Genomic DNA, 576,716 nt, shown 5'->3' with positions numbered 1-576,716 from the left:
TTAGCGATATACTGGTTTGTAAAAAAATAAAAAATTACAAGTTCTGCTTTTTTTTGTTTTTACTTAATGAACCTGAAAACCCAGAGAAATGTAAAGACCCAAAGTAACGCTTCAGTCATAATGCCACACTGGTTTGTTTCAAAATATGCCACATACACTTTATAAAAAATAAAAAAATAAAAAATGTATCCATGTTGTAGCATTATCAGTGAAGAGTGCTGCCTCCATCTGCCCAGTAGCATGCTTGCTGCAAGTCCCCACAGTGGCAGTAAGGGTGCTGAACAGTATCAGGCTTCTCAGCTACAGAGCATATGTAGCACTAAGCAAATGTCTGGGGGTGTGTGTCTGCTGCTTGAGGTTTTACCTGGGCCTCCCAGATTGGGGTTTGTGTAGTCCCAAGTGTCCTGGTCATTCTTGAACACATTCAAACGAGTGGGCTGGAATAAAATGAAAAAAAAAAATATTATATGAATAAACAAATCCGACTTTTAACCTGTCAAATGAAAATAAATTTTAACTGACTGGACCGGGGTTCTAAACCGGTGGCTCTTTCCCTCCAATCTACTGTGGCTTTGGCTAAAAAACTATCTAGAATCAGTTCTACTTATAACTAGCTTTCATTACATGTCATTAACTCAGAAACATTCACTTTCTAACAAAGAATTTTATTTGCAGGTGTTACCTTTGCATACTCGATCTTCAGGGTGCAGCAGCCAGAGTAGATATCTGCTCCATTGAGTGACGCCTTGGCCCTCTGGGCACTTTGAACGGAGTCAAACGTGATGGCATGGTTAAGGGCACAAGGTGTGTATTTGGACTTTTTAAATGCCACTAAAGAATGAAAAAGAAGACAGGAGACAAGAAAAAACAAAACAAAAAAACCCCCACATGCTGTTAGGCACTGTGGGTAAATTTTAAGCAACTGTAAAAACTTTTCTGATCTCCACCCTGTTTCTTATATGTTTATAAAGATACCAGCTTTCCTTTGTTTCTCACAGTTAACAAATAAGATAGCAGCCAGTGAGCACTTGAAAGGATATTCAACCATTGCCTGGACGCCGTTTTTCCTGAAGATAACGATTCTCTGGACCGGCCCACAGTTGTTGCAGATAGTGTAGAGGACGTCCTGAGAACATGAAACAAAACACGAGTTTTATGATTAGATTTGTTATTCAAAACAATCTTAATGCAAGTTTTGACCCCCCCTAAAAGTTTCATACAATTTATTTATTTTTATTTTTTTAAATAATCAGTTTTCTTGAAACTCCCAGATTCCCCCCCAATCAGAGCACCACCTTCTGTACAGTCTGAGAATCTGAGTTACAAAATTCTAACTGTGCAATTACCCAAAAACAGCATTAAAGTGCAACCAGCAGGTGTGAAGTCAATTCCTGAGTGTACTCCCATTCAAAAGGGTTACAACTGTAATCATAAGCTAGGTGGAGTGCAGCGATTCCCAAATGGTGGCGTTCAGAACTTACTGATGCTGTTGGTGTGTCATTAACTATATAAAAGATCCATGTTAAATTTTAAAAAATTGATTAAATATGTCAATCTGAGGATGTGAACTTCTTCAGTAGGGTGCACCATATAAAGTGGATTAACATAGCGCTACTCATTATTGTGTATTAGGGCTGGGCGATATGGCCTAAAATCCATATCACGGTATAATTTGAAGCATGTGCGGTAACGATATATATCGCGATATATTCTTTTCTTCTGTATAACGTATTTTCCACACTATAAGGCACACTTAAAATCCTTTAATTTTCTCAAAAATCAACAGTGTGCCTTATGTATGAGTTCTGGTTGTGCTTACGGACCTCAAACAGGTTTTATGTGGTACACGGCGCGCAAAAATCTGTAAAAAATGTTTTAGTATGACTTTGGTAAGCTATGAAAGCGCACAGCTTCATGGACTGTCAGAGCATTACGGCCGCCGTAGTCAGGAGCCTCGCGGAGTAATCTGGGTCCAAAACTCCGTCTTATTCAGGTCCCAAAGTCAAACAAACACTGCAGCATCACTGAGAGTTAAAAACTGTCTAAATTCTTTCATCTTTAATTAAATCATCAGGGTTGCTGCTTTACCAGGTGTAACAGTTAAGTTTAACATCCAGGCATCCATGAAAACAGAATTTATTAAATTCAACGGAGTTAGGAGTTAGCAGGAAGTTAGCTCGCTAGTTTCCACCTAAACATGATATAGCATGTTCTGACTGAGATATCTGACAAAATTAAAACGTACAGCTCTGCTATCACTTCCAACATAAATGAAGACAGAAAACTAAGCAGTGACGTTTGTAGGGTTACTGAAGTTGGACTAGCTGGTATACAATGATGTCCTACCTGATCGCTAGCAAAACAGCTACGTTAGCATAACATTAGCACAGTGAAGCTGAAGGATGAACGCTAACTTTTTCCACTCGATAAAAGTTAACGTGAGGGTTTCTGGTGTTTGGGGACAAATGCAAGTGCATGGCAGGATGCTATAAACGGACCAAACTTCAGTCAGGAGAACAACTGAGATAATCCATCCACAATACGAGGTTAGTCATTAATATACTGCAACTACATGGGAATAGAGCAGCTGCGAGAGAATTTGGCATTAATGAATCAAAGGTAGGGAAGTGGAGGAAGCGCAGTTTTTGGCTTTCCCCATATTCCAAAAGTGCTTCGTCTCTTTGCTATTACTGTCGCCCGGCATAATTCGCAGAGGTTGTTTGCAGCCGCTGCAATGCTTTCGACCAAAACAGGCGCAGCTTGATGTCACCATCAACATGCGCTATCGCGGTAGAGTCAAAATCTCTACCGTTGGCCAAATTTATATGGTTTCTACCATATACCATTTATACCGCCCACCCCTATTGTGTATGTGTATACACTTTCACTGACAGGACGTTTACAGGCTGGTACAAGCCTGGGGCTGTATGGTGTCCATGAATGATCTAAGCAGGGATGTCTTTCTACCGTTACATTGCCAGTACAGCACCGCCACTCAATTTTCAGAGAAAAGCAGCACATTCCAACAAATGGCAAAGACACTCTGTATTTGTATGGGTTGTAGCATTTGTGGTCTCTGCTTCCCTTTTATTTCAGCCACCGACACATAACTGACATTGTTCCAAACTACCAGAGCGGCAGCCAACTTTAAACTTTTCCTGCAGTGCATAACTACTAACAACCGTTTGTGGTAAAACAACAGCACTGACATTTAAGGACACCTGTCAGCTGGTACACAAAACAGTCCCAGGCAAAGTAATGACACAAATCTTTGCACTCACCGTTGTAATAGGGTAGATGGGGTTCATGATAGTGAACAGAAGAACATTGTTAACGGTTCTCGAGTCATCAGAGTCTCCGGGCCTGGATATCTTCTGGCTGGTGGAGTAGTTGATGAACGCTGGGTGGCCGGCGATGTATACCTGGTTGTCTGCAGCATAAGTCACAGCTGTGGATGATCCGTTCATGTCCTCGTACTCCACCAGCGCCTGACGCTTATTGGGCATCACCACCACATAGCTAAGACAAACAGAACACATTAGCTGGGAGTTGATAACTTTATTTATATCGCACCTTTAAAAAAAAATCTTCAAAGAATGCCAAACTAAGACAATACACAAACTAAAAGCTGATAAATGAAATACATGTAAAAACCATCCTGTTGGATCTGACGAAGTAATCTGAAGGAAGTCATGAAGCTTCGAGCCTTGGTGAGGTTGTTCCAAAGTCTTCAGATATAAGCACTGACTTAAGGACCCTACCTGAGGGTCTAAAGGGATCAGCATTTCTCTATGTAGTTGAAGGCCAGAGTTGGGTTTGGTTTATAAGCAATCATTAAAAGTCACTCAGCTGCTGCTTGTGGAAAACTTTATTCCAAGTTTTTACCTGATTGCTCCAAATTCTTGCAAGGCTTCCACGAGGTCAGCTTCTGTAACACCATCCACCAGCCCCCGGACATGGACCACCACGGATGGAAGGGTCTTGTGCGGATCTTCGTATCCCTATTAAAAACACAATTAAAAAAAAACAAAAACAAAAAAAAAAAAAAACAACTAACTGTAGACTTCTTCTTTATGAAGGTTTTTTTCCTGGCTCATAACGAGCATCCGTACAGTGAGAGACTTTGTAATTATGCAACTGTATAAGGACCACAAAACAATCGAGATGCGATTCTATTCAGACTTTTAGCTTTAATTCAGGATTTCAGCAACTGTTAAATTGAACTATATTTATACAGCGCCAAATCACAACAGCAGTTACCTTGAAGAAGAAAGACAAGAAATTAACTGGATTATTCTGCATTTAAAAGAATGAAATACAATACTGGGAATTTTCCTTTTATTGGGCACCAAAATATTTGACAATCAGTGAAGGAAACTCGAAACATGTCCAGTTACTTGTGCAACCTGCGGACATCGGGTCATCTATTTAAGGATTCTGACACGCTTAACGAATTTATCCTGCAGAAATAATTGCGAGTGGAAGGTAAATTCCCTAATGTGCATTTTTGCGGGGGTTTTTTTTTTTTTGTTAAACCGTCCCACAAAAGATAAAATATATTTTAATACTGTAACACGCTCTCTTCCACATGGTCTAATAAAATTACACCTAGCTACACCAACAAGCTACTCAGTGAGACACTCAGGATTTCCAGTTTGTTGCACTTCTGTGCGTCCTGCTCGGACTGAGTACTGGTCACTATCCCGTTTGAGTTTTGGGCAGTTGGGGGGGGGAAGGGGTGCTAATCAGGCCCACGGTTCTAATAACGTGCTTTCAATTGCATAGTTATACAGTTCTGTATAAACGTAAAAAAAAATAATAATAATTGACTTGCTCAAAGTATGCACTAATGGTCAATGATCTCTACAATAAAAAGCGGGTTATTTCGTGGGGGGACTAATAGCTAGCAAGTTGCTAACGTTACCGGCACTAGAACAAAGCCGAGCTACGGCAAGGCCGAGGCGGAGAAACCGCCCTCCGACAGCTCCATTCAGAGGGCAAGGCACGGGCACAATACTATTTACGCCCAGAGACACATCCCGAGCAGCTGCAATCTAAACTACACAGCGTTTAAATGGAAAAACATTGTAAAACGCCCAGTTTTGTTGGACAACTATCTTCCCGGGCATGGATTTAATAACCTGCGGCGCGTCGTGACACATTTTTTTCCAGCTCACATCTGAATGAATCAAACTGCACCGAGAAATGCGTTACCGAGCTGCGTATATTCACACTGTACGCTAAATTAATTCCCATTCTTCCTGAGACCAACGTACCGTGGCCATTCCGTCGGTTTTCTGTCTTTTCGTTGCCCTGCCGTCTTCGCTGTAGTAACGGTTAGCTGCAGTAGCCATGTTGTCCCGGTTAAAAAGGATGGTGGTAGTGACGACGAAGTGAAATGGACGGAAAAGTCAAGAAAAACGAGGCTTGCGTATCCACGCCCACTTTCAATACATAACGCGATATGATAGGCCCAGGCAGCTGTCAATCAGCTTGTAACTTGAGTAAGAACCAATCGGAAAAAAGAAGCGTTTAAGTCGTTATTTTGAAGTTAAACGCAGCATATACCAATACAAGGCTGGTTATTTTTAAGTGACCTCAGATTATGTACTTTTACCGAACAGGCGCAATATTATTCAGGTTTAGCATTTACAATAAAACCGTATTACTATTGATCGGATCTGACCTGAGGAGCTTCAGGTGCTACCATCTTTATGTGGTCTGAAATCATCGTTGGCTGAGTGTTACTGGTCAAAATAATGACAACTCAAAGTTTCAGAACAGAGCAACATTTTAAAGAAGCCATCCCTGTCTGTGAGGTTAGTGTTGCAGGTAATTGGTGCATACCAGGGAGTAGTTTTTTGTAGCCTTTGACCCGGTTCTTGTTTTCATAAACAGGAAACATGTTTATATAACATGTGTCAATACATTTGCACTTTGGGTCTCTGCCGGACAGCGAACAAACAAAACTAGTCTGGTTTTAATATCGTACACGTGGAAGGATTACTGAGATAAGTGGAGCCAAATACTTAGCATCGACCCATACTAATGCTGGCACAGAGTTGGTGTAAACCTTTGCTGAAACATCTTTACTTTAGACACATTTCACTCTTTATTAGTATTAGTCAAATGTATGAAAATAAACAGGACACTGATGTTTGTCGAAGAGATTTATTGAAAAATAAAACTGCCACTGTCACCATATAAGCCAGGAAGAGCAGAAACTGTTGAAGGAGCCCTGTCAGAAATCCACCTGAACAACTGCATTTGTTTTAAAATCAAGTGATGGGGACAAACCAGAGGAGGAAACTCCCGCTGCACAGTGATGCTGATCTGATTTTATCACAAAGGATGTGCAACAAAAAACAAAAAATAAAAAAAATAAAAAGCAAAAACAACAGGAATGTTGCATCATATTTAAAGGCATGCAAGCTGGCAATTATCTCCCTCTGCCATCATAATCAGGAACTAAACAGATCAACCCAGGCATCAAACAACAACATTTACAAATTTTCAATGGGGAACCTTTTTTTTTTTTTTCCCCTTTCCCAAGAAAAAAAATGGCTTCTTGGTTCTAAGAAATTCATCCATTTACTCCACGGAGATCCTCAAATTACTGCTAAAAGTAATCTTCAACATTACCTTCTTACAAATCAGTGTTGGGGGGGAAAAAAGGAAAAGAAATATGGCCTACACAGCAACAGCAACATTTAAAACAATCTGTATCTAGTGGAAAATTTGTTTTTATCTGCTGTACTGATTACATCTCAAACAAGGATGCACATAGACTACAGCCCTGGGGAGAAAAACCGCACGAAACCGGGACAAGACAGACAAATTCAAAAACAACAAGAAAAAAAAGAAGTTGCTGCCAGGGTGTAAAAGCAGAGAGGGTGCAGGGGTTAAGGGTTTGTCTTAGGGACAGTGGTGGAGGGAAAGGGGGGGGGTCAAATAGTCGCCTTCGCTCAGTCGTCTGCTGGAGTAGGGCTTCGGTTTGGAGTTGCCGAACGGGAACGACTGAAACAGAAAGGAAGAGGAATTAGCCCGCCGCAGGGGAGGGGTGGAAGAAAGTTCGGACAGGTGTTAACATTCTTAACAACAACCCTTGACCTCTCAGGTACACTTCATGTCATCTGCCTCTAATCTTTTCAGAAATAGCTATCTATGTTCAAAAGTTAAATTCATAATTGAACCCCCAGAGCAAACGCTCATTGAAATAAATGGCAGGTCTTTGATTGACACTGTCTCATGTTTTGCTTCTAGAGCTGCTGGTTAGCAGCATTTGTGCTCTAAGAAATGCAGAACTCAATCCTCCCCTTACCTACAAACACAGACAAGTTGCTTCAAATGGTAACGATGAGGCAACAAGTGAGACACAGTGAGAAAAACGTATCAGACACATCATCCCACTAATATTCATGGTGCCTGTTTGTCTTTCACTCACTCGCCCAAGCGCTCTCACATGCAGACACACACTTACGTACTATGAGCATGCTTGTTAAAAAGGATCAACTTTAACTTCTACAAAACACCATTTTTTTTCAGACTACATCAAGCCTGCAAATGTTTCTTTTCACCATCAACATGAGCTTGTCAGGGGGTTTGATTTTTGGTTACCTTTGGAGACAGTGGCAGAAACAACAAGTACAGAGAAGCGAAGGATGAAAGGACTGAAGGACGGATGACTACAACTTGGAGATACACTGCGCTGGGAGGCTCTTGAAGACTGATCTCTCGTCAGCTCTCTCACTTTCAGAAGCTAAGACAGAGGCGAAGAACTCTGGTAGGTAGGTAGGGGGGTCTGGTAGGTAGGTAATGGATTTAAAAATGCCGAACTGTGATCTGTGTGGGTCAGCCCTCTGGTACATCTGAAGGCTGGCTGGCTGGGTGACTCTAGTTGAGCAACTGTATGTGTGCACGGGCTGATCTCGTCTGAGCGTGTGCGTCGGTTGGAACAGACACCCATTCACTGTGGGGAGGGTTCGGTCGGTAGGTCGACCTCTTTCTCGCTGTCTAACACCAGATGCAGGCGAAGGCTGATCTCAGGTCAGCGCTTAGTCAACCTCCCGCAGGACGTACACACCGCCAGCTGGCAGACCCTGGGCCTGGGATCAGCTGCGGTGTCAGTGCAGTGCTCAGCTCCCACCACACGCTTTAAAGAAAATATGAAAAATAAACAAACTGTGCTGCAAAGATGCTTACCGCAAGTCACACCTACGGCGTCGCTTTGTCTGATCTCTGCTAGTAGCTGTTTTTACTTTTTTCCTCTTTTGATAGAGCCAGATTCAGTAAAATTTTAAGAAAGAATAAAAACATTAAATTCTTTGTTTAACACTTGTCAATCCAGTAAATTTTTAAAAAGTAATAATTCTGTCAGCTTAAGATAAATTTAGACCAAGGTACATCAGTGAGGAAAATATCAAAGGAAGGCAAGAGCAGAGGTAGTCTTTCATGTGCTTTCTTTTCAGGGTAAATGCCTGATTAAGAGCCAAGCTGCAAAGCGCTGACAATACAGAGCCATCAAGAGCTGAAAAAGAGAGCACAGGAAAGAGATCCAGTCATTCCTCTAGGTATACCTCCCTAGACCAGACAGAGGGCCGGGATCCCTGTCCTAAACCCCACCCACTCCACTGCTGGCAGCGGAGGCAGAAGATCTCTCTGTGCTGAAGAGGCTGACGGATCTCGGAGGTCGTCCATCTCGTCATCCCGCCATCCCGTGGTGGTCGGCTGACAGCAGCATGCCGCTTCCAGTTGGAAGGAGGGTCTATTTAATTCCCTGCCTTACTCTGGCTAAGGTGGAAAAACTTAACTGACCCTCAGCAGGAACGCAAGATATCTAAAATCTGTTATTCTTGATCTAAAACTTAGATTATGTTTTGGTTTAAAGAAAAAAAAAAGACTAAGCATCAGAAACTCAAACTGTCTACACCCTGTCCAAGTGAGAGAGAACATCTAGACCGAGGGCTTACCTGTTCCTCTTGTGGTTAGCAGACTGAGAACGTGACCGGGATCTGGACACAGAGCGCCCTCTGGGAGCAGAACCGGACCGAGAACGAGACCTGGAACGACTGATTCAAGACAGAAAATATTTTAGACACCTTCAGATGATAAAGACGATCTTACATCTGCAGACACATGTAAATGTGACTGCAGAGCTGCATTTCCCTGCTCAGCTGAGTTCTGTTAAACACTTCAAGAAGTTCAACTCATCTTGCAAGCCTGTTATAATTAAGGATAGGCATCTGTCAAACCAGAATACTATTCGATCCTCACTCTAAACCATTCCTCTAGTCTTTGAAGATCGCTCCCACCTAACGGCCATTAAATTTCTGCCCAGTCGTGGCACACCCGCGACATGCTCCCTTTACCTGGCAGAGTTTGTACTGAGCCTCACCTTCGTTTCTCTCACACACACACACACACACACACACACACACCTTTGAAGGTTTTTCCTGCTGCATGCCATTCTTAATTGCTCCTTGGGTCTTTCTGATTCTGATCTAAACTCACCACCTGTTACACACCTGTGCTGCAGTCGATTAGTTCTTAGGAAAGTTGGTAATTGAGAGAAGTGACCCTGAAGTATGTGCAGCCAAAACACCAGAGTGTCAAGTTCTCTAAATACTAAGGAAGGATGGCGGATGCTTGAAGACTTGTCCACTGTCATTTATTTATTTAGATATTACAGCCGCATTACTGCCACCTTTTGGCAGTAGTAGTGTGTTCCACTGTAACAGTAGCCAGTAAGCATCGACCAAGTCAACCATTTTTTAAATAATGTATTACTGAAGTGGCCATCGCCATTAATAATGCTTGTTCATCATCACTACACCATCCATATATTAACATGAAAAGCACAGCGAGTCCATGTTACCACTTGAAAAAAGTGATTTACAGGGAAGAACCGAGTGATATACAAATGTAATTTCTCACGTAGCAGTGCAGCGGTCAGAGCACAGCATCAGAGGAACAAACAAATTCACTGCGTCGCTCTAACAGTGAGTTTGGGATAAGAATAGCTGTGGACAACTCACCTTCTGGCTGGAGTCCTGGACTTTGAGCGGGCAGGGGATCCAGACCTGATGTCACAAAACAAAAAGCAGCGATTTCAATAAAACTTTAGAGAACAGCAGGAACACCCAGTAATTACTCTCCAACTTGTTTCTTAAAGAGGTTTCAGTATCACAGACAAATGTCCATATGCTACAATAACCACACTTTTTAACCAGTTTTAACGACACGCCCGTCATCAGTGTTTGATGTAAGATGGTCATAAAACTTTGTGTTTAACACTTTTAGAAGTGTTTTTAAATTTCCTCAGGTTTAAAATGTTTGAGAAACAAACAGCCAAAACATAACAGGATGTTAAGCACGATTACAGAAGACCTTTGGCTCAACTCTCTGTGGACTACCTGTGTTTTGTGCACGGTGACCAAGGAAACCTTGTAATGTGATCTGCTTTCAGTGATGCACACCACTCGCCCTACAACTGTGCAGGTCTCCTGAGGCTGCTGCCTGCGGCTCTCCTCACTGCGGCACTTTTTTCCTGCAGCAGAGGCAGACCCAGGCTACTCGGGTCTAACACCTAGTTCATGCTGGCTGCTGCCGTTTTGTCTCTTGCAAAGGGTGTTGTGTTTTGGTGTCGTTTTGCTTGCTTATGCAATGCTCATGATCTTTGTAACCTGGTGCATGAGGCGTGGCCAGGTTGATGACATGAATGTCACCTCCATTTCAATATCAGTCCAAGGGCTCAGATCAGCAAATTATACAAAATGTGAGCTGGAAAAGTTGAGACTTTCTAGAGAAAACTGATGCTCAATCAGAGAGTGAAGAAAACTTTGTCATTTCAAATAATTTACTCCTATACCAGCTCCGATTCTGAGTTGTTTAGGATGTTTTCCTTATTTGAGTACCAACAGCTACAGGAGACCTCAAGTGCCAGTATCTACAGCGACACGGCTACAGTCCTGTTACAGTTGGTGCATGCCCGTAAAACCAGCTTGTCCCGCCCCACACGTCTTTTTAATTGTTTTTATTGAGTCTTTACCTTTACATTTAAAGATTAAGTAAATGCCATGCTAAAAGACTTGTTTAGAAATGTAAGAAATACATGATGTTTAAGTTTTTTAAGTTGGGCTAAAATATTAAGATTTCAATAATGACCAAAATAGTTTTATTTTAAATAATTGAAGGCTTAACAGTTTGACACAACTTTAGTTGCATAGTAGGCATATGTTGTTATAGACCAACTTTAAGTCAGTTTCAGCCTCTGAGAAACTGAATTAGCAGCAGCTACTCATCTTCACTCATCATAGGAAACTATTCTTACCTGCTCCTGCGTCTGGAATAGGATGGCGATCTGCGTCGGCTCCTAAAAAACATAAATAAATAAAAGTTTGCACAACAGAGTTGGCAGAATAAACACCAGAAAAATTACACAGCTTAAGAGATTGCAATGACCACACGCCGACACAGTGATGAGCACATTTAGACGTTGGCCTTTCCAAATCTACCACAACCAGATTTTCTTGTTGACATATCACAAGGTGTGTCTGTGCGTCAGTGTCGGCATACCTGCTGCGGCTGCGGGAGCGGGAGCGAGAGCGGTAGCGGCGCCCGCGGGACCTTGATCTGGAGCGGGATCGCGATCGAGAGCGAGACCTGCAATGAAAAATAAGAAACGAGTCCATCCGCATTAGTCATCCATAACATGGCACTGGTTTTATAATGGTACAAAATGGCAAACGAGCTACATGAGCCTTCAAATGAAACATGCTTTCACTTCACCTGCTGCGACGGCCTCGCTTGCTAAAGCGGTAGCAGTCATAGGCGTAGTGACCCCTGTCCCCGCACTGGTAACACCGATCGTTGGGGTCGAACTGGCGACGGCTTGGCCGCCCACGGCCCTTTCTGGAGAGGCCTGTTGACATCTCCACACGAACACGGGAACCACAGAGGATCCTGAGCAGAACAAATCAGTTTTTCACTGTTAAGCACAGAATAATTCAAGGAAAAAAGAAAGAAAAGAAACACCCTGTACGTGAGACACACGAGACCAGTCCAAGGAAAACATTTACTCACTTTCCGTCCATGCCTTTGACAGCATCTTCTGCATCTCTGGGATCCTCAAACTCCACAAAGGCAAACCCAGGAGGGTTCCTGGCCACCCACACACTTCTCAGTGGGCCGTAATAACTGAAGGCTCGCTCCAGCTCCCCCTTTGCAGCGCCATTGCCCAGGTCACCGACGTACACTTTACAGTCAGTGGCCCGAGACGAGCTACGGGAGGATGAGTAGTAGGACATTTTTTCTCACCTGCAGGGAGATGGTAAATATATTTAAGACGGGGATCATAGTGAGAAGAATACATTTTTATAAAAAACGTCACTTTACATTTGGGAAATAAGATTAAATGGAGTAAACTGTTGTGTCCCATCTAATTTAACTTTTTAAAAATTTTATATAGGAAAGGTTGAAATTTCTAGAATATGCTTGTTTTCTGCCAGATGTTACAATTAGTGCATGACTGCTGCGTGGAAGTGTGTCAGAATCGTTCTCTCTTTTAAACTTCAGGTTACTGAGAGCAGCCGGAGCACAATAGCTCAACTTTTCATTGACAAATTGTATGTAATTTTTATAGTATTTTTTCTCTCTCTTATTTTCTTTTCTAAATGTACTTGTATATTGTTCACATGTTGAAATAAATTACCAATCAATCAATCAAAGTCAATGAAATTGAAGGACTTAATGGCAGATTTTCAACAACCGTATTCATGTGAGTGACACAAGGTGAAATATCCCTTTGTGTTTCATGTGAATGCATCATTAAATCCTCAGGTGTGGTCCTCCTGCCCTTTCCAAAAATTTACACTTAAATCTAAAGGTGAGCTTTTACCACTGGCTTTATAATTACCTACATGTAGAGATCAGGTTTCCTGAATTAGCGACTGTGTTTTGTGTCTCCTACTATCTGGGTTGTACCTAATGCTCATCTAGTTTGGTTAATATTGCATACATAAAGACAGTTGGAAAAGTGATTATAAACCCAGGACCCTTACAGCGAGGGGGACCTGGTAGCTCTGGTATATTTTGCTGGCATGGTTTGGAACTATAGAAAGGGTCCCCGCAGATACTTGAATCAACCAGCTGTATATAAACTGGGGGGGGGGGGACTATATTGCAGTGCGATATGACCAAAATCTCATATCCCGATATAAGACATCTATCGTCCCGATAACGATATATAAATCACAAAAATTTTACATTTTCTGTACATTCTGAGAATCGCGGGCAGCTCGACTTGCGTAAAGTGTTTCCAGCTGGGCGTCGTGCACCTGGAGTCGACCGAAGCATGAAACTACACATTTTTAGACATAAGTTGTAACAGCCGCCGTTTTCTTTGTGAGTATTTATTACACGGCGTGCTGCGGGGCAAGGCCTGTTCTAACGTTTGAGTCTAAGGTCTATTTTTTAGCACCTGGCGGCTCTTTTTTTGCTTCTCATTCGTAAACACTCTGCATACTCTTTTATGTGATTAGGTGTATTTTGAAAGGTCTCAACAGGATCTTGAGCTTTATTGTGAAAGGTTTATGTAGAAGATAAACAAGCGGACAAGCGATGGTTTTACCGTCGTTGTTGCTAACGACAACGCATAAAAACAGTCGCTTGTCCGTCTGTAGTGTGGCTATATTAAATATAAGAGAAAGAGAGAACTTTAAGAAATGAATATAGCCACTACAGTGACCATCAAAACGATGAAAAAAAATATTGCTGTAAACAGTTTATTTTGCGACACCACGAAACAAACGATAGCGTAAAATGAAACGATAGACGTTTTTATATCGTTATCCGATATATATTGTTATATCGAACAGCCCTACAAAGATCAATCACCTCCTTTTAATTTTAAAGTCAAATTCAGCCATTTCTGATTCAAACATATTCCCGGTGTATCCTGTAACCCTGGCAACTGACCACATGTGTGAAATTAAACTTGTCATCAAGCTCTGCAGAAGTACTTCCCACATCACCATTTTTAAAAATGTTTAATGCAGTAGGACCTCATGTGGTTGGCCTGACACTGTCCCACCTATTTTAAGCATGCCATTGTTCCACCCTGGCTGAAAACAAATGTAGCCAGGACCAATCTTTACTGCCTTATTTCCCACAGATTTTAGAAAAGATTAGAGCTGAGCAGGATTTCCCTTTTCTGGAAAGGCAGAAAAAGTCAGTGACACTTTGATGGGCTCAGGAGCAAATTATACAAGTTTTGATACTGTACAAGTAGGTAATATCAAGTGGTCGGTGTGTTCAATTGGTGTCCTGCAGACAGTTATCTTGTCACCATTTCTTGGAGAAAAGGCTGCCTTATCCTGTGGCGATCCAGAAGGATCTACACCTCTTGGACAGATAATTGCTCATTTTAAAAACATTTGCCATCTATATCCAGTGACATGCATCTGTCCTGTTCTTGCTGACCTAAGGAGCTCTCCACACTTGGTTAAACGCCAATTTCCTAAAGTTAAATTCTAACAAAACAGAAACTCTTATCACTGCTCCAGATATTTCCATCCCAAGAATCGTAGCCTTGGTTTCCAGGTGCTTGTGTTCTAATCTACAACTACTACTCGTTAAGATGTGTTATTTTTAAGATGGAAATGATGCAAACTGTTAATGCTTTTACATTTTTTGTAAATTTTAAAGCTTTGAAAAGCAAAGCACCCAGTATATTAATGCCTCTTACTCGTTTAAAAACGCAGAGATAAGAAATTTGGCATACTGGCTACATAAAGGCTTTCTTTTATTGATTCCGAGGTGGGTTAAAAACCGCTTTAAAAAAATCCTATTCACACAGCCATTGGGGTGATTGTGTGTCCGACTTGGGTTGATCATGTCCGTTTCATTGTTTCGTTTCGTCTTCTTTTGTATCAGGTACTTAAAAGATAACCTTTATCCATCAATGCTTTTACAAAGGTCATCTTTCACACGCAGGTACGACGCTAGTCATTTATTAACCGGACCAGTAGCTTTTTGAAGTTCACTACATCTATATATCTGATAACGACCAGGCCCCGAGGCCCTCCGATCTGGTTGGATTAAACTATATTCGCTGATCGATCTGTGTAATTCACCGGCGTCTTATACAATACGATCGTTTGTCTCCCGCGTATTTTTAAGCGAACACCGCTGGGTATCCGTTCAGGAAACCGGCGCTAACCTCCGTGTGCGTCTCACAGACGGAAGGCCACGCCACTTCCAGTTCAACACCACACTTTTAAACACCAACTTTATGCACGCAAATTAAGCTAATCGGCTACAAGTAAAACAGAAAAAGCAGCTCTTGTTGAGTTTGCTGCATACGTGCGAGCAGTTATTTTCGGAATTACTCGAGGCCTTGGTCCGCGCTTGCCTATAAACAATGGCGGTAGCACGCGTTAGCCCGATCTTACCTTCGTCCGATGATTTCTGATTCCGCTCCTAAGACGAACTTCAGCCGCGTCAAACTGAAGCCAGACGTCGTATCGTCACAGTTCAATTTGATTTCTGCGATTTAAACTCTTTAAAAAGCCGAACAGACGATCATCAGGGGCGCTTCCACATGGCTCTGCCGCAAGATGAGCGGCTACAAAAGCAAAAGAAACCAACCACCACTGCAAAGCGACTACCGCAGCTGCGCACTGTGACTTCAACAGCGAAGCCGGAAACGTCCGGTGAATATTTCCAAAATAAGACGACCAAAATGAAGAATTACCACAGCAAGAACGTCCCAACTTAAGTCCCAAAGCAGAAAAGCTGATGTACTTATAACTACATTTCTTAATGACTACAACAATTGGCTCCACATTAGCTAAGCGCGTGTATGGTTTCACAAGTAGTCAGTATATCTCTAATATGATCTTGTAGTTTTGCTTGCACTTCCTTGATTTAGTTTAATTTTAACCCTGAATTTTCCAAAAAGCCCGCTGATGCAAACCTCTGGACTCACAGATCGTTTGTCTACTTTAAACAAACACACAAACAAAAATTTTAAAATGTACTGCTGATATAATATGAGGATATGCCATATCCTTATTTATACTCAGATGATACAGCCATCATTGGATGTGTATCAGACGAGAATGATCAGGAATACAGGGGGGTCATCAGTGACTTTGTTGGCTGGTGTGAGACCAACGTACTCCAAATCAACGCCGGCAAGATAAAGGAGATGATCATAGACTTCAGGAGGAAGTCACCCCCTACAACACCGGTGAACATCCAAGGGAAAGACATTGAGATAGTGGACTCTTATAAGTACCTGGGTGTTCACCTCAACAATAAACTGGACTGGATTACAAATACAGACGTCCTGTATAAGAAGGGCCAGAGTCGACTCCACCTGCTGAGGAGACTGAGGTCCTTCGGAGTCTGCAGGACTCTGTTAAGGACATTCTATGACACTGTGGTAGCATCTGGCCTTTTCTATGCAGTGGCCTGCTGGGGGAGTGGATGCACGGACAGGGACAGGAGCAGGATTGACAAACTGGTGCGGAGGTCTAGCTCCGTGCTGGGATGTCCCCTGGAGTCTGTGGAGGTGGTTGGTGAGGGGAGGATGTTAATAAAGCTGACATCCATCATGAACAACCCACATCACCCACTGCATGAGTATGTGAGTGGGCTGAGCAGCTCCTTTAGTCAGAGACTGAAACACCCTCGCTGCAGGAAGGAGCGCTTTCGCAGATCATTCATCCCAACAGCAGTTAGACTCTATAACTCCTCAATCACGATGTCATAAGTCACTGGACACTGTGAACATCCACGGTCACCACTTCATGCATAATGGACCTTCCATGACCTTCCAAGCTATATATAGTTTATGTCTTCCATATTTCCAACTATATCCATAATCACATACTGTGTATGCTACCATTGTATATAGTGTATTATCTTACTTTTTTTCATTGATTGTACTTAATTGTATTTTTGTATTTCCTTCATATATCTGTACCTGAGCTGAGGTGACGCAAAAATTTCCCCGTTGTGGGATCAATAAAGTCTTATCTTATCTTATACCTACTGTCAAATTTTTGGAAACAAATTGTTTTAAAGATTATGAATAATAACATTGACAGTAACTAAATCTCTCCATATTAAATTTAACTCAGTTAATCTTAATGGTAGAGCACGACACTAAAAACAGTAGGCTCATCAAAAGCATGATAAAGCTTTCTTTTTGAAATTTAAACATAAAACCTCCTGTTGAGACAAACAGTTTTTATTAACAAACAAACAAAAGCAATGTTGTAAATTGATGTTTGTTTTTTAATGTCCCCTTGTGCTGATGTAACAGATCAACTTTAATAGACAAGCTGTGCAGATACTGTCTTTATTCTATAAGTAAATGCATCCCTGATATAAAAGACATGTTCATTTCCTAACCATGTGGTGGAAACTCAAGAGATTTCAAACTTATTTTACATTGTGGGCCATTTACAGCCAATGTTGGTCTTAAGTAAGCTGGACCATTGAAACTAGCCTGTGACTCAGAAGCTTAACTGCACATTCAATCTTCAGGATATCTTCATATAAGAAAAAAAAAAGTGCAATTTCCACACTGTGCTCATTTTTTCTGCATGATGAAGAAATGCTGGTGCAGTTATTGAAAATCATTCAGCAACTCTTTGGTCTTAAATTGTCAGAAATAAATGTATAAATTATATTATTCTGGTAGCTCACTGACCAAACTCACTGAATTAAATTAAGCTCCTAGGACCTGGCATCCACATTTGGGCACATCACATTTTGGGTTGTCTAGACAACAATACAAAATTTTGCTCTTTCAAATGGCTTTCAAATAAGCCATATTGCTCAAAGGGGCACAATTGTTTTTATACTCAGGAAAAAATGTTGCTGTGTTCAGACACCAAATAAAGAGTTTTGCACATCATTACTCAATTGTGGCTTTATAGCGTTCGATAGAACCCTATAAAGCCAAACAGCAAAGAGAAATTAAAATTGCATGTCATGAAACAGTTTAGGCCATAGGATTTTAAATAAGCGTTACTTTTTCCTACTCCGTTTTCAACACGTTATTTTACGTTATTTATTAATAATAATGGATTGCATTTATATAGCGCTTTTTGGGGCCCTCAAAGCACTTTACAATTCCACTATTCATTCACTCTCACATTCACACACTGGTGGAGGCAGCTACAGCTACAGTTGTAGCCACAGCTGCCCTGGGGCAGACTGACAGAAGCGAGGCTGCCATATCGCGCCATCGGCCCCTCTGGCCATCACCAGTAGGCGGCAGGTGAAGTGTCTTGCCCAAGGACACAACGACTGAGACTGTCTGAGCCGGGGCTCGAACCGGCAACGTTCCGGTTACAAGACGAACTGCCAACTCTCTGAGCCACGATCGCCCCTGTGACTATGATTATGATTATTCTGTTTATAATGTGAGTCATCACAAGAGCCAAGGTGTTAAAGGTGCGAGTCATTTTTAATCCTGGGGTCAACAGGTGAAACACAGCCTCAGATAGCTTCAATAGCTATCTGAGGTAAGGTGTGAATGGGGGTTGAAGTGCCTGGGAAGGATTGAGAGGACTGCCTTGTAGGTGGCTGATAGCTGGTGTTGTAAACCACCCGCCCTCAGTTCAATGATGGTCGTTCACTTTTCTCTCGAACGGCCTGTCTTCTTTGTATAGCTGAGTCTTGTCCTATCGAAGTGGCTCTTCTATGTTGTGTTTTACGTTTATGAAGTGACTGCTTTGTTTCTCCAATTTAGAACTCAGGACTCCTCGCTGCACTGCACAGCAGTTTTGTTGGGAGTTTTGTCCATGGCATGAATCAGTTTTTGTGCAAGTGTGTGGCTAGGGTCTGTGGTGCACTGGGATGTCATGCTTGGTGAAAATTCTCCTGAATTTCTCTGAAAAACCTGCTACATAAGGGATGAGAAAATTGTTCCACCTGTTACTGTGTTTCTACCTAGTTGGTGTCTGACCTTTTTTCCTGTGCAGCTTCCCAAATTTGATGAAGGCCCAGTTGGGATAACCACATTTTAAGAGCTTTCTTTCTGTGTGTGTTCCTTTACTTTACCTTTTGCCTTTTGTAACGTCTCCTGCCGGTCGATAATATCAAACAGTTCGTCCAGTGCCCATGTGGTTTCAGCGGGGGTGGGGGGAGATAATATATCTGCAATCACACCTCGCTGGCTTAAAAGCCTGGATTTTGAGTTAACATTGTTGTTGTTGTTGTTATGTTGAGCTGGCAGCGGGACAGCTGCAGCTGTGTGTGTCCAGCAACTGTCATTGAAGAAGTAAAAATTATCACAATGCCACTGGGTCTGTCGTGCATGTTTACAACGTCTAACAGGATACTGATTGGAGGTAAAGCTAGTCCTGTCGTGTGAGGAGTTGACTCCCTCTAATCGTTTTCGGACTGCATCTGCACTGGCTCAATTGTAGGCTTACAACTGTGAGATGATATCAAAGGATGCTATGGTTTCATGTAGAGTAAGCTTACACACCTTATTGGTGAAGTCTGAGTCTTTGATGTGGGGCATGTGTAGTCAAGATGGTGACGAGGTGTTTAGTGGTTTTTATTATTAAAAGTAGGACTCCTCCTTTGTGGATCAGTGCACTCAGATATATGGACTTTGAGTATCTCCAGAATAAAGGCGGTGGTATGTTGGGTGGTAAAGGGCTTATTTGCTTAGAGGTTGTTAATGACTTTTGCAATGAATTACTTTGTAGCTGCTTGTGAGGTCTCCCTTAAGACCTCATAAATGTTGCTGGGACTGAGGAATTATGCACCTTTCCAGTCAGCTGGTAGCACGTCGATGTTTTGGCCTTTACTCAGGGATGTGATGGGCTTTTCTTTAATGTTGAGGTTGGACAAAGGAATTCTTGCACTGTAGAGGGCCTCTTTAACAGTTTTCCCAATTTGCTTTGCTTCAGATAGTGTTCATTTATTAATCTTTTTTACCGTTTCTGTAGCGGTGTTGAGATAAACTATGGAAGGCTGCTGTGGAGATATGAGAAACATGAGTCTTCTGAGTAGCACATCCTTTTCCGGTTTTCTGTTTGAGGTCCCCATCTAATAAGTTCATCGCCTACTTATTCTGGCTGGCTTTAGTTAGCCATCCTCCTGTTCTTTTCCAGATGGTCTGGATATTGACTTGAAGTGTTACGTTTGTGTTTTTGGTTTCCAAAGTTGTCTTTCTTTGTTTTTCATGACTTGTGCCAACTGTGTCTTGTCCACAAACTTTTAAGATGGAGAAATGTAAGAGTGCTGCGAGTTCCTGCAGGGTCTGGTTTACTCTCGCTTTATAGCAAGAGTAAACCACCTATATTGAAATTAACCCATCTTATCCCTTCACTCATGAACTGTTTCTGTGCTTCCCATAAGACGTCTCTTGACTGTAAACCCAAGTCTGGATTGTCTGCATCTCAGACCATGTCCACGCTAATCCATTTTTGTTTGTAAACGCATCTTTTTCTCTCCATTTTGGCCTTCCGTCCACACTGAGACGGCATTTTTAGTCAAGGAAAATTGAGCTTTTTGAAAACGCTCTCGAAAGTGGATACATTTGAAATCACTGTTTTTGTGTCACAGTGTGGACTGTGAAAACGGAGGCTTTCGAAAACGATGTCATACGATGCAGTTATGTGACCAATTCAACTAAGATGGCGGACTGAATTGTACAGCAGTTGTTTTGTTTGCTCTCAATTTTGACAGCCCTATTAAAGATTCATATCAGTTTGTACATGCTCCAGATAAAACTTGGCACTTTTCCTCAACATTTTGCAGCAACTTTTCAAAGAGCCGGAAAGTAAATAAACGGCAGATGGAAATGACGCAGCTCAATCATATTACTTTTCACGCATGCACAGTACAGGAATGTAGCGTTTTCAGTGTGGATGCGGAGCGTTTGTAGACGAAAACACAGTTTTCCAATTTATCCGGGTTAGTGTAGACGTAGTCTCAGGTTAAAGCAGAGGTGGTTCTGATACGTTTCCTAGAGGATAACAGAGTTCACAATGTCGAATAAACTTTTTGCTACTCCACTACTAACCGCCTGCTAACAACTAGAAATCTCACTCAATCCTAGTCTATGTGCATCGTTCTGCATATTCTGCACAAAAATAAACTAAAACAAACCATTTTTATGCCAACATCAGGCTTTTTAACCAGCTACAAACACAGTTTCATCAACAAATGTTTAGCAAACACAAACCAGTCCGCAAAGTATGGCTACTTACTCACATTACCAATAAATGGCTAACAGAGGATTTAGGTTTTTCCAAAACAAATGATAGAACTTTGACAATGACTGCAACCTAGTGTTTGTAACCAGCAACAACAACAACAGGGACAAAACCCCATTTCGTCAAATGTGGCTCCAGCTTACAGCAAAGAGTCCTATTGAGCATTAATTTGTTTATAAAATAAAAAATAAAAAGTTTCTCAGTTTATAGTGCGTGCTTGGACTTTATATATCGAATCCAAGCACACATTAAAGCTTTCTTTTTAAATTAAAAGTTTAACTGCAGACAATACCTGTCAAAAAAACAAATAACTAAACCTTTTATGTGCTTAGCTATCAGCAAGGTGTTTAATTTAACCGGTCAGGTCAAGTTCTCTGTTCAGATGCATATTTTGATGTTGCCTTACTTCTGTAGCTTTACTGCAGATTTTCTTCTGTGTAACACAATTGGCGCTGGATGAAGCAGCTAAAAAAAGTTCACTTTTCTTAATGTTGGATTTTGTTGATCAGGTGCTTTGATGAAAGACGCCTGCTAGTTTCTTCCCAGTAATGGTTTTACTGGTGATTATTGGAACAGCGCTGCTGTTTTGGACGCCAGAAAAGTGGTCTTTTACTCAACTGACTTCACCGTCCCAGTAACAGCTCCATCTCTTTGCAGCGACTCCAGCTCCAAGTTAAAGTGGGCCACTAACACAACAGTCACTGCTGCTGTTGTGTTATCAGTGTTTTGGTTTAAAACTGGGCCCTGTGTTTGCTTAATGTTGTCAAACATTTTATTCACATGCTGCTCCTTAATATGTTTGTATTGCAGGTCAGTTTCTAGTCGCAAATGTGTGTGAAATGCTTGCATTTACATCATTTAACACATTGGCAGGCTACAGAGCCGGGCACTGAAAGAAGCATCGAAGCAAATACTGTTATAATCGAATCATCAACGTACTCGATGAATTGCTGCAGTCCTAATTTAAAACTACAATATGATTTTTTTTCCAGATCGGCAAGTCCTCCGTGAAATACAGTGATTCCTCACAACACTGAATTTTTGTGGTTTCATTCCCATTGAAAACAGTCACAGATGTACCAGGTCACACAGTTCTCACAGTTCTAAGTTAGCCCAAGCATCTTTCTGTTGTGTGTCTAGTAAAGCTGCACACTTAAGTTGGCAAACTTAAAGCTTCTTCTTATGGTAATTTTCATTCAACACGTTGGCGTGATAACTTCCGCTCATGTGGTTCGGCACATGAGCCACATGAAGCTCAAGTTGAAATCCTGAGACTTAATGAATACCATAAACCTGACTGCCTGGGTATGTATTTTTGTCTGTTTTCTTTGAACATGTGATCAGGGGAGAGCGCGAACGCAGTCCCCCAATACCAGAAATTATGCAGTCAAGATTTCCATTTTGCAGTCGAGATCTACGGTAGTGCAAAGTCTACGCTGACTGTAGACGGTTACGTCGTTTTCATTGGCCCGGAGTCTACGGTGAGCGTAGACACTGTAGACTCGGGCCAATGGGAGCACCGAATCCCACTGTAGACGACCAATCGTCTGCTCGACGGAAGTTGCGTCACCAAAACAACAACAACAACACGAAGCGGAAGGGCGAAGAAGCCGGCAAGTCCGCTATTTTTTAATGGGGTCAGCACAACCGGAGTGCAATGGCTGAGCCTCGCCCTGGGTGAACCAATTCAATTTCAATTTTCAGGATTTTTACAGGATTTTATTGTTCGAAAAAAAAAAATTACATCAATTCACTCATAAATAAACCATCAAGATACAAAGGGGCCCAAATGGGGAAACCCACAAAGGGAAAAACAGAACAGAGGGGAAAAAAATACTTTAGTTCTACATACAGATACTCAAATATTTTCTTGGCACTTTCCATATCTTTCTCTTGTTCTCTTCACTTTCTCCAAATAGATTTCTTATAATATAATCTTTTAACAGACAAACCATACAATTGATCACAACTCTTTCGGGTATTTCATATCTTTTAAACACACAAATATTTCTCGCCCTCCATAATGCATCTTTGACACAGTTCACCATTATCCACCAACACTCCCCTCCCCCCTCCCCCAATTCACTTTCAGAAACCCATACATTATGCTTTCGTATGTCAACTCTTCTTTACACAAATCATTCAACCAATGACCTAATAAACTCCATACATTTTTAGCGAAGGGGCATTCCCAAAACAAATGTCGAATAACGCTCATATTCCCCCACACCAGCATTCTTGGAGCACTGCGCAATCCCGCGGGCACCTCCGTTTTTTTTTTTTCAAAAATGCTCTCTATCATAGCTCTTGTGATTTCATCTAGCATTATATCTTCATCCAACACTGTTCTGTCATCTGAATCTAATCTTCGTTAACTTGGAGATAAAGGATTCCACAATCACTTCATCAATACTTTGCTCTTTGTACAAATTGGCGTAAAAGGAGTGTGTTGCCTCTAGAATTTCTTGGGTGCTTTCCACTTCTTTCCCTCCCCCATTAATCAGGCAGTCCATAACGGGTTTAGATTTGTACAATTTCCTAAAATAATATCTCGTGCAATTTTCATTTTCTTCCATATGTTTAACCCTACTCCTTACTAATACTCCTTTGCTTTTCTCATTTAACACTACCATCATTTTCTTTTTCAGGTTCATAATCTCCTCACTTACATCAAAACCTAGATTAAGGAGGTTGTAATACCTTTGTAATTTTCCCTGCTTTCTTAATAGCCATTGTCTCCTCGTCTTTGCCCGCTTTGTTCCTTCTAAACTGAAAAATACTGGAGTCCTAGTCTTTATACTCTCCCACCACTCACCTACCGAATCGTATAGCGGTTGTAAAGAGGCCCATTGTTGTAATTTGAGTTTATATCTTCCCACCACCTTCCATTAATAAATTCAGGTTTAATTTCCATGGCCCCGGACACGGTTGAAAGGGAGTTTGAATGCTAAATCTACACGTTACCTTATGGTGATCGGAAAAGGGTACTGGTTCCACCTTACATGACAGAGGCGTTAAGCCTTTGCTGGCAAACAAAAAATCCGTGAAGCGGTCTTCTTATTGGACCAGGTGTGTCCTGGTTCTGTAGGGTTAAGAGATCTAAACACATCTTTCAGATTACCATCATTGATCAAATTTTCTAATGCACAAGTACTTGAGTCTTTCTTAACTGTTGAACTCGCCCCCTGGCTTGCACTCGTTTCCGGTGTACAGTTAAAATCCCCGCCCATTACTATCTGTCGTCTATTACAAAGAAAGGGTTGTAATGTTTGAAATAATGCAGTCCGTTCTTTCATATCTGTATGTCCATAAACATTAATAATCCTAAATTTACTCCCGTTTTTCTCTACGTCAATAAGTAAAGCTCTCCCATCCACCACAACTTCCACATTTTCTATGTTGATGGTTTTATTATTAAACAAAAACCCCACACCAGACATTCGATTTTGGTTATCCCCTGACCAAAAGGATTGTCCATATGTCCATCGTTTTGCGAACTTCGCGTAATTGTCCATAAAGGGTAGGGCACATTCTTGAAGAAGTCAAATGTCCCCACCCGTTTCATGTAATACACTAAAAACAGATTGGCATTTCACTGCATCATTCAACCCTCTTGTATTAATCGTAGATCCGTGAAAGGTATTTATGTTGGTTCTAAAGGGGGGTGGTCATTGTACTCTGAAAAACTTTATTATTGAGAGTTCTACTATAGCTTGACCTTCTTTTTCTTCTTCCGTGGAAGCCACACCGAAGTCGGTGCTCTCTCATCGTTGCTTTCCTCCTGTTTTCCTGAGCAGCTCCCTGGGTAGGTGTCGGGACTTGTTCTTCAAGTGGGGGTATTGGCGAGGGGTCTGTATAGCCCTGAATTTCCAAATCAAGGTTTCCAGTAGAAGACTCTGTTGAGGTATTTATCTGTCGTTTATGTGAGGTCGGCGCTGCATAAAGGCCTACTTGTAGCGACAATTCAGAGGGGGTAGTTGTGTTATCTTCGATGTCACAAGGAGGTAACGAAAAACTTCCCTCTTCTAGGGTGATAATGTGTTTGGACTGAACCGTTGAAAGATCAGGGAACATGAGATCAAGCAGGTCTCTGCACTCTTTGGATGTTGACGGCCGCGTAAGAATTTGGGTGCCTGAGAGAGATGCCATCCCCTCCTGAATCGCCTACTGTATCTTGGTTTCCATTTCTAATTGAGATACATGCACGTCAAGATTAGTCGTAGGCACTCTTTGCGTCTTTAATAGTTGTTCATTCCCGTCCGTTAACCCTGTGGTCTCCCCTGTCACCACTGTCGTTGAATCCTCGTGTGTAGTTACTTGAGAGGGCTGGTCATCTACTCGTTCCCCACCCCAGCTGTAGGTCGTTTGGCCCTCAACCACTTCCTGCTGGAGCTCGTTGGCTTGGTCGTTACTTACATCTTCATCAGCTTGCGGACCTCCTCCAGTTAGCATTGGTATCTCCTCTAATTGCTGCAGCTGTGGTCTTTTCACCCTGTTTGCATAGGATTGGGGACATGCCCTAAAGGTATGTCCTTCTCCCCCGCAAAGGTTACATTTCCTTGGGAAGGGGCATTCCCTTGCAATGTGCTCGTCACTGTTACAGTTTTTACAAACCACACTGTCGCACTCTGCGGCTAGATGGTCGTTGCTGCCACATTTACGACATGTCTTGGGTTGCCCGGGGTAGAAAACATATCCTCTGATTGCCCCTAATTGGATAATTGGGGGAAGTGAGTTCTCATCTCTATGCAGGTGAACATAGAAACGATATGCTCCGGTTCGGATACCATCTTCGTCTTTTAAGTCCAAACCTCTCGTCACCGCACATTTAAAGGACAACCAGGTCTTAATATCTTCCACTCTCACATATTCCGAATGCATGATCACTGTCACAGCTTTGGGTTCTCTGCCTGATAACGTTGTCATCTTAATATTCTCCAGCTGAGGTCTTGATTGTTTAAGTCTATTAAATTTGTCAATACATGATTCAAAGAACGTATTGGTGGCAAAAATCACCTCATAACTTTTCTTTCAAGGCAAGCCGAAAATGTAGTTGATCTGCGTTGGAGAAAATCCCAATTCCTTCTGGATGACAATCCTGCTGAACTGCATCTCAAAACGCACAGCATTCCTCCTGGAACCTGTCATTATTAGCAGTCATTGTCGCCATGGTGGGTCTGGGTGAACCACCGTCGTGATCATGGTATCTCCCCTGCCAGGTAAGTATACTGTAAGTAAGCTTTCAGAGACTTGATAAACACCAAGACACTATTATATCTGTTTCTTCTATTTCCTTTGAACATGTGATCAGGGGAGAGCGCGAACGCAGTCCCCCACTACCAGAAATTATGCAGTCGAGATTCCCACATTTGGGGAATTCGCAGGGGTCAGCACAACCGGAGTGCAATGGCTGAGCCTCGCCCTGGGTGAACCACCTTCTTGATCATGGTATCTCCCCTGCCAGGTAAGTATGAGTTGTTCACCTCACACATGGGGGACTCTTTCACACACAAACCCTGCACACTCACGGTGCTCACAATCTCACAATCAACACAAACACAGCCTGCAGGAGGCTGGGAATACACACTATTTATATACACAGGAAGGAACTTCCAACAGAGCCACATCAGGTTATTTCGTCTGTGAAGGTTCTCAGTCATCCAGGTCATCGTAGTCAACTCCTTTGATCAGGTTATTTCGTTTTAATAAAATACGGAGAGTCTTTCCCATCATGCATTGCTGCATCTGCACAACAAAAGCTAACTGAAAGATCACCTTTTTTCATCCATTTAACCTCCTTAAATCCACCAACAAACCAACAGGAAGTTCAAGTAACTCCAAGTTAAATCAAACTGCAGCTGAAAACTGTTTGATTCACGTCTGATGTTTAGAAAAAAGGAAAAAACGCATAAAGCACACACGTTTTCTGCTAACAGCACAACCACTTCCTGTTCCTTTGCTCTCTGCTGCTGAACAGTTCACTCTCCTCCTGCTGCTGCCCCCTACTGTCCCGGAGTAGGAACAACACTGTTTATTGCACGCACATATTCTAAGAGCTTCCTTGTGTGTAAAAAAAACAGCAAAGAAGGAATAAGATGAGTTTCTGTCATAATCAGACTGAACATCCACTCTATCATCACATTTCAGCTGCCTGCAAAGCTCATTTCAGCCTTGTAGAAACATCTGCACAGATTAGAGGATGGTGGCATGTTAGGCTACCAGTGGCATGAAGTCGTATATGAGGGACAAGCCCACAAAGTGTGAATACAAACGGTTTGTTCGAGCTGATTGGGCACCGGGTCACACGTGACAGTTTTTTGTGTACACAGGAAAGAGTGAGGTCAACATAAGTTATGGTCTGAGCTGCTCGTCTGTCATAGATCTTTAAACCATTTTCTTTGCTCGGTGGTGGCTACACTTTGGCTAACTGTTCTACCAGCCCTGCCCTCTTCCACAATCTGCATAACACACATGCTGGCTGCTGTGGAACCATTAGAGGAAAGAAAAGGGAAAAAACAGGCCGTCTTTCTGCACATGGACAAAAATGACTTTCCTAACACGACTGAGAGGGACGAGCTGCCCTGGATTAGAAAAGAAGCTGCTGTTTGTTAAGTGGATGAACACTCGGGAGGTGACAGTGTGCTCCACAGTGCACAAAGGACTTCAGTGAAAAGACTGTGCAGCACAAAGCTTTCACTAACATCTTCCTCAAATAACACAACAACGGAGACTTCTTAGCCTTAATAAACAGCAGGACACTGCCTCAGTATCTGCTTCCTCTGTTTCCTTTGCACATGTGATCAGGGGAGAGCGCGAACGCAGTCCCCCACTACCAGAAATTATGCAGTCGAGATTCCCACATTTGGGGAATTCGCAGGGGTCAGCACAACCGGAGTGCAATGGCTGAGCCTCGCCCTGAGTGAACCACCTTCTTGATCATGGTATCTCCCCTGCCAGGTAAGTATGAGTTGTTCACCTCACACATGGGGGACTCTTTCACACACAAACCCTGCACACTCACGGTGCTCACAATCTCACAATCAACACAAACACAGCCTGCAGGAGGCTGGGACTACACACTATTTATATACACAGGAAGGAGCTTCCAACAGAGCCACATCAGGTTATTTAGTCTGTGAAGGTTCTCAGTCATCCAGGTCATCGTAGTCAAGCTCCTTTGATCAGGTTATTTCGTTTTAATAAAATATGGAGAGTCTTTCCCATCATGCATTGCTGCATCTGCACAACAAAAGCTAACTGAAAGATCAACATTTTTCATCCATTTAACCTCCTTAAATCCACCAACAAACCAACAGGAAGTTCAAGTAACTCCAAGTTGAATCAAACTGCAGCTGAAAACTGTTTGATTCACGTCTGATGTTTAGAAAAAAGGAAAAAAAAACGCATAAAGCACACACGTTTTCTGCTAACAGCACAACCACTTCCTGTTCCTTTGTTCTCTGCTGCTGAACAGTTCACTCTCCTCCTGCTGCTGCCCCCTACTGTCCCGGAGGAACACTCACTTTAATAATGATTTCAAACTACATTCTGCAGCTTCAGACTCCTCTCAATATTTGACTCTCATTGTTTGACTCAACAGGTCAAACAAAAGTATTTGAACCTGTCACTGCTTTTATTGGAGATTCATTCACATCTGTCTGCATTCAGTTTCTAATTGCTCTTGGCTGACGCTCGCTCTTGCCATCTGATTACTCAATGCGATTCCATTTTTAAAAGTCTGCAGCCAGTCACATACTTTGGGCATTTCCTCTCTGGGTTGTAAGTTTGCCGTACCCTGAATGTTCACCTTGACCAGTGATAACAGTGAGAAAGACAAGATCGACTGACCTATCAGAAAACACAGATTAAGGACGAGTCCACCGCATGAGCTCCCTGCAGCTCACAGGGACCAAGAACAAATGCTGCAGCTGGAGTTGAGTTTAGGCCCTTCTGCACATAACAAAGCCTGGACTGCCATGACTGCAGAAGTATGCGTCTCCTTCTTAGAGAGGACATCCCAGCCAGTGGAAGAGAAGTATGTGGTACACCTGAACTAACAAATATAAATGTCATGCTTGGTGAAATACACGACAGCTGCAGAGAAAAACAAATGGCACCAAATGGTCAAGATGAGATGCTGCTATCAGCCAGATATCTGGAACTACATCGGACATTCTGCAGAGCAGCATTCCTGTCCACTTTTGCAGTGACAGGAAACAAGACGATGAGGGGGTGATAGCTGGATCAATATTTCCTACTATTCTCCCTCGTCTCACAGGCGACCCTCAGTAACTGTCCAGATCCAAAATCAAATACAAAACCTATTACAGAAGAGCCGAAGCCTTTTCTTACTTTAAATGTTACTTCAATGCATGCATTTTGCAAGAATTACACTTCTTACAGCGATATAGGGCTGCAGCGATTCATCAAGTATTTTGAAAAATTGGATTATAAACAATCCTCAACACAGTCTTTGCTTCGCTGCTTCATTTAATGCCCGGCTCTGTAGCCTGCCGATGTGTTCAAGGATGTAAACGCATGCATTTCACCTGCATTTGCGACTAAAAGCAGACCTGCGATACAAAGGGATTTAGGAGCAGCGTGTGAATAAAAAGTCTGACAATATTAAGCAAACACAGGGCCCAGTTTTGAAAAGAAGCACTGACATCACCACAGCAACAGTGACGTTACGTTGGACACTAAATTATTATTAATATTAATTAATGTCTACACCATCATAACATCTTGTTTGCAGCAGCATAAAAACTTTGCATCAAAGGCAAACTTCAGACTGCTGATATACTCGCATCGCTGCATTGCAGGCACCACATTCTCCTTTAAAGGCTTACAGACAGAAATTCACATCTCAAAGCCTTCCACGAAGACAGTAAAGATTCATTTTTTATATCTTATTTTAGTTTGCATATTTATCTTACTTTATTTGGCTTTGACTTTACTTGAGCGCATTTATATATTTTGGCAGTTAAGAAAATATTTTCTTTAAAAAATTAAAACTTCAGATGTCACCTAAATACAAAAGGTTTGGGGGTCTTTTTAGAAAAATGAAACAATTGATGGGTAAAAAAACCCATCAATAGATCAATCTATTACCAAAATAACCCAATAGATGCAGCTGATATAGTCATAGTCAGATTTACCAAGGAATGAGCCGATTCTAAGAGAAAAGCGCTTCGGATAATAAACATATACATAAAGACCAAACCCACAGCCCACAGAGAGCTGCTGGGTGACACAGCCACTTATTTCATGAACAACAGAACAGTTTTCATAGCAAGAGATTGTTATACGTCACTGGACACAGGCAGACACGTACTAGGGTTTAACATTTTCTCTCTCAGGCACATTCAGTGAAACACATAAAGACGACCCAGGTTCTACTTGAGAAAATAATAGTAAGACTGTAAATAAGACATTTAGTCTCACTGGAACTAGCTGTATAAATGAAGGTTAAATAAAATAAAAATATTTACTGCAAGCAAAATAAAAATATTACCCACCAGCACTGCACCCTTTTCTTCTCTAATCAGAATACTTTAATAATCCTTAAGGAAATTGTGTGGGTTACAGTTGCTCCAAGAGGATAACAGTAACAGACTGAACTAATTAAATAATATATTACAAAGCCTACAAAATATGAGAAATAGCTCTAAATCACAAGCTGCTTTCTGTTTCTACTGAAATAAATGTGCCAATATATAGAAAAGGATATTGGAAAATGATCAATAGAAGACTTAAAGACAATAAATGTAGATGTGGTTTTGTTTCCCACTGTAGATGGAAGAGTGTGCGTGTGTGCTGCTTTGTCTGCAGCAACTATGTGTTTGCATTGTTGGTGTGTTGCAACTTAATATAATAATAAGCTAATATTCCAAATTGGTGATCAGCCACAAGAAACTGTGAGGGGTCTCAGTTACTCTGGTGCTGTGACCACCTAGTCAAACTTTCACTGTTTTTCCACATGTTTAGGGGGGTGCACCGTTCCTGGAGATACTGCAATACCAGGTCGATGCGTGGAGTGGACGGAGCAAGCCCCTATTCCATCTCCCTGTTCCAAAAATCAATTTAATATATGGTCCCCGGGTAGGGGACGTATCAGATATTAAACTGATAAGAACAGATACTACACTTGATCTTAGCCAAAAGGCCGAGAAGCGATACCGGGAATACGTCGGAGCAGACGGAGTCACTCCCCGCACCCTCTCCCTCACTCACGGTTCGGAAACGTGGTACTCTTCCGTCCAATAGGAAGCAGAAAAGCAAAAAACAAGTAGTACACTTAATTTAACAATATTAATGTTATAAAACTCACGCCCATTACGTTAAATACAAGTGCTATTTTCACTAACGAAACAGAGGTTTACTTTAGCAGAAAGAGTTAATGTTTTTACGTTTCTAGTTAAGAAAAAACGAACTTCACTAGCGGTCTCTGGTGGCGCGGAGGGCTAACTGCACTCTTTAAGTTACACTCTAGGGTATTTACAACAGTCAACTCCATGAACAAATTGTAAATATTAACGAAAATCCTTTTTTTCTGGCTCGAGTTTTCCTTGCAGAACACCCTCTACATGACAGCAGCAGATACCAGTCAAAGTCTGACAACATCCTACCGCTAACATGCGACAAAGTAAAGTTAGCGCATACTTTGAGTCAACAAACTTCATAAAAGTCTCCCGTAAATCCATCTGTCTGAGAACTAAACACGCTATAAATAGTCTGCAGGCTGTGATAAACACGCGCTTGGTGTGAGGAAAAAGCCATTATCGCCAAAATGACGACTGCAGTTGAGACCTAAACAGCACAAATCCACGAAGAGCCGCGAGTCAGTCAACCTGCTTTTTAAAAATACCCGAAAAACTGGAAGAGCTTTTTTCATCGACACAGTAGTCTAAACATGAACTGATAATTATAAATTATAAAGTTATTAGGTAGAAACTGACTTACTAAACGTCTCCGTCAACCTGCTAATTGATGCTCAGGTGGCGTCGAACTAGATCTGAGCATGCGCAGTGGTGGTGAGTTTGACCCACTAACTCGAACCCTCTATTAAGTACCAACAGTTTTATTGTTACTCCGTGAAATAGTTTGCCATCATATAAATGTTTTTTTTATCGGAAGCTTAATGTAGCCTTTTCACAAATAATTATGTTGGAGTTTTTATACAAATATAGCATTTATTTTGTATTTATTTATTTTTATTTAACTTTTATTTTCATTTTTAAGACTTTCACTAAGGACTCACTACTGATGGACTGTGCCACTTAACAAAATTTAATAAAAACAAATCTCCTTTTTTGTATTTTATTTTTATTTTTTTACAAACATCCTCCCCCTGCTTGAATTAGCCTATGATCTTTGGTTTAGGTTTGAAATACCAGGATGAACAAGGTAGAGGCAACTGCTACAGACCCTGGATAGCTTAGATGGTAGAGTATCAAACCGTTAACCCAAGGGTACAGTGTTGAAGTCCCTATTCAAGTGAAATGAAAGTCTCTCAAGTGCTTGTATTAAAGTTTAAAGTGGTGGATTTTGGGCTTAACGTTTCTGTAGCGAGCCTGGAGAGGTGAAGTTATGCTCAAGAGAGAAATCAGTAGAAACAAAGACAGAATACATGTGTGTGAATGAGAGGGCAACAGGTAGAAAAGTAAAGATGCAAGGAGTAGAGAGGGTGAAGGTTTATGATTTTAAATACCTGTGGTCAGCCATCCAAAACAACACGCAGTGAAGAAGAGTACAGGTGGGGTTGAGTGGGAGGAGATGAGTGTCGGTGGTGATTTGTGATAGAAGGATAACAACAAGAGTGAAAGAGGAGCTTGACAAGCTGGTAATGACACCTGCTGTCATGTATGTTTGGAGACGGTAGCACTGGCAGAAAGGCAGGTGGCAGAGTTGAAGATGCTAAGCTTTTTGTTGGGAGTGAGCAGGATGGACAAAGTTAGAAATGAGTACATCAGAAGGACAGCTCAGTTTGAGCTAGTGTCAGGCTTCAAACTTTCCTTTTTGATAGAGCATATAGGGTTGGATCAGTTGACCCTGCATCGTCCCTTAATTTTGCTGCTTAGATTTGGTGCTATATTAAATACAACTGAATTGAAATAAAATTCAACTGCTGCATGGCTGCAGTGTGAGTTCAGTGTAACTATTTAGTTCACAGCAGTTTAGTGCTTCAGCAGCAATCCTGCTAACCAGCGTGACAGTAGAGGACACTGAGCAGATAAGACTGCACACACCAGACACTGAAGTACCTTTCATGTGTCTTTGAAACTTAAAAAGAGGTCACACATGTGTGCTTGTGCAGCTAGTTTGAAAGCATGACATGCCCATCAAGTTCAAATAGTCTGTAGGCGGTGTTGAGTTGAGCAGTTTGGAGAAAAAGTGGGAGAGGGTTGAGATGGTTTGGACATGTGCAGAGGAGGGTGATTCTTAGTTGAGGTAAAAAGAAAAAGAAAAAGAAAGAAAAAGTTAAACTAACCAAGTAGTCAAAAACTAAGAAACACTCAGATTAAGCTGAGAACCATTAGATAGATAGACCCTTTTAAAACCAAAAATTAACACTTAAAGAAGCTATGGTTGCTATATTTTTAGTGCCAATTGTGATAGCTGTCTCACTGAACTGTGATGACTGACAATGATGCCATTATTTATCCTTGTTCTAGTGTAATATGTGTTAATTACCGCGTGGTTGTGTTCACTGATAGAATTTGTGGTATGTTTTTTTTTGTTCCAGGGACAAACATATTGATCCCTCCAGTTTTTCCACTTCTTTGTGCATTCCCACATGTCCATTCCTTTAGTTTCAGCGATCTTCCTCCAATAATTTACTGATATTTCTAAGTCCTTGTATTATTATTATTATTATTCCTTGTATTTAGATGAAGATTGTTATTTTGTTATTGATAAATTCAAAAACTGGGGCAAAAAGGAAATACCGTAACCTGGAAATGCACAGGAGGACTAGAACAGAAGCAGAGCAGGTCAATCAGGAGTTGTGGGCAGCACCGACGTGACAGGTACTTACGTTATAGGGAGCTGTGTGTCTCCACAGCTGTTCTCAAACTAACGAAGCCGCTTGGACAGGAGACGAAACCTGATGTCCTCCTTCACTTTCAACATTTCTTTCAACTTTATACTAAGCGTGTCAGTGAAAAGCTATGAAATGGAAGTTCAGCCCTCGAATCAATCCCAGTTGTTTATCCGCTTTTATTGTGATAATGAGGGAACGGGCCTCACATGGCCAAGAAAGTGCATATGGTACTTTTGAGTCTTTTAAAATATATTAAAATAAAAAATCCTCAGCTAATGCAACCCCCTTGAATTAAAGCTTTAAGTTTAAAGAAATTCAATCATGTCTTCAGCGTTTGAGTTAAAATCCACTGTGACACTGTACAGCGATACAAAAACTGTATTACTGCCCCCCCCCCCCCAAAAAAAACCCAAACAAACCTTTGCCTTTATAGCTAAGAATTAAATTAATTACATTTGTTTTTACCTGGTGACCGGTCTGTCGAAACAGAGACACAGGCATCCATTCATTAAGCTAATTTAGCGTCACCAGTTAACCTAACATGCATAAAGGATACTCGTGTGGGTACACATGGGAAAGCCCCCAGCCCACCGATTCAAATCCAGGACCCTCTTACTGTGAGGTGACCACCACTACTTATTAATCTGCAAAACATTTCACTGTATTTATGAGTCGAGACATGAAAAATGTCCTTTAAGTTTCAGATTACAGCAAGTGTTTGATAGCTGGATGACTCTACGAATCACTGACTTTGATTGTTATCTTGGTTCAGTTATAAAAAAAGACTCAGACACGTTGAACCTTGAAAATAAATAAACTATATTTAAATAAGGTCAACTTCACTTGATTAAAGACCTTCGTTTTCTTTCAGGAACACGTTACACCTCATGCCATGATTCAAAACCGAGTTTTTTTTCTAAGATTTTTTTTGTTGCATTTCATAAAAAAACTTAAATATCATCTTTAGTTAATTTATTACAGTATCGAATAAATGTTTATGTCTATCACATGACATCGTAATAATTTCAGTCATTATTTCCCTACAAAGATTCAGGCAGAGAGAAATTTTCATCATCACAGGAAACGACTTCACAGAGAGACACACTGAAGAGAGCAAGACCCGGGAGGGGAGGAGAGGAGGCTGAACACGAACACAGACACTGAAATATCATACAGCAACAAACAAAAAGATGACCTGGGATGTAGCCTGGACCCAGCACAGCAGGATCTCTTTTCACAGCTTCTACAGAAACAGGTGAGGAGGAGACTCTGACTCCAGGAATGGCGCTTGTTTGTGTTTCTGTTCAGTCTGTCTGAACCGAGCAGTGGTTGTGCGTGTCACACTTGCTCACTTTATTTCACAAGGGGAATCGATCTGACAGAATGACCGACAGGCATCCATCACAGTAGACCATGCTGCTATAACGCACGTACACCGGGCTTCTTCGTCATGCATGTGCAGGGGAACACAGGAGGGGATGTAAACATGGATGCACACTGGGGAGGGGCAGGTAAGGAGGGGAGGCTGATAAGAGCCGGGGGTGGGGGCATTACATCTAGCTACAGAACAGCGAAGACCAAAGGCCGACAGTTAGTACAGAAGTTTGTGGAAACATGGAACATTGTCCGGACATTGTAGACAGTTCTGTTTTTGGCTCCTGGGCCACACCGAGGTCACAAATGCACACATTGTGGAGGTGATTCGCTCTGTTCCTGCTGGTGCTGGTCATTACACAAGAGTTCAGCAGACCTCTGCATGTGTGCGTGTGTGTGTTTCATATCTAATGTTGGTCCCACCTGGTGGTTTGAGTGAGTACTGTTCAGGGGATTGTTTGAACCTCACACACAACAAACCTGCCTCACAGCCACAGCTAATATCTACAAAACTTTAGCTCACAACAGCCTGAGACTGACAATTATACTGGCAATGTTCCACACTGTTTCTTTATGTAAACATGCTACTTACACTCAAAGTTCCTCCGTCACAAGGACAACATGAAGAAGTGTACACTGGCGGAGGGTTACAACAAACACTGCGGCAGGAAAAAAAGACACGGACCGAGCTCGAACAAAGTAAGCTGCAGCTGAACCTTTTCTCGTATTGCACATTGAAACCTAATTCCATGAATAAACTCCAAACTGTTCTCCTCAAGGACCTGCAGCACATCTTATGCTTAGAGAAATAATCTTCTATAAATAAATAAATAAATATATAAATGATCTACTATACATGAAAAACAAAGACACGAATGAGTTAGCGGACCGTGTATTTCAGTAAATTAGATGCTTTAAAGTTTGGTTATGATGCACTACTACACCGTTAAAGGGGAGGTTCCTCTCTGTGGAAAATATATCAAAGTCTAATCCACTAAATTCAGACACCATGTAGTCTACATACCAGCTTTATACACTGAAACTATCCTAAATGTCGTTTAGAAATACAAAAAAATCTACCTTGGCTACATCTGCAAGGAAAAAGATACAAAACTGGATTTTAGAAAGTTTACAAAGTTAGTCAGGGTTAACCAATCGAATCCTTTTCAAATTGTCATGTTTAACAACAATAATGAAGAGTTCCACTTGTATAGCACTTATCATCTGTGGGTGAGAGGTTTATAATGCAATGTCCTCAAAGAAATATATTTAATAGGACTGAAATTAGGCAGTTACAATACTAATAATAATAATAATTGAAGCTTTTAGTCATTATTATTATTATAAGACAATCTTACTGCTGTTTGTTGTGACATTTTTCACACGCTGGCTTTCCTGCTTCATGCATCTCAGTGCTGAACATAGTAGCCCTGAAATGCCAGCGTGGAAATGTCGAAACAAATCAGAGCGTGTTCGCACACCATCCAGTGTTTTATGGTGTATTTAGCAGCCAATTTCTTCAGTAGCTTGTGAACATTTGTTCCAAGTCTGCCATGCAATACTGAGCAACACATGCATGCCTTGCAGAGCCGTGTTTCCTAATGCATTTCCCATAGAAACCAGTCTCTGCTGTGGCACTATGCCACTCCCGTGTAGACATCCTCGTTTGAAGTAGACCCTCTGGTGAATGAGAGGCGATGAATTACATTGCACGGGACAACATGATGGGTCCACCTGGATCTGGTGTTAGCCGAACCAGTGGAAACTCGAGACAGTTCTCCCTTCGTATATTGCACAGTAACCACTTATAGAATGATGGAGGAAAAGATAAGCACAACACTGTGTTTTAGTTATGTTAAATAAAGTGCAGCCTGGGCAGTTTGTACAGCAGAAATCTTGAATACTAGATTTTTTTACTTGAGCTTCCCTTAAGGCATTCTTTGTTTGCTATCTTAAAGCATCAGTGTGCTGTAGACTACAGTCCTGCAGCCTAATTAATGTGTAGATTATTAGCTTTTTCCTAACAAATGCTGCAGACCGGATGTTGATGATCGCAGTCAGCAACTTTAGAGACTTTATTTTTGAGAGTAAACTAACACTGTTGAGTCCTGTTGTCTGCCCATGCTGCTGCTGCTTACGATAAAGGAATGGACGAGTCTGCCACTAACAGTAACACAGTGATGGCTGACTGCAGCTCATCAGCCCATCTGACTGCCTCAGACAAAGTTTTTAAATGACACTGCACACATCGGGAGTGTGAGAGCGCATATTTGGTCCTTCAGGAGATGAAAATGTCCTTTTTGTTCCTCCTGGACCAAACGGCTTCTTCTGTTTTATACAGGAAGATTTAACATCAAGGACTAGCTGACAGTTTCTGTTCACCGAGTCGACACAAAAACACAGGGATGTAATTTACAGGTGGATAATCAGGCTGGTTATTCCCTTTTTCATAGCATGTACATGACATATAATGTGAAGATGCTCTGTACATGGCTATACATGCAAAAAATAATCCTTCAGCTTTATATGCAAGCCCCTGTCAGAGGGGCTGTGGTCTGGTAAAGCGATTGGTACATGGATGTTCTTTTAGTCAGTGTTACACTTATGCAGCTTCCTATTTGCTTGTTTTGGTTGCTAAAACTTTTATTTTCCACTTAGCATGTCGCTAAAACTAAAACCGCTGACATTTGTAATCTTTGCAACTACCAGTGTTCCAGTCTGTGCATGAATTCGAAAATCATCTAAGCTTTGCTGACAACGACAGTAGAAACCTGCGTTTCTGCCTCAGCATCCTTTTGTGTGGCAGCCTGCCCTGTGAAATTACTGCACTCTATATTTGTACTATTTACAGCGCGTGTGGAGAGACACCTTCAGCTATACTGTGTATTAGACAAGCATCACCACCATATAAGAATCTCTTGTAGTAAACAAATGTAATGTTGTTGTAAACATTTGACTCCTTATTTGATGCAGTGCTCCTCCACTTCCTCAGTGAAGAAACATGAAGCTGCAGAGTTGGTGGACTGAATGAGAGACTAAAGGAAAACAAAAGTATTTTTCCTTCTATGCTCACAGGATTGTGATCCATCTCAGTGGTCTGATCCTGCAAGTGAGCTCCTCAACTCAAAAAAAATAAATAAAAAATACACACCTGGCTTTAACGTGAATAAAGCATCCTCTGACTGACCTGACCTTCTTTTTACCTCTGAATCTCCCGTCACAGTCATTCTCTGTCACTCTCCGTCTGCTCCCCGTTAACTATCTGCAGTAACCTTTCGTTTTCACGCTCTCACCCTCCAAAAATACTTCCTCTTAACCCTCATCTTTCAAGTAACAACGAGTGTGTTTGAAACGCGCTGTTTACACATGCTTAAATGTAGTGTTTGTGTGTTTGTGAACATGTATCTGAAGCCCTATTAACCAGATGAATCTTACACTTGTTTCGTGTTAAACCGTGGACCGAATGGACTGACAGTCAAAGATTTTGTGTGTGCTGCTGTGCAAAATTCTTCTGGAACATTCTTCATCTCCTCTTTAAAAGCCGTTGATGTGACAGTAGGCCTCCAGGCTGGAGAAGAGGATGTAGAGGAACCACAGACCCAGGAACAGGAGGGTGGTCAGGAGGCGGGACCCCTTCGGGCCGCCGAGCTCTCCGCCGATGGAGGGCCGGCGTCTGAACAATAGCACGGACATGCAGATGAACGCGAAGATGGTGAAGAGCGTGACGGAGAACGCCAGTGATCCAGGATCCACCTGGAACTCCTTTCCTTTGATTCTCCAGTACACGGCAGCCACTGACCACGCCACTCCGATCCCCAGGAACACGTTAACTGCGTTGCTGCCAGTGACATTTCCAACCGATGCGTCCGCATGCTGGTCCTGTATGGCAGCCACTTTGCTAGCAAAGGTGTCTGGGGGAGGAAAAAGTGGAAAATGTGGGTCATGCACCTTCAAGCACACACAAACAAACACACAGACAGAAAGACAATCGCCCTCCCAGAAAATGTTTTTTATCCATCCATCTATTCGCTTCTGCTTATCCTTTTCAGGGTCACGGGGGGCGCTGGAGCCTATCCCAGCTGTCATAGGGCGAGAGGCAGGGTACACCCTGGACAGGTCACACAGAGACAGACAACCATTCGCACTCAGCTTCACTCCCGCATTCACACCTGTGGACAATTTAGATTAAACAATTAACCTATCCACACAAACTGCATGTCTTTGGACTGTGGGAGGAAGCCGGAGTAATGTTTTTAATAGAAAGCAATTAGATGATTCCAAAGAGACAAACAATGACCAAAAAGATACAAAAAAAACAACCGCAAAGGTACAAAATGATTGACAGGAACTCAAAGCAACTACAGAGAGATCCAAAATTACTTTAATGAGGCTCAAAGCTTGTGTCCAATAAGATATAAAATAATTTAGAGACACAAAAATGACAAAAAAGCGACTAAAAACAACTAAAAAGATGCAAACTGACAAATAGACACAAAATGGCCAGAAAGAGAAACAAATCACCACTATTCTTATTGTATATATTGTATATCATATTCCTCTGTTCCCTGTCTCTCTTGCTGCATCGAGCATGTGTATGACAAAAGAATTTACCTCGGGATAAATAAAGTTCTTCTTATCTTATCTTACAAAACAAAAGATACAAATAAATGATTATAAACAGATGCAAAAAAGCAAAATGGCTGAAAGACACAAAACAACTACAAAGAGTTACAAGTTACAAAGTGACACTACATGCACTCATAAATCTGGGTATTCTCCCATAATCCATCAAAAACTCCTTTCTGCCTTTTCTTTCTCTCACACAGTGAAACGGGACATTTACTCACCTGGAATGGAAGTTCCCAGCGCCACAAACACCACGGCGGTCACGGTGTCCCGCAGCCCCACAGTGCAGCCGAAATGTGATGCCAAATCCCCGATGATGGCGGTGAGGAGGCCGATGACGCTGATGGACACGAAGAAGCAGGCCCAACCGTTCCAGTACTCTGTTGGCGGGACGCAGGCGAACAGAACCTTCCAGAAGACAGTGAGGAAATGCATGACGTAGTCATAACAAGATGGAAGGCGCTCCTCACGACCTTCCTCCTCGTCATCATCGCCATCACCTGGAAGAGCCAAACACACAGTGATATTTTCTACAGGTTACGAACAGCATGGAGATCATACTACTCAGAGTACTCAGGGGGTTTGGACCCAGTACGTGACCTGGGTTTACGCTGTCACGAGGAAGGTCTTTTTGATTCTGTAGGTGATGTGTGGGATTCATGTCCTGCCAGTTTCATGGCGTGGCAGGATATTAATCCCATAAATGTGCTGTTGCAGTCGTAGCTCTCTAACCCTGAAGTGACCAAACTATCTTAGCACCTTAAAGGACAGAGCGGCCTTTGACTTTTGTACAAAAACACTTTAAAAAATCTTTATCATACTTTTACTGGGTCCTTTATCTATTATATATTTCTTAAATGTTGAAATGTTAAAGAAATAAGCTTATTTGAACAGTCATCATCTCTTACTTCATACAAACCAGATTGTCCTTGTTTTTTGAAAAAAAAAAATCTTATATTTAACATAACAAAATACAATGAAAACAAAACTCATCACTCATTTTTCATTATCCACTCCATAACAGGGGCTAATTCCTGTAAAAAGCTATGAAAAGTTGTAGAATTAGACAAATTAATTATATAGGAAACATTTTTATAATAGAAACATCACAGCTACACATAGAAATATGCTTCAAGGAATACAGTTAACTGACTGTCTGCAGAGATCTGTTACTTCCACTAGATGGTGGCCTTCACTTACAAATCTGACCTCCACCGACCCTTCATGCCTGAAAAAGGCAGCTATTTAAAATATTAGACTTATTATTTTTCTTACACTACAGACTAGAAGCTTGCTAATATATTTTACTGATTAGAGGAGCAGTTTACAGCAACATTTGGTGCTTTGTTTTTAGGGATTGAATTATGTCTAATTCAAGCATCTTTTTCTCATTTAGCATAATTTACCTGCGATGTTGTTACGGTTTTACATTTCAGTTAAATCACACTGTCACACAGAATTCAATGACAGACAGAGAGATTGGTGTTTCCATAAGAACAGATGACTCTATTTTCTTCAATGTGTTTTTTCTGTACAACATTTACAGATCAATGCCTTTGGAAGTGACACAATAAAACAACAACATTACAAGCTAGCATGTTTTTGTACATGTGACATGCTGGAGATGCTGTCTGAATCCAAGAAGAGGAAACAGCACACACTGGGCTACAGGGACATGTAGAGGTGGGTGTAGGACTAGACAATAATGATGATTAAACACGTCAGCGACCCTGGGTAAGGTGTTCCCACAGCTCTGCTGCTACCCTGCTCTCTCTGGCTAAGGACAACGTCTCTGTGATGAATCAGCTGTTTATGTGCTTGAGAAGAGGAATGAATCTTTTCTTTTTTATCTGACTAATTTTTGGGGCGAAGATACAATGTAACAAATGCACGCCGAGTACATACTGAGTGTAAAAATAGATGTAGCAACCAGGTCTGGAAAATAAAGCCTTTCTTTTACATGAAATTCTTTTAAATCACCAGAAAGGTGGGAACTCGAGGTTGAAGAAAGGAGACTTGTACATGAGCTCCCTCACCTTCCTGATGCGTTTATGCTCTTAATTGGTAATTTTAGATGACAACAAAAAGAACATGAAGGTCATTTTGTAGCATTTGAGGATAGAGGATAAAGCAGGGTATGCTTCATCAAGGGATTTACAAGTCACTCACGTATGAAGACGCAGTGTCACTTTGATTCCAACTCCGATCCACCCCTCCCTTAGCTGATGATGCCACAACGCTAATCAATTGGTGACGTCACAGTATATCTTTTACATACAGTCTGTGATCCTGGTATAAGGCCCCGCCTTGGTAAAATCCCCCTTTTACCCACAACATTTGATCAGTCTTCTCCTTCAGTGAAATTCATCTGGCAGCTTTTAAACAGCCAATGTCAGTAGTCTTCTAAAGCAAAGCTGGGAAAACTCTGCATCTCATTATTAAAACAAAACACAAAGAGGGCAGACTTCATGTTGCCTGAGTGATTTTGAGTTCACTGTTTTGAGCACATTAAAAGGTGATTGGACATTTTTTTAACATGAGTTCTGGCTTAATGTGGAGATAGTTAACTTGCCAGTGAACAGAGACAGGAAGCTGTATTACAGCTGATGGTGCTCAAGTCTGAACAGCTGTTGAACTATAGCTGCGTTAAACATCCCTGTAAGCGGGAGCCCAGGGAGGGAACTTCCCCTCCTATCTATCTTTATTAAATCTTACTATTACCGACCAGGCTGGTAACCATTGAGCATCTTAACTGGGAGGAGTGATTTTCTGTGTATCCTACCAAGAGACTGTAACTTGGCTAAATTCTAGTCTAGACATCAAATGAAAACTTGTGCATACAAATCTGAGTTACCGAAACTGTCTTCCTGAAGAATCTTTAATAATAAAAAAAAAAAAAAGACGATGCAAACAATCAGGTGTCGGCAGCTAACAAGGCTTTGTTCGGGCTGGCGTAACATCAATACCAGTCTGCTGGCTGGGTGAAAGCTCACTCATTCAGCAGCCTCCTTCTATCCTAATCCTGTGCTGTCTTATAGCGATACACACATTAGGCCAGACAGTCTACATGAATTACACCAGCATGAAGCAACATTACAGTAGCACTCCTATCTCTACTTGAACCTAGTAGTAGTGGACTAATTGGGTAATGACACGGTTTTGTAATTGTGTCTCTGCACACCTAATGGTGGATTTTAAAACATATAATCAAGATGTGACTGAAGTGCAAATGTTGGGGCTTTAGTGTAAAAAAAGGGATCAACAGCTTTTCTTTTAGTTTCATTAGTTTACAAAATGCTAAAACGTCAATTTAATTCATTATGAATCAAATCGATGTGTCACAGCAGTCTGCGTGAGGGTGTGGATCAATTTTTAAAGCACAGTAGGCTCTTTAATGGCACTTTTACAGATGGCCAAAATCAAAATCATTGTTACGTGTCTGCAGGCTGCATGTTTTCTTTCCCTCTCCTTTTGTTTGCCATTTACTCAGGTACACAGACTGCAGGCTGGTGTCAATTTGGGGATTTCCAGCTAATTAGAGGAAGGAGGCTTTGATTGGACAAACCAGGAGTGCACACCTTGATAAGGAGACTCACCTGTGGCTGGGGGCAGATCTCTCTTCCTTGCTTAGAATTGTTTGGCACATGTGTAGAGTGCCGCTGGTGTATTTCATTTGTTTGAAGGTTGTGGTTTGAGTCAAGAGGAGTAGCTAAGTCTGGGGACCCCATACACCTACTCACATGGAGTCCTTTCTGTTAGAAACACTAGATAAGTAGGTTGGTGTCATCCATGTTTTTTTTTTGGCCCAACCTAACTGTCCCTTTCTCCCCCATATTTGTTGTATGAATTTTGGTTATTGTTTTTGTGAGAAAGCTGCCATTAAACTTGTTTCTGTTTATAAAACTTGTACCGAGTATCTGGAGTTGTTGTGTTACCCCCTCCTGCCCTCGAGGAGGCGTAACAATCCTAAACTTCAGATGATCCTCGGTCACACTCACAGCTTCTGCTTAGACTGGCTGACTGTGTCGTTAAAGGGGGGAGAGCGTCCATGTGACAGCTGTTTGTTCACTCTAGTAATGCGTCCACTGACAGACTCTCACAAACAGAGCTCACCTGCACTGACAGTGACCGCCTCCACAAACTGTTCCCTCCAGGAGTGTGTGCCGATAACCAGCGCCAAGTTGGTCTTCTTAATGAGCTTGTCAACAGTGCTCTGCCAATCACAAGCACAACACACTGCATTAGCAAGCAATTAAATCCAAGGATAGGTGACAAGAGTCACTCAGGTGAGATAGAGCTTGTTAGTCATGCTTTGTGCAGCTGAAGGGAAGAGGAGAAAAGTTTAGGGGGCCTTCAAAAACTCACACATATGAGTTTACCTGTCAGGAGGACGGTTTTGGCTTAAAAGTGCAGCCGGCAGGTGGGACGGCTCTAATAAAAGATGCTCCTGCACTGCGTTATAGGAAGTGTTAGGAGGAAGACTATTTCTGGGCATTTGATTCAGTTTTGACAGTTACAGTGTATGAAAAAAGGATTTGCCCGCTCGTTTGTATTTCAGATCATCAAACACAATGTAACATTATAAAGCTAGGCAAAGGAAACCTGAGTAAATGCAAAATGCAGTTTCATTTCATTTATTAAGGGGAAAAGCTCTGCACTCTGATTTTCATACTAACAGTGCTGACCATAAGGACAACCAACCAGATCCAGCTGATGGTTTACCTGCAAACTCTCACAGAAGCTGAACAGATGCATCATAAAGACGAGCTTTGTTTGTCTTTGTGATTTCTTACTTGCAAAGAATCACAACAGCAGATGCGGCACAGATTTCTTCATCCGATATAATCCCTGACACAACCCTCTCCCCAGGGTTTGTGTCTCCACCTGGTTTTGATCTCGGGACCTTTTGCATATTAGGTGATCGTGTTAACCACGACCACCTAAATTAAATGACACTGTATTTAGTTACGAGTTGCGTAAGCTTTCATGACATCTGTCATATATGAAGAGAGGCCGACAAAGACACCACATCAGATATTTCACTCACTGCTGCACGTGTTACACATTTTTTTCTTTTTCCTTTTCAGATTATTTAATTTTCCATATAACGACACACCCATCATCAGTTCAATTCAGTTAGAGGAGCTGTGTGTAGACCTCGAAGCCAAAACGTCAACATCTGGGCATCGATGATAAAATCGTCTCTGTATGATTGAAGTACGTGCAGTTTGTCTGCAGCTGCACAAACACATGAGGTAAAAGCTCAGTGTGCTCGGTCGAGTTTGGAGCTGTGAAACTCACTTCAGCAATTTTAACCAGCAAATACAAGAAGGAGCAGATGATACAGTGCAAACATGCACACCTCTCCCACTGTTTTACATACTTCACAGTGACTGCGTTATTCCTCAAGGTCACTCACACTATCCACTAATGATGAGCGACAAGTACAATTTTATTTGATCACAAGGGGTTGGTTTAATCAAGCGGAGGATGACGATCTGGTGTCTCAGTGGACGGTGTTTGATGTGATGATGGAATGACGGCTCTCCTCCGTCGGCTTTGTTGATGTTTGTTCAGCGCTCGTTCCTCGTGTAATTAATCCTCAAACAAATCCAAGCTTCTGCTCGCGTTTAATTGGCTTAGAGTGAGACTGGTGTTTGAGTTGTTCGTGTCTTTCGTTGAGCTGACCTCATCTGCTTTGACACATTTTGTGTTAATTAGATTCCAGATCATTCAGAGGAAAGCATAAAAGCAAACAAGGTGTATTTCAGCGACTGCTTATTGTGACAGCACTTGTGTTATTCACTGCATTTAAGAAGGATTTTCATGTTTTAAAACCTGTGAAACACCCACTGCTTACATAAGAGCTGATGATAACAGGAATTAAGAGAACTTGTTGATGGTTAAATTATTTAATTTTGTGTATTTCACACAGACTCAGACCTGTAATACAATAAAAACCTCCTAGCAAAACAGAAAATGGTCCTTTCACATGAGTGACCTGATACGATTCCTTAATTAAACGTTCGTGAAGTGTAATTAAAAATGACGGATTATCATCCATCCAAATGGTCCTTCTGCATGTTTGTCACCAGTAAACTAATCTAATGTTATTGCTTGGAGCATGCAGGAGGCAGAGGGCTTATGTGGAGGTGGTGGCTGCTTTTATTTGCTTAAAATACAACCTGAGCTCAGCCCAAAGCACCATGCAAATATCTGGACAGCTTGCAGAGGAAAGAAGCACACGGAGGATGCTTTGCAAACCCCAAGAGAGTCTGCATCCTCCGTGTGCCTCGACAGAGCTGCTATATTGAGGGCAACTCATGCATTTTCAATAATTTAAACCCACTTTAGACCGGCACACTGAGAGAGGGTTAAGACCGAGGTTTAACAATGTGAGAAAGAGCGTAAAGGTGGATTGCATAACTCTGCCAGGAGAGCACAGTTCCTTCTATTTAGCATTTGTTTTTGCCCTCAGAAATCAGTAAATTAACCTCTGTCTGCAGTGCAATGGAAATATCATGAGGTCAAAGAAAGATGTGAGGGAAAAGAGAGTCTCAGTGCACAGAAAATGCAACCTCTCTACTCTAAAGGCTTCTTCGTGATGTGACCGTAGATGCCTGCTGGGTTGATAACACCCTGAAGATTGTGACTCATGCGTGCCTGCTCTCCCTGTGTCTGCATGTCCTCCAGCTTCCTTCCACAGATGAATAACGTGAATATTGGGTGATTGTAAATTGGCCGTAGGCATGAATGGTTGTGTCTCTCTCTCTCTGTGTTAGTGCAGCAGTAGACTGACAACTTCCATAGTGTACCCTGCTACTGGGCCTACAACAGCAGTGACGAGCTCCAGCACCCGAGAGACTCTGAACTGGTAAGAACTGGTTAAGAAAATGAATGAATGGATCACCATAATTAACATTTACATGGTGGGATAGAATTATCTCCGTTTCTTTCATAAATAAAAGGTCCAGCAGATGCTAAAGGTGGTAATAGAAAAGCACTGAGCCACCTGTCCTTATAAATAAACGATTATTACAGTTGCCATGCTTATATGGAATATGTGCATGGCATGAGGTGTGTGTATAAAAAAGTGAAATTCATCAAAGTAACAAAATACAGAAATATTAGTTCACTTGAAATTAAAATAGCACAAAATAAAATGTTATTTACTCGCTGGCTCTGGACCTGTGGTGGCTCTGACTCAGACCTAAACCAATTCTTAGTCCTAAGCCACTAAACACATCCCAGTCAGAGGAGCTGTAGGGCGAGCTGTAAGTTTGTAGCGTTCCCTTTGAGGCTTTTCAAAGTTAAAACCATGCAAAGGGTCATACATACACTCACTACATACGCTGGCACGGCTGGCAGCCTTAACCCAATTTCCCTCGGGATGAATAAAGTATGATCAAACGATCACTGCCCTCATTTAGGAACTACAACCCAACTGCTATGAAAGACTGTTGGAGTTTGTATTGAGGCCACAGGAGGAAAAGCCCTTTCTTGGAAACACTGAGGTGTGCATTTAAACTTGTTGCAAGTCAGCTTAGGTTTGTTGCGTTTCTTCTAATAACACTACAAATCTAGTGTTACAAAACAAGCCCACATCCTATCACACTCTGTCCTCTGCAGCTCCCTCAAACAACGTGCTGAGCTCTGCTTTATCCCAAATGGAGTTTCTATGCTGCTTCTTCTCCTTTCATTGTTTTTAACTGCAATAAATAAATCAAGTGGAGTGATAAACGTTAAAGCTGCTGTGGGGCAATAATCAATAAGTCATCAATGTATTAAATTTTAACACATTCAATAACTTCAATAAAAAAACACATGCAGCAATAAATTTATTTTTACTGCACAGAGAGGACAACGGTGTGACAGAGGAAGAAGAGAAGATGAATCATCACCTTGAACTCATACGACTCTTCAATGACCACCTCCAGACGGCTGTGCTCTCCCAGGATGGGCTTCCCCATCTCTGCTATCCTCCGAGCCTCCTCCTCCTCAGTAGTCATCTGCCCCTCTGTCCCCTCTGTGGAAGATGGATGTGAAGGAAAGAGAAGGGACAGCACAGTGAGACTGGCCTGAAACTAAGAAACTTGTAATGGTACTTCCACAATGAAGTGTTTTATTTTAAGGAGCACCAAAAGATTTCACAAGATTTCACTTTTGTCAGTTTTAGTTTCATTATTATCATAATCAAAATGATCATCTTCACCATCATAGATGTGGTGATTTAAGCTGCAGTGTTTCCAATTTTACTTACAATAAATAAACAACCTGGTTAACTCAAATTTTCTACCAGCATTAAAACCAGACCAACTGGGGCATAAATGTTTTTCAAACAGGTTAGGGTATTTTTCGGGTGGGGCTTGTACGGCTTAAAGTCAGTAATTCAAGTCAGTTTTAAAATGTTGATACCACAAACAGGTTGACTTGGTTTAAGTGGCAGGCAATAAACAGAATGGAACACACTGAAATGTGTTGAAATCACTGATTTGTTAGTGAATCCATTTCCGTCCTGGAGGAGTTTACTGTACATTTTTTCTTATGAAATTTAAGTTAATGACACTCTTTGTGGAAAACACTGTTGCTTATGTAAACTATATTTCTGAAAAAATAAAATTGACCCATGAAACCCACATATTGAAACTTAAACCAACAGTTTTGGATTCAAAGATTTATTTTCCTGTGACCCAGAGCAAAAAAAATTATAAAATTTTGCATAATAAATGACTTAAACAAATAAAATTTATAACTGCACAAATCGACTCACTGCGCCTTTGTTATTAAAAAAAATAAATCAGTGTTAACAAATGGAAAATTAGTTATGTGAGGCCTTCCTCTTAACCAAGCAACATTGTTGCTTATGACTTATGAGGGGAGGAGCTAAAGCAGCTTGTTTGAGACTGTGGATAAGCCGAGGCTGCAGTATAGCCCTTCAGTTTAAGGATCATCATGAACTTTGACTCATGAAAAGCTTCTCCAGTGGAGTCTGATAATAAAACTAAGCAGCTGAAAATGAGCATAAACAGTCAACTTTAAGCCAAAACAACTCTAACATTTTTCTATGGCATAAATTCAGCTGGCTGAAACAATGCAAAATGCTAATAAGCTAAACCGTGTGCTTTATATACACACCTGCTTCAATCTGAGAGAGAAAACACTAAAGAGCTTGCAGAAAGAGTTCATTTACGCTGACATATGGCTCAGTTTGCTTTACTGATCAACTGCCAACAGAGTGGCAACAGCAGCTACACCAACCAGAGTTCATCTTGGAGAAATAACCGAGAGCCAATCAGGGTTTGTATTACAGCCAACAATATTTTCCTTACACTAGAGACAGGTAGTAGTTGTCTGGGGGTTCACAGAGAGCTTGAGTTTAAGGCTCATTGTGTTTCGAGCGGGATTTACTCGCATGGCCTTTCTGCTCGGAGAAAAGAAGAAAGGAAAGAGACGAGGATTAGACCTCCCCTCTCCACTTTATGGTGTATACATCTAATTCCAAAAAGGCTGAGAGCGCAAAGCAGCATATGGCAGTATTCACTGGCACTATTTCAAGCTGTCATAAACACCGACGCACACACACACGCTCGGCCTGTGTGACTTCTCTTAGCTTTAAGGTGCTTCCTCTGAGCACAAACATATTTACCTCAGGGAAGGAGCTCTGCCTCCCCCTCTGTGACAGTCGATGGAGTTGAATGAGAAATTACCTTCAGGTCAACAAGTGTCATTGTAAACCACTTCTACTGGAGAGCTTCCTGCACTCAGGGCACTGTTCCTCAGTCTATGAGCATCTCATTCATGCTTTTTCTGCCTCTAATGGTCGGTCATTTGAGGTTAAAGCTGCTCAGTTGCTTTGATAGCAAGTTTGACAGGAAGTATACTCTAAACTCTGGAAGGTTTAGTTAATGGAAAAATGTTATGGCTGCCTGTTTGCTTACTGCTGGCAGAGCTGAGCATTGATTTTGATTTTTAACTGTCTGTGTTGATCATAAACTTAAAAGAGCTCCTGAAATGAAAATGTGGGAGGACTGCGATTTTGATTTGACATATATTTAATTAAATGTGATCTGACATTTATTGGTAACTGGGTAAGCTCTTTTTGTGGAGCTATTTCTTTTAATAAAACGCTTATATCGATTTTTACTTACTGAGCTACGTGATTTTATGTTGCTTTATTTTTTTGTACTTGTTAGACTGTTTTCTTTTTACGTTATTGAGCTTTTTGAGCTGTTCTATGTTATTATACTTCCCAAGATGGGATTTAACAAAAGTATATCTCACCTCATCTTCTTTCCTTTCCTTTAGCATTATGGATATCATGTAAGACAGCATTTTATTTTAATATAAACAGTTTTGCTTTTTTAAGCTTTCCACACGTGAAACTCCAGAACAATAAGCTGTGTATATAATATAGTATTAATATTCATAATATTCTTGACTTAGAAAGGCCACAAACACTCTGACAAATCTGTACAAACCACCAAGTGTTGATTTTTTTGTGAGGCTTTATTCACAAACTGCTCACAGCTCTGCTGTGGTCCAGATGCAAACAGGGGGCTATAACAACTTTGCTGTATCTAGAATATAAAAATCATCTGGAATAATTATTGCATCTATGAGTGATTAAAATTGTTAAATAAAAAAATCGGAAACTCTTTAAATTAAAATTTCAGATGGGATCATGGGTTTGAAGCTGGAAATCAAAGGGCTGATGTTGGGTGGATATGCCAAACTGTGGAGTGGAAGTGAATGTCCTCAGGGCGAGAGAGTGGTGACTGGAGCAGAATGGACATGTAGGTGAATTGAACTGAAGTGATGAAGAGGTGTTGGGTAGATGTTGGGTAGCAGGTAGATGTTGTAAGGAGAGAAGTGTGGAAGAACAGATATATGGTTGCCACCAGGACGAAAGGACTGTGGTAAACACAGACTTCAAGAAGAGGCAGGAGCGCAGGGTGGCATAATGGCGGAGAAGGTGCACATAGGTGGATGCAAGCTGGTGTCAGAGGAGAATGCAGCTAGGCAGTCTGTAGGATGACTTTGGAAATTAAGGAGATGAGGAATGGTGGAAGCTGAAGAAGGAAGAATGTTGCACAGAGTTCAGGGAGGAGTTGAGGCAGACCGAGTGGTAGGAAGAGTCAGTAGATAACTGAGAAAGCACAGCTGTAGGAAAAGTCCCAAGATTTGGTATTTGGTTTATCCTTTGGATAAAGGAAAGAGGGTAGGAAGACTTGGTGGAGAAACAAGGAAGTATAGGACAACATTCAAAGGAAGAAGTTGGATAGTCGGAGAAAATAGACAGGAGTACCGAGGGGCCTAGCTGGCAAAGAAAAAGACTTACAGTGAGTTATATGTAAGGCTAAGGAAGGAGAAAGGGACTTGTATTGATTAGCCAGGCAGAGAGGTTAAGCTGGAAAGGATGTGCAGCTGGTTGGGGAGGTTAAGGAAAGAGATGGAAATGTAGTAATGAGTGACGAGTGTGGAAGGAGTACTCTGAGTAGCTGATAAGTAAAGAAAATGAGAGAGAGAAGGACGGATGAAGAACAGTTAGTGGATCAGGAAGTGTAGAGGATTAGCACGCAGGAAGTGAGAGCAGCTATGGAGAGGATGTGGAAGTGTGCAATGAGCACTGGTTAAGGTGACATACCTTTAGAGGTATGGAGATGTCTAGGTGAGAGAGCAGTGGACTTAACCAGATCGTTTAACACAATCTTGGAGAGTGACATGCCTGCAGAATGGAGAACAAGTGTTGGAGAAGAGGTGGAGTAACTACAGAGGGATAATGGTGATAAGCATGAAGCTATGGCAAAGAGCCGTTGAAGCTAGGTTAAGAAGAAAGGTGGAGATCGGTGAGCAGAATGGCTTGATACTGAGAAAGAGATCTACAGAGGCAATATTTGGTTGGAGAGAGCGGATGGAGAAGTATAGAGAAGGTCAGAAGGAGCTTCACTGTGTCTTTGTGGATCTACAGAATGCCTATGATAGGGTGCTGAGAGAGAAACTGTGGTACTCTGGCTCCGAGCTCCTTCTTGTCTGCAGTGGTAAAGAACATGGTGACTGACGAGAGTCTCTGTGGATTATGATGGTTGGAAACGACATTGTGATCTGTAGGGAGAGCAGGAAGCATGTGGAAGCGAGCCTGGAGATGTGGAGGTATGCTCTGGAGAGAAGGGGAATAAAAATCAGCAGAAGCAAAACAAGATATATGTGTTCGAATAAGAGGGAGGCAGATGGAAAATTAAACATGCAAGGAGCAGTGCCAGTGAAGGGAGATGGGCTTAAATACCTGGAGTCAACCATACAAAGCAAGAGAGGTGAAGAAGAGAATGGAGACAGGATGAAGAGTGTGGAGACGAGTGTCCAGGGGGCAAGGATAGTAGTAAGTGTGTAAGGAAATGATGTATGGTTGACGGTGGACAGGAGGTGGAGGTGGCACAGACGAAGACCATAAGGTTTTGATTGGGAGTGAGCAGAATGGACAAGATCAGAAAAGTTAGCAAAGTTGGAGAGGAAGGGCTGAGATGATTTGGACATGTGCAGAGGAGTAACGAAACGTTTCTCCCACTGAAAACGCTACGACCAGATGAACAGAATCAACTTTTGGGGACAGTGGATATATTGGGCAAAGGATGTTAAAGATGGAGCTGCCGAGCAGGAGGAAAAGAAGAAGACGACAAAGAAGATTCATGCAGAGGCTTGGTGTGACAGAGGAGCATGCTAGGGATAGAGTGAGATGATCCTCTGTGGCGACCCTAAAAGGGGGTAGCTGAAAGAAGAAGACAGCATATGCAGCCTTTATCCCTTTATCTCCTGCTTGAGTGCTGCTTAACCTTCCTCTGTTGGTTTCGAGGACATGTCTACAATCATCAGTTAAGTTGTGTTTCCTCCGAGGTAGAAGTCAAAAATCCATGTTAGTGATTTCAGTTAGCAGAAGTGAGACTTAGCAGACAGCAAAGTGATGCTTGTCAGGGTGGCCAGCCCCATAACTCCAGTGTCCAGACTACTCTACAAATCCTCTGGCTCTGCTCTGTGGATATATAGAAATTCAGTGATGTTTTCAAACTTTACTGATTAAAAACTTCAGAAACAGTGTCACAAACAGTCTATGTGTCAACATGGATGAGTTTTATATGTGCATGTTAAGCAGCTGACTGCAGCGCAGAAGTGAGGCATTTGATATTAGGTTATTTTTCTCCTTCCTCCTTGAGGCAGAATCAGCAGGAAGCCAGAAGAGCAAACAGAATGATGGAGCGCTGAGTCAGACCGAATTTATTATCGTCTCCCTCCAAATATGTTCATGCCTCGGTGTGGGTTAAAATACCATTTTTAAATGTCAACCTTTGCTGGAGAGCTGACGTAAAAGTGAATCATCAGTGACTCTGATAATTGAATACCTTTACCAGTTGTTATTAAAAGATCAATGTTCTTTCTCTTTTTTCCCCATTAAAAAACCTTTAAAAGGCTTTAGAAAAATTATATATATCTATAATTGCTTCACTTAATTTCATTCATTATTCCACAAAATAATGAACATATTGACTGAGCATGAAAAACTGTGGCTCGACTCAGACGTCCTGACAGTTTGAAGCAGAGGAACTAATCAGATGGTCTTACCTTGGTTGAGCAGCAGAGCTGTGAAGAAAACAGAGAGGAGGGCGTGTGGACAAGAAAAGAAGAGCAGTAAGTACCAGCGAACATTCAGGAGGGAAAGCACAATCAAAGCAAAACAAAACCTGATCTCACAAATGAGTCAATATTAACAGTTCAGTAAAACCTTTTTGTCTTTACAGTAAAACTTGAGTGCCTTCAGCAACGATCTCTTTTCTTACTCGTCTGTCTTTCAGCTGTTAGTGTTTTGTCCAAGTTAATAACACAAAGGACAGTCTGAAAAATCATCTGAAGTTTAAAGGAAATGTCCCGTCTCCACGTTACACAGAGAAAAGCAGGGTTTGTGTGTCGATGGATGAAAGATGAATGGCTGTCTCCCTGAAGACGTGTGTCTCTGTGTTCCTAAGATAAGATGAAATTTTATCGATCCTTGTGAGGAGAGTGGGTCAAACAAAACAAACAAACAAGTAAAACACAAGAAAAAAAAGAAAAGAAAAGGCAACAAAATATACACAAATAATGTGCCGCTGTCCACCTGTTCATCTGGGACAAATAAAGCCCAGCTGCAGTCTGAGCTGCTGTAAAGCCTCTTCTGTGAATTTACTGAAGAGGTGTAACTTAGTTTTGTGACTGAAAGGCTGAAAGCTTTGAAATGCAAGAAAACATAACAGCTGTTTTAAAGTCATGGTCATCTTTGAGATCATATTGAGACTCCTTCATTCATTCAGCTCAGTAGCTGCTATTTACCACGCTCCCTTCAGACCATGCACACTGTGCGCTCTGTCATTTCATCACACACCTCAACCTTAGACAGAAAGCAAACATTCAATTCTGTTTTTGCGCCTCCGCATTAGAGCACTTTTCTGCAGATTTCACAAGAAGAGTCCAGTTTGTGATCCTGGTGACAGGAAGACCAGGAGCCTGCTCGTCATTTTTGACAATCAGAGCGTTGTGAACCATGAATTCATCCCCCAGGGTGAGACTGTCAACATGAACATCCTGTGGCATTTGTGTGACAGCGTTCAGCAGAAAACCTGAGTGGCTCAGAGTGCGCTAAAATAAATAAATAAATAAATAAATAATATATATATATATATATATACACATTTTGCAATACCAACATGCAACACCTCCCAAAAATGGAACAAAATAGAAAAGGTTGATGGATGATCTCTTTGACACTCATAGAAGACTCTGCCTAAAAGAATATGTACAAGTGGACCTGGTGAGACTTCTAAGGAGAGATCTAAAAATAGCAGCTATGCTGAAAACTGTAAGAAGGTATGGATAAGAGTATGGAGACTCATCATCGCTGCAGAACAGACCCAACAATAAAATCCTCTGTTTCAGGGTGCTGCATATTTTTTTAAAATCTGAATGTAAAAATGTATACATTTCATTTTTATACAAGCTTGTTTAAGGCAAACTCTTAAACAAGCTTCATGAATGCAAAGCTGTGAAACTGCTTTAAATGTTTAAAGTCAGAAGAGAAATTCAGAAGTTAAAAAATAGTAATGTCAAAGTATTTTACTGTGTATTTTACAGTTGTGTACTGTTTTTCTAGAATATCATTACATTTACATAAGTAAACTGTGATCTGACACGTCAAATGTAAAATAACATAACATCACTTTAAATGTAATGAAACACAATTTACTTGTTTGTTAAATATATTTTGTTGTACATATGCATATTTAGATCGTAAAAATACGTCCAGAAATGTCTCCCATCATTCCCTGGGTACATGTGCTGCTGTTTAGATGTTCTTGTTTCATTGTTTATGGTTACTTTTAACTGATATCTTGAATGTTGTGTTTACGCCGTGGTGCAGTGTCACTGACAGTTGTTGTTTTGTAGAGAGAGTGCTGTACCATGAGTGACTTCTGTTGTGCTGTTGTTGAACATTGAGGCACATTGTAGCACCGGCAAGCATTTTAATGAAGAGCTCCCCTACCAGCTTGGGGTTGAATAACAAGCTCAATCTCTCTCTGTGAGCTTCCTTGTTTAGATCTCTCTGCATGCCACAATGTAAAGCGTTGCATGCGCGGACACGCTGTGCTAATTAGATATTTTGAAAAAGAAATATAGAGGTAGGAGTTGCAATAAATATAAATAACATGTCGCTAAGCATCGGCCAATGAATGTGAACTAACAACAACAAGGTCGCGGGTATGGCTGCGAGCGTAGGAAAAAACCCAAATATGAAGGTATTTTACTGCATTTTACAGTAATGTTCTGTTCTTCTAGAATATCATTAAAGTTACGTAAATAGACTTTGACTTCACATTTTGAATGTAAATTAACGTTAAATCACTGTAATGTAACACAACATAATTGTCATGATTATTAACTGTATCTGTCTGTACATGTGCATATTTAGATTGTTAAAATACATTCACAAATGTATCATGATTTCACAAATATCTGTTCGTTATTTGAAAGATTGAACTGTTGAATTCAAATGTAATGCTATGGAAAAGTATATAACATGATCCCTATAAGCTTGTGTTACATCACATAAGTATTATTATCGCTGCTAGTTAGGCCGTTCGTGGCTCAAGAGTTGGCAGTTCGCCTTGTGATCCGAAGATTGCCGGTTCGCGCCCCGGCTCGGACACTCTCCGTCGTTGTGTCCGTGGTCAAGACCGCCTACTAGTGATAGCCAAAGGGGCCGATGGTGCGATATGGCAGCCTCGCCTCTGTCAGTCTGTCCCAGGGCACGCAATCAATTATTATTTAAACCAACTGTTAACTGTATATTTCTGTACATTTACGTATTATGATTGTTGTTTATAGGTAATTTCATTGTTTGATCACGTAAAAATGTTCCTAATTTAATGTCTAAAAGCACTTGGAAAAGGCAGAATCCCATGTCAAATTAGCGCAACTAATTGTATTTTCATTACTGGAAAATGACCGTATTTTTGTGGGACAGTTATTTTCTGTTATTTCACGGTCGTATTTTGGCGCCCCAGCAGCCGGAATATTACCGTTGTTTTAGGATGTTTTTTTTAACAGTGCAGCTTTGTGAAAGCAAACATTTGCAGTACTTTGATACCTCTGCAGCTGCGTTTTAACGAGTACCAAACACGCCAAGGTTCAGTACTCAGCCCCGTCTATGATGTCTTGTAAATACAAAGCAAACATTTCTACACTGAATAACCGTCAACTAGCGCTTCTTTCAAATGTCACGGTTAAAAAAACAATTCTAGAAAGAAAGTTGAGTCTCAAAACACATGACTCACGTTCAAACTTGTGCATCACGGAGCAACTAATGAGACAAAATTTAGACGTAAATATTATTTGCATATAAAAAGACCTTCTGATAATACGAGTCTGTGTATGTGGAGCATATTCTCTTTGAATTTCATTTATACTTCTCACTTTGTAACCGACAGTCGAGCAGGGAGATGACGTCAGGGTTTGAAGCATGTTCGCTGGTGACGGTCGATCAAAAGGTTAAAGTAAATCCATCAAACAAAGGGAAACATGTTACAGTCACGTACCTGAGATTCCTCTCTTCAGCCAGCGCGGCTCCTCCAGCACGATGAAGAAGTTTTCATGTTTTTCATATTCTTCATCATCAATTATCCTCACCTGGAGAGTCTGACTGCACACACGCACGCACACACACACACACACACACACACACACACACACACACACAGAAAACTGTCAGTTGCAAACACATAATGAAGTTAAGCACTTCATCAATAGGTGATTTTAGCACTCGGGGCGCCTTCACCACAGGTCGTCCTTGTTAACGACGTGTTGCCATTGCAAATCTCAAGGCCTGTGAACTAACACACACACACACACACACACACACTGCAGAGGTCTGTCCTGCTGTGTCTGTTCAGGACCTGCTGCTGTGTAAATCAGAGCAGGAGGAAACCAAATGCATAGAAAGGACACAAGTTCAATAAGTGAGTTAAAGGTGGGAGCTAGGGGAGAAAACTGCAAGACAGATTAAAAAGACTCACAGAGGGAAACTATTAGTAGAGTCAGAGAAATATAATGAATAAGGATTGATGTCATGGATGATTATGCAATTATCAATTTCTAAAATACCGCATTTTAAATATTAAAGACTGCATTAATGTTAAATAATGGGACTCTCACTTGGAGTGTATCTGCTCACATAGCATATGGAGATTTCAGCTGAATATTTATGACTTCTCCAACATGGCCGACTGGTTTTCAGAATCCATACCAAGAGAAATTAACTTTGCACTGAGGAGAAAAGAAGCCAGACACTAAGAATAGGAAAGAATCAAGCAATAGTGAGGCAGAGCAGCTTTAACACCATAATGACGGTGAGCGTTTGAGCGGTATTAGAAATGATGGGTTTATTTTAGAAGAGAAGAAGTGAAGGTGAAGTGATGATGACAAGCCCCGTTAAGGTCTCTGAGGACTGCCGGACTGAAATGTCACCACAGAGAGCGACCTACTGAAGGTAGAAGAAAATCTACTGGGACAACACAGAGGAAGAGATGGAGGAGGAGAGAATGAAACTGAAGGAAGACAGGAAAGGTGTGGAAACAAGAGCGAAAAGGAGAGGGAAGAAAGATGAACAATCAAAGTGTTTAGTGTAAGGAGATCGAGATATGAGCACGAATGGATGGAATACAAAAGTATGTATTCATTAAAGAAGGAGCCATGAAAAGAGAACAAAGCACTCCCTCATTCACAAGGGGTCACCGCCACGTGTAGCGCCACATGTTTGATTTTGCAGCTTTTTACACCGGCTTCAAAAACCCCAAAGAGCTTTGTGAGAGACAAAGAGGGAGAAAAAAAGGAAAGGAACTGGGCCGATGCAATCAATAGTCAAGTCATCCTGACAGGTAAGCAATGTGGCGTGAAAATGACAGAATGAAGGAGCGAGGCGATTAGATGAGGTGATGATGAGCAGAAAGAACGATCATAAAACAGTCCAGCAGGAGAGCTACGGCGCCGCTGACGCCGCTGACAGCTCGAAACTTCCTTCCTATCTCACTCATAAATCAACGTGACTTATTAACTTCTTCTAAATATCCAACTGCTAACAGTTGTTAGTAGTTATTTACTCTTAGTTTTGATTTAGTAGTCATTAAATAGTCATATAATAATTACAGGTTAACAAATGTAGATTTACTAGCAAAATGCAGCTTTGACACTCATTCCCTCCAAGAATAACTAATAAAACCAGACCAGCTACTTCACCTGTAGGGGGCGACACTGACGTGTCTTCACCCCGATGTTGCTGTTACTTTATTTTACTGCAGATTGTCAACTTTGGCATTTTAACCTGACAGCTGCGAGTCTGCAGAAAGTCTTCTCACTTCCTAAAAATCATTTTACATCAAAAAATAGAGGGCACAAAAAACAAAACAAAAGCTAAAATAATTACTTTAATCTGCTTCCATTCAAAACGTCAAACAGTATTTTACTACCCCTAAAGCCCAGTAAAACCTTTAAATATTGAAGTATACCTATTCACTCAACCCCTCCTCTTGACAACTTTGTGATATTTGCTATTTATTTTATTTATTTTGGATTTCACACTCATAATGAGCAAATTTCTGTAAACAACAAAATAGGTATGGCCACTCTAATTTGCACACAAGTCAAACAATGTTCAGACATTTCTTTATTAATTAAACAGACCCACTAAAGGTTCCTTTTCAGTAATTTTAAGCATGCAATGATTTGTTCAAATTCTGTTTTCAGATGTGCAAACAGTGCCAGCTGTGGTCAAGCAGTAGCAGTCAGCACACGCTAGAGCCAGAGCAGTGTGGAGCTGCAAAAAAGCCTAAAAAGATGTGAAACACCAAGTCCTGATTTTAGCAGAAAGCTGGTGACATGTTATGTCCAAGAACAAAACTACACCCTTGAGAGCTGGAGTCCTCTCACAGAAATGAAACGACTGCAGAGGCATGAATAACTCTGGAGCTGCACTCAGAGAATTGTTGCCCCCTCTAGGAACTGCATCGTCGGTCATCATGCAACTAAATGTAGCCACACAGAAACTTAATAAGGTCACAAGGGGCACAAAAGGCACAAGGTGGGCGCTTTGAGTGAAAGCTGACGTGTTCAGACACGCTGACTGGGCCATGATTAACCAGTGGAACAGCAAACAGGAATAAATCCCTCCTCAGGAGCAGAGCCAAAGTGCTGCTTCACAGAAACATGCTGAGATCTCCCATCACCAGACCTGTCTCACTAAATTCACTGTCCTGCCAGTCAGTGAACCTGTTTACATCAATGTGGAGCTCCTGGAATCAATATCACACAAGCACGAGTCGTTCAAACTTGTCATAAGTGCTACACAGTTCTGAAAAGGAGAAAGGCTCCGGTGTCAAAAACGTTGCCTGTGAGGTTTGTTACTGTAGACAGTTAGAGCTGGACGTGAAGACGCATCCTATCGGAAGCTCAAAGCACCCCCGCCGGCTCTAAGGAGACCCCGACACGCTGCACAGTGCCATCTGGTGGTGCGACCCGGCTACACAAAAAAGAGCTGCTACACTTATAAATACAACCAAATATGACCTGACGTTACTCGTTAGGTTCTGGTCGATTCACTCCAACACTACCGTGCAGTATAATGTGACACAAACTCAGAAAAGATCCAGCATGAGCATGCTGAGCCTGCCGTCAGGTCAGCTGTGATGAATAATGGATAGGACTGTCGTCTGGCAGGCACAAAGGTGAACCAAAGACAGTGTGGGGAGCGCTGAAAGAGGTGAAGAGAGAATAATGGTAAGAGAAGACATGCGAATAAACAAGAGGAAAGAGGAGGAAGTGAAACAAGTAGAGGATGGAGACGAGCAAACATCACCACGAAGCACGCAGCAGCTGAAACCTCCCTCTGCCCATTCCTCTTACTGTTATAGAAAAGTTCAATAAAATATACATTTAGCTGGAGTGAAGAGGTGAAAGCATAAATTTCTAATCAATAACAACTTATTTTGAAAATCATACACTCTCTTTACTCCATCCCCTGAATTATTCACCATTCAAAGATCCTTATCCTCTTTTGTGGGCATAAACATGCAGAGCAGCAAAGTCTGAAAGTGAAAGATTATTTGTTTTAATGCATTTTCACTAATTAACTGCAGCAGGAGGCCAGAGGGCTCTGAAATACTCAGCATTTCAAATGAACAGGACATACATCACCCGACCCAATACCATCCTAAATGAATGTAATTGGTCAGATTTTAAATCTTCTTTCTTTCTTTGCTTGCTGACATTAACGCAAAAAAGATCTTCGATTGGAACAAAAGCTTCAGGTCCCAGAATGAGCAGATTTATTTGATAAAATCTGCAGTAGCACATTTTATCAGCCCAGATACGATCTTTTCATACAATTGTTATTGTTGGTATGTTAGCACAGTTTCATACAGGTCTGTGTTCTTGTTGACATGCAATCCTACTGGACATATTTACATCTTTGTTTACAGACGTTTCTGTTCTTATTAACTACAGGAGGAAGAAAAAGAAGCAAAAAACAGAAAGAACTAGAAAGAAGCGATGTGCATCTATCCACATCAACTGTCACAGATTTGGCATGAAGTGTAATTGTTGTAATGCTTTCTTGTTAATGACACTGGTCTTTGAGTACCCAGTTTCACAGGTACTCATCAGTCACTGCTCTGAAATATTGCTAATCATTAACAGCATCAATACCGTCATCAGTGAGCGCTACTTGGTGTGTCTTCCTGTTTGTTCTGAAATCAATTTCCTTTGTTTTTGTGGGTCTCTAACTGAAGAAACCTACCCTGACACTAAATCATTGTAGTTTTAAAAAAATATGTTTCATCTTCAGCAAATTCCACTTTAAAACATTAGCTGAGGTTTACTCAGCCCTTTAGTTTGGAGATGAATTATCTGACTTTCAGTAGGACCACCTGCCACCACCAGTCCCCATCGAGGCCTTCCCAAACCACAGCTCAATTCTTGATTAAGCCATTCGCCTTTATCGCCTAACAAATGCTGTCAAACCTAAAATGGGGACGTGGGCCCAGCTAGTGAAATAAAATGTAAATGAACCAGGACAGAGGTAACACAATATTCTGTGTCATGTTCTATAGAAACTTAGTTTCCACCACATATTCTAATTCTGATTGGGATGTTAGTGGTACTGGGGATGGATGGGTGCATGCAGTCACATGGATAAAGGGACAAACAATGAACAATACAGCGTTTAAGATTTTCATCTGCATCTTCATTGACGAGGAGGTTGTGGAAAGTTAATGACAGCAGCCTAATCAGCTGCTGGTTTAGTATGTTTCTTGTAGCCTGGATGAACTTCTGGAGCTGGTAGTCCTTGTTCTGCTCTGCGTAGCGCCACATGAAGCGGTTCCTCACCTGCTTCTTGTGTGGTCAGAGCTGCCCTGCAGCAGGAGCAGGACAAGGACTATCATTACCAGCTGGAGTCCAAGATGATGACATTAGAGTCTAAAAGATGACGGTCGAAAGCTGCTGAGTGACACTGAAGATCAGCACAACAGTGTCCTGGTCAGAGTCTTGGTCACAAGATGGTTGATTTTCAAAATAAAAGCATAAGAGTTTCATTGGTCGTGTTAGATGTGTCCACTCAAATGTTCCTATACAAGTTGTGAAAAGCTTTCTCCTCCCTATTACTTACATGTCAAGAAGCAGAACAAGAGCAGCATGATGTCATCCTGACTCACCTGGTCTGGTCGTTGGTGAACTCCAGCTCTCCTCGGGCTTCCTCGAAGTCTTCTCCAGCCTTGGCGGTGCCTGACTCGGTGTGGTACGGCAGGATGACTGTGCCACGGGCGCCTGAGTTGCGCACCACCGTCAACTCCATTGTGCCCACGCTCTCACTCACGCGTACCATTCGTTCGCTAAACGTGAAGATGCCAGCATGGTCGTCATCCAGGATAGTCACCGTGGCCACCAGGGGCTCAACTAAGCGAGCTTTGGGTGCGGCACCCACTTCGTCGCTTTCAAACATCCCCTCTGCATCACCAACACGCAAATTCAACAGGCGGACAAAGAAGTGCTCGTCCTCTTCAAATATGTCATCATCGATTATGCCAATCTAGAAACAGAAGATACCAGAGAACAGCCTGAAACTTTAGCTCCAAACAGGTGAGTGTGAGTGAGATTCCTGTAGTGATTAATAATTCCTGGTCAGTTTTTGTGTTTTGGATTTTAGAGCAAAGCTCAGTGAGACCAGAAGACAGAATACAAGAAACGTCTCTGTTCAGTGTCCTTCATGTGTAATTATTAAGTATTCAAATTTTGACATAACATGTGATTCCTGAGCAGAATCCTATTAGTGAATAATAAGAAGCTTTGGAGAGCTCTGAGGTGGAATTATATGGTCAAAGAGTGAAAATGTCTCTATCCCAGAAGGCCACTTCAACAACAATCCCAGTATTATGTGGAATGCAGTCATGCTACATGCGCTGAATTTAAACTGAACCCTGCTCAGGGTGCTTAAGCGCAGTGTTGTTGTATCTGGATGGCTGAGGTGAATATCAAGAGCCAGTCTTTTCCCTCAGCTGCTGGTTCTGTAGTCAACTCTATCCAATCATGTCACTGCACATTAGCAGGTGGCAGGTGGGGATTCCCAAATCAGATCAGGTCTGCGTGTCCAGCCAAGCCTGCCACAGATGGAAGTGTATGAATGTGACTTTTTCTTGCAAGAGAAATAAACACTTAAAAAATACGAAATATCCGGGAGACGTGGAGCTTCACTATAACCCATAAAGAGTTCTGTTTATATTATTATATCCCCTCTCTGTCAGCACTGCTTTTGCAAAAATGTAGATAAAAAAATCCCTATTAAATTTGATTCATGCCACTGTTTAGACAAAATACAAAAAACTAGCGCTGTCAGCGTTAATTTCGCTAAAATCAGGTTAACGCCATGACCGCATTAACGCGGCAAATCTCCGTTGGCGAGTTAACGCAGATTGCCCCTGTGCGTGGTGCTGTACGACGCTAACGTGTTAACGAGCTAACTGCACTAACGCGTTGGCGTCGTGCAGCCCCACGCGCGGGGCGATCCGCGTTAACTCGCCAACGGAGATTTGCCGCGTTAATGCGGTCATGGCGTTAACGTGATTTTAATGAGACAGCACAAGTTCAAACGAATGCACATGAAGGCAAATACAGAAGTCACTGAAAAAATGATCATTTGCATTAATTTGTAAAGCTCATCACAAAGACACAGACACCTTTTAATTAGTGCTACTCTCCAAAGTCGAAGCAGAGATTTCTTTGATGGACTCTTTCTCACAGCACGGCTTATTATTTGTTACATCATTCTTCCGAAACTTATTTCAGAGCACTTATTAATTAATTATCAATTAATAATCATGGAATCATGCTGTGTAGGTACACCTTTTATGTTTTTTTTTTTTTTTTTTTAAATCTGTTGCTTTTATTTTTTACTCTAGTTACTCATGTTGTGTGTGGTTCTCCAGCTGCACCACAGCACAGAGAAAGGCACTGCAGAGGGTCATCAATATGGCCGGTACACACCCAGGACACCGGGTGTTTAGGCTGCTGCCATCTGGCAGGAGGTTCAGGCTGCTGAGGTCCCGAACAAACAGACTCAAGGACAGTTTTACAACAGGGTGATAGCCCTGATCAATGCAAATAGCTGACCTGACTGGCTGCCTCCCTGGACTTTTTTTGGGGGGGTTAACAACGGTAAAAACAGTACTAATAATAATATTTATATTTATAACAAGGTGCAACAATAATTAATGTGCAATAATAACAGTGTGCAATACAAATACACTTATTCTTCTTTTTTATTACTAAGTTATTATACTGTGTTGTGTTGTTTGTGTTGCGTTGCGATGTGTCGCATCGTGTCGTGTTGTGTTACATGTAGTGACGACGTAGGACAGTTTTCCAATTTCATTGTACTATTGTACTATGTATGACTGTGCAATGACAATAAAGAGTTATCTTATCTTTTATTGCACTCTGTCATACGGCATCACTCATGATTTGTTGTTTTTACATCCCATAGTGCACACAATAAGGAGACAAGGGAGAGAGAGAGAGAGTCACGTCTGATGACAATTTAGTGCCTGAAGAAAGAGTTACTTCAACAAGCTCCAACAAAGCGCAGTACTTTTCAAATTATGCATTTCTTCCTGCTAAAGCTGGAAACTACAAAGGTGTTTCACCACTTGAAGCAAAAACACACCACTGAGTAGAACGAGGAGGAGATACAAGCAGCAAAAGTAAAAAGCAGTTTAAGTAACTTAAACTCCTCCGTAGGTAGAAAGTATCTTTCAATTGTATTATGTGACAGAACTGTGCAGTGTTGTTTAGTTCATTAGAAAATAAGGATGTATAATTCATTTACTGATGCCTGGAAGCGTCAATAAAATATCAGCAATGTTGACACCGTCAATTTTCTTGAAATATTGTATAAATTTTGGGGTCTACTGCCCAACCAGCAAAGTCCGTTTGTTTCTATAACCCATTAAAACACAATAAATCTTGGCCAACGTACTGTACAACCAGTAAAACCATCAAGCAGTGGGGGAAAATGGCACTGTGAATTAAAGCTAGTCTGAAAGTGAAGAGGTCTGTGAGAAGAGGTGAAGTTGGTGAGTTAATTGACCTAATCTGACGTGGGAGGCTATTGCAGAGTTCTGGAGCATTAACTGAGAACAACCATTCGGCTGTAAGAGCCAACTGGGAATTAAGAATAGCTGAAAACTGCTGATCAATGGACCCGAGAGAGAAGCATGGATCTGATAGGTAACGTGGATTAAACCCCTGCAAGTACTTGTATGAGAAATAATGTTTTTATAATTGATCCTATACATCACCGTCATACATCAGCAAATTCAACTATTTAAGAATAGTTGAAATATGATCATGCTATTAGTTTTGCTCAGTCCAAAATATAACAAACTGCAGAATTATGTTTTTAAGCTCATTAATAGAAAGAAATGGTTGAAATTTACTTAAAAGTCTAAATTTAAGACAAGAATCAAAAACATACAAATCAAATTCTTTACCTGAGGTTTGAAACATGATGTCAGAGACCCAAGAACCATGTTGGGGTCTTCTCTGTTTTCTTTATATTATTGTAGGGTCTTTACTTCACAATATAAAGCACCATCAGGCAGCTGTTGTGGTTTTTTTGATGCTATATAAATAAAACTGAATTGCATTAAAGTAATAAGAATTCAATTAGTCTGATTTTAAATGGATTTCTCTTTGTTGTGACAGTTGTTTTTATACTGTTCCCTCGTAGCGCCAACAGTACAACCACTACACCTTTTATGTGCTGACAAATTACATAATAAACTGTAAATCTGTAGAACGTGGACTTACAAAAACATTGTTTTTAAGGCATTTGTTAAACTAGTCTTCAACTTAAATAATCTTTTCATGTTGTTTTTAGACAGTTTGGACAAAATTAAATATTTGAAGACATCAGCTTCAGGGAGTTTTACACACTGATTCATTAAATGAATATCAGAATCAGAATACCTTATTGATACCAAAGGAAATTATGGGTTACAGCAGGCTGCATGCTGGTTGGACCCCTTCCGTTTAACTCTAAAATGATAAAAGTAGCAAAACCTCATCAGGCTGGCTCTGATAACAATGTAACCAGTCTGTCAAACACTAAAACTAAACACACATTTTTATCTGATTTTAGTTAGTTTAGAGAACAAACAATATATTTTTTTAAAGATTTATTTGGGCTTTTATTATTTTCATTACAGAACAGCAGAGCAGACAGGAAAGGAGGATGGAGAGCGGGTGAATGGTCTGGGGTGGAGTTAAACCCTGCTCTATATCGCTCAGCACTCTTACAATATTTTTTGATGTTTCAGTTTTGGTTTAGATTTAGTTTCCTAGAATAACCATCGCTTATAGCACAGGCATTGCTGTCTCTTGTCTTGAGTGTTTCCTGTGCTAACTGCTAAAACACCAGAAAACCAAAGTTCTTGAAAATCGTATTTATTACCAACAAAAGTGCAAAGAAATGATGACGATCATTATCATTAAACTACAACTCAGTCACCAATGAAAGACTACCCAGAGTGTTTCTTGGATTCAGACAACAGTAACTCTCCTGTGTCGTTTCTAATACAAAGCTGTGTTTTATAATTGAATGTCTCATCTCTGTTACTAATGGGGCTGATTTGCCTACTTCAGATACAGCACAGACCTTCATTCAATCAGCAAATATGAAGTGACAGTTAATTTAATCTTCATTATGCTGAAGAAGGAAACTTTGTGCGTGGCTCTGTGTGAGGCCACAAGCATAACGCCTGGTCTGCAAATAATGCAGATAAAAAATTGATCAAATGAAATTTTGTGCCTTAAGTAATCAGACAAAGTAATGATCAGCTGCATTTATTTGACTGGAATAAACTGTGCTGAGAAGAGGAGACACGTTTTCAGAACTGCTAATTGTCTCCTTTTTTTTTGACACAACAATTATGACTCTTCATTACAACAAAGAGTGCTGACAATGAGACCTGTTATTGGCTCTGTCAGATTGATCTCTCTCGTATAGTCAGAGCCCGTGAAGGCTGCGGTGACCGTCACACAGTGGAACTAATGCGACAGAGAAAGTGGAGCTCTGGCAGAGAGCTGAAGTATTCAAGTTTAATTGGTTTCCCTGCTGCTCGTTTCTAACTGGAACGGCGTTCGATGAAATCGGTGCTGGTGAAAAGGATGACACCGACCTTTGTAATATAGTTACTCCACATCTGGCCATCCGCTCACTCGTGGTGGAGGGGCCAATTTATGCTTCCAGTTTTTCAGATGTCCACACTTCTTCTTATTTAATGTGGCTCTTTAGGCTATTGTACCACCCCTCCACTCATCCCCACTTCCTTCTGATCTCCCATCCAAGCACGGATTAGCCGGCTTACCATGTCTCCTTTTAATGCAGACAGCATGCAGCACTTTAGAGATAATATTCTTGGTTTCACATTAAGAAAAACATCTTTATTGTGTTATTTGATCCCAAATTCAAAGTTTTTGATATTTGTAGTAAAAGATGGGGAACTCTGAAGCACTTCACTTCACTGATCATCGAAAACTAAACTAAAAACAGTTTTTTACAGTAATAGTGCTGAATTATTGGAAGCAGCAGGCAGTTTTTGAAGGTTGAGAAGTACAAACACGTTCACTTAATCACAAAGGTACTGGAATCTTAAAATAAAACGCAGATCTTTAATGAAAAAGTAATGAGTTAGAAAAACACAAAAACCAAGCTGGAAAAAGGGTTTCATCTCTAAACGTGAGTAAAAGCAAGAAGCAGCAAGCTCTGTAAGTTATTTTGAGCCCTTGATTAAATGAACAGGAAGAGACTGACTGACATTTTAATTTCAGTGGTTACCAAGATACAGAAACTGTGTCTGACATCTGCTTGTCGACTTTTCTTCAGAAGTTTTAAAGGTTGGGCTGAAAATGGTGATCCAGCGTAGAAGCACCAAAATCCCACAGTTCCTCCTCACTTAAGTGTGACGTTTTTTTACACATAACTCAAACATCTGGATTTTTTAAAGCTTTAGGTTAGGGGGACATGAGTGCTCAGACCGACACAGGCAGTATCAGCTCATTACTGCCTGCTTGGCTTCACTTCCACTAATTTGAGGGGCTGAATTGGACGTCTCCATCGTGTTTGTGCTCTTTGTGCATCGGTGAAATGTGCTAACAAATAATATGCCGTGCAGTGAGAAAGAGTCAATCAGAGAAGTCTCTGTATCGGGTTCTGAGAGTCAAAGTATTTTATTTAGATTAGCACTAATTAAAAGGCATCTGTGTCTTTGTGATGGAGCTTTAAAATGTCCAGAAGCAGCTTGTTAAACAAACTTGCTAGTCTTAGTTAATAGATAACTTAGCAGTGAACCAACACGGCTGGTTTACGTGAGAGGTGAGTGATAACTGCCATCTTTGGGATTACAGAATTGCCACAGGTTTCAATATCATCTCTCTTTTTTCTAATACTTTAATTTTATGTTCATAATTTCAGCTGCTCATAGATTCTCAGCAAACCCGTGACTTTCTGCTTTACATTCATGTTAGTGGGAACAAACATAACCCACATGTAGAAGCAGCAGAATGAGCAGTAGTAGTCTGACTGGAAGCAACAGTATTTTTCCCTCCCAGCCGCGAACCCGAGCTTCTGTTTTTCCAGAGCCTTTGTCTGTCTCTCCTCCCGGGACTCTCATTATGTATCTCCTCATCCCTCTCCCACCTCTTTCTCCTCACTTTGATCTCCTTGGAAATCTTCCCAGATTTCACAGTCACTGTGGAGGAAGCCCGCAGAGTGTTTGTGCATTTTTATAAAGTAAAACTCTCAGTCCAGAGCTCCTCCTGCACCAAAGCTGGTGACTTACCGTGTGTAGGTCCTAATTAGAAAATCAGCTGAATTAGAAATCTCTTCACCAACTTGGAGCTCAAAGCTTTTGGGATGAACTGACAGGTATATTTCATAATTCATATAATCAGCTATACAGTTTCCCACAGGGATCATTAAAGATTCAACTTGTCTCCAAAAAAAACCTTCAATAAATCTTTAACACTGAAGTTCCCTTATTGTCAAACTCATCTTCCATCTGCCACGATGAAGGAAGAGAGTACTCTTAAACTGTGTCTGTGTCGTGGTCACTGCTGTGTCCTCACTTCTCTTTTTGTTCCTCCTTTGTGCTTCTAACACTTTTCACTGTTTCTTCTGTGCATCAGTGTCTGAGCCTCCCTCTGTCTGTGTTCACTCGCTCTTTTTACTTCCTGTTTTATTATGAAGTTTTTGCTTTGTCCCTTTCAGAGTTTAAGACTTATAAGACTGCTTCCACGTTCAAGCTTCAGCTGTGTCTTGTTTCCCTGTACTTGTATTTCTGCCTCTAAGAAAGCAAAACTCTTGAGCGTCTTGGATCCAAATGGCCAACATTAACATACCAAAACCTGTACAGGGAGAACATGCAAACTCCACATGGAAATGCTCAGCCTGACTTCAAACCCAGCGACACTAATGCTGCGAGCAACACTGATAACCGCTGAAAGGCCTGCTACAGTTTCTGCATCCATAAGATCCATGCCAGGGTCAGCTGGGGTCTGAGTGATGTAACTTTTAACATCAGATGGTGAGGACAAGACTCCCTGTAGTATTTTGTGATTGTGTAAACTGGCCCGAGCTTATATAAAAGGAACAGCTACTCATCCGTACTGTCAGCAGCTGTCCACGTCCCCGACAAAGTATACGCCCCACCTGAGTCACTGTTGTTGTGTTCCTGTGATTTTTTGTATACGGTTAACCTTGTGTTTCTTTGTTTTTAATAAAAGGATGTTTTTTAAATGGCAGGTTATCTTCTCTTCTCAGTCTTCCCTGAACTCACCTTGATCTCTTTGCAAGTCTCTCCAGGCTTGAACACCAGCGTTCCTTCGGTGTATTCGTAATCTGATCCAGCGTTGGCTGAACCATCTTCTGTTCTGTAGTCCACATAGAAAGTGTTCTCTCCCAGACCACCTAAACAACAGAAATAAAACACAGTTACACTGGATATATTACACAATATTATTTCTGTGAGCTGTATCTATCTGTACTGTGATGTTCACACTCTTACAAAACCTATATAGGAAGACAAGCTGACTCTCAGTTACTTTTGCATTTATGTTGCTCGTGTTTTTCACCAGCAGATTTTGTTTTCCTTATGATTTCAGAACTGAAGCCAAAGCGCTTTGAGGCAACTGTTGTTGAGATTTGGAGCAATATAAATAAATAAATACATATGAATAAAACTGAACTGAATTTAACTGAAATACATTTATTCACCATATCTAAAGAGGGACTCTATTTTAAATTTGGATGAATTTAGACTTCCTTTTACATGCTAGTGATTGTCTTGGAGTGTCTAAATCTATTCATGACTAAAACTGGAGGTGGAAACCAGGGCCCGTATCCCTAAAGAATCTTTGTGCAAAAAGTGGCTCCTAGCGGCCAAATTCTAAGAAAATTCTCAGAGTCATGACGTTTTCTTAGAATTTCCCCTAAAAGTGACACGACAATCCCAGTTAATATAAAAGCTATTCCTCAAGATTCCTAGTGCTTAAAAGGGCTCCTAAGGCGAGATCTGCTAAGAGCAGGGAAGAGGACTTTTAGTGGCTTAGGAGTTCCCCTAAGCAGCTGCACAAAATGACCAACAGAAGAGGCAGGAGAGATGTCCTGCAAACACTGGATGACAGGGAATTATTGAGACGCTACAGATTGGATCGTGCAGGAATCATGTTTGTGGTGGATCTCCTTAGAGATGCAATTACTTCCCCAACTCGACGCCACAACGCTATTACACTGGAGACGAAAGTAATCACAACCCTGAGGTATTTGGCAACCGGGAAAATGCAACAATGCAGCAGTGATGACTTGGATCTGTCCCAATCCTCTGTCAGCAGAGTCATCACCCAAACACTGACAGCTTTGTCACAACCTAATATTGTGACACATTTTGTTTCATTCCCGCTGGATGCCCGCACTTTACACACACACGTGTGTGTGAGTTGCAATCTGCTCTCCTGCAGGGATGCTGACGGAGCAGGTGCTGCGGATGGGAATGGTGTTTGATCCGCCGGGCTATCCTGATATTGTGTCCCAGGCGCGCCTCTTGCCTTGGCTAGTGACAGTTGGGCCAAATTTTCCTCGTAACATACCTTTATGTTCGTTCACCAACTGGGCCAGCAACAACCCTTGCTCCTCAGTCCAGTTCGGCTTGCGAGTCCTTTTTTTTCCCTCCATTTTCTGTGTTTGTAGGATATTTGTTAACAAGCCTTTATAAATAGACCAGCCAGCAATCACAGACATTGATAAAAGCTGAGCCGTGTTACCCTCGTTAAGACCACACTGGACTTGTAACGTTGTGATTTCTACTTCATTAAGGACAGCCCCTTGAGATAGGCCATCTTGTTTTCAACGGGGTCCATATGGGAGTGAAAGTACAAAATATGCCAGCTAGGATATTAATATGAGCAAATAAGACACGAATCATTATTTGAACAGGGTGTAATGAGTTTAAGTTTTCACATATTTTAGATTCTAATGTTAGGCTATAACCCCTACAGCTTACTATTCATTTTCCAGATATTTTCTTGAATGTGAAATATTATTTACAATTACAGTCAGCATAAGATTAGAGTGTATAATTATGTTTATTGATTTGAGGGTACATCCTTTGCTCGTTATCACCAAAAGCTCATTTCCATCAAACTTGTAGGATCAACCAATCACGGCTTTTGAAATGATGACTCATACCTAGCAACGGGGTCAACCACACCTCCTCACTAAGATAGGATTTCCCATCCATTCCTTGCTCAGAGTTCACTGAAAATGTTCTGGAATCACTTCTAAGCTAAGCTAAGGTTAAGTTAAGAGCTCTCTGAGAGGATTCTCAGAATCTTTAGGGATACGGGCCCAGACCTTTGTACATAAGGTGCACAAAGGTCTAATGAGTGAGATTTTTAAAAAGGAAACATGAACAAACAAATTTAAGAATTTGAAGGAAATAGCCATGAATCTACAGGCTGAAATTTATGCATCTGGATTTTTGACACCTGAATGTGTGTGTGTGTGTGTGTGTGTGTGTGTGTGTGTGTGGGAGGGGGGGAATCCTATTCAGCTGTATTATGTATAGCTGTCCATCAATCAGTGCCTCCCATCTAGGCGCCTTAGAATCAGGCATATATATCAGAAACTCTGACATACTTAATAAAGCTGTGTGAAAAAATTCCTTTCATACTGTGACCACATGGATGGGTGAAAATGTGGTAGCTGGTCATTGACAATTACTCCAAAAAACCCCAAAAACCTTTTCTTGGGATTCCTCAAAACAAGCTATGTGAAATTTTTCCAAACTGCTGTGTTAAAAAAAGAAATTCTGTTTAAGCACGGGTTACTGCAGGCTCTCTTTAAAGTGCTTCTTTTATAAGTACTTTTACAAGTAATTAAATGTCTTCCTTTAGGTTCAGTGGAGGAAACTGACCACGGGTCGGATCAAAGACAGAAAAAGTTTAGATCAAATGTTGCACTGATTTGAAGAACAGAAAGATTTTATGCTTTATTACCACAGCAGCTCTCAGCCTCTTGTCTTATTTATGTGGACTCATTATAAGCTTATGCGTAATTCATTTCGCTACCTTGACACGCCACAGCCAGCATCAGGACGCCGCAGTTCTCCATGCACTGACTGTGAGGACTCTCAAATGAGATGCGGCTGCACACAGCCACGTCGCCGTCTTCTGGGGCCTCCTCGTCAGCTACGGCTGTGCGCCGCGCGTGGTCCGCTGCATGCTTCTTCAGGACGTTTCCAGCTCCGATCATCATACGAGTCGCCTTCAGGGAGAGGAAGAGGAGGATGAGGGGTTAAAGGAAACAAAGAGTACAGAATCATTTTTAGAAGCCCTTGAACTACTTTATGCGTTCCCACAGTTCTGGACAACCTTGTGTGTTTACCTCAGGGCCTAAGAGAGAGAGACAGTGTGTGTGTGTGTGTGTGTTACCTGAATGCGGTAAAAAGCTCGGCTCTTCTGCTGGTGCAGCAAGGCGTAGTAGTTGGCCAGCTCCACCAGCTGGTCCAGCTCTTTATCAGGATATTTCTGCTTCAACTCCTTCAAGATACGAATCACCTGGAGGAAAGATGAGAGGACACAAATATGCTTAAGATGGAATCGACACGACAGAAGAGCGAGACATTCTCATCACGTACAGTTTCTGCAGACACGTTTCCACTCACGTAAAAGAAAAGAATTTCTCACTGCCTCCAAGACTAAATCTTTTATATGTTTTCAGGCTTTTTTTTAAATTACACGTCTCAGATATATGCACAGCTTTTTTAGGACTTTGATTGGATCAATGCAACACTTTGATACTTTTCTTTTTCAGCCATTCTGTTGCAGGTTTGCTGCTGTGACAGATGGTTGTGACTTCAGAGTACTTTGCTATGCAGAGGAGTTTCTGGTCGACTCCGGGTCCTGTGGCTGCCCAAATCATCACTCCTCCACCCTGTGTAATAGTTGGTATGCAACTGGTATGAACTGCTGTGCATCGTGACCAAACATTGGTCTCGTCTGTTTGAAGGACATCGTTCCAGAAATCTTGGGCTTTGCTCAGACATAATTTTGCAAACTTAAGCTGTTCTGTCTTTTTTAGAATTCCTGGGAAGACTGAGGAATTGTGTTAACACACAACTAATGCTCCAGACCAGCAAACTGTCAAAACTTCTGCTTTCACAGAGCTCATCACACTTGTTGAAGATCAACTAATCAAGTGCAGTTTGTTAGCAGTGTCTGGCTGCTCTTTACTCTCTCCCCCCCCCTTTGGATACAGTACAGGTACACTTAGTTTTTTACAAGATTGCATCAAGTCTTAGAGATATAAAATACAAAAAAGGCTAACGCAGAAATGTCTTATATACTTTTTCAGTTTCATAACAACTGAATAACTGCATCTTTTCTCTAAAAGCTCGAGCTATCAAAAGGATGACATTTTGAAATAATAACCCCCAACAACTTTCAAGCATTAAAAGAGAAAATGTCATCAGTTAAAGGAATAAATTACCCCTTTGCTGTCCAAAGACAGTCACACAAAGAGGCCTGATGTCTAATTACATTTGATCACATGAATTGGTGCAGAAAACATCCCACATTTGTGCTACTTGAAATGGTCAGTAAACAAATCAAAACTAAACAAAACTAACATAACGCCTTTTCTCCATAACGATATCCAGTCAGGTGATGTTTCACTTCCACCAGATACAATATGATTTACAGTTTTAATCAGCAGTTATTATCCTGCTTCCTACTAATCGCCTTCACAATATAACCACATACTGTATTAGAATAGGTGAAGCTGATCTGGTGTTAGGATATATTTTTGCATGTCACTTTGAAAAAGATATAACATAACCCACTCTCAGTCTCCACCAGGTACTCTGCAGATTTACAAATAGACCATTAAGCAAACACAAATATGGTAATACTTAAAACATTTCTTTCATTTTCTCTACACAACATGAAACACAGGTTGTTTCTGGCATTTTAACGGGAGCTGTGAACCTGCTCTTAAAATATGTAAAAATGTGCAGGTCTGACTCCCCTGATGGGCTGTTCTTTGTCTTGTCTTGTTTACAAGGACTGAAAGAGACAAAAACATTGATGCTGGGTATGGGAAATAAGTCTGTCTGTCCAACATTATTAGACAAACAAGACTAAGTCAGTCTTGCAGATTTTGATAAGCACCTTTGGCCTGTGCTACCGGGTGTAGAGAGAGGATCCAAATGCCTATCAGGAATCTCAAAGAGATGCAAAGAGGAACTTTATTTGTTTTCTAAATAAAAAAGAGAACAAAATGCTGTGCACAACACCGGCGAGAGAACCTGGAAGGAAGTAATGAAACTGAGTCACAAAAACAGACCTTGTAGACAAACAAATGGGACAGTGTGAGACGTAATTTCAATTCCTTTGTATGGCAAGTACATTTGAAGAAATTGACAAATAAAGTTTTCTATTCTATTCTATTCTATTCTAAACAAGAGTGAACAGCGTGTTTCCTTGTTAATGTGTTATTTTTTCAGTTATGGATGTATTTGCAAGACTCGGTGTGGCGTGATTAACTTTTAGAATTTCTTTGGATCTGAATCCAGAACTTTTGTGAAGGATTCTTTGTAATGTGGATTAAAATAGTCCTGCTGGATCCAGGGACTCGGGCCATATGTGGTCTGCTTTGGTCTGTCTTCCCTCTAAGAGCGACTGTTAGCAAAGAAAGAAATAACCCTTTTCAGTGTAACCTGTATGTGCTGCATATGCATGGAGCCAGGTTTCACAGTAAGTATCAATAAAGGAGTGAGTGGTCCTGAAGGGGTCACCTCAGTGAGAGGAAGTGAAGCCCACAGCCTGAGGCTGCGTTCTGCCTCTGCACACATTTACATCAAGTTTCTGCCCACACAGCGAACTCAAATAGCAAAACTGCAGGGGTGGAGTGCACTCGACACTTTCAGCTGGCTTTCAGGGTGCGAACCTACCTAAAAGGCCATTTAGCGCAATATTATCAGCAGAATAGCGTTTAACCCTCAACTTTAAGGCTACTTTTTCTCTGGTACTAAATACAGTACTGTACATTTCAGTACAGCTTGTGATATCTGAGCATGAACCGCACATACAGCCGAATTAGGAGTAAAAAAGCAAAATGTAATTACATTTCTAAAACTCCAATTATGTCAGTATGGGCAGCGTCTTCAAACTTGTCACCCAAGTCCAAGGTAAACTGTGAAAGTACCTGTGAAAGGCAACTTTAAAAAAGTCCACTTTGGAGCATATTTTAGCTTAAAATATCAGAATGATATTTTAAAGCCTGGTTTAATTGGGCCAGAAAAATGATGTGGATGAGGACCTGTTTGTCTCTCAGTTCTTACTGTCTGTCTAGCTTTTATTTTAATAAAGTTTCTTCCCAAGAGTCTCATTTCTCTGCTTTTCTCATTTTCCACCCTCATTTCTAAATCAAGTAAATTATATTTATAGAGCCAAGTATTACAAGGTCTCCTCAAGGGGTTTTATGATTTGTACTGTTGATAGATTTTCAGTTCAGATAAGAAAAAAGTTCGTTCTACTCCTCAAAAGTAAGAGCCGCTAATCTTTTCACAGCAGATGTAAATGGGCTTATTGTCATCTGCATTCCAGACAGGTGCAAAGCAGCGATTGTTAACAAAATGAGATTATAAAGTGCAGAACAAAGCATGCATGCTTCACTCGAGGAAATTTAAACTGGAGACACATTTATCTGCATTTGAGGCGCTTAACAAATTTATCAGACGAGATTTCATAAAAACAAGAAAACACAAGTACTTTAGAAATCTGTTAAAAACTTGTTCAAAAAACTAAAAGTTATGTTTTTATTTATGAGGCAAAATAACAAACTTTTTACATGTGTTCTGAGCCAGAAGCCAGAAAATAATGAAGCACATATTCAAATACTTAAATTAAATCTTCTGTTCTGCTTTTTTGTAACACAGTAGATTTGTAAATTTAATAATTATATTTTAGTATGAAAAATATAATTTAGACTAAGGAGCGTGGGCCTGTGGCAGAAACCTTACACTGGGTGGTGTTTGAAATGTACTGAGCACTTTATCTTTCTGTCTCCTGCTGAGAAATAATCCATTATTTTCCTGCAATTCTGTCGTCTTGATGCACTCTCCATCATCCAGGTAAGTAAATCTCCAAAAGTTGATTGTGTTCATCTGGACGTAGCGTTTTGTGAGAGAAACGTTTCCTCACTCATCCAGGTGACTTCTTCAGTCTCAGCTGACTGCAGGTATCCCCAATCTTATAAACAGTACATTTGCATAATGACTGAAACCAGCCCACTGAAGGAACAATGGGCTGGGAGGTCAGTTCCTTAATCACAGTTATGTAAATTCTCATGGTCATTGATCAACAACCACTGATCAAAGACCACTGATCAATAACCATGAGTACCATTCACAGAGAGTTGGGGAATGGCTGCAATCACAGCATTGTAAGATGGTGACAGATGTACCCTTAGGCCCCCTCCTCGATTCAGAGATGGTCTTTCCCTTTTCACGCAAATGGCCTTCTTGACTCCGCCCTCAAACCAGCGTTCCTCCCTGTCCAGGATGTTACATCCTCGTCATTGAAAGAGTGTCCACTGGCCTGTAGGTGTAAATAGACTGCAGAGTGCTGACGAGGTAGCTCTTCTGTGTTGTGCCATCTGCTTCGCCAGAGGTTGTTTGGTTTCCCGATGTATAAATCCTGGCAATCCTCCTGCACTTAACAGCGTACACTGTGTTACTCTGTTTGTGTCGGGGGACCCGATCCTTGGGGTGGACCAATTTTTGGCGCAGCGTGTTTTGGGGTTTAAAAGCCGCAGAGACCCGGTGTTTAGAAAAAATGTGTCTCAACTGCTCCGATACTCCTGACATGTATGGGATCACTACAGGTTTTCGCTTGGGCAGCGGTTGTCCTTCTCTCGTGGATCGGCTGGAGCTTTCTTTAGGAGCCTTCCCAGCTTTGACAAAAGTCCAGCTGGGATAACCACATTTACTCAGGGCCTTCTTGATGTGCTGTTCTTCTGCCTCTCTGGCCGCTGTGTCTGTGGGGATGGTGTTCGCTCTGTGTTGTAGCGTCCTGATGACACCCAGTGCTCCAGTGGATGATGAGAGTCAAACCTTAAATACTGATCTGTATGTGTAGGTTTACGGGACACGTCAGCTTTTAGATGTCCCCCATTACTGATGGAAATCTCACAGTCTAAGAAGGCTAACTTGACACTTTTCATATCCTCCCTGGTGAATTTGATGTGTCGGTCCACCGAGTTTATGTGATCCGTGAATTGTGGTACGTCCTGAGATTTGATTTTCACCCAGGTGTCATCCACATATCTGAACCAATGGCTTGGTGTTGTTCCAGGGTAGGATAGCAAAGCCCTCTTTTCCACTTCTTCCATGTACAAATTGGCCACGATGGGTGAAACTGGGGAGCCACTGGCACACCCATGTTTCTGCCTGTAGAACTGACCCTTGTATGTGAAGTAGGTGGAATGAAGACACAGTTCAAACACACTTGGTTGATGCTGAGAGTGGTCCTGTTGCTGAGGTTGGTGTCATCCTGTAATCTCTTACGAACTACCTCCAACGCTTCTGTGACTGGGATGCAAGTGAAGAGAGATGTAACGTCGTACGAGACCATGGTTTCATCTGCCTCCATAATGACATCTCTCACCTTCTCAACAAAATCCAGGGTGTTCTGGATGTGGTGTTCAGAGCTGCCCACCAGCGGGTTCAGGATGGAAGCCAGAAACTTGGAGATGTTATAGGTGACAGAGTTGATCATACAGACAATCGGTCTTAAAGGTGCACCCTGTTTATGTATCTTCGGTAAACCATACAGACTTGGTGTAGATTCCCCTGGGTATAGCTTCACTGGGCTGGTTTCAGTCATTATGCAAATGTACTGTTTATAAGATTTGGGGAAACCTGCAGTCAGCTGAGACTGAAGAAGTCACCTGGATGAGTGACGAAACGTTTCTCCCACAAAACGCTACGTCCAGATGAACAGAATCAACTTCTGGAGAACTACAATTCTGTCCTAAAACAGCAGAAAGTGCAAGTTTAGATTTTTCACCAACATAAAAATGTGGGAAATGCAATTATGAAATGAATATATGGTAAGCCACATATGCAATGACCCCAGAGTCCAAATGGATTTACATTCTAAAGATTACATGAAAATGAAACACTTGTTTCTTCATTTCCTCACTTTGAACACAGATTTTCCACACATAGCACTAAGATGTTCTGCACAAACCAGAAATGCATCTGAGAAATAGAAAGAAAAACTTTGTTTGCATAGTGACAGTGTTAAAATGTGCAGTAACGAGTGCTCCATAGGTTTTTGTTGTTTTTCTGTCTGTCTTCAGAAATATTTTTATTTATGTTTTGACTCTCTGGTTTGCTGATCTGATGGTTGAAGTTCGCCTGTTTTATAGGAAGACCTTTCAGACAGTTTTATGTAACACATCATCTGGCGTGTAACTGAATCTCTCAAACTAACAGTCTAATGTTTGATTCTGATGTTGTGCTTGTGATCAGATGCTCTCCTATGCTGCTCTCTGAAGATTCTTCCCGTCTCTGTCTCACCTCCTTGCGGCTCTCATCCAGCTCCTTGCTGCTTTCCACATTGACTGTAGCGCTGGTGGAGTGGGGCAGATTGGCTCCCCCTCCTGTTCCCACGGCTCCTGCTGCCGCTCCAATGTTGTTGGCTGTGGCGCCTGTGGTCCCGTCCTGAGTGCCGCCCCCACAGTTTTCAGCAGGAACCACAGCGCCCCCTCGCGCTGGGAACTTGCCATCTATGATCATCTCCATGCCGCCTTTGTTGGGTGTCAAATCCCCTTCAGTCTCGACAACGATGCCATGGCGCTTGTCGGCTCGGTAACGCTTGCCCATGTATTTGTAGAAGAGCAGGCGCCGATCAGCGATCCAAGCCAGGATGACGCAGACAGGGAAGAAGAGCAGGGTGACCAGGGCCTCCCACACCTGAAACACACATGGAGATTATAAAGTTAGAATGATTATAGTCGCTAAAGATCAGTCATCCATCCATCCATCCATCTTCTTAACAGCTGAAGTAACTCTGAAGGAGGAGCTCTGAACCCGGGATCTGCTTGCTGTGAGGCGACCTGGCCCATAAGGAAACAACAGTATGTGGTCACATTTGGATTCACAAGTTAACATCACTACTTGTGTGGTAAAAAAGAATAAGAGATATCTTTGCTTAGAAGTTTGTCCATCAGCAAGCAGTGTATGAGGCTAGGAAGAAGACGATATTAACCTGTCTCCCTCCACATATTCCCCAACCTCTAAAACAAATAAAAGACAAAAACTGCTCCGTGTCAAAACTATTTCCTGATCACTTCGCTTCACGTCTTCATGTTAGAGGGTTCATTTGAGAACTTACCAATTTACCAAAAAGATGAATAAATATCTGGTATGTTGCCACTGCACCTCTGAGCTCACTGATTCTTTCATCCTCTCACACTGAGTCTGCCTCACCTCCACGACGCCCGGCGATATGATAGACAGGATAAGGTAGAGCCAGATGTAGGCGAAGATGCTCCAGAACGCGGTGATGAAGAACACCCGCAGATGTTTGATCTTCCGGCTCTGGCCGTTGGGGATCACCCACACGCAGATCCCGATGATCACAAACATGTTGAAGGCAGCACTGCCGACGATGGTTCCTGGACCCAACTGGCCAGCCTTGAATTCGTGACCACACACCTGCAAAAAGTTTGTAACAGGGAGAGGAAAGACAAGTCTACTTACCATCTGCATCTCAATAAACGATACACAGAGTTACTGTGTGTGTGTGTGTGTGTGTGTGTGTGTGTGTGTGTGTACCTCTATAACAGAGAGCAGTATCTCTGGAGCGCTGGAGCCCAGAGCCATGAGCGTCAGATTGGACACTGTTTCATTCCAGATTCGAACCGTCATCACTGATGTTTCCCCGTTAGGCATAGTGATGGTCACCTCCTTCTCCTGTTGGCCCAAACACACAATTTGTGTTACCGTGCTTGATGTAAATAATCGGGACTACGTAGGAGGATGAAGATGTAACCTGCCCCACCCTAGGCTGAACAGAGAGTTAGGAAGATGCCAGTCCACGGTCTGTGTAAACCTCCACATCCTTATCAGATTATTTCTTCTTCTTCATCCACCAAGTAGTCATAGATACACTGTTCATACCCCAAAAGAAGCGGCTCGTTCATGCACTGTTTGCTTCTATTCAGATTTTTTAAATTTGACTTTGAATGGAGAGACTCGTTCTCTTTTCTGCTGTCACTCCTCTTCCTTTAGGCACATTTTCACGGTACCTTTTACAGTTTTTCAGTTTTGGTCAAAACTGTCCAGAGAAATCTCTCAAATCTCTCCCCGTTCATGTACACTGGGAAGCTAAAGTGAGGTTAGAGTGAGACATGCATAAAATCTCGTCTGAAATTTTGGTGTTTAATCTGCCGCTGTGACCACAATTTTCACCCTACAGCCATCATTTTACCTGCAAAATGTAGCTACACATGTTTGCTTTTCAAAAAGCCATGCCTCAAAGCCCACACATGCATACTTTTTGAACTACAGCCATTTGTTTCAGAGGAATGCCATCATGTGCTTTCATTCATGAGTTTCCAACCAGTCATGGAGAGAAAGAAAAAATCTTTTTTTAACTTGCTCTCCTTGTCACAGTCTGCTCAGGCAAACTGCATGGAGTGCGAAGAGTGGACCCAGGTCTGGACATACTAAAACTCAAACATAACTGATGATGAGCGGTTTATTTAGGCAGACAAAACAGTACAAAATAAAAGGACGAAAACAACATATAACTAAACAATGACCTACACTGGGTAAACTAGAAAAGAAACAAGAACCAAGAAAAATCTTGGGGAACAGAAAACAAACAAGAAAAACTCTAAACATAGCAAAGTGATATGGAAATCTGAAAGCACGACATGGCATGGGGAAAACGCAGATGATCCGGCAAGGAGTGACTGAAAACACATGGACTAAATACACACAGGAGGATAATGAGGGAAGTGGGAACACATGGGGAAACGGCTGACACACATGAACATAACGACATAATGTCTACTAATTCAGTTTGCATGTTGAAGTATTTCTGGTCAAGATATATAAGATTGTTAGTATGTTAGGCAAGGTCCTTAAAGGAACAGAATAGTTGTTTAAATGTGTTATTGGAATCTAAGTACCAGCCAGTCCACACCTCCCTGTTGTTTCAAGAATGAAAAACCAAGAAGGATTTTTTTGCTAATACGTTTTCCATGGTGATCTGTATGAGCCTCTGGACAGTAAAAAGTCACTGTTCTCACATGCTGGGGCTGCAGATAATGCAGTGGGGCTGTATCCCAATTCAGGGTCTGCAGCCTTAAAGGCCGCATTTTATGGCCGATTACGTCACAGCGACGCGACGAAGGCTGTCCCAATTCAAAGGCTGCTCGAAATGCGGCCCTCAAATGCGTCCTTCATTTCCCTGAATTTTAAGGACGTGGCGGTGTAGACTTCGTGGCCCAACATATCCCAGAATGCATAGCGCGGCAGTGGGTGTGGATAATTTTGCCGAAAAAAAACGGCGGAAGAGTAAACTTTTAAAAGTAAGTACTTAATATTATGTCACTTATTTATGTGCAAATGTTTAATAATGAAGAACATTAAAATATTACTGTCAGCAAAGTTATGTGACATTAGTGACGTTTGTACTAACTTGGTTTTAAAGCCTTTACTTTAAAATACACGCCGTTCAATAGCTGAGCTTAATCTTACAGAGAATGATCAAAGCTCATGTAGAAACAAACAAACAAATGAACAAAAGATTTTCTCCTTCATTTCTGTCAAACAAAGCTGAAAAGTTTCCAGCTGTTAGTATCATGGTTGCTAGGCAACCTGGGCAGCGCGAAGGAGGCTAAACCGTCCCATTTCACAAGCCTCGCACTTCCGGCCTTAGCGGTCTTTGAGTACGCGGCCCTTGTGGACCGTTAAGGCTGCGTACTTTAAGGCTGCAGACCCTGAATTGGGATACCGCCTGGGTAGTACCGCTACCTCACAACGACAGTGGTCCTTTCAGTTTGCATCCCAACTTAGATGAAGGGGGACAATTTTTCTTCTTGTTAACAAGAAGAAGTTCAATATCTCTACCTGCTGAGAATTTGCAGTGAGAACAAATCTTCCATGTTCTCATCCAGTCCTGTGTTTTAAAAACGACCTTCCCATTCCACTAAACAGCATTTTTAATTACATCTCAGGAAAGCAGTTTTGCAGTTTTAATACCTTACATTTAACAAGATAGGCAGTGTCATCCAGCCAAGTAGAGTTTGACTTCCAGCTACTCACTCACTTATTTTCAGATTAGATTTTCTTTCAAATGTAATTTTCACACTCCGTGTTGTTGTGTTGTAGGCACCAAAACTATCAGGCTAAGTTTTCATTGAGGGAAAGGCTTGGATTCAAATACAAATGTTCATAATGTTAACCACATTAGAGGCTTGAGCTCCATTTTCTGCAGCATAAGCCTGAAAACATTAACAGAACTAAAAAAAATTAAATAAAAAACTAAAAGTCAAATATTTTCACAGTTTAAACATTTGGATCCGTGAACATGACTTACACTATTTTTCATTAACTTCTCCCAAAACGGTTAAGTTAACAAAAAAAAAGTTAAAAACTCAGTTAAAAACCTGAAGGTTGAAAATGTGCTTCCTGTCTAAAGTCAACATTTATTACTGGCTTTGAAAGGTAATTTTTATATATGCAGCCAGCAAGTTTGCTTTTACTCCCGTTCCTCATTTCTTTCTTGATCACGCGTACAGTCTATGACCACAAAGAAAGAAAATAAACAGAAAAGCCACGTTGATAATAAAGGTGTCTGTTGAAAAAAGAATCCACGAAAAAAACAAAACACATTTCCCTCTAAATCAGAATTCAGTTTATGTGAGTGGGAATTTTTCTGAGTCGTGGCTCTCTTGTCGTATTTATCTACAGAGAGACAAAGAGACAGATTTATCTCTCTGCTTCTGCTGTATTCATCACCATTAGCAGTTTATTCGCTGACATAGTCGTTACTACATTTACTCTGTTTCCTTTGCATTCATAAATCCTCATAACAGGAGCTCACACAGGATGTGAAGTGTAGAACAGCGGTCTCCAACCTTTTTTGCGCCACGGACCGGTTTATGCCCGACAATATTTTCACAGACCGGCCTTTAAGGTGTCGCGGATAAATACAACTAAATAAAACTAGTACCGGTACTGAAAAGTTATTCATAACACACGTGAAAAGACCCAGGAAAACCGAGTTAACGATAAAAACGATAACAAAATAACGCTGAAAACCGATAAAAACCCTGAAAACCAGACATTTCACATCTGGGCCTCAACTCTCGCGGCCCGGTACCAAACGACTCACGGACCGGTACCGGTCCGAGGCCCGGGGGTTGGGGACCGCTGGTGTAGAACATGTAGGGTCAGCACTCCCACATACTCCTGCAGTGTACAGACACACCAGCACACAGACTGACTGGAGCCCTGACCGGTAGATGGTGCAGAGGTGGTGCTGTGCCTGCCACGGTGATGGATTGTGGGGTACACACTCAGATATCCATGTACACTGACCGTGAAGGGGATGGATGAGCTAATGTTTCCTGTGGCTTCTACCACCATGCCTATTACTTTGTTGTCTTTCCCGTTATAGAGCCCCTTATCTGACAGATTTCTCATTACATTCAATCTCAGTGTAATTCCTCTGGATCCCTGTATATGTATCTGTTAGGCTCAGGGAATGACCTGAATGGAGTTGGACAGCTCCTGTGGAAAGATGAGTTGCGGTCAAGAGGCTCCACTAAAAATGATTTACTAAGCTGTCACCGGAACCAAATTAACCTGGACTGCATTTGACCGTGTGATTGGTACTTTAAACTAGATGGTAGTTGTTTGCCTCCACAGCTGTTTTCAGGCTGGATGCCTGCTTAAATTTTCCAGAGTAAATAAATGCACTTGCTTATTTTCAAAAGTGATTATTTACTTAGTTACTTTTTAAAAACACGATTTACAACATGAATAGGTAATAAAGCGATAGATCTTTCAGCCCAATTCTACTGTTTTGCATAATCCATCATATAAAATGTAATCAAATAGATATGTCTCTTTCTGAAACTTGTTTTGTTAGTTTTAATCTTTTAACTTTATGCATCAAGCAAACATTAAATGATATGCAACATTCTCTGACTGGAAGAAATTAGTTGAACATTTAAACCTATTTTCTGCACATTCCAGCACATAAAATAAAATAGTTGTTTGTGTTTACACTCAGTCTTTCTAATAGATGTGAGTAAAACACAGCAGAAAATAAATAAAATCAAAGACTCAGCGGTCCTGTTGCTCTATTTTCACCTGTTTAGAAGGAGTGGGGCAGGCGGAGGTTTACCCTGGTGCAGGTGTGTTGTAGCGGTCAGTGGAAGGATCTGGGAGTTTCACATTCCCGTGGCAGCGTACTATCGGTGCTTGCTCAGAAGTTTAGGGGTTTTTTCGCTGTAAAAAGAAGTTTTCTTCCCACGCAGTGAACAGCGGACTAAATGTTTTTGTCACTTTTTATGGAAGCAAACTCAAAGTAAGGTCAGTACTTCCACGCTTTAAACGCTGCACGCTCATACTCTCTCCTGCACTCGATATGTGATCCATTGTTGATCTGCACACAGCTGTTGCCACGAATGTCGCACTCGCTTACGTCACTGTCATGAGACACTCGTCAAAAAATCACGGTTTTAGTAACGCAGTAACACAGCGTGCTTACGGGAAAGTAACAGTAATCTAATTACCTTTTTTGCAGTAGTAATCCCTTACTTTACTGGTTACTTGAAAAAAGTAATCGGATTACAGTAATGCGTTACTTGTAACGCGTTATTGCCCATCTCTGCTGAGGAGCATAGCTATCCATGGTTGTTTCAATGAATAACTTTTAATAAATGTTTCCAAGTGTTTAACACTTCTGCAGTGGCAAGCACAAAGACTGTTAATATATGCCTTCAACATCTTAATGCGATATGCTGTGGTGGTTACTTGTGGATATGGTTTCTAGTGCTTGTGCGGCAGAGAAAAGTGTAAAGGTGTAAAAGGAGTCAGACTCCTGCATTAAAATGCAAAAACAGGTCTCAACTAAAGTCCAAAATAAACAACCTCTACAAAGTAAAGACATGCAAAAAAAAAATTGAAACAAACATAAATCCAGAGACACAAGAGGCCTAGCAGAACACAGGAGGTCACTGGGAAATAACTCTGAGCTTGCCACGCAGAAAATGCACAAAAGGCAAAGAGAAGGTAAGACTATAAATACACCGGGAACGGATCGGGGAATGAGAAACGGGATGGGGACCAGACGCAGGTGAAACTGTGTCCAAATCTGGAGGCTGCATGTTTCGAAGGACGTGGCCTACATAGGGCACACCTTCACAGGCCACAAAAACTTCAGAGACCGGAAGTGTAGCCTATCAGCGCTGCCTCTGTTGCCTAGCAACCATGAAACTGGCAGCTAGAGAGGTGTTGGAGAGAGATGGAGGACAAAATCCCTAATGCCATGTAACTTGTATGAAGCCAAATTCAATGTTATAGAGCGATATACATTTAAATGCAGTGACTGCTTCCCTCAGACTGTCAGTCTGACCTCCGAATGCAACCTTCAAAGGATGCAGCCCCTGAATTTGGAAACACTTAATCAGCCAGTCAAGGGAAGACAAGAAAATAAAATTATCACATGACATGAAAGAAAATTAAGCTTCAAAGCAAAACATGGTGGAACCAGAAGAACCAGAAAGAACATCGGAGAACAAAGTTAGAAACACACAGATGAAGGAAGAGAAACACTGACATCAATAACAAACCCAAAATATAAGAAATAATAATAATAATCGAGGAACTGATAACTGAACATGTGAAATCGAACTTAAATGATAAAACTAAAGTATAGTATTAGCAGAATGGTAAAGTCATCACAGCCAAAACCCCCAAAAAACATATAAAAACAAAAGTTCAAAACTTTAACCTCAGAATGACACGTGGTCACTATTCATGTTCAGGGATGTTTGGAAAATATAAATAAAATAATAATAAAGCCTGTAAGAGTGCGGTGTATGGGGCACAGAAATGTGACAAAATCTTTTAACTAACATTAAGTCTTAACTTTCTGAATGAAGTAAGCAATCTATAATAACAAAATCTGGGTTGATTCATTATAAAATGTAGATTAATCAAAATCATGTAACATACCCTCTTTAAGTGCTGCACACTCAAAATAAAGAAGCTAACTCCTGTTTCTTATTGACCTCTAAGCCTCTGGTAATAAAGGTATCCTTGCCCTACTTGCCTCTCTCTGCAGAATACAAGCAGTCATTGGCCATCTGTCTATATGCAGCTTACATGATAGAAGTGAGGAGACCGACTCTTTCCTGCTGCTGCAACCGGAGAAATGAAATGTGTGGGTGGAGTGTAATTGCATCTCCAAGGAGTTGAGCTAACACTGATGTTATAAGTCCTGTCAGACAACTCCAGCACTGAGCAACATTTTACTCTGAATGTGTAAAATTACTCCTTGGGAGCCGAAATAAACTCAGAAATGTTCTGTACTCAAACTTTAATACTTTGTTTTTTTTGCTGTTCTACCCACAACAGAAAAGGAATCATATGGAGAGTATCGTGTAAGACAAAATCTTATACTCTGTAGATGTTAGCATCTTTTTCTTAAACCAGAAAACAGCTTTGATACTGGGAACAGCGTCTCAATGTCCTCGTTTCTCACTCCAGCTGACCTTCATGTCTCCTCATCCTCCTTTCAAACTGGACCTCAGGGTCCACTGAAGCCTCAAAACTCAGGCGCAATCGTCTTTTGTTAAAAAACACTGCATACACTGCATAACCTCAAGACCCGATCCATTAAAAGCCACCTGGGACACAAACACACACACCCTGTGAGCTGTACTCCTGCAAAAACATCACGACAACTTTGACAAATAACAACTCTGTCTGCTGACTCTGAAAACAGCTGAGGGTCATTTGCACTGTTACAGTTTGCAGTGGAAATGGAGAGAGGAGGGGAATCTATGAAATTCCCATTAAAGGAACTGCTTTACAGGAAGGAGACGACTGAATGATGAAGCGCACAAATTCACTTCACAGGTTCCAGCAAATCATTTATGGCTTCATTGAAGACGGGAACACAACTTTATTAATGCATTAACATGAAGTAGGTCTATTTTGAAGTGTTTGGTGCACGGTCAGCAAACAGTCTGCACTATAGCTGAGTGAAAACACTCGACAGGTGGAAGCTTTATCTTTCCTTTCCTTTTGGATAAAGCTTGTAGTAAGAGCTGGATCAGGTGACGCTGAACCATCCTTATAGACTCAGGCTGCTGGGGGACTTCCCATCATGCACAGAGCACTCCTCCTTCACTCCCCTCTTTTCACTTTTCCACCACCACGTGTCATTACATTTAACTTTCCTCTCTCCTGTAGTTTGCATTTTTCCTGTTTGTTGCTCATGTTCTGTCTTTCTTTCCTTTTTTATTCTCCTTTTTTTCCTCAGGGAGGGGCAGCCATCTGCAGATACTGGCCCCTGTGAGCAGCACTCGGAAACAGTGCTGCTCACAGGGGATAGTCATGTTGGTTTTCTCTAATAATGGCGTTTTTAACCTTACAAAGCACATTGGAACACCTATTGTAAATACATTCTGTGAAAATGAAGGTTAATCAAAAAAACTTTTCCATCAAAGATGTATGAACAGCAATTTTCACTGCAGCTTCATGAAATGGTCCCAAATTATTCCGGCACACGGTCTGATGGTAGCGCATCGTGGTCGGTGTAATAGTTCATGTTCATGTTCATGTACCTCCAGGCTAAAAGAGCAACAAAGGCCAAATTAGGAAGTGGAAGATCATAACTTTCTGATACACTACCGTTTGAATCCCACACCTTGCTTCAGATTACTTGCAGCTCCATAGTGTAGTGGTTCACACATTTGCCTAACAAGCAGAGGCTCCCCAGGAGAAGACACAAATCCTTTGGGGGTTGCATGAGGAAGGACATCCGGTGTAAAATCGTCCAAATCAAATACACAAAGCTATCCGCTGTGGAGACAGCCTCGTTAATTTCTTTGTTATTACAACTCAAAATAAATAAAGGGAAGGCCGCTTGTAACTTGGATTGATCGATATCTTTGTGCACTTTTTTTTAAAACTATTGTAGGTTCAGCTGTTGTTGATGTTCAGCTTCACTTGCTGCTAAAGCATTCTTACTACATTAATGAACATTTCATGGTTCTGTTTAAAATATGTTCACCTGGTAACTGAAAACTGATTTATTAGGTTGCCTGTCGTGTAAAGACACACGACGCCAGCATTACTTTTAAACCTGCGCTGAGCGACACAAAGAAAATGAGGGCAATCCTGTGTTTGTAAAGAAACAGATCATATTCATCACTATTTCCTGATTGGCCATGAGACTGCACTGATGTGAAAGGTGTGCTTGAGTTGTTATTCCATGTTTCTGGGTAGTACATCCTTTTTCCAGATCTCTGTGGTGGTCACCTGACAAAAGTTTAAATAACTCGTAGAGTAATTTGGCCTGGAAGATGGTCGACACCCTGCTAGATTTGTACAATCTATGAGTTTGTAATTCCTACATCATTGGTTCCAAAATGGTGTGCTGAGGCAAATCCAGGTATGCTGACATTTATGACCACCATGTGTTTTGTTTTTGGAGCATACCACAACTTATCCTCACTGCAGTCTATCTGTAACCTGAAGAAATAAAAGATGAAAGACTAGCAGCTCTCAAAGTTGAGAAGTTTGCAAAAACGACCCGTCTGAAAGCTTCAGCGGTGAGGTCAACAGGCCTTGGAAGCTAAACATCCCCCCTCATGCAAACTGAGATCCAAACAAAAACCATTTATATCAACTATACCACCTGTGGATTGAGTGCATTTGCCTGACTCAAGGTATATGTCATGTTCAAGCTTGTAAGATGTAATTTTTGCTTTTATAAATAATTAAATGATGTTTGTCATCCTACCTGAGATGTGATGACCTCTATGGATGCCATGAAGCGGTCAGCAATGATGGACACTCCCAGGAACATGTACATGAGTGACAGGAAGTAGACCACAGCTCTGGCCACCTGGTAACCGACTCCAGGGTTTTCGGGGTACCAGACAGGTAACAGGATGCCCGGCTTGCACACGGTCACCTCATCACACTTATCCCCAATGCTGGGTGATGTACTATTATCATTAGATAAGGAAGGCAGGACGGAGGAGGAGGGAAATATGGAGGGCAAGGCTGTTCTTGGGTCAGGGTTCATGCTGGGGTCACTGCGCTGGGACTCTGGCTGGCAGGGTGGCAGTGGAAGGAGGAAGAGGAAGAAGAGGAGGAAGGGGGCAGGAGAGGCGGAGAGAGACATCACGACGTTTGATTCCCACGAGAAGCAGGAAAGACGAGGCAGAAGATGATGGGAATAGGCAGAGGAAGAAGAAGACGGGAACGGGAGATGCTGGGTACAGCCGAGGGTGCTGCGACTAGCTCACCTGCAGAGGGGGGAGAGAGAACGAGAAGGAAAATCAGGATTAGTTCATGAATAAAGAGAAGAAAAGGTTTTAAAAGCTGTACCGAAGACCAAACAAAGAGTGCATTTGAAGCTTATGCAACATTAAGCAAACACTAAAAGAAGTGTCTTCTATGCTGTCAGACACTTTTTAATGAAAACACTGAGGGAAGAATAGAAAGGAGAGAAGAGTTCTGGCTACGCTAGGTTTTAAAAATCACACAAACTTCTTACAGTTGCATCTGTGGTTTTACCAAAGTTACACAAATTTACACCCTTCCCAGAAAAATGTGTCAGTGCTGGTGTGAAGCCAGTTCTGTGGTGGAGCCTTGAGAACCAGCCAACATTTCGACAGGTTTCAGAAACGATTCTTACACAGCTTTTGTAGGAAAAGGTGTGAAACCCTTCAGAGGATAATAACACAGAGGTCGTCATCTGCATCATCTCTACACCTTCAATGCAATAGTGAAAATCTCACTGTAGCCCCTCCCATAGTCACCACCCGTCTTTGATATTATAAAGGTATGGAACCACTAAGCACTGATCTATACATGCATCCACCCACCCAAAGGAATTAATGAGCATAGATACAATATTCATTAACTGGCACTCCATTGGTGGAAACTGGGTACCACTCAATATCCACACTGCTGTCTAGTTCCAGCAAGAAAATGCAGCTCGGAGAATAATGATGATGCAGTTATATCTGGCTCTGTAATCTTACTGTTTCAGCCCAGCAGCGCTGTGATAGACTTACAACCTGTCCAGGGTGTACCTCAACTCTCCACATCACAGCTGACGTAGGCTCTATTTCCCCGCGACCTTAAACTGGATCATCAGTTAAGAAAACGAATGGATGGATGTTTTAACTAAGAAGTTTACAACATGTTCCTCATTACACACTCAGTGGCAGCAATAGCAGTTGCTTTCCCAAATTTATTTCATCAAATTAAAATTCCAGCCCTGCACTTGGCTTGCTCTGCACCCAAGAAATACTTCTTTGAATATTTGTAGATAGATATACTGCAGTATATCTATCTATCTTTCTTTTTTCTTTTTAAAGAGTTTCACCAGAAACAGTTTTGCCTTATTTATACGATGATGAAGTCATCACCCTTTAGATGATGACTTCACTGACCCTTATCTTTTGAGGAAAATGTCAAATTTGTCACAAAATCACACCTCTTGACTTTAGCTTTCATTTTTCATTTTCACCGTGCTGCATCTCTCACCCATGCGTTCGTTGCCTTCTCCCTGTAATGGCATTTAATCTAGAATGCCTAGCAAAGTCCTGGATAGGCGACAGGATGTCCAAAACTCTACTGCCAGGCTTTGCTGGCAGGACATAATGCCTACTCTCAGCCACCTACACTAGTGTTTTAAATAAGATTCTCCTCCTAAAAAGTCCCTTCACAGTGTTCATTGCAGTATTCATTCCCCCTCTGATACAGGAGAGCTGTTCATCCCCTCTCTACATTGCTGATCCTGTGGCACAGAGCTGTTTGTGATGGGGCTTCGGTGCTTTGGAGTTCTCTCCCGCTCCTCATTCAAGGAATAGAAACTCCAGAGCAATTTAGGGAAAATCAACCTTTTCACACTGGCTTTTGTTCCCACTCAAAGTAACCTTACTTTGTTGCCCCCTTGATATTATTTTGCAGTGCGTTTTATGTACGATGTTTTTGACCTTGCATTCATACTGTAGCTCTTGTTTTTCATATGAAAGCAGAAAATAACTGGATTGTGAATTATGTAAAGATTTCCCCGTAAATATAGACAAAGGAAGTTGTAAGTGAACGCTGGCAGGTATAAAAGGGTGGATGATGTAGTTCACTCTTGAATGAAACACTGAGGTGAGTCACCAGAACACAGAAAAATGATAATATAGAGATAAAATAATTAAGGCTCAATAGAAAAAGCTGGAGCAGAAGGCTAAGTGGAAGAAAGGATGACAAATGCAGACAGAAAAGAATGAATAATGGATGAATATAGTAGTGTGCGACTTTTAGTTCGGTTTAGTGTTACCTCGTGTCGCATAAAAGTCTTAAAAGCAGCATTTTCTCTATTGTTTACCTTGAACTTCCGATGGAAGGAAAAACAAGTGAGGCAGAAACCCGGAGCGAGGGTGAGAACAAACGGAAAAAGGACAAACAAATGCAAAAAACTCTGAGCGAAAACATGAGAGACAGGAGAAGAGAGGGATGGGAGGAAGAGAGTCAAAAGATAGAAAGACGGTACAAAGAAGCCGAGACAGCAGGGAGGACGAGTCGCCGTGATGGCCTCCAGAAAAAGAGGCTTGTTTTTGTTTGAGTCATGCAAACCCAGAACTGCTCACCAAATGTCTTTCTGCTCTTTCCCTTTTAATTTGAGACACCAACACACTAACAATGCTAACGCTTGTCTGAGGTAAGTTTGTGTGTGCGTGAGCATGCAACGTCACTTCTGCCAACTGGTGAAATTTAGACCTCAGCGTGAAACCAAAGGATGGACAGATGGACCGAACAGTGTTTCCTGCAGTTTGTGCAGCAGTGCCTAATCTTCCACCTCGCTCGCCCTCTCACGCTTCATCTCTCTCCATCCGTCCATGAGTGAGGAGGGAAGCACCTGCTAACACCTTCTGTTTTACAACATTACACACCTAACCTGCTCTCATATTAATTTGGTTGATGAAAATATGAAAATTATGCTCATATTAAAAAAAAAAAGACAACTTCTATAATCCTGCTGTTTATCTTTCTTTTGTTTTTTTGTTTTTTAGTTATTCCATCAGAAGCAGGACTTCTGAAGCCATCAGATCACTGAAAAAGACGACCAGAGCTCTTTTTAGGCCAGGATCCAGTTTTACATTTACACAACAGCAAAGAAAGAATCACACTTCACACAAAGGTCAGCCAATTCAAATATTAGATGCCACCTTTACAAACATCATGCACGATTAGTTAGACGATTAGATTCTGTGTGGTTTCAGCTTGTGTTTGTATAAGAAGACATGTTTAGTCTCCATATTTGCTCCTGTGTATCTACTGCAGCCTGAGCCCAACAGGACAAAAGCAACAGTGTGTCAAAAACTGCTCTTCTGTCTGCAGTCGCTCGCGTAGCTGGTACACACAAGTTGTCCTTTGGCAGTGCTTTGGCGGCATCATGCTGCACCAAAGTTTTTAAGCCATGAATCATCAGTCTGATTGCTGTAAACATATAAATACTTTGGTAGCACAGCTCCATAATGCTGCATGATGGATGCACTGGCACGGCTGTGTGAAAGAAGCAGCCGTTGATTAGTAGGTTCGTTTCTATGCACCAGCACTCATGAGGTGCTTTGTATTTACGAGCCATTCAGAGGGCAGAATCTGAAGCCGATTCATGTGTGCACACTTCCACAAGGACTGCGGTTCATAAAGGAAACACCGGCTGCGAGTAAGGTTTTATAAACCAGATTACAGTATGGATCCTACATACTGTTTTATAAACGAGGCTGAAGGACTGCAGAACACAAAATCAGGCTGTCGGGATAAAAATGTGCTTTCCATTGTCTGCCTAGGAAAGTGTGCTTGTTCTCAAAAGAAAACAAAATAAATTTATATGAGTAGCTCCAGGCTGTCCTTTTGGACTGTTTCATATTAGACTTCAGTTATCAGCTGAGAAGCTTAACAGAGGCTGCCGCGAACCGGCTCTTAAGAAATATAACCGAAACTAAAAAGTGATTTTAGTGAAGATTTTTAGAAAAGAATACGGCACTTTTGATGTAAAGTCTGTAAAGACTAATATTTAATGATCATGGTAATAACAAAGTTTGTATGAATAATATTTACAGTCATTAATGGGTTAATTTTCTGGATTCCAGATGCATCTGGACGGTCTCATTTTGCCTGACTTTAAAACAGTCAACTGATATTATACTTTATGTTAATAATGTTATACTTTATGTTAATAGAAGATCTGACTAGAAGACATGTGTACGTGTATGTGGAAACCATCAGGCTGAACACTTCCAAACCTCGGTGCAGTTTTTGCTGTCGGACAGAAATCACTGCTGACTAGAGACTTTCAAAAGTGATAAAAATGACTGACTTACTTTGATTGTGGTGTTGATTAAACTGCTCATAAGACACAAACATTTCCAGGATGTCTGACCAGAAATAAATGTAGAAAATTAGACGTTGAGGCTCATGAGAATCATTTTGTTGTTGGGTTGAAACATTTAGACTCAGAAAGAGCCATAACCCAGCCCCTGTAACCCGGTGACTAAAACGCAGGTAAGAGAGAGGAAGGAGAGACTGAGGATTAAAATGTGCTCTGATGTATGCATGCCTTTCAGTATAATGAACACTTTAATATAAATATTACTGCTGAGCAGTGTTGGTCAAGTTACTTGAAAAAAGTAATCAGTAACTAATTACTGATTACTTCCCCAAAAAAGTAATCCCGTTACTTTACTGATTACTTATTTTCAAAAGTAATTAATTACTTAGTTACTTAGTTACTTTTTAAAAACACGATTTACAACCTGAATAGGTGATAAAGCGATAGATCTTTCAGCCCAATTCTACTTTTTCTGCATAATCCATCATACAAAATGTAATCAAATGGAAAAGTCTCTTTTTTAACTTGTTTTATTAGTTTTAATCTTTTAACTTTATGCATCAAGCAAAAATTTAATTATATGCAACATTCTCTGACTTGAATAAATTAGTTTAACATTTAAACCTATTTTCTGCACATTCCAGCACATAAAATAAAATATTTTTTTTTGTGTTTACACTCACTCTTTCAAATAGAAGCAAGTAAAACACAGCAGAAAATAAATAAAGTCAAAGACTCAGCGGCCCTGTTGCTCTATTTTCACCTGTAAAGCAGGACTAGGGGTAGGCGGAGGTTTACCCTGGTGCAGGTGTGCCGCGGTCAGTTGAAGAATCCGTGAGTTTCTCTGTGAGTTTCCCATTACGTCGTAGCTACTCTGTGCTTGTTTGGAAGTTTAGGGGTTTTTTTTGCTGTAAAAAGAAGTTTTCTTCCCACGCACGATGGACGCTAATGTTTTTGTCACTTTTTATGGAATCAAACTCAAAGTAAGGTCAGTGCTTCCACGCTTTAAACGCTGCACGCTCATACTCTCTCCCACAATCGATATGTGATCCATTGTTGATCTGCACACAGCTGTTGTCACCAACAGCGCACTCGCTTACGTCACTGTCGTGAGACATTCTCGCAAAAAAATCACGGTTTTAGTAACGCAGTAACGCAGCGTTCCTACGGGAAAGTAACGGTAATCTAATTACCGATTTTGCAATAGTAATCCCTTACTTTACTCGTTACTTGAAAAAAGTAATCAGATTACAGTAACGCGTTGCTGCTGAGGTTATTTTTTTACTGAGCCTTTCACAACAATGAGCAGAAATTAGTTTTTTATTGTGCATATCAGCCATAAAACCACTCAGTGCATTTCTAAAGACAATTCTGTGTTTTTAAATGTGCTTATGTGGGTAAACTAATGATAATAATTACAATGAGGTATTTCATTAATCAGCTTATGCGAGCACCTCCAGATTGAAATGAGAGCGATGATTACCAGACTCCACTGATTCAGCAGAATTAGATTAGCTTCAGTATCTTTTGACTGACTCACCTAGACCGCTGCAGCATTTACTCCCTGCTTAAAAATGCAATTTGAAGGAGTTTAAAGAAGAAAATGATCTACAGAAGATTTTATGGTTTATTGTAAAAACACAAATGAGCAACGTCTACAGAATAAGCCAAAACACCAAAGAGCATGAGTCAGTATTTATGCACAGACAGACAGGTTGTTTAGAGAAAAGTTGATAATATAAAGATGGATGAAGGTCATTTATTGAGAACTGGAAAAAGTGAGAGATGGGTGGGAAAAGAGAAGGATGTGCCCATGAATAAAAGAAAGAGGAGAAGAGTTGTGTGAAACCCAAATGGGAAATTAGAGATAAAAAAAATGGGGCCAGCAGGAAAGGAGGAGTTAAAGACAGGAGATGAAGAGAGATCAAAGAGGGAGGGAAAGAGTGAGGAGGATGGATTTAAAGGAGGAATGAAGAAGCAAAAATTAACAGACTGATGCGAAGTACAGATGAGGAGTGACAGAGGGGCGAATCAGAGATAAAAAGCCAATAAGTTGAGGAAGGAAGAGTACAACATGAGTGATGGGAGGTGCATAAGGACAGTGGGCAGTGAATAAACAGAGGAAGGAATCAGTAGTAGTCGCATCACAGTAATACCCAGGACTCTTTGGTAAACAATCAAACATATCATGCATCTCTTTGTATATCTAAAACGGTACTCCATTTGTGTCCATTTGAGCAATTATTGGGTGACACAAAGGATTTTGGGTATGCAGCCAATGCAGACATGTTGCTAACAGCAAAACAACAATATGTAGCTTGGTGTTGATGATGCTGTGAAGAGGTAGAGTTTTAAAAAAGCAGCATGAAAAGCACAGAACCTGGCTGTAGCACACACATTTAACTTCAAGAAGTCTACTCTGACGATTGTCTTCTCTGCAGGAGTTAAACTAAAAAGCTGAACACAGCACAGACATGAACAGAGTAGCTCACAAACTGGTTCTCTATGACGCTCCCCTCTGCTGAGAGTAAACAGCTACATAGGAACCTGTAGGGACCTCAGGAACAACCTCATGAATGACCCGTTTCCTCTCAGGATTACTTATTTTGCATGTGGTCACCACCATGGTCTCTGTTAGGCTCTTCCTGCATGGACAGCCCTCTACAAAGGGAATGCTGGGGAATGATCAAAGATGAGGAAACCACAGGTGGAGGGTAGGAAAAAGAGGAATAAAGATATGAGAGGTAATAAAAAGCACCAAATAAAAATAATGCTCAGGAGGAAGGGAGGCAGAGGGAGGAGAGGATGAAAAATAAAGATGCAAGACTGATGTGAGTTCAGGTCCTCAATATGTATATGGTTTGTAATCAGAGTACAGTTGAATGTGTGTTACCATAGCAACTGGGGGGAGAGTTTTAATGGGGCAATCGATCTCTGAGGGGTGGGGTTGGTTAAGGCGAGAGAGACTGAGCGAGAGGCTAGAAAGTGAGAGAGTATTCATTCATCAGGAGATGAGACTGAGCTGGCTCAGCAGAGAGGCCGAGGCAACATCAAACAAAGAAACACACACACACACACACACACACACACACACACACACACACACACACACACACACACTGTTTGAAACATTCGGATACTTAAGCACGAGAGAAACCCTGTAAAGATTGTGTTCAAGAGACAGCCTTTGCTGTAAGTCACTTTAAATAGTTTATACTCAAGTAACTGACAGCAAATCGAAATTCCATGATTATTTATTTTTGTGATAACCATACCTGTCATGTTTGCTGTTTTTATGTGTAGCCAGGATGTAGTCTGACTGTCGTCCAGTGACATGCAACTGGGGGGCTCCATTCCCCCTGAAATCTTGAATCGGATAAGTGCTGATGAAAACCGATGGATCATCAATTATATGATGACTGTGGAAGAATTTCTCATTCAGTCAAAACAAATCAGGCAGTAACAATCAGGGAACCCATCAATTAATCTGCTGCCCTAATCTCTGGGTACAATGGCCAATTTTTGAGGCTACTAGCAACTTGTATTGTTTATGAATGCTGACTGTTTATGCAATGAAACCCAGACTGCAAAGAAAAGCCAGAAACACACCTGCGCTAAAAGTCTTCCCAACTATTTACATGCAGGCCTTTGTTTCTAGGGATCAGGTCAGTAACAGCTACACAAATGAGAGGCCAAAGTGAACAAACATCCATTCTACGACAAATAAAGTTCCGGTGTCCTCAACACCAGGAGTGCACTGGTGACAGTTTTCCTTTTGCTAAATCAAAACAGCAAGTGACAGGAGACATAAAAGCCTTGCAGCAATGAGTCAGTAGACTCCAAATAGACACAAGAATATTTATGCAGAGATTTTCTAGACAACCGTGAAAGTCATCTTCAGCTGTTCATACACACCTTCATGCAGGATTTTATCCGTCACACACACTGACTGATGCACTTTTTTTGCTAATTTGACTTCCCCAAGGAGCCAGAGTCAAAACCACTCCCAATCCTCAACCTCCTGCTCCAAAACTTTTGACTACAACGTCACCAAATCTGATGAAACAGAAATAAACAGTGCTCCATCGACTGGGTGGAAGTGTGCCACCTGTCACTGCCGCTGTTTTCTGCTGATTTCTGTTGGTTTTATTTAGCCCGTGCTGTTTGCCATGTCTTCTACATTTCCCTGTCTGCTCTTTCTATTTCTATTTAACTCTCTTATTTTTCTACTTCCAGTTTTACTTTTAAGGTTAGTCTTCTTATCCGTCTCACTGGCTGCATTTCCGTTCTTTCCCCATTGTCTACCTTGCATTAATTGTTCATCCCTATCTTGTTTCCCAATCTGTCAAAGGGCTGCGGAGGCAGATCTGATGTTATTTAAACTGACCCAGAAGCAGACAACACGAGGAGAAACGAACTTGGTTAAACAAAAGACGAGCCGTTTATTCATGCTGAAACATGAAGATACAAAAACAGGGAAACAAAACCAAGGGCTAAACCTAAACAGGGAAAGAACTAAACAAAAGAGCGAAGCACTGGGGCTGTGGAAAAACTAGGAACCGAGAACACGGGGTGACGAACAATGAAGTGGAAAGACACCGGAACACAGCTGAATTAGACACAAATAAGACCAGCGAAACTAAACACACTGAACATGGAACGCAAGACTTTCACAATAAAACAGACAGGCGCACAAGCTTCACACAGGAGTGGAGGAAAGGCAGACGAGAGGGAGCACGAGAGAGACATGATGGGCTGGGGAAACATAGAATGACACACAAGAAGGAGGACTCACACAAACACACATCAACACAGACACACTGAGAGGGACACAAAGGACAAAGACACAAGGGGAACCTAAAAGGGAAAGAAACCAAACTGGGGATATAAAGAACTTAAAACAGACTAACTTAAGACTGCTATGATACGTAAAACATAAACCACCATAGGAATTAACACCAAAACACAGGAACTCAAAAGCACTGGGTCAAAATGATGTCTGTGTCCCCTATTCCTGTCTCCTTGGCTTGTTTTTAGTTTGAACTTTCTTGACATTTTCTAAAGACTGTATCAGCTTTGTCTTTTTAAAAATAAACCTCATGTTTTCTTCCTCTCACTGAGTTCTTTGTTCACATTGCAGGTCCACAGTGATGGGAAACACGCAACAGCTGCTTCCAGAAAAATTCTTCATAACATTTAGAAATGATTAAGAAATATAATCTTGCATAATGGCTCACAAACCCTGTGAGTATTATGATTATCCAAAGAGATGCTGCAGTTCAGAGCAGAGTCATCCTACACTAGATTAGCAATCTGCATCTGCAATATTACACTACATTACACTGTCTTTAGTCATGCTTGCACACACACACACAATTAGGACATCTGATGATGCACACACGCCTCTGCTTCCACTGTTTCAGTCCAGCGTTCTCATTTCTCCTTTTGCTCACTCTGCGTATCTAAACAGCCGTCTCCCATCATGCATGTTATGGTAAGTACTGTCATTAGCCTCCGACTGTAATCTTCTACTCATGAAATAGCCATTTACAACAAATGATGATTAACCATGATTGCTGGGTTGCACAGCAGTCCACATGTTTGACCCCAATGTGTGCAACATGAAAAACAATGTGGAAACCGCAGAAACAACCAGAATCTGATCTCACAGACATGAATGACAGGCTGCTTATTACTATTAAATATGTTACTTTAGATTAAATGATCAGAAAAAGAGCTCAGCGCTCGGTCTCACCATTAATTAGCTTTCTGTTGTGTTGCCACTAAATGATTTCTTTGAATATGTTCATTAGAGTGACATCAGTCATGTGACCAAAATGTGACCAATCATTAAATGAAACCACTGGTCATAGAAGTGAGAAACCCAACACATAAGAAGAGGAAGAGGAAAAGTAAAATCTTTCCCAAAATTCACAACTTTAATCATCGTAAAGTGGTCGTACAGAGCGAAACCAAACCCTGGCAGCAAAAGGCAAAGCCAAAAAACAGCCTGAAAAGGGAAAGTAAATCAATTGAAAGCACAAGCAACACATAATAATAATGGATTGCATTTATATAGCACTTTTCGGGACCTCTCAAAGCACTTTACAATACCACTATTCATTCACTCTCACATTCACACACTGGTGGAGGCAGCTGTCCTGGGGCAGACTGACAGAAGCGAGGCTGCCATATCACGCTATCAGCCCCTCTGGCCATCACCAGCAGGCGGTAGGTGAAGTGTCTTGCCCAAGGACACAACGACCGAGACTGTCCAAGCCGGGGCTCGAACCGGCAACCTTCCGATTACAAGACGAACTGCCAACTCTTGAGCCACGATCGTAACTGACAAGAGAGAACAGGGGATAATATATAATGAAGACTGGATGTAGGTGAATCTGAATCTGGTTGGCGCAAACAATAAAAAACAGAGAAAACTGTCAAAGACAGGAAGTGAAACTGACAGGAGTGCAAAGACACCAGGAAATACAAATTAAAATTGGACATGTAAGTGGGCTAAACAATAACATGTTCAAATTGAAAAGTTTTAGAGCACTTTATGATGCATATAATTTTAGTAACACCAGTTGGATCTAGTAAGATAAGCATTGTCTCATCATTGTATCACTTCTTTGAACAGCTTGATGCAACTGTCATCTACTGATAAGCTGCTTGACTTGCATCTGCAGTTATGGTCAATGAAACATCAAACAGGAGTAAGATTGATGTGTTTTCTGTCTGCACTGATTAGACACATGCAGCTTCCTCTTTAAATTAATCACAGCTACACTGATAGTCTGACACTGCGCTATTAATTACCCACTAAGAATCAACACAGGAGTGAAGTGGCTGCTCCTGCGGTTTCTGTGGTTGCACATTAAGCATCCGGAGACAGAGTAATCTACACTGAATCGTTCTGCAGCAGCTGTTCGCTGCCTGTCTTCACCACAAATTACCTTTCCATCGAAGAATCACAGAACCATGGGTACGTGGCTCAAAATGATATGAAAGTATAAAGGACTGAATAAGTTAGAGTTTTTGTGAAGATTCTGATAAACTTTAAATTTCATATATCTCAGTTTTTAAAAGTTGCTAATAACTTAGACATCAGTATATTTATCACATTTAGACCCTGCTATTAAAGACTAACATTGGATATTACAACAGACAAGAAAACCATACTTGATCTTCCCAAAACCATGGATTATTTCCACACGTTATATTCATTGTGTATCATTTTATCATTCTTTCATTCATATTTTATTTCAGGACTATTGACTCACTCAAGTGGCCGTTTCCACACTGGTTTTTCAGCTTGACAGGCTGCTGCTTGATGGAAATCAAGAATATGTCCCTTCCTTCCCTTGGTGGTTCTTGGTGTCCGGGGATGGGCGTCCAGGTACACACCAGCTCACTCCTGGTGGCTGCTTGTCGGGGCCTGGAGCCTGGGGCTCGCTTGGGCCACTTCGGGGGTGGGGTGCCCCCGACCTCTCGGCCTGGGGCTCGGTCACTCAGGCACGGCTGGCTGCCGGTGGAGCTCACGGGCACGTCACTGCAACCCCCCCTGGCTTCTGCTCCGCGGCTGCTGAGTGAGCCCTCATCTGGGACTCTCCTCAGCTCTTTCTGGGACAGTGGCGCGGCTGCCCCTCTGTTGGTCTTCCTTGGTCTCTTGTGTTCTGAGGGCCTCTGGATGTCTGGAGTTTTGATCTCCTCCATACCTGCTTCATGCCCTGGAGGACGGGGCTGTGGCCCCCCCCCACACTCCCTTTAGCAGATCATTACATGAAGGAACCTTTTAAATACAAGCGCGTCCATGCTCACAGGTGCACACACGGGTGCTCACACACACAAACTACACCCTTTTTGGCTCCTACCTCAAAGCACACTGTGCGCTGTCGATCTTACGTGCTGCACAATAATGTTTAATATTTAGTATTTACTGTTATATTCGCCTAGATCATCGTGATGACGTTGTTTATTATATTGCTCTCTTTTTTTGCTTGTTTTCTCTTTTTTCTTTCTCAACAGGTGATCCAGGTGATTGATGTATGTATTTTTTGTCTGTTTGTTTTGTTGGTTTTTGTTTTTGACCGTCCCTCTTCCCCGCTGTTTTTCTTTCCCCCAGTCATGTCTGTCCCGTGTGCAGCAAGTGAAAATAAAATAAAATAAACAATAAAAACAAAGGTGAATCAAATAGACCATTACGGCAAGGCTGGGATGGTCCATTTGGTAAAGTAAATACGTTGGGCATCTTTCTTCGCCTTTAGACAATAATTCTGATGAAAAAGAGCCAAACGGGACAGGCGGGAAAAAAAAAAAAAAAGAATATGTCAGCAACTCAAAAACTGCATGCTGCATAAAGAAATGTCAGCACAGGCCAAAGCATTGTGTGCATTTCGGTTCATTAACCCTCTCAAGGCAGGCGTTGCAGATTTGCAACAGTTAAAAGCTAACAACCTGATTACCCCACATACATCTTCTATGAGGTTTTTTTTACTCAGAAGTACCACTGCAGGTATTCTTTTGTGCATTAGCAACAAAAACTTAATTTGAGCCTGAGAGGGCTAATAAATATCAGGAATCTAGCTCATGTGTTTCCAGACATGTAACACGAGTAAAACACAAACTGTTGTAGAGTTTAGACGGCTGGATTAATTACAGCCTGAACGTCTGCTCCAGCAGACGAATGTGAGACTGACGAATGAAAACCTTCGTCTCCTGGATGATGTATGAAACCCTGCTGGCAAGCTTTTTCTATCTTTTAAAGGCGACTCAGTCCTCTCTCCCTCTCTTGCTCTATTCTCCCCTGAGCAAATAACAGCAGTAAATGACAAATCAATGTTTCATATCAATAAGTAATTTGTGCTGAAAATGACAGGGCAGGATGAGGATTTTATTTCAGCCATAGAGATTTCACAGCAACAAACACTATGTGAGTTTTCAGGAGAAAGCACACACGAGGACATTAAACAAAAAACAAACAAACAAACAAACAAACAAACAAAAAAGCTGATTTATCTTATTTTGTATTTTGTACACCATTTTTCCCGTTTAGTTTTGGAGCAGCTGCCAGATTTTCCAAGTAAATCAACCTTGAAACTACTTAAACTGACAAAAGCTGCACAGATTTTACTGTGGCAGCAGCCAGTGAACCAGTGTGGTGAAGAAACATGACCATGACTCTAACTTCATATGGCTTCTGAAAAGCAAACAGTTCATGTAAAAAGGGTCCTTTGACTTTTTTTTTTCGGGTTATCCAGGTGAAACAGGGTGAGAGGCAGCCTGTCACACCACATGCTGCTGCTCAAAGAACAAAACCTGGGCATTTTTTAACTACAGTGGAAATAACACCAGTGCATTCAACCATGCCTCCATCTTTCCACTACTTCAAAGTTTTGCGCTCCCAAATTGTCACTTTGGGGCTTTTGTGTTTGTTAGTTGAGCCTCAGGAACAAAATAAATGTAGACAGGATCATCCCGAATTGCTCTTTTTAGAGACGCTTCAAAGCCAGGTCTCTTTTTGAACTGTTTCATCGTGTAGTTCTATAGAGATAATAATTCAACAATTTATCACGATATTCTCAGTTTAATTATAATTGTTTTTAATGTGAAGCACAGAAACAAGAATAACAGTCCTTATTATGGTCACCAAACTGAGAGGCCTCACATAGAGTGTGTGCAAACGCACACAGACAAAAACTGCACAATCTGACAAAACATAATAAGGCACAGATGAACTAAATAACAGAGTCTGTCTCTCTAGATTCTCTATCATACAGATCAATGCAATCTTGAGTGCTTCAAGCACTCGATTCCTCTCCTTGAAACCTCTCTGTGCTTCTCAGTTCCTGCCACCAAATGTGACAGGAGGAGGTGAGGAAGCGGCACAAGCCGAGAGGCATTTAACAAAAAAGTGAGACATCCTCCAAGAAGCCTCATTTTAAAGCAATTTCGATTAAATATAAGGTGTGGCAGAAGTGCATCATAAAGCTTGTATTACGACTGCTGTTGTGTTTTATGATGACAGATTTTATGATCACAGATTTATATTTAAGGCTACTTTACTTACATTTACAAGCTAATGTATCATCAACAGAACATAAACAGTAAAGTGTAGAAGTTTCTTCACAAAGTCAATCATCTTAAATAGCTCAAACATTTCATGAAAACAAAGAAATTGTTGTTTAAGGACTCGTCCTTCTGCCATCCACCCACCTATCCATTCATCCATCAACCCTCGTTTGTACACCTCCTTTTTACACCGAAGGTAAAAACACTTCTGCAAAGGATACACCTGTGCATCCTCAATTAAAAGTGAATCCTTCAGCACAGCGTACTGAGATTAATTTCCTGTTTACAGACAGGAGGAAGGGGGACAGAGCAGACGATGAAGCACACATTAGAGAAAAGAAAAGCCTTCTAACAAAGGTCTGAGGAGCTTGGAAAGAAAATCTCCAAAAGCTGATTCTGTTCATCTGGACGTAGCGTTTTGTGGGAGAAATGTTTCGTCACTCATCCAGGTGACTTCTTCAGTCTCAGCTGACTGCAGGTTTCAATCTTATAAACAGTACATTTGCATAATGACTGAAACCAGCCCAGTGAAGGAACAATGGGCTGGGAGGTCAGTTCCTTAATCTTAATTATGCAAATTCTCATGACCATTGATCAAAGACCACTGATCAATGGCCATGAGTACCATTCACAGAGAGTTGGGGAATGGCTGCAATCACAGCATTGTAAGATGGTGACAGATGTACCCTTAGGCCCCTCCTCGATTCAGAGATGGTCTTTCCCTTTTCACGTAAATGTCCTCCTTGACTCCGCCCTCAAACCAGCGTTCCTCCCTGTCCAGGATGTTACATCCTCATCCTTGAAAGAGTGTCCACTGGCCTGTAGGTGTGAATAGACTGCAGAGTCCTGGCCTGACGAGGTGGCTCTTCTGTGTTGTGCCATCCGCTTCGCCAGAGGTTGTTTGGTTTCCCCGATGTATAAATCCTGGCAATCCTCCTGCACTTAACAGCGTACACTATGTTACTCTGTTTGTGTCGGGGGGACCTGATCCTTGGGGTTTAAAAGCCGCAGAGACCCAGTGTTTAGAAAAAATGCGTCTCAACTGCTCCGATGCTCCTGACACGTACGGGATCACTGCAGGTTTTCGCTTGGGCAGCGGTTGTCCTTCTCTCCTGGATCGGCTGGAGCTTTCTTTTGGCGCCTTCCCAGCTTTGACAAAAGATGTTTTATCTTCATGCTGCTGGATAAAATCGACTGGTGGTTGCTTTCCTTACACTAGCGAGCATAGACAGTGAAGCTGAGTTTGAAGCGTGTTTGAAGCATGTTTGAAGCATGTTACCGTGCACACCACGTGGGTATTCATAATGCACATGAAGAAATGTAGATACGTGTGGAAGTATGCAATCTGACATGCAACAATGTAACCCTCACATAGACAGAGGAAGACACAGACATAGAAACTGCTGTCTGCTAAGAAAAACGGGTTGCTAATAAACCCACGTATAGGAATTCAACCATATATTTGGATGGCTGGCAGGAAATAAGCAGGACTCAAAGTTATTTTATTTTGAGCTTTTTTTCAACAAAATGTGAGTCTTCAAACGGTGCATTTTCTTTTAACACAATGTAAGCTTGCAACAGTGTGTTTAACACCAAAAACCAGATGACGTGGAACACCTGCAGGTCTGCTGGGTTAAAGCCACGTTAAAAGCTAAAATTTCTGAGACATTTGGTAAAGGCTTAGAGAGCGCTAACTCAAGGACAGATGCCACTCCTGGGTACTTTGAAAATAGCCAGCAGTCTAACAGACTTGTCTCTGGTCTTTTAAAGCAGACTGTATTAGCTGTCGCAGCAACACTTCCAGAGGGGAGAGGCTTTATGGTCCCTGGTGCTTTTCTCCATCTATTTCTACCCTCTCTCTGCCTCTCAGCCCATCGCTTTCTCTCTCAGCTCTGTCTTTCTCTCTCAATGTTCATTTTCTGGTACACAAACACAGTCATTTTTCAGAGTAACTGTCCTTTAGATGGCTGGCTGTTATTTTACTGTCACCACAGAAATCCTCATCCAAACTTTGAATGGTGAGTGGATGACGAAAAGACGGAGATGGCGAGACGCAGCAGGATACAATCCATGTTTGACTTTGATGTTTTTTTATTGCATGTTGTTGGCATAATTTATTCTTCATTCAGTTCATTCTTGTGGCGGAGGTGTGGTCCCTGGCTCAGCTGCAGGGGAGGGGTGGTGCGGTGAGATCAAAGGGGCGGTGCCGGGGAGGCAGTCTAGTGTATGCTGTATTCAATGTTGCTTCCCTTGACTTGTTTTTCCTGATTAGTTTCAGCTGTGTATCCCGGTGTTTCCCATTTTCCTAATTACCTTTTGTGTATTTAAAGCTTTTGTATTCCCTCAGTTTTCACTTTTGTTGTTCTGTCATTTGTGGAGTGTGTTGATTTCTGCACACATATGCTGACTTGTAAGTTAATTAATAAAAACAAGGCATTATTTCTTTTGTAGCTGAAGTCCATCAGGTGACAGAAACCCTGATGGTTTCCTTACATATATGGCGTCTTTTGGTGATGGTGCTGTGGCAGTATTAGTTAGCAGGAAATAAGAAAACTAAAGGGTAAGGAGTTTGGAGTTTATATGCCAGGTGACAATTTTTCTCTACAGACTTGGACCGTTGTGTTTAAGTTTTTATCGTTTCCACTCACCCATTAGTTAAAATCTTTGGTCTCTTTTGAGTTTGTTAACTTGTTGATCAAATGTTAGGTTTAATCCAGAGGCTTGTCATTTTGACACAAAGACATTAAACACAATCTTGAGGCTGTTCAACAGTGACATGCTACAAAGACTGGAGCATGTCAGTATAAATATATGATATCTGTACTGATGTCAGCACAGCTGTTCCACACTGTGCTTTCAAAAGCATGATTAAATGATAAAATGATACTTAATTTACACCTTTTGGCTTGGGAAGGACAATTAAGTCATCTTCATAGTAATTAACTAATGATTAGCTTTCATTAAATGTATCTGTTTTGTATTTGGGTCCGCCCTCATGTGCTCGGTCACCTCACTTGGCTCTAAATTCTAAAGCTGGATAAATGGCCTGGTAATATCTAACATATCATGATGACTTGCACTAATGGACGTGTGAAACACTAACATTTGTGTGTGAATCCACACAAACTCTAAAATGCCCAACTTTATAGCACAAATAAACAAACAACTGGGTACAAATACAGTTTTAGGCTCTGTGACTTCCCTTCATAACGCTAAGTGGGTAATTTATTTAAAACTCCAATCTCATTGACAGATGCTGTGAAACAGCTGTCTGCTAGCCCTCGTAGACACGGATCAGAGCCACTGAACTGAACCTGAATTAGACTGTTTCTTCCTTTGGTTCAATTTCCATTTGAATTATGAGACTGATGGCCTGCATGATATGTGTGTTGTTGGATTGGACCTGTACAGTTATAATAACCTTTGTACTTTATAACATAAAATTAGACCCACGTAAACAATTTAAACCAACTGAAAATATTTTGTAAACTTGAAAAATTAACTAAAATAAATAAAATACAGAGAAAATATTATCTAATTTTTTAATGTTTATTAATTCTTTTTAAATCAAAATTTATCTTAAGAGGCATTGATAGATGTGCATATTGAGATGTTGGATGTCTACAAGACTGTGAGTCAACCGCTGTGAAAAAGTGTATTTCTATGGTAGTACCTGTACTGATTTCCCCAAATCTTGCCTCTGAGATATTCCATTCATACATAAATAATTGATTAATTATTACACTCACATTCACAGCTATGTGCAATTTAGAGTTTCCAGTGAACCCATCACCACTAACTGCATGTCTTCGGACTGTGGGAGGACGCCGGAGTACCCAAAGAGAACCCACGCAAACATGGGGAGAACACGCAAACTCCACACAGAAAGACCCCGGCCTGATGGTGGAATTGAACTCAGGACCTTGCTGTGAGCCAACAGTGCTAACCACCACCACCCCTCCAAAAATAAAACCCAAACCTAACCTGAATCAAGCAAACTCACCCACTGAAAAACAAGAAGTCAAAACTAAATAAAACCTAATTATTGTTTATTCCAGCAGACCTCACACCGCTGATCCTTAAAGAAAAGGTACGCATTAATCTTTGTTGCATGATGTGGGCTTTGCTTACTAAACATCAATAGGTTTTGAACACTATTACTATAAAATGTTAGTATGACACCATCAGGACAGAAATCAAATTCCTCTTAATTTCTTCCCAGCTACTACACTAGCTGGAGCCTTTCCCAGCATGCACCAGAGGGCTAATTAATCAAAGCACAGCTCACAGGGAGACAACCAGCACACAGTGCTGTCACACCTTCAGAACAAACAACACGGCGTCTGTGGGTCCCCTGGTCCCCACGCAGTCATGCATAGTGATTATCCTCAAACTGTCACTGAAATCTGAAGAGATTCGGTTTTGTTTCAGTTTCAGGTTGAAGATTTTTTTTACCTTTCTTTGTGTCACTGAAACTGAGTGATGAAAAAACTGCCCAGGGCACAAGTAGATCAATTTACTCGATTTTCTTTCACATGCCACGTCCTCCTTCTGTGCCACTTTTTCATCCCATTTACCAAGTCAAAGGAAATTTGATGAGTGATTTCCCTTTGTCAGGTTACTCCGAAATATCAGCCGGAGCCAGCTGGCTGAGGCTCACAGAAAACATTTTGCTGCTGTAAATTTTGGTGACACTAATTTTTTAGGAAGGAATGATTATAAAGTGTTCCTCTGAAGAAAATCAGCAGCAAAACCTGCAGCCAGGCATGTTTACTAATGGTTCAGCCGGAATGTGCAAACGGAGAAAAACATTATTTTGTGTGTCTGCGTGTGTGTTAGCACTATCACTACCTCATCAAAGGAGGAACATCAGAAAGATATGAAGCACAGTGAATGTCTTCTATCAACTGTGAAAGCCGAAGGCTTAGCTGTCAGTTTTTTTTAAATGTTAACATCATGTACGCATATTTCTTATTTTTGGATTAAATGAAGAGTAGATTTGCTTCATTCACAGTTAATAAGTATTCGTTATGTTACAGAGGAGTTTGTCCACGTTCTGTTTGACAAGACATGTTTTAGCTTCTCTGCCTTCAAGACAACTTTATTCTGATTGGTTGCCCTTCACAAACAGAAGGTCTGAACAGCTGATAGCGTCTGGTAGTGCATTTAAGCTCAGTAAGACATCCACTCACTCAAAGAAATATGAGTTTATGACATAAGAAGAAGAATACTAGATCTTCATTACAATGCATTACACTGGGCTGACTGAATGATGCAGACACTTTTTAATTTGTATGTGAAGCCCCATATATAAAGGAACTGCACACATATTGAACACTTCTGCAGTTCATGGTTTGCATGCTGTGCCATTTTTATTGCTGCCACTGCAGAATAAAAGGTGTCCTCTAAGAAATGAAGTGGAAAGTAAATGTGTGAAGGCTGGAAATCTGGAGGGACGCTAGCTGTAAAAGTCTTTCCATAACCTTAACCATGCTGTATGTACTGACAAGAAGGATAATGGGAATTTTAAAACACTGACATTCAGAATTGATCTTTCTACCACAAATTTGCCTATTGTTGGCAGTGTTATCTTTCCTGTGTGTGGGTGTGGCTCCTTTTTCGGGAGGTGATGTCATCAGTGACTGGCAAAAGCACAAATTGAGACATCTGTGAACCAGCAGGACCTGAGGACACACAAGTGTACCCACACATTTCTACTTTTCATCAGGTTCTCACCCTCCCTCTCCTTCTCTTGTCTGAGAAAAGGAACAGAGCATTTCTAATGTGTTAAGCAGCAAAAGTAATAAACCACTAAAAGCAGGGAAACTGTGAGCTCTTTTGATATTCATCCACCAAACATGCGCATGTTTCATGAGTGGGCAATCCGTACACAGCTACACACAGATATTGTGCCCGATTTGTCACACGTGATCTATAAATCCATTTTTTCATTACACATATGCACACACAACACTGTGAATCCATTTTATGTCCCAGCCTTCAATCACCAATAAATAGTGTTTTTAGCCTGTATCTGAACAATGACCAGAATGAGACAATCAGCACTGTGATTAATGACCTGACTGGAGAAGAAGGGGATGAACGCATTACTCGTGCATGTACATCAAACTTTTCTCTCTCTTCTTGTCTCATTCCTCTTATCTCATCGCTCTCTCAGTTTTATCAGTTACAACAATGTACTGCATTTCCCTCTAGACACTATCCCTCAGAGGATCATGGGATTGCTGGGAAACCTCAGCTGATGAATGTGTGCGTGTGTTTCAGTGTTTCACCTGCAGATTTTCTGAATCATTTTTCTGTCTAATCATTTAAAAATTTCCAAAATTTGGGGGTTTATATGATTGCTTGATATACATGTTTCTCATAGAGCTGGAGTTAGTGAAGGGCACAGAAAAGGAGATGCACCCACACTTTAAAAAAAAAGAAAGAAACACAAAACATATCTGCCTCCCCAGTAAGTTCCCCATCCTGTGGATGAACTCCAGCTGGTCTTGGACTGATCCTTGTTTTGCTCTGCAGCCTTCGTGAGCTCAGCATAAAGCTGCCAGCTCTCCACCAGCTGTGGAACAAACAAGAACGCTGTTGCCAGATGCAGAACAAGACGTTTGACTTGGAGTTTGACCAAGTGGGGAATGAAAGGGCAGAATTAATCGATTGACACGCAGAACGGAAGAGTGGGGAGACTGCAAGTAAAAGTAAAAAATATAAATAAATTGCAAAATATACTCAGGCAGCCAAGTGTTGTAGGGAACAATGAAGGGAACCACCAGTGTAATGCTGAGTGTTTCCACAGAGGACCTCTGAGGGGATGCTTGGTTTGCAACAATATCGAGGTGGGTGATATGTTGCGAAAAAACATCTACATGACCTTCGTTAAGATTTAACACAGCACCATATTGTTGAATATTTTAACACTGAAGAGAAAACTACAGTAATAAGCAATATTAACAGGCTCCAGAAAATCGTAAACCCTAATGGAGCCTTGTGTGAACCCCCCCCCCATCACAGCAAAAGTAAGGAAGTAAGAAGCAGAAGGGCTTTAGGAATGCACTGCAAGGTCTTCTGGAAAAATAAAAAATGTTATACACAGATTTTTCAGCTTCCCAAAGAAACATCATCCTGCTGAAACGTTGCTGTTCACACTGCGTTCACCCTCAGTTTTCCATCTCACGTCTGGGCACCTGATATGCCTTTAAACACATTAATCTGCTACTCCGGCTGGATTCTTGGATGGTGTTTCCTTGCCTCCCTGGTTCCTAAAAGCACTTCCCCACCAATGCGGCCTCATGCTTTATTTCAATGCTGGGCTGCTTTCAGTGAGAAAACTCTGCAATCAATCAGCGGTAGAGTGGCTTTGTGCCGGCATGAGTCATTGCTGTAGTAGAAGAGAGAATAGATGCAGCAGTGCACCCGGTGGCCCTTCTGCCAAACGGATTTTAGACCTCACAGGTGTTTGGAAAAGTTACTAAGCTAAATTTGGAGTTGCTCGTTTTTGGCATTTCAGTCCAGTCAATTAGATGTGAGTTGATATCTCCCCAAATACACCAGATATCTATGTTCTAACCTAAAAGGCTTATTTTTGTAGACCTGGTGTTGCATTCCTGTTAGTAAAGTGACCTACGTGAACATTTTACTGCACTCTTTGCTTTGTACTGGGCCCCACTTTATACTGCAGAGTTCTCATTTATTACTTCAATGCAGTTTTTCACCTCACATGTGTAAAATGTTCTTGGACCTTTTCAAACTCAGAAATCTGCTACTTCAATGTCAAACTTCCTCTGTGGCCTGCAGTCTTACTGTAATCACATTACCTTTCTGTATACATTAATAATGTAACACATAACTATTCCGAGACTGTTACAAGTCACACAATTAAGTTCTTGTCTGTTTTACTTCTATAAATTATTTGTTTGATGAAAAATAATCACCATATAATAAATAATTAATCTTATGTTTCCATGTAACTTATGTACATTACATGAAAGTTATTGTTATTGCAGCAAACACAGCCTCAAAGACAGACAAAGCTTTATTTATAATAAATAATGAAAGAGATATGCACAGTCAAGCATATAACCTGATATATCTCCATCTGTTTCTACAGTGGAATGACGGTCCCCAAACTCGCTGTCTCTTGTGGGAATTTTTAGTGAGTAGACGACAAACAGCACTTTGAAAAGCAAGACTTAGCAACACTCAGTAGCTGTGTGCACAGACACACACACACACACACTGAATGGTGCATGAATAGCGCAACCAACCAGCCATTAGGCCGGGAAGAGCACTGGGAACTAAATAAAAATCTAAGAGAAATGCTTTTTCACAGCGATTCAGTCTTTTACAAGTTCAAACTAAATACAAGGCCTGCATTAAACTTTATTTGTTTCAGTCATTCATGAAAAGGTTTTCACAGAATTTCAGCTAAGTGCACCAATCAACTACAGTCAGCGAAAAATTGCAGATGACCTCCATTACAGTCAGTCAATAAACTGGAGGAGGATTAAACAACAGGTACAAGGCTGTTCCTGAACTTGGACAAAGCTTTTCAATGTCTGTGAATTATTTAGTGCAAAGAGAGAGTGTGTAGTCGGTGGATTTAAGAGTCAAGCACTTTCTTTGTAAAAGCTGACAGAATTCAATCTTTCTAGTTTTTATTTTTCTGTTGAATCTGCTAAGCGCGTCTCTTTTTTCTTAAGTATTTCCTGTTTTGTGTTTTCATTCGCTGCTTCCATTTAACAAAATGAGAAGAATCCTATTGCAATCCCGTGACTTGAGAACAGCTTGAAGTTTTCAAAGTAATATGAGTCAACAGAGCTAACATATTCAGCATTTCTGTGGGAAATCTAATTCTCCACAGCTCAGAATATTCCCATGTCAACTAAATAAAACTGGTACAGAGGGAGCTGCCCCAAAATAAATAAAGCTAAAGGAAGCTGTTCTTCTCATTTTCAGCTCCATGTTTTCTTTTTCTTGGACTTCACTAAAGAAGTATATTCAGAATTTATCTGGTACTGGGCGTCGGTGAAGCCCCTTATTTCACCTGCAGTCTCAGACAAACAGTTTTAGCTCTGTTCCCCTTGAAGGCAGCTCTCTCTCCTTTCTTGTCTGTGTAAAACTGAACACTTACACCAGTCTAAGGCAGTCCCATGGCAGGGATTACTTGCAGAGATACACTGTTCTCATTACTTAAAACCTCAGCCACTTTGTCATTATAGTTCCCCTTCAGCTTAAATTATGTGCTACATTCAATAAGCTATAGAAAACATGTCTGTCTGTGCAGTAAAGCTTTAAATGAAATTTCCCCTTGTGGGACTAATAAAGGTATATCAAATCAAATCAAAAATTCCTTCAAAAATCCTGCTAATAATCCTCAGTTTTACTACAACAGCTCTCAGATTAGTAACTTTCTCAGCTTCTGCTGTTTGTGTCTGGATGTGTGACTGCGGTTGGCAGCTCATATTAGCGGTTCTGTCTCATCCAGCTCCTCTAAAGATGTCTGGAAGATTCTAAAATTACTGTTATTTTGTTTGGTAAACACATAGTTAGGGATTGAAAGCACACCGAAAGTCCTTCCTCTGCTGCAAATGCATTTCATTTTCTGTGGCGTCTCCTCAATAAAAGCCATTCTGCTGCCAGTGTGAGGCTTTCAGTGCAAAGCAGAAGAAAGAAATGCATTAGCAGAGGGAGAGAGAGAGGTACCTGTGAACGTCTTTTCTGTGTGAAGGGACTTTAAATGTTGTAACAAATAATAAAAATAATATAATGGTTTAGGTCAGCGGTCCCCAACCTTTTTTGCGCCACGGACCGGTTTATGCCCGACAATATTTTCACGGACCGGCCTTTAAGGTGTCGCGGACAAATACAACAAAATAAAACTAGTACAGGTACAGAAAAAAATAAGATTTATTCATAACACACGTGAAAAGACCCAGGAAAACAGAGTTAACGATAAAAACGATAACAAAATAACGCTGAAAACTGATAAAAACCCTGAAAAACATACATTTCAGACCTGAGCCTCAACTCTCGCGGCCCGGTACCAAACAACTCACGGACCGGTACTGGTCCGAGGCCCGGGGGTTGGGGACCGCTGGTTTAGGTGCAAAGCCATCACCACTATATCTATGAGGTGACCCCTGGCTGGGGGACTTTTGTTGATATCACAGCCCTCTCTAGAGTGTGAATGTGGTGACGAACAACCATGAAGCAGCTTCAAATAATCCCTCAGGCCACTGATCCATGTTAAAGTAAAAGTGCAGACTTGAGCTATTATGTCACAGAAACTTTTTCACTTTAAAGTACAGGTTCTGAAATGTACTCAAAGTAAAAAGAAGCTCTTTGGTGGATGTTTCCACCCACAGGCCATTTCTTCCAAAGCTAACTGAATATCATTATTAAAACAATAATAGATTAATTTAAAATGGCAGAGAAACTACTGAAGTGACTGAAGTGAACATAACTAGTGTAGTTCTAGATAATAGGAATGAGGACATTCCATGTGAGCTTTAAATTTGCAGATTTTAGGTTTTATTGATGAAGCCCTACCTTTAAAACAACCCTTTCTTTCTCACATCTTTCTCTGTCTCTGAGTGAAGTTATCCGTTAGTCTTTTCAGTGCCTTTAGCTGACAGACACACTGTGTGACTAACAGAAATGAAACAGTATGTGTTTGATTATATTTGTTGATCTGTTAAATGTTACTCCCCTTATACTTCAGCTCGGTGGACAATTTATGGACATCTGGACCAAATATGCAGTTCCAGGTTGAGTCTAATGCTCTAACTGATGCATAAATGATACGTTTTCATGTCTCAGTGATGGATATGCCAGCAGGACAGTTTTTTAAGTATTGTTGTTTTCTCCATTTAGTCTCAAATTGGTTTGGCATCTGGAAGACAAGAATAACAGGAAATATTAACTCCCGTCAATCATTAAACCTGAAGTGATGTAGGAGTAGAAAGTGGGAATATCTGTAAAACTGTAGGGAATAAAAGTAGAAAAATATATGTATGGTAGGTACTGGATACTTCAAAATTCAGCTACAAAATATGTATACTTCATTACTGGGACAGGGAATACTGGAGTTACTGGTGGGAAGTAATAAAGTATGTATTTGTTAAGATTCCTACCATCAGGTTTTACTGATCACACAGGACAAGATTAACTAAATAAAAGGGAGAAAATGATTTGAGTGCAAATAGTGCTGAAGGTTGTGGTTAGTTTCACGGGTGATTTACAAAAGTTCATTTTAATTTTGCCAACAGCTGCACAACTTACAGCAGGGTCGCAAAAGAGAAGTCATTCAGCTGCAGGAAATTTACTGAGTGGGCAGGCACAGCCCGTTAACTGTGATCAGAAAAGGATACAAGTACACTTATACATTTATACAATTTTATTTATCTACATTTAACCCACATTTACACAACTAAATGTAGACGTACGGTGGCAGCCTGACTTTAGTTAGAACAACACGGCTGAGATCGCCGTGGCAACCTTGTGCACTGTCCATGGTCCTGAAATGACATCCGTTTAATGAATTTAATATTTTCCAGTTTGCTTCACCACAAAGAAACTTTATAAAGTGAAAATATGTTTTAACATTTATTAGCATAAATCCATTGATCAGACTGAAATCCATCCAAGGTCAGATTAGTTTCACTGGTTTTGGTTCCAGGTCATCTGTGAGATCAGATTTTGAATTAGGCGGCTTGGTAATCTGCGAGCATTTGTCACGGTGTTGTCCATTATGCCAAATATAGACATGGCACACCACATGCCACTGCCATTCTTGTTCATAGCCTTGTTACTTCTCGGATTGACTAGTGCAATTCACGCTTCTTTGGTCTTACTCAAAAATCTATCCATAAGCTTCAACGTGTCCAGAACTCCACTGCCCGTATTATAACCAGGACCCCTTCTATTCACCATATCACCCCTGTCCTGTAGCAGCTTCATTGGTTTCCAGTCAAATATTGCATTAATTTTAAAATACTTTTGTATACATTTAAGGCAGTTCATCTCCTCTCCCCTCCATATCTCTCTGAATTGGTTCAGATCACCGCAAAAATCTTCGAGTTCACTACAAGTATCTGGTCAGTACTTTTACGCCAAAACCCAGTTTGCACAATCCGACCCGTAGAGAGCTGAGTAGAGAAGTTAAAAACAATCTGCAGGACTGCAGTGCCCATCAAACTGGAAATTCAATATTTGGACCAAAACTTTTTCTTTTTAGTCTGCAATCAGTGCAGAAACACCAGCTGTCTCTTCATCTCTGCCTCCATCCTTTGTGACTCATCCTCTATTATTTGGATTGTTTTTTGGAAAGTGCCCAAGTTCAAATAAATATACCCGACCATCAAACTGAAATGCCTTTTTTTCCTCCATATTAGTCCTTTGGGTGATTCACCACTGCATGCAACTGCAAAGTTTCCTGAAAGTCAGCGTCTATAAAATAAGCAGCATGAGCAGCGATTAGTTTAGCTACCAACAAGTGTCCTCAGTGGAGAATCATGATGTGTGCCGGGCAGATCGTTTGTTTCTACGTTCAGTCACACAACAATCTGAGCAAGAACTGTGACACACTGCTCAGTCCACTGCAGCCATTTCACAGTTTGTAGCAATCATTCTTAAAAATGGATATTTCTGTTTGCATTTATAATTTAAACCCCCAAAGAGGGGAAATATGGCTCAGGTGAAAAGTACCACTGTGCATTGAGCTGTTAAAAATGCGCAGTGTCCAGTATCCACACTCTTCCTCTCATTCTTCACCTGCTGCTGGCCCAGACAGTATGCGAGATATTAGCCTTGATGGGGTTAAGTGTTCATTAATCTAGTGCTCCAGAAAAAAGAGCCAGTGACACTTCTGGGTAATAACGCTGAGGGTTGCATCGATTTAAACAAATGAGGCCGTTTGTTTAAAACTGAACCGCAACCTGATCTTTCTCAGGTAATTTGCTTGTAAGTCAACACACATATTCAGTCTAGGTGTTTGGTAAAAGTCACAGAAGCATGAAGCTTTTGAGTTTGTTTAAGTCTCGCCACATGTCTACTTGTAATTAAATTCAGTCTAAACACACAGAGGTATTGACCTGCAGCACTTCATGAGCTTATCTTCACATCGTTTCTTGCCACCTTATTACTGCGCAGCTCCGTCCCTCTCTGTTCATCGCGAGCAGCTCGTTTACAGATGATAAATGTGACGTGCATGCGGATGATAGTCATTGCTTTTGCATTTGATATGATTGGATTTTAGCCTCATTAGGATCAGACACGACCAACTGCTTGGTGGTGTTTCTACTTTTAATAATTAGATTTCTTTATAGAAAATTTGATAGTATAACTATGACTACTTTGATGGCAGTGTTTTGGTGCCCAGAGACGGCATCTGTGACCAGAATGGAAAAATATCTTTTATAAACTCTTGACATTTTTTAGCTTTTATGAAGGACCTGTGCCCAGTACTGAAGAAGAAAGCAATATTCACCATTGTTAGAAACAAATCTTTAGTTATGCTTCAGTGTCTCACTCAGTTACATTTTGAAGCACGCTGACATAATGAAGACATTAATCTTTAAAATATCTCACTATAATAAATTAATTTTCCTTATTAAAATAAAATAAAATAAAAGTTATTAAAATAATGGGACACTGCAGTCAAACGTTCCTCGAGGATTCAGAAGAGTTCATTGCATTTGCGATCTGTCTCTGCACACCAGCAGGGTCTAGTCAACCCTATAAAACTTCCATAAAGACAAAATAGATGTTTTCTTGGTCTCCTTGTTTTTTGTTTAAACGATATTTGTGATGTTACTGAACACAAAAACTCAGCAGAAAAGTGTAAACACTGCAATGTCCCCAGGTGTAATGCAGGAAAATATTTTCATATTTTTCCTCCCTCATGTGCAGCACATGGCAGGATATCCTCTACATCAAATGCATCTGTGCAACTGGAACTATTCTGTGAGCTTGAGCTGAATGGGCTGCCTGGATGGGGCATGCACCAAACACCACGCCCACTCGCTAGCTGTGAATCCAAAGGACACATGCTAACATCACACAGACTTCATAATAATGGCAGGTTGGAAATGCAGGTTCACACACATTTCAGGTGTGAAATTGGCTTCCGAGATGCAAATCTGATTCTGACCCCGATTCTGCTTCAGTTTTGTAGCTGCTAATTCAGTCAAACTTACACTGAAGGAAAAAACATTGTCTCACCTTAGATTCAGATTGTTGTACAGCCGTTTGCATGAATCAGGAGTGATTCTACAGCACGAGCACTTCGCTGTCGCTATAAAATCTGACCCATTGTCCTCTGGGACAGAGCAACACACAGTGAGGGACAAATAACAAAGAGAGCCTCACAAACGTGCTCTCTTTTCCAATCTCTCCCTCTTCTTCACACACAGAAACTCTCATTAGCTGCGACTGAGGCTGAATAACACAGCAAATTGGTCTCTCAACAATCATTTTCTCTATGTCTGCTGAGGCTTGTTGGCTAGAAGGAGACAATCAGTGTCATCTCACATTACAGAGATACACAAAAGGTGAATGTCATCAAATCCAAAGCTCCCCCCTTAAAAAAAACACAGACTTTAAAATGCAAAAAAAAAGTGTTTGTGGCTCTAAAACAGCTTCAAGACTTTGGCGAGAGCGTGACTGAAAATCCCAATAAAGAAATGTTTGATAGGCCAAAGCTTCAGAATCCACTGACAGCACACAGAGGAAAAAACAGCTCTATAAAGACGGGAGCCCGAAATTTGTCATGTTTACTTGGACTACTTTAAAGTCTTTCTGTTGCTCACGTGTCGCGTCAGTGCTCTTATAATAAAAATAGATACATCCCAATCATATATCGCTCTTTATCTTTGCTATTTTTGGTGCTTCAGTGTTCAGTTTTTTATCTCCTGTTTCTTTTTATATTAATGTCTTGTTACTGTGTAAAACACTCTGTTGTGCATTTACACTGTATTTAGTTCTAAGATGTAAAAAAAAAAAAGTGTGGAAAACCACAGTTTCCCCGAGCAGTTCAAAAGCCACAGATGAGGACAATGTGGAGATACATTAGTGAGTATGGAATGGGTAACTAACTCTGAAGGCTCTATTAATACTGAATATTTAAAGGTTCTGGAGTAACATACACTGCTAACAAGGCATTTATTATTTTGGCAAGATAATGCCAAACCACATTTTGTACATAACCCACGAGCTTGTCTCCACAGTGAGAATCCAAGTGCTGCACTTCAGTCATCAGTTTGACATTAAATACGTTATAAAACAAAAATATGGTCGAAGAAAGCCAGAATTATTCATCAGCAAAAATCTGGTATTAATCAGGAACACCGCAGAAAACGTGTCCTTCTACAGCAAACACAGTTCCCAAACACTGTTAATAAAAGCAGAGGTAAGACACCACAGTTGGAGACAAATGTAAGTTTACGTAAGAAAAAACAGTAACACTCTTGGACACCATAATTTGTTTCAAATCACTGCACTTTCCCTTTTGTTTACATTGTGATCTCATCGTGAAAGTGTCGTACAAAGTGAAGGTTTCCCATGCAGAATGCAGTAAAACACAACAGACTGATTTTCACCTCCAGCAGCATCTGAGGTCCATCTGTCTGTCAAACCTGAAGTACTGAATTTTTTAAAAGGGGGATATGCACGTCCGGCTCTTCATTATGTCCTTTGTGAGATAATTATTTACTGTTTTAACTGTTTACTTTGTTTCCAGCATCACAGAAATTAAGCTCACCGTTTGTAACACTGATAAAATCGATCATTTAGTTCTTCAGCCCATGATTTGTTCAGTTCTCCTCAAAAGCTTCGAACTAAGACAGCAAGCCATCTGCTTGAGATGTATAAACTCATTTTCAGTGCACAGCAGGTCATTCAAAACAAGAGCAGCAGCTGCATGAATACAGTGTAAAAGCAGATCAGAGGATAAACTGAGGCCTGAAAATAAAATCAGAATTAAAAACAGTGAAAGAAGAGCAGAAAAAATGCTGCTTGGTGTGCGTGTCTGCTCACAGGATTATACTTTATTGTATTTAAAAGACAGTTTTAGTCCTGAGGGTGTGGACAAGCAGCTCCACAGTCGGAGGATTACAACTGTGAGTGTGTGTGTGTGTGTGTTGATTGTGAGTACATTTGTTTCTCTGTGTGCAGCTGCAGGGTTATACTGTAGTTGGCGGCTACAGAGCATAAAGCTTTCCATTCCTCTTTCTCTGCTCCTTTTATGTCTCACATTTCCCAAGTTTCCAGCTCAACTCCTTATTTGCTTTCCAGGTAGTTGTGCACATGTGCCAGTTCAGAATATATGCCACGTTAGAAACTATAGAGAATAAAAGATTTATGACCATTTAAATGTCAAAGCTGTTCTTTTTAAAAATGTACTGCAGGCAGCCATTTGCAGTGAAACGTGCTCCAGCTCCACTGAGCTGCTGCAGCTGACAGTTTCTGAGAGCAGTTTCTGTTATAATCCTGCCTTAAATGGTCACTGAGCACAAAGCCTGCAGCAACACGGTATGAATGGAGTTCAGTCCACAGAGAAAAATCTTCCCCCCAAAAAACGCCCCAATAAAACAACAACAATGACAAAAAGACAGTAAATATGGATTTGAGGCTACATCTGTTCTACTGCCCCAGATTAAAGTATCCTGCCTGACAGGACGCTCAGAGGCTCTTCAGTTTTCTGCACAGGCAGAAAGATTTCAGTTCATGTGAAGGAGGAGGAAAATGGTGGAGCAGCAGGGCGGTACAGCTTTAAACATTACTTTTATTTTTATTGCTGAAAAAAACAAGAGCGTGATGATAAAGTGCAACTGCATGCAGCACAGAAACACTGCTAACACAACTCCAGCTCTTTGTGAGCATCTGCACAGACAGCATGCTAACACAAAACTAGCCAACAACCCAGAGTGATGATGAAGAGCGATGAGTCAGCGCTGACCACAGCTCAGCAGAGCCTGAACTTCAACAGCTAACAAACTGATGAGCAGTCAGGCAGAAGTCTCTACATCTACCTGCTCATGTTTCTGCTCAGAATCACAGAGGCGATCACTTTGAAGTGTCTTTGAACTGGTTTCCAACTTTAGTTTGTTCATTAATAGCCAAAAACAGAAGATCGTATGTGTGTCCCCATTAGGACAGAGATCTGCGTTGGTGTGTGGGACTGTAGCTTAAGGTTCATATTGTTAACTACTAATTATGAGACAATGTGTATTAGTCAAGTTGTTGCTTCATCATGTCTAAGTCAGCTTTGTTGTAACTCAGGCCCACAGTAAATATGTTGGTCTCTCAGTTATTGTGCAGGACATATGAAACGCAGGGCTTCTTTACATATATATGCAACATTTTAACCATAGTGATTTCGATAAAATGTGACAATCATTCTGCAAGACTAAAAGACAATTTACGTGACAGCAGCACATGTGGTGAGCTGATGATTTCTCTCCAGATGACTTATTTTTTATTCTGGTGTGCTGCCCAAATCACTGTTTTCCTCTGGCAAAAAAGCAAAAAAGTAATTTAACACAATGCTGATTAAAGAAGGGACAGAAGAGGCAGCTCTCCTGTGATGGAAAAAAAGGGTATCCCTCTAGATTTAAATTACAATAGGGCCACGAGGTTCACAGAGAAATGGAGGCTAATTGTGAGTGTAATTAGTCTTGTGATGAGGGTGAATAATGACCCACATGCACTCACTAGATTGCATTTAAATCACTGACCAGCACAGGTAATGTTAATCCTCCGATTTCCTTTCAGAAATAAATCCACAGTCTAAAAGGGTTTAAGAAATCTCTGCTGCTCCTCAATAAAGCTGATTCAAAATGAACAGCTGAACTCTTCAAGAATTAAATGCATAGCGATTACAGCAGGTAGCAGAGGCAAACAGCAGGTTAACAGTCTGGTTTGGTGTCACAATGTGAGCAGCTGATCTGATCTGATGCGTTTTTAAAAAAAAGCAAAGCACAGTTAAAAAGTTTGTGACCTTCCTGAAGAGCTGGAGGTGTTCAGCCTGCAGCTCTTTATCTAAAAGTTCATAGGAACTGCAAAAGATGAAAAAATGTTAGAGTGCTGAAAAATCCTCGGCATTAGTTGCTTTTCTAATAACAGACTGCAGCTGGCTCCACGCACTGTTACAAACTCTTGCTTTACATTAAAAGCCACCTTACTTTTTCTAGCTGAGCACTTGAATGTGAAGAAGCAGTCTGATAAACTGTTTGCTTCAACGGCCACTTAACCTCCCGAGACCCTCCGATGCTGTGTGAACATAGTCCACAGTGATAAAAGACTAACTGGCATCAATGAGATGAAAATTTCAGCACATAATTTCCCTGTGATTCATCCACTCTGACAGGCTATCTGGTTCCACTGCAGGGATAATAATAAGACCAGTACACTGAAAACTGTTTAGTGACACAAAATGTCAAAATTGGGGTTTATTGGACGAAAACTAAAAGTTTTGAAAAAGCCCTAAAAGTAATATAACATTCTGGGGTTGCGACTGATTTGTTGCCCAGCCTGCCGATCACAAACCAAAGAGCTATAATTATACCTGTGAACATGACTGATGGAGACTTACCAGCAGAGCGGCAGAGGCCAAACAGCTGCAGCTCCTCAGCTCTAAAAGATGCCTGCTGGTCACAATAATAGAGACGTGAGAAGCATCTAAATATCGATCCTCTCTTCTTTTAAACTCGTCTCTTTCTTGTCTCTAGAGGCATCCTGTCCATATAACGTGTGTCTGTTCGTGCTGACTAAAGCCCACAGGTCAAATTAATCACAGACCTCAATTTACACCCGGATTCACCTCAGCAGCTGTTTATTGTGCCTGCGAACCTCTATGTGAGTCAATTCCACCTTGGCTTTCATCAGAACCATTTCATTCGTCTCAGCAGTCTCGACCTAGACCCAGAAGCTCAAAGTCCAAGCTTTGGATTTACGTCCATCAGATATTTTCAGACATCTAACGCTTATAGCACTATGCATTTTTCACTGAACATGTCCCGAGAACTGTGTGAATGCGCAGTAAAAGTATCGTTCTGAAATAAAGTTTGTTAACAGATAAGCACTCATATCAGTCTCACTCTGGGTTCTGACAGTTGTGTGTGAGCATCTTGTCTGCTGTTGTTGCTGTTCTTGTTTTTTGGAACCAGAGGTGTATTTAGACCAGAGGGTTGAATGCTAAATCATCAGTTAGAAAACTGGCTGCAAAGCTGGACTCTAACAGTGCAGTACCTATATCATTATCTGCTAATTATTGCTACTGAGCAGAAAAAACCCACCCAAAAATGACTCCACCCAGCTCACAGGAGACACACGCACGCACGCACTTCCAAATTCAAGTGTTATAAAATAATTTCACACCCTGCACAGTTTTATGAACAATGAATTGAAATTTAAAACTTATTTTCTTTGATCATAGGTGGTGTGTATCATTAAAATCTGCCAGAGGAATTTAGTTCTTACTGTCGATTTCTTTCAGCGATGTTGAATCTGTCCACTTTGCTCACTTTTTACTAACAGAATCACACGAGATCAGAAAGGGATTAATTATACCAACAGAAAGGCACAACCCCACACACACCCTCCCCATGGTGCCCTGCATTGTTCAGACTGTATGAAGAAGCTTCACCTCATAAATTATTTTACAACCAAAATGGTAGAAGGAGGGAATCCCGATACAATATAACAGCTTTGCAGTCTGAAAAATAATTCTGCATCGCATCCAGAGAGACGTTTTGTTTTGAGTCTTAACACCTGTACAAGCAAAGCCGCATGAATAATTTAGATACGCAACTCTACTGGATAGACTCCACAGTTAATACCAGCTAAAGGGAATAATGACGTTTCCAGAATTTTAATGTGCAGTTGTTCCTGACGACTAACAAGAGATGACAGGAGAAGGAAGGAAATCGTTTTTATTTTATTCCACTGTACATGCTTTTGTTGAGGTCCTTGATTATCACATTTCTGAGTTCTTGAACTCTATGAATTCTTTTGTTTCCATTTGTTATGGTAACATTATCAAAGATGATTAACTTTCAAAAGAGACAAAATTTTAACCAATTCTTTTGACTCTGGTGTTTCTATGTCCTTAAGCAGTAAGAGCTCAGGTTGGAATAAGACATAATTCTCGTGAGAGAAAGGGAAGTAATGTCTTCTCTTCTATAGGAATATGGAATATGTTTCACTGCTTTGGCTTTTGTTTCATTTTCCATGCACATGGCTGACTTTATTAGGGTTTCTGATGAGAACTGTTAAGCTGACACAGATGATCATAAAAATTATTATTAAAACACATATTGGAGCCATATTTCAGATTGTAGTTGCTCAGCCTAAAGTATAAATGTGCTAGGGATAACCAGTAGCTGTGCATACAGATGTAAAGTGTAGAAGCAAGTTATGTACCCATGTATGTATTTGATATTTATATGTATCTGAATGTCTGAATGTTTACACATGCACTTTCAAAGCAGTAATAAGTATGTGTTGAATCTACCTAGTTGGTTTTCCTGCATTTATCTGAGTGTAGGATTTCCTGGCTTCTGAGTGGCCAGTGAAGTATCACGAGGGCTGTACACAGGAAGGTGTGCAGAGAGTAAGTTATGCATCTCCATCTTGCTGTTTCTAATAGTTCTGTGAGATTCAGAACCACACAACGAACCCTCACGTTACACTCATACAATCTATGTTGTTTTTGTTTACATTTATTTCATTTCATTTATATTTAATCGCTCATTTTGGATACAATTGTTCAGTTTTATTGTTCAGTCTGAACAATAAGCACTGCACTTTAAACTCACCTGCAGGAAAAGTGCTGCACGATAAATGTGGACTGATTAAATTACCACTGCTTTAAAAAAAACAGTTACTCATTTTTAATGTCACAATAAAGTATGTTGTAGGTGATAAGCTGCTATGGCAACGCTGCTGTTTATGGCCACAAATATGATGCAGATGTTCCAGCATCTGTTTATGCAGCATGTTATCTGGTGTAATTATGTAACAATACATTTTAGTGGATAATCTGTGCACAGCTCCAGTGTTTGTAACTTGTGCTGTCCAAGCATGTCTGAAACTGAAAGTCTTTGAATTTGAACATTGCATAACCTGAATTCAACATCGGAATGAAGATATTCAATCGAGCAACTCATATACACACGCACACAAATAAATAATGTATAAGGATACTCTTTAACTTGACAGGGGTAAATAAAGAGACATGACGAGTCTGGGTGGCAGAAAAGATGAAGAAATGAGAGGGGGAAGTAGAGAAACAAAAGATGAGAGCAGAAGGATGAACAGAGACATTAAAGAGTGAGACAGGGAGAGGAGTGCACTATCTAATATGGCAATAATGGAAAAAAATGATACGTATATTGGCAGAGTCAGGGTTACCATGGTGTGTGGGTGTGTGTCTGTGGGTGTGTGCGCACGCGCTCAGGGTGGTGGTTCATTTGGACACCTTAATTGAGTGTTCTGCAGTTTCCCTCTGGGTTCCTGTCACCTTGACCTGAGCTCAGAGCTCCATCAGCAAATTCTGAACGAGATGATCTCCATTAATACAGACATGCAGTAAATGTGTGTGGCAGATATTTCAATTACACCCAACACCCACGCACATACAAAGAGCAGAGTAAAAGATTGTCTTACACACAAACACACACACACACACACACACACACACACCACAAGAGCAATGTGATCCAAAGACACACACATGCATACAAGCACAGTAATGACCCCCACACAGCACCCATTCATCACTTGGTTGGGTCGCTGCGGGATACAACTAATGAGGCATCATAGTGGCTGTTACCCAGAATGCATTGCGTTAGCCCTTCAAGGCTTCACGCTATTTGGCCATTCATTGACACGCGTGGAACTGAGTGCTTTTGTGCAAAAAGTGCAGCAAGTCACTCACTGCTGTTTGTGTTTGGTGTGTGTGCGTTTTCTATACAATGAATGGTAAAATTTAAACAGAGTATAAACCAATAAAAAAAAATGTAAGTGTGGAGTCACTGAATATCTCACAGAGCTGCAGATTTTTATGCGTCTTTTGTGTCTCATGGCTGATTTCTGCTTGAGCCGTTGCCAGCGTTCATCTCTGTGCTTTACATTATGGTTGTGTCCTGGTGTTTTACATGCAGATTACTTCCGTCCCTCAAGCTTGCTCTTTCTTTCGCACCCATTCCAATAGGTTTTGCAATTTTCCTGTAGGGATTTGTTGACATCTGCGAGTCCTCATTTTGAGGCTTTGATAATTATTTTTTACACTGAGGCGATATTTATTATTTGCTTATCGATCTATTCAAAAACTGAGGGGAAAACGTAGACACATATTTTCAACCTTCAATTTTCACTTCTAAAGTCTGTGAGTGGAAATATCTGGAGTTTGCTACACCGAGTTGAAATGGTAACAAACACAACCAGTTAGTATGAAAACCGGTTAAACTGGAACATGCAAATGCAAAGGCAGAATCAATGGTACTGAACAGGACATTCACAACAGATGTGCAGTTAACAGAGAGGTGTGTGTTAGGCTACATCATACAGTTTGTGATAAACTATTAAAATTATTAGAATAAGATCCAGTCTCACAGCAAAATATATAAGAGCTAAGTTAGTTCTAAGTTAGAAGAACAAGCAAACTGATCTGGAAAAGCTGCCGTTAGAAGCTGAAAGCTCCACTGCTGCTCCCATCCCTTTGTAGCCGACAGTGGATCGCTATAGTGGTCAATCCAGGCTTGTTTTGCTTGTAATCACTGCAAGTCTATGAGATTTCATTGAGATGGTCAGTTATCAGCACAATCCTGCTAAAGCCTTCCTGTGTATACCCTGCTTAAGCCTCTGGGGGTAAAAGCCACTGTTCTGGAGCCTTTAGTGCATATAGATAACTGATAATTGTCCTCTTATAATCTAACTATGAATGCAGATTTAAAAAAACAATAACAAGGACTTGCAGTTACTCAGACTACAAACAACAACTGGTGAAAAAACTCTTGACCTTTGCCTACAGATTACTGTAACCACCACCGACTTGCAAGAAAAAAGAATGAATTAAGACCAACATCGTTATTGTAGATCTGGTCTAACCTTATGTGTGGTGCATCAGACTATTATTCACAAGGCAATAAAGCAAACGGTCTCAACAATGTCTTGAAAACAGCGAGTATTTCTCAACCATAAAACTCTGTAACTCTGCGACATGGTATAGATGAGGTGGACCAGCATCAAATGTCTGTCCCCATCACTGCAATTCCCAGGAGAAAGGGGAAGAAAAGGTGGGAAGGAGAGCAAACTCACCACTAGTCTCAGGTGGTCCTGGCAGGCTGCAGAGAACGAGAGAGAAAGAAAAGCAGATGAGTTTGCGTTCACTTTTGATGTTTTCGTGAACATTTTGCAGCAAAGACCTAAACATCGATGGCTAAAAGCATCTTAACAACTCTGCACACTCCCACAGGCGCGCACCAAAAACACAAAAGCATGAATACGGAGTGCAGCATCCCACATCAGCTCAAGGACAGGAGGAGGGAGAGGGATTTACCACGAGAGACAGATGGAGGGAAAAATAAAGGGGGCATAGAGAGTGTTTAAGAAATAGGCAAGTAGTAATATAGGTCAGTCATGACATCTCATGTGTATAGGTGTCAGTTAATTAGGTGCATTATCATCTTCATGGATTATGAGCATAAACTTTAATACGCACACACTTCTGTGTGTGGTATGTGTGTGCAGTGTTTTTCTGCCACAGCAGCAGATGTTACAGGAGCAGAGGGACCAATGAAGAGAAGCAGGGTGAGACAGATGTATCCCTGAACTGATATATTAGGTTGATTTTTCATATATTTTCAGTTTTGGTAAACCTGAGTCCTCCACTGCAGATTAAAAAAGAGATTGCTTGCTGACTGGGGTGAAGAAATCATTTTTAACTTGTGATAACATTCTGGTTTTAAGAGAGTTTTACTGTCCCACAGTGGCAAACAAACAGGTGTCTCCACCCTTAAGTTATGGTTGGATTTTCCTCATGCTGGTAAGATAGGATAGGACTCATGCTCAACAGTGTGAGTTTTACCAGGAAAAACATAGTCTAACCTTTTAAATCACCAAGTCACTCATAAAAGTGTTGCCATGGTTACAACAAAAAGTCCTTAAAATGTCATGCAGATAATCTCTCCTTATCTATCCATCCATCTTCTGTCACTTCCTGTTTGCAGAGGCAGCCTTCTAAGCAGAGAAGCTCAAATCTCCTTCACCCCAGCCACCTCCTCGACGGGAACACTGAGTGATTCCTAGTCCAGCTGAGAGACAGATCCTTACAGCGAGTCCTGGGTCTGCCTCCCTGTAGGACACATACCTCACCCAGGAGACATTCAGGAGGAATCCTAGTCAGATGCCCGAACCTCCTCAACTGACTCCCTTTGATGTGGAGGAGTCACGGCTCTACTGTGGTTTCCTCCTTTATGGCTGAATCACTACAGGAGAGCCCAGACACCTTTTAGAGGAAACTAATTTCTGTCGCACTAATTCTAATTCCCACATTTCACACTGAGCTGTGAACCACTTCAGTGGGAGCTGAAGGTTACCAGCTGATAAAGTCAGCAGAAGCACATCCTCTACTGAAAGCAGAGGGGTGACCTTGCATACTTGGCTATGCATAGAAATTCTATCCACAAAAATCTGGAATGTGTCTGACGTGATGATGGGATGAAGGACCAGGTCTCACTATAACTGTGCAGGGACCGAATGGCTCATGACAACAGACCCCTGTAGCACTCCCGGTGGATCCCCAGAGGGTCCAAAACCATAAACCCTGGTTTGGCTGACACATTTTCCAATAGATAAATTCTAGAATCGCATTTCATAATAACAGATTTAATACATGGCTAAATGTATAAAATATATAAATGGATAAATAAATGGATATATGGATTAAGTAGCCTGACCACAGTTCCATTAAAATTCTGCTGGTGAAAATTCTGATGCTATAGATTATATTCACATTATTATTTTGCCTTTCTGAATAAAATTAAACACAGTTTCAAACCACAATGAATTATACCATGTAAACCCTTTAAAACTGGATTGGCAGTGTTTACTCAGAAACACTAGTTTCTTTTGTCTTTCAGACATCTGTTAAGTCTGTTTTTATCTTCTTCTAATCTACTATCATGTCTCTTCGTGGCAGTCACCCCCACCTGTACCTCCTTACACCTGCTGCATCACCCTTTGCTCACCTGATTCCACTGAAACCTCTCACCACTCCCTCTTTGCCAGGCTGACTTTGTGCTTTTAGTTCTCTCAGACTCTTTCTGCCTGCTCTGTTTGTTTGCCTCTACGGTTCTGGTAACTTTATACTCTAAGTAAAGCTTGTTTTTGTATCAAGATTGTGGGCTTTCTGAATTAAATTTGATTTCTTTTGTAGACATGCATATTTAAAACAAAATGTGCTGCATCCTTTTTCCACTGAGAGGGAATAAAAAATCTTTAATATTTGCTTCTCATAGTGTTTTTTTAAACCTAAATTCAAATTCTCTGTACTTATATCATGTATCAACTTAACACTGCATAACTGACTGATGACGAGAGGATAAAATATAACACACCGAGGTTCTTATTGATCAAATATCTTAATATTTGAGAAAAAAGATCTTTTTAGGCTTTTTTTGTTGTAGCCGGTCTAAAAATCTGAGGATCTGTCTGATTTGGGACACAATTAAAGACAGAGAGATTAAGCCCCACATCTTTCCTCCCACAGTCTTATCCTGTATTAAGAGGCAGATGGAGCTTTTTCTTTACTCTATCAATAGCTGTCTATCTGCTGAGAGGGGCGGCCGGTCTGAGATGGAAAGAAGGAGACGACTAACTGCTCTGCAAGTCAACACATGTGATGTAACTCAGCAGACTGAGAGGACAGACTACACGCTGAAAATCACACCTCTTTCCTGCGTTTGACCAGGTCTGAATGTACAATCAAAACACTTGATTGTGCTTGAAAACTAATTTAAACTTCATATTACATGACACAAACAAGACATCACGCAAACCAACCACCAAAGCAAAACCGGAAGGGAAGAAACAACCAATAACTAACAGGGAACAGGAAAGAAGAAAAGCCAGAGAGATGATTCATGGAGGGAGTTAGTGTGACAGATGACAATGATTCAAACAATAGGGTGAGATAGTGGCAGATGATCTGTGGTGGCGATATCTAAAGGGAGCAGACAAAAGAAGAAAAAGATCTGAATCCAAAACTTAAAACCAACCCTTGGACCATGACATGTTTACATGGCGGATATAAAATGGTTTGTACAACCTGTAAAGGTGTTGAAGTTGTGGCTTTGATAAAGCTAAGCTCTCCACAGTCCTCAGGTGTGTTTTGTAGGTGTAATAAAGGAGCGGTAACCTTGCATGTGACACTCATAAAAATTAGATTTTCTCCTCGCTCTCTGCTCAGAGAACAGCTGATGTAAAGGTCTCAGCTAAAGGTTGACTGCCAACACTTTCGTTACTGATGCATTTCATCGGGAGGAAAGATGCCATAGTTCACCACTCCAAAAGATCTTCGGAGCTGTCTCTCTAATCACAGTGCTCTTTAAACCAGCATGGCTCTCTTTTTCCCCTGTTACATGAGGTAAAGTGCAGTTATGCAGCACATCACCGCTCTTAGCTACTGACCCATCTGACAGCATTTCTAAAGGTTGAGTCAAACATGTTGAAAATGAAAAAGCCTTTAAAGTGTACAGAACAATTCATTTTCTCCAGTCAGGTTTTTCCACAATGGGGATAATAAGGCCAGTCCGTACCTATTTGACTGTCATGGCAATGAGAACCCTTTGTTTCAGGGTGTCCCTTAATAAAGTGACGATAGGCTGAAGCAGCTTCAAACAGACTCAAGTGTTTTGTTTTTGTGTTACTGCAGAGAGCATGACACAGGGGATGAGGAGTATCAGAAAAAATAAAGTAATTTTCTCAAGTATTTTCACAAAGGTCTCCCCCGTTTTAATGTGCCACAATTCAACTGTGAGCAATCTCCTCACAAAAAAGTTTTAAAAATGGACAGATGTCTTGGTCAGACCCTTAATTTTGGTGAAAGTCCAGCCAGTAAAACTGCGGTTTACTCACTGCTCACACTGTCTCAGAGATAAAAGGTGCAGGCATTTCCTTAATTGTGGCTGCTTTAAATACTGGAGCTTCAGACTTTCCAAACCAGCAGAGAGACTGTTCTCTATAAAATGGGATATAACATCCCCGGACCAACACTTTGAGTTTTGATGGCCATGTATATAAACATATCCACTTAGCCTTGACCTGCCTAAGTGGATACACTTTTTATCCCTCTGACGTAAAAGGCCGTGAGGCGGGCAGGCAGCTTGGAAACCCAAGTTTGTGAATATGATAACTCAAGAACCAGGCGACGCAGGAGGTTCAAATTGATACCAAAGGTGTACGAAAGATTTTGGACGAATTTGAATCCAAGACAATGACCTTTAAGGTCAGAGGTCAGGTTTTCTGACAATCTTGTGAATATTAGAACGTGAGAATAATGTGATGTAGGTCCCAAATGGTTGATTCTGTTCATCTGGTTGTAGCGTTTTCAATGGGAGAACGCTACATCCAGATAAACAGAATCAACCTTTTGGGGTTTACTTACCTGGATGATTGAGCATGCATCAAGCCAAGGTGATGCAGGATTTCTAAATTGATACCATAGGTTTATCTACTAGAAGGCTGAGGGGTAGCACTGGTAGCCATTAGTATTTTTTAGTGTCTCACAGTCTCCAGTCTTTGCATCTGTAATATCAGCTTAACAAACAGCAGAGATATCATGAATGTGCTGTGCAAACATGAGGAACATGTATGACATGTATGCATTATGAATGCAGATTTAATGAAGGGAAAGAAAGTAAGCTTCATATTTCATGTATTTAAAGGTAAAGATCAACATTTCTGAACTGTTTTGACTTACTTTGTTTCAAATGCAGTTTGATATTTAACGTATTTATTGCCATCAGCGTGCCAAAGTTGATGCCATTGGGCACAAACTCTATTATGCATCAGTAAAGAACATTGCAAGATGAGAATTAACTTTGTTAAGTCTTTATTACATAGTACACCATCTAAGAAAGGCTGTGAGTGGACAGTATAAATGCAAACTTAGTCCTCTGAAGTAGTCGTCAACATTTGGATTAATTGCTCCACCAGGTCGGTTATATTGAGACCTAGCTTGGCATATTTTTTAACCAAATTTTAAACTCTGGAGTCTCTCAGTGAGGGTTAGCAACAATGCTAACTGGGAAAACTACTTAGCATATTTCAGTCTAGCAGCTCTGAAGCTCAGCAATCCTTATATCTTTTTTTTTTTTCATAAATGGAAATGTAAAAAATAAATGCTGACGTTTTACAAGAGGCAGTGTGGACCTGTGTTTGATATAGCTGTCAGGCACTAATAGAGTCATAATTTACACTCACGACTGTACTTTTGAAAAGCGCCAGGCTAGCTGCTTCCTCATCGTTTCATTCCCAATGCCAAGCTTGGTTAGCCAACTGCTGGCAGCAGCAGCATCAATCTTCTAATCCAATTCTCCACAAGAGAGTCAAAAAGTGCATCAATCCCAAAAAACTTTTCTTAGCGGAAACATTCAGCTTTATAACCGAAACACAATTATTACATGAACTGTTTAAAAAAATTAAATCATGCTGCTCTTGCATGCAGTCATAATTGTTAACCTTCATCTATATTAGCAAGCAAGAAACCATCAAACCTTAATGAGAATTCACTTTATTCTCTAAATATGCTATTTATCTTTCTATATAAATGTCCGCCTTTCACCTAAACGTTTTATTGCCACAATCTAAGAAGTTGGAAAAAACAGTCTCCTGAATAAAATCTCCAGGGGAGGAAGCCAGAGCTCTCATCAGCACATTTACAGGGAGCCAGGTCACTGATTTACTGATTAGAAACAGCTGCAGTCTCTGTAGTTTTGAGGAGAGATGATCCGCTTTCACATTTATGAAACGTTGGCAGCTGAATAAAGAACATTAAGTCTTCCAGTGAGGGGTAATCCATCAATATGCTAGTACTGTGGCATGGCTGAAGCCTCCGAAACTATAATGACAGTGCAAAACTGAAAGCGTACAGAGACCTGCTGAGTCTTCAAAGATATTTTTGGTTCTAAGTAATTTGAATGAAATTTAAATAAGTGAATTAAAAAAGACCCCAGAGAATAAATACAGTTGTTTACTTGGGGGAGATATAAAAAATTAATGAGAAATAAAACTTGAAGAGAGGAAAAATATCCAATACAAATGTAAAATCTGCAAAAGCTTTGTTTCATTTGTTCTTTCCTGTATTCAAGAGGATAGAGAACAGCTTTAGAAGCACAGATATCTCCTTTCAGTTCTAAAATGGTATGTCCAGGTGACGCGTCAATGAGAACGAATCAAACATTTCCTGCATCCTGCTCCAACTTTTAAATTGGTGCCTTCATTTAAATGCAAATAGTTGCAACAAAGACGTAGATGGATGTATAAAAGCGTTATGCACACCTGTTAAAGAGCTTAAAGAATTTCAGCTCATGGCAGGATATGTATGCATACATACTGTAAATTGTCATAATGCAGCCGTTAAATGGATAAAGTATCTCCGTGAAAGCACCAAAGAGCTCTTGACACAATTCATTTGAAAACCTTCAGGCTGCAGGGTAAAGCACGGAGCGCTGCAGAGAAATGAAGGCTGCTCTCGCTGTTATGGTCCTGCACAGACGACGCAGCGCTGCAGCTCTGAGGCTTCTCATTTCTTCTATTCTGACAAGTCCATTGGCTGAGTCTCTTTATGAATTTGCTCGCCCTGCATCAGTCACAATGACCCCGGTTTGGCCCGTGGGTGCTAAATGTCAACAGCAATGACTCTGGTTGACACGAAGTGCTGAGAGTGAGTTCAAAGTGAGTGGAAGCCTTCAGAGATGAGTTCAGATACACTTTTGGTCCATCAATCACCAGCAGAGCAAAACATATCAGAAAAACGCCAAAACAAAACTCCAGGGACAGTGAGCAGCCACGAATAAAGACAAACTTACCAAAGCTCAAAAGGCAAACCCACAGAGGAACAAACTGCACATCTGAGTGAGAGTTACACATTCAGAGCGTGGATATTCTCCACCAGTCTGGTGAATCAAGCTGGCAGCTTTCTGCTCTATACTGAAAGACTTACCACAGTTAAGCAGTCCAGATGGTCATGCATAAACAACAGATCCTGATTTTAACAAAATCAGGATCTGTTGTGATTATGGACAGAATTACAAGTGTTGTCTTGCTGATGAGGTGGGACGACAGTGAGGGAGAAAAATTCTCTCATTGTGTGCAGAAAAAACCTGCAGGAAACTAAACATCCAGATCCACCAGGATTTATCCTGTCAAAACCAGTCCATTCAACACAAGGAATCGCCACGGTCAGTGAACACATTTAAAGAGTGCAGATTTTCCTGTAATGATGGAAACGCTACAGAGCCTGAGAACTGCATTCAGTAAAAACAAAAAATTATTTAAATCACCAACTTTATTAGAATTCCTCCCAAGACGGCCACAAATGTCTCTTAAAATAAAATAAAAAAACACTCTTTCTTCCTGGTAAAAGGTTTTTTTCCTTCTCACTGTCAGCAAACTGCTTGGTCACTGAGGGTCATCTGATTGTTGGGGTTTCCTCTGTATTATTGTAAGGTCTTTACCTTACAGTATTAAGCTGATTTGGCACTATATAAATAAAATCAAACCGAATTGAGTTAAATTAATTTGGACCACGTTCATCCATGTAGATTTTGAGATACTTCCAGGGAAAAAAAAGAAAACTTGTCCTTGTAGTTGTGAAAAGTTAGGAGATCACTAAGGATATAAGGTAATACCCCAAAGTATGAGACCATGAAGCTTGAATTTCGAGTTCCAATTTGTACCAGAGTTCCTGTAATAGCTGCTGAGATATTTAAGTCTGGACCAAAGTGGTAGAAAGACAGAGTGACCTGACATTGCTATCCTTAGAGAAATGCTGCCACTGGTGCTGAAAATAAGCTGCACCCATTTAAAGACCCATTTAAAATCCTTGACACCAGATTCTGAAGAAGGATCTTTATAATTCTTGAATTGCCAACACGAGTGAAACACCAGCAGAAGAAAAGAGTGTCTTAAATATTTGATTTTCCCCCAAATTCAACAATGAAAGAAATTACTGAAAAAGACTGGAGCTTTGTTGTTACCCTGCACTCTCTGCTCTTGCTCTTGACGAAGGCGGTCGCACTTTTCTCCTCCTCCTCTCCTCCTCTCCCTTAGCTTCCCTGCTTAGCCTCTTATGTCCTTGTCTAGTCTCGTGTTTTTTGTATTACTTTTCCCTGGAACATTCTCTCACAGTCTGTTCTCTAAAACCTAAAAGAGGAATTATGGATTTGATCAACTGGTCCCTAAATGCAATTGACACCCCTTTTTCAACGAGAAGTTTGGGCTCGGGTGAGCCTGAGTGCTGAAGATATCTACCTATTCGGAACCATGGTAACAGGGTTCTGGCTGATCGGAGCTGGCTTGGCCCTGACTTATTGAAGAATTAAGGAAGCGGAACCGGCTGTTCAAACCCCCACAAGGATGCCCGCTGGGATTGAAACAATGGGACGAGGTGTGAGTTTCTCAAAATGGGCTCATTGAGTGCAGCCCAGATAAGATCTTGGAGAGGCTACGGCTGCGGTGAATATTCAGAATAAGATCTCTGAGTGCAGACTGGATTACATCTTGGAAGGGCTCGCTCGGAATAACATCTCTCAGCGCAAATTGGATGACATCTCGGGGAGGCACACTGTTGTGAGTTCTCAGAATCGGCTCTTTGAGCACAAGAATGACAACATCACAGAACGCAAGTATGGCAAAGCTCGCGGCTCGCCAACGGGAGATTGAGAGACCAGTGTTGGACTTTGAAATTCATATGAGCTGTTCGCACTAAAGTAAAAAGCACCATCACTTCATGCGGATACCCTTTTGGCGCCAGCTGTGGTCGCAATGCTGGAGCCGAACAACAACACCCTGATAACGACTGTGTTTAGACTGTTCTTCCCACTCCATGCAAGGCCACCTGGGTTGGCTGGAAGACTGTTTGCTGTCCTCCCAGGAGCCCAGCATGAGTAGAGGTCTCTTTTTTTTTTCCTCTTGTACTTTCCCATTGTAGTGTACATTTCAGTGTTTTTTTTTCTGTAACGCTGCCGATCTCCGACCTGTATCCCCATGTGATGTCTGTGTTGTGTGTGTAAGGTCGGTGGGAGTCCTATTTCACTGCAGGGCAACCTGCACGTGGCGAATAAAGCCTTGATTGATTGATTGTTTGATTTGAATGTTTTAAGTCGGAAAATTTTGCTCCTCTGACTTTACCACAGCTTAAGTGCAACAGAGCTCTTTTTAAAACCCCACTGCTCATCATTCATTCAGAGAATACTTGAACTTCTTTACACTAAAAAAGAGGAAACTTGGGATGTTTTTAATGGGTGTGCTTACTGCTGCACTTGTGGACTATAGGGAATCCAACAGCTGTAGAACATGCCCAACGTTGTGGTATTTAATATAGTGATATGCAACAGGTGTTTGGTACAGCTGCTATGAAACACATCTGGAGAGGATTTAAACTTTTCATTTTACTAATTTGGCTTCAGCAAAAACCTCTTTGCAGTAAAAAAAAAAAAGATCTGAACCACATCGAGACTGATAGCTGTCATCTGATAGTGATACTGATAGTGGAGATGACAAATCTTCAGCGGTGACATCATCATCAATCAGGTCAACAGGAGCAAAATCTCACAGGAATGTTTCCAAGATTTTGTTAATGACACAGAGACCTGAGGCTGCGTATTTAGCATTGCTGTTCCTAATAATCAAGTTTGGAAGTTTCAGAGTGCAACAGCCTGGTGTGTAAGCCTCAGACCTAATTTACAACTTTCTACAATTTAAGAAGCTCTCTGGTCTCTCATAATGGGATAATAATACGTTATTTGTTCTTCCTTGAGCTGAATATGTTGCCCAGCACTTCAGGAGTCTCTCATGCGTCCCTCCTCTCAGCCTCCACCAGATTTTCCAGTAAGTCTCAAAAGTGTCCATCAGCCATCTGCCTCCTCTGTTGCACCAACGCCAGCATCTGCACTCCTTGCATTCGCTTACTATCTCCTACCTTCATCTGAGACTCAGCTCTCGATGTTGCCACTTTCTGTGTCCAACCATCAGTAAAAACTAATTTCGCATTTTCACATTAAAAACAACAACAACTCTCTTCTGCCAAATTCTCTCTCCTCATTTCACAAACTGGCTCAAAGCCCCATGTCTGCTAACGTTCCCCAGTGAAGAATGACTGATAAGTGCTTCTGTCAAATGCAATCCAACATTATTATTGGATGTGAAACAGAAAAGCCCTTCAGTGTCCAAAAACCTCCGTAACCTCTGCAGTTGTACTGCACTACACTTTAGGACGGCCGTCTGTAAGAAGCCGATTAGAAATGACACAAACTTCAACTCCCATTAGTCTTATCTACGCACCACACAAACACTTACATCAACATACAACATGCACAGTGCAAACCGGAAGCATTCCAACAATGCATGGAAAATGGAGCTTTAAAAAAAGGGAAAGAGTTCTTCCTTTCAAAATAAAATAAGGTAGGCAATAGTTTTTGGATTTTTAAAAAAAATAATACTCCAACTAAACTTTTTGGTTTCAAAAAACTTGGTTCCTGTCTGCATCCTTCTTGGGACTACAAAAAAGCCTCTCTTTCATCTCTAAGAGCTCTAATTTCCTGTTAAGCAGGAAGCCAATTTTCCAAATCAGTGCCTCTGTAGACACTAAACGAACAAACTTGTAACAAAAACTGTTCGTTGGAGTGAAAGAGGTGAGGGCACAGACTATATCAGCACAGCTTTTCTGTGCTTTAAAAATCAGTAAGTGGAGAGGTACAAATAATACAGAACCTCTTTATGGACTTTAAAGCAGTTTCAGTCTATTTGTGTGCGAGCAGATTGACATAGAGATCTTGCCTGATTGAAGGAGCTTAAGCAGCCAATGCTCTGAAGAGGTGATGGCAGCTCTCACCTATGGGAGATTTTATAGTAATGTGACAGACTTGGAGAATGCATAGAAACGAGCACTGAAATGGATAAGGGCAGAAGTGAAGAGAAATAACACAAGGACGAGTTTTGATGCATCGTAAACACTTCTTTCACACGCTGAAGTAAAATAAGAAGTAAAACCATGGAAACTAATGGAGACAGGGGTAGAGAGTAGGCACGGGAAATTAAGGAAACTGCAAAGACAAAAATACCACGACTATGAGAACGACTAAGAGGGTGGAAAGAAATTACACAACATGGTTTTTTGTTTGTGTACATTTTATGTATATTCTATCTGTAGACATGCACTTGACATTAAAGCTTAGAGTTTATTTTATGTTATTTTGCAGATCACTTAAGTTACAGCTTTTGGACCCCAGGAGGTCCCAAAACCACCCTTTGAGAACCACTTTTCTAAACATCCCAGTGTTAGTCGAGTCAGCGTGCTCACTTCACTGACTTTAAGTTACTATGTGCTCTCACGCTTCATGTTCTCACACTCACATCCTCTCCATCTTTAACTGATGTAACTGAAACATGAGGAGTAGGAAAAACAAGCCCTGATGTAAACTTTGACTTTAGCAAACACAAAACATAAAGAGTGGAACAGCTTTCAGCCCCTTAATGTGACTAATGTCACATAATCTGCAGAGTAAATGCTAACAGCATTATTAGAGTTAGAGGAAAACACACTTTTTAAGCCTTTAAGGAGGTCGTCTGAAACTACTGCAAACATTTGAATATCATTGTAGCTGTTTGCTTTTTTTATGCAACATCGTCATATAACAATGCAAAGCTGCTCACTCCTCAGCTGTCTACAATAATTCCTCCCAATCTTAAATTATACAATTTAATCTTCACGTCCTTCTCCTTCACTATGCAGGAATTACTGCGTGCTAAATCACTCGTTAGTCGTGACGTTGAGGAGTGAAGAGCTGGAGGCAAACGTCGCGCTACGATGAATTCACTCAGGGCGGGATGAGAGCGTAAACCCACATTTTTGATTCCAAGCAACGAGCAAGAACCTTTCTGCTCTGGAGACTAATTTCTTCCTTTTCACATTATTGCATCCAAACACTCCCACACTCTTCCTCTCCCTCATTTCCTCCTTATTGTGCTCAGCTTTAATCAGCCTCTTTCATGCTCTCGTCTAATTATTTGGTGTTTATGTATTCATACGATGTGTTTGCTTTTTACGCTCTCTGTTTTGACATCATAGTTGGAGACACAATGACCTCCTGTCCCTCTGTCCTGATTATGGTCCAGTTATTTATTATTTTTGCTTGACCTCTCTGTTGCCCATAATTACACGCTGCGGGTGTGACTTTGTACTGATGCTTTCTTCTTCTTTCACTGTTCAGCTCGAAACTACTCAAACTCTTGTCCCTTGATCTTCTTAGTTTGTTCTCTTCCTCTAATTTGTGTTGTTTCTAAAAGTTTGCATCCCTTCATTAAGCACGATAAATTTACTGTAGTAAAAAGATCAGTGGATTATGAAAGGTTCAGCTGGGAAGCATCAAATTCTTCATTTCTGCTACTTTAATCAAAACTTTAATAAACCCTCGAAATGAACTGGGAAAAATATTCGATCAGTCCTGTCCAGGAAGACTTTTACATTCAGATTTCTTCAGGGATTCCTTTTGATGTCATTTCCACAGGTTTATTGGCCTCCCTCTGAAACATTTTACTTTACTTCTGGCAGTAAATTGTAACATTAGGAGGTGTGTTAGACATTAGGAGGAAGAAACAGAGAAAAATATGATAAAAAGAACCAAAAACAATAAAATAACTTATTTTTTCTTTTACAAACTAATCAAGTTGGTGAAATACGAAGTCTTTACGAAGTATAGACTCTAATTGGACTGTTTGGTATATCACTGTGCAACTTCAGGACCTTCTTGGTTAAATCTAATTCAGATGACTCACAGCAGGTGAAAGTAGACGGAGTTACAGTAGTCCAGTCTGGGTGTGATGAATGCCACACATTAGTCACATTAGTGACACATTAGCATTAAATCTGATGAATCGCTATTCTTATTGAAAAACTGAAAGAAGCACAAGTTAGGTGATAATGGTTATGGACAGAGGTTTGCTGATCTGATGCAGTCTCATTGATGGAATAATGAATGAACACATAAAGTGATGCACCAATAGGTAGGTGGACGCAAATGGCAAATCGTGTATAAAAAAAAAAACTATTATTGCTGAAAAGTTCATGCAATAGTTTTGTTCGACCCCACCGACACTCTGGGGTTTTGTCAGCTGTTTTAGATTTAATAATTTGTGGTGGCACACAGAGCCAATATTAAGAAAATGCATCAACAGCCAAACATTTCTGGATCAAAACAAATTAGAGGTGTGCGGAACAAAGTATGAACCGACACGGGTAATGAACAAATAAATTATTTGAAATGTTGAGATCCTGCACGTCGAGCTGCCCTTATTATTCCTCTTATGTTTCCAAAGGAAACGCAGAAGTAGTGTAGCTGGTGTATCTGCCTTCAGCCTGTCTTTCCTTTCTTCATCTAAACACACAAACACTCTCCTGAATAATTCACACCCACTACCTCCTCTCCCACACTAATCTGTCGCCTCCTCCGCGTCTCTGTGGCCCGTGTCTACATGATTTGTGGATGTATGTGTTTGTGAGTTAAACTGCATCAGTGTGAGCGTGGTGTGTAGGTCTGTGTGGGCATGTATTCTGTGTGCTCTGTGGTTTTGTTTACGGGTTTGTGCAGCAGCAGGCGAGCAAGCGCACACAAACACAGACACACACAGACACACACAGACAACAGCGTTTTAACTTACAAGTAGCTCAGCTCTGTAGAAAGCCACCCACTTCTGCTCAGGACTCAAACCACAGCAGCGTGATGAACAACACCGAGTTGTTGGAGTGAAGGAAAGTGAAGGAAAACTCTCCCCGAGTCCTGCTGGGCACAGCGGCTTTTCTTACACTGGCGACTGCAGCATGAGCTGCTGTAATATTTTCACATAAATGAGTGTCCAATCTGAGCCACAGAAAATTCATCTCCACTTTGATTAATCACTAAAGTTCAGTTGCAAAACTGGAAAACATTTGCCAGCTCCATTTGTTTAAAGATTCAAGTCATAATAACTAATAAACCAAGAAATGTCTGTTTATCCATCCTTTGTGTACGTGTTGTAAACCTAGAAGTCATGAATGATAACTGAGGTGGCCAAAGTTTGGGTTCCTGCCTGCTTCACCTCATCTGTGCCGTTTGACAGTGTTTGTGCAGTTGGTACCTTCTGTAACATTTTAATGCAATTATCTAACAACTAATATGGCCGACTGTGCAGTTAACTGTCGAAAAAGTCTGTGGCAGCTTTTACTTGCATTTATTAGCAGGTATCTGCACCTGTACCAAACACATATATGGACTGTCTATGTATGCATCTTGCTAACAAACTTGCTAGTCTTAGCTAAAATGGTAACCCTTGACTATAAAGGGCCCAGAACCGATCACAGCGGACTGATATCTGTATCTCTTATGCATGATCTAGGACTCTGCCTCCTGAGCGTCTGGATCCTTTGACCTGCAATCGATGAACCAACTCTGTGTGACTCTGCAATGTTGACAACCACCACAAACAAAAGCTGTAAAACAATCATGGCTTTAAGTTTTACAGCCTACACGTAACAGGAAGACATAGCAGAACTCTTGCATTTGACTGCTTTAGCCTTGGTAGGGTGTATGCATTAACAGTCAGGCATTACTGTAACAGTGAAGTCTTCAACGCCACTAAAAAGTGAAGCACAAACTATTCAAAGAAGTCTTTCTTAATATCTGAAAGATAATTTAGAAAACTATAATTTGCGTGCAGGACGTGGGGCTTTTTAGTGCTTCAGTCAGGGCCCGTGGTCATGACTGAGAGGAGAAAATGTCTCATTTAAAAGGGATTAGACACAAACGAGATGGAGGATGAGTTTTTATTGGCTGTCTGAGCGTCTTAATGGTGGGTACAATGATGACCCACGGCGACACAGCCCAGAGGCAGATGGAAGAAAAATGTACCGAGTACTGCAAATAACTTTGTGGGTTTTTTAAATGCTGCAAAAGTCTTTGTTTGAATCAAAGAAGTGGGATCGGTTGACGGGATGACAGAAAACTCAGCAGAGCTGCATAATGTGCCACACTGATGTGAAAGTAGCTGGTTAAAGTGAGAAGCTGTTAAGACTCACTGCTCCTCCTCCTGCTTTATGTTAATGATTTAATATACTGGAAGTAGTGCGGTGTGCACGGAAAAGTGACAGGCCGTGACAGTTTAGGCAGATTAATAGACGTAATTCCTCCTGTGACAGCAGAACGTGAGATTCGAGTCACACCTTGTAAAAAAAACAGTCAAAAATGTTAACTTCAACACTTCCAGCTGACAATTCTGACACTGACGTCATTAGGTGCACAAATCAAACACACCCCAGAATAAGCAACAGCAACAAATTCTCTAGTTGTACATACTAAAATGATGGAGGTCGCTTTTGAGTTTGAAATGTGAAGCCAGTGCAAAAGTGGGTTTATTTTAAATGGCCAAGTGGACGACAATCAAGTGGACCAGTATGTTAGTAACGAAAATAAATCTTTTCTGCATTTTTTTGGCCTTCAGACAATAATTTTTGGCAAATATTGAGTCTGCAAATCTCTGTCAGACTGTTTATTCCTCCAAAGGAGTGTTTCAGACCCAACAGCACTATGACACTATTTCAGTTGTTTTCTGTGTATTATACATTGTATCTCGTTGCTCTATTGTGGAAGGAAAAACTTCTGGCAGAAGGAAAAATGATCAGCTGATTAGAGCATCTGTGTGTGATTAAATGGAATTAAAAAGCTTTAAGTTAACAAACAATCATTACACAAATTTAGAAAAAAAAAACTGTTTTAAAGGAAGTTGTTGCAGTACAAAGAAAAAAGAAACATGGTGTGACCGGGTAACCTACAATTTGATTTAAAAGACGAGTTAGTAAATAAACTTTGCGTTCATTAATGATCTCCGATGAGACTACGAGATTCGTTTTTTGCTAGAGGTGATAAAAGGAAGTGACAGCTTGGGAAATCTGAAGGAAAGCTGCTGAGGATGTGGAAAGATCAGGATTGTTATGGAAGAGAGAAAAGGGATTTAGCAGGAGCTGGTTTGCTGGGCAGATTTGTTACATCAGCACTTTCATTCTCACCAGGAAAAGCAGAGGAAAACATCGTAAAACTGGGAGTGCTGAAACAAGAGTGGAAGATGAAAAGGGCTGATGATTCGCTGCAGTTTATATTCTCAGATTAAAATCCCTAAAATACCACTGTTGTGTAGTACAATCATTATAAATGCTACTAGCAGCAGAAACAGAGATGGAAAAAAGACAAACTGAATAAAACCACACATCTGTCCCTTATCACGTTATAATTCACGTTAAATTTTTTTTTGCCTTTTGCAAAATGCTCATGGAATTCAATAAAGTTCAAGATGAAGTGACTTTATGGCTACTGAAATAATACTGAATGATGGAATTAGGATATTTATGCAAAGTAGCTTGTTTCGCTTGTTTAATATATTCCTGTTGACAGCAATTTTACCGAGGAAACCAAACGGTGGCTCTCACATTAGGCAATCAGAACGCAGGGATTATGTAAAACAAAAAGGTTAAATGTTAAAAAGGCGAGGAAAGGCTCAGAATAAGTACAGCTTTGAGCCAGATCAGTACAGTATGACAACAGTTTGGATTATGAAAGAACAAAAAGCTCCTTGAGCTCTGATCCTGTAATCCATCGCTTCTCTCGCTCGCTCAACAAAATATCACATCTCGCCCTTCTTCTCAACAGAAACATGTTAAGTCTCCTGATTTATGCTAATGTGAATGTGCTGTTTTTGGATAGACCTCAAGGAGAATGTTAGACTGGCTCTAACAGGTGACTGCATGGATTCATTGTTGGTAAAGTGTACATTAATAAAATGTGATTTTCTTGTGTTTACAAAGTGGTATACAGATGCAGCAACAGCATCTCAGGCTGACCTAATAACAGACTTCCTGCAGTCCCTCTGAGGTGAGATGGAAGCTACTGGAATCAGTAGAAATGCATCACTGTTTTGTATCTTTAGTTTCTACATCACCATATAAAGTTATCCCTGATCTAATCAGAGGGATTTATTGTTCCCTAAATGTTTTTGTGCACAACAAATACTCTCCATTACTTTTACAATTAAAGTCCCATTTCTGTTCTCAGTTAGCAGCAGTGGGTCGTAGTTTAAAGCTCACAGTCTGCACTGGGAGGAGGCTGGTGTGGTGGTGGTGTAAATCAAATCTTGCACTTTTATCCAGGAGACTGAGGTGATTTTAAAACCACTTGATGAATCACCCAAACTGATTCAAGACGAAAATACATTCACCTTAAAGTGTTTTTGGAATGGAGTTTGGATATATGGGGGTAGCCTGATATTTATGTCATGTGTCACAAATACAATAAACCACGGTCATGACTTCTGGCATAAATAAAAGAACATGCACGGTAATGTTATTTTAATAAAAGAGGTCTGATATTGTGCTGTGCATAAATGTCCTTGTTAAATTTTGTCACTGCTTGTACAACTGAACGAGTCTGTATTGCAGGCTCTCGAACTCCAGTCCTCGAGGGTCGGTGTCCTGAAACTTTTCCATGTGTCCCTGTTGCAACACACCTGAATAAAATTAGTAGGTCATTAGCAAGGCTCTGCAGAACTTGACTGCATGCTGAGATGACAACACCTAACCCTACTCAAGTAACTTTAGGTAAATCTAAGTGTTTGGAAAAATACTTCTAAAAGTACTTTTATTGCACCATGTTCATTCACTCATGAGCTGCTGTAACATGAATCAAATGGCTGAATTGCCACCTCAGCATGCAGTCAAATCTATAGAACCTTGCTAATGACCTACTAATTGTATTAAGGTGTGTTGCAACAGGGGCGCATTAAAAAGGACTGGAGTTCGATACCCCTGCTGTATTGTATTACCGGATCTATTTTAAACTTGCATACGAATAGTTACACTTGTACTGTACACTCAACTCATCTACATCAGACATTTTTCTTCTGTCATCTTTACATGTATCCCCTCTGATTAACAATCACTTCAATCACACCAGGTGGTATTTTTAGAATGAAAAGAATTATTTCTAGATGTATTTTCAGAACAGAGCCTCACACATACAAACAGGACTCTGGGCTCAGTCCTGTGAAAAACTAAGTAAACCTCGTGATTCAGTAGCTTGTAGAACCACCTTTAGCTCCAATAACCTGAAAGTTATACCAAATCCTAACCTTTCCACTCCCATGTTGGACAGTTAGTGTAAAGTGTTTGTGTATGCTGTTTTTGATTTTCACCAAATGCGGTGTTGTGCACTGCCCAACATCCCCGCCCGGGTCTTGTCTGTCCAGAAGCCTTGTTGTTTGTTTTAATGCAGCTTTGCAAACCTGCTGCCATGTTCTTTGTAGAGAGAAGAGACTTTCTCCTGGAAATCCTTTCGAATGAGACACATTTTTTCTAATTGTACTGTTATGAAGTTTAACATTTAACAAAACTGGGGCCTGGAGAGTCTTAGATGCAGCTCTTGGGGTTTCTTGCATTTTCTCTGAGCACTGCACAGTTTGACTCTGGGGTAAATGTGCTGGGACTGTAACTGCACTTGCTCATGTGTTTCTGACAGGAACAATACCAGCTGAACTGAGGCGTAAAGCCACAGCAGTGACTTACCTGATGTACCAAAGAAATTGCAAAAACCATTTAGAAAGCATACTGAACCATATCAGAATGAGTCTCATCTCATCCTGCAGATTTCATGCCAATATCTTATTCAGACAAGATTTACTCGTCACACAGCGAAGCAGGTTTTTCAAATTACCCTCCCACATTTCTCTAATCACGGCACTTTCACTATAAAACAGGAACAAGAAGCAGCCAAGCAAGAGAAAAGAAAATTGCAATAATTAACATTATTCATCTGCATGACTTAAACTGTGTTCTCATTATTGATCTGTGCGGTCTTTGGGGTAATTTCCTCTGCTGTTCATTCTTAATCTGAAAGGCATACATGTACATTACTTGTGGAATGTTTTGACCTCATGATAGTGCACACTGATGTAATAATAAAACAACATTAGCACTTAAAGCATGCCATGACATAGATCATTCGTCATTCTACTACTGTTACACGCCTGAATATATGTGCAACAACTGACATTTACAAGACATATGAGCTGATTCTGTCCCTGTTATGCAAGGCATGTTCATACAACAAGGACCATCAGTCTGTGTCAACAGATCTGGGAGGAGCCAACCTTCATGCCGAGAATGACTGCTGGTGAGAGAGTTGGCCAAAAAGCATTGTTCAGCAGTCAGAACCATGGCTGGGACCATGCTGGTCTTTTTCTTTGTCCTTCAAGAGGCTGAGAGTCTTTCCCAGAGTCTCGCTGTCAATGTAAACTTCAACCATAACATCCTCAAAGCATTTAAGGAAGAAAAGAGCAATCCAGTGGCACAATGGGTGCTCCATCACAACGTGTCTGCTTGTTGAAAACCATTGGTACCCTTTATCTGTCCTATTTGCCAGATATGTCTGTGTTTGACTTCATTTTCTTTCCGAAAAGTCAATTCAAGATGACGAAAAGATGATGAAAAGATGATGAAAAGATGCCTTTTTGGCACAGTGGAGGAGTTCGAATGATTTTAAAATGGTCAATGGTCCTTGATGTTCTTAAAGAACAGGACGCCTAAGGTGTGGGAGTGGGAGTGGGAGAGGTCGATTTCTGCACAGGGAGTCTACTTTGAGGAGATACTAATCAAATTTAATTCAAGTACATTTTCAAAGGCAGAGTCCTTTTCATCACACCTCAAACAGATAATGTATAATAAATGACAGAAAGCTGCTGAATAGAAGATAATATAACCCTGAGGCCAAACATTCATAAGGAGCAATAAATGCTTTTTGTTGGAGAAGTCGTGACCTGTGGGAGTTTGGGCTTCTGTCACTTAGTGCCTAATTTGGTAATTCTTGGTGTTCTTGCATCCTGGTTGATTTTACGTCCGCCCTCCCCTTTGTTCTTTTTCCTGCTGTTATCTGCACTGCCTGTTCCTAATTACTCTCTTACAACAATACCGATAATCCTGTTTTTCTCCATTTCACTTGCCATGTTGTTGTGTTTGTCCAAGTTGTCGGTAGTTTCTTGTGCTCCTGTTATTTCTCGACTTTGTGGTATTGTAACATTTTTCTTGTGTTTTTCATCGTGTATGACTTTTGCATTGTCTAAGTTTTTACCCATTGTCTGCTTCACTTCTAAATTCATGGCCACATGACTGAACACTCATGTATGACATCAGCCATTGAAGTTTCGAATCTTGGATTGTTATTTGAGTCTATTATTTGGGTTGTCTGCTCACTTGAGTTATTACAGAATGTGTGTGTGACAGACCAATCTTACTTGGAATATGGAATTAAGGTAATACTTTCAGTTTATAGTGGTATCACTTAAAAAAGAAAAGATGGTGTTATGGGTGAAAGATTCCTGCAGAGAAATCTGCTTGTGGTATAAGACAGCGGTCCCCAAGCCCTGGGCCACGGACCAGTACCGGTCCGTGAGTCGTTTGGTACTGGGCCGCGAGAGTTGAGGCTCGGGCATGAAATTCATGGTTTTTAGGGTTTTTATCGGTTTATTTATTTTTTTATCGTTTTTATCATTAACTCTGTTTCCCTGGGTCTTTTCCCATGTGTTATGAATAAATCTTCTTTTTTTGGTACCGGTACTGGTTTTATTTTGTTGTATTTATCTGTGACACCTTAAAGGCTGGTCCGTGAAAATATTGTCGGGCATAAACTGGTCCGAGACGCGAAAAAGGTTGGGGACCACTATAAGACACACATTGTACTACATTTCCCAAGTAACTTGAATCATAATGTGTGATAAAACAAATTCTACTGAACCATTTTCTCTCATCACTTCCTGGAAAAGATTTCCAGTACTATGAACATGGATTAGGATGACAACGCTGAGTGGGAACCTTATACTGCATATTCTGTTGGGAATATGACGTACAGTAAAACCAACTTTACTGGAAATCCCTTTGAAAACATGCTGGTGGGAAAGAAAATGTGTTCCCAGCAACATATAGGTTTGTGACCATGTCAGTTCATTTCACATGAACTCCATATGAACACACACTGCATTAGGTGAAAACCACATAGGCTGCTGTGGTGCAGGAGAACGGGAGGTGTAATAATGCCCGGCTGGTCCCTCGACTACTGAGCTACATCCCACCAAAGGATTTCATTTCATATCTCGCTAACAGCTATAATCAGAGAAAATGAAGTGTTTCCTATTGAATGTTCAAGTATCATCGTGTAAGCCCCATCCTGTTACAGGGAACAAGACTTGAATTTCCAGTAGGTGTAAAAATAAAAGGCAATTCAGGAAATGATTCAGGCCATTGATCAGGGTGTAGGTGGGTGAGCATTTAATACTCAATTTCTCTATTTCCAAAAGAAAAAAAAATATTTGCTGCATTTTTTGTGAAAGGATCATTTTTCTGCTGTGGCTCTTCCATGTTTTTACACGCAACATGCATCTCTAAGAAGGCTCCTTCACATTTAAGGTCACAAAATTAAACGAAACTACAGAATGTAAAGTCAGAAATGTTATGTTGTTTACTGTGGACAAAACTCCAAAACACAAACTGAACAACGTAGTGTTTGCTGTACAGTGTAGCGAGGAATGCTCAGGCCTCTGCATCGGAGAGACCAAACAGCCACTTCATAAATGCATGGCACAACATAGAAGAGCCACTTCCACAGGACAAGACTCGGCTGTTCCTCTGCAACTAAAGGACAAAGGTCACTCTTTCGAGGAAGCCAATGTTCACATGTTGGACAGAGAAGAGCTCACCCAAAACCTTGGCTGATTGTGACCTACACCTACACACCTTGGCTTGTGTGATTAGGTAGAGGATCAATAGGGGGTCCATTGTCCCTCTTGGGGAGAATGTTTTATTTCACCCTGAAGTCAAGTAAGAAACTGGAGATTTGAGAAGAAAGGTTTTTTCTGATCAGTTTCAATCTTTTTTTAAGGGTTCGATATTGATTTTTCTTGTTTTGTGGGATTGATCTTTGCACTTATACTTCTGTAGATGTATTTTGAGAAATCAAGTGATTACAAGGAGACAGAGCAGGAGGCTTGTGGTAAGCAGGCTTCATTAGCAAAAAGGATACACTCCCTTACCTTATAGGATTTATTAACTGAATATGTTGCACTCAGTCTAGAGACTGCAGTGAGCAGCTGCTTGCAAATACTGGGTGGATCTCTTGTCAACACAAACTGGGCAAATTATTACGAGACATTTACTTTCACACCATACGTGCCCAAAGTGATCTTTAACTCACTGACTTGATTTATGGTACTGAGAGTCCACGTGCAGGTATACGGGGCAGCATTTATGCTCTAAAAGTATCCATACTGAAGTTGCACTTACAAGTAGTATAGGTCATTCATTACTCTATGCAATACTATTATAGGCCTGCAAATAAAGGTCACGTTTTGCGCAAACAGCCATTAATCTTTAATTTCCTCAAGAGATTTATAACTACGAAAGCGAGAAAGCAAAATGTTATAACACATGACTTTGACTTCACTTACAAACCTTAGGTTTTATGTTGTGTTGCATTACAGGTCATGGATGTGCCTTACTAACGAAGCTAAAGGGCATTAGCTGATTAGTCAACACTCCACCCTCTTGTCTAAATATGCTCATGTCTGGCTTTAAAACACAAACATGGCAGCAGCCAAAGCACTAACATCTTAAAAGAATTCTGGATCCAAATTCTAAAACCAGTGAATGAAATGAAGTCACAATTTCATATCCAAGCTGTTGTGCAAGCATGCAGCACATATGCAAACCATGATAGACAGGACTACAAAAATATTTACAGACATACAGACCAACACACCTCTGCATGCTCATTATTGCACAGCTCACAAGTCCCCTGCAGCTAATCAAGCTTTAATTAGCAGCTTACACGGCTGCAAACACAAAGCCTATCTGAGCAACCTGTAACATTAAGGTAGAGTTGCTAAAGAACTGCATGGATGCAGAAACAGTGTGAGATTCTTCTTAGCTGCAGGGAGAAACATGGAGTCGACTGGCTCAGCGAGCAGCAGCAGCTGACCGGCACAGCTGCTGGGCATTTCCTAATCAAATTTCCCTTTCTTATGCGTTCGTCTGCTGAGAGCCTACAAACACTGACATAGCGCACTGGCATCTGAGATTAAAAAAAGGGAGATAAAACAGGCACATCTTTAAAACACTGAATCTTTGACTCCCTGATTTAAAATGCCATTTATGTAATGAGTTCTTATGGACTCATTCTTATATGGCGCTTTTCTACTCTACTTGAGTAGAAGAAGAGAGCAACTTGGGGTCGAGTTTCTAGCCCAAGGTTATCTCGTGGCATGGAGTAGCCAGGGATCGAACCACAACTACAGCCACTCCACAATGTGCGGATGAAAAGCCAAAATGTTGGGGGAAATGACAATTACCAAACTACCTGCGTGCATGTGGACAGAATCTTAATGTCAACCCAACAGAGTCGAGCAAAGTTGATTCATTTAACCAAAATAAAATTAGCTTCATTTAATATTTTTCTACCTGCTCTTTCGTGTCACATTTGCTGTGACTTCCTGCATTTTGATAATCATCCTGTTAATGTGTGTCTGTGTGGTGTTAACAGCAAGCTGTTCAGCTGTATTCACGGGAACACGAGTTTCCTGCTTCACATAGCTGGAATATGTGAATATGTAACACTTGAACATCAGGTTGTATTAAAAATGTTATAAAAGACAAATTTAAAGTGACAATCATCCTTCTCAGTTGCTTCGGAGCACACTGAGATTATCCAAAGGTGTAGAGGGCCCTGCAACAGACCTGAGACCTGCCCAGGGTTCAAAGTGATCTACCTGAATCACTGTTACTAGTCAATGAATCAGTGGCTTTTTTCAGTAAGGCTCGTTTATACCTGGAATGATATCCAATTAATTTAAAATCTCTTTTGCTTTGCTTTTCTTTCCCTTCAGCTCCTCCTCTTGTATCTTGTGTTCAGTAAAATTTTCTTACAACTGTAAACATGAAATCAACTCCAGAGAAAAATATAGGACAAAACTAAAAATAACACTTTTACTTACACGCCCAGAGCGTCCCCTCCCTCTGTGTGCTCACATCTTTCCAGCTCTTCTGCAGCTTTGATAACACAACCAAGAAACATTTTGCCCCACAGCTTCTATCAACACCTTCATTTTCTGGCACCACTTTCTGTTATAGCTCAGAACTAATGTGGTGATGAAGGTAACAATGAAGAAACAGCATGTAATTACCACTTGATTACCACAGTAAAATGTAAGTAATATCTTTTAATGATTTTGTATCAACAATAATTAATAATTAGGAACAGTGCAGTAATATTTGGGTTGAAAATGATAACCTGTTAACAATAAAATGATAATATCTGTGCATCAAAGTTATAATACACTGAATTATTGTAGGAACTTCATAATAATAGGAAAATATCAGTTGAGTGTAATTGGTGTATTATAATGGTGTAATTAATGTTATAATGTAATAACCAGGACGAGGGCTGCAAAATGCAAATTACACATCTTACATTACTATTTCCTAAAACTGAAAATCTGGGACCAGAAAACTATTTAAATATTAAATAATATAGGTCGACTGCTGTGCTACTTGCATGTACAAGATCTCGTAGATAGGTAAACAAACTCTGATGCACACAAGACCTATGAAGGGAAATAAAAATTTGGATTTTGCAGGAGTGATTGCATTCTTGTTTCCATATTATCTGTTACCACATTTGTTTTAACAGTGGAAGCCATGACGTGCCACATGTACTTTAATTTTCTAAGGGAGGCCATTTGTATTGTATACAATGCAAAGCTTAACAAATATGAAAGGAATTTATTAACATTTACACTGAAAAATACTCAAAGGAAAAAAACAAAATCACACAAAGCTCTGTGATTAAATAATAATCGAGTTTGTTTACTGATGTTTGTTAAGCTACAGTGTCGGAATAAGTACGCATTTGCTTTTCTCAGTGACTGTAAACAGATAAATGTTTGCTTCAAACATAAACCAGCGGGAAAACGTGAGGAAGCGTTCATGCTGAAACAGAAGGTGACCGTGCTGAGGTTTATAACTAAAATCAGGGCAGCAGTTAAGCTCAGCCAGTTTTATAGGCGCTAATATGATGAATTAAATGTTTCTTGAGGGGTTTTACAATGTATAAACATTACAGTTGAATAAACGGAAAGAAATATTTTTTTAATTGGAAAACAAATGGAAGGAACCTGGAGGGATCCGTCCTCAAGTTCATGTTTATGTGCATCTCGGTAATTTGCTGCAGTTATCACTGTTTGACTTTTAATGACCTGCCATTGTTTAACACGTATTATTAACTTTATTAAGGGAACACACTTTGAGTGTGGCAGATAGACTGAAACACAGTGACTGGGCCATCAAACCTCAGTACACGACGGATTAGCTGCCGGATGATTTGATGGCAATGAGATTCAAGGACAAACATCTGACTTCAACTTCAGTGTGTTCACAGCGACTGCACAGAGCAAACACATGGAAGCGGTTTAAAAATAGACTTTTTGAGCATATTAAAAACAGTCATCGACACGCTCCAGCTGTGTAGCCCAAACAGATGCTTCACTTTCACTGATTTCCCCGCAGATTTCACAAGAACACAGTTGAGTTGAGTAAGCATTGTTGTCAGAGATGAAATCATGTGTCATTATTTTTTTTTATAACTCTTTTGTTGTTGTCATTTAGTCAACCGTGAGTTTCATCCAAAGGTATGGCAGTACTGTTTGGAAAGCCTGATTTTCAGAGACATTAATCGTCCTTTTAACTGCTACTCAGCAGAAAAACCCAGCTGACACTGAACAGAAGGCAGGACCCTGGACAGGAAGCTGTTCTAATCACACTGTGATTTCTGATGTGTTTCCAGAATGAGTTGGGAACATAATTATATGTATAAAATGCTAGTGTTCATTCCCTGTAGAGACACTTAGTACAGGAACCTGGATTGAACAGTTTCTGCATCATTGCCTTCCCTCAACAACAACACAACACATATACCAGTGGAGATGCTGTGGTTTTCATGGTCTCCTCAGAGTTACAAGATTCCTGGTTGGACTCTTCCAGTTGAAACCTTTGTGTGTGAAGTTTGCATGTTGTTCCTGCAGCTCCGGTACCCCCCAAAGACATGATTGTTAGGTTGGTTAGCAACCTTACTTTTAAATGGGAATATAACCACAATGCAACCAGCTGAGTTGAGTCCCCGGCTGCAGAATAACTCATGTTAATTGCTAAGTGTTTGTGTCTGTCTTTAAAAATAATTTTAGAGATGGACTGGACAATGCCCAGAGGGTGAGGTAAGTAGTTGTGGTCCCACAACTACTTACCATTGTCAAAAACAATTAAGTGCAGTCATATCCTTCTGAGTGGCAAGGGGCCTGCTATCCCATTTTCACGCCAGTGTGACTGAGCCACAGGGAAATGGATGGATGACATAGTGTAACATTTGTAGCTAAAAGCTGGTTTGCACATGTAGTTCCTGGGCAGACGGCCCTTAGAGAAACAATGATGGAGAAACTGTAACAAAAGATAACAATCAACTGGAAAAATTTAGCATCTCATATAAAAAAAACCCACCTTACCAATAATAATAATAATAAAAAAGAAAATTTCATCAACAAACCTAAAATCATACAGAAAAATATTCTTGGGAGCAAAGAATTTGGAACCATGTGAACCAAAGCTACACCGTCGTCTTCATACTCCTCACATTTACTGTGACTCTTTAAATTTTCAAACTAATGTCTCAGAGTACTCTGATGTTTTCTGGTATAAAATTATAATTCCCTGCTGCCCAGCCAAAGTGTTCTGAAATTTAACAAACATATCTCCTCTATTTGAAGCTCTTGTGAACCTCAAGTCAACAAAAACTATTAATGATGGCCATAAAGAGCACTTTCAGATCTCCCTTATTAATCAATTCATCTTCAGCAGGTTGATGAGCTTTCTGTCTCTTTGCATCATTCTGTGAATACTGAAAGCAAAGAGAAGGAAAAGCAGAATTTACCCAATGACTCTGACCCCATACATTTGAATCCCTGCAGGGCCGAATGGTTTTACTGTTGACATGCCACTTGTTGTTTTTACCATCACTTGCCGTGTGTCGTCCAAAACCGATAATAAAATCTTTGCTGCTGTCTGCCTCGGGTGGGCTGAGCAAACTGCATCATGCATGAAAACACACGGGACCCTCATAAGGTGAAATGGTTTCTAATATGAATCCAAGAAGCTTGACTGTAATCAACCATCTGTATCCCCTGGGGAGATAATGCATCCTTTTAAAATAGCTTGACTTCTTCTTTTTTAGGTTCCATGTGTCTCTACCCCTGATGGTGGGGTGATGAGCTGTAAAATCAGTTTATTTTATAACTTCCATGTCCATGGTGAAGCAGCAGCTGGAGTAGATATTTTATGTGGTTATGTTGCACTTTAAAGACGTCACGCAAAAAATTCTTCATGCAAACATAAGGAATGCACCTGGGTTATTTTAAGAAAAATGGCCTCTTTTTACCTACTTTTTGATACCAGTGTTATCATCAAGCTTCTGTGTCTTTCTAATCATATTAGTGGTCATTTATTTTATATTTATTTTAATTCATTCAATCATTCTGCATTTCAACTATTGAGTGTTTGAGGTTGATCTTTTTATTCTTTCGCTCATGACTCATAGTTTATACTTTTATTGCTCTTAATTTGATTGGTAAAATAATATTTTGATATACATTGCATTTCAGTTTAATTAAAGTTTCAAGTCAAGTTTTTCAAGTTTTTATTGTTATGTGTTCTCTGTGGGAATATAATTTACGTTGATTTGAATTGAATTGATTCAGTGTCTGCTGATAAACCAGTGGCGGTGTTCTTATGTCTCTTTTTAAGGAAAGGGAACTCCTTGTACAGTACAGCAGATGGCTAGGATGAGCAATACAAGGCTTTTGATTGGGAAGTGCTGTTCTTGTGTTGCAAAGCGCACAAAAACCACAATATTGTCTTCAGGTTAGGTGATAAAACCCTCGACAGCAGACCGAGAGCTGACCTAAAGAGAGGCATAAAGGAGGCAAAGAGGGCCTACAAAAGCAGGATTGAAGACCACCTCACACATGAGGGTTAGGCAGGGGCACAGGATATAACCACCTATAAAGGGTGGAGTATAAAGTGTGGTATACAGGGCGGAGCCAAATAACTTCTCTGCTTGCTTTGAGGCTAATAGATGCTCCAATTTCATGACTTGGCTGCCTCCAAGACATTAACACACACAAACAGACAGACACACTGCAGGAACATCACATGTGATGTGTATGCTAAGGTCAGTCAAATCCTAGCAAAGGCCCCTGACATGCGCTAACCAGCCATTGTAATCCCTGTTCACCAAAAGCCACAATCTGTGGACTTAATTGATTATAGACCCATTGTACTTGTGCCAGTGATCATGAAGTACTCTGAGGAAATAGTCCTGCATCACATTAAAACCAACCACTGTCCCACATTTGACCCACATAGTGTGGTTACAGAGCTAACCGACCCACAGAAGATGCTACTGCTATAGTAATCCATGGCACACTAAACCACCTAGAACACAAAGCTATGTGAGTATAGGACTGGAATTAGTATCATAATCATAATCTGTATCATGATCAGTGACATCTTAGACCCCTCCATGTGCCCCTGGATCAAAGACTTCTTCACTAACCGCCCATTGAGAGTCATAAAAAGACCCCACCTCTCCTCCTCCATCATACTAAGCACTAGTGGACCCCATGGCTGTGTGCTGAGTCCAGCCCTCTATTTCTTGTACATTCATGACTGCATACCGGTCCAATTAAATTGGCTGACAATACAACTGTCATTGGGTTGATCACAGGAGGAGATGAGTCAGCCCAGAGGGATGGGATTAAAAAGACTGTCAGTGTCAGTACTGGACATTAGGAGGAAATGAGTCACTGTTCTGGCCCTTTTCTCCACGGGGAGATGTGTGGAGAGGGTGCAGGCATTCAAGGTCTCGGGGGTTGTCGTGTCTGAGGACCTCTCGTGGTCAGCCAGCACTACTCGAATTATCAATAGCACGCTCAGTTCCTGAGTATGCCCAGGAGACGCAACACAGAGAGGGAAAGCTTCTGGTGGCCTTCTGCTGGGTGGCCATTAGCTAACATGCTAACAGGGCTACTAGCATGTCTGCGTGGTATGCAGGCTGCTCGGCTGCGGATAAGGAAGACTGTGCAGAAAATCACTGACTGCCCACAACATCCTCTGGAGTTGACTGTCATCTCATGCTGCCAACATCATTAAGGACTTCACCCACCCTAGCCATCATCTCTTTGAACTGTTAAACCTCTGGCAGATGTTGCAGTTCAACCAGAGTACACACATCCAGATTAAGTAACAGTTGCTTCCCCCATGCAATAAACATGCTAAATAAGAAAAAACATTAAATTGCCACCCATCTTCCTGCCATGCTCCTGTACTTTGTTAACATACATACAGGGTTTTCACATCTTTATCTATCATAGATTCTATTGTATGCCTTAGTTATCCATGTTCCAATCAACATCATGTGTCTTCAGTTGCACTGTAGAGAAGCATTTTGATTTCATTTTATGTATTAACAATGACAATGAAGGCAATTCAGGTCAATCTAGAATGGACGCCTGTATATTAAAAATGATGATTTTATTTATAGGGCCCTTCTCTGCGACTCTTTTACGACTGTGACGTCTGTGTAGCTGTGCATACCCAACCTCATTAAACTGACTCTCAGCTTGAGGTGTGACCATTTTTAAGGGTATTAACATATCAGCTATTATTTTGTAGAGCTGAGAAGGAATATTCTCATTTTTTAATATGTGAACCAATAAACACTACACACAGCCTAGCTCTGAGGCATATTTATACATATATTTATACATATAGCAGTAATATAACACATCAGACACATTATGTGAATTGAAATAGTAGGAATCAGAAAATGAAGAAAAATATTCAGACAGAAGAAACACGGTTAATTTAAAGATGGGCTTTGGGAACAAAATAATGCCAAATAAATTAATAACAAGGGACAAAAAAAGCTCTCCCAAAACACACTCCTAGCTGTTCATGGTTAAAATGGAGAATTTACTGTTAATAATATATAACTTGAGATTTTTTATTTTGTAGGCCTAGAACTTAAAGTATTAAGTAAAATAGTATCAATGCAGCGAGTTCCAACTTGAAGCAAACAGCTTTAATATATTAAAAAAATGTGCTTCTAAAATTATTTCACAAAGATATTGTAATTCATGTTTGTCACACTGTGTTCTATTATATTATTATTAGCTTTCTATAGAGCAACAATATCTACCAGTGACAGGATGGGTGCAGAGGACATGCTGTAATTTGATACTTGGTTTGTCATAAGATCTACAGAAATACAAAACATTCTGTGATGCTCCAATTGTAATGCTGTATTAGAGATGAGTGGCCATTTCTGCACGTCTTTGCCGAAGACAACCAAGTAAGTAAGTTGTATCTCACAAATATGAGAGTAATATGAGAGTCGCAGAGTTAACGTCTACTGCAGACATGCTTCAGAAATGATTAAGACCATTTTTTGCCTACACTAGGATAAAAAAGATCAGATATTTGCTTCTCCAGATATTTTTTGATGTACCACTTTTTTTCACACCTTTGTCTGCAGCTGAAAATGCAAAGGGATGTTCTTCCTCTCCGCCAGCTCTGCTGCCAGGTAACTCCCTCCGCCATGCGGTGGATGACTTATGAGTCAAAGTATAAAGACTTTTAACGTTGGTGCACCAGGCTGAGACCATTCCATCATCTTCCTGCTGTCGACATTCAGCAACTTTCTGTTCTGACCAGTGTTGGTCAAGTTACTTGAAAAAAGTAATCAGTAACTAATTACTGATTACTTCCCCAAAAAAGTAATCCCGTTACTTTACTGATTACTTATTTTCAAAAGTAATTAATTACTTAGTTACTTAGTTACTTTTTAAAAAACACGATTTACAACCTGAATAGGTGATAAAGTGATAGATCTTTCAGCCCAATTCTACTTTTTCTGCATAATCCATCATACAAAATGTAATCAAATGGAAAAGTCTCTTTTTTTAACTTGTTTATCAGTTTTAATCTTTTAACTTTATGCATCAAGCAAAAATTTAATTATATGCAACATTCTCTGACTCGAATAAATTAGTTTAACATTTAAACCTATTTTCTGCACATTCCAGCACATAAAATAAAATATTTTTTGTGTTTACACTCAGTCTTTCAAATAGATGCAAGTAAAACACAGCAGAAAATAAATAAAGTCAGACTCAGCGGTCCTGTTGCTCTATTTTCACCTGTAAAGCAGGACTGAGGTAGGCGGAGGGTTACCCTGGTGCAGGTGTGCCGCGGTCAGTGGAAGAATCCGCGAGTTTCTCTGTGAGTTTCCCATTACGTCGTAGCTACTCGGTGCTTGCTTGGAAGTTTAGGGTTTTTTTTCGCTGTAAAAAGAAGTTTTCTTCCCACGCACAACGGACTCTAATGTTTTTGTCACTTTTTATGGAATCAAACTCAAAGTAAGGTCAGTACTTCCACGCTTTAAACGCTGCAAATGTTCATATTAAAGCAGGACACAATTTCAGAGAATCGGCCCAGTGTAATGAGCCAAAGGCTCAGCCTTCAGACTGTTTCAAACACTCGGTTTCACGTAGTATTTTCTACTCTTGGCTCTCACTAATTTCAGCAGGAGAGGATGTTCCTAATATAGTCATCTTTGGCTGTGAGCACAGAAGTGCTATCAACCTGCTCAAACTTTCTGTTGATGAGAGACAGATAATCAAAGGAAAGCTGGATTAAAACTGCATCTTGAAGATTTCACAGTATTAGATTGTAATTTTTTTTAACTGTAAAATATACAAAGCTGTCCTACTCCAAGATTACAGTCCAAGAATAATATAAAGCTAGAAATGAGCTTCACAGATCCCCTGTAACAGCACAGAGCTGTTAAAACCATAAAAGCACTATATTTCAGTCGTCTTAGTCTTTTCTAAAGATTCGTGCTGTTCTATGAGAAAAAGAAACATTTTCTGTTTCTCTTTTGTTCAGACAGATGAGCTTATTCGGGCACCATGTGATCACTGGGCAATTTGTAAAGACTGAATTTTACATCAGTTCGCTTAACTCACATTAACAGCTTAACTACAAAGTGGGATCAAATCCCAAAAGAATCGTTGACAATCATATTTGTTGTAATTTATTTAATTCGCTCAGCCTCAAAACAGCAGCTGGCACATCAGACCTTAGTGACAGAAAGGAAATGAGCTGCGTGACTGCACAGTGTGCCTAACCAGAAACATAAAGCATGCTCTTTACTCTGTCATTGTACCGATACGCTGAAAAAAGATAAGAAAATCTCACTCATGCATACAATAAATGAATATGGTGGATACTGAGGGAAAAAAGAGCAAAGTTCCCTCCCTCTCCTCATCCTTTTTATTCTCGCGACGCTGCCTCTCTCGCGCTTTTTCTCTTAACAAAGTTCATTGTGTGTTTGTGTGTCTCACTGAGAGCCATCCATCTCCCGTCCCTGGCCGCTCTATAATTACAGTGGCTCTGCCTTCCCTCCATGCCAGCTAATGCTCTCCTCATTACATTGTGTATGTGTTTGTGTGTGTTCGCTTATCAAATACCAAAATACCACCACCTCCGCTCCTTGGTAATCGCAGTCTACATCAGCTGTCACCTTTTCAGATCTGAAACAAGAAGCTCGGGACGTGCACACACAAACAGAGACACACATGAATCAGGCTAAACAGGTTTTTTGCTTCACTGAATGAATTGTACTGGGGTGCCTGGCTTGAGCACCAAAGTCAGCCTTCATTTGGTGATTACCAAGGTAATCTGACATAAGAGCTAAGAATTAACATCCTAATTCTTGAAATACACTTGGTGTGTGCCTGTGACGTCTGTTTGTTCCGTACTTCACATGGCTTCAAATCACACTGGGAGCACTTCAGAAGCAGAGCCTTCAGCCTGCACGGGGTCTTTTATTTTGAGAATTGACAGCATCCCCTATGCTGTTCCTGTCTGCCTTCCTGCCTTCCTGCCTTCCTCACACACTCTGTGCAGCTGTGATGGACACGCAGCAGAGAGACACTTCTAGGACACTTGTGAAATGTGCTGCGGCTCATTGGTTGGCAGCACTGCAACGACAAAAGCCACATATGTGGTAAATTTATTTTCCCCATTGAATGAGCAGCCTGTTTTTTCCTTAAATGAGTTCATGAAATCAGCAATTACACAAAGTGAAGAAAACATGAAGAATCAGTCACATTTTCCTACAGCTTGAGGAAGAGCAACACAGATTGTTTCAGTTTATCAGCAGCTCAAACTTCAAATGCATACAATTTATGAGCATCCATCTATGTTTTTAAATGCATATCCAAGAGTCCCCAGCCTGCCACAGGGCTAACAGAAGCTAACATTTATGCTCACTTTCACATCTGCAGCCAATTTAGAAACAACAAGTAACCTAATGAGCCCGTGTTTGTACTGCAGGAGGAAGCTGAAATAGCCAGAGAACCCATGAAAGCACCAGGTAAGCACAGGTAAACCTTTATGTGAACAGAAGAATAGACGGATACCTAAATTTACATGACTATATATTTAATAGGACTATGACTGCCCCATATCATATTGTTCACAATAACACCGGACAGTATAATAAAATTGTTATAACAAAATTATTAAAATGTCAAATCACCATATCATTTCCATAGCAACGCCGTGTGTATGTTTTCTAGTGCGTGCAGAAGGCCTGGGCATGTCTGAGAGAAAGAGCTGTGTATCAGCCTCCAGTGATGAGTCCGTTAAATGTGGAAACAAGAAACGTGTTTCACCTCTCGAGGCAAAAATAAACCAATATGCAAACAAAGGACTTGTTTGCACTGAGCACTCACTGGCTTTACTTCATGACAGGAAGAGCAAAAGGTGAATGAAGGTGTCGAGTCTTCATGTTGTACTTTTACAGGGAAAAATACTACCTGGGCTACTTCTGTGCTTACATGTGATTTATGCTTTGACAGTACTATTGGACCATAAAGCTATAATTCATAGTAGGAAGTGTGTCATCAGTGACAGTAGCTCAGAAAACAAGGATGGAAAAATGTCCTTCGTTTATTTACAGTTATAAACGCTGCTGCGTCATAATTTTTCTTGACAAATCACGATACAGTTTTGAGAATATTTTTCAGTTTAATTACACACGTAAATATATGTGTGTTAGTGTCCAGCACATAGGGCTCACATGAGGTTTTGACACAGGGGGAATGTTGCTGTTGGCAAATATCACATTTGTCTTATTGACATGTTGTCGAAGCTTCATGGGAGCAGTTTTTTGTGCTAAACATTAATCATGCTCATTTCCTGTGTTTTTCTTTTATAACAAAGTAGGTTCATTCTCAGAAAGGCATATCAGTCTGGAGCTCAACCTGATTTTTTTATTGACACTGGTTTACATCATCTTTACAATGACTGATTAATACCCACCAGCATCATTAGGACTGTGCAGCTGGAGTGATGAACGGATGGAAGAGGATGAGGAAAAGATTTTGGGTGTGGGCTGATGAAGCTGCTCTGCAGAGGAGGGTGTAGTTTGGAGAGAAGAGTGAAATCATAAGCTGCAAGAACAAGAAAAAAAAACAGGAGGAGGAGGAAGTGATGGTCACCAAACAGAGTGAAGGAAGGAGGAATAGAGGAATATGTGAAATGAGGGGGGAGAGGAGAAAAGTTTGATATCAGGCCTGTGGCAGAAAAACTGAGGAAATAAAAGGGACAACAAGGAGGAATTATCAGGCAACCTGATGATGCACTAAGACCTCTGAATAAATGTGCCCTTATCATCTATGAAATGATGCTATAATCTGGTGACTGCTGTAAAAGAAGGCACTGAGTCCCAAACACTGTTTTTTCTTGAGCCCTAAACATGTTCATTTTTGTCTAAGCAAAGATTTCCAAGGCTTCCTCAATGACAGCTGTCACTGTGAATCTGTTAAGTAAATAATAAATCTGTCAATCAAGCCGTGTGAAAGGATGGTGTGAAGACTCCAATTAGGCTGCAGAACACATGAAATCATGAACCCCACTGTGCTCCACAGAGTGCTTTTTAAAAATCGTGTGTGATCACGAGTGAACAAGAAAGAAAGAGAGAGCCTGAGATGTTCAGGAAAAGTAAAAATAAGAGCATTGGAGTCAAACATGGGGAAACAGTTACAAACAGAAGGCTTCTGGTGGCTGGAAAGTTAAACGCAGCATGAATGCAGACCAGCAGGTGACTGAGGTGTGGGTGTGATTGTGTATCAAATGATAAGAGCTATTCAGTGGGCTGAAAAGTCTGGAACAGTTGGAAATATGATGGTGAGGAAAGAAAGCAATTTATCATGAAGTGAAAGATAGAAGGGAAATATAACAGAATGAAAAACAAACAGAATGTATTATTTTACCTTGAAGATCATAATTTCATCCAATTACCACCTTCAAGCTTACAAGCAACACACCACTCAGTGTGTGTTGGTGCCTCAGACCAAGTAAACCAAATGAACCAAAGGAGTTCATTCAGGTAAACATAGAACATAGTGGGTGAGACGGGACACAGGACTGGAGGGTGACATGGACATTACTAAACAAACACACGTGCAGACGAAGTCCTTTTAAAGTCATCAGCATTTATATACTTGTAATGCATCACTGTCTCTCCAACACGCACACGCCGGGATCTTCAACTCCCCTTTGGTCCACTTATATAAAGCCAATTATTATTCACCACCTTCCACCCACCCACACACTCCTCCCCTCTGCCTTAGCATCCACCCACCGCTGTATCCAGGCAGAAGCCATTAGAGACCACACACAGCAGGAACACTGAACCATTTATGGACACAGGACTATTCATGTCACACACACTGTGTGTTGGCTCAGCATGGTGGGAAACACATGCTGGTATCTGCTGCTCGACTGTTATATTCGCTTGGAATGTGACAGGAAGTTGGTCAAACTGAGCGCTAATAAAGTTTAAATAATCTGCAACGATGCACAAAAAAGTCATTCTGCAGTCGACTGAGTGACAGAATGAAAGTGTCAGCTGGAAACGATTTAAAAAAAATCACACAAAGAATCGGCCCTGGCTTTAAAAATGACTAATCAAACAGAACTGACCTACACATTAATCAAAAAGCAATGTTTACAGAAGAAAGGCAAGATACAGTAACTACTACAGAAATATCGCTTTACCGGTGCCCACAGCTCTGACATACGCGTCACTTTCAGTCAGAGTGAGACTGCAAATACATTTATAGTTGAATTTCCTTAAAGGCATTTAAAACGATCGACTACTGTAGCTACAGACATACTTTTCATTTATCATCTAATCACATCGTGAAGCCTCTAAACTCGCTTTTCTGTGGTCTGCTCACATGTGCAGAATGCAGAGGTATGCAGTATGAGCGACATCTTCTCTCAACACATACATGCACTAAATTGCATAAGAGAATTCCTGTGCATACATGACTGGAGTGCTATGTACAGTATGTAGAGCTTTTTTACTCTGAGCACATTTAATACAATATCTGTCCCCTGTTCTCTTTCATAATATAAAATAGCAAGATTAAAGGTGGGGAAGGATTTCCTCTCACTGTGGGATCAGTAAGCTCCACATTCAGATTGTTTTGGTCTCTTCTTATCACTTCCCTGGGAGACATATTCCCCAAACTATTAAAGTATGGCCAAATTGATGCTGGTAGGAGGAGAGGTTTTGGCATTAGAGTAAAATAAAATTGTCTGTCCTGGTAAAAGACATAAAATGGAAAATATGTCTCGACTGCAGTAACTTCCAGAGAGCCAACCGACTGTGCTCATGTGAGGCTCCAGTTCAAGTCTATTCGTAACATTTGTGCTTGTTTGGGAACGACCAAAGAGATGTTTTTGTGCCTCTGCTACAGAAAAATACTCACTTCTTTGCTTCGAGCAATGTTTACACGAGGAGCAGGAGAAAAATTGCTGTCCGTTTATCTTTTCATTCCATGCACGCTCTTTCTAATGCATGCAACACCATTAAATATACCTCATTATTATAAAAAAATCAAATATAAAAATAACCCTGTGCCTCAAAACAAATCGCTGCTGTATACATAACATGGTTCACTAGAAAACCAAATTATTCTTCAACAAATCATCAAAATGGTCTTTAAAATATTACAGCTATTGCATTAAATTTTTTATATGACTTGGCAAATGACTCTTTTGTCACACTGCTGTACTGTTAATAAATACTAAAATAGTTGGTTTCACAGGTTACATTATTTTAATCTTATTTACTTTTCACATTTTTAATGGGACGAATTGGAGGATTTTGCCAAGGCTGAATCCAAACAAAGACCTGTGACCAACATGCCACAAATCTAGCCTTATTGATTTTGTGTCTTTTTCACACATAGAGGGGGTGTCAGCCTTTCTAATAAAATATTGATTATGCTTCAATCATCTTCACCCAGCATCCCGAAGCTACTGGTGTGCAACAGTCTGTGTTGTTCAGTGAAAGTAATGGATTGGATTGTCGGGTAATAACATTCAGGCTCAGAGGCAGGATTTAGTCCCTGGAGGTAACAAGGTTACAGGTTCAAATCCCGCGGGTGCTGCCATTTACATTCTGCAGACAGGAAGCCAATGGAAATATGAAACCTCTGGCAAACAATGTGTACGTGATTAAAGGAAGCTGCATGTGGGGGGTGGCTGATGCAGGGACACCGAAGGACAATCTTAGAATGCATCTTAATCATTTTGTAGAGGAAAGCAGTCAGTGGAGATTCAAGGCTCACAATATAATGGCAGCCTTTGAGGTACGAGTTTACAAGGAGCCCCCAAAAAAAGCAGAAGTCATGATGGATCAGGTTTCATGTTGCATAGTTAATAAAAACCTTGTTAATGTGGGCGTGTGTTTGATTAAAACAAACATTTTGTGACAGTCTCAGCCATTCCCAGGATTTTGTCAGTGAGCGGCACATTCAAACTTAAAGTAGGGGGCACTCGGCAAAACAGAACAACTGCTTAGATAGAAATCCAGTGTAGGAACGAAAAGTACGATTTTCAGGCGAAGCCTCGATACAGATGTATTACTGTAACCTGCTTAAACAAGAGCCTAAAATGGTTTCGTGTTCAATAAATGTTTTACAAAGAAATGCAAGCAGTATTCAGTCTCTTTACCCCTATAGTACTTCAGTATTATGCAGGAACACATAAATTAATATTATACAACCGGGTCATAATTATTTATTTATGTGTATCTCTCTTTAATGTTGCAGCTGGAGATGATGTTAAGTACTTGTATAGTGCTGGGTAGTTTTATCTTTAATAATAGTGCAGCTTGCATGAGTAAATCCAAATGTTAAAATCTGCAACAGAAGAAGAAACCAAGCTTTAAACTATGTGGCCTTACATGCAGGAAGGTGGTAGAGTAGAAGAAATAAAAATACCTGGAGTATAATAACATTTAAGCGAGCTTCAGTTGAGTAAATGCATTAAGTTACATATCCACATGCTCATGCAGTGGTGCTTTGTGCTGTGAAATGAATATTGTTGTAGTCCAAAGATATTGGTGTAGGTGGGACACATATTAGTGCTGCTGATGCTGTTGCTCTAGAGCCAGTCTCAAAGTCACGCTCCACGCTCACTGGGATGTATTGAATCAGTAATCAGATCATATTTTTTTAAAAACACTTTCCATTTTTAAAAAGTAAAAATCGTCTGTGTTAAACCTTTTGCTGATGTTACTTTATAATATACAGATTTCTAATGTCATTTGCACTTCTACTTGTTAGAATTCCATATTACACAGTTGGACCTTATTATTTTTTGTTATTTAATTTGGTCTTGTTCTTATTCTTTCCATCTCACCCTATCACTGGCATCACACCAACCATCTGCATGTCCTCCTTCACTGCATCCATGAATCTTCTCTGAGGCCTTCATCTTTTCCTCCTGCCAGCACCGTCTTTGACATCCATGGTTCAATATATCCATTATCCCTCATCAGCACATGCTCAGTCTCATATATAAAAATTATTAGGCCTTCACTTAGGCCATATAGTACTTCTACTTATAAAAAAGTTATTTTTATTGTAAATTATACCGTTTGTATTGTTCTGCTACTGCTGCAAGAGTAATTTCCCCTATGGTATCAAGTACAAAGTGGTATAAAGTATCCAAACATTCTACAACCTACTGCAAAACAGGGAGAAGGACAGAAACCACACTTTTAACTCAAAGAGACTTCATCTATTTTACCTTTATGGGGTTAATGAAGTGATAGTCACAGATAAATTTAATTTATATTTCAAACAGACCTCTCACACAGGGCACAAGCTTGGACGCAAACACCCAGAGCAGACATATCGACTGAAGGAAGAAATGTTGCTCAGAGGTGTAATAAAATGTGATCAAATGAAAGTAATAAAGTATTAATGAGGATGAGATAATTCAACCGGGCATAAAAATAATCAATGTGTGCGACAATGGAGAGGAAATGGCCACTTTACTGGCATCTCATCCTACTGGACCACTGCCCACATCATTAGAGGTGATTCCCCAGTCAAAAATATATCTCATACTTTGAGCTGTCCCTAATCACTGTCTCCATTACATTTCAGGGATGGTGGAAAAGAAGGAGGAAGGACAGAGAAGTATAATCACTGATGTACAGTGCACGAGGTTGACTACTTTTTTGAAATAACATCAACTGTTCTGGGACCAGAAAGAGAACCGGTGAAAAACAGAGGCGGTATAGGCCAGAGAGACCAAGAAGACAAGGATGATGAAGAAAAATGAACGAAAGGATGATGTAAAATTATAAAGAAAGAAAACACGAATTCTGTGAGAAAAGGCTTCCTTGATGTTGCTTTTTTAAATAAGAGGTTAGAGATTGATTAAATTTAGAGAAGCACTGATGCGCTGTCAGCTGATTCACTCGCTGGGTAAACACCTTGATTAATGTAAACCCAGTGTATCTTCTTCTCTCTGAAACAAAAAGGAACATGCGCTGGGCTGTGACTGTTTCTGTTTTAATTATAATTCTGATTGCACTGCAGCCATCTGCCGTTTCATCGATCCAATAGCTTTGCATTAGGAAGTCTTTTTTTGTGCTGCAGTGATTCCCATAAAAGTAATTATTGTTCAGCATTAAATGGATTCATCTTCAACACAATCAGCTCAGCTCTGCTGGAGCTGATTGTGTTGTTGCAGCTGGTTTAGATGAAATACTAAAAGAAGCTAAACACAGCTTAGTATGACAGTATGATGCAAACATTTACAAAATAATTTGGGGGAATACTGTATACATTTTAACTGAATGGTCAATGTCTCGTAGATTTAAAGAAGATGAATCATGTATATCATGAAATCTCATTTTTAGGAAGATAATCAGAAATGGGAGAAAAAATAAAAATGGACAAGTGTTTATATCACTTCTCTGTTACTGACAGCTCAAACATTTAACAATTATTATTTAGATTAATACGGTACGCTTAACACATTCTATGAACTTTAAACACTTTACCTAACTGTCTCCACATTTAATCTAACAGGCTTGTTTTTGGACTGTTGGAGGAAGCACGCGTATCCAGAAGAAACCCACACAATCGCAGGAAGAACCTGCAGACTCCACCCAGAAAGGCCTGAACCAATCAGGATGCTGAAACGAGAAACCTTCTGGCTGCAGGGCAACAGTGCCAGCCACTGCACCACAGTACCGTCTGATAGCTCTAATCAGTGCATCTCTAACTCAAACACCGGTTTGCTGTGTTTGAAAGTTGGTGTGGTGACTGTTTAGGGATCAATGCAGATTACAGCTATTACAGCACAGCAGTGCCGTGGTTAGCACTGCCACCTCACAGCAAGAGTGTCCTGGGTTTGTGATGACACTTCACTACTTGTAGTTGACAGTCGTGGATGGAAATGGTTGATTTGTGACCATTCATAACTGTTGCCACATTAAAGGAATCTTATTCAGAACTCAAATTTGATCACTACAGTGATCGAAAGCAAATTGAAAAAACTTCTTCAATTCAACAACACTGCAGATACAACACAACTAGACGCAGAAACCAGTAACAACAAATCCCTCCTTTTTGCTGTTTCGTATTTTCACTGTGTTTTCTAGATTTGCTTTGATCTTTTTGTTTTTATGTTGCAGTCTAGCATCATCCAACTTCAGCCTGCATTAAAAGGGACTGAATTAGAGAAGAGCATCATGGTGTCACCTTCTTTGTTCAGGTGACATTTGGCTGTTGGCAGTTTTATAAGGAAAACTTAAAGGCAAAAGAACATACAGCTGTCACTTTCTCCAAACACTTTTACTTATTTCCATTGGGTCAGTACTGCAAACGTGAAGTCATGTGGTAAGGTACTTTACTGAATGAAGCATTTAAAAAAGAGAAAAATGGCACAAACATGGAGGAAACAGCCTGTTGATTGTTGGCAACAAGTCCCTGTTCTCCTGATGCATGCTGCTACATCACACGCAGCCTGGAGGGATGACTCGCACACATTTTCTATTTGTTCAAAAAAAAAAAACAACTTTCATCCACACACACACACACACACACACACACACACACACACACACACACACACACACACACACACACAGAGCAGTCCTGGGTTTCCTGGCTTGGATGACGGCAGTGAGATGTTCAGTATTCAGAGTGAAGGAATAAAACCAGTGAACAGGGCGAGCTGGCTTCAGTAACAAAGCAGCCTGTTTGTGACTCGCTCACTGGGACTCGTGTGTGTGTGTGTGTGTGTGTGTGTGTGTGTGTGTGTGTGTGTGTGTGTGTGTGTGTGTGGCAGGATCTCTCCTCAGAAAGCATTTGTTCATGCATAAAACGACTGCACATTAAAACTTTGCGTACTGTAGACGGCGCTTCTACGAGCATATGCGTGACAACACAGCTTACTCATGCACAAACGCACAAAGCCATTTTACTTACCCAAACCAAACTCATGGGGTCGTGGAGGAGTTCAGCTGCCCTGCAACAATCAAGAAAATGTGATGAGGAGACGGCCTGAACAGAAAATTACACACATTAAAACAATATTAGCATCTTGAACACATCCTTGGGACAGACTCTCTAAAATGCACCTTTCAATCATAAGCTCAGAAAGTGGTTTCTCACAGTGCAGCATCCTCCTTTACTGAGCCAGCTTCTCTTCTACCTTAATGTCCTGAGACACTTAACCAAAGTAAACAGATCAATGAAAAGAAATTGCTTTGTTTCACTGTTTGGCTGTAAAGGATTTGTCTCCACTGCACCTATAGAAAACCACTGAGAGAATCAGCGGCTAATATTTCTATTGAGAACCTGGCACACTCTACAGGTTTCTACTGATGTGCCTTTAGTGCTTGTTCCTCCAGCACAGAATATCATTTTGTGCTCTGATAGGTTTTATCACTGGCTACTTTAATCCTTTCAGATTTTAGTACCTCATATGTGGTATTCCAGCCCCTGTAATTGTGCGTTCTTTACTCTTCCAAGTGTCTTGGTAAATAACAAAGAGTTTAAAGGAGCTGCCAGGGTAAATTAAATGTTAAGACAGAGAACATACAGCTTTTAAAAGTATGGGAATTTAAACGTCTCAGTGGTTGCGTGGGCTGATGAAGCGACGGCTTGCCAAGACTTCAGCAGCCTGCGTGTCTTTCCTGAGGTAGTGATGAGGATTCCTCTCTCCAAGGTAAAGGGTGTATAGATTGGATTATTGATCGGTGTGCACAAAAGGAAGAGAAAAGGAAGTGTATGTGAGAGAGAGGGAGAGAGAGAGAAACAGGAAGGAGGGAAGAGAGAACGGTTCAGAAAGCCAAAGCAGCCAGCTGGTAGATGAAAGCAAGCTCCATAATGACGGAGAGAGGTGAGTGTTATGCCACAGAGTGTTTTTTTTAAAGATGCATCAGGCTGTTCTCGTTCTGTCAAAGCTGCTGGCATTTACACACAAGGTGCCCTTCAGCGTCTGCGCCCTGATGCTCCTGGTTACGGCAGGTTAGGCAGACGTGTTTGTCACTCCCAACTCAGTGTCGTCTCTCTCTGCAGTTTGCCTTTTGCCCTCAATCCCCCCAAGCAGTCGTGTTAGATGGCTGTCCCATCCCTGAGTCTAGGGTCTCTTCCTTTACAAAGGAGAGTTCTTCCTCCTCACTGTCACCAACTATTGCTCATAAAGGATTATCGGATGATTAGGATGTTTTTTGGGTTTTTTAACTGTTTCAATGTTTTTTACCTTACAGTACTTTACTGTTATGTAGGAGTATAGTGTAACTGAGAACATAGGTTTTATTCGATGGGAACAATCTTTGCTCACAGATTTGATCAGAAGTCAGTTACAGGCCAGGAGTAAGGATGTCTGGTTAAAGATGACTAAGATGCTCATTTCCAGCTCCATGTTGTTAGTTCACTTCATCCCTTGTCATAAACAAGCTGATTCAGTAATCACAAGTAATGTGCTTTTCATTGACATCATTATAATAATAAGTCAGAAAAAAAAACTATCTGAACTTTCAAAGAGATTACACTGACGTCACTGTTTGATACATACATGTATCTATGCCATTGTGCCCTGTGGATGACAACAGACTAGTGTCATTTTGGCCCGACATTCTTAATTTAATTTCATTATTTAATGACATAATTTTCTAAGTGCTTACTCAGTGTGTTATTATGTGACACTTAAGGGCCAAGCATCAGAGTGTGATGAGCTGGTAGTCAATGAAAGTTGGTAGGAGTGATCAGTGCCGGCAGACTTGCTGCAACATCAGGGTGTAACAAACTGAAAAGTGTGTGAGTCTCCGAGTGGAGCCAACAGGACCAGAAATAAACTACCTAAAGGCTGCTGCTGATGATCCGAAGGTGACAGATGAAATGAAAGCAAAGCTGTCCATCTCCTGTGAGCCGGTTCAACAGTCAAAGACAAATCTGCTGCTTGTTTTTGCCAACAAATTTGCTGTCCTGTCTGTTTGACTGTAACACTTTTGTGTGTACCCATCTTTAAAAAAAAAATCAAATCTACTTTAAATATTTCAGGATATAATTATGTTCTCTGGTTGGATAGTATATTTTGCAAATTGAAAATAGCTACTGTATCTGGCTGCTTGCCACGCCAGGGAAATCTTCCCTGCTTCGATGTCCGACCGTGGATGGCTGCCAGACTTTCAACACTCAATTGGTGTTTCCCCAAAGTAAGATTGCTGGCATGCAAAGGATCCCAAAGCTAGACAAAAGCACCTGCTGCTTAAAATTGCTCAATTACTTAATACTCAATACAGCAGCTCACCTGTTGCCTGGAGCCAAAAATGCACCAAAACAATTAAAAAGTGACATGATTGTTAAAAACTCTAAGGAGCTTGGAAAGAGAAGCGACTGGACTTCTTTAAGTTTTTTCACCTCTCATCAGCGAGGAGACCAAATGATGGAGAGTCCCAGGTACTCTCTAGTGGGAGTGTCCCTTAAGAGAATCATTGACCCACTACTGGTGATGTGCCTCATCACACGAGTCGGGGTGTGAAAAAGGCTGTGGGTGATTATCAATAGAGGTTTCGAGTGAAGCCACTGTGAGAGCTTGCCCCCACCCTATCATGTGACCCATTGAGATCAACTGACGCAAAATGTGATTGGGCATTAAGGAGGCTGGGAAGGATCTCAAAACTGGATTATAGATGGCAGACAGTTGGTGTCGTAAACCACCGCCTCTGTTCAAAGATAGGTCGCTCACAGTGGACATAGATGCTTCTTTCACTCCTCTTTCAAACCATCTGTCTTCTCCGTCCAACATGTGAACATTGGCATCCTCAAAAGAGTGACCTTTGACCTTTAGATGCAGATGGACAGCCAAGTCTTGTCCCGTTGAGGTGGCTCTTTTATGTTGTGCCATGCGTTTATGAAGTGGCCGTTTGGTCTCTCCAATGTAGAGGTCCGGGCCCTCCTAGACACACTGTACAGCACACACTACATTGTTCAGTTTGTGTTTTGGAGTTTTGTCCTTCGGATGAACCAGTTTGTGTCTGAGTGTGTGGTTGGGTCTGAAGTACACTGGGATGTCGTACTTGGAGAAGACTCTCCTGAGTTTCTCTGATACCCCTGCTACATAAGGAATGACAATGTTGTTATATTTGTCCTTCTGATCCTCCCTAGTTGGTGTCGGATCTTCTTTACTATGCATCATTGCAGATTTAATGAAAGCCCAATTAAGATAACCACATATTTTAAAAGGTTCCTTTACATGTGTGTTCCTTTTCTTTCCCTTCTGGCTTAGAGGGAATGTTTTCTGCCTGGTGTTGTAGGGTCCTGATTACTCCAAGTTTGTATTCCAGAAGGTGGTGGGAGTCAAAGAGCAAGTACTGCTCTGTGTGTGTGGGCTTCCGGTAACTTTAATGTTGAGGTTTCCACTCTCCTCAATGTGGACAGCACAGTCCAGAAATGGTAAACCATTTTCCTTTGTATCTTCCCAGGTGAACTTCACATGTTCACATGATCTCATTGCACAGAAACATAAAGCTTCTAGTTCTAGGGTTCTGATTTTGACCCAGGTGTCATCCATGTATCTGTACCAGTGGGTACGTGCTGTCACTGTGAAAGAGCCAAGAGCTTTACTTTCCACTTCCTCCATGTAAAGGTTGGCTACAGTTGGTGACACGGGGGCACGCATGGCACATCGACGTTTTTGTCTGTAGAAATCCTCGTTTTATTTTAAAAATGTGGCAGAGGTCTAACAGTGTGCAAATCTGATCGGGGGATAAGCTGGGTCTGTTTTCTAAGGAGCTGTCTTGTTGTTGTCCTTTCCTAACAGTGTCTCCTGCCTCAGTTGTAGGTATGCAAGTGAAGAGAGAGACTACATCAAACGGCACTGATGTAAGTTTCTGGACCTCTTCCGAACTCCTTAGATGACCCAGATGACTGAAAACCTACACAGACGATTGTTACCGATTTTTTAAAGTTATTTTAATAATGATTCATTCAGTGGGTCAAGTGCTAAAGATCTTTACAACATTTCAGTGTTTTTTAGGCTTCTTACCACCTGATGCCCAAATGCAGAAGCAGTAATTATTGATTTTGATGTGACGCTCTGGTTTAAAAGCCACTGTAATGAAGCTTTTACTTAAATATGAAATATGAACAGTGTGAGTCCACTCCTGCTTTTAGAAAACAAAATATGCTCCTCTTAAACTCACTAAATGCTTCTGTTTCACTGCCAATGTTCCAGCAACTTCTGCTATTCACTAACAGCAGTAAACTTATCACAGCGCTACCATGTAGCACAATGCCACCCAGATATTAATGGAAGCTGACAAACAGAGAATGCACTATTATATTTTTAAGTGATTCAGGTCAAATTATACTAAAAGATTTTTAGGGTTCCTAATTTTTCAATGTTACAAAACTCCTGAGTTTATTCTTTGTTGGAATTCATCACTTTTGGTTCAAGTCAAATTAACCAAAACAAAAAAACTTCTTAATGGCCCTCACTGTTCGATGTAATCTACTCTGATTGTGTGCTGATTTAGAAAGGCAGCTCTACAAAGGTTTAAGAGAGAGAGAGAGAGTGAGCGTGTGTGTGTGTGTGTGTGTGTGTGTGTGTGTGTGTGTGTGTGTGTGTGTGTGTGTGTGTGTGGGGGGGGGGTAAGTCAGGCAAATGAAAAAGAAAAGTCAACTAGCAGGAAGGTGATGCAGTTAGTGCATCTGATGTGTTGTGATCTTGTTTTTTTCTTTATCTGTCAGCCACATTTTGTCTTCGCTGTCTTGTTATTATGCTGCCAGCATAAGTGTGCCAAACACACATACACAAACACACCCACACCCACGCACACACCCACACACACACACACACACACACACACACACACACACACACACACACACACACACACACACACACACACACCCACTTCTAGGACAAATAATAATGCCATAGAGTGCAAAAGTAAACAAAAGAAGCAGGTATAAACCTATATAAAGGACACAAACTACACACATAAAACACACACTTCCTGTCACAGGGCAGATAAAATAGCTGGAGCGCCGCAGTAAACAAACATTGTAGCATCCCGGGCAATAACAGAGCCGCGTTTCAGCAATCGATAAAGAGAAGCATGGCTGACACCTTCACGAATATGAGATGCTGGTTCACAGGCCACAGCAAGCAGCTAACACAGATTCTTTCTGCTGCTCTCTAAAGAAACCACCATCATGTTTGTGCAACAATCCCAATGTAACACACTAAGAACCAAAAATGCAGGAATTTAGCTGCAGAAGCAATGGCTCCAGGATTTACAGCCCTATTCCAGAGAAGGTAAACTGATTGGTGCTGAAAACAAGATGTATGGAAGATTTTCTACACGTTCCATAACTTTCACTTTGCCATATTTGTTTTGGTTAGCCCATGAGCCATGTTAATCTTTTTTGGAAACACATTTTTTATCCATTTCCTGTGTCCTGGAACTTTGTTTGATCTTTGCAGCACCGATGTTTTACAAAAAGACTTCCAAAAAGTTAAGCCTTTCAATTCAGTTTTATTTCATTAGCTGGGCCCACGTCCTCATTTTAGATTTGCTAATGTTTTTAGGAGATAAAGGCAAATCGCTTAAGGTTCACACTCCCTTGCTACCTACCAGAGTCCTCAAAGAGACAAAAGACTCTTCCTGTGGAGTTGTCTGCTTCCCCCAACTTCCTTACTAGACCCCCACCATTTGTCTTACTGTATGAGTGTGAGACATGTTAAAATCCAGTGGCACCAAGGTATCATACAATAAAATAATGTGATTAATACATAAGTAAAAGAAATTCCTATACATGCCCCTTCCTGATTTCTTATGTTTTAACATGTTTGTTACACTTACATGTTTCCAATTTCAAATGTTAACACAGATGTTCAGAGTAAATACAGATTGTAGTTTTTTAAATGATGATTTCATTTAGTTTGGGGAAACAGCTCCAACTTTACCTCATGTAGAAAAAGTCATTTCCTTCTAAACCTAATAAGTGGTTTTGTCATCTAGCAAGAACTGCAATCAAGCATTTGCAATAACTAATAAAAAAAGCACTTGGGACAATTGTGTTGGTGACAGCTTTTGTTATAATATCAATAATATTTCTATGAATATGGGATACTGTTACATGTTTGCACAGACTTTTGTGGAATATGGAGACACTCCTGGCATTATATGAGCAAAGTGAGACTCATTTTTTAGGGTTGGTGGAGATGAGTGTGAAGATCCAAACAATCCCTGTCAGTGATGGAGAAGCTTTGATGAAAATATTTGGTAAAAAGTTCACCCGCATGAAGGAAATGAAGTTTCAAACTTTCCTTAGGAGGAGCCCAGCACGCCTGCTTAAAGAAAAGTGAGTGTGGCGATGTGGATGCTTGCAGCGACTGCTGTATAGAGGCCATCCTGCTACACATGAAACACATCAGAGTCATAATTATTTTAGTCACGTGTTTGTTTATTGTCCTTATTGTTTTATCTGGGACTGTTTGCAGACATCTCAGAGAGAGGAGACACCAGCATCTGAACAGAGACTCAAACCAGCAACCTGCAGCTCCCTGCTTGGCTGCTCCAGTTTTCTCCTCACTCATGTTGCCCACCAGTGATTTCTAGCTGCCCACCCACACAGCAGGCTAGAATATGCGCTGAGCCTCAGCACCCAGTACTTGGACATGTTTTCTTTATTAAATAATGAACCAGACCCCAAAAAGTAAACAGCTGTTATTGCTAGGCAACGGGAGCAGCATTTGGCGATGCAGCACCTGACATTCCTGACCATGTGGGCGGAGCATGCATGAAATGGAATGTTTAGTAGAACTGTGCAACACAAGCACTTAGTTCCAGCATGTTTCATTGTATCCAGACACAGCTAGAGACACATCTACAGCAGCATCTCTGTGCAGGACAAACGACAGTTGACGAAGAAAACATCGAAAACTTCCCTTCACTCCTCTACAAAACGTTGGCTCCTTTGTTTAAAAGGCCAAAATGAATCGAGGGAGAACGAGAAGAGGATCGGCGAGTGCTTCACCTCACAATACAGTACAGCTGATTAACCTGCAAGAAGAACTTCAAATGATACAGGCTGAAAATATCAAATTAAAAGAAGAGGCAGAAAAATCAAGAGGAGAAGCTAAAGATTCAAAGTTTGAAACTGATGTAGTATTGCAGGAATTACTGCATGTGGGTCTCAAAGTTAAAGGAGAGAAAATGGGAAAACAACAGGCAGAAAAGGAGAATGAAAACATAAAGAAAGAACTGTTAGAAGCTCAAAAAGCATTGGAGGAAGAGAAAAGCACAGCACAAGAAGCCAAAAAGAAATATCAAACTGCAAAGAAGGAGGCAGGAAATGTGATGCAGGAATTACAGGAGGTGCAGGAAGCTTTTGAAGAGGGAAAAAGAAAAATGCAGTTGGCAACTCAAGAAGCTGCAAATGTAACGGCTGAAGCTGAAACACTAAGAAAGGAATTACTGCATGTAAAGCAACAACTTGAAGAGGAGAAAAAACGTAAACATGAGGCAGAAAATGAGATTGAAAATTTGAAGAAAGAATTGTTAGAAGCTCAAAAAGTGTTGGAGGAAGAGAAAATGAAAATACAGGAAGCAAAGAAAGAAATGGAAGATACAAAGAGTCACACTGAAAACATGAAGAAGGAACTGATGAAAGTGCAAGAAGAACTTGCAGAAGAGAAAATTGAGGTGAAGGTATTGAAGAAAGAAATGACGGTGACCAAGAAAGACTGCAAAGACGCACTGAAAGAAATGCAAAAGCACAAAAAGGAAGCCAAAGAGCTCCTCAAACACAAAGGGAAACTGGCCAAACAGCAGCTGAAAGAAAAATTTAAAGATGCCGAGGAGCAGCTCAACAAAACCTTAAAAGAGCTGAAGGCAAAAGAAAAAGAAAAGCAAGCCGAGGACAGGAGGGGATTCTGGAGCAGACTGCTGAGAAAGAACTGACCCAGCAGCATCAATAGTTTCTTCCTCCTTCCCCCTCTCTCCACCTTTCTTTCTCCCCATCCTTCTTCTTGGGACGTTTGTTTGTTTTTTAAAAACTGAAATGCACAAATAAAATTGCCATAACTTGACCTCATGTTGCCTGCTTCTTTTCTTGTGTGTCTGTGGATGTAAAACAGTAACACACTTTCTGCTCTGTGTCTTTAATTGTAAATAAATGTAATATGTTTTCATTTTAAAATGCAGTGCCAAAAACTTCTGCTCTAAATCTTTTTTTTTTAGCAAAAAGCTTTTTATGCCTGTTGTGGAAGTTTTCCATTTAAATAAAGCCTGCAGACGAGCGGTGAGCGGTAGCTAACATTCTTTAATCAAAACACACAAAGAACAGACAACCAAGCTTGATGAAGTCCCTGCATGACCGCGGGACAGACGGTCAGCAGAGTCTCCCTGAGCCTAGCATGGCTCTCAGTTAATCAAGAAATCAGCTGCGGTTTGGGGAAGGCCTCAATGGGGACTGGTGGCAGCTCCCGGGCCTGGCAGATCCTCATGTACTAATAAAAAGTGAAGAAGTTAAAGAAACGAGAACGAGCAGCTTGCAGGGGGGGGGGGTATACATAATACATTTACATCTTCACAAATTCATCTCAAACTCATCACAAAAATGACACAAACTAATCCAGTCAGGGACTAAATTCACCCTGCTGCTGAAATTATTACTATGAAACGTCTCTGGAGTCACTCGCAGGCAGATCGGCCTTGTTGTTTACAACCTAAACGAGCTAATTTGTAATTACAGTTTGTGCCTTCCTTTCTTTTCTAAAGTGAAAAATGTTGTTTTTCTACCAGCAGGAAACTTCAGTTCAACAATTCAACAGCGTCTCATTCTACAAACATTTTTCTCTCTACTGAACCAGTCACAGCACACATGTCACATTACAGCAGACCGGATATTAAAATGTCAGACGGATTATTTCAGCATGATGCCCACATTTGTGTCTGCTTCACCTTCTGTCACTGAGTTGTTCTTTGCAGAAGACAACAGAAGAAGAGGTAAAGAGCAGATAACAGGTTCAACTCGGAACTCTAATGGTTGGTGAATATTATCACTCTGGGATTTTGGCTCATTAGAACATATTGCTACTCTTGTCATTCAGAAACCTATTAGCACCAAACCTACAGGTCCAGACTCACACTGCTGTTAAACAAACAGTAATGAGTAAACTGAAGTAGAGCTGGTTGGATGGCTGTATACCTGATGTGATAGAGAGAGACAGCAGATTTTAGTCTAAGGGAGACTGATGTTTTCTCCATCACTGTCTTCTTAGAAGTTCCTAATTAAAGGGGTTGTTGGACTACTTTTAAGGGATATACCAAATTAAGAATAACTACCGAGACATTTCTGATTCAATAACAATCTTAAGGCAAAAAGAAAAGACCAGAATTCAAGATGACAAGTAATCCCTTTAACAGCATGTGTTGATCAGTGGGTGGTGGGGAGGTCTGGAAAGTGATTTACAAGTCGCAGCAGGCACCAGACAAGAAATACTGTGATGAAAGAGGCTGAAGGACGGAGAATCATTCCCAGTTTGTAAGGATGTGAGAACATCTGTGGACAGTCAGAGCCCAGATTGAATCCGTTAACATTTAAATGTTAACGGATTCAAAGTAAAGCAGGCAAAGTGAGAATTACAAGTGAAAGGTGAAGCTACTTTCAGCAGCTCCCTTATTTACAAAGGTCATCACAGCAGACAGCGCCACATGTTTTTTAACACCAGAGATTGAACCAGGGATGTTTAGGTAAGCCACTACACTATGGAAGTGCTAATTCTGATTACTTTTAATAGGTTATTTAGCTTTGTTTAATTGGAGTCTTCTCACATGTGCACACACTTCCTGCCTTTTTTTTAAATTTTACACTCCTTTCATGTTGCAAAGTACATATGGCAGATATATGATCTTGCAAATAGAAAAGCTGCTATTATGTGAAAACAAAGCTTCTCCAGACATCACCTGATAGGTGCAAGTGAGAACACAAGTGTTCAGCATTAGCTTGTTTGTAACCTCCCACCTCACGAGCACCAAGCCAGTCAGATTACAGCAATGTGTACAAAGCACTGTTGGCTGCTTGATGCACTCACCGCTCGCAAAATATATCCTTAATGTCGAGGGTTTCACTTCCTGGTTAAATGAATGTTGGAATAACTTTGCATCACTGCGGACATAAAGTTATGTTACACTAGGGCTGATGCTTTGATCTGTACTGATTGGTTTAGGCAAATCAAATCCTCGCTGTCAGAAATTGGTAAGAATCTCACATTAGATCGAAATGGAGTGCCGTGCGTTATTAATTGTGATTTTGGGCTAATCACCACAAATATAATTAAATGAAAAAGCTACTTAAGGGGTGACAATGGAGAGATAATCCACAGTATGTAGATAAAAAGTGATTAAAAGAAAAAATAATCACTTTGAACGGTCAGTGAACCCAGAAAACGCAATGCATAAAAATGAGTCTATAAACTAGTTACTACATCCTCACACATGGTAAACAGGAGGATATTAGCTTGCGATGACAGCTTCATAGCTAATGGGCTCCCACGTCTTCACATAAACATCATTATTCTTATAAATCTGGCTTGTTGTCAGGGTTAGGTCGCTGGCAGCCAGACGATACTCTGGGTACTTGATCTATGTGTGTGCATGTTCGCCTCATTACTCAGAGTGTGAAGAGCAAATCTTTGGTTTTCGCAAATGATCTGTTACCTGTGCTGCTGCAGTCCCCTAACGAAGAGCTTTCCAGATTAAGGGCCAGACCTGAAATCTCAACAGGCTGAAACGGTGCACAGAGCTGCTCACAGCAGAGCTCGCTCAACAAGGAAGGTCAGGAGTGATGGAAGGATGAAGAAGATCAAATTGTTAATATAAATTGAGACTTTCATTTCATTTACATTAGTGGAAATAATGTTTTATTTTCATTGCTGATGCTGCCCATTCAATGCTGAGGTTAATAATTACAGAAACACAAGTTTAATGTGAGTCTTAATGAGAAGCAGGGTCGTATCGTATCGCATTGTTTTGCCTTTATGCCGGTTCCAAACAGCTGACAGCGTCCCGCTGATGTCAATTATACAACCAAACCAGAGCAGTCAAATACCAGCTCGCTGCAGCATGCAACAACATTTTCCCATTTGAAGAGCAGAACATATTCATTTAGTGGTTACGAGGCCATTTTCACAACCAACTACCTCACATTACCGTCTTATGGCACCAGAAATTTTTATTCCCTGCATACAGAGTGAAATCTCTGAAAAAGATTCAAACTGAAGAATGACGACTGACTCTGTGAAGGTTAGTTATGCTGATTCTAACAGCAGAGGAACCTCCCGACCTCCTCACTGTGTTTTCTTTCACCTTTACACTGCAGAGCTGTCATGCTTTTTCTTTATTCCTGTCAAGTTTAGCCCCTTACATAGGTGGATGGTCATATTACACATGGCCAAACTTAAAAACAATGAGATCAGCAGATGTGAAAGTAATTTCTGAGATAAGAGTTTTGACCTCCAAAGGCTCTAAATTCTCTGGTTCTGATATTTTCTTCTACTCTTCGTCATCTCAACTGTTGGTCAGGATTTCACTGAAATGTTGTATGTAAAACATGGACCCACTGTGATGTCATCCATTGGTTACCTACTTAAAAAACTGCCCCCTGCTGTCTATTAGAAAGAAAGCAAATTTGAGGCACTTTGGCGTTTTATATACAAAACCAATGGCTCTGAGAATGAAGCCACACCCACCAGCAGCTCTTCCCTTTGCGAGTGGTCGCTAATTAGAAAAAGTATGTTTTAAAGGGAGAAGCGCTAATGTAGTACAAGGTCCAGTATGAGGTGAATAAGGGATATTTTTGAAACTGTGACGTACGCAAAGCTATTGGAGTGTAAGACTAAAGAAAATGGAGCTGGAAATTAGCTTATCAGGGCCACTAAAAGGTCTAATGAATGAGATAATATTGACAGGCGTTCATTAATTTTGTCACAGTTACAGGTCCGTCAGACGCTGCTCTGACGTCAGAAACAGGCTGCTTTACCAGACTGACTTCTTCCCAACTTCTTAGTTGTATATCTGATATACAGAAAAGGTTTAACAGAATCTAAAAAACACAAAAGGACCCTTTCTGCTCCCCGTATTTGCAATCAAAAGATTAGAGGTAAAATCTAATTTTAAAACACAAAGAAGAAAACAAAGAAGTTTAGAGGCAAGTGAAATATGACCATCTGCTTCATCCCATCATCGGCTGAAAGCCTATGCACACATTTTGGCACGATGACTGAATTACATTTGGATAAATCCAATTAGCTCCAACAGTGCTGTCATGGATTCTCTCTGATGTTTGGTGTCCCAAAAAACTCTGGAGACAAGGGGTACTTAGAGATGAATAAAATGCAAGTGAGCACAGAAACGGAAATATTCCCGATTTGTCTTCATACAGTCACACGGCAGATTTGAGTAGCATTTAAGGGGATGAAAGGGGGCAGATTCACACTGATAGTTCAACATCGTCATATTTGTTTATACATTTATAAAAAGGCAACTTAAAGCAGACGGTGCAGGGCGAAGTCACACACATGTTTCACTTCAATGTCTATAGAGTAATGAGTCCACATCTACAGAGGTCAGTAATAGCTATTTCATGGTCATTTTCCAACTTGGTTATAACATTAGATGAGTCTGAAAGTCATTTTGTTTTAATTTACATGCTTAATACTCTCTGGTGGACCACCCAGGGCACGTAGATTTGATTTCAATATCAAATGTGCACAGAAATATCCCCAGGTTGTGTGTGAGTGAGTCACTGGAACATTGCAGGTAAATGTCCTGGGAGAAGGAACAGATAGCTCTATCATGTCAGAAGCACATTTAACATGCTGATAGCAGGCACTTCAACACTCAGCTAGGTACATTTAACACCTCGCTGAGGAACATCTTGACTCTAATGTGCTTACACAAGCAGAAACTTGAGGTGCGTTCACAATAAGACACTTCTTAACTCATTATTTTCTCATTTGTCTCTTCCACCTTCTCTTTGATCCTGATTCCATGTTCTTCTTACTTGACATTCTTTTGTCTCTTTCTAGAGGGAACCAATTAATCAACCCTGAAATTACCCTTGGATTTGTAAATAAAATGATTTCAGTGTTATGTGGCTTCTTCTCTTGGCTCTTGACGGAGGCGGTCGCACTTTCTCCCTCTCCCTTATCTTTCCTGCTTGGCTTCTCATATCTTTTGTATAGTCTCGCTTATTCTCTAACCCTAAGAGAGTCTCCCAGACTTGTTCTCTAAAAACCTAAAGAAGAATCATGGATTTGATCAACTGGTCCCTTAATGAAACTGACAACTCCTGGGCTTGGGAGAGCCTGATTGTCCTGCGGAGATGGTTGCTGCTGGATACTCGATGGTCGGTTGCGTCGGGTGTCTGGTGACACTCTCGATGGAGGACAGTGAACGACTTCTACCAATTTGGAATCACGATAACAGAGTTCTGGCTGATTGGAGCTGGCTCAGACCTGGCTTATCGAAGAACAAGAAGCATTTTCCATTGTTATACCTCTCTGACCTGTCTTCCCCATGTGATGCTGTAATGTGTGTATTGTCGGAAGGGTAAGATGGCGCTGGAAAAGGTCGGCAGCCTTAACCCAACAAATTTTTCCACGCCTGGGACTAATAAAGGTTATCTTATCTTATGAGGTGTGATTATTTAAAAGAAACTGTTGAACTTTAGCAGATCTCCCCCTCAAGATACTTTTCTTGTGCACCTCTGGTGAGTTTACAGAACACCATTTTGAGAATGCATCATTGAAATGCGTGTCTGTTCTTATGTACTTTCCCGTCTGTGAAGCACACTGGATGGCTTGACAAAGTCCCTGGAAGGAAAATCTCTCTCACTTTCTCTTTTGGCAAATTGGCACAAATTAATGTTGGTTTCTCTAAATTTTCTCCCTCAGACACATCACAGTGGAACTCCATACTGCCAGTTTAACCTCTACAGGAATGTTGTGCATGCTCCTAGTTATACTCCTGACCTGACAGTCCACTTTTAGAGCTTCATCCCAAATGTAGGGCTGTAGCCGTGGAGCCAGCTGTTGTGTTCACGACGAGTTGGGAGAAGATCATCTTCAAGAGGAAATCAGCCACTTTTACAGAGTCTCTGAACTTTTTAATTGCTCTTGCAGTCACAATGCATTGTGTCTCAGTTATGCATTACATGTCCTTTTGTGCGTCGCTTCCACGTTTTGCAGAGGCAAAGCAACAAATGGACACGTTGGACTGATGTGTCTAATACATGTTTTGCTGTGATACTGGGTTGATTAGGGAATTGGGTGAGATCCATAAAGGGGCAAATAAACTCTGATCTTTTCCTAACCAGGTGCGTAATTCTAAAGCAAGTGAAAGCCGAAACAGAAGAAAGGGGAAAAATATTGAAGCTGTTTGAAAAACACAATACCACAGTCTCCTGGATGATACACTGGGTCCATTATTGCTCAGAGATCAATAGAGCCTGCCATGCCGGGTTTTGGCCAAAGGACATCTTGTGTGTAACTATGAAAACCTAATGCGACAAAGTCCTGTTTGTAGAGGACACTTTCCAAAATGAGAAACACAAGGTGTTGATGCTGGTAGTGTAAGACCTGGAAAAGCCTTTTATCTGTAAACTTACACACTTGTTATCTTCCCTGCTGTTGTTGCCTCATGGCACAACAAGAAAATGAGTTTAATAGGTTTTTTTACGGACCTTCGCAAGGATGTGTGTTTAATGACTGAATAACTCCACAATGAGTGCTGACACATGCAGCTCATGGACTGACTTTAGCTGAGAATTAACATTGATTTTACAATATTCTGGCTCCAAGCAAGGTGTGTGTGTGCCTGCTGGTGCCATTATGGCTACGTTCACACTGCAGGTCTTAATGCTCAATTCAGATTTTTTGATCAAATCCGATTTTTTGTCTGCTTGTTCACACTACAAATAAAATGTGACAGCAAAAGCGCTCTAGTGTGAACGCTCAAAGCGGCCCGCATGTGCAAAAGAAGACGCCACACACAACGGGCTCTGTTTAGACCCAGAGCAAACAATATTGTTTGACTGATGGCCCTTAATATAAAGACTTCGGACTTTACGTTTCCCAATTTTTGCTTTAAGTTATTTTGTTATTGACATAATAATGTAAATAACCTAATAATGATCCTTATTGCTGTTTTAGAGGAGCGGTGCTTCAAAGGATAGCTGCAGATTTCTGTCAGAATCTGCAGATTATACAGTACAAATAAAATGTTCACATTGTCTTCCCAACAGCTTCACTAACATCTACACTGGATGGCCAGGAAGCGTTCACGATGTCTTCGCGGGCGCTGATAATTAGCGGATTTAATGCGACATGACCGTTCAAACAGCAGTCGCTTTCTAAAACATCAGATATGTATCGGATTCAGGACAACATACAAAAGTGACCCAGATTGGGTTTGAAAATATCGGATTTGTGCCGTTCACACTGTCATACCATGATCGGATATGGGTCGCATAGTGTAAAAAAAAAAAAAATTGGATTTGATGCGCTTTAGCCTGCAGTGTGAAAGTAGCCTAAGTGATTTAATGAGTCATGGGTGATTTAGCATTTACCAAGTAATGTGTCTGCTTTCTAACCACCACGTTTAAATTCAATTTAAATTGAAAGGGCAAAGAAAAAGCTTGTTTATTTAAAGGTAATATTACCGTTCAGAGTGGTATACTGTCTGTTAAAAAGTGCTCACACACACACACACACAGCAGAGTCTGACAGTGAGGTAATAGGTTAAGGTGAAGGTTATAAAGCGTGAAGCAGTGACTGAAAAAATACCTCTGGCGTGGTTTTTCAGCGTGTTCTCTTTTATCGCCCTCCCAGGATTGTCATGGAAAGCTGCACCACACTGCAGGCAAGATGGAGGTAGCTCCAGAGTGAAGGAATTGATTTCAGTTGAAAGTGATTGTTGCAGCATGTTGGAAAAAGATGGAAAAAAAGCTCAGAAAATCTGCCTCAAGTGGAGCCCACAAATTCAGTTTCATATATGCAATCACTACCCAAGGCAAAGCAGCCATTTATGACAATGATAGGTGTTCTCATTTTGAATTGCAGCTGTTAACCTGAACCTGAATGACAATGCTGCGTCATCTCTGGGCCCCTCCAGGCTTGATTGATTGGTTCGCTTTATTGTTATTGTAAAGCAGGGAAGCAAAACAATGGGATTACCTATTTAATCTGGCTATTACTGCTTTCCCAGTAGAGGCTGAAAATTGCAGGAAAACCACCAATAATAAGAGAATTGATGGACCTGCTCTTGTTACATCCTCTCAGCTCTGACCACCTCCACTGACCAATGGCGGCAGCCTTTTCCTTTTTTTAATGAATGCATTATTTAGGCCTTCATGCTTAAACAGATGGTAGGCAAGAGATCAAAAGGTTCAAGACTCAAAGTGAGAAATGGGAAAGTATGCTGTCAACTATCATGATGCATACCAAAATAATAATGCAGGAACAACTATATGCATGTGTCAAAGAAAAACCGACGGGTATAATAAATGATTTTAAAGGCCTGTGCGAGACACTCTGATGAGGAGTGGTAAAACAGAAGAACAAGTGAAATGCATTTTCCAAGTGCAGGCAGAAAAATAAAAAAGGTGCTCTAGGGAAATGGCATGTAATATTAGAGGAAGAGGATGAGAAAACACCACGGCTGTGGAAATAAATTAAATGAAATTTGTTGAGCACTGGTGTGAAAAAGAGAAAACAACACAATAAACTGTGAGAGGAAGAGATTCATTCTGAGGAGCGGGGAGAAAACACTGCAGAGTTGGCCTTTCACAATGCAGTACAGATGTGCTGTCTGCTCATGCTCCAGCACCATGCATGTCATTTCTTATTCCGCTAACAAGGATACAATTTCTTGCATTACAAGAAATTGTAGAGGCTAGAAAACTAGCCTCTAACAATTAACAGTTAACTACATCTTAAAAATTAAATAAATCAGTAAAGTAAAAACGAACAAACAAACAACTGCAAATAACTTTAATCATCAAATACAAAACCAGGCTACCCTGATTTCCTCACAACCAATCTGAGTCTGTAAAGCTTTATGTAAATTAGGCAAAAAGAAGATGAATCCTACACTGTTTTCTATAACTTGCATAGTCGACAGAAACAAACAGTTTAGCATTTAAGGTAAAGTGGATCTCTGTTAACTAGTCATTAAAGCTGTTTTCTTACTATAATGTTTGGTGATAAGAGATTAAAACACAAAGTATCAAATTGTGCGCAAATAACTATGACTATGCTGCGGTGTGCACAGGGTATATGGATTGTGTTCAGCTATTTGTAAATGGGTCTTTATGTATACATATACCCATGTACAGGTGTGTACAGTATATATGTAGGTGTTTTTGTTTTTGTTGTTTTTAGTCTCTGTGGTTCCAAGTTTTGTTTTTCAGTAGTTTATAGAGTTTAGTTTCCGTTTTTGAACCTTATGTTTTGTCTTTTTTGGATCATTCGCCATCAATCAATACATGGCTTGCTCTCAGTCCACCTTTAACACCACGCAGTCTGCAACATCCACAGACCCATGAATAATAAAATAAAAATAAACACACTGACTCTGTCTAGTCATGTAGGCTTCTGTTCTCATGTAGTTTGGAAACCCTAATACTAATGTGGAAGTTGAAGTTCTCATTAATTTGTTTTTCAATTAGTGAAAAATGCCGCCATCACTTTCCAAAAGTCACATTGAGAAGCTGTGTCAACTGGCTCATTTCTACAAAAAAAACAAACAAACCCAAAAACCAAAACGACAATTTGCAAAGACATAAAACAGCCTCTCAGTCATCTTAGACAATCTGACCATCAGTTTGGTGTTAGCGCTTTGGGTGCCTTGAAAAGCACTATATAAATCCAATCCATTATTATTATTATTATTACAATTCATATTACCAGAACTTCTAATAACAGGTAATGAAAAATGCTTTAAAACTACACTGGTAAAAATAAAACTGAACATTTTGAAGGATATAAGAAATCATTCTGAAACATGAATGTGAGCACAAATTCAGAAAGTCTTCTTATTATCCTTTTTCCTCTCAAACCAACACCCTTCACCACCTGTCCAGGACCTGTTTTTTAATCCTTCCTTACTTCCTCCATTCACCTGAGAGAAACACTCTGTGTGTGTGTGTGTGTGTGTGTGTGTGTGTGTGTGTGTGTGTGTGTGTGTGTGTGTGTGTGTGTGTACGCAAGGGGTCAGGTAGGTTTGTATAATCCAGGTGGTCTCTCAGCTGGTGCTGTGTTCATCAGGATGTTGTAGCTCCATGCACCGCTCACCCTCACACTTACGGGTCACCACACACACACACACATCCAGACAGAAAAACACACCCACACAACTCTGGCAGGAAGAACTCCACCCCGCCACCACCACACACACAAACACACACGAAACATCCTTCCTCAGCTGATTTTTCATGTATTCAAACTTCCCTCACATAATCAGCATTTTAATTTTTGCCTCAAAGCCTTTAATATTATGCGAGAGGCTTCTGTATATAATTGGTGTAGCGGCTGAATTAAAAATTTTTTAGTATGTTTAAAGAAGAAAAAACAGTAAAATATAACAACCAATAGGAACAAAACATTCTTCTCCCTCCTCAGAGCTGGAGCATCCCTGTTTATTATTTTCATTTCTCACTGGTTACTAAATGACTCTGCATTATTTTGAAGATAAAGTAATTGCAGTATGAATAATACATCTATTTACTCTCCTTTTCTCCTTGTTTGTGATTTCCCTGTGTATGTGCATGCACTAGAGGTTTTTAGGTTGTATGACGATCACACTGGCCCTGGGCTGCTCACGTGGATGTGTCTCTGTCGCCGCTGTTTGTGCAACAGTAGCAGCAATAGGTGGTTATGATTCTTGCATCCAATGTTATGCTTCAGTCGCAGTAGCGTAATCATGAACACTGCTGGAGTGCCCCTGAGCTAAAACATGCTATTGTAGAAGAAGCTACAGCACTACAATAGCCAATGAAGATGAGGAAGGAGAAAAAGATAAAGCTAATAATGGGAATGGAAAATGGAAATGCGTGCATGCATGAAGACCTGCATCTGCTCAGGTGCAGGAGCAGCACTGAACATATGAGGTTGTTGCAAGTCAGAATGAACAGATATGCTAATGCAGGTTTTAATATGAGTACAATGAGAGCAGATGTTTAATATTTTATATAGATTTTAAAAGTGTAATGACTAACTTTTAAAAACAAGGTCCAAACACTTTTGTCTATGTCTGTGAGATATGAGAGTACAAATAGCGACAGCCTAGCTCAGGCACCTGACTGCAGCGATCCCAGATGGTGCCTCAGTCATTACAATGAAATTTGGTCACCAGCTGCATCCACAGAAGGTTGACATTTTTTGCCTAAAGACCATTTTTATTAGTATGTGGGCGGCTGTTTGATGTCCCACTGGCGGCACAGAAATAGCAAACAGATATTGTTTTATTGATTTTATCCAACTTCACATGAAGCCAAAGCATTAAGCCACGAGACTCAAGGCAAAGCACTGCTGATAGCTGTTCATGGGGGACACGCTCAGGTGGCTTGAACGATGGTAGCCACGTCAGAGAGCCGAAATACTGACGCAACAATCTGGCAACATTGTTGCAAAGCTGCTAAGTTGTTGCTAGTTTGTTGCTGATAAGGAGCTGTACTGAAAGATGACAATATGAGGTTTCAGTGAGCTCGACGGTAGAGTGAGATAGGTCTGCAACCATTCGTAAAGCTGCCTCACCATATCGAGTTAGAAAAGCAGATTTTATTAAAGTATAAACTCACACAAGCATTAAGGCCTTTATCCACCAGACACGTAAAAATTGTATAATTATTTCGTGCATTAAAAATTTTTTTTTGGACTCATCTGTTCTCAGTATAGCTGTTGTCAGCATTTTGTTTTCAAACCAACGTCAGTGTTTTAGATGAATAAACAGATCTGACCAATGGGATTACTGCATTTGGCAACAAGTGCATTCGAAGCTCAAAATGCGCACTAGTAATGAATAATTATAAGGAAACAGTCAAATATTGTTATTTTACCTCAGACACACAGCTGCACTGCTCTGTGACCATCGGCTCTCTGAAATGATTTTTCTGCCTCCTCAGATGTGGTCCCAGTGAGAGCTGACATCCAGAAATATGTACGAAAGTGTTCATGATGCAACTTCAGCTCCAGGATCAAACCATGAAATTTTCCCTGCTGCTGCCTTGTCTTGAGAACTGGACCAATCCAGAATTCAGTTTCTTCCTTTCCTTGTTTAGACACATTGGGGCCAGCTCATCAGGGCTTTATGTCAAGTTGGGGGGGGTACGAAAAATTCAGAACTTCTTGTTGATTTCTCGCAGTGCATTCGCTGTATAATGGCACTTACAGTCAGCTCTAGTTTCCTCCAACTGGTAATCAAATCAAACACTGAGGTAGCAGCCCTGCATGCAACTTTAAACTTAAGAAAGTCATTTTAAATCTTAACCAGCAGTTCAAAGATTTTGTTGCTTGTCAGGACTGCTCATAAGACCAGCAGGGTGAGCAACCCGGGGGTTCTGCGAATCACTGCCACAAATAAATCAGTTGGAAATCAAACGTCCATCCTTTTACCTCAGGCTACGCTGACTCAGCTGGGGTTAACTGTCACACTGACTGCCCTGATTAGAGCTCAGTGATTCATATCAGTGATTCATGCTCCCTAATGTGGTGCCAATGAAGGGAGACAAAGCATCAGCAGGCTGTGTTGTAGCAGTGAACAACAGAGACTGCATCTGTTTGTTGTCTCTGCTATTAATATGCAGAGTTCTCTCAGTGTCTTAAGTGCAGTCCTCAGCCTGAGTGGCATTAGTGAGACACTTCTCAGTGTCGTCTCAGCAACAACACCAGCAAGGATGTTGCATGATGCAACTCATGTCTCCAGTGTTACACAGCCTGAGCCAGCACACACAGCATGGTGATCTTCCGATATTATCCAGATGCAGCCCAAACACTTTTTTGAAAGAGTGAAAGATCCTCTACAGCAGAGCCGTAAAAGAAAAACATGTTGACTGTTTAAGGCACAGCTGAACCGATTGCACTGATTCTGATAAGCATGCCTGCTACGTTGTTACAGAAAGAGGTTCAAGTCTACCCAGTTTGTGGTATTTCATTTAAAAACATGCATGGGTGGCAATTCTGCGATGCGAGCACTTCAGAAGAGCTTGAATAGATAAAAGAGATGCTGCTGTGCACTGAGATACTAAAAACAAACAGCATTCAGAAAGGAGAGCCGCCTCCACTTTAAAATGCTCTCATGCTTTTCTACAGAAAACCTTTTAAAAAAAAATCATAAGTATTTGAAAAGTGTGTTACCAAGGCTCTTAAACCTGTGATTGAAACATAATTAGGGCAAGCAACCTACGCACTGCAGCCCACACCGGACTTCATCAAAGACCAGAGAGCAGTGACTCAGTAACAACCCTGAGAAGAGCTTCTTTGAAAGTGTCTCTGCAAACTTAAAAAAAGTGTTTCCTTACTGCCTCCTGCAGTGAGCACAGGCAGAGACGGTGCAGAAGGAGAGCCGCCTGGAAGGACGTGTGGAGTTCATACAGAGGCTGTGGACAGTGAAGAAGCTCCGCCTGGCACTTGTTGATCTGTTGTGAGGACGTTCACAGTAACTCTGTGTTCCAGTTTCATGCTGAACTGGTTTCAGTCTGAATATTTACAAAATGAACAAATGTTTCACACCACAAAAACTGGACAAAATTGAAAACTGGAACAGAGCTCAATTTAATACTGTGAGCAGCTGATGAGGAGCAGAGCTTTAGAGTCGTGAGTGCTCTGCACTTTGGTGTGGGTGATGGAGCTGCCCAGCCACATTTGAGTTTAACATTTGAAAATTAATTTCGACAGCTTCTCATTGACAGGTGGCCGCTGTACCTCTACTGTTACTCATTCAGGACCACCGTGGTGAAAAGAGCTGTGCAATAATCGTCTGCAGTAACTTATATTTGGCTGATGGAGAGCAGCACAGAACAGACAGACGCAGCATGAAAAGGACGGTCTGAGGTGGAGGTGGTTTGTAAAGCAACGTGCAGATGTGCAACTGTAGGCGGACTAAAGCGGCTTTAAAAGCATGCCATACTTTAGACTGGCCATAGAAGGGTGTCTGTGCTTTGAGGGATCAGCTGATGTGAGTTGGGATTAAGATCAGCTGATCTGCTGGGATGGTGACTGAATGTGACTAACACTCTGCTTCATCTTTGAGAAACGAGTATAAGGAAGCAGGCTAACACATTTCATCATCTGGGAGTGCCTTAAACCTGCATTCTTTATAAAGGCCAGCAGGGACGAACTACTAACTCGCTTGGCTGCAAAAAGAAGTTTGGTTGCATAGAAGTCGAGAATAGTCGCCGATTCCTCTCATCCAGAGATGTGAAACTCATTTTCCATCGTTTGACATGTACAGCCCACTTTAATGTAACGTGGGTCAGACCAGTGAAACTCCCCTTTTGGTTACAAGTTTAATATAAGACAAAAGAAGTGCAGTTACAACAGTGTTGTTTTTCTGCATGATAGAAATGTAATGAATGTAGCTCTTTATCAAGAGGAAAAGCTGTAAAACTTATGAAAATATAATTAACTCCATAATATATTACATCCTTTACAAAACCCCAGTTTCATTTTATTGAGCTACACAAATATTGACACAAAACTGATACAAACCCCAATAAACAGATCTTTAAATAAACCTCTCTTTAACAGCTTCCAAATTAAAACAATAAAAATCTAATAAACTCCATTTAAAAACAAACAGTCCCTGCCAGACAGATGGTCGCCGCTTTGATGTATGAGTCGAATTCAATTTCCCAATTACACACACACACACACACACACACACACACACACACACACACACACACACACACACAGGGATGTCAGCTACTGTCTTTGCCATCAGGCAGCGGGATTAAAGAGTGAATTTAAAAGCTCAATAAGTGATCCATGTTAATTATTTGGACTCTGATTATCTAGTGCTGTGTGTGTGTGTGTGTGTGTGTGTGTGTGTGTGTGTGTGTGTGTGTGTGTGTGTGTGTGTGCGTGCCCAGTGAACGTCTTTGTTGCAGATGTTTTCCATGTTTGTATCTCCGTGTATGTTCATGGGTTGTAATAATTATATTGCGGGACCACAAAACTGTTTAGCCAGCATCATCTTTAAAGACAATCTTTAAATGTTTAAGGTTAGTCTATGGTTAATGGTGACGATGTGGCTGTGTCTTTAGAAATTACATTCAAGTCACTTAAATGTCATGTGAAATAATGGGAAAATGTCTGTCTGTGTTCCTGTTGTTCTCTAACAAGCAGCCAGCTGCTTGTCCCGGTCTTTCACAACAGTCTCCCAGCAGCTAATGAGACACTCCCAGCAACACCTGCAGGCGCTCGCAGCATGAGATCGATATCACACACACACCCATGCATGCAATCAGACATATGCACATGTACCTGAACACTGACACCCACACTACATATAAACGTGTTCTTTTTAAAGAAAAGAACATTTCAAATGTTTCACAGCTCCTCACACTTTATTTTGGCCATTCTTTGCTTAGATGACTCAACGGCTTTCTGCTCCTCTCATTTGTTTTGAATGGATACAATGAACTCATTCTGCATCATCTAAATATAAAAGAGAAAAGTTTGCAATGACTCATATTCAGAACACTGGTGTTGGTGAATTTCACATAGTTAAACATTACAAAATCCTTTATGGTGAGAAGCAATTAAAACAGCACAGGGTTTAGCATAAATGCTATATTTGCCAGGTACTAATACAAAGGTTTAACGGTGGGGTGATAAAAAATAAAGCATGTTCCACAGTTGACGAGCCCGTAATCACAAAGGCGACTGCGGGTGCCAGATCAGCAGAAACAAACATGACATTTGAAGCAAAGAAGAATTACCGCTGCTGCATAAAGCATTTCAATACTCTCTGCTACATGAAACGCAGCTGAGAACAAGACTTGATTTTCGAGAGCATCCTCGAGCTGAAGAATATGTATCAGACAAATGAAATTATTTACTTTTCAAAGCTGGACTGAAAAATAAAAAAAAAAAAAAAAGCTGTAATCAGACTTGAAATGACATCACTCGTATCCGTTTCAGAGAAAAGATGCAGAATTCTTTCTCCAGAGCAAAGGTGTTACAGATGGCCTGCTGCTGATGAAGCACAGCTGTGCAAGCCAACCAACTTGGCTGCAGTCAGTGAGTAGAGAATCAGAATAAATGGGGTGATAAAATTACCAGATAGACTTTTACCGCAGAGTGAATGAAGCGATGGATGTGTGGATGGACAGTCACTGCAGAATAAGCGAAGAAGAAGAAGAAAAAGAATCTGTAACCATCAGACCATACAGGTCTGACTCAGCAGGTAGTCTTATCTCACGTCGCCACACCTCTGGTTCTAAAATAACCTACCATCTCTGCACCTCTCCTCCTGTTGATAGCTGCAGTTAAATCCTTAAGTTTAAGCGATCTCATTTTCATTGTATTCCCCTTCACTAAATAAACCTCCCTTATCTCAGAGACAGCAAAATTAAGTCATGAACCCTCCTCGTGCTCCACAGCAGCCTGCTGGCTCTGATGCAGAGCAAATATAGTTGACAGTACAGTTTCTTTTCAGCCGGGCCCCGAGAACATGATCCAAATCTGCACTTAGAGCTGAATAAGAGAGTGCAGTGCAGACCGGCAAGTAAGTGATGAATGGATGAAGACAGAGTGACAGCTAGGTTGGGAAGAATCAATTAACCTGGATTGGAAGATCCTGGTGGTAAGTAGACAAGTCAATGAAGAAAGGGTTTAACCGTTTCAGCAATCAGTCCAGAACAGCTGCAGGCTACAAATGGTTTTATCTAACATTTGAAAAACTCTGTGATTCCTGTGAAATGAATACATAAACAGCACAAATATTCAACTTAATCTGGCGTTTGTGAAGGACAGCAAAGACGTTTAAAGGTCTCTGCCAACTAATTTAGAGCAACTACAAAATCATGACTTAGTCTGTTTTCTGCTTCGCTTAATCACTGCAACTGCGTGCGGTCTACTCAAGCACAACATTTTAAAATGTAAAAAGCTTTATTTAAATATCAATTCTACTCAAAATCCCGTCACATCTATAAATACTAAGCCTTCAAATATCACACCTGTATGGGCTGAGGCGACGTGGTGATAGAAAGACCAGCACTTGGATTGAGACTAAATAAAAGCCCCGTGAGTCTGCAAGATATCTGAGGCCATGCTTTCACCGTCACTATGAAATAAAAAAAGGTGTCTTAGTAGGTTAGATTATAACCATGTGTATGAAACAAACTACAAGAACTATTTTACCCATTTTGAAATGCAAATAGATGTCATTTCATAATAGCAAGTTAGAATATTACAATACGTAGCAGGATAACACAGAAGTCAGTAGGGCTGTGCGATATGACGCAATATATTGGATAACAGAATGAAAACATCTATCGTTTCAAATTATACACTTTTGTTTGTTTCGTGGTGTCGCAAAACTGTTATTTCATCGGGACACAGAGATTACCAGCATGGCCAGTCAAGATGAGGCAGAACCAGCTAGCTCCAAACAGAAGGACCAGTCAAAACAAATCGAGAACCTTATCCCTAAATAAGGGGCAACCTCTGCAGCATGGAAATGGTTTGGTTATGGAAAATGCAAATTATGGTGCAAACTGGTCCCCATCTCAGACTCAAGCACCGCAAACATCTTCTACCACCTACGCAAGAATCACGTGAAAGAGTATGGAGAGAGTTCAAGGATGAGAAGCAACAAAGAGCCGTCAGGTGCTCAAAATAAACCTTAGACTCAAACGTTAGAACAGGCTTTTCCCCGCAGCACGCCGTGTAATAAACACTCACAAAGAAAATAGCAACCATTACAAACTTATCATATCTAAAAATATATAGTTTCATGCATCGACTCCACACGACGCCCAGCTGAAAACACTTCACACAAGTCGAGCTGCCCAAGATTCACAGAATTCCCTGAAAATGCACCGTTTTGTGATATACATCGTTATCAGGATGAGAAATGGCTGATATCGGGCGAGATTTTGGTCATATCACCCTAGAAATCAGGCAGAGACACTGATGTACACTGATGTGTACAGTAGATAATCACTGAATAAGTTATTCATAAAACAAAATGTAAACATTTAAAAGTTCAGTCTTCTAGGAATGAATACCAAATTTAAAACACATGGGTGCAGGCTGAGTTGTGGCATTGAGACAAAGTGAAGAGTTTAGATGTTAATCTGAGAGAAAACGGATCCTAAAGCGGGCACACACCAAGTCCACAGGGCTCAATCCAAGAAAGCCAGAATCCAGCTGCACATATGACAGCAACACTGACACAGACTGACTATCATAGTAGCGAAAAGTTGTTTCCCTATGTTGGCCCTGTGATGCACTGGGTATCAAGGTTTTACCCACCTCTCACCCTGTGACAGCTGTGATAGGCGAAACCTTCCCTCTGCACTTCTAACAGAGTGTGAGTAGCTCCCCTGTGTTCAGTTATATAAACAGTTTCATTAACTGGTAAATATGAAAATCAACATTTTCACACAAAGATTGCCACATATTTAAAGTGGATTAGGGATCGATTAAAAATAGATTTATTTACAATTTCTGTGCAGAAGCTATGCTTTAAAATGGGTGTTTGCTTTTCTACATTGTAGGGTCTGACATGCAAATGAGAGTTATTATTAATGTAATTCCAGCTGTTACATAATGCAAAAACACCCACTGAGCAAATGCATAGAGAGGGGCAGAAGAAGGCCTACAGGCGCTACGTAGTGAAAACAGCCAAAATTGATGGGCAAAAATCACACGTACACACACACACACACACACACACACACACACACACACACACACACACACACACACACACGAGACCTTTTAGAACAGCACAATGATTCGCTCGAGCTCAGCACAGTCTCACAGGGAGAATCTAGCTCACACAGACACAAACACAGCCGTTATTAATTTAATGAGACGCTATAACACGAGCCAGAGGTTTCCTCCATTCTAGGAAAGAAGGAACAAGTGATGAACCGTTAGTAAATCAGGCTAATGACGGGATTAACACCAACGGATTTAACAATAAGCTCTTGGCTGTACGAGGCGTCTGCTTTTTGGCTTTTAGACCAAAACTTCAGGATTGCAAATGCAGAAAAGATTTAAAGCGCTGCTAGGAACAAGTGACAGAAGAGCCAATAACTCTGCATAGGAGACGAGGAGAGTCTCTTTTGATCTCCTGCTTAGAAAACTCCTTTAGCACAATGCCAACAAGGACTTTGGGTGTCTGAATTGAACAAGCGGAGCTCTTTTGAGGCCACTGATAAGGTGGCTGAATGAAATTTAATTGCTAAATACAACAAGGTCATTACCAAAATAACGCACATTTTTCTTTGAAACAGATTTTTAAAAAGCTGGAGTAACTGCACATCAATATGGCATTGAATAAACCAACGCTGTGATACAATTTCTTCCATTTGTATTTGTCACAAAAGGAAAACATTCAGCAGCAGTCTACACAGAAATGCCCAGAGCTCTCTCTCCCCAGCCACGGATATTCAACTCTTCCTAGGGGAAGAGTTACTGAAAGACATAATCTCTCCAGTGTCCCGGGTTTGCCCTGCCGTCTCCTCCTGATTAGACATGCCTGAAACATCTCACCCGGGAGGAAAGCTGGAGGCAACGCAGAAAGATGCCCAGACGTACTCACATCACTGCAGGGTAGCAGCAGCTCTGCTTCTCCCGAATGACTGAGTGATTCACCCTCTAAGGCTGAGCCCAAACACCCTTTAGAGGAAACGCATCCTGCCGCTCGTATCCATTATCACGTCTTGATGGATGCTCAATCATCCAGGTAAGTAAATCTCCAAAAGTTGATTCCGTTCATCTGGACGTAGCGTTTTCAGTGGGACAAACGTTTGGTCACTCGTCCAAGTGACTTCTGCAGTCTCAGCTGACTGCAGGTTTCCCCAATCCTATAAACAGTACATTTGCATAATGACTGAAACCAGCCCACTGAAGGAACAATGGGCTGGGAGGTCAGTTCCTTAATCTGTTATCACACTAGTTTGTGGCCAAAGATGAAGGTAGAAATCTAAATCCATATTTTCCAACAGGCTCAGCACTCGCGTCACTAAAATAGACTGGTACAAAGTCTGTATCACTTCAGATTCTGCACAACTCTGCTTGTCAATTTTAAACAAGCACCCGAAGTATTGCACTCACAAGCTCACTCGACAGTTCACTATAAAGCCTTTTTTGGCAGCCGCTGATTGGACAGCTACTGTAAGGTCTTCACCTGTGATCCACATCGTGCTGATGGGCCTCTCTGACAGTTGGTGGGTGGTCATGTCGTTTTTCATTTTATGGATCAATCCTCTGTCCAAGGTTTGGCTCCAAAACAGGACCACACCGACCTGAGTCCCAGTCCTGTGTGAAGTAACTGGAGGAGAGTGTTCCCAGTTTTCCTGCTCGTAGTTTTAAATGGGTGACTTTCCCCTGGGAGACAATAACCCCACCAAAATAAGCAGTTTTGGTTTATACATGTAGATAGACTTTGTTATATTATGGTACCATAATATCACTAACATTATTTTTTTTTCAACATGAGAAAAATTTATTGTAAAATAAAAATATATGCTTTCAGAGGTATAGTGCTTTATGCCTCCACGTATGCAGAATCTCTGAGGTCACGCAAATCAGAAGCATTCTAGTGCCACATAAAAAAACAAAGCTTCTCTCACACACACACACACACACACACACACACACACACACACACACACACACACGCTTGTTTGAACCCTCTGTCTATAAATTATGGATGTCTCAGTAGAAACCTGCACGGGCTGGCAGTTTCGAGTTAAGAGGGACCCTGATGAGCACAGAAGCAGAAACGACATCGGCAGGGTGAGCAGACAGGCTCTGAATATGGTTTTACTGATTTCAAACAATTCCAAGCTCCTGGATAAAATGCCCCTTACCTTTTTTTCATTACAATTTGTTTTATTTATGAGAAAACGTATTACACACTTGACCACATTTCTCAGAATTTGCTCAGGCAAAAGCTCAGACTGGAGACTTGAGGATGCTCTGAATGCTCCGTATCTCAGGTACACGGCACCGTGACACAGTTGGTCAAACCTTCAGTGTAAGAGGGGCAGGAGGAGTTGGATTAAAGGGGGACTGAACACTAAACTGGCTTGTTCCATACAGAAGATGAACTGATGAGCTGCACAGTGGTGTCATACTCAAACTATTACTTTAAACTGTTTGGTGTCCATCAGGTAGTTTACTTGTTCTCCATTAACTCTCAGCTTCTGCTTCAGCATTAAACGATGCATTAAACGGGGCGATCGTGGCTCAAGAGTTGGGCGTTCGTCTTGTAATCGGAAGGTTTGGAGTCCTTAGGACCAAGTAAAGCGCTATACAAATACAGACCAAACCTTCCGGCGCCTGCACCCTTTAATCCCTGTGCTCACTTAGTTTTAATAAAGGGTAGCTGCATTACTAGAGCTACTCCCAAAGAGAAGTGGGTTTCACTGTTGGCCCACTGCAGTGGTTATTGAGCATATTAATGAGAACATTGTCTGTGTGTCAAAGAAACACACTTAATCTGAAAAGAACTTAATTAATTCCCGTCTTATGTAAAAACACAAGCCTCGGCATTCACTGCATGCGTGATGCTGTTTCATCATGTTTGACCTAATTTACAAACTGTCACTGCTTTAAATGCCAGAGCTATTTAAGGCTGGCATTATTTTAATCATATTTTAGTTGTTACAAGTCACTGCCCCAGAGTGGCTTGAATCACATCATTAAAATCAGCATCCTAACTGCTATCACAAGGCAGTACTGCAGATCTAACTGAACACGAGCCTGACAGAGGGATGATACCAGAGCAATGTGGATGCATCACAGTGATGTGGAAATTCTTGTTAACATCAAGAAGGAAAATTAAGAATTTTGGTTTATTTTTCCTATTTCTTGGGGTTCTTCCTAAAAAACACATTCTCATCCCGGATCTTCAAATCTTGCTGGTCTATTAGATTGAACAAGCATCTCAGAGATACCCAGTGGATGTACTCTGGTGTCACACCCTGAGACAGATCTGGACTGGGACAAAAAGAATAAATGACATTAAATTAAAAAATTTAAAATCGCCCCTGGCATTTTTTTTAGCCAGACAGTCAACCCTGATTGGTCAAAACACTTTCTCTAGACTGAGTGCTTCCTGACTATTTTCATACACAGACCTGCAGACTGGAGGAGCCAGGGATCGAACCACTAACCTTCCGATCAGTTGGTAACCTGCCCTACCTCCTGAGCTACAACCACCTACTGGCAAAGATGAGTAAACCGTCACTAGGTTTTTGCATTTGAAACGTTGGCTACCATATTGCAGTATTGCAACACGGCATTTGGGTCTTCTGACTGAAACAGGAAAATAGGAAGATAAATAGTGCCATCATTACCAGACCTGGCCTACATCTAGTTGGCATACAGCCTGCCAATGACACCAGTCAGTCAGAATTGCCAGTTTGATGCCGGATCCAGGGAAGACCTGTTTTCTATGGACCTGGGCCACATACACCAAACCACAATCGGGCCAGATGCGGCATACCATGGCATAAACAGTGGCGTCATTACCAGACCTGGCCGATATCTGGATACTTCTTATCATGCCAGAAGTGAACCAGCAGTGCCGGCTTGGTACCAGATCCGGGCCAGACCTGTTTGCTATGTAGGAAATAACAAGCAAAATTCAGTTAGATGCAGGTCACACCAGCAGTTGAACCCTTACATCTTACGGCTTTGCACATGTTGAAAAATGAGTGTTTCAGTGGGATACCAAGAGCTCCCAGACAAGCATCTATTTGTCTCACTGTTGCCACAACCTGGAATAGAAGTGGCACTAAAGTGTGTTTGTCAGCTTGAAAACAGCAAGAAACACAACTACAAGCAGGCTGGTCCTGGTCCGCTGGATGATGTGCCAAAAATTCACAACAGTTTCATTAAATTCTGCAACCAAAGGTTTTAACTGGCAACTAGACCCACTGTGGCACTGTGTGACTAAATAAGTAGGTACTTGCTGTCAGAAGGGGCATCTGGTGTATAACATCTACCAAACCCAACACGTGGAGCTTGTACATAAACAAACTTACTGCAGGAAAGAAAATCAATTATTAATTTAAACAGACAAAAGAAAAAGTAATGATCTTAGGAAGGTTTAAAATATTAAAAATTCTCACTTGAGGATTTTTCTTAACCGAGTAGCTTAAATCGTGCAGTTCTAGAGGACAGCTTCCAACTGAGAATTCAGAGTGACAGTACTAAGAAAAGAACAGAGCATTGTGCCCACCATGCTGCTTCCTGGGTGAATAAAAAAAGTAAATAAAGTTAAAAATAACGGCTTCAATGAGCTCTGCTTCAGTCCCCGCTCCCCCGGCTGTCAATCACAGAGGTGAAGCTGAAACTGCGGTGAGAGGAGCTGAAGCACTCTGGCGAGTTCCTCCATCACACTTCGTCTCACCTCATCCACATCTTGTTAAAGTCCCTCTCTTACTTTGCCTAACTTTTCACACTTTGCTTCACTTGATATTCCTTGTACAACGAGCACACAAATCTCACTTCATACACTTACAGTTTTTGCAGAGGGCACAGCTGGGATTTAGAAGAACTGAAAGCTCTGAAACAAAAGGACAAGAAGTCACTTTACTCCTTTGCTCTCTGCGTGTCACTTTATCAAACTGACTTTTTGTCCTTTTCTTTTAAAGCTTACAGTTATAGCAAACCCCAGCTCGGTTTTTGGCAAAGTGTCTGCAAAATCTGTGTGGAAGTTTGTGTGTGCTGCTTTCACTGGTGAATGTGGAGCTTCAGCTCTGTCCCAGAACAACTTGATGCAGCTTTAAACCTTCCAAGGTCAAAAGAGATATCGCTTAATTATAACTGTTTATACCAACAAGACGACTACTTTTCAAATGATAGAAGAGCTTTTTTCTAACATCATGCTTAATATTTATTGTATCGATTTAGAAAAGTAAAACTGAAATCTGTTGTCTTGCAACTTTGAAGAACAACTTTCTCCATCACAAATATTATTTTTTCTTGTGAGCTTGCAGACAAGTTTATTTTAGGCATACACTGCTGTCTCACTGAGTCAGGTTTAATAAAGGTTAACTGGCCAACAGTGTTAATTACGGACTAAAACAAGATTATAACGAAATAAAAACTAATGCACAAGGTCAAAAACTGTGATGAAATGTATCAACACTCTTGTTAACAAATAAAAAAATAAGATGAATATATTCTGAAGAGACTACTATACTACAGCTAGTTATGGTCTACATAATGTTATGATATTTAGTCAACTAAAACTATAACCACGAACATGGATTTGTAAATCATGACTAAAAATAAATTAAAACTTGCTGTCACACTGAGCACTGCTGGCCAAGATACGACTTCATCAAAACTACAACTACAAACTGATTACTCTGCAGTCCTAAATCATGTGGAACTCGATCTCCCAATGTGTCATTTAATCCTATCCTGTTATGCACCTGCAGGCAGCGATCTTCAGTGCACCAGCTTCAGCTGCATTTGTTATCAACAGAAATGGAAAATAGTCTCATTTCAGAGAACTACGGCTCTTTGCTACGAGTCCCTTTTGGGCCTTTGTGTTTTGAACTTGACTTTTTTCACCTGCCAGCACCTTTTACGTGCTTCTTACTTTCACTCGCCGTAGTCTAACTTCTGCAGCACCAAAGGACACCTTGTGCATGAATGTGGCCAGCTTTAATCCTGGAGCATTAATTAACACCTCATGAATGATAACTGTCTGTAATATGATAATTACTGACAGTCATAAAGCCACAGAGGGACCAGAAAATTGAGCCGAATAGTTTTTTTTTTTGCGCACTATTAAAGTGAAAAAAATTTAATTTCCTTCGGCATATTTCTGTCTACTTGATGGAGGTAGCTGCTGCTACAGGCTCTTAAATGAAGTTTCCCAGGTTCCCTTTGACAGCCTTGGAGTTTCTTTCTTATCTCAATTTTTCTTTTACACACAATGTCAATTTTTTGGAAATGTCTTTGTGTTAAATGGAAGATGTCAGAGTGAGCCATAGTGTCAAACACACACACAATAAAACCTTCTTTTGAGGTTCTTATTTTTTGGACTCAATTCTGAGATATCATGGAGTCATGTTTTCCTGTTTCTTGCTCCTGAAAATAAAAATAAAGTCTGGGGACTGTCATGAGGCTCAAAGCTTGAGAGTGAGAACATTTTTTTACTTTCCGACTCTCATTTTCTGGCAGGAACTGGGTCTAGGCTGAGGTGAAGGTTGGGGTGAGGTCATGACCTTTTACAGAGGCACTCGTTTGTTGGGTATTTTTAACATTTAAACAGCTGGGGATATTATCTAATCAAAATACATTTTTTAAATGTACCAGTGTGGGAGTTTTCGTGGCTCTGTGGAAGCAAGCTTCCAAGATGAAACGCACATGCTGAGAGAGGGAGATAGAGAGAGAGTGCCATTCAGTGTCAGGCTGCGGCGCTCTAAAACAAAGCCTTTAGAGCTGTGTGTGATGGGCTGAAAGGAAGCGAGGGATGATGGGATGACCAAGTGACAGAGAAAACAAGTGAGAGACTGAGAGGGCCGGAGGGGGCAGACAGGGATGTGAAAGAGAGAGCTGCTGCGTAACGAGAGGGTAACACACACACACACACACACACACACACACACACACACACACACACACACACACACACACACACACACGCAGCGCTATCGCACATACACACAAGAACTGCTGGTCTGTGTGGCATTTGTGAACAACTGCGTAAGAAACTAAACAAAAGAAAAACAATGACGAGTCTTTTTTTTCCCCTAACAAACTTTTTTTTTTGCTGGTTTTTCTCTATTTTTCTTTGTTTCTGTCAGTACACAGTCAAAAAGTAGCCTCCTCAGAGTAGAGTGCTGGCACTTTCCAGAGTACTGAAGCAGAAGACACACTGCTTCAGGCACTTTAACCTAAATTACATCAATATTTATTGGATGTGTACACCTTTTTCCTTTAAACAGCACCAAGTCTTTTGGAGTTTTTCCAGGGAGGACTTTTCCGAGATCTTGGCATATTCAGAGCAGTTTCAGATCCTGTTAATTCAACTGTGCAGAATTTGTTTGCAATTCAGCTGGGGGTGCAGCATGAAAGACTCACAGGATAGTCCTCGGTGTGTGAATGGAGCTAAAATAATTCTAGCAGCTTCTCAACAAGACAAACCCTCACATTTACTAAGGCGCTGTGCATATGCAAGCTGAATTTTGGCGTAAAAACAAGTACAGTCAGTGTTTAGAAAAGGAGCACAGTAACAAGACTGGGAGCTCTGGATTTTTGCACCTTACCCTATAGCATGTCTATTTCTGGGAGCTTCTTTCTCAGGGTATAAAATGCAGGATGGAGAAAATTACAATCAAGCACACAAACTGATTTACTGGCATTTGCAAGGCCGATATTTAACACACACACAAAATGGGAATAAATTATACTTCTGGCTTGATATTGAAATGAACTGGCTGTGTTTAGAAAACAGCTCAACTTTTGGAATTCGCCCATAAAACTAGGCGTTATTTGGGATTTCCCCTCACTGGCACCAGTTTACAAACAATAACTAGACATCAGAAGCAAAGTTGAACCACAACAACAAGCAGCTATAAACTCTCTGCTTCATGCTTGAAATCAATATGGTGGATTCTGCAAAGTGTCTTATTGTGCTGCGATGTCCCACTTACACAAAAGGATTTTACTGCAATCAGAATTGTGCTAAAACTTGACCCCCCCCTCTATAAAAAACATGAACATTTCCAAATAAAAAGAGTTCATCACAGTAAAGTAGGTCCATTCATTCGGGACCATCTCACAGTTGTTTTGTGGATTAATTAAGTCTCGCTGCCTCCCGGCTCCTCGTGTAATTGCTGACTGATTTCACAAAGTTGAGATCAGGGATCTTTGAGGATCATACCATCTGTTTCACAAGTCATTCTTGTCACTGATTATGTGCTTGGGTTTTGAAATCTTAAAATATAAAATGCCCCGAGTGTTCCCACAGTACTCAAACCAGCTTTCTTAAGAAGGACGCGACCTCAGCTCACCGCTTTTCCATTAGGGCACTAGTGCTAATTTCAGACTAAATGTCCTCTATGACTGAATTTAATCACCCCGTCTTTTATCGGAGATCGTGCCCTTCAGTATGCCCGACTCCCTTAATCTCACAATCACATAAACTAATCAACAAGAAGCATTTAATAAGCTTAAAAGGAGCGTTTTACCAAACCATCTTGAAATAAAAAAAAAAAAAAGCCTGCTCATAGTCGGGGGATTAAATACTGCCGTAGTCCGTTTGTCAGAAGCTGCTGTTCCCTCTGAGCCTAAGGTGTCCTTTGGCGTCGGTGCTGTGATGCAGGGATATTGGATGTCAAGTGAAATCACTCCTGCTTGAAAGAGCGATGCTGACAATGTGCATAAAGAAGCAACATTTTTCACTCAGTGGTTTTGATGAAAGAGATGGAGAGCTGTTACTGCTGGTTTGTCAAGCAGCGCTTCACCTTTTCTGTCCATCTTTTGCATCTCTGTATCAACAAAAACGAATGACTTGTGACCCGATCTTGTAAGAGCGATACCCAAATCTACAGAGGTTATCTGAGATTCAAAAAGGAATTTCTTCTCCTTCTTTGCATGCACCACTTGACTTCCTTCTCATCCCTCTCCGTCAGTCTTGTCAGTCTCTTCACACATCGCTCGCCTTTTTTCTCTCCAGCTCTGACTGATGAGGTCTAGCTGAAGGCCATTGGACCATGTTCTGTCTGTCAGGCTCTGCACACCTGTCCATCACATCTGTTCCCGCTGAACAAACAAATGGATTTTAATCACTGCACATCCGGCTACGAGACATCCTGTACTGCTTAGCATTTCACTTAAACCCAAAAATACTAAACTTAAAGATTTTATTAATCAAAGATTTCAACGCAGAATCAAAAGAGAAACATCTGGTTATTCCACTTTCGTCACAGTATCTATCAGATTACCTGCTACTAAAAAAAAAAAAACAGCAGTTTTGACCTACATGTGCTCTGTGTCCCCGGTACTGACCTTTGAAAGGTGGGTGATGATCTGATTCATTTACTGCTGCTTGGTTTTGGCTTTGGAAATTTGCTGCTGCCCTTTTACTTTCTGAACAGTTGTGATTTTTGGTTATTAGATTTCTGCAGATTGATAATGTGATGTTAAAACTGTCGTCTGAATGATATTTCAGTGTGTAGCTTCATCATAAATCATATTCATGGCATTTCAAAGGAAGCTCGCGTTTAAACCATGTTAGTTTTAAGTAGGATGGATGGTGTGATCTGCAACACCTCTTTGCACAGCAGGCTGCTGTAATATTATCATGCAGCTTGTGTGTTAAAAATTCATTCAGTACAATAAATCTTTTAGTAAAACGTAGCTGTTTAAAACATCCCAGTAAGCATGACACCATTTCCACAGCTAAAGTTGGTTGCACTATATTAAAATGGGATTTTTGTAATGTGAAAGTGTTTCCTACCATCGATTTGGCTGCGTTCACAGGAATTGGCTTTTTTAATGATAAGAGTGATGGGAAATTTTTGGGAGCTCTTCTATAAAATTTATGTTTTGTAATAAAACATCATAGTCATCGTTTTTATTGTAACGTTCCACTTTTAATCACTAATCATGTTCTGCAGTGAACCATGGCTAACAGCTAGATTGACATTCACCAGAGAACTCCAGCACTGATGCTCCTTTCTCATTAAAGATGTGAGCAGGTTGACACTGAGCACATGACAGAGTTTATGCGTTATGCTGCCTGACACACCATCCAGAGTGACTGGTGTGGCAGTGGGTATGGGGAATGTCAAATAAGCTGCACTGTGCTCGGCTGTCAGCACAGGTCTCACTAAAGGGAGTCAGAAACACTTACATGAGGAGTCTGCTGCAGCGTGCGCTTTCATTTCTTCCTCACATAAAGGAGAAGCTCTGGTTTTGTGGCTGGGTTGATGATCTTCTACAGCCCTGTCCGGCTCTCCTCGTGTCTCCTCCACACTTTTGAGACTGCTGGGAAGCACAGCAAGCCTTGCACCAGCACATATGGATATGAACATGAACATGCTAGAAGAGCTGGATTACCTGTGAACCTTGAACAAGCCTCATGCCACAAGGGACATGAAGCAAACCAGAGAAACATCAGTCAGGAGGGGACGTGGAGAGAGCAATAATCTGTGGCCTTCATTATAATGAAGAAGAATGCACTGGACATTTGGATCACATACTCCGACTCAAAAAAAGCTGGATCTTTGGAAATTTAGCAGATCTGTAACCCGAGTTCCCTGCTACGCCATCGCAGCAGCTAGTGAGGGCGCTAACATACCACAGAGGAAGCTAACACAAAAAGTTGATCAGATTTCACACAAAAACACAGTTTTTATATCCGTTTGACAGTTTTTGACTTAACTGCTAAACTGTGGTCAATAAGGTGACACGCCTCGAGCTCGACAACGCTCCGGTCCCTGCTGGCTTCACTCCCCCTCACTCTCTCTCACTCTCATTATGTTCAGTGTAACAGCTGTTGGGAAGCTTTTATTGTGTTATTACAGAGACATAAAGTGCTGTCATCAAGATGATTAATATTATTTCGCTTAAATTGTCTCGTGTCAGCTCCACTCCACAGGAGTGTATTACTGAAAGTATAATAAACGACTACAGCTGTGGTTCAGAGAGAGCAGGCTGTCTATTAATTGGACAGTTTGACTCATGAACTGAAAGGTGATGGGCATCAAACTACAAGTATGCTTGAACCACAGACTGCCCCCAGTGTGAATGGATGCCTGTTAAAAAGCACTTAGGGTGCAAAGACTGGGGCAGAACTGGAGAAAAAGAACTTAGGACTGTCAGAAAGACTCTGTTGGTTCTGTTTTGCTGAAAACAAAGACAGTAGATGCATAAGAACCCCACCCATACCTATCATGAGATGTCATATCTCAGATCTCATATTTCATACGAACAGATTTTTGTAAAAATGAATTGAAACTGTGTCCTCACACACCAGCTGACCCTGTGAAACAGAGCTGTCAGTCTCCAGCTCCTCACCGTGGCTTCAGGACTGCAAGGACACAACAGCACTTTGAGTCTCCTGTAATCAGTGGTCCTATGCTGCTCGCCTTCTCATGCACTCATTTTACTCTCCCATGTTTTTTCATTTTCTCCCTTTCCTCCCACCACCGAACCACCCAGACCGTTTTCATTTCAGGGACTGATGTAAAGCTGCTCTCACCTGCCTGCATCTTCATTTATTGTCCTTGAACGGTCCACCTACTCTTTATATGTTGTGGCAACCATGAAGCCCATTTAAACTTGGCAAAACATCCTTGAAGGCCAGCTTCAAAAAAGAGATTCTCTTTATAATCCAAGAACAGCTAATGTTTTGGAGGCAAAAGATCAAACTTGTAGCAACTGTAAGACTAGATATAAACACAATAACAATCTGGTGATGTTTAGTATAATCCTGCTGTGGAGGTGTAATTAAAACTTTCACTACTATGACTATAGTGAATAAAACCAGCCATCCATTTTCAGTCAAACAGTCTAAGCAGACGTGACGACTTCATCCAGCTCCTCAAGAAGAAAACCAAGATGTTCAAAAGATATCATATTATTTAAGACAACATCTCTCAATTTAATAGAAATTGTAATTACTTATCAAAGTAATGACTCTTCCATGACCTCTACACACTCTGCCTTAGAGCCATGCTCGTTTCCAGCTCTGTGATTTCATGCTTTGTTTCTACTAGAGTAGCTTTGCCTGAAAGTTCAAAGTAATCCTTGTGAATCTTATACTGGGCTTTGGTACAGCCCTCAGCTCTTCCTCTGTTTGAAACAACTCATTTTACTTCACTTCTAAGGGTCCTGGCATATCCGCTGACTCAGGGGGGTAGGTTGTACATGTGTCAATATGTGCTTACTCCAATGTAAATTATATTAAAGCATAAAAGCATGCCTTTAAACAATAATGTCAATCACGCTGGACCTACACAGAGAAAATACTCCTGAGACGCTGTGACCAGCAAATGTTCAGCATTCCTGATCATCCTCCCACCTTCTGTTCAGAACTGATCTACAAAGAAACAGACTCACAGCAGTGTTCGCTGAAAGTTGACTCTGCTGTAGATGTGACTGTGATGCTAAAAGAGCAGAACAAAAAAAGAGTTATCAGGCCGAGCAGCCAGACGCTGGTGCATGCAGGCAGCCAGACAAGAGGGGCAAACCCTGAACACAATGCTACCAGCAGAACAAAAACAATCGCTCCTGCTGACACACAGGGGGAGAAACCCACAGAGCCAGCGTGCGCCGGCGTAAGAGAAGCATCTGATGAACTTATGTGGGTGCCATGTTTACGTTATTAACCACATCACCCTGCCGGGATGATGGAGAAAGAGAGTCACGAAGAACAGTTTCATACCAACTCAGAAATGTTGTGTGTAATTTGTGCGAGTGTGTTTGGATGCTGCGAGTTGAGCTGTGTGCTAAAACAGCAGTATCCAAAGCCACGTTCCAGTTATCCTGCTGTAACAATAGCAGCGGCCCTGACGGCCACAACGACTCACCCCGGCTCTGACTCAGTGTAAAATAAAGAGAAGCTCACCGCCGAGGGCGAAACACGGAAGGGGAAAAACATCCAAGAGCTAATAAAATCAGTCTGTCACGTCATTCTCGCTCTCTCTCTCTCTCAACCAGCTTATTTAGGATTTGGATAACTCTTGATTCATTTCTAATGACACAGAATGCAAAAGCACAACTTCTCCAGAGAAATCATTTTCTAAAGCTTTTCAGATAAACAGAAATGAAGCAGCAGAAAATGAGTTAAACACACCCCGTGGAAATATTCACTGCAAACAAACACAGATCAACTTTTCACACCAAGACACTTGGACTCCCTCAGGATAGGTTTTTAATTTCATTTTCTTGCTTTCAGAACTTGGACAAAACCTATGAGTGTCTTCAGTTTCTCTTACTGGAGCATTTCCATCTGTTTCAACACATTAGTAGGAGATTTGGCCTGAATGACTGACTTTATTTAATCATCAGTTTACAAAGAAAAATAATCCATGCAAGCATTTTAAAATTTACATGCGTTTGTGTCTGCAAACAGATACTTATAACATGTTTGGACATACATCTACAGCTCCACTTCCCTAATATTTTATCATTGATATGAACATCTGTACGAACAGAACGCAGTCCATCTTCTTCAAGATCCGAGTGTTGTTACAGGAGCTGGGTTTTTTCCTAACAAGCCAAACTCACTGTACCACATTTTAACAGGATCAACAGTGAGCTCGGAGTTGCATAATTCGAGCCAGAGGCCTCTGAAGGATGCATCCACAGCCAGTTTGTGGTGTTCCATAACAAAATGTTTGCTGGAGCAGGAAACTCTGGGATGCCGCTTTGTACTTGATATTAATCTGACATACGACAAGCAGAGTGACTCACAGATATTATTGTTGCCAAGGCTTGCAGATTTGTGCAGTCGTCATCAGATCAGAAATGATGTCATTCACTCACATCTACTATTACTGCAGAATGAGAAATTACTCTAACAGGAAGAAAGCGCTGCGCAAAGCCTTCCTTGGATAAAAAGTGCTAAAACAAGCATGAATGCATCATCACCATCACAGCTGGCAAATTAAAGAGCCTGATGTGTCACATGACTTTACTCTGCATGACAGTGTGAATGTTTATATCTTATGTAACACACTTATAGTCGTGATTACAAAAGGACTGTACTTATGGCCATATGGCTACAAACTGAAGCAAGCACACACGCATCAGATGATGGAGGATTACATGGGATTACCGAATGCACACAGCTGACATGAAACAGCAGCACAAAACACACAGAAACACAATCAGCACACATGAAAGCTTTACAGCGTTCAATAGAAGCTGCTCACAGAGGTAAGCTTGTTTCTCATAACACAGTTAGACCCGGGGGGTCACATTTGACCTCAGTTGTGCCAAACCAGTACAAGCATTAGACGATAACCACGGTTTTTCCCAACATTTAGTCTTTTCCTGGGCGGGTACTGGTATCAGTGCGGGAGGACGTCGCCATCCCGAATCAGTCAACTACCAGACAATCCCCTCGCTCATACTCTGAAAGTTCAGTTGCGCTGCCTTTTACTGGCAGGCTGACCAGTCACTGCTGTGGCTCTGCAGAGACTTGCTTGTCCTGTGGCTGATTCACCCTCCACCATCTTGGACCGTAGCTGGAGCTCTGCACTGAGCTGGAGGGCCGCATGAAACAGAACCAGGAGAAGGTGGAGACCTGGTTCATGTACCATTACAATGAGATTACCGAGCACTAGCTGCAGTCCAAGATGGTGGAATAGGCAGAAAGGCTCTCTGGAAAGGCAGCCGATTATCACTCTGTGTTATATTCTTCACAAAGTCTGATTATCTGTAATTGCAGAGATGCATCGTTTTATTTTAAGAAAGTATAATTATCTAATGTAAGCAGGGTTTTAATTAGAGTCTGGAAAAATGTGCAGCGTGTCCTCTCTACAGCGAGAGAGGACACACTGCTGTTGTTGTGTAACAGAAAAGTGATGCTAAAACAAAGTCTGGTGGAAAAAAATGTTTTAGCCAGATTCTGATTTCGAAAACTCAATTTGCAGCATCTGCCGGAGCCAATGTGTGATTTTTCAGTTAATTAAAAATATAACTGCTGGAGCCAGAGAGGGCAGAATGAAGAAAGCTTCCGACTGTGGAGTATGGATATACTGACAACGCAAATGACGCACATATAAACACACACACATACACTCAGCTGCACGTTCAGTGAGGCCATTACGGGTTTAAAGAGGTCGTTGACAGGATTTGATGTGGTCACAGTGTATCCACGATGAGTCACAGTGTGTGGATGTGCGGAGGAGGACGGACTTTAAAAAGCAATAACCAGCTGCAGTGTGCGTGTGTTTGTGTGAAGATTCGATGAGATTGTGGTTGAAAAGGACTTCGATCTAATTATAATGATCAGCGCAGAGTAGGAGGAAGATGAGGAAACAGAATATTCCAGCACTAAGGAGCCGATTGTTGGGTTTAATGCAACTACGTGAGCCAATTCTTTTTTGTTTTTAATGGCAGACATCGTTGATCATACTTGATGAATTAAGATTTCTGCTCAAGAAAAGCTATATTTGCAAGTCGTTTAAACAAATCAGATACAAGCCACCAATCAATCTGTGAAAAGGTCCTTTCAATTATGAATACTTTCCATTACTCTTGGTCTCCCATTCAAGCCTGAACGTGCACTCTTGCTATTCTTGCATAAAAATCATGAGCCAGTGCTCAAATGTTGCTTTCTATTGAGTTGCAGTTCTACAAAGTATGATCAAACATTCTCTATTTGTTCTCATCTTCCCAACATGTCCAGGCAGCTTCCACTGTTACTTCCCAGTCTACTCCATCCACCTGCTCTGTGCCATGTCACCTCAAACTGTCACAGAACAAACATCACTTTCCTTTTTGAACTGGTCCATATTTTACACAAAGGATCTGGCTCGCAAGTAAGGCTGTCCGATTCATGAATGCAGATAGATGCCAACATGTCGGAGTCTTTGTCAATGAGCACAACTCGAGGAGACTCGACCTGACTGGTTGTTTGTATTTTGGTTATATCGCTATAGAGCAGGAAGGTTACTGAGTGCAAACGTAACAGTTAATTTGTTACGTTGTGAATTTGCAGGCAGAAACAGATATGTGATTTTCAACAATTTATCACAGTTAATTGTTACATTATGAGAAACAGATTGCATCTAATTGGCAGTTTGACCCCTTTCAATCACACACTGATATCAGACTGATAGCAGTCTGACTCCATCTGGCCACTTTATGGTAGGTTGTGTGTGAGAGCGTTGGTGTCCTTGACGATTACATTTTATAGCTAAAAGAAAAAAACTGAAGCAAGCTAATTTTTCCTTAGTGTGAAAATGTGACTTTGAAAAAAGGTGATCAATCAGTATGAAGTATTGTGATAATATCATGGCATGACTGGTGACTCCCGCCCCTAGATATAACACAGAGTTACTGGAAGAAGACATCTAAAAGGGAAATGTAAGGGGAAAAGCAGGAGAGCAAATTCATGAAATACGTTTTGACCCAGATGAGATTAGCCATTATTGCCGCCCTTAGGAAAATGTAGCTTCATGCATGTACAGTTCCATTACAGCCATAGTACCACAAGCAGCTCTCTGAACACTTGATAAAAATATGTACTTCAGACACCACACAGAACATAATGCATGAATTCCATAAATAAAAGGGCCTATTGCAAGATACTGCATCCCCCCATCGCCTCTCCCACCAGCACACTTACAGACGTCTCCACCACCACAGCAGCATCGTCAAACTCCAGTGAGACAGCAGCATAAGCATAATGTTTCCCCCACCTATTGCCCAGTCTTGCACATATGCCAAGAATTGCATATTTGCATATTTTATCTTAAAAAAAACATTAACATCAAAGCTTAATTCACAAGAAAGATAAAAAAAAAAGCTGCTTGTACTTCAGACAGCGTAACAGCTCAATACTGAGACCCTGAGAGATTCATGAAAGAAGCAACAAAAAGCTTTTGGATGACCAGTTTCAGTTCAATTTCTCACAAGAAAAACTGTATATATGTATAACTACACGTTACATAGCCAGGAGGGACTACGTGATGAATAATTATACACAAATGTTCCCTTAATGAAAGACAAAGAAAATGGACATCGTTTTTTAACAGAAATTGAGTGAATTTTCTTGAAAAGCGTTCTGATTTTCTATGCTGTTTGTTTTGTTCCTTCTTCTTGAAAGTCTTTGTGTGTCTACGTCATCAAAGGCTCAGTTCTCAGAGTCTCAACTCAAGTCAGGATGTGGATTTGTGACGAAATGGAAAACAATCGAAAAAGATTACGTGAGCACACCCCTGTTACATAAGGACAGCAGCCAACATGACGCCAGCTGGTGCAACAGTTCCTGGGCTTGGACCAATGAGTTTAGGTGGGTGGACCAGTAAGGTAGAGAGGTGTGTGTGCATGTGCGTGCTTGGCGCTGTTGCAGGGTACACTGCTCATCTCAGCAGGCTCAGTTTCTCCCATATGTTAAAAGCGAACACGGCAATCTGTTGAATAGGAACGATGTGTCTGTATGTTTTATCAAATATATTCATTATGCACATTCTTAATAAAAACAATGACAGGTCAGATCAAATGAATCAGTTGAGCTTCATTCATAACAAATGAAACAAAGTTGCAGAAAAACTCTTTGAATCATCAAACATTCATAACTTGTAGCTTCAAATAGCAACAGCTCGCTCACTGTGAGGTTAATTCAGTTCCTTTTTATTTATAAAGCACCGGTTTGTATCAACAGTTATCCCACAGGTAAAGATCTCACAGCATTGAAGTGAAAACTCCAAAGATCAGACAATCTCCTACCTGGCAACAACTGGGAGGAAGAATTCACTTTTAACAGGAAGAAAATCCCAAAAGAACGAGGCTTGGTTGTAACGAGTGATTATTTGTAACCAGTTCAAGGCCTCCTCGCCATTCTCCTGTGACATCAGGAAGGCATTTTCCCCCTGCTCACTGATATTTTCAATTCAGCAGGTCATCTTCACCATGTCTCCATACCCAAATGCACTGAGCTGCCGACTGACCGATAGATGTTTCCTATAACAAGCAGCTCGACAGGTGTACCTAATGAAGTGGCTGGTGAGTGTATATTTATAGAAAGAGAGCCGTGAAAATGTTGCCAGTAGAGGTAAAACCAAAAACCTTATTTTGCAGAACTGTCTCATAAGTGTTCAACTCTAGCAGCAGAGTTAATGCATTTTCACTCTCATGCTGGCAGAGCGCAAACAAAAAGAACAAAGTCGGAGTCTTCTCCAAAAGAACGCCCACAGAGATCCTTTAGAAAAGATCAAATAATATCTGCGGGCTTTAAAGTTTTAAAAAGTTTGTTGTTTGTATCCCACAGTTACAGCAAAGAGTGTAAAAATGCATCAGTACATCCAGGGACACGCTGCGAATCACCCGTAATCTTTATGGCACTTCACTGTTGAGCTATATGTTTAATACTTTTAAAACAGTCACTGACACTTCATCGTTTAATTAAATCATCTACTTGTTGAAGAGCTTTGAAGTATCAGAATACGACAGCATGAGATATACTCCAGTTTATTAAAACAGGGAAAATAAACCAAGTATCATAAAACATTAGCATCTTAAATCCTGCTTAAACAAACCATATAATTCCTGTTCTAGTTTAAACACTCGTCAAGATTCTTTAGAGTTTGAAGAGATCTCAGATATTCAGTCAGGATGGTAAAAATAATACAATCATTCAATATGAATGACATCTCATGTTACTATATCTATTTGTCGGACGATTCTGTTCTCACAGAATCATTCTGAACCAAAAGATGTGTAATCTGCACACAACTTGCATACTAGCGCACACTGGCATTTCTCTATGTAAGGAAACATGTGAGAAGCCTGCACTGCTAAAGCAGGAGAGGAAAGTCTAACCCTAAGATCGTGTTTGTCACTCAGGCAGAAAAACTACAGGAAAAAGCAGAAAGCAGATGGAGGACACGGAGCACATGATCAGTCAGTCCAGCACAAGCTAGAAGCAATACAACAACAACAACAACAACATCCAGATTCTCCAACATCTGTGAAATAGGCCAAGAAATGAGACTGTAAGTCATGGTGTCCAGTGTCAATGCAATGGTAGAAGTGATAGAAGGATAAAGCCGACACCTTTCATCTTTAGTTTTCATTTGAATCCTGAGCGTTTTGGGATTTATGGTGTTTTGGAAGTCTGTGCATAATATTAAAAAGGCAATAATAGTTGTAGCAGTGTTCATTTTGAAGACCATTGTGTGTTTCCTCATATTCCAATCACTGCGATTTGTTAGGTTGTTTACAGGAAGTCGTGTTTTTTTCTTTACTGCCTAAGCTGCAGCATCCTTGGCTGTCTTGGTGTGTTACTACCATGTGATGTGATACCACTGACAGGACCGTGTATCGCACCAGATGTTCGTGCAAAGTTAGTGTTTGTGTATTGAGTCATTCGGCGCACACAAATGGCGTACGGGCTAAAATCTACTTAACTGGAAACTGGTGGAAACAGAAACCCTTTAACATCCACATCAAATGATACTCAGATGTCTGCAGAACATCAGCCTGCTGTAAGCAGGGATGAGGGCTGCATGCTAACGTGTGACATCACTAACCACTAATGACTCTTTCTTGTTCTGCCGATCCCTCGGGAGAAAGAAATGCACAAGCGGACACTTTTATTCCCTGTCGATCGCATAAAGAGGCAAAGTGAGGGTGTGAGGGAGTTCAGACCAGAGTAACTTGAGGGTGGATGATGTGAGAAGGAAGGAGGGAAGGAAAAGAAGGGCAGTGGAGGAAGAGGAGGCCCAAAAAAATAACTGCACAGAATCTATCAATCACAAAGAGGAGAGAGCGAAAGAGTGGGAGGGTCTTTCATCAGAGCATGATAAGTAATGGTTTTTATCCCAAGATGACATTTACATTTTGGATGACTGCCTTCAGCAGAGGCTGAAAATAGTCTGATGAATATTTAAAAAGGAGGATGAAACACACCAAGTCTTAAAAAAAAAAGGATCAGGATTTTTGTTGATAAGTCTTTTCCTATTCAGAGATTTAAAGAAAATATTTTAATACATCTATAAGATCCTATCTGGTGTGCTGTAATCTGCACATTAGAAATGTTTGTTTGTGCAACAGAGTTATCAGAGTGGAGTTTGTTTTCACCTGTTTGGTTTATGCAAAAATAATCCTTCATTCAGGTTTATTATTAAAATGGAGAAACAGTGACACCGACGATCAAGCAGTTTCATGTAACGAGCACTCAGCAGTCTCACTTATTAAAGTCCAGTCTGATAAAATGACATTCAGAGATTATTTTTCCTTCTTATTTTGGTTTGATTGTGTTGTATTCATCCCTAATTTAAGTCACACGTTGGATATAGGTTAGCACTTTTCCTTTGTTCTCCTTCCTTTCACTTCATGATTAATAAATCAGCTTGGTGAGAACTGTTGCTGGACATCATGCCTTCATCTCTGGAGAGGGTGTATTTATTTGTTTACCTAGCTAAATTCTATTTCACTAGTTGGGGAGGTAGAATAGGACTGGGGTATAATAGGTTTTCTACTTCACACCACCAGATTATTTCAGCCCTTTCTCATTACCTACCATCCATCCAGCTCTCCATCCACAAGGCGAGAAGCAGTGTGCACACAGGTTACCAGTCTTTGGCAGGGCCGTTTCAGCCCTTTCTCATTACCAAGGAAATCAAATAATCCAGTTTTTTCAAAGGTAATGGTGCAGCTTATTTACCTACACGCTGATCTTTGGCAGCAGAGCTCTTCAAAACTTAAGTAGTTTTTACTGCCTGAGTCGACCCAGTGAGTGAAAGCAAAAAAGGAAAAAGAACAAACAAACAAACAGGAAGTCTGAAAAAAAAAAAAAAAGCGTTTTCGTTTGAAAAAGCATCGTTTTCTCTCCGTTTTGGCCTCCTGTTCACACTGAGACGCTGTTTTCCCCGAAGGAAAACGCAGCGTTTTGAAAACGCTCTCGAAAACTCATACATTTGGAAACTGTGCTTTCGACATCTAGATCAGATGCAGGTGACATGTGATAAAAAGGCATTTTATTTATCCCCAGGATGAGAACACGTGGGAAATTCCATCCCTTTTTTTGGACAGTTTCATGTTACGTGATTTTTCATTGGAACATTTGTTCATTTCCTGTCGAAGAGCAGTCGTATCTCAACAAAGAAATGTTCCTGTTGCTGTTTTTTACGAGGCTAACTCTCATCGTTTATGATCAGCCACCCCTACCTGCCAGTCCATCTTGCTAGTCCACTTCATTTATCATTTCCCTCAGTATACAACAGTCTATAAGCGATCCTTCATTCTTTGCTAATGTGTCTTTGTGTTCTGTGCTTGAGCTTTTCTTCCTCTTACCTTCTTGTTTTGTTCTTGCCTGCTAACCTGGAGCTTAATTTCATCTTGATCTCTTCAGACTTGTTCACCTGCCTTGTAACTAGGGCTGTGCGATATGACCAAAATCTCATATCCCGATATAAAACATCTATCGTCCGATAACGATATAAATCACAAAAAATTTAATATTTTCTGTAAATTCTGTGAATCTGGGGTAGGTGAAGTGTTTCCAGCTGGGCGTCGTGTACCTAGAGTCGAGTGTTTAAACCGATGCATGAAACTACACATTTTTAGACATAAGTTGTAACAGCCGCCGTTTTCTTTGTGGGTATTTATTACACGGCGTGCTGCGGGGAAAAGCCTGTTCTAACGTTTGAGTCTAAGGTTTATTTTTTAGCACCTGACGGCTCTTTTTTTAATTCTCATCCGTCAATAATACTCTTTCACGTGATCCAGTTTATTTTGAAAAGTCTCAACAGGATCTTAAGCTTTATTGTGAAAGGTTTATGTGGAAAATAAACAAGCGGACATGTGATGGTTTTACCGTAGTTGTTGCTAACGACAACCCATAAAAACAGGCACTTGACCGTCCATAGTGTGGTTATATTAAATATAAGAGAAAGAGAGAACTTTAAGAAATGAATATAGCCACTACAGTGACCATCAGAACCATGAAAAAATATTGCCGTAAACAGTTTATTTTGCGACACCACGAAACAAACAGCATATAATGAAACAGACGTTTTTATATCGTCATCCGATATATATCGTTATATCGAACAGCCCTACTTGTAACTGCACTTGATTCAAGCACATTACAAATGGACTTTTTTACCTTTTCATGTCCGTGCTGTGGATTCAGGTCTACTTTCTGAGATGTGACATTTTGGCTTCAGCTTTCTTGTTTGTCTCAATTACCTCTAAAGTTGTTCTTAACATGAGCATGTTAGAAGGTGCACCAGCTCACTCCACTATTAGTTTATTGCACTGATGGGATTTCAGACTTTGGAAGTTTGTTAAACCTCTGGCTCAGAAGTTGGAGAAAGAAGACCAGAGGGAGTAAGAAAGGATAGAGTCACTGAGCGGGCAGCTTTTATCTCTGGTGTGCTGATTGTATGTCTACTCCTGATTGTTCGGCCACTTTTTATCATTTTGAACCCGTTTCTCTCTCCACTCTGAAGCGTCTAATTGATAAATTGAACAATACAAACTGTGTACATGATGCTCTCCCATCCCGTATTGTTAAGGATTGTTTCAGTGTAATTGGACCTTGTTTATTGTCCATATTGAACTTCTCCTTGCTTTCTGGCTATGTACCTTCAGCTCTCAAGCATGCCATAATCCAACCTGTTCTAAAAAAAAGGAACCTTGAGCTTACTGATTTTGCCAATTTTAGGCCAATTTCTAAGCTTCCCTTTCTGGCTAAAATACTTGAGAAGGTGGTTCTGCTCCAACTGCAGACCTACCTTGATGAGAATAATATAAATGATAAATTTCAATCGGCCTTCAAACAACATCACAGCACAGAATCAGCATTGCTTCGTGTTTTCAATGATCTCCTACTAATGGCTGACAACGGACGCCCCTCAGTCTTAGTGCTTTTGGATCTATCATCGGCATTTGATATGGTTGACCATAATATCTTATTAGCGAGACTTGAGCACACTGTGGGCATCAAGGGCGCTGCCCTGGATTGGTTTAAATCCTATCTCTCCAATCGGCTCTCTACGGTACATCTGGCTACATCCTCTTCCTCGGCTGTACCTGTTTGCTGTGGTGTCCCCCAGGGATCTGTGCTGGGCCCTACCCTTTTCTCATTATACTTGCTTCCTTTAAGTGCCATCTTTGAGAAATACCATATTGCTTATCACTATTATGCAGATGATATCCAGCTCTATTTTGAGCTAAACGACGATCTTGCTCTGTCTCTGAATAGCCTCCGAGAATGCATGTCTGAGGCCAAGAAGTGGTTGTTGTCGAATTCTCTTATCCTTAATGAGAAGAAAACCGAGATTATGATTTTTGGTAGTAATGCCCTTCGTGCCAAACTCCGGGATGCCTTTGGTTTTCTTAGTTGCTCTCTCTCTGATACTGTCAGGAATCTGGGTGTCTTATTTGACAGCTCCTTTTCACTTGACAAACAAGTGTCTGCTGTTGTCAGATCTAGTTTTTACCAGCTTCGTCTTATCTCTAAGGCTAGGCGCTATATCCCGCATAAAGATCTCGAAAAGCTCATCCACGCCTTTGTAACGTCGAGGCTAGACTATTGTAATTCACTTTATTGTGGTCTCCACTCTTCCCTTTTACAGAGATTACAGACAGTTCAGAATGCTGCAGCTCGCATTCTAACTAAAACCAGCAAGTTTGCCCACATTACTCCTGTCCTTGCCGATCTGCACTGGTTGCCTGTCAAATATCGTATTCAATTTAAAATTTTGTTGTTTACCTTTAAAATTACTAACAACACTGCACCCAGCTACCTTAAGGACCTTTTAAACCCTTATGCTCCTGCTAGGGCTTTAAGGTCATCGTCACAGTTACTGCTGGCTCAGCCCAGATCTCGACTTAAGACTAGAGGTGATCGATCGTTTGCTCTTGTCGCACCTGTGCTGTGGAACAATCTCCTGATTGGCATCCGGGCTTCTGATTCTATTCATTCTTTTAAATCACAGCTTAAAACATATCTTTTTAAACTTGCCTTCTCCACCTTTTAATTGCTGGTTTGTTTGTTTGTTTGTTTGTTTGGTTGCTGTGACCTATTGACCTCTTGTATTAATTCCCTCCTATCTTTCTATTGGTGTCTTTTATTATGGTGGTACAGCTTTTATCTTGCTTTTACCCATGTGCTGTAGTCATTCTTATTGGTAGCTTTTATCTATGAACATAACTCGTTACTTTTATTTATCCGTTATCAATGTTTGAACCTTTTATTGTTTTATGTAAAGCACTTTGGTATGCCCAAGGCTTTTAAATGTGCTCTATAAATAAAGATTGTTGTTGTTGTTGTTGCCATTAAATTAACACCATAAAACTACTAAGAGGCACAGAGTCCCATAAATTGCTGATGTTCAAATCTACAACAGGCTCAGGGATGATCCAACTTACACCTGCCCACACGAGAGCCCTGTACAGCATCCTCTACACTGCACCAACACCTGATTACAGATGACTGAAAGCAGCAATAGGCACATGAGCCAAGAACAGCGTTTAAGGGGCAAAGAGATTAAACAAATTAAAGAAATGAAAGTAATAAAATAAAATCACAGCATATTGGGAAAAATAGGTAAAGTATAAAAGGCGGCAGGGCAAAAGAGACAGAGGTGAAGAATGCATCATGAAGGAGAGAGGAAATCTCTGAAAGCTGAAGGAAAAAGGTAAAAATTACCACACAGCCATACAAAACAGTAAAAGAACAAAATAATATTATGAGAAATGAATGAAAGTCAAGAAATCAGTCAAGAGAAAAAGAAGAGGAATGACAAGAATGAGAACACACAGGAGAGTGGGTGAGAATGCAAGATTAAAAGACAACGATGAGGAGAAAAATTTGGCAAACGGGACAAAAGTGAAACTTCACGAGAGCCAACAGAGAATGAAAAAAAAAAGATAAATGCATAAGGTGTCACTGAAGGAGATGAGAGGGAAAGAAATGGATGACATAAAGAAGATTTAGCAACCTTTTAAACCCTCAAAGACCCTTAAAAAAAAAAAGGTAAATGCAAGACCTTTGAGCAGGAACGACTGTTTAGATGAAGCAGATGCTGTCAGTGCCACTGCACGATTTCTTTGTTATTTACATGTTGTTTGAAGTGCAATAAAACTGGGCCTAAAGAGCTTGATTTGAACACAGAGATCATGCTGCATCGCTAATAATTTGAATACATCCATACGATAGCCCAACAGTACAGGTGAACACTTTATGATTAAAAAAAAAAAAAATCAGAAGAGAGAAAAAGATTTAAATCATCAAAGCTTAAAAATATTTCATATCATCATAAACTGTTTAATTAAAGCGCCCAGGACAAATATACAGCAGAGTGGTGTCGTGGAACTTTAATGCAGGCAAGCTCAGCTCCAAAGTTCCACATCAGCTCTGCAGATAAGGACAGACGACACGTCTACATGCGGCTGGGCCGTCCTTGTGATCCACCATAGAGCCAAAACACACAGCACCATCACAAAGATCATTGTAATCCTCTGAAGGCTCCACATATGGTGAGCCATCATTAAATACGGGGTTAAGCCAAAGAAAACATCCATGGCACATTGCTCTGTATTCAGCTCTCCTCATACATTAACACTATGTCGATTTATGAAACAAATTACACATTTTAATTGAAATGTGTGAAAACACAGACATTGATGCTAATGGTGGTTAGCATCAGAGAACTTGGAACATTCTGTGTCAAACAGGTTGCGGCTACATCTATGACAGAATGAAACAGCTGCATCCATGCATCTGACACCATAATCCCCATTCATATTAATGCAACTCGGGCTTTAAAAGCAGATAGGAGGAACAGAGTGGAAGGGTGAGGCTGCATATATAAGTGATAAAGTGGAGGAAAGGGTAAACGAGAGGGTGATGGAATTAATTCAAATCAGATTAAAGACAGACAGACAGAGGAATCGAATATCAGCGAAGACGTGCCAAAGTTACGGTGGTGGTTGTGTAACCGAGCAGCACTAAAAGCGAAATTCTCCAAGACACCCAACACGCAGGCTCACAGTGCAGCTCAGCTCAGGCCCGTAATGCATCAGTGATGTAAAAACTGACAAGAATACAACACACAAAGAGTGTGTATGTTCACTGCCTCCACACACACATTTGATAATAAGAGAGTGCAGAGGAACTGAGGAGCTGCCTCTCAGCAGGCAGTCTCTGCAGCAGCACTCACATCCCAAGACAGACACACACACACACACACACACACACACACACACACACTAAAGTGCATCTGCAAAACAACAGTCTTTTCTGTGAGCTGATAAGTTTAGACTTTTGCATTTTTTTTAAACATTTGAGTTAATTTCACGTTGCAAGGCTGCATACAGACAGCATCAGGATATGTTGTTCATCCCAGAGGAAATGCGTATTATGTTGGTGCTATGAAATGAAAAGCTAAAGCTTCATTATGGCATTCATAAAAATCATAGACATGAAGAAAAGATCCAAAAATGAGATATTGCCTCATATTTCACAGCATACTGTGAAAGGACAACACAAGCAAACAATGGTTACATTCTGGTCATAAAGGGATGCACAAGCTCTGCAACAATACACAATACAATTTGGTGTTTAAATGATGTTTAGTTGGGAATCGAAGTGTGAAAGAAAACATCCCGCACACCATCACACAGTCACCAATCTGAAGGGTTGAAACAGGGCATCCTCAAAGCATGCTGTTAGTCAGATTCTGACCCCACCATCCCTTCATCACATCATCCGAGACTGAAGCCCAGGCACTGTGGTCCCCTCTCTCTCACATCAACAAGGCATTTTCTCCTTGAGAACTGACGCTCACTGGATATTTTCTGTTTTTGGATACTCTTCTGTAAAACCTGGAGATGATTATGTTCCTTAAATAATCAGACCAACCACACCAACAACCACGCCATGTTCAAAGACACTAATTTCTTTCCCATTCTGATGCTCAGTTTGAACTGCAGCAGGTCGTCTTGATCATCTCTGACAAAAAATAAAAAATACACCAAACTTCAGTCAGTGCCCGATTAGATATTTGTATTAGCAGGTGTACCTAATGAACTGGCCAGTGTGCATGTCTGCCATTCTCTACGGGTCAGACTTGATATAAGAAAATTAAAAATGTATTCCAAAGTATGAGGAAGTGCTAATTAAGAGCTTATTTCAGAAGGCGCTCTTATTTTGATAAACAAGTCCTCGAGATTGCATTTGCATGATGGAATTGATGAATCCTTTGGTTTATTAAAACATCAGGAGTTGATGAATTCTCTCAAGCTGCACTTTAATTAACTGCACCACAAATGGACCCCGTCATCTCTGGGAGCCGTAGGAGAGAAATATATTTGAGGAACCAGCAACCAGCATGTTACCAAATCAACCAGAACCTCTTCTGGACTCTTGGGGTTTGAAGGAACAGGCATGAACATATTGTTAATAACCGTTGATGGTATTCATAACTTTCAGGTTTTCTGTCCTACCCCTTTTAATGGTAACTTTAAGCAATCGACTAAAATCATTTGTGTGATTACAAGCTGTGAAAAGAGCGAGCGGGGAAAGCACAAAAACAGCCCTGTACATTTCCCATGAGAGCAATCAGACTGAGGAGGAGGATCCGAGAGTCAGGAGGAAGATGGATAATTAGGAGATAGAAAGATAGCGTCGATATAGGAGATAAATGTTCCTGGACTGGTTGGTTCATGGCTCTGTGTGATTTATTCTGTTTAGTGTGTTGATTACAAATCCCTCGAGGGCAATGTTCCGCTTGGAGGAATAAGCAGATTCTGTTTGCAGCCACCACAGAGGCGGTGGTTTTTTTCCGCTCGCTGGAGGAGTTTTCTGGTGCAGAATCAGGTTTTATCTTTGTAATGTTGATATTTGTGTCCATTACAAAGGTCATTGTATAAGACTGGGAGATTATTGAGTCATAAAAGAGCATTTTCACACCCGAGACAGAGAACTAACCAATCAGAGATGCCTGTTGTCTTTAGGTTCATGATGCCCTCGAAAATGAGGTGCTAAGCAGTGATTTCCAGGAAAGAAATTCAAATGCGTCTATAACACTGACATTTGTCAACCCTTGCAGAGATAAGGGAATCATTATGGAAGAATAAAAAAAACAAAAAAAAAAAAAACAATCTGACCTGCTAGTGTTTCTGTCGGAGCGTCATAAGATGTCCCAGATGTGCCATTGTTCTTATTTTATTGTCTGTTATAGCTATCATTCACAACCTCCGTCATTCCAGACCTCAGCCAGTCTCTTCCATTCTCCACATTTGGCCCATATCAGACTGAACCTCGCATTAAGCTCTTGAAATTAAAGCCAAATAATGTTTCAAAAGGAAGATCCTTTCTCTAAATTAAGTGAACAAAAAACCTTTTCAGATACTCAAGTTCAGTTTCTTGTAAAATAAGACCAAGACTCGTAGCAAATTCTCACATTAAAGAACATAAAGTTCTCAAATGTTGGTATTTGCGTCTGAAAATACAATTAGTTAATAATCCATGGTGGAATCGATAAATTGATTATTCATTGCAGCTCTGAAGTGTTTAACATCATATTTCTGACTTTTTATAAGTCACCAGCCAAACAGCCAGTCAGGTTCTTGTTAGACTTTAAAGTTTTTCAGTTTATTTTCATGCCAACTTTACAAAGTGTTACTCATAAACATTTTAATAAAGCTCTTGTTTGTTTTTTTTTATCTTTCCTGTCTGTGCTGTTCATGACTGTGTCCATGGAAACCTTACATTTCTGGTTGTGTGTATAAAACAAAAGCGAAAAACAAATACATCAGTTTATCATGTCAGGTGGGGGCATCAACTGGGAAAGCTTCCCTGATGCGGCTGTCTGCTAAAAACAAATATTTTATTCAACCCTGTGTTTCAGATTATCACTTTAACAGGCGAGCTGGAAAGCACAAAGTTGTGTAACAGCCCCGTGCTCAGCAGACAGCAGTATAGGGCTGTGGTTACGTCTGAGCTTTTCCCAAGTGTGATTTGTAAATGAACAAGAGTGAAGTGGGGCGGTGATGAAAGAAGCACAACACCCCCAGGGTAAATAAAAGGTTAAAAGATGCAGAAAACAGGGGAACAAAAGTCTCTTTGTGTGTAAGCGCCTCTGGATAAGAGAAACTGCCAAACGCCCGATAGTTGTGAGATGTAATTCAAAGAAAAGATGCAAACGATGAGAGAACGGGAGGAAGCACGCTGGAGAGGAGGAAGGGAAGATGGGAAGAAGTGAAAGTAAAGAACAGAGGGGGGAGATAATGGATGGGAGGGAGAAAGATGAAGACAGAGAGGAAGAAGGGGTTATTAATAATCCATTAGCTATTATAAAAACTAAAACAGCACTTGGATATGTTTTTTTTTTTTTTTTAGAAGCAGCTAAATATGTTGGTGGAGTCGCGCAGCGGGCTGTGCAAGCAAATATCCGACTACAGAGGGCAGAAAGGCGAGAAGAACGCAGAAAATCTTCACCCCGGGTTAGGTAAATCATGAAATATGACTTTAATTATAATTAAAAACATCCAATCACGTTTAAATAGCTCATGTATCTGATATGGTCGTATTGCACTTCCATTACGTCCGTTTAGTGTTTCTTATCATGTAGGATCTACAGCACGTTGCTTGCTGCAGCCTTTTTTCCCTCCAGGGAAGGCAGAGGGAGGGAGAAGCGGGGAAATTATACGGCCCCACAGACAGAGAGATGGATTTGAGGGAGGGATCAGCTGAAGCCTGGTGCAGGGGGGAAAAAAGGGAAGCCCCAGGAAAACTGCAGAGACAGAGAGAGAGGAAAAGCCCAGGGAAGCCCCGCTGCAGCTGAACAGGAGGAGGATCCCCGTCTCCACAGCCTGCATGCTGCAGTCCGGCTGCTACAAAGGAGTCCCTCATTAAAACTACAGCCGGGCTTCAAAGTGAATGCAAAACTATCCTACATTCATCATCACTGCTCTCTGTGCCTCCACCTTCCAGAGCAGAAACCACTTGAGCAGAAAAACGAGATGGTGATGAAGACACACACAAAGCCCAGTGTGTGGAAACAACAACACGCACCAGTTTGTTCCAGTGCGATTGTAACCTGTAATTTTAGAAACAACTCCTGGATGAGATTTTCATTTAAGTTCAAAATATTTCATACGTATACACATCCAATATTAACACATTGAACTATATAGGAAAATCTAATTTCTCCTTTTATATTTCCGCATGTTATACATGTTTCCAAAATAAGATTGACGGTTTTAACTCATCTGGGCGCCCGTTACGCAACATCAGTGAACTGCACCTGCATTCCAAGACGCTAAAAAAAAAAAAAAAAAAAAAAAAAGCAGCATTTCAGACCTGGTCGTTCAAAACGCTGAAATATTACAGCGTCTGGAGCACAATGGGGAATGCTTTTGATGAATTACTATCAGGCTACAACCACCCCAACCGCTGCTCGGACAGGGTGGATGGACAGAGAGAGAGCGGAATAAACCGGAACACCGATGCTTCAGTTCCCAAGATAAACTGGACTCGTCGTTCATTAGAGCTCGTAAATTCTGGTTATCTGGTGGAGATGTTCACGCATGACAACAAGCTTATCACGCAACCCTGAAGAGTTTATCTGGAGTCGGGCTGTAGGGATGCAATTCCCCACAGTCTGCTCTGCAGCGTCTTTTATTTTGAAACCTCAACCAGAAGTTGCATTTTTCTTTGCGCTCGTTTGACACCAGTCTCTGCAGCCGAGAGGCGCAATGTCAGAATTACTACACCAGCTTCATGCGGCGTGTGCAATCACACAGCAGCGCCAAACTGCGCACATTCGTGTCGCACATTATTTAATCACGGGAGCGTTTGCTACTAGTTTCCTCTGTAATGAAAGCAGTTTTAGCCAAAATGTCAGTGTCTCATGTGAGTCTTGCGCCCGAGCACAACACGCGCTCCCAGGTTCCCTCCGGGGCCACACTGGGCAGCAGCGCTCGTTAAACTAGGAGACACTTCAGAGGAGCGAGTCAGCATGCTCGTGTTCGTCTCACACACTGAAATCCCTGCGAAGTGCTCAGCATTTCACTCACGTTCCTAAAAACTTAAAGTCAATGCTGAGATGCTTCAGCAGCGAGGAAAGCTTGCAATGATTAATTTATTTTAAATATCTTCACAACGAGAATCAGCTCTCTCAAATCAGGATTATTGACTTAAAACAAAAGACGGAGGTTCCTAACCAATTTACAGGCTTTGACGCACTAACAGCACTTCCACGTAGACGTCCTCTGTCACTGCGAGTCTAGTTTTTGGCACCGCCAGGCAGCTCCACATGGTCGGAATCGGCAGCCAGTGATGCCCACATGGGGCACATGAGCAAGTGCACACGGCAAACGACCGCAGCAAACACACACTGCGCGCAGACAGAGCACAAGTGTGAAGCATTTCTCTTACCTTCTGGTCTAGTGCCGGTCCGCACTCGAATCTTTACGCATACTATGTGAGGTTTGTGCGAAAGCCTGGGAGAGAAAACTGCGCTCGCTTCTGCGCTCCGTCCCTACTGTCGGCTCTCTGCCTTCCTCTCTCACCCCGGCACACTCAAACTGCACAAACAAGCTGGCACTCCCCCTCCCCGCGGTCCCTCACTCTCACTCACGCACACAGAAGGCGCGCGGCGGGGCGGGGTGCCGAGGTGCGCGTTTTCTCCTCGGGGGCGCGGATAGCTGTGGAGAGAGTGCCTGACAGGAGAGAGGGGGATTAAAAGAGATGAAGGACGCGAAGATGAAAAAACAAACAAAAAATTAGAAAAAGAAAAAGAAAAGAAAGAAAGAATTAACAAAAATGATGGAGGAGAAAGGAGGGATTGATTAAGGGAGACACTTGTGAGTTTTGATATTGAGAGTTGGAGGATAAAAGAAAAAGAGTGAAAAGGAAATAAAGGAGATGGAGACTAAATTAACAGGTTCATTTTGGAAATTAAAGAAACGGATTACGCGGGGGAGGGCGAAGTAAGTAATGGAAATGATGAGGGAGGGGTGAGAATGATTGAACTAAAGGAGGAGAAGAAAGGAATGCAAGGAAACAAATCGGAGGATTTCAGTGAAAGGAAAAGAAGAAATACAGAGGAGAAAGAACAGAGAGCAGAAGAGACAAAACAGAGCAAATTGAAAATTGATTAAACAGGAATATAACAGGATGTTCTGCAGCCCACTTGGCTCATATCCTCACAGCCTTCACACTGGTTTCTAATATAAATATACTAATTTTATACATTGTCAGGAATCAGAATGTATTTGCTAAATCTGGATACTATCAGGAGCCCACAGCTTGACGTTTCCTCAGTCGACCTAGAGGGGGGTGACGTGGGGTGTTTTTGGGGAACCTGCAGGGGAGAGATGAGCTGCAGGGGCATTTCTCAAGGTATCGAGCAGGGACAATTACTTAGCCAGTGTGTGATGTTTCAGGCTCCGCTCTGACGGCACAGGCCTGCTGACCAAGCAGGCAGGAAACGCAGTCAATCAGTGAGTCTGTATAACAACATGCTGTACTAAATCCTGCCAGACTGAGTCGATGACAGAGACGCACTGTACAAGCCTGCTTTTCTTCTTGCTTTTCTTTCTTTTAATTGTATAATTTATTATTATCTTCATGGTCATTTCTAATATTACCAATATCTACGTCTTGGTTTACCATTTAAGTTCCCTTTCACACACCTGCAGGCATTCACAAACCTGTGCAGAAGTCTTAATAAACAGAGTGAAATGGCCAGTGCTCAGTTTTCATTATATACGTTGCCCCTGGAACATCTACTTGTCAGCTTGTGTTGATGATACACAGATGTACTTTTCTGTTGAGCCAAACAACCTCAGCCTCCGTGAATGCTTCACGGCTTTTAAGGATTTCATGTCCTTCACCTCTAGCTTGGCAAAACCGACGTTGTGTTTGGCCTCGACAGATTCTCTAAGGAGGTCGGTCATTGCCTCGGCCTGCTCAGCGTTAATATCAAATCTGTTAAGAAACTTGGTGTTATTCTGACCTGAATTTGAAGTTTGAACCTCACACATTCAAAGCTTGTCCAGTCGTGTTTCTTCATCTAAGAAAACCCTTTTTAAAAAAAAAAAAAAAAAAAAAAAAAGCCCAATGATTTGGAGCTTTAATTTCCTCCCACCTAGATTATTGTAAGTCTCCCCCCCCCCCCCACACACATCCCTCAGTCGTCCTCAGCCTGTCGTTAATTCAGCCCACCAGGCTGCTTACACACATCACCTGTATGCTTGTTGTCTTTTATCAGCTTCCAGTGAAATTCAAAATTCATTTTAAAAACATGAAAACCTACATTGCCAGGTTCCTGTGTATATAGCAGGAACAGTCGGCCTCTCCAATCATCTTAACTGTCCTTCTTATTTTAAATGCACAGGCAGCCACACTTTGAGGTTGTACCATCCAAACTAACAGCCCCCGTCAGCTGGTCCAGTGGGTTATTTTGTTTTTTTTAATGACTGCTCACTCATTTTCAGGGTCAGCAACAGTCAACAACCTTTACAGAGACAAGCAGACACTAAAACATGAATGGATCAACTCATGGGAGAACACAGAAAGATAAGACAAGAGGAAGAAACAATTAGAAAAACGCTGTGGGAACTAAACCACCTGAGAAATAACAAAACTAAAAACTGGAGCTTAATATACACCGAGAGTCCACAGCTTCTCATAAAGAGCTCCATGAAAACTAAACAGGATCAGAGCTAAGATTAGAAGTCAACATACTATGATAATAAAATGATGACCCAAAACACAGGATCAAACAAAAGCTTCTTATTAAGAAAATCATGTGGGAAAACAAAAATCAGAGAATATCATAACAAGCTTAGTTTTAGAAGAATAAAGAGCTCAAGAATCGAGAGTTTCACACAATAAAAACAGAAACACAAACTCCAGTATACAAACAAAAAGTGGTGTAAAATTAGGATGAAGAAAAATATCATAAGAGGAAACAAAACTCGCCATCATTACGAGAACGTTGCCATGACATCGTCCCATCTCTGTGCGTGGTTACAAGGTCACCACCATTTCCAGCATCATATTTTATCTATTCGAGTGTCATTGCATGAATAAATCAAAATGACCCGTTTATCTCATACCGGGCCTCGGTGCATCCACTGTCTGAAACAGCTCCGTTAGCTCCTCACCTCTTTAAGTGTCTCGGTCGTTGTGTCCTTGGGCAAGACACTTCACCTGCCGCCTGCTGGCGATTGGCCAGAGGGGCCGATGGCGCGATATGGCAGCCTCGCTTCTGTCAGTCTGGCCCAGGGCAGCTGTGGCTACAACTGTAGCTGCCTCCACCAGTGTGTGAATGTGAATGAATAGTGGTATTGTAAAGCGCTCTGAGGGCCCCGAAAAGCGCTATATAAATGCAATCCATCATTATTATTATTATTTAACTTTCTTCTGATTAGCTGCCCCTCCCACGCTCACTGACATCATACAGTGTTCAGTGCCGTCTTAAGCCTTTGTCCACATTACACAGATTTGTCTACAAGCAGCCACCACAGTATCCTGTATCTCTCTCTCAGAGATTAATGAAAGGCATAATCAGTCCGCTGTAAGCAAATTTAAATCTCTTTTCCACGGCAGGGACTTAACAACCTTTATTTAACTCAGGACTTCTCATTAACTGAATATGCATCTCCATCTTTAAAGCATCCCCAAATTCAGTAACAGCTCCACAGGTTAAAAGGAACATCCTTGAGTTAATTGGGAGAATTTTTAAAATACTTTGTATCCTACCCTTCACCGTTCAGCCAGAGTCAAAAATCTATAACAAAAAGTCAGTGACTTGCTACTAAACTTATGACTCTCAGGTTTTATGTGACAGAAATTAGGCACAACAGTAGTGAACTAATTTTCTGTCCTGGTTCAGGGACCACTGGAGGGAGAAGGGTTAAAAACATTTTGTGACGGTCTCTGTATTTTTACGGCTACATCCATTGTACCTGTTGAGCCACTCAACAGTGTAAGAGATGACAAAGTTATTGATTTTTTTTCATGCTTACATCAACAAGAGATCAAAGTAGAGCTCACACAAGAGAGCCAGTCAGAGGCTCATCATAGCATCTTGTACTGGATATGCGACCTGTTCATTGCTGCTTTAGCTTGTTTCACTGTGGCTGTGAGTTGTGGTTAATGTGTGTGTGTGTTTCAATCAGACCTGCTCTCTCCCGTCATCATTGTGCATCTTATTTTCATAGCTTCCCCCAGAGTGTTGCCACTACAGTTTGATAACAGTAATTTCAGTCATGGCCTGATGGTGCAGTGGTCAGCACTGCTGAACTCGCTGGTTTTGACCTGCTGCTGTCACGTTTTGGCACAAATTGGACTGTAAATTCAGATTCAGCACACCAGGAGCAAGTTTAAAGGATTTACGAACTAAGATTATTTTACAGAGAACAAACAGCAGATTAGTGTGGCAACATTGTCTCTGAGAACTGAACCAGGAAGTCTGCGAGTTATCTGTGTTGTGAAGATAGATCTTGATACTTTACCAGAGAGATTTCAGAACAAAAGCTTTGGACGAATCAGAGGAGAACAGGCAGGTTTTCCGCGTGATGGCTGGTGGTGAGCATAAGTCATGCCAGAGGAGGCCATACAGCGGCAAACAGGCTTCTTCGGCAAGAGAACTCTGAACTAGTGGACAGGAAACGTTCACACAGGGAGAAAACCTAATGATCACCATGGTAGCTAATGATCTAGCAAGGATCTGCTGCACCATCCAGCCCTCGTTAAGTCATCTTACAGGTAGATGAGTTTACGAGTAGCAGGTGTGAGAAGGACGACCCAAGAGCAGCACTCCAGCTGCAGCACTCCACCTGTGGCTCAACAAAAGAGAGAAAAAAAACACCACCCAAACCTGCCCTGACCGCGACGCTGGTTGGGGGGATTTTCTGCAGCTCTCTCTGTTCCTACATGATGCTCCACTCAGCTTGACTCTCCTGTGCAGCGTCACAACTGTGCAATCTTTGTTTGTGCACCATACATAATACTCTGTCAGTAAAAACACTCTCCTTAGATGCACATAATATGCTTAGAGTCATTAAATGTCACTTCCTGATCAGTCTTTCTGATCTATAATGTCTTTACAGCATGAGGGGTGTAAACGTGATACTGGCTCCACTGAAGATAAATTATTATTGCCGATTCAAGATGTCCCACATCTTATTTTCAGCTACAGTCCTGAGACGCTGACCCAGTGTTTGGTGTTTTTCAGTCTCTCCGGTTCTGTTTATTACTAATAATCCTCAGGGTGTTTTTTTATTACTTCATTTTTCAGCCTTTGTGTTTTTAGTTCAGTTTCTATTGTGTTCCACGGTGTTCCTCAGGTCAGGTTATCAAGTCTCCGTCTATGTTTAGTTGTCATGCTATGTCACTTCCTATTTTATTTTGGTAGTGCCTTGTCTTGTGTGCCTGGTGTTAGGTGTTACTTCCCTGTGTCTTATTTACTTCAGCTTTCTCTCCCAGGTGTCTTCACCTTTCTATACACATATTATCTCAGGCTCTCCTTGTCCTTTGTCGAGTTGTTCTTCATGGCTGTGTGTAACCTTGTTCTGTGGCTCTGAGGTTATTCTAGTGATTTCTTGCAACTTATTCCTTGGCTCCACATGACATATGTTTTAGATTCTTTGGTATTTTATTATGTCTTATACCGAAAGCATTAAAACCTTATAGAGAATTGCCAGAGACTTCGATATTTTGCCTTTGATATGAGTAATGTGGGGAATCCAGGATAGTTTGTGATGTATTATCACACCAAGGAATTTTATTTCAGATACTCTAATTCAGTGTTATTAATGTCAGTTTACTGTTAGTAGAATATGTGCGATTCCCAAATATTATGAATTTTGTTTTGCTCAGGTTCAATGTTAATTTATTGTGGTCAAACCAGGTCTTCAGATTATTTAATTCATTTTCTAGTTCTTTCAGAAGTTGTTCCAAGTTACTTCCACAGCACAGTAAGTTTGTATCATCCACAAATAATATTATTTTCAAAGACTTTGAAATCTCATTAATATACAATATGAAAAGCAGCGGCCCCAAAACTGATCCTTGGGGAACCCCACACACAACAGGTTTCAGTTCTGACTTCATGGCATTTATTTGGGTAAATTGTTTACGGTTTTTAAGGTAACTGTTAACCCACGATAAGGCCACCCCTCTGACCCCATATGTACATGGTTTGTTAAGTAAAAGGTTGTGATCAGCTGTATCGAATGCTTTCTTTAAATCTAAAAGAACTCTGACAGCATATTTTTTGTTTTCAACAGCAGTTGTTACTGTATCTATAAACTCCATTAAGGCATGCGTTGTGGTCCTTTTGGGTCTAAATCCATACTGCTGTTCATATAGTACATAGTTTTTTTATGATAAAGTAATTTAATCTATTGCAAAATATTTTTTCCAGTATCTTAGAGAACTGCAGTAGTAGAGAAATGGGCCGGAGAAGATGTTTATCTCCAGCTTTATATATTGGAACAACCTTTGCAATTTTCATCTTATCAGGAAATAAACCACTTTGTAATGACAGATTACAAATGTAGGTAAATGGTTTCACAATACATCCAAAAATATCTTTAATTAAGTGCATATCAATCACAGTCAGTTGATTTCTTGGAGTTAAAGGATGTGACTACATCCATAATTTCCTCTTCATCTACTCCCCTCATAAACATTGAGTTTGCTACATTAATAGTTTTAGTTTTAAGAGGGTGCCCAGTTTTTACAATTTCTTTAGCCAAGCCAGGACCAACATCAAGAAAAACATCATTAAAACCATTTGCAATTTGTTTTATGTCACTAGTTGTTGTATTTTGTATTTGAAAGTTATTTGGATATTCCAATCCTTTAGTTCCTTTATTTACAATATTATTTAGCACTGTCCACATGTTTTTCATATTTTTTTTATTTTCATCTAAAAGTTTACTGTTGTAATTTCTTTTGCTGCTTCTCATGATCCCTATCAATTTATTCTTATACCTCTTATAAGTTTGTTCAGCTTCTATTGTTCTTTTCTTTAAAAATGTCTGGTACAACAGATTCTTTTCCTTGCATGCGTTCAGTATCCCCTTTGTTAGCCATGGTTTTTTTCCTGAGTTTTTAGTTTTCTTTTTTTATTCGCCAGGGGACAGTGTTTATTGTAAAGAGTTAATATTATTGATAAGAAGTTTTCATATCTCTTTGGCTCTCGGAGGAGGCGGATGCGCTTTTTCTCTTCTCCCTTATCTTCCCTGCTTAGCTCTTATGTCCTTGTCTAGTCTCGTGTTTTTTGTATTACTTTTCCCTGGAACACTCTCTCACAGTCTGTTTGATAGGTTTGTAGCTTGAACCTATTCGCTGGAACGTTGAAGACAATATACTCCTTTTATTGTGGTTACATGAATATGCATAGGGTCATTAACATATAACCTCTTACATAGGTATACATGTGAACAAAGAATACTGTGTGTGTGGGGGGGGGGGGGGTCAGAGTGTGACCCCATAAATGACTTCCCTAAACCTGCTGGTCTGGAAGTCCAACAGTTCATCTAAACAAAAGGCACTTAGCCTAAAACAGATATAGATACGTTTATCCTACCATAAAACAATAAAACAAGGTACGACCTCTTCCCATGCTCCCAGGATGTAGGTGTGCATTCCAGTGTGGAATACACACCAAGCCTTTGCAGCCTGCTAAAGATCACACATCCTATCACTACACAATTGATTATACACCTCTAAGCATATATGGTTAAATATTTCTAAGCATAAATGACAATCAACAATACAAAACCTAACACTGTTTCTAAAACCTAAAGTGAATTATGGATTTGATCAACTGGTCTCTGAATGCTATTGACACCCTTTTCTCAATGAGAAGTCTGGGCTCGGGAGAGCCCGAGTGCCATGGAGGGACTTTCCCTGCCGGATACACGATGGACGGGTGGCAGAACTGGAGGATCGTGTGCCTGGCAGGACTGTCGATCGAGGACGCTGAAGATATCTACCTATTTGGAAACATGGTAACAGGGTTCTTGCTGATCAGAGCTGGCTTGGCCCTGGCTTATCGGAGAATTAAGAAAGCGGAACCGGCTGTTCAAACCCCACAAGGCTGCCCGCTGGGATTGAAACGATGGGACGAGGCGCGACTTCTCAGAATGGGCTCACTGAAGGCAGCACGGTTAAGATCTTGGAGGAGCTTACGGCTGCAGTGAATACTCAGAATAACACCTCTGAGCGTACATTGGATTACATCAAGGAAAAGTCCACTCAGAACAACACCTCTGAGCGGAAGTTGGATTACATCTTGGAGCAGTTGACTGCGGTCGTGAGGTCCCAGAATCTGCTCTTTGAGCACAAGAATGACAAGACCACGGAGCGGAAATTTAATAACATCATGGAGAAGCTCGCGGCTCTCCAACGGGAGATTGAGAGTCCAGTGACGGAGTGTTAAAGAACAGCTTTGAAATTCTCATGAGTTGTTGCAAAAGAAAAGAAAAATCACCACCATATTGCGGCTACCCCTTCAGCGCCAGCTGTGGGCTCAAGGCTGGAGCCGAACAACAACTCCCTGATAACGACTGTGTTGAGTCTGTTCCTTCCCATTCCCTACAAGGCCACCTGGGTTGGCTGGAAGACTGTTTACACGCACACACATACATATACTGATACTGATAAGCACTCACTGACGCATCACCCTCCCTACCCCGGATCCAACTCCACCTCCAACGCTTACCTCCCCTCTAATGTGGACATCGGGTCAGTTGGAGGCGCAGTCGAAAGATTGCAGTCCCAGATCAGATGTACACACTGGAACTCTTTCCCATGTTGCTGTCTGTGTTTATTGTGCTATGGTGTGTTGATATCTGTGCATTCCTGTATTATCCTTTTGCGTTACACATTTCGATGTTTTTTTCCTCGCTACCTAGCCTGACCTGTCTCCCCAATGTGATGTTTGTGTATTGTATGTACAGTCGGCAAGGTCTGTCATCTCGGTTGTGGGCAAAAGACCTGCAACTGACAAATAAAGGCTATCTCATCTCATCATCTCATATGCCACGTCAACATCTTGAACATAGATGTTACTCCAGTCTTGGTTGTTGAGCTCTTTCTTAAGGCGGCAAATTGCTTCTTGTGTTTTATGTCTAATTAATTTCTTATTAGGTTCACATCTGTTAATCCTGGCGTAGCTCTGTACTGTTGCAAAAACTGGTAGATGGTCACTTAAGTCATTTATTATTAATCCACTTTCAACATTCCTGTCAACAACATTAGTGAAAATATTATCGATAAGTGTAGCACTATGTGAGGTTATTCTAGTTGGCCAGACAGTCCAGGATTTTTGAATGGTTTGAATTGAGGCTTCTACTATTAAAATGCATGACTGATATTACATTATCCATTATTATATTTTGATTGAACTGCTCATTTGTATAATACTCACATTTTTGATCATGCTTATGGGTATAGAAATTGTTTTCAGGGTCTATATCATTTTCCAAGTCCCATAGTCTGTGATCAGTATACTCAAAGGGTTTTAGTCCCAAGTCCTTATATACAATGTTCATATATGGGTAAGGTTCATTTTCACCTTACTAAGAAAAGTGATTATTTAGCACAGTTTTGTCATGTTATATGATTTATTTCTATAGTTAGTGTCTCGGTTTTTAACATTTCTAGTATTTATCCAGAGTTTGATGTAGACCTTGCAGTTTGCAGTCCATGTTGAATGAATCTTGTTTTGTCTTCTTAGTATTCGTGCTTGTCGTGCTATGTCAGCATTTTTCTTTGTCAGATGCTCATTTATGTAGACATTGGTTCCTCTCAGCTTCTTAGCTTGTCTTAGTAGCTCCTTTTTTGATTTTCTGTTCACAAATCGTATTATTATAGATGGTTTTCCACTATTATTTTTTCGAGGCAGAGGATGGCAAGCTTCAATATCTTTACTATTAATGGTAATTCCCTTGCCACTAAAGAAATTGAGAATTTGTTGCTCCAAAGAGTCGATGTCAGCTTCAGTGGGCTCCCTGCCTTCCTCTGCCACTACATACGTTCTGTGTTTGGTCTCCAATCCACTTACAATAAGTCATTCATGCGGGTGAACTGCTCTAGATCTGCCACTTGGGACTCAAGTAGGGCTATTTTTTGTCCTTTTCTTCATTTAGTTTTTGCAGTTCTTTAATCTGTCCCATCATATCCAAAATCAATTTCTGTTGTTTGGAGATAGTAGAAAGCTCTGGTGGATCCTGGGCCTGGTGCCTGGTGGTGGATCCTGGGCCTAGAGGCTGCTGGAGGATCCTGGGCCTGGTGGATGCCTGGTGGTGGATCCTGGGCCTAGAGGCTGCTGGAGGATCCTGGGCCTGGTGGATGCTGGAGGATCCTGGGCCTGGTGCCTGGTGGTGGATCCTGGGCCTGGTGGATGCTGGAGGATCCTGGGCCTGGTGCCTGGTGGTGGATCCTGGGCCTGGTGCCTGGTGGTGGATCCTGGGCCTAGAGGCTGCTGGAGGATCCTGGGCCTGGTGGATGCTGGAGGATCCTGGGCCTGGTGGCTCCCCAAAGTAATCGTGTGAGATGAGATCCTTTTTTTCCCTGTTAGTTTTCTTGCCACATGTTACCCTGCTGTACTCTTGGGTGCGAGGAGATGGAGTCTTACTGTAGCAGGTCAAGGCTCCTCTGTTGGAAAGCTAACGCTAGCCTGTTAGCCTGTTAGCCTGTTTCCAGGTTTGGCTGTAACTGAAACCTTGAAACATGAAACAGAGATGCAGGAAGAGACAACAGAAAATGATGCAGGATGCTGCAGGGACACAACACAGATGATGGAGGGAGTTAACGCAGACAAACCAGCCTGCGTTTGCAGCATGCTTTTCTATTTATTAAGTGGGGGGAGCCACAGGTGAGAAAATTTCCCCCTACTTTACATATAGTTTCTAAATACAGGAAATAAGGAAAATGCCCTGCAGAAATACACAATAGAAACACGTGTTTGTCTGCAGTTACCAGTATTTATGAATGGATGTGACAAGGAAGTTCACTTTAACCTTGTGAGGGTTAGCACGCTGTCATAGTGAGCTGCTCTGTGTTTGTTCCATTAAATTTGCATTTCAGTTTCACAGGTCATGTTTTACTATGTGCCTTCATTTCCTGTTAGTAAGGCTGGGTAATAGGGCGGATCAGCAGACGAGGACGTCTGTGTCATCAAAGCATTATTACATACATTTTTTTTTTTTAAAAAGCTGTCTTACAAATCTTACTTTTATATTGAATGATAAAATCTAAATCTGTAAAGTCATTTTACTTTAGCATTTCAAACTTCTTTACGTTAGCAGCTCATACGTCTGCGTAACAATCCTTGGCTAAAATAAAGAGCATGTCTACTGAGCTACTCCAGCATCATTTCTCCTTTGTTTTGATATGCTTACAGCTGTTCACGGTGAGTGAACCCCAATGTTGTTCAACTCTGAATGTGAGGAACAATTATGGAAGACCCCATAAAAATTCTGCCACACTAATCTCTCTGTCAGGAAGTGACCACATTGGTTTTCATCTCTGTTTCCTTTCCTGACACCAACTGAGGTCCTATCATCCACATCTATTCATAACCGGGCTGATAACATGTAGAGTCAGCTTAAAGCATAAGAGGACAAATGCAGCATGTTTCACATTAATTATGTCAATGAAGGCTGACCCGGAGCTGTTAGAAACGACCATAAAACACGTAGAAGAAGAGAGAAGGGATTGGTTAGATGACCCCAGATTGACATCTGTGCTCCATTATTAATCCTACTACAAGAACTGGCTCTTAACACACACACGCACAACAAGGTGAGCTAAATTATACATACATAAATGGTCAGGACAGGGTTTGCCCGCAGCAGCAGTTACTCTGCCTCCATGCTGATAAATGAGTTCTAGCATGTGCGTGCTGGGAAATCAAGCTATTGTGGTGAATATGTAAATGAGCGCACGCTGAAGATTTCTCTATAAATAACACGTTTATCATTAAATGATATCAAGGCGGTGGATGAGCGACTACGAGCACAGACACAGAGAAGAAGTCACGTCTCAGTGCTCGTTTACTTAAAGCATCAGATGCAAATGATGACTGGATTTGATGTGAACTGACTTTAGCTGATGTTTAAGGTAATAACACTGTTGGATGCTATGCTGGAAGTTTTTATAGAGTAGAACAACATGCACGTATATGACTCAACATACAGACGTGCTTTCACATTATGTCTCTAACACACATTTACTGTACAGTTGCTGTACAGTATAGTTCCTCCATTTCCAGAGAAATATGAGGACTGTGTACTTGTTCTACATCCCCTTTCCACAGCAAACATTTAGATTTTTGTGGCAGGAAGGAGCAAAACGCCACAAAAAAAGAGACAATGGCTCATTTCTATTCAAATGTGTCAGCGAGCTGTCACCGGGGGCCTGCGTGCACACTCTCAGCAAACCAAATCTAAATGATTAATCTCACTGTTTGCTCCTGTGCTTCCCAACTGGGACGTGTCAAAATGTCCTCTGTGAAAAAAGCATTTCTTGTTTCTGTTCTCTGGAGCAGAAATACCACTTTTTGTTGTTTCAGCGTAAATGGTTAAATGGTTGAGATTAATAGGTGTTTTTATTCTCCTTGCAGTAGATGGTAATGATGGGAGGAACCCATCTGTATGAAATCTTCATTCAGGTGAAGATCTGTCATCTCTGCCTGCTGCCTGTAGAGTAGTCGTACACCTGGTAATATGGTCCTCACCTTATGTTACCTCATTTGATACCTCCATATGTTCAGGATGAGAATACAACAAGTGTGGTTTATCCAGCACACAGCTTCAAAATACAGCCAGAGCTTTATAGAAGCAGTACATTTGTTATTATACACAGTATTTTATTTTGAAAATTAATCAGTTGCTCTGTGCCATTCCTGTGTCTTCCTTGCTTCCCCATCTCCTCTGTGCATTCATCCACACATTGCTCCCTGCAAGTGAAAGTCCAGAGCAGAGCAGTGTTCAGTTACCTGAAAGCAGCATTATGATGGTATCCACATATCATGTAGCAGTACGAATCAAAAGGTTGGGACCAGCATTAATGCACTGAACCTCATTAACAGAGACTAATGAGGATCGGTCAAATGCCAACAACAAAAACAATACAATAAATGATTGTGGGGCAATTGTGTTGATTTATACAATAGAGGATTGTTCAAACACAGGAAGACGGTTCATGTAGCAAACTAATGAGAACAGGGGCCAGGCAAGAGAGTCCAAAGACAACCAAAACTTGCAGGAATTAGACAAGAACAGGACCCTTATGTTTACTTATTACCAGCACTCAGGCCTGAGTCCCTCTTTAAGGCTTGTGGTTATGATCTGTGTCTGCTGCGATATTTCTCAGGTTGCTAGTACTGACTGTAATCACATATACTATAACCTTGTTAGGACTGTTGAATAACCATATGCTGCTAAAACTTTTTGTCCTCTTGTACACAACACCAGAAAAGTCGATGGTTTGATTCCAGCCAGAAACAGAAATTACTTCAGGAAAAGCATCCAGCATAAAAACTGGAGATGCTTTGTGGCAGGGGAGCAACAGGTAGCTTTACTCTGAGGCTGCTGTGTGCAGGTTTCTGTGCTAACTATGGGGAGCTTAATAATCCTTCAGCGGTTGAAGATTCCATCAGCGAATGATCGTTTATGTTGCACAATTTCTGTGTCACTTAAAAATATAAAATCAACTCAAGAAATATACTGTAGCTCTGTAATATGAACACACATTACCAAAAGTCAGATGAACCGCATTAACCGTCCCCTAAAAGTCACAGAGACAAACGGATTCAACTCTTGCTTTGTGCTGGATAATAAACTTGTTTTGTTATTCTGACAGCATGATTTATATTAAATGGTTTGCATGAATCATTCAAATTCTCTTTTAACATTTTCTTTCCTCCTTTCTTCACTTGTTTGTCTTTCAGCTGACTGAACAGGGAGGAGGTCTGAGTGGGGGAAAAGCACTAAAACTGAGTGCAAACACACACACAAACACAAAAATATGCACACATCAGCAGCACACCTGACACATCCAAACTTCTGGGAACATAAACACACAATTAAATACAGCAGAGTGACTGAAATGTCAGCACACACATGCTCAGACCCCCCACCACCACCACCACTACCACCACACACACACGCTAGCACAGTGACACGCAATAAGAAAGACACTGATGTGAGATAGCGTGCGCCCTCACACGCACCTGCAAAGATACACAAATTCAGCACCTTATGAGTAGACCTGACGTGCATTCACACATATGTATTGTTGCAGAGACAGGTCTGCAGAGACTGCCGTTCACAGGTGGATGAGCAGAGATGTGTTTGAAGTGGAGCACAGCATTAAGTCATGTTCCTGACTTGCTTCAAGATGAAATTATAAGAATAATGAGAATAAAAGGTGTCGTGCAGCGTTGTAGTGCCGTCAGTCTTAACGAGGTTGCCACGTGTCCCGCTCGTTTTCAGTCATAGAGACCCAAATACACACAAACCTCCCACCAATACACACATTTATTGGCAAATAAAAATAAACAATAACAAAAAAACAGCATGACAAACACTAAAGGTGTCATGGTCCGCTCAGCTATGTTCACTGCCTGTGTGCCATTTCCTCGTTATCCCGTGTATATATAGTGTGTGCATCCCTCTGTTCCTAGTTGGATCCCTCTGTTTGTCATTCCCAGCGTTTCCTCTGCTGGTGTACCCCACGTTTCTCCAGGTCTCAGGTTTTCTAGTATGTTTCAGGTTTCATGTTTAGCCTCCCAGTATAGGCTTTTGATTTTCTTTCTAGTTGTCTCCCCTCAGGTTAATAGTCTGGGTAACGTCTTCACCAGCACTTTGCCATTTCAGTCTCATATTATCACTTCATCCCGTCCGCTTACTTCCACTTACGCAACATCAACCATCTTTTCCCTTTTCCCACCCTCCATGGTGCTGTGATCCATAGCCTTGTCACTTCTCTGATTGATTATTGTAATTCTCTTCTGTCTTCCTAATAAGTCTCTTCATAAACTCCAAGTCCTCCAGAATCCTGCAGCCTGGATCATAACTCGCTCATCACCAATGTTCTCCAGCAGCTTCACTGGCTGCCCGTAGACTCACTCATTGTTCCTCACCCTTATAATAACCTGCCTACACGTCTGATTTACTCCACACTGCTGCTCCCTTAGGTCTTCATTCGGCAGTCACCTCTTGTTCCCTCTGCCCTTCTCACCACTATGGGAACAGAGCTTTTAGCTGCTCTGCTCACAGGAATTCACTTCCTCCTGATATCAGGGATGCTTCCCCCATTCAAGTCAAACCCCCAAATCCATCTGTTCAAACTGACTCACTCTTTAAACAAATGCTGCTTTTATCCTTTTACTGTACTGTTTATTGTCTCTTATGCTTTGTACAGTGACCTTGGGCTTTAGAAAATCACATTTTCGGTTCTTTCTGTGTCACACACAAAAACATACACTTCTTTGGGAAAAATAATAAAGTAAAAATGGCCTTGACAGCCGGCGCCTGTGAATACGGGGAAGATGAAACTGGCTGGAGTTCTGTCTACAAATCAGAAAATTGAGTGGAGGACAAGTAGGACAAGAGAGGAAGAGATGAAATAAAGGCGAACAGAGAAAAACGAAGGGCTTTGTTTAAAATGCTAATTGTAAAATGTGGTAAAAACTAAGTGGAAGTTAATGGCAGAGAAATCATTACTAACTCTTAAAGGAAATCAGCTGATTGATCCTCCTGCTGTGGCTGGGTGGAGGTGGTTCGTCCTTCTGGGCTTTATCAGCAGGAAATCTCAGCCTTATATTTAGCTACAGGGCTGCTGGACCTCAGATCTGCAGTAAAGGCCTATAAATGGTAAAGACTAGTCTGAAGACTCATGCTCTGATATTTAAGAAAGAAAAAGGAGCTAAATACTGCATTATTACCATCCTGTTATTATTTTACTGCTATTATAGTTTGACAACTCAAAAATGAAATGATATAGTCAGGTCCAAGTGGATGTGGACTTCCTCCTGGAGGAAATCCACATTCATGCCCCTTTTTCAACAACCTGAGGGGAGCTAACAGATTCAATCCCATGCAAGACCTTTTACAGTTTGGCAGCTGTGCAGACAAATATATAAATCATTCACTGGAAGAGTCGAACTGTTATGGTGCCTCCTTGTTAATTCTGTCTACTAGCATAACAGTTGAATGCGTTCAGCTTATTTCTGACTTCAATCATTTGTTTAAAGTCAAAATTCTATTTTGAAAAAAAAAATTAAAATGTGGAGATTACAGCTGTTTCAAGACAAACCGCCCTCTGTATAGCACCAACTCATCTGCTTTGTGTAGATGAGTTGGTGAGTCGTGTGTAGCCTTGTGGTAAAACAGGTTTTCACTTTCTTGCATGAGGTTGACCAGATGCAGCTTCTTACACCATCTTTTCAACGTTCTTGTACTCATCACCGCGCTGTGTTTACGAGCTAAAAGAGAAATCATTTCCTTGATTGCGACTAAAACTGATTCTGAATTATGATTTCACCAAGTCATCTCCATAAGGGGCTTTGTAGAGAGTATCATGACAGTTTGTCTTGAAGCAACAATTTTCCAACAATTTGTTTTTATTCTCGAAGTGATTGATACGTTTTGAACACTGTGACCCTAATACTCCAACGTATGAATGACTGGCTGATAGAGCAGACGCGGAGACAGGACTGAGCTCAGAACAGCTTTATTACTCAAGTTCAGGGGACAAAACAAACAGGAGTCACAGACTTAGTGGTTGCAAAACGAACAGAGAACATACATGAAGAGAGAATGACAACAACGTGACAAAGACCAGACAAACACGCAGAGTAAATAAGAACAGAAGGGAATCAGGGCAGAGAGGACACACCTGGGGAACACAGCTGAAGGAATCTAACTGATGAGAGAAAGGAAGCAAAGCAGAGCATATACACAAGACGCAGGACTGTGAAAATAAAACAGGACTAGCTCACAGACAATAGGCCCAGACTAAGACATACCAACTTAACCCAGGGAAGAGGAAAACGAACACTGAGACCAGACAGACTGAACACAGAGACTGGACCTCACGGGAACAGAAAAATAAAGAAGCATGGAGACAAGACTGATTCCTACAGAGGACACACAAAGGTGAGACTAGGACAGAAGACATGAGGGAACGACCGGAGGGACAGGCAGGGATACAACATGAGCAAAACTCAGACCAAAACTAGATGAGAATCTAAAGTTTAATAAAATAAAATTCAAAACACTGGGGCAAAAGCTATTCTAACACCTCATCAGTACTGTGACCAGCACCATTCCTTCTGACAGGTGAAATATACAGAAAACTGTTGTAGGTGCAGTAGACCCATTATAATAATTTGCAAACAGAGAAAACTTTCAAAATGCTACCTAAAAACAAACCCCTAAAAATCCTTTTATAGAATAAAATCTGACATTTTTAGCCAGATAAGATCATTTAGACTCAGCTGTCAGTTGTACATGTGGGTAAACTCGATAAAACAGGTTAAGCTGTCTCTGTTAGGCGATTGTCGTGGTGTCATTCTGAAAATAAACAGGCAAAAATAATATAATAAAAACCTTTTGCATACTTGCTTTTAACTCCTTCCAAAAAAAATGAAAGGCAAAAATATTCTAGCTGAGCTGCTGTCAACTCAGATATATGCACGTTATGATAAGTCTTCACTTTAGTGCTAAAACATCCTGGAAATCAGTGATGAAGGTGACACAAATTCCCCATTAACCCAGAGCAGCTTATAAATAGGCTCAGGGAGGTATGCTCTGCTTATCTCTCTGCTTTTAAGGGTGTGCTTATTGATTTGTCCACCTAGTTTGCTGCTTTTATTGAATTGAAACCTTACGGCTTTAAGACAATGGTGTCTGTTATATTTAGGGATGCGTGTGGAAGTGTGTGTGTGATGAATACTGGTACTGCCAATTTACAACAGGAGAGTGGTTTATTGCTTGCTTCAGTCTTCTTTGGACTTAAAAGTTGCCGTGACTCCAGTTGGTTCAGTTAAGGCAGATACAGAAAGTTCGAGTTTGGGTGGATTAATCGAAATTTCTGAGGATCAGCAGAGAAAGTGAGCAGTCGTGACAGGTGTGAAGCATTATGACAATGAGATGGACAGGGCAAAAGCTTGAGATGATGGAATCTGAGGAAGACCTCGGAAAAAGGCAAAAATGTGAGTAAGTGTGAAAATTGAAAAGGTAGTGAGAGTGAAGAAAATGGGTTTGGAGAAACTGCAGAGAGATCATTACAATAACACAGCTGTAATAGGAAGAATATGTTACAGGAAGTCCAGAGCAAAGGGAAATGGATCTGAAATTGGGTGGTGATGCTGGAAATACAGGGGGGCAATGACTGTGCATCAGTGCGACAATGAAGGCATTGGTCCATCTTCAAAGCCGTACGGCACATCATCACCCTCTGCACTGACACAGCACAGACTGAAAGTTTTCTACTGTAACGAGAAAAGAGTGTGAATGTGAGTGTGTGTGTGAGAGAGATTTCACAGCGCCGTATTGTCACACCAACACGTAAAGTTTGCAGCTGAGCTCCAGCAGGCTAAAAATGGAAATAAGGACGGACGAGAACAAAGAAGAGAGCAACACAGATGGAAATGAGGGCCGGAGGAGGAAGAGGAGAAATGCCAGCAGGCGAATGAGAAGTGCCGAGAGGCGACCTGAAATAAACATCAGGGCTGTTTGCGAGTAAGGAGAAGATGAAGGATGAGGGAGAGGATACGAGTATAATTCACACTGCAGCTCCAGCAGCAGGTTTCAAATAGAAATGAAGAAGAGCTGATAGGTGAGGTCAAGGCATTGATTAGCCACACTAGATATAACCAAAGAGCACAACGACATCGTGAATGTGTCACAAATATGCACAAACTTTTAGTTGCTTACATGATGCCAAGCTAAAGGCACAGTGTGAGTGCGAAGTGATCTGGACTCCTGCTACATTTGTATCAGTTAGGGAGTCTCCTTAGCTACACAGCAATGAAGCAGCATGTAGCTGTGCAGACAATCAGCTGATGCATGCGTTTCATAGACAAACGCATCGACCTTTAAGAACAAAACAAGCACACAGGTGTTACTTTGTTTTATATTGACACTCGACTGTTTATGGAGGAGCAGCTTACTAGCATGTGCATGGAAACCTTGTTAGTTTGCTCCAAGAAAAAAAAAAAAAAAAAAAAAAAAAAAAAAAAAGTGGATATGTAAAGTTACTGTTGGATTTATGAAACATGAAGCTCACAAGGCTGTGTTGATCTAACCAATGTTAATAACTCTGTATCATTTGGCACAAACAGGCTTGTGCAATCTGCATCCTGCCACGCCCCCATTTCTCTGTATAAGGAAACACGTTTTCCTCCAGGTGGTGACGATGTTGCAGGAGAGAAGCCTGCACCGCTGAGGCAGGACAACAGGAGAAAGTCTGCCTGAAACAAAGAGAAAGCACAGCTTTCTACAGGAATGACTCTTAAAATAAAAGTTTAAACACCAAAGCTCATATGAACAAGAGTAACAGGCAACAAGAAAAAGAACAAACAGGTAGAGGAAAATTTGATCTGTCAGCTCAGCAGGAGACAAAAGAGAAAAGATTTTTGCAGCATCTGTGTGGTAGTGCCAAAAAAAAAAAAAAAAACCACACACCCCTCCAAGTGATGATATAAAGCAATGATAATTCCTTTTTAATGAAAGATAAGATCATATGGTAATAATGTCATCATCATGAATACTATTCATTTAAAATTTTGTAAAACAATTAGGCCTTAGTTTGTAAAGAACAAACATTCAGGTATAAAACTATTGTGCGAGTAATATCAGCAGGTTTTGTGTTCCTAACCTGCTGATATCACTCACCACATGTGCAAGTTCCTCAGCCCACGTTCTCTAATCCACCCACTGTATACTGATAACAGATCCTCCCTCTTGACCTTTACCTGCTCACCTGGAGATTTCCAAAAAGAGCCGATCAGACAGCAGAACAGTTTAATGCCTCACCACGCTCCATCATAAATGAACTAAAGTGATGGGGTTTGTGGCGCTCACTCTCATGAAGCTTTGCTGTGCGGTTTCTCTTTTAGTTACACTGCAGGTAACACAGAAAAACAAAGTGTAAACATGAACAAGATTGCACATGTTGGTCATCTTAGTTTTTGTCACTGGCTTTGTTTTGCGTCTCCAGGTATAACTTGTCAATCTCAGCACACTTTGGATTAAAAGGAGGATGTTCTTCTATTCTCGTGTTCGACGGACTCTCAGGTTCATCAGCTGTCATTGACCCTGCTCCAGCGTCCTTTTGCAACACTTTCACAGCCCAGATTTGCCTTCTTGACCTGCACATCAGAGACACTCACCTCAATGAAGAGACCACTTTAAGAAAGTGAGCTGGCATTTAGATTTAGTAGAATAAGTTCTGCTCACTGAGAGAGCGCTTAAAGAATGGAAGAAGTGATGAGGATTCTGCTAAAATCAGCTTTAACAACACACACATGCTTTTGTGTAACAAATATGAACAGATGGCCTGTAGTTAGCGACTCGCAGGAGCTCAGATATCGATTCAATTACAATGTGAACAATAGACCAAGTTTGAGTAAAATACACTGTTTTTAGACAACCAGAGACTTTTGTGGTAGTGATAAAGCAAAGCCACCTCATGGATGCACACACATGCAGATTACAAATAAAGTTTCTCATGAATGCAAAGAGAATTGCCAGCAGACATCAAAAACGAGCAGCCAGAAGCAGGGACAACATCATCATCTTGAAGTGTGCAGTGCCAACAAGTCTACTCGCAGAATCACAGCAGTGAAGACCAACATCCAGCAACAGCACAGCCTCGTTAACACAACCTGTACCCACCCAAAACAAGCACACATCCAGCAGCGTCCGACAGCAAACCTCACACTTCATCATTCTGAATTTAATGAATAGACCTCTGCTCTCCTTGCTTTTGAACCTCTGCCTGTTTGACATCCAGCTGACAGACTGTGTGCACATTATTTACTCCTCAATCAAATCGGCACAAAAGACAAGCTCGGTGAGACAGAGTCAGGTCAGACGCACCAATGAACTGTCAGCATGAGTGTAAAGAGGGAAGTAACCACGGCAGGTTATAATATCTGCGCACCTGCTCGAAGTGTCAGGATGTCATCTGTCACAGCTGTGGATGCACCTGTCACTGTCAAGTGTTTCACAAACAGCTGAAGCCAATCAGCCAGTGCAATGTCATTTTGTGGATACTTTAAGTATATCTCATACAAATGATGTTCTGTTCCAACATCTGATCCAGATGTGCAAGATTAAATACCAACGATAGAGTGTTAAGTGAACTTAAATTAGGCAACCTTTTCTTTAATATGCGTATCGCAGCTTAGACACAGGTTGTCTGAACCATGGATACTCGTTTTCCCGCATAAACTGATTTTTATAAAAGAAAAATCTGCATTTTCTAGATCAAGTGAAACTTAAAACAGTGAGGTGGGACACTCTGTCATCCTATAAAGGGACTGTATGGCATTTCTATCGCTGTTAAGAAAGCTTGTGCTGCTTCTCTCTCATGTCATTTTCCAGGTAATGCCTTTTCCCACCTGAAGCAGGTAATTGAGTCCAGGTGTTTTTGCTTTGCTCAGATGACAGTGCAATGGTTGGGACTGCCAATTAGCCTTACATGTGAGTTTCCTAAGTTGTATGCATCCCTCCTGAAACCCAAATATGACCGGGAGACCGAACAGCAGGGGAAAGTTTCAGCAGTTATTGTGGTATGAAAAGAGAATACATAGATGTACAAATATAAAGATCTCATATGAAACCATTAAAATAGACTCTAGCTTCCATTAAGCTGAAGCAGGAAAATTCAGGATTCTTCTTTTTCTTTATCTCGTTCTTCTACCACCCTTTTCCTTTGCATCCTCTTCTCTCACACCAACCCTCTGACTGCCTTCTTTCCCCACACCACATCTCCGTCCTCTTTTTCTCCTGCCTGCCAGCTCCACCTTCAACATCCTTTGTCCTACTATCTCTCCTCTGCACATGTCTAAACCATCTCAGCCTCACATTTCTAACTCTGTCTCCAAACTGCCGTCTCTCTGATGTTCTCATTTCTAATCCTGTCCATTCGGCTCACTCCAAATGACAGTCTTCAGCTCTGCTACCTTAAACTCGACCTGTCTTTTTGCACGTGCCACCATCTCCAAATCATCCATCATAAGGAGGTCTCACTACCATCTCGCCCTCTCGTTCCTTCTCTTCCACTCTTGCTGCCATCCCAGATACACCAAACACTCCTGCCTTTGCTTCTTTCTCCTTCTCCTCTTCCTTTGTCTTCAGCCAGCAGTAGCAGATTCCACCTGCACCGTGTTGGCCAATAATACTGGAGGTGGTCCGTGTTAACACCAGCCTGAACCTATGTATAAATCTTATTTTTGGTGAACCACATGTTTGACTTGGCACAGACTTAACACCAGATCCCCTTCCTGATGCAGGTTTGCCCATTTATCCAGGATCAGGGCTTTTGGCCTCCCCATGGCAGGGTTAGCGAGCTGATAAATAACATGGGGATGAAACATTAGCATGCACAGTTAGCTTGTGTTTACCTCTGTTATCCTCATTAAAGCAGTTTGAAAGTTTTGCATCCGTTTATTTGGATCAGCAGTTTTAATAAATGATTCGATTGAGCTGCAATGCATCGTGCGTGTGAATACAATATTAAAGCTTTCTTTCCCCGTGCTTTCCTTCAGTCTCTCCCATTTTCACTAACCTCGGTGAATTGGAGCAATACAGCATCAGGATTTTCCCAGGTTTTTATTTTTAACTCATTTCTTATTTTCTCTGCCTGGAGGTAATTCTCACCTTTTATTGACTTTATATTCACTTATGCTGTCACTAAACTGGAGCTCTGTTTTTTTTAATTGCCGGAGGAAACCTGAATCCGGCAGATATTTCTGTGCTGGTGTGTAACAAATGCTGACTCAGCATTTCCATGCCTGTCAAAAACTTTTTGGTAACAGTGATGTCACTGGTGAAATCAAATGTAGTCAGTCAGGATTCGTTAGTTCCTTCTGTACATTACAAAGCTTATTTCTTGCTCTCATCGCCGTTTCCTTCTTTGTTTCCTGTTCTTTGATTTGAATGTAAGACAACACTGATCTCCTTATGAATCGGTTTTACTGAGACGATATTAAAGACTCCTCCGTGGCTCCAAAGATTACATTGACTTTGTTTGTTAGACTGCTTAATTGGCATTAAAGTCTGGTTACATCATTATATTGTTGGATTAAATAATCAAAGCTCTCCAGTGATAGATGAAGGTACTGGCTCCACATGAGGACTCCGTATTACTGCTGTCTGTACAGAGGCTTCATCCCACACCTGGTACATTTGGTCACATCCAGCTATTTGTTTCAGTCCAGAGCTCAAAGGAAACAGGAAGACTTCCTGTCATCATAAAGAACTAAAACATTCTGAGAATAATATGCAAATAAAGTTACCCTCAGATCTTTGTATTGTACCTGAAGGTAACTACATAAATTGCTTTACTGAGCAGTAAGAAGTCGGCATTTGTATAAATTCTCCAGATTTTAATGTAATAAAAGCTTTTTTGGTCTCATTGCTTTTCCCAGGTCCTCTGGTTTGTTCGAAGGTGTCACAGTCCCTGAGTTTGTGAAGCGATTTATGTTCAAATTCTGTGAAATTTAGTGTTTTATTTTTCTTGGTGTCATTTATTAGATCTTTTCATTGGCCAGTGTTTGTATTTTTGATCCTAAAGTCCTTAAAGTCCAACCCTGGATTGGGTTTCTGTGTATCTTGCTTAGTCAGTATTTAATATTCTATTTACTGAGTTGTTTATCTTTAATATTTTGTATAGGTTATTCATGGTTTCTTTTCTACTCGTGTTATGTTGCGGCTGTGCGAGCAAATAGCAAAGGTGGACCCAAGTCTTTATTTGCATCCAAATGGTGGAAGTGAGTGCAGAGAGGTTGTGAGAGTTGTTGTAATAAGCTTAGAAAAAAACAAGATCCCATGTGAATGAGGTAGTGTAGATGAAGACTGAGGCTTGGATGGTGTCTGAGGTGGAGATGGGATTAGTCTGAAAGGAGAATGATGGAGAGCACAGATTTAAACCGTGCAAAGTGGAGGCTGAGTGGCTTAAAGAAAGCAGGCGAGGAGATGTTTGGACTAAAGTAATGATGTCAGTATTGAGATTGACAGCGTGGGAAGGTGGTAGTGATGTAAATAACAGAAAAGCAGCAAAACACCCAGGTGAAGGTGATGAAGGTGATGAAGGTGATGAAGGTGACGAACTATTGCAGTGAGTAGCTGTGCTTTAGATCAAGGCAAGATTGAGTTTCTGTGTTATTCAATGGTGCATTTGAGTAATCTAAGTCATCACTGAGCGCGCTCCTGTGACTGGCCAGCACGTCAGTGATGACTGGGAGGTATTGTCCTTATCTTAGACAATATCTGCCTCTCCGACACCAACTTCAGAGAGTCCAGCTCCAGAGTTGAGTCTGTTGGCATCCTGAACCATCAGCCTGCTGCCCCAGCATGCAACAGCATGGAGGATGGCACTGGCCACAACAGACTCGTCAAAAAACCTGAGCTTTGTCCGACAGATGGTAAAAGAATCTCAGCCGCTTCAGAAAATAGAGACGACTCTGGCGCTTCCTGAGCAGTGCAGCTGTGCTTTTAACCCAGTCCGGTTTATTGTCAATAACATGACATGCCTAAATGAAATGTTATTGCAGTGTTGTGTTCTTAGTTTTAGTTACTTTTAGTTACTGAAAGGTGACTTTCATGTAGTATTTAAGTAGTTCTCTTTTGTGTTCCTTTCGGTTCTTGTCTCGTCTTTTGTGTCGATCTGATCCAGCTGTGCGTCCCAGCTGTTGTCACGCTGCTCGTCTTATGTTCGCTGTGAGTTTCTCCTCCTAGTGGCCTGTGCCGTTTCTGTGAATCTGTTCCTTAATTGAGCCTGAAAGTTTGGATTCTCTATACAAAACAGCAGTTTGGATCCACAATCTACTGTTTACACAGCTGAACATGACAGTAGGTATCAAAATGAGATGTCACACCTGTGTGATCAATATACTGTAGCTAGATTAATAACATACGAATACCCAAGTGCAGTACCTTACAGAGAATCACCCCACCAACACCAAATCTACATGAAGGCAGTTGTTTTCAAAAAAATTGGCTCAAAAGCAGAATGAAGAGCTACGGACAGCTTGTCTATAGCTTCTGTTTCTCTGCCCAGTTGTAACATCTGGAACTAGCATAAAAATCCCCACATTTTTACAGCAGTGTAGAGAATCATCTCCGACACCTTATCAGACATTTTTACACAGCGCTCTGGCTTCCTGTGGTTCTGATCCAGTGTTCATTTTAAGCACGCCTCATTTTTCTCAGAAGACATGTTTGGTCTCAAAGTACCTCTGGGTTAGCTTGTCTGGATCTGTGCTAGCCAACTTCTTATGAAGATGACACTCGGGCAGACTAACCTTGTCACCATCAGGCACAGCCTCTGATGTCAACAAATGCACATATGATGAAGTTTTATTATGAGGAATAAATACAACTTCAGATACAGTAAATCAGTTATCATTATTACTGCAATAATACTGTATGGTTGTCACAAAATCCCACAGCACACCTGGATTTGCCTGACATCACTGGAGTTGGGCACCAGTGCAGTAATGCATATGCGTATGAGGATGGAAAGGACGCAGCATTTCAGATCCATAAAAAACGTGATCTAGCTCTAATTAGGGATGACGGCTTCTTCCTGTCTGTTAGTTTCGTCTACTGACCTCCGTACAATGATGTCAACCTCATCTCCTCATCAAATCACTATCAATCACAGGCATGTCACAACATGATTCAGTCAATTTATAATAAGACTGTGCTTCATACTGAAGCCACAGCAATTCCCACAGGAACTTTCCGAGGTCAGAGAAAACAGCAGCGCACTGAAGTAGCCAATTATTCCCACAATATTTTCTCGGGATGCTCTTGTACTTTGTGACTCTCCTGCTATTGATTTTCTCATAAATGCTGAATACCAATACTTGATTAGTTTACAACCATTACTTTTGGTCAGCATTAAAAGATTGTAAATATATTACTGCAGCTACAAACTGAGCCAAACCGTCTGACCACAAAGGCGGGGCGGCGTGCTGCACTGCAGTTTTGCTGATAATCATTTACACCAGTCCAAGGAGAGCAAGAACGCTTTCATCAGGGATGAGTCAGAGACACAGCACTCCAACAAATGGTTAACGAACATCCAGAGGGAGCTTACATTCTCCTGCTTGTCTCGAAATGTTTACAAGTGCACCCAGTACAAAGACATAATGAGATAAACTCTGGTTGCTGTGTCTCCCTGCTTGTTTTTGCCTGGTGGATCCCTGTTTGTGGATTATGTAAATTTTTTATTAGAGAACCAGATAAAGACTAAGGACAATACGCACGACGCAGAGGGCTAACAAAAGACAGGTGAACTCAATTTAGACGAGAACAGAGGGAACAAAGGACGAAAGTAAAAACTCCACATGAGGAACTAAACTGGAAAATTAAATGGGAAACAAACAAAGAACAAACTCTCCATACAGCGAGCACGATGCAGACGGGGGTCCACAAAAGACCAGGCGCCAGGGTTACAACAGAAAAGGATGATTTGAATATTTGCTAGGGATGTTGTTGGACTTCTGTAGTTCCTCATTTTGAATCATTTTAAGATGAGCAGTCGTAATGAGACATTTCCAAACATATGCTTTCTTGCAATCATCACTTATTGTGCAATATTGTATCAGATTTAATTAAAATTGTAGTCACAGTTAATATTATATATAACCAATCACCACATGGTGCATATTAGAGTTGTCTACATTTTGTTGTCATTGGCAGCATCAGGACCACACACTCTTTGCATCCTAACTGCTGTGCAAATGTCTGCGTTCTGCAAATTTGTGTGTGGATTTTTTTTCACATGTCAGAGTTGCAATCATGAGTCGACTGAGCTTCCATAAAAATCAGAGCCATGCAACTTGATTCCCTCGGCGAATAATATATATGTGCAGTTGATTGCATGAGTGTGTTTGTCTTAACAGTTAGTGCTCGAGTCAGCATGTCTTTTATTATTAGGAACTGAATTTTGATGAGATGGTAGATATGGATTTTAGTCGGATGAATTATAGATTGATCTCAGCATGTAAACATGTAGGGCACTGCTGTGTGTGTGTGTGTGTGTGTGTGTGTGCTGAATTTCTTGGCAGATTGATGCCTGTGTGTGACCTGCAGGCTCTCGTTGTTAGTCATGGGCTCGGTGGAGCACTCCGCTCTCAGTGTGTAACCTTGGGAGGAGCATACACACCCTCTGCAAGATCCCACTCTACCAAATAAAGCCCTATACATTTAAATGCAGCAGCTCATCTATAATTCATATCAATACCATATCATGCAAACAATCTATATCAAGGTCCTGCCTCTGATGCTCGGGGCACTGCTCGTTTCCATCTCGTGAGCAGTTTGTATTATGATAAAATCTATGCCTGTGCTTTTATGGAATCGTGCAGTGTTTCCCTGTCTGCTCTGCTGAGGCTGGGATTATCAGGGTGTGTCTTTGGAGCAAGACTGCAGGAGGTTTCCTCTCCTGCCGGAGGTGCTGCTCGTAAAGCTGCCCTAGAGCCAGAGCGCCATCTGCTGGTCAAATAAACAAAGCGAAAGAGGCCGAGGTGTGGTCTGCAGAAGCTGGATGCGAAATGTGAAGTGAAAGATTAATAAGAGCTTTTGAGAGTTGTCCAGGTGTCCCCAGGCTGTGGTTCCCATTACGGAAGTCAGATCACCTCCAAGAGATCATAAGATTAATCTGATGGGCCAGAGGACCACCAGATTAATCTTATGAAGGATGAGAGAGAAAATCGAGGCTGTAATCCGCACTACAAAATGACATTGAATCCTGACTTTTATTCAGGATTCAATTTTATTTATATAGCCACTTTTATCACATAATTCCTTTTGTGAAACACATTATAGTTCACAGCCTCAGGCTTTGTCAGTGTTATGAAAGGATTCAAATCTGTTACTTTAAGGATTGTACTTCATATTATAGGATGTCTAATTTGAATCAGTGAAACCTTGACTTTATCTGTACCTTTTGTTCCTCAGAGGAAAAATTAAAATGTACCAAGCAATTTCTCAAGCAGAAAGCATCACTCCGTCGTTCTTTTAGATTACTCTGAATAAGATTTTGTGTATTTAAAAAAAGGTTTCTCTGCACTGAAAACTTGCAGTGAATAGTTTCTCTACTGAAGTGAGCTTTATTATTAAAAAGTCACACAAACTCTGATATTACTATTTGTCAGGTCACCTTTGAATGTGGCTCAGATACATAAAATTGTGAAATTCAGATTGACATCTCGATGCCTTGACCTCGAGCAGAACAATCGCACAGAGCTTTCATGCTGTGTCGTCTTGATGTGGCACGGCTCAGCACTTCTTTCAGGATAAGATCCTTAAACAAAAATGGTGGACGGTGTCCTCACTGCTGCATATTTCCAGCATTTCCAGTCTAAGGTATGTTTGTGAAACTGGCACAAAGTCGCACAGGAAAGCACATCATCTGCTCCGGCTGCTAGGAAGCCGCGGGACCTTGTTAATCTCCCGTCGAAATATATTTAGCCTCAGTGATGACCTGAGACGGGCACTAATGCAGGATGGGAAATAAGTTTTACTTGACTGTTATGAAAGATGCGATTCCTCTGTTGTTTCCTGTTTATCTGTTGATTAGTTTATTAGGGGACAACAACTCGGGCAGCTGTTGCTGTGGAAACCAACGGACCTCCTGTTAGACCTAATGAAGGACACGGCGGCTCCATTGATAACCACCGAGTCTGAGATGCCGAGACAGCGTTCACACATATGACTGCTGAGATGAATAAAAATGAGACGACAAATTTATTGAAATTTACAAACAGCAAAAACATGAAGGTTGAAGTTACATCCATCCATCACACCTGTTTTTCCCTTTTTTAACTCACAATTACTTAGTAGAAAATGCTGTGAGTCGATGATGTGGTCTGAAAATACAACTTAACGAACAAATTACAAAAGTACATATACTTATGTATACATGTGTTAATATATACTGTCAGTATGTGTTGTAACAAAGTATGTACAAAGAAGAAGAGATGCAGGCTCGGGAAGTAAAAGACACATAAGATTAATGAAAGGAGAAAAAGGAAAGCAGTAACTGAATAAATTAAGGTTTCTTGGTGTTATTGGTCTGGAATCACGAGCAAAAGTCAGCCAAAAAGAATCAAAGCTGAACCCCTGGATGGCTCTGCAGGGCGTGAAACAGCAGAGGACACTGAGCTGCAAGTGGCTGAGAATGGATCAGATTACTGTAGTGGTTGTCTGGAGTGCCGATTGTATCTGAGCTGGAGGTTGCACATTAAAACCTCCCCCTGCTCCGCCCCACAGCGATAGTGTCAGGAATTTGCGACCATGTAGGAACAAGTGGGCGACAGAACAGATCTTCCAACCCCAACGATGGCGCTTCTATGACTTAATCACTAAAACGAGCTGCCTTTTGATGTCAGCTGATTTGTCTCGTTGCTCTCGGTCGCTTTGACTCTGAAAGAGAACCAAAAAAAATGGGAAAGAGAAATGAAGGGTAGGAAAATAAAGACAATAGAATCACATCAATGGAAACTATTTTTCAACTCTAGCCTGTTTTACCGAGCTCAGCAGAGTGACATGGGTCCACTGGCAGCGTGTCTGGGGAGTCGGCTCCTCCATCACTACTGGAGGTCACTGCTATCTCCCCCAGACACATGTTAGTTCAATGCCCCATGTGCCTCTCTTTATCCTGTCTTTCTCTTCATCTCTGAATTAGCAGCTGCTCCTCAGTCCACTTGCCTCTGTCTGCCACCTGCCAGTTCTTATCTTTGCACTTCACCTTGCTGCTCTGCTTGTCCTCTTGCTGACTTTCACTTTTCATACTTTCTGCAGTGATTCTTACTGCCCTTCCCGTCCCTGTTGTTGCCTTTGTGCAGAACCTAATTTCACCAGTGTGTCCTCCTGTTCATAAAGCAAGACTTTCAGGTCATCCAGACTCGAGGCCTGTTTCCTCGTATCCACTCTATATTCCTGCTCTTGCATCTCTTCAGGCACTGCTGCTTTCTAATGCTATACAATCTCTACAGTCACACTTCATTGACGCCGAGGCTGCACACAGGTCTTTCTGACTGCTGTTCCTTAAATGAGATTACACTTGTGTCATTCAGTCTAACTATTATGGCTGAGTCATGCTCGAGTGAATATACAACAACAACCTCAACTAAGAATTATCAATTTTTGATTGATAATCAGTTGTTACCGACCTCAGCCTCTGGGGAACTACTTTCAATTCCAAGGAGACTGCACAGATCAGCTGGTGTGAGGCAACGTTTCTCCAAACAAGCCCAATCTGACTGACTGACTGCCGTCACTTTCACACAGATCGGTGAAGGTTTGCAAATGATAACAATGGATTGCATTTATATAGCGCTTTACAATTCCACTATTCATTCACACGCTGGTGGAGGCAGCTACAGTTGTAGCCACAGCTGCAGACTGACAGAAGCGAGGCTGCCATATCGCGCCATCGGCCCCTCACCAGTGGGCGGTAGGTGAAGTGACTTGCCCAAGGACACAACGACCAAGACTGTCCGAGCCGGGGCTCGAACCGACAACCTTGCGATCACAAGACGAACTGCCAACTCTCAGGTCAGGTCAGCTGACGTGTCACTGACGATGTCAGTCTAGACTTTAAATGGGATCCTTGTAGCTGCTCTAATCTTGTATTTTCAACATTATTTCTAAATAACATGGTACTTTGATAACTCTGCCAGTGAAATCTTGGAAAAATAAACTGAAGTTTTCAGTTTACACAAAATATATAAAATGATCTACAGGATGTTTGCAGATACAGTGACAAAATGCTGCTGTTCTCTGTCATCCGCCCTTCACTGTATAATCGTGTTTTTCATGCTTGTCGGTGGAATCAGCATCATGATTTAAGATCTCCATATGAACCAGATGTTTTGTTTTGTTTACATCAACAGAAATGACAGAAAAATCCAGGCAGAGAAAGACGGAATATCGAGCTTATGACCCTTACAAACTTATAATAAATCCCAGACTCGTGTTGCTATAACTAAGAAAAACACACACACTGGTCGAGCTGTCACTGCCGTCTGCGGTGGGCTGATTAGTGAATCGCTGTCACCACCGAGCTGTGACTGATAGCCCCCTGACAAATGGGCCTTTTCACCTCGACCACCGTTTGTTTTCGTTTTACGAAGGTACATAAACACTCAGACATCGTGGGTGTAATTTGTCTCGCTGCCAGCCCAAACTGCTCGGCTCCCCTTAGATCAACAGCCTGAAAAGGAGAGAAAAGACGCTTTTACCTCAGCCAGCAGACCAATGAGGAGGCCGGTTAACAGCCGTGTGAGAGAGAGAGACAGCTGTGAAAACTGAGACGAGAACAACTCTGCGTTATCCCACTGCTGCTGAAATATCACCAGGTATATTAGGTAGGTATATTCTGCTGCTTCTACTTTTACTTATCTAAATCCTGCTACCACTAACTGCTCAGTATCACTGAAACTGGAGTTATACTACTGTGATTATGCCACAGCAGAGGCGTAGGCTGTTTCATGGATGGATTTGCTTTCCCAAAATAACTACAAGTTGCAGCTTCTTAGCAGTAATAAGAAGCTGCAAGAGGAAACAATCAGCAGAGGAAACAATGAAACTGAATTTAATAAGATGTAATTGTATCCTGTTTGTTCCTTTTCTAATGCGCAGCTCATATTCTGCCCACGCAGACATGTTTTCTTATTTTCATAGCTCTGATAATCTGTGTATTAGCTCGACATTCATCAACTCTCAGACCAACACGAGCTGCTTAGTTTCAGTTGGGGTGACTGAAGTAGACAAAAGAGACTGGAAATAAGAAAAAAGAGGAAATATTAAATTATAAAGCAACGATCAGAGCTGTAAACTAGCTGCCATCCAAACCATACAACTTAAAAAACACTTCCAAAACATTGTGCTAACCTGAAGACAAAAGGAAACATGGAGACATTCCCACTCTGTGACTGTGTTTCTAAACTATGGCACATGAGCCGAAAACGATCACTTCATCAACCTGGCTGGAGAAACGTATCAAATGAGCTTCATGCAGCATGAGCGGGTTCGCACTGAGCAGCAGCTGGAGTGAGAACAGAGACTCTGCTCCCTGTCGTTGCACCTGTCCTTAATCAGGCCGATCGGTTCAACGGCTCCGAAGAATTGGTGCATTCACGGCGTGTGCTCTACTCTCTGCTAGACTGCACCGGCGAGCTCAACGTGTTATTTTGAAACAAGCTGAGCTGGTCAAAGCTGCTGTTTTATTGAACTGTGTCATGGTCTAAGTGAACTTTGATTATATTCTGTTTTTACGGGCAGCAGTGTGAAGGTTAGCGTCAGCTCGATGGTGGTTAAGCATGTGCAGTACGTCGTTAGGGCGCGTAGAGCTGCCGTTCCTATAGTCTACCAGCCTTCCCACTGTCATTATCTTAATAAAGGGAAAATCTGTTCAAGTTCAAATCTGTGGCAAACAAGAAACATGTAATGAGTAAAAAGGCCAGCTGTATTAGATATATTCAGATTTATCTTATTTTTTCACAGAGCACAGAAAGTTAAGCAAGGGTGATGCAAATCATTCCCAACAAGAGGTACAAGTTGGAAAAAATTAGAAATGATTAGCTTAACCACTGGGTTTATACTGCAGTCACATACCTGACGGTAAGCCTCCTCAGAGAGCCAGGCACACCCTCAGCTCCTCTAACGTTAGGCTTCGGTCTCGATCGCTGTCGCAGTACTGGGCGAACTTCTTAGCACAGCGTCGTGGCTTCAGTCTGCGCCGCAGGAACTGACGGAGGGGTCGAGCCTCACGCTCACTGAGCCACCCGTCGGAGTCCACGTCCAGCTGACTAAAGTGCCACTGCAGCACCACCTCTGGCCTAGAAGACTCTGCAGCATCAGCGGGGGCATTATCCAGAGAGGAGGAAGATGATGAAGGAGCCACAGAGGGTGGAGGGTTTGAAGTGGGCGAAGGAGCACTGGAAGGATCTGTGTTTGAGTCTCTGATGGAAAGAAGCGGCACAAAAACCCAAGAGATGGGACACTTTGCTGGTGTAAAGGACGCCACCTCATTCAGGTTCTTTTTTTAAATCACTTTTCACAGAAAACACATTTAAAGAAACAGTTCTGTGTGACAAAATAGTGAGAAAGTTAAATTTGAAAGTCACTCAAACCTTAAAATCGCTGTTAGCATCACAGAGAGCACGGAATAAGAGAAGGAGCAGCCGACATCTTCACACATCTGTACTCAGATTTGACAGTGTGTCTCAATGTTTACACACTGATCGTATAAAACCCAGCAGCACTATTCACAACGCTCCAGCAGAACTCAATAAACATCCCATTTCACAAGAACAAGGGAGCCTGCTGACAAACAGAATCACCAGATGGATTTCTCAGTTCCCTCTTATCAGTTATAAAGCAAGCTGAGCAACTGAAGCTTCAAATTTATGTCAGACACAAACCGCAAACAAGTCTGGAATGAATGAAACAGCAAAGCCAAAGTTATCGTGAAGAAATATGCTGGAGCTGAAAATCTGTGCATGTTTGGTGGAGAATAATAAAGTGGGTGAAGGATGGGACACAGATGCATGAAAAGCATGAACCTGAAGAAGTGAGCCAACAACATGTTTGTAAACTGAGACTGAGGAGCAGATGGAAAGAATGAGGTAAGTGCTGATTGGCAAACGCAGGAAAACAGATGGGAATATTCCGTTCTGTTCTTCCTGCAGGTTATCAGGTGCTTGATCAAATCTGCACCGTTCACCGATGTGTGAAACTGGTTTTCATTTTCAATTCTGCGTACCATCTCAGCACTACAACACACCGGAGGAATCGCTATCAGCTCCTGCTGTGCAACAGGTGGCACATTACACACCTGAGACGGAAGAATTTCTCTTGATTTAAAGCAGATCTACAGGTTTCACGTTGTACGAGCACGCAGGCACAGAGCGGACATAATGCAAACTTATGGTGCGAGTCTGAAGCCTGTTCCATTTCACAAAATCAAAACATATTTAAATAATACAAACACAGCCTGCTGAGTTCGTAGGGGTCTTCTAAACGGATGTCTGCTTATTGAGAAATGATTTTTATCTGAGATAACTGTGCCATCTACTGTTTCCACCGTATATTTCCTAAATCAGTGCCTGCTTACTCAAATATACTTGCACATTAGTCAGTTTTCTCTCTACAGAGAGGTATATTGAAATTTCAGGCACTAAGACAAACTTCCACATGTAGACACTTTGGGACTCAGAAACTCGACCTGCTACAGACGTGTTTTTCATTTCTATTTAGAGATTCTGACATGAGAGTACGTGCAGATGATGAAAAAGTGAGTAAATAACACTTTCAGACACAGCCTGAGATGTTACTGTGAGTTTCACAGAAGATCATTAATCACTGCTGCACTCGCCACCCCCTTGCTGTCTACAGTATCCAGACTTACTGGTAGGGACTCTGACTCCCAGCATGCTGTGCTTCCACCTGCAGCGCTCTGACCAGACTCTGAAGGAACTTCTTCTTACGAGCTCCAGGACACCCTGTGGGATCAGAGTAAAGACTGTAACCTGAATGATATGACACGTAACAAATGGCCTATACATAGTAAACAGGATGAGAAATTCACATCTGGGCAAACTGCTTTTCAGTTATTTTGGCTGAAAATGGAAAATGTGTGAGATGTTTACAGGATGTTTTAAATCAGTATATTTTTGTTTTTCCACCAATCAGAAACTTTCATATTTACCAGGCAGAGGTTTCTCCAGTGAGGCAGCCTCTGCCCTAGTGCAGTCCGGGATTTGATTCCTGTGAACACACACACACACACACACACACACACACACACACACACACACACACACACACACACAGTGGAATCACTGATCACATTTTCATGGAACTACACATTAAAATAAAAACTTTATATGGCTCATCTCACTTCATGATTTATTTTTAGCTTTTTATTGTTTATTAATGCGACGAAGCCCCAGCTGAGTATTGTGAGCGCTGTCATCTCGGTCCTTTGAAACCAGACTGAAACCAGCAGCTGAGACTGTAAACTCCTGGTTTACTGAGGTCACAGAGGGACTTGAGCAGTAGAATTTGAATTAATAAATGCAAAATATGACTGGCACTTCTTTTCATGTACACAAATCTGATGCTTTGATTTGTTTTGTGTGCTAAAGGGGGAAACAGCTGTTTGATTTAATTGGCTGACAGTGATTTCTATTTACAGAATTACAAGTCCAACCACATAAAGCGCTTAGACATTAGATAGAAAAATTTTAAAAAACGCATTAGGCCTAAGGGAGTTTATTCTCACATCAGTGAACCAAAACCATCACAAGAAAACATCCACCAGTTCGCTCCCAGGAGTTTGAAAGCAGCTGTGCAGCAACAACGCTGATAAAGCCCCTCGAGAACAGGAAAGTCCGACCGTAATTTATTCTGATTTGCTCTGTGGCTTTCCTTTAAGGCGAATCCACCTAGGGAGCAGTGACAGTAATTGGTGTAAAATTATATGATTAACATGAAATGCTTCTGTGACTGCAAAACCAGTCAAATCTGACGACTGGAAGGGAGGACAGGGGATAAGAGGAGCGAAAAAAAAGAAAAGACAGTAAAAGAGAAAGTTTTTAAAAGGAATAACAGTCAAGTTTCCAACACACTAATGAGCTAAATAACGAACAAACAGATTTCTTACCGTGCTGAGGTGCCTGGTCGTGGCCTCCCAGTGTCCACTCTGACACACCAGCAGTAACCCGTAGCAGTGTGGCACTGCACGGGGCTGTAACGCCCATCTGCAGTGCATTCTGGGATGAAACGCTCATCCTCCCGGGCTTGACGAGTCTGAGAGAGCAGAGACGCTCGCTCACGCTGACAAGTCTGAGGATTGTCTGCACACACACACACACACTTATTCTATATCAAAGCAATTCTGTAAAGTTACATAAAATACACACAAAGGCTGTTTAAAATATGTGGAATGAAAGTTTAAGCGTTAAAAGAAGAGTACATATATGAGAATACATATACATATATAAACATATACGACTCTTACCAGGAGGTCGTCTGAGTGAGCGGTTTCCTCGTGACTCAGAGTTCATCAGGATGGTCACCCAGAAAGGAGGCGCCGTCAGCTCTGAATGAGAATAAAAGCAGCTTTCAAATAAGATTTCAGAGTATTTCCCTTTTTCTTAGAGGTCGTTCAGCTGAATATCTGCTACAATAACACAACGTGACATGAAAAAAACTGCATCCAGTATACGTATGTGTTACATTTATATTATATTATATTTCAAGTACACTGGGAGGAACACAGAGCTTTTCCCTTTATCAAAACATCCCCACTGTTTAACACCCAGGACTGACCCAAATATATCTTAACGTAAACCGAAAGAGAATTTCTCTCTAAACTCACGAGGACTTATCTCTGTAGCTGCTCAGTGCTTTTTATCTTCACCATGTTGTTTGCTTCTGAGTAATATTATGTGGGGTTTGTTTAACCCTTTAAGACCTACCATAGAACCAAGTCCGCCAGAGCTTATATTATATTTTTACATGCTGTGGAGCCATTTTTGGGAGCATTTCAAGTTGATATACATCAATACAACCATTATAGCCCAAATTTTAATAATATGTATGCATTAAGTGCATAGTAATTACATAAATTGCAAAAAAGTGCAATAAACTACAAAAAAAATGTAAAATCATTTTTGTTTTTTTAACATATATTTCTAGTTAGAGAAATTTAAGAGGCTTATCCCTCAAAACTGTAAATACAAAAAAGTTGCACAAACTAGTTTCCCACCACAGGAAATTTATTTTGAGTGTCTTCATAGTTTTATTTTTGAAATACACCAATTTTTATATACTGCAGGAAAAACGAAAATAAATATTATACTGCAAATTTGCAAAAAAACAGCAGCATATGCATCAAAATAAACTATTTCCAGCAGTGCAATATGAGTCCTCAGCATCCCAGAAATGACACAGAAAGTCATAAAGTCAAAGATAACTTTTAAAAACACCAGTATAAGCTCATGAGGCCCTGATGGTAAAAAAAAAACCTACATTTCCGCAAAATGACGTCACTTCCGGTTTGGGGCAGGACATGGTGGACATAGGATAGTTCGCGCTGATGGCTTTAAAGGGTTAAAGACCTTTTTCTCAAGAACCAGTGCCATGTTACATATTATATATTATATTATGTTAAATCTGATGCTGTGAAAAAGCAGTGAGCAGCACTGTCACATTGTAGTTGTTATTAAAAAAGGGAAAGTTTGGAAAGTTAAAAATGTTAAGGAGGGTTGAAACAGAAAAGACTTGACCCTGGAACCTCTGCTGTATCGTCAGTGTGTTATATGGTTTTGTTTGTTTAGGATGAAGATGAAAAATGAAACAAATTAAAACCCATACATGTAAAATGATAATCTATTTATTTTTTACATTTGTTAGAAGATTCAATATATACCCCAGTTCCTAAAAAATTTAATTTTCTGAGTCCTGTATGTGATGTATGTTTCAAGTTTTTCCACTTTACAAAACATGAAAATTAGCCTTCTGTTCCTCACTTACAGCTAATCTTTAATTGAAACTGACGTGCTGGTATATAAATGACATGTAGTGAGCTTCACAGTGGTTAGTCATAGCAGCTATGTTCTGCCCACGTATGCATTAAAACATCTTTAGTAGAAGAGGTTTTTATTTTCTCACCTGCAGGTTTTCTAGGGTCCAGCGTAGGTCCAGGTCCAACGTCTCCATCTGAAATAAAAGAAAACAGAGTGAATGGAAGAAGAAGAAGATGGGGGGATAGTTTGGACAGATGGAGGAAAGCATGTGAAAAATACTTTAAATTTAACAAGAAACTTAGAGGAAAACTACATTTCTACATGACACTGCAGAGCAGCTCAACAAACCTTTACCAAAAATCCTCAGTTGCATCTGTAAGGGGACAAAACTTTTATAAACCCACAAAGGCTCACGAAAACTACACTTATGCTGCCAGTATAAGATTTTGCAGCAGCACGTAGTAGAGTTATGTATGCCAGACTGGACAAGAGCATAAACCTGATGGAGACTGCTGCTTTAGAAAATCTGAATGTCAGAGTAAGTGACCTTTAAATTAGAGCAGACCAAACCTGGCAACCTTTTCTGACTTGGAGTGGAACATCTTGGAGACGTTATGGAGCATTAGGTTTGTTTTCCTCTTAGGTGAGTTTTTTTGGTACTATTTTTATGTTTTATAATGTAAAGAAGTAAAAAAAGGACCCAAAAAAGAATGAGAGTAGAGGGAAAAATCAGACAAAGAGGCATTTTTAGAGTCTTGGCATGTGAAGTGCTCTGTGAATTATTAAGTCCCTGCAGATGTGTCTGGCAGAGAAACAAGCAGCGTGTGATGCCAGGAAAAGGCAGAACGAAGGACAAATGAGAAACATACAGACACACATCTAACCTGTAGTGAATGAAACATATGAGTGTGTGCACACTGTGCTCCACAGTTATTTTAAAGCAAGGACAAAACTGCCTTTGTGCAATTTAAATAAAGCGTCTTCTTACCTTTGACTGGAGTTGCATCTGTATCGGTGATCTGAACGAGCTTGGTGAGGTGATCTGTTCAGAATAACAGGCACAGCTCAGAGTGGACAACAGACTAAAGTTCAACATTCGTTCTGAAGAATTAGAGGACTTCCACCTTTTCAGGCCTACACACAGCCTTGGCTGTTGTTTGCATGTATCCTCGAGTGCTGGTGTATCTGTATTTCTCTGACATCAACAGTGAAACTGAGCCATTGTTGTTACACTTGGAGCTGATAAACACCGAACAATCGCTACTTTTACTGAAATGCATGAAACCAGAAGACTTCACAACCAAGTCCACGCACAGACTGTTAGTGCTCTATTAGCGTAGACTATTTCCTGCTGTCTGATACATGTGAGAAACTGTCATCTATGTATGAAAAGAGCTTAAGAAAATTACTCCTTCATTCTCTGCTGCAGGTAGCAACATGTATGCTGGTAAAGTAGTCCATGCAAACAAAAATACTCGAGTTTCATTACAAAGTAAAGCAGTTTTAATAAAAGACATCAAAGAAAACCCTGAATACAATAAATAAGGCAAATTAAATCAGTGCTTCCATACGTGACATGTGAGCTCACCAAAATACATCAAATACATGCATTTTTATAACATACATAAAAATGCTATTTTAAAGTCCTTCACAGTTAAGTTGTTTTGTTTTGGGGTTTTTTGCCAACAATCTGTAATACTTTGAATAAAACATAACTGACCGGTGCAGTTGGGGATCACATGGAGGGCCGTGGTACCACTGACAGGTTTGCCATCAGGCGTGGAGCACCAGCAATATCCGGTCTGGTTGTGGCACTGTATGGGCATGAAGTGACCTTCGGGACCGCACGCAGGCACAAAAACTGCAGCTGCAGGACTACCACGGCTGCGGGCTCTGGCCTCAAGGCCCTGAGCTCGGGCCAGCTGGCATTTAGTCTGCAACGGATCTAAAACAGAGGAAATTAGTATCCACATGTGCTGCTATAGATGGGAAGAGTGGAAATCATGAATCCTGATGACACAGATGTGCATACCGTTGCTCTGCCGACCAATAAAAAGTAGTCATTGTTAATTTAAGAAGAATGTTTCTATTGACTGAGTTGATTCACTTGGGAAGAACATTTTAAGCTGATTGAATGAAGGACAGGAGCACAGTGGTGTCCGTTTATTTATGCTCCCGGTTTAAGATTAAAACAATCATTAAGAGCAGGCAGAGGTGGCAGGAAACTACAGCTAATTAATAACAGGCGTCTTTTTGTACTCGTGATATAAAGCAGCTCAAATTCAGATAGAAACATGAGAAAAGTTTATTTCAGTTCAGATTTTTTAAGCCAGTAAACTCACCACCAGAGCATCATGGGAAACATTAAGAACAGCTTGTGATGATGTCGCTGTAAAGCCCTGTACCTGCACAGTGTCCCCGTGGGACGTGGCGGAGCTGTGTGTTGATGCACTGTGCCCTCTGAAAGGCACACAGCGATTTATACAGCCTGCCATTGCTGCCACACACAGGTCTGTGGCGCCCCCTCTGGCAGTCCAGCACACAACCACGAGGCCACATGTTCTCTGTGATCAGGAAGGGCTGCAAACAGGAAACATTTAGGGTGTTGATTGCCATGTCAGTTATAAACACACTATGAAGGGAAAAGACAGTAAAAAGAGGTTTTAAAGCTTCGACATGTCAGCCGTCTGTGAAGAGGTGGTGGTGGAATCCTGCTCACGGTTATAGTTTGTTCAGATCTAAGTCTATGAGTTTTCAGTTTCTCTCCTGTGTCCTTGTATCTCATTTAAAAGTCTCTGTGCTTGGTGTTTTTCTGTCTTGTTACATCCTACTTTCTATTGATAGACTGTGTCTGGTGCATGTTTTAGCTTTACTTCCCCTTGTCATCTTATCCTGATTTAGTTCAGCTGTGTCCTCCAAGTGTCTCACCTCTCTCTGTGTATTTATAGTCGCTGTCTCCTTTTGGCAGATCGTCACGCTACAGCTGTGAAGGATAAAATGACCAGAACTTTGTCTGACTATTAAAGTCACTCCTTGAAAGAAAACGAGTGAGAGAAAAGAGAATAAACGGCCTCACAAATGTGTCGGGAAAGGCCGTTACAGAGCGTGTCTTTCTCACACCTGCAGTTTTACCTGTAAACTGGCTCCAGCTTTGCAAACTGAGTGGATAAACTTTATTAATTGAAGGAGAATGGCAACTTTTATAGTTATTTATTCACCTTTCAGTCACTTTCATTTTAAACTGTGTAATTTTAAAACTGTATATTCTGTGTATTTATTATCTCAGTCTTATTGCCTGTTCTTATTGTTCTTATCTTTAACTGCTCTGTTGTATGTTAATTGCACCTTGGGGATAAATAAAGTCTTTCTGATTCTTCCTGCACAGTCTCCATTTCTTCTAGGAGCTGCGATTGGCTCTGTGCCTCACGGGGAGACTTTAAGGTGCATTAAGTGATTTTTTTTTTTTTTTAATTTTCAAGGTAAATATAATGAATGAAAAATGAGTCTGTGACAAGCAGCATAATATTTTGGAAGAACTCTCATTAAAAGCTCTAAGAAGGCAGTGGAAACATGGCCAAAAGCTATTTAGACTGCACACCACAGTTTCCTCTTTTCTGAGCCGTACAATTTATGCTAATCTTTCACGATTTACCAAACTGCTTCCAAAATAATTCTGACGTTTTTACACTGCCGTGAAAACACAATTTACAGGACTAATACTGCTACTGCATTTTACTGGGCACCACTCAAACATACCAGAAGAGGTACATTCGAGACACTGGGGATCAGAAAGGCCCCAGAAGAAAAACCCTTGTGAATTTTGTTGTGCATGATCAGATATAACAGACAAACCTTCAGAGCAAATTCTTCCAAAGATACTGAGAATGCACAACATGTAAACTTGTGACAAAGAGAGAGGAAAAGGGAGGAGAAGAGGCATTGATTCATGGAGAATCTGGTGAGTGCGATGACCTAAATTACTCCCACATGAGCCTGAAAGCCCACTCTCAAGTCACAATCACACACATCTCTATTTAAATACACACAGATTCCTCACACCGCCTCGCAGACTCACCGAAAACTCCCCAAACATACAAGGTGGTGCACACTCAGCTCACGCCTATACAATACATACAGAGTTGGCTGCTAACTCCACCCTCTCGCTCTTCATCAGAGCCTCTTTGTCAGCTGGCCTCCCCTCTCTCCTCACACACGCTAACACACACACTCTGAGACACACGGGTAAATCTGCTATGGTGTGTCAAACATTGCTGACATAATTTAGTGGTGAATAAGGCCTCTGTGCCTTAATGCCAGGACATTAATTAATGTGAACAAATCAAGATACACAAACAGAGCGAACAAATAAAGCTTTGCTGCTGCTCTCTCCTCAGACACAAGAGCAAACACGACCAATTAAGTTATTTTAGTGAGCAAACATGTCAATCATTTGCTGGTTTTATGCAGACTGTTATGACATGGCTTTGCAAGTGTAATAATTTAGGTATTAGGGGTCCACCCTTCGTTAGTGTTGCTTCAGTTCATTGAGATTTGTGGGGTATTTGTTCACGCACGTTATGATATGACGTGTTTAGGCCAGCCACCAATTCCACATGTTGATATGATCCTTGGACATTTACCCACAATGTACTTTGTGATGTTTGCGTCGTCCCTGAGTAATTCAAGAGCCGGTGACTCAGAAATGAAGGTAAAAAAATGAAAAATTGAACACTACGAACTCAATCAGCTGATTCAGAAGAGGTCAGAGTGAGTCGTGGATTTTACACGGAGGACAAAAGGAAGAACGAGAGGAACGCATCCTGGAAGAGAAAGAGGCAATTAAGAAAAAATAATAAATGAATAAAACACTGCCAAGGGAATAAATGATGAATAAAAAATATGTTTTTAGTTATGAAAGAGATAAAAAAATTAATTTGAGGACAGAGATAAAATAAAAACTTATTAGTGAAAAAGAAGCCTAGAGGAGGTGCAAGAGGATTGAAGGGTGGAGCAGGAGTCTAGCTGGTAGACTGGCTTTCCTGTCTGTCAGGCACAACTACACCAACGACTCCTCAGTGTTAAAATGATTCGCATCAATGTTTCTGGCCTTGTAAACTCGAGCCTGAGTGTGTGCGAGCAGCAGAGAAAGTGAGAACAAGCTGCCACTGTCTCCTCCTGCCTCGCACCTTCCAGATTCCTCAGAGTGGCGGCTGTAGGAAAACAGAAAAACTCATCTCCTGAGCTTTGCCGTGTGATGTTTGGCGTGAGAGAGCAGCTGATGCTGACGAAAGGCCTGTTAACACCCCGAGCTGGGATTTAGCGTCAGAACAAACTGCCTGTGTCGTGGGGAATCACTCACTTAGCATTTTTTTTTTTAAAGTCTGAATTTCATTTATGCAGCAGGTCATTAAAGGGCAAACACACACAGATGAATGATGATGACATGTTTACATCTCAGGTGCAGATGTGTGTGCACAAACATCACCTTGTTTTCTTCATGCATTCCCTGAGAAGACGCATACCATCACACTGCTACACATACATATGGTGCGACTGGAGGAGACCAGCTCTTTTGTATATTTCAAACCATCCATCCAGTTTCTGCTATTTATCAGGTGAGACACCTTCTCCCCTGTCACCTCCTCTAGCTCTTCTCGCTGGACACTGAGCCAGTTTAGAGATGTAATCCCTCCAGCGTGTCGTTGGTCCATCCTGGGATTTCCTCCCAACTAGAGTTGCCTGAAAAATCTCGCCAGGCATCCAGGAGGCACGCCCAAACCACCTCAACTGGCTGCTTTCAGTGAGGAGGAATAGTTGCCTAAAGCAACTACCAGTGAGAGCAGAGGACATGAATGACTGACTCTGGTGGGGGATTTAAAGCAATCAGACACCGGAATATCCACACGCCTCTGAATTTGTAGCACCAGCCAAATTCTCATTCGCTATTTTACAGTTTCCAGACTCACAGCCGCACGGGGAGATGAGACTAACATCACCGTCCAGCTTCGTATCATTTATTGGCTTTAAATGCCCTACACAGCTTTCTCATACAATCTGGTCCACAAAAAGTTAACACAAACTGGTTTAGCTTTTATTATGTTTAGTCAAGCAACATACTACATTTTCATTACAGTTCTGCAAGTAGGACGCCCTGCAGACTTTAATAAAACTGATTCCAAAATGGAGAATTTTCTTCTTGCACATATTCTCTCGTTCAGTGATCGTGTAGGACATCTCGTTAAGAAGTAAAAGACCGTTTAGTTTATGTACGAATTTCCTCTGATGTCTTTGTGAATTTTTGTATCTGGTTATGGCCCTAATACTGTAAAATCCAAACACATTATCTCAACATAGAGGAGATCTTATTTATAAAGATATTATGTCCCTCGTAAAAAGCACTAATACAAGAAAAAACAGAGAAGGAGGTACGGGACAGCTGGACTCCCACAGGAGATGTTGTGGGTCAAGTTCAGCATCTTCCAGCCTGAGCTGCAGGGACATCACTTCTTGTCATCATTCATCATTCACCAACTACAACTACAGCCTCTGTCAGGATTTTACAGCATGCCAGGGGCTCACTCAGAGACCAGGCTGCTGTGAAACACTGTCAGGGTTTTTATGGTACAGTCTTCTATCCAGTCCAGCAGGAAACAGCGAGCAGAAAGAAGACAGAAGCTTTACAAATGCAGAGATATTTTTTAAAACTCCATTATGACGATGCATTCAGGCACCAGTGGGAAACCTAAAACAATATACAATGTTAAAAGTTATTTTATTGATGCTATTATTAACAATGTAGTTTTAATTCTTTATAACTGGAAGAGACATTTTTTGATTTCTTGAGACATCACAACCCCAATTCCTTTTTTTTTTTTTTCTTTTGCCTGTCCCGTTTGGCTCTTTTGCATCAGAATTATTGTCTAAAGGCGAACAAAGATGCTCAACGGATTTACTTTACCAAACGGACCATCCCAGCCTTGCCGTAATGGTCCATTTGATTCACCTTTTATTGTTTATTTTATTTTCACTTGCTAAATACGAGACAGACTTGACTGGGGAAAAGAAAGAGGGAAAGAAAAACAGCGGGGAAGAGGGACGGGGATAAAGGGCAAAAAACAAAACAACAAAATAAGCAGACAAAAAATGAATATATCAATCACCTGGATCACCTGTTGAGAAAGAAAAAAGAGAAAACAAGCAGAAGAAAAAAAAAAAAAAGAGCGACATAATAAACAACATCACGATGATCTAAATATTAAACATTATTGTGCAGCACATAAGATCAACAGCGCACAGTGTGCTTTGAGGTAGGAGCCAAAAAGGGTGTAGTTTGTGTGTGTGAGCACCCGTGTGTACACCTGTGAGCATGGACGCGCTTGTATTTAAAAGGTTCCTTCATGTGATGATCTGCCAGAGGGTGTGGGGGTGCCACAGCCCCATCCTCCAGGACATGAAGCAGGTATGGAGGAGATCAAGACTCCAGACATCCAGAGGCCCTCAGAACACAAGAGACCAAGGAAGACCAACAGAGGGGCAGCCGCGCCACTGTCCCAGAAAGAGCTGAGGAGAGTCCCAGATGAGGGCTCACTCAGCAGCCGCGGAGCAGAAGCCAGGGGGGGTTGCAGTGACGTGCTCGTGAGCCCCAGGCCGAGACGTCGAGGGCACCCCACCCCCGAAGGGGCCCGAGCGAGCCCCAGGCTCCAGGCCCCGACAAGCAGCCACCAGGAGTGAGCCGGTGTGTACCTGGACGCCCATCCCCGGACACAAAGAACCACCAACGCACCGATGTCTGAGGGCGTCTGCCACTGGAAGGGGAAGTGGTGGTGGTGGTGGTGGTGGGGGGGGGGGGGGGGGGGGGGGGGGGGGGGGGGGGAGATAGGCCTCCAAACCTTGGAGGGCCTGAGATGTCCCCAGAGAGGTGGCGTCTGACACCCAACCTGACATATAGACACAGACATACAGGCACACACAGATACAAACATCCATTCCTACCCTCATGCTCTCATATGCACTTACTCCACACTCAACCAACGTGGAGACAGACACAAAGAGACACAGCCCCGGGTCTAGGTACCCTTGCCCCTGGAGGGGGGAACTGCACCCAGACCCAGGTGGTGTTACCCTCTTCCCTGGTGTGGAGAGAAGCAGACCGCCCCGACTCGGCAGCAGCAGGGAGGCCCCACACTCCAGACCCCAATTGGACGGCCAACCTCTCCTCCCAGACCCAACAGGCTGCAGAGAACGGGGGTGTGTGAGGACTCCAAACCTCCCTCCGCCCTGCTCATATGTAGTGTTGATGCATGTGTGTTCTAAGGTGCATTTAAAACCCAGGAGGGCATGGAGCTACCTGCCAGAGAGCAGCAGGTAAGCGCATAGCCCCTCCTGATAGCCCTCAATGTCTACATGTATTTAAAATTGAGAGGTGGGCAACGACGCCAGGGGTGAGGTTGTACACCCTGATGGTCTTTTGGATTCCATGTAGCGTGCCCACCCCCAAGGTCCTATATGTATGTGTAATGAGAGTGTGAGTAATGTGAATGTCTAAGTTGTGGGATAAAATTGAGGCACAGGCAGCCAGAAGGGGACAGAGGGGGGGGATGCCTCCCCTGCACCCTGGTGCCGGTGTCTTTACCCCAAGGCCCTGCATGTGTGGGTGATTGTGGTGCAGCAGGAAGAGGGAGGCAGCTGGAGATGGGGAGGGAAGGAAGGGAGGGGCAAGTGACACCCCCATACTCTGCAACCCACCAGGGAAAGGGGGCCCAGGCCCATCCGGACCGGGGCCCAGTTCAGCAGCGCTGCCCGGCCCCAGAGCCCGGGACAGCCCACCCGACCCCACCACATAGAAAACTGCACCCACCACGTCATTCACTCATCTTCCAGACTACACAAGACAATAGACGCCCAGGCTGAGATCTTCCTCCACCTCTCCTGTATCTCCCCCCTCCTGCAGAGAGAGTTCCTGAAGAGAGGAGACCTCCTGCAAGATGTAACAGCCTCCCCACCAGTTGAAGAGCCCCCCATGTGGCTCGATGCACTGGCAGCACCCTGTGCCAGGGCTAGGGGCCCCATACACCCACCCGCCCGCCCACAACCCCGGCAACACACCAACCAGGACCCAAGCCCCCCAATTCCAAAAAAGTTTGGACGCTTTGTAAAATGTAAATGTAATGATCTGCAAATCTCATAAACATGACTAAAAATAAAAAGCATATCAAATGTTTAAACTGAGACATTTTATAACTAATTAGGTTAATTATGACCCCATCAGTAAAATTAGTGGTTATAAAAAGAGCATCACAGAGAGGCAGGGTTTCTCAGACGTAAACATGGACAGAGATTGACCAGTCGACAAAAAACACATCTAAAAATTGAGGAACAATTTCAAAACATTGCTTCCCAATGTAAAACTATGAAGGCTTGAATGTTCATCATCTGCAGTGCACCTCTCCATCCACACATGCAGGGCAGCGCTCTGCTGTGCAAAGAAGCCGTACGTGCACATGATCCAGAAACACTGCTGGGCCAAAGCTCATTTCAAATGGACTCAGGGAAAGTGGAAAACTGTTCAGAATAATCAAACAGGTTTTTGTTTTCTTTTGAAACATGGACACCGTGTCCTCTGGCCCAAAGAGAAGAGGGATCATCTGGCTCGTTATCAGTGCTCGGTTTAAAAGGCGTGCATGGAATTGGCAGTTTGCACATCTGGAAAGAGGCCATCAGTGCCAATCTGTTTTTTATTTCACTCCTGAAAACGAAGCCGTTTGTTGTTTTTAATCTCTCTCTGCACTTCTTCTCTATCTCCACTTTCAACCAGTTGAAATAGAAAAGTGCTTCTCACTGGAGATCTCCTGAGGTTCTCTCTCCAATACTGGTGTATTAAATGACTGGTGTGTGAGTCTATATAAGTAAAACTGAATTGTACTGAGCTGAATAGGAATACCAGTAGTCAGAAACATTGAAATGGTATTTTCAGGTAAACTTCCAGCTGGCCTCTCGCATTATTTCTTTATTCCAAATAGTAGTTTTTAGAACGTAACACTGTTGCTCTGTTTTTTTACCCCCCCATGTTAGCACTGAAGTATTTCTATTCAGAGTGCCTCTGGCAGTGTGCAGTGACTTTAGTCAGCGTGCCATATTTCATGTTCTATAATATTTATACACGCACTCACAGTGTATAGCTGATATTTGTCTAGCACACTGTAAAATATATGGCAGGATTACTGGGGCTGTTTTTCATTCTCTCTCTCTCACACACACACCTGTCTATCTCCCATGAGTAGCAGCTTAAATATTTGCCTGGCAGCACAGTGTGTGTGTGTGTGTGTGTGTGTGTGTGTGTGTGTGTGTGTGTGTGTGTGTGGGGTGTGGTGTGGTCCTGCTGGCTGGTCCTACCCTCCTGCTCTCCAGGGAGCTCTCACAAACCCTGGACAACTACTAAATCAACCCGATTAATGAATGTCTTTATGCTGAATATAAACATCGTGTGGGCCAGAATAAAGAGAATAATACAAACGCTCCTCTGAGGCCGTGTCACGACTGCTCGCTTTGACTAAAGCGATTATGAAGATGATAAAACCAGACAGTTTAGACCCACTGTGGCATTGCTGTTAGTGGCCAGTCCCTGAACAGTAATACTCAATTACACAAATAAAACACTTCTTAACATTTAGCAGCTGCAAGATGTTTTTTCTTACCCACACTAAAAGCGCTGTTGCCGCTGCAGCTCCGTTTGTTTGTTTTTTTAACTTGGTCCTCCTGGAAGATTTAAGCTCGGGTAGAATTTTGGTGTAAAAGGGTCGACTTTGGTTTACTTTTCTTTGAGAAAACTAACCTTTACACTTTAGAGGAATGCTTTCACAAACGCAGCTAATTTGTGAGTATACATGCAGATATTTTCAGTTAAAGTCCAACAAATCAAACTAAATCTTACGGTTGTGGGTATCTGCAAGAAACATACAAATGTGAATAAAACTCAAGGCTAGTAGTTCAAAAGCAATAAAACTAAAGTCTTTAATACTATTGTTCCACCCAAGACCTGCAATTTTCCAAGAAGCTCGCCAACAACTTTTATGGAATATAGTCAATCCTCTTTCATATCAAATGTAATGGTCTATTAAATGCCTCATAAATGCACGTTTTTAAAAATGGCTTGTACCTATTACCTTGATAAACTTTTGACTTTAAAGGTTTTTAGGCCAGAGTCCGGGTTAGATACTGAGTAACTACCTTACAAACATATCTGAAATAATGACTGTTTTATCACCTGATGATGAATTAATTTCACAGACCTTTCACAAAAGGAACAAACATGAACAAGAATCATCCAAAAAAAGAGAAAACATCCAGTGATGCACTTTTTTGAAGACAGACGTTTGAGGAGAATGATCAGAGCGCTCTGAGCTGATAGGAAGCTCAGATCAACAGTAACTCAAAGTCACCCAGTCGTTACAATCAAGGTGTGCAGAAGAGCAGCTCTGAAGACTCAGTACATCGGACCTTAAAGCAGCAGACGTCACTCCTGCCAGCTAAGAACAGAAAACTCTCCAGAAGAACAGAAGACTGGAAAATGTCATCTGATCTGTTGGGTCTCAATTTCTACTGCAACATTCAGATGGCAGGGTCAACAATAAACAAAAGGAAAGCTGCTTCATATCAATAGTTCAGGCTGGTGGCAAAGGTGTAATGGTGTGGGGGATGTTTTCACGGCACACTTCAGGGTCCTTAGTGCTACCTGAGTGTTGCTGCTGACCATTTCCATCCATTTACAACCACAAGATAAAATCTTCTGACAGCTACTTAAGGATAACACACCATGCCATAAAACACAGGTTTCTTGAACATGACAACAAGCTCACTGTGCCATGTCAATATGGACCAAACCCAGTACTAGCCTGGTGTAGCTAATAAAGTGTGCATCATGGACATGATCTGCTGTCCTGCCCTCCTTCAAGATTACTTTATTTATACCCGTAGGCAAATTTGCTTTACAGAATATATGATAGCATTTGGCATCCCTTCACTAACACACACGCCTATTTAAACCTGATAGACACATATTTGGTAAGTATAAAAGATAAAAGAAACTTTTTCTTTAATTTAAAAAGAAAAATTCACCCCGTAGAAGATGGGAACCATTATTCAGAATTGATAAAGCCATCTGTCGTACCTGTTTAGAGTACAGGGAGGCTAAACAGGGCTGTGACTCGCCTATCAGACGACTGGAGCATCTCACTATCCGATTCAGGTCTGACCGAACCATGCCACCAAGCAAAAAGATAAAGCAGACTGAATATAAGAACGATAAAAGAAAATTCAAATTGTTCAGTCAGTGTGAAAATGATCGAGTTTCCTGAGGCTGTAAAGGCGCGGCGACCTTTTTGCAGACCGATTTGCAATTCTCATGAAAATTGAGTATGTCATTGATTATGGTTGAAAGATATTTATATGACTGCACTTGATCTGTTTTCTGTCCTTTGCATTCACCTGTGAAGAGCTGATAATTCTGTCTAATATAAGGTTACTTTGTGAGTCTTGTAAGGTGGAAGTGATCTGCTTAAATGTGCATCAATTATAAATTCATACATTTTCCTCTTTAGATCCTATTTAAAATCTGCGCGATCTGACTGTATCATAACATCACATGAAACCCTGCTGTGCGGTTAGTTTTGTTCACTTTTCATCTTTAACGCGTGTTGTTTATGTGATACAATTCACTTTGGTAGCTCTTAGACAGACATAACGTTACTGCAGTTTTGGTTAATTTTTCTCAAAAATACACCTTTAGATTTTGTTTCTGTTTACGGGAAACTCTGTTAAACTTTTACACAAATGTGTAAAAAAACAAAGTTCAGAATAAGTGGGTTAGTTTACTTAACTAGGTTACAGTTACTAGTTTGAGGATCGAAGACAAGACAGACACGAATGTACAGGAAAGTCTAAGCAGAACAGAGCAACACATTATTATAACTGTGGTCAGGTCCATTAGTCCAGTAACGCATTAACCGCTGTGTCCAATCAGGAACGTTAGCGTGACCCGTGAACGCGCTTTGATAAAGCGAAACCTTATTTTTCCAGACATGTTTGCGCCTGCACCGCTGCTGTTACAGAACTGCCAGAGAAATGAGAGTTCGGGTCTTACCGCCGTCTTGTCGGTCTGAACCGACTCCGAGAGCAAGAAGAGGAGCAGCGCGCGGCAGGTGAAGGTGAGCGCGAGCATCATTGCTGCCACGGAGGAGCACACGCGGAGCGGCCGCGCGCCGCTGGCTCTCTGGTGTGCAGAGGTTTCAGAGCTGAGGCCGGCCACAGTTTGAGCGCGCTGGCGTGATCGAGGAGGAAGAGAAGAGGCACGTCGGGACTCAGGAGCCGCTCCTTCCGACCTGCTCACGTCCTCATGCTGCTGCGAAGTGGTCGCGAGCTCCTCCGAGGAGTGTGGCTCAGCACGCGCACATGAGACCCTCTGCTTCCCAAAGTGTACTGCCCATTTCCGCTCTCCTCGTGCCAAAAACGCTAACGCAATCCAAAGGGTGAAGCACAAAGCTCTCTTAAACCTACACGCTTGTAAATCCAGTCCAGTCTCTCTCACAACACCTGGAGCCACTTCTGAAAGCTCAAGAAAGCAATTTAAACTCAAATAAACAAAAGAAAAATGTGTTTATTTTTACAACTGCATGAACATCTGTGTGCACAAAGGAGAGACAAATTAAAGGAAAAACCCAAAGCCCCCTCTAAAGTTAAGGGATCTGGGGTATTTTCAGCATTTAGAATGAATAAATTAAAATTCAATTAGATTAAAATATTTTATTAGAAACTTTTGTGCTATGTATGATTCTCAAGCTCCCGTGTAGCCCTGTGCCCTCATACAGATGTATTATTGAAATGGTAGAGTGGTCTACAAAGCGGTGAAAGAAAGATTTCTTCCTAAGTTAACTTACAATCCTGTATATCCTCCTGGTACAAAAGATTTAGCATCAATATATACTTAAAGTATTGAAAGGTGTCGCCCCGTTTCCCCTCTGCACACGCCCGTGTTTCAGTGCACTGATTGGGACACATATGGAGATGCTGCGTGAATGCGTTTATTTAAAATAAACAAGTAGCTTGTGATCGGTACTACTTTAAATTAAGTGATCCGTTCTCTTACCTGTCTGAACACCTACAATAGATTGCGCACAGACATGTTAAATTGTGCTCTCAGCACCCAAAACACCAAGTTACTGGTGTTTTGGAAGAATGCAGCTCCATGCCTCTGTGCTGTGGGTTTCTTTTTCCTTTCATTTGTCTCCCTTCAGTGAGTGCTACTGGCACAGAGGATGAAGTGTACCAATATTTCCTTTAGCCCACAAAAATCCCTGTGCAGGCAGAGCATGACTCAAATGGTATCAACTCCGTATTTATATTAGAAAGCCTCACTGGCTGCTGGGCTGAACTTGGCTGGGAATCATGTAATAGCACTTCACGTGTCCTAAACTGCACCCATGACTATAATTTGTATTTTATTGTAATTCTCACCACCTAGCAGTGTGGCTCTCTGGCGTTCTGTTACTTTCATATCATCTCTCGTTAAATATTCTCTCTGCAGAGTCAGCACATGCAGACAGTAATGCATTTATGAGAGCTTTATGACGTGTATACTATCTTTAAAGTGTATACTATCATGAATGTTTTAGTCTTCAACTTTCAGAGCTTTGTATTTTTATTGGCCTCTTGGTGAGGATAATGGGAAGTTAATGTACATGTGAAATTCGGGGTTTATATTTTGTAATTACAAGCTTTAATGTGATTTAAATGTTCCACCTCTGCAGTCTTTTGCATTGACTCCAGGTTCTCAGTAATTCATGAACGCTCATAAACAATCCCACTGGCTAACTTATCACGGTCATTTTGAGGGTTAAGTGGACATTTCCTGTGGACTTGAAGAAAGTCACCTGGATAAGCCCAATTGTGCTGGATGATGATGTTTCCTTCAGATTGGTCAGCAAACAAAAACTGCTGCAGTAACCACAGCATGCCTTAATCACTCTGAGTGTAAAAGATGTTACAGAAGACCCATTTTAGTTTGTTTACATTTGCCTAAATGACTTTGGTAACGCTACAAACAACCCAAAGATTATCACAAAGTACAAAGCTGGAGATTTGTTTCCTTTTTACAGTTAAAGAGAAAATCTGCTCTTTTGTATCTCAAGTTTAAAAACACAGACACGCACAAGAACGAGGCATGAAGACAGTCGCAGGTATTTTTGTAAGGAAACTTTTTATGTGTGCTTTGTGAAACTCACTTATCATTAGAGACAGAAGGCGTTGCAGTTTCCAGTACAGCAGATAAGGTTTGATATTAAAGAGTACAAAAAAGGAAAAAAAAAAAAAAAGAAACAAAATCACAATTCCAGAGTTCATTTCTTTACAACCTCGCAGGGAAAAAAAGAATGAAAAAGAGAAACAAGCTTTTGGTCCGAGTCTTCTCTTCCCGCTTCCTTCCCGTCTGCTCGCCCTCCTCTCCCACGAAGACGGGAGAAATCACTTGTCCTCCGTTTAATTTTGACAGGAAACTCAGGCGGGACCTGGTTTGATGACCACAGCTTTCCCCAGATATTGAGCGCACAATATGATTGCATAGTTCTTTTACATAACAATTTTCCTTTTTTTAAAAAGTTTTTCTTCGTTTTGCGTACAATGGAATGTTTACACAGAGACTCCCCAAACGTTCCCCTCCCTCCTTCCTTAGCAGTGATTTTTTTGTACTTCTCTTCAGAGACAAGTGAGGGGAAGGAGGGGGGAGAAAGTGAGGGGGAGAGAGATAGAGGAGGGAACAGGGCTGTAGCCACCAACAGGCACGCTTATCTATTAAATACTTTCACCTTCCCCCTCACGAACCTTCATTCGGCCAATCAAACGGATCCGTGACATCCCGCGTATGTATGCCAGGCAGATGAAACTCGACTAACTTTGAGTAATACAGTCTAAACTTTTATATAAATGTGAGGTTTTCGTACTTAAACAAGCACCCGATGCCTAACAGAGGAATAATTTCACAGAAGCAGATATTTGTAATTATTATGCTGTTGCTCATCATGGATTTTATACAGGAGAAGGCCTTTAGGTCAACTTTTCCATGGTTAGTTTGGCCAAAATTAAAAAGTAAAACCTGAAGAAAAGACTTCTGGAAGCTCAAACCTATCCACTGGTGAAACTGCTTTTAAATTTCTCTGTTTTCTTGTTTCATTTTCTTTATTATCTTTTTAATAATAAATGTCTACTTTGCCCTACTGAAAGGCCTGCGGTTGATTACTCTCAACGGCTGGGACTCTGTGTGTGTCATTCTTCAGACTGAAAAAATAAGTATGTACAGCGCTAAGCCCCGCCCACCCCCACCTCCCACCACCCACCTGGTCCAGAAAACGAATGAGAAAGAAAAAAAAAAAAAAAAAAAAAAAAAAGAGGGGGAAAAAAAAAAGAAACGCAGACAGGAAGAGGAAAAGAGCTGAGGTTAGACAGGTCACCTTATCCAGCAACGTGGGAATTATGGGTAAATAGGTCATTTTATCTCTGGTTGGTCAACTCCCCCGCCCCTCCATCCCACCCTTCTGACCCCTGACCCCGCAGCATAAATCTCTCCAGGATCTAATACACAAACTTGCCAGTCGCCACATCAAACCCCCCCCCCCACACGGCCTGGACCCCCGCCCGGCAAGAAGAAGAAAAATTATAATAAAATAAACAAAAATTAGCATAAGTATCAGATTAGCTTGTGCCCCCCCATAATCCTAACCCCCGTCCCTCCCCGTTTAAACCCCATGAAGGCAGAGAGGGTGAAGCTAAGGACCCGCACTACAGAGCAACTCCGCCCCCCGTCCCACAGACGCCCCCAGATGTGCCCGTTCAAATAAACCTTTATGACAAACTGATGCTGAACATCCTTTTGTGACAGTGGGGCTGGAGGCCAAACCACGAGAACTACAGCTCAATCAGCAAGCTCTTAACGATTTCTAAACCGGCACTCGCAGGGGCACATCGTGACCACCACTCAAAATTCTTCCCAGCGCTCGACTCACGGCGTCTCCTCTACCTCCCTCTCCCTCCCCTCATCTGTCCAGCCCTCCTCCTCGTCTCGCCTCCTCTACAGGTCACTCTCTCCATACAGGGCGGTGGAGAAGGACATGTAGTCGAGGGCTCCGGGGACAGCGTCGGGCCCCGTGTAGGGTGCCATGCGGGCGATGCAGTACTCCGCCTGGTCTGGAGGGAGCTCCCGCCTCAGCTCATCAGCTGTGATGTAGTTCTGGTGGAAACAGGAGGCAAAGAGTTCACTGCTAAAGCACTAAATGACAGACGGCTTAATAGAGATGAAAAACTTATGTTATCGATCTTCTAAGACAACAGAGGATCGTATTATTGGCTGAATATCATCATTTAGTTCCAAACTCGTGTTTGATGGATCATTTCAGATCACAAGTTCAAGTCTGGAGTTTGAATATCTTGGGATCTTTAAACAGAGTTAGTTTGGACCTGTGCGTCCCAGTTACTCGTCCATTTTTCCTGAGGACACACACTCTCACAGCAGACTGTTAAGAGGACACTTTTCCTCAGGGCTGCACAGCCCACTTTGAGGACCACTGCTCTAAAGCACCGTGCAGGTCCAAGATACAACTGAAGTCCTATAAAACTTCTCCAAATGTCAGGCTGTGTGCGCCTGAGGAGCTGATGTCATAGAAGTCACTAAGATTTTCCAAAGCTTTAATCACTCAGTGTTTTAGGGGCCAGTGCTTAAATGAACCATAACACAGACAATCTGGGCTGCTGATGCAGCTTAAAGCCAAAGTGCTCATGCTTGTTATTATTATTCATGATTATTTTTATTATACATCCTAATATCAACCTGTGAGGCGTCTCTAACAAAAAGGAATATTCTGCACAGACTCAACCTCAAGTTTGTGTTGACTTGTAGTTGTGAACACAAATACTCCCTCTGCTGGTGGTCAGCTTCCTGCTGCACATTTCTTTCTCCAGTATTTTTCTTGTCTAATCAAAAATGAGCACTGATGTCGTTCTGCACTCACCTTATCAGCAGCCAGGATCTTGAAGGAGGCGATGACCTGGTCCGCGGTGTCCCTGTCGGTCGTTTCCGTGGACATGAAGTCGATAAAGGCCTGGAAGGTGACGGCGCCGCTGCCGTTGGGGTCCACTATACCCATGATGCGATTAAATTCGGCTTCGCCCTGGCATCAACAAATTACAGGTTAACCCAGAAGAGACTGCGCTTTGAACTCAGGGAACAGACGCACAGTTACAGGAGCAAACTGAAGAGGCGTTAGCCACAGCCAGAGGTTAGTCTGTGGTCATTTTATTTCATATTTAAGTCAGTTTTTATTCAAACGGCCAAAAAGGGACAGAAAAGTGAATAGATTTCTGTAAAATGAGGGGACAGCCTCACCGTTTGGAATTGTCTGGGAATCAGAGAGAGTACTAAAACCCCTGCAGTTTGTAAGCATGTAAAATATAGGGACTACCATTAAAGTCCTAATGGGAGTCCCAATATGTGGTTGGGATGGAGGGAAAAAACAGACAAATGACGACACGAAGAGAAAACGGTGAAGAATAATTTGGATGGTCTACATGAAAAACATCAGCTTCCTTCAGTTAGTACTGATCATCAAGGATGTTAAAGTGACACATGTGACATAAAAGGACAGGAAGTGAGAGCATCAGAGGGAGAGCACAGGGTGTCTGCAGGTATCAGGTCACATGCAAATCCACAAAATATCCAAACAGAAAATATTAGTAATAATTAGAAATACTGAGCAATAATTTGCCTGCCTGGGTCCATTTGTTTGAATTAAGAGTTTCACTTCCTGGTTTAAATGTTATAAAAATATGAACAGGACTGATTTTGTCAGAGGCTAAACCTCCCGCAGGGGACAAAGCCCGACTTGGACGAGAATATAATGGAATAAATCAAAAAGTTCTAGCTTCCATATCCATATCCTGTCCCTCTGATTCAGGTGAAAGCAAAAACACAGAGCATCCTTAACTGCTTCTTTTGGGTGCTTCAAAGCTTGTGACTAATTAAACTGCATTAGGATATTTCTGGACCTGCAGACACCCTGAAAGAGCTTCATGCCAGCAGCAGTACCAGGCTGTTTCCTGTAGAAATGAGTAGAGCCCGGAAATCATCTGACATCATCTGTCCTGATCGCTTCTGCAGGCCGCCACAGCACAGGATAGGTCGGAGGGAGGAGGTGGTGAGTAGACAAAGACGGAGTCAGAGAGATACGAGGGACAGAGAGAGAGCAGCAGAGTGAAGGATGGACAGAAATATTGAGATCAAACAGTGAGTGAGTGAGAAAAAAGCCATAAAAAGCACAAACAGTTAACAGAAAGTCTCGCAGCAAAGTAAAAACCTGACGGGCAGACAGACAGCTGAGGGGTGGGGTCTGTTCAGAGAGTGAGCTGAAGCAGCACAAAGCAACAGAGACCCCCGGTGGACAAACAGGGACGCAACACCTCCATGAACCTCCATGCCGATGGACTGAACCCAGCCTGAACGCAGAGCACGGCAGCAGGCTCCGAGCAGGAGCACCGACTGATCACTGACCAGTTTCACTTCATCACGCCACAGAGTATCAAAAATAGAAACCTCATTTAGTTGACCTAATTATTAATACTGTAATTGTTCAACCTGCTTATCCAATTTTATTTTATGCAATTATGTCGAAATAGTTTCTTTTCATTTTTGTCTATTTCAGGCTGTTTCTGGTTACTTTTTTTAAATTTTATTTGCAATGCAAATTTTTATGGCTTCAAAACATCAACCATTTGTAGCCTGTGTGGAAAAAATAAAATCAATTAAGCTACAAATGTTGCTAGATGCTGAATTGTCTGACTTCTATGTGTCAGTGTATAAAATCAGTAAAAGAAACATCGATTGCGATTGGCTGAATGTGGCTGGCAGTGATCTCTGCGCTCCTGCTCAGAGGCCGATGACGCCGGCTCTCCCTCCGTCCAATCCTTGAGCTCCTACCTGCTTGTCCTTCTCCACATCGTAGCCCAGACTGATCAAACAGGCCTTGAACTCCTCGGCCATCAGGGCCCCGCTGTGGTCCTGAGATCGGCCAAACACCCAATGACAGAGCACCGCATCGTGAGGATGAACCAATCGTAACACAGGGATGGTGGCGGTGGAGGACAGTGACCATGAGATCCACAGCATGCAGGGAGACGATGAAGACATGGAGGACGAAGGGACACACATTTATGGATGTTTAGACAATGTCGCCACACACACACAAACCCCCACACCCACTCAAGAGCTGTGATGTTCACAAACTGTCACTTTTTAATCTCCACCAATCACGAGCGTGAGTGAATAACAAAGACAGATGATCCCGGTCCTCTTCAGTCCAGAGCAGCTTGCATTCATGGACACAGCAATAAACTGTGGTGGTTTCACAAAAGACTTTCACTCAGAGATCCACTGTTTTAATGCAGTTGTTACCTTTTTATGCTTATTTTTTATGCATTAAATTATGATACATGTTAAGGCCTCAGAAATTTAAAAATTAATCTATATTTAAGGGAGAACAAACCTCAGTTTCAAAAACTGTGGTGTTGTCTCTGCAGCATTTTTAAATGTATATAGTTCAGAATTTAAATAATTAGCAAATCACTGCATTCAGTTTTTATTGAAAACTGACACAATGTTCCCAAATTTAGAGAAAAGCATCCATGCAAAGACTGAAATGGGGTCAGCGGGTTGCTACAAGTGCTTTCTTTGTACCGAGTGCGAAGAATAGTTCCAGTGTTGTGTCGTCAAGAAATAAACACACTGATGTGACGAACAAAAAGACTGACGGGTGAGTGACCACCGTGTCAGATAGTGGCATGAATGAGTGACACACACAGAGCGGCATGAGATGGTGAACGATGGCGGTGTCGTCCTCCTCTCTGACAGCTGAGAGCTTTCAATCATCACGTTTAACCACCACAAAACACAAAAAATGACATCTGGTAGGTTTAGTTTAGTTTTTTTTAAATGCAGAAAACAGCGTTCCAAAGGGATGACAGACATCTGCAGGTTTGCATGTCCAGTGAGGGGAAAAAGACCAAGTGCAACCCAAAAATAACACATTTCAAACCAAATGTAGCATTTCTTAGCTGATTTAAAACAAGTAGCCTTTTGCTAACTGGATGTTTCCTCACTCTTCACCCTCCTGGTAAAAGCCAGTCACCATCTGTGCCTTTTTTAAAATTTCACCAACACCGCCTGTGCTCGCGAGTGAAACATCAGGATGAGTACTTACATGTCTGGCTCCTCTCTCACCCCCATCTAAGGTCTAAACATCCAGTCAGTCACATCATAAACAGGAAAAACAGAGGCCAAATCCTCACACTGAAAACTGTTCAGGAAGTCCAATTAACCACAACTAACCCACTGCTAACGACTATACTCTACACAGGCAAATACATAAGATGCTTGGTGCATCATAGCTGGTCTACACCATCATGTATTGTATATGTAATGGTAAAAATCATTAAACGCTTCATGTTTATCATTTTTAGATCAACACATGAAACAAAAACAGGGTTTCTCCTCAGGTTTCACTGCCAACCTAAACGCCTAATACTGACACTGATACTCTGTAATACTGTGAGGTTTGATAACAGGGTAACAGAACAGGTGTAATAAATAACCGGTGAGCGCAGAGCTCGGGCCCTGACCTTGTCAAAGTGGTTGAAGGAGGCGCGGTACTCGTACAGCTGCTCCTGGCTGATGCCCTTGGCGTCACGCGTCAGGATCTGGTTCTCGACCTCGTTGATGGTTCTGGCGATGGTGGTGAGCAGCTGCTCCCAGCCCACCCGGAGGTGCTGCAGTGATGGGGCGGGGTTGACAGGAGAGGTTAAGAACTGAGATGCGAGAGAGGACTCTGGTTTGACAGTGTCCTCAAAGGTTAACACAAAGCATGAGCTCGTTTTGTTACAGAGCTCATGCACACATTATGTCACACAGCTGTCCTACTTTCAAACATTTTCATTTGGGAAGTGAAAAAGACTTCATTCATTCATTGCTGAAGGTTTTGTGCGCGTTTGCGTTACCTCCATCGTGTAGGAAGTGTACTGGTTGTCGAAGATGAGCGCCTCCTGGATGTGTTGGTGGTATCCCTCCAGCTTGTTAATTTCGGGTGTGTATGATATGATGCTCTTCTGGTATTCCTTCAGGTTGGTCAGCTGGTCCTCCAGGGTGCCGTTCATTTCAATGGATATCCTGCCAATTTCCTGCCAACGCAAACACACAAACACCTGAAACGCTGACACTCGAACATATTTATAAAAACAAAAAACACTTTTCTAAATAAACTTTTCCAAATGACTGTAAGATTTTTTTTCTGTAAGGATGCTGAAGAGTTATCATTTACGGTTCCTGAACTATGAATAGACGAAGTACATTTCATTCCTCCTGCTCTCAGTAACGCAGTGTGCATGCACAGTGACGATCTAATCTAAACAAAGCTCATGGATACAACATCTACAAACTGAAGAGCTCTTCAGGCTGTGGGTAAATCCTGCACCCTGTCTTACATTTGCTCTGTGAGTCCGTGTTTCACAAAGTGTCTGCAAAGTGACAAACTGCACACAGCTGAGCAAACATGAAAACCTCGACATAATGCGGAGCACGTTGTGACTGTGGGGGCTGATCCGTTACCTCCATTTTGGCCTGGATGTAAGCGCCAACCGTGTTGGCCTGAGTGGCGAACGTGGCTCTCAGAGTGTCGTTGGAGTTCTGCTTGTTCAGCTCTTCCTGCAGGGCGTTGTCACGCAGTGGCACCATAGCCATCGCCTGCAAATGCACACAAAGAAGAATTAGAAACAACTGCACCCACACAAACGCACAAACATGAAGCACCAGCTGCAGAAAAACATTCAATGATTAACGTCAGCCTTCGTTACACAGCAGCTCACCTGTTCCCACTTGCTGTTGATGCTCTCAGGTGTGATGGAGGTGTACGGGTTTCCGCTGCTCAGCTTGATGCCGTTGCTCTGGGCGATCTTCTGCACCTCGGACTGGATGGACTGGATAGCCTCGCGCTCCTTGTTGGCCTCGGGCAGGGTGGACTTGAACTGCTCGTGGGCTGTGATCAGACCCTGAGAGAAGGAGGAAAGAAACACGTTTGCTGGGTTTTCTGTTTTTTGTGGGATAAACGCAGCTCTGTGGCTTTAAATAGTAAACACTGGAATGTTTCTTTGGCTCAGTGCTGGACCTCCGCTGTATGTTTCATATGCTGCACTTGTTTATTCACCACTTGACTTCCCAGTTCCCAGATACCTGGATCTCCTCAATATTGTGGACGATGAACATGTCCTGCAGGTCCTCCATAGCTCCCTCCATCCAGTTGTTGAAAGGTGCCGCTCTCTTGGCGTACTCCAGGTACAGCTCATCTATCGACTCCAGCTGCTTCTCCGTCCTCTGTCGGCAGGAAAACAGAAGACGGCCTTATTAAAATACATTTCAATACATTTTAAAATGCATTTGATATTTCATTGTGTCAAATGATGATCCTGTCAAAATCCCTTTAAAGCTCAAAAGGTGCTGCACAAACAGGCCGGATCGTACCTCCAGTGACTCTTTGCGTTTGTGGGTGAGGGCTCCCAGGACGTCCCACTGATCGCAGATCTTCTGACAGCGAGCGTTGACACTGGCGGCATCGTAGTAGTCCAGTTCACTGGAAAAGGAAGAAAAGAAAAAAGGGTTTTCCTTTGTCGAGCACTTCTCATGATCAGATTCACTTTCAGACTCACTTCTTTCTGTTAATCGACACCATCTGACTGTGAGGTCAGATTTTGGACGTCAAGTCTGGTTTAAAATTTTAGAGAGGGGAAAGGCATCAGGCGACTGCTCTGAGTCTGTGTCGATCAAACCAAAGCGACCTGACAGAAGCCTCAAAGCTGCTTCTTTATTCTGAAAAAATGCACAGGCGTCTCCAAAGAACACCGGAGCTGCTTCTTCACCACTTTGCTCTGTAGTTTTGTCCATTTCTGACTGAAATGTGAATTTAATGCAACTCGAGACGATGTTAAAGGAAGTTGTGAAAATAATGTGAGTGTTGGAAGAAAAAGAAGAAAGAACTGAAGTTAAGGTTGTTTGCCCCGCGGGCGGTACATCTAAGAATTCAAATGAGAACAAAACGAATAATACTCCAACTGTGAAAAATGATCTGCTGGAACAGATTATTACACACCAGCAGCTTCGGGCAGCAGCACAAACCATCAGTAAGTGTCCAAAATGAGACTTGTGCATATTTAGCAGCTTCATTACTCAGAATAAATGAACCCTGACGTGGAGACGAGAGCCATCGGGAGCTAGCAGCAAATGATGCTGCGTGTTTCACCTCACAGCGAGGCGCAGGTACTATGCTGACCACAAACCCGCGTGAAAGGAAAGAATGATCACAAACTGAAGAATAGAGCTGCCCGACCTGCTTTGTGCGTTTATGCATGAAAGAAGCCACGAGGAACATTCAGGAACCGATGCTAATGAAGTCAGAGATGTTAGCGGCTCCACTCTTACTTGAGCTCCTGCGCGATGGCGGCGATCTGCTCCACTCTGTCCTGGTGGGCGGCCAGGTCGCTCTCAAAGGCCTCGTGTTTCCGGAGCAGCGCCTTGACTTCTGACAGGGTGCACGTCTCATAGTCTTTCTGGGTAAGCATGGCCTCCTTACCTGCATGCACAAAAGCCTCACTTATTCAGAGACGAGCATTCTGGCGTCGTGAAGACGTTTGCTTCACCGCGATGGAATTTACATACCGTCGGTCCAGGATTCATGGATGGCACACTTCTGGTGGAACTTGACGGCCAGATGCTCCAGTCTCTCCAGACGCCTGATCTCGCTGAGGATCCACTCCTCGTAGCCTTTCTCTGCTCCTTCCAGATTGTGCCACGCTTTGTTGATGTCCTGAGAGCAAACAGCAAGAGTTACTGTCGAGCAGAAACTCCAAACACAGTAAAACATCTCATACGTGCAGAAAAGTGTGAAAGAGGTGGTGTGAAACTGCTGTAATATTTACAAGGGAACTTAAAGCTGGATTGTTTGTTAACAAACACAGAAAAGTAACTTAACACTGACTGTGTTAAACTCACTAAGCTATAACTGAATCAGTTTTTACACCAATCTTTAGAAATCCTCTGTTAGCGTGCGACAGGCTGCTTTGCGACTGATGATAATGAAGTTGTGTCGCGCAGCTTCAAGTGTGGTGTAACTTTTCCCATCGACTGTGTGCGAGTTTCATACCGACACCATGCGTCCTTCTGACGGCATGAAGGCAGGTCTGTTGCTGAGTCTCAGTTTAGTCTGCAGAGTGTTGAAGCTGATCTCCAGCTGGCATTTCTCTTGGACCTGCAGACAGGAACATCTCAGTGTCACTGGACACATTCAGCAGAGGAAAACCAACATTCATATGTGAGAGGGCACAGCGCTCTTATATGCCACCAGGACAGATACAAAGGTTCCAGCGATTAAGAGCATAAACTCTTCAAAATGTTATCTGAAGTCAGAGCAAAGAAGCCGAAGAGCTGTTCATCTGTACGGGTTAAATGGACAAGACAACCCCTGCTGGTCACTGGAAAGAATGCAGGTTTAGAGAACCTGTGCACTTTCAGACATAAAATCAGAGCATTATAAGCTAAATGCATAGAATAAGGTCTTGGGAAAAGGGCTCGTGCTGCCACGCAGTGTGAGATTAACACACTATAATAACTGGTTAATGTGAATACACAGTATACAACTCTGCCTCAATTTAAATGCTTATAATAAAAGGCTGAAGAAGCTCTGTGCAGAGAGAGGTCAGAGTAACATGTGAGAAAATATTTGCAAAAACATTTTCCAGCAGACTCAGAGCCATTTCTCCTTGTTTCCTCTCCAGAGGGACACAATTATAACAAAAATGAACAAACACTGATGGACCTCAGGGACACAAGCAACCACTCTGCAGAAGCTACACCATGAATGAGTTTAAAAAAAAAACCAGATTTTAAATGTCAAGAAGAAGAATATTATTTTGGAAGAAAACAAATATTGAACACTGAGTAAGATTAATGAGATTAAACTTTCCACTACAAAGATTTGGGTCTGGCAGGCGATCCAGGAGTTTGTGAGCCTTTTTTCTTTGTTTAGAAATGCTGAGAACAGTTCACGCGAGGTTTTCTATACCTTGGGTGGTTTGTGCACACAGCGGTAGTCTCTGAAGTCCTCCTGTTTCACCTGCATGTCATTTACAGTCTTCTCTTGGGTTCGGTTCTCCAGCCAGGGGATGGTCCGACGGATCCACTCCAGGAGCTGGAGGCAGAGAGGACAGCGCGGTGAAAACAGGACAGACGAACGGGTCGTCCTCCTTTCTCCAAAGTCTGCCGTGCAAGTAAAAGATGGCATGTTTCGATACTCACATCACTGGCCAGTTTCTCGTAGTCCTCCATCATTTGCTCGTTCTCCTGGTTGACAGCCAGCACTTTGCAGATTCGATTTGCGGCTGTCTCAGCCTATTAGGAGGGAGAGTGATGAGTGGAGCTGGACATGACTGGATAAAGCTCCATCAGAGTCTGCTCTCTGAGCTCAAAGCTTCATAATAAAGTCACTAAACTGAGCTTCAAAATAAGTGTCTACCGCTGCTTATTAGTACCTCAGCCTGGCCTTTCATTGCAGCTGTGACAAACGCATTTTTGCTTTTCAAATCTGTGCGCACACTCCACACGCAGGCAGTGAGGGAGGAATGTCGAGCCAAGTTTAGGCACGTGTTATTTAAAATAAGGCAAAAAACGCCAATGTAGGTCAAACCAGGGCTTAATATGACTGCTACAAACATGCTCCAGCTCTCGATGGTTAGTTCAATGTGCCAAAGTCATTCTGTGTGTATTTAAAACTTCATGCATCTCCCTTCAAAACCTGGGAATCAGTGCTTCTAGTTACAGTTCATGTAGCGCTGCAGTCCACGTCAGTGCGTCTGCCTAGGATATTACACTACCGTACCACTGAAATATAAAACACAGAATTTGATAAGCTGATTCAAGGTCATACCTACTGTACAACAAAACATCTGCATTTATGCTGCTCGTCCAATAAGCTTACAGGCTATGCTTTCACCAGAATATAAGACAATATCATATAAAACATTTAGAATAGTTTGAAAAGTGTTAATAGCTGAAAAGAAACTTGAGACATCAGCTAATGTTTCCCACAGTAATGAATCCAGACCGGTCTGGTTTCTCTAAACCACATCAGCAGCATGACCACCGGCGGTTTGCCGCTTTCCCGGAGGAAGAATCCTCGTCAGTATAAAGTGTTTCATGTTCCAGCTGAGATATCCATAAATCGAAATCTGTGCATGATCTCAGTGGAAAGAAGAAATTTAAACGTCAAAATCACCCACAGAAGCATGCATGGAAAGCAATCAGTGCAGGTGACCGCCGAGTTTAAGTCCAGCCCATAAAGTCTGGAGCATTTTGAGGGAAACAGCTGATGTCCAAAGAGCCGAGACAGAAGCACCAAAAGTTCCCATCATGCTCCTGCTCCGTTTCCTGTTCTGCAGATAATATTTGACTGAATTTGTATAAAACCATAAGTGCAGCTGAACTGTTGGATCGAGCGAGCTCAAACTTCCATCTAATAAACGCTGGGCTGGAATTGCAGCATGTTGCTGTGATTTCACCTCTGGTCTTTTCACACTCTAAAAACTTTAAATAACAAATATGTTTTACCAACGATGGAAACTTTGGTGCATTTCAGGGTTTTTCTTCGCAGCGCTGAGTGTTAATGTGAGTCTGACGGGTGAGGAGCTCACCTTCTGTGCGCCAGAGAAGGCGTGATAGAAGCAGGAAACATAGGTCATTATGGCCTTCTCATCCGGCCTCAGCGTGCCCACGATGTCTACGCATCACCCAGCAGAACAGAGGGAGAGAGAGAGACAGAGTGAAGCCAAAGCTACCCAAAGCTACACTTTGATTGCCCCCTGCAGGATGTGAGAGAAAGGTGAGTCAGGTGGGGGCGACGGTGAGCGCCCCCCTCGTTAGTGCCACGGCTTGGAGCGCCTCCTGTCACCAGGAAGTGAGGGCCACCAGAGGAGTCCTCTGGAAGGGAATCGTGGGACGCTGGAGCCACAAGTTCAAGTGTGGGACACAAACAGGCATCAACTGCTTAATCCAGTCACTCAAAGCGGTTCATTCACCATCTGATGGAGGTCACTGGGTTCACTCAGCAGGGCAATGATGTCAGCACACTGACTGACTAATTCTTCTTCATCTTCAGAGTTCTATTCTCGTACTCAACTACAGCGTCTTCATCAACTGCAGGTGGAAAAATATTCTCAAATAGCCAAGTGAACAAAATGAGAACGCAGCACAGCGACTGGTGAATGAAAACGCTCCCTGTGAACTGGAGCGGGCGCGATTTGTGTGACGTTGTTGATTAAATTACGATGCTGGCAAGAGCAGTAAATGTGGACGTTTCAGAGTTTGTGTTTGGTACAAACGCAGCGGTCAGAGAGCTAACGCACATAACTCACCAGCTAAAAGCAAAACCTGAACTCGTGCCCATTTCTGCTTGACTGACACACACACACACACACACACACACACACACACACCTCGTGAGACTGCAGAGGAACAAACAAGTTCTGAATGAGCCAGAAAATTAATTAGAGGAAGACGAGCAAACAAGAGACGCATCGATTGGCTTCCTGTCATGGGCCCAGAGGGAGGGGGGGGTGAAGGAAAAACAAGAGGGTAACGAGAGGACAGGGACGAAGATGATTTAATAAAATTTATGACAGACCCACTATGAATCTTTAACATCATATTTACTTGACTTTATCCGAGACATGCATGATTTGAAACCAAACTTTCTCCACAATAAGAGTTTTTACTTATAGATTTGTCTCGTGCACATTATGTTAAAAGTCTAAATTTCACTTTGAGCTGCAGGAATTTGATTCTGGAATTTTGAATTTAGCAGTTTATGAAAGTGTACAGAGTAAAGTGGTTTCTGGTCTTTGTGTTTGTAAAGACCGAGCTCGTGAGCCTTCCTGTAACATCTAAAGTTTATCGACTGATATCATCCGACTAGCTCCTTTGATTTTTGCACGTATATTTTTATCTCGGTACATATCGTTCATTTCATTCTGCACATAATGCAGATTTTATTCTGTCTGTGTTATTCATTGTTATTAGTTCCTGCCTTTGTTTCAGCCCCGACTCTGCAGGACGGTACTCCAATTTTGCCGTACTATTGTACAGACGTGCTAAAGGTAAAGCAGAAAGCGATACGCATCTAAAGCTTTTCAAATAACAGTTCGATAAGGTCACAACCTGCAGTGCCAGATGGGCCAAAAAGCCCGAGAGCTGCTCTAAAAAGGAGGAACTCCATCATTTAACGGGGCGGGTTCACTTCTTTGCATGCCATGTTCTCTGAATATTAGGAAGTGACAGTTTTTCCAAGCCAAATCTTAACAATAGCAGCCAACGTGAACTGGAACTACCTTTTCTTCCTACATGTACATGAAAAAAAAATCTGCAAACAGTTATAATGAACAACAAATAGGAATGAAGTTGTGCTTCTGCATTTAGACGCTTTGTGGATGTAAAGGTTCGGTCTAACTTCCTCCCAACAGTGAAAAACTGCCAAAAGCAGTCTGATGCTAAATGTGTTTAAATTTGGTATAAGAGAAGATGTTGCATAGATCCTAATATGCTTCAACTCAGTGAATACACAGCTCAGATTAAAGCAACGTAGCTGGTGCATAACTGAATATTCTCATTTTGAGTTTGGGTTTCATTTTTGCTCCGAGGCTGAAGGAACTGTTCCCTCTGGATCTGTGGAGAAAGTTTCTGGATCATGGTCAGAGTGGCAGAAGGAAAATGAACCCTGATGAACCTCAGTGTGATACATGCTAAAAAGCTAACAGGGTCTCCTTTAAGAGGAAGTGAAAGCAGTGAGATTATCCTGAGGAGAGCGCCTCAGACCTGGATGCTTTTAGTGGTGGGAGAAAACAGAAACGTCCTGACGGTGATGGTTGATTTCAGCATTTTGTTTGCTGGCCTTGTTCTTTTGTTTCCTGGAAGGACTTTATTTTAAAGGATGGGGACTTCCACATGTTGAATCAGAGGTTTCTGTTCATTTTGTTTTGATTTTTAGTTTTTTTTCAACCACAACTGTTCAAAAATGTAAAAATATCCATGGGAAAAGTTCCATCTGACAGATTTGAGCTAAAAATAAAACGACATAACGCAGCTTTAGTCCACAAACTCATTTCTGTACGCCAAACATTTACCGCTTTCACCAGCATGCTAATGTTTAAATCGTTTGCGTGTTTGTGTCCCCACAAACCCAGCGTCCCAACAAACCCAGCGTCCCAACAAACCCAGCGTCCCAACAAACCCAGCGTCCTGGCTGTCGAGACAGAGCGTGGCCATGCTGGACAGGAAGCAGCGCCTTGTTAGTAAAAGGAGGTTAAAGGTTGACGTTGGCTCAGAGGGTACCTTCTGTGCTCCAGAGAAGGCATGGTAGAAACTGGACACATAAGTCATTATGGCTTTCTCATCTGGGCGAGCAGTGTTCACAATGTCTACAAGTCGGGGGGAGACCATGGTTATGAAGACGCACACATACAGGCAAGACACAGGACAAGTGATTACACAATTACAACAAGACGCACACAAACTCATTTAACGAGCTGCTGTAGCTGCCAACAGCCTGACATGCAAACAACAAATACAACGACACACACACACACGTAGACACACACAGCTCAGGTACAGTTAATACACAACTTGGATTTCTTTCTGTAGAGTTTGAAGCAAAAAGAAAAAGTGGCATGTTATGACAAGAATGGATCCTGTGAAGGAAACGTGGATGTTCAACATGGTCACACATACAGATGAACACAGGAGGAGGAGCAACGGCGATCCTGAAGATGCCTCGCGTGTCCTGTCACCGAGAACCCGAACACGCTTTGGAGATCGGGCACATTTACATGCACACAACGCGGCGACAAACCCCGTGCAGGTCAGCGTGGAGCTACAGTCACATGTACGTGCTGCAAAGACGGACTCCCAGGAAAAGTCACGTAAACTCCTAGTTGATGTTACAGACTGGTCAGAAATGACAAACTGTCACTGTTTTAAAAAAAGAACACCTGGATAATAGTTCACTTTTGTCACACCACTTCCACATCTTACGTTATGAACAGTCACTTTGTTCTGTGCACGTAAACAAGCCCGTGATGTTTTAACACACGCAGTGACAGATCCAGCAGAGACGCACAGATCAACAGCCGACTTATTACCTTCTGCGTCCAACATCTTGGGGATGTCCAGGTGCTTCTCAGCCACCTCAAAGGCGTTGTTCAGGTTGGTTACAGGATCATCCTAAACAGCAAATCACAGACGGCAAACAAGCCAGTGAGTCGCTTCAGGCATTTGTAACGCAACTTAGCAACAGATATGAAAACATTTCGATTCACCATGTTTGACCCAAAAAATGTGAAATATTTGAAGAGAGTGGAGGAGTGTGAAGCTGTTCACCTTTCTGAGGCTGTCGTAGTCGATGAGATCAGGTCTGTGTCTGTGGATCAGAGCGTTGAAGGCAAGACCGTCCTTCCAGCTGTTGGAGAGAAAAGACGAGTTCGGGGTGAGGGTGGAGGTGACGCTCACACATTTGCTGCATTACAAGTCGACATTATCGGCGCCGTTAACAAAAACTGTCCCGATCTGCCGCCGGGACCAAGATCCACATCTCCACTGTGACACTGAACTTAATTTATGAACTGATCTCAAACTAAATGAACTTCATTAACATTCTTTTCGAGCTGAATTTGGGTGAAAGATGGTTTGATTGATTATATCTGGACGTGTTGCATGTGATACATCGTCATCAGCTGCTTCTGAATTCCTTCTCACAGTTTTTCATATTGAAACAGAGAAAATAATCACATTTGTCTATTTACAGCACAGTTGTGCCATGTTGCACTCTCTCCATCAGGGGGCGCCCTTTCTACACAACAGCAGCAGATTTGAGGTTTCATGTAAGCGTTGAACACCTGAGCTGAATCCAGAAAGGTTCAGGGAAGTATCTGCGTGCGCCTGTGTGTGCGCCAACTCAACTTTTATGCTGAGTTTAAGAAACTCTCAGATCAGTATTTTTCATATAAAGGGAAAAAAAAAAAAAAGAACACTGGACAGCTGCTCACATACCACACTTAACCACAAACACATTTCATCAGTGCCACTGGAGAGTTTCGCTGTATCCGCAGGATTCCTCAACTGGATTCTCTCAAGGTTTTGTTGGTCTTTACAACACAATATTACTGTGTGTGAACTGCTTTCATCTGACAATAGAAGCCTTTAGAAACGAGTCCAACGTAAAGCCCTGTGTGTACGTTACCTAATGTGGAAGTTCTGCACATTGACATTCTTGTAGGGAGCCGTCTTCCTCTGGCACCACAAGAGTAGACCCTCTTTGGCAGAGGTCTCTGCAGAGAGAACGTTCAGAAGAGCAGGAGACAGGAGACGTGATCAGTCGGAGCACACGGGGGGAAAATGTCTCTGCATCACATTCATTCAGCTGCTTTGACCGTTTGAGTCGGTTAGCCTTGTGCAAGCAGACCAAGAAATACCCGAGGCCGTTTTCAGCGTGCTAAATATAAACGGCCTCGGTGCTCATGAGCAGAATTGAAAATATGAGGATGTTTGTGTTTGCTTTAGGTTCCTCCACACACACACCGACAAAATATCCGCCGCTAATATGGAGAATTACTCCAATGACTTATAGCAGCCCACACCCACCGCAGCTAATTCAACTCAGACTCTTTTAATTAGCCTGCAGAGTCAGTTGTGCTCAGAGAGGAGAAATGAACCTCACCTCCACATTTAGCAACACAAAGCTAACGCACACGTTAATGCACAAATGAGTCATCGGCTGGTTTTACTGTCAGAAAGTTCATCGGGACAGATTTGGGCTGTTGGGTCGACTCTGTGGGACTAAACTCGAATAATTAACTCATCAGTATTTAAACTATTTACTTCTAAACCTGCTCTGATAACATGTAAACCATTAAACAGCACAATAACCAGGCAGAGTTAGAACTGTGCTGCTAGCAATATGTAGTTTAACGTGATCGGTCTTGTTTCAGGCACACCTGTTTCATCTTGGCTTTATTTCATCACACGTGTGTGTGTGTGTGTGTGTGTGTGTGTTTCCACTTCCTACATGCATATCAAGCCTGTACATCTGTAACTGCAGCAACCTTCAGGGCTTAAAAATGAAGCCAGTGCAGAAGTGCCAGAATCTGCAGTTCCTCTAACTTTAGGTCGGCTCTGAAAGCGAGTCGATCCCCACAGACTCCCATGATGCTCGAGTCCAGCCATGAAAATAACATTTTTACAGCCTGCTACAAAAACACTTCTGTGCTCTTTAGCTCAATCTCCCCCTAAAAACAGATGCACAGCGGGTGAATTTTTAAACTGCTCGTTCTTAAAGTGTTTCTAGTGTAATAAAGCTCTGAGTCACAGGTGAATGCCAACAAAGGAGCCACTACCTTAGGCTAGGCCTCAGCCTTGCCAATGAAGTCCCTAAATTAGAGCTCTGGAACCTGATTTTGGATGTTGGTGCCTTTCTGAGAATTAAAACCATGAAATTATCTGGTAAATATAAACTGCTGCAGGTTTCCTGCACTCAGGCTGTCCAAGATGTCGGTGCTCTATTTATTTGTAGGTAACTTGTAGCCTCAGCTGTCAGTTATCTGCATTTCTGGCTGCAGCCACAAGAAAGTGCAACTTTTCTACGTGGTCTATAAAAGTCTACTGCAGGTCTTTGTCAGTCAGCTGGCCTGAAAAACCTGGCTGGGAGCTGAACTTTAGAGAGTTTGATTTTTTTGGTTTTTATTTAAGTGATGGATAAAAAAAAAAAAACGGAGAAAGAAGAGCGAGGTGCGACAGTTTTCATGGACATGAATAACAGGAAGCTGCACCTTCTACAGAGATGTCCTGGATGGCGAAGCGGAGGATGATGGTCCAGATCATTCCCAGGGTCATCTTGGCGTTTCCATCCACGATTTCTATGACACACAGACACACACACACAACTTAATCAATCACTGTGTTTCTTTGTTACACCCCCAGAACCGTAGTTCTTGTCTATCACTGCTGTTTTTACAATCCTACATCTGCTGTTCCATTTAATAATGCCAGCACACCCACTCACAACTACGCTTAATGTGTAACGGCTGCTGAGTCTCTGCTAATTCCAGGGAAAGTGTGATGCTCGAACAAAGATTTCTTTCATAAAAAAAAATCAGTGAAATCTGGGGAAAGATGACTTTTTACTGGCAAAGGCACATAATGACTGTTTAACGTGTCGTGTCGGTTAAACAGGGAGGATTAAATCGATGAGGAGGGCAGATTATGTGAGTATTGTGTGGATAATTTAACATCAGAACTTCATCTAACAAATAAATTCATTGTTAATGTGAATAAATGTAAATCCTGGCAGCATCGGAACTGGAACATTCTCCAATACGGTTTTCAGAGTTTGGCCGTACAGGACGATGACGGTTACGTTAATGAGCAGATTCCACTCTTTGTTCTCAGACATTCTTAGAGCTTTTATCAGTCCTGTCATGCTTTCTCACAGACACACACTCAACTTGGAATTTGTGCTTTTATTGTAGGTTCACATTCTTTGTGGTTGATTTCATATCCACCTTCAGCTGTCAGCAGATTTAAATAGTAAATTACAATTAAAGCTATGAGGCCTTTTCCCTTCTTACAATAAACTTTAAAGGCGTATTCACACCTGCACTTCAGGTTCAGGTAAATCACACTTGGCTGGTTGTGATTCATTTGGCTGCTCAGGTGCAAAACAAACAGCAGCGGTGAAACCGTTCAGAGGAGGATCAGTCCGATCCTGGTGTGAACAGGGACGCGAGGCGCACTCAGAGTTTCAGCTAATCTTGTAGCAGCAGCAGCTAGCTAGAAAATGACGTGCTTCAAGTTTAAAACCCTGGGAAACAACATTTCCATTTGAAGAATCTGACCAGGGAAAGTGTGCACTGAGCATCCTGACAGAGGGTTTTTCCCTCTTCCATCTGCTACGTTTGCATTTTCCTCTCAGTTTCCAGCCGACGACCTTTAACGGGCTGCTGCTTTCACAGAAGGCCGGAGTGTGTTTACAGCGCGCAGTGTGCGCGCCATACTTTGTGTTCAGTGGTCACCAGTATCAGCAGCGTCATGCTACAGGAATGTCATGGTTGCTCTGATAGTAGGAGAAAGGTCAGCGTCCTGCAGCCGACACACACACACACACACACACACACACACACACACACACACACACACACACACACACACACACACACACGTCATAGTTGTCCACCTCTACACCGCCCTCAGTCAGCAGGATGAAGATCGGTTTGACAGACATGTCTGTCAACCAGAGTTTCTTAGCAGAAGTTCTATCAGCAGAAGCTTAACGATGAAACGTCTCATTAGAAAAGCGTGTAAAGGAATCAGGGTCCATGTGACATGTAGGAAATGAGAAGGAGCTGACACAATGCAGTGTGTGTGTGAAGTGACCCTGTAGTGTTATTGTGCCGACACTCACAACTTCAGCTGTGAACTGAAGCATGTTTTCAGCACTTTGTGGAATTAGCATTTGGGGGGGAAGACATGACCACTGAAGCCAGCCTTCAAGCCCCTCCCCCAGTTTAGCAGACAAAACAACTGCCAGGTGGTGTCACCAAGATGGCTGCTGAGTGCAAAGACCTGCTTCTGCGAGGACTTGGTAAAAGTGTCACTGCGCATCAAATCAATCGCATGTGAAAGTTCACAGCTGACCACGTCACCTGTTACGGAACGACTTAAATGTTTAAACATTTAATAAATTATTTAACGGCATATTTAATTCATTTTGGCCCTCCTGGCCCTCCTTAGAAAATACAGTGTCTTTAAATAAATACAACTCAACTCTTTGGATTGAGGGAAATTTTGGAGCGTGACTACCAACAAACCGTACCTACACCTCATAGTCTGAGCCCTGTTTGTCCGGAGCTCCCTGACACTGTTGCACACCACAGCACAGCGAGCACAGCTTTGATAGAAAATAAGGAAAAAAGGAAAATCTGCGTCTACATTAAAAGGCCTTATTAGTTTTAACGTCTTCCTGCTTTGAATCGCTTTCACTCACATTACAGCTGCAATTAGTGGCTCCCATTTAAGGACCATTAATGAGCCGAAGCTCACCACTAAGTATAAAATCACCACGAATGTTCCCTTTCAGCCACGCTTTCAAACATTTAAGCGAACCGCTCCGATTAGATCTGCAGTTAGTGAGAGTTTTAACTTCACACTCGTGCCGGCAGTGACGTGAATGAAGGCTCACCCTCTGCTCCAATAGACACCAGCTTGACTCCCTTGCTGGCGATGAAGTCCAGGGCTTTGTTTACATTGTTGATCTTGTGGACCCTCATCTTGCCTCTTTCAGGTTTGGGTAACCGTTCGCCTGCAAACACACAAACACACAGGAACAGAGAAAAGAGCCACTTAGCTGAGGTTGAGCATGTTTCCACGGGCAACATTCAGGGAGGTTTAAGTTACAGCAGCGACGCCGGCTTCGCTCGAAACTGGAGTGAGTTTGAAAAGGAAGCCACATCTGAGCCCAAACGTCATTAGTGAATGACAGCAGCGCTAACACAAACAGCTCCACTGCTACAAACCCAAACCCACTGCTGTGTCTTTAAATGCCTGCGATTAATACTGATGTCGGAAACTGGGCGACGACACCCCGGAGATGCTGTGCATCGTCAACATCTGAAAATATTTTTCCCTCTCATTGAGACCCACAAGTTTTTCTGCGGCTTCTGTGTGACTCACTCCAGAAACACTTCATTATTGCAGACGTTTAATTAAAAACTTGTACACCCGCCCTAATTTTCTGACGACTCCGGCTCTCTGAGGTTGGACGGTGACTCACCGGAGATGACCTCGAGCAGCAGCATGAGTTTGAGCCCATCCCTGAAGTCCTCCTCGATGTTTTCGATCTGCGTGCCGGCCTTCCGCAGGTGGGAGTTGCACCACGCCGTGAACGTCTGCGCGAGAGCAAAGGAGAAAAAAAAAGAAAAAAAGAAAAGACAATCGGGGTTATTTGCAGCCCGGGTCAAAATATTTGTGTAGCTTTTATGATAATAAACCACTTTGAATAGTGAATGAAAGAAAATGAAATTCAATGGGCAGGAAGGGAGGTCAGGGAGACACTTTGATAAGACAGGAAGTGCAGGGAGAAACACGACGTGAAAGTTTAACTACATGTCACACACGAAGATGTGGAGTTGGCATTTCAGTAGCAAAACACTTCATGCATAGTTACCCTACAAAGTCGTTTAAGCTAAAAAGACAGAAAACTAACCAACCCAGCCCCATCTTGGCTCTCAGTGTCTGACGCTGCTGTCATTAAAAGGTCAGCACACAATGCCAACCATCTACTTTATTATTTTTACTTGTAATCAGACGGACATCTGAGTAAATCAGCAAATCATGCACATCCACCGCTGCTTGGAAACCGTGTATTGGTTTTTCTGGTTAGCTGTCATTCTTTAAAAACACAGAGGTAGGCGCGCGACTGCAGATCCTGCAGCACTTTTTTTAAACAAAATTTTGTCACATCACTCTCCAAACATCTCAATTGCAGCACAACATCAATCAGACTGTCTAACACACTTGAACGCATTCATCTGTTACATGACTCATGCAAGTTGGGGAAAGTGCGTAAAAATGCCAAGAGACTAAAATACATGGAGGTCGAGCATGCACACTTTCAGCAATGGTGCAAGCAGAGATTGAGGTCAGTATTTTTTGTTATTGTTCAAAACAGAAAAACTGTAATTTATGTACTTGAGAGATTAAAGAGGCAGTTTTAAGCAACACGAAAGCTCTGGAGATGAAATGTAGGTGTAGCTTCACGAGGAACTGTCCAGTAGGAGAAGTGACGGTGACAGGGAAGACCTTCCAGCAGGAAGGGTTTGACAATAAAGACATAAGGTAAAACAAAAGGAAGCACAGCAACAACCTGTATGTTAGTGCTGAATAAAGTTCAACAATAAAAATAACTGAATCCAGCTTAAAGTGGACCCATCTCCAGAACAGGCCTCACTTAACTCATACCTTCTTCTGATTGGCTGACACATGCAAACAGCAGGGTTTTTTTTTTTTAAAGTGGGTGGAGCTTCTATGCTCACAGTCAGAGTTGTGTGCCCACATGACCTACATGTTATCCCCCTTTACCAAGCAAGAGCCAAGACAGGCCATGTTTAGTGTGAGCACCCATCAGTCTAGCAGTGTTTGTATCTATGTGCAAGATCATTAAAATGGCAAGTGCTCGTTAAATGAGAAATATTGGGAAGTTTATTTTTGTAATATGCTGAAAATGTCCCAAAGCTCAGAGAAATAACTGGTGCACATGTTTGTTTAAAAACTAAATAACCTAAACATCTAAGCATGAAGCAGTCTAATCCAAGTATGTGCATCAGCGCACTTGGAAGGAAGCACAAAATCCAGAATGTAAACAGACTCAAACGGGACACACAACAGACACACAACAGACACAACTTTGATAACTTCCCAGCTTTAAAAAGGGACTTGTGCTCATTTCCAGTATGTCTGTGTTTTCAGCCTTGTGTTTGTCTACAGTAGCTTTGCATGATTCACAGCACAAACTCATTCTGATTTGTCTCAGGCCATCTTGCACTCTTCCTGAAATGAGCTGTTAAGCTCCTCCCCTCTGAGGAGCCAGCTTTCTTCTGATTGGCTGCCCCTCGTACAAAGAGGGTTTAAACATCAGCTCACAAGGATTACGTCAACAAATGGTGATATCAATTTTCAATCTTTGGTCATATTTAATGAGCCTCCACCAGAGTTAACAGTTTGTATTTAAAGTCTATCAGCCCACTTCACCCACCCACACTTCCTTTACTCCACGTCTCCTGAGCTGTGTGTTCATAAACATTATGACAGGGTGCTGCTCGCCGCCCTGCCCCTTTCCCCGCTATCCCACTGTGGATACTGGCACAAAGCACCCATTGAGCCTCTTGGATAATGGCACCCTTCAGCCCCCCGTACACTCCCTCAGCCCGCTCCCTCTGCCTCTCCCTGACCCTCCCCCAGACCGCCCGATACCAACCCCCTCCACCCGACACACACAATTACACAGAATGAGGCCGAGGACAGAGAGGAAGGAGGAGGAGGAGGAGATACATTTCACATAAACAAACGGACATACAAACAAGGTTGGTGGGCAGGAGGGGGAAGAGTGACAAAAGACAATGCCCTCGCTAACACACAATGCAGGAGGAAGTGGCACTGCAACGACAGGAAGTTACAGCTCGGTTTAACACAGAGCAGACAATCAGAGCGAAGATGCATTCATCACTGGACGCGGCTGTCAGCTGTCACCAAGACGCCGCACCGGAGCCACGAAGCCGGCAAACTGTCGTCATCCAAACATATCAACAGTTTACTCATTTTCTAATCTTTCTCTGCAACACATTCCAGCTTTTGAGAGCGTATTTCACCTCGCGCTCACTCAACGTTTCACAGTTTGAAAATACTTTACACAATGCGCCTTGCAAAGCCCATTTCCCATCATTCATACAGGGCTGATGTCTGGCATTCCTTACAGAGTCCAAGTGGTGCACACAACATCTACAAGCGCACACCTGTGCTTTGCAAAGTAAAAGAAAGTAAAAGAAAAAAAAAAAATGGAGAGTCTCCATTTTCAGCCATTTCTACAAACGCATTATTCAGTCCACCTTAAACTTAACAAATGTACTTCTGGGCACCCGAGTACGTGCAGTGCCGTGTTTGAGGCCACATTCAGGCTACGAGCTGTTCTCTCTGCTCCACTCTGTAAAGTTACTGTATAGTTGACTGAAACTAAACCACATCCAAGTGTAGAGAAAAAATACACTTTTAAACCAAAACTAGACTTTAGAAATAACAGAAATCGAGCTGCTGTGCATGTGTCGTGTGATGGTCTGAGACGTGTTTGTACTGAAATAACTGCTCTATGTTCTCACTGTGGACAAACAGCACCTATAATAGCAGTGAAAAGGAACAAGAATGCAATACCGAACTGAGTTTGTACTAAAAAGAAACCAGGAAGCCCATAAAAGACACTATATGATCTTTCTCAGTTCTAAATTTAAAATAAGAACTAATTAAAAACACACACACACACATGTCTGAATGGCTGATTCTGTGAGGACGTTTTACGTGAATGTATTCTCTATTCTCAGTGCCTTAACGAAACCCGAATCTGAGCCTAAGCTGAGCTCAAAACCTGAAACAGTTTTCTGAAAGAAGTTGAAAATAATAAAAAAATAAGAGCTGTACAAAAAGTTCAGACGTTTCTAAAGTTCATGACTGTCTAATGAGTTTCTCAAACACATCTGGGCACGCTGATGTTTCATTTGTTTTAATCGGCTTTGGTTTCCTGTTACAAATGACTTCCATCTCTAGTTTGGATGAGTGAGTTGAGAAACGGTAACCCGGGACGTTTGATTCTCGTTTTTCATTGGTTAGCATGTGTGAGATGCACCTGGGCAGGTGGAGAAAAATGGCGTCTGCGTTGAAGCAAACTGAAAGGCAGTGATGGTCTTCTCCTCTATATACACACTAAAAAAAAATAAAAGAGCTCCATTGACAGTGAAGTCTATTTTGCTGATGTCATCATTCTTGTGACAGCAATCACTCTACTGGCAAAGTAGCATTCGTGGCCTTCCTCCAGGGTCAAAGGTCAGACCTCAACAAAGCATTGAAGGACTCTTCAGCCTGCTTTATCTGAATTTAAAACAGGCTGGTCCATCAGGCTGTTGCGTGTCTGTCATAGTTCAGGTCTTGTTTTGTTTTTTATAGTGGACACACAAAGCCTGCCTCTGGCTGCCCGTGGCCAGGAGTGGAGCTGCTGAGAGGATCTTACAGGCCGATGTGAACCACGCTGAGAGGACACTATGCAAGAAAAAGCAGCTACAAGAGCTTTGCCGTCCATTCACCAGCAGGCTGATGAAAGTCCACTGAACCTAACCAGACATGTATCGTCTAACTCTTGGATGACATTTAAATGAGCGTTTAAAATGCAAAATGTCAAAAGCGGCTTGCACATTTGCGTCTTTTATCCCCACAGTTAGGCGTCTTTCATGCCAGCGGAGCTGGGTGTAGTGTACTTGAAGGACTGGCTAAATTTAAAGGTAACAGAGTGCCAGCGAAGCCTGTTAAACCTGTCTGTGTGTTGCCACACACAGCAGATCAGATCAGAGGATTTCTGACCTGAGCCGAGGACACGGATAACCAGCTGACCGCCATGCAGGACTGAGATGAGTAATGCTGGATCTCCGTGGTAAGACGGTTTACTTTTAAAGGCATGAGGGCTCTTATCCTCTACCATCTATTACATAACTTTAGCAGTATGTGTTGGCTTACTGCCACTCTCACCTTTACATGTTACCAGAGTAACAGAACTATGAAAATATGTAACAATATAGATTTTTCTTCGTCCCATTTATTCCGCATTTTAGCCCAGAAACAAAAATATCCGTTAGTGAGTGTTACCATCAGTCGTTTATCCTTCTACCACGCCATCTTTAATGAACGGTAACTTCTTTATTCATTTAATTAAAACTGATGGGACATTGCAGACAAATACTGTCATCAGCTGTAGGGATTCATCGACCCCACTGAGTCGCCACTCTATTTTTCCTGAACCAACAACTCCAGTGTGTGTGTGTGTGTGTGTGTGTGTGTGTGTGTGTGTGTGTGTGTGTGTGTGTGTGTGTGTGTGTGTGTGTGCGCAGCAGAGTCATCAGTGTAACCCTCAACAGTCTCTCATGTGCGAGGCTACAGGGTCAGAGGACAAAGCAGAAATTCATGCATGTGAGACAAGTGAAAGCATGCAAGCTGTGCACAGCGATGCTGTCCATCACCCTCTACATGCACCACTCCTTGGACAGGAATGTTTTTAAGAGACCAGAATTCAATATCCATCTGCATCACCTACACACACAAAAATTCCAGTTTTGCTGCCGACTTCAACTCAACTTCAAGCGTGCACACGCACACACACACGCAGCAATTATCTCCACACCCTTTTTCTAATGAACGTGCAACTTCCTGACTACATACCTACATACCTTTCTGACTACATACCACACACGCAGCAGTGTGTGTGTGTGTGTGTGTGTGTGTGTGTGTGTGTGTGTGTGTGTGTGTGTGTGTGTGTGTGTGTGTGTGTGTGTTCTATAGCACACACCCTTTTTCTTCCCAAAACTGATGAGCTCACTATTAAAGCAACCCCACACACACACTCTCCATCAGTCTAGTACCTGCTGAGGTCTCATGATTCATGTATTTCACATCTCACACTCTCATGATTAAGACGACACCTCTCGAAACACACACACACAGTTTATAAATATACACAGAGAGCCTATGCAGAGGTGGTGAAACCACACACACTCCATGTCAGTTAGATTTTCTCACACCCTCCTCCTGTACCAGCAGCAGTCAGCGAGTAAAACAGGCTTCCAGCCGGGCAGGCTCGGACATGCAGTGAGGTGAGCTCAGAGGAGGAAACAGAGCTGTTTGGTGGCAGAAACGCTGAGCTGATGTGCAGTTAACCATCCAATAACACGACTGTTACGTCTAGAGCCAAGCATGCGTTGAAGTGTGAGGCTCAAACATCAACAGATGGTTCTTTGCTTTCCGTGACTTCACAGATAATTTTACACCTTTTGTAGCAGCAGCGTTCACCTGCTGCACCGTTTCTCCTGCACAAATCTATGCCCAAAATCAAAAAATCACTATTATTTAACTCACTGATTTAATACAATACAAATCAACTTTTTAAATTAAAAAGGGGCTGAATTTAAAACCTGCTAAAGCCCGGGGGAGGGTTTGGACTTCTAAGCCTGCGTTTGCAACCTAAAAGTCAAAAAAATAATAATTATTATTATTTTTATTATTAGAATAATTCTCGTTTTTAGTATGGATGGAGGCCAAAATGGTAACTAAATGTAACTGCTCATTACTCATTTTTGCATCAACAACTCTGTTCATTAAAACCCTGAAAAGAGGAAATGAAAAAAAGCCAGCACGACTTGGAGAGATGAGAAAGTGACTCAGCAGTACAGCGATCAGCTGTGTCAGCGTGAGAATTGCTAAAATATCGCATGCTGTTGCATCCGGTTTGCAATGATAGTTAAGGTCAAGATGCTCTTCCTTATTTTCTGAGTCATGTATAAACTGCAGCAACTGCAGATCTGAAATATGGAGCAAAGATTTAAGTAACGGGGTCGGCGTATGTACGAGTATCCTCCTGAGCCACAAGCGCCGGCTTCAGGCTGCTCTAGATGTTTTTCTTCCAAACCGTTCAGCTCATCTCAGGCGGCGGCTGAACCGAGGGGCTGCACAAAGGCCCAGTGTGAGACAAACGACGCTTATTTTTTAACTGCGAATCATGCAAAGTACTCCAGCAGAGTCCAAGAATAAAAATAAAGAGAAACGAGCAGAATAGGTCCACTTTAAAGGGGTTATACGTGGACCTGCTGGCAGGAGGTACGACCTCAAGGAACTTGGACGGCCCCATAGAAGTCTGGACCGGCTGTACCAGACTCTGCTGGGCCAAAACCATGCTGGCCTGGCCCTGTGAATAAAGCTCAGTAACTAGTCTGGCCTGGCCTGACACAAGGCCTCCTATTCTTAGATGCACACCAATTAAAAAAGGGCTGTGGCGTGTGACACAGCAGTGCTGCTACTGCTGCACACACTTCCTCCACTTTGTCCGTGTGACAGTTTGCTTTGTGTGTGAACTCAATGAGTAAACATTCTGAATGTACATGTTTATTCTGTCAACACATACGGACCAAAAACAACAAAGCCTTCATTTAAGAACATCAGGACAGCCGTGCTGCAGTCAGAGTGGGAAACTGTGCCGTCCCACAGGAGCCACGGTCGGAGAAACCTGGGAGCGTTCCTAGTTTGAGAACTAAGACAAGTGAGAAGGAGGAACCAGCCTGAAGCTAAACCAGTGAACAGCTGTTTGCAGATCAACACTTTCCTGAGGCTGATAGCAACATTCAGACAACTGGCAGCATCTCCGACTGTGAAACAACAAACGATAAAGATCAAGTGGGATGCAGTGCCAAAGCCAGGCGTAACGCTTCTACAGGCAGAAGGAAAGCCGGCCGAGATGCTCACCGGACTTCTGCTAATCGTGACAGCGAAGCAGAGCAAGAACAGAAGGACGACGGAGCGGAGCCCTGCTGCAGAGGTTCCTCCGGTCTCATTATCCTCTCAAGTCTGGACAGGTGATCATTAACATGTGTGCACACACACAAACACACACAGACTGAGGCAGCCTCCCTCGTGTGCTGACAGGTAGTCAGTAATGTAAGGACAATCTTTCACCACGGCGCACACACACCTCCCAGAGGGAGACGACAAACATGTAATTGCCGTGCGCTTCTTGGCCGGCCTAATGCCCCCTCAGATATGCCATTATGTGAGTCAACAGCTCAACGGCAACCGTTTTCAACAAGCACCATCGCTTGCGTTCAGTCAGACACACAGACTCTCTGGAGGGGCCTTAATATAGCAGCTAACAGAAACAAAGGAAAGGGAGGATTAAGGAGAGGAGGTTAGGAGGGGAGGGCAGAGGAAATGGAGAGGAGGGGGGTGCAGGCAAAGATCAAGAACGGGAGGAGGAATAAAGAGGCGATAAAAATGTGGGAAAAGATGGAAAAATGTTGCTAAAAAACAGAAGACAGACAATCTTTTATCTGATTTTGCCCACAAGAGGCTGAAACAAAACAAAGTCTGAGCTTCAGATGGTGCCACTTTATCCATCTATCCCCGGATTTTAAAAAAAAAAGCAAACAAACAAACAAAAAATAAATAAAAAACCACCCTTAATTAAAAAGTAAAGTAACTTTACCATTACAGTGAGAAGCTAAATGAGGGTCACAGATGGGTGAATGTGGGATAAGAGGTTTAAAAAACAAAAAAACAAAAAAAGCAATCTGGTGGGATGAAAGCTGAAGAGGACGATCAACAGATATTTATGAGAAACAAATGAATAGAAAATTAAAGGATGCAAGAAAAGCAAATAAATGAATAAAACGTTTTATTTGAAGTTTCCTCCTCCTCTTCAGGAAGCACAAAAGTCCCGCCCGGGCCTTCGTGGACCTGAGATCTCTGCCGCCACAGGACAGAGGCTGGGATCAACGTCATTAACCAACCGGAGCAGACTGAGGAGACTCTCCCTCCACAGGGAAATGCACACTTACAGTTTTAATCTCTTACATGGAACGAGCATGTTTCCCTGAAACAATCTTCGATTTACAGGCCAGATTCCCCTCAGTCCTCCAGCAAGCTGTGCAGGAATCTGTCCACTTAAAAAACACGCTGCATTATTAATGACCACTTAGTCTGATTGGCTGGAAGTCTGGACGCAGGTTAACTTCATGGAAGAAAACCCAATAATAAGAAAAAGTAACAATGAGGAATTATTATTGGATCCTTTTTTGAAAGGATTTTCAAAAGCTGAATTCGTTTCTGCAAAGGTGTCCCACAACTCCCTTCATAACGACTCTGCAGGGTCTTTGTGTGTGACTGGCTAACGTTAGCCGTCTGGCTCAGCTCGCTTTCACTAATTCAAGTCACAGGAGCAGGTCGTCTCCTCTTGTGCTTGTGTAGTTGGTGCAATTTGGAACATTTATGGAGTCATTTGACAATAATATGACCTGCTGTCACAGCTGTGCTACAGTTTTTTGGAATGAAAGTTCTATTATTTTATTAGTATTTATCAGCCAAATCGGCATTAATTTGCAGGTGTTTCACATCTAGCTAATAAGATAACTTTCTGGCCCAGATGCAGTCAGTGGTCCAAAGAACCAACATCTGGGCGACTGAAATGCTAAGCAGAGTCCTGAGATCCACAGATTGAGTCATGCATGCTCCATCAAAAATGTGAGTGAAAAGAGTAAGATGCTGCTCGTCTCCCTGCAAATAACATTTTACCCCCCAACAAAAGCAAACCACATGTAAATGTCACTTCTTTGCAGCTATGTAAACAATGATGGGTAACACAGCTTGTGCTTGGCTGCAATGCAAACTCAAACTACACAAGTTGCATACAGCATAACGTATAGCAGGGTGCAGTCAAGCTTCTGAGTATGCATCATCTGACATTCTGTTATGCAACAGTTTCTTTTACAGTAAAGGGACTTAACGCCACTCTGATCCAAACTACAATTCCAGTTTTTAAAAAGCTGACAGCCAAAAAAAAAAAAAGATAAATGACGACATGTTCATTTATCTGCAGCAGGAAGTTTTCCAGCAGCTGCGTGGAGGCTTTCAGTGTTCTGCTGCTGTTTTATGGGAGGAAACTTTCAAGGTAAAGAGAAAGGAAAGGAGACAGGAAATAAGGAAGAAAAGGGAGGGAAGGGGGCAAAGTGTCAAACGATGTGGCTATTTATTCATTTATTACGTCTCTTCCTGTCTTTGTTACTCAGAGTCCTTCCACGGGTCAGGTTGCACTCACACACAGCCTCCCCGACCTATTTTAGGATCAGTTGGGTCCCCTTACGATAACAGGGCCGCATTTTTATACACAATAGGAACAACATTAAAATATTCATGCAGTAAATAACTGTAGCTCAGGATTTTCCAGCTGGTCTCTGACTCCATGTTGTGAAAGATGTTGGTTTTATTTCTCGCTGACAGAAGGGGAAAAAAAGGAGACGTTGATCAATCCAGAATTTTTATTTGCAGTCATTCCAACTTGAACCATCGTATCACTCGGCACACACATGGCATAATACCACACTCCCATTTTAATGGTCTCTTGCCCACTGCGTCTGCATATTTACACATTATATGAGGCAATACTGTCCAGCTGTGTGTCAATAAAGACTGCTGGTGACTTGGGCAACGAATCACACAGGCCATCGTTGCACAAAGACATGGTGACACAGCAGCGGCCTGCAAAGAGAATATGGGGCTGATGTGGTTGGCATTTACGTTTCAGGGCTTTGGCTGACGCATTAGGCCGCCATATAAAAGTTTGGGGTCTTAAAATGCTTTTGAGCCATGGAGACTTTTTCCAAACCTCCTGCGATTCTTTGAGGAACTCCTTCATTTTGTTCCGCCCACACTGCAGGAACTGCAAACTACTCTGGAATCTGGTTTTTGGGGACTATTTCAGGTCCTACTTTAGGACCGTTACACTCTGGCACATTGGTCGAAATCGGATACTGCCAAAGACTTGATGGCCGAGTGCCAGTTTATTAATCTGACGTAACATTTAGGACCACAAATCCAGATATTAAAAACACACTCCGTTAGCAGTCATCAACATCAGCTGTGTAAGTAACAAGTAGATCTACTGAAGTCCATTAGGCCCATAAGCATCAGAGGAAACGCATCCCTTTGACTCCACATCAGTTTTTACATCATAGGAAAGTTAAGCTAAAGTCCACACCAACCTGTAGCTGCTTCACCTGGGCCACACAATTATCACAATACTATTACAGCGGGTGGAGCGAACATTCAATGTGAACCCGTCACAGCGTTGGGTTTAACCAGTCTTCTGGTTCAAACTCTGCTGTCAACATGAAACCCACAAGAAGCACCAAACCCTCAACGGTTAGCAGGCTGTCACATTAGTGATCGTACTGGCAGTGTAAACGCACAATAGCAGAAGTTTAAAGCAAAAAAATTAAATATAAACGGCTTCTTAAAAAGACAGCAATTCGTTTTTTAGAGAACTTTTCTTCTTGTCTTCTAAATTTAAAACTAATAACAATCCAAAGTCTGTGCCATCACTGTGGCTCTTAAAAGGCTACGATAAAACAACTACTGGTACTTAGACGGAAACGGCTGAGTAACTTGCAGTGAAGCAATAAGCTGGTGGAGTAGTCGAGGGTAAACACCACCCAGTTTGTTAACAATAGGCATCAATGATTAACGGAAAAATGGAAAACCATTCAATTAATATCCAACTTCCATCCGGTCCAGAAAGTTACACATTATTAAGTTCCACCACGTAAGCAAGATTTTTCCAAGTTCATCCCACAAGGAGTGTCAACGGAGACGAGCTGAAGACGAGCGAGCAGAGAATCATGTTCTGTTTGTTCAAATAAACCAGTTTGTGTCACAGACTTTAATTCTTTGGTGACAGCTCATAGCAGGAGGCGGCCACGCGGGGCGACATCTAATGAGGCTCTTCCTGGGTTTAAATGAAGGGACGAGCGGCGATGAGAGACAAAAGGCTCCCAGAGTGGGCTTTGATCTGCTCTCCAGAACAGGAGACCAACCAAACTGGATGAACCAAGCACACAAAGCACGAGTGTTTTATAGCAACTGAGCACACAAAGAAAGCGAACAGATTTATTTGCACCAAATGTTGTGCGTTATTGCTTTCCAGATGTGTCTGACTTTTTTCCCCCCGTTTGCAGCAGGAGATAAAATTATCCAGATAGGAGAGGGAGGAGGAAAAAAATACATTTTTGTTGTCTCAACTTTGCGGCACTCGCTCCAGCGACTCCACCCTCTTCAGCTGGCAAAACAAACCACAAGCATCTCTGCAAATTTGCTTTTTTTCATGCCTGAGACTGCAGAGTGGTGACAGGATGACGGGTAAAGGTAAGGAGCGGGCTGAGAGAGGCACGCTGAATCAAAGGCGACTGTCAGCTCTGCTGCACACGACAGATGTCAGGAATGCCTGCTATGTTCTTCCTCCCTCAAACTCCCTTTCTAACAAATCTTCACTCTCTCCCCGTCTCCTTCCTCCTTTCACCATCATTCTGGTTCATGTCAGCTTGTTCCTGTACACACAAATCACTTGACAGTGAGAAAAGCTCTTGTAATGCATCCTTAAGAAATCTCGGTTGTGCAAGTAGCTGTTTGGCAACACAGCATCGCTCAGATTTAAATGGAGGACATAAAAGTGGGCAATTAAACATGATCACATAAACAGTTCAGTCCAAACAGAGTCAGTGATATCTGGTAAAAGGCCGAGATGATCACAAGGTGGAGCTGGGGCTGCGGTTTCTTTACGTTCCTGTAATTATCAAAGTGAAGGACCTCTCCAGCAAGCAAACGAATCCAAACACTCCTTCACAAATACGTTAACAGAAACTCATGAATGGAAAACAAGATCAAGGCAGACCTTACAACCTAGGCGAAAAGTAACAATTTTTTTTTTAATGTAACATTTTGGTTTTTTTATTAATGTTTTCATGATACAAGATTCAGGCCAGTAATCGAAACATTTTTTGGTATTCATCCATTCTTACAGAAAATTAAGACGTGAAACTAAACCATGGATTTCTTACAGATCTTCATAAAAAGGATAAACGTGGAATAAACCCAAATGTGCAAAAGATGATCATCATCTTGAAACATTGTGCTTGTTTACACCGATTTAAGAGGACCTTCAGAGCTGCCACAACAAAATTAGAGCATCTGTGCTGAATCTGGCACAGAGCAACAAGCACAATGACCACAGTGCGCCACACACACACACACACACACACACACACACACAATGAGTCAGAGGATTTCTGCAGCTGAAAGGAAAAACATGGACGTGTGTGATCAGCTCACAGAAGCGCTGAGAGGAGATAAATGGCATGAGACAACAATCAGATTCACAGAGAGCGACTCAGCCTTACTTGGCATCAGTATTTCCCCCTAATTGTGTGTCTGTTTTTCTCATATCACACCATCACTTCTTTTTCTCCTCAGCCAATCAGCAGCCAGCTAATCCACTTCCCGTCTTTAGAGGCGCAGCACAGGAAACGGGGGGTGGAGGATGTCCATGCTAATTCTCCAGGAATGCAGCAGAAGAATCCAAGCGTGCAAATGTAAAACATTAACTGGAGAGCTCGTCAAATCGAGCATCTGAAGTCGCGTCCTTCTGCCCACTGACGCATCTGAAGGAGGATGAGCTCGATGAGAAGGACGCTCGGGAAGTTGTAAAGGCCGCGATGAGTCAAAAGGAGCGGCCCGGCTTACATAGAGAGTGAACTCACTGAGAAAGAGGCGACTGGGCTGCATTCAACAGATCTCTGGGAATCCCAGAATCCCTTAAAGAAAGTTGACTGTGCGTGAAACCTTACAGGCTGAAAACTACAATCTCACGTGTCCAAACAAATCAACGCAATGATTTCCAAAAAGCAGGAGACACTCTCTGCCTCTCACTGAACACCATTCTTCACTTTTGGGAGGCCACACCTCAGGTGCACTACAATGCTGTGCAATAACGGCAGGTGTTGCAACGACTGACATCATTTTACAATCAGGGGCGTTAAAAGACGCCCAAGAGCTGCCACCGAATGACTCAGCCAACCTCTTTATCCTGCAGTGCATGACCTGAGGAAGTTTGACTTTATGATGTCAGGAAACATTTCAGAAGCGTGACACATCCAGCAAACACCTTGGCCAAAGTTTCTATAGTTTCAGTATCTTCAAGACTAAATACGCAGAGCTGAAAACGAGCACAATAGACTCAACGAGAGCTGCTTTCTTATCCTGTAGCAGATACGGATCCCGTTCAGGCGCCTGCTCAGACCAAGGCGGGGTTTGTGGATACACCTGAAATCTATCGTACCTCCACACGTTCAACTGGAACCTCGTGGAAAGGCGGCCGAGAGGAGTTTAAACACTTTTATGCTCAAGGGAAGTGACCTTGACCCTTTCTTTCCACTAAATCTGACACCTTATGTTCCTCCTTCAAGTTTCAAGACAAATAATGACCCTTGTACAGCAACACGCTGCTCAACCTGGCTGCAGATCAACTAAAATTATCACAAGTCAATAGAAGGGAAGGGAAAGAAGAAAGCACTCAGGCCTGTAACTGTTTAACAAAAGTTTCCTTTGACCTTGGAGTTGATTTTTTTTGTCTTGTAACGTAAACCTGTGGGTGCTCGCACCCCCCCCCCGCTATTTTCCACACGTCCAGCTGTTCTGCAGGAGCTGGTTTGAGCTGCCAGAGGCACAGCCAGTAGCCAAAGTGGTGTTCCCCTTCGTTCACCATTATAAAACCCGAGTGCTCTAATCACTGAATGAGCTGAGGTCATTATTATTACTACACACCCACTTTTTTCTTTGTGTGTCTGTGTGTTTTTACACAGTCCAAAATCAGGGGTTTGGCAGGCCTGACAGCAGTTGGCAGGGCGAAGCGTCAGCTGTTTATGTCGGCCTTTTATTAAAACCGCTGGCTGAATCTTTCCAGAGCCCCTCTGACAGTTCTGCGGTTCTGTTGTTGATCAGTTCAGGCAGGAGGAAACTGAATCGGTCCACCAAACATGGCTTTGTTAGAAAGCATGCTGCACAGCCAAACTTACTCAGGTGTCAGTTTCTCCACATTTGCAGTTTTGGAACATGTAAATGAGAAAATTAATCAGGCTAATACTTAGAAAATGTCTTCAAAGCAAAGAAAAAGCATTTTCTGAAAATCTATCTGCAGTTGTTACTCAGGAGGCAGAGCAGGTCATCCATTAGGCAGGCACTGAACACCACACTCCTGCTGGGGGACAATCTGAAGGCTCTTTGTTAAAGAAAGAAATATCACATTTATGTGACAGAGGCGTCTGCTGATAATGGTGGTGTGAGGTGCAGGAGAGCACACGTCTCACTCACATCGAGTCAGTGTGGATCAAATCATCAGCAAATACCAAATAATTTAATGAGTAGGAAAACTCATTGGGGTTTTTACTAACGTGATGAGATGTTTATCGCCTCCTGGCTCTTACTGCCTGAAAGCTGAATTTCTAGGAACACATGAAAGTCATTTATTGTTTCTATCTACAAGAGAAGGTGACTAATAGCCCATAATACTAGGTGTGTAGCTATAAATCTGTGAGTAACTATAATGTGCCGCTCTTACAGCAGTGATAGGGAATGATGATCTGCCGGTTCATATAGCAGCGTTTACATTTGTACAACCACTCAGAGCAGCTTGGACGAGCACATAAGGAGTGTTCCCACATGCACGTGCAGCCAGGCACTGTTCTGCATGCAGTGCTCTTTATTGAAAGGTGTGCACTCACTGGTCAAAGTCTGCAACGTTTGTCTGTCTGTCACACTAGCAACTATATTTTTTTGGAACTTGTCACACCTCTGACCACACATAACACCAAATTCTTCCTCATGCATCAACACTCTTCCTCCTATTAGCCAAACAAGCCCCGCCATGTAGCCAAAGACAGCAACCACAATGACTACGACCATCGTGAGTGCAAACACCTTCATTACCTGAAGGCACGAAAAGCACTCAGAAGCAAAAGTTAGGGAGTGCATGATTCGAAGCCCAGTGTTTGAATTATTGATAATATTTATTTATCCATCTTTTATCCGATTTAGGGTTGCTGGGTGGGGGCGGCTGCATGTCTGCATGTCTCAGGACTGTAAGAGGAAGTGACAGGACACAGGAAGCGCATGCAGGGAGAACAGTCCCAGGTGGATTCAAACCCAGGACCTTCTTGCTGTGCAGCAATAGTGCATATATACATGATATATACGTGGAGCAATCATCAGCTGCCTTTCCAGGCAGTTCCTCGTGTCGTAGACCGACTCCAGCTCCACCGATGAATTGTAGGTCGCGACATAAACCAGCTTGTCAGGTGGAGAAACAGTCTGCAGAGCTGCTGAATGACATTCAACAATCATTGATGAGTTTAAAATCATCTTAAGAGTCTTAAAATATATATTTAATTAGCTGTTAATGTACCTCAGCAGCTCATCCGAGCAAGTACGGGGCTGTGTGGGGAAACACTGAGTAACCAACAGCTTATTTCTCACTTGAAAAAAGTTGACCAACATTGGTTGCATTAACGAGTGTGCAATCAGTTTTGTTTTTCTCTTCACACCACAGAACTTGCAGAGTGTAATTGTAACAATGACTGAAAAAAAAAGACAACCTGAAACCAGCTGAAGCCTGTTAGAGGAAGTTATTGGTCAGAAAAGAGAAATAATATGTGTGAGAACCAAACTTCACCTTCCTGCTTTTAGAGCTCTTGGTAATGAACTTCAAACACAATTATGCCATCACAGTTATCTCACACTTCAGTTTTATTTCTTTTTTTTGACACATGTGAAATGAGTAAGCTCTAAACTCTGTGACAAGACAGTTACTCAGTGCTGGGTTATTTTAATCATTAAGGCAGAAAAAAAACTACAAAGCAGTCAGCTCCCTCCATCAGCTACAATCAGACAATCGAGCAATAAAGCCGAGGTCGTGGCAGGATAACCGCCCGGGACGTTGAGCAAACGGGGAGCAGAGCGATGAGCAAAGAAGGGGAAATGATGGTGTGTGTGAGGAAAGTCTGCAGACGTTTGATGTCAGAGTGTAATCTGTGCATGTGTGGTATGAGAAGCATGGCATTTCCACACCTATAAATCTTCATAGTTAGCATTTTTATGTTGCTCGTGTGCTGCTGATCTCATCCAAAGACAACTCAGTGACGGCAGCCTTCACCTAAACACACACAAACACACCTCAGACGGGCAACGAACACAAACGCAAATATTTCTTCTAGCAACAGAAGAAAATATTAAAAGGTGAATCATGTAGCTCGACAGAGATGAAGGACGAATAAAGGAACTCGTGTGTGTGTGTGTGTGTGTGTGTGTGTGTGTGTGTGTGTGTGTGTGTGTGTGTGTGTGTGTGTGTGAGAGAGAGAGTGTGAGAATGTGGCCAAACAGGGGTTTGAGGCCAGCCCAGTTGCCCAGCAGCAGACAGCATTGTCACACTAAAATGCTCTTCCTGCCCCTCCTCCTGCTCACTACATGCTGTGCGCTTTTACCTTATAAGGAAACGCATTTAACTGCCTGTCACTACGACAATGGTGATGTAAGAGGGCAGCAAGGTGCACCCCCCGCCGACACTCACAGGCAAAGAATGGACCTGCATGAAGAGATTTAAAATAAATGATCACACACACAGGCGTGCACTTTCCATTTGCAGCTACCTGTGTGTGTGTGTGTGTGTGTGTTCGTTCGACTGCAGGAATGTGAAACATGGAGCCACAGTCCACCTTCTTGTCTCCTCCCTTTGCTTCCTAAGAAGCAACAGAAACAAACAGAAGATAACGAGCAGAAAGACGGGCGCTTAAAGCCGCGGGACGAGAACGAGTTTGGTTGGAGACATTAAAAAAGTTTGCTCCCAACACCCTACCAGTGACAGCAGGCCTGGGTCAACGAGCATGGGTGGCTAAGGGAGTGCACACATGTCCTTAAATAGCCTCGACTCCCACGAACGTTCCTGAGTTTAATATTTAACTTCTTGTTCACTTTTTTTGCTCCTCTGTTAGTTTCAATAGACCTCATCATGAAGAAACACTGAGCTTAGAAAGGAGATATCTGACTAATATGGCAGCCAACGGAACAGAAGACAAAGCTGGTTACTCGTTAACAAAACAAGGAACACACTCACACTGTCAAACCTGAGCACAATCTAAAGGAAGCGATTAAACACTGTCCTTACAAACATCTGGCTCTGTTAATCAAAGCTAACGTGACAGTGTGTGTGTCATTAGCACCGCTAGCAGCAGTGGCCCTTGTTTCTTGGGAGGCTGATGTTCACACAGCTGTGGGAAATGTGATGATGTGTGGCGGCTGAATGCAAACTTTAAATGTGTCGTGGGCTGTGTTAATCTATGGCATCCAGTCAATCAGTGACCGACATCACTCTAATCAATGACAGTTCTTTGTCTTCTTTCTACAGCGGCGCAGAGTCGAAGCTCTGGTGTGGTTAAATCACTAACGCCATCTCACTGACGCTGATAGAGTTCAGCTGTGTTACTGCAGCAGGCAGGAAAAAGGATGTGACAGCTACTGATAACTTAATAACTTTAGCACTAACAAAGGAAGTGACGGTACCAAAGATGCAGCAAATACTGGAGCTGAAACCAACACATGGATCATTTGCTGTAAGAGCCATTTAGTGTTTATGTGAGGTGATATAATAAACTGAACTCTGAGCTGTTCTGTTTGGTTTCAGTTACGGCTCAAAGTTATAAAAGAGACGAAGAACGGAAACGTAGATTTGGGAGGCTGTTCTATAAGAAAAACCAAAATAAAACAGGAAATTCATTTTAATAAATTCAGAAAGTGTTAAATAAAAATCAGATCTCAAAATGTTCAACATGAAATGAGTTATTTTTATGCACCGTCCCCACAGACTGTAGGAACTTCCTGATGCTGAGCTCAGAGGGTCCAAACCTGCACCCAGAGCAGCACATTGTTTGTTCCTCCGAGTTTCCGCTTGTTGATGACCCTACAAGCCACCCACACACACACCCACACACACACGGTCCCGCTCAGTCACACATTCCTGAGCTCACCCTGCCCTTTATAGCTTTGTGAATCACCAGCACTGTGACTCTGACACACACACACACACACACACACTAAGCTGATCCTGAGGCAAATCAGCATGTAAATGGACATTACTGTAAGGAGCCTTTGATCAGAAACGTGTGCTTTAACTCGCACATTAAACAAATATGTCCGTCTGCCTTCTTTCATCTGCCTCCGAGTGATGCTGAAAACGAGTCTGTGCATCTGTTGCTTCTGGGCTCGGCTGCTGTATTATCAGGCCGCTCTAACAGCTCCCAGAAAAGCCTTCAGCTGAGCGTCAAAGGTGCTAACAGGGACTAGAAGGAGCGGCCATATTGCTTCCACAGCGATACAAAGTCCCGAACGATCAGGCTCCTTCATGAGGTGACCTGAAACATCCCACAGTTCTGCTCCAAGGGTTTGATTTTTGCTATAAAAATAAAACTATACACACAATTTAATTCGATCAGTCTCCACGTCAGACACAGAGGCAGGTTAAGAGACAACTGTGTGTGCAACCAGCAGTTAACTTGATAATTACCTGTATTAACCGATTCATTTAAATCTAGAAACTATTGTGAGAGAAAGTTCGGCTCCTCCTTCTCTGGATTTGTGTCTTTGCCCAGTTCAACATCTTGTAAACCCAAAATGGTTGCACAGTGGTGATCATGAATCCACACACACTCCTCCCACACTAACCTAAAACCTTAAGTTGATTTAATGCAGTGATCCTCATGCCCCAGATACACTCGTGAGGCTGAGCTCTTAAAAAACACACCAGCACAGTAGACGCAGCACCCCCCTCCGAGCCCCTCAGGGTGCAGGGCTCAGTCAAGGCAGCTACCACTGTGCACAGGTCGGGTCTGTTGGGAGGGGGCTCCGAAAACTCAATGTAATCCTTTTAAAATGACTTTCATATTACAGCATCCCCCACTTGTCCTGCAGCTATGGAGCAGCCAGGATGTGCAGACAGTGAATCAGTGACAGTCTGATCCTCTCGACCACTTTCTCTGTCTGCAGACAAAAGCTGCTTGATTACAACTGTGTACAAAATCAACACTCACTCATTCAAATTAGGATTATGTTGTATGCAAAAATCAGACACCTCTTTTAAAACAAACTCAGTTTTTACAAAACGCATTTGAGTCAAATCTGTTAACAGTGGATTATTCTGTGGAGCCGGACACGAGCGACAACCTTCCGAAAAATGAATGATGTGCCAGAAACTGCAGTTCCTCTACTGTCCACTCGAGTCAGTCCCCACAGACTCCCGTATTAAAACTTTACAGTGAAAATAAACACATTTACAGCCTGCTACAACAACCCGGTTTGGTTTCTATGGAGACCATCTTCCTAACAACAGTCAGCTGTTTAACTAGAATTAAAACTAAAAGATTATTATGGGTGTAGTTGCTTTGACTGAGAGGTGGTGCTGATAAGGCTGCTGGACATCTGCTAGGCTTCATCTTGGCAACTTCCAAGCACTGAACTGGAGCTCCGGGCTGTGTTTGTGGTGCTGGAGCCTTTGGAAACATGCAATGAAACAAACGATACGCCTGGAAGAAGCTGTTGCTTCTGATTTGGTGACTGAAGTTCTATGATTTTAATTTTATGCAGCACAGATTAGTGGGTGTCTGTGTCTGTGGATGCAGCTTTCCAGCATTAGCTGATAATCTAAATGTGATCACGTCTGGCTTTATCAACACATACGCTGCTGAAAATCACAGCACCAAAAGATAAATAATTTAAAAAAAACAAAATCACAGTTCAAACCGACGACTACGCCCATCTTTCATATAGCCTCCATGGCCAGATCCTTCAGTTACACAGACATTCAAACTGTAACATCTCTTTAACCTGCGGGGAAAATAGTATTTAACACAGCGTTCATATCAAAGCTCCGAGCAGGATGCTTCGATGGTGCTGCACGTCCAAGCTGCCTGGGATGAAAACGCTAGAAGAGCCAGATGCTGAACTTCCTCTTGAACGTTTGCACCTCAGCTGTGTTAGCGTTTATCTGGTTTCCTCCGCTTCGCTTGTAAGAACTAAGCCTTGCGTCTCTCTGTGGCTTCTCAGATTTGAACGACCTTTGACACAGATCAAAAATAATCACATCTAAATTTTTGTACTTATGATTTCAGCTGCAGCTGAAATCACAATTTACTCTTAATGTTGCCATAATTCATGGATTTTTTTAGGTCTGCAACACATTTATTTGTACAGTAATGAAGTCTGAGTGTGTGGGAGGCTGAAGGTGAGAAAGCTGTTTGTAAGATGATGTAAGATTTTTATACTCGAGGTTTTTTTAGCCTTCGTGCCCCCTTTGGGAGTGAGATGCTGCTGGTGCAGACTAAGTGGCATCACAGCTGCTGATAAGCTAGTTTCTTTAAAACCTGTTATAAAATTCAATAAAGAAATCCTGATACATACTTTGGTCATGCAGCTTACCACGGTCGCCATATTAGCACCACAGCTCTGCTTAAGGGCTGTTGCTAAGCAACACAAGAGTACAGCATCTTATTTTTAGAAGGTTTAAAACGCATCTCAGGACCTGATGTCCAAAGAAAAACTATTCTGCTCTTTAAATATCTGCACTTCTGTCCTCCTGTCGTTTTACAAAGCAGAACATCTGGAAATTTGCACCGCTCCGTGTTTGCATGGCTGCCAGACTGAAAGTAAAAATAACGCTTCAGCTTCAGAAAGGCGCTAAAATGTCAGCAGAGAAGCTGTGATACTGCGGTCGTGAGTTCAGCAGGAAATGCTGCGGCTTAAGAATCGAGCCCTCGTGTCTCCACAGCTCTCACACACACACACCAGATATAAAGCTATGCCACTATGAAGCTACTCCAGAGTATCCTGATGTGTGTTAACTGCACGTGCATGCTGCTGTGTGCTCCCACAGCACTGTGACTCAGAGGAGAGCCAACAGAGGGATCTTTGTTAACTGGGGGGGGAACGGTAGCTAAAATAATCCCCTGCAGGCCAGCTTTGATTGGATCAGACAGGATAGTAAGCTCGTGGCCGATGGCGCAGAGGACTTCCCTGACCCACATTGAGACCAGCGGCGAGTGGCGAGTGGTGTGACTGTGCACTGCAGCAGCTGGATTCATATGTTAACTGACAGCTGAAAATACTTTAAGAACAGAAAGTGATGAGAAAAAGACGGCCCCCTGCTGATTTAGCGTCGCTCTAACTACTTAATTGCTTCTGTTTTCTGTATGTAATAATTGTAAGCGTGCATGAAGACAAGTGTGCGTTATTCACAAACGTTTAACGCTGCTAATGTGACAGCTCAGATAAAAACTGGAGGCCAATTATTCCCTGTTGTGTGCTTCCATTCAGCGTACAGTCGGCCTGATCTGCAGGCATTCCCTCCACTCTTTGCCCGCCATCTGGTCCATTAACGCAGGGGTGACACACAGACACAGTATCTGTCTGTCTCTCTGGCCTGACTCAGAGGACTCGTCTGACTGTTTGCGTGTGCGGTGACTTTATATTTAAAAACCACACAAACCTCAGAGCCTTCCTTCCCCTTTATTCACTACTACGACTCCCGAGAGGTGAACTCGGAGCTGCAGTTCCATCGTCTTTGCTCTTTACAGCTGAGGCCTTTACATCGATAAATGCATTTTTAAGTTCAATGAACAGATTATTTCTCCATGCTCATGCTATTAAAAGGAGGCTTGGACTCTAGAGTAGCTTTGCATGATTCACAGATCAAAATAATCCTCATTTAGAACTCCAGTCTGAAACGAGGCATCTTAACTCCTTGTCTTTCAAGCAGGCTTCTTTCTGATTGGCTGTCCATCATAAAAAGGTTTAAACAGCAGGTGGGTGGGGTTTTAAGACTGCCTGAGATGACCATATAAGGATTTTCTGCAGTCTGTGACATCAGATGAAACTGACTGAAGTCTCACTATTTAATACGAGCATTGTCACCACAGAAACTGAGGAAAAAGGCAATTTCTGAGCACATGTTGGGTCATATTCTTTCCAAAAATCGTCTTTATTAAGTTGCAGCAGAAAAAGTAAAGAAGATTAACCGTTTCCCACTTTTCAGTTCAGGCCCTGAGGCCCAAAGCAGCAGCAGCATGTTTGGAGCCTCGACTTCTCAGCTGCATAAACTGACAATGAACCTGCAGTAGATGTTTATCAGCCATCTGTCTTTAGCTCTCTGCATTTCGCTGCCTGCGAGCCTAAATCCAGCCTTACACTAACAGGCTGACATAATCCTTTAAAATACATGTTTTCCTGCTTCCATCTTCATTTCTGCTCCTGTTCTCTGCAGAACAATCAGGAACCAATTTAAAGTCTTCATTTCAGTTAAACCCCACTGCACATGACCACTTTTGTTCATTCCATTCATCCAAAGCTTTAGCCTCAGATTCTCGGTGGGACCCTCCTCATGAACAGGCTGAAGCTACGATCAGGCCCCGGGCTGGTCTTGAAGATGCCTGAGCAAAAGCATACCCCCACACTGCCCACTGCTACAATCACATCGATGCAAAATAACACATTTAGAGGAGCCATTGGCCAAAAGGCCTAAAAATAGCAGCAACGTCTCTCCTTTTGTCTGATTCTGTTGCCTTAACGACACTGGCTAAGACAGAAGGGGGAAAAAAGAGAAATAAATTCAGAGAATCACAGTGCAGAGGAAAAGTGCTGCGTGGGATTATCAGGGGAACCGAGCACCCGCGCTTTAAATGAGCACACCACAACCTGAAGGCCAGGCACAATCAGTAAATATTTAATGCGCCTTTTATGTGCACTGAAACCAACACAGGCTCCACTGATACCCCGCTGAAAGGTTTCTGCTTCAGGTGTACAAGCAGTCCCAAATTTACCTTAAAATTCTGCGCCAAGCATAACAAAGGCCTGACAGTCATTTCCATGTGCCTGTCTAATCGCTATGCATTCGCTACTATGAGAAATTAAAAACGCTATATGGATGCTTTACGTGAGTCTGGGTGGACTGGCATGGCGCTTTGTCAGAATTAGCAGCAGAAAAATGATACTGATCCCAGCAGAGTCAACTCTTTGTACATTTCTTGGAAAGCAAGACACTTCTGTGTGTGTGTGTGTGTGTGTGTGTGTGTGTGTGTGTGTGTGTGTGTGTGTGTGTGTGTGTGTGTGTGTGTCCGTCCCTGCAGGGTTCTCCTCTTCACCTCTTCGCCCAGTGCCCCAGTTTGAAAGCTGTTAAATAAAACAACAGGAGCTCTCGGAGGAAATCGGAGACAAGCGCGCAGGAAACAAACACGCGCATGCACAATTAGATTGAATCATGCTCTGTTTGCCTCATCGTCACTCCTCTTACTGAGTTTTTAAAGTCATAGATCGAGGCACTGGTCTCGACACCACAACAAAGACTAACCGATGTCTGCAGAGCTTCATCGGGTGATTCCCCATCAGGGTCGAGTTCGGTTCAAAGTTTCCACAAAAAGAAAAAGGCAACAAATACAAGAAAACATCCATGATTCAGTTCACTCATCACTGATTAGGATGCCTCAGGTGTATTAATGACTCTGCAAAAATATGTAACTTTTTTTACCATTTCATTTTTGACAATCTACTCACTACAACTAACCAGGCTAGTGCCGAGCCTTCCTTGTGCTTCTATAATGGGACTCTAACAGAGCGTGGCGCAGGTGTGCCGTGTCACTAAGATCAACGAGATCAAGACAACTCTAGCCCACAATCTCTCAGGTAGCCGAGCAGCACTGACCGATGTTGGCGAGGACAACAAAGGTTTAAATCAAAGTAAACAAAATTTCCCAGCTGCCCATCTCATCCAGCTGAACCGTGCTTAGTTTCTTAGTTTAAATCTCTGGATGCTTTATTGTCATTCATGTCCAGGTGACAGCAGCGGTTTCTTTAAAGCCGGTCTAATTGTGTCAGAGCTCTGCAGCCGTCAGACTGTGAGGCAGTGGAAACTCCAAATCCAGCTAAACATGCTATCCAGATGTGTGTCTAAGACCCAGATGTAGCGCGAGGCTTTACCATCCCAGCTCGCCTTCTGTTACTACACTAGTACTGTGTGTGTTTGTGTGCGTTTTCTTATCTCGCTCACACACCCAGACCGGAGGGAGAATAACCTGTTTAGGTGTGGCTAAACATTCAGCTCTCCATCAGGTATTATTCTACAGAACAAAAATATTATTGGAAGACCTGTTTTCTCTTTAAGGTTATGACCTGAAAGCAGCAAAGATGATCAGCTGTGCACAGCTGCTCTAGTTCAAGTCCCCATGAAATCCATCTGAGCGTAAACAAAGGTGATTGGAGCAGTTTAAAACGTATTTGTTAGCATTCTTTCTCATTTAAAACACCCTCGTTCATATTCGTTCAACCTAAATCACAGCCAATCTGGACTATCATGTGCCTATTAATCCCTCTCCCCACCTATCTGTCAGATTTGGGTATAAGCTTGTCATCGGAGCCAGGATGTAATCTCTGAGCGGGCAGCAGCAGCTGCAAACAGATGTTGCCATACGACCACACGGGCCTCCAGGAGACGACCTGAAAAATACAAATTTAACCCATTTCCATACAAACATTGCGGACAATTTCAGGAGAATCTGGCTCGCATACTCTGCATAGTTTTCCCTTCTCACATGCAGTGAACAGCAGGAAATAATCTGCTTTAAACAGTCACATTACTGGAAACTCTCCACCCAGCTCAGGTGAGTGAACACGAAGGAAGGCACCCAGTCGTTGACTTTCTGTACTGGGACCTAACCTCTGCTCTGACATTTGCACTTCCACGGGCACCTCATTCAAGAAATGTGTAGAAAAGTTCAGAGCTGCAGTGCAAGTGCGAAAACTGCTTCAGCCAACACTTATGTCTGCAAGTGCCGACACGCTGAGGTCTGATCTGCTCCGAAATATCACCCATTTCACAAGAATCACACCTGCTCTTTAAAAACAACCTGCTAATTTGAGTCACGGGCAGGTGAGCGACACAGATCTCACCAATAAACAGACAAATAAAAAGAAGGCTGTTTTTTAGCTGATGACACATCTGTAGAGTCATGCAATGTCAGGTTTGCTGAAATAAACTAATAGGAAGAAAAAGGAGGAAGCTTTTAAAGCATATTTGTTTAGTTCTGCAATTCTTTGCACTGACAAAGCAACACCAACCGTAAACACATGCATTGTTTCACACTGAAAATAGCACCTTAAAAGTGCCTCTTAAGACACATCCAACTATAGCCTCCAACGTAAGAAACAAAACCACGCGTCGGCCGCTCCGTGGCTGCAGACGGCAGTCTGAAATAGCAACAGTGAGAACAAGGTTTTGCTTCATGCTCCTCAATTTCTTTTATCAAATTTTCATCAAATTCCGACTCTCTCGCTCCCTCACCGGTGCAGGATGATGGCAGAGCTCTGAAGTGCTGTTTCCAAAAATAAAGAGGCTGCAGAGCGCTGTGCAGCCTCGCAGATACGGCAGCGTATGACTGCTTTCTGCACTCTGCAGCCATGGAGACAGGCGAGAGATGCTGGAGCAAGGACAGGTATTGGAAGATACGTTTTCAGGGTCACCCAGCACCAACTAACTTGATCCTGCTGCTGTTTTGATGATGCATGTTTGGTTTTTTTTATTATTAACTGCTGGCTTGACTGCAGATTTTGTCTGATGCCGAATCTCAATCAGGCGCATTCAGAGGTGATGCGAGCTAAGATTACTGTGGTCTTGAACACAGATGCAGTGTTTGAGGAACTTTTTCCAACACCACACTGTTCTCGGTTTGTTCCTCAGTTCATGCCCCTGGTTCCTGAACGCACCATGCAGAGCCGCTGTGCAGTGGGGGCGAGCACATCAGGAACTAGTGTTTAACTGTGCAGTGTTTACCAGCAGCCTCAAACAGACGAGCCCACAGGGATGGGGCTCTGCTGGTAATGGGGGGGGGAACCTCACTTTTTAACTGCTCCCAACCCCCTGCACCAAGACCCACAATATAATGATGCCCCCACCCTTCACACACACACACACACACACACACACACACCTAAACACACATCCCTTTCTTCTGCTGCTTTCCTCCAAACAACCCCCGCCCCTCTCCACCGGGTCTGCATTAGAACACACACATTGAAACAGAGGAAAGGCACATCCACAGTTACTCTGTGCAAAACTTATGACATGACTTGAGGAGTGACGACCCTAAACCAAGGATCCGCTCAACATGAACCCCATTCATCAAAAATCATCAATTAATTGTTATTTGTACAAAAAGAACACGACTCATTTTGGTCGTGTCCCACCGTCACATCACCGTCATCGACTGCAGATGATGAGATTAAGTGGGTTATGTGCATCTACATCAAGTTCATCAGACTGCAGAGAAAAAGGAGGACCACCACCAGCTGTAGTCCAAGATGGTGGAGTCTGAGTTCATCCACAGGACTGGAGACTTGAGATCGATTATCTTCAACAGTTTGGTTCACTAACAAAATGCAAGTTAAAAATCTAATTAAATCCACAGCCCTAATCAAAGTACTTCCCCAAAACAAATGTTCCAACTGGGAAACTGGGTAGTATTTAATAATTCCACCGTTTACACGCCCACAAGCTCAGTGATCTCCACCACTGAGGCTTTTCAGCTCCACTCTTTACTCAAATGAACTTTAGTCTTGCGAAATGAAACATTTAAGAGTGTTTTAACTAGACACCAACTGTCAGAAGCTAAATGAGCACAGGTCACATCGCAAGACAGTTGACATTTCTAGCACACATATGGTTTGGGTTTCAGAAAGTCACACCCCGATCACAGCCTGAAGTTTCCATTAACTGATTCATTTAAAAAGGAAGAAAACGATAGTAGCACCCAAAGCTGGGGGGGGGGGGGGTCGTCAAATACAGAACTGAAACAGCAAGGCTGAAATCTGCAGAGGTTTTGCATGTGCTCTTGATAAGTGGCTAAACAGCACCTCACAGCTATCAGATTGTAGTGTAGAGAAAACTTTACCATGATGCAAAGCATTAGATTCGATTAGATGTCAATAGAAATATTGGACCTTGAACTGCTAACAGCTTAACACAACGGAAAGTGGATAAAAGAACTTGCAGAGAACCAGTGCGTTCCCCTCAAATCCCATTGTCAAAGATGCACTTAAGGGGGTCCTAAGCTCCGAGTTAAAGACTATCAACATGCAAACTGGCAGGAAACCAAACGGAAATTCTTAGTCTCCATTGTTGCCAATTTCAATTCATCACTGGGAAATGCTATTTACTAATCCTCATAACTATGCGCAATAGCCAAGAAGCAAGCTTGTGAACAGCCACAATTAGTAAGAGATCCGAGGTTATGTCAGCCAGAAACTGAACCCGGGGATTTGTGGTCTCCACGACATTCAGACAAACTCGAGTCCCGAAACACAAAGACTGTGGGAGGCAAACGGACCGTAAAGAGATCTCTTTGTAAGACAGACACATTAGGCTCCACCGCCTCTACACACAGGCCTACAGCTGACCAACATCAACAGCAGCCCTGGGCTTCACGGGTGCTATGATCTCACAGCTGATTGGATGATGTGATGGCCAACGACTGATCTGCACTTTGAACTTGACTGCTGCTCTAGAAAGAAACTAAATGGTTCCAAAGTGCAGCCAGTGGAGTTAAAACAGTTTCTACAAAAAATATTTTTTGGCGCCATGACTTCCGCCACATCGTAACTGCCTTCAACCCCACCCCACCGAACCCCCCCCCCCTCGAGCAAGTACCCTTTGCCCCCAAGGAAAGTTCTCTTTTCCACCACACCGACCACATCTGCAATCCCCCCCCCCCAATCCCAGGCAAAAACAGGCCACCCCGCCCCCCTTTAGTCCAAAACCCCCTCCCACTGGTCTAACAGGCTATAACAGGCCACCAAAGGAATGTTTCCCCCTGCGTGCTCTCTCACCGCCGCCAATGGCAGAACAGAGAGGAAGACAAAGGGGGAAACGGAGAGGGGTACATTCCTCGCTGCTCGCTCTGACTGTCTGCGTGACTGACTGGTTTGTTGTTCAGGTTCACAAGCTGATTCTGGGTCACGGTCAGCTGTGGCACAGGGCTTTCCCACAGCTGACCTGGAAGCAGCTGGTAGCAAGAGAATAACTGAAAACTGCATTTCCATCACCTCCCATCGAAAAGGTCAACTGGATGTACGATTAAAACAAGACTAGGCACAAATTTACAGCCTCAACTAATCCATCTGCTTCAAGCACACGGAGCACTGAAACTACACCAGGACCATCACGACGAGGCCTCACTAATCATTTTATTGCTACCCACCTTAAGTGCTGTTTACTTTTACAGGCCAATGACTGTTTACGCTTTAAATAAGAAATAAATAAATTTAAAAAAAAGATAAAGACGCCCTTTACAAGTCCGCAGAGCTCATAATCTCTTTAAATATTATAACGCGAATGGCAGCAAACTCCAGCCTGCTCTCATTCACAGGGCGTCGAATCCTGACATTTTGTAAAACCTGCTGCTTTTTCACTGATAAGCACAGAGTGGCCTTTGGTGCCATGATGCAAACTGTCATAAAAGGAGGGCGCAAAGGTTACCCTCTCATATAGTTAGTAAGTGCAGTTTTTAACATTCAGGGTTAATGATGATGATGATAATAATTAAAAGTTAACCAGGAAACTTTTAATCCCTAAACTTTCCAGGTGACGGGAAGCAAATGTGAAAGCAAACATAAAAAAAAGTTGTAAACAACAACTTTCCAACGGGGACATGAACATGGACTCTTCTGATGCACCTACAGCGTGCCGTCTTTAAAAAGACCGCCAACATCTCTCTGGTCCAAAAGCAACGTAGTCATTTGTGAAGACACTGACGCCAAAAGACAGTTTCTATGCGTCTCTCTGCAAAGGGAACGTGTTGCCTAGTTTAAAGATTTTGTCCATTGAATGTGTGTTAACAATGAAATTCCAACAAAAACTGAAGTTCTGTCGGGCGCTGGGGGGGTGGAACAGCGCCGTTTTAACTAGAGACCAAAACAAGGAAGAGGTTTTGTGCCACCAGAGACAAGCAACCTCACTAACCTGTGTCATCATGTCGAGCAAGAGCATCCACTGAAATCTAAAGTCATAGATTCATAAAACAGGCAGCAAACTATTGTATCAGCTCCTTCACACGTAAAGAAATGAGCTTTTCTACATTTAATGTGAGCAAATACGAGAAGTCTAACATCCAAACCAGGCTGGACCTTCTTCGTTTTGTTTTTTGTAATAGTTTCCATTCTTGGCCAAAAAAAAATATAACAAAGGATTACTCTCAAGGGACTTCCTGATTAAACAAAAGCTTTAACAAATATGGACAGCTATGAACACTGTCCATATTTATGTTTTCTGCCAATATCCCACAGCTATAATTCAATCAATTCTTCCATGTAAGAGACATAATTGCACCCAGTGTCCAAAAACTTAGACTCGAAGACTCGGACTGGCCAATAAAATCCCTTCTTCCCTGATACCACACGTACAGCTACAGTGCATCTGTGTCCGATAAGATATTCCATCAAACCTACTCCTCCTCTGCTCCTGATTGGTTCACTGTGGTTTTACAGTTGGACCGAGTAACCAGCTGCCCACCTCCAACATAGTAACAGAGACAACAACACAGTACAGTCTAATTGTTTTGGTTTCGTTTTTACTGCATAAGATCATGGTTTGATTTCAGATCAGAACACTTTCTGATCCCTGACCTACTCGATGGCACAGGGATAGCTCAGTAGGTAAGAGTGGTGACCCCATGATCGGAAGGTCGGGGGTTCGAATCCACTGAACGGCTACCCTGAGGTACCATCCCTACACACTGATCCCCGGGGGCCCAATGGCTGCCCACTGCTTCACTGAGTGAATGGGTTAAATGCAGAGAGGAATTTCCCAACAGTATACATAATTATACTTTATAATAAATTGGATCTTATATACACTTGGTTTATTCTGAACTCTGAAAACCCTAAACATGAAAAACACATTTTTGGTGGTGACATCTTATAAAGCAGCTTTAATTGATCTCTCCTTCAACACACGAGCTTCCTCCGATATCCGCCACACCCCAGGCCGATGGTTCCTTTTATTGTCTCCATACTGAGACAATGGTCACCATACTAGTGACCACGGCTGTTTAACAAACAGGCTTTTTAGCCAGACTCCTTCAGACATTTTCAGCTCCCTTCATTCCTTTAAATGTTGTTTTGGAGCAGGAAGGCAGGCTGGGAGAGGGGGGGAGGAAAAAAGCAGCCTGGCAGCCTTTGCATGCAGTGTGGTGCAGGATGCATTGTTCGGTCCATTTGTCCTGACAAAAATGCCACTCACAGTTTGTCCTGAGCCAAAACCGGGCCATCTGAACTTTCTTCTCCTTCTTCCAGCCACACAGTCTCCACAGAAAGCATGCGAAAGTGGGCGGCAAAAGAACAAACTATCATTGTGCCCAGCTGCCCACCTTGCCAGCAATGGAAGAAAACTCAGTGTGCGTTTTGTGTTGTTAATGTGAGCACTTGTGTGTGTGTGTGTGTGTGTGTGTGTGTGTGTGGAGGGGGGGGGGGGGGGGGGGGGGGGGCTCACTGTAAACAAATTGCACTGCAGAACACATCTGCACCGAAACACATCAACTCTGATTGTAAAGGACTGTTTGTCTAAGAAATAAAAAGCATAATTAACACAGGTATAAAATCGCCCCAACGAGCCACCTGACAGGTACTGTAAAATGGAAATGATTCCCCATCTACTGCCCACAACCCTTCAGTCAGTTACAAAGTCTGCATCCATATCACAATCAGTTCAGTACAAACTGGCTGTGAGATTGAAACGGCTGTCAGTGTAGGAAAATAAGCTCCGATAACCATCAGAGTCTGTGACCACAGTTGATTTACGAGAGGAAACGTTTCCCAATCACTGCTCCGAGCTCCTGACAGGAGATGAGGGAAGAAAGGAAACTCTGGCATGTAGGTTTCTTTATTTTTGTCTCTTTGCAAAGAAGAAATCTTCACCTCGGCTCTTTCACTTGAAAAACATTTATCAGCTGCTGTTGTCCTTTTTGTGTGAACTATCCCAAAGCTAGTGGTGGGGCAAGTTTCCATTAATCTCAAAGTAGTATCACTTCGATAAATAAGAACAGCCCCTCTCTGGTGATGCCAAGTACTTTACTACTTTCCTCGTTAGCTCATCCACCCACCTGGCCCTGCCTCCTCCCTGCCACGTGACACGAAAAAGTATGCGCAGCCTAACTGTCGCTGAGGAGCTGGATTTGCATGAGCAGTCTGCCACAGCGGCAACAGTTGCAATAAAAAAAAAAGCCTTCAGTGGCGTCACTGCGTACTTTGGCGTGTTTGGACGTGCGACCGAGCAGCGAGAAAGACTTAATTGCACGTTTGTCAGGCGAAGAGCTTCGTCTGTAACAAACTGCAATTTACTGGACTTGCGTGGGCTCGGTCCAGCTACTCTGGGGTGTTGAGAAATGTACGAAACGGACAACTACAAGGACAAACGCTGCTTCTGCCAAAGAGCTGAAATGACTCTCACAGGAGTCCTGAAACAAGTTATTCTGGTGCAGCATAAAGCCAAATGTCTTCTTTTCAAGCACCTCCTGCATTTGTTTCTCTTTTCTGGATTACTGAAAAGTTTCAGTGTTTGAGTGTCCTCGTGACTCGATGAGGTAGAGCTGCTCTGTGTCCCCAAAATAAAAATTAAAAAAAGGCCAAACTAATAAAAACCCAGCTGATTTTCCATTCTTATATCACTCAACGCTGTCAATGGGCTGCAGGCAGCATGATGGAAAATGTTGCTTGTGACACACTGCTCCTGTTTTTGACCTTTCAGACTCACCCCTCACACACACAGGGAGGACAAGCCATTCCCACACTCATTATAGCCATTTGTCTCGATATGCTTGCGGGAGGCATATCTACATTTTTGCGTAGTAACTGGCACAGTGAGTTTGAATGAATACACCACAGGAATTTGCCCTTGTACCCCTCCCTACCTCCATCACTCTGACTAAATGTTTGGCAAGGGGACGCGTCCCCAATCAACCAAATACCCATCAGCCTCCACTGCAGGACCCAACCTCAGCACAGGTCTGTACTGCAGGCCTCCGCTCTGTTAATGATTGTAGGAGAGGTTTTCCTTTACAAGAAACTTTGACCCGTGCGATGTGTGGGCAAACACGCAGAGCGCGCACAGAGTCGCCTAACCTCAGGTGGAGGGAGCGTGATGTCGGCGATGACTAAAATGCTGAGCGGCCTAACAGCAATGCAGGAGTCGAGGCTCGGCATGCCGTCACACCAACAAAAAGTATGTCAGTCATCCAGCCAGTCAATGAAAGAGATACTCCTAATCATTCCTCACTTCAAATTATCTTCCATTAGACCGCCTCGCCGCTCCCTTCTGAAGATTTAGAAGGTAAAGCATTTGATGTGGGAGCGGTTTAGTGGTGTGGTAAGAGCACGGGTGCATCACAGGGCGGGGTAATTAATCGGAAAGTATAAAGTGATTAGTTTGTCTGCATTCTTCTTCCCTACAAAGACCTAATTTGGGGTTATTTTACACATCAAGTGCATCCGCTGAACTTCACATCTGCTAGTCTGGACGCAGCAGCAGCTGTCACCCTCAACACCTTCTCATCTGAATTATATTCAAGTTTGGGAGGGCAATCGTACATCATTATAAGACTAAGTTTAGGATTAATCATGTTACATAACCAAAATTGTATTTTTGTCATACTCAAGCAGCTCTAGTGTAACATTTATAACCACTTTGCAGAATATCAAGCAGTTCAAGAATAAAAAAGCTAGCTCAGCCATTGCTGAGGAGGAAGAAGAGAAAGATGAGGAGTGGACAGGAACGGGACCACGTTTCAGATTATTGAAAAGACTCAAAATGTTCTTATTGGGGTCAGAGTGTTGGTGATCTGTGAAGCTGAATAGCCAGATGCACTCACGGTGCCAACTGAGTGGTTTCATGTTATTTGGCTTCTCCACATTTTTGCTGAATAATCCTAAAGCTGGTTCAAATCTGCAGCTCGGGAAGTGGGCGTCCAGAGCTGAGAGAAGAACCACTGTCACACCAGAGAGAAGTGCTCTGCTCGTACAGCATTACTGCTGACAGCTCAGCTTTATTTCATTTTAACACCTTAGCACTGTGGCTTGGGATTAAATAACCTCGATCATCACGGGATCTACAAATCACTATGTAATCATTTGTAACCGATCTCAGAATAGCTGCAATGACCAAAGCACTCTGAAGGATAGAAGAGAAAAAAAGTTAACCGCGAAAGAATTTCAGTTGCCCGCATATCACCCGAAGCATCTCTCGAAACGCTTGAGAATCCTCAACTTGAAATTCTCTGAATATCGGCCTTTAACGCCACAGTATCGGTCGGATCTTCCAACAATTTTATCGGCCTCCAACCAACCACACAAGCAGGCGTGCCAGGGAGGCGAGCCGCCTGCACGAAGCCTTCGTAAAGTCCGCTGTGCGGTTATCGTGAGGCTGAGCTGTCTGCACAATCACAGCGTGGATTTTTCTGCAACAATGTGGCGCCTTGTTTCCACTCAGAGGAGGGGGGGAAAAAATCACATCTGAAGGAGTGAAAGCTGCAGCTAATATCACACACACACTCAGGACTTTTCATTCAGTGATTTAGAGAGGAGGAAACCAGCTTATGTGGGGGGGCTTTGCACCGAGGAGTAGAGCTCGGAGGACCCCCGGGCTGAGGAGAGAGAAGGCGAATAGCACAGGGAGTAAATGCGGGGTTTGTGAAGCTACACCGAGGCCCACACTCGGTCTCTGACCTCCCCATCGCATCCTTCCTCCACTGCCATTTTTCTTTCTGCCCGCCTCCTCCGAGCCCGGCTCCACTCGGCCCAGCTGGGCCCCGAGACTTCGGCTGCCTTACCTTCCTCTGCTGCTTCTCCCAGGCCGGGTCCAGCAGCAGGTCTCGGTCCCAGTCGTTCTCCTGCTCCATGTACGTCTGCGCCCCGCCGACGGTCGACTGGTTATTGGCAGCGTGATAATCTACCATGTCAGCAAAAGAAACCTGAGTGCGCCACGGAGAAACTGTCACAGGCAAAAATGTACAAAAATAAAAAATAAAAATGGGGGGGGAAAAGAGCAAAGACGACCCAAATCAGAGAGGCGGGACGGGGAGGGATAACCGAGCCAGGAAAGAGTCCTTCTTCTCTCGCCGCTTCCAGCCGTGAGTGTTTTTAATGAGATGAATATCCGGTGTGTGCCGCTGCTGCTGTGTGAAGAAAAGCTCTGCTTCTAAACGGTGTGGCTGCTGGGAGGAACCGGCCGCTCCTACACACCGACACCGGCAAGCACGACCCACCGAGAAGACGCACTTCCGGTGAAGCCTTTCAAAATAAATCAGATGCGCGTCACCGTTCCTCTGATTACTTTCTTTAAAATTAATTATACGTTATTACTATTTCCTGTTGCACTGATTGCAAATCAGGGGCGCCACCAATGGGGAAATAGTGGGGGCACTGGCCTCCCCACAAAATTTGTTGGCAAGACCACTCTATGTTGGTAATAATTTTAATACATTTAATAAAGAGGAAGACACCCTACAATGAGTTGAAACGTTACCTTGTTATTAATCCTGCAATTTCATTCATTTGTATTGTGTCACTTTGTATGTCCCCTCACTATTTCCTGTCCTGGGCCACCTTGATATTTTTATATCAAGGGCCACCCAAAATTCTGGAGGCGTTCATGTTGCAAATCCCTGTGTTTAAAAGTACTTCATATGCTTTTTGACTGAATTAAAGACTAAAAGTAATCGTTTTTCTCCGGGGGGTTGTTGTTGTTGTTTAAGTGCACTAGGTAGATTTCCTCTTTCCCTAAAAGTCTAGTTATTCTTTTTAAATTAGTCTGTTAAGTCTGTGAAGGTTCTCACTCATCCAGGTCTTGGTAATCTGTGAAGCTTAGAAGGAAGAGCGACCGGACATCTTTAAGATTCTTTTCATTTCACCTCTCATTCCAGAAGCTTCATCAGTTCTAAGACCAAATGGTGAAGAGTCCCAGCTATATAAGCCCTAGTGGGAGCTGTCTCTTAAGAGAGTTGTCGACCCACTATTGAAGTCCAGTCGCTTTTCTTTCCAAGCTCCTTAGATTATTCCAGTTAACCAAAACAGCTTTTTTCTCCTTTTTTTTGTAAGAATTCACTTTTAGTGTGCACCTTGCTCTAAACTATTTCATTTGTAAATATAAAACACAGTTAAGTTATTTTTAAAGTTTTGAGTCAATTGAAAGTAATGAATGTGTTACTTGAAGATTCTGCGATCTTGTAAATTTTTGAGATTTTCTTTGCTGAAAACCGTCTCAGGCCACTTTGGGACTTAAGGGTGCTAAAATGTATTTGCTGTGTTTAAAATGACTTAAAAACCTTCCAAGATTAGCTCAAGCTATTAAGATAATGTGAAGAAACAACTGCTATGACTTTATTTCATAAACATCTTTGTTTTGTGTTTTTGATATTAACGGAAGTTGGTATAAGCTAGGCTACACGTTAGTGTAATACAAATTGATACCACTAGGGGTGCAGAAAGTCAGCGTGACCTTTATTTAAGCAGGTAAGTCAAGTTTTGTTGTTAACAGACACTAAATCAGCACAGAAGCCAGAAATGTTTATATTTCAAATTAAGTTTCATTTGGCTTCACATTTATGCTGTAAAAAGCTCTCGATTTTGTTTTCCAAACAGGTTTAACTTCAATTTTTGAAGTGGTATATGTCAATAAAACCCCAAACCCTGTGAACTGTGTGTAACTGAGAAAACACATATAAATAGGAAATCTTACCAAAAACAGAAAAAAAGTCTCACCTACTTTCCACTGGTAGTGAAGTATTACTTATGTACAATCCCGTTAATGCAGGCAGAAAAACCCTCCAGTGTTCATTCAAACTTTTACAGCTAGAGATTCATTTAAATGGAATCTAAATAAAGTCCAAAAGCCAGCGTGATCTTTCTTTCTATAGCTGTTTAATTTTATTTTGAAAGTACCATCGCCGGTTTCCCGCTATGAATCTGCAGAGACCTGACACACTTGTCCTCCAATAGGCCAAGACAACTTTCATGAATATTCAATACAGCATTTGAACGTGAGCTGCTGAAACAATGAAGCTTTATAAATTTGAAATATCCGAAATATTTACAAGCGAAAGCAAAAAAAAAAAAACAGATCCCCGCCATGATGGGATCTGTGACTGACGGTCATTTATCACGACTGCTTCGCCCACATTTCGGATTCACAATATAAATTTAGACATTTTAAATTATTGGGTTTTGGGTGGGGGTTTTTTTTTTTGTTTGTTTGTTTGTTTGTTTGTTTGTTTGTTTGTTTGTTTGTTTTTTAAGAGCAGGAATAAGTGTGTGATTGCATTTGGATCACACAATCAAAATCAACAGGGTCACCACAGTCAGGACATTGCATTTTATTTGATTTTATTTAGAAGCCAAACTCATGCTCATGATACAGAATCCATCATTTCACAATCATACTGGGGGCTATGGGCACCCCTGGGGGTCCAGGGCTGTCACAGGTTCCCCTCAGGTGACTCCTACTGACTTTTACAACTGTAATTCAAATAAGTAATATTGTCCTGGCAATATATCACTGGGATCACAACCAAGCTCGGTGTAATGATACTGTTAGCAGTAACTTTGGGTATTCTTAGTATCAGAAGTAATTAGCATGACTGATGAGAACTCTGATGACACTGACGACTGCAACTGTCCCACACATGAGAAAGTATGTTACACTATTATATTATTGTTATTCCAAAAGTCTTTGATCCATAAAAAAGTAAATATTTCATTTTAGTCCTAAACTTCTGATCCACATATTTGGTCAGAAAGAATCAGAACACAAGGAAAAATAGAGATCTGCCTGTACAGGCCTCTCTGCAGGCTTGATGTCATCAGTGTGCCTGCTCAGTGGACAGATATTAAAGGTCTCGGATGACAGTGGCGCTGCTGAAAACAGTGTTTGTGTTCTGAAGTCGCTGCTGTGATTGCAGCTGATGCAGAACTGCATCAGATTTAGGAGCTGGAATGAACAAAGTTTTAAAGAGCAGCGTAGAAGAAATCCTGTGACTCTGAGGTGGGCAAAGATCCACAAAAAAGCCTCACTCAAGATATGAACCTGATTAGTTTCAACATGGCATAGGGGTCTGTTGTGTCTCTGTGCTATCTTTGCACTCTTCACCTTCATTGTTCAGATTTAAGGAAATGTGGAGTCACAGACAAAACACTGGCTATCAGGTCAGCTGGTGTGAGCTTCCTGCAGCTTCCAAAAAGCTAATTTTCAGTCTGGCTGAAAGCAAAAAAACAGGAACGAGCTGTCTGGGATGGACACGTTGGAACGGTTGTTAGAGATCACTGCTGGGGAATGGTGGCCAGCTGGCCTAATCACCGGAATATTCATCAGCGCCTGATGGTTCATTCATTTATAGGTGGCCCTTGTATTTTGGAGAGCTCACACTTGTTGTGCAGCAGGAAGACACAGTAGACTGAAACAAGCTGTAATAATCCGTTAAATGAATAACATGGACAGACAACATAATGCTGCCTGGCCAGAGGATTCTTACTTGGTGACCAAGAAGGAGTACTGCTATACAAGCCTATTGCTTATAAATGTAGTAAATTATGAAGCAATGACAGACGTCACAGCCTCCTCTGATAAAGAAACAGCTCAGAAAATGAAAGCAAATCTTTTGCTGCTGATTCTTGTGCAGCCTTGTGATCATAAAGTGGTCATGATCCGACCCATCTGAGAAGCACTGACCCAGAGGACTGGCATCATAAAACAGGAAAGCCTGAGCTGCGGTATCATCGCCTCCATCTGGCAGGAGGCGGCTCAGGCTGTTTTCAGGGTGACTGTCCTGCCTGCAGGAGCCACCTACAGAAGTAGGTCACGCTCAGGCTGTCCTTCTTGATTAGTGTCACAGCGGCCCAGAGCAGCACGTACAACAGAGACTGCAGCGGGACAATGCTCCACCTCTGATGTTTTCATGTGGGGCATTATGGCGCTGCTAACAGCTCAGTGCTGCAAGTACAGTCTGCGTCTTCAGTCATCATCAGCAGGCCACTTGTGAAGTCCCGGATAGCCGGTGAGGCTAACGCATGAGTTGATGATCTAATGCTCTGCACATTCCCTGCTTGTGTATCTTCCAATAATATTTCTTTTGTCGTGTAAATATACAAATACTGACAACATTTTGCATTCAAATCTCAGTGAAACAGTTCAGATGCCAACTATCAAACATGAGCTATAGAAAAATAAAATCAATTTGTTTCCCCTCCATCTTTTCCAGAGAGATGTGCTGCATCTCGGGAAGCTGAGCCAAGACAGAGAATGCACTGCTTATTTAAATACACTTAAGGCGCCTGAGAACTTCGGTGATTCATGAAGATATAAACTCGTACCTGTCACTTTCTACATCTATTATATTGCACTTCACTGCATTTCTCTGACAGATTTAATTGCTGCTTACATTTAACAGTCATATTCCATAATAGCACTCCTGTCTAGGGAATAAAATCACACATTTTGAATATGAATGTTTCTGAAGGATAAATGAAAGTATTAAATGTTTCCTTTATGGGTAGAGAAAATTTGCCAGCTTGTTCTCTTAGATCATGTGGGAAATGCCACAATATCAAGAGGGAAAGCTGAAAAGGACAGGAAGTGAAACCGAGAGAGGAATAAAGAGAACAGAAAGTAGAAAATAAAATGGGAAATAACTTGAAAAAAAGCCCTGAAAACCACAACTGTGGTCAATTAATAATAATAAAAAAAACCTCTTTTGTCTTTTCCTGACCTAAGTAGAAAAAAAAAAATCATGAGGTCAACAAAAAGCATGAAGGGCAGTTTAATAAAGACTATTTAATAATGTTGGTAACTGCAAGGACCTGAGGATGGACTACAACAAAAAGGGTTTTACCATGTTGCTTCATGCAGGTCATACAAAGAAAACAGCAGATGGGAAATGCCTGTTCATTAGGTTGGAAATGTAAAGATAAAGTAAGACAAGATAGCCTTTATCAGTCCCATAGTTGAGAAATTCAAAGCATTACAGCAGCAAAAAGAGCAGGAATAAAAAATAACACACGACACACAAACAGAAGAAAAATGTACACACTCTCTCTCTTCCTCCTGAAAGGTGGTTCAGTCTACATCCTGCCTTTATTTAGGATTTGTGTGACTTGATGCTATGTTCAGCTTTTTAATCTTTATTCACGGCGCATCAACATCATAACAATATGGTTTTTATACATTTGAATGCAGCAGTGTAATGTTGCAGAACAGAGCATCTGCTTGGAAAACTGTTATAACTATAGGATCACACTTCAATGGTTCATTGTCTTCATTGCTGAATGAGGTAATAAAGGGAATGAATTCCACCGACTCTTATTATGGATGCAGATACGTCAGGGTCACTTCTCTCAGTTGGGAAAGCTTCAAGCATTCAGACATTTCTCATGCAGGAAGCCACACTTTATCTCAGTGGAAAAAAACAACCAGAGTAGGACAGACTGGTTGGTCAGGGGTTCATCCAAAAAACATCAGGAGGAAAGAGCCAGAAACTGGAAACCACATCGAGCTGAAACAGAAAGCTGAACTAATGAGTCTCTTTAAAAAAAACTTTATTACTTCTACTGTCGGATTTCAGAGTGTAATAACAACTGAAAACTGAACCTTTTAAGCATGTAGTGTTCTTGTTTCTTCAGGACGTGTGTGGTGTTTTATGGAAAAACAAACACGGGGGGAACACACGCACCTTTATTATGTTGAACTGATGATTGTTTTTATTTCCATATAAATATGTGGCTGTGAAATCAGGCACAAAAGAAAAAAATCATTTGAGCAGCTTCCACTGAAGAGCGTGGATCTATGAGTGTGACATGCAGTTCTAAAAATGCAGGAAGCACACAAACACACACGCACAGACCCGCTGGTATGTGCATCTCTGACTGCTCTCACTTTGACGAATGATGCTGGAAGACGGATATTTACACATTCCAGCCATGAGCAGAGGACAGAGGGTCACTTCTCAGAAGATCTCCCATGGCTACGGTCACCGTACGGCACAGTCACATAACCAGGCAACAAGGAGATAAGTGATCAGCTTAAAGCTTCACGTCTGGTCTGGCTGAGGGAAAGACTCGCAGAAAATTAAAAGACACCAGTAGAGTAGCTTTGCATGCCTTTATTCTTTTAAGATAGCTTTGCTCTGATTGACTGTCCATTGTGAACAGCAGATTTGAATGGCTGTGTACCTGAGATGACCATATTCTCTCTAGCTATCTTAAAGCTTGTAGTCACAGCTGGATCAGGTGACCTTGAACCCTCCACAGTTATGCTGCCGTAGGCTGCCGAGGCACAGTGATGCACTGAGCTTCTTAACTCATCATGTACTTACATGTCACAACTGCATGTTATAAACATTGCCTTTTTCTTTCTTTTCTGGCTACAAAGTCATCTACCATGGGCTAAAAATGCAGCTCAGAGGAGGTGCAGGAGACCGGTTTCCTTGGAAACCACTTGAATTAGCACCTTGAGTCAACTGGTGTAAATAAAACTGATCTGAACGTAATTACAACACACTGAAATGTTTTAACAGATTTTTTTGTCTAATCTCAAACCAAACCTTTTGTTTACTCCACATAAATTCTGACAATTTTCTTAATAGTAGCACACATCAGCACACTCAAACTCACAAGATAAAAACCTAAAATTTTACAATGAAACACAAAAGACAAGTTAACAAACATACACACATACATGAATGCACGCACACACACTTAGATTTTGAGTGTAAATTAAATGAATCTGAACAAAAATGCATGTTGATCAGGAGGACAGCATATTTTATTGATTATTCTAGGTATGATGATCGGTGTTGGGACACAGGCAAACAGTCTTCTGTGGTTTTGAACAAAGTAAAAGAGGCTCTGTGTTTATTGTCTCTCATTTAGAGGCATGTTGAGAAATGATGTCAGACTGAGAGGACAATGAAGGTGAAGTCACTGAAGTTTCATCATAAACTTCCTCACAGCAGCACATCCTGCCTTGACCTTTGACTTTGGCTGTTTGCACGACTCAGGAGAGTTCTTAAGGTCGTTTCCATTGCTATTGTTTGAGTGTGTGAGGAAAGAAAAAACAGCTTCAGAAATATTCACTTTTCTGTTTGCCATATGTTTCTGTTTCTGCAATAAACATTTTTGGCACAGAACTACACAAACGTACAAAAATGGAAAAAAAAGAGCAGGAAAAACGAAACTGAGGTGATCCAGGTGAGGGTGTCTGGGTAGAGCAGTTCAGTTCAGTTGTACATGGTCATGTGGAGCCACTGGAACCAATCAGAGGGCAGAAGAAGTGATATATCATTATTGACATTAAAGCTGGCATCATACTAACTGTGCGCTCTCTACTGTGTCCATTGCAAGAAGCACAAACCCAAACCTGTGCGTGACTCCACAGCAGCTCTGTGTGCACTGTTTATGAGACATTTCTGAGATACTTCAGTCTGCCTTCTACAAGCAGCCCATTTAAGTTCAGCAAGCATCCTTTCACTTTATTCACAGTTTGTTTTGTTTTTTTGGTCAGGTTTGCATTTCTGATTTGGACGGACATGCTTGCTGACTCTCACACATTCACAGAGCTGAACATTTACGGCTCTACGTTTAAGACTTGATGAAGTGTTCTTTATGTGTTCTTTGGATCAAATGCTGCACATTTCTGTAGACGTGCAACAGCGTTTCCTTCTGATCACCCCTGCTTACAGAAACTGGCTCACAATTACTCGGGATGTCACTGCTCGACTGCTAGCTAAAGCTCCCTGCAGGTTCTCTGCAGTTATGTGGGTGTTTATCTTTGCCTTCCTGCCCAGGAGACGTTCACTTTCATCTTGAAGTTTTCTTGCACTTCCAGATCTTCCACAATTCCCTTTAACTGTTACTTTTCATGGCATTTCATACAGTGAAAACTGCAAAGCTGAAAGCAGTTTCACACGTACTCGTAGCCTTAATATGCATTGGTTACCTAAAGAAGCCCGAGGTTATGTTGTAATGATATTTGAAGAGTCAGACTTTACCAGATGACATTTCATGAGAACAACCTCTCACCCACTGTACAGGTCCAAACAAGTGAGTTTCAGCCTCACAAACCGCTGCGCGCCCCGCGATTCCTGTTTCATTTTGTTCTGTTTTTACAACCGTGGGACATGAAGTGACAGGACTCTCACATTTAAAGGATCGCTAAGTTCACTCTTCAGCTCTAACGTTACACTATATTCATACCTGTCTGTAGCTGATGGTTACTGCTCCCGTTCCCATCACGTCGTATGCCTGAAATTTGTCTGCAAGAGGACGAAAAGACGATATTGAGACACAGCTAATGTTTGTCGTCTGCATCAAAACAGTTCAGAGAATCACGAATGAGCTGCTGAGTTGGTTTATAGAGGTTTTCCAAACATTCCTGTCATGTGATGTTTTAACTTTGACTTTTAGTTCAAATTAAAACATCACATGACTGATTCTGGGCAAAACGAGCTTGTGTATAATGACACAACAAACAGGGTTATTATGGGCAGTTTAAGCTAAACGTGAAAAGTAGACGTGAATTTTATTTTTTGGGGGAGCAAGTAACTGTTGATACGACAGGCTTGAACTGTTTTCCTGCTCAGTAATAAAAAGAATCAGTCTTTTCTGTTCCAGCTTATGAAAACATCTCTCTCCTCGTCGTCTCTCTTCCTCTTGTTTCTCCTCCCTTTTTTCCCACGCCTCCTCTGTCACCTCATCCGTTCTCTCTCTCGCTCCTCTGTCATCCTCTGCTTCTTTCTCTCGTGGCCTTGTGGTGTCATTTACCAGCAAATATGGTGATTAAAACCACTTGCTGTTTCTAATTTATACCATTCATCTCCTCTGAAAGACAGAAAGCTGTAACAATGCTTGCACCCCCACCCCGCCCTGCATCACCCCCTCTTACGGATCATGCTCTCCAGTTTCATGAGCAGGTACAGGAAGCCGGGGTAACTGATGGTCATGTTCGGCTCCGTGTATCTCAGTCCAACCAGCTGCATCACCAACTCGTCCACCCGGATGCCTGCAGCAGGGACAGATGGAGCAGAGGTGGGGGTAAAACGCAGGTGCAGAAGCACTGGGTGGGATACCTGTTTTTATTGCAATAAACGTCACATGTGCACAGGTGACATATATGACCGCACACTCCAGCCAGTCCATTAGGCAGCTCCCGTCTGAGTGACGTATGAGTGATGAACCAAAACGTTTGTGTTTTGTGATTTTAATGACTTCAGAAAAAAAAGTTCTCCACACAAACTGCACATTTTTTTCATTTCATGTAATCAAAACTGTCTGCTTATTAATTCATTTAACTTCAATGGTGCAAAAATGTTTGACTAATGTGACGACTTGGGAAACACAGGACTTTAGTTACACATGTGACCAAACATGTGACCCTTTTAGGATCACACGTTGAGCGAAAAAGGTGTTTGGCTCCCTCTGCTGGTCGGATTTTTACCGACCGATGGAGACCCTCAGCGGTTAAATGACACAGGATGAAAAAGTGTTGTGAATGCTACCTGCTGCTTTCAGCGAGGGCATGACCTCCTGATATTCGAGGCGCTGAGTTTTGTCCTTGTCATGCATGAGGAAGATATCCTGAGGAGAGATTAAACACAGTAAAAATAAATGCCTGAAAAGCTGCATATACACAAACATTCTGCTATAATCTGATAAAACTGCGACAGCAGCGAGCGTCCATGGTCTACTCTGCATTCTCACAAACATACACTTTCCCTTTTAGTAATCCCACCCTGGAAGGTGTGGGGCACATTTTGTGTCACATAACTTGATGCTGCTGGTTGGACTTGTCCACCTTTTTGCTTGAATCATTTTATGTTTCTGTGGCAGTTTTCTGAGAGTAAAATATGTCCAGTGTTATCCGGTGCAACAAATATGGGCTTCAGATTGTATCACAGTGCTTCCTGATGTCATCACAACAGAATCAGAGCTGGAAAAGTTTTACAGATGTTATTTTATTTTATTTTCAGCATTGGTTTCTTTCAAATTAGTTGGTTTCCAGACTGAGTTTGTCTGTTATCATCGTTTTTATGTTTTAAATGTTTATTTTTAGTGTATTCTAGACTATATCTGGACATATGGTGCCGCAGAAATATGCCTGATTATGCCTCAACGGTGACCTCCACAACCGTCTCTTTGGTAGTAATATATGGAGTAAATGCAGTATATTGTCTGGCACATGGATAATACTGCAATTATTTGTACATTTACAGATACACAGTGCGCGGATGTCAGCTACTACAGCACGGGCTCTGCAGTGATTTGTATTATTTTAATATGGATATGTATTTTGAAGTTTGCATAACAAACACTAGAAGCTAGAAAAAAGTGTAGATTTGTTGGTTTTAACGTGAACAGCTGTGATGGTTTTACTTAATGATGAGTTATTTTCTCCCCAAAGTTCTTTTTGGACCATTTTTAAAACTCATTAAATACATTTTGCAGCATTTTTCTATGTACTTATATATTTTTTAAAGTGTAATTCACACAGAACCAATGAAAACGTGTTCTGTGGCTCTAGTTCAGACACGTTCTTGCATTTATTTTGGTCTCTCCTGAAAAGAGGAGTTTAACAAGACTTAAAAATTGAGAGTTCGTGTAAGGAGTGAGATCGCCAGTTGCATTCAGCTTCTGCTACCACCACAATGTTAGCAGTGTTGTTGATGTTGCTGGTGATGATCTTACCGTCCACCTCCTGATCTTGTCCCAAAGACTCTGGAACTCGGGCCAGTTTAGCTGAGCGCTGCCTTGGCTCTGGAGAAAATCCTCAGGTCAAAGAAATTAACCCAGAAATATCCCGACAGGCCTCGGAGGACACCGAGCTGACAGGCTGCTGAGAGTCTGCCGGTAACAGATGTGTGAAGGGTACGAATTTATCAGCAAACGACTTTGGATTTATCACAGATTAGACTTCTGCGCACAAAAATCAATTTCTTTTTGGGAAATTGTGACGATCTTGGTCTTATATTAATGCTCGACATTACCTGCAGCTCTCACAGTCATTCATTCATCTGTAGTTTTCTTATAGAAATTTTTGATTACATGATAAACTTTAAACAAATTTTCTTTTGAAATCCTTTTCTACAGGTTTGGCTGTGAGTGTGACTAAAAGCTGTGGCTCTCTACACATTATCTAAAGCTCTTATTTTCAGTTATGCACACCAGACGTTTTACTGGGGTCTCACGGCTCCTTGCCTATAACACACATGTGAAAGCATCATTAGAGCCTGGATAGCTCAGTTGGTAGAGCATCAGACTTTTAATCTGAAGGTCCAGGGTTCAAGTCCCTGTTCAGGCGTGGCTCTCTTAAATCAAGATGCTCAATCACTACCAGCTACAGCTGTAGTCAATGTCAGTTAACTTAGCTATATAAAAACTAGATGGTGTCCTGACATAAATAATTGCATATTATTAGAGCTGAAGTGTAAAACCAGCTCATGATACTCCAACAGCACAACAGGAGGCTTTTTGTGATAAAAAAGCTGTTTTTAGAATCAAAAACATTTTCATTTGATCAAAAGTCTCTTGTTGCAGTGCTCAGACAGCTGGTCCCTGAGTTATTTTAATGAGGCAGGGAAAAAAACACATCTCCGCCTCTCCCCCTCTTTCTTTTGCTTTTACCTGCCAATTGTAAATGGTTTATGCTCTTTTTAACTAGGAAAACTAATTTAGAATTGTTTGGAAATGTTCACAAAGAGAAAAACTGCATGCTGTGGTTATGACATATTACCGAGTACTGCAAACACTCTCATCACGCAGGTCGTCTGCCTGTGTCACACTCTTGTGTGTTTTTTAAGGATACATCCATGAGGACCACCAGGCTCTTGCACTGCTCCAAAGCCAAGTACTTCTCGCTTCCTGCCAGCACTGAACACAGCAGAGGGAACATTTTAACACAGACATACAGACCTGATGTAAAAAGGCCAAAGCAGTGTGTGAGGCTGGGTGTTTTTCTTCACCGTAAATACCAACAGATGTTTAAGGCCATGTCCACACTAATACGTCTTCGTTTGAAAACGCAAACTGAGAAAACTGAAAACTGAGACGGCGTTTTTGGTCAAGGAAAACTTGAGCTTTTTGAAAACGCTGATAGCTCTCTTAAAGATTAATATCAGTCTGTACATGCTCCAGATTTCTTCACATTCTTGATTCTCACTCGCGTTTGCAACTTTGCTACTTTTGTGTTACTCGCAGCAACGACTCCACCTCATTGTTAGTCCATTTAAAAAAACTCGGTGCTTCTCCTCAACATTTTGCCGCGACGGAAAAGTAAATAAACAGCAGATGGAAATCACGCAGGTCAAACCATCTTACGTTTCACGCATGCGCAGTACAGGAACGTAAGCGTTTTCAGTCGTTTTAGTGTGGATGAACAGCTGTTCAGAAACCACTGAAAACGATAGTGTGGAGCAATTTATCAGGATTAGTGTAGACGCAGCCAAGTCTCGCTCCAATCATTGGTGTGAATGCTGATGTTGTTATGTTAATGAACCCTAAACAGGCAGTTCAGTAGCGGTGGGTGTGGGGCTCTGTGGGTGAGAAAACTCTAAAGTGGACATGCAGCAGTTCTGCAAAATGCAAAAATCACCCAAAACTTTGTTTTTGGCAGAAGCTCCGCGTGTTGTGGGGCGTACACAGACCAACTCTGACTTCCTCAGCTCCTGAGCCACCATCATTTCTAAATAGCCATGAGCTTTATATCAGGGTGTAATGCTCAATGTTACACCCTCAACCAGGTCACCCCACTAAAAATAAAATAGTCTATGTCCATCTTTTACATCCAGTCTATGCTTTTTACCAGCACCTGTTGGAGTTCAGTAGCAGCATCACCTAACCTGGAGGCTAGTTAGCATAATGCTAGCTTTTTGAGGTTATTTAGTTTTCTTTTTTGGACGCAGTTCAGATGACTGAAGTTTTGAAACAATCGTCTGCTGAAAGAGATATGACTGAGCAAGCAGGATGAACAGCAGGATTACTGACCTCCACCCTGAATGGCCTCAGTCAGAAGTTTGTAGAGGTGCAGTGGTTTGCAGAATCCCTTCTTATGACACAAGAAAGACATAAAGGGGTCAGTGTTTCACTACTTCTGTTAAAACCTCTTATATCAACCAGTAATGGCAGGGCAAGAACAGGCAGCTGTGTGCTTCAATCTCACCTTGTTGCAGTGTTTCTGAAATAACTGTCTGATGGCCTGAGGTGAAGGGAGGGCAGCTTGGTGAGGAAATGAAAGCTGGCGGGAGAAACACAGAGTAAATGAACACGCTGCATATCTCATTATTTATTTCCATCCTCGTAAGTTGTCAATACTTTTATTAGATCAAAAATCTTCACCTGGCCACTACAAGACCACAGAAACGTCAAACAGCTGTCAGGCAGCTGGAAGGGGAGCCTGGGTAGCTCAGTCGGTAGAGCATCAGACTTTTAATCTGAGGGTCCAGGGTTCAAGTCCCTGTTCAGGCGATGTGTGTTTTAAAACTCTAATCTCTAGCTCAGGTTTGGCCAACTCTGTCTGTCAATCTCTTGCTCCCCACTCCCCTCTCTCGTAAACAAGATCCGGAGATACTTCGTTTCCTCCGCTTTCCCTTTTCCAGCTGAAATCTGAGGCCTCAGATTTTGAGGCTCTTATTCTCATTCCTACCGATTCAAGCTCAGCTGTTCCAGTGCCAGCTGAAGGCCGCTACCTGAGCAAGCCAACAGAACCACCTTGTCTGCAAAAAGCATATGATGTGGTTCAAAGTGGAAGCTAATGCCACCTGGCTCGACACTCACTGGGAACGGGTCAGACTCGGGCTGGGTCTCGTCAATGATTTCTATAATCAATTCGATTCCGATTCACAAGGTCCCGATTCGATTCAATTTTGACTCAGACAGTCAGAAATATTATAATTCTGATAATTTATCAGTACTGACACTTGTTAGACTTCATCAGATGTGTGAGCATCACAGCAGATGCTTTTATGTCAAAATAACTGAGAATAAAACTGGAAAACATGAAGGAGATTTTCCTGGCCTGGTTTTTTATAGCAGCTAACCTTAAAAATATTCTGCAGTAGATCAAAAACTGAAGAAAACCATGAATCAACATCTGAACATTACCTGATGCTGCAAAGTTACAGAGGTTTGATTACAGACGCAGCTACGAGTTTTGCAATTTGGCATCATTTTAAAAAGTTTACATTTCTTTGGTATTAAACAGCAGAAATGAGGCTTGTCAGAAGTCATTTTTGGAAAAACAAACAAACAAACAAAACAAAACAAAAAAAAACAATGACCAACTGCGGTGTACACGACGATAAGCTGGTGCGTAATAAGCAAGCAAATAATGCAGAATAATGTGCATGAAGTGTTATTTTATCACGGTGGAAGCAAAACCGCAAAACTAAGGGAATTTATGACGATGTTTTTCAAACATGAAGGATAGTCTGGATCTTCATTTGCTGCTGGTTCTGTGAATTTTGGTTGGAGAGAGACAAAACCTGCAGCTTCCAAATCTGTGAGCTGTCGGCTTTCAGCCCCGACGGCGTGTCTGTGTACGTGCCGTCGGTGAGAAAGTTGACAAAACCCTAGATTAGACAGTCTTTTAGAAACCGTCAGCATTTCGTTACATTTCATTATCAGTCCAGCGTATTCACCACTTGTGAATATTCACATAGTTCTGAGCTCAGGCGGGGCCTGGATAGCTCAGGCGGGGCCTGGATAGCTCAGGCGGGGCCTGGATAGCTCAGGCGGGGCCTGGATAGCTCAGGCGGGGCCTGGATAGCTCAGGCGGGGCCTGGATAGCTCAGGCGGGGCCTGGAAAGCTCAGGCGGGGCCTGGATAGCTCAGGCGGGGCCTGGATAGCTCAGGCAGGGCCTGGATAGCTCAGGCAGGGCCTGGATAGCTCAGGCAGGGCCTGGATAGCTCAGGCAGGGCCTGGATAGCTCAGTCGGTAGAGCATCAGACTTTTAATCTGAGGGTCCAGGGTTCAAGTCCCTGTTCAGGCGGACTAGCTTTAAGACAAATGTGCAGGTCTCAACGCGCTCATTTTCAGTCCACTATAACAAAAAGCAGCGCCTGAAGTTGAAGCCTAACTGACAGAGGACCTATGTAATGCACTGTAGGAGCATTTGTTGTCCTAATGAGCACCAAAGAAAAGCTTCTGCACTCTCCACATTTGGGTAGGCTTCAAAATGCACAACCAGACAGCTGCTAAGTTACTTCTAGATGGATTTATTCAGACATTTTTAAGACATTTAATACAAATATTTTCTTTTCTTTCTTTTTTCTTTTTTTGCTTATTCCAAGTAATTCAATTATGTGCTCCTCTGTTTCAAAATCTTTAATCTAATAATCTGGATAAAAGTTTTTCTAAAGAGAAACCTTAAATTTCGCTTCCAAAATATTAAAGGCTCTACAGACACACTCCCATCAGAGTTCACATCTGCAGCTCGCACTGGTTTGAGTCTATTAAATTAACTGCTGATTGGTTTACCTCTGTTACTGATGTGATGTCTTCTGTTGATGGTTTTCGAGCTGGTCTGTAACAAAAACCAAAACAATCAAAAAAATATAGAGAAGTCAGCTTCCACTTAAACCTGCTTTTTATTCTGGTCACTTTCATTCAAAAGGACTAACGATGGGAAAACACCTCCCAGCTCCCTTCCTGTGTGACCACAGTAAAAATACATTTAAAGAAATTTCACATAAAATGAAGTTAAATTTGTAAATTCATTCTGTGTTTCAGAAAAGAGCATTATTCAGGGTGTGCTCATTTGCTAACGACTTGTCGATCACAGGCCGTTCATGAATGCTTTCACAGTCTGGTCCGCCCCTCGCTCTCCACATCCGGTTTTACACAACAACAAGACGGCAACAGAACTCCATGACTCACGTGGCATTGTTGCCCTGCTCCGCCAGCACCCGCAGGAGGAAGGCTCCCTGCTGATTAGGCTCGGCGGTGGAGGGGATGATGATGTAGCAACCCGGTGGCAGCGAGCCACGAAGAACAACCTCCCGCCGTGCGACATACTGGGGGCTGTGGAGGACTGGGCGGAGCACGCTCAGGTCCTCACGGGACAGGTACGTATTCTTAGGATGGGCCTGGAGAGACAGCACACACTCATTTAGGCCAGCCCTTCCTCATCCACAGTTACTGCTTCAAGTACAGTTTAGACTTTAACAGCTTTTCAGATGCTTTCTGATCTAAACAGTTTAACCAAATATGTTCAGCTTTTATTGACGTCCTTTTAGGGGCAAGTCTCAACACCTAGCAGTCACCTTGGTAACACGTTTTGATATGAACTACTGATCACTGGATCCCTTAACTTTTTCAGGTGAACGTTTCCAACTTTTGTTTTTAGCTACAGATGACCCAGGAGTTAAGTGTTTGCTTAGTTAGCTGTTTGATATCTTTTCTGTTCAACCATCTTCAGATAAACTCAGTAAATCCATTGGTACAACAGGCCCTTTGACAGTGTTATGACAGATTAAAAGCAACATCGCCTGAACAGGGACTTGAACCCTGGACCCTCAGATTAAAAGTCTGATGCTCTACCGACTGAGCTATCCAGGCTCCTGACAAGAAAGACCTGCTTTCTAACATATGGTCATAAACTAAGCAAGAGACATGTCCTCTAAATATCTGCTTGCGCCTTCATACCGATGACATTTCAAATATAGTCAGTCTGACAGCCTCGCAGTCTGTAATCATTCTCCAAAGAAGCACCTTAATATGAATAAACAGCACATCGATTGAAATTTCAGAGGAATAAAACTATCTAATAAAACCGTCCATGTTCACTTTCTGCTCTGTGAAATAGCAGCTTCCAAGCTGAACTAAATATCGCAATAATACCTTCATATAGGAATAAAAATAATAGCAACTACTGCGCTATTCAGGAAGTCAGTCCAAAGAGAGAAGAGCCATTGGGCAGGACTTTTATCACGTTTATGCCTTTCATTTAAACACCAGACCCCGTGTGCGTGACTATACCGGGTATACGTGAAGGCCGATGGCTAGACTAATGCCTCTTCGTCTCTGGTGTTTCTGCATCAGAGCCAAAACGAAGGAGCAGGTCTTCTGAGCGCTGTCGGGGTTTTGGTCCGCCTTTGACAGAACAAAGTAGAACTGGGGGTTCTGATAGAACCAACCTGCACACACACAAACACACTGTTAGTTTTCCTATCGTGTGTAACTTTTAACATTTCTTTTCATAATTTATTTTTTTCATGTTCCAAGCTGGACCTCATTTAACTGCCTCCAAATGTGCAATCTATTGGTCCTCTGTCCAAAGATCTTTAAACAGAAGCTAACAGACCTAGAACAGGATCACGGGAAGCCCAGTTACCCAAAACCAGACTCCATGCGTGTGATCCGTGTGGCTATATTCCTAATTGTTTACCTGGCAGTGTCTGATATCAAAACTTGGTCTACCTGTAAAACTGCAGCTCTGTTATTAAAGACTGTACAAATAAGCTCGTCTCAGCTTGTTGAGAGTTACAGAATGCTTCATAAACATTATACAGTCAGAGATCTCAAACAAAAGCACAAGGATTATTTCTGAGTGCTGCACGTCAAATGTAATATATTACATAATGTACAAGTGAAACAAAGACTGTCACATAAAATTAAAGAAAAAAAAACTGCATCTGGGAACAGACAGACAGGCGTGTCAGAGACCTGTGCTGCACAGAGGGATTAGAGGGGAAACTTCACGTTTAACTCTCATTGTTCACAGTTACAAAGGTGCTTCACTTCTTACGTCTTGATAATTTATGCTCGAGACTGGAGCGAAATACACTGCAGGTCAAAAGTTTGAGAACACCCCGATTTTTCCAGCAATTATGCCGTTTAATGTCTGATTGCACTCTGAAATGAAAGCATAGTACAAATAAGCAATTGGAGTTCAAAAAGAAATCATGGAATCAATTCATAGACCAAAATGTATTCTAACCTGTAAGTAGCCACCAGATATAACAGCTGAACACACCCGTAGCTTTCTTTCTACAATAGAAATCTGTTTGTTGCAGAAGTTCCCATAAATGTGGACCTTGTAGGTTGCTTTGCTTTCACTCTTCTGTCCAGTTCATCCCAAACCAGCTCGATGAGGTTTAAGTCTGGAGGACTGTGCTGGACACTCCGTGTTTTCAAGTAGTTCTGGCATAGCTTGGATTATGTTTTGGGTCATTATCCCGCTGTAGGATGAACCCCTGACCAACTAGGTGCATACCAGAGGGTATTGCATGGCGCTGCAGAATGCTGTGGTAGCCGTTTTGGTTCAGGGTGCCTCTCACAGCGGTGTTTCATGGCCCAGGCAAGTCTCTTTGTCTTATTCTGTATAATACTACGGTATGTGGTTTATACAAAAAGCCGAAATTCCTTTTTTTAGTTTTGGGTAACCTTACCTTTTTTAAACCTCTGGCAGTTCACCACTTACCTTTGTGCCATTTCAAGCTATTCATTGGACTTGAACAACTTGAATTACATTAGATAACTGGAAAAATTGGGGTGTTCTAAAACTTTGGACTAGTATTGTATTTTCTAGACAACAAGAAAAAAAACTGCACCTACTGAAAAATCGTGCAGAAAAGAGTGTGACCATTTCTGGAAGATGCCTGAGGAATCTGTCCACAGGCAGCAGGAGGCGCTAAAGTTTTGGTCTTTCCCTGGTGAGCATCAGTTAAAATTGACTCTCAGGAGAGACTGTATTCCTACTCCTTTGTGTCGGCTGCAAGAAATATTAAAACATTGTTCTTGTATTTTTCGTCATATTTGATGCTAAAATCAGAGTGCACTACACAACATTCAGAGCCTGGATAGCTCAGTCGGTAGAGCATCAGACTTTTAATCTGAGGGTCCAGGGTTCAAGTCCCTGTTCAGGCGTGGCTCTTTTAAAGACTCTCTGTTCACTGCCAGCAAGAGCAAAGATTAAGGCTAATAGTGACTAATTAACACATGAAACTAACTGTTCGCCTGATTGGCCCCTACTCTTAAATTCAGTTGTGATAGCTGAGGTGGACTTCTGTCTAGTTTTAAATATCCCAGCTTTATCTCCAGTTTTAAAACCAGCTGCTGGGCTTGTGAGGTTCAGAGTTAAGAGTGAGGCACAAAACATTTGACACACGTCATCACCCGTCTTACCTCCTTGAGGAGAGCCTCCTGCTGTGATATTCGGCGCCCAGTTGCCATGATGCATAATGCAGCTCAAAGGCAACATGCCTGATTCACTGAGAGCCTCCGTCAGGTGACAGACCTCCATCACCTCGAAGTTCTGTCGGAAGTCCGACACCGACATCCTGACAGAGAGAGAGAGGAACAGAGCGACTGGTCAAACAGATTTCCTTCGTCTGTAAACAAAGACACATTTGGTTTCTTCACTGCAATCATCTCATCTGCTCTGTTTGGAACTATTGGTGTCGTTTTAATCATCGCTGTCACAGTTTCATTCATCCCTGCTGAGTATCTACCCTGTAATGAGCAGGAATAGCCACAGGGGGGCCCCATAAAAGCTGTGTGACAGTCGCTGGTATGACATTACGATAAACTCACCAGAACTCTCCGTCCTCCTGTCTGACTCTGCCGAGTCGTTTCTGCTCCTCGATGCTCACCGTTTTCCACTCTTGACTGCAAACACAGAGGTTTGTAAACGTGCTGTAAATGTGTGAAGTATGTACTCAAGAAGGGGAGTTAGCAAGGTGACATTTTGGTTTGTATGTGACCTCATGGATTCAGATTAAAGAGGCAGTAAATTGAGCTATGAGATCAGTGCAAACGCATCAATTATTTTAAGATTATTAAACTATTTTTTCCAATTTTCTCACAGCCTTAAGATGTTTTTGTTATTTTCTGTGTTTTTGTACTTCCCTTTGTTCAGTGTCTTTTTTTTTTCACAAGACACTCAATTTTAATCTCACATTTGACTTTAGACAACAGTAATAAAAACCACGAACCACAAGAAACTGTGATCTGTGCTCTGCACGATGGCCCACGATTACTGCGATTAGCCCATTCACTCCCCTCACTTCCTCCTATGCATTACCAGCTACTTCTTCTTCTGATGCCATTTTTGAGTTGACTGAAAGGATTTAAATTTAGAGTAAGTTTTATTCAGCACTGCTCATTGGATGATCTTCATACCCTTTGAAGTCACTCCAGGGCCCCTCCCACTCCGTGTTGCCCCAAGGATTGAGGATTCGCACCAGATATTCAGTGCCGAGTGTCGTCCTCACCTGGCAGGAGAGGAGGCAAATCAGGTGAGAGTGCAGTGAAGAGCAGCTGTGAGTCATTTAGATTTCTACTTAAGATACAGAAACACTGCATTTAATTTGTCCAGCTTTTGAGGTTCACATCTGTATTTATGTGTAATTAGGACTTATGAACATTTCTTGGCCGTGTTCAGTGACAGTTACCTTATCCACTGCAGTCAGAGCGTAGGCATGTCTAAACATGATTCCCAGTTCATTCCTCTGCTCCAGAGGACCCTGGAGGGGGAAAAGCCAACCAACCACAGTGAGGACAGAAGGAAAACAAACAATATGACTCATAAATGAGTGCAGGAACGCCTCGGTGTTTCCCAGCAGGTTCAGATCTAAATCATCCCTCACAGGTCCTTACTGTACCTGGCAGTTGGCACAGTTGATGAGTGCTCCTCTGACCAGCAGGTGTCTGAGGAAGGTCGGCAAGTCTCTGGGAAGTGAGGCCACCTGTAAAACCTCTGTCATCCCGCCCGTCATATCCACCATGGCCTCATGAGGGAAGCCCATGTCCAGAGCTCGGTAGCCACCCTTCAACCTGGGACAGAAAGGGAAATATCAGAGGTTTTCTGAACGGTTTTCTAAAGATCTCCTGAATTTGTCTTTCTAACTGAACTCTGACTGACAAATCTGCCCAGGAAAGGTTTGAACAATGGGACATTTAATGTTTGAGATATTATTATTATCCTTATCTATTATTATGCCCACTTTTTCACTCACTTATCAACTACTTGTTCTTAAAGTGTGAAGAACAGATGCTCAAATTATCCACAATACTCTGAGTAGGAACAGACGCTGAAATTTAGAATCTTTTAAAACACAGACACTGGATGTTAGTTACTATTTAGCCATTTCAGCATGTTTACATGTTTATTTGTTCTATGATTTCTCTCAGTGCTATATAGTCATATTTATTTTTTTCCATATAAATGCAACAAAACCTGGAAAATGTTCACTCCGCATGGCACTATGTAAAAAAAACAACATATTTTTTATTTCCTCTAAATTCAGTTTTCAGCATCAGCAGCATGGGATATAACATCACACACAGGAACAGAAATAAGCACCCGTACCCTTCATGTTTTGTCTTGTATCTGATAATTCACTGGAGAAAACTTCAAAAAGTATATCTCCAAAAGTTGATTCTGTTCATCTGGACGTAGCGTACCTGTGATTGCAGCCATTCCCCAACTCTCTGTGAATGGGACTCATGGCCATTGATCAGTGGTTGTTGATCAATGGTCATGAGAATTTGCATAATTAAGATTAAGGAACTGACCTCCCAGCCCATTGTTCCTTCAGTGGGCTGGTTTCAGTCATTATGCAAATGTACTGTTTATAAGATCGGGGAAACCTGCAGTCAGCTGAGACTGAAGACGTCACCTGGATGAGTGACGAAACGTTTCTCCCACAAAACGCTACGTCCACAGAATCAGCTTTTGGAGATTTTCTTTCCTGGATGATTGAGAATGCATCAAGACGTTCAAAAAGTATAGTTTGGGTGATTCTTCAAGCGTCATATCTAGGGATGGGTATCGAAAACCGGTTCTTGTTGAGAACCGGTTCCCACTGTTTCAATTCTTTGGAATCGTTTGCCATTTTTGCAAACGATTCCCTTATCGATTCCAGTCGCCCCGAATGACGTCACCACGTTGCGGAGCATCATTTACCTGGCAGGAAACACGGCGGCTCAAACGCTCAAAAGTTTGGTTACACTTTACGAGAACGGATGACAACAGGGCAACTTGCAATACTTGCAAAGTGGATATTTCATTTAAGGGAGGAAACACTACGAATATGCAAAAGCATTTGCTCGCAAAACACGCGATGACCTTAAATGAATGTCGTGTTTTTAATTCCGCTCGACTCGTGAATCTCAACCCAGCAGCAGCGGTAACGTTTGCACGTCCTCTCCCGTTAATGCGGCAGGTAAATAATCAACTAACAGTGCATATTATGTTAGCGCGATCTGCCTTATTACAAAACCTGCCATTGCTGTGTGTTTAGAGACCATGATGAGACAGACAGAGTCTGGCTCAGATGCTGGCAGTTCTCCCTGCAGTCTGCCGGTAGCGTCTCCTTTCAGGCCAGGATAGACGAATGTCACCGAGCAGTGACTCAGTTTGTGGTCAAAGGCTTGCACCCATTTGCCACAGCAGGTGATTTTCGGTAAGTGAATGTGTTTAATTGTAGGCAGGGACATTACTGGATATTCATGTGTTATTGCTACAGAAGAATATTTATTTTATTATTTTACATTTACAATTTTTTTTCCTGGGGACCCCGTGACCCACTGAAGAGCCGCAGGCTGGATCTCTTAAGATCTCACTGTTGGGTTTGTAAGGCCATGTTACTCCTAAATTTCTTTCTTGTTCAAAGAGAAGATATAAAACAAAGTTCTAAGCTAATCGACCTTAGTGTTCTCCTTTTTCTTTAAAAAATCGATAAGAGAATCGATAAAGAATCGAATCATTAAACAGAATCGAAAATGGAATCGGAATCGTGAAAATCTTATCAATACCCATCCCTAGTCATATCACCGTGTGGGATAGGTGGCAGCTTACAGCATATGAACGCTCTCCCTTTTTATTAACATTACGACACCAGGCTGATCTTCTAGCAGTGATTCGTTCTGAGCAGAAAAACACATGCTGTCATGTCATTATCTCCTATACTTATGAAGGGCTCAGAAATGGTGGGAAAACTCGAACTTGAAAGACCTGGAACTCAGGAAAGATTCATAGTATGATGCTAAAATCTTGGATAAAATTAAGGGGTTTAGGTGAAACGTATGGATATGGAATATGGATTTGTGGTTATGTAACAGGCAAAAGAAGACCAAATGTCTATCAGAGAGGCTGAAATGTGCAGTGAGACATGAACACCTAGACAGCGGCTGACTGGGACTCACTTGGCGTAGGCTTTCTCCAGCAGGGCGCTCCAGAACTCTTGTCTTTCTGGGGAGCTGAGGAAGATCAGATTGTTGTCCACAGTGGGCAGCAGGTCATCGATCCGTACCTCCTCCCACTGACCGTACTGCCAGAACTACACAGCGAGAGAAAGAGAGAGAGAATATCATCTGATTTAGGCTGAGAATTCACTTGAAGAAGATAACTGCGTATTAAAAAGTGCTTTTGTACCCTGAAAGTGAAGCAACCACTGTATCCATCTTGGAAGCTCTGGCCCAGAGGCACAACCTTCTTGAGCAGCGATTGATTCATGGAGAGAGACGCTATAGCCGAAAGTAACCAGCAGTCACCTGGAAAAGAATGAAGTAGGTCATGACATCATTTAAAGCTTCAGTGCACAATGCTGGATGGTCCTCTTTCCATTTTAAATCACTTCCAGCCGTGCACCATCTTTCACCTACAGTCTCCATTAAACCTTTATGTGCTGGGTGTAACAGCTATTCAACGCTGACATACAGCATATACAGAGAGCTGTTTGCACTGTTGTATTTGAGGAAGGAGGAACCTGGTCTTCAGGGTGTGACACAGACCCACCTGTGTGGAAGGAACAGAAAAGACCTGAGGTTCTCAATCTGATGTAGCTACTGTATACGATTTGTTTTGTCCTTGATGCCACTCAGCTCAGTTAATTTTACCCAGTCACCAGTGCAAGTACTGCAACAGAGATATACACAGTTTCAATGGCCCTGAACTCTTTCCAGGGTGCACCCCTCCCACCCTCCAAAGTGACCCAGTGTCAGCTGGGAGAGGTTCCAGCATCTCTTTGATCTTCTCTACGTTTAAGACTAGTCTTAAAACTTGGTTTGAGGGTGTAGGCTGCTGGAGGATTTCTTTTTTTAGTCACATTTTCCACTTACTATGTGTTTATACACATAATCTTCCAGCAGAACAGCCTGGTTTTGCTGGAGGATTCTTCCTGCTAAAAGGGAGTTTTTCCTTCCCACTGTCGCCAAAGCTCTTGCTCATAGGGGGTCGAGTGTTTGTTGGAGTTCTCTGTTGTGTTATTGTAGTGAGTTTTTACCTTACAATATAAAGTGCCTTGAGGCAACTGTTATTGTGATTTGGTACTATATAAATAAAATTAAACTGAACTGAATTGAATCTGGACAATAGTATCAACATCAGCACGAGGTTGTTTATCCAGACTGGATCTGTGCTGTGTCTTTATCCGACTCCTGCCCTCCCTCCTGTCAAAAACAGACTTAGCATTTCTAGGAGGCCTGTAAAACACACTGCAGGGCATTTCCTGGAATCAGTAGTGCTATGTTGAATGGGTGGGGCCAGCTCTGGTGACCACATCAGTGCACTCCTGGGGTTCAAGGGCTGTCAGAAATAAGCTATAGCAGCTTATTTTTGACAGTGGGCAAAGCGAAGGATTAGACTGAACAGCAAATCATGCAAAGCTGCTCTGGTGAAGTCCAAGAATGAAAAGGTGGTGGAAATGAGCAGAATAGGTCCACTTGAACTGAAAATACTTAGCTTATACGACCGAGTAGTACAGGAGATCTCTACTTACTGAGTTTCCCCTGGCAAACATCCAGCCTCGTTGCGCCATCTACTATGAACTGAGGTGATGAACAGAGTTCCTGGAAACAGAGCAAAGATTGGTTGAAACAAAGACAAGAAAGAACAGGAAGATGAATGCAAATAAACTTGATCTGACTTGTTTGCAGAGCCAAAGGGAGAGGCAGATAAAAGTTCATCCATCAGAACATTGTGGCACAAACTTGGCACACTGCCGGATGTGTGACTCCGAGTCAGACAGGAAGACTGACATGAGTTTCACCAATGTTCAGTGTTTATCATGATAGAATTTTTGAAGGTGCATAAATAAAATGTATCAAATTTTTATAAATAATGATCATTCGTGTGACAATTACAAAGTAACTGAGATAAGATAAGAAGCAACTTTTATTATAACCTGAGATCTATGACGTCCCCACAACTTCCTCTAGTGGCGACTCGAGTCATTCCGCATACTTGGACTTGCTCAGATTGCAAAGAGTTATGACTTGTTATCAGTACAAACACTTTGAAAAACTGTCTGTGTATTCACCAGCATATGCAGTCTTCAAAAATGTGTGTGGCACCAACGTTTGCTACGTTTACACTTATCTAGGTTGCACATAGTTAACAGATATGAGAGAATCCCCCCTGATTATGACATTAATGGTGGAATCAGTGAAAAAAAAAAAAAATATGGGCACCTTTTTATGAGTGAAAGCTATAGAGCACCGTGTTCTTGAAGTGACCTGTGTGGTACAACACAGCAAAGACAGCATACTTTACATTTTTTAAACCCCAAAGCATGAACAGGAACTTGAACCCAGGATCAAAAGGCTGGTGCTTTTCTACAGAGCTGCCCAGGCTCTAATGGTTAGTGGAACAGTTCAAATTCTTACCTACAAATGTGGATATTAGCAGTTGAAATGATTAGCTGTTAATGTAACTACGTGTTGGCTTTGATATCAAGAGCTAACGATATGAGATAAATGTGTGGATAATATACTCATTTCTAATCCTGTCCATCCTGCTCACTCCCAGTCAAAATCTTAAAAGCTTCAGCTCAGCTTCTCGTTTCATGACCGTCACCTTCTTCAAACCATTCCTCACAGCATGTCTCACTAGCATCTTTGAAACCTTCCCTTTGACTCTTGCTGCTATCATACTGTTACGAATCACCCCCACTCATCTTCTCCCACTCCACCCTGTCTGCACTCTCTTCTTGTGCTGTATGCATTGCTTTGGGTGGCTGACTCATCTTCACTACCTCTGCTCTTTGCAGCTTCACTCTTACATCTCATTCATACACAGGAATTCTGTTTTGTTTCTACTGAGCTTACCTCCATCTCCCATTCACCTGTCTAATCCATATGTCTGTGGTAAAGAGTCCACAGTTACAGGATTTCTATGGATTTCCTGGACAGTGAGGTGTCAAACTACGATGGTGAACACACGAGTGACAAGCGTCTCTGAGGTAAGTACTCAGAGGTTCGATTTAGGAGGGAGCGATGCAGGATTTATGGCCTCATTCTGTCAACACTGGCTTAATGCAGCGTAAGAGGAAGGACAACCCTCATTGTGATGGTGTTCCTGTGACATGTGTCCTTCTCCCTAAATCAGTGTGTGTTGTACTAATGCACAGCCTGCCCATTCAGAAATGTCTGCCTTTAACTGTCTTCTTTAGTTTGCATCGGTCTATACAGGTTATAGGATTTTGTAAACGGACACATCGAACTTCACACTGCTGAACAGTTTTCTTGGTATTTAGATGCCAACAGCGATAAATGAAAGAGACATGTTGCAGCTGTGGATGACGCACTCCAGGAAGTTTGCTAACGTACTGTTTGCTGTTATATTAGCCTACACTTCAGGTTACACTGAATACATAGAATATGAAGATGAGTAATACCTGAAGGAAAAGTTCACTTTATATCCTATTTCAAATATTTAACATTTATGGATTCAGCTTTGTTTTAATCTTTATTCTTGCAAACACTGGATCAGACTTTAAACCTCTGTCCTTTTACCTCTGTGGTGCTTCCAGCTCTTCCTGTTTGGACCAAAGACAAAGAACTTCTGACATTTTTCTTTTCACTGCCATCTGAAGTCTTTTGAGTCAGCAGCAGCAGCAGGAAGTTCTGTTTCTGATTCCATGTGAGGGAATTTACAGAAAGCAAGTTTGTGCCCACTGCATCCTGCGTGCTCCTTTCAGGCAGTAAGCCTTGTGTAGATACAGTTTGTACAATAACAGTCAGTACAGACTCCGTGATCTATCTATAGGAACTCAGTGACTCAATCTTAATGAATACTACACTGCTTTAAGCATGAAAACCTAAATAAAATCTATTTCTAGACATGGAACACACCCTGAAACTGGCCAAAGGGAATGTTTTAAGGTAAACAAGTTTTAATGTGTCAAGAGTGTTTCCATGATACTCTGAAAGAAGTGCCTCCAGTTAAGGCAAAGGTTGGTGTGATGCTATACACCTGAATTATACCTCTGTGTCAGATCTACTTTGTAACTTATGCCACAACCGGAACTCAATTTTAATGCAATGCTGCAAAAATGTAACTACGGGTCGACGTTTGTCCTAAAGACTCGAATGACACATGAGTTAAGTGTTTGCTTAGTTAGCTGTTTGATATCTTTTCTGCTCAACCATCTTCAGATAAACTCAGTAAATCCATTGGTACAACAGGCCCTTTTGACAGTGTTATGACAGATTAAAAGCAACATCGCCTGAACAGGGACTTGAACCCTGGACCCTCAGATTAAAAGTCTGATGCTCTACCGACTGAGCTATCCAGGCTCCCGCAAGGAGGGGAAATCTCTCTATCGTCAAACTGAACTTCAGCCAGCGTGGTACATGCAAAACCTCTCAATCAGTCACTGAGATGATGTGATTATCTCATCAGTGTCAATCATTAGAACCATGAAGCTCTACGATCTGAGTTATAAAACCATGAAACAAGAAGTTACATGCTCAAAATTAGTACTCTGCACGTGAAGACAGAAATGTGAGCCATCAGCCGAACTTTAACGAGCGCCTTAACCGGTGTAACGTGCACATGCGTGTTATTTTGTTTTATCTTACATATATTAGCAAATATAAAACAAACCTGTCAAACTATAGTATATACCGTACATTATATTCTATTAAAGCAAGTGAACAGAAAGGCTGCATTCTTTGTTTCCTGTTCAGATACCTTAGTTGCATATTTTACATATTTAGCCAACACAGAGTTTAGCAGCAGATTTAATCTCACCCACCCTGCATCCTGCCCAGCCCTCAAGTCAGAAAGAAGAGAAGCAAAGCGAGCGGATGCAGGAGAATACAGAACTAAAGGACAACACTGAGCCTTGGCTTTGTTTCCCTCCTGTTGCCCTGCAGGGTTTGGGTTGCCTTTCATTTTATCTCTGTGGAGCCTTTCTGAAACACACCCTTGCAAATATGACTCTGTCACACACTGATTGTAACTCTCCAGTTGACCAACTCGGACACTACAGGGCAAAAAAACCACTGGTTCAAATCTGGCACAAGGCTGTAACTGGTAACAGTGATTCACAGAGATCCACCAGAATTTTGATTTTTACCAGGTGAGTTTTTAATGTTAAAGGTGAAAGAAAGCCACAGAGACTCAGAGAAACAAAATAACGACTTAAATAAGTGTGAAATTAAGTGTAATTTGAAACTGCAATCTGACCCGCTGAGTGGAATCTTCCTGTTATAACGTGTGGTGTTAGTTATTGTCCATCTGCCTTTACCTGGTATTTAAAAAAACCATCCAGGTGTTCTCAAAGTGACCTCAGCTGCTCTTAAAAGTATTTTAATCAGTATAAATACAGCCTTTATTGTGTAAATGTGACTGTTACTCTGTAATGATAATTACAGCATCACACACAGTACTGGTCACAGGGGGAAATGAGGTCCTGAAGCTGGGTGCATTAAACAACCTGGCACTTAACATCACCAAGACCAAGGAACTCATCCTGGACTTCAGGCGGAAGAGAGCTGCCCCTGCCCCCTTGCAAATCAACGGTGAATTTGTAGAGCGAGTGGAATCCTTCAAACTCCTTGGTGTCCACATCTCTGCAGACCTCTCCTGGTCAGTCAACGCCACGGTACTAGTCAAGAAGGCCCAAGCAGTGGCTACACTTCTAAGGGTGCTCAGGAAGGAGCAACTAAACACCCCGCTGCTGGTGACCTTCTATAGATCCACCATCGAGAGCCTGCTGACCTATGCAGTGACAGTGTGGCACGCCAGCTGCACAGAGGCAGGCAGGAAGAGACTGCAGAGGGTGGTAAACGTAGCAAAAAAAAAATCAGTGGCTGTCCCCTGCCCTCTTTGTCTGCCATCTATAACTCCCTGTTGTCTCAGCAGGGCCAGAAACATCTTGAAGGACATCAGCCACCCCGGTTACCATCTTTTTAACCTACTCCCCTCTGGCAGGTGCTTCAGATCCATACGGGCCAGAACAAACAGACTCGGGGATAGCTTCTTCCCCAAAGCCATCACCATACTCAACTCAAAACTTGCACAAAACTAATTTGCACTGACTGTGTCATCATTCTCTGGCTGTCTGTGTCACCCAGTGCAGTGTATTTATATTACGTGTATAGTTATATTATTGTATATTTGTTTTATAATGTGTTAAGCACATGTGCACCTTTATGGGGCTGTTTTAAATCTCATTATACCAGTATAATGACAATAAAGGCTTTCACTTCACTTCCTAACTTAACCCATGGAGCTCTGTGGGAGTTTATTTTGAAGCTTTGTAATATTGTGTGTTTTACTGTATTTCAACTCTTTTATTCACAATATCGCATCAAAAACATGAAACTTTTTAGCAGTCTAACAGATGTCTAGAAGAAAAGGAATAAATCATTACGTTCAGCTTTTTCATCCTCGCCAAAGGAGGAACGCTTTCTCAATATACCATTTTTTTTACTGTATGTATATATTTACATATTTAAAAGTTAATAAGTAAAACATTTGTGGTGCAGCACAACAGATAAAAATTCACATGCAAAACACGCGAAGATCCCAGATATGAAACTCTAAAGTCAAAATGTGCACAATGATGTAAAATGTTAAAAGATTATCCTTCTGTTTCTCTGTGGTGGCAGGAGAAAAAGAGTTTTACTACCAGACAACTTCGAGCACATAGTGTAGACAAACACAGAGATTACAACATTATTACCGAAGGAAGAAGAGAGCTGCTGGTTTTAAAGAACTCTGAACAACCAGCTACACGCATCACGCTGTACTAATACTTAATTGTAGGCAGCATGAAATTGAAATACAAGTAAAGCACTTCAAAACTGCATCGTGTACTGTTGTTGTGTCTGCGTGACACCTGAAAACACTCGGGCAGTGCAAACTGGCCTGTGTTTATCTATTATTTGAAACCCGTTACTATTTTATTAGAGCAGCTTACGCTACTTGTGTTGGTCTTTTACTGCCCTGCAGGATGGTGTCACTGTGCGTATGTGCAACATCTGTAATCTGCAAAGTGACTGTGGAGCAGAAAGCACACTTACCTTTTGAAATGTGCTGAAGAAGAATGCGCATACATGTGTGTGTGTGTGTGATATGGAAATGAAGAGAGCTCCATACTGCAGTATTTACTCTGTGGGAGTTTTTTATGCATTTACGTAACGCAGCTGTTACGGGTTTGTTCTCCCTTTCGTAGTTACCTTTGGTCGCTTCCACTTGACCCCGGGCTGCATCTCCAGCTCTCCCATGGGGAAGTTAAAGTCCACGAACAGCCCGCTCGCCGGGCTCACTTCGCCGCTCTCCGCCGGTATGCCCCCGCTCAGAATTTCCGCCAGCCAGCGGCGGGACTGCGAGCCCATCAGCTCGTCGGAGCACACCGAGTCCACATCGTCCTCCGGCGGCGGCAGGGAGCTGTCAGACGACACACTCAGAGACTTTCTCATGGCGAACATTAACCGTGCTCTACCTGACTTTCAGCGCTCTTTCCTGTTTATAAGGTGCACAGATAAGCCACGCCCCCTGATAAATCCGCCCAGGTAGATGCTCACCTGGGCGGGAAAAACAGTCCCGGAGGGTTTTTATTGCGTTGCGTGAGACAGTCCCAGATGTGTTCAGTCAGTAAAGGTGGAAAACCCGCGGAAGGTTTCCAGGATTTCCTCAGTGGAGAGGCCACAGGAGCATTACCGATACACACGCGTGTGAAAACTAGTGTCCAATTCCAGTAACTGTTACAAATCTTACAAATTTTGTCACAGATTATGAAGTTAAAACTCAAGTGCCTTACACCTTATCTACCAGCAGGGGGCGCCTCCTGAAGGTGGGAAAAGAAGCCTAGGATGTTTAGATATCTGCAGAAAATGTGAAATTGTGCTCACTTAACCTTTGACCTTAGTTAACACTTTCCAGATATCTTTATGGGCCATTTACTCCTTGCAAATATTATTAACTGACACTGACTCTTATTTTGTAAATGACTTCTCACACCATGTTAAAGACTATTATTAAAGTTACTCACAATACTTGAAACGTGCAATTCCCTTGTATTCTTATTCCTATTTATCCCTTTTGTATACGCAGTATTTATACATGTCTCTGTAGTTACATATGTGTAACTTCTGTCGGTGCTGTGCTATTGGAAACCGAATTTCCCGGAGGAACCCACCCGAGGGATTAAAGTTTCATCTAATCTAATCTAAGATGGTGACATCAATAAAACCCCACTTGAGGCTTTATAACGGGAACTTTACAAACCAAAAGGTGACTCTGACATATTTTACAGACGGTAACGTTATCAGTGGTCCTTGATGCACTCTAAATTTAGACTAACAAATCACACTTTCTCACCCATGAATTTGAGATTTTAGTAGTGATGAGGAAACCTCTGTGTAGAACACAAAGCTGCTGAGCGGGTGAACAATAAGTACCCAACTTCCTCTTACACCATCACACACTCAACACGCAGCAAACCTAAAATTACAACACCTTCACCACAGGATGACTAAGTAGCAGCTTTAAGCTCCCAGCCAACGCCCTGATACCGTTTAGGAGAACAGATCAAAAATCAATCAATCAAGAAGCAAACGCAGACAGGCTGGAAATGATAAATTACTTTTATTGAGAAAACTTGTGATTATGAAAACTAATGACCTGTCTGACTCCATCATAACTGCTGCGTGTGGTTGTTTGTGTGTGAGTGTATTTATGCGTTTCCATCACTGAGATGTGGCCATGATGCTGGATACACCTGCAAAAGGAAAACAAAGTGAGAGCGGGGAAAAGAGAAGGAAATGAGGTATGAATATGAAATCTCTGACTTCACTTCCAGTCACAGTGAAAACAAATAAAACACAAAAGACCTGCAAGGACCCGGGTTTGCCGGGCCTACGAGGGGGTGGTGGCGTGCATTGTCTTACAGTAATGAGTCTTACTTGGATTTTATGCTGATACAAATGAGATCCCTCTCTAAAAAAAACATTTTTTTAATTACAACCCCGGTGATTTCGCTTTTGTAAAACAACACAAGTAGTTAGAACAATGCGGCGTTCGAGTGGTTTGACTCTCGGTGGGTTTTTTTGATTAGCTGTGACTTTTCAGCACTAATATGCGCAGCGGCAACACTCACTCTCAAAGTCGATCTTCTCCACGATGTTCTTGGGCTTGACGCTCTCCTCCTGGTTGAAGATGAAGATCTGTCCATCCTCGTTCTCCGTCCAGCCGTACTTGTTCATCCACACCTTCACCTGCGTGTCTGCACACACAGAAAACAGAGGTTCACACAGATTTACCACCAACATGGAGTCCAATCGTCCGCTTTACTTTAAAGACGGCTGATTTATATTGAGCTGTGCCCATTAGAAGCTTCTGTAGCTGCTGATTTAACAGATGCGCGTTGTTACGTGTCACACAGTCAAAACAACTTATAGTCTTTAAATATCAAAGGTTGATTGCACTGAGCCGTCTGCCAGGTTTTTACACGTGTGTGTCAAAGGTCTTACCCAGCGGGTCTCCGAGCATCTCGGCCAGTAAGCGGCGATCGATGGTCTGGTAGGTGATGCCCACAACATGGCAGATAACTAAACAGAAAACATTCGAGTTTTTATCATGTTCAAACAGTTTCATGTGGTTTATTCTCAGAATTTGCATCACTGCACTGTGTGGGCGTGTCTGTGTCTGTGGTTGTTCAATTAAACCAGCTGTTTGTGTTCAGTGTAGTGGCGTGCTGCCCAACGTGCTGAGTCAGAGGACGATACTCACACTTGCGCACAGAGTCCTCAAAACCAGTAATGCCATCGATGAGCTCTCTGTTCTCCTCTAGACTCGTCTGTCCAGGACGGGACAGAGAGGAGAGGAAACAAACATCAGCACGAGAAAACCAGAAAAATCGCAACACAGAAATCAGGAATGTCCTGAAAGGCAATTAGGATTAAAATGATAATAAAAATTGTTTCAAATGTGCTTCAAAAGCATTTCGACAAATAGAAGCAGAATACTTCATTCAAAGAGCAAGTTGGGCCCAAAACAAACTACTTAAGAAAGATTAGGACACAATTCATTCATTCAGTTCACACTAAAACGAAGGGAACAGCAGCAGGCGAGGTTTGAGGGAAAGATGAGCACCGATGACTCCGGCAGGTCGGAGTTCCGTTTTGGTGATTAATGTCAATTTTAAGTAGAAGCAGGAGGACGGGACAATTTTTGATGCGTGTCCACATTTTTCATTCCATTTTTTTATAAAATGCTAACATTGAGAGCTTGTTTCTATGGTCAACCAATCAACGCACGCTAGCGTCTGGACCAACCACTTTGACTTGCCCTTTGAACTCTGCTGCTCCTGCTGGGAAAGGAGAAGCTAAAAAAAAAAAGAAAAGCAGAAAACAGCCTAAAAGCTGAATTCTATGAGCTCCTTTGTTGCTTGAGAAAAAAGGCCATACTAATAGTTTCTGGAAACCATGTGTCCTCAGCACAGCCCTTCAGCTGATGGCCCTGTTGAGGTTTTATTGTGTTTCTCTTACATGGATGCAGAGATTATGTGCATGTGGTTTAGTGTGAGTTTCGTACCCAGAAGCTCTGGAAGTGGCACGTCTCCAGCAGGTTCCCCAGATAGAGGATCTGTCTGATGGGCCGCTCCTCCTGCTGCGACACAGTAGTCAAGGAAATGCCCCCCTGACCCCAACACAGAGCCAAGCTCCGCCACCAGCACCACCCTGATCTGTTTATACACAGCCCTGCACAAAGATTCTCTAACACCACCAATACAGCCTTAATCAGAGAATTTCTGATATAAGCAAGAACTGCCACTCGATAGACTTCCTGTTCCAAAGGGAGCGCTCTCGAGGTACTCCACCATGAACAGGGCCCCATGGAGCTGAATACTGTGTGTGTGTGTGTGTGTGTGTGTGTGTGTGTGTGTGTGTGTGTGTGTGTGTGTGTGTGTGTGTGTGTGTGTGTGTGTGTGTGTGTGTGTGTGTGTGTGTGTGTGTGTGTTTGGGGGAGGGGGGGGGGGTTGCATCCTAAAATAAATAATAACTCATAGTGCTTTTAATCTTTTTGGCACAGATATTTTTTTTCTTCCAGTAATTTATAACAACAAACATTTAACACCTACAGAAAATTCTGATTTCACATCGTTAATGACCTGCATGAACGTGGAATTCAGACAACATATCAATACTATTTCAACTTTGTCTAGAATGGGAGGAAATAATTATTTTAGCTGGTTAGCTCAATTCACTGAGGATTACATTGGGTATAACAGGAGGTGGACCTCCATCAGGCACAATGGAGACATTTCTACTGCAGCAGTGTAAAAGGATTAATATTCATACTCAGCAAAAAAAAAAAAAAAAAAAAAAAGATGTCTGTCCAAAGTGGGACAGAAGTATGAACTTCTAATCAACTTCTTAAAGTTTCCATAACTCCAATCTGCACACACACACACATTCAGAGAACCTGTCACATATAAATCTCCCAGAATGCAACGCTCAGAGAAAAAGCACCAAAAGGATACGTGTGTCTGGTCGATCATGCACTTGCAGAGTGTGAAGTCGGTGTGTGGCAGGTTGGTCAGCGCCTTCAGCAGAATCTGTGAGGTCACTTGAGTCTGGAAGTATGCTGGATTAAACTGGTACCTGCACAGATGTCAAGATTAGAGTCATCACCACTCAAACATCAAGGTATCCAACAGGTAAATCAAATAAAGACCATTCTGGTATATTCCTAAGAGCTGCCTCTGTCCCCAAATTATTTAGAGTCGGTAATATTTTTAGCAGTGTGTAAAAGTCGCTTTCTTTCCTACCGAAGGCAAGTCTGCTGCTTCCTGGAGCCGACATCCAGCAGTAGAGGCAGGCTGGCAGAGACTGAGCTGCCTTTGTTTTATGATCAGAATCAGGCCATAGTCAGGGCTTGACTCCCCTATTGGATAAAACTTCCTCCACCTATTTTTTTTTTTTCCTATCATTACATTTTTCCCTTTATTTATATTTTTAAAAAATCCAGTGTCTTAAAGTCGAATAGCTGCTGTTTGGGTAACTTATGCAACTTACAGCTTGAGCACAGCAAGGTTTGCTTCCAGGTCGTAGGCATTTTCTCTCGCTTGCGTCTCCACGTAGCGCTCCAGCGTTGCAAGGTTTTCTGGGTTGTACCTGTGAGGGGAGATGAGATTATTATCCATAAATAAAAGCAAATGTTTCAGTGCTTTTTTTTTTCATTTATGTGCTTATAAGCTTAAAATATGTTTGTCGAGAGTTGCACTACATCTTCAGGATAACCCTGATTCTACATTGGGTTCCCATGCTGTGGAAGAGGTCATGCCATCCCAGTGGCCCTGATATTGTCTATTATGAATACTCTGGAGATATTCATCCTAGACCAGCCCCGGCACGTGATCAGCCCACGGATGGATCCCTCTGCAGTTTATCTACCAGCCCAGACGAGGACGCCAGTCTCTACCTGCTCAAACAGGTCTACAAAGCTAGCGAGCATTGTGAGAGTTTTTGTGTATTGTTTTTTTTAACCTTTTCAGTGCCTTCAAAACCATCAAACCAACCGTACTTGATATCAAACTAACTGGGCTCAGCTGCATGCTTCCCTGGATAGTTGAAACCACAGAGTGTGTGTCTGCAGCACTGTATGCCAGACAGCGTGGCTAGCGAAATTCAGACACTACTGGACAAATATTCGCAGGTCCTCCGTTCAAATTGGAAAGCAACAGGAGCACATTTAGCAAAAGATAATCCAGCACAGAACACCGTGAGAAATCCTTCCCACCTGTGGCCAACAAACTTTACGACGACTCCTTATGACATCTGGGCTTTCTTAAATCGCCATATCTTATTTGCACCTTACTTTTTCCCTTGTTTTTTTTAAATATAGTGTTTACAATTTCCTGTCTTTCATGTTTATATCTTAACTGGGCCTCTATAACAGGGGTCCCCAATCCCAGTCCATGAGGGCCGGTGTCCCTGCAGGTTTTAGCTGTGTCCTTGATCCATCACAGCTGATTTAAATGGATAAATGACCTCCTCAACATGTCTTGAAGTTCTCCAGAGGCCTGGTAATGAACTAATCATGTGATTCAGGTGTGTTGACCCAGGGTGAGATCTAAAACCTGCAGGGACACCGGCCCCTGTGGACTGGGATTGGGGACCCCTGCTCTATAACAAAGCAATTGTCTTGGGTTAGTAAGGTATTATGATTACAAATTAGTGATCATTTCAAATCATAGACGGTGGAAAGGTCCACCAGTTGAGCCTCAGGTGACAACAGCTGCGTAAATGGTTAATTTTCTGTGTGAAAGCAGAAAATGAACCCTGGGCTGATGAAAACAATCCTATTCATGCAGTAAATCACTTCCTTTGTGTGAAATATCTTTGATCACCGCTTTTAACCTGAATGAACCGTTAATGTCCATCTAATGAAAATGAGTAAACAACAATATACCGCAGAAGCCAGGGTTTCTCACCAATACAAATTGTCTACAGTTCAATGGAGCAAACCCGGCTAATGCTAGCAGCTGTATAAATCCAACACGAACATTAAACATATTTTATCCAATATTTGTTAACTCTGACTTATTATTTCTTTAATATAATGTTGGTGTAATTAACCAACAATAAAACTCGTTTAATGAGGCATCAAGCTGCCCTGTATGGGCTAGCCACCACTGGCTCACTGCACCAAACGTTAGCTTGCGATATTAGCAACCAGGCTAAGCTGTTAGCTCGGTCTGCTGTTGTTCTTTGTACCTGTCGATTCCTCTGAGAAGCTTCCCCACGTTCGCCCTCATCTGCTCGAAAGACGACGCCATTTGGTCCAAACTTTTACTTGGTTTTTTTTAAGCTAAAAACCCGAATTAACGCCGCACGTGGGCCGCAAAGTGAAACGGCACCGGGGCGGAGGGAGAAAAAGGTCGGACCGGAAGTGTTGATGGACCGGTACGCTAACCGTAATGCCGGAGCAAAGCCCTGTGGAAAGTCGTTCCGTGAACTTTGTCCGTCATAATTTTCATAAACGTTTCATAAACATATGTTTAGTCCGATCGTTGTTTTAGCAAAAGTAAAACTAGTATCTGCACTCAGCAGGCGCCTCATCCAGGCGTTTTAAACATTATCTAAATCAATCAATCAATCAATAAATAACACATTAAAAAATAATTACATCAATAAAAAACTTCATTGATCGCCAAACAACAGAAAAAGACCTTTCCTGTTTGAAACTGAAACTACTACATGAACTGCGTGGTTCTTCTACTTTTGACTTTAATTTTCCGCATGTACTTTTACATAACAAGTACAGTTAGGAAAACTTACTGCTCTCTACAGGGGCCGCTGCAGCAGATCTGCTGCCTTTTTAGGGTCCTTCCTCTTTTCCTCTTGCCTGGCAGCTCCATCTTCAACATCTTTTGTCCAGTATATCCATTGTTCCTTCCCTACACAAGTCTAAATCTTCTCAGCCTTGCCTCTCTCAGAATCAGAAAACTTTATTAATCCCTAAAGAAATTATGTGGTTACATAATTTCCTTTTCAGATGTCCCTCTGATTTAATTATCTTTCTGTCTATCTTCAGCGCGACCTCCTGTTTCTTTTTCATTTCCACTGTCTCCAAACTATACATACTTTGGTGTCTGAGGAGGATGTGCAGAAGTGCTTCAGACAGGGGAACGCACTGGTCCTGACGGGATTGTCGGTCGTGTCCTCAAGTTATTCGTGGCTCAGCTGGCTGGAGTGTTCACAAATATCTACCGCTCCCTCTCTCTGTCTGTGATCCCAGCCTGCTTCAAAATGGCCACCATCTTCCCTGTACCCATGCTTTGAGAGGCTGGTCAGGAACGTCATCTGCTCTGCACTACCCAAATCAATGGACCAATTTGCATACCACCACAACAGGTCCACTGATGACGCCGTAGCCCTGACACTAAGTACTGCCCTCTTGCACCTGGAGAGAAGAGACACATTTGTGAGAATGCTGTTTGTAGATTACAGCTCAGCATTCAATACCATTCTTTCCTCAATGGAAACTGCAGGATCTAGGACTGAGCAGCTCTCTCTGCAGCTGGATCCTTAACTTCCTGTCTGACAGACACCAAGTAGTCAGACGTGGCAGCATTACCTCATCACCTGCCATAATGAACACTGGTGCTCCACTGGGGTGTGTACTGAGCCCTCTCCTGTACTCACTCTACACCTACAACTGCACGGCCACTAGCAACTCCAACATCATTGCAAAGTAATTGAAAAGTGAGCCCCAGCATCCTCAAAACCTTCTACTGTTGTACCATTGAGAGCATCCTCACTAGATGCATCACTTCTTGATATGGCAACAGCACTACCTACAACCTCAAAGCTCTCCACAGAGTGGTGCGCTGTCCTGAAAGGATAATTGGAGGTGAGCTTCCCTCCCTCTAGGACATCTACAAGAAGCAGTGCCTGACCAAAGCAGGGAGGATCATCAAGGACCCCAGTCACTCCAGCCATAAACTGTTCAAACTACTTCCATCAGGCAGGAGGTTCTGCAGTATCCGGTCATGAACTGGCAGACTGAGAGACAGCTTTTTCCATCAGGCCACCAGACTGCTGAACACTGACCACTAACACTTCATAGACACTTCACTTTCACTTATCGAAACTTTGACACTTATAAACTCCATATTGCAAAATATTCATCTGCTGACTTCTGCATATGTTATACATATGTATATACACGTGTATATATATGTATGTATATATATTTGGTATGAATATTTAGTAATGTGCACACATTCTCATATTTGTACATATATTTATGCTTATGTTTCTCATATTTATTATTCGTAGATTTTGTTTTTTATATTTCCTGGATTGTGCACACCACTGTTGCTTGTGAAGCTGCACACAAGAATTTCACTCACATGTGCTGAACCAGTGTACCAGCACATGTGATGTGACAATAAAATTGATTTGATCCACCCACCCACTCCACCCTGTCTGCACTCTCTTTACTGTCTGTTGCCCAGGTATTTAGACCGTCCCTGCTCATTGCATCTTCACCTTCCCACCTGCCTCCCTCACATTCAAACACATGTAATCTGTCTTTCTTCTACTGATTTCCATTCCTCTTTATGTCCAGAGCATACTTCCACATCTTCAGACTGTCTTTCACTTGTTCCCTACTCTCACTACAGACTTTAGCCAGAATTACACCACTTTAAAATTCAGCACGTGTTGCTTGCTAGAACACCTTTAGTGATTTTTAACATCTTTGAACTAATTTCACCTAAACAGTCTGATGTTACCATCAGAACTATTCATGCTCTGTGTCAGCTGAATACACGACTTTATCTGAGTGTTTTGGACCTGAATAAAATACCTTAATTCAAGGCAGGGGACCAGGAGTGTTATGGCTAATGAAACAAAGCTTTTAGGTCAATTGAGGCTCTTTTGGATAAAAATCATGCAGGTTTCTTTAAATAAATTTTCTCTTAATCCATCAAAAATAATGGCAAAGTCTCTCAGTAGTGACTAAACCTCTTTAGTCGTAGATATGAAAACCTAAGATTTAAAATTATTTAGAATTTCCGACATAATGATCGAACAAATTGAGAACAGCAGAGCATTATTTGAGAAGAGGCTGCATTAAGCATCTATATGCAGTCTTTTCGTTTGCTTTGTATTTTAGATAAACTGTTTACATGACAGACATACTAACAGCTATTATTGCTTATATGTCAGAACTGAGTATATTTTATATAACATATATTGATTAACCGTAACGGCTGATGTGTAGTTTGTAAAGTCAAAATCAGGACTAGTGCGCATGCTCAAACCCAGGTGCCGTTAGCTTGACTCGCTACAGTTTGACGCCACCTGAGCATCAATTAGCAGGTTGGAGGAGACTTTTAGTAAGTCAATTTCTACCTAATAACTTTATAATTTATAATTATTAGTTTACATTGAGACCACTGTATCAATTAAAAAACACCATTTCTGTTTTTCGGGTAGTATTTAAAAGGTTTGTTTGGGTTTATCAACTCGCGGCTCTTCATGGATTTGTGGGGTGAGGAGGTCTCAACCACAGTCGCCATTTTCGTGATAATGACTTCTTCCTCACACCAGGCGCGTGTTTATCACAGCCTGCAGAATATTTATAGCGTGTTTAGTTCTCAGACAGATGGATTTACGGGAGACTTTTATGAAGTTTGTTGACTCAAAGTATGCGCTAACTTTACTTTGTCGCATGTTAGCGGTAGGATGTTGTCAGACTTTGACTGGTATCTGCTGCTGTCATGTAGAGGGTGTTCTGCAAGGAAAACTCGAGCCAGAACAAAAAGAGAAAGATTTGCGTTAATATTTGCGGTTTGTCACCGAGTGGTTAATTTTTTTCTTAATAGTGGAGCATGTAACATATAGAGTGTAGTTCGCCCTCCGCGCCACCAGAGACCGCTAGTAAAGTTTTTTTTTCTTAACGAGAAAAGTAAAAACATTAATTTACTTTACCAGAAATTTATTCCGTTTAATGAAGTTAAAATAACACTCATATTTAGCGTGATAAGCGTGAGTGTTGGCATGAATGTAAACTAAATTTATTATGTTTATTTCTTGTTTTTTGCTTTTCTGCTTCCTATTGGACTAAAGCGTACCACGTGTCTAAGAAGACAGAAGAAGGTATATTTGCTAAAGCTAGCAGATTCAAATAACATACATCGACATTACACTGGTTATACGTTATCTAATGATCTCATGGTTGCTGTTTTATACGATGGCCTGAAATGGCGAGCGGTTTAGTTTCCGAACCGTGAGTCAGGGAGAGGGTGCGGGGAGTGACTCCGTCTGCTCCGACGTATTCCCGGTATCGCTTCTCGGCCTTTTGGCTAAGATCAAGTGTAGTATCTGTTCTTATCAGTTTAATATCTGATACGTCCCCTACCCGGGGACCATATATTAAATTGATTTTTGGAACAGGGAGATGGAATAGGGGCTTGCTCCGTCCACTCCACGCATCGACCTGGTATTGCAGTATTTCCAGGAACGGTGCACCCCCCTAAACATGTGGAAAAACAACGAAATTTTTACTAGCTGGATTCATTACAACCACTCACAATTTTTTATAGCAAAACACTGGCGACGAGAATGGATATACTTCCTATCCTGCTACACCAGCTTGTATATTCGCCATGCATGAATTAGTTAGAAAAGAAATGACAACGTCAATGTTTAGTTTGTTTTAGAGTGGTAATGAATATATTAAACAGGAAACTCTTTATCAATCTATAGAGAATGGCGGTAAAAGTATTCCACATATCCCTTTAAAGTTGGATGTGCTTTATTACAGCAACTTGTACACCTTATTGTCTCAAAGATATATTCATAAATGTCAAGTGTTTCTCCGATTTTGACTTCCTATTCCTCTGAATTTTTTTTAATTACTCACCTTTGGCTGAAGATAAGTTCGTGGGATTGCCTGTTCGTTAGATCCCTTTGAAACCTATTGAAAATACTATTTGCTTGCCTTACTTTATTTACTTATGAAGATATTGTATTTTTTGACATGAATACATGTAAAGAAAGAATATCTGTTGCTAGTAGTGAATTTGATATCTTTGATTAAAGTTAAATTATGGTATACAAGACGGGCTACAACAAAGGATTTTCATAAGTGGGCCGAGAATGGACTCTTTAAGTGGGTTGAGATGGAAATTGCAGAAATATGGGGCTGGGATGCAATTAAGGACAGATGGCAATAGGGCTGGGCCATATTATACCGTTCATGGTAATACCGGTACAATGTTAGGCAACGATAAGAAAATGGAATATCACGATAGAATATGGATGAAACACGCATGCACAGTGCCTTTGTTTTCATACGCACATGGCCGAAAAAGCATGGCGGCAACAGAGAATGAGAAGGGAGAAAGCGGATCATTGAGTGAAACGGATGAACCAGAATTAGTTTGTAAAAATGGTGCCACTTCAGTGATGTGGAACTGGAATTTGCCCGTCAGACACATTTTTTTGTAGAACATGCAAGCAGCCCGTCATTATTGCCGTATTTGTCGCACTAACGTGCTCATAAATCTGGGAGTAATCTGGGTCATAAATTCCGTTCCCTTCATGTCCCAAAGTCAAACGAACAACATCACTGAGAGTTAAAAACTGTCTAAATTCTTTCATCTTTAATAAAACGATCAGCATTGCTGCTTTACCAGGTGTAACTATGAAGTTTAACATCCAGCCATCCATGAAAACAGAATTTATTACACTTAACGAAGTTAGAAGCTAGCAGGAAGTTAGCGGAAGTTAGCTCGCTAGTTTCGCTAGTTACCTAAGCATGATATAGCATGTTCTGACTGAGAGATTTCTGAAAAAATTAAAACGTAAAGCTCTGCTATCACTTCCAACATAAATGAAGACAGGAAACTAAACAGCAGTGACGTTTGTAAGGTTACTGAAGTTGGGCTAGCTGGTTTATAATGATGTGCTACGTGATCGCTAGCGACACAGCTATGTTAGCATAACACACACAGTGAAGCTGGACGAATCAACGCTAACACTTTTCCACTCGATAAAAGTTAAGGTGAAGGTTCCTGATGGTTAGAGACAAATGCAATCGCATGGCAGGATGCTGTAAACGGACCAAACTTCAGTCAGGAGAACAACTGAGATAATCCATCCACAATACGAGGTTAGTAAATAATATACTGCAACAACACAGGAATAGAGCAGCTGTGATAGAATACAGCATTAATGAATCAATGGTACAGAAGTGGAGGGAGCAAGATAAATAAAATTGAATAAAGTTTGATTTATCTGAATGCTTTGTTTCGCTTAATGTGCCTTATAATCCCGTGCACCTTATGGTCCGAAAATTACATATTTAACTTTTTTATTTGGCACATCGCAGTATAATGTAGCAAAGCACCTCTTTTTAACTTCAGTGGATATTATACATGGTTATGCTCAGGATATGTCAGCCCATTTCTACTGGAAATGCCTTTTCGTTAAACTTTCAGCAAGGAATTTGCATTTGCACTGTTACATTTTTATATAGCTTTAATGCACATAAAAAAACAGCTGCTTGTTTGAGTGAAAATAAATGGATGGGGTTTTTTGCGCTAGTAAACTTGTGGAGTTGTATTTTGTCTCGTGTCAATTACATCGTCAGTTATATCGTTATCGCAAATTTTCAAATATATATCGTGATAAATATTTTTGGCCATATCGCCCTGCTCTAGATGGAAAGTTTTATTCCCAGATGCTCAAAAGAAATAAGATGTAAAATGAGATCCTTTAAGTGACTCGTTGACAATGTAAGGGATAACGGACAGAGACCTGTCAATATCAAAATATAATTAAAATCAGGGAAATACCTCAGCAGTGACCATGGTCCACTTGATCCAGTGACTACAGTTCCAAGCAGATTACAGATACTGGGGTTTGTTACTCATCTTAAGACAAAATTCCGATAAGCATGCCAACTTTTGTAGGCCTTCATCTCGCTTCCAATATAATTTGAGGGGTTGTTGATATTATAACGATATTAATTGTGTGGCATATGTCAGGAAGAATGCCGGCGTTACACTTCACACTCGGAAGGTGTAAGTAAACATCCATCTTCTCTTTAATAGATTTTAAAGAAACCAACAGGTCATCTAAAGTAATATTAGTTTCTAAGTCTTATTTTGTTTTTTTCAAATATCTGGTGGAACTTTTATGTCTAAAAAATCAGTCCAAAGGTCCTCTGACTATCAAAATCTACATCCTCCTCTTGAAGGAGTTGAGCACAGTGTGAAGGTGTCTCAAAATCTCAGATCTAACCCCATCACAGCATAAAAGTGAGCGTTCCCACTCCAGGACAATAGGGGGCAGCAGGAGTAGGACAGTCAGCTGTCCAGCAGAAGAAGACAAAAGAACAGGAAGTGGTTGTGCTGTTAGCAGAAAACGTGTGTGTTTTGTGTGTTGTTGTTGATTTTTTTCTTCCTGAGCATCAAATGTGAATCAGAAGGTTTTCAGCTGCAGTTTGATTTAACTTGGAGTTACTTGAACTTCCTGTTTGTTGGTGGATTTAAGGAGGTTAAATTGATTAACTATTGTGATCTTTCAATTAGCTTTTGTTGTGCAGATGCAGCAATGCATGATGGGAAAGACTCCCCGTATATTATTAAAACTAAATAACCTGATGTGGCTCTGTTGGAAGCTCCTTCCTGTGTATATAAATAGTGTGTAGTCCCAGCCTCCTGCCTCCTGTTTGTGTTGATTGTGAGATTGTGAGCACCGTGAGTGTGCAGGGTTTGTGTGTGAAAGAGTCCCCCATGTGTGAGGTGAACAACTCATACTTACCTGGCAGGGGAGATACCATGATCAAGAAGGTGGTTCACCCAGGGCGAGGCTCAGCCATTGCACTCCGGTTGTGCTGACCCCTGCGAATTCCCCAAATGTGGGAATCTCGACTGCATAATTTCTGGTAGTGGGGGACTGCGTTCGCGCTCTCCCCTGATCACATGTTCAAAGAAAACTGAGGAAGCAGATACTGAGGCAGTGTCCTGCTGTTTATTAAGACTAAGAAGTCTCCGTTGTTGTGTTATTTGAGGAAGATGTTAGTGAAAGCCTTGTGCTGCACAGTCTTTTCACTGAAGTCCTTTGTGCACTGTGGAGCACACTGTCACCTCCTGAGTGTTCATCCACTTAACAAACAGCAGCTTCTTTTCTAATCCAGGGCAGCTCGTCCCTCTCAGTCGTGTTAGGAAAGTCATTTTTGTCCATGTGCAGAAAGACGGCCTGTTTTTTCCCTTTTCTTTCCTCTAATGGTTCCACAGCAGCCAGCATGTGTGTTATGCAGATTGTGGAAGAGGGCAGGGCTGGTAGAACAGTTACCCAAAGTGTAGCCACCACCGAGAAAAGAAAATGGTTTAAAGATCTATGACAGACGAGCAGCTCAGACCATAACTTATGTTGACCTCACTCTTTCCTGTGTACACAAAAAACTGTCACGTGTGACCCGGTGCCCAAAAAGCTCGAACAAACCGTTTGTATTCAGACTTTGTGGGCTTGTCCCTCATATACGACTTCATGCCACTGGTAGCCTTACATGCCACCATCCTCTAATCTGTGCAGATGTTTCTACAAGGCTGGAAATGAGCTTTGCAGGCAGTGAAATGTGATGATAGAGTGGATGTTCAGTCTGATTATGACAGAAACTCATCTTATTCCTTCTTTGCTGTTTTTTACACACAAGGAAGCTCTTAGAATATGTGCGTGCAATAAACAGTGTTGTTCCTACTCCGGGACAGTAGGGGGCAGCAGCAGGAGGAGAGTGAACTGTTCAGCAGCACATAACAAAGGAACAGGAAGTGGTTGTGCTGTTAGCAGAAAACGTGTGTGCTTTATGCGTTTTTTTCCTTTTTTCTAAACATCAGACGTGAATCAAACAGTTTTCAGCTGCAGTTTGATTTAACTTGGAGTTACTTGAACTTCCTGTTGGTTTGTTGGTGGATTTAAGGAGGTTAAATTGATTAACTATTGTGATCTTTCAGTTAGCTTTTGTTGTGCAGATGCAGCAATGCATGATGGGAAAGACTCCCTGTATATTATTAAAACTAAATAACCTGATGTGGCTCTGTTGGAAGCTCCTTCCTGTGTATATAAATAGTGTGTAGTCCCAGCCTCCTGCAGGCTGTGTTTGTGTTGATTGTGAGATTGTGAGCACCGTGAGTGTGCAGGGTTTGTGTGTGAAAGAGTCCCCCATGTGTGAGGTGAACAACTCATACTTACCTGGCAGGGGAGATACCATGATCAAGAAGGTGGTTCACCCAGGGCGAGGCTCAGCCATTGCACTCCGGTTGTGCTGACCCCTGCGAATTCCCCAAATGTGGGAATCTCGACTGCATAATTTCTGGTAGTGGGGGACTGCGTTCGCGCTCTCCCCTGATCACATGTTCAAAGGAAATAGAAGAAACAGAAACAGATGGTGTTTATCAAGTCTCTGAAAGCTCTGTTATTAGAGAAAAGGTTACTGAATGAATGAAGACTTTGTAGTAAAGTATTACATTAAACAGGACTTTCTGTTGTTCAGTATAATCTTCCCACAGTATAAAGTTCCCACTAATCTCCACTAGAGGCTGATAGAGTTCTGTTAGGTGGTGTGTGGTTTGTCTCTGGACTGGAGGGAAGTGTTCACACTTTGTGCTTGTCACTACCCGATCCGTGCAACGCATGTGCGAAAGGCCACTACTTCCGCTCAAAGCATTTTACGATAGTTACGGTCAGAGTATCTGTTAAGATGTTAGCAATGATAAGTATCTCTTAAAATGTTTGCAGTAATGAAACATTTCAATATAATGTAGACAAAAACGAAAAAAGAACAATAGTCACAGTTCAGGGGATCAGATCTACCCGATCCCCCTACCTCTGTACCGTGCATGTGCAGATGGTCTCTGCTTCTGTTTCGTTTAATTCCAGTTTACTCCCCAGCAGTGTTGCCAATAGGGCTGCCACGATTAGTCGACTAGTCACGATTACGTCGACTATCAAAATCGTTGAAGACTGGTTTAATAGTCGACGCGTCGTTTGAAGCTTTCTAAGATCCCAAAAGACGCAGGAATAAGTAGCAGGATTTAAGAGTGTAATAATGGACTGAAACAGAAGATGGCAGCACTGCATGTACAAGGAACCAGCTGTCGTTAAACCCCGAAGAAGAAGAAGCTGTGTCCCAGAATTCATAGCGCAGCCCAGCTCGGTTTCCAACAATGGTGGCAGCTAGTTAGTTTTAATGTTACTCTTATTATTCTTTCTGGGTCACAAAATAAACGTTTAACATATTTTCAGGCGAGAATGTAGCTGTGTAAACCTCAAATATCTGCTCAGTTTATCAAGATACCACATGTTTTCAAAAGCGCTCCGACGTTTTCGGAGACGTCTGTTACCCACTAGCTCGATAGCTAGCCGGGGGCAAGGCTCACTAGAGCCGTGAGAACACCGGACTCCCGGCAAATCGTTTTCAAACCCACCGCCGTCTTTCACTACTCAGGTTAAACATGATATATAAGTCACTTAGATAACTTAAAACTGTTATTGTTTGGCTTTTTTTGTAGTATTTTATTTGTTCCTGAGTAAATCGGTTTGGCTGAGATCAAAGTTATAGTTTTTACACAGCTGAATAAACGTCAAGCAGACAGCTGATTATCAGAAGTGTGAGATGCTCGAGAATATACTCCAGTGTCCTGTTATATTTTAGATAGCAAGGAGTTTATTAAACTTCACCGAAACAATCTGCAAATTTAATAAACTATCATCTTGTCTTTATTTTTAGTTAGCACATACCTTAAACACTTAAAGCTGTAAGCTAATGATAGTTATATAAGAGCAGATGCTGCTGGTGCAATAAGCTGTACGTTTTACGTCCAATGGATGCATGATCTGATTAGTCGACTAATCGCAAAAATAATCGTTGGCGGTGGTTTACGACACCAACTGTCTGCCATCTATAATCCAGTTTTGAGATCCCTTCCCAGACACCTTAACGCCCACTCACATCCTGGGCCATCTGACCTCAGGAAATCACATAATAGGGTGGGGCCAGGTTTCACAATGAGCTCACCCGAAACCCTGGCTGATTGTGACCCACACCCGCTTTCACACCTTGGCTCATGTGATTAGGTAGAGGATCATCAGGGGGTCCTTTGTCCGTCTTTGGGGGGAAACTCCCACTGGGTTTAAATCTGGGACTCTCCACCATTTGACCCTAGAACTGAAGAAGCTTCTCGGATGAGAGGTGAAACGTCTTCAAACAACTTAAACAAGTCCAGACGCTTTTCTTTGAAAGCTCCTTAGTACTACGATGACCTGGATGACTGAGAACCTTCACAGACCCTTCTATAAAACCATGATTAACTCTATTAAAAGCCCCCTCTTGATCTAGTGTGATACAGATGGCAAATGTCTATCTTCTAAAAAGCCCAAACATCTATTTGAAGTTGGATGTTCCATGAAATATTCTTTCCTTTAACCCCACTTGTTTGATCTTTATCAACTATATATGGCAGGGCTGCAGCTAATCGGTTTACAATTGTCTCACACAATATCTTGTATTTTACACATAATATTTTTATACAATAGAGAGATCACACGTGTGCATGCTCTTACTCATTTCCTAACTGCTATAAATTTCATTTCAATTTCATGTCATTGATAATCTCTCCCAAATGGCTTCTCAGTAAATCCCAAAATGTCATGTAAATTTCTCGTCTCAGTCTATCTATTCCAGGCACCTTCCTGTTTTTCATTGAATTCAAAGCAATGTATAGTTCTTCTTTAGTAATATCTGTTTCTAATTTTCCTTTTTTCCCCAAGGGTAACCCCCCCCCCTCCCCCCCCCCAAAAAAAAAACAACAACAAAAAACCCAAAGCAAACAAAAAACAAAAACCAAACGTAAAAATGTACTCCCCATTTCAAAAGTGACTTGAAAAAGTTGGGTGCAATGTGATGCAGCCTCCTCCAATAGTTCCTCCTGTTTTAGCCATGACCCCATCATTCCTCGGCAGTTCCTTTATTGATCTTCTTTTACAATGTATTTTGACTTTTCTGAAAAAATAGGCAGAGCATCTTTCATTTGCATATATTCCTGCTTCTGCACTTTAAATGTACAAGCTTTTTTCTAAAAAATGTCCTGCAGTAATCTCTATCCATACTTACACCATTAGAATTGTCAGTAGAATATATATTGCCAATTTCTTTTTGTGTGGAATTTAACATCGATTTTGATTTATTTATTTTTTATCTTTCTTTGCAATATTTTATTATATAGCATTTTATTCTTTGTTTTGCATGTTTCCACCAATTCACAAGGTTGGAGTATAGATTCCTGGTACTTTAAAAGGGGCTGAAAGCTGGACCTAAAATTGTTATCGCTAAGAATGAACAAAAAACTAAGAAATATTAGCAGACCGTATTTGCTTGTAGTAAAAATGTAATCTAACTGGGTTTTATTCCTCTAATGTTTTCCCAAGTATCTCCAGGATCATCCTTACATATCTCCCTAAAATCGTCTAGTAAAGCAAATTTCTTTATAAATAATTTTAGCAGCAAAAGATGTTTACCTCTGTCTACTGAGCCATTTAAATCACCCTCCACAACAGCTTCATTTGTCATGAAATGTATGTCTAGATTGGCTAATAACTCCTTAGGAACTGGAGGTTCTGCATCTGCGTGTATGTTAATTATCCTATGTTCTTTACTGTCAATATCGACACACACTCTCACTCCAATCTGGATTCTCCCTTGACCCATTCTCTGGAAAACAGCAGTATATCACTATCATCTTTTAAATGTCCTTCTTGTAACAAACATATGTCAAAAACAAATGTTGCCAGGTAAGAAGAAACTACTGCTGTCTTTGTTGGGTTTTGTAATCCCCTGACATTCATGGTCATGGTTTTAAAATCTGCCATGTATCTGAAGGATTGTGGGGTTTTTGGGGTTTTTTTGTTTTCTTTTTCCAGCTTCTCCTTTATCAGTGAGTAACATAAACAGTTGGTGCTTCGTGCTGAGGAACGCCTGTGACAAAAGAGTGAGACATATTGATCCCTCTAGCACCTCCTCATTATTTTGTATTTGTCATTTCCTGTGGAGATGGAAATATTACATGCGGGAGGATTTGTTGTATTTCCAGATGACCGGCCAATAGTTACATTACTAGCAACGTCTTCATCCAAGGGAGGAAACCCACTGACAGTTTGTTTTGTCTGACGCAGCTCTTCTGAAGAATTGAGAGGTCTAGAAAACGGCCTCTGCTAGCATTACCGTTAACAGCTGGATTTTCCTGTTTGAGTGCAGCTAGCTAAACCGCTAAACATGTTTTTAAAACTTGAACTTTAAGCGCTTATTTCTTAAATCCAGCTTCAGACAGTGTTCCATCTGTCTCGCTTTCTGAGGGCAGGGCTGAGTGGTGTAAATTAACCTGTATATGTGTAGCATTTCAAGTCCCTTTTAAGGTCAGTCTTTTTTTTTTTTCATATTTGGTTTAATGGGTTTTCTGTTAATGTTTGCTCAAAATTCCTGGAAACCAGTTCAAAGCCCTCCCCACACCCTCAACCAGTCTCTGGTTCTGGCTGAGGTTTCTTCCCGTTAAAAGGGAGTTTTTCCTTCCTACTGTAGCCAAATTCTTGTCGGGCTTTTCTCTGTATTATTGAGTACCTTACAATATAAAGTGCGATTGTTGTTGTGATTTGGTGCAATATAAATGAAAACGAATGTAATTGAAACTGGGTTTTAGGTCTTCGTTTGTTTGTTTAGTCGATTTATTTTGAAATATTTCAGTGCAAATTAGTCTCGTGCGTGTTTGTGTTTTGTACAGCTAAACGTACATAACATGAAACGAGTTCTGCTACCAGCAGTTGTCTGTCCTTGCTATTGTTGATGGTTTGTGTCTAGCAGAGGTTGCTGGTACTTGATTTGTTCTTCAGAGCCGACTGGCCGCGGTTATATTTGCAGGTTTGTGACCTGATTGTTCTCCCACAGACACCGCTACGCGTTTAAAGAGTAAATCTTTGGCCTGTAGATGCAGTAGAAGTTCACAGGTGAAGATTTATCGTAGACAAAACGTATTAAACTTGATTATATTATCACTGTTCCCTCTGTTCAATCATTACCGGATGCAACTATTGCTGCTGTACTCTGCTTAGTTAACTCAGGCGAAGGAAAATCGCGCTACAAATGTTTAATTTCTTTGCTGACTTTTCAAATTTAAACGTGTCACGTGTTTTCTTTAAATTTTAATAATTTAAATGAACTACAACTTAAATGTTGCATAATATATTTGTCTACACAAGCTCCTTTATTTTACTACGATATTTTGTTTTCTATGAAATGAATCGAGTTGAGGAGGCGTGGCTTCTCTGGACCAAAATGGCGGCAGCACTGGCTCCTCGCAGCCCGTAACAGAAACACGGACTACTCACGTGAATTTCACCTTCGGAGGACTCGGTAATAGTTATTTGACAGGTTTCAGGGATAACATCAGTAAATTCGGAATTTAATGTTAAATTTCGTAGCCTTTTTGCTCTGTTGCTGCTTCGGTTTGTGATTGGACAATTGCAGACTACGTAACCAGGAAGCCACCAGGAAGACGTATTGTTTCTTAAATAACTTTGTTTGTAGCGATTCTTCGACTCGTTCTTCTACTTCGGTTTAATGTTTTTGTATTTATTTCATAAACTGTACGGTAAACGTTACTGTTGAATTTTAACTTCGGATTTCGGACCGCGAGTCAGGGAGAGGGTGCGGGGAGTGACTCCGTCTGCTCCGACGTATTCACGGTATCGCTTCTCGGCCTTTTGGCTAAGATCAAGTGTAGTATCTGTTCTTATCAGTTTAATATCTGATACGTCCCCTACCCGGGGACCATATATTAAATTGATTTTTGGAACAGGGAGATGGAATAGGGGCTTGCTCCGTCCACTCCACGCATCGACCTGGTATTGCAGTATCTCCAGGAACGGTGCACCCCCCTAAACATGTGGAAAGACAATGCAAGCTTAACTAGCTACGTTCATTAGCAGTGTTCGAGTGGATCTGTTAGTATGGTGCACCGTACAGTAAACATCCCCTAAATGTGAGTTCACTGGATTTTGCGTATGGTAGGGTGTTTTTATGCACAGCACAGTATATCAGTGTAGTATTCGTAGTTTTTATTTCAGTCCCCTTAAAGAGTCCATGCTTAGTCCACTAGTTTAATTCATGAATAATAGTTTCTGGTATCATCATTTTTTGGGTATATAAGATTAAAGTCACAGTTGCCGCTTTTCTTTCTTTTTTTTTTCCTTTTTTTTTTTTTTTTTTTTTTTTTTTTTACATTTTTCATGTTAACGTTCACAATACTTCTAACTTTGTGAATTAAGAAACTAGTTTTCAAAAGGGTGCAGACAGGTCACACAGGAGAACAGTTCCACATAAGGTGACATATTGTTGACGGTTTGTGTATTTAAAATGTTTCAGGTAATATTCCACTTTATTAAAGAGACTGAAACTGAACTGAAACCTACGAAACACACAAGTCTAAGGTCCACAGGTAAACTCAGGGTTGTGTGAGCTGTGCGGAAAGCTTTATTACTAAGGCTGATGTTTCAGCTCCAGCACCTTGATAATTAACAACCAATCATAGACTGACTGTTACAGCTCGCAGGTTAGTCCGTGTCCCTTTAATTACGGGAGGAAGAACGACTTGAGGGGTGTGTTCAGTGAGTTGACATCGAGACGGGTAAGCAGCAGCACAGACTTTAGCTTCATGTTTTCCTGTTACAGCCTAACAAACTGTTTTAAAAAGATTTCAGCTAGTTTGTGTAAATATTTTGTCTGGTACGGTTTGAATAGATGCAGTAAGTGAGTTTGACAGCAGGTTTATATTGGTTTGGAGTTAAAAGTGAGAAGTATAAAAATAGACCCAGTCAGCTCACGACTTACAGAAATGGCAGGACAAGGATTTTAGTTGCTGACGATACTGAGGTGTGTGTGTGTGTTAGTTAAACCCTGTGCAATCTATGTGTGCTAAAGTAAGCATCTAATTTGCCTGTGCTAAGTACACAGTTTGTACAGGGCAGCTTACATGTAATAATTTGATCTGATTGATCGAATTGTTGTATTTACACAAGTTATTGCTGTTAGGTGTTGTTATACACCGGTTCAGTATATACCTCCTAATGAGTCAAACTTGATTGAATGCAAGTAAAAGAACTTTGGACCTGAAGTGGTAACTGAATTATCAGCAGCACGTTTCACGTAGGCCCTCTTGTTCTTGTAGTAGTCAGTTGTAGTTTTGTTATTGACCTGCAGGGGAACATTTTACAAGGGCACATAAATCACTCCTGCTGGTTGTGGCAAACTTGCATTAATGAGACCTTTCATGGCTTGTAGAAATCTTGTCACACTGTTTCAGAAGCTGTGCTAACTGCTTATTTTGTCTTACAGCAGGTAGCCTCAAAGAAACATGTCCTCTCCAGAGATCGCCTCGCTCTCCTGGGGCCACATGAAGGTGAAGGGATGCTCCTCCACCTACAAGGACTGTAAGGTCTGGCCTGGAGGGAGCCGAGCCTGGGACTGGAGAGAGACTGGGACTGACGTAAGTGAAACCAGAATCCAAATGAGGATGGACTGCTGTAAATTAGCTGAGGCAAATTTGTGATGTTGAGCTTTTTGCTCCTCAGCATTACCCTGGAGTGCAACCTGCTGACCTAGATGAGGTGCTGAAGAAGGGAATCGACCTGCTGGTAATTGGCAGAGGCATGAGCGAGGCTCTGCAGGTAAAACAGACCAATTTATTCCTTTAAACATAATAAAGCCAAAATATAAACTATAGTTTGGTTGGAGTCTTAGCACCTTTGTTCTGTTTGTTTTAAAGAGTTTTTGCTTTCTGTTACTTTGATGTAATAAAACAGATCCCATGCTCAGCTGCTGTATGACCGAGTCATGTTGCACAAGCTGCTCCTATCAGATAAAGTATCACAAAAGAATGAGACTGCAGACTTGGTGGTTCATCCATTCAAATAATCTGGCTAATACGGTCGTTCTTTGGAGGCTGAAAGGCGATTTCCTGTGTGTGGATGTGGTTGGAGCGCTGATGGATCGATTAAGGAGCTGTGCTTGTCAGACTGTATTCACACCATCGTCTCCTCTAACAGGTTCCCTCCTCCACCCTGGACTTTGTGAAGCAGAAAGGCGTTGATGTAAAAGTCTTCCAGACGGAGAAGGCTGTCGCTGAATACAACAAACTGGCCGGCCAGGGTGCAAAGGTGGGCGGGGTTTTCCACTCCACCTGCTGATGTCACCCTTACCTTGCTGACATGGCCACCTGTGGAGGACTCTACAAGCTTTTTCACTGTAGAGAGAATATCCCACTGTGGTGCTGAAGCTTTGAGTTCACTGTGAAGATGCAAACAAGCTGCTGACTTAATTTTAGTCTCACTTGCATTTGTGACTTCCTGATTATGAAAACACAATAATGGGCATAGACTGATAGACTCTCCTGCTTTCTGTTGTGCTACAGGGCTCATTAGTTTTCCATGCTTTGCACATTAGAGAGCACTCTTTCCTTTACAGCCGTGTGCTTCCTGCCTGCCTTAAAAGCCCAAACTCATCTGCTGATGAATTCAGCACAAAAGAAGCCTTCAAACAACAAGAGCCACCGATAACAGTTGAAACAGAGTTTCTGTAGGTAAACGTGTGGAACGATTGTTGATCTTTGCCTGCAGCTGTTTCATGGCTTAGTCTCTGTCCACAGGCTCAGCAGGAGCCAATCACAGCACAGAAACTAGGTCCATTCACACCTGTGGCCATTTTAAAATCAGGTGGAGAGACCCGCACAGAGAGAACATCCAAACTGTGGTTAACACAGAGTCAAATCTTTAAGTAAATAAACATCTTAAACAAGAGAATTCACAAATCGAGTCACCTTTAGATGCAGTCACGTTATAAAAGCTGAAATGTATGGATGTTACCTGCTGTCTAAACAGGGAGGAGTTCAGTTTGATTCATCATGTGACAAAATAAAAGTAGAGAATGAAACTTGACCACCTGACTTCTTCTTTATAATTGAATACAAAAAGCTTTTTCCATAAAACCCCGTCTTGTGCTTCCTACAGCTTGACCGTTAATGAGAGTGGTTTCCTGTACAGCTATAATTAGAGATGAACAGAAGAAGAAAAGTCCTGCACGTTAAAGCTGAGGCGCTTTGTTAGCGTCGTGCGGGCTTGGGCATGATGAAGACTTTAACGGCTTTGCTGAACGGAATCGTTCCCTCGACGGCGGCCTCTGCTGGCGGGAGGCTCTCCAAGCTCTCGCTCCACCCCAGCTTGGAAGGGGAGGTCAGGGAGGTTGAGGAGGAGCTGTAGGCCAGCAGGAGACGCACCTCGATCTGCGACGGCTCTGAGGCAGAGACACGAGGGGAGGAAACAAAGTGACGATGGAGCGAGAGTTTTTACTAGTTTGGACGCTCAATTCAGTTTAATTTGATAACTTTATATTCAAAGGACAAAAAAACATGTTATTAACTGACCTGTCCACGCTGTGTGTGAGAGGTAAACCTGCGTGATGAGTCTGTGTCTGTGGGGTCCGGGCTTTCTGAAGTCTCCAGGTTTAGGATGGATCACGTGACTCTGGCCGTCTGGATACAGAACCTGCAGAGGCAGCGAGTAGTAAACATTCATGTTGGGTGTAAAATGCAAACCAATCAGTGCTTATAAGGCTGGATGATAACCGGCACAGCCTGATTTAAGCTGCACTCGCTGGCAGGTTTGTAAGTAAGCCGAGCTTGATGTCAGTGGCTCTGCACTTCAAACCACGCTGAGCTGGTTAACAGATGTTAAAACACTTTCATAAACTTTGTGCCAATAAAGGTGAGGCCTCGTTTACATCAGTGGGGAAACAAAAGCATGTCTAACCACAACTGCTGGAAGCACTAGAATATACCCGCAGTGTGAGAGCAATTAATTTGTGGATGAATGGAAGACCGTGGCCATTGTTTTAAACAGGTAATGCAATATTTTTGTTAAATACCTTAAAGCTTAAAACCTACACGCTCAAAACTTTGTGTGTTTTGGTCTTTTATTCACGCATACAGTGTTTTAAGACAGACTGACACTTTAGAGAAAGATTTTTGTCTTGCAGTGTCAAAGGTGTGCGCCTTGATCTCTTTCAGATTCGGATTAATTTATTAATCCAACATGTTTACAGCTGACCCACACAATCTATAGTCTTTAAACACTAATCACAAACACTTACATGTCAAAACAGAGATCGACAACAAGGTCGAGAAAAAAAATAAATAAAAATAATTTGAATAACAAGGACAAATGCCTCAAAATCAACAATCAGAAAAACTCATCTGAATGACCCCCGTCACTGTTAAATGATCTTATTGCTGACAGACTGTTCGCTGTTTGCAGGCCAACACTTCTATAGTCAGATCACCACCTGTTGGTTTGGCACTTCACAGCAGTTTTGGGGGGGATTCAAGTAGATGAAGTGATTTCTTTCTGGCGTCACATCAAACTGACCTGAACTTTCACCGTGTTCTGGGGGTCCTGGACGTGCTCCAGCGTTGCATCAATGTCTAACGCCACCACCAGGCCAGACGTGAACCTCAGAGGGTTGTCAGACTCCCCCGTTGGTTCAATGATGGTCGCCGTCGCCCGATGGATCTGATGACCAGCAATAAATTAAACGAAACTCAAACCACACCACCGCTGCAGTCTCTGAGGCTCAAAGTTCAGGAACTCTGCCCATAAAAATGCAGGAATCTTTTATTTATAAATGGAAATATCAGGTGGAAAAGAACATTTAAATTAAAACAATGCATTCATGCAAATGAGATTTCAAGAACTAGTTTCAAATATAGAGTGGCTCCAGCTTTGATCGACCTTTATTCTGAAAGTTCACCTCTGTAATCTTATCGTGCCATCTGGAGTCTGCTGCTGTTTTTAGATCGCTCCATGTCTCAGTCTGACCTGTTACACATTTATGATTTATAGAGATGGCACGATACCACTTTTTAATATCCGATACCGATTCCGATATCATAAATTTGGATATCTGCCGATACCGATATGAATCCGATATAGCGTATTTTGTAATCAATAAAACAGTTTTTTATAAATATCTTGCTGCATTTTGTATAAGTTCATACTCAAGTTTAAAAAAAAAACAAGAAAACGAAGCTACTCTGTTATACCTGTATGCAAAAAATACACTGTTCAGCAACACTGATCAATCTAATAAACTTAAACCTGCACCATCCCTCATTCTGGTATTTTAAAGAGTACTTACCTACCTCACTAATAGGGTTGCCAACTCCCAGCAAAAATATTAGGGAACCACCCCCCGCCCTTAATCGATGTAATCAACTTTAATTTAATGCAAGTGTAAAACAAATGCACAGAAATCAATTATTTTTCTACAATAATTAAATAGATTCATCATCTTTCTTCAACAGAACTGCAGACTGCACAGATGGTACTATGGCTTACTAGGGTGTATATTAGATTTATTAGTTACTATATACAATAATGGATTTCTATACATTTAATCAGATGACCACGTTTGTTGTAAGATTCAGATAATTATTTATTCAAAGTTTTTAAGTGACATAACAAAGAAAAGTATTTCTTTGTGCCCCCCTCTCCCTGTTAATGCCCTACCTGGCCCCTGACAACACTTTGCTAGACCCGCCCCTGCACAGTTACCAGCTGTCAGCTACTCAGAAAAGGATCCTGGTGTTATTTGTCTCTCAGAAACAGTTCATAACTTCAACTCATCCATGTCACCTAAAAGGTAAACCTGTTTCTCCATCACCTGTTCAGCTCTGATGGTTCAGTAAGGACATCTCCTGGTTTCATCTTCATGTTTCCCTCTCACCACATATCCAAACCGACATCATGACCAGCAGCTTTACAGCTGTGGCTCCAGCAAACATCAGCTGATACTAGAAATTATTTAATATTAAATAAATTCTAACAACAGCTGATCAAGCTTAAACGTGCTGCTGTTGTTTATCCGCTGGTCTCCTCTTTCTAGTGCAAAGTGGGCGATAAACAAACAAGAAAGACGGGACTTGCGGCAGAAAAGCCGATCAGCTGATCATTGATCAGTTTCATGTTTGAAGTAATAACAGGAGAGGGAGGGGGAGTGAATGAGAGAAGTAGATGCAACTGTGCAGCAAAGACACAATAACTCCAGCTTCGTGTCTATATTTTAATTCTAGCTGGAGTACGGGACAAATCACTTCCTTTTCACCTCAGTATGGAGCTCCGATGGCCAGTCCAGCTGTGGCTCAATATATCAGTTGTTAAGCTTAACGTGGAAATACTCTGCAAACATTCAGGGATGAACTTACACACTTGCTTTACTTCTCTGGGATAGTTTTCGCCGAGATGAAACGCCGCGGTTAGGAAGCAAGTAGCGAGGCTCCAAATGCTCCAAACAGACCGCCGACAGGTCTCGACAACAGTCGCTCTATCACGTGACACATACTGCTCCGATGCGCCGAGCTGGGTCACGCCAAGTAGCGCGTTTTGTGTGTATCACACCGATACGTAATATCGGATCGCTCCATCTCTAATAATTTCATCACTTAAACTTAAAGATAAACTTTGAATGTGAGAGATTATAACTGGAGGTAACAGCTGGGTCTCCGGGTCAGGAGTCAAACCACGAGCGTGCTGATGTGAATTAGACAAATTCATAATTTGAGTTGTGCTTTGATGTTTGAGATTTCTGAGTGAGAGTTTGGTCAAGATGAATAAAATCACCCCAAATTAAGCTCAAGTTGAAGGGCCACTCTTATTTTGAAAGTTTAGTTGCTACCACAGCCCCAGGGTGGGCGGGTCACTGTTGTTCTTGGTTATAATCTGCTACTTCAACAGAGTCAACTCTATCATGTATGTAAGCACTTGGTTATGTGCATGCTTGAGAGCGCCTTATAAAGAGCGATGTGTAATAACTGGTTTAAGAAAGCCTTCCAAAGAGTCACTTAAACAGAAGCACTGGGAGACGAGCTTGAAGGAGAGATGAGTGCTGTATGGATTTCAGTCATGAAAACTGGTGCTGTGATGCTTCAGTGTTTTCACCGCACCTGTTCGGGCAGTCTGAGCTGCAGCAGGCCGCTCTGTCTCAGGGTCGTTTGCAGGATTTTCACCAGCTCCACTGGCTTACAGGACGACAGGCGCGGCATCAGCTCCAAGAGCTTATCCACAAAACTGTCCTGGAGGTGCGGCAGCTCGGTCAGAAACAGCCTGAGGGAGGCACGAAACACCGACAGCGAGTCAGGACAGTCCGACGCTGTCCTTTGCATCGATAACACACAGACCATCAACAGATTACATGAATCTCCAGCTGATATGGACTGAGCCGAGTTAAACTCTCACTGTCTGAAAAAGACAAAGAATGAAAAAACATACCTCTGAAAAGACTCGACATCCTGCAAAAACTTCTCGCAGCTGCCGATGAGGAGATCCAACCTGAGGAGAGACACAGGCTGGGAAGTATGTACAGAATGTGTGTGTGTGTGTATGTGCGTGCGCGCACACGTGTGTGTGTGTGTTTACCCCTGTCTGGTGCGAGCAGTCAGGACGAGCTGCAGAGCTTTGGCCTGGAGTCGAACATGATGTATGGTGGCCACCTGTCTGCTCTCCAAGCCGCTGTACAGAAACTCCAGCTTGTAGGTTTCCTCCAAGATCTACAAACACAGTCGCACACATCACATGATCTCACTGTTGCTGTTACAGGTGTGTGTGTGTGTGTGTGTGTGTGTGTGTGTGTGTGTGTGTGACCTGCTGAGCTGCTGCTGTGGCCGTGACGTTTTGTTTGAGGCACAGAGGGACGGCCATGTTCCACAACTTCTCCTGCAGAGCCTGAAGAAACGAGTGACAGAGCTCTGAATCTGAAGAACAGGTCTGTTTGCAGACACTCAGAACCGCAGCAGAAACACACTCCTACCTTCATTAGCAGCAGCTGGCAGCGCAGGTATGTAGCACAGAAATCAGCAGCTCCAGCAAGCTCCGTCTGCAGCTCCCCGAGCCGCAGCAGGTCTCTGCAGACACCAGTTAACGACTCATTTACTCACAAATAACAATCACATCCCTACAGTTACTCATTCAGGATATCAGGAAGTCTCATGATCTGACGTTTGCAAGTAAAAAATATCAGATGGATTTCTGGCTTTCATTCATAAAACATGTTCAAAATGTGGCAGCACAAATCCTTCCTGCGTGCTTCGTGTGCACACTTCACTGTGTGCGTTTACCTTATGGTCAAGTCCAGCAGGTCCTGGGCTCCAGGTGCCTCCAGGTTCTGGATGGTGCTGACTCTATTGAGACTTTGTTGAAGGAAGAGCTGAGCAGATTCCACAGAACCAGAACCCGGACCCGAGTCCACAGAGTCGAGACCGTACACCTGCTTCCTGCCGGGCAACTAAAACACAGAAAGTGACAGGAAGGACCGTGAGCGTCACCAGCATCAGTCTGATGACACAGAAGTGCAGGTGCTGTTTGCTGTTGGGTTGACCGTGTTTTCCAGGTCTGACGGACATTTTTCTCAGAAACATGATTGAGAAAAAAAAAAATCAAGCATCCCGACTGTGAAGCGGCTGTTAATGCTGCTAGTTTGTAATGTGATGCAGTATTTCAGTTCTCACTCTTAGCGGCGGCACGAGGTGGGAGAGGCTGTCCCTCAGGTAGGCGTAGTGTCTGAAGGTGTGGTCGGAGAACAGCGCCGGCATGGTGGGGCACGACTTGGCAGCATTGAACACCAACACCAGGACGGCGATATCTGAGATCGACGGAGTCAAGGACGAGGAAACGCAGAGCACAGCAGTAGAGGAGAGACCAAGCAGCCAAACTGCACCAACAGCCCCTCAGTGGGTGGCGTTACTCAGGTTCCTGCTCCTCTGTGTGTGTTTGAGATCTTTAGGTGTGTGAAGGATACAGGCCGGGTCGTCCATGTCTGGCTCTGGCGTGTCGAAATATGGATGTGTGCTGAGCAGTTCAGGAACGAGCGGTAACACCAGCGTAGGATGGCGGGATCCCAGGAACTTCAAACACCTGAAGGTAGAAAATTAAAAAAAATAAAATAAACCATCAGCTTAACTCATGGCAGCTCTGCAGAGTTATTTATAGACTGGGCTGTAGACTCTTACTTCCAGACAGAGTTGCGGTCGGTGGGATACTTGTTCAGGTTCTTGAGCAGCTCCAGCAGAGCCAGCTGGATGCACTCTTTAGTGGAGACGTTGGTGTAACACAGTAATTCATGGAGAGCTTCTCTGATGTCTCGAGACGAGTCCTGTGCACAGACGGTGAAAAGTCAGACACAAAAACATCACTCGGGGTTTGTGATTCCAGATCGTTTCCCCGCTCTTATACCTCCAACACGGCCAGCACCGTGTCCAGCTGGTCCTCTCTGAGCGTGATGTGGGTGGAGATTTCTCTCAGCACGTGGATGGACTGCAGCCTCACTTCCTCGATCTCATCGTTGAACATGTCGACCAGGAAGTCGAGACATTTCTCGGCGAAGCTCGGAGATGACCGAGCGAGTTGGCACAACGCCTCCACCGCTGCAATACGAACCTCTGAAACAAAGTTTAAAACACCAGAAAATATTCAGCAAAAAGAGAAAAATTATCCTCAACAGAGGCTGGAGACAGAAAACAGCATTTACTTCAATCATTCAACTCTTTATATCTGCAGACACTCAGCTTCATTTTGTCCACTGCCACACCACACCATTTCTTTGGAGCCAGATGTGACCACATTTAGGCGTGCAGGTGGAGTTACTAGTTAACGGTAGTAAGTGTAGTTAGCAAGCTACAAGTATGGAATCTATGGATGCAATGCACAGACAGGCAGAGTTACCTGCTATATAGCAGTCTGTGCATCACAGCAGGTCTTATCATTTGGCAGATAATTATTTAAAACAACATTTTAAAGTTCTCTGTAACCTCCTGAGACATTTATGAGAACATTTAGCTGTAGCAGCCTGAACTCAGTGAACATATCATCCAAAACTCTGCTGGGTTTCCTTTACCAAACATCTCATCCTCCAGGCCGTGGACGAAGGCTCCGCAAGCCCCCGAGGCGATGAGGTTGACTGTGTTCGTGTCCAGTTTCTCCTTCGGGGCGTCATCGGCCCACTTCCTGCCAGAGGAGAACTCTCCGGAAGCAAAGAGCTCCTTGGCTCGTTCATGGGCTGTGCGCTTCCTCTGGATGGAAAAGAGGAATAAAGGAGAGTGAGCGGAGCTGTGCCGATCAACATCACTTTGCTACAGACTGTCAGATAAAAAAAAATTAACTCACCCTGAGGTCTGACATCAGCTTCTTATCCAAAGTTTGCTCCAGGAAGTGAGGACTGACCTGCAGCATCGAACCCTGACACACGAGAACATAAAAGCTTCACTTTAACACCATTTGCCTCACACACACACACACAGTTTCTTTCCCATCATTAATCTGCAGGCATTTTTCCACTTAATGAGAGCAAACTCAGTAAAGATTGTAAATATGTGGATTAAGATTCCTGAGTGGTGGGTGAGCCATCCTCAGTGCTGCATTACATCGTTTCTACAGTGATATGAGGACACATGGGTCCACCTGTGGATTCTTCGTGTGAGGACTTCTTCTAGGTTTGTGTCCCGTATATCAAACTCTGACTTAATTGCTGATGATGTTGTTGTTGTCATGGAAGACTTTGTTTACTCACCAATGTTTTCGTGGCCTGCACCCGAACCATCCAGGAACCATCGCTGACCATGTGACTGATCTTACCGAATGCGTCATCAACCAGCCGGATCTCCTCATTGGATGATGGGATGGGTACAATGCTGATTGGACGGAAACATCAACAAGCTACAAATCAGAAAAACTGGAGAAATGTTGCTTACAAGCAAAGTTTGTATCCAGAAGGAACATGAAAATATAAAAAAACAAACATTTATGAACGGCAGTTTTTCCAACAATACTGTTTTGTGAAAAAGTCAGAGTAAATGTTCTGGATAAACCATAACCAAACCTACCACTGGAAAGAATAACACATATACTGAAGGTTAAGGGACTTTTCCTTTATTATTCATCTTTTAGCTGTAAATGATGTTTTTAAAAGGGCTTGGACCTAACAACACTCTGCTGGAATTATCTGTTGCACAGAAAAGCTGGCAGCTTTCTGTTTTGTTTTATTTTTACTAAGTAGTAACATAAGTAGCCTTGGGCTAAATATAAAGTCGTCGCACATGGAAGTTTCATGAAGGTTTCTGCACTTCAGCAGAGACAGTGCTTACAGACAGCAGTTAGGATTTATCTTTTCAGACATCAGTCGTGGTTTCTGATCCAGAGAGCGGAACAAACTCAACAGCTACACTGACTGAAACTGAGTATGAGAATCCGGGTCTCCTCACCTCTCTGGGTACAGCTGACTGAGCACCCAAACCATCTGCACTGCTGCAGAACGGACCTGCTCGTAGTCATCTGTGAGCAGCCTGCAGGCCTGCAAACACACAAGAATACATACAGAAGGTTGGATTAAACATCTAAACTACAGTGGGAGTGCAGTAAGCTGCGAGGACGTATTCTGCTCGTACCTGATCATAAATAATCTGATGAATCTTCATCCCTCTCTCATGCAGCTGCAGCTGGAAAACAAACAACAGCACAGAGAGCAAGCAGAGTTATTGAAACCTGAAAATAGAGTGGGTTGTTTTCCTTAAAGCTCACTGTGCTTGGTTCCTAAACACATGAGTCTAGTGCTGGTTGCAGTGCAGGGGGGGGTTACAGGGTTTTCCTACCATGGCTTTGAGGGCTGCAGTGCGGACTCTGGGGTCTTGGTCTCCAAAGTAGTCGCTGATAATGCTCTGGACATCCCTCAATCCTCCTGGAGGTAAAATAGCAGGCCGCCATAAAAACCATCACACAGCAACTCAAAGCACAATAAATAATGACACATAAATACGTTTTGAGGATTAAACTAAATCAGACATCAAACTTAGATACAAAATGATGTATTGATGGATTTACCTCTCTGTATTTTTAACATTTTAAGCTTTAGGTAAAATAAATACAATAAGTATGTATACAAACCTAAGGATGTGCCCGCGCCCTCGTTTTCCTTTCCTAGGGGAGCGTCCACCATGCCGAGACATCCCAGGAGCTGCAGGCACTTATTCCTCACCCCAAAATACGTATCAGAGAGATGCTAAGAGGAGAGAAGAGAAACGAGGAGGACATTTACTGGTTTGTGCAGAAAGTCCTGTTGAGTTTGTAAAGACAAATTCTGTGTATGGACTCTGAATAAGTGTTTGTGTCACCTTGTAGGCCACCTCTACGAGCCTCAGTCTCAGTGCAGGACTCTCGGGCAGCTGTGTACCAATGACCAGCAGGGTGTCCAGCAGCTGGGCGAGAACTTGATGGGACTCTGAACACACAAAGAAACAAAACAGTTTGCTATGAAAGTTTCTCTGAGTTTTGGAGATGGATAAATGTTCAGATGTGTCGTACTCTCATTGCTGAGCGTGTTAATGGCATCGTCAACGATGCAGTCGGGGCTGAAGCCCTGCGTTTTAGAGAGCAGGCCGAGCAGAGAGGCAATCTTCAGCCGCACAGAGTTATCCGTCTCCTGGAAGAAAGAATCGTCATCATTAGAAGTTTGACTTTTTTTTAGGACACTGGGAATTCTGGTTTTATCAACTCTATTTATAAAAAAGGAGAAAAAAAAACACCCACAACTCTTTACCTTGTAGTAGTGCTCCAGCAGGATCCTGACCACACCCTCCACGCTCTCTGCCTCCACAGGCTTGCGTGCAAACTGCAGCAGGTACTGCAGGGCATCGGTGGAGTTGGTGGCTTTACAAAGGTCAATGTGGAGAGCGGCAGATTTACTGGGTTTGGACAGACGCAGCTTTTTGGCTGGAGTTTCTTCATGTGGAATCTGTAAGTGTAAAAACACAGTTGCAACTACAAAAAGCATCTAATCTCCTGACATATAATCTTTTTTTCTCTAACTGGGCCATCTATTCTTTTTGACCATATATACTAAGAGCTACTGTCCATTTATCCATGTTCTCCTGTGTTGTTTTTGTTTTTTTATCCAGGTCACAGGGGCAGCAGTCTAAGCTGGGATACCCAGACCTCTTTCTAATTTCACCTCCTTCAAGTCTTCTGGGGGGTACTGAGGTGTTTCCAAGCCTGGGTGTTCGCAGGGGTCTCCCCCCAGTGATACCTGCCTGAAACATCTCACCCAGAAGGCGTACTAAAGCTTTCCCAGTAAGAAGCTCAAACCATCAATTGTCTCATTTTTCTCTCAGTTCCTCGCTCCATCTCTAGAAACAGCTCATTTAGGCCACGTATATCTGCAATCCCACTGTTTTGGTCACCACCCAGGTGAGAGGTCATGCTGACAGGTGAGAGTAGGAACATAGTTCATCCAGTAAATCAGCTGCTCCTCTTTGATCACTACAGACCTTTGCGTTGTGACCATTACTGCAGACGCTGTTTAAATCTCCTGCTCCGCTCTCCTCTCACTCATCTCCAAGAAGCTGCGACGCTTAAACTTGTAGTTTACACTGGTAACCTCAAAGGCAAGTTAACCCTTTTCTGTCTGAGAACCGTAGCCTCGGACCGTGAGGTGCCAGCTCTCGTCACACTAACAACAAACTGCCCCACTGCGAGCTGGATGTTGTTGCTTAATGAAGCCACAAGATCCACAAAAACGAATGACATGACGCATAAACGGCTAATAACAGCACTGCTTCGAACAGCTATTACAGTTTCCTCTTACTTTGGCTATAAATCCTCTCTGAGAGGAGCCAAAAGTTCCTCTGTGCAGGAAAAACTCAGAACATGCGAACGAGCTCAGTTAGCGGATTAATGATTGACATGAATGCTAAATCGGATGTAAACAACTCGGTTTCTTTTTGAGCTTCCAAAGCGTAAAATGCCACTGTCAGTGGATACCGTGCTATACTGTGTGTAAGAATAAAAGCACTAAACAGAATAAGTTGTGCTTTTCCTCTGCACTAAACTCTCAGAGGATCCATGTTGTGTTGTGACTGTGAGCGGCTATCTTTTAGCATTAGCTAACACGGTACTTGGCGGAGAATTGTAACATTTAGCGATTTCTTTAACGTTTAAACTCTAAGTTTACAACAGCTGACGAGACGGTTATAATGTGCTCACCTGTACAACTTTGGAAAATTCCTCGTAAACTCGCTTTTTCAGATGTGCTGCCATGTTTATGAACACACAGTTAGCTAAGCGTTTCCATTCAGCAGCAGGATAAATTGTCCCTTTACAGTTTCCGTAACTTCCTGATATTGTCCATGTCCGCGACATCGATCTTTTAATTATTATTTTGGATATTAATATTTATATATACTTTCATTTTGTTTATTTTTATAGCTTTATGTCAGATTTGATATGCAAAAAAATATTTTCTTTCTTTTTCACTAAACACCTTTTCACCTCTTCAAGCATAAGACAGCCTCTAAGTCAAGGGAGAAACCAGTATTATGTCTACACGTAACAGGCAACTTAGCAAAAGAAGCTATTTTAAGTTGATTCTTTAGGCACTTAGCTACAATTAGGCACATTTCAACATAATGTGCAGTGTGTCTCTAACATTTGGAGGAAATTTGACAGATGGAGGTCAAGAGAGAGGTACAGCAGAGGGTCTCTACAAGAGGCTCTGTTGTGGTTTCTGTGATGTTCTGGATCCTGTGATGTTGGGGAACTTGGAATCCAATACCATCTGGAAAGACTCAGCATCACTGTAGCAGTGTGAGATCATCTTGATGGAGACCAGAAGAAATCCAAAGAAGAGCTTTAAAGAAGTCTGGAGGATTATTCCTGAAGACCACTTATAGAAATTACAAGACAGCTGTGCTGATGAATAAAGGTGATCATGCCAAATATGGACTTTTCAGACTTGTTAGAATTGTACTCTTGTTGTTCCTATTTGTTTTGTATATATGCATATTTCAGTGAATCACTGCACGTATTTACTATTTTTCTATTTAAGCAAATGTGAGTAATGATATTTGGATGATCTATTTGTATTAGCTTTGTAATACTTTGTAGCTGTGTAATGCAGTGAAGCTATGACCTTGCATCTTCGCACACTTTTAGCGATTTCAGACAATTACAACCCCAATGTCAACAAAGTTTGTAAATAAAACACAATGCAATTATTTTCAGATCTCATAAACCAACATTTTATTCAACATACAACACCAAAACATTAAAAATGTTTAAAGTGAAATATTTTACTATAAAACATTAGCTCATTTTGAATTTGACGGCAGCAACACATCTGGGAAAAGTTGGGACAACAAAGGCTGGAAAAGTAAGTGGTACTAAAAAGCATCAACTGGAGGACATTTCACAGCTGTGTTAATTAACAACAGGTCAGTAACATTACCAGGTATAAAAAGAGAGGATGGACAGAGGTTCACCGAGCTCCAAAAAACTGTCTACAAATTGTGGAAACTTTTCAGAATAATGTTTACCAATGGGGGTCAAGATCTCTGTCTAAATAAATAAATAAATCTGGGTAAATTCCCAGGTGATTAAAAATGCAACTATTTTGCTGGTAATATCTGAAATCAGTAAAGAAAATCAACAGCCTATTTATGCAAGATAATTCATAATTTTATTGGGGGTTATATTGGTTGGGTCTGATTATGCCCCTGGTCCGGCGGCTTGCACATCTGAAAATGTACCATCATTGCTGAAAGATCTATACAGGCTTTAAAACAACGCAACATAGCAACAGATCGCATCCAGGCGACGTCTTTTACACATTTCAGCAGTAAAAACAAATCTAAAAAACCAAACAAACAAAGAACTAAAAAACAACAAGAACCTTTTTTTTGCATACATGCAAAATATGTCATTAATAATACAATACTGCAACATAACTGTAGTAGTATTCTCTTACAGGATCCATGAGGATGTGATGATTGAAAAGGGGCCAGAGAAGTGAAAATACTACAAAAATCCTGCAGTGATGGACGGTCAGTTGATCTCGTGGAGCATGAAGGATTCTGCTGATGCTTTGGCCCTCTCGCGGTCCGACTTCCACGTGAAGAATGCCACTATGGTCACCATGATCGGGAGGGCCACACAGAGCACGATGCGGCTGATGGGCAGCTTCACCTGACACATCGCCGTGACCGAAGGATTCAGGCTGTCATCGTCATTATTTTGGAACAAAAAGGCAGACCTGAAGTCCAGAAACACGGCTCTGCTGTTCTCTGTGGTGTTCACCAGACACCTCCACCTCCTGTTGTTGTCGTCCTTCTGGAGTTTTGTCACCAGAGTGATGTTGCAGCGAGTGTGACTGGTCAGGTTGTACCTGCACAGAGGTGAAACGGACAGAGAAACATCACACAGCTGTCGTTCATCACCAGGCAGTGCTCACCTGAACATTTCTGCTTTTAGTTTTGGTCTGAGACAATAATTTAATTTGACTTACATTTTCTTTTATAATGTAAAATATAAGTTTATAATTCTGGTTGTTTTTTTTATTCAGTCTTTATCTCATATACTCATTTTGTGTGTTTTGCTGTGTGTATGTGTCTGTATTAGAACCTCATCTATCTAAATTCAGCTCAGATACTCTCGCAATTTAGATTTTTTTTAATAACAGGAAATATTTTCCTCCTTAGATAAAGAACAAATAAATCTTTTACTTTTACTCATATTTTATATTTAATGGTATTAGCTGTTTTTAAACGATTAAAATAAAAAAAATGGTTATCTATTAAGATGATTGCAATAAAGAAAACATTTATTGCAACACAGCACAACATGTGTTATGGGTTATTTATAGTAATAGTCTTTATGATTAACAGAAATAAAATGACCTAAAAAACCAACCTGCTGTTGTTGGGCAGCTTTCTCCCATCCTCATCCACCCAGCTCAGGCCGAACACGCTCTTTGAGTATGACTTGCAGCTCCCTGCATCATAATAAGTGAAGAAGGTGCAGGTCAGGGAGAGGATTCCTCCAGGCTGGAGGTCGGTGAAGGTGGAGAAAGACGAGATTGTGAGGAGGGAGAGGTAAACGTCAGTGACAGGCTGGTCGTTCCTCAGGCAGACGTAGGATCCAGTGTCCCGCACCCTGAGGTTGCGGAGGCTGATGGAGCAGTTGGATGTGAAGGTCATACGGCTGGATTTGTCTGAATCGGCCGTCACCTTCCCATTGACGACCTCATGGACGAACCGCACGTCCGTGCCTTTGTTAAAGAAGGTCCAGGAGATGGCGGAGCAGTCTGAGGACACCATGCATGGAAGAAGAGCGTCTCCTCCAACTGTGCTGTACACAAACACGTCCTTTTTGCACCTCGCACCTGTCAACAAGAGATTTTTTATTTAAACAAATCTGATAAAACCTTCATGAAAGACATGAAAGATCTAAAAGGAGCAGTTTAGTATGCAGTAATATTCAAACATCTGTGCTCTTTAATATTTTCTTACAGTACAGTCCAACTTTGTAGTCTGTAATTTTCATTTAAAGGAAAAAAAAAGCAGTTTAAAGAAAGACTTTGCACATTTTTAAGACTTAAAGACTAAAAGGTCAGAGAACTCCCTGCACGAGGCCAACATGACAAAAGGTCGAGGACCAAATTGCATACCAACGATTTTCCCCTGTGTCTATAATCACCTTTATACAGTCAGCCGCCCTGTTGAATGTATTTGAAATGAGAGATTTAAAAAAAATTATATGACAAAAAAACAAAGAAGGAAAACACAACCCCCCCAAAAAAGCCAATAAATTGTTCGGCTACAGTTCAGAACTGCAGATCTGCATCAAACATTAGGAACAGACATGGAAACCTAAAAGTCAGAGTTGTAAATAGGATAACAAATAAGAATGAATAAAATGACGTTTTTAATCTTTTAAATGTAAATTTTAATTAAGTTACAGACTAAAAGTTCCCTCCACGTGTGAGTCTCTCGAAATGTTTGAAGTTTTTAATTTGAATTTTATTTTCTTGAGAAAATTAAGACAATTTCTCACTTTCTCACAAGTTGGGAGACTTTTTCACCTCCTGTAGATTTTTCATGCAAATCTATTTTTGAGTAAACCTGCAAACAATCAAACACATCCAACCAGTCACACAAAACCCTGTGTGGAGATAAAAGCTTTGCCTTCGTGAGGTCTGTGTTTCAGATTTCATTTTTAATCATAATCGGTTCTGAATATTAAAACGATTGGATAAATGGATCCTAAAGATTAGACAAAAAAGTAAAAGTAATTCAAGTGAAGCAAAACTTCTTTCTGTGTGTCTTCATCAGACACGTGTTCATTTACATTTAAAAGAGCTTTTAAAGAATACAAATCTCAAAAAAAGGAGAAACCTCTGTAGCTAAGAATCAAACCAACAACAAACAATCTGTACCTGTCAGGAGAAGACTGGTGAGCAGCAGGACTCTCATCATGTTTGTGATTTCAACACCGCAGCGCGTTTTGTTCTCGTCGCTGCTGCCTCAGCTCTTTCTAGACTGCCGCCTTCATTTCCTGTGTTACCCCAAACTAAACAGGACGCTCACATCAGCCTTCAGCCTCACTGATACGAGCCTCACAGGTATTCAGCACGACGTGTTAAATGTTTTTCATCACAAACACATTCAGTAAAATGTGTTTATGTGTGAAAGCTCATTTCTGTGCTTATAACGAGCAGCTTTTTCTATTTCTTTAAATCACATCAAAGCTCCTGCTGTCCCTGCCCATCAGACCTGTGCTGCTTCTGCATTTTACTCCAAACTGCAAACATACATATTTGGATACCATGTGAAAGGATTTTCACAGTAGCTTGGTTAGAATAAAATCTAAAATACTGTTACATACACTGGATACAGGTGTAGTGACACAGGCCTAGACTGGACAGCAACTCCCTGGTAATCTCCAGTAACCAGGGAAAAATGATGAGTGGTTGCAGGAGGTTGGTGGCTGTCTCAGTTACAAACAGGGTGCCACACCCAAAACTTCCTAGTGATCGTTTCAGTTAGTGGCAGATTGCTGCGGCTATGCATTTGCAGTGAAGACGCAGATTTGTCCACGAACAACTTCAAAGTACAAGTTGTGCCTCACTGCCAAATCAACATGATTCAAGGGTCTCTGTTTCCAGTTTGTGCTGCAGTCACAGACTCGCTGCAGAGTGGCCTGTAGTCGGTGACTGTTTGCAGACAAGTCAGCGTCTTCCATACAAACTATGGGTGACTGTAGAAACCTGCAGTGCAAAGCTGCTCCAAAAAGGCTTTCGGTGCAGCAGCGTGCAGTAAAGCGTTTTACAAGGAGTTTTACTCAATGACAACAACCACCTGGTGCTTACTGGTGGGTCACTGACTGGTCTGCAGACTTGCATGAATTAAGCTTTAGCATTTGACGTCACAGCAGTCTCCAGCAACCAGTCACATCCAGTTAGGATACTCATTTTCCCCTGATGACCGGTGGTTGTTAGGTGGTCATTAAACAATTTTTAGGAGCCAGACTGGCGTCACTAAACTGGACCTCTCCACCATGTTTATGGTGCTGGTTCATTCTGGAGCATTTTAATAGAATTATCTGACACATCATTTGGTTTCCTGTGAGACACAAATCATCCCAGACGTTTGTGTCTGCTTGAATCTTTTTTATGGTTTTATTTATATCTTATTATGTCGTATTTTTATTATTTTGTTTAGTTTCAATGCACAGCACTTTGTGTCAGCTGTAGTTGTTTTAAAGTGCTTTATAATCAAAGGTGGACGGACGGTTGACTGTAGCTTAAATTTTCTGCAGGGTCTGTGTGGTCACAAAAAACAGGAACGCAAAAGAGCACAAGGATCCTTATACTGCAAACCCAGCTGGGTCTTTGCACTCAAAGCTTCCATCTCAACATTGAAAAACGAACATGTCAGAAGGCAAAATGCAAACACTGAAGCTTCAGATGCACAGACCAGACCAGTGGGTGATACAGCAGCTGTGTTCATCTCTTTTACAGTGTGTGGTTTCAGTCAGTGGTTTTCAAACTTCTTCTGATATTTTCCACTTTAGACATCCAAAGTTTTAGTGAAATAAACGCCAACACAACAACATAATTCTAAATAATCGATCTTTATATTGATATTCATTTTTAATTTAGATTTGCTCAGTTCATTCCTGCTACTGGTGCCTGCCCTGTGGCTTTAAAGCAAGATTAGAGGACTTGTTAACTGCACTCTTATGCTTTGCTCAAATGATCCAGTCAAACAGTGCTGCTGGGCTGATCACAGGTGGCACAGTTTTGTGAAACAGCAAAGAATAAAAAGATGTCTGCTCACGCTCAGAGCTGAGTAACGGCGTTTGTGTTAAACACAAACAAAAACGTTGTTTTTTGAGTTTTTTGAATTGTCACTTAGCAGCATCACTTTTCTGATAATGAGATCCAGGGTGTGAAATCTTGTGCAATATTTCATCCTCAGGGGCTTTTGTGAGGAAGTGCAATTGTGTCATTGTGGTGAAAATACTGTATGCTACGTGTCCACCCCTCCTCTTTCTTTGAACAAGGGAAGAAATCTTGCTTTGACCTAATACCTCAGCAAACCTTTGTTCTCTTTGCGCGTCATCCTGCACTTGAGCTAAAATTCGAAGAAACTCTCCAAGAAGAGCTTGTCAGCTGCTAACATTCTGCCATCTGACTTTTCAGCGACCAAACATTCACTCATGAATTCACCAAATATTTGTGGACCAACTTAGGTATTTATAGCTGTTGGGACTTTATTAAATGCTCCCTGTCACGCTCACTGTGTGCAGCAGTGCTACTTGTTAGTTTTGTTTTTTCTTTTGAACGTCCTTTAGATGAAAACTGAAGATTGTCTGTAATTTTATCATGTTAACAAATCTAGGTTAATGTTGTGGAAGACACACCAGCAGGACACTCATGGGCTGCTTGTGGAGACGACCCCAGATTTTTTCTTATCTGTGGCCTCCGAGCTGCACAATCGGCCCCTGTAACCGCTGTTTGTTGCCGTTTAGTCACACTCTGATCACAAAGGATGTGGTCTGACATGAAAGTGAGACAGCTGATGGATGCTATGCCCTGCTCTGTGGCGAACACTGCTCTGCTTTCTGTCAGGACGCTTGTTCTTTTTTTTTTTAAATGACCTTTTTAGTTCTCTTAAACTGGGTTGTGAAATGCTTGGTTGTCGTGTGTGTGACGCTCTTTTTTTTCGTCACTGACTTAACTTCCCCGGCTACAGTGTATGAAGTTTTATACTAAACGACCAACCTTTGGTTAGAAAGTCTAACACAGCAACACGCTAAGGACTGAATGACCAGACAGTTAACACCAAGGATCACTGGACATGTTGCCTTTTAAGAAAGAAACCATCACTCTGGATTTGTATGAAATCATGTGGCCAAGTGACCAAATCCAAAATCTGTCTTAATTAGGCCCCTTGATCAATTTAGGTAAATAAAACCAAACACTGATTTCTCAATTAAATTGGAGAAACAAGAAACTCTTTGGTACACTTGGTCAACAAAATAGAAAAACTGATTTTGTTTCTTTTGATCCAGTTCTACTACGGAGCTGATTTTCTGCAGGGCACGGACAAACCCGACCCGTCATAGACACTTCACAGCTGTTTGCCTTTCTAAACGTCTTTGTGTTCACTCGAAGATCATTTGTGCTGTAAATGTAGGAGACGTACGTGGCTGCTGTCCTGTGGATTGTTTTCGATCACACTACTTTTCTCTCTGTGATATTTATGTTAGGTATTTAGGTTTGATTGAAAAAAAAAACAAAAAAAAGAAATCTGACCAACAAAAACTGAGTTTTATTTAAATTCTTTAAATTTAAATGTCACATAACTGTTGAGTTATCATTTTCACATATTTCCAAATATTTAGGAAATATGTGAAAAACTAAATTCAGACATTTTGTTTGACTAAATGTTGTAATTGCTTTTTATTATTTGCATCAAATCGTATGCAAGAAGCTGTGTGGCTCGTGTTACAGTAACGACAGTAGGATGAGTTTCACGTGTGGACGATGCCATCTAATTAAACAAGTTACTACTGAGACCTGCGGGTGGACAAGAAGATTTAATAATAGAGTAGTTAGTGTTTGTTCAACACAGCACTGAATATGAACCAACATTTATATTTATAAGCAGCTGAAATGAATTAAAAGATAGAAATCTTTGCTTGGCAGCAGGCGCTTAAACCCACAGACTGTACATAAAACATTAACATAGCCATAATGCAACATCACCCACTGATTATTCAGGTCCTGCTGTGAAGCCTTGAGCTGAACATTTATCGTTTAAATAAAAATAACAAGTTTGAAAAGGAAAAAACGGTGAGGCGTGGCTCTGACTGACAAACACAGACAGGCAGATGAAAATCACAAGGCTGCCCCGGCCTGAAGTCCTTCTGGACACTAACAGAGACAATGATTAAAACATATCATCATGTCCTAGTAAACAAGACTGAAAGCTAGAGAGTAAGACCCCAAACTCATCACTAAAGTGTCCCCTGAGGTCAGCTGGACTTCTGAAACCTGAGAAGTCGCCCCCTGCTGGCTACTAGGAAAGATGCACTTCACTCATCACAAGCAGAAGCTACAAGCCCTCTTTTTTTCCATCTTTCAGGAAGTCAGTACCTTTGAAATTAATGATAGACCGATGCTTTACTGAGCCTTTGTTTTAGTGTGGCTCTATAACAAAAACATAACAAAGTGCAGTCTGTAATTTCTTTTAAAGAAAGAGTATGCACGGTTTCAAGTTTTGTTCAGCCGTCTCATCACCACCAGGTGAATGTGAGTTGATAAAAGTAGTCGTAGCTCCTGGACAGGAAGCTCTTCTCCACGGCGTGAGGCTGGATGCTCACCCTGTAGCCCTGGTTCTCGATGTCCATCTTTACACAGTCCAGCAGATCTTTGACCAACGGGGCGGCCTTCCACGGCCCGAACGTCACCACCGACTCCTTAGCCGCCTCCAAGCTGTTAATGGCATTATCATAGAAGCCCAAATCCTCCTCCGTCCTCAGCACGCAGATGATGATGTAGGAGTGGCGTGCGGCGATGGCCTCGGCCCTGGCGATACGAATCAGAACCTGGAGGACAAATTCTAAATGATCATTCAAAAAGTGGAAATGTGAAGTTGCACGAATTCCAAAGTAGGAGTGTAAACTACAAACAGTCATGGGATTATTGGTGTGAGTGCAGCTCACCTCGATGTTTTCCTTGTAGTGTGGGACTCTGGAGAGGAACTGCTGCCTTCCCACCAGCTCTCCAAACAGCTGAGGAGTCTCCTCCAAGAGTTTGATCAGCGGTTTGATGTTGTAGTGGATCGCCTCCTTATGAACCTGCAGAAACACGAGTTGCAAACTTAAAATTCATTTTGGCAGCAGGGCACACCCCCTGTTTTTTAAACTGGTTTTATATTCATAGCTTAAATACTTGAAAACTATTAAGAACTTCTTCAATGTAAACTTATAGCGGATGTTCATATTAAACATGGCCAAACAGTGTGAGGACAGTCCTAATAATCATCCCTGTCTAACAGGTTTGCAGGCGCAACCAATCAGAAGAAAGCTTAATTAAAAGGAGGAGGAGTTAAAACAGTTTGTGCCAGTGGCGCCAAAGCCCAGTAAATACAAAAAAGGATTATTTTGAATTGTGAATCATCCAAAGCCAGTCTAGTAGAATCAGAAAGTAAAAATATGGAGCTTTATACGAGCAGAGCTACATCGTGATAAGTCGGACCTCCTGGATGTTCTCCTTGGGCAGCTGTTCTGATCTCAGGAACTCCAGGATGGCTCCAAAGTGTGACCCATCGCGGTCGATGAAGTAGCGTCCCTGTGTGTCAGTACGCAGTTTGGGCGGTCCGCTGAAGATCTCCGCCAGCTTGGAGTCGGAGTGCTTCCTGAGCGTGCTCAGAGTGGTGGTGTACAGGTGACCCCCGACATTTAACTGCACAACATGAAAGTTCTGAGGAAAAAGACGATATTTAGGTTTCTGCAGAGTGCACCAAATGACTGCAGGAACAGTTACAGTATTTAAACACTGGGCTTATGTGCAGCCTCGTGCTCAAATACAGACGATCATGAATCAAAAGTTTAAGCAGCTTTTATCTTATTATTGTGAGTCAAAGTCATAATCTTACATAACCAATAATAGATCAATTTAAAGTATCAATTTAGTTTGCAAAATCTGCAACACAACTAATTACAGTCTTAAAATTAATCATATTTATTAGAAGTGTTTGCATTTGAAGGAGGGTTCTAAGACATCTCCTGTGGATGATCCATATTCATCTTGTAGTTTTTCCTCCCCTTGTCTCGATGGAGCGTGCTCATTTTACTTTACATACAGTTTGAATGTTGATCATTCCTGACAACAAGGATTTTCACTTGAGTTTAAGGAGTATTTTTGTCTGTGATTTCTTCAGATCTGCACATAGAGAAAGCTAAATAAATACCTGAATGCACAGACTGTGTGTAGCTCTGCAAGGCTGTCAGGCAGCATGAATCACCCACTTAATGATTTGCACAGGTAGATAAGACTGCATTCCTTCATGGTCTGTCAACACTGAAGCAGCTTGTCAGGGCGGCCTCACAGGACTAACATTAAAATTATGGATAACGCCTTTCACATGTTTATTTATTTATTATATATTCATTTAAAAAATATAAAATTAATGAAAACAGTGTAGATTTGAAATATATTGTAGTAACAATCACCACGTACCAAAACATTGTCTCTTAACATTTTGCTGTTGTTTGTTTTCTTTAAATTATTTTAATTGTGCCACATAATATGCTTAAAAGTCCCGTGTTACTGTGGTTCATGAGCGCGGACATTTAGCCTGCATGTAAGCTCTTTGAGTACAAATAAACACCTATTTGTTTATCACATGATCAAAGACAGGAAAATGCAGAAAATAGATGCATGGACATGCAGACATGTTAGATCAGCCCTACAGGCTCACCGCTGTGAGCCGGGACATACCCACAGTGTAAACAGCTTCACAGCTTCAGCTGTAAAATGCTGCTTACACAGCGATGCGTCACTTTTTACTCTCTTACTTGTGATACTTACAGTACATTTCTCTGATACTGTACTCTTATTTGAGAAAAACTGGAAGGAAACATGCGCACCACACTTTAAATATTATAAAGAAGCGTTAAAACCAAACCAGTGCACAGAGACAACATTTCATGATCTTAAGCATCTAAATTAAAAATATTCTCTGGAAATATTCTCATTCCTGACTGCAGTATTCACAAACATTGCCTCTATAATTGGATGATTAGTGGCTGTTTTATGACCGAGCTGTGGCTGTAACAGTGCACTGCTTTGTATCAGCGCCTCATTTGCCCGTAAAGGAACCGACCGTAGCTGCCAATGAATGACAGAGTTTTCCTTGTTCCTCAAGTAAAGTACTACATATACTGCTAAACTGAAAGTACAGCAATACTTCAGTAAGTCGGTGAAATCCCACCGCTCACTGCGTCGGCTCCACCTTTACACGCACAGAGAAGTTAAACGGTGTCCCCATTAATCCTAAAACGGCAGGAAAGGTTTTGGGAACATTTGAGACGAAACTTCCTCGAAGTTGGGAGTTTGATTCCTGTGAACCAGAGCGCCCTTCAACGCGTCTCTGGAAAACTGTTAGAGATTAAAATGCCGTGAAACAGCAGCACAGCAAACATCTGCCCCGTTTCACTTTGGAAAAAGTTATAATTTGTTGTCTGGCTACACCTGCATCCACCTGTTCAGCCCCCGAGCAGGTGGAGGATTTCCTTCAGCTCCACCAAACTTCCAAACGATCGCACCGAGGGCTGCAGTCTTACCGGAGCCGCGGACGAAGGCGGTTTTTCTGTTGATTTGTAGTCCGGCAGACTCATCTTGTCTTCAGCGGTGGTCCGGGTGGGAGCTGGGATTTCACCTGTTACATTTTTCTACAGGTAGCAACCAGGGGGCGTGGCCTAACCCGGACCTTCTTTAGTGCCGAGAAGATGGATCACTCGGCTGCAACACGATTCCCTTTCTTATCAAACTTTTTAATTTACCCTGAAACGGGGAAAGCGCGCATGCGCAGACTGATAACAGTTTATTTATACTCGTATATTTCTAAAATATATTTATTCAGTGTAAAGTTGTATGGATGGTGTGATATATTCACATTTACTGTAGGCTGCCACACACACACGTCACACGTGACGTTTGTTGCACCAGAAAATGGAGCAGAGTGACACATCTTTCCTTCTGACGTCACAGACGTGACCCTAAAGGGGCATTTCACTCAGCTTACTCACTTTTCTCGTTAAACACTCCGTGAAGCTGTGAACATCAGTCTTGTACTCATTGGTTTCCACACTGACGCAGTTCTCTTTTCAATCAGTCATTGACACACAAAACAAAAGTCCTGATTCATTTACTTTCAAGGTGAGTATCAATTTCACCTTAATTCATAATTCTTACCTGGTGGTTCGTGTCCCACCAGCGGGGCCAGCACCACAGTTTGACAACCAGCTGTGCATTAAATGCAAAACTTAAAGCTGAAACATATTTTAAAACCAACAATCTACATGTACAATGTCCAAATTTTGAAGCTTACTTTACGTGTAAATTCCAACTTCCACCCACCAGGGGGCGCCATAGCAACTTTTAGATTTTCACTATTTTGAACAGAATATTAGATTTAACATCCTGTGTCCTCCACGGGGACATTACTTTGACTTTTCTCTACCATATACTTTCTTTTTGCCCAACACTGGTTTCATACTTCAGCAGTGACTCTGCATTCTGCTGTGAAATAAACCTGCTGCTCCCACACACCAGGAAAAAAACATTACATTGTGTTTAAGAGGTCGGCTCATAATCTTCTGAGCACTTTGACATGTTTTGAAGATGAGCTGGTTGGGAAAATTGTAAACTTTTCCCTCAGTTTTCCCACTCCACATGAAACCTACAGGCAGTTAAATAAATCCACTCATTGTTTTAAGTGTATTTTCCAAATTTTATTGTTTTTGTACACAAAAATCAAAGGGCCTTGCTTCCATCTGGTGTGACGACTGAAAACCTGCAAAGAGAAAAAAAAAAGAGAATTAAACCCAGTTTCAGAAATCAGTAAACTGAATCCTGAGCTCAAATTGTTGACCTCAGTTTCTGTGAGTTCCTAAAAGACTGTTTTTGGTGTCCTGTAAAAGTGTCACGGTTGTGTTTGTGAGCTGAAAACCCTTCTCAGACAAATGCCTCGATGTCTTCAACCGAAAAGAACCCCCTGCTCTGAGGAACCGGAGCAGAACCACAGAACGTGATTCTGAACCAGCGACCAGCAGAACCAGAATGAGTTCTGTTCCGACTCGTCATCGTATCATCACCGAAGGGACAGAAGCCGACACACAGAATACAGGCTTCACCCTCAAAGTACACATGAGGTTTTTTATGACAGGGTGTTTCCTACTGACCATGTGTGAGACCGTCCAACACCACAGTCTGTGTTAAAATCACTGGATCCAGATTATTTTGCGATATATTATCAGGACAGCAACAGTGTCACCGGAACGGACCCGAATGGCTAAAATGTCATAATTTAAACCTGTTGAAGCTCCACTGTAGCAAACAGAACAGATCTACTTATCAGAATTCACAGGAACCTCCAATTTTACTGCAGAAGAACTAAAAAACAAATTTATTTTTTGTGTTTTCTCTCTTAGGTTAGCAGCAGGACAGGATCTATCATTGGTATACAGCCTTGTGAAGGCCCTGCAGCAGTCAAATAAAACCCTGTCTCTTACCCTCTTATGCAGTGGGTACAGGTGCTCCCTGGGGCATGACGGGCACCTCTGGCTTGGCCCCCTTCTGCTCAGACATTGGTGTGGTGGGCAGGGTCTCCTCCTTGGGCTCCACAATGCTGACGTGGTCGGGCAGGGGCTTCTTGGGGCCGATCTTACCGCTGGGGTCCCAGGGCAGCATGATCTTCACCTTGATGCCCAGCACACCTGAGAGCATTAAATAAACACATCAGTGCCACCAAAACAACGCGATGGCAGTTTGATTTGGCTGCATGTGGCCGAGCTGCACTCACCCTGCCTCAGCAGGACGTGGCGGACGGCTGTGTCGACGTAGTAGTTGACGGGGTCTCCGCTGTGGATCATCAGACCGTCCACAAACTTCATGGACTTGGCCCTCTGACCCCTCAGCTTGCCGGACACGACGACTTCGCAGCCCTTGGCGCCACTCTCCATGATGAACCTCAGAACGCCATAGCAAGCCCTGAAAAAGCAGAGTGATAAAACAGCGTTAGCGGCTAATCGATCAGTGGATCCAAAGTACTGCAAGCTTCTCTCTCAGGAAACTTTCACTGTGACTGAAATGATTCTGGTTGGTCGACTTCATAAAAAACATAAATTTTCTACATGGTGGGTTCAGTTGGAGGTCTTCAGGTTTTAAATCGGTAAAACATGCCATGAGGAGGAGACGCCTCCTTCATCAGTGAGCTTCATTAAAGCGTGCTTTGACCCTTCTCAGACAAATGCCTCAATGTCTTCACCTGGAAAGGACCCCCTGCTCTGAGGAACCGGAGCAGAACCACAGAACGTGATTCTGAACCGGCGACCAGCAGAACCAGGATGAGTCCTGTTCCGACTCGTCATCGTATCATCACTGAAGGGACAGAAGCCGACACACAGAACACAGGCTTCACCCTCAAAGTACACATGAGGTTTTTTATGACAGGGTGTTTCCTACTGACCATAATTTAACCTCTGTCAGCATTTTTAATGTTTACTCTTCTAGATTACGATCAAATTTCATACTTTGGGTCGGGTCCAACATACTAAGATGTGCCACGAGCAGAATACGCTCATAAATAATTGACTTGAGAAAAACATCCAAACATTAAACTGTGTGCAGAGATGTATTTAGAGCTTAAGATGTCATGTTAGGACGCATAACGTTAAGAAACGTTTAATAAAATATCTTTGTGTTAAAGGACAAAACAATACACAGACGATTATAGTGGTGAAACTAAAGTTAATATTCATTCATTAAGAACAAGATTGTGTTGATGTAAAGAGCTTATGTGTAAACGTACATTACTTATTACTCAATGGCAGAAAACATTTCTAAGGTGGAAGTTAACCCTGTGGAGTCATTAACTGTTTAAATCACACCAGTCTGATGAAATTTGTAACAAAAATAATTTAGTTAAATTAAAGAAATCCAGACATGCTCACCTGCGCACAGCCAGGCCTCCCAGCAGTTTGTAGCGCAGAGACTCAGCCTGAGCGATGGCACACAGACCACGAGTGGCAACTTTCTCAGCATACAGCTAAAAGAAAGAGGAAGGACATTTCAGTATTACAGACAAACACCGGGATCAAACCAGCATGTGTAACGATGGACTGCAGGTTTCCTGCACCGTCTACAGCACAGTCCTGATGCCTCGACCCTTCTCAGACAAATGCCTCTGTGTCTTCACATGGAAAGGACTTCCTGCTCTGAGGTGCTGGAGCAGAACCACAGAACGTGGACCTGAACCAGCGACCAGCAGAGCGAGACCGAGTCCTGCTCCGTCTCGTCATCGTATCATCACTGAAGGGAAATCTGACTGTCTAACATCAGAAGCCTTTGCACTTTACTCACTGGGTTTCCTACCAGGATGAGATTACTGTAAATTAAACAAAAGACCTCTAAACAGTTTGAAATCCCATATTTTTACATTTTTGCAGCCAAATGTATTTATTCAAACATTTGTTCAGATACACCTCACCACTGACGAATTACTTTCCGTACTAAAAACCATCCAACAGTGAGCTTAAAACACCGATTAGTCTTACGCATTTATAGCGAAAGGCTGGCTTCCGGTGACGGACCGTCCCTGGCATGCTCATGGAAATGTAGTTCTTTGAGCAGATATTCATTTTCAAAAACCGAGCACAAGACTGCAAAATAAATACAATTCAGGGGGTCAACCGGGAGGTCGATGTAACTGGCAAAACAATCTGGGGGCCGACCACAAGGTCAGCGATGGTGGCGAGGCTTGGCAGGTGCGGGATTGGCTGGTGGCAGCCCTCGGCGCGGCTTGGCAGGGCCAGATGTCGCAAAGTCCTCTGGCTGAGACGTGGCTGGACCTAGTGCCATGGACGTCGCAGGGAGCTGGGAGGGCTCGGCTGGGTCCCCAGCTGGCGGGGAAGTGGAGATCGTGGCCATGACAAAGTACTCTGTCTCCTTCGGTCAATAGTCCAAGAATCTTTGGTCGAATGCCAAATTCAAAAATATTGTCAAAGAAATGCTGCTGGGTCATCAAGGTCAGGTCACTGTCACAGCTGGGAAGGCTGGTGCTTGGTGTGGGTCCAAATGCAGACACTTGAAGGCGTGGTGTGTTAGACAAAAGACGCAAAAACGTACCAAGCACTCAAAACAAAAGGAAGAAGGAAACTAAGACAATACTGATGATAACTAAACTGGGAGGAACTAAATTACTACACGCGGAAGACAAAGAACATGGAAACCTAGACGTGACAATCAACAACCTGGAAATATGGAAAACATGGAAACCAGCCTTGCTGCTCAGAGCCATGTTAGCCAGCCAAACGAAGCAGTCGCAGCACAGACAGGATCCGGATTCATCCGCTCAGTATTGAACCCAGACGGGCACAAATTACACCCCATCCAGTGTGAGCCCATTTTTAAAGGCTTCCACATGTTTGTGAGTAAAACGGGGATAAAACAGTGCCGACCTTCTTCTTTCAGATTTGCACCGCCATCTTCCAACAGGCCTTAGACAGGAAAGGACCAGCAGAGGACGCGGAAATGGATTTATAGATATAGCTGCCGGTGACGGTCCGTCCCTGGCATGGTCACGGAAACGTAGTTCTCTGAGCAGATGCGACGAGCATGATTTTGCCGGTTCATTATGTTCATTACCAAAGCAATTTTCTAAAAACCACCAGATTTATTTATGTGTTCATCTTCAATCATGGAAATATAAATCAGAACAAAACACACCAAACTTCAGGAGGTAAACAGGTCCACTCCCTCACATTATAAAGGCAGAGCAGGTGAAATCTGCAGCAGTGACACTAATTATATTTTTTATTAATTTATTTATATTTTTATTCCTCCACAGTTGGTGCAGCATCCACAATTTCACTGTACATGACCAATGACAATAAAAGGCTGTTCTGTTCCATTTCATTCTATAATTAATATAAATAATAACAATAATAAGAAACTAAGTTACTTTATGAGTTACAAATATGTTTTTGTAGTCTGTTGCTTTTTATTACTTGAAAGTTTTAGGAATAAAGATTTGAACTAAAGTAGTAAATGTCAGGACGAGTCCTGCTCCGTCTCATCACCTGACCGTTTAAAATCAGAAGCCTTTGCACTTTACTCACTGGGTTCCTACTAGGATGATATTATTGTCAAGTGCTGTTGGCAAAGTATTAATATTTTAAACAAAAAAAACAGGACTTAAAAAAAATAATTTCAAATTCCATATGTTTACATTTTTGTGGCAAACCAGCAATTTCACCCCCCCCCCCCCCCAAACCTTTAGATATTTGTTCCGATATGTCTCCACTGAGGGATTATTTAATACTAAAATACATCCGACAGTGAGCTTAAAACACTTCTTAGTCTTATTTCTTGGTTTCCTACCTCCACGCTGCCCTCGGGGAAGCCAAACCTCTTCTGGACCACAGCGGTCAGCTCTCTGATCCGACGACCCTTCTCTCCAAGAACATTCTGGGTCCTAAAGATGGTGAGATGATCAGAGTTAAACCACATGGTTAAAAATAACAAAACAAAACCTAGATCTTTACAAACACCGGCACAAAGCTGAGACAACATAGAGCTACACAGCTGAAGTATTTATCTCTTTTGATAAGCACACCGAGTTTACATGGAAGGAAGATGAGGTATATAAACAAAACTGACACTGGATGTAATTTTACCAGTGATCTTAATGCATATTTAAAAACCAACATTTGCATTATTAAAAGGAAATGATCAGGACTGACTTCTAGGATGTCTTTTAATGTAAGCTTTTATTTTCTCAAGCTTAAAATATGTTTGTCTTTAAAAATGACCAAAAATAGCAAATGTTCAGACCACTGTTAACACACTGTCTTACAAATGGACCAACAGTGTTTACATGCATATGCGCACTGCCAAAGTAATGGCATATCCACTTTACAGTAGAGACTCATTTTAAGCTTCTATACTTGTTTAGTTTCTAAACTCAAAATCTTCTGGAGCGGTAACAACTTCTTGGATTGGGACTCATCACCCCTTTCCCATTAGCAGTTTGCAGGGTTTTCCATTAGGTTCATAGTACCTGTTACTTTTTTAGTACCTACTCGGCCGGGGTTCCAAACAGGTACTAAAATGTGACGTCCTCTGACTGCGTGCCACCAATTGGCTAATCAATAGCGTCAACTGAAGCATCAGAGCGTCTTGTTCACGAAAATCAAAGCCGCCATTTTTTAAACTTTGGGAACGAAAGAAATGGCTACAAAAACAATGGGCAAGCAACCTAGCCGTGGATCTGAACCAGCGACCAGCAGAGCCAGACTGAGTCCTGCTCCGTCTCATCACTGGAGGAACACCTGACCATTTAAAATCGGAAGCCTTTGCACTTTACTCACTGGGTTCCTACTAGCCGACTGCTCACCTTGTGGCCAGGATGATGATCTCAGTCCTGGTTGGAGTCACGCGCACCTCCACACCGGAGTAACCATCCTCGGCAAGCTCACGAGTCAGGAACTCATTCAGCTCGGCCTTGAAGATACCGTCTGCGACGAACTGTGGACAGAGAACAGTTAAGCTTTATGTTTATGAAACGCTCAAACATCCAGCACCAAGCAGACTTTCTGCCAGCATCTACAGGCTGCGCAGACTCACACACCAACTGCCAATGCATCCTTCAAGTGCTGCAACAGGTACAACCACTGATGCATCTGCTGTGGCCCCGAAACACACAGATAATAAAATACAGCTACAGAAAATGAATGAATGGGTTTGACCCTTTAAAACGGGCTAACTTGAAGCTAACACACTGCTCACACTTATTTAAAACATGTAAAGGATAATTTGAAGTTCCTAACTACCCATGATGGCATTCAAACCACAGCAGGATTCACTTCTACAGAGAGCACAGTCACATTCAGAGTGAGTGCTGAAGACAAAACGAGCAGAATCTCATCGATCTGCAGTTTTTAAACAGGCTGTATTTGTATCATCCGCTTACTTCAGCGTGCCTGGCTTCAGTGCTTAAACGCAGGCTGCCACATGTCGCATGCTTTACTGTGAAATTCCTCCCAATTCCAAATTAATGTCCTTGAACGATTCACTAAAATGAACCCCGTGCTGACTCCACATTTAACCCGAACAGTTCTAACTGCACATACGTCTCATTAACCACATTTCTCAGTGAATTAGTAGCATTAAGGAGGCAGTTTGTGTCTCTGGCTCTATATTAATACGGCTGCGAAGCTAACGCCTCCGAAAACCTGGACTCAGACACAAACAACCTTTAAATGAGAGTTCAGCTAAGTCTTTTCGCATATTAGGATTTAAAGCGGGCATTAAAGTCGTGTTTAAGTCAGACACTTCAACCAGTGTGTAACTGTGCCCGGCCTCGGTGCTCAGAGCCATGTTAGCTAGCCAAATGAGGAGGTCACAGCGCAGACAGCATCTGGATTCATCCGCTCAGGATTCAACCCAAGCGGGCACATCTGATACCAGGACGGCCACCAAACGACCATATCAAATCCAGCGTGAGCCCATTTTTAAAGAAATGCAACGTGTTTGTGAGTAAAACGGGGGCTAACCTTCCTCTTCTTGGAGATTTGCACCGCCATCTTCCAATGGGCCGTAGACAGGAAAGGACCCGCACAGGATGCGGAAATGGATTTATAGCTAAAAGCTGACTTCCGGTGACGGTCCGTCCCTGACATGCTCAGGGAAATGTAGTTCTTTGAGCAGATGCGATGAGCCTGAGTTTGTGTGTTTCTTATGTTTATTACCAAAGGAATTTACACGGCGATATAAATCGGGTCGACGGCACTGATGGAACACTTATAAAGGCCGACAGCGAGGCCAGCGAGGGCGGCCACGTGAGCTTAAAATACCAATTATTTGTATGTTTTTGTTTCCTACCACCAGGCTGTCTTCGGGGAACCTCCTCTTGACCTCAGCGATCAGCTGTCTGATCCGACTACCCTTGTCTCCAAGAACAGTCTTCATCCTAAAGATGGTGAGACGGTTAGGCTTAAACTGCATGGTTATAAAAAAAAAGACAAAATATTTTTAATCTTTCCACACACAGACACAAAGCTGAGACGACATAGAGCTACACAGTTGAAGTTTCTCTTAAACTAACATTGGCATCTACCAAAGGGAAATGATCAGGACTGATTTCTTTAATGTAAGCTTTCTTTTGTCAAGCTTAAAATATGTTTGTCTTTAAAAATGGCCAAAAATAACAAATGCACAGACCACTGTTAACACACACTCTGTGTCTTACAAATGGACCAACAGTGTTTACATGCGTACTCGCCCTGCCAAAATAATGCCATATCCACTTTACAGCAGAGACTCATTTTAAGCTTCCATATTTGTTTAGTTTCTAAACACTCAATCCGATCTTCTGGAGATGTAACAACTTCTTCAATTCTGAGTTGTTACTTTTTGGCAACCTAGCCGACTGCTCACCTTGTGGCCAGGATGATGATCTCAGTCCCGATTAAAGTCACACGCACCTCCACACCGGCATGACCATCCTTAGAAAGCTCATGAGTCAGGAACTCTTTTAGCTCAGCCCCTTTAATACCGTCTGCGACGAACTGCAGAGAGAGAGCAGCTTTATGTTTATGTCACACGCTCAAACATCCAGCACCAAGCAGACTTTCTGCAAGCATCTACAGGCTGCACTGACTCAGACACCAACTGCCAATGCGTCCTCCAAGTGCTGCAACAGGTACAACACTGATAAATCTGCTGTGGCCCTGAAACCACACAGATTATAAAATACAGCTACAGAAAATTAATGAATGAGTTTGACACTTTTAGCGGGCTAACTCACTGCTCACGCTTATTTAAAACATGTAAAGGATAATTCAAAGTTCTTAACTGGCTGAGATACACTGCATTCAAACCACAGCAGGATTCACTTCTACAGAGAGCACAGTCACATTCAGAGTGAGTGCTGAAGACAAAACGAGCAGAATCTCATCGCTCTGCAGTTTTTAAACAGGCTGTATTTGTATCATCCGCTTACTTCAGCTTGCCTGGCTTCAGTGCTTAAACGCAGGCTGTTTGATGCCACGTCTTACTGTGAAATTCCTCCCAACTCAAAATTATTATTCCCTTGAACCATTCACTGAAATGAACCCCGTGCTGACTCCACGTTTAACCCGAACAGTTCTAACTGTACATACGTCTCATTAACCACATTTCTCAGTGAATTAGTAGCATTAAGGAGGCAGTTTGTGTCTCTGGTTCTTTATTAATATGGCTGTGAAGCTAACGCCTCCGAAAACCTGCATTAGGACAAAAACAGACTTTTTAAAAAAGTCCAGCCACATCTTTTCACATGTTAGAAAATAAACCGGGCATTAAAGTCGAGTTTAAGCCCAAGACTTCGACTGGTCTGTAACTGTGTCCGGCCTCGGTGCTCAGAGCCATGTTAGCTAGCCAAACGAGGAGGTCGCAGCGCAGACGGCATCTGGAATAATCCGCTCAGGATTCAACCCGGGCAGCACATCTGATACCGGGACAACCACAAAATGTTCATACCTCATCCACCGTGCAGAATTTTAAAAGAAATTACGACATGTTTGTGAGTACAACAAAGATAAAACGGGGGCTAACCTTCGTCTTCTTGGAGATTTGCACCGCCATCTTCCAATGGGCCGTAGACAGGAAAGGACCCGGGGAATACGCGGAAATTCATTTATAGCGAAAGGCTGGCTTCCGGTGACGTCAGATCCCTGGCATGCTTACGGAAATGTAGTTCTTTGAGCAGATGCGATGGGCATGAATTTGCACATTTATTACCAAAGCAATTTCCCACAAACAAGAAGGGTTTGTTGATTTAATTTTAAGCACAGATATATAAAGGAACTAAACTAAGAACTAAACACACTGAATATGGCTAAGGATTCAGAAGAATCAAGGTCATTGATTTCTGTAACCGATTTGATTCCTATTCACATGGTCCTAATGTGATTCAATCCCTGATTAGATTAAATTCAATTGTGACTCAGTCAGAAATATTATAATTCAGACCATTTATCATTACATGTACTTAAATCTCTGTACAATAACAAAGCTGTCACTTGTGAGACTTCATCAGAGGTGTAAGCGTCACAGCAGATGTCTTTGTGTCAAATTAACTGAGGATAAAACAGAAAAACATGAAGGAGATGTTCCTGGCCTGATTTTTCATAGCAGATGACTCCCTTTAAAATATTCTGCAGTAGATTTAAAAACTAAAGAAAACCATGAATCAACATCTGAACATTACCTGATGTTGCTGAAGTTAAGCAAAGTTACACAGGTTTTATTACAGATACAGCTAGGAGTTTTGTAATTTGGCATAATTTAAAAAGTTTACATTTCTTTGTTTTTTAACAGCAAAAATTAGTCTTTCTTGTCAGAGGTCATTTTTGGGAAAAAAAAAAGAAACAAGAAAAAAACTGGGTGACAACACTGTACACAATGGTAGACTGGTGCGTAATAAGCAAGCGAATAATGCAGAAAACTAAGATTTGTGATGGGAAACTGGTCTTTAAGCACACTGAGAGAGAGAGCTGTGCAGGAAGTGTGATTTTTATTGTAGAGGAAGCAAGAATGCAAAAGTAAGAGAGAATCCATGATGATGCTTTTTAAATGTGCAGCTTCAGAATCTGTGAAATGTCGGCTACCAGCACCCAACGGCATGTATACGAGAGAGATTCTGGTGTTTCTGGCAAAATACATTTATACTTAAAAATCGATTCAGGATTGAATGAATCAATATCGCATTATTCAAACCAAAATTTATTGAATCGGAAAATACATTTTTTTAAAACCCACCCCTAACACTGAACTTCATGAGGCAGATGGACCATAAGAAAACAAAAATTGGACCACAAAGTCACAAGGGTCTAAAACAAATACAGTTCAGGGGGTCAACCGGGAGGTTGAAGGCACTGGCAAAACAGTTCTGGGGGCCGACTGTGAGGTCAGTGTTGGTGGCGAGGCTTGGCAGGTGTGGGCTTGGCCAGTGGCAGCCCTTGGCGTGGCTTGGTAGGTGCGGGCTTCGCTGGTGGCAGCCATCAGCATGGCTTGGCAGGTGCGGGCCTAGCCAGTGGCAGCCGGCGGCATGGCTTGGCAGTTGGCGGACATGCAGACCGTGGGCTTGGCTGGTCCCGAAGGCATGAAGTCCTCTGCCTGAGACGTGGCTGGATGAGACGATATCCTTTGGCCCTCCCAGCCGCAGGGGGCTGGTCAGGCTCGGCTGAGTCCCCAGCTGACAAAGGAGGAGGCTGGTCAGGCTCACCTGAGCGTTAAACAAAAGGCAAGCCGTTTATTGTGGCTGAATAAAAAAACATACCAAACATGCAAAACAAAGGGCAGAAGGAAACTAAGACAACACTAGTGATAACTAAATTTGGAGAAACTAAATTACTAAACACGGTAGAGAAAGAACACGGAAACTTAAACATGACAAACCCTGAACCTGGAATCTCAAAATATGGAAAACATGGAAACAGGCACTAGCTTCGGTGCTCAGAGCCGTGTTAGCTAGCCAAATGAGGAGGTCGCAGTGCAGACAGCATCTGGATGAATTCTCTCAGGATTTGTTTTGTCTCCTACCACCACACTGCCTTCAGGGAAGCCAAACCTCTTCTGAACCTCAGCAATCAGCTGTCTGATCTGATGACCCTTCTCTCCAAGAACAGTCTTGATCCTAAAGATGGCGAGATGTTTAGGGTTAAACTACATGGTTAAAAAAGCTCCGAAACAAACAAACAGAAAAAAGATCTTTCCACACAACGACACAAAGCTGAGACATCATAGAGCTACACAGTTAAAGGTTTTATGTTTTTTGATAAGCACACCGAATTTACATGAAGGAAGATGTGCTATATAAACAAAACTAACACAGGATATAATAATGTTACAAATGTAATGGCAGGGATCCTAACGTTTGATTTTAAGAAGGAAGGAGATGATAGCAGCTTGGGTCGCCACAAAAGATATATGACAAAAATGCTATAATTATGTAATTTAAATAATGCATATTACAAGATGCATTCTTGGATAATATTTGGATTAATCCTGATGTAATCATGCTACACTTTTTTCTGTATTTCATGTTGTAGCTTTATGTGTACAATATAGGTGATGCTCATCAGCCTTTTGAACTGTACAACGTTATCTCAGAATCAAAGTGACAAATGTCACTTCCAGAGAACAACCAGTGTTACATCAGCATCCACCTTCTCCTTCAGATTTACAGGCACATTTTTTTCACCACTCATAGATCAGACAACCAGACTGGCTCAGGCTGTGCTTTAGGTGTGACCAGTGATTAATTTTTATTTATTTATTTTTTTACCATTGCACTATAAATAACCCACATTGCAAAAGGTAAGTTATGCCTTTATTCTCACATTGTGGCTCATTGTTTTAACTGATGTTTGCACAAATTGCTACTTTGGAAACCAACCAAGGTGTTTTCTTCTGTGGTTAAACAGTTTAAAGCCTAGAATTTATTATTTATTTATTAATATCTTATCTTATCTTATATTATTATTTGTGAAAATACACTCTGAAATAAAGAGAAAATAACATTCTCTTTATCTCTTTACCTTTTGTAAAGTTGGACCAGCCACAGGGAGTGTGAGGGTGATTTTGGCCTCCTGTTGAGCGGTGATATTAGTAAAGACAAAATTAACAGATGGACCCCAAGAAGCTTTCACTACAGCATTTCCGAAAAGCTTCATCTATTTTCTCACTCAAACATCGTGTGAAGTGAACCTGAAATAATCCATTCCTCTGCAGATGATTGGTTAGCTCTTTGACAACTACTCTTTCAAGAGTTTATGAGATGAAAGGAAGGTTGGAGACTGGCCTGTAATTAGCTAGTGATCTGTGCTAAGGCATTTTTAATGTTTGTTATTTTTTAGGCCTCAGTTATTTAGCAAGACAGGGGCTTGTTTAACATGTGTCTTTGGCCATTTCACTGGGGCCACATGGTTTTGTGAATAAATCTGCTGAGATCTAGATCCATTGCATGTGGGGAAACTGATTGTCATGGCAAGTATAGTAAGTGGTTTAGATTCACAACCATTTTAAATTGCTTTATCAGAAGTGATGCTTCTTTTTGCAGAGATAATTAAAAAATTGTCAGTCTTCTGCTAGTGCTTCTCTGATGTTAAACAATGTAATGTCACAAAGAGAAAGTCCACAATTAAGGCTTTAATTGCAGCAAATTTTATTAAAGCAATTGAGCAGGAGAAAAGCAAAAGCAGAATTAAACAAGTCACTCAATAATAATAAAATCACATCAATTATACTTATCTACTTAACCTTTTTACTGTGATATATAATATATAATATAATATAGAAAATCTTTTTTTTTAACTTTTTCCACATTTTTACATAAAACATCATCATTTTCTCAATACAACTTTTTCATTAAATCATAGATTTTTAAAGTCAGAGTGCACACACGCCGTTTCTACACTTCACTGGAAGGGCTGTTGTTAGAATCCCTATTATATTTTCAAACTCCCATCCTTTTTAATTAAGCTTACACATAATTACATTTTCCAGATTATATTCTGATCAATATTAAGCATAATTATCTGTCAGTTCAATCTCAAAAGAACTACAATTCTGTGTTTATTCGTGGCAACACAATGATGATGATGATAATGGGTCAGTGAAACAGCTCTTATCTTTTCAGTCACACCCAGGCATGAATATGAAAGATTGAAGCTGGATTGTGTCTCGGGACGCAGAATCTAGACATTAGAACAGATTTTCTCTCTACTCAACATATTCATCAGACTTTGATTCTATCTTTGATCCTATAAATCAAATGTAAGACTGGATGTTGAGCCCTTTTCTTCACTTCTGGTTGGAACTGAGCAAAGGCAATTCTCTACGGCAGATTAAATAAAGAGTTGTCAAACTTCAACCTTAAAGTAAAGGACCTTTTAACATCAAACAAAAAGTAAAGGTAAAGTAAAGTATTTCTGAAAAATGTAGAAGTTTGTAGAAAACATTTATTCTCATTTTCCAGCTACAATCACAGTAACAATCAGATGTTTCAGTCTTGTTCTTTCAGCATCATTTTATGGAAGGTGCTCCTCATTACCTTTCTGCTCAGGGAAAGTTAAACCTGCAGCAGCTTCAAGGTAAAAGTTAAAGAAATAGTATAGGGGCCGCAGCTGACAGAAAAAAAACCCCATTCACCACTTCTTTTGTTCATGTCCAGGGTCAACAAGACACATCTGAGCTCCAAACCAGCAGAACTGGTGCTGGGCCACAATCAGAGGCCTCATGCTCTGAAGAACTTCAGTTTGTTGAAGTATCTCTTTGTCATTGCCATCGTCTTGCTGCTCTCGATCCACAGGTGGGTGAAATGACTGAAATTACTTCATTATGATCCCCTTCAACAGGACACCGAGTCAAATACCCTGAAACACATTAAACGAACAGCAGGTTTGGAAAGATGAGGCTCAGAGACGGAGGATGCACACCTTACTGGAAACAATTTTTGTCACATTAACAGCAAGGATGAAAATCAGCACCAGTGACTTCAATCACATATATCAGAACCCGTTCTTGTTCTGTTACTTTTTTGTAGAATAGCATACTAAAAGATTGTGTGATTTGGCTTTTATAATGCCTCAAGATAGATTTTAGGATTGTTCAAGTGAGGGTTCTTCCAAGTAAAGTAAACTCACCTGGGAAAATAACCTCCTCTCTCTAAGACTGTAGTGTCTTTACTTTGCACTGGAGAGTATAATGGACAAAATGATTAGATACAGCAGAAAGGTGGAGCATGTAAAATCAGGTGTTTCTGTTGGATGAGAGACTGACATTAGTGTCGCATACAGCGGATTTTTCTGTGGCTGTAGATTTATATCATGCTTTCCTAGTAAACTACTTTGTGACATTCAGTGCATCTTATCAACACATATCCAGTGAAGTGGTTTTGCTTGCTGCTGAGCAGATTTTATCTCTATGTTCACGTATGTGGTTTTCTAGAGTTGATGTGCTCTCTTTTAAAAAAATACAACCACTATAAGGTGTGTGAGACTTTTTAATGTCGCACTTAGTTTGGAGAAAGTTATGCAATTTGTTTGAAGACATGTTAGTTTTTTTAAGCTGTTCTTCTACAGCCGTAGAACAGATTTCATAATCAGCCGACCCGTTTGTTATCTCTGAAACTTAAACTTGATATCATCTGCCCACCTATGAAGTTTCATGAATTTATCTTGCAAAGTGATAATATCTGTCTGATATTAAGACCAACCAATCAGATTTCTGGGACCTACTGCTCAGAAAGGTGTTTTGGTGCTACAGGACTGGATCACGTACAAAAGACCAGCCCTGAGTCCACAAACCATCCCCAAGCCCCAAGTACGGAGTGCTAGAAGGCAGAAGAATAAACCAGCTCTACTCCACGTGTAAGCGTGTTGCAAACAACCCTCTGCACTCTACATCATTCCTACTATATATCAGTCCAGACAGTCACGCCGAACAAAGCTTTTGACCATCAAAAGACGGAGTGCCAACTCATATGAGCACATTTGCAGCGTGCATATAAAATAATTAAAACATCTTTATTTAGTAGAAAAATCAAAAATTTTCAACACATTACAGAGATCACACAAATCCACTATTCTTAAAATCAAAAGCACTAAAATTGACAGATCTGGTTCATTTTCTCACTGCACAAATTATATATAAAGCAATAAACAACCTACTTCCTGACAATATCATAAAGTTGTTTTCTAAAAGGGAACGGGATACAATTTGAGGGGGGAATTCAATTTAAAACATCATTGTATCTGTACAACATTAAAAAGTTTTTACATCTCTGTGTGTGGAGTGAAGCTGTGGAACAGACTTAATAAAGATATGAAGCAAAGTCCGAGCATGGCGCAGTTTAAAAAGCAGTTCAAGGGAATGATTTTTGCAGGGTACAGGGAGGAGGTAGAGATTTGATAGGGAGTTCTTGTCCAATATTTTCACAAGGCTGATGTGTGTATATGTGTGTGCAGGTGCATGGGTATGTTGGTATGGGTATATATATCTGTAGGTTGTGTATCCTTTGAGGTGTTACTCGGGTTATTGAATATTTGTATATGTATGTATATGTGTATGTACATATGTATATGTATATAGATAGATATACATATAATTAATGCATTAAAAAACATATTGATTACTAGATAGTGGAAAGGGGGTGGGATTGAATAAGCGCATGCTTCCTCCTGCTCCTTTTTGAACATGAAAGTTATTTGTAGTTGTGGGTGCTCGTTTTCCTTCTGTTTTGCTTTGTTTGTTTGTCTCTTTTTATTTTCATGTTGTTTAACTTCTTCAACATATTCAAAATAAAGATTCAATCAATCAATCAATCCTAACAATGCTCAGGTAAACCTTTATTCAATTCAATTCAATTTAATTCAGTTCAATTCATCTATATAGCACTCTTCACAGGATAAAAACCACAAAGTGGTTCACAGTAATATAAAAAAAGAAATACATAAAAAACAAACAAACAAAAAACAAACAATCAACCTCCCCCCCCCAGCACAATCAAACATACAGCACAAATCTAATTAAAAGCCAATCTAAATAAATTAGTCTTAAGCTGCTTTTTCAAAGAATAAATACAATCAAGGCAACGTAATGATGGAGGGAGAGCATTCCACAACCTGGGGTCCACCGCTCTAAAAGATCTTTCTCCTCTGGTTTTAAAACGTGTTTGTGGGACTTCTAACAGCCTTTGATTAGAAGATCTCAGGCTGCGAGAGGGAGCGTGGGGTTCTAAATGTAGGCAGGGGCATCACAATTCAAAGCTTTAAAAGTCAGTACCAAGATTTTAAAATGAATTCTAAAATGTACTGGAAGCCAGTGTAATGAATGTAAAACTGGTGTAATGTGCTCTCTTTTTCGTGTCTAAGTTAAAAGCCTTGCAGCAGCATTCTGGACTGACTGGAGACGGTCCAGATTCCTTTTGCTTAAACCAAGAAAAGGCTGTTACAATAATCTAAGCGAGATGATATAAAAGCATGAATTAATATAAAAAAGCATGAATATAAAAGCATGATTAGAGATATCAATGGTGTCAAAGGCAGATGTCAAGTCCAACAAAACCATGACTGAGGATGCTCCGGAGTCAGCTAACATGATAATGTCACTAGAGACTTTAAGTAATGTGGTTTCTGTTGAGTGACTTTTACGGAAACCTGACTGAAATTTGTCATAGATTTCATGTTTTTCTAAAATAGAAGTAAGTTGATCTGCAACTACTTTTTCCAGAATTTTCGACAGTAATGGGAGCTTAGAGATAGGCCTATAATTCTTAAGCTGAGTTGGATCCAAACTGCTCTTTTTTAATATCAGCTCAACAACAGCATGCTTACAAACCTATGGACCACACCTGTTGAAAGAGAGGCATTGCGTATCTCTACAATGACAGAGAGAGCATTTTTAAACAGCCCAGCAGGTAGAATGTCATTTGCACAAGTGGTAATTTTCATTTTATCCAGCAGGAGTGAAAGGTCATGTATGGTCATTGGGTTAAACACTGACAGTAAATGAGGGGGAGGTATCAACTTTATCCACAAAGAAATTCAGAAAGTCATCACTCTCAGATATGGAGGTCACGGGTACTGGGTGGACCACGGGGGAAACAATAGAGTTTATGGAGTTAAACAGTACCTTGAAATTTCTCTTGCTTGATGAGATTAACTGAGAAAACTATCCTGATCTGGCTGTTTTTATGGTTTCATGTAGGGAAACCCAAAGTTCCCTAAGGTGGAGCCTGTGAACTCTGAGTTTAGTTGATTTCCAAAGGCGTTCTACTTTCCTACAGATTATTTTGACCTTCCTTATGTCATCATTTATCCATGGATGAGCTCTTTTTGGGGCAGCAATGACAGATTTCATAGGTGCCACTGAATTTAAAATCTCCAAGCAGTGATTGTTAAAACACTGAGTAGCAACATCAGCATCAGTGCAGCCACTGATCACATGACGGTCCAACAAATTAGAAAACTTCAAAGCAACATCCTGATTTATGAACCGCTTATGGAACATGAGATTAGAAGGTGGTGTGTACAGACACAAGGTCCAAGGTGTGGCCTTTAACATGGGTGGGTCCAGAGACATGCTGAATAAAATTAAAAGAGTCTGTAATGGATAGAAAGTCAGAGGCCATGCTACAGCTAAGATCATCCACGTGCAGGTTGAAATCCCCAATCATTAAGACCTTCTCTAGTTTAATAATGCAAGCTCAGTAGGTAGTGTGGTCGCCCCATGATTGGAAGGTCAGGGGTTCGAATCCACTACCCTGAGGTATCCCTGAGCAAGGTACCGTCCCTACACACTGCTCCCTGGGTGCCTGATTTGTGGCTGCCCACTGCTTCACTAAGTAAATGGGAAAAGACTAATGCAGAAAGAGTAATTTCCCCACGGGGATCAATAAAGTACACGTTATAATTATTATTCTAAAAAGTCTGTAAAATCTTGACTAAAAACACCAGCGGGGCCGGGAGGGCAGTAAATTAAAACACAATAAAACATATCTGATGAACCAACTTTAAGAAGCCGTGACTCAAAGGAAGGAGGAGGAGTCCATAGCTCTGCAAGCAAAACTGTCCCGGTGAACAGCAGTGTTGGGCAAGTTACTTTGAAAAAGTAATTAATTATAGTTACTAGTTACTTCTTCAAAAAAGTAACTGAGTTAGTAACTGAGTTACAAGATTCTAAAAGTAATTAATTACTTGAAGTAACTATTGCGTTACTTTAAAAAAAAAAATCATTTAACCCTCTGGGGTCCAGGGTATAATCGGCCATTTTTAACTACTTTTGATGTTTCCTCCACATTTCACCTTTAAAAACTATTTATTTGCCTCGTTTGGTATCATCCTTTTCAGCACAACCTCACGTGTCTGAATTTACAGTCATGTTTTTATTTTTACGGACTGTATTAACACAATTGATCTAAAATCAGACAAAAAACATAAAAATCAGAGTAGAAAAAGTTTTTTTTACTGTAACAACCACAAACATGTTTAATGAATCATATTTCATAACTTTAAATGTAAATATAAATTGTCAATTTTAAAATCCTATGCACAAGTTTTGCAAACAACAAAGTTATTTGCATCCATTTACCTTTTACCTTGATTTTTTTAAATAACCATTTCAAACTATTTACAGAACAATCAGCTGTTCTGCATTCAATAAGATGCCAAATTATTTGTGCCATTCCAAATATTTCTGTCCACTATAAAGAAGAACATCACAGCCTGATACCTGCAGGTCTGACAGCAGCAGGTGTATCACTCCTGTTTCTACCTGGAGACAGCAGTCGCCTCATTGTTCTCACACACAACACAAAACTATCCACAACACTACAACACATTGACTACACACGCCAAACACGCTAAACGTCACGAATCTCTCACATGTCAAAACTCTCTCTCTCTCTCTCACTCACTCACTCACTCACAAAACTTCCCCTGTTTTTTTTTGGTTTGTTTATTTTTTGCTCATAAGCAGCAGCGAGTGAGGAAAAAACGCCGCATATATATTGTTTATCATGACTCTGGTTTTACGTGGCCTATCAACACAATTATATGTCACCTTGTTGCTTTGTCTTTAAGTGGTCATGTGATTGGCTTACCACGACTACTTTATTCTTCCTCAGTCAAACAGCAGCACTCATGGGATTGTTTTGCCCCCTTAGCTCCAGGTGTTGTGCCAGACAGTGATCGTGATTGCCGTCCGCGGGAGCGCGCGCAGCTGCTTAAAGCTGTAGCGTCCAGATTACTTGCATACTACTACTTCCGTGCAACTGGTATAAGGTGCGGTAAGCTGAACACAGCTTCAACCATCTGTTTGTTAAAAAATAGTAACGGACCGCATTTTCTTGTTAGTAACTGTAACGGCGTTGTAACAATGGGAATAGTAATTAGTTAGATTACTCGTTACTGAAAAAAGTAATGCCGTAGGTAACGCTGTTACTTGTAACGCCGTTACTTGTAACGCCGTTATTCCCATCACTGGTGAACAGTGACCAGACCACCACCACAACAGTCCAAACGCAGAGTACCGATGAAGTGACAGCCGACCAGGCAGAGTTCATTATTGATTCCGTGAGAAACATAAAGTCCAGACTATTACTGCTAAAAAAGTTATTCAGTACAAATGATTTGTTGGCTATGGAGCGAGCGTTTAGGAGAGCGATCTGAAGCAGAGGTGACAGGCTGATGTCATCAGCAGCTGATTGACGGGGAATTGACAGCAGACACCTGGAATAAGGACGTAGTCTCCCGGTACCCCTGGCTGTGGAACTGTGGTCTTGTACACAGCAAAATCTCCAGTGTTAAATTAACACTAGAGAGTGTCTATATGGGTCCACACCTCTGAGTGTTAAATTAACACTTTTGACAGTGTTATATGTTTAAAATGACAGGCCAAGGTAAAAAAAAACAAAAATCCAGCATCTCCAGACATGATGCCAATCCAGGTAATTGTTCTGTTTGTCTGTTTTGCTTGGCATTATCCGCGTCCTAAAGTGTAACCGGTATCAAATACCGGAGATGTTGTCTACCATGGAGCGGAGGAAATCCCCCCCTTTAAAGAGTTCCTGAGAAGTCCCGTCTCAACACTTATTTAAGCAGCTGTTTCTCAAAGGGAGTTAGCTATGCACCAAGCCTATTGTGTGCTGTGCTCTGGTAGGAATCCAGTCTCTCTGAGCACTTTGTTCACAGCTGGTGTGAAGTGGGCGCTGTAGCTCAGCAGTCTGCCATCATAAATCAGCTTGTCTTTTGCCAGGTTGGGTTGTCTCGGAAATCTGCAAAAAAAAAAAAAAAAGTATGAAACAGGTTTGTATGTGCTTAATACATTATAAGAGAGACAAAAGATTCAGAATAAAAATATCTAAAAATTACGTGCTAGCAAAGATGCTGTTGGAAGTATATCTTACAGGTAAAAACACAGTGATAAATAAGTAATTTTTATTTAGACAATTGTTTTGTATAAAGCAAAATTTGTAAATAATTTGTAAATACATTCTTTACAATTTTCATCAAATCCTCCTGGAACTCAGTGAGTGTCCTTGTTTGGCTACCGTTATAAATTCTTTCTGACCCCAGAAAGACTAAAGAAACAATAGATCTTAATGCACAAGGGTGAAATCTGTAAAATGTATAAATAATATCCACAATATTCAGAACAAAAGGAACTAAGTGTTTAATAAATTAAAAGTCACTGCTCAGGAACAAAAACATGAATCTGTTGATAAAGAGAGGAAGGTGAAAGAAATATTAGTGTGGTAAACAAACAGATTTAATAATGGGTTTATCCAGTGAAGCACAGCAGAATAGCATTAAAGGGGAAACAGACTATCATGGGATTGAGCACAATTTTTGCTGGTTTTTGTAGCAACTAATGATGAGGAATTGTTTAACTAATTTACCTTGTGTGGTACATCCGTGCTATGTTCCTGTCAATCCAGGAGCAGCCGTGCTGTGACTTCAGAACCCCATGAACAGTTGTTGCAAACACTGCTCGAGGGTTGACAATGATCTTGAAGTTAGAGTAATGAGTCTCCTCAATGATTGGTTCTTGGTACAGGTGAGCCAAAATGTTCACACCAGTGACATTCTTCCAGTCAGTCTGTGGTGGCAGACTTTGGGATGCTGGAGGAGCCAACATGACATTGATGGGGAACACGTTATTTTCAAACATGTAGCACTTGTTGGCACCATATTGGTTCTCCAGCAGCGGCAACAACTCTACCCAGCTGGCAACAGAATAACAAGATAGTTATAACATGTAAAACCACTTGAACAGCACACAAGCAATTAAAAGATAACTAACCACAGCAGGAAAGTTGAAAACAATTTCAATAATGTGTTTTAAGTGATCTCTAAGTGATCTTAAGTGATCTCTCAAAGTTTTTCTTTGGATTTTCCCATATTTCAGGACCAAACCTTGGACTTGACCTTCTACTTTTAATGTTTGTTTGTTTGTTATTTCACTAACCTGGGAATCGTTTAGGCAAGTCTACTAACTTACTATTGGTGTCATGAATCCAAATTTTGGCTGACATTGTCATCAATACACACCAACAGGACACACCTTCTTATTTAATGGTTTTTTCTTTGTTTTTACTCCTTTCTACATCATATATACATACTGCAGACTTCAAATGTATAAAGCAAGATATATGTCATTCCTATCAAAGAAAAAAAAAGATAAATAGCTGACCAAAGTGTTGTATAAAAGAAATATAAGAGAACAAATTTTATTTATTTATTGTACTTTCAAAATAAAAATCACTTATTCCTAACTTTAATAAGCTGAAGTTCAAATGAAGAAAAATGTTCAACATTGACTGAACAACAAGAGAACCGGTTTTGAGATGACTGGATGTCTGATGCTGACTGATAAAGAACTGACGATTAAGGCAAAGCTTGATGAGGCATAAAAAGTCAAAGCCAGATCGTCAGGTTTCCGAATTTTTTTTCAATACATAAAATCGTTCAATAAGAATGTTTTATTAGTTAATGATCAGTTAATGATGGGAGCAGGTACAAAATAATAATATAAAGCAGGGGTAGGCAACTCCAGGCCTCGAGTGCCGGTATCCTGCAGGTTTTAGATCGCACCCTGGGTTAACACACCTGAATCCAATGATTAGTTCATTACCAGGCCTCTGGAGAACTTCAAGAAATGCTCAGGAGTCATTTAGCCCTTTAAATCAGCTGTGATGGATCATGGACACATCTAAAACCTCCAGGACACCGGCACTCGAGGCCTGTAGTTGCCTACCCCTGATATAAAGGAACAAAAAGCCTGTGACTAGAAACCTGGAACATGAAACATAAAAACCTGAGACAGGGAAATACGGAAGCCCCGCTGCAGTTGTGGATATCAGGGGGACCACCTCTGTTCACCGGGTGGTCCCATCAACCATGGTCAAAAGGTATGTGAAACCCTGTGACTGCGGTAGAGGAACCACCAGATCAACATGCACATGATCAAAAACATTTGCCAGGGATGAGAAATGGTTCAAAGGGTGCCTTGGTGTGCCTATGGACCTTTGCATGCTGGCATGGAACACACGCTGCAGCCCATTCACTAACAGACCTGCGAAGGCCTGGCCAAACAAACTTGAAGCTGACCAATTTAACAAAGGCCCGGAACCCCAGATGTGATAGAACGTGCACTGAATCAAAAACGTGACGACACTATGAAACGGGGACCACCAGGGTTAGGGGATTATCTTGACAGAGGACAAAACAAAAGGCAGCAAACATCCAAAGAAGAGCTTTGAATGTCTTTCAAGAAGCCTGGAGAACTATTACTAAAGACTACTAAAAAATTATAAATATTGACTTTCAACCTCATTGACCTCTCTAATCATGCAAACTGTTCTTGTTTTGTCTTATATTTTGTATTTCCATGTATGTTTGCAGCACATGTTTTAGTATATCACTGCACATATTTTCCATCTTCATAATAAACCATGAAAATACACACACATACCTGATGACTTTCTGGGGCAGTATGAGCTCATCTATATCATGTAGAGCCACATATCTGGACTGGTACATGTATCTGTAAAGGCAGTCATTGAGAGCAGGAATCTGACCAAAGTAGTGAAGTTCACCGGGACCATGTTCAGGCAGCCAGCCACGAGACACGTTCACATATCTGGACAGAGACCAAGGAATCACCTCCAGTAAACCTGAGAAAAAAAACATTGGAAGCAGTTCAATGTCAGTAATTAAAACTAGACATTACAATTACTGCAACTCCAACCTCAAACTGAAATCATTGAACTGGTGAAATGCATTCTGGATCTTTATGGTGAAGCAGACACATGAAAACAAAACATTACCTGTTTTTTTTTGTCTCAGTGAATAAGACTAGAGTAATAAACAACCTGGAGCAGCAGCAGTGACATGGCTAAGAAACAACCCAACGCAAAAACTTAATGATCTCATTAAAACAACCTAAGGTTTTGGCTGCACTAAAAACAGACAAAACAGACTCTCATCTGTTGCTCTCAAACATGATCCAAGAATGAATGCTAGTTTTCATAAAGGTTTCCAATATTAGAACTGGACTGTGTGACTAAGTGAAAGGCCCTGTTGTTAATTGAAAGGAAGGTTGTGTATAGGAAATGAATTACTGCTGTACCATGTGTGAAACAAAAAAAATAAAAGTAAAAAATACATAAATCCACAGAGAACTATCAGTTCTTTTAGGTACTTAGTTTTAGTCATTTTTAATGTTTCCATTAAACATTAGAGAAACCAATATTAAGTATAAATCCAGTTTGTGAGCATGGCCACGGAAGGATCCTGTGAGAGCTCATGCAGTCTTAATACTGAGACCACCAAACAGTTCCAGGTCTCTGTAATACACAGCAAGTCAAGATGACTCACTTGCATAAACAGTGAAAATCTGGAAACGTGGAAACATGAACATAAAGACACGGGAGAATCTGACAAAATGTGTAAGACAGTTTTAACTTTCACTCATTTCAGCTGCAGCCCTGGTGGTGTTTGATGGTCTGAGAGCACATAAACAATACAAACTTGCAAATTTGATAGATCTATAAGTACAAATTTGTATCCTGTTTTAGAATTATATATCAAGTTTTATAAAACAATACAATTGTTATGAAAATGTTTATAGCCAGCATTAGATAAATAAATAAATAAATACATAAATAAAATAAAATAAACATCAGGTGATACAGCTGCTTCTATTGATGTGTGTCAGACAAAGACCAAAACTTTAGATGGGGGGAATTTGTATATCTGTGTCTGAGTACATGTGCATGTGTGTGTGTGTGTCCAACTCGAGAGAGAGTGCCCTTTCACCAGTTTTAAACAAAAGTCGACAATCCCCAAGCCGACGCAGGTGATCTTGAAGAAGTAGGAGGAAAGGGCAGAGAGTCATACACCGTCTTGTTATCTGGGAGAATTTGTTGTTCCAGCTTTGGCCCTGGAGCTTCCAGCTGGTTAGGGGAGGCCACATAAAGATAGTGGTTGTTCGGGTTTGGTTTCTGCATTCCAGTTCCATCATTGGTCCACAGATCTATCAATTTCCTGTTGCGGAGTCGCAAGCTTCTCTATGATTTTATCCATATTGCGTTCAATAAACACTGTCTGAGTACTTGTGGCTCTACCCACGGCATCAATCCAGCCGGCCTTATGGGATTTTGAGCAGCTGTAACCGTTTCCATTAGTCGTCAGTAAACCAGGGCCGTGCCAGCTCCAATCAGCAAGAACCCCGTTATCATGGTTCCGAATAGGTAGATGTCTTCAACGCCCTCCATTCAGCCTGCCCAGGCTTCTCATTGAGAAGAGGATGTCAATTGCATCAAGAGACCAATTGATCAAATCCGTAATTTCTTGGTTAGAGAACAAGACAGAGAGAGTCTCTTTGAGTTAGACAAGACTAGAAAAGGACAAGAGAAGCCAAGCAGGAAAGATGAGGGAGAAAGACGCGACCACCTCCGCCAAGAGCCAAACGACCCAGGTTAACATGTTTAATATGATGTCATTTTCAAAAGAATTGATTGGTCAGTAATGATTTCACACTTAACCTCTTGTTGATCTCTTATCCTAAAAATGATCTGACCCTGAGAAGGTTAGGTTTTCTGTCTATGATGCCATATTGATATTCCTTGTTTAAACATGAACCATTATCATAGTACTGAAAACTCCAGGCTAATCCTGAAGTTGCCTGGAGAAGTCCAAATCCAGTACAAACTGGAGTGATTTATAGAGGAAACTGGAGTAAACTAGTGTATGTTTTGATCACAAAACATTAGTTGTGATTAGCTGAAGGAAGGAAGTTCAGGGTGTTTGGCAACTTCACTCAGTGTTCACTGTGGGAAAATGCCTTTAGCTGGTGATGTGAGGTCATAAGGAAAGACACACTCAGACAGAAAATTATACCATACTCCACCTTTTTGTGTGTAGTAGTCAAGTATTCGTTGCGTTTCAGGACTGCAGCTGGTTTTATAGACAACCACTCTGTTCACTCCCAGTAACTGCAGCATCTCAAGACTCTGTACCAGCTACAATCCAACACATTTGAACAACAAGTGTTAATATGCAAGGATGGCAGAAATGTCTTGTTTCTTTATTATTATAACTGTAAGGAATACTGGGAAAAATATACCTTTTCTGGTTTTATTTCTTCCTGTCTTAGTCTGCATACTTTAGAGAATGAGTTTCAAAAATCTATTTTTTCTGTCTTCTGAAAGCAAGAAAGCAAATGTCACTGTACCTGCAGCACGTTGGTAAAATCAAACATGGTGGAGATGCAGACGGTGAAGTTGTAAGGAAAAGATTCTGTCTTCTCCTGCTGGTTCTTCACCTCTAAAAACTCTTGGTTGGGATCATCTTAAGAGACCACACAAACATACACTTTTACCATCTTATTTTTGTAACTGAACTCCAATTAGTAATAGTTTTTGTGTTAAACAATCTTAAAGTCAAACTGACATATAAAAATGTTTCAGGTATCAGTTACTCCCTGAAGCTTTGTTTTACTGACAGGCTATAGAGTAGATATTGATATTTCACAAAATGAGTGGGAGTCTAAACCTGGTGGTGACATAGGAGGCAAAATGAGAAAATCACTAATGTCAACATAATGTAAACCTGAATGGTCATCAAATAGTTCACTTAGAATGTAAAGTTTAGAAAAATTATTGTAGAACCTTTAAAAAATTAAGTAATTATTTACCTTATTATATATTTACTTTGTACATCAATATTTTGGTATTTAATTGATCTCATGCACACCATGAACTGGGACTAGATGTATTTTTGAAATCCATTCATTAATTGCTGAGATATTTCGACTTAAAGCAAACACCAAATTGACAAACAGACTGGCATTTCCATTAACATGCCCCACAGCAAGGTTAACATTGTACTTGTACTTGTAGAGTTGGCATCAGCGGAGGTCACGGCAATAGAAGATGGTGTCTCACAGCCTGAGGGGAGGGGGCACATGATGTTTGCTGTCCCATAGGCAAAACCAAAGTGATGAGTGTAGATGTCGGCCACACCATTAGAGAGAAGCTGCTTTTCCTGGCAACGAAAGACACAGCGATAGGCCACCTTCTCACTCCGCAGCACCACTGCAATGGCACAAACCTGGAACAAGAAAAAGGCAGGAAGGAGGGTTTAATATAAGAGAAATTACAGGACAAGCATTATGTTTAACCACTGCCACCAAAGTGCTAATCAACAGCCTTATTGGACTCATACAAGCCAATCATGTTGTGTTACTCATCTGCACAGTAGATGTGCATGACAGAAAATATCCTTGTTCCTGTAAGTGAATATGTTGGTAAGTGCTTTTTTTTCTTGGTTTAATCTAAAATAAGGCAAATGTTTTCAATAACCTGCTGAATTCTGAAGTTTGAGCACTTACAGAAATATTATGATATCTAATATATGAAATCTAATTTTTGTGACAGTTGTATTTTAATGGAGAGAGACAGATGTACCAGCTACAATCCAACACAGTTTGATGTCATCCATGTGGATGAGGAGGTGGCTGATAATTGCTCCATTCTGTAGTCAATGTTGTCAATGATCTCACTGAGAGGGTTCAGGTTTATGCAGAACAGCAGTGGGAACAGAGCATCTCCTTGATAGCTCCCCAACTTGATGGTGACTTGTGCTTGTAAACATACATGGCAGTCCCAGTGGCATTTTGATCATCTTTATTTTACCAGTTGCTGTACACACACAGAGCTGCAGGTCTCCCGCTGCCAGCTCAACGTAACAACAAACATATTCACCAAAACTCCAAACTTTTAAGCCGGTGAGGCGTGATTGCGGATGCCGCTCAGGTGGGTCAATCGCACCTGCAGCAGCACCGCAAACCACGCCCCACCACAGTGCTATTGGCTTGAAGTTGGCCTCCAGCGGTTGCCACCTTCCTATTGAGTTCCTGACGAAGGCTCCTAGGGTCCTCTTGATCTTGTATAGTTCTAGGCATTCAAGGAGCCACATGTGGAGCATCGAGTCATAGGCTTTCTTGTAGTCAATTCAAGTGGTGCTACAGATTGCTAAGCCTGGTCTTGCAGTTTTGGGCAACTGCTCTGTCCACCACTAGCTGGTGGTTTGCTCCTCTGTTATTCCTGCCAATTCCTTTCTGTGCTTCAGAAAGGAAGCTGCAGCTTCAGCCTCACCTTCTCAGACGGCACTTTATGAGTGATGGGGCAGAGGTCTTGTAGGTCTCCCGGACGTTAAATGGTAAATGGTCTGTATTTGTATAGCGCTTTACTAGTCCCTAAGGACCCCAAAGCGCTTTACACATCCAGTCATCCACCCATTCACCCATTCACACACACATTCACACACACTGGTGATGGCAGCTACATTGTAGCCACAGCCGCCCTGGGGCGCACTGACAGAGGCGAGGCTGCCGGACACTGGCGCCACCGGGCCCTCTGACCACCACCAGTAGGCAACGGGTCAAGTGTCTTGCCCAAGGACACAACGACCGAGACTGTCGGAGCCGGGGCTCGAACCGGCAACCTTCCGATTACAAGGCAAACTCCCCACTCTTGAGCCCCGATCGGTTAGCGTTAGCAGAAATGAACTGGAGAGATTTTGAAATCTGGTTCAAAGGACCAAACTGTTAGTAGAATTCCCTTATGCAGTGAGACACCCAGAGTACTGAGTTCCATCATGTGCATCATGCTAGGTTTTGCTTCACCCCTCTTGTCAGTTAGATTAGACAGGAGCTGTCGAACCTCAGCCTCTGCTGCTCATGTCCGTTTTGGCAATGACCAGCATGCCTGCCTCAGTGATGCCTGATTGCTCATTGTCAGTGTCTGCTGCCCTGCCTTCGTGAGCTCCCTCTTTCAGGAGGAAACAGAGCTCTCACAAACGTTTCTCCACCCAAAAACGATCTCTGACATTGAATTTTCTGAGTCTGCTACTGAGTAAAATTGGCATTTTCCCTAATGCTCCATCTGAGCCTGGGGTTTCAGGAACAGCAACCTTTTTTGCAGATTCTGTAAGGTCAAACACTATGTTTTGTGGCAATAAGCTCATTCCTGATACCTTTCCTGGGTCTGAAACAACTTTTTCTGAGACTGCTAGTGTGGAATACCAGTTGGACAATAAGTATGTGATTCCAAATGTTTCAGACCTAGCCATGAACAGTGCTGTGATTTCTGTTTCCATGCAGTAAGAGTGTTTTGTAATCCTGAGCTGGTGAAAATAACTCATTGTGATATGAACCTTGTAAAAGCCGATTCTTTGCGTTCAATTTCTGAGTCAGCTAAGTCTAAAATGGTGAATTGTGGGTTTTTTTTAAGCCAGCCTGGTCAGAAGCTGTTGCCACTCAGTCAGAAGCACTGCTTCCTGTAGCTGGAGCCCGTTTATGGACTGTGTCTTCTGTTGTTCCACCTCTGGACTCTTGCTTCCCAGTCTGCACCTCTAAAGACTGTTATTCCACCTGCTCCTGGGACTGCACCTGAGCCTTTCTCTCCACCTGTTCCTGTTCCCAGGGTGGCTCGCACCCAGCCTTTCCCTGTACCCATACCTGTTCCCAGGAGTAGCATGGCCAGATTTCAACATCAGCCTCAATCACAGTGGAGCCTGCTGTATGCCCTGCACAGCACTAGCCGGAGCAACTAGAGCCTGCTGTGTGCTTTAACAGCCCCAGCCTGCTTCTGCTCTGGACGAGGCCTCCACTGCACCATTTGGTCCTGCTCTGCCCAAGCCAGAGGTCTGCACTCCAACCAAGCAGGACATCTGCCCAAGTTATTGGTCATTGCACTACCTGGACCTGCTCTGCCCGAGGGTCTTTGTCTCCATCACCACGGCTGTTGATCTCCCAGAGGCTTCAGTCTTCGCCGCCATTGTCCTTAGGGATTAATAAAATATGCTGATTCTGATTCTGATGTTTGGAGAAAGACATATGCTAATATGACCTAAAGAATAGGTCTGCGTAGGTTCTCAGTGATCCAGGTCATGGTAGTCTAAGGAGCTTGGAAGGAAAGTGACTGAACTTCTGTAAGTTTCTTGTAGATGTTTCACCTCTGTTACGTCCCCTGGCTAGTCTAGGGGGTTGAAGGGACGAACATAAATGTGGATAGAAAAGGAGGAGCCAAGATGGTAATTTTAAAAGGTTTATTTAACACTGGTGATGGGGTTCAGACCGAGGTGTAACGTCAGGGAGAGCCAAGGCCAACATAACAAACAAAACATCCCTGACGTAGAAATAAAAGAAACTTACCTAACTCCAAAGAAACAAAATATACAACCTATAACCATAACCTACCTAACAACACATAAACAGGAGAAAACAGGGTGTCAAAACAAAAGGCAGCTCTCCCCTACAGGCAGTCTGAACATGAAACAACAACGCTCACACAAAATACAAAGGCATGCAAGCCTGCACAAGTATGGCACCCAAAATGGCCAGAGAGCACAGAAGCACAGCTCCACAGGCCTTAAGTAGTGCTCTGCTGATTACCAATTAGCCGGACTCTGCGCAACATCCAATCAGGACAGAGGAGGTGGAGCCTGGATAAAACAAAGGGTTAATAGGGAGAAGAGACATTCTCCTGGGGGATGTAACACCCCCACCCAGAAAAACAAACGTATAAGTTTGTTAACCTTACACCATCACATTCTTGAGAGGGCATCGGCCACAATATTTTCACATCCTCCCTTATGCTTTATTTCAGTGTTGTAGTTTTGTGAAATTAAAGCCCACCTCATCAATCGTTGATTGTTGTTATACATACGAGAGAGGAACACGAGAGGATTGTGATCAGTGAAGACCTCTACAGGTTGGGAAGTAGATCCCACATACACGTCAAAATGCTGAAGAGCCAGAAGCATGGCCAGAGTCTCCTTTTCAATGGTCGAGTACCGCCTTTGATGAGTATCGAACTTCTTGCCAAAGAAGCAGACAGGATGACTCACTCCTTGTCCATCATCCTGAAGAAGAACAGCTCCAGCCCCCACCTCACTGGCATCCACTTCAAGCTTGAAAGGTTTAGAAAAGTCTGGAGCGACAAGAACAGGTGAACTCGACAGAAGACCTTTTGCACATCCAAAAGCATGTTGACACTCAGGACTCCAAATGAATGGTACCTTCGGGCTGCACAGGTTTGTCAGTGGTGTTACGACTTCAGAAAAATTCCTACAGAAACGCCTGTAGTAACCAACCATCCCCAGAAATCTGCGCAGCTCACGGCGTGTTGTTGGCACAGGAAAGTTGAGGATGGCATTAACCTTTGCACTGATAGGGCGAACCTTGCCCTGTCCCACTTCCTTTCCAAGGTAGGTCACTGTAGCCTTACCAAACTCTCATTTAGCCAAGTTGAGGGTCAAGGAAGCATCAGCTAAACGCTTGAACACAGTGGTTAAAGTGTCGACATGCTCTGACCAGTTGGAAGAATAGATGACCACATCATCAAGATAAACATTACAGTTCGCCACACCAGATAATACAGTTGACATTAACCTCTGAAAGGTAGCAGGAGCATTTCTCATTCCAAATGCCATGACTGTATATTGTAAAAAGTGATCAGGTGTTACGAAAGCTGAGATTTCTGATGCTCTTTCTGTCAGAGGTACTTGCCAATAACCTTTAAGAAGGTCAAGCTTACTCACATAAGCAGCAGATCCGACGCTGTCAATACAGTCCTCAATACGGGGCAGTGGGAAGGAATCAGGTACTGTTACTGCATTTACCTTGTGGAAATCTGTGCAAAAGCGAGGTGTTCCATCTGATTTTGGCATATCCAGGCACGGAGAACTCCATGGACTATAGCTTGGGATAGCCAATCCATGCTTCAGAAGGTAGTCTACTTCTGTGTTCATCATTTCCCTTTTTGCCATATTCACACGGTAAGCATGCTGCTTAATAGGCACTGCATTCCCAACATCAATGTCGTGCTCTATTACAGTAGTACGGGAAGGCATGTCCCCAAAGAGTGTTAAATGAATGTTGACGAGCCTTTCAATGTCCAACTGTTGCTCACGGGTCAAGTGGGACAGATATATAGACACCTGGGACAGTACCTCAGAATTAAGCATTCTGGCATTCTGGTAGCTGGCATCACAAAGTTTGAGCCCGTCTTCATCTAAACTTGACCTCAATCCTGAGGAAGAGTTCAACAAGAGAGTTTCTGGAGATGAGATTTGCTCCGACGGAGATGCCACAGGCTTATCTGCGGTGCCACAGAAAGAGTCAGCTCTAGAATGAAAGGATTTGAGCATATTGAGATGGCACAAGCGTGTTTTACGCTTCCTATCTGGTGTTTTAATCACATAGTCAGTATCATTTACTTTCTTATCCACCTGATATGGTCCACAGAAGCGGGCAGACAATGCAGAGCTAGCAGTTGGTAGAAGAACCAAAACCTTGTCACCTGGATTGAAAGATCGAGGAACGGCTTTCTTATCATACCAACTCTTCATCTTCCCCTGAGCAGAGGAGAGGGCTTCTGCAGCTGCCAACCTGGCCTTATGGAGGCGCTCTCTGAACTGTGAAACATAATCCAGAACATTAGTTTTCACAACATGATCTGTTGACAAGAACTGTTCTTTCAACAACTTCAAAGGTCCCCGAACAGAATGACCAAACACTAGTTCATTTGGGCTAAACCCAAGGGACTCTTGCTTAGCTTCACGCATGGCAAACACCATCAGGGGTACTCCCTCATCCCACTCTTTTCCAGTATCCAAGCAGTATTTCTGCAAAGTTGCCTTGAGTGTCTGATGCCAGCGCTCTAATGCTCCTTGAGACTCAGGATGGTATGCACTTGACACAACATGCTTAATCCCCAGAGTCTGCATGACCTGCTTGAAAAGTTTAGACAGAAAGTTAGTTCCTTGGTCTGTCTGGACTACTTTTGGTAAACCAAAAGTAGTGAAGAACTTTGTCAAAACTTTAATCACCAAAGGTGCAGTTATTCTTCTGAGTGGGACAGCTTCTGGAAAACGAGTCGAAGTACACATTGCAGTCAGTAAAAACTGATTACCATTCTTTGTCTTGGGCAATGGACCAACACAGTCCACAATGACACGTTCAAAAGGTTCACCAAGTACTGGTATAGGATGAAGAGGAGCTATAGGAACTGTCTGGTTTGGCTTTCCTGCAATCTGACATGTTTTACAAGTGCGGCAAAACTCAACTACATCAGTCTTCAATCCTGGCCAAAAGAAATGGTTGAGTATCTTGTTGTACGTTTTTGTAACTCCCAAATGACCAGACAGGGGGTGCTCATGTGCAAGGGAGACTACGTAGTGACGATACTCAAGAGGCACAACAATCTGATAAGTAGTGCTCCAGTCACAGTCATCAGAACAGCTTCCCTCTACGTCCGCTGTTAAACTTGGGTGGGCAGTCCACTTGCGCATCAAGACCCCATCTTCCAAGAAATAAGAAGCCTTTTTATTTCCTGTTTCAGAAAGAGAAGTAAAGCATTTAGTCAATGAGGGATCAGTCTTCTGAGCAGCAACAAGGCTTTCACGTGTGACTGGCAAGTCTAACTGTGGGAGATGGAGATCCTTCCACTTCTCAGTAGTATCCTTTGAACCACTTTTAAGATCAATCAGGGTTTGCAAACCATCTGTAGCCAGAGCCTGAGCCAACGAAGAGTCCGACAAATCAATTTCTGCAGCTTCACGTCTTGCTTGAGCCCTGGTGAGAAGACAAGCAGGAAAAACAGATGGAAAACATGTTGCTAGGTCGTTGCTCTTCAAGTTTGATTCTGGATCATTTGTTACTTCGGGAACAGGTTGCACTTTTCCACCAGCAATATCATTTCCCAAAATGAACTGCACCCCTTTTATGGGAAGTGAGGGGCGTACTGCCACAGAGAAGATGCCATTAACCAACTTTGACTTGATGTGTACATAATGCAAAGGAGCTTCGACATAGCCCATTTCAACTCCTTGAATCAGAATGCTACCATGACAAGAGGAATGGTCACTCAGGGGTAATACATCAGATAAGATCACAGATCGTGACCCTCCCGTATCTCTGAGTATTCGAATGGGTTTTTCATCCTCAGGCTTCCCAGTCAATGACACAGTGCCATCTAAGAGGAAGGGTTTGAAGCAGGGATCAACTCCTTCACTTTGATCCCTTCTCTCAGCACAGATGGTTTTAATTAAGCCTACTCCTTTTGGTGACTGGTTCTTGCGCTTCAAAGCGGGACATTCAACAACAACATGACCAAGTTTATGACAATAGAAACATTCCCTTTCAGTCCTTGGAGCAAAAGTCCGTCGTGGGCTTGGCGGATCCTTTCGTGGGGGAGGTTCCCTGGTGGTAACTTCACGTTTCTGCACAAAAACAGTTTTATGAGTCAGCACAAATTCATCAGCTATCACAGCTGCTTCTTTCAAAGTGGAAACCTTCTGTTCATTAAGGTGTACAACAATGCGTTCTGGCAGGCCATTTTTGAACTCTTCCAGAAGTATCAGTTCACGTAAAGAGTTGTAGTCTGGAACTTTACTTGCTGTTATCCATCTATCAAAAAGAGTAGCTTTTTCACGAGCAAACTCTACAAAAGTCTGATTTGCTGTTCTTTTGTGATTGCGAAAGCGTTGCCTATACGCTTCGGGAACAAGTTCATAAGCAGCAAGGATAGCAGACTTCACTACATCATATTTCAAACTTTCTTCCAAAGACAAAGCAGAACAGACTTCTTGTGCTTTGCCTACCAATTTGCACTGAAGAAGCAATGGCCAAACTTCTCTCGGCCAGTGCAATGACGCCGCAACACGTTCAAACACATTGAAATATGTATCAACTTCTGATTCACGAAATGGAGGTACCAACACAATGTTTTTACTCACATTGAAACCACCTGGGTTTACATGGGAGGAGGTTGTTTCATCAACAGATGAATTTGCAGAACTAGGTTGAGTAGTACTTCTTGAAGTCTGTGCCTGTAACTCCAACTGACGCAGTCTGACCTCCCTTTCAATCTGCAACTCCAGCTCCAACCTTTTCAGCTTTAACACCTTTTCTGTCTCGGTTTCCAACTCCAACCTGCGAAGTTCCAACTCTGCCTGACGAGCTTGGGCTTTATCCTGAGCCTCCAATTGTAATTTAGCCAAACGTACCTTGAGTAATACTTCTTGTCTTGAACGAGGAGAAGATGGAGTAGCAAAAGAAGGTGAGCCATTAGTGCTTAAATTTTCCACCGTTTGTTGCTCCCCAGCAGCAGGGTTTTGCCCTTCTTCCTTTAACACAGCAGGCTTCAGTCCTTCGTTAGGGGACCTGTCAAGAGGAACTGGCAAACGAGGTGATTTAGAAACAGGAAGCAGGCCTTCGTCTACAAGTTTGTTTGAAACAGCAGTTTTCAAGTCCTCCTTCACCATTTGCCTTGATACATTTAACTCAAAGTGTGCTGCTATAGCAAACAAATCATGTTTTCTACACACATTTAGCTCCTTCCAAGAAGGATTACTCAAAAATGCACTCAAAGCGAAAACACCAGTTGCCATACTAACTACCTCTGCCAAATACACCAGCAGAAACAAACAACTCCAAACCTTCACCATCTACAAATGGATTAACCAGGTCTTTTATCCCGGACGAGCCGCCAATTTATGTTACGTCCCCTGGCTAGTCTAGGGGGTTGAAGGGACGAACATAAATGTGGATAGAAAAGGAGGAGCCAAGATGGTAATTTTAAAAGGTTTATTTAACACTGGTGATGGGGTTCAGACCGAGGTGTAACGTCAGGGAGAGCCAAGGCCAACATAACAAACAAAACATCCCTGACGTAGAAATAAAAGAAACTTACCTAACTCCAAAGAAACAAAATATACAACCTATAACCATAACCTACCTAACAACACATAAACAGGAGAAAACAGGGTGTCAAAACAAAAGGCAGCTCTCCCCTACAGGCAGTCTGAACATGAAACAACAACGCTCACACAAAATACAAAGGCATGCAAGCCTGCACAAGTATGGCACCCAAAATGGCCAGAGGGCACAGAAGCACAGCTCCACAGGCCTTAAGTAGTGCTCTGCTGATTACCAATTAGCCAGACTCTGCGCAACATCCAATCAGGACAGAGGAGGTGGAGCCTGGACAAAACAAAGGGTTAATAGGGAGAAGAGACATCCTCCTGGGGGATGTAACACCTCTCATAGACCCAACTGTATATCTGCAACAAACGATAAAGGTGACTCTTCAGAGCTTGGTTTGAAAGATGGTTAAAAGGTGAGCGAAAGAGGCCATCCATGTCCACTGTGAATTACCATCATTGAAAAGGTGGCTTTTCACCAACTGTCAGCCAGCCACAATGCAGTCTTAAAACCCGTCCCAGGCGCCTGGGGTGGGTTTTAAGCCCCTGTCAATAGAAAATTGTACTTAGTAGTCAGTCTAATCTTTTAATAATATAAGTTTGCATATGGTAGAATACTGCATGTTGACCTTTTGATGACTTAGGCTGTTGTTCACTACAAGACTTTGTGTGCATTCCAGAGTGCACAACTCTGTTGCTTGTTGCTTGTGAAGCTCGCACACAAGAATTTCACTCACATGTGCTGTACCAATGTACCTGCACATGTGATGTGACAATAAAAGTGATTTGATTTGATTTGATTTGAGTGTTCTGGCATTCACACCCACATCCTGGGAGCATGGGAGAGGTCGTACCTTCTCTTATTGTTTTGTGGTAGGATAAACGTATCTATGTCTGTTTTAGGCTAAGTGCCTTTTGTTTAGATGAACTGCTGGACTTCCAGACCAGCAGCTTTAGGGAAGTCTTTATGGGGTCACACTTTGACCCCACACACACACGCGCGCACACACACACACACACACATACATATAAACATCCACATTCCAATGTAAGGAACAAACACCCACTGATGTCTATAAATAAAGACCAGGGCAGTGGCAGAGCGCAAGTCCCTGAGCTTTGATTTTTTGATTTTGATTTTATTGATTAGCATTCAAATTCAAATCTCAGTGAAAACAGTGAAAAAACAAACAAAAAACAGTGAAAACAGAACAAAAATCTACCATAAAGAAAGCATGAGACAAGGCTAATCAAAAGGTATTGGCTGAAGCATTTGCTTATTACGCCAACCCTTTTCACAAAATATCTTTTTGTATGCAGCTCCTGTACACAGGGCTTGAAGAAAATAATAAAACAAAGCAAAAACCAACCAAACAAACAAACAAACAAAAAAAAAAAACCAAAGAAAAAAAAACTTTCCACCTTAGATAAGTAACTACATCAAAGCAAAAGAATCAAGAGGTTGTTTTTTTTTTTTTCTCCTTTTTGCTCTTTTCATTCTTGATTTATATATTTTTCTATTACTCTATTTTTAAACATGTTTTTAAACAAGGAAAATGAACTACACCTTTTTAAATCACTGTCATAACTATTCCACAGGTTAACTCCTCTAACAGAAACACATCTCTGCTTTATATTTGTCCTTATCTTGTTTTTTTTTTAAAGAAATCTGTTCCCCTTAAGTCATATTGACTCTCTCTGACTTTGAACAGCTTCTGAGTACTGGGGCAAAGCAAGTTATTTTGTGCTTTATACATTATCTGTGCCATTTTATATTCAACTAAATCATAAAATTTCAGGGTATTCAGATTAATAAACAAAATGTTAGTTGGTTCTATATAGTTTGATTGGTTTATAATTCTTATAGCTTTTTTTTGTAACTTGAAAATAGGAAGAGTGTTCGTTTTATATGCATTACCCCATATCTCCAGACAGTAAGTCATATATGGAAGCAACAGAGTACAATAAAGTGTGTATAATGATTTTTTGTTCAGGACATGCTTTGTTTTATAGAGAATAGCAATGGTTTTTGACATTTTTGTTTTCACGTGGTTTATATGAGACTTCCAACTCAGCTTATCATCAATTATCACTCCAAGAAATTTATTTTCGTACACTCTTTCAATTTCAATTCCATTAACCCTTATTTTAGATACATTTTTCATTTGTCTAGTGCCAAAAATAATCAATTTTGTTTTCTTTATATTTAATGATAACTTATTTACATCAAACCAGTTTTTTAATATATTTAACTCCTTTTCCGCTGTAGTCAGAAGCTGTTCTAGGTTTTTACCTGAGCAGTACAGAGTGGTGTCATCAGCAAACAATACACATTTTAACAGTTTGGAAACACTACATATGTCATTTATATATAATATAAATAATTTAGGGCCCAGCACAGAGCCCTGAGGAACACCACAAGTTACCTTCAACTGCTTAGATTTTACATTAATGAATTCGACATATTGATATCTTTCATCCAGGTAACTTTTCATCCACTTGTATGCTATCCCTCTTATGCCATATCTCTCTAGTTTATTCATTAATATAGAATGATCAATTGTATCAAACGCCTCTTTTAAGTCTATAAAAACACCAACAGTATATTCCTTATTATCTATTGCATTAGATATCCCTTCAACAAGTTCCATCACTGCCATCGAAGTGGACCTTTTCACTCTAAAGCCATATTGGTTATCACTTAGGAGATTATGCTTCTCAATATATTTATCAAGTCTATTAACAAATAACTTTTCTAAAATTTTTGAGAACTGTGGGAGTAGTGATATTGGCCTATAATTGGTAAACTGACATCTCTCTCCGTTTTTATGGATTGGAATAACTTTTGCTATTTTCATTTGTGAGGGAAACACACCAGTTTGAAAGGACAGATTACAAATGTATGCGAAAGGTTGCACTATATATTCTATAATACTTTTAACTAATATCATGTCAATACCAAAACAGTCAGTGGACTTTTTATTTTTAAATGTCTTCACAATGTTAATTATTTCTCTATGAGTTGCAGCACCAATAAACATGGAGGACACATTCTGAGTAATATGTTTATTTAGGTGTCTGCTGTTGTCAGATCTAGTTTTTATCAGCTTCGTCTTATCTCCAGGGCCAGACACTATATCCCGTATAATGACTTAGAAAAGCTCATTCATGCTTTTGTAACGTCAAGACTAGATTACTGTAACTCACTCTATTCTGGTCTCCATGTTACCCTTCTACACAGATTACAGACAGTTCAGAATGCTGCGGCACGTATTCTAACTAAAACCAAGAAGTTTGACCATATTACTCCTGTTCTTGCTGAGCTGCATTGGCTGCCTATCAAATACCGCATTCAATTTAAAATTTTGCTGTTTACTTTTAAAATTATCAATAATACTGCACCAACCTATCTTAAGGAACTTTTAAACCCTTATGTCCCTGCCAGGGCTTTAAGGTCATCCTCGCAGTTATTGTTAGTTCAGCCCAGATCTCGGTTGAAATCTAGAGGCGATCGATCGTTTGCCTTTGCTGCACCTGAGTTATGGAACAGCCTCCCGATTGGCATCCGGGAGTCTGATTCTATTTTTTCTTTTAAAGCACGCCTTAAAACTTATCTTTTTGAACTTGCCTTCTCTACCCGTTAAATGCTGACTTGTTAACTGCGACCTATTGCATTAACTTTTTACTACTCCTTCATTCTTGGTGTTCTCTATCATGCGGCAGGGTCTGCTATAACTATGTGCTGCAGTCCATTTTATCAGTGGCTTTTTACTGTGAACATTGTCTGCTGTTCTTATTATATTGATATTAATGCTCTCAACTGTATTATTTTATTGTTTTTTTGTAAAGCACTTTGGTATGCCTAAGGCTTTTAATGTGCTCTATAAATAAAGGTTGTTGTTGTTGTTGTTGTATTTACCGTAGGTCGTTATTATTTCTTGACTCTGGAATTTCTTTTGCTAAATTAAAGCCAACATTTACAAAGAAATCATTAAATTCATTTGCAATGTCTTTAGTTTTATCAAGCACAATATCTTTATCTTTTTTAAAATAATCTGGATAATTCTTATTTTTTGAGCCCTTTTTGATTATACTGTTTAATATCCTCCATGTTTCTCGTGTGTTACTTCTACTTTGCTCCAATAATTTGTGGTAATATTCTTTCTTACTTGTTCTTATAATATTTACTAATCTATTTTTATATAACTTGTACTTTATTTCAGCATCTTTTGTCCTCTGTTTTATGAATCTCTTATATAGATTATTTTTCTTTTTACATGCATCTTCTATCCCCTTTGTGATCCATGGCTTATTTGATCTGTGATGCTTTCTAGTGATTTTCATTAAAGGACAATGTTTTTCATATAGTGAAATTACAGTTGATAAGAATGCATCATACACACTATTTGAATCTTCATTTGCAAAAACCTCATTCCAATTGTGTCCCTTTAAGTCCACCTGGAGGGCAGCAATAGCTCTTGTTGTTCTATGTCGTATCATATCAAATATTTGATTCTTTTGTTTAGTTTTAATCCCAAAATAATTTTGAAAAATTGCAAAAACAGGAAGATGATCGCTTATATCAGTTATAAGAAGTCCACCTACTATTTCATGGTCAATTTTATTTGTGAATATATTATCTATCAATGTAGCTGTATCAATTGTTATTCTACTTGGTTTTATAATTACAGGGAAAAGGGAGTTACTATACATTGTATTTATGAAATCTGTTGTTTTCTGATGTCCATTTGGGTTTAGCAAATCTATATTAAAATCACCACAAATTATTTGCACTTTTTTATCATTTAGGTTGCTAAACATAGCAGCAAGTTTTTCATTGAATATCTCAAGGCATGAACCTGGTGTCCTATAGATGCAACTTATAATTATATTGTTAGCTTTTTCAACATGAATTTCAATAGTGACACATTCCAATATGTTATCTATGGTGCTTGACATGCATTCAATCAGACTACATTTCAAAACTTTATCTACATATAAAGCAACACCGCCTCCTTTTTTATTCACCCTGTTCATTGTAAATAATTGGTATCCTTCCAGTCCCATTTCACTAACTTTCTCATTATCGAGCCATGTTTCTGATATTGCAATTATATTAAACTTTTTTAACTTACTTAAACATTCTGTAATTTTAGAAAAATTTTTATACAGGCTTCTACTATTGAAATGTATGACCGACAATGCATTTGCCATTTTAATATTCACATTGAATTGGTCATCTGTATAGTACTCACAAGTATTATTGGTGTTATTGTAGAAGTGGGTATCTGGGTCAATGTTACTTTCAGGGTCATGCATGTTGTGCTCTGCATAGTTAAACGTTTTGAAGTTCGTTTTCTCAGCGTGTGTGGCAAAATAACCACCTTGACAGTCTTTTTCATAATCAAAGTCTTCCTCTTCAATATCTCCGAATGGAAACCTATAATCTGTGTCCAAACTTGTCATTTATGTGTTTTTGTTGTTGTTGTTTCCATTGTTTTTGAGCCATAAGGCCAGAAACACTTTCCATACCCATTGTTCATTATCCAATCGTCACTTTTCCAATAGATTCCATAGCAGATTCCTGATTATTTATATTGCTCTAAGTCTTTGAGTTCTCTTATCATCACAACTGTCGCTTCTTCAGGATTGCCATTTAGTCTTATCATTACTTTGCAGTTCCTCGTCCATGTCGCTTGTATCTTATTTTGTTTTCTCAGGCTGCGTGCCTGTCTTGCAATTTCAGCAGTCTTTTTCGTTAAATGTTCATTTAAATACACACCAGTCCCTTTTAGCTTCTTACCCTGTTTCAGTAACTCAATCTTTGTTTTGCGACTCACAAACCGAAGAATGATTGCTGGCTTTGTTTTACTGTCTTTTCTGGGGAGCGTGTGGCATGCTGCAATATGATGGCTCTGAATACTTACATTCTTCGTTTGAAGGAATTTTATCACTTGCTGTTCAAGCGTTTGCAGCTCCTCTACCGGGGCATCTTCACCGTCTTTACCTCCGCCAGCTGTTACTCTGGCGTAGGTTCGGTGTTGCGTCTCCAGACCACTTATGACTAAATCATCCATTCTTGTGTATTGTTCAAGGTCCTCGATTCGCCGTTCCAAGTCGTCTATTTTCTTGTCCTTGTCCTTTATGAGGTTTTTTAGTTGTTTTATTTCATCCATTAGGTCATGTAGCATACCTTGTTGTTTAGCCACTTTGCTCAGTTCATCAGACATGAAATTAAGCGATTTCCTAATCTCCTCCAACTCCTCTTCAACTCCTGGGTTAGCTTTTTTAGGTGGCATTTTGAAAATGATGAGATTGGTATTTCCTTGTGATGGCCCGTTGAAGTCACTGTTGATTTACTTGTTGGTGCCTTGCTAGAGGAGCCTGGGCCCAGTGGCTGCTGGAGGATCCTGGGCCTGGTGGAGCAGGAGGATCCTGGGCCTAGTGACTGCTGGAGGATCCTGGGCCCAGTGGCTGCTGGAGGATCCTGGGCCTGGTGGCTGCTGGAAGAGCCTGGGCCTGGTGGCTGCTGGAGGATCCTGGGCCTGCAATCTACTCTATGGCCACAGAACGCTCGCACAGAGTGCGAGCGTTCTGTGGCTGCCCTTGCTGCAAGTAAAACTGTGTGTTTCTCCTCTCTGATTCTCAGCTGAAGAAGTGTTTTAGAATACATCTCTTGACAGCCCCACTCACATCTTGCATCAGGTGACCTCAGTAGGTCACATTATAGGATGAGCAACCCTAAATCTAAGCAAAACAAAGGGAAAACAGAACAATAGTAATTATAAATAATTTATATGTTCAAAAGGGAATAGGAAGAAGCACAAGTTATTTAATCCCATCCACTTTCCACTATTTGGTAACGAATAAACAAACTAATAAGCTGGAGCTTTAAGTTGCCAAGTGGAATAGGCCAAATCCTTTCTGAGATGTGAACAAACCTTGTGAACAAAAACAAGATATGTCTGTCCTTACCAGGAAGGGTTTCTCCACTATCCATCCATCCTTTAGTCCATCTTCTTCCGCTTATCCGGGGCCAGGTCGCGGAGGCAGCAGCCTAAGCAGAGAGGCCCAGACTTCCCTCTCCCCCGCCACCTCCTTGAGCTTATCTGGGGGAACACCAAGGCATTCCCAGGCCAGCTGAGAGATATAATCTCCCCAGCGTGTCCTGGGTCTGCCCCAGGGCCTCCTCCCAGTAGGACATGCCCGGAACACTTCAATCGGGAGACACACAGGAGGCATCCTTATCAGATGCCTGAACCACCTCAACTGGCTCTTTTCGGTGTGGAGGAGCAGCAGCTCTACTTTGAGCCCCTCGCAGATGGCTGAACTTTTCATCCTATTTCTAAGGGAGAGGTCAGCCATCCTTCAGAAAAAGCCCATTTCTGCCGCTTGTATCCGTGATCTCGTTCTTTTAGGGACTACCTACTCCTCATGACCATAAGTGAGGGTAGGGACGTAGATTGACCAGTAAATTGAGAGCGTTGCTGTTACACTGAGCTGTCTTTTCACCATGACAGACTGGTACAACGTTCGCGTCACTGCAGCCACAGCACCAATCTGTCTGTCGATCTCCTGCTCCCTTCTCCCATTACTCATGAACAAGACCCTGATACTTAAACTCCTCCACTTGGGACAGGAACTTGTACAGAACCACATCATCTGTGAAAAGCAGAGATGAGATTCCGAGACCACCCAAGCAAAGCCTTCCACTCCTTGGCTACACCTAGAAATTCTCTCCATAAAAATTACAAACAGAATGGGTGACGAAGGTCAGCCCTGGCAGAGTCCATCACCCACAGTCTTACTTATTGCCGGCTATGCAGACCAGGCTCTTGCAATGGTTGAATGAGGATTGAATGGCCCATAGCAATGGGCCAGACACCCCATACTCCCAAAGCACCTCCCACAGGATACTCCGAGGACACAGTTGAATGCCTTCTCCAAAACCACAAAACACACATAGACTGGTTGGGCAAACTCCCATTCACCCTCAAGTACCCTTGAGAGGGTAAAGAGCTGGTCCAGTGTTCCACAACCAGGGCGGAAACTGCATTGTTCCTCCTGTATCCGAGGTTCCATTAACAGAAGGACTCTCCTTTCCAGCCTCCTGTCATAGACTTTCTCAGGAAGGCTGAGGAGTGTGATCCCCCTATATTTGGAACACACCTTCTTAAAAATGGAAACGGTAATCTCGACATAACATTGTAGAGGTTAGTCAACCAAGACAGCCCTACAAAATCCAGAGCCTTCAGGAACTCATCCACCCCAGGGGCTCTGCTATCAAGGAGTTGTTTAACTGCCTTAGTGACCTCGGCCCCAGAGATAGTCGAGTCGTTCCCTTCTCCCATAGTCCCCTTCAGCAAAACGCTACCTTATTGTGGTGGAGGGGTCTGTATGTCCCCGGGAATCCCAGGGGCTATGTTGCCAGGGGGCTTTTGCCCCCTGGTCAGGTCTCCTATGGCAAATTGGTCCTAGGTGAGGGACCAGACAAAGAGCAGTTCAGAAGACCCTTATGAATACTGTAATGAATAATGAAGTTTTATATTTACTTCATTGGCTGCCCGTGCATTTTAGGATCCATTTTAAGCTGCTTTTATTTGTTTTTAAATGTTTGTCCAATGCTGCCCCTCTGTACCTCTCTGAGCTTCTTCATCCATACATACCTTCCCGGTCCCTCAGGTCGGCAGACCAGCTCCTCCTGAGCGTGCCCAGGACTAATCGTAAGCTCAGAGGGGATCGGGCGTTTGCTGTGGCAGCACCAAAATTGTGGAATGAGTTGCCTTTACATGTTAGACAGGCACCTTCCTTATCTGTTTTTAAATCACGTCTTAAAACATATTTATTTACCTTGGCTTTTAGCACTGCGGGACTTGTTGATGTCTCTTAATATGTTTCTTATTAATTATATTATTTTTAATTTTAAGATATTTTATATGTAATTTAAACTGTTTCTTCTCTGTTTTATATTTGTAGCACTTTGGTCAACTTTGTTGGATGTAAAGTGCGTTATAAATAAAGATGCTATGCTATGCTATGCTACTGTAAATTTATGTAATTTCTTATTTGCTGCATTAAAATCTGAGGTCATACAAGTCCATTCTCAACATTAGCACCCTCACCTTCTGTGTTTCTACATAACTCCTCTCTTCCTGCACTAAAATGGAAAGTTTAACACGTATAAAGGAATTTTTACTATCTGATTTAGAAGTACATTTTTACTTTACTCCTAGATCAGTTTACCTTTATAGCCTTTGTGATGGTCCTCAAAGTTCTACATATTACAAAGGTTGTTGGATTTTAAACTCTTTGGAGTGTCCGAAACCTTCACTCTGCTACCAACATTGAACTTTAACACTGGATAAAAATATTGAGGATTATTGTAATGTACTTGCCGGAAAAACTGCTCAAAACTTTTGTTATGCTCTTATTAACATACTGATGTTTAGCTGATTTATTTGTAATAAATATTGTGTTTAGTCATAAACACAAATATCAGATTATAAATTCTGACTAATGCTCCAGCAGTTTTACAGACATCGGTTGATGATGTACCAATCCCACCACTTGCATGGAAATCCAGGGTTTCCATCACTTAAAACCTTTGACCATTTCTAACAGGCCCTTTTCTCACGTTTCACTAGATTTCATCAGTGGCTTACCCTCTCTGAAGTTAATGCCTACCTATGATTAATCCTACCTTTTCAAAGCTGCTCACTTCATTGCCTTCATTGTCCTGTTGCATTATAGCATAACATGATGGTTTTTCCTTCTATTGTGCTTCCTATGCTCCCCTCTGTCTGTGTCCTCTGTCTCTTCTCCTTAATATGTATTTCTATAATTTCTACAAGAAAATTCCATTTATTTTTGCCACCCAAAACCGATTCATATAAAAAATATTACTGAGACCTTAACAATGTCTTTATGTCAATTTCTTGTCAAATCCTTGTCTGGCATTTTCTGAATGTTCAGTGACCCCCAAACATACAGTACTGGGGGCGACCGTGGCTCAGGGGGTTGGGAAGCGTATCTGTAACCGGAAGGTTGCCGGTTCGATCCCCGGGCTCTCTGTCCTGGTCGTTGTGTCTTTGGGCAAGACACTTTACCCTACCGCCTACTGGTGTTGGCCAGAGGGGCCGATGGCGCGATATGGCAGCCTTGCTTCTGTCAGTCTGCCCCAGGGCAGCTGTGGCTACAACTGTAGCTGCCTCCACCAGTGTGTGAATGCGAGAGTGAATGAATAGTGGCATTGTAAAGCGCTTTGGGTGCCTTGAAAAGCGCTATATAAATCCAATCCATTATTATTATTATTACTGTGCAAAACGTTTAGGCAGTTATGAAAAAATGCTGTAAACAAAGAATGCTTTCAGAAATATAAATGATTGTTTATTGGCCCCAAATGTATTCTGCAGCAGGAGAACAACCCTAAACATACAGCCAAAGTTATTAAGAGCTATCTTTAGGGTAAAGAAGAACAAGAAGTACTGGAAGTGATGGTACGGTCCCCACAGAGCACTGATCGCAACATCATTGAGTGTGTCTGGGATTTTATGAAGACAGAAGGATGTGAGGAAGCCTGCATCCACATAAGATATGTGGTTAGTTCTCCAAGATGTTTGGAACAACCTACCAGCTGAGTTCCTTCAAAAACTGTGTGCAAGTGTACCTAGAAGAACTAATGCTGCTTTAAAGGCAAAAGGTGGCCACACAAAATATTGATTTGATTTCTCTTTTGTTCATTCACTGCATTTTGTTGATTGATGAAAATAAATGATTAACACTTCCATTTTTGAAAGCATTCCTTGTTTACAGCATTTTTTCCTCACCTGCCTAAAACCTTTGCACAGTACTGTTCATGCATTATTGGAACCAATATAGAGATTTAAATAATGGAACACTACAACCTTTATCTCTTTACTGACCTTTTTTTTGTCTGTGCGGTGTTCCAGATAAGCCGATACCAGTAGTGTCTTTGTGCCTTTAACCATTGCAAGAGTGTATGTGTACGGTCTCTGGGCGGATGGTCTCTGAGGAACTGCATAGGTGAAAAAAAGATGACACCGCTTTGTCCATAATGACGTCAGAATTTTTTCTTGTTCCCAACTTTATCACATTCTCTGCATCCAAAGTCTAGACAAGCTCCCAGTAATAAAGTTACTAGGAGAATTGTTCTTCGCAGTTCCAAAGCTGTAGATATTCAATTCAGTTTTATTTATCTAGTGTTAAATCACTACAATAGTCTCCTCAAGGTACTTTATATTGCAAGATGTAACAATGTAACAACGCAGATGTAACAACAAAATTTGGAGTAAGCATGTAGCGACTGTGGGAAGGAAAAACTCCCCTTTTAACAGGAAGAAACCTCAGACAGAACCAAGCTCAGGGAGGGGCTGCCATCTGCTGCTACCAGTTGGGGGTGATGGGAGGTAGACAGGACAAAAGAAACATTGAGGAAGAGAACCAGAGATTAATAATAGGAAATGAAAATGCAGAATGGTATATAAACATAGTGACTAAAAAGGTGGGTGAAGAAGAAACACCCAATGCATCATGGGAGTGTGAATGTTAAACTGAACATTTAGCATTGTCACTACCCGATCCGTACTGGAAACCCGATCGGTACCCCGCATGCGTGAAAGGTGTCTACTTCTGGTCAAAGCATTTTACGATAGTTACAGGTCAGAGTATCTGTTAAGATGTTAAGAATAACAAGTATCTCTTAAAATGTTTCCGATAATGAAACATTTAATATAATGTAGACAAAAACAAAATATAAAAAAACAGTGACAGATCAGGACTCCCGATCCGTACCGCGCATGTGCAGGGGTTTTCTTCTTCTTCTGTTCGTTTAATGGCAGTTTACTCCCCAGTGTACGAGGATACCGCCACCTGCTGACTGAGCGAATGAACCCTATTGTAAACTGAATTAGCGTCATTACAAACGTGTGTTAAATTTGATTTAGTGATAATCGAGTGTGTTTATGCTTGTCTGTGTGGAGAGGATTGTTGGAATAGTGATGATGATGTCCGCTATCACTGTCAATTGCCAGTAAACACTTCATCTGGCTGCTGAATCTTCACGTGACATATTACCAAGTCTGTATTATTAACTCTGTAATTAGGCACCATTCTTCTTATTTTACGGCGCTGTTGTTCAATCAGGCATTCTCCATAAAGATCTATGGAACAACCTAACAACTTAAATTACAGATATTAAATATTTCACAATAAAGCTGAGCACCTTTAATTACTTATACTATAAATTTATAACTTTTGGTAATCATGGTAATCATTTTGATAATTTATGTAGTCTTATTTGTATTTCATTTAAGTTCTGTATTCCACTCCAGCTAATCTGTATTCATTGTACCCTTTTTCACTGTGGTTTTATGCAGCTAAATACAATATCCCAAAAGGTTGATTCATCTGGATGTAGTGTTTTCAGTGGAAGAAACATTTCGTCACTAGTCCAAGTGACTTCTTCAGTCTCAGCTGACTGCAGATTTCCCCAATCTTATAAACAGTACATTTGCACAATGACTGTATTGGCGACTGTCAAGCCTTTGAGTCGCCGAGCAGCTGAATAGGGGAATAATGTTGACGCGCCCCCTGTTTAAAACGTTAGTCAAAGTTCCAAGTTAAAACTCCTTTATTTGTTATCAAATCCTTAAAATCCGTAGAAAAACAGTGAACAAAAACATTCTAAGCTTGAGCGGTCAGCAAAAGTCGACTTCCCCCATCACCCCCTCATTCACAAATTCCCTCAGGACGTGAACAGGTGATATAGCAATCACTATTACCGACACCACGTGACCCAAAGCTACGCCTATCCACAACAGACTGAAACCAGCCCACTGAATGAACAATGAGCTTTGAGGTCAGTAACTTGATCATTAATATGCAAATTGTCATGACCATTGATCAAAAACCACGGATCAAAGCCCATTGATCATTAATCAAAGACCATTGAGCAATGGCCATAAGTACCATTCACAGAGAGTTGGGGAATTGCTGCAATCACAGCATTGTAAGATGGTCAAAGATCTACCCTTGACCCCCTCCTTGAGCGTTTCTCCCTGTCCTTTCATTATTGAAAGAGTGTCCACTGGGCTGTAGGTGTAAACAGACTGTGGAGTCCTGGCCTGACGAGGTGGCTCATCTGTATTGGGCCATCTGCTTCGCCACAGGTTGTTTGGTTTCCCCAATGCATAAATCATGGCAATCCTCCTGGCACAGCATATTACTCTGTTTGTGTCGGGGGACCCGATCCTTGGGGTGGACAAATGTGCTCATATTTGTGAGCCCCCATCCCCCACTGCAGAAACCCTCTGAATTCTGGAACATTCTGAATTCTGGAATTGGAGGAAGAGTGTCAGCCCCCATACTGGGAGCTTGTTATATTGTTCTGTGGGACCAGTTCCCAGTTTTGATTGAAGCTTTTTATGCTTAAAATGTTCCCTTTTGAGAAAGCTCATAGTCAGGGCTACATCAAATGACCCTGCATCTTCCCTTGATTATGCTTTAGTAGGACTAGGCCATTAGGGTTTCCCATGATGCACTAGGGGCTTCTTCTTCAGTCACCTGTTTTCATGATCTGTGTGTTTATTCGCCACTTTGCAGTACACCAATAGTTATTATTTTCCACAGTGTATCTTATGTCTTTTTTCCCTCCCCTTACACTCAGCCTATCATTGATGCAAAAAATCTTGGCTTCGTTTCAAAATAAAAATAAAAAAAGTAAATCTAGGCCCTCTTGCTTCTTATATTAAACCCTCCATTAGAAACCTAGGTGTTACATTTGACCCAGCTCTGACGCTGGACACACATTAAATCTTTGGTTCGCTCTTGTTTTTACCAATTAAGAAATATTGCTAAGCTGAGTGACATTGTGTCATGCTCCAAATTGGAAATGATTATTCATGCTTTTGATTCATCTCGCTTAGATTATTGTAATTCCTTGTTTACTTGCTTAAGTAATGCCTCCCTGGAACGACTGCAGGGTGTTCAAAATTCTGCTGCTAGGCTTCTGACAAAGTATCCCAAATACTCCCATTCCACTCCCCTGCTGACTCAACTGCATTGGCTCCCTGTCAATTTCAGGGTCTATTTTAGGATTATAATTATGACCTATAGGGCCCTGCACGGTGTAGCTCCAACTTACAGTACATCAGTGATCTTCTTCTTTCTTATCGCCCTAGCAGGTCCCTGAGGTCTTGTGACCAGGGCTTGCTGGTTGTCCAGCATACAAGGTTAAAAACAAAAGGTGACAGAGCATTTGTATCAGTGGCTCCCAGACTCTGGAACTCGCTCTCTTTGAGTTTGAGATCTGTGGACTCAGTCATTTCTTTTAAAAAGCAGTTAAAAACTTATCTGTTTAAACTTGCTTTTGGTTGATTTTGTTTATTTGAGGTTGTATGTCCGTTTCTGCTTCTGTGAAGCACTTTGTGATTTTTTATCTTAAAAGGTGCTACATCAATAAATTTTTACTGACTTTACTTTTACTTTGAAATAGCAATAAAAAATAACAAGTTTAACATTGAGCACCATCCAGTAAAAGTTAGCTTACCAACATCTCCTTGACTGCTGTTCTGAGTCACATTTAGTTGATCTAAGACTTCTGAACTTGGGACTGCACTGTAGTACATGATCCGGTGGTGGAAGATTTTGTCAGTCCTACAGAGATAACAAGTAACAGCATTGCTGGAGAAACCCAAAGTTGCAGCAACTACCACAATGTGGCGGTATTGAACAAAAATAAAATCCTGTGAGTTATATGAGTTATATATGTGTATATACTAAACAAAAATAGGAATGCAACACTTTTGTTTTTGCTCCCATTTTTCATGAATGGAACTCAAACATTTTCTACATACACAAAAGACCCATTGCTCAAATATTGTTCACAAATCTGTCTAAATCTGTGCTAGTGAGCACTTCTCCTTTGCCAAGATAATTAGTGGTGTGCGATACTGCATATTTTGGTATCAATCCAATACCAAGTAAATATGGGCCAGTATCGTCGACACCAATACTTTTCAATAAATAAGGTGGAAGCGTCATTGAATTGCTAAATCTCAATTAATATTTTTGTGATTTTTCCTTTTTTATTATTAAATAGTTAAAACCCAGGACATAATTAGAACAAAGTTTATAATGAAATAGAAAATGCTTTATTATTGTGGCGCGGTGTGGTCTGCGAAGCCGCTGCATGTGAGATGGACTCACCTGCATGGCTTGTGCTCTGCTTGTGTTGTTGTTGTTTTGGTGGTGATGTGTATGGCCCGCAGTGGGAGAGCTGCAGCCGTTGAATGTACTGTTACAGCAACCGTGTGGTTATTGTAAGGGTGACAGTGTGCGGCTCGGGGTGAGCCGGAGGCTGGCGTGCCAGCGTGACCTGCCAAGCTGGAGACGGAGGTTGAGGTGCGCGGGGGTCCTGCCACTCACGGTCCGGCCTCTCTTTCAACATAGGCTGGCACACTGTGTGGTCCTGTGTCACGGCCGCCTACCCAGCTGCCTGTGAGCCCCGGCTCACTCTCACGCCTGCTGCTTAGCCACTGCTTGCCACATGGGTGGTCACCGGACCAGCTCCCAGGCTGCCGCTGGAGAGTGGGCGGCCCACAGAACCACCTTGTCACCGGTGCCGCTGGATGCGCGGTCGACCGCCAGAGCGGACACTTCCCCATCGCTGGGCAGGGACCTGGGGCGCCGATGGTCCGGGTTTATTCCATCGCCTGCTCTCACGGGGGGGGGGGGAGTAGGTTCGGTTGGATGGCTCCCGGACCTCAGGCGGGTGATGGGGATATGTGGCGGAGTGTGGTCTGCGATGCCGGAAGGCATCTACAATCACGCCTCGCCGACTTAAACGCTCTACTTGTGTTGTTGTTGTGGTTGGTGGTGGTGATGTGTACGGCCGTCAGCAGGAGAGCTGCAGCCGTTTAATGTACTGTTACAGCAACCGTGTGATTATTAAGAATAAATGAAGCATTAAAATGCCATCGGGTCTGCCGTGGTGGTTTACAATTATCACTTTTTTTCCTTTTTCTTTTTTTTTAGAAAAATCTTAAATAAAAAGTGCACGCAAACCAGTAAACAAATGAAAACAAACAAGTACTGTTGATAAACTATATTACAAAAATTACAATTAAAATTCTCAACAACAAAAACAACTGGTGAAAATATAAATAATAACATCAACACTTCAACAACTTAACAACCCCCAAAGCGTCTAAGTCATGTCTTGTGACAGTGCAACATCTAAACACAAGAGGGGGGAGGGGGAGCAAAGTGTGCCTGCTCTGCGCTGACACAGGAGAGGCGAATCCAGCGACCTGGTTGTTTCGTCTTTGCCGAAAGCACAGTATTGCAAACAAGAGCGGAACTTTAGGTAAAGAACTGATCTCACTAGGCTAGTATCGATCCGATACCGATGCCCATTTGGTGTCGATACAATTTGGGTCGATCCATCCACAGCTAAAGATAATCCGACCCACCTAACAGGTATGACATATCAAGGTGCTGATTAGACAGCATGAACACAAAGCAGGCTTACAGTGCATCACCCCTCCCCCCGCTTGGCCACTCAGACCACAACCTGGTCCTTCTCCACCCCACCTACACTCCTATGGTGAAGAGGAACCCCCCCCCCCCACGAAGAAGGTGATAAGGGTGTGGTCTGAGGAATGCACTGAGGCCCTAAGAGACTGTTTTGAATGCACAGACTGGCAGGAACTCTGCAAGCCTCACGTTGAGAACATCAATGCCCTCACGCTCTGCATCACGGACTACATTAATTTCTGTGTTGAGAACACTGTGCCTACCAAGAAGATACAGTGTTTCTCAAACAATAAACCGTGGGTCACCCCAGAACTGAAGGCCCTGCTGAACAAGAAGAAGAGTGCTTTCTGGTCGGGAGACAAGGAGGAACTTAAGAAAGTCCAAAAAGATCTTAAATACAAGATCCGAGAAGGCAAGGAGTGCTTCAGGAGGAAGATGGAAAACCAACTCCAACAGAAAAACGTCAGAGAAGTCTGGAGGAACATGAAAAAAATCTCTGGACACTTCCAGGACAATGGAGGAGCCACAGTGTCTGCTGGCCGGGGGTGGGCTAACGACTTGAATCTGTTTTTTAACAGATTTGACAATGGCCCACTTATCACCTCTCCCACCCCCCAGGTTCCATTGTCACCTGAGCTCTCCTCTCACCACAACACTGCTTCACCCCTATCCACACATCTACCCACAACAAAGCTAGCCCCACCCCCCACTCCAGCCCAGCCTCACATCTACTTCACAGCTGATCAGGTGAGAAATCAGCTCAAGAGGACGAAGGCAAGGAAGGCAGCAGGTCCGGATGGAATCTGCTCCAGACTGCTCAGGGACTGTGCAGACCAGCTCTGTCAGGTGGCTCTGTACATCTTCAACCTGAGCCTGAGCCTGGAGAGGGTTCCTGAACTGTGGAAGACTTCCTGTGTGGTTCCGGTGCCAAAAATTGCACACCCCAGGGAGCCCAACCACTTCAGGCCTGTTGCCTTGACTTCTCATCTGATGAAGACCATGGAAAGGCTCATCCTGCTCCACCTTCTGCCTCTGGTGGGCTCAGTGTTGGACCCCTGCAGTTTGCCTACCGTTCTGGAATTGGGGTGGATGACGCTGTCATCTATCTGGTACACCGATCCCTCTCTCACTTAGAGCAGGCGGGGAGCACTGTGAGGATCATGTTTTTTGACTTCTCCAGTGCTTTCAACACCATCCAACCTGCACTACTGAGAGGGAAGCTGGAGGGAGCCGGAGTAGGCAAACAGCTGACTGCATGGACCATCGACTACCTTACCAACAGACCACAGTATGTGAGGCTCCATGACTGTGTGTCCGAGGTGGTAATCTGCAGCACGGGGGCACCACAGGGCACGGTTCTCTCACCTTTCCTGTTCAGCCTTTACACTTCAGACTTCTGTTATAATTCGGACGATTGCCATATACAGAAGTTCTCAGATGATACAGCCATCATTGGATGCGTATCAGACGGGAATGATCAGGAATACAGGGGGGTCATCAGTGACTTTGTTGGCTGGTGTGAGACCAACGTACTCCAAATCAACGCCGGCAAGACAAAGGAGATGATCATAGACTTCAGGAGGAAGTCACCCCCTACAACACCGGTGAACATCCAAGGGAAAGACATTGAGATAGTGGACTCTTATAAGTACCTGGGTGTTCACCTCAACAATAAACTGGACTGGATTACAAATACAGACGTCCTGTATAAGAAGGGCCAGAGTTGACTCCACCTGCTGAGGAGACTGAGGTCCTTCGGAGTCTGCAGGACTCTGTTAAGGACATTCTATGACACTGTGGTAGCATCTGCCCTTTTCTATGCAGTGGCCTGCTGGGGGAGTGGATGCACGGACAGGGACAGGAGCAGGATTGACAAACTGGTGCGGAGGTCTAGCTCCGTGCTGGGATGTCCCCTGGAGTCTGTGGAGGTGGTTGGTGAGGGGAGGATGTTAGTAAAGCTGACATCCATCATGAACAACCCACATCACCCACTGCATGAGTATGTGAGTGGGCTGAGCAGCTCCTTTAGTCAGAGGCTGAAACACCCTCGCTGCAGGAAGGAGCGCTTTCGCAGATCATTCATCCCAACAGCAGTTAGACTCTATAACTCCTCAATCACGATGTCATAAGTCACTGGACACTGTGAACATCCACGGTCACCACTTCATGCATAATGGACCTTCCATGCGTATGGACATGTGCAGGTATATATGTATGTATATCTATACATATGTATATTTAGTGTGTACATGTCTATAAACAGGAATAGTAGTGGTACAATAGCTATGTCAAGCTATATAGTTTGTCTTCCATATTTCCAACCATATCCATAATCACATACTGTGTATGCTACCATTGTACAGTGGGGCAAAAAAGTATTTAGTCAGCCACCGATTGTGCAAGTTCCCCCACCTAAAATGATGACAGAGGTCAGTAATTTGCACCAGAGGTACACTTCAACTGTGAGAGACAGAATGTGAAAAAAAAATCCATGAATCCACATGGTAGGATTTGTAAAGAATTTATTCGTAAATCAGGGTGGAAAATAAGTATTTGGTCAATAACAAAAATACAACTCAATACTTTGTAACATAACCTTTGTTGGCAATAACAGAGGTCAAACGTCTACTATAGGTCTTTACCAGGTTTGCACACACAGTAGCTGGTATTTTGGCCCATTCCTCCATGCAGATCTTCTCGAGAGCAGTGATGTTTTGGGGCTGTCGCCGAGCAACACGGACTTTGAACTCCTGCCACAGATTTTCTATGGGGTTGAGGTCTGGAGACTGGCTAGGCCACTCCAGGACTTTCAAATGCTTCTTACGGAGCCACTCCTTTGTTGCCCGGGCGGTGTGTTTTGGATCATTGTCATGTTGGAAGACCCAGCCTCGTTTCATCTTCAAAGTTCTCACTGATGGAAGGAGGTTTTGGCTCAAAATCTCACGATACATGGCCCCATTCATTCTGTCCTTAACACGGATCAGTCGTCCTGTCCCCTTGGCAGAAAAACAGCCCCATAGCATGATGTTTCCACCCCGATGCTTCACAGTCAGAGCGTTCTCACTCCCAAGGCGTAACATGTCGACGTTTTGTCACGTCCCGCGGCGTTCCTGAGGAACGCGAAAGGAGACCTTCGGCGTTCTTATGGTACGCGGCGGGTTATGGCTGGAATCCAGTGCAATGACGCTCCCGCGGTAGTAGACGTTCCAGCCCTGTATTCCAGCCCTAAACCTAACCTTATCCCTAGCCCTGACCATAACCTTATTCCTGACCTTAACCAGGACTTTAATGATGTTAAATAGCGTGTTTCTAAGCGATTTGAAGAAAAAGAGCGAACATGTGTAGGTTCAGTCCAGACGGTTCTCATATTTCCTCTTTTTCCGAGGTCGTCATTTAGGAACGTGGTGGGTAGCCGAAAACGTAATATGGTGACGATTTGTCACCTAGCGTAAAATGTTACGCTTTGGGAGTGAGAACGGGTTGTCACAGTAGGTATGGTGTCCTTGGGATGCAACTCAGTATTCGTCTTCCTCCAAATACAACGAGTTGAGTTTATACCAAAAAGTTCTACTTTGGTTTCATCTGACCACATGACATTCTCCCAATCCTCTGCTGTATCATCCATGTGCTCTCTGGCAAACTTCAGACGGGCCTGGACATGCACTGGCTTCAGCAGCGGAACACGTCTGGCACTGCGGGATTTGATTCCCTGCCGTTGTAGTGTGTTACTGATGGTGACCTTTGTTACTTTGGTCCCAGCTCTCTGCAGGTCATTCACCAGGTCCCCCCGTGTGGTTCTGGGATCTTTGCTCACCGTTCTCATGATCATTTTGACCCCACGGGATGAGATCTTGCGTGGAGCCCCAGATCGAGGGAGATTATCAGTGGTCTTGTATGTCTTCCATTTTCTGATGATTGCTCCCACAGTTGATTTTTTCATACCAAGCTGCTTGCCTATTGTAGATTCACTCTTCCCAGTCTGGTGCAGGTCTACAATACTTTTCCTGGTGTCCTTCGAAAGCTCTTTGGTCTTGGCCATGGCGGAGTTTGGAGTCTGACTGTTTGAGGCTGTGGACAGGTGTCTTTTATACAGATGATGAGTTCAAACAGGTGCCATTCATACAGGTAACGAGTGGGGGACAGAAAAGCTTCTTACAGAAGACGTTACAGGTCTGTGAGAGCCAGAGATTTTCCTTGTTTGAGGTGACCAAATACTTATTTTCCACCCTGATTTACGAATAAATTCTTTACAAATCCTACCATGTGAATTCATGGATTTTGTTTTCACATTCTGTCTCTCACAGTTGAAGTGTACCTCTGGTGCAAATTACTGACCTCCGTCATCATTTTAGGTGGGGGAACTTGAACAATCGGTGGCTGACTAAATACTTTTTTGCCCCACTGTATATAGTGTATTATCTTACTTTTTTTCATTGATTGTACTTATTGTATTTTTGTATTTCCTTCTGATATCTGTACCTGAGCTGAGGTGACGCAATAATTTCCCCGTTGTGGGATCAATAAAGTCTTATCTTATTTTATCTTATCTTGAATATTGCACAGGTGTGCCTTAGACTGGCTACAATAAAAGGCCACTCTGAAATGTGCATAGTTTTGCTTTACTGGGGCGTGGGGGTGTTGGGATGTTTTCAGCTTCCAGGAATTGCGTACAGATCCTTGCAGTATGGGGCCACGCATTATCATGCTGCAACATGAGGTGATTGTCATGGATGATTGGCACAACAATGGGCCTCAGGATCTCGTCACAGTATCTCTGTGCATTCAAAATGCCAGCATTAAAATGCACCTGTGTTCGTTGTCCATAACATACACCTGCCCATACCATAACCCCACCGCCACCACGAGCCACTCGATCCACAATGCTCATCAACATGATGCCACATACGTCGTCTGCTATCTGCCCTGAACAGTGAAAACCGGGACTCATCCGTGAAAGAAATGCCTCTCCAACAGAACGCCTCTCGAGACGCCATTGAATGTGACGACAAACTGCAGGTCCATACCCCGATGAGTACAACTGTTTCTGACAGTTTGTGCAGAAATTCTTTGGTTATGCAAACCGATTGTTACTGCAGCTGTCCAGGTGGCTGGTCTCAGATGATCTGGGAGGTGAACATGCTGGATGTGGAGGTCCTGGGCTGGTGTGGTTACAGTCTAAATCTCACGGTTGTGAGGCTGGTTGGATGTAGGGATGGACCAATCCGATATACAGTATCGGTATTGGTCCAATCCTGAACTAAATTACTGGATCAGATATCGGGGAGGGAAGAAAATGTAATCTGATCCATTAAATATCACAAAAGCACCTCACAAAACAACATGGCAACCCAGGTAGTGACCTTAGCACGTCAGAGCAGTATGCATCATGTGATAAAGTGGCTGTTGTATGCGAGACCTGTCAGTGATCTGGAGTTCCTTCACACTGAAAACCTTTGGAGCCTCGCTACATGCTGCCAGACCAGGTGTTTTGCCAAGGTAGGCATCCCCGACAAAACCCATTCTGCCCGCACCGCGAGCACCCGCTAGGCACAGAGTGCGGATCCAGTTTACTCCACCTCCATTATAGACAATTAGACATGAAAGTAGAGATGTTTTAGTTTTGTGAAAAAGTGACAAGTGAGTGTCGTTATATTACTATTCAATTTGAGGTTTACAACAGAAAATTATATATTCATTGTTCTCACGTAATATCGGATGAGATTATTTTGCCTGATAGTTATTTTTATCCTCCTGTAACTTTACTGTATAAAGAGCTAAAACCTCCAAAGTTTCAGGAGTAATTAGTCATTATAAGAAGTGTTTGTGAACTAAAAATCAAGACTGTGGCATACTGTTTGTCCGTGATTTAGACAGGGAGAACAAATTGTGGCAGGCTCAGCCTCATATTATATGTATCCCATTATAACTTTAATGTATAAAGGGCTAACATCTCCAAAATTTCAGTAGTTGGTCGTTATAAGAAGAATTTGTGAACTAAAAATAAAGAAGTGGGACGTTGTTTCTCCATGATTTGGAGAGCCCAGCTTCTGCTCCCGACAAAGGGGAATCTTTTTAAGTTGTTGAATTATTATTCATTATTTTGTACTGATATTGAACTTCTTTTTTTCAGAACCAAAGAGTTTTTGAAATCTGCATAAAATTGCATTTTAAATTACTTTTGAATATTACTTTAAATACTTAGATTTAAAGTTCTGCAACAAGTTTAAATAAAACGATTAGTATTGCTGAACTGCAAAATATTTTGGGTGTAGTGTGTTTTTTGTATACAAGTATAGTAGAATAGCTTTAGTGTTTTTTATGTGTGTTTTATTTTATTATGAACTTGTACAAAATACAGCAAGACAAAAACAGTTTTATTGATTATAAAATAGACTATATTGAATTCATATCAGTATCTGCAGATATCCAAATTTATGATATTGGTATCGGACATATAAAAAGTGGTATGGTGCCATCTCTAGTTGGATGTACTGCCAGATTCTCTGAAAAGTCTTTGGAGACAGCTTATGGTAGAGAATGAACATTCATTGCTTGGGTTTTTTCTTTTTCTTTCTCTCACCCTCTCTCTCTCTCTCTCTCTCGCACTTTTTTTCCGCTTCACTCCGCACGCGAGCCTTGTGCTTTGCGCTGAGCAGAGGGGCGGTAGTTACACTCACAGTAGTACAGGAACAGAGCAGGAGGGAAAGAGAGAGAAAGAGAGCCAGGGACAACAAGGTCACATTAGAAAGGTATAGTAATCATCCACAACTATTTTCAGTAGCAGATGATAAAGGATTCAGAAAGTTTATTCATGCAGGTCCATATGACAGAGAATATGCATGTTCTTTTTGTTTTCATATTTTAATTTATATTTAATTGTGTTGTGGTTTGCAGTGTTTTGTGTTGTTTCACTTTAAATTTGTTTAAAAAGAAAAAGCTGAAAATTTAAATAGTTAAAAGTTGAAATGTGAATAGTTGGTTTTTGTATTATATGATTTATTTATTACATTTTATGTGCAGGTGTGTAAAAACTCCAAAACACATACAAAAGACAACAGAAGTGCTCCAGGATGCTAGGCGCAGTGTTGAGCTTTTGTTACCTAGTGGCTACACAAGCCAGCAAGTACCAACGACCGGATTTGGTGTGTGGTAGTAACAGGTAAATGAACATTTTTTTAAATTATTTGAATATATATGAGTGCTTGTGTAGAAATACACAAACAATACACACATGCTTTCAATTGTGTAATTTAAGTGATCTAGGTAGCTCTGTTTTGAAGTTCAGTTAACGCTAGAAATGTGTTTTGCAGTTTGTACGTGCTTTGTCTCTATATTTATATATAAACATATATAAATAAAACCACTTTTTTTTTACATTAGTAATTTCTTTTGTGCATAATTTTTTATTATTGTTAATAATAAATTAATTAAAGCAACAAAACGACCTGAAGAGCCGGTTCGGAGCCGAAAGAGCCGGCTCTTTTTAGTGAGCCGAGCCGAAAGAGCCGGTTCTCTAAAAAGAGTCGGAAATCCCATCACTATTGTGCATGAGACATGTTTATCTTGTCACAAAGAACAACTCTCAGTATTTGAGAGTAATGGGTCTTTTATGTATGTAGAAATTGTTAAAGATCTTTGAGTTCCGCTCATGAAAAATGGGAGCAAAAACAAAAGTGTTGTGTTTATATTTTTGTTCTGTGTGTGTGTGTGTGTGTGTGTGTGTGTGTGTGTGTATATGTATGTATGTATATATATATATATATATATATATATATATATATATATATATAGAGAGAGAGAGAGAGAGAGAGAGAGAGAGAGTGAGGAGATAGATAGATAGATAGATAGATGTAAGTCCTGGGGTCTCCAAAATGGGAGACGCCCCCTAGGATGCTTGACAATGACTAAGATAAGATCCTGTGGGACTTCCAGATAAAGACGGACAAAAAGATGGTGGCTAACTAACCAGGCATAGTGATAGACAAGCACAAGATGTTGGCCAGAGTGATAGATGTAGCAATACCAATCTCCAGCCTTGGTGGTGCTGTTCTCATATTGTTCTCATATGTAAAATCCCCCTTTTGCCCCTGCGGGGAATCTATCCTTCAAGCTCGGGTCCTCTACCAGAGGCCTGGGAGTTTGAGAGTCCTGCGCAGTGTCTTATCTTAGCTATTCCTAGGACTGCACTCTTCTGGACAGAGATCTGGGATGTTGTTCCTGGGATCTGCTGGAAAAGATGAATGGATAAGCCTGCACCTGGGGTCTTGCCTCGTGTGATAGACCCCACTCACCTAGCTTGGGAGTTACTGCACCTAGTGCTCCAATTACCACTGGGACCACTGTTACCTTCACCGTCCACATCTTCTAGACATCTTCTCAGAGACCTTGGCTTGATACTTCTCGAGCTTCTCGTGTTCCTTCTTCCTGATTTTGCTGTCATGTGGAACTGCTACATCTATCACTACAGCCATTTTCTTCTGTTTGTCTATCACCACTATGTTCGGTTGGTTAGCCACCACCAATTTGTCCGTCTGTATCTGGAAGTCCCACAGGATCTTAGCTCGGTCATTCTGCAGCACCCTGGGCATACAGGCAGGGCATACACACCATGTATGCCTTGCCTGATCTTGCACCCTGCTGTTATGTGCTGGATTGTTTCAGGGGCATTTATACACAGCCTGCACCTGGGGTCTTGCCTCGTGTGATAGACCCCAGCCTCTATGGATTTTGTGCTCAGAGCTTGCTCCTGTGCTGCCATGATTAGTGCCTCTGTTCTGTCTTTCAGTCCGGCTTTGTCCAGCAACTGGAAGGATTTCTGGATGTCAGCCACTTCCTCTATCTGCCGGTGGTACATACCCTGCAGGGGCCTGTCCTTCCATGATGGTTCCTCTTTTCATCCACTTTCTTGGCTTTCTCCTGCAGAGACATTCACTAAGCACGCGGTCTTTTGGGGCCAACTTCCTGATGTATTTGTGGATGTTCGTTGCCTCATCCTGGGCTGTGGTGGTGACACTCACTAGTCGGCCTCCTTCCTTCCGCTTAGCATACAGCGTCAGGGTGCTGGACTTGGGGTGATCAGACTATACTTCTCCAGTCCAAAGGACATTCCAATGTCATTGCTTTAGATTCTAGTAGTGTGGAGCTGTGAATTGATGTCTCGTTCACTCCTGCACACAAAATGTTAAAACTAAGCTGGGCCAAAACCCCAGAGTGATGTTAAAGCTGAGAAAATGCCAACCCCAGCCCAGCAGCCAGACCTTGAACTTCAACAAGTAACAAAAGCAGTGATGGGCAGTCAGGCTGCAGTCTTCCTTTTGACCTGTTTTGTGTTTATACAGTAGAACCACTGTTACACCTGCTTTAAAGTCTTTTTCTGCTGGTTTCAACTGTACACACATAAATACTGTGCTTTGAGTTGTACAAGGCTAATAGTGCACTCATACCATTCATCAGAAACTTAATAGTATTGTTGAAGACAAAACTGGAAGCCAACTACAAGGCAATCACACAGGCTAACATCAAGTGTGCAATATACCACGGTGATGGGCTGTCCCTGCTGTTGTTCAGCATAGGCCAAATTCATTATCATCATCATCACTAAATGTGGATATGGATTTAGATTCAGGAGTGAAGTGACCATTAGCCACCTCCTGTACATGGATGACATTAAGCTGTATGCCAGAAATGAGCAAGACATCAACCCACTGATCAAGCTTACCAAACAAAGACATTGGGATGTGATTTTAACTTAAGTGTGGCCAAATGATTGAAAAAAAAAAAAGAGGGAAAGTGGTTTGGACTTGAAGGGTAGAAGTGCCAGAAGACAATATAGCAGATATACAGGACATCTACAAATACCTGGATATCCCACATGTCATTGGAAACCATGATTAAGCCAAGATTGCGTTGTACAACAGTCAAGCAACGAGAAACACTAAGCTGCCATCTTAAATAGCAGCCAGGAAAGCAGGATGATGAACTGCAGGTGTGTGATTGCTCCCACGTGCGTGGGTCAAAGGTGGGAGCTTGCAATGAGCTCCGCCCAGGCAGGGTGACACAGGAGAGAGAGAGAGCAAAAACCAAAACAACACATGTGGCCTTACTGGGTTGGCCGGACAGACAAAGGGACCGTGACACAGGAACAGAAACAATCGTGGGTTGTCAATATACCATATACCATTGACAGAAAGAGGAATTGCTTGACAACAAAAAATCCCATCAGTGGCTACAAAAGGCTTGATTAAATGACAGCACAGAAGCTCTGATAATGGCAGCACAAGAATGGGCCCTGAGCACTAGATTCATAGTCCATTTTTGAGTCCTAAACTTTGTATCTGCCATCATCTCGGGCTCGTGACACTAGAAACCAGTCAAATCAAAAACAGGAAAGTACTTTAAACTTCACAGGGTTTTAATGTTTTGTGTGCAGCTACACATTTAGGTGACTTTGCTTTTTCATTCCTGCTGTTAACTTTTTTTTACAAAACAACAAAAATTGATAAAGTGAGAGCCGCATACTGCTATAATTACTATTGGGTCATGTAATTTCAGGTAATTTCACTCACCTGTAGGTCCAAAACAGTAGATAGATGATGATGACACATGTGATGTACACCAACTGTCTAATTTTCACAACACAAGGCCTCTGATGATTTTGGTCCATCACAGAGATCTTGTTCATTCTAGCTCAAATACTTCGTTTTGGTCCAGGTCGTCAAACCTGGACAAGCAAAAGAAAGTGAACAATTTTTATTTTTTCCTTGAGCAACTGCTTCTTTAATACTTTTACTCTCAGCTGTCTATCACTTACAAGAATCTGCTGCATGACCTGAGCAGAGGAATTGAGAAAATAATAACATCTCTTGAAAACAATGACAAAAGAATAAGACAATAAACCCTGTTCATGTCCTTTAGATGCTGCTGTTGCTGTGAAGGAGAAGAAGTCCTTTGAAGTCCTTAGTCTGTTAAAAATAGGGAATGTCCTCCATGTCATTCCCCAAGATTAATATGCAGGATATATGATATGCAGGAAATAGCCCAACTCTATATCTATACCTATACCACAACCTTAAAGTTTACTTCGTGTTTTAATCCTTGTTTTGGTCCCCATTTGGGTCCACAACTTCAGAACTGAAACATAACTGTAAGGCCAACAATGGTTTTGTTTTGAGAGTGGAATAGAAGTGCACTGTTAGCCTGCAGTAATTTCCATAGCTTAGTACTGCAAAATCAACAGTAAAAATCTCTAAAGGATGTTTGCAGTTTAGTGGTGTAATTTGCATGTCATTGTGGGAAAATTACATTACATTAGTTTTACGGTAACTCACCGTACTCATGGAAACAGCTGTAAAATACAGCAAATGTAACAATTGTTGATGTTACTGAGATTATACTATTACACCATCCGGATTTCTGTTGTTTTCTACGGTAGATCTAAGAGTAATTACTTAAATCCTCATTCAGAGTGTATTATCATAAAATGCAATTCTTTGTGAGAGTAGTATAACATATAAACTACAATATACAGCATCTTTTTTAACTTAAGGAGTAAGTTGCAGCTACACTAAAACTGAATTTCTCAAATTGAACCTCATATATTAATAAATTTATTTGTTTATTCAAACAATGTGAAACGTAATTACAGTCCACTTTGTATCAAACAACCAGTCTCACCCATACAAAAAAGAATATTCAAGTATATTATAAGTATACTTTAAAAACTAGAAAACAAGCAATTATACTTTTAGTTTACTTTGTATGTACTTTTATAGTTTTTTAGACTAAATTACATTTAAGCATACAGAAAAGTACAAGTACATTTAGTCTATACTTGTACTATAGTAGTGCTTGTAGTATACTATGTAGTATGTAGTTTATTTGAAGTATACCTGAAGTATACTAAAAAGTACAAAGAAATACTCAGCATGCATTGCAGTGCTTTAACTGTAAAATTAAAACAACTATGAAACAAATAATTGATGTTTCAAAACAAGAATTTGTCACAAATTCTTGTGTAATGTCTTTTACCCTTTGAACAGAGTAAGTGGGGTAAAACATTAATTTAAAAAATGAAATTGTTCAAACCGTGAGTGAAAAGGGTCAATAGCTAATAAACCTCAACTCTCAAAAAATTTCTCACCGGTTTGAAATAAAATCCTGGTGCTTGAACTATGAGTGTAGTTCTCTGCAAAGGAAGTCTTCTGAAAGTTTGAACTGTTATTTGACTGTCTGGGGAATGGAGGGATTTATTACATGTGAACATTGAGCTTAAACTGCATTTTAATTACTATGTTTCAATCAGAAGTTAGTTGAATATAAACTAAAAGGTAAATTAATAGTATAGTTGTAAGGTTAGTACTGTGTTAGAGTAGAGTATATTTTAAGTATACTCTTATAGACTGGAAAGGACATTATGCTAGTGCATTTATGGTGAACGAAAGGTACATCTAAAAGTTAATTTCAAGTATACTTTTATGTACTAAAACAGGGACCAATACAGTCCCAGGAAGCATTTGTTAGTATACTTACTAGGTAACGTAAACTTAGGAAATATACTTGAAGTATACTTCATGATATGAAGTTAAAGTATTCTTATTTTTTGTATGGACAGCAACAAAGACTGATTTTCCTCCTATATGTTACATTTAGAGTAATGTTTAAAAATTAATTCATTTAGCAGAGTGTTGCTTTTTTCTCTTCTTATTCTTTCTTATACTGGAACTTCATTTGTTTTGTATAAGGTGGTACTTTTTAAGAGACCTCTGCCTATCTACAGTGAACTAGACAAAAGTCTCAGAATATGCTCTGGTGGTCATTTTACACAAGTTAAGGTGTCACATCCATGAAACCTAGACCACTAACCAGCCTCAGTCCTACCTCAGTCTCAAAATTAATAAATTCTGGGACAAGCAGAAACTGTATTTTTAGCAGTGCATTTTGTGGCAGGCCAGACTGCTATTAAATGCACTCTCCTTAAGAAATAATTCCTTTGTAGCACCACTTCGGCTTGGTTCAGGAGAGATGTCCTGGAAATACATGATAATGTAACATGGTTTTCGCTGGTTGCCAACCACCATTAAATAACAGGAAGAAGAAAATATTGATCTGCTTTTCTCAGTTTACGACGCAATTCAGACTCAAACAAAGCTGCAAAGCAGGAGAACAACATGACCATCAACTACAGCGGCTTGCAAAAGTATTCGGCACTGGAATGCACACCTTCATCCTGGGAGCATGGGAAGAGGTCGTACCTTGTTTTATTGTTTTATGGTAGGATAAACGTATCTATATCTGTTTTAGGCTAAGTGCCTTTTGTTTAGATGAACTGTTGGACTTCCAGACCAGCAGGTTTAGGGAAGTCGTTTAGGGAAGTAATTTATGGGGTCACACTCTGACCACACACACACACACACACACACACACAGTATTCTTTGTTCACATGTATACCTATGTAAGATGTTATATGTTAATGAACCTATGCATATTCATGTAACCACAATAAAAGGAGTGCTACGGGGAACCTGGCTGAGAGTCTGACGGAGGTCAAGTGGGTGGAACGACACTTGGCTCCAGACAGGCCTCCCTCATGCATGAGTAACACAAAGAACTTTGCCTACTTGTGTCTTGCTTTTTGCTGTGTAGTAAATTGTCTTGAACGTTCCAGCGAATAGGTTTATGCTACAAACCTATCACTGTATAAGGGCTTCATTTATACATTTATGAAATTAAACCACATCCCACTTTTAAAGACAGTAGAAGGCGATCTGGCTAGATGGAAATCTTTACCCATATCACTCATGGGAAGGGTTGCCACTATAAAAATGATGGTCTTGCCAAAATTAAACTATTTATTTTCAATGATCCCAAATAAGCCATCACAAGATTGGTTCAGATCTCTAGACTCGTATATTTCTAAATTCCTTTGGAAAGATAAACCCCCACGTATCAGCTTAAAAACACTACAAAAGACCAAGGATAAAGGAGGATTAAATCTGCCTAACTTTAATCACTATTTTTTAGCCAACAGGCTTCAGTTCATCTCTAGATGGTTTAAACATACCCTCTTAGATGAACCTTGGATAGATGTAGAACAGGCACTATGTAATAACCTAGAAATTTCAGACCTACCATTTATCAGCTCAAACATCAAATGCCATGAATGCTTTAAAAGCATCAATATCAGCTCTTCTCTGACAGCATGGTGGGAGTTTCTAAAAATGACAGAGTCTTCATTAATCCCAAGCAAACGTACACCTATCTGGAACAATCCAGACATATTACAAAACAATAATATGATAAACTTTCCAGATTGGAGTTGCAAAGGAATTAAATACTTGGAACATATATTGGAAGGAACAGACTTTATTTCATTTGACAGACTAGTTGCACAATATGGGATCAACAAGAAACGATTTTTGGAATATCAACAAATTAAATCCATAGTAAAAAAGAAATTTAATCCCAGTGAAGCTGAATTACAAACACCACCAAGTGTGGTACAATTTTTTTAGTCTAAAACCCCCCAAATTATTGTCTAAAATATACAGAACACTTTGTAAAATAGATGAATCAATATCCCTTCCTATTGCAAAATGGGAAGCAGATTTATCAATCAACTTAGACCCAATCCTTTGGTCTCAGATATGCTTAAAAACCTTTCAATGGATCAGAAATCCCAGTTTGCAATTAATACGATACAAAATATTACACAGAGTGCACTATACTGGTCACAGGATGTTCAAGATGGGCTATATGCCTTCCAACAACTGCTCACACTGCACAGCAAATACACCGGACAATTACATCCACGCTCTTTGGTTCTGTCCACCAGTTCAGAAATTTTGGCGTGAGATATGTGAAGACTTATCAAAGTGTCTGAAATGTAACATTCCAGCCTCCCCTTTAGTATGCTTGCTGGGCAACTTGGATGAAGTCACTGCAGAAATAAACACAGCCCACGTTGTTTTTACGGCCCTATGCATAGCCAAGAAAATGGTCCTCATTAACTGAAAAAATAAAAATAATCTTAATTTTAACCAATATAAAAACCATCTAATAGATCACATTAGTCTTGATACAGCCTCTGCCATCACATTTGATCAATCCCTTTGGGCTCCTTTGATCGGCTTCATCACCTAGTGGGGGTGGGGGGTCATGGTTTGGTCCTGCCTTCACTATTGTGGTTGATATGGGGGTAGGGACGGCCTTAGGGCGTCTGGGGAGTCCCTAGGGACGTTTCCCTAGAGGGACTAACCTGGGGGATGTGGCCATGACCTGGTTAGGGGCTCTGGTGGCTCTTAGATGGTGTTTTCCTTGTGGCTGCATATAGCGGAGATGGGGAACGGTCTGTGCTGGTGGACGTTGGTTACTGGCCTGGTAGCCTGGCTGCCCCTGGGAGGGTCCGGGATGCGCGTGGAGGTTTGGGGGTCTGGGTGTGCTCCGCCCCCGGTCTGGGGTGCTGGCTGGGCCTTTTGGGCTTGGGTCCTGGCTGTTGTGTCGCCGGAGCTGTGGGCGGGTGGGTACAGGGGGGCTCAGCCCCAGTGCAGGGGACCTCTGGTGCATTGGCCCAACTAGGGGGCTCTCTAACTGGTGGGGAGGTTGTTATATCTTTGCAGGTGGTCTACTCTCTACAGGAGCTCACTGTGCAGGTGGGGGGAGAGATATAGGAGAGGTGGAGAATGAACTCAACCTGGGTGTCTATTGTCTTGTGTAGTTTGGGAGATGATTGGATGATGGGGTGGGTGCAGTTTTCTCTGGGGTGGAGTCGGGTGGGCTGCCCTGGACTCTGTGGGGCTGGGCGGTGCTGCCGCTGCGGGCCCCAGTCCGGATGGGCCTGGGCCCCCTTGCCCTGGTGGGTTCCAGAGTGTGGGGGTGCCTACTGGGGTCAGCGGGGGAGCTGGCCCCAGGGAGGGGCTGCTTGCCCCTCCCTTTCTTCCCGCCCCATCCTCAGCTGCCTCCCTATTCCCGCTCTACCACACCCACCCACACACGCAGGGCTTGGGGTGCAGGTATGTCACCAGGGTGCAGGGGAGGCACTCCCCCTCTGTCCCCTTCTGGCCGCCTGTGCCTCAATTTTATTCTGCAACCTAGACATCCACATTACTCACACTCTCACATAACACATACATATAGGGCCTTGGGGGTGGGCATGTTTTACAGCATCCAGAGGATGGTCGGTGTACTCCAACCCACCTCTGGCGCTGGTGCCCTACCCTCAATTTTAAATGCATATAGACACTAAGGGTTTTCGGGAGGAGCCGTGCTGCTCTCTGAGAGGAAGCAGGAACCATGCTCTCCTGAGTTTTAAATGCACTTTAGAACAGCACACAGCAACACTACATATGAGCGGGCGTAGGGAGGTTTGGGGTCTTCACTCACCCCGGTTTGTTAGCCGTCAGAGCTGGGGGGCTGGGAGGAGGTGCTGGCCGTCAGACTGGGGTCTGGGATGCGGGGCCTCCCTGCTACTGCAGATAAGGAGGTGGTCCGCTTGCCTCCACCCCAGAGAGAAGGGTTACATCTCCTGGGTCTCGGTGCGGCTTGCCCCTCTGGGGGCGGGGGTACCTGGACCTGGGATATAGAGTATGTTTGGGGAGTGCGACTGTCTGTGCAGTGTCTATTTGTGTCTGTCTACACGTTGGGTGAGTGCCGAGTATTTGGTTGTGCATATGGGGTGGGAATGCACGTCTGTGTCCGCGTGTGCCTGTTCGTCTGTGTCTATATGTCAGGTTGGGTCTTAGACTCAACCTCTCTGGGTACATCTCAGGCCCTCCAAAGTACAGAGGCCTTTCTCCCCTCACCACACTCCCTGCCGGTGGCTGATGCCCTCAGACGTTGGTGTGTTGGTGGTCCTTGTCGTCTGGGGCTGGGCGCTCATGTATGTACTGGCTCACTCCTGGTGGCCGATTGGTGGGGCCTGGCGCCTGTGGCCCGGCTGGGCCCCTTCCGGGGGGTGGGGTGCCCTCAGGCCTCTGGGCCTGAAGCTCGGTCCTCTCTGGCACAGCTGGCTGCCGGCAGAGCCTGCAGGCACGCCACTGCAACCCCCTCTGGCCTCTGCTCCGTAGCTGCTGGGTGACCTCTCGTTTGGGGCTCTTCTCAGCTCTTCCCAGGAGCGTGGCACGGTTCCCCCCGCTTTGGTGGTCCTCCTCGGGTCCTTGTACTCTGGGGCCTCTGGATGTCTGGGGCCTGGATCTCCTCCATACCTGCTTCATACCCTGGGGGACGGGGCTATGGCTCCCCACACTCCCTAGCAGATCGTTACATGGAGAAACCTTTGGAATACAAGCATGCTGATCCACACAGGTGTGCACACAGGTGTACACACGGGTGTTCACAGACGCGGACTACACCTTTCTTGGCTGCTGCCTCAAAGCACATTGTGCGCTGTCTATCTTGCGTGCTGCACAATATCGTTTAATATTTAGTATCTACTGTTATCTACTGCTAGCTAGTTTATTGTGATGGTGCTGGTTTTTTTATTATGTTGCTCTTTTTTTGTTTGCTTTCTCTTCTGTTTTTTTTCTCCATACCAGGTGTTTTGTTTGTTTTTCTTTCTTTCTTCCCCCCTTTATAATAAAGGTCAATCAATTGGACCAATATGGCAAGGCCATGATGATCCACTTGGTAAAATAAATCCGCTTGGCATCTTTCTTGGCCTTAAGACAACAATTCCGATGGCTAAAGATCCAAACGGGACAAAAAAAAAAATAAAAAATAAGGGCTTGATTTATTTGTTTGATTTATTTGTTGCCGATACAAGTAATTATGCCATAGTAATAAGGGAACATTGAAAATGTACAACTCGTTGAGGGGACGGAGGACCTAAAGGGTTGGGCAATTGAAAGGTTTCATTTTTGATATGATTTCTTTTGTTATATTTTAGCTATTATTCTCACATAAAAGTAAACTTAATGGGATAAATTAGGGTTTATGTCGTCTTTTAAAAAAAGACGAAAATGGGAGAATATCTATATATACACCTCTCTCTCTCTGCTGGTATATATAGAGAGGAATTTCAGAATCTTCACAGCTGTGCAATGCACGATGTTCTTGCAAAACTGTCTGACAATCTGTCTGCATTTAATATTCCACAAGCAGAAGGGGATAACGTCATTCAAGAACTTTCACAGAATGATCTCTTAACACTGAACAATAAAGGTGTAAGATCAGACAAAACAAGGAAGACATTTTTCAAAGAAAATGTCAGTTATGTGGAACCAACTCAAATTTTTTAGGACCTGACAGTACAGGCAAACAGTGTTCTTTTCAGTATGTGCCAATTAAAGAAACACTGAAGTCTCTCTTGAGACAACCCACAATACAGGAACAGTACAAACAGTCAAAATTGCACCGATCACCAGACATGGTTTTAGAGGATGTCTCAGATGGTCAAAATGTCAAGGATAATGCACAAGGATAAGGCAGGCTGGACTAATCAGACCACTTTGGATGTGTCAGCAGCAGTGTTGGGTGTAACGCGTTACTGTAATTAAATTACTTTTCCACTGAAAAAGAGAGGAACTGATTACTGTTCATTTTTAGGTATTTTAATTACAGTTACTTACAATGTACTTGCGTTACATTGTAAAATAATTCAACTCGCTGAATATCATTATTTAATTTCAATAATTTATCTTCTAAAGGTAAAAGTAAACTCTGCCGCTTTAACATCGCTGTAGTGCCGGTGCACGTCATTTCGCGCCAGTTTACTGCATAGTCGTATTCTAAAGTGGAAGATGTCGGACTCGGCTGAAGCGTGTGGCTGTTTTATGAAATGGACATATTCCTGTCTCTTCACTTTTCTGAAACAAGCAGACAAGAACATTACAGTAATATGTAAAAACTATCGGCCGCTGTTAATAGCATGAGTCTACTGAAGCGCCTGACCGGTACTAGTTTTATTTTGTTGTATTTATCCGCGACACCTTAAAGGCCGGTCCGTAAAAATATTGTCGGGCACAAACCGGTCCGTGGCGCAAAAAAGGTTGGGGACTGCTGCTGTAGAGTCTCCGTCTTTAAAAAAATGTATTTATTATTTAAAGAGTTTAATTTCTATTGTTTGTCCATTCAAGGTTTATAGGGATTTTAAGAAGTATTTAGTTAAATTACTTATTGAGTAATTACGTTACTTTTCAGACACAGTAATTAGATAAGTATTTTAAATACAATATTGATTAAGTAATTAGTAATTAATTGCTTTTTTAAAGTAACTTACCCAACACTGGTCAGCAGTTGTCTACAAAGGTACCAAGTATGTCAAAGGCGATGTTTCCATTGTAGATGACACTGATGATGGCTTGGTTTTTGGGAAGATAGCTGTGATACTTGTTAACAATTCTGCATCACTCAGTACTCCTCATTGACCTTGGACTTCACTGCTTTCATTGCCCTACAGAAAGAAGTGTGTGTGTAAATGCTGACAGTTATGGATTATTACTCACTACCACTTTATAAGATGGTAGGCCTAGACTCATAGACTTGAGTCTACGATTTGAAGGTCACTCATAGACTCATATGTCACTGCTTAGCTTCTTTTTCTTCACCATACCATTCTACACATGTACTTTGACAGTACAATATTGAAGAGTGTTTTTTTGGGGGGGCTCACATTGTCTGGTAGATAATTAACACGGAAAACATAAACAAAAGTAGACACTAAATCTAACATCATTAATCTTTCATTGGTAGTGGGAGGACTAAGGGTAGAAGTTGTGACAAACTGTAAAATATAGTGTATTACAACTTTTCAATGCAAGACCTTGAGTTTGTACTTACACTTTAATTGTCACATGTATTGGCTCACCCTACAAATCAATGAACTCAGTCCACAAAGCAAGATCAGGGTTCTGTGCAAATCAGTCATGTTCCTTCACACCACACATGCTCATCCATGTCCTTGTGGACCCTGCTTTGTACATTGATTTGGTGGTGTGAGGAAGTATTTTGGACAAAGTGTATACAGAGGCAGAAGTGTGGGGCTTGATATTCTGTTAATTTCAATTCAGTTTATACGGAGCCCCTCTGATGACATGGTCCAAAAAATAAATAAATTGTGGCCACGAAATACTACTTCGTGCCCTCGAAATAGTATAACGTGCCCACGAAATACTTATTTGTGGCCACGAAATACTATTTCGAGGGCACGAAATTGGTATAACGTGCACACGAATTACGCATTTGTGGCAACGAAATAGATAACGTGCACACATCATATTGATACAATTCCTGGACAGCTGCGTAGAGACATAAGCATAAGAGTAGGCTAAACCTATACACCATGGACAGAGACAGTCTGATTGAGTTTGATTTTAGGCTGGGAATGAGCTACAAATGCATTTTGAAAAGCCTGGCAATGCAAGGAACCATTATTACGGAGAGACATTTAAACAGGATATTGAGAGCCCAGTTGCTTTACAGACGTAAGTATGACCTGGACGCCGGGATAGATTTTATTGTCAGCCAACTGCAAGGCCCTGGGAAGGATCACAGTTATCGGTCAAGTGTTTTGTGCCCACAAATTAGCATTTCGTGAGCACGTTATACCAATTTCGTGCCCACGAAGTAGTATTTTGTGGTACAATTTATTTATTTTTTGGACCATGTCATCAGAGGGGCTCTGTAAGTTTATTTGTATGGTGCCAACAAAATGAATGCCAAGGCACTTTACGGTGTAGGTTTACGCCCTACAAAATATAACTAAGAAAACCCAGATGTTTGTACAAACAATAATGATATTATGTCATATCAATATCATGACAGACATGATATTGATATGACATAATATCATTATTGTTTGTACAAACATCTGAGAAAATACATGGGTTAAATGGTTTAGTAAAAACAAGTGCTTCCAAGTGTTACAAGTGTTTTCAGTTCTTTTCAGTTTGATTTTGGAAATGTGTATTTCTGCAGAGGAAAATCAGAACTGAAATAAAAAGTGGTGTAGGGCACATTAATTATATTGTGTGTGTGTGTGTGTGTGTGTGTGTATTGGAACCCTCCAGTCTCTTACAGGATGTTAATGTTTCCTGATATTACGTATATTACGACGTGTTAAACAGTAAATGACCACCTGTAGGAACACGGTATCCTCTAACAGAGATGGATGTTTTTGGTACTGATAATGCGTGATAACGGTAAGTTACTGGTAAATATATTGCAGTTTATTACTTTGAAGCAGGCTTACAGTGACATAGTGTGAATAAAGGGTAGTATACAAATTTCTTAATCACAGTATGATGTTACTTTGTTGACGTAATTTACGACAAAAGGCTAATCTAAAGAAGGGCATCAAAAAAGCCAAACACCATTACAAAAAGAAGGTAGAAGAACACTTCTCCAACTCCAACCCCCGACGCATGTGGCAAGGACTCCAGACCATTACTGACTACAGGACCACCAAACCCTCTCCCCGCATCCTCTGATGTCTCCTTCCTCAACAAGCTCAACAACTTTTATGCTCGTTTTGAGCGAGGGAACCCCACAACCACAACCAAAGCAGACGTGACGCCAGACCACCAACCTCTGACTCTCTCCCCCACCGATGTAGGAGCGGCGCTGAGCAGGATCAATGTCCACAAGGCTGCAGGTCCTGATGGCATCCCCGGGCGTGTTCTCAGAGCGTGTTCTGGGGAGCTTGCAGGAGTGCTCACAGACATATTAAACCTGTCCTTGGCCCACGCTGTGGTACCGGCCTGCTTCAAATCCACCTCCATCGTCCCGATACCCAAAAACTCCAACCCAAGTAGCCTCAATGACTACCGCCCAGTAGCACTCACCCCCATCATCACTAAGTGCTTAGAGCAGCTGGTCCTAGCACGCTTCAAATCCTGTCCCCCCCACCCTGGACCCCCACCAATTCGCATACTGCCAGAACAGGAGCACAGAGGATGCAGTCTCCATCGCACTGCACTCTGTCCTCTCACACCTGGACAACAACAACACCTACGCCAGAATGCTGTTTATAGACTTCAGTTCAGCATTCAATACAATCCACCCCTCACAACTCATCAGGAAACTGACAGACCTGGGCATCAGTTCCCTCATCTGCAAATGGTTACTGGACTTCCTGACCAACCGCCCCCAACATGTCCGGCTGGATAACCGCTGCTCATCTACAATCACAATTAACACCGGTGTACCACAAGGCTGTGTGATGAGCCCTTTCCTCTACTCCCTCTTCACCCACGACTGCAGACCTGCTGATGGTTCCAACACCATCATTAAGTTTGCAGATGACACCACGGTGATTGGCCTCATCAGTGACAACGATGAGGCCGCCTACAGGGAGGAGGTGGATCGTCTGGCTGAGTGGTGCGACAGAAACAATCTGCTGCTCAACACCGAGAAGACCAAGGAGCTCATCGTGGACTACAGGAGGAATGCTGACCCACATCCACCCATCCACATTAAGGGGACGGCTGTGGAGCGTGTGAGCAGCTTCAAGTTCCTGGGAGTCCACATCTCCGAGGATCTCACCTGGACGACCAACTGCTGCAAGCTGGTCAAGAAGGCTCACCAGTGCCTCTTCTTCTTGAGGACTCTGAGGAAGAACCACCTGTCCTCAGACATCCTGGTGAACTTCTATCGTTGCACCATCGAGAGCATCCTGACCAACTGTATAACAGTCTGGTACGGGAGCTGCTCTGCCTCGGACTGGAAGGCGTTACAGAGGGTCGAGAAAACTGCCCAGCGCATCACCGGAGCACCACTTCCTGCCATAAAAGACATCCAACCAACCTTCCTTTCATATCAAAAATCCTTGAAAGAGTAGTTGTCAAACAGCTAACAGATCATCTGCAGAGGAATGGTTTATTTGAAGAGTTTCAGTCAGGTTTCAGAGCTCATCACAGCACAGAAACAGCTTTAGTGAAGGTTACAAATGATCTTCTTATGGCCTCTGACAGTGGACTCATCTCTGTGCTTGTCCTGCTAGACCTCAGTGCAGCATTCGATACTGTCGACCATAATATCCTATTAGAGCGATTAGAACATGCTGTAGGTATTACAGGTACTGCACTGCAGTGGTTTGTATCATATCTATCTAATAGACTCCAATTTGTTCATGTAAATGGAGAGTCCTCTTCACACACTGAGGTTAATTATGGAGTTCCACAGGGTTCAGTGCTAGGACCAATTCTGTTTACATTATACATGCTTCCCTTAGGCAGTATCATTAGAAGACATAGCATAACATTTTCACTGCTATGCAGATGACACCCAGCTCTATCTGTCCATGAAGCCAGATAACACACACCAATTAGTTAAACTGCAGGAATGTCTTAAAGACATAAAGACCTGGATGGCCGCTAACTTTCTGCTTCTTAATTCAGATAAAACTGAGGTTATTGTACTCGGCCGTGAAAAGCTTAGAAATATGGTATCTAACCAGATTCTTACTCTGGATGGCATTACCTTGGCCTCCAGTAACGCGGTGAGGAACCTTGGAGTCATTTTTGACCAGGACATGTCCTTCAACGCACATATTAAACAAATATGTAAGACTGCTTTCTTCCATTTACGCAACATCTCTAAAATTAGAAATATCCTGTCTCAGAGTGACGCTGAAAAACTAGTTCATGCATTTATTACTTCCAGGCTGGACGACTGTAATTCATTATTATCAGGATGTCCAAAAAACTCACTGAAAAGCCTTCAGCTAATCCAAAATGCTGCAGCAAGAGTCCTGACAGGGACTAGAAAGAGAGCAGATTTCTCCTGTTTTGGCTTCCCTTCATTGGCTTCCTGTTAAATCCAGAATTGAATTCAAAATCCTGCTCCTCACATACAAGGTCTTAAATAATCAGGCCCCATCTTATCTTAATGACCTTGTAGTACCATATCACCCTATTAGAGCACTTCGCTCTTGCTCTGCAGGCCTACTTGTTGTTCCTAGAGTATTTAAAAGTAGAATGGGAGGGAGAGCCTTCAGTTTTCAGGCCCCTCTTCTGTGGAACCAGCTTCCAGTTTGGATTCAGGAGACAGACACTATCTCTACTTTCAAGATTAGGCTTAAAACTTTCCTTTTTGCTAAAGCATATAGTTAGGGCTGGACCAGGTGACCCTGAATCCTCCCTTAGTTATGCTGCAATAGACGTAGGCTGCCGGGAATTCCCATGATGCATTGAGTTTTTCCTTTCCAGTCACCTTCGTCACTCACTATGTGTTAATAGACCTCTCTGCATTGAATCATATCTGTTATTAACCTCTGTCTCTCTTCCACAGCATGTCTTTTATCCTGTCTTCCTTCTCTCACCCCAACCGGTCGCAGCAGATGGCCCCGCCCCTCCCTGAGCCTGGTTCTGCCGGAGGTTTCTTCCTGTTAAAAGGGAGTTTTTCCTTCCCACTGTTGCCAAAGTGCTTGCTCATAGGGGTTCATATGATTGTTGGGCTTTTCTCTGTATCTATGAAGCGCCTTGAGGCGACTTACGTTGTGATTTGGCGCTATATAAATAAAATTGAATTGAATTGAATTGAATTGAATCTACAGGAAGCGGTGTCTGAAAAGGGCTGGGAAAATCATCAAAGACCCCAGTCACCCATCACATGGACTCTTCACCCTCCTGCCCTCTGGGAGGCGCTACAGGAGCCTCCGGACTAAGACCACCAGGTACTGGAACAGCTTCTTCCCCACAGCTGTCAGACTCCTGAACTCTGCCTCCTGACATCTGACCCTCGTTAACACATGGACTGAACATACACACACACACAATGGACAACTGTACCCTCAAACACACAAGAATAACATGGACTGAACCACCACTCACAACCACTAGCACTTTATATAGCCTCTGTAGAAATTATCTACACCCTCACTTATCTTAACTGCAGTACTGTATAGCTCTGTGTAAATAATCATTCTGTACATTCGATAATTTTTAACCCTACAACTGTTTACAACTTGCATAGTTCCCATTTCTGTATAGCTGTATATCTCAGATTTCTGTCAGATTTCATATTCTGTATAGTTTTTCATATTTATATCCTGTACATAGCTTGTACTCACTACAGCCTGTACATAATTATAGTTATAGAATATTCAAAACATACTTCATACCATGTACATTATAACTAATATATATTGTAATATATCTATATCACTAAAGCACATCTGGATGGATGCAAACTGCATTTCGTTGCCCTGTACCTGTGCATGTGCAATGACAATAAAGTTGAATTCTATTCTAATTCTATTCTATTCTAAATTCAAATTCAAATTTTATTTGTCACGTACACAGTCATACACAGTACGATATGTAGTGAAATGCTTGGACAACTGCTCGTGACCTAAAGAAAACAAAAAAGGAAAAGGCTATGAATAAGATAGGAAATAAATATGAAAAATTAAAAAGGGTAAATTTAACTAGGAAGGAATAAAATATAAATTAAGGTTAAAAATGAAATAACTGTACAACACAAATTAGAATGAAGGGTAAATTTAACTGAGAAAGAATAAGATAAAATATATAAATTAAAGTTGAAAATAAAATAACTGTACAACAAAATACACAATATAGAACTATATAAGAATGTATGAAGAAATATAAATAAATATATACACAATAACAGCAGCTGTACAAGTATTAACTGGAAATGAAGAATGTAGTGACCAGTGTTGTGCAATCCACATTATGTCTTGTAAAAACATGGTTAGAGATGCCACGAAGTAGGTGGCAATGCCTTAACCATATGTGTGTTGCAGGCCACTAGGGCCAATTCCATCCTTGTCAAGGGGAGTGCTAACCTTCTCTCCTTTCATACAACACCTATTCTATTCTATTCTATTCTATTCTATTCTATAACTGTATCTCACTGTCGCCATAAAAGAGGCTACAGTGCTTTACCATAATTTGTCCAAGAGTATTATACACAGCAGCAAAAAAATCATCTTGCAGAACTACAAGTTACCGTAACGGCAATAGTGGCGCCAGTATGTTACCGTAAAGTGGAGACGAAAAGTCTAACGGTGTGGCTGTGTCATACAATAGTAATTTCAACCAAAGACTGAAGGCTTCTCAAATCTTCTATTGTGCTGTGTATATATGTCTGTATATGTCACATTATTACTTCTTTTTGGTGTATCACACACCTCGAGCTTAAAGACAGAGCAGTGAATGCTTTACCCTAGTATAATTAGGGAGCAAAGGTGGACTCATGTTTACTAAACTCTCAGGCTAGGTTAACAGTAATTGTAGGCCATTACTGGTAACAGTAGGCCTAGCTATAGGTTTGCTTAATAATAGTACAACCATTAAACATCTTTAAAATACAGAAATAGATGACCTCCACAGAGTTTCATATTTTTCCCAGCAGAACTCGCTCAGGATGCTTGATTTTATTATATTTAGATTAAACCATTTTGTAAATGTATTTTGGAATGTGCATAAGGGTCTTTGAAATAGTGTCTTTGAAATAGAAGACAAATAAAACAAATCTTTCAAAAGCTTGTTTGAAACTAAAAATTCTGTTGTAAAATTTAAAGGTCAAATAAGAAAAACTGAAATCATATATTTATACCCGTTTATTTATACATCAAAGAGGGAAATTAATCCAGCATAACATTCAACCTCTAAAATGAATTTTTCTGTTCTGGACTAAATGTAAATAACTATGAATTTTCATATAAATCGTAAAAAAAAGCGATTGTTTTGCGTTTTTTTTTTTTGTTAAACGGTAAGTTTGAAAATTCATGGATAGGAACAATAATTATCTTGCAATACTTAAATGAGATTTCCATCAAACAGCCTGTACATGCTGATGGATTAACCATTACAGAAAATTAAAAAAATGATTTTGTTATTAATTGTTAATGTAGGTAGCTGTGGCAAAGATTTTCTTTGAATGGTGATCTAATTAATTTGTTAAGCGCCGTATACAACCTTCTCAAAGAATTTTTGAAAGTTAGCTGTAAATAATTAATTTTACTGTTATCAGTGCAATATATTGTCATGAAAAGTGTTCCTAAGTCAGTGCAAGAGCTCTACAAATGCCCGTGCACTTGTACAGGTGCAGCTACAACTGCCACCAGCGGATGTATCTCTCAGTTGCTGATAAAGGTGACAAGACAATAAAACCATAAAGCGAATATTAAAGACACCGAAAACGGCAAAGTTAAGAACAGAAGGAAAGGCAGTTTTTTGTGCTCTTTATTTCTTATTAGTTTGTGAGGTTACTCAAAAAGTATCATACTGAACTTGTCCACCATTCAGCAAAAGAATTAATAGAAAAATATGTGCCTGGCGCAACTACATCCTCGGTCTAACTACATGAATTATTCAAAAGAGTATTAAACCCTACATGCAGATATGGGCAGTCATAATAAACAAATAATACTGCTTACTAAAATAATGAAGACTTTACTTACTTTTGTAATGCCGATTATTTAAAATCCAATGATAAAATCCACCTGTTCAGCAGGTGAAGCATGAAACATTTATCAGAAGTAAACGAATCACACTCAGACTCCGCAGATTCCGTCAGAGCTGCTGACGCCGGTTTAGCGCATAAGTTGTTTTTTTGTTTTGTTTGAAAGAAAAATCGATTCCTGTTCTTTTGTAGTAGAAGTGTCTTTCCTTGGGAGGAAGTGCAAGTCAGCTAGGCTGCATACAGGAGAAGGAGGAGGAGGAAGTCCAATTGGCTGCTGATTTAACCTTTAGGCGGAAAATGAATCAATCAATGAATTATTTATTTTTCCTAAATAAAAACATGCATTATTATTTTTTTATAGGTTTTTAATACATTTATTTTATTTATTTATTTTTACATTTAATTTAGCCTAATGTCGGACTCACACAAAAAGTCGTCACTGCACAGATAATGTTCTGTTAATGATCTACTAACCTTGCGGACATTTTAACAGTGACGCAGCCGCTGAGTTGGGCGGTATGCTAACCAAATAAAACAATATAACCGCAGCTTTTACGGATGTGTTTCTCTCTGAAAACAACGCCGCAATTCAGATAAATAAAAGTGAGATGAATAATAATCAATATGCCTTAAGGTAGGGCAGACATTTCTGTTAGAAATTGCTGTTGACTGTGAGGTTCTGCAGATTGCCACAGTCTTTCTCTGAATAAAATGTAATAAGGCAGGTAGCATGGTAGCATCCAGGGGAGAGTCACGCAATGAACCTGAATGGTGTGCAGAAAAACAGAAAACGTAAATTACCGTTAGACTCACTCACGCCTGTGGTAATGAAGTTCATGTTACTTTGTAACAACTTCTTTAAAAAATATACCACACCTCTTTTTTTCAGGAAGTTGTAGGCACAGTCCACATTTCATATCTCCATAAATGCAAACATGACTGAGTCTAGTTTACTGCTGCTGATAGCCTAATTTACACTGGTTTGTATATGCAGAAAAGTCGATCTTTGATCACTGCTGAAAAAGCAAGCAAAAGACGTTTGTGTACCGATCTGTATCGACGTGAAAAACTTGACCATAAACCGCTCTGCATGCCAGATGTATACATACAACATGTACTCCTGTACAATCTTAGAAATGCTGGGTTAAAAATGACCCAATCAGTAACCCAACGCTGGGTCAAATATGGGCCGAGCCAATGGTTTAAACTTAACAGGGTTGGGTTAGTGGTTTGACCCAGCACATTGGGTTAGGATAGCTATCCAAAAATTGGGTTAAATTGACCAATGTTTGAAGTTGGGGTTACCAAAAATTGGGTCAAAAGTCAGAACCCATCACATGTGTTATATTACCATTAATGCTTGAGTTAAGATTTCTACTTATCATAAAATCCAGCTTATAAAAACTAGATTCAAAACAGATTTTCTCAAAAAAATATTTTTATTGCCCTATGATACATACAACATATACAGCAAATTCGTAAAAAAATATATCAATGGAAGTAAAATGCAAGTAGCACAAAAATATATAATTCATTATATTATATCCATTACTTCAAATCAGTCTTTGGTTACACACATAAAGACATGCTTTGAACAAATAGAACAAATTACATGTAATTTGTTCTATTTTAGAACAAATTACATGTAAAAACTCTTAAATTTAAAAACTGATGAATTGATGATTATCTCAGTACTTAACATACATCAACACTTTGGAGAGGAAATCTCCCTCTCAGATCATTTCATGCGCCTTTATGAGCAACATTTTACGCTTCCATCATAGCAAATGAGCCCTCATTCATTTGATCATATTTGAGTGATGTCTTGGGATTCATCTATTCTTGGGATAGATGACAGTGTGAAGGAATTCCCGATCCTTGGCGCATGACTTTGGGTAACTTGCATCAACAACAAAAAATGCTTTGAAGCAGCCATCAACAGACCTTAGATTGCTGCAAAAAGCAGAAAAAAATCTATCTTCTAGTACCAGGCAAGATGAACATTTTCTTTGGGTTCCTTTGGTGCTGAGTTCTTCTTCCTGATAGAACAAAGTCTTTTCCTGACATATGAGTAGACACTCCTCCAGAAATCCAGTTGCTGGCCTATGAGCTCTGCAAGGGCTAACCATGAGTCCTGTAATTTTTAAACAAAATAAAAGGGTCAGTAAAGTCAGATTTGAAAGATTATTTGCAGTTTTTTTGGTTAATGTCAAGTTGTCTGTAATCCTGAAGCGGTGAGCTCCAACACTATGCCTGACATTTGCTCAGAGAGGACAAAACAACAACAAAGCACACCAGTCTGTGGTTGTGAATGCTTGCAATTAATTGTTAGGAGATGGACTAAGCCAAGATCAAGTATCATGTTTCACACACTTTATATTGTCACAAGGTTGTACAAACCTTTTGCCAACTTCGCAATAGATTTAAACAGATGTAATTATTTATTCATCTGTGCATATGACTGGAGATGTCACTTGGATGAGTGACATATAATGTGCATTTGTCATCCAAGTAAGGACAGATTTTGTTTTGAAGTTGTTTTGCTTTGCATGTTTGCTGTGTTTTGCTGTGTTCTATGTGGAGTGTTTTATTTATTTTTTTGTATTGCATGTTTTTGGTATATCTGTTAATTTGTCCTGGGGAGACTCCGCTCTTCCTGTTTTACTAATTTGAGACACCTGAGAGGTGACAGCCGGGGTGATTTGAAGAGAGTGCTCGGAGACGCAGGAAGAAGGCGTTGGTGCAGGTTGGTGTGCAGTACGTGGCGAGGGCATATGACGGCCAGTGCTTGAGAGTCAGAGTGAGCTGTGCTGCTGTTGGACTAGCTGGATGCCATGGTGGGGAATTAGTTGGCAGCGGGACAGCGCTCTACTTCCCACGGCGAGACCATAGTGCTGGCGTGATACAGAAAAGCGGCGGGCAGAGTTAGGACCTCTGCCCATCCGGGGTAAGTCCCGCGACATATCGTGCTGCAGTAACCCGGCTCACTAGAAAGAACGGTGACTGTCGCTGCCCCTCTCTCTTCTAGTATTCTGGAGTGGAGAGACAGAGGTGACGGCTGGTGACGCCGCCGGGCTTTTCCTTGCCCCACTCCGATTTCCTGGATTTTAACGTTGTGGCGGACCCCACCGGACTTTTAATGCTTACGTTTGATTCGTTTTTATTGTGTGTTCTCTCTGAGCAGGGTTGTTTTAATTCCTTTTAAATTTTTAACTGTTTTTGTATAATAAATTATATTTTAGTGATACGGCTTTTATATCGTTTATTCCCTTGGCTGCTCTGCTGCTCCGTCCGTTTTTTTGGAGGGTTTCCCTCTTTAAAATACACCTGTTAATCCACGTTACATTTCTGGTGTTGTCGACATTAGATGCAGAGTTAAGAGCAGTTGGGGTAGTCAGGGGAATAGCAAATATGATGATGCCTGTATATCCCGGAGCCCCATGGCTGCCGAAATTTAAAGGGCCTGATCAGGATGTGCAATATCAGGATTGGAAGGAGCAGATGCAGGGGCTACTGGGATCGCAGGACTTGCCTGAAGTGAGGAAAGTTGCTATTGTGTTGGGAGCGCTAGCAGGTGAGGCTAAACGTCAGGTCAGTGTTCTCGAAACCAGTGAAAGAGTCCAAGTACAAAAAAATCTTTTCTCTTTTAGATTCTTTATATGGTGAGTGTCCCCACCCGTTTTAAGGTCACAGTTTTTTTTAGTTGCACTCAGAAACCAAGTGAAACAGTATCTTCATTTGCGGTTGAGAGAATTATACTGTAGGTTGCAAAAGCATGATCCAGATAATGTTCCCTCTGATGCAGCCCTGCGAGATCAATTGTTTAATTTTTGTATAATAAATTATATTTTAGTGATACAGTTTTTATATCGTTTATTCCTTAAGCTGCTCCACTGCTCCGTCCGTTTTTTAATTTTTTGGAGGGTTTCCCTCTTTAAAATACACCTGTTAATCCACGTTACACATTCATCTTTTAAAGATATGGAATTTGAGTCCATACAAACTGTATATTTATTTTTAAAATCACAATGGCACTCAGTATACTGATTGAAAAACTGACCAGTATTCAGGTTTTTTAATTGTTGTTGTGTGTATCCATTAAAGTGTAGATACATATCCTGTGCCATGGCAGTCCTTTAAACATGGAAACTGATCTACTATTGATGATGCCAAAATTGACTTTATTCCTGAAGTTAGGCTGCAAGCAAAAACAGTTGCATTTAATAAAATTGGATAAACAAAAACTTTACTTTTCTGTATATTTCTTGTAAAATAAACAAATACAAAGAACAGAAGCTTTGGCAAAATAAAAGAAATCAAACATTTTTGACTGATCCTCTTTGTTTTCATCACCCTGGCGCACACATTTAAGAGCTGCCACTGGAGTCGTTTTACTTTGGCCAGCACAGCGCAGTGTCCCTGATGTTCTGCCACACAGTGGTAATATCTACCGATCATCAGTGTTACAACAGAGGCTTAACCATAACACTGCACTTACATTTGTCCTTCTTTAAATATAGGATTTATTTTACAGGGTAATAAAAAATTGATTTTGGTTTAGAATTAATTTACTTATACAATCACATAACACTATATTCTAAAATAAGTGCACACATTTTAGTTTCCACTGTTATGCATGTGTGATTTAATCTTTCTTTGTTTTCTGAGTTACCTCAGTGGCAGCTGCTGCCAGTCCCTTGGTTGATGAGCTAAAAGGGGCAGAGCAAGCCTATGTGGAGCCTTGCAAATTGGGTCATACCACTACTCTGGATCATGGGGGGAAATGGAATTTTCTTATATTAGTCTTACTTGGGTTTTCAGTGTTCAAGGTTCAAGGTTCAAGGTTCTTTATTTGTCACATGCATAGTTATACAAGTATAACACACAGTGAAATGTAGGCTGACACGCTCCTCGACATGTGCAAAAATTTGGGGGGGGGGGGGGGTGTAGAGGAAGAACATTATATATATATATATATATATATATATATATATATATATACACAGACATATAGTATATACACTGGGTGAATGTGCAGTAGTAGCAGCAAGCGGGTGAATTCTGTATATTAATATGAATAGACATCTGACTATTTTACAGGAGACAATATAAACATATTTAAAATTAAAGGAATTTGAAATGTACATTGTGCCTTGGTTTAGTGTCTGGAAGAGTCCTGTCTCAGTCAATTATAGATGATGTGAGAGGGCGGGTGTGTGTGTTTAGGGCACGGATGGCTTGGGGATAGAAGCTCCTCTTGAGTCTCTCTGTCCTTGCCCGGAAGATGCGGAACCTTCTACCAGATTGCAGAAGTTGGAACAGTTTGTTGCCAGGATGGGATGGGTCCTTCAGTATCTGCGCTGCTCTAGTCCGGCATCTCCTGGTGTAGGTGTCCTGAAGCGGGGGGAGAGCAATCCTGCAGCAGCGTTCTGCTGTACGGATCACTCTCTGGAGAGCTTTATGGTCCTTCACACAGCTGTTCCCAAACCACGATGTCATGTTCTGTGTGAGGATGCTCTCCACAGCGCCTGTATAGAAAATCCTGAGGATCTTTGGAGAGACCCTGAACTTCCTCAGTTGTCGTAGGTGATACAGGCGCTGCCTAGCCTTTTTGGTCTGGACCTGAATGTGGGCAGACCATGTCAGGTCTGAGGAGATGTGGACACCAAGATACTTGAAGGACTGCACCCTCTCCACTGGAGCTCCATTGATGATGATGGGCTTGTAGTCTCTGTGCTGACCCCTTCTGAAGTCCACCACCAGCTCCTTGGTCTTGCTGACGTTCAGCTGGAGGTGGTTGTCCTGGCACCACGATGCCAGATTCTTCACTTCATCCATGTAGGCCGCCTCATCGTTGTTGGAGATGGCACCCAACACCACTGTGTCGTCAGCAAACTTCACAATGGTGTTGGAGCCATGGGTGGCCACACAGTCTGAAGTGTAGAGGGAGTAGAGCAGTGGCGAGAGGACACATCCCTGAGGTGCTCCTGTGTTGATGGTGATGCTGTTGGAGAAGCACCTGCCCACCCTCACCACCTGAGTTCTGCCAGTGAGGAAGTCCAGGAGGAGATGATGTTCTTCAGCAGCCTCTCAAACACCTTCATTACTACCGAGGTCAGTGCAACTGGCCGGTAATCATTCAGGGATGAGGGTTTGCTGTTCTTGGGCACAGGGATGATGGTGGATCTTTTGAAGCATGTGGGGACCACAGACTTCGCCAGGGACTCGTTGAAGATGTAAGTGAACACACCTGCTAGCTGGTCAGCACAGCAGCGCAGCAGACGGCCGGTGATGCCGTCTGGCCCCGCCGCTTTCCTTGTGTTCACTCTCCTCAGTGCCGCTCGGACGTCATGCTCCGCGATGCTGGTCACCGGGCTCTCGCTGATGACGTCACTGTCCTCGGTAGTCAGGCGGTAGATAGCATTAGCCGCCTGGCTAACCTCGAAACGGGCGTAGAACCGATTCAGCTCGTTGGTGAATGCAGAGTCGGCGTTGATCAGCGCAGTGTCCCTGGCTTTGTAGTCCGTAATGGTGCGTAGTCCGTGCCACATACTCCGTGTGTCGCCCTGGTGGAAGCGGGACTCCACACGTTCCCGGTACCTGCGTTTGGCATCTCTCACCGCGCGCCGCACGCCGTATGAGGCCGCTTTGTAGGCTTTGTTCTACGCCTGTCTGTGTTTTTGTTGGCTGATCAGCCACTGTTTAAGTTTCCCCTTTGTCGCCTTTAGGTAGGTTAGTTAGTTTGAGTTACCAGTATTGTTTGTTGCCAGCTTTTGAGAGGAGTTCTGTTACTTTGACCTCTTTTATGGGCCCAAGATTTTGAATTTTCTGTATAATTTAACCAAGTGTGATTTAGGGTCAAATAAAAAAACAAACTTGTTTTGCACTTTAAGCTGTGCCTGACGTTCCTTCAGTGCTCTGTCCGTCACAATACTCATAAGTTAGCAAAGATAACATTTCCTTTTTTTTTTTTTTTTTTTTTTTTTTTTTTTCATTCAAGTGAATGTACATAGACAGCAGTGCTTTGAGTGGGCCGGTACGCGCCGGTACTCAGTACCGCCACTTCTAAATGTAGCTCTTGAGAGTACCGCCACCTCTCCATGCGCCCAGAACGTGCTTTTAGCGTACCGGTACTCTCATTTGCACATCTGTTATAATCGTTTGGCTGCGCTGCCGCTTTTCAGAGCGCCCTTCACAAGCACGCTTCCTAATTCGTCCCACCGAGAGCAGAGACTACATTACCCATACACCAATGTGTTTTACAAGTGAAAAGCGCATGCGTCGCTTTTGCCGTTGTCATGTCAACAACTCAACGTGGTCCGGAGAGGGTGTGTAAAACGCGCAAACAGCTGCTCGGTTAAAATACAAAAACAATGAACACTTAATATGCTCTCCTGGCTTCAGACTCTGAGTAGTAAAAGAACAAGGTCAGAATCAGAGGACTCGCTGGCTGACACCCCACCAAGCCAGAATGATATCGCTGCAGGTCAGACGCAAGCTAATGAAAGCTGCACTAGTGCCGCAGCCGCGGACGACGGCACTTTTGGCGACGACGAGGACGAGAATGACACCATTTCTACCGATGACAACAGCCGCGTTAGCGAGCATGAGTGGCCAGAATGTTGGTCCCAAGCACAAGTCCGGTATTTCTCTACAAATTACAAGTGGCTGATCAGCAGAAATCAAAAGTTGGGTTGTAGTGTGTGTAGTCAAGTTTGTGCTCGCGTGGACATGCAGCAAGGGCAGAGAGTGTCGCAGGAGTGGAGTGGGTGCTTAATCTCGTCTTTTGGAAGGGACAAGGCTGCACAACAAAACTCACTACGAAAGAAAATAAAAGAGATGGTGTCAAGATTGGCAGAGTTTTGCACTCTAATAACTCATGTGCAAATATACTGGATCACATTGCAGCTGAAATGAAAAAGAAGGTAGTCAATGACATAGTGATGAATGAAAGAAAATTGTGTGTGCTCATTGATGAATCCACTACAATAAGTGGAAAGTCTGTGCTTGTCGTGTGCCTGCGGTCAGCTATTTCCAGTGAAAATCCAGACACAATATTTTTTGAACTGATTTAGCCGCAGGGGACCACAGCAAAGGACATCACTGAAGCACTGTTAGGATGTCTTCATAATAATGGCTTTGACCCTCACTACCTACAGGAACATTTGTTGGCATTTGCTTGTGATGGAGCCTCAGTGATGCTTGGGAGGAAAGCAGGAGTTGCTGCGCAGCTTTGTTCCAAATTCCCTTACCTGTTTGTCTGGCATTGTTCCAATCACAGACTGGAACTGGCAGTTTGTGATGTTTTGAAGGAGGTAGGAGGAATCAACCACTTTAAAATATTCTTAGATCAGCTTTACTCCCTCTACCATGCATCATCAAAAAACCAAAGGGAGTTAACCGAGAGTGCTCACAATGTTGGACAACGTCTCCTTATGATAGGCCGTGTTTTATCAGTGCGTTGGGTTGCTTCAAGTGAGAGAACAGTGAAAGCAGTATGGGAGAACTACCAAGCTCTGCAGGTACACTTTACAAGTGCTGCTGCTGATACCAGCAGGGACTCAAGAGAGAGAGCAAAATACAAAGGACTCAATGATGTTCTCACTACTGTTTCTTTTGTGGTCAATCTTGGCATCGTGTATGACGCTCTCACAGAACTCAGTGACCTCTCAAGAATGCTCCAGAGACGGGACATGACTTTGGATCAAGCCGACAGGCAGCTGGACCGACAAATCCGGGTGTTTGAGTCAATGGTATCCACACCTGGTCCCTACACACAAACTGCCATTGAAGCTGAAAAGGAGAAAATCTTCAGAAATGTATGCCTGCATGAAAATCAGAGGGTTATAAAAATCAACCATGGCCAATTTTTCCGTAGCCTGGCTGAAAATGTTAAGTGCAGGATGACTCCAACAACTTCCTCGCATGTCAGTAAAACCTCATCTCATGAAAAGACAGATAGTCACCTCCTCTCAGACATCAAGGTCCTCCAGTCTGACTCCTGGCCTGCATCTCTAGATATTCAATATGGGGATGCAGTGGTCAGACGTTTATGTCAGAGATTCAGAGTTGGGGAGAGGGAAAGTGTCCTAGGATTTAGGGAGTATAAAGACCTTAAAGCTTCCAAGACACCAGCAGCCCTGAAGCCGCTTCTTACAGCTGTCCACACCATTGCAGTATCAACAAGTGAATGCGAGCGAGCTTTCAGCTCAATGAATGATACTTTGACAGATAAAAGAAACTCTCTCGACATCAAAAGGCTTTCAAATATGATTTTCCTGAAATGCAACGGACCACCCTTGGATCAGTTTAACGCACAAACATATGTGCAGACATGGCTGGCACTAGGGAGGAGAAGTGCAGCATCCACAAACTGCGAAGCCCAAAGTGAAAGGAAAGTGGAGCCCAAAACGTGCTGGAGCCTTTTCTAGGTAAAATGATTTGTACAGTATTTTTCATTTGGTGTACTGTGATTGTATTTTGCTGAATCTGCTTTTGTATATTTTTCAGGGGTAAAGAAATGAACCATCTTCAAGACTCAAGATTATGTTTTACTGTTCTATGGTTATTATGTTTGGGTTGCTTCAAGTGAGAGAACAGTGAAAGTAGTATGGGAGAACTACCAAGCTCTGCAGGTACACTTTACAAGTGCTGCTGCTGATACCAGCAGGGACTCAAGAGAGAGAGCAAAATACAAATTATTTTATAATTTATTTTATGTACATTTTGTTAAAAAAAAAAATTCAATACCTTTTTGCACATTTTATTTATGTTCAGTAGCTCTTTCTAGCTCAAGCAAATCCACAAACTAATAAAATGATTTATTATTTTGTATAAGGTTGTCTGTTGACTGTTGTATATAAAACCCATTCAATATAGTTGTTGTTACCTCAGGGGAGGCGGAAAAAAAATAGAGTACCGGCACCTCTTTTGGGCCACTTAAAGCACTGTTTCTATCAGTGACATTTCGCTGTGATTACTTTTTGGAATTGTTGTAGCCAGCTCCGGTCCCACATTTACAAAAAAGCTGTTAAAGCACTCCACCATCTCGTTTAGATTGTAATTGTCACTGTTATTATTAGTGAAATAATCTGGATATGAGCATTTTTTTGTGTTACCTTTAATAATAGTGTTAAGTATTCCCCATATCTCTTTAGTGTTGTTTTTATTTTTATGTATTAAATTAGTATAGTATAATTTCTTACTAGTTCTTAATATTTCCGTTAGTTTATTTTTATATTTTTTATATCTATACTCTGCTTCTTCAGTTCTTAGCTTAGTGAATTGTCTATATAAAGAATTTTTCTTCTTACAGGCCTTGTGTAATCCTTTTGTTAACCACGGGCATTTAATAGATTTATTGTTGATACTGAATTGCCCGACTGGGCAGTTTTTATCGTACAGACAGTTGAAGATATCCAAAAATATTTCAAAAGCACTATCCACATCATCTCCAGCATACACTGCATTCCAATCCTGATTCATCAAGTCCTGATAAAGGAGATTAATTGCATTTTCTGTTCTTACTCGTTTGTAGATATATTTCTGAGGTACTTTCTTACATGCACTCTTAATGTCATACACTATAAATATTGGCAGGTGATCAGTTATATCACATACGATTAGTCCGCTAGCAATTATTAACTCTAAATTATTTGTAAAGATGTTATCAATGAGGGTAGCACTATGAGATGTTATACGACTTGGTCTTAAAATTGTGGGATATAAACTCATACCAATCATCCTATTAATATAATCCTCGGTGGTCTTGTGATTGTTTGGATTTATCAAATCGATATTGAAATCTCCACAGATGAATAATATTTTATTACTTACAACTGAAAATATTTTTTCAATCCAATCAGTGAATACTTCTAGACTCGAACCAGGTGATCTATAAAGACAACTAACAATAATGTTTTTCTCTTTTTCATTGATAATTTCTATGGTTAAGCATTCAAGTAAGTCATTTATTGTCAATGCCATACTTTCCAATATTCGAAATTTAAATTTCCTATGAACATATATGGCAACACCTCCTCCTGCTTTGTTTGTTCTATTAACATAATTAAGATTATAATCCTTTAATTCAAAATCAACACCTTTTTCTTCTTTAATCCATGTTTCTGATACTGCTATAATACTAAATGGGTCGTGAAACTGTTGTAAATATTCCTCAATTGAACTGAAATTTGCATACAGACTTCTACTATTAAAGTGAATGATTGAGAATTTCTTATCAGTTTTAATTGAGGAATTATATTCTTTTTCAGAATAATATTTACAGTCATTTGGGTTGGCTAATAGGAAGTGGTTGTCAGGGTCTAATTGATCTTCTTGATCTAAAGCATTATGATCAGTATATTCGAAATGCTTCAATTCCAAATCCTCAAAGTTTTAACTCCGTTCTTGTGTTTCTAATTCATCTTTTGTCAGATTTAAGGAGTATTTAGATGTCATTGTATGAGTTTACGCTCCCTTAACTGACACAGGTTGTGCAGACCCTCAGTAGTAGTCATTCATATTTCTTCAATTCCTCTATATCTCTGATAATCACCACTTTAGCTTCCTCAGGCGTTCCTTTCAGTTTGATGTATACCTTACAGTTCATGACCCAAGTATTCTGTATCTTGTCCTGCTTCCTCATGATTCTGGCTTTTTTAGCAATGTCCGCATTTCTTTTAATCAAATGATCATTCAGATAGACGTTAGTACCTTTTAGCTTTTTCCCTTGCTTCATTAGTGCAACTTTGTTTTTTCTGCTGACAAACCTCAGGAACACCGCCGGCATGTTGTTCTTCGTGGGAAGAGGGTGACAGGCATCAATGGTATTTACATCCAAGTGTATATTTTTAGACGCAAAAAAAGACACCACCTGTTGCTCCGTCGAGTTCTCCTCCCGTAAGCCGGGTTCTTCATTGTTACCGGAGGTCACAGCATGAGCATAAGAGCGGGGTTTGATCTTAATCCCAGTCACAATAACATCATTTATCCTTGAGTATTGCTCCAAGTCCTCAACTTTCTTCTCTAGCTCTGTTATTTTTTTGTCCCGCTCAGCAAGGCGTACCCGCAACTCTGTAACTTCCTGCACTAGGTTAAGTATTTTGTCTTGCTTAATTTTGATGTCATTTACATCCTGTGATAGGAAATCCAGTGATCTTTTGATATCCTCCGCCTCCTCCAAGGCTGAGTTTTTCTTAGGTGGCATTGTCAGGGGTAGTCCAGAGTCTTTAGCGCCGAGACTACCGATGGCTTCTTGATTAGCTGATTAGCCACAGTCCAAAGTTAGCTGTTGTGCTAGTTATCTTCTCCCTCACCGAATGTGAAGACCGATCATTTAAAGATGATCAGTTTCCACCACAGCACAATCAGTACTTTACCTCACACTGCACATTCACCCCTCATCTCCGGGTTTAGGAATAATAGCTTGGTGCAGTCCTCAGTTTTGACATTGATAATGATTTCGGCTCGGTAGAACTCTCCGTGTGAACTCAGTTGCCACCCGTCGAACTCAGTTGCACTGGCAGAACCAAATGTCATCCACTCCTCACTGAAGTCGTCCACCGGTCCAACCACTTTCGGTCGCTAGCTGCTCCTCCGTCGAGCTGCCATCTTGATTCGGTCCTGAGGGTTCAGCTCACAGTATTCCTGTGTGATCATTGTAGATTTCCGGAGGAAGGGTCATAACAACCATCTGCCTCTCTTCATTGGCAGTGAGGCGGTGGAGAGGGTGAGCAGTTTTAAATTCTTGGGGGTAACTGTGACCGAGGACCTGTCCTGAGGCAACCATATCACCTCAGTTGCACGGAAGGCCCAACAGCGCCTCTACTACCTGAGGAGACTGCGGAGCGCACACATTCCCAGATCTCTGATGTTGAACTTCTACAACTGTGCCATCAGCAGCGTTCTGACGTATGGATTTCTAGTGTGGTTCCCCAGCTGCACCAAGGCCGATCAGCAAGCACTCCAGCGGGTGGTGAAAGAAGCTGGCAGAATTATTGGAACAAGTCTGCCAGAGATTAGTAATATCTTCCCCACTCGCTGTCTGAGGAGGGTGCACAGTATCCTGCGGGACCAACATCACCCTGCGCGCCACCTTTTCCACCTGCTGCCCTCAGGGAGAAGGTACAGGTCTATACAGGCCAGAACATCCAGACTGGCCAACAGCCTGTATCCACAGGCTGTGAGGCTCCTGAACTCTCTGCCCCCCTCTCACGGACAATAACCATATCCAACTTCTTAATAGCACTGAACTGGTCTGCATTGGTGCATCATATCTTTATTCTCTTTCCCCCTCCTGCCCCCCCCCCCCCCCTTTCTTAAATAGATAGGTATCATATCTGACATCATATCTCACAGTACAATAATATTGAACGGGTTGCATTGTTGTACTTTGTCATGTTTCTCAGGTCTTTGTCTGAATTTCTTATGAACATTACTTGTCATGTTCTCATGTTGTTGCTAAGGATTGTCTTATTGCACTGGAGTCACACTGGGTTAAATATTTACACTTGGGTTTTAAGGGGTATTTATTATTTTATTTACGGGTTGTACGGAAGCCCCAAACGCAATTTCATTGTTCTCTGACAATGACAATAAATAAATACTTAATACTTAATACTTAATGTGGACACGGATAACAATCCAGCAGATTTGGCTTCTCGAGGTTTAACGGTACAATCCTTTTTGAAAAATAAACAAACTTGGCTCTCTGGACCTCCATTTCTTCTACTACCACAAGAGGAGTGGCCTCAGAATCCTGATGAAGTGAAACAAATCTCATCAAGCGATGCAGAAATTAAAACAACAGTGAATGCTGTTCAGACATCACAAGAAATGGATCCGGTTTCTCACTTCATTCAGTATTTTTCATCCTGGACTCTGCTGAAGCGTGCAGTAGCATGGATTCTGAGAGTTAAAAAACTGCTTCTACATTACAGTAGAAGAAAACTACAGATTAAACATGATCCTGAACAAAAGCTTGAACTTCAAATGAAGAAACACTGTCTGGACACTCCAGCGGGTGGTGAGTCTCAAAGTTGAGGAGCTGATTAGCGCTGAAATGGCTATAATCTCCTTTTGTCAAAGGAAGCGGTTTGCTGATGAAATCTCCTGTTTAACAAAAGGATCGAATGTTAAGAGAACCAGTCACATTTATAAACTTACTCCCATCCTGGAAGAAGGTGTGTTGAGAGTTGGTGGACGACTCAGTAGAACTGCAATGCCAGAAGAGAGAAAACATCCTGTTATTCTGGCCAAAGACTTCCACATTTCTAACCTAATCCTTCAACATGTCCATAAAGCGATGGGTCATGGAGGTCGTAACCACATGTTATCTAAATTGCGTCAAAAATACTGGATTTCAGGTGTCACAGTACCTATAAGAAAAATTGTGGCTAAATGCGTTGTGTGTCGGCGCGTAAATGCCCCACCAGGACAACAGCAAATGGCAGACCTGCCCCTACACAGAGTAACTCCGGATGAACCACCATTCACATATGTTGGAGTGGACTATTTCGGACCGTTTCTAGTGAAACGTGGAAGGACTACTGTAAATGCTATGGTGTGATATTCACATGTTTAGCGTCAAGAGCCATTCATATTGAAATGGCATCATCACTGGACACAGACTCTTTTATCAATGCCCTTCGTCGCTTTATTGCCAGACATGGTCAAGTAAAAGAACTGCGATCTGACAACAGCACCAACTTTGTGGGATCCCATCGTGAGCTGAAGGAAATGATAGCAGATTGGAATCAATGTCATATACACAATACCTGTCAGGGTCCTGGGACTGGGCGACCTAGGACCCCTGGGCAGTCATGGACCTGTATTATTATTATGTATTTTTGGTGTCGTTTCCCCTTCTCTGTGCGTGTTTTTCTGTGCTGTGCTAGTCTGTGTCCCACTCATATGTTTAGGCGAGGTATGGGTGTGTATGTCTGCGGGTGTGCCTGGAGGATGGAGCTCGGCCACCTGCAGGCCTGAGGGGTGTGGCCCTGCGGAGGGACTGGCCACACCCGAAGTGACACACCTGCTGCTGATCAGGCCTTGTCGGGGGAGCTACTTAGGAGAGAGTTGGAGCTCCCACCGACGTGGGATCATTTCCTTGAGACTCCACGTTAGTCGTCCCGTTGAATTGAGTTAGTGTGTGTGTGTGTGTGTGTGTGTGTGTGTGTATGCCCGCAGTTGTATGTGTCCTGACGGCTGCGTCTATTGTTTCCCGCAGGAGGAGCGTGGAAGACACGAGAGCAGCGAGCACCGGGGGGTGCTGACACGGGAGCGGAGAGCACAGAGACACGGACTATTCACGGAGAGACACGACACGGGAGTCTGGGAAAACACGGGGATTTATTGTTACTTTGTTGCACACTGTAAATAAACACACTGTTTATACATAGAGCACCGCGCCTGGGTCCTCCTTCCCCACTCCTTCCACGGTTTGCCATGCCATACCGTGACAATACCCTTCTTCAAAAGGGCATTAAATGGACTTTCCATCCCCCAGCTGGCTCACATCATGGAGGTGTATGGGAAAGACTTATAAGATCTGTGAGAAAGATTCTTAATTCCACCTTAAATGTACAAAGTCTTGATGAAGAGAGCCTCAGGACTGTTTTATGTGAAGCTGAAGCTATTTTGAATGGTCGTTCTATTACAAAAGCTTCTACAGATCCAAATGATCTTGAAGCACTTACTCCAAACCACCTGTTGCTTCTTAAGACTGCACCATCATTACCACCAGGTTGTTTTCAAAAAGATGACATATATGCTCGTCGCAGATGGAAACAAGTCCAATATATGTCAGATTTATTCTGGAAAAGGTGGATTAAAGAATATCTTCCACAACTGCAACAAAGACAGAAATGGTGCAACCCAAAACGAAACTTCATGCCAGGAGACATTGTGATCATTGTTGATGATTCCGCATCACGGAATTCCTGGATAACTGGAAAAATAGAAGAGACAATCCAGGACAAAAGGGGATTTGTTCGTCATCTTCGGATCAAGACAAAGACTGGATTCCTAAACAGACCTATAAATAAAGTCTGTCTTTTGCAGGAAACAGAGAATATCTAACATATTGGACTGACTGGATAATCTTTAAGTGACCTACTCCTTTTATTTATGGGTTATTAACTTCACAGATGGTGAACCACAAGTAGTAGTACTGATGCATGTTGCACTAAAGGGCGATTGAAATGTTTTATGAACAGGCAAATGATGTAAGACTTGATTATTTTGTAATTATTATTTAAAAGACAATAATTAGGGGCCGGTATTGTAAGAGCCAAAGTCAATGTTTATGTTTTTCCTTTTTGTTTTGGTGGCGCAGGTGTATAGCTTTACCTGCGTCTCAGGAGATGGTATGTGGGTGTGGTCACAGTCTATTTACCTGATGTCGGTGTTCGCAGCAGGTGTTGGGTGAGTGGTTTGTGGGCAAACTTTTCTGTTGACCGTCGTTTTTTGGCACACCAGTTAATCCATGCGCTATTTGTAAATTGATTGAAAGCGCAAATGTTTGTTTTTGTTTTGTTCTTAAAATAAATGCGCAAAGTACAAGTCCGACTCATTATGGATTATTGGAGGCGTGTCACAGGGACACAACCAACTCAGCCGGCCGCGGCTTTATTTACGGATGAAAGTCGCAACATATGCAAAGAGTCAGTATTTGCAGTGTTGGCCCTTCTTTTTCACGACCTCTGCAATTCGACGGGCATGCTCTCAATCAACTTCTGGGCCAAATCCTGACTGATAGCAACCCATTCTTTCATAAGCACTTCTTGGAGTTTGTCAGAATTGGTGGGTTTTTGTTCGTCCACCCGTCTCTTGAGGATTGACCACAAAATCTCAATGGGATTAAGATCTGGGGCCCAAAATTTCAACGTTTTGTTCTCCGAGCCACTTAGTTGTCACTTTTGCCTTATGGCACGGTGCTCCATTGTGCTGGAAAATGCATTGTTCTTCACCAAACTGTTGTTGGATTGTTGGAAGAAGATGCTGTTGGAGGGTGTTTTGGTACCATTCTTTATTCATGGCTATGTTTTTGGGCAAAATTGTGAGTGAGCCCACTCTGTTGGATGAGAAGCAACCCACACATGAATGGTCTCAGGACGCTTCACTGTTGGCATGACACAGGACTGATGGTAGCGCTCACCTTTTCTTCTCCGGACAAGCCTTTTTCCAGATGCTCCAAACAATCGGAAAGAGGCTTCATCAGGAATATGACTTTGCCCCAGTCCTCAGCAGTCCACTCACCATACTTTCTGCAGAAGATCAATCTGTCCCTGATGTTTTTTTTTTGGAGAGAAGTTCTTTGTTGCCCTTCTTGACCCCAGGCCATTTTCCAACAGTCTTCGCCTCACTGTGCATGCAGATGCACTCACACCTGCCTGCTGCCATTCCTGAGCAAGCTCTGCACTGGTGGCACTCCGATCCTGAATCCTCTTTAGGAGACGATCCTGGCGCTTGCTGGACTGTCTTGGATGCCCTGAAGCCTTCCTAACAAGAATCGAACCTCTTATCTTGAAGTTCTTGATGATCCTATCAATTGTTGATTTAGGTGCAATCTTAGTAGCCACAATATCCATAATAATAATAATGGTTGAAAGTCTCGATAAAGGCACGGCGTTTCGGCGGGTATACCGGCTTCCGCGAGTGTGACGCTTATTTTGAGCGATGAAAAAATAATAAAATAGAATTTTATTTTTATATTTCAATATCACAATAATCTTCCAATTTAGAACTACAAGTTAAAAAATAACTAAAATAAATAAAATAAACTTCAGCTAAATACTTATAATTTATTTTCCCAAACCACGCGGAGCCGCACTATAAGGACTAAAGAGCCGCATGTGGCTCCGGAGCCGCAGGTTGCCGACCCCTGGTTTAACGTCTCCCATGAACTTACATACAAGTTTAAGTGCACATTCATACAAGTAAGTGACAGGAGTGCTCTTGCTATACTAAAGTGAGATAGTGATATTACTATTACTAATGTGATATGATTAAAACATATCATTATTACAACTGACTGTCAGGAAATTATTTGTTTTTTTTACTGTTTCCTTTTTAAACATTGTGTATCTGTGAAGGCAATCAATTAGGACAGGAATCAAAGTAACTGGAACTCACTTCAGCCTGAAGTTCAGTGTTTTAATAGAGACTTTATTCTGAAAATATGTTTTTTATGACAAGTGTACTGGTCATAAAACACATTTACAACATTAATTTTTTTTATTTCATTGTAACTGATCAGACAGTGACTTCAAATAATAATAAAAACAAAACTAAAAACAAACAGTACAGTGATTTGCATTTGACATTTAAGCTATATAACCATGATCAAGCTTCACACATTTTTGTTTCAGTAGTCAAAACCAAAGTGGTAGCTCATCACTACACTTTATATTTTAGAGGATATAGTAGAAGACCTACTCTTCAAGAATTTGTTTATTTACTCCATTTTCCCAGAAAAACCCTCCATGAAAGTGATGCATGCAAATACTTATAATAACATAGATAAGTAAACAAATGTTGGTCAGACAAGTCTCAAAACTTGCAAGAAGGTTTTTCACAGTGAGTCTAGTGTGTGCGTGGTAGGAATCCGGTCTCTCTCAGCACTTTGTTCACAGCTGGTATGAAGTGGGCGCTGTAGTTCAGCAGTCTGCCATCATAAATCAACTTGTCTTTTGTCAGGTTCTTTTGTGTGGGAATTCTGCAGAAAGCAGAAACATAAAAGCAGCTCTTAAAGTAGAGTTCATAGTTTCCCTACATTAAAAGAGAGAGTCAAAAACTGCTAAATAAAAATATATGAGAATTTTGCACCAGCAAACATGGTGGCAGAAGTTTGCCTTACAGATAAAAGCACATTGATAAATTAATTATTATTTTTTACAATTTGGTTAAATACAGCAAACTTTCCAAGTTGTAATGCGATTGGATTGTAAATACATAATATACAATTTTCATACAATCATGAAAGTCCATAAATAAATTAAAAGTCACTGCTCAGGAATAGACACAAATCTGTTGTTAAAGAAAGTGGAAAAAGAAGCATTAGTGTGATCAACGTAAGGATTTAATCATGGGTGGATACAGTGAGACATGGAGGAATAAAATAACATTAAATGAGAAACAGAGTATCATGGGATTGGAAACAATTTTATTTGTTTTTGTAGCTACTAATGTGGAGGAATCGCTTCACTAAATTACCTTGTGTGGTACATCCGTGCTATGTTCCTGTCAATCCAGCACCAGCCATGCTGTGCGTTCAGCGCCCCATGAACAGTTGTGGAAAACACTGCTCGAGGGTTGACAATGATCTTGAAGTTACTGTGAGTCTCCGTAAAGATCGACTCTTTGTAGAGGTGAGCCAAGATGTTCAGACCAGGAACATTCTTCCAGTCTGCTTGTGGTGGCAGAGTTTGGGAGGCTGGAGGAGGCAACATGAAATTGATGGGGAATACGTGATTCTCAAACCTGTAGCACTTGTTGGCACCATATTTCTTCTCCAGCAGCGGCAACAACTCTACCAAGCTGGCAACAGAATAACAAGACAGTTATATCATGTAAAACCACTTAAGCATCACACAAGCAGTTAAATGATGATTAATCATAGCAGGAAAGGTTAAAACACTTTCAAGAATGTGTTGGAACAGTAACTTCTCTTCTGTATTTTTCTTACAAGGAGCCATTTTTTTTTTTTAAAGTAGTCTTCATCAATGGCGCTCCAGGCTGAAGATCTTAAATAGTTCTTCTTTGGACATTCATTGGACATTTTCAGTTCAATCCTTGTACCCTTGTTGGTTGTTTGAAATATTAGCAGTCTGGTTGTTGAGCTGATAGAACCATTGAATTAAAAAAATACCTGACACTTACAAAAATGTCTCTCCCTTTATCCTTCCTTATCTTCTGTCTAACTAGCCAGATTCTGAAGTACTGTAAATATAACAGGACACCTGCCTTCCTTCCAGCCTACTTTAACCCTCGAGTATTAACTCTACAGATGATACTGCTAAATCTAAAGCATAAAGTCTGTTTTGAAAATGTAAGGAGTAAAAAGTATAGGTATTTGTTTAAAAATTTAGGGAGTGAGAGGGCAAATATTTTCATAAAACGTACTCTATATGCATTTTTATGATTTTGCCTGTTGTATAGTGAACAACAACAAAGCTCGGAATAAGTATTCATCTCACATACCACTGAGAGATGGTTAGATTTCACACATACGTTTATAGTTAGATTTTGCATGTACATCTCTGAGGGTTATGTAATTTATGATTTTACCCATATTAGGAGCACTAAGCTTACATACATACATTGGCTGCACTACACCTAGGCGTGTTTAAAAGTTGCTTGTGCAGATCAAAGAGGAGATTGGGAACAGAAGAAGAATAATTAAGCGAAACTAAGGCGGAGGTCAGATTGATTGCAGAAATCAAACCAGATTAAAGGTCGTTATACAGAAATAGCATAAGCAGGCTATCACTCCAGACATGACCTCCTTCTCTTTCAGGAAGTTGGCTACAGCTAACCGCTTGCAGACTGTGGTTTTCTGATTGAAGGAGAGTCCATGTACATGTTTTATTTGAATTGCTTAAGCAAATAAGTCCTTAAAGATTGAATTGAGACTATGCCCCTCTTTTATCTCAGAAGAAAAGAACCCACAACAAGAGTAAAGGTTAAAAAGCTGTCAGAAAAACAAATACTCAAGTAGAGTATAGATAGCTGAATATTCTACTTAAGTACAGTAACAAAGTACTTGTACTTTGATAATTACTGTGATGGAAAATTTATGTTATTCTCATTTAAAGTGTTTAAATATGTGTATACTTAGTTGTGACACTGTAAAGGAAATTTCCACCGAAGAGTCTATAACTAGATGAACTTATTTCAGCCTCAGTAGTTGAAGAAAACAACTCCCTTTGCAGGTACTGATAATGCCAAGGGCACTAAACAACATACCTATTCCTCAGTTAGGTTTCATGGTGTACTGTGTGATGTGTGGTATGATCAGTGAGATGTGAGAGCTCCACTTCTGTTTCAGAGACTGCATGATGCCACCTCGTTCTCACTCTCTCATGCGCATGATAATAAATAGTGTTGTTTGCAGCTGACATCTCCATTACATTACCACCTCTGGTGTGGACAGATTTGGTGAAGGATAATAAGTCAGCTTATTTTTAAAGAAATTAAGTATTAAGTAGCGCACGACCGAACAGTAAAATGGAAACTTATTCCCGAGTTTGATTAGCTGTAGGCTACTTCAAATGAAGAAAAATGCCAAACGTTCACTGAACGTAATGAGAACCAGTTCTCACACAGGTACTACGGTGTACATTTTAGGACATCCTCAGGTCTCGGACAAAAAGCTGTCACGTCTCAGGTCTCAGAAATAAGCCGTCACTTCTCAGGTTTCAGAAAAACAGCCCTCAGGTCTCAGAAGCCTCCTGTAGGTGGCGCTGTTGTCAGGTCCCAGCCAGTGACTGTAGAAAACATGGATGACGCGACAGCCCTTCTTCCAATTGTACAAAAATAAAGCTAAATATCCCGCTTGTGGAGGCTGCCATGTGGCGTTTTTGAAAACAGAGTCTATGCGGTAGTGACTTGAGAGTAGTGACAGAAGTCCTAGACTAGGCCAACGTAGTAAAACCATACCGGGGTAGAAAAACACACAATAATAATGGATTGGATTTATATAGCGCTTTTCAAGGCACCCAAAGCGCTTTACAATACCACTATTCATTCACACACTGGTGGAGGCAGCTACAGTTGTAGCCACAGCTGCCCTGGGGTAGGCTGACAGAAGCAAGGCTGCCATATCGCGCCATCGGCCCCTCTGGCCAACACCAGTAGGCGGGAGGGTAAAGTGTCTTGCCCAAGGACACAACGACCAGGACAGAGAGCCCAGGGATCGAACCGGCGACCTTCCGGTTACAGATACGCTTCCCAACCCCCTGAGCCACGGTCGCCTCTAAATGCTATCAATCAATAATTGGACTCCTGACATCTTGGACCTCGAGATTATTTGAAGCACTTTGGGATCATCTTGACAGAGATCAGAATATAAGGCAGCAAACATCCAAATTAGAGCTTTGGAATATCTCTCAAAAAGCCTGACGAATTATTCTTTGAGACTACTTAAAAAAAAAAGATAAATACTGACTTTCAAGCTCACCAAAATTATACAAAGTGTTGTTGTTTTGTCTTATATTTTGTTTTTCCATGTTTTAGGATACACAGCTCATAGTTTCCATTTTCAAAATAAAACATGAAAATACACACACATACCTGGTGACTTTCTGGGGGAGTATGAGCTCATCTATATCATGTAGAGCCACATATTTGGACTGGTACATGTATCTGTAAAGGCAGTCATTAAGAGCCGGAATCTGACCAAAGTAGTGGAGTTCACCGGGACCAAGTGAAGGCTGCCAGTAACGAGACACTTTTAAATATCTAGACAGAGACCAAGGAATCACCTCCAATAAACCTGAGAAAAGATATTTGAAGCGGTTCAATGCCAGTAATTAAAGCTGCATATTACAACTACTACAACTCCAGCCACAAACTGAAATCAGTGAACTGGTGAAACACATTCTGGATCTTTTAGGTGAAGCAGATACATGAAAACCAAAAAAATGACCTGGTTTCTTTTGTCTCAGTTAAGAAGAAGAGGGTAACACGAGCAGCAACAGTGGCATGACTGAAAAAGTCCTTAATAAAACAATTTAGTATTTTTTGACTTGACTTAAAAAAGGACTTCAACATAATCCAAGAATTTATGCATTTTCCATGAAGGTTTCATTATTAGAACTGAACTGCTTGATTAAGTTAAAGACTCTATTGTAGATAAATCCACAGAGAAGTATCAGTTCTTTTAGGTACTTAGTTTGGCTCAATCTTAATGTTTCCAGCTGCAGTAAGTGCCAGTTTCTTTCAAAACCTTCAGAGAAACACATTACACACAAATATAAATTCAGTTTATAACCATGCATTATAAGCATTATAAGCATTATAAGCATTAGAAATATATTTCCTGTGAGAACTCATGCCGTCTTAATACTGAGGCCACAAAACAGCTCCACATGACCTGGTCTCTGTACTACACAGCAAATTCAAAATACACAGGGTAATAACTTTTTCTTGTCTAGACTCACTTGCACTAACAGTGGAAATCAGACTTTGTGGTCAGAAAAGGTTGGAGACATGGGAGAATCTGAAATATGTGCTTATCATCAACACACCTAGTTCTGAGGAAATTTTGGCAACTTCACTCAGTGTTCACTGTGGGAAAATGTCTTTAGCTGGTGATGTGAGGTCATTAGGAAAGACACACTCAGACATAAAACTATACCATACCCCACCTTTTTGTGTGTAGTAGTCCAGTATTCGTTGTGTTTCAGGACTGCAGCTGGTTTTATAGACAACCACTCTGTTCACTCCCAGTAACTGCAGCATCTCAAGACTCTGTACCAGCTACAATCCAACACAGATATTTGAGAAGGTTCAGACAACTGTAAGTATTAATATGCAAGGCAGGCAGAAAAGTCTTGCTTATCATTATTATAACTGTAAGGAATACTGGGAAAAAGATACATTTTCTGGTTTTATTTCTTCCTGTCATGGTCTGCATACTTTAGAAAACAAGTTTCAAAAATCTATTTTCTTCTGTCTTCTGAAAGCAAGAAAGCAAATGTCACTGTACCTGCAGCACGTTGGTAAAATTATACATGGTGGAGATGCAGACGGTGAAGTTGTAAGGAAAAGATTCTGTCTTCTCCTGCTGGTTCTTCACCTCTAAAAACACTTGGCTGGGATCATCTTAAGAGACCACACAAACATACACTTTTACCATTTCAATTTTGTTAAACGAACTCCAATACTTTTTGGGTTAGATTATGTTAAACACACATTTAAAATTGTTGACATTTTTGAGGTATCACTAACGTTATTGCCTGAATCTCATTTGTTCACAGGCTTTTGATTAGATACTGATCCATATGATTTAGTTGATATTTAACAAAATTAGTTGTTGGGGCAACACACTGTTAATCCGAATCCATCCATCCATTCGCTTCCGCTTATCCTTTCTAGGGGGCACTGGAGCCTATCCCAGCTATCATAGGGCAACAGGCGGGGTACACCCTGGACGGGTCGCCAGTCTGTCGCAGGGCTAAAACACTTAATCTGAATCATCAAATAGAAAACAAATAGTTCACTTAAAATGTATTGAAGTTATTTAAAGAATGGAATAAAACCCCATTTTTAAAAAAATGAAGTAAGTCTTTACCAGTGTTGGGCAAGTTACTTTGAAAAAGTAATTCATTATAGTTACTAGTTACTTCTTCAAAAAAGTAACTGAGTTCGTAACTGAGTTACAAGATTCTAAAAGTAATTAATTACTTGAAAAGTAACTATTGTGTTACTTTAAAAAAAAAAAAGTTTAACCCTCTGGGGTCCAGGGTATAATTGGCCATTTTTAACTACTTTTGATGTTTCCTCCACAGTTCACCTTTAAAAAATATTTATTTGCCTCGTTTGGTCTCATCCTTTTCAGCACAACCTCACGTGTCTGAATTTACAGTTATGTTTTTATTTCGACATACTGTATTAACACAATTGATCTAAAATCAGACAAAAAACATCAAATCAGAGTAGAAAAAGTTTTTTTACTGTAACAACCACAAACATGTTTAATGAATCATAATTTATAACTTTAAATGCAAATATAAATTATCAATATTAAAATCATACGCACAAGTTTTACAAACAACAAAGTTATTTGCAGCCATTTACCTTTTACCTTGATTTTTTTAAATAACCATTTCAAACTATTTATATAACAATCAGCTGTTCTGCATTCAATAAGATGCCACACACATTATTTGTGCCACTCCAAAATAAATAATTTCTGTCCACTATAAAGAAGAACATCACAGCCTGATACCTGCAGGTCTGACAGCAGCAGGTGTATCACTCCTGTTTCTACCTGGAGACAGCAGTCGCGTCATTGTTCTCACACACAACACAAAACTATCCACAACACTACACACTAACTACACAAGAAAACACATTAACTACACACCCAAAACACGCTAAACATCACAAATCTGTCACATCTCAAAACTCTCTCTCTCTCTTTTTCTGCTGTCTCTCTCTCTCTCGCACCATCACTCCTAAAACTTCCCCCTCTTCCTAAACAGCTAAATGTCATGATGCCATATCATTTTTGATTGGTCGACATGGTGCATTTTTCCACCAAGACGAAAGGGTAGGTTTTTTTTTTATGCTGTTTTTTTGCTCATAAGCAGAGAGTGCTTGCTAGTGCTGTCCTTAGACAATAAACGACATGAAACTATTGGAAAACCCCCCCCCCCCCGCCATGTATATATTGTTTATCATGACTCTGGTTTTACGTGGCCTATCAACACAATTTAAAAATTGGTATATGTCACCTTGTTGCTTTGTAATCTTGAAGTGGTCATGTGATTGGCTTACCACGACTACTTTATTCTTCCTCGGTCAAACAGCAGCACTCATGCCATTGTTTTTCCCCCTGAGCTCCAGGTGTTGTGCCAAAAAGCGATCGTCGGGCAGAAAGTGATTGCCGCCCATGGGAGCGCGCAGCTGCAGTAGCGGCCAGATTACTTACAGCTACGTCTGTGCATCTGATATAAGGTGCGGTAAGCTGAAGACAGCTTCAACCATCTGTTTGTTAAAAATTGTAACACGACCGCACCACATTTTCTTGTTAGTAACTGTAACGGCGTTGTAACCATAGGAATAGTAATTAGTTGGATTGCTCGTTACTGAAAAAAGTAACGCCGTTAGTAACGCAGTTATTCCCATCACTGGTCTTTACCTTATATGTATTAAATGTTTATATTAGGTTATATCACTTTTATATCAGTGAATTGGGACTAGATGTCTATTTGAAATCCATTTAATATTTGCTGAGATATTTTAATTTAAAGCAAAGGCCTGACCAAGAGACTGGCATTGCCATAAGATGCTCCCTAGCAAGCTTAGAATTCTGCCATTTACCTGTAGAGTTGGCAACAGCGGAGGTCACAGCAATAGAAGATGGTGTCTCACAGCCTGAGGGGATGGAGCACATGATGTCTGCTGTCCCATAGGCAAAACCAAAGTGATCCCTGTGGATGCTGGCAGAACCATTAGAGAGGAGGTGCTTCTCCTGGCAACGAAAGAGGCAGCGATAGGCCACCTTCTCACTCCGCAACACCAATGCAATGACACGAACCTGGCACAAGAAAGAGGCAGGAAAAGGCATGACGTTAATGGAAGGTAAAAGAAATTACAAGAGAAAACCATACTATTCAAATTAGTGTGACTATAAATATATAGGACTATCCTAAAATGCTTAAGCAGAGTTGCACAACAACTTAAACTTTTTGTTAACAAGAACATCTCATGTTCACATAAGTTAAGATGTAGGTAAGTGTAGTTTTGGTTCCTGCTAACTCTGAATTTTACTCACTTACTAAGAAATAAAGATAATTAAATTTTATAGAAGTTTCATTTTATGTGCTGAATATCAAACAAAAATCCAGAACTAAAGTTAAATATACAGTGGCTTGCAAAAGTATTCGGCCCCCTTGAACTTTTCCACATTTTGTCAAATTACAGCCACAAACATGAATCAATTTTATTGGAATTCCACGTGAAAGACCAACACAAAGTGGTGTACACGTGAGAAGTGGAACAAAAATCATACACCTTTCTTCTTTTGCTCTTGACGAAGGCGGTCACACTTTTCTCCTCTCCTCCTCTTCCTTAGCTTCCCTGCTTAGCCTCTTATGTGCTTATCTAGTCTCGTGTTTTTTTGTATTACTTTTTCCCTAGAACACTCTATCACAGTCTGTTCTCTAAAACCTAAAAGAGGAATTATGGATTTGATCAACTGGTCCCTGAATGCAATTGACACCCTTTTCTCAACGTGAAGTCTGGGCTCTGGTGAGCCCGAGTGTCCTGGAGGTACTTTCCCTGCCGGATACACGATGGATGGGTGGCAGAACTGGAGGATCGTGTGCCTGGCATGACTGTCGATAGAGGACGCTGAAGATATCTACCTATTCGGAACAATGGTAACAGGGTTCTTGCTGATCGGAGCTGGCTTGGCCCTGTCTTATCAAAGAATTAAGAAAGCGGAACCGGCTTTTCAAACCCCCACAAGGCTGCCCGCTGGGATTGAAACGATGGGAAGAGGCGTGAGTTTTCAAAATGGGCTCATTGAGTGCAGCACGGATAAGATCTTAGAGAAGCTTACGGCTGCCGTGAACACAGAATAACACCTCTGAGCGCAAATTGGATCACATCTTGGAGAAGCTCACTGTGGTTGTGAGTTCTCAGAATCTGCTCTTTGAGCACAAGAATGATAACATCACGGAGTGTAAGGTTGATAACATCATGGAGAAGCTCACGGCTCTCCAACGGGAGATTGAGAGACCAGTGTCGGACTGTTAGAACAGCTTTGAAATTCTCATGAGTTGTTCGCACTAAAGTAAAAACCACCGTCACTTCATGCGGCTATCCCTTCGACGCCAGCATGCGGTCTCAAGGCTGGAGCCGAACAAACACACCCTGATACAGACTGTGTTTAGACTGTTCTTCCCATTCTATGCAAGGCCACCTGGGTTGGCTGGAAGACTGTTTACTTAGCCTGGCAGGGCGAAGGACACTGTCTCAGCTGAACTCTGGACACACACACACAGACACATATATATACACATGCAGATGTACACTCATCCCCCCTTCCCCTCCAAACGCCTTCGACGCTTATTCCCCTCCGATGCTGCCGGTGGATCAAGGAGACCAGCGCATAGGCTGCAGGCCCGGATGCACTGTCTACATTGGCTGTCTCTCACCCTTTACCCATCCCTGTTGCTTGTCATGTGTTTCTTTGGTGTATTAAGGTTTTTTTCATGTGCTATGTGCAGAGGTGTTTTTTTCTGTTCTCCCTGTTAGAGCACAGTCTGGGGTGGGGGAGTTATTTTTTTTCCCCTTATCTTTCCTCATGTGGTGCATTTTCCATTGTTATACCTCTCTGACCTGTCTTCCCCATGTGATGTTTTTGTGTAATGTATGTGTGAAGAGAAAACTATTTAGAAGATAAAGAAACACACAACTCAGATATCTATTTTTTACATGCGCATGGGCAGTTAACGGTCCGATCCGCTTTGCACTCATGTGCGCAACAGATGAGACACAGAAAAACTGCCCAGGGCTTCCAGAACGTCGTTTATTTATACTGAAAAGCAAGTCTCCACAGCAGTAGGAGTGTCATGTATGGAACTGATAATTTTTCCTTAAAAGGAAAAAGAGACCGTTAGCTTGCCTGTTAACAAAGGAGGTATTATGTATAGAAAATGCAGACATTTTCCATAAAAGGAGAGAAGGAGAGGTCTTCTGTTTAAAACCGGATGTCACCACATTCCTTTTACACATATGGCTTCAATCTATCTCTCCCTGTGTTGGCTCCAATTCACAACCTCTTCTTCCTTTAATAAAGCTACAACTAAGCATAAAAACAAAATTAAAAATCTTTCATCAGTATGTATGGTTGGAGGGTAAGATGGCGCCGCCATCGCGTGCAATAGGTCGCCAGCCTTAACACGAAATTTCCCACTTGTGGGACTAATAAAGGTATCTTATATCTTACATGATCCCAAACATTGTTTACAAATAAATAACTGAAAAGTGGGGTGTGCATAATTATTCAGCCCCCTGAGTCAATACTTTGTAGAACCACCTTGTGCTGCAATTACAGCTGCCAGTCTTTTAGGGTATGTCTCTACCAGCTTTGCACATCTAGCGACTGAAATTCTTGCCCATTCTTCTTTGCAGCTCCACAACTGCTCTGTGACGGCCTCAGAGGTTGTCTAAGATAATATTGGGAGCAATAACACAGTGAAAACCAAAGAGCACACCAGACAGGTCAGGGATAAAGTTATTAAAGCAGGCTTAGGCTACAAAAAGATTTCCCAAGCCTTGAACATCCCACGGAGCACTGTTAAAGCGATCATTCAGAAATGGAAGGAGTATGGCACAACTGTAAACCTACAGAGACAAGGCCGTCCACCTAAACTCACAGGCCGAACAAGGAGAGTGCTGATCAGAAATGCAGCCAAGAGGCTCATGGTGACTCTGAACGAGCTGCAGAGATCTACAGCTCAGGTGGGGGAATCTGTCCATAGGACAACTATTAGTCGTGCACTGCACAAAGTTGTCCTTTATGGAAGAGTGGCAAGAAGAAACCCATTGTTAACAGAAAACCATAAGAAGTCCTGTTTGCAGTTTGCCACAAGCCATGTGGGGGACACAGCAAACATGTGGAAGAAGGTGCTCTGGTCAGATGAGACCAAAATGGAACTTTTTGGCCAAAATGCAAAACGCTATGTGTGGCGGAAAACTCACACTGCACATCACTCTGAACACACCATCCCCACTGTCAGATATGGTGGTGGCAGCATCACGCTCTGGGGGTGCTTCTCTTCAGCAGGGACAGGGAAGCTGGTCAGAGTTGATGGGAAGATGGATGGAGCCAAATACAGGGCAATCTTGGAAGAAAACCTCTTGGAGTCTGCAAAAGACTTGAGACTGGGGCGGAGGTTCACCTTCCAGCAGGACAACGACCCTAAACATAAAGCCAGGGCACCAATGGAATGGTTTAAAACAAAACATATCCATGTGTTAGACTGGCCCAGTCAAAGTCCAGATCTAAATCCAATCGAGAATCTGTGGCAAGATCTGAAAACTGCTGTTCACAAACGCTGTCCATCTAATCTGACTGAGCTGGAGCTGTTTTGCAAAGAAGAACTGGCAAGAATTTCAGTCTCCAGATGTGCAAAGCTGGTAGAGACATATCCTAAAAGACTGGCAGCTGGAACTGCAGCAAAAGGTGGTTCTACAAAGTATTGACTCAGGGGGCTGAATAATTATGCACACCCCACTTTTCAGTTATTTATTTGTAAAAAAATGTTTGGAATCATATATGATTTTCGTTCCACATCTCACGTGTACACCACTTGTACGCTGTAATGTGACAAAATGTGGAAAAGTTCAAGGGGGCTGAATACTTTTGCAAGCCACTGTATAAAAGTTGCAGTTTTATGTCATGTTGGGATTTATTTTTTATCTGCGAGGCTAATATCTCATAACTAGTATCACATTTTTTTTGTCTTTTACTGCACACAGTATATCGTAGAATAGTTTTGGATTCTTTCTGATACTAACAGATATGAGCACAGAGCATTCTTCTCTGTGGAATGTAGCCAAGTCCGTAAATCAGGTGTTCGGAGCCGGCATGCACTATATACTCCTTTTTTAATTCTACATGCCTAATGGAGGGCAAGGTGTGGTTGTCATGGTAGCAGGAGCATTGCTGGCAGAAGGGTGAAGTGGCGTCTCCAAATAAGGAGATGCCCAGAAAGTTGTAGAAGAAGAAACGTGAGCCAATTGGATGATGTCACTACAGAAACTAATACAGTCCACATGGTTTTTACTGCCCTATGCATCGCCAAGAAAACGGTTTGGGGGTGCTTCGCCTCCATGCTGGGGCTCTGGCTGGGCCTTGGGGGCTTCGGTCCTCGTCGGTGTGTCACCGAGGTTGTGGGCGGGTGGGTGCACGGGGGCTCAGCCCTGGCGCAGGGGGCCTCTTGTGCATCGGCCTAACTGGGGGGCTCTTCAACTGGCGGGGAGGTTGTTCCATCCTTGCAGGAGTCCACTCTGCAGGTGGGGGAGAGACATAGGAGAGGTGGAGAATAAACTTAACCTGGGTGTCTGTTGTCTTGTGTAGTCTGGGAGATGATTGAATGTTGGGGTGGGTACAGTTTCCTCTGCGGTGGGGTGGGGTGGGGTGGGCTGCCCCGGGTCCTGTGGGGCTTGGCGGTGCTGCTGCCATAGGCCCCGGTCTGGATGGGCCTGGGCTCCCTTGCCTTGGTGGGTACCAGAGGACGAGGGTGCCTACTGGGGTCAGCGGGGGAGCTGGCCCTAGGGAGGGGCATCCTCCCCTCCCTTCTTTTCCTCCCCATCCCGGCTACCTCCCTCTTCCCGCTCCACCACACCCACCCTCACAGGTAGGGCCTTGGGGTGCGGGTGTGTCACCAGGGTGCAGGGGAGACATTCCCCCCCCCCCTTGTCCTCTTCTGGCCACCTGTGCCTCAATTTTATCTCACAACTTAGACATCCACATTATTTACACTATCATAACACACACATATATATAGGGCCTTGAGGGTGGGCACGTTAACGGCGTCCAGTGGACGTTCTGTGTACTCAAACCTACCTCTAGCGCCGGTGCCCACCTCTCAATTTTAAATCCATGTAGACACTGAGGGTTCTCGGGAGGGGCTGTGCTAACACCTGCTGCTCTCTGGCAGCAGCACCATGCTCTCCCTTGTTTTAAATGCACATTAGAGCAACACACAGCAACACTACACATGAGCGGGAGGAGGGAGGTATGGGGTCTTCACACACCCCCGTTCTCTACTAGCCATCGGGGCGGGGGGGCTGGGAGGAGATGTTGGCTGTCCGATTGGCCTCCCTGCTGCTGCGGAGCCTGGGACGGTGTGCTTGCCTCCACCCCGGAGGGAAGGGTAACATCTCTTGGGTCTGGGTTCTGTTTCCCCCTCTGGGGGCGAGGGTACCTGGACCCGGGGTATAGAGTATGTTTGGGGAGTGTGATTGTGTGTACATGTCCATTTATGTCAATCCTTACGTTGGGTGAGTGCTGAGTGTTTGTATATGTGTGCATGAGGGTGGGAATGCATGTTTGTGTCTGTGTGTGCCTGTTTGTCTGTGTCTATATGTCAGATCGGGTCTTAGACTCCACCTCTCTGGGAACTCCCAGGCCCTCCAAGGCCTATCTCCCCTCACCACACTCCCTGCCGGTGACTGATGCCCTCAGGGGTCGGTGCATTGGTGGTTCTTGGTGTCCGGGGCTGGGCGCTCAGGTATGTACCAGCTCACTCCCGGTGGCTACTTGGCGGGGCCTGGCGCCTATTGCTCGGTCAGGCCTCTTCCGGGGCGCGGGGGGCCCTCGGGCCTCCGGCCTCTGGGCCTGTGGCTCGGTTCACTCTGGCACAGCTGGCTGCCGGCTCCGCCGGCGGGCACGCCGGTGCAGCCCCCTTTAGCTTCTGCTCGGTGGCTACTGGGTGACGCCTCGTCTGGGGATCCTCAGCCCTTCCCATGAGGGTGGCACGGATGCCCCTCCGGTGGTCCTCCTTGGGCTCTCGCACTCTGGGGCCTCTGGATGTCTGGGGCCTGGATCTCCTCCATGCCTGCTTCATGCCCTGGGGGACCGGGCTATGGCTCTCTACATCCTCTTGTAGACCATTACATGTGGAAACCATTTGAATACAAGCGCGCTGATCCACACAGGTGTGCACACGGGTGTTCACTGCTCGTAGACTTAAATCACACCTTTCTTGGCTGCTACTTCAAAGCACATTGTGCGCTGTCTGTCCTGCGTGCTGCACAACAACATTGAATATTTAGTATTTACTGCTGTTTACACTTAGCTAGATTAACGTGATGGTGTTGTGTTTAGTATGTTGCTCTGTTTTTTTTTTTGCTAGTTTTCTATTCTTTTTCTCTCAACAGGTGATCCAGGAGATTTTTTTCCCCCCTTTCTCACTGTCCCTCTCCCCTTCTGTTTTTCTTTTCCTTCCTCTTTCTTTCTCCCTTTCCTATCCCTCACTCATGTCTGTCCCGTCTGAAACAACTGAAAAAAAAATAAAATAAATAATAAAAACAAAGGTCGATCAAATGGACCTATACGGCAATGCCACGATGATCCATTTGGCAAAATAAATCCATTGGGTATCCTTGTTGGTCTTCAGACAACAATTCTGACGGCTAAAGAACCAAATGGGACAGGCAAAAAAAAGAAAAAAAGAAAAAAAAAGAAAAAGAAACGTGAGCCAAAGTGCTGAATCCCAGCTGAATAAGGAAAACTGTGGCTTTCCTCCTATTTTTGACATATCAGCTTAGTATCCTGTTCAGCACACATGACAAAAAGCATGTTAGCATTTACTGGCAGGGTGTGGTGCTCTTTGTTCGTTTGGGTCTTCTAAGTGAAGCAGTGAGACAAGGCAGCCATTTTTTTTTAACTTGAAACTTCAACTGCTTAATAAATTTAAGAAGATGCACTTTGACCATATTTGTCTTCTCTCTCTCGAAATTGAATACAAAAGTCACTGAGTGAAATAAGTATTTGACCCCCTGCAACTCATCCAGAATTAAGGCTCCCACAGAGTGGCTGTGTGCCGGTACACTAGAGGATTTGTTCCCTGTGCCTCTGGGTAGGGGAATGGGTCCTGACCATCGTCCACGCTTATGTGCTGAGTGGCAGTTCAGAGTACCCAGCCTTCTTGGAGTCCCTGAGTGGGGTACTGGAGAGTGCGCTGCCTGGGGACTCTGTTGTCCTACTGGGAGACTTCAATGCTCACGTGAGCAACGACAGCGAGACCTGGAGGGGCGTGATTGAACCCAAGATCTGAACCCAAGCGGTGTTTTGTTATTGGATTTCTTCGCAAACCACATAAGAGTGTTGATAAGTGCATGTGGCACCAGGACGCTCTAGGCCGCAGGTCAATGGCCAATTTTGTAATTGTATCATCAGACCTAAGGCCATATGTTCTGGACATTCAGGTAAAGAGAGGGACTGAGCTGTCAACTGATCACCACCTGGTGGTGAATTGGATCAGGTGACGGGAGAGGACACTGGACAGACCTGGCGCGCCTAAACGTACAGTAAAGGTGCGCTGGGAACGCTTAGCAGGTCCACGAGATCTTCAACAAAAAAACCGGCGGAGCTTCAACAGTATTCTGAGGGAGACTGGGGACATGTTCACCATTGCCAAAGCTGCTGCACTGAGCTGCAGCCGCAAGGTGGTGGGTACCTGTTGTGGCGGTAACCCCCGAACCAAATGGTGGACACCAGAGGTGAGGGGAGTCACCAAGCTGAAGAAGTTCTATTGGGCTTGTTTAGCCCGTGGGACTTCGAAGGCAGCTGATAAATACAGACAGGCCAAGTGGAATGCTGCCGGGGGATTACCATGATGTATTGAGTTTTTCCTTTCCAGTCACCTTTCTCACTCACTATGTGTTAATAGACCTCTCTGCATTGAATCATATTTGTTATTAACCTCTGTCTCTCTTCCACAGCATGTCTTTATCCTGTCTTCCTTCTCTCTCCCCCTATGAGCAAGCACTTTGGCGACAGTGGGAAGGAAAAACTCCCTTTTAACAGGAAGAAACCTCCTGCAGAACCAGGCTCAGGGAGGGGCGGGGCCATCTGCTGTGACCGGTTGGAGTGAGAGAAGGAAAACCGCATGAAAGACATGCTCTGGAAGAGAGACAGAGGTTAATAACAGATATGATTCAATGCAGAAAGGTCTGTTAACACATAGTGAGTGAGAAAGGTGACTGGAAAGGAAAAACTCAATGCATCATGGGAGTCCCCCAGCAGCCTATGCCTACTGCAGCATAACTAAGGGAGGATTCAGGGTCACCTGATCCAGCCCTAACTATATGCTTTAGCAAAAAGGAAAGTTTGAAGCCTGATCTTAAAAGTAGAGATAGTGTCTGTCTAACGAATCCAAACTGGAAGCTGGTTCCACAGAAGAGGGGCCTGAAAACTGAAGGCTCTGCCTCCCATTCTACTTTTAAATACTCTAGGAACAACAAGTAAGCCTGATCTGAATTATCTGAATTAAGAAGCAGAAAGTTAGCGGCCATCCAGGTCTTTATGTCTTTAAGAAATTCCTGCAGTTTAACTAATTGGTGTGTGTTATCTGGCTTCATGGACAGATAGAGCTGGGTGTCATCTGCATAGCAGTGTAAATGTATGCTATGTCTTCTAATGATACTGCCTAGGGGAAGCATGTATAATGTAAACAGAATTGGTCCTAGCACTGAACCCTGTGGAACTCCATAATTAACCTCAGTGTGTGAAGAGGACTCTCCATTTACATGCACAAATTGGAGTCTATTAGATAGATATGATACAAACCACTGCAGCGCAGTACCTGTAATACCTACAGCATGTTCTAATCGCTTTAATAGGATATTATGGTCAACAGTATTGAACGCTGCACTGAGGTCTAGCAGGACAAGCACAGAGATGAGTCCACTGTCAGAGGCCATAAGAAGATCATTTGTAACCTTCACTAAAGCGGTTTCTGTGCTGTGATGAGCTCTGAAACCTGACTGAAACTCTTCAAATAAACCATTCCTCTGCAGATGATCTGTTAGCTGTTTGACAACTACTCTTTCAAGGATTTTTGATATGAAAGGAAGGTTGGAGATTGGCCTATATTTAGCTAAGACTGCTGGGTCTAGAGATGCTTTTTGAGTAAAGGTTTAACTACAGCCTGCTTGAAGGCCTATGGTACATAGCCGATCATTAGAGATAAGTTGATCATATTTAAGATTGAAGAATTAATTAATGGCAGGACTTCTTTGAGCAGTTTTGTAGGAATGGGGTCTAAAAGACACTTTGATGGTTTGGAGGAAGTAATTATTGAAGTTAACTCAGAAAGATCAACTGGAGAAAAAGAGTCTAAATGAATATCAATGGTACTAAAAGTAGCTGTAGCTCAGGGGTCTGCAACCTGCATATATTGTTTTTTTTTTACCTTTATGCTTTGTGTGAACAACTAAAGTAAGTAAGTAAAGTTTATTTATTAAGCGCTTTTCACAGACAGGCAGTCACAAAGCGCTGTACACAAATATTAAAATAAACAATACAATCAATAGACATTATACACAATGTAAAAGATCAAATGTAAATAATGTAAAGAATATAAAACACGTAGATCAACAAAAGGCTTGTTTGAAAAGAAACTGCTTTTTAAAAGAATCCACAGAGCAACTAAGGTGTGTTGCTTATGAAATCCATGAAGTGCTACAGAGAAAATGACATTTTATTTATGTAATTAACACATTTTGAACTCTTAAAGAAATATAACAAAAGGAAAGACACCCAGCTGAACTAAAATGATCCATGTAGCAAACAACAACTGTTGTGAGCCGCCACCCTTATATCGCCTTTGGGCTTTTGGAGCCTTGACCTGACTTTTAAAAAGTAATTGGAAAAAAAGCACTATGCTGCTGACAAAAAAAAAAAAAGATATTTGCAAAATTCTGCCTAAATATGTATTTTACCTGGTTTATGTGTATGGCGGGGCGTGGTCTGCAGTGCCGCTGCATGGGAGTTGGACGCACCTGAGCGGCACCCGCAATCATGCCTCGCCACCTTAACGTCTGTGCTCTCTATGCTGTTGTGTTGGTATGTGTCAGGCTGTATGCGTACAGCAACCGTGTGTGAAAAGCGGTCAATAAAGAGATGCTGAAAAGCATGTTCATGCAAACATCGCCGGGTCTGTCGTGATATGTTTACAATAAGACTTATGGTCTCGAACCTCTGCGCACAGCGTCTGCAAATCGGTTTCATCTTTATGCAGGACTGTAAGCTGTCATCTGTGGGGCTTGAGCTGTGTTTGTTTTTAACATAGTTCATGGTGGAGAATGGCTGCCGACATAATGTGGATCCGAAGATCCATAATTGGCCTACCTGGGGTCGAAAGTCTCGATAAATGCACGGCGTTTCGGCGGGTACACCGGCTTCCGCGAGTGTGACGCTTATTTTGAGCGATGAAAAAATAATAAGATATAATTTTATTTTTATATTTCAAAATTACAATAATCTTCCAATTTAGAACTACAAGTTAAAAAAAGAACTAAACACAAAGAAAATAAATACTTCTAATTTATTTTCCCAAACCACCCGGAGCCGCAAAATAAAGACTAAAGAGCCGCGGGTTGCCGATCCCTGCTGTGGGATGATTATTGGTAATTTTTTCTCTAATGATAAGAATTTTTTTGTGAAGAAGTTCATGAAGTCATTACTAGTTAATGTTAAAGGGATGGTTGGCTCAAAAGAGCTCTGACTGTTTGTCAGTCTGGCTACAGTGCTGAAGAGAAACCTGGGGTTGTTCTTATTTTCTTCAATCCGTGATGAATAGTAAGATGTTCTGGCTTTGCTGAGGGCTTTCTTATAAAGCAGCAAACTATTTCTCCAGGCTAAATGATGATCCTCTAAATTTGTGACACGCCCACACACATCTACTTTGATAAAGTCTACTCTCCACCGCTGTGTAATCAATTATTGTAAATGTAAATGTTATCAGGAAATGATCAGACAGGAGAGGGTTTTCACGAAACACTGTTAAATGTTCAGTTTCTATGCCATATGTTAAAACAAGATCTAGAGTGTGATTAAAGTGGTGGGTGGGATGAAGCAGAAACCGGTTACACTGACAATGAGTGAATAGAAATAAACAGACTAAATACACACAAGGGGTAATCGGGGGGAGTGGAAACACATGAGGAAACAGCTAACACTAATGAAACTAATGAAATCACAGGGAAAGTGAACCTAAACATATTGACAAAGACCCACCATACTCACCAGACCAAACACTGTGTCGCAGACCCAGTACCGTGGCAATATCCTCCTCCCATGGTATGCTCTCCGACACTTCAAGTACACTTCAAGATTCGATCTGCCTTAGTTAACATATAAAACTGCTAATAAATGTGTTTTCTTTTTGTCACAGGCTGGGTCTCTGGCTCAAAGTATAATTTTGTATTCGTGTCATGTAGGGCTGCCACAAACGATTATTTTGATAGTCGACTAGTCACAGATTATTTTTGCGATTAGTCGACTAATCAGATCATGCATCCACTGGACGTAAAACGTACAGCTTATTGCACCAGCAGCATCTGCTCTTATATAACTATCATTAGCTTACAGCTTGAAGTGTTTAAGGTGCTAACTAAAGATAAACACAAGATGATAGTTTATTAAACTTTTAATATGCCGTTATTTTTGTGCCACTATTTTGAGTGGCAACAAAAAACAAAATTGAGCGCACGTAAAAACATTTTGCAAGTGCGAGTGTTGCATTTTGAGGAGAAATTTATTTTGAGCGAAGAAAAGCTAAATTTGAGTGAACAAACTTCATTGCTGCGTGCAAAAAATGTATTTCAGTGTTTGCTATTATCCATACACACACACAATAGCAGCCCCTCTCGCTCAGTTTTTGCATTTGCACTCGCTTGCAATGTGTTGCTTGCGCTCTCAACATTTCTGCCCGTGCGCGTTCAACTCTTTCTGTACACCATTATTTTTGTGCCACAAAACCAGCCAATCACAAACTTAGATGCAAAAAAAATCTGTTCGGCTGTTTTGGTCTCCAATGACAAAATGCAATATCCCAGAATCCATTTCGTCCAAAACTCAAACGAGGCAGTGGCGGAGTTTGAAATATTACTCTTTCTGGGTCACAAAATAAACTTTAGATACTTTCATGCGAGAATGATGCTGTGTAAACTTCAAATATCTGCTCGATTAACAGGACATCACATATTTGCAAAAGTGCTCTAACGTTTTCGGAGATGCCTGTTACCCTTCAGCTGACCACATAGCTGAACTGGCATCGGGCGATGGTGATTTTTCATTTTTATGTTTGTTTGTTTGTTCTTGTAACGGTATAAACAATGAAGGGTGGTGGATTAGCCAATTGGTCATGATCAACTCTGGGCTGGACCAATTACAAAACATCCCATGATTGTTGGGTTTTTCTCTGTATCTATGAAGCGCCTTGAGGCGACTTTTGTTGTGATTTGGCGCTATATAAATAAAATTGAATTGAATTGAATTGAATCCGTATTGAGGGGAAAAGGAACGAGATTCGTCCCGTACTTCAGCTAGAATGAAAAAAAGACACAAAGCTGAAGTTATTCTGTGTTTTTGCTGCACAACTGTTTCTTCATTCTCTCATTCTCAGTTTTCTGTTTGATGTTTATTCAGCTGTGTGAAAACTATAAATTTAATCTCAGCCAAACAGACTGACTCAGGAACAAATAAAACACTGAATGTTATTGCTTGGCAACAATAACAATATCTAAGTGACTTATATACAGTGATGGGAATAATGGCGTTACAAGTAATGGCGTTACTAACAGCGTTACTTTTTTCAGTAACGAGTAATCGAACTAATTACTATTTCTATCGTTACAACGCCGTTACAGTTACTAACAAGAAAATGCGGTCCGTTATTATTTTTCAACAAACAGACGGTTGGAGCTGTGTTCAGCTTACCCCATCTGTTGTTCCAGGTTCAACATTGGAAGTGACCAATCACATTGTTGTGACGTCCCCCTTTTGTGCCTTTGAACCTGGAACACCATTATTTATGATGACGAGGGAACAACACCAACACGAGGATATCAGATCGTCCGTCTAGCACAACACCTGGAGCTAAGGGGGCAAAACAATCGCATGAGTGCTGCTGTTTGACTGAGGAAGAATAAAGTAGTTGTGGTAAGCCAATCACATGACCACTTCAAGACAAAGCAACAAGGTGATATATACCAGTTTATAAATTGTGTTGATAGGCCATGTAAAACCAGAGTCATGATAAACAATATATACCCTGCGTTTTTCCTCAATAGTTTCGTCACGTTTACTGTCTAAGGACAGCGCTAGCAAGCACTCTCTGCTTATGACCAAAACCCCCCCAAAAAACAGGGGACGTTTTATGAGTGACGACGACAGAGAGAGGGAGAGAGAGAGACAGCAGAAAAAGAGAGAGAGCGAGTTTTGAGATGTGAGAGATTTGTGACGTTTAGCGTGTTTGGCGTGTGTAGTTAATGTGTTGTCTTGTGTAGTTAGTGTGTAGTGTTGTGGATAGTTTTGTGTTGTGTGTCAGAACAATGAGGCAACTGCTGTCTCCAGGTAGAAACAGGAGTGATACACCTGCTGCTGTCAGACCTGCAGGTATCAGGCTGTGATGTTCTTCTTTATAGTGGACAGAAATTATTTTTTTGGAGTGGCACAAATAATTTGTATGGGCAGAAATCTGTGCCATCAGAAACTGAATTTGAATAAATTCAATTTGAATTTGAATTGCTCAGATTGAATCTGAATTGTAACTTGAATAAATGCTTTTGAAAACTGAATTTGAATTAGTCTAATTTGAAATTGAATTTTATATTTTGAAAATGAATTGATTTGCTTTGAAACTGCATTTTATCCTTTAAAAATTCAGCTCTCGAATAATTTCAGTTTCACTTCTCACCATTCAGTTTCAGTTCTACAATTCAATTTCAGTTCCAAAATTCAGTTTTTTGGAACTTACATCCGGTTCCGGTTCAAGCGCAGATTAATAGAACTACGTTTTACTAGCGGACCGAAAGTGTTACTGACGGGAATCTACAGCATCTTGAGCTGAATTAAGACTTCAGAAGTCATTCGTCATGTCGAATGACCAGCGGATGAACTCTCAGGTTGGTAATAAATGTATTACATGTATAAGAACAAGCGTCATGTTAACAAATGATAGCCATACAGTAACTGTTATGCTTATTGTAGCTGTTAGCTAAAAACACTAATTTAGCGTAGTTTGCCCTGAATTCAGCTTTGACAAACAAATATGATCGACTGTTTCTAGTAGAATTCCAAAGTTGTCATCTTGGACCCTCTCAGAGTACCCCCTCTGTATGCTTGCAGAGACCCCTACAGTAGGGAAACATGCAAAACGGTGTCCAAACCTTTGTATTTTAGCTTTATTTATGTCTTACACAGCATCCCAACTCTTTAGCTAACTTAATAACTTTAGCTAAAGTGAATAGTTAGTCTACATTGTAGCCACAGCCGCCCTGGGGCGCACTGACAGAGGCGAGGCTGCCGGACACTGGCGCCACTGGGCCCTCTGACCACCACCAGTAGGCAACGGGTGAAGTGACACAACGACTGAGACTGTCGGAGCCGGGGCCCGAACCGGCAACCTTCTGATTACAAGATAAACTGCCAACGCTTGAGCCACGATCGCCCAATTATTGTCAATTTGCTGTTAAATCCTAGCATTTTCTGAATTTTATTGACTCTCAGATTTACATTTAGTATTGTAACCAACAGAGCGGTTTAAATAATGCAACATTTATCTTTTCACTGACCTCCTTTTTGTCTGTGCGATGTTCCAGATAAGCTGATATCAGAACAGTCTTTGTCCCTTTAACTGCTGCAAGAAATGCGTATGGTCTCTGAGTGTATGGTCCCTGGGAACCTCATTGGTGGAAAAAAAAAAAGGTTATTACAAATTTTTTAATAATAATATCATAACTTTGGCACATAGGGATGTTTGGTCTAGATGCTGCACATCCAAAGTAATCATATTAACAGCTTTATTAGGAGCATTGTCAATGGCAGCTGCAAAGCTGTAGACTTAAAATTGAACATAGGCCTTTCTCCATAGAGATCTCTGGTTGTCACGGCCAGGCGGATCAGCTGCACGCTGATCAGCTCTCTCACTCTCTCTCGCCGGGGCAGAACTCATTGTGGGTTCACGCCCTCGGCCCACGCCCTCGACAGATGAGACACCTGGGTCTCATTAAGACGATCAGCATTTCAGGATCAGGATCGTTGTCTACCACGCGTTAGTGAAGTCAAGCTACAGCAAGTCTAGTTAATAGTATTTTCCTTTGTGCGTTGTACTTAACCCTGTCTCCCTGTCTACAGAGCTTCCTGGATTTTCCCCCGTGTGGCAGTGTCGGAGTGTGAGCCTGTGATCGTGTGTGTGGATGATCTGAAGAACGCGTGCTTTCCCCCTGGACTTCCCTGGAGACCCCTTCTTAACTCACTCAGCTGTATATAGCACCCCCCGCACCTTCTTGTATATACACCTGGTGAATTGTAAATAAATCCTTCTTGTGAGCATCAGAACCGGAGTCCTGCGCTTGAGTCCTCCTCCAAACCGTAACACTGGTAGACCCCCACCAACTCCAACTTAAATTACAAATTTTAGGTTACAGTAAAGGTCAAAACTAACTAAAATAACTTCCAGTAACTTTTACTATAACTATATAACTTTTGGCAGTCATATTTTAATGCATGTATAGTCATATATATTTCATAGCAGTTCTGTATTTTCACCGAGGTAATCTTTATTTATTTTAGTTTTGCATCACCATGCATTGCATTGTATTTTTATGCAAATTAATATATTTCAAATAGATTTATTGAAATTGAGCTAATAATTATGACACAATTTTTTAAAGTGTCATAATTAGTCTTTTGATGCTTCTTCTTCATTTATGTGCAGAAAACTTTCAGTTTGTATCTCCTGAGCAACGGCCACCACAGTTGAGGTTTCCTCACTGACGTAACTCTTTTAATAGTTTGTGGTGATTGGCTTGATCAGCCAATCTACTAAAACACACTAACGATTGGACACAACTACATCCAAAACACTGATAATAGGAATCTAAAGAATGATCAGTAATACGAGTGGGACCAATTACATTTTGTACCAAAAATCAAATATATCAAACAAAACATGAATTATAGTGAGATCTGAAACAAGAACAAATAAGTAAAAACATTATAATAATTGATAGCAATATCTAACAAGTAAAAAAAAAACATTGTTTTATATTTTAAAAAAGAAAACCATTCTAAAAAGACACTTAAAATTTAAAATGTCACAATAGAGGGTTAAATAAAAATCAAAACAACAGAATTGCTGTAGAAAGATGAAATGATGATTTAGTGAGTGAGCAGGAAGAGGAAAGATTTCTTAAGAACATATAGAACAAATATCTTAAAATAATGTAAAAATATAAAATGCAATGTAAAATCTTTTACATTGAGAAGTATTCAATAACAGTAAGCTTACCAGCATGTTCTGGACTACTGTTGTGAGTCATATGTAGCTCATCTAGAATTGGTGGGACTGTTCTATTGTACTTCCAAAGCCTCCAATGGTAGAATAGTCCTGTGCTACAGAGGTAAAAAATGACAGGGTAATGAAGACATCCAGAATAGCAGCAGCTACCACAGTGTTGTTTTAAGTACTTTAATGTTATATAGTACTTTATACTGTCTGTCTGTCAGACAGGGTCTGCTTTTGAAACCTGTTTTTCTACAAAAACATTTTTCCCCATTGTTAAAGTGCATAAAAAAGTTCAAGGCTAAATAACTATAACTGCTAAGGTAGGATTGTTTTGTTAATGGAGATATATTTATACAACTTTTTGTCCCACGTCCAAAATGATTGAACACTCAAAAAATGAAATTGGAAGTCCAACTTGTACTTTTTACAAAATATTTTCATGTTTCTATGGTGAACGTAAGTAAATCATGTAGTATCTGTATGAAATTCAACAACTTAATTTGTTCTTGTTGAGATGACATGATACAATCTAGTAAGAGTGGTTAGTTGCCTGCACTCATGAAATTCACCAGACCACACAAGATTTTAAACCACAGGAAAATCACCAGAGTTATAAGAGGCACACATCTATACACACACCGTGTGTATGCTATTGCTATTTATTGTGGTTTAACCTGTCAAGGACAAAAACATTCAGAAAATTCTGCAAGCTTTCCTACTTTTGTGAAGTCTGCATCAACAGCTTGGTGGTGCAGTAATTAGTACTGTTACCTCACAGCAAGAAGATCAAATCCACAGTCTGGCTAGTTTGCTGTAGGCCTTCTGGTTTCCCACAGTTAAAAATTATGCAGTTGTTAGAGCTAGGTTAATTGCTCATTGCTAAGAAGTAGGAGGCACATATACAAACTGTCGTAATTCCTACACCGTTCACCTGATTTGGATTTAAATACCCTCAAATAAAAGCTGACAGTCTGCAGTTAAAGCATATCTTGTTCGTTTCATTTGGAATCCATTGTGGTTGTGTATGGAGCCAAAAATGTTAGAATTGTATCAATGTCCCAATATTTATGGACCTGACTGTATGAATGCAGGAGTGAATGTAAGTGCAAATGATTGTTTGTCTCTGTGTTAGCCCTGTGATAGACTGGCGACCCCTACCATGGTATAGGCCACAACAACCCTGATAAAGATAAGAGGATGGATGGAGTGGGTGTTGTTGTAACTCCATTGAAATTTTATGTTAACCAGAATCTAGACTTTGTTGAACATTATGTAATATGAAGACAACATGTGGTATTTAAGTGTTGGGGTGAAAGTTATTGAATAATATTGGAATACAGTGAATTAAAGAAAATTGTGAAGGACTGAAATATTTCAAGAGCTCAACTTACTCCATCTAAAAATGTTTCAGTCATGTTTTATCAACACAAAATGCACAGATTTATTGAATATGAATAAATTGTGTTGATTTAACTCAGTTATTTAAGATGCTGCCAAAGCAAAACATTTGTGTGCAACTAATGTCCACTATTGAATTAAGCAAATCCAACATGTTCTTTTGTTTAGTGAAGGATGTCCACAACTTGTGTGTGTTTATATAGACAAGCCAAGCTCTAGCCTCTCTGAGAATCTGAAGTGTATAAATTCAAATGTGTCTCTCCATCCTAATGGAAGCATTAGCATTTGTAAACCTAAAACTGTAAGAGTGGCTCCAGTAGATTCTAGGGTTTCTGCACAGAGGTGTCTGTCTGTGCAGTATTAGGAACAACTACAGATACTGCACAGGACCTTCAAACTCTCAGGCCTCTGGAAGATACCATGAGTGGGGGTGAGAAGGAGATTTTTTGTCGGAGTTTCCTGTTTTATTGTGAAGGTCTGTGTCTTATGTGAGTGTGCTCATGTTACTACTCCCTGAGTCTGTGAGTCCTGCATTTTGGGTCCAACTCCTGCCTGCCGCGCAGCGATTCATGACAACACTTTTACGCAAGGAAACCAGTCAAATCACAAACAGATAAAAGTACTTTAAACTTCACAGGGTTTTAATGTGTTTTGTGTGTGTTTTGTTATCAGTTTTTAAATGGATGAATATAGATCTGATTACAACCAAACACTGCTGCAACTCCTGCTGACTCCTGTAATTTCACTCACTTGTAGGTGTAATATATTAGATAGATGATGGTGATGACATAAATGATCCACATGAACTGTTTGATCTTTGGATTGTGGCCCATCGCAGAGATATTATTTGCTTTAGCTTAGATGCTTCTTTTCAGTCTGGATGGTGAAACCTGAACAAGCAAAAGACAATGAATGATTTTTATCTTTTATCAACTTCTGCTTTAACTCATCTAACTCATACAGGAAGGTGCTGCACACAGAGCAAACGAAGACAAATAACAGCATTTCTAGAAAAAATGTTGAAGGAATAAGCATTTAAGGCATTTAACACACACATTGACTATACAAATAAATCCAAAACAAATGAGAAACACACACTGAGATGCAGACTGATTAAACACAGGGAACACAGAGAGACAACAGAGAGCAGACTAAAATAAACAGGCCATGAAAGGGAACAAAACTCAATGAAGGGCCATGGCTATCAATATAATATAAAAATAACTCCATAAAGAAAGAACAAGACCAAAAAATTCAAATCACATACAAATGTCACATGAACATTTTGTACCTTATAAAGATGAAAGCACAATGCATGTCAGGAAAAGCAAGAATGACAAGTAAAACCTGATGTAACTCATTGATGGAATTTCTTGCCTTCTTAATGGGGTTTGGACCATCACAGTTGTGTTGTGCAGAAGTTAGGTTGGTACACAGCTGAAAGCCCTATTTTATAATGTTAGCATTAATATTATGGTTAGAACCAATCAGCTAAGCAAAGATAAATGACAGTAGTGGTGTGTGATACTGCATATTTTGGTATTGATCCGATACCAAGTAAATACAGGCCAGTATTGCAGATATTGATACTTTTCAATAAATAAGAGGGATGCATCATCGAATTGCTAAATCTCAATTAATTTTCATGAGCTTAAGTGTTTTTTTGTGATGTTTCCTTTTTTATTATTAAATAGTTAAAACCGAGGACATAATTAGGCCAGAATTGATAATTAAAAAACAAATAATAATAAAGCATTTTTTATTTTTTTTTAGAAAAATCTTAAATAAAAAGTGCACGCAAACCAGTAAACGAATTAAAACGAATAATTACTGTTGAGAAACTATAATTCAAAAATTACAATTAAAATCCTCAACAGCCGCACAGCAAGAAGGTCCTCAGTTCAATTCCACCATCAGGCCGGGGTCTTTCTGTGTGGAGTTTGCATGTTTTCCCCGTGTTTGTGTGGGTTCTCTCCGGGTACTCCGGCTTCCTCCCACAGTCCAAAGACATGCAGCTTGTGGGGATAGGTTAATTGGATAATCCAAATTACCACTAGGTGTGAATGTACGAGTGAATGTGAGTGTGAATGGTTGTCTGTCCCTATGTGTTAGCCCTGCGACAGACTGGCGACCTGTCCAGGGTGTACCCCGCCTTTCGCCCTATGACAGCTGGGATAGGCTCCAGCGCCCCCCACGACCCTGAAAAAGGATAAGCGGAAGGATGGATGGAAAATCCTCAACAACAAAAACAACAACTGGTGAAAAATATAAACAATATGTAAACAACTTAACAACCTATCTCTCCAGGCTAGTATCAATCCGATACCGATGCTGACTTGGTATCGATACAATCGATATTTGGATTGATCCTTCCACCACTAAACGGCAGTCCATCATTACTTTAAGAACTGAAGGTCAGGCAGTCAAGAAAAATTGCTAAAACTTTGAATGTGTCCACAAGTGAAGTCTCAAAAACCATCAAGCTCAACAGTGAAACTGGCTCACATGAGGACTGCCCCAGGAGAGGAATATGTCATGACAAGCATCACTGTGAAGTTGCAATTTTAATCAGATGGTTATTATCTCAATTATTCTAAAGAGTATACTGAAAGCTACATGAAAATATGAGAACTAATAATAATGATATCCATTAATAAAAGAATGAACATGTTACTTACATTTGTAATGCAATTATTTTTGTACTTATTTAGAACCAGAAGAAAAAAATCTCCTTGTTCTGCTGGTGAAGCATAGATGTCAAAAGTAAAACTGCAAAAGCATCTGACATTCAGAGCCGCATAAGATTTCCAAAGAGCAATGGAGAAGCAAAATGGCAGTATGTCGCTCTGACATACATTTATAATGTATGTTGGAGGCACTGGGCTACGCCCACTTTCACAGCAACCCAGACTCTCAGAGGCAGTTACTCGGTCAACAGGGTCAGCTTTATTGTTAGGACACACATTTTTCATTAGAAGGATGAATGTGATTTATAGATTAGCAGAACTCAATAAATTTGGCCTCAAGAGACATTTTTCTGATCTGCGCAGAAATGTCACTGAAACCTTGAAATTAACTGAACTGGCATTTCCTCAATAATCAACTGAAGATTATTCAGTTGTTCTGGTAAACTTTGAAAAAACCCTTTGTCAAGACACACCCAATTACACGAAGGAAAAGAATCTTCCTGGAAAAAGATTCTTTTTTTTTCTAGGGATGATATTCATCAAAGAAAGAATGAAGACGTTACTTAAAAAAACATGATAAAATCTTCCAGTTCTGCTGGTGAAGCATGAATAACCAGTCAAAAGTCTCAAACATGGTACATTCAGATTATAGTCTGTGTCAAAGCTGCTGCTGCTGATTTATAACTTACAATTTTTTGAGATGTTAGAGCTGGACATGCTGTGGTGGGCGAAAACACCAATTCTTGCTTCTGGACAGCAACCCCCGCTCACGGTATAAGCTAATTTAGAAATTATTTACCCTAAACTTAGAACAATACAAAGTTAACTTTATTGTTATGTTAAAGTCAATATTTCTTATTTTGAAATTTCATCATGTTGTCTGACTTTAAATTATTGCTATTGGTTTATAAAAAGAAATAAAAGTTCATCTGTGGTGCAGTGCTCTAAAAGACAAGAAAAATATACGAAACATTTGTTTACTGATCTGTGAAGATATGTAACTGAAGGTTTAAAACTCACTGAACCAGTTGTGCCAACCAGTATTGCCACAACATTGCGCTCCCATGTCCCACTGTGCAATAGGTCGGCAGCCTTAATATGAAATTTCCCACTCCTTGGACTAACAAAGGTATCTTATCTTATATTATATTGATATAACAACAAATTATCATAGTAGAATAGAAGTCTGGAATCTGAACATAATCCAATCTGTTAGTGAGGATGTCTACATCAGTGTTCTTGATGTTGTGGAACGAGATGAGATGGGTTGGCTTGGTAAAAAAGCAGCAGAGAGTGAGGTTAAATGAAAGGAGGAAATGGTCAGTTATGGGGATTTCAGCAACGGAAAGATTTGAATATGAATGTTGAAATCTCTCAACATTTGGGGAGAGAGATGAAAGGTGGGTTAGTAAGTTAGCAAAATCCCTGAAGAAGGGAGGTCAGGTGCACGAGTAAAAGTTCCTGAGCACCTTGGAGGGCAGTTGGAAGTCTCTCAAGCGTCTGAGGTGGTAGAGACGCTGATGGGCCTTTTTCACCACGGTGTTGATGTGACAGGACTATGACAGGTCCTGCGTGATGTGAACTCCGAGGTATTTGAAGCTGTCCACTCTCTCCACTGGGCACTCGTTGATGACGGGGGTCTGGTAGTTCCTCTCCTGCTTAGTGCTGAAGTCCACTATCAGCTCCTTTGTCTTACTGACGTTTAGAAGGAGGTTGTTCCTCTGGCACCAGTTCTCCAGATTCCTAATCTCCTTCAGGTAGGCCGTCTCGTTGTTATCAGAGATCAGGCCCACCACGACGGTGTCGTCAGCAAACTTGATGATGGTGGTGGAGCTGGTAGTGGCCACACAGTCATATGTGTACAAAGAGTACAGCAGGGGGCTCAGAACACACCCCTGGGGGGCTCCAGTGCTGAGAGTGGTGGAGGCTGAGACATGTCCGCCCATCCTTACTGCCTGTGGTCTGCCAGTTAGGAAGTTGGAGATCCACAGACACATAGATGAGCTGAGTCCCAGATGCTCCAGCTTGGTGGTGAGTGTGGAGGGAATTATGGTGTTAAATGCAGAGCTGTAGTCTACGAAGAGCATTTTAACATAATTCCCCCTTCTAGTGTCCAAGTGAGTGAGTGATGTGTGGAGGAGATGAGAGATGGCATCGTCTGTGGAACGATTTGGACGGTAAGCGAACTGTAGTGGGTCCAGTGTGTCTGGTAGTGAAGAAATGATGAAGTCTCTGACCAGGCGTTCAAAGCACTTCATCACTACTGAGGTGAGGGCTACAGGGCGATAGTCATTGAGAGAAGCAGGGTGGGGTTTCTTCGGGACAGGAACAATGATGGACTCTTTGAAGCATGTGGGGATCACCGACTGAGATAAAGAGATGTTGAATATCTCAGTGAACACAGGAGCTAGCTGGTATGCGCAGTCTCTTAGGATACGACCTGGGATGCCGTCTGGTCCTGCTGCTTTCCTGGTGTTCACTCTCTTGAAGGCTCTCCTTACTTCATGCTCGGAGATGACGAGCATGTTTCCGGTGCTGGCAGTATCTTCCTGTCTGCAGCCGTTAGCGCCGCTAGCACTAGCATTGTTGGAGTCCTTAGCTGCAGCCTCGAAGCGAGCATAGAAAGTGTTCAGCTCGTCTGCCAGAGTCACGGCCGCGTTCGTCATACCGGTTGTTGGTGCTTTATAGTCCGTTATTGTCCTTAGTCCCCGCCACAGGCTCCTAGAGTCACTCTGTTGGAGTTGTGACTCTAGTTTCCTCCCATAGCGCTGCTTCGCCTCTTTCACCGCACTCCCCACGTTATATGACGCGGCTTTGTACGGGTCCATGTCCCCCGTCGTGAGTCCCGTGTTGTAGGCAGCGGTGCGGGATCTCAGAGCGTCGCGGATGGTTTTATCCACCCACGGCTTCTGGTTGGGAAACGTTGTGATAGTCTTTGTCTCCACGGTATCATCCGCTAGTTTCCCGATGAATCCCACAACCGCTTCCGTAAACACGTTGACATCATCATCATCGGAGCTGTTTCTGAACATGCCCCAGTCTGCGTCATCGAGTGCGTCCTGTAACGCGGCCACCGATTCATCCGTCCAGCGCGCGACCTTCCTCTGAACCGGAACTTCCTGTTTCAGCCTTTGTTTGTATTTTGGCATGAGGAAGATGGCGGCGTGATCAGATTTGCCAAACGGAGGGCGGGATTGTACCTTGTAGCCGTCCTTGACCGTAGTGTAGCAGTGGTCCAGTGTCCTTTCACCTCTGGTGGGGCAGGTGATGTGTTGATAAAAGTTCGGCGCTGCGCGTTTGAGGTTGGCGCTATTAAAGTCCCCCGTCACAATAAGCGCAGCGTCCCGGTGTTGTGTCTGGTGCTGTGTGAGTGCCTCATGCAGCTTGCATAAGGCGGTGACCGTGTCCGCTTGTGGTGGAATATAAACGGCACTTATAATGACCGATGTAAATTCCCGAGGTAGATAAAAAGGACGACACATGATGGACAGTAGTTCCAGATTTGGTGTGCAGGAGCGTGTGAGAGGAACAACGTTTGCACTGTTGCACCAGTTGTTGTTCACCATTAAACACACGCCGCCTCCCCTTGACTTCCCCGAGTCCCGTGTCCTGTCCATGCGGTGAATCGAGAAGAACTTGGCCGGCTGGATGGCGTGGTCCGGCACCGCTGGGTTCAGCCATGTCTCGGTGAAGCAGAGGAGATTGCAGTCCCGAATGTCTCTGTGGAACTTTACCCTGGCCCTGAGGTCGTCAAGCTTGTTCTCCAGTGACTGGACGTTGGCGAGCAGGATGCTAGGCAGAGGTGTGCGGTGTGCACGAGCTCTCAGCCTGTTCCTGACGCCGGCTCGCTTCCCTCTAGGCCGCCGCCGCTTCCCTCTGTTCTCCCTCAAGATCTCACTCGGCCAGCTCGGATCCGGAGTTAAAAACTTCGAATTGTGAGTACATTGTATACCAATAGAAACAAGAGTGTCACTGTCATACCTAATGTACCCAATGGTGATGATTTTGCCGATTTAGAAACGCTGAAAACTAACTTAAAAAACAAAGACAAAGAAAAAGTGGTCGGAGCAGTCGTGACGGCAGCCGACCTCACCGGCGCCATCTTAAGGGATCTATCATGATATCATCTATCATGAGATAGATAGATAGATACTTTTATGGGTTATGGCGTCCACCTGAACGGTAGCGAGACTTCGAGCTCCGACCTCATCGTCCTTTAAGTACGCCTAAACAGCGGTTAAAAGCCAACCTCTTAGCGGCTGCCTCACCGACCTAAGCTTCTGCTTTGATCTAAACAGCCAGGATGCCGACTAAATATAGGTCCAAGCCTAAAACAGCCGGAAAGGATGGATCAGACGACGATCCTAGCAACGAACCTGAAACCGAAAAAATGGAAGGAGCTAGTGCTAGCTCCCAACAGACCGAGGCGAGTGTTTTGGCCGCAATTCAGTCACTGAAAATTCACTTCACTGCCCAACTGCAAGAAGTTATAACATCAAACCAAGAAATAAAAGACGCAATTGGAGTGTTTTCAGAGAGGCTTACTTCAGCAGAAACTCGCATCAGTAAAGTTGAAGACGATGTCTCTTCTCTCACAAGTAAACAGGCTTCCCTTCATAAGAAACTTCAGGAACTCCAGCTAAAGGTGGATGACCTCGAAAATAGAAGCCGAAGATCCAATCTGAGACTCATCGGACTACCCGAGAATACTGAACAAGGAGAAATTACAATATTCTTGCAAACATGGTTAATGGATGTTTTGGGACGGGACGCGCTCCCATCCCCACCTATCATTGAACGAGCACACAGGCTACAAGGCCGAAACACTCCAACTGGCCCACCTCGTGTGATCATCATGAAATTCTTGAATTATCAAGACAAGATGAGGGTGATGAGAGCGGCACGTCTGAAGGGAAAAATAATGCACAACGGATATCACGTTATGTTTTTCCCTGATCTGTCAACGGAGGTCCAGAAACAGCGAAAACAATACAACCAGGTAAAACAACAACTCCGTGAAATGCACATAAACTTCGGACTGATCTTTCCAGCAAAAATGAGGATTTTCCACCATGACAACAGGCTCCTTTTCCACACACCAGCGGAGGTGGAAGATTTCATATGGAAAGTCCGGCAACAAAACGAGGGATAAACTTCACGCCCACTCAGAAACGCTACCATATCAAACACGTGTAACTCTGATGAACAATTCCAAATTGGGCATACAATGGCTGCTGGTGTACAGGTATGATATAGATGGCCTTAGATATATTATGTTTAAATCTTTTCATTCATTTACATTGTGTGGCCACTTCTTTAGTTAATAAGGTCGGACCTAAGTTTGAAGCTTCAATCATGAGGACGCTTCATCAGCTCCTTTACATGGATCTGATGCATACCCAAGCCGCAATGACTTTGGGGGGGAAGGTTTTGAGACCTACACCCACGGGAGGTCTCTGGGTTGTTTTTTCTTTTTTTTGTTGCTGTTTTTTTGTTTATAAGAGATTGTTTTTAAAGTATAGTGCTCCTGAAATAAGAATTTGTGAGCTTCGACAGGAGAGACGAGATGTAGTCAAACCCAGGTCACTAAGGGCACAAACTGTATGAGTAGTTATTCAAATATTGAACTAATTTCCTGGAATGTAAGAGGCCTTAGGAAATATATTAAACTGAAAAGAGTAATGGATAGAATAAAACAATATCGCCCAAAGATAGTTTTTATTCAAGAAACACACTTACTCGCGAGTGAAACTGACCGGATAAGGAGGAGATGGCCAGGTCAGGTTTTCTTTAGCCACTTCTCAACATATGCTAGAGGAGTGGCAACACTCATTCATAAATCAGTGCCCATGTGTATTAAAAAAACCATCTTGGACCCTGTAGGGAGATTCATTATTCTACAATGCTCCGTACTCAACCAAGATTTAATATTAGTTAATGTATATGGCCCCAATATTGACGACCCCAGCTTTTATAATAATCTATTCCTCTCTATTGCAGCCCTCCACGGTGAGATAATTATTGGGGGGGGGACTTTAATTGTACCCTAGAGCCTAGGCTTGATAGATCATCAGGTTTAGACTCCTCCCACCCAAAATCTAGACAAGCCATACAATACTTTATGTCTGAATTGAATCTTAAAGATATATGGAGATTAAAAAATCCAACAGGGAGAGAATACTCTTGCTACTCAGCCAGTCATAATAGCCGCAGTCGCATAGATTATTTTCTGATTTCAAACTTTCTTATTTCCAGAATTAACAGCTGTTCATATAAAAGTGTGCTTATATCTGACCACTCATTAACTACGCTTAACTTTTCAGTTACAACAGCTTTTAGACGTAACCCTATTTGGCGTTTAAAACCACACTGGCTGCACAATCAAAAATTTTTGGAATATGTAGGTAAAAATATTGATGACTATTTTTACTTTAATAAATCCGAAACCACAGCCTCAGTAAGATGGGAAGCCTTTAAGGTGTTTACTCGTGGGCAGATGATAAGCTACACCAAAAGCAAAGCAAATAAAAATTATACTGAGATGTTGGACCTCGAAGATCAAATAAAAGAAATGGAACTTGAGATAAACCTGAATGACTCTAAAGAAAACCAACAAAAACTTTTAAGATTAAAAGTGTAGCAGATGTGAAATGGACGACTGCGTTGTAACAACAGACACGGACTGGCTGGAAACAGGGTTTATTCCTATAAGACAAAGTGTAGCAGCGAAATCAGTGTCACACAGCGGCAGCAGGCTTCTCCTCACCCAGTGTGGAGTCCGTACAGCTCTGCTTGCATCATATAAAAGAAAATACAACTTATCAAAATAACAATTTTCACAACCGCCACTTCAAAATCAAACATTACAGTGGGGTAAAACAGAGACAATTATGAAATCACTAACAATAACGTGTAACATTCAAATTCCCATTGAAATAGGTCAATTACATAATACATATTCAAACAACTTTTTAACTCTTCCCAACATGGCTGAAGATACTATTCAGAGCGCAGCCTCGGGACATGAGCTCATTACACACATAAAACGAAAACTACACATTTACACATACCTATAAGACAAAGTGTAGCAGCGAAATCAGTGTCACACAGCGGCAGCAGGCTTCTCCTCACCCTGTTTAACACAAGTCAGTTCCACATAAACGGATGATATAACAGATAAAGCGCCGTTCCAAATATCATTTTTCTCACTCAAAGCGATTGGAAACACTTTGAGAGCTTTTAACCATAGGAGCCAATACTTAACAAAGACAAATACACTGAATTTAGATGGATAATTTAGTACAGGGAGAAGAGCTACAGAAAGCGTGCCTCACCAGTGTGGAGTCCGTACAGCTCTGGCTAGGAAACCCCACACCCCCAATGTGGCCGCAGGTGGCGTTACACTGATTAATGTCCCACTTCAACAATGACACACGGAACCTTAGTTCCACAAAAAATAAAGTTCACACAATAAAAAAGTATAACCTATGTACAATACAGTTTTGAGAATGTTCACAATTCGTACATTATATCTCAGCTACATACTCCCCCCTGAACTTCTCAAAACCCGTTAGGTAAGGGTGAGCAACTGAGCGTCACATATAACATTTCGTAACTGTCAATGATCTGGAAATTCACTACCCGGTGATACGTGCAACAAATATGTTTCCCAACTCATGGGGAGAGTAAACAGAAGAAAGTTGGCCAGACCCCCTAATGTTTACTCGCAAGAGAAAGTGCCTTATACACTATCCTGAACAAACAACACGGTGACAGCTACTATATGCTGAATAGTACTCTGAGCTGAAGACAATCTCAAAATAGGTGTTAACATCTGACATGAAAATCACCCAACATATAAAACAAGAAGCCCTCACAGAAACAAGTTCTTGGCAAAGCTGCTCACTACATTGCCTGTTTGTAGGTTTCTTTGCTTCATAGTCTGGATTAGCCTATTCACAGGCTTCACTATTTGACCCACTCTCGTCCTGATCTGGCCTGCTGCATTACTTGGGGGTACACCACCATGTTTCACGAGGCTCCCAACCTCGCTGACTGGCTGACTTTCAGGGTAACTGATACTTGGTAGTGTTCCCTCCTCAACTGGGGTAGTGCAAGCCCTGCTGTTGTTGTCATCATCTACTTCAGGGTAAGCAGCTACTCCACTACTGGCACTGTCACTGTCCTGATGCTCCTCATCATCCAACTGCGCACAGACACTGTCTCCAATACTGTCACACTCTTGGGGTCCTCTAGGAGCCGGGACACAGTCATCTGTCATCTGAGCCACCCAACGGGCTGTGCGTTCAGTACAATCGTCCTCAGGATCAGCGACAGGGGATTCTCCATCAGATTGACTCTGCTCCTGGCCGAGTTCTGATTCACTGGCAAAAGACATCTCTGGTTCGCCCTCGGACTCAATGGGCAGGAAATTAGCCTGCAAAAGCAAGTTCCTATGGACAACTTTCTCCTGTCCACTCTTGACGTTCCTGATGCGATACGTGTGGCATGTGGGGTTCTTGGAGATCACAGTGTAGATGGTCGACTCCCACCTATCGGCTAACTTCCTACGACCCCGTTCGCCCTTGTTTGCCAAAAGGACACGATCTCCTTCCTCAATGTCAACACCTTTCTGCTTTTTGTTGTACAGGTCTGCTTGACGCTGCTGACTAGCTCCGGTGTTAGTCTGGGCCAATGCGAGTGCTTCTCTGAGGTCATCTCTCATCCCTTTTACATAACTGTCATAGTCTGTTACATCATTGTCCCTTGCAACATTGTGAAACATGACATCCACTGGTAACCTGGGGATACGCCCGTACATTAGGAAGAACGGTGCGTAACCAGTGGACTCATGAGCGGTGCAGTTGTAGACAAAGGTCAGTGTCTGCAACATCTGAGGCCATTTGTGCTTCTCCCTCGGAGGTAGGGCTCTGATCATATTTCCCAAGGTCCTGTTAAACCTTTCGGTGTGACCGTTACCCATAGGGTGGTAAGGTGTCGTTCTTGACTTCTGCACCCCAGCCACTTGCAGCAACTCTTGGATCAACTCACTCTCAAAATTGGCGCCCTGGTCTGAATGGATCCTTTGAGGGAAGCCATAGACACAGAAATATCTGTCCCACAACTGGCGCGCAACTTGTTTTGCCGTCTGATCTGAGCACTGGAAAGCATGGGCCATCTTGGTGAAATGGTCAGTCACTACTAGAACATCCACACTCTTGCCCCTGTGATCCTCTGCGGACCAGAAGTCTATGCAGACGAGCTCAAGAGGACTGGTAGTTTTAATGCTTTCAAGAGGAGCCCTCCCCTCAGGCTCGAGTGTTTTGCTGACAACACAACGTTTACAGCACTTGACATGCTCGCGAATGTCATGCTCCATGTTGATCCAGAAAAATCTCTGCCTGGCTAGGTACAGAGTTCTGCTTTGGCCCTGATGGCCAGCATCATCATGGACACCTGACAGGACTTGACTGATTAATGTGGATGGGGTCACGTACTGATGGCGCTTTTTGCCAGTGAGCAGGTCTTTGCTCACTCTGTACAGGATACCATCCAACACTTTCAACTTTTCCCACTGTTTCATCGTCTTTTGCGCTCTGTGCGACAGGTGAGCTCTTTCTCTACATGATGGACGCCGACCACGTACGACGAACGGAATGACTTGAGACAGTGTCACATCTGCTCTCTGCTCCTCCTGTAGCTCCTGGAGCGAGAAGGCAGACAAGGTGTTCTGGCCTAGTGAGGGAAACCGATCTAGCTCTTGAGTCAACCAGGAGATTGCTCTCTGTTTTGAGCCTTGGTCCCACTCAGCGTGGCCTGCGAAGACTGCGGAAACTTCATCATTAGTCAGGGAACAACACCCTAGGCTCTCTGCAGGGGCCAAACACTCAACACTTTGGTGGTTGGCACTGAGCCTGAATGCATCCTGAACCGAGATTTCTTTGACCTGTTGCGACTCCTCTAACAGGGTTGCATAGGGTTCAGTAATGAGTCTCTGACTAACACGGTTGTGAACGAATGGCTGCCTGCTCAGTGCATCTGCAACGACATTTTTGCTGCCAGGAATGTACTTGATGCTGAAGTCGTAGGGGGACAGCTTTGACACCCACCTCTGTTCACATGCATCAAGCTTGGGCTTCGTGAGAATATATGTTAGGGGGTTATTGTCTGTCCAGACGGTAAAGCTATGCCCCTTCAACCAGTGGCTGAATTTGTCACAGACAGACCACTTTAGCGCCAGAAACTCAAGGCGATGGGCGGGATAGTTTCTCTGTGCACGGGCGAGGGCCTTGCTGGCAAATGCAACGGGACGTGCTTTACTCTCGCCCTCTTGGACTTGTGACAGCACAGCACCCAAGCCGTCCTGTGAAGCGTCTGTCGACAAGATAAATGGCTTGTTGAAATCAGGGTGAGCAAGCACAACGGAGTCAAGGAGTGCAGCCTTCAAGCGTTCAAACGAGTCAACATGCTCCTTCTTCCAATCACTTGGGCTGAGCCTCCGGAAAGAAGCAGCACCTCGGGCATTTACTTTCTTTCCTTTAGGAGCGGCAGTCAGGGTAAAAAGGGGTCTGGCAATCTTAGAACAGTCCTGTATGAAGTGTTGGTAATACATTACCATACCCAGAAACGACTTTATCTTCTTCTGGGATGGCGTAACCCCGTCCTCCATCATGAGATCAGCCTCTGAGATAGCGGTGATCGCCTTAACCTTGTCAGGATCGGTCGAAACCTCGCCTTCAGTCACAACATGGCCCAGAAATCTCACACTCCTTCGGAGCAGATGACATTTTTTGGGGGCCAGCTTCAGTCCATGGGCACGTAGTCTGCTAAACACAATCTCCAACCTCCTGAGAGCCTCTGCTTCATTGGGTGCATAAACAAGCAGGTCGTCCAGGTAGCACAGCAGGGTTAGGAAATTCTGGTCGCCAAATATGCCCATCATGAGACGCATGAAGCTCGCCGGACTGTTGCACAGGCCTTGGGGGAGTCTGTTAAACTCGTAGAGCCCCATTGGTGTTGTGAAGGCCGTTAGCTTTTTGTCCTCCTCTGCCATCTCAATATTGTAGAAGCCAGAGGTGAGATCCATGGCACTGAAAATTGCGTTACCTCCCAGGGCTGCCAGACAGTCTGACTGGTGGGGCAAGGGATGGGCATCCTTGACTGTGCGTGCATTCAACCAGCGGTAGTCCACGCATATTCTGAGATCTCCATTCTTCTTCCACACCAGTACCAGTGGGGACGCCCACTCACTGTTGGATTTGCGGATCAGCTCTCGCTCCTCCATCTCTGTGAGCACCTGTCGCAACTTGTGGTACTGCCCTGGAGGGACGCGCCGATAGGGAAGTCTGAACGGCCTGTCGTCAGACAGATGGATGCGATGGACAAAATCCTTTGCCAGTCCACAGTCCAGCTTACCCTTGGAAAAGACATCCTCATACCTGTGGATCAGTTGCAGTACCTGAGCCTTCCAGTGGTCTGAGACTTCACAAGAGTCGAGGTCTAGGTCCTCCAACCCCATCTTCTGCAAGCTGTCACGCAGGTGCAATACAGTTTTGAGAATGTTCACAATTCGTACATTATATCTCAGCTACAAAAGCAAAATATGATAAATTAACTACTGAGAAAGCCTCAGCAGGACTATTTAGACTGAGACAGACCTACTATGACCAGGGGGAGAAGGCAGGAAAACTTTTAGCATGGCACATAAAAACGCTACTGAATGAACAAACAATAAATGAAATTAGAACTGCAGACGAAAACACCACAGATCCTCATAGAATAAATGAACTCTTTGAACTCTATTACTCACAACTATATACCTCAACAGGAGATACGACTTGAGAATCACTAGAATCCTTCTTTGACTCAATAAATACCCCTTCACTCCTTGAAGAAGCTCGATGTGAATTAGACTCTCAGTTATCTATGAATGAACTGTCGATCGCAATTGATAAATTAAAAATGGGAAAAACTCCCGGCCCAGATGGAATTCCACTAGACCTTTTCAAAATATTTAAAGACAAATTAATATCCCCTTTGTACGACATGCTGGTGGAAAGTTATGATCTAAAAGAGCTTCCCCCTTCCTTGCGTAATGCACTCATAACGGTATTCCCTAAGCCTGGGAAACCGCCTACAAAATGTGAATCTTATAGACCAATCTCATTAATAAACTCTGACGCCAAGATAATAAGCAAAGTACTGGCAAACAGACTTGAACGGTACCTTCATCTTCTCGTTGATACTGACCAGAATGGTTTTGTAAAAGGCCGACAAACGCAGCATGGTATTCGCAGAGTACTGAATGTACTATACTCAAACTCAGAACATCTAGACATGGCTTTGCTTTCCTTAGACGCAGAAAAAGCTTTTGATAGGATCGAACATAACTATCTCTATAAGGCACTGTCTCAATTCGGCTTTGGCAGTTACTTCATGACCTGGGTCAAAATATTATATAATAAACCTATAGCCTCAGTTAGAACTAACAACATCATATCTAGACCATTCTATCTAGGTAGAGGTACACGTCAAGGCTGTCCCCTTTCGCCTCTGCTCTTCGTCCTAGCAATAGAACCATTGGCTATTGCGATAAGGAACAATCAAAATATCTCTGGTATTAGAACAAATAATATTGAGTCAAAAATTGGATTATTCGCGGATGATATTATCTTAATGCTATCTAAGCTAAAGAGCTCAATTCCCCAGCTACTTAAAACAATTAACTCCTTTGGCAAGATCTCCGGTTATAAAATTAATGAATCCAAATCGGCCATCCTCTTCTTTAATCATTCTGAAAGAACTAAACCACCTATTCAAACAACGTTCCAAATTGCCAGAGACAGTCTTACCTATCTAGGTATAAAAATCACTCCAAAAATTAACGATTTGGTACAAGCAAATTACTCTCCTATTATCAACTCTGTTGTTGACTTAATCAATAGATGGTCTATGTTGCCAATCTCGTTGATTGGACGAGTAAATATTCTCAAAATGAACGTTCTTCCAAAATTTCCACATCTCTTCCAAGTCATTCCTCTCAGCCCTCCAGATGACTTCTTCACAAAGGCAAAAACAATATTCATTAAATTCATTTGGAATAACAGACGAGCCAGACTGCATCTTTCGTTACTATATCTTCCGTATGATAGGGGAGGTCTTTGTGTTCCAAACCTTAAATGGTACTACTGGGCTGCCCAGCTCTCCGCGGCCTCATGCTGGTTTTCAACAACAACCCTACCCTGGGTAAATTTAGAAAGGACAAGTACTACCCCCTTACCACTCAGCATGTACTTGTACTCTGCAAAGTATAAAGATCTGATGAAAGATACATCAAACCTCTTTGTTAAAAATACCATTCGTGTGTGGTTTGACGCACTCAAATTTAAAAATGAAATGCAAGCACTATCCCAATTCTCACCTATCTGGGGCAATAGGGCCTTTAAACCCGATTGGAAAGATTTGGGCTTTAAAATGTGGGCCGACAGAGGCCTGTGTAAAGTTGCAGACCTATTTGACAAGGATACCTTACTATGTTTCAATGGCTTGACACAGAAATTTGACATCCCAACCAAACATTTCTTTAAATTTCTCCAAATTAGAAGCTTCATTTCAAAAACCCAAAAATCCCTAACATTGCCCACTCTAAACTCATTAGAGGATATAGCAATAAACCATCAGCTGAAGAAGGGTTTAATATCTCGCTTCTACAGTAACCTCAGAGAGGGCTCTCAAACATCCTCAGAAAAAGAAAGACTTGCATGGTGTCAAGACTTAGAGTGCAGAATAACTACAGAGGAATGGCAAAAAGCTTGCTTGAAAGCCCAAACACAATCTATAAACACTCAATTTAAACTAATCCAGTACAAATGGTTAATGAGAACATATATTACCCCAACATTATTAAACAAATTTGACCCCAAAACTCTGGACATATGTGTTAAATGTGGGGAAAAAGGCACACTGATACACTGCCTGTGGGAATGCTCAGAAATCCAAAAGTTTTGGAAAGAAGTTTTAGAAGTAATTGCACATATCATAAGTGTCAAATTGAATCTATGCCCTAAACTATGCATCCTAGGAATTTTCCCCGCTGAAATCCAGCTGAGCAAAGCTAACCAAAAAACTACAATTTTCTGCCTGCTACAGGCGAAATACAGCATAGCCAAATCATGGAGATCCACTAGTAGACCACACTTGAGAACTTGGTTATCGACATTGTCAAAATCCCTTGCTTTGGAGAAACTCACGTCCATGATAAAGAGTAAACATGCTTCCTTTAAAAAAATATGGGGAAATTTTTTGTTATTTTTGGAAAGTGAGGAAATGATCGATAATGAACAGAAATGATTTTATCCAGTTAACCCGTATGGGAGAAGTAGTGCTGCAGCTGTTAAAGAGAATCTGGGGACCCTGTCAGTGGTGGACTGCTAAATAGAAGGACAGGAGAAGGGGTGTGAAATTAAATGGACTGGAACTGAAGAGGACGTAGCTTATCATTGCAACCACTAATTTGGATGCCTCTTTAACTAACTTGACACCCATGGACTAAACTTCAGCCCGAAGCCCTGGAACAATGCACCTAAACCTAATGACTCACTATGCTATAACTCTTTGTTTTGTCTTTTTCCCTGGAGCACTATTTGTCAACCTTTGGTTGTTTTTTTTTTTCTTTGGGGGGGTTATTTTGGTTTACATAAATTTTTTTTTCCTGTAATAATATCTGAATGATTTTCATGGGAGAGTATATATAACTATACCTATGTGTCCTCCGGACTATGTTTATTTGCGATGTACATGCATTGCTGTTGTACACTCAAGTTTTTTTTTTTTTTTTTTCTTTTGTTTTGTTGATGAAAAGGCAATAAATAAATCTTTATAATCTATCATGAGAAGATTTTGCCACTACTCAGTGATGAAAATACTTATGAGCCCCTGAAACGAGACCCAGGAAGTGGCTACAGGAAGAGGGTGATAGACTGTCTGAAGCCCTGAAGCAGTTAGAACAAGACAAGGCTATTGACCGGACCTCATACCACAGGCTGTACCCAGGGGAGTCTACACCAAGTCTGTATGGTTTACTGAAAATACATAAACAGGGTGCACCTTTAAGACAGATTGTCTGCATGATCAACTCTGTCACCTATAACATCTCCAAGTTTCTGGCTTCCATCCTGAACCCGCTGGTGGGCAGCTCTGAACACCACATCCAGAACACCCTGGATTTTGTTGAGAAGGTGAGAGATGTCATTATGGAGGCAGGATGAAACCATGGTCTCGTACGACGTTACATCTCTCTTCACTTGCATCCCAGTCACGGAAGCGTTGGAGGTAGTTCGTAAGAGATTACAGGATGACACCAACCTCAGCAACAGGACCACTCTCAGCATCGACCAAGTGTGTTTGCTTTTGGAACTGTGTCTTCATTCCACCTACTTCACATACAAGGGTCAGTTCTACAGGCAGAAACATGGGTGTGCCATGGGCTCCCCAGTTTCACCCATCATGGCCAATTTGTACATGGAAGAAGTGGAAAAGAGGGTTTTGCTATCCTACCCTGGAACACCACCAAGCCATTGGTTCAGATATGTGGATGACACCTGGGTGAAAATCAAATCTCAAGACGTACCACATTTCACGGATCACATTAACTCGGTGGACCAACACATCAAATTCACCAGGAAGGATATGAAAAGTGTCAAGTTAGCCTTCTTAGACTGTGTCTAGATGTCCCCCATCAGTAATGGGGGACATCTAAAAGCTGACATGTACTGTAAACTATTAAATCCCAGTTCTTTAGTATTCTTTACGGCCAAGAAAGACACAGGGCTCAAAGTGGTCCTTTTACTTTAAAAATGATCTTTATTTTACATATGGATATGGAGACCTGAATACAAAACACACAACCCCAGGTCTGAAGCACAAACGGAAGCCTAGGTATTTATATACTTGCTCTCTACGTCACACCACACTTTAAGTTTCGATCAAACAGCCTAGTTGGTTTCACTTTCTAGCTGCAAAAGCATGTAATTTCCTGTTAGCCTGCAACCTAGTTTTACACTGAGTCTGGGCCTCTCTTATATAAACCAATATAATCAGCATATAAGCATTTACGATTATATATTTATTACCTAACAAAACCTACACATACAGATCAGTATTTAAGGTTTGACTCTCATCATCCACTGGAGCACAAACTGGGTGTCATCAGGACGCTACAACACAGAGCGAACACCATCCCCACTGACACAGCGGCCAGAGAGGCAGAAGAACAGCACATCAAGAAGGCCCTGAGTAAATGTGGTTATCCCAGCTGGACTTTTGTCAAAGCTGGGAAGGCACCTAAAGAAAGCTCCAGCCGATCCACAAGAGAAGGACAACCGCTGTCCAAGCGAAAACCTGTAGTGATCCCGTACGTGTCAGGAGTATCGGAGCAGTTGAGACGCATTTTTTCTAAACACCAGGTCTCTGTGGCTTTTAAACCCCAAAACACGCTGCGCCAAAAATTGGTCCACCCCAAGGATCGGGTCCCACGACACAAACAGAGTAACATAGTGTACGCTGTTAAGTGCAGGAGGATTGCCAGGATTTATACATCGGGAAACCAAACAACCTCTGGCGAAGCGTTTGGCACAACACAGAAGAGCTACCTCGTCAGGCCAGGACTCTGCAGTCTATTCACACCTACAGGCCAGTGGACACTCTTTCAATGATGAGGATGTGCACATCCTCATCATTGAAAGAGTGTCATCATTTTAAGTGGGGGAACTTGCACAATCGGTGGCTGACTAAATACTTTTTTGCCCCACTGTATATATAGACACTTGTGTGTGTGTGTGTGTGTGAGATTTACATTGCTGTGCTTGAGAGCCACCATCTACTGGAACCAAATTCCCTGTATGTGTCTGCACATATACTTGGCCAATAAACACGATTCTGATTCTGATTCTGATTCAATGATGAGGATGTGCACATCCTGGACAGGGAGGAACGCTGGTTTGAGGGCGGAGTCAAGGAGGCCATTTACGTGAAAAGGGAAAGACCATCTCTGAATCGAGGAGGGGCCTAAGGGTACATCTGTCACCATCTTACAATGCTGTGATTGCAGCCATTCCCCAACTCTCTGTGAATGGTACTCATGGCCATTGATCAGTGGTCTTTGATCAGTGGTCTTTGATCAGTGGGATTTGGTCAGTGGTTGTTGATCAATGGTCATGAGAATTTGCATAATTAAGATTAAGGAACTGACCTCCCAGCCCATTGTTCCTTCAGTGTGTTGGTTTCAGTCATTATGCAAATGTACTGTTTATAAGATTTGGGGAAACCTGCAGTCAGCTGAGACTGAAGACGTCACCTGGATGAGTGACGAAATATTTCTCCCACAAAACGCTACGTCCAGATGAACACAATCAACTTTTGGAGGCAAATATAAATTGTCAATTTTAAAATCCTATGCACAAGTTTTGCAAACAACAAAGTTATTTGCAGCCATTTATCTTTTACCTTGATTTTTTAAATAACCATTTCAAACTATTTACAGAACAATCAGCTGTTCTGCATTCAACAAGATGCCACACACATGATTTGTGCCACTCCAAAAAAATAATTTCTGTTCACTATAAAGGAGAACATCACAGCCTGATACCTGCAGGTCTGACAGCAGGAGGTGTATCACTCCTGTTTCTACCTGGAGACAGCAGTCGCCTCATTGTTCTCACACACAACACAAAACTATCCACAACACTACAACACATTAACTACACACACCAAACACGCTAAACGTCACAAATCTCTCACATCTCAAAACTCGCTCTCTCTCTTTTTCTGCTGTCTCTCTCTCTCTCTCTCTCTCTCTCTCTCTGTCACTCCTAAAACTTCCCCTGTTTCTTGGGGGGGTTTTTGGTCATAAGCAGAGAGTGCTTGCTAGCGCTGTCCTTAGACAGTAAACGTGACGAAACTATTGAGGAATAACACGCGTATATATTGTTTATCATGACTCTGGTTTTACGTGGCCTATCAACACAATTTAAAAGCTGATATATATCACCTTGTTGCTTTGTCATCTTAAAGTGGTCATGTGATTGGCTTACCACGACTACTTTATTCTTCCTCAGTCAAACAGCAGCACTCATGCGATTGTTTTGCCCCCTTAGCTCCAGGTGTTGTGCTAGACAGTGATCATGATTACTGTCTGCGGGAGCGCGCAGCTGCTTAAGTAAATGTTTAACTACAGCCACCTTGAAGGCCTGTGGTACATAGCCGATTATTAGAGATAAGTTGATCATATTTAAGATTGAAGAATTAATTAATGGCAGGACTTCTTTGAGCAGTTTTGTGGGAATGGGGTCTAAAAGACACGTTGATGGTTTGGAGGAAGTAATTATTGAAGTTAACTCAGAAAGATCAATTAGAGAAAAAGAGTCTAAATGAATATCAATGGTACTAAAAGTAGCTGTAGATATTATCACATCTGTGGGATATTATTGGTAATTTTTTCTCAAATGATTAAAATTTTGCCTGTGAAGAAGTTCATGAAGTCATTACTAGTTAACGTTAAAGGGATGGTTGGCTCAAAAGAGCTCTGACTTTTTGTCTGCCTGGCTACAGTGCTGAAGAGAAACCTGGGGTTGTTCTTATTGTCTTCAATCCGTGATGAATAGTTGTTAATAAATATACTCTAAAACACTTCTTCAGTAAAGACTCAGAGAAGAGAAACACACAGAACTTCTTGCTAGCACTGAGGCTCGCCCTGAGAAACTGCCCCGGTCTTTATTTATACACTTCAGTGAGCGTTTGTTCCTTACATTGGAATGTGGAGGTGTGTGTGTGTGTGTGTGTGCGTGTGTGGGGTCAGAGTGTGGCCACATAAACGACTTCCCTTAACCTGCTGGTCTGGAAAATCCAACAGTTCATCTATATGTAAAAAAGCACTTAAACTAAAACTGACATAGCTACGTTAATCCCACCGTAAAACAATAAGACAAGGTACGACCTCTCTCATGCTCCTAGGATGTGGGGGTGAACACCCTAGAATGTTACAGACCTCCTAGGATGAGACATTCTTTCAATATGCCACCAACTATATACTTCTACACACAAATGATTACATGCAGCATTCTACCATATGCAAACTTATATCATTAAAAGATTATACTGACTACTAAGTACAATTTTCCTATTAAAGCTGTAGCGCCCAGATTACTTATGTAGTCAGCTACTTCCGTGCAACTGATATAAGATGCGGTAAGCTGAACACAGCTTCAACCGTCTGTTTGTTGAAAAATAGTAACTGTAACGGCGTTGTAACGTTAGGATGAGTAATTAGTTAGATTACATCCATTCATTCGCTTCCGCTTATCCTTTTCAGGGTCGCGGGGGGTGCTGGAGCCTATCCCAGCTGTCATAGGGCGAAAGGCGGGGTACACCCTGGACAGGTCGCCAGTCTGTCGCAGGGCTAACACATAGGGACAGACAACCATTCACACTCACATTCACTCGCACATTCACACCTAGTGGCAATTTGGATTATCCAATTAACCTATCCCCACAAGCTGCATGTCTTTGGACTGTGGGAGGAAGCTGGAGTACCCGGAGAGAACCCACGCAAACATGGGGAGAACATGCAAACTCCACACAGAAAGACCCCGGCCTGATGTTGGAATTGAACTCAGGACCTTCTTGCTGTGCGGCAACAGTGCTAACCACCGTGCCACCGTGCTGCCCTTAAAGTTGGCTCTCTCCAGTTAGATTACTTGTTACTGAAAAAAGTAACGCCGTTATTCCCATCACTGTTAATAACAAGTGTGTTTCAACAGAGAGGTCTGTTAATACATGTTGAGTGAGAAAGGTGACTGAAAAGGAAAAATTCAATGCATCATCCCCCAGCAGCCTACACCTACTGCAGCATAACTAAGGGAGGATTCAGGGTCACCTGATCCAGCCCTAACTATATGCTTTAGCACAAAGGAAAGTCTCCTGAATCCAAACTGGAAGCTTGTTCCACAGAAGAGGGGCCTGAAAACCCAAAGTAAAATCTGTTTTTACTAGATTTTAGTAATTTTATACATTTTTCCTGCCATTACCTATCACTAATAGGTGCCTTTGTTACATGATCCTTATCACATCGCTACCCTCAGCCAGCAAGATTGCATGCATTCGTTTCGCCAGCAGTAAAACTTCTTGTTCCAAGAAATGCAACTTATCTTGATCTTTATCAGTCTTTTGCTCTACTGCATGTTTGAAGGCTCTTTGGAAAGCCTTAGACTGTAGTGCATCACCTTTAAAAACAGGAATGTTCTTTGCTGGCAACTGAGCTGCTGCTGCTGTTTCACAAGTAACTCAGTGATTACAATCTGTTTGTGCATGATTAATAATATATCATCACTTCTGTTAACTTGAGCATTAAATCCACACTGTAAAAAAATCTGTAAAAATACAGTACAATGTACTGTATTACTTCCGTATTAGTCATTTACAGGTATTTTCCTGTATTTCTCAACTACTGCAATGCATTGTGGGAAAAAGAACCCCAAAAGGGGGGAAAGGTAAGAGCAAGGCAGCCATTACACTTGTTTCAGCTTTCATCAGGATTTTGCACTCTGGAGTTGGGGAAACTGCCTTCAAATTTCTGTGGTAAATATTAAAGCTCATGTTTTCTTTTATTAAAATAATGTTTTTCAAAAGACTAAACTATAGTTAACTTGTTTCTACTATCTCCAGATAAGTCAGGAATATTGAACTGACTCATTTTTAAAATAATTGTTTTTTAGGTTTAACATGACTTAAGCTTTCCTCTTTTGTTAATATTAAAATAATTTTTGCTATGATACCACATGGCTGGAACAGTTTTCATAAATACTATCCAGTCTTTAAGTCCGACATCATTAGCCATGTCTGGGCCCAAACTCGATGCAGGGTCTCACACTATACGACCGATGCTCTGATAAGACCTGAGTGCTCACACTGTGCGTCCATAACATGAAGTTTTATAAAAGCTCTCCCTCTTTCTCTGTCTTTCACTCACACAGACGCACGCACGCACGCACGTACGCACGCACACACACACACACACACCACCACCACCACCACCAACAACAACAACTTTGCTAAATTGCTAATAAAAAACATTAACCAGGCAGCTGCAATCGAGCAGCAAATATGTGGCGAGCAATGTTCCCTCTAATTTTTCATGTGTCTGAGCGAACACACAAACTCCCTGAGTGGCCCCTTGGACCACTATGAGCAACAGCAGACGTGTGCACTGTGGTCACGCCAGCATCCAATCCATCACATGTCACATGGTTTATTAAAATAATCAAATTACAGCATTTGCATTTAAAGTAGACTACTTTTAATTACGTGCTTTAGCCCACTTACAGTGAAAATTAAAAAAAATCTTGTTCATGACCTGTGTAGTATGTTAAATGGTAAATGGCCTGCATTTGTGTGTACATACACTATTGGAAGTAAAAATAACTTAGACTCCAATTTTGAAAACACGTGTTTAAAAACAAACAAACAGAGTTGTACAACTTTGTTTTGTTTTGTTTTTATAAAGCTCTGACTTGTATTATGAGTATGAGTCTGAGTCTGGGAGAGAGTCTGTAACTCTCTGTCTGCAAAATACAGTATATAATGACCAATGTTGGGTAATCAATTATATAGTTACTTCTTCAAAAACGTAACTGAGTTTTGCAAAAAACAAAGTTTTTTGCTGCTGTGTACCTAAAAATGCAGCCAAGGCAGTTTTTAAATAAACATTTTAAACTATTTACAGCACAATCAGCTGTTCTGCATCAAATTTGATGTCACACAAACTCTCATATCCCGATAGAAGACATTTCTCATCCCGATAATGATATATATCACAAAATAGTGCATTTTCTGTAAATTCTGTGAACCTTGGGCAGCTCGACTTGCATGAAGTGTTTTCAGCAGGGCATTGTGTAGCTGTTGAATGTTTTGAATGTTTAGGGGACCGGTTTACAGCATAATTTGCATTGTTCAGTTTCCTGGTCTGTGTAAGGCTTTTCATAACCAAATCATGTCCATGCTACAGAGTTTAGGAATTTAGTCCATGCTGCTCCTCGATAAGATCTTCAATTTGTTTGTCCTTCTGTTTGGAGCTAACTGGTTCTGCCTCATCCTCACTGGCCATACTGGTATTCTCTGTGCCTGCATCTACGTGGTGACTGTAAGCGCCATTTATAGTTCATGTTTTTATTTGAGGTAATTTGTTTGATGCATATTCTGAAATTTGATGTTTGAGAGTAATGTGTATCATTTCAGTTTATTCTGAAAAGTCTCAACAGGATCTTGAGCCACATGATGGTTTTACTGTTGTTGTTGCTAACGGCAACTGGTAAAAACAGTCCGTCCGTAGTGTGGTTATTTTAAACATAAGAGAAAGCGAGAACTTTAATAAATTAATATAGGCACTACAGTGACCATCAAAACGATTAAGAAATATTTCTGCAAACTGTATTTTGCGACACCACGAAACAAACAATAGTGTATAATATGAAATGATAGATGTTTTCATATCATCATCCGATATACATATATTGTCTTATTGCACAGCCCTAATTCTTTGTATATTTATTCATTTTTCTACCTTAAACATAAACAGTAGCAACAACAAACAAACTTTTTAAAACGTCCTTTTGTTTCTCTGTTTTTCCCTCAGAATAAATTCTGACTAGTCTCAATGGTTGAGATGGAGGAGCAAAACGGCAACATGTTAACCCCGACTGCTGAAGTTCCTGTATGAACTGAACAACTCAGAGGAAAAGCTGAGTGTATTTTATTCAAAGCTCAGATGGGACTTGATGGACTAACATGCAGGCTGCATTCAGGACTTTATCAAACTGGTATATGAAGAGTGGTAATGAGAAAGTGCACACACACAACGTGTCACTTTGTGCTTGCTCTTCCTCTAGCCTCTGTGTCGCTTTGTAGTCATTTGTCTTATTATTGTCTTATGTGTTGTGATTTAGGGCCTGTGCGCACAGGCAGATTTCTTTTTGCTTGGGACGTGATCTTGTTTTCAGAGGCTTCTCTAACATTTAATGGCTGTGATATTGTCACGGCGAGTGAGATGAGCCGTGTGGAAGTAATAAAGGAGGATCCAAACGCAGGCACTCGTAAAGGTGGTTTATTAAACACAAAATAAAAATAGACCGGAAAACAGAGAATGAACTAAACTATACTGGGAACAACTAACTACTGAACACGAACCTGAACATGAAGGAAGATAGACGATGGCATATGATGGTGACAGCAGGGAGAACACACGAATGGAACATGGTAGAAACACAGACGGACTAGCAACTACTACAGCTGAAGACACGACTTAAATACACTCAGAGAAACACAGGGAGATTACACACAGGTGGGGACACAGCTGGGAGTAATTAACAAGACGAGACAAGGGAGGTAAACTGAACACACCCACATGAGACGCAGACCTTCACAATAAAACAGGAACAAGACATCAAAGATGCAGACCAGACACAGAACTAAACCCACACAAAACATGAGAACACAAACCCTGTGAACAAAACCCTAAACCAGAACCACAGTAATATAATCTATTGTAAATAATCAAAATCCCAGAGAACCCCAAAACACTCTATAATGCAAAAATAAACCTCCAAAAAAAACCAACTTAAAATGCTGGGTCGAACCGACCCAGAACCGTGACAGATATATGTCAAACTTTTTCCTCTATTTTAACAGCTAAGAGCATTTAGACACAGCAGGAAAAAAGGTGTGCACTGAGGATTTTGAACTATGATGTTTAAGTGTTGTCACTGCTGAGGATTTTTGGACACAGCTCCTTATTCACTTAGCTGCTGTTTGCAGTTTAAGTCTTCATCCAAACAAGCTCTCCTAATTGTATTTTGCTCCTTACTGTCTTTGAAAAGAAAGAGCTGACAAAACAAGTCTAGTAAATGCACTTTTATCTTTAAGTTTGGTATAGTCATCTGTCTTAAGCTGTTTTGTGTTTTATTTATCATATCGGGGAAAAGTCCTGTCGGCCCTGTGCTGAGAGGGCTGTGCTCATCCTGTTCTAATAAACCCGAATTTCAGGAACACCTTCTTTAGATCTGTTCAGTTTCATTCATGTAGCACCACTTAAACAGTCAACAAATCCTGACTCAATGTCTGTTATATTGTAAGGACGAATGTTCGCACAAATGTGAATTGCATTCACTTCATTGATGAAGTGAATGCAATTCAGTAATCAAAGGTGAGTGGCTTTAACGGACTACATAGGTGTTGATGGCCCGGATCTTGTTCTTACCGTTCAGCTGACTTCTCAGGACACTCCTGACCCTCTGCAGGTACTTGGTGGTTGCAGCTTTTCTAGTGACCTCTTCATGGTTCCCATTTGCCTGTGGGATCCCCAGGAGTAGTAATATAATGGCACTTTTTTTGAGGGTCTGCTGAATTGTTTTTAATGGCACTTTTTGATGAACAGCAGATGATTAATTCCTCTTTATTGGAGAAAGTGTCCCTAAGCTATTGCTGCTCATACTTACTGAGTTCCCTAGCTACTTCTTTACTATGTCAGTAAACTTTTTGAAAAGGAAGGTGTTGTAGATTTAAAGAAACATCTTAATTGAAGCAAAGGCAAAAAAATTGGAATGAATTTTATGTGACTGTTCATATTAAAGCCAACAACAAGTGAAAATCCAAAAAACCGGCTCCAATCCTTTGTATTAATGATCTCCCCCCTCTGTGTGTGTGTGTGTGAGTGTGTGTGTGCCCTCACAGAAGGAAGGTCACAGCAGGAGCTTTTCTCAAACGCATTTCCAATCAGTTTATTTTTTACAAGAAGTGTAGCTCACACAATGGTATAAATGTATTCTTTGCGGTACTTTAAAATTATGAAACTCTAAAGATTTTGAGTTCAGGCACATTGTGAATCAAGGATCTAAATATTTGTGTCACAATGATTTCTATAAAAGCATTTTGTTTATGGGGATAATGCGACAAATCTTTTGTGGGTCCTATTAATGATCAATGGTAATTGAAGAGGAAGCTTGAACCCTGGCTCAGGACATTTTCATGACAAGTGACAGCGCAGACATCTGCTAACGAGAGAACATGTTTTATCATCATAAAGACTGTGATATGAAGCATCGTTAAAGTGTCACTTCAGTAATGTTGACTCATGTTTTTAATAGGTGACTTTAAAACACCAAACTCTAATTTCTGTGGTTTATTTTAAGTTTACAGAATATAACATGTGGTAAGACGACGAGTTTTACTTCTCACCGTCCGTGTTATGTGTATCTATTTATCATGTGTGCTACTTTGCTCTACGGACTGTAAAATGTTTCACTGTGTTCATGAAATAAACCAGACTTTCACCGTCTGCATCTTTTACTGTTTTTCTGCTTTTGTTCACTCCAAGTTTGACAAACCTACAGATATCCAGAGTTAACTCACTAACAATGTGGAGCAGTCTCAGTGTATTTAGCTGCTTTTTCCCTGAACACAACCAACTGAGAGAAACGCTTGTAGTCCTCACTTTGGTCATTTTGAATGCAGAAGGAGATTTGTTCCATAGACACCTTATACTAGTGTTTCCTGCACTACTATGTTCTATTTAAATCCAGATTCCTTTTATAGTTTGCAGTGAAATTTGTTAAACCGTTGCTTAATGGGACAGAAGTACAAGTCACTCTTTACTAACACATTTGTAGATGAGTTTATTGCTGAACGACACAGCTAGTCTCACACACTCTTTAGGTTTTTCAAGTTTTGTGTGTAATGGTTTAGTCTATCAGACATTACCCTTTTCTCCCCAGTATCACAACAGTATGACTCCCAAAGTACAGATCAGTAAACAACCTATGATTCTAAAGCCAGAACAGAAAGATACAGTTGGAAGATGAATGATTGCGTTTTTATGACGCACACACAGAGGATCCCCAACTCCCTCATATAATTTTGTACCTCACTAAAGCGTACACTAGATGGCACTGCCTCCCTACATCTCATCCAGTAAGTCTCTCCATTTCACTTTTGCAGACTTGAATGTGGAAATTAAGTATCTGCTGCCAGCTGCCCTTTCTTCATTTTAAAACACTACCAACAAAGATAACCATGGAAACCTTGAGATATATGATTTGTAATTCAGGACATTTTTTTTGTCTCGTGAATGCTGTTGTAGCTGTAGAGTTTAAGAATAGTAAATGAATCCTAATTCCCGATTTCAAGCTCAGTATGTTTACCACACTATAGGTACAGGTTTGATATTTGTTGGCTAAAATGATTTGTATTAAAATGCATTCACCAAAATATCTGTACTGTTAGTAATGCCTACAGATACTGACAGCTCCTAACATCTTGAAAAATGCAAGAGGACCTGTAGAGGGAGCTGCCAAAACACTCTTCTAGCTTAATGTTGTGAGTGTTGAGTTTATGTCTACGGGTAGAAATGAGTACTTGCTTCGAACATGTTCACTTAGTCGTCATTTATTAGGCACATACAGCTAAAATTAATAGAATCCTACTAAAGATGTTGTTTGTGATGCATTTAAACTACTGAGTACTTGAGGAGGCTGTTCCAAAGTTTCCAATGTGCAACTTAGTAAAAACTGGACAGTCCTGTAACTCTGAATCTTGGGGCCACTTAAAGCTGTTGGCCCACTGACCAGAGTGTGCCAGGTCTAACGGATAACCCGGGGCCAGCATTCAAGCATTTCTAAGTAAGCAGTAAAACTTTGCTTCTTCTCTGTGGAGGTCATGTGTGAGGAGGTATAACACAAACAAACAGAAACAGGAACACTAGAGGATCGATTTCTCCGTTTGAGTCTGACTCTGAACTTTGACATGCTTGGGGTTATAAAGGAACGTGGACACTAAAGCAGTGACCTTTTATTTGTCCTTCTTATTTTCAGTGCCGTGGATTTCAGCATGTTTTGGTCGAACTTTTAGGGAAACTTTTGTTTAATATACTGAAAAGTCACAAATGCTATAAAAACACTTTTTGTTGTGTTTATTAAAGCTAATAGCTAGAAATGTTCCTCAGAGGTTTTGCATCTTAAATACTACTACTTAAGGATTTTTTGTTACAGAGGTACGAATCAGATGGAATCAAGGCAGGGCAACTGAAACAGGCTGCATGCCGGTTGTCATCATTTCTTTAGGGATTAATAAAGTATTTTGATTCTGATTCTGCAGAGGCTTCGAAATATAGGGACTCTGGGGGTGAAAAATTGGAACTGGAATTGATGTGTGTTAAGTTTGTAGTCTGCAATCTTTTGAGTCTGAGAGTGAGTGAGAGAGAGAGAGAGAGAGTGAAAGAGAGAGAGAGAGAGAGAGAGAGAGAGGGGGGTAGTGATGGGTCACAAGGGCTGATTTTTTTTGTCCAGCCCTGACTGCATTTTGTGATGAAAAAATGATCATAACACAAATGGATGAAATAGTTGATTATTCTAAATATCTAACAGCCTACAACTTATGAATGGAAAAAGAATACTCATTAAAGACACCAGGAAGTCTTCCAGTGGCCAGTTTAGCAACAGCTTTTTACAGACTTGTTTTATGCCACATGAAATACAGTGTTAATTGTATCTTTTTACTATATCGCTTTTTTTTTTATCATATAGAAGTTATATTAAATCCAGTTTTTATGAGTTCAAGGAAACTTTCCCGTTTTAGAAGATAAATAGTGGACAGACAAACATCTTTAATGACAATGTGCCACTAGCTTCTAAAGACAGTGAAAATGTAAAGCCTGCAGAATTGCATTTGTCACAGCTTTACAGGGTTACTACTACTACTACACGTGCAGTCTAAGTAAATACCGAGAACCATCGTCAACATACATTTCTCAGTGTTATGAAAGCACTTTAGTAACTGGTGTTTAAATGTCAGGTCTCAAGCAACTGAAGCAACATGACTTAAGCAAATCTACCTCCCACATGGATTTTTGACTTGAGCCATTTGTTTGCTTAATGAGACTCTCAGTTCCTCTGAAATCACAGTCCAGTTCAAGCAGCCAAATAACATTCTTAACTTAAAAATACACAGTTGTGCCTCAGCATCACAGGTGAAACGTATTTATGCTTCTAAGTTATCTAAGTTTGCTGTTTAATTTTTGTGAGCATTTCAGGGTATTTGATGAGAGCCATCTGCTTATTAGGACACCTCCTTGAAACAGCCCAAGCCCATCCATTCCCTCCTAAGCTCCCCCGTTAACCAATAATTCTTCTTTTTCTCTCTAAGCTCAGCACAAACCCTTCCCTGCTGCTGAATTCTCCCAAATCACTTTATCCACCCATATCTGTCCACACACAGGGAAGCCACCCCTCACCCTCGCTCCCAGGCTGATTCCAGTTTATTCCCATTCAGCTGCATTAGCATACAGATGTTAGACTGAAAACGGAAAGCAGGGACACACAAAGGGGCTTCGTGGCCAGGAGGGGCGGGAGGGATTGAGGGGCTGCACAGGGATGGCCCTTGGCCTTTTTAAGGTCTTGCAGATACACACACACACACACACACACACACACACACACACACACACACACACACACACACACACACACAGCCATGGGTATTGAATGGTAAGTAGCCCTGGGGGTTGTGGGAGCCTGCTCCTGCCTCACTTTACTGTTATTCATTTACCAGAGGGAAATCCTCAGCCAGCCCACTGCTGAATGCCCACACACACACACACACACACACACACACACACACACACACACACACACACACACACACACACACACACACACACACACATGCAGAGAGAGAAATCATAAGAAAATATCCAATATACGATTATTTTTTACCCTGCCAATGTCCCACATGTGAATGTGACTAGGCTGAGAATGTGAGCGGGAATAATGAAAAGAAGAACCAATTTTTTTTTAACTTGGACTGAGATTGCATGTTTAATTCTACCAGGTGATTCAGGTGTAGCAGCAGGTTCTGTGGTTTAAGCTGCAATAATGCACCAGAATGACTCAAGTCCGTCTGAAAGGACAGAGTTGAGTGTTTCCACTTAAAAGATGACAACGATAAATATGTGGAAATGAAGTATCACCAACACACCGTGCTTTTCAAATATGAACACAATCACAAATCAGGCCCTGTTGAGCCTGTCAGGTGTGTTTTCATTTCTGGAAGTATTTGTAGGCTGCAGGACACACGATGCCCAGTTTTCTGGACAGTTATGATCTCTATTCTCAAATGGGCTCAGTCTATCATCACACTAAATTTGTGTGATCTGGCAGGCTAATACCCTTTGAATGCTCAGTATCACACAGTTACAGTTATGCTCTTACATAGGGCTCAGCTGGAAAATGTAAAGTAAGCGCTGGAGCTGCAGTGCATATGCAAAGTTTTATCTGGAACAAAGTTCTTCTATAAACTACTTCTGCCACTCTGGAGCCATGCAGACAATGTCTGTGAGACAGCTTTTTTAAATGCTCAAAAAGATAAATAAAACTGCTGTTTTTGTACGTTACATACACAACGTTTCACACTTCTAGCCTCATTAGCATCTCAGTCCAGAGTGTCAATGTGATCACTATTTAACTCTTAGAATTAGAGGAAGATTAAATAACTTCCATCAAATCTGTCACTGATTTCTATTTAGGATCAGTCGAGTGCCATGTGTCATCAGCACTCGTGTTTCATTCACTGTTTGGTAACTTTTACTATCAAAACTACTTGGTTAGTGTTACGAAACACTAGATAGACATTTTACAAAATTCGCCATATTGTGCATGAAAAGTTCAACCCTGTCTACAGTGATCATTAAAATATGGGATTGTTAAAAATAAAATAAAATATTATTAAAATATTATTATTTTTTTTTTTATCATCAAAATGTGGCCATTTGTGCCTTTAATATTAACCATAGGTTATAATAACAGCTTGTACGAAGAACATATGAGGTCCGGGGCAGCACGATGTTGTGCAGGGAAAAAAGAAGTATGTAATCATCTCATTAAAAATGGATCAGTATTGATTTTTTTCTGTATATTTTGGTTTATTGTTTTGAATTCAGGCATTTTTTCCCTACAGTAATAGTTTAATACACACACATATATACAGAGTGAGAGAGGGAGAGAGAAAGAGAGAGAGGGGAGGACCTCAACTTCTGCTCCACTTTGTGTGAATAGATGGAAATCAGTCACAAGTATCTCAGTGCCCCATTGTGTTCTGGGAAGTCTTTGTTCGAGCATCTGTTGCCCAAACATTCTCCCCAGTGTCACTCACTCTAAATTGGTCTGTTCAGACGAGTTGCAACAAAACTCACTCCCCTTCCCACAGAACGCACTCCCACACATAAACACGCACACAGAGGGGAGGGCTGGGAGATTCCCTAAACACAAGTAGGAGAAAGAGTTAATCTTTGTTCCTTTTGTTTGTGAATGAAACACAGATGATTGTAAAAGCTCTAAAAACAGTGGCAGGATCTTAAAGTGATGCTCGTGGGAAAGCTTTGCCCAAAAACGAACATTTGAGTTATTGATTTCCTGCTCAACATGTGCTTTTATTTTTGCCATTGCCTTTAACTCAGGAGGAATTTCTCCTCAGTTGCTCAAATTTTATGCAGAAAAACAAACACTGAAGGTGTAAGCCTTTTTCCAGTTGCTTCTTCTGAGTGTTATTCAGCACTAAAGCTCTTTAATATTTGCATCACCTGTTTTTATGTTTGAATATAAAGATGGGAAAAGGGATTAAAAAACTAAAGTTTTTTTTTTTTGTTGTGATTGATGTATGGATGTGAGAATTCTACTGGAAATGTTGGTGAAGTGAAGTAAGAGTTTACGTGTTTATGTGGGAGAAAGGTTAATGGGCTACTTTTTGCTTTTTGTAATCATAGTTTACATATTAAATAATTGACCTAATTCTTAGATTCTGACCTTAAGAAGGTATGGTAACAAAAGGAAACAAGTGTAATGAAATTCAAGATAGAATTCTTATTTTTTCAAGGACTTTTATTTTGAAATAAAGGTGGACATATATATTAAGATAAAGAGCTAGCATATCAACATAACCCATGGAATGTAAACAATAGATGCACTTAAATTATGTAAATCAAAACACGCATTATCCAACAACACAATATAGGTTCTGCTTTGAAAATCAAAATAAATAAGACTTTAAGTTAAAAGTTACAAAAACAGCTCGCTGTCAAGCCAGCAACAAGCTACAGCAACAAGCTACAGCAACAAGAAGCCTCTCTGGACTCGTCAGGACAGGTCAGAGAATTTTCATGAACAAAAAAAAAATTAAAATCTGGCCTAAATTTTATTTGAACTCGCGTGATTTCACCTGCCGCTCAGAGACTTGGCAAGCTAGCGTGCAACAGAGGTCGACCAAACACATTGTCATTAAACCAACTCGGATAGATTAAAGTCAACTATAAAACAAACTATAAAAAATTTTGACCACGAGACACAACGGTCCTGACGTGCAGGACATCACCGCACTTTTCACACATTACAAAAGATGTTTTCGTTCTCTTGGTGGTTTTGGTGTATCTCATAATGTACCGACATTTTTATTTGCCACTGCTGGCTCACATCAAAGTCTTGTTTTGCTTTATGTTTAACAGGATTTATCAGTTGAAGAAAATGTTACGTGGATCAGGACGTGAGGCTTAACGGAGAGGAGAGTAGACTCGCTGTGCGCTCACACCGACACCAAATAGCAGAGGATGCTGGAGAAGGCACTGCACTGCTTGTGGCGTGAAAGCTCAGCGAGTCTTGATTTCTGTCAGGCCTATAAGCCAGTAAGGCAACATAAATACAGAATGCCAAAATGTTTCACGTCCTCCTTCCCTCTCCTCTCCGCAAGCCTTCTTAAAGCTACTGGAAAGTGTAAAACCAAGCAGATGGACAAAATGAATGCATAAGTAAAGCATAATTTCTCAGGCATTATTAAGAATGCATAAACACAATCACAAAGCAAACATGACACGAACAATAAATCGTACACAAAGCAATAAATATGGCTAAAAAAAAGTGTTAGGCTATAGTAATAATTATAACACTGTGTATCACCTGCCGTGGCTAGCAGTACTAGTAGGTTAGGAGAACTCTAACTTTGGTAACTAGAGTCAGTGGGATGCCTACACCTGGGCTAGATTTTGTTGCTAAAGCATTTAAAGTAGCTGACATACAATCAATTGATCAGTCAGTGGCAGCATACAGTTATTCAACCGTCTTGGACAAGAAGCTGGAAAGAATTACAGTTAAACTGCCCAAAATATGACTGGAGAAGTGCTGTAGGCTTGCATTGTTGAAACTGACCTGCAAATAAACCCAACAGTACAGAGCGAACAGCACTAATGTTAAATTCCTTCATAAATAAGGGTACAGGGAATTCTCACACAGAACTCCCCTCTGAGCAGGAACAGCACAAGGATGAATGCTGAGCTGAGTGAAGAACCCTCAGAGTAGTCCCTAAAAATGGGTATACAACAGTATACAGCAGTAACAACGGCATGAAAAACAAGCTTAAGAAAAGAAAAAAAAAGGAAAAGTCAGCTTAAACTGGACGAACACTGAGCAGCGCTACAACTGCTTGGATGAAAAATGCAATATGCACAAAGATAGGTACTCTGCTGGATTTAAGAGGGAACAGAAAACCCAATGTCTTAATTCTTTGTGAAAAGACCAACATCATATACTGGCCACATAGAGTTAAAACTATTAGACTATATATCCCTGATTAAATTCAGCCCTACAGTAAAACCCTTCCCTACTCGTCTGAAATAGAAAGGCGGCTGAAGATGGGTAGTCGTCGGCCCTCGAAGCTCGGTGACTCAGTGCCACTGGAGGAAGAGCTGAGGGAGCAGGAGGATGTGTAGCCCTCTTCAGAGAGGGAGTCAGCTGAGGAGCAGCGCTGAAGGCTGGGACAGGCATTCAGGGAGGCTGGAGGCTGTTGGGGGAGCAGGTAAGGGAGGCTTTTGGGTGTGAAAGTTGAGGTGGGACACCGGGCGCTGACAGAATCGGTCACGGCGAAGAAGCGCAGAGCTGAATCACCGCTGTCACCAGCCAGGTCACCGATGCCAGAGAAGGGGAAGGGGTAATGCTTCAGTGGGCCGGGTTCGGGAAAGAGAGGGGAAAGGAGCTCAGGGCTTCCTACGGAGGACGGAGGAGGAGAGACAGAGGAGGCCCTGGTGAAAAGGAAGGAGCAAGGCTGTGACTCCTTTACTGGCTGGAAGGTCTGCGGAGAGGAGGAGAAGCCTGCGAAGCTGAGGCTGTGGCGCAGCAGAGGAGGCCTGAGCTTCTGCTTCTGTGGAGACGCAGCAGCATTGCCGGCATTGAGCTCATCCGCGTTGTGAATGAAGTGGCAGCGGGCACCGTACGGACAGAAGCCTATGGTGTGGAACGTGCGGCAGGGCTCTGTCTTATATTTGGGATGGCGGTTGAGGCCTCTCAGCTCGTCCATGCCGTGAGCAAACTGGCACTTGGCGCCGTACTTGCAGGCCCCGCTTTCTTCATATGTGCGGCACAGTTCCGTCTTGTATCGAGTGGAGATGTGTGGTGGTGGTGGTGGTGGAGGCGGCGTGGGTCTGGAGGAAGAGGAGGAAGCAGCTGAGGAGATGGAGGTGTTACTGATGCATAGGCCAGGTGGGGGGAGTAGCAGTGGTGGGGACAAGTTGGCTGCTTTGTCCTCTCTCCCTCCCAAACTGTTGCCCTCGATCATGCTGACTGAGCGGTCAACTCTGAAGGGGATGTGGCTGAGCGAGGAGCGGGGAAGCTGACCCTCCCTGCTCCACTGCTGGTTGGAGGTCACATTTAGGCCCCAACAGGCTGACTCGGTCATCTCACAACTGCTGCTGTTGAACTTGGAGTTTGGGAGGGTCACAGGGCAGAGAGAGTGACGTCGCTGGAAGCCGAGCACCCTTTGACTGTGCTGCTGCCGTTGCTGCTGGGAGCTGGTAGACGAGCCATCTGTCGCCTCCAGGCTGCGGAAATTCTGCTGCACAAAAGGAGAGAGGAGAAGAATAGATGAGTGCCGTGCATTCCTGGAGCGCTGGAGCGGGGCTTGCAGGGCCAAGGCGAGCTGAAAGGAGATTTTAGAGTTGCAGCTAAAGCCAGAGGTCTTATGAATTGGATTTGCTCAAACATCTCTAAAGTTGCACAAAAAAATAATTTAAAAATAACACATAATTTAAAAGAAACAGCAAACAGCCTGTTTTCCTGTTACTGTTTCATTAAATAACATTTAAAAATTGCAAAAAAAAAATATTAAATGAAGCCCCCAAAATCTGAAAAAGTTAACACGTGACACTGTAAAGTTACAACATAACAACAACTAAAGATTGAACAGCTTTTAACACCATCTGAATCTGAATTTTCTACAAAATATTAAAGTTTAAACCACACTCATATAATTTTAGCATTCAACACGTGGTTTTTACGACAATAAATGGCTAATCTCCTATTCAATCATTAGGCAAACGACTTGGCATGCTGTACAATATAAAAGAACGTCTCTCTCACCTTGCGATCTCTCCAGGAAAGGTGTTAGAAAGTCTGAGGGCATGGTTAGCTCCACCGTCCTCACCGAGTCAATGAGCTGTTGTCTGATCTCACAAGGATATTAAGCACAGAAGTTTTTGGGGTCCAAAGAGAAGGAAAAACAATTCTGAAAAAGCTCAGGAGTAAAATTAAAAAAAAATGTTTTGGGGGAAGGAAAAGGAAAAACAAAAGTAGCCCAGTCTGTTGTGAAGGAGACAAGAAGTTTGGGAAAAGAGCAAAGTGTCCCCAGGAGGAAAGTCACTCAACCATCTGTTGGAATCTCCTTAAATAGTTGGGGAAACCCACCCACCTCCTGCCTGTGTGCTTCAGGGGGCGGGCAGGGAGGGGTGTGTGTGTGTTAATGTGCGT

At 41.8% G+C, this 576,716-nt stretch overlaps 15 protein-coding genes, 9 long non-coding RNA genes and 17 other non-coding genes across 70 annotated transcripts in view; 13 read left to right on the top strand and 28 right to left on the bottom strand.

The window, feature by feature from the left end:
- Window positions 1–5,410, bottom strand: part of LOC120738465 (heterogeneous nuclear ribonucleoprotein L-like) — a 14,164-nt gene extending 8,754 nt beyond the window's left edge. For 2 of the 3 annotated variants that reach the window (XM_040039731.1, XM_040039732.1), the window contains exons 1-6: window positions 5,277–5,410; window positions 3,886–4,001; window positions 3,282–3,519; window positions 1,041–1,126; window positions 683–779; window positions 365–437 (exon numbers count right to left, since the gene is read on the bottom strand). In XM_040039731.1, coding sequence (XP_039895665.1) covers window positions 365–437; window positions 683–779; window positions 1,041–1,126; window positions 3,282–3,519; window positions 3,886–4,001; window positions 5,277–5,354 — 688 coding nt within the window. In that variant the 5' untranslated portion in view covers window positions 5,355–5,410. The remainder of the gene's footprint in view (window positions 1–364; window positions 438–682; window positions 780–1,040; window positions 1,127–3,281; window positions 3,520–3,885; window positions 4,002–5,276) is intronic. The other variant, XM_040039730.1, reaches the window with a different exon arrangement.
- Window positions 5,411–6,155: 745 nt separating this feature from the next.
- srsf7a (serine and arginine rich splicing factor 7a) lies at window positions 6,156–15,669 on the bottom strand. Of its 3 annotated transcripts, none has more exons than XM_040039738.1 (8): window positions 15,450–15,667; window positions 12,082–12,315; window positions 11,788–11,961; window positions 11,575–11,661; window positions 11,330–11,371; window positions 10,035–10,079; window positions 8,970–9,068; window positions 6,919–7,017 (listed from the first exon to the last, which is right to left on the bottom strand). In XM_040039738.1, exons 2-8 carry the CDS (start codon window positions 12,303–12,305, stop codon window positions 6,966–6,968), a joined length of 723 nt encoding a protein of 240 aa, XP_039895672.1. In that variant the 5' UTR covers window positions 12,306–12,315; window positions 15,450–15,667; the 3' UTR covers window positions 6,919–6,965. The 3 variants fall into 3 exon arrangements, with proteins under 3 accessions (XP_039895671.1, XP_039895672.1, XP_039895670.1); XM_040039736.1 differs by lacking the exon at window positions 6,919–7,017 and adding an exon at window positions 7,440–8,152 and having other exon boundaries at window positions 15,450–15,669; XM_040039737.1 differs by lacking the exon at window positions 15,450–15,667 and having other exon boundaries at window positions 6,156–7,017; window positions 12,082–12,224.
- Window positions 15,670–26,556: 10,887 nt separating this feature from the next.
- Window positions 26,557–26,720, bottom strand: LOC120738519. The gene has a single exon (XR_005697007.1). It is a non-coding gene; the product is annotated as a U1 spliceosomal RNA (small nuclear RNA).
- A 495-nt stretch (window positions 26,721–27,215) lies between these two features.
- On the bottom strand, window positions 27,216–228,596 carry slc8a2b (solute carrier family 8 member 2b). Of its 12 annotated transcripts, none has more exons than XM_040039719.1 (18): window positions 185,918–187,969; window positions 170,041–170,080; window positions 128,038–128,063; window positions 90,028–90,538; window positions 80,808–80,945; window positions 80,460–80,687; window positions 79,548–79,943; window positions 73,396–73,521; window positions 73,033–73,228; window positions 70,245–70,375; window positions 62,568–62,941; window positions 57,402–57,505; window positions 53,902–53,919; window positions 48,192–48,316; window positions 44,395–44,503; window positions 35,559–35,563; window positions 28,232–28,239; window positions 28,049–28,163 (listed from the first exon to the last, which is right to left on the bottom strand). In XM_040039719.1, the coding sequence occupies exons 4-18, from the start codon at window positions 90,412–90,414 to the stop codon at window positions 28,088–28,090; spliced, it is 2,421 nt and encodes an 806-aa protein (XP_039895653.1). In that variant the 5' UTR covers window positions 90,415–90,538; window positions 128,038–128,063; window positions 170,041–170,080; window positions 185,918–187,969; the 3' UTR covers window positions 28,049–28,087. The 12 variants fall into 12 exon arrangements, with proteins under 12 accessions (XP_039895650.1, XP_039895649.1, XP_039895647.1 ...); XM_040039710.1 differs by lacking the exons at window positions 28,049–28,163; window positions 28,232–28,239; window positions 35,559–35,563 and adding exons at window positions 39,139–39,575; window positions 40,512–40,790; window positions 228,417–228,596 and having other exon boundaries at window positions 44,404–44,503; window positions 185,918–186,008; XM_040039716.1 differs by lacking the exons at window positions 28,232–28,239; window positions 35,559–35,563 and adding an exon at window positions 39,125–39,132 and having other exon boundaries at window positions 27,216–28,157; window positions 185,918–187,970.
- LOC120738499 lies at window positions 28,050–28,213 on the bottom strand. The gene has a single exon (XR_005696992.1). It is a non-coding gene; the product is annotated as a U1 spliceosomal RNA (small nuclear RNA).
- LOC120738461 lies at window positions 28,058–48,358 on the top strand. Of its 2 annotated transcripts, none has more exons than XR_005696982.1 (3): window positions 28,058–28,189; window positions 45,208–45,213; window positions 48,348–48,358. It is a non-coding gene; the product is annotated as an uncharacterized LOC120738461 (long non-coding RNA). The 2 variants fall into 2 exon arrangements; XR_005696983.1 differs by lacking the exon at window positions 48,348–48,358 and adding an exon at window positions 46,726–46,736 and having other exon boundaries at window positions 45,208–45,215.
- LOC120738501 lies at window positions 31,235–31,425 on the bottom strand. Its single transcript, XR_005696994.1, has one exon. It is a non-coding gene; the product is annotated as a U2 spliceosomal RNA (small nuclear RNA).
- LOC120738462 lies at window positions 120,335–121,288 on the top strand. Its single transcript, XR_005696984.1, has 2 exons — window positions 120,335–120,431; window positions 121,180–121,288. It is a non-coding gene; the product is annotated as an uncharacterized LOC120738462 (long non-coding RNA).
- Window positions 228,597–246,699: 18,103 nt separating the features above from the next.
- Window positions 246,700–249,120, bottom strand: LOC120738395. The gene is made up of 4 exons (XR_005696966.1): window positions 248,915–249,120; window positions 248,245–248,388; window positions 248,001–248,141; window positions 246,700–247,488 (listed from the first exon to the last, which is right to left on the bottom strand). It is a non-coding gene; the product is annotated as an uncharacterized LOC120738395 (long non-coding RNA).
- A 7,865-nt stretch (window positions 249,121–256,985) lies between these two features.
- LOC120738429 (SPARC-related modular calcium-binding protein 1-like) lies at window positions 256,986–280,908 on the bottom strand. Its single transcript, XM_040039655.1, has 11 exons — window positions 278,933–280,908; window positions 268,200–268,374; window positions 267,515–267,739; window positions 266,783–266,836; window positions 265,940–265,987; window positions 264,285–264,365; window positions 263,928–264,120; window positions 262,971–263,029; window positions 262,671–262,764; window positions 260,876–261,222; window positions 256,986–257,680 (listed from the first exon to the last, which is right to left on the bottom strand). The coding sequence occupies exons 1-10, from the start codon at window positions 279,011–279,013 to the stop codon at window positions 260,892–260,894; spliced, it is 1,341 nt and encodes a 446-aa protein (XP_039895589.1). The 5' UTR covers window positions 279,014–280,908; the 3' UTR covers window positions 256,986–257,680; window positions 260,876–260,891.
- A 117-nt stretch (window positions 280,909–281,025) lies between these two features.
- On the bottom strand, window positions 281,026–337,488 carry actn4 (actinin, alpha 4). 6 transcript variants are annotated; one of them, XM_040039648.1, is made up of 23 exons: window positions 337,093–337,488; window positions 302,790–302,904; window positions 302,199–302,318; window positions 299,791–299,877; window positions 298,206–298,293; window positions 297,347–297,425; window positions 297,109–297,190; window positions 293,611–293,696; window positions 292,220–292,312; window positions 291,987–292,112; window positions 291,069–291,173; window positions 290,585–290,732; window positions 290,348–290,498; window positions 289,394–289,502; window positions 289,106–289,246; window positions 288,742–288,924; window positions 288,485–288,619; window positions 287,878–288,057; window positions 287,503–287,649; window positions 287,085–287,117; window positions 285,806–285,886; window positions 283,845–284,003; window positions 281,026–283,066 (listed from the first exon to the last, which is right to left on the bottom strand). In XM_040039648.1, the coding sequence occupies exons 1-23, from the start codon at window positions 337,216–337,218 to the stop codon at window positions 282,908–282,910; spliced, it is 2,733 nt and encodes a 910-aa protein (XP_039895582.1). In that variant the 5' UTR covers window positions 337,219–337,488; the 3' UTR covers window positions 281,026–282,907. The 6 variants fall into 6 exon arrangements, with proteins under 6 accessions (XP_039895582.1, XP_039895580.1, XP_039895585.1 ...); XM_040039646.1 differs by lacking the exon at window positions 293,611–293,696 and adding an exon at window positions 296,303–296,388 and having other exon boundaries at window positions 337,093–337,487; XM_040039651.1 differs by lacking the exons at window positions 285,806–285,886; window positions 287,085–287,117 and adding an exon at window positions 284,918–284,983.
- LOC120738432 lies at window positions 305,121–330,899 on the bottom strand. The gene is made up of 2 exons (XR_005696976.1): window positions 313,631–330,899; window positions 305,121–313,295 (listed from the first exon to the last, which is right to left on the bottom strand). It is a non-coding gene; the product is annotated as an uncharacterized LOC120738432 (long non-coding RNA).
- A 5,907-nt stretch (window positions 337,489–343,395) lies between the features above and the next one.
- On the bottom strand, window positions 343,396–367,969 carry zgc:85932 (uncharacterized protein LOC405875 homolog). 2 transcript variants are annotated; one of them, XM_040039653.1, is made up of 20 exons: window positions 367,710–367,969; window positions 362,021–362,090; window positions 360,676–360,794; window positions 360,447–360,580; window positions 357,902–358,073; window positions 357,692–357,763; window positions 357,420–357,511; window positions 356,832–356,906; window positions 356,424–356,578; window positions 354,276–354,433; window positions 353,175–353,383; window positions 352,776–352,821; window positions 350,460–350,534; window positions 350,285–350,345; window positions 349,107–349,171; window positions 347,990–348,058; window positions 346,804–346,882; window positions 346,191–346,307; window positions 345,503–345,561; window positions 343,396–344,553 (listed from the first exon to the last, which is right to left on the bottom strand). In XM_040039653.1, exons 1-20 carry the CDS (start codon window positions 367,959–367,961, stop codon window positions 344,527–344,529), a joined length of 2,106 nt encoding a protein of 701 aa, XP_039895587.1. In that variant the 5' UTR covers window positions 367,962–367,969; the 3' UTR covers window positions 343,396–344,526. The 2 variants fall into 2 exon arrangements, with proteins under 2 accessions (XP_039895587.1, XP_039895588.1); XM_040039654.1 differs by having other exon boundaries at window positions 350,285–350,342.
- trnak-uuu lies at window positions 348,530–348,602 on the top strand. The gene has a single exon. It is a non-coding gene; the product is annotated as a tRNA-Lys (tRNA).
- trnak-uuu lies at window positions 350,692–350,764 on the top strand. Its single transcript has one exon. It is a non-coding gene; the product is annotated as a tRNA-Lys (tRNA).
- On the bottom strand, window positions 351,663–352,769 carry LOC120738433. Its single transcript, XR_005696977.1, has 2 exons — window positions 352,387–352,769; window positions 351,663–351,984 (listed from the first exon to the last, which is right to left on the bottom strand). It is a non-coding gene; the product is annotated as an uncharacterized LOC120738433 (long non-coding RNA).
- On the top strand, window positions 352,215–352,287 carry trnak-uuu. Its single transcript has one exon. It is a non-coding gene; the product is annotated as a tRNA-Lys (tRNA).
- trnak-uuu lies at window positions 353,783–353,855 on the bottom strand. The gene has a single exon. It is a non-coding gene; the product is annotated as a tRNA-Lys (tRNA).
- On the top strand, window positions 356,093–356,165 carry trnak-uuu. The gene has a single exon. It is a non-coding gene; the product is annotated as a tRNA-Lys (tRNA).
- trnak-uuu lies at window positions 364,745–364,817 on the bottom strand. The gene has a single exon. It is a non-coding gene; the product is annotated as a tRNA-Lys (tRNA).
- Window positions 367,970–369,101: 1,132 nt separating the features above from the next.
- eif3k (eukaryotic translation initiation factor 3, subunit K) lies at window positions 369,102–374,427 on the bottom strand. 2 transcript variants are annotated; one of them, XM_040039658.1, is made up of 8 exons: window positions 374,253–374,427; window positions 372,552–372,650; window positions 372,017–372,137; window positions 371,068–371,142; window positions 370,264–370,330; window positions 370,005–370,082; window positions 369,632–369,757; window positions 369,102–369,253 (listed from the first exon to the last, which is right to left on the bottom strand). In XM_040039658.1, the coding sequence occupies exons 1-8, from the start codon at window positions 374,312–374,314 to the stop codon at window positions 369,222–369,224; spliced, it is 660 nt and encodes a 219-aa protein (XP_039895592.1). In that variant the 5' UTR covers window positions 374,315–374,427; the 3' UTR covers window positions 369,102–369,221. The 2 variants fall into 2 exon arrangements, with proteins under 2 accessions (XP_039895592.1, XP_039895591.1); XM_040039657.1 differs by having other exon boundaries at window positions 371,068–371,145; window positions 374,253–374,426.
- Window positions 374,428–378,332: 3,905 nt separating this feature from the next.
- Window positions 378,333–378,523, top strand: LOC120738503. Its single transcript, XR_005696996.1, has one exon. It is a non-coding gene; the product is annotated as a U2 spliceosomal RNA (small nuclear RNA).
- Window positions 378,524–381,810: 3,287 nt separating this feature from the next.
- On the top strand, window positions 381,811–381,974 carry LOC120738507. The gene has a single exon (XR_005697000.1). It is a non-coding gene; the product is annotated as a U1 spliceosomal RNA (small nuclear RNA).
- Window positions 381,975–383,241: 1,267 nt separating this feature from the next.
- LOC120738496 lies at window positions 383,242–383,405 on the top strand. The gene has a single exon (XR_005696989.1). It is a non-coding gene; the product is annotated as a U1 spliceosomal RNA (small nuclear RNA).
- Window positions 383,406–388,343: 4,938 nt separating this feature from the next.
- aamdc (adipogenesis associated, Mth938 domain containing) lies at window positions 388,344–392,034 on the top strand. Its single transcript, XM_040039659.1, has 4 exons — window positions 388,344–388,458; window positions 390,439–390,589; window positions 390,675–390,770; window positions 391,149–392,034. The coding sequence occupies exons 2-4, from the start codon at window positions 390,458–390,460 to the stop codon at window positions 391,287–391,289; spliced, it is 369 nt and encodes a 122-aa protein (XP_039895593.1). The 5' UTR covers window positions 388,344–388,458; window positions 390,439–390,457; the 3' UTR covers window positions 391,290–392,034.
- LOC120738500 lies at window positions 388,793–388,983 on the top strand. Its single transcript, XR_005696993.1, has one exon. It is a non-coding gene; the product is annotated as a U2 spliceosomal RNA (small nuclear RNA).
- ints4 (integrator complex subunit 4) lies at window positions 388,835–403,304 on the bottom strand. Its single transcript, XM_040039645.1, has 24 exons — window positions 403,176–403,304; window positions 401,734–401,928; window positions 401,499–401,616; window positions 401,309–401,415; window positions 401,082–401,196; window positions 400,790–400,875; window positions 400,586–400,636; window positions 400,403–400,491; window positions 399,712–399,832; window positions 399,309–399,380; window positions 399,040–399,214; window positions 398,379–398,584; window positions 398,156–398,298; window positions 397,945–398,060; window positions 397,655–397,788; window positions 397,265–397,431; window positions 396,958–397,051; window positions 396,792–396,872; window positions 396,567–396,697; window positions 396,420–396,479; window positions 396,095–396,254; window positions 393,522–393,665; window positions 392,522–392,642; window positions 388,835–392,391 (listed from the first exon to the last, which is right to left on the bottom strand). The coding sequence occupies exons 1-24, from the start codon at window positions 403,227–403,229 to the stop codon at window positions 392,201–392,203; spliced, it is 2,931 nt and encodes a 976-aa protein (XP_039895579.1). The 5' UTR covers window positions 403,230–403,304; the 3' UTR covers window positions 388,835–392,200.
- A 1,707-nt stretch (window positions 403,305–405,011) lies between these two features.
- On the bottom strand, window positions 405,012–407,566 carry LOC120738449. The gene is made up of 3 exons (XM_040039693.1): window positions 407,401–407,566; window positions 405,876–406,347; window positions 405,012–405,351 (listed from the first exon to the last, which is right to left on the bottom strand). Exons 1-3 carry the CDS (start codon window positions 407,438–407,440, stop codon window positions 405,012–405,014), a joined length of 852 nt encoding a protein of 283 aa, XP_039895627.1. The 5' UTR covers window positions 407,441–407,566.
- Window positions 407,567–411,605: 4,039 nt separating this feature from the next.
- On the bottom strand, window positions 411,606–415,013 carry kctd14 (potassium channel tetramerization domain containing 14). 2 transcript variants are annotated; one of them, XM_040039629.1, is made up of 4 exons: window positions 414,822–415,013; window positions 412,732–412,956; window positions 412,197–412,331; window positions 411,606–412,079 (listed from the first exon to the last, which is right to left on the bottom strand). In XM_040039629.1, exons 1-4 carry the CDS (start codon window positions 414,873–414,875, stop codon window positions 411,768–411,770), a joined length of 726 nt encoding a protein of 241 aa, XP_039895563.1. In that variant the 5' UTR covers window positions 414,876–415,013; the 3' UTR covers window positions 411,606–411,767. The 2 variants fall into 2 exon arrangements, with proteins under 2 accessions (XP_039895563.1, XP_039895564.1); XM_040039630.1 differs by lacking the exon at window positions 414,822–415,013 and adding an exon at window positions 414,730–414,814.
- Window positions 415,014–415,969: 956 nt separating this feature from the next.
- On the bottom strand, window positions 415,970–423,726 carry rps3 (ribosomal protein S3). 2 transcript variants are annotated; one of them, XM_040039627.1, is made up of 7 exons: window positions 422,814–422,936; window positions 421,655–421,785; window positions 420,640–420,733; window positions 418,212–418,306; window positions 417,062–417,249; window positions 416,772–416,975; window positions 415,970–416,053 (listed from the first exon to the last, which is right to left on the bottom strand). In XM_040039627.1, exons 1-6 carry the CDS (start codon window positions 422,841–422,843, stop codon window positions 416,776–416,778), a joined length of 738 nt encoding a protein of 245 aa, XP_039895561.1. In that variant the 5' UTR covers window positions 422,844–422,936; the 3' UTR covers window positions 415,970–416,053; window positions 416,772–416,775. The 2 variants fall into 2 exon arrangements, with proteins under 2 accessions (XP_039895561.1, XP_039895562.1); XM_040039628.1 differs by lacking the exons at window positions 421,655–421,785; window positions 422,814–422,936 and adding an exon at window positions 423,697–423,726.
- On the bottom strand, window positions 416,210–416,359 carry LOC120738522. The gene has a single exon (XR_005697010.1). It is a non-coding gene; the product is annotated as a small nucleolar RNA SNORD15 (small nucleolar RNA).
- LOC120738523 lies at window positions 417,496–417,645 on the bottom strand. The gene has a single exon (XR_005697011.1). It is a non-coding gene; the product is annotated as a small nucleolar RNA SNORD15 (small nucleolar RNA).
- Window positions 418,426–418,575, bottom strand: LOC120738524. Its single transcript, XR_005697012.1, has one exon. It is a non-coding gene; the product is annotated as a small nucleolar RNA SNORD15 (small nucleolar RNA).
- An 11,962-nt stretch (window positions 423,727–435,688) lies between the features above and the next one.
- Window positions 435,689–542,239, bottom strand: si:zfos-464b6.2. 5 transcript variants are annotated; one of them, XM_040039623.1, is made up of 10 exons: window positions 541,831–542,220; window positions 539,903–540,042; window positions 537,758–537,861; window positions 536,040–536,149; window positions 521,040–521,256; window positions 518,701–518,816; window positions 518,360–518,471; window positions 438,778–438,979; window positions 436,703–437,029; window positions 435,689–436,078 (listed from the first exon to the last, which is right to left on the bottom strand). In XM_040039623.1, the coding sequence occupies exons 2-10, from the start codon at window positions 539,983–539,985 to the stop codon at window positions 435,940–435,942; spliced, it is 1,410 nt and encodes a 469-aa protein (XP_039895557.1). In that variant the 5' UTR covers window positions 539,986–540,042; window positions 541,831–542,220; the 3' UTR covers window positions 435,689–435,939. The 5 variants fall into 5 exon arrangements, with proteins under 5 accessions (XP_039895557.1, XP_039895555.1, XP_039895560.1 ...); XM_040039621.1 differs by lacking the exons at window positions 518,360–518,471; window positions 518,701–518,816; window positions 521,040–521,256 and adding exons at window positions 441,217–441,328; window positions 441,541–441,656; window positions 442,196–442,418 and having other exon boundaries at window positions 541,831–542,217; XM_040039626.1 differs by lacking the exons at window positions 518,360–518,471; window positions 518,701–518,816; window positions 521,040–521,256 and adding exons at window positions 441,217–441,328; window positions 441,541–441,656; window positions 442,253–442,418 and having other exon boundaries at window positions 541,831–542,217.
- On the bottom strand, window positions 445,322–448,741 carry LOC120738408. The gene is made up of 2 exons (XM_040039620.1): window positions 446,391–448,741; window positions 445,322–446,302 (listed from the first exon to the last, which is right to left on the bottom strand). The coding sequence occupies exon 1, from the start codon at window positions 448,662–448,664 to the stop codon at window positions 446,607–446,609; it is 2,058 nt and encodes a 685-aa protein (XP_039895554.1). The 5' UTR covers window positions 448,665–448,741; the 3' UTR covers window positions 445,322–446,302; window positions 446,391–446,606.
- LOC120738413 lies at window positions 473,995–478,865 on the bottom strand. The gene is made up of 3 exons (XR_005696972.1): window positions 478,853–478,865; window positions 478,420–478,425; window positions 473,995–474,121 (listed from the first exon to the last, which is right to left on the bottom strand). It is a non-coding gene; the product is annotated as an uncharacterized LOC120738413 (long non-coding RNA).
- Window positions 493,263–493,390, bottom strand: LOC120738525. Its single transcript, XR_005697013.1, has one exon. It is a non-coding gene; the product is annotated as a U6atac minor spliceosomal RNA (small nuclear RNA).
- Window positions 497,503–499,290, top strand: LOC120738414. The gene is made up of 2 exons (XR_005696973.1): window positions 497,503–497,937; window positions 498,019–499,290. It is a non-coding gene; the product is annotated as an uncharacterized LOC120738414 (long non-coding RNA).
- LOC120738412 lies at window positions 499,073–499,804 on the bottom strand. Its single transcript, XR_005696971.1, has 2 exons — window positions 499,663–499,804; window positions 499,073–499,188 (listed from the first exon to the last, which is right to left on the bottom strand). It is a non-coding gene; the product is annotated as an uncharacterized LOC120738412 (long non-coding RNA).
- Window positions 509,893–510,390, top strand: LOC120738415. The gene is made up of 2 exons (XR_005696974.1): window positions 509,893–510,111; window positions 510,220–510,390. It is a non-coding gene; the product is annotated as an uncharacterized LOC120738415 (long non-coding RNA).
- Window positions 542,240–572,792: 30,553 nt separating the features above from the next.
- LOC120738393 (mRNA decay activator protein ZFP36L1) lies at window positions 572,793–576,661 on the bottom strand. The gene is made up of 2 exons (XM_040039599.1): window positions 576,330–576,661; window positions 572,793–575,802 (listed from the first exon to the last, which is right to left on the bottom strand). Exon 2 carries the CDS (start codon window positions 575,647–575,649, stop codon window positions 574,579–574,581), a length of 1,071 nt encoding a protein of 356 aa, XP_039895533.1. The 5' UTR covers window positions 575,650–575,802; window positions 576,330–576,661; the 3' UTR covers window positions 572,793–574,578.
- Window positions 576,662–576,716: the final 55 nt, after the last annotated feature.

This window comes from Simochromis diagramma, unplaced genomic scaffold (assembly GCF_900408965.1).
Source record: "Simochromis diagramma unplaced genomic scaffold, fSimDia1.1 OVJJ01000031.1, whole genome shotgun sequence".
In the NCBI taxonomy this organism is placed as follows: Eukaryota; Metazoa; Chordata; class Actinopteri; order Cichliformes; family Cichlidae; genus Simochromis; species Simochromis diagramma.
This window is presented reverse-complemented; position numbering and strand designations above follow the sequence as displayed.

Coding starts and splice junctions, on each gene's coding strand:
- slc8a2b (XM_040039710.1), bottom strand. CDS start 90,414: ATGTCTCTCTCCGCCTCTCCTGCCCCCTTCCTCCTCTTCTTCCTCTTC. Junction 80,946..90,027: donor TAGAGGTCATCACATCTCAG/GTAGGATGACAA, acceptor TTGGGCCAACAG/GAGAAGGAGGTGACCATCAC. Junction 73,522..79,547: donor TGGATGAGAGCCGCAAGGAG/GTGAGACAGAGA, acceptor TCTTTCCTCCAG/GTGATTCGTATCTTGAAGGA.
- LOC120738449 (XM_040039693.1), bottom strand. CDS start 407,440: ATGATGAGAGTCCTGCTGCTCACCAGTCTTCTCCTGACAG. Junction 406,348..407,400: donor CACCAGTCTTCTCCTGACAG/GTACAGATTGTT, acceptor TCTTGTTGACAG/GTGCGAGGTGCAAAAAGGAC. Junction 405,352..405,875: donor AAGCTGCCCAACAACAGCAG/GTTGGTTTTTTA, acceptor ACCTCTGTGCAG/GTACAACCTGACCAGTCACA.
- eif3k (XM_040039657.1), bottom strand. CDS start 374,314: ATGGCGTCGTCTTTCGAGCAGATGAGGGCGAACGTGGGGAAGCTTCTC. Junction 371,146..372,016: donor GCATGATCGACCAGACACAC/GTATCCTTTTGG, acceptor ACTACTGTGTCG/CAGCAGGAGGAGCGGCCCAT. Junction 369,254..369,631: donor GGAGAAGATCGACTTTGAGA/GTGAGTGTTGCC, acceptor TTCCTTTTGCAG/GTGTATCCAGCATCATGGCC.
- actn4 (XM_040039648.1), bottom strand. CDS start 337,218: ATGGTAGATTATCACGCTGCCAATAACCAGTCGACCGTCGGCGGGGCG. Junction 302,319..302,789: donor GCTGCTCGAGGTCATCTCCG/GTGAGTCACCGT, acceptor GTGTGTTTGCAG/GCGAACGGTTACCCAAACCT. Junction 288,925..289,105: donor ACAATATTGAGGAGATCCAG/GTATCTGGGAAC, acceptor TCCTTCTCTCAG/GGTCTGATCACAGCCCACGA.
- zgc:85932 (XM_040039653.1), bottom strand. CDS start 367,961: ATGTTCGCCATGAGAAAGTCTCTGAGTGTGTCGTCTGACAGCTCCCTG. Junction 352,822..353,174: donor GAGCAGGGCAACAATGCCAC/GTGAGTCATGGA, acceptor TTTTTGTTACAG/ACCAGCTCGAAAACCATCAA. Junction 346,308..346,803: donor GCCCTCGCTGAAAGCAGCAG/GTAGCATTCACA, acceptor TCCCTGCTGCAG/GCATCCGGGTGGACGAGTTG.
- ints4 (XM_040039645.1), bottom strand. CDS start 403,229: ATGGCAGCACATCTGAAAAAGCGAGTTTACGAGGAATTTTCCAAAGTT. Junction 398,299..398,378: donor CGGTGCTGGCCGTGTTGGAG/GTATAAGAGCGG, acceptor GTCTGTGCACAG/GACTCGTCTCGAGACATCAG. Junction 393,666..396,094: donor AGCTCAGACTGCCCGAACAG/GTGCGGTGAAAA, acceptor GCTGGTCATCAG/ATCCATCGGGCGACGGCGAC.
- kctd14 (XM_040039629.1), bottom strand. CDS start 414,875: ATGAGTCTGCCGGACTACAAATCAACAGAAAAACCGCCTTCGTCCGCG. Junction 412,957..414,821: donor CGCCTTCGTCCGCGGCTCCG/GTAAGACTGCAG, acceptor CTTTTTCCTCAG/AACTTTCATGTTGTGCAGTT. Junction 412,332..412,731: donor CCAAGGAGAACATCCAGGAG/GTCCGACTTATC, acceptor GTGTTTCTGCAG/GTTCATAAGGAGGCGATCCA.
- LOC120738408 (XM_040039620.1), bottom strand. CDS start 448,664: ATGCGCAAGTGGACTGCCCACCCAAGTTTAACAGCGGACGTAGAGGGA.
- si:zfos-464b6.2 (XM_040039621.1), bottom strand. CDS start 539,985: ATGGGCCACAATCCAAAGATCAAACAGTTCATGTGGATCATTTATGTC. Junction 441,657..442,195: donor TGCCAACTCTACAAGTACAA/GTACAATGTTAA, acceptor TGGTCTCTTAAG/ATGATCCCAACCAAGAGTTT. Junction 436,079..436,702: donor GCACGGATGTACCACACAAG/GTAAATTAGTTA, acceptor TTTTTTTTGCAG/ATTTCCGAGACAACCCAACC.
- rps3 (XM_040039627.1), bottom strand. CDS start 422,843: ATGGCGGTGCAAATCTCCAAGAAGAGGAAG. Junction 421,786..422,813: donor AAATCTCCAAGAAGAGGAAG/GTTAGCCCCCGT, acceptor CTCTGTCCACAG/TTCGTCGCAGACGGTATCTT. Junction 417,250..418,211: donor GGAGGCCTGGCTGTGCGCAG/GTGAGCATGTCT, acceptor CTGCTTTTTCAG/GGCTTGCTATGGCGTTCTGA.
- LOC120738429 (XM_040039655.1), bottom strand. CDS start 279,013: ATGATGCTCGCGCTCACCTTCACCTGCCGCGCGCTGCTCCTCTTCTTG. Junction 268,375..278,932: donor TTCAGACCGACAAGACGGCG/GTAAGACCCGAA, acceptor TCCTGTTTGCAG/CCCTTCCTGATCACAGAGAA. Junction 261,223..262,670: donor GGGAGTCAGAGTCCCTACCA/GTAAGTCTGGAT, acceptor TCTTTCCATCAG/AGACTCAAACACAGATCCTT.
- LOC120738393 (XM_040039599.1), bottom strand. CDS start 575,649: ATGACCGAGTCAGCCTGTTGGGGCCTAAATGTGACCTCCAACCAGCAG.
- aamdc (XM_040039659.1), top strand. CDS start 390,458: ATGTCCTCTCCAGAGATCGCCTCGCTCTCCTGGGGCCACATGAAGGTG. Junction 390,590..390,674: donor GGAGAGAGACTGGGACTGAC/GTAAGTGAAACC, acceptor TTTGCTCCTCAG/CATTACCCTGGAGTGCAACC. Junction 390,771..391,148: donor GCATGAGCGAGGCTCTGCAG/GTAAAACAGACC, acceptor CTCCTCTAACAG/GTTCCCTCCTCCACCCTGGA.
- srsf7a (XM_040039736.1), bottom strand. CDS start 12,305: ATGTCCTACTACTCATCCTCCCGTAGCTCGTCTCGGGCCACTGACTGT. Junction 11,662..11,787: donor AAGCGAGGCCGTCGCAGCAG/GTGAAGTGAAAG, acceptor TTTTCATTGCAG/GTCTCGCTCTCGATCGCGAT. Junction 9,069..10,034: donor TCCAGGACTCCAGCCAGAAG/GTGAGTTGTCCA, acceptor GTCTTGAATCAG/TCGTTCCAGGTCTCGTTCTC.